Below are 481982 nucleotides of genomic sequence, written 5' to 3' on the forward strand. Positions count from 1 at the left end.
GCAAGTGCAACATCATTCTATGTTTTCTGCAAATAGAACAAATTAAGCACATTTCTTATGAGCTGATTGGTAGCATCATATTCCTTGTACATACCCAGATCAGTCCAGACGCCTGAGTTTTGACTCCCACCACCTCTTAACCCAGTGTGCCACCTGCATCTCTTCAGTATTTCTCTGTCTCCAACAGATGGTGGTGGTGCAAAACCTGCAGTTCTGTACCTAGCCAAAAAAAAAAAAAAAAAGCTTGAGGGTTTCTTCTTTCAGGCTAGAGCATATAGGGGTAGATTTTCAAAGGGGTACGTGCGTACCCCCCGAAAACCTACCCCAAACCCCCCCTGCGCGCGCCGAGCCTATTTTGCATAGGCTCGGTGGCACGCGCAAGCCACAGGACGTGCGTAAGTCCCGGGGCTTGTATGGAGAGGCGTGTTGGGGGTGTGGAGGTCGTGATGCGGCGCGGGCGTGGCGCGGGTGATGCGGTGTTTCGGGGGCGTGGCGCGGGTGACGCAGCGTTTCGGGGGCGGCGCTGTGGGCGTGGTTTCAGCCCGGGGGCGTTCCGGGGGCATGGCCACGCCCTCTGGTTCAGCCCCTGGGTCGGGTGATGGCGCGCCAGCAGCCCGCTGGCGCGCACAGATTTACATCTGCCTCCGGCAGGCGTAAATCCAGTGATAAAGGTAGGGGGGGTTTAGATAGGGCCGGGGGGGGGGGGAAGGTGAGGGGAGGGCGAAAGAAAGTTCCCTCTGAGGCCGCTCCGATTTCGGAGCGGCCTCGGCGGGAACGGAGGCAGGCTGCGCGGCTCGGCGCGCGCAGGCTGCCCAAAATTGGTAGCCTTGCGTGCGCTGATCCCGGATTTTAATGGATATGCACGACTACGCGCGTATCTATTGAAATCCCGCGTACTCTTGTTCGCGCATCGTGCGCGAACAAAAGTACGCGTTTGCGCTAAATTATAAAATCTACCCCATAGTGTCTTCCTGGAGGTTGTCAGGTCTTGGGGGGACCATTCCTTCTGGTTGTAGGCTTCAACGAGCAGCGGTTGGGGACTCCAAATTTGCTCTGGCTGGTGTGCTCCCCTCCCAGCAAAGTGTCCTGGAGAGCCTCTGCCATTCTGCCCGCAGGGAAGTATTTTCAGTGTCTTTTACTGTTACTTTAAAGTTGTTTAAAAAAAAAAAAGACAGTGGACAGATCAGGGAGCCTTCATACTTCAGCTCCGAGCCGACTTTGCTCTCTGCGCTCCCGGGTGGCAGAGGGAAGACATTGAAAGGTATTTTTAGCTGGGGATCGCTCTTAGGCACAGCTTGCATGGTCCGTGTCCCTGCAGCATGCCGCATTCTAGTTGCTGTCCCTCTTGCGGAGAGATCTTTTCGCGGCTCTCACAGGCAGGCACTTGCACCCACTGCCTCCTTGGTGGGGAGGGCTCTTCTCGGGGGACCACATCAGCACTCGCTCAGCTGTGCAAATCGCGGCCTTTGCATTCTATTTCTTCTGGCGAGGCCGACCTATTCCTATTAAGTGTGGGAGCGGCAGTCATTTTGAATTCCTTGAGGGGATCTATCGCCGGCAGCTAAGAGCCCCGGGGGGGGGGAAGAAGATGTGGATCCCTTGGAGGAGGATGAGTCACAGTTCCTTTCCTTCTCCCCAGAGTTTGTTGTTGATGCACCAGGCCTTTTTAGCATGGGGGGGGGGAGGGGGGCCTAAGCGTTTGAGCCCATCTGGAGGGGCCTCCCACAAAAGGCAAAAAAAATCAGAGCCATTGGGGCCCAATTTAGTCCATACGGTCCGGAGCCTGAAAGCCCATGGCTCAATGGGGCCCCTTTCTTTGGGGGACCCGGATCTGGGTCTCCCCCCTCATGATTCCTCGGATGACCTTTTGCCCAAGGCAAGACAGGAACCTGAAGGGCCAGATCCTGGGGCACTGCCTTCTATGGAGGGTGACGATCCCAGAGTAATTTCGTTTGTTTCAGAGGGAGGAACTTGGCCCCCTCATACCACATGTCCTCTTGGAGCTGGTAATCTAGGTCCTGCGGGAGAAGTCAGTTTAGGATTCAGTAGATCAGGTTATGGCTGGTTTGAGAGGTCCAACCACTACGTTCCCGTTTCACTGGATGGTGAAGCAGCTGGTAGTCTGAGAGTGGAACACGCCAGAGACGGGCTTAAAGGTCAGTAGGGCTATGGATAAGGTATATCTTTTGCCCAAAGATATGTTGGAGCTGCCCCAGATGCCTCCGTGTCTGCGGTCACGAAGAGGACCATGATCCCAGTCACCTGTGTGGCAACCTTGAAGGACTTGCAAGACAGAAAGCTAGACGTTCATCTCGAGCAGATTTTTTAAGTGTCTACCCTGGGCATCCGGGCTGCTGTATGCAGTAGTTTCATGCTCCGTGCTAGCTTGAGATGGGTGCAGCAGTTGCAGAGTGCTAAGGACCTGTCACCCGGGCAATTGGAGCAAGCAGAGCGCTTGGAAGCAGTGGTCGCTTACAGGGCGGATGCTTTGTATGAACTTATCTGCAACTCTTCCAGGACCATGGTTTCTGCGGTTTCGGCCAGGAGACTTATGGTTACGCAACTCGTTGGTGGATGTCTCTTCAAATGCGCAGCTGGGAGCCCTCCGCTTTAAGGGCAAATTTCTTTTTGGAAAACACTTGGAGCAGCTGATCAAGCAGTTGAGAGGAAAACAAGGTGCATAAGTTGCCGGAAGACAGGTCTAAAGGCGTTTCAACCGGTCTATTCTCAATTTCAGATCCAAAGATGCTTCAGTCAGAGCAGAGCTTCGAGTGCAGGCCAAAAGCAGATTTCAGGAAGGTCTCAGTCCCTAGTCCCAGTCCTTTCGTAACAGCAGGACCAGTCAGGATAGATCAGGCCAAGGGCCAAAGTCCTCACAATGAAGAATGGCTGGCCCACTCCTCAACGCCCATCATCAGGAGTCGGCTGACCTTCTTTTACGAGGAGTAGATTAAAATCACTTCGGACCAGTGGGTTTTCAGCATGATAGAACATGGCTACACTTTAGAATTTGGTCGTCCTTTAAGAAATCTATTCATGGTCTCCCCCTGCACATCTATGACAAAGCTATTGTTCGCCAGACCATTCGGAGGCTAAGGATGTTGGGGGCCATTGTCCCCATCCCTCTGGAGGAGAGGGGGATGGGACATTATTCCATTTATTTCATTGTCCCAAAAAAAGGGGGGACTTTTTGGCCCATCCTGGACCTACAGAAGGTGAACATGGCACAAAGGGTTCTCCACTTCCGGACGGAAACACTGAGGTCAGTCATAGCAGCGGAGAATTCCTCTGCTGCGCACCGCTCACCTAACCAAAGCATATCTGCATATCAGCGTACGTCGGGATCACCAGAGATATCTTAGGTTCACGATCCTTGGAGGGCATTTCCAGTTTTGTGCTCTACCCTTTGGCTTAGCCACAGCTCCGAGGACCTTCACCAAAGTTATGGTGGTGGCAGCGGCAATGCTCCAAAAACAGGGGATACTGGTTCACCCTTACCTGGACGACTGGCTCATCCGGGTGAAGTCACAGGACCTTTGTTGTCAAGCCGTAGACTTGGTAGTGAGTTGCTTGAGATCCTTGGGCTGGGTGGTCAATCTCGTCAAGAGCCACCTCTTGCCCTAGCAGGTCCTGGAGTTCTTGGGCGCAAGGTTTGATACCCATGCTGGAAAGGTTTTCCTCTCGGAGGAGCGAACTACCAAGCTACTGTCACAAGTTCAGAGACTTCTGAACATGCGGATCCTCACAGTATGGGACTACTTACAGGTTCTTAGCTCCATGGCCTCAACCTTAGAATTAGTCCCATGGGTGTTTGCTTATATGCGACCACTTCAGAAAGCTCTATTTTGCAGGTGGGATCCCAGGTTGGAGCAGTTCCACATTCCTCTACCGCTTACGGAGTCTGCCAGATCCAGTCTTTCGTGGTGGCTGTGCCGGCTCCATTTGGAGCATGGCGTGGATCTCAAGCTACCACATTGGATAGTGCTGATGACAGATGCCAGCTTCTCGGGTTTGGGGGCGGTGTGTCAGTCCCATTCAGTGGAGGACAGTGGTCTGAGGTGGAAGCCTCCTGGTCCATCAATCGTCTGGAAACAAGGGCTGTGCGGTTAGTGCTTCTGGAGTTTCTCCCTCTTCTGTAGAAGCGCGTGGTCTCAGTCCTGTCCAACAATGCGACAACGGTGGCCTACATCAATCACCAGGGAGGTACCAGGAGCAATGCAGTAGCTCTGGAATCGGAACTGCTGATGACTTGGGCAGAACAACACTTGGCCATATTGGTGGCATCATACATATAGCAGGCTTCGCCAACATTCAGATGGATTTCCTCAACTGCCAGCAACTGGATCCAGGAGAGTGTGAGCTATCCAAGCAGGCAATGACGCTCATCTCGCGCAGGTGGGGAACTCTTCACATGGACCTGATGGCAACAAGGAAGAACACCAAGGCCCCGCGCTTCAGTTGCAGAAGGGAGTAAGGGGCAGAAGGAATCAATGCCCTTGTTCTGCCTTGGCCTCACGAGGTTCTGGTGTACGTGTTCCCTCCGTGGTCTCTAGTAGGCAAAGTTCTAAGAAGAATAGATCTTCACCCAGAAAAAGTTATTCTCATCGCTCCAGAATGGCCACGACATCCTTGGTTCATGGATCTGGTCAACCTAGCAATGGACGGCCCCCTGAAACTGGGTCATTCACAAAACCTCCGGCAAAGTCCTATATTTTTAGATCAAGCAGATCGCTTTAGTCTAGCGGCTTGGCTTTTGAGAGGAGGAAATTGAGGAAGAAAGGATACCTGGAAGATGTGGTTTCCACACTGTTGAGAGCTCGAAAGCCCTCTACATCCTTAGCCAATGTCAGAGTTTGGAGGGTCTTCGAGTCTTAGTGTGCAGAGCAAGGAGTGGACCCTTGCATAGCGTCAGTGGTGCAGATCCTGGCCTTCCTGCAGAAGGGTCTAAAGAAGGGCCTGTTTTACAGTTCCCTGCGTGTCCATGTTTCTGCTATGGGCTTGTTTACAAGGTAAGATTCATGAGGCCAGTCTGGCTGTGCATCCAGATGTTGTGCGCTTCTTTTGGGGAGCGAAACAACCCTTGAGGCCCATAGTTCATTAGGTTTGACCCCCCTGGAACCTCAATCTTGACCTCAAAAGTATGTGCGTCGTGGCTTTTGAACCTCTCAAAAGAGCTTCTCTTAAAGATCTCACTCTGAAGGTGGTCTTCTTAGTGGCAATTTTTTCTGCAAGACGGGTCTTGGAACTACAAGCCCTATCCAGCAGAGATCCTTTTCTTCGGATAACGGCCTTGGGGGTTTCTTTGTGGACGGTTCCTTCCTTCTTACCAAAGGTGGTGTCGAGATTTTATTTGTCGGTCAGTGGAACTTCCGGCTTTTCCAAATTTAGAGGCTGGTTCTCCGCAAGCCAAAGAGTTGAGACATCTGGAAGTTCGGCAAATTTGTCTGCGGTACTTGGAGGTCACTAACAGTTTTAGACTATCATCAGGTCACCTTTTCATGCGCTGGAGTGGTGCCAAGAAAGGCCAGAAAGCTTCTAAGGCCATGATAGCAAGGTGGCTGAAGGAAGCGATTGATTCCGCTTAAATATCCTGTGGTCATCTGGTCCCGGTGAGGTTAAAGGCTCATTCTACTCATTCCCAGGTGGCTTCTTCGGTGGAATGTCAGCTCGTGTCACCACAAGAACTTTGCAGGGCAGCTACTTGGAAATCTTTACATACCTTTGCCAGACACTAAAGGTTGGATGTCCAGACCCCGGACAGCGGCAGCTTCGGTGAAAGTGTTATTTGAGCGGGACTCTCGCAAGTTAGGGAAGCTTTGGTACATCCCAGGAGTCTGGACTGATCTGGGTACGTACAGGGAAAGGAAAATGTGGTTCTTATCTGAAATTTTTGTTCCTGTAGTACTACAGATCAGTCCAGAAGCCCGCCCGGGGGAGTGGAGAAGCATGGAGAGAGTCCGCTCGATCTGTCTGTTTTGATTCTTTGCGAAAATTGGAAGAATGACACAGGTTTTTTCTACTTGGGATTGTTTCTCATATTTTAATAGTTCCCTTCTTTTCCTCTGCTCGTTATGGGGAAATTTCTAGCAGACTTTATAGTTCAATGTTTATTGGCGTTTTCTGCGTGGGTACAGATTAATACTGAAGAGATGAGGGGCCACACTGGGTTAAGAGGCTGTGCTTGCAAAACTTTCTCTGTTTCCATCTGCTGGAAGGGAGGCAAAACCCACGAGTCTGGACTGATCTGTAGTACTACAGGAACGAAAATTAGCAGGTAAGAACCAATTTTCCTTTAGATCTTGTGGGAGAACTGAGAGGAGAGGATCACCTTGCTAGTGGCTGAAGAAAATTGGTAAATACTGCTTTGGGAAATTTTGGGACTTAAAAGGTTTTGGGGATATGTAAACCATTGGGGCATGAGAGAGAGAGACTGACTGACTGACTATTAAATAGCTAGTCAGAAGCCAGGAGTTTGGGTGTTTTGATTTCCATTCCTCCCACTCACCCCCTAGCTCATCCATTGATTTATAGGTAGGAGACACTCACCTAAAATTAAAAAAAAAAATCTGCCTTTTAACTTAAACATATCAAGACTTTAATCATCCCCTTGTAGGTTACTGCTAGATAAATAGTGAATACACGGATAAATTTACGTATCCCTACTCCCATAACAACCTAAACTTAATTAGCAACTGAACAAAATCGAGTGTCACATGTATGATTTATTTTTTTTTTTTACCACTGCTGGCAAGAGATTGTATGTATGCACCCAGTGCAAAGAGCTCCTGTCTCTCAGAGAACGAGTCTGATCTCTGGAGGCTAGAGTAGCAGAACTGGAGGAGCTGAGGCAGACAGAGGTAACATAGAAATGACAGAAGAAGAAGACCAAATGGCCCATCCAGTCTGCCCAGCAAGTTTTGCACTTTTTTTTCTCTCATACTTACTCTTGGCTCTTAGTAACCTTTTGGTTCTATTTCCCTTCCACCCCCACCATTACTGTAGAGAGCAGTGTTGGAACTGCATCTAAGTGAAATATCTAGCTTAATTAGTTAGGGGTAGTAACTGCCGCAATAAGCAAGCTACACCCATGCTTATTTGTTTACCCAGACTATGTAATTCAGTCCTTGTTGGTTGTTGTCTGTATATAGATCCACTTTTCTTCATTCCCCCCTGCCATAGCAGAGAGCTATGCTGGATATGCATTGAAGGTGAAGTATCAGGCTTATTTGGTTTGGGGTAGTAACTGCCGTAACAAGCAAGCTACTCCCCGCTTTTTTGTGAATGCAAATCCTTTTTTCCACATTTCCTCTTGCCGTTGAAGCTTAGAGCAATGTTGGAATTGCATTAACCGTGTGTATGTTTATTGAATAAGGGTATTATCTCCAGGTAGTAGCCATCCTTCCCGTGAGCCACCCACTCTTCATTCACGTCCTCTAGACTTTATGGATCCACAGTGTTTATCCCATGCCCCTTTGAAATCCTTCACAGTTCTGGTCTTCACCACTTCCTCCAGAAGGGCATTCCAGGCATCCACCACCCTCTCCGTGAAGAAATACTTCCTGACATTGGTTCTGAGTCTTCCTCCCTGGAGCTTCAAATCGTGACCCCTGGTTCTGCTGATTTTTTTCCGACGGAAAAGGTTTGTTGTTGTCTTTGGATCATTAAAACCTTTCAAGTATCTGAAAGTCTGTATCATATCACCTCTGCTCCTCCTTTCCTCTAGGGTGTACATATTTAGATTCTTCAATCTCTCCTCATAAGTCATTTGATGAAGACCATCCACCTTTTTGGTCGCCCTTCTCTGGACCACCTCCATCTTGTCTCTGTCTCTTCGGAGATACGGTCTCCAGAACTGAACACAGTACTCCAGGTGAGGCCTCACCAAGGACCTGTGCAAGGGGGATAATCACTTCCCTTTTCTTACTTGATATTCCTCTCTCTATGCAGCCCAGCATTCTTCTGGCTTTAGCTATCGCCTTGTCACATTGTTTCACCGACTTCAGATCATTAGACACTATCAGCTCCAAGGTCTCTCTCCTGCTCTGTGCACATCAGCCTTTCTTCCCCTATCAAATGCAGTTCATTCTGATTTCCACTCCCCATATGCATGACTCTGCACTTCTTGGTATTGAATCTCAGCTGCTATAACTTTGACCACTCTTCCAGCTTCCTTAAATCCAGTCTCATTCTCTCCACTCCTTTCGGCGTGTCCACTCTGTTGCAGATCTTAGTGTCATTTGCAAAAAGACAAACCTTACCTTCTATCCCGTCCGCAATGTCGCTCACAAAGATATTGAATAGGACCAGTCCTAACACCGATCCTTGCGGTACACCGCTTAAAACCGCTCTCTCTTCAGAGAGAGTTCCATTTACCATCACACATTGTCTTCTGTCCGTCAACCAGTTTGCAATCCAGGCCACTACCTCGGCACTCACTCCTAAGCTTCTCATTTATTCACCAGTCTCCTGTGTGGGACTGTATCAAAAGCTTTGCTGAAATCCAAGTGGATGACATTGAGTGCTCTTCCTTGATCCAATTTCTTGGTTACCCAGTCAGAAAAGTCAATCAGATTTGTCTGACAGGATCTTCCCCTGGTGAATCCATGCTGCTTCTAGTCCAGCAATTCTCCCGACTGTAGATAGTTCACTATTCTCTCTTTCAACAGGAACTCCATTACTTTTCCCACCACCGAAGTGAGGCTAACTGGTCTGTAGTTACCAGCCTCTTCTCTGTTCCCACTCTTGTGAAGTGGGCCCACAAGAGTCCATTCCTATTTCTAGGGATCTATTGAACAGGTCACACAGCGGACCCGCCAGCACATCTCTGAGCTCCCTCAGTATCCTGGGATGAACCTCATCAGGCCCCATGGCTTTGTCCACTTTCAGTTTCACCAGCTCTTCCCATACATTTTCTACTGTAAATGGAGTTACATCTACTCCCCTCCAGTTTCTTGTTAACTAGCGACAGTCCTTCTCCAGGTATATAGATGAGACCTTCAGGGACATAGTAGCCAAGTCCCAACTCCAGTCTGGCAGCCCTGGTGCTGCCTTGGAGGAGGAAGGTCTCGTGGTTGGAGAACATCAACCTGATGTGTTAGAAATTATCCAGAAGCAAGGACCTGCTCGCCAGGTGGTGCATTGTCCTCTTGCACTGAGGATATGTCTCCCAGGGCTATTGCCCAGGATAGAAGGGTTAGGTCGGCTGTCATAGTTGGTGATTCAATTATTAGGAATGTAGATAGCGGGGTAGCTAGTGAGCATGAAGATGACATGGTAACATGTTTACCTGGTGCAAAGGTGGCGGGCCTCACGCATCACTTAGGATTTTAGACAGTGCTGGGGAGGAGCCGGCTGTCGTGGTACATGTGGGCACTAACAACAGGAAAGTGTGGGAGGGAGGTTCTGGAAGCCAAATCTAGGCTCCTAGGTAGAAAGCTTAAATCCAGAACCTCCAGGGTAGCATTCTCTGAACTGCTCCCTGTTCCACACACAGGTCCCCAGTGAAGGGCAGCGCTCAGGAGTCTCAGTGTGTGGATGAGATGGTGTAAGGAAGAGAGATTCCGTTTTGTAAGGAACTGGGGAAACTTTTAGGGAAGGGGGGGAGCCTTTTCCGAAGGGATGGGCTCCACCGTAACCAGCGTGGAACCAGACTGCTGGCCCTAAACTTGAAAAAGGAGAGAGAGAGCAGCTTTTAAACTAGAACAAAGGGGAAAGCTGAAGGTCATTCAGCAGTGCATTGTTCGGAGGGAGGTATCTTTGAAGGGTATTAATGAAGCATTAGAGTTAGAGCATCCCAACAGAAACGTTCCAATAAAATTAAAAAAATAAAATAAAAAAATTAGTCCATGCGCCTATAAGAACCAACTGAGCTAAAGATTCCAATTTATCCCTCTCAACTGAAAAGCAGAATGTTAATACAAACAAAAAACACACTTTGTGAAATATTTGTATGCTAATGCCAGAAGTCTAAAGTAAGATTGGAGAGTTAAAGTGAATAATAGTGAATGATGACATAGACTTAATTGGCATCTCGGAGATATGGTTGAAGGAAGATAACCAAGGAGAGAGTGCTATACTAGTGTACAAATTATATTGCAATGATTGAGAGGAGCAATTTGGAGGCAGGGTGGTGCTTAATATCCGGGATGGCAGAGTCCAACAGGATAAAGATCCTGCAAGACACCAAATGCACAATCAAATCTTTATGGATAGAAATCCCTTGTGTATTGAGGAAGAGTATAGCGATATGAGTCCACATGACCAAAATGATGATGGACAGTGAAATGCTAAGAGAAATTAGGGAAACTAACTAAATTGGTATTGCAGTAAATATGGGAGATTTCAATTACCTCCGTATTGACTGGGTAAATGTAACATCAGGACATGCTAGAGAGATAAAGTTCCTAGATGGAATAAAAGACAATTTTATGAAGCAATTAATTCAGGAATCAACAAGAGTGGGATCAATTTTAGATCTAATTCTCAGTGGAGACCAGGATCTGGTGAGAGAGGTAATGGTGGTGGGGCTGCTTGGCAGTAGTGATCATAACATGATCTAATTTGAATTAATGACAGGAAGGGGGACAATAAGTAAATTCATGGCTCTAGCACTAAACTTTCAAAAGGGAAACTGACAAAATTAGGAAAATAGTAAACAAAAAAACAAAAAAAACTGACAGGTGCAGCTATGAAGGTCAAGAGTGTGCCTCAGGCATTGTTTAAAAATACCATCTTAGAAGTGCAATCCAGATGTATTTCATGCATTAAGAACGGTGGAAAGAAGGCCAAACAATTGCCAGCATAGATAAAATGTGAGGTAAAGGAGGCTATTTTAACCAAAAGATCTGCATTAAAAAATTGGAAGAAGGATTCAGCAGAGGAAAATAGAATAAATCATAAGTATTGGCAAGTTAAATGTAAGACACTGATAAGACAGGCTAAGAGAGAATTTGAAAAGAAGTTAGCTATAGAGGCAAAAACTCATCATAAAAACTTTTTAAAATATATCCAAAGCAGCAAGCATGCAAGGGAGGCAATTAGACAGTTAGATGACTGAGGGGTTGAAGGGGCACTTAGGAAAGATAAGGCCATTGTAAAAAAAACTAAACAAATTCTTTGCTTCAGTGTTTACTGAAGAAGATGTTGGGGGAGATACCCATCCTGGAGATGGTTTTTAAGGATGATGATTCTGATGAACTAAACCAAATTATTGTGAAACTGGAAGATTGACAAACTGAAGAGTAGTAAATTGCCTGGATTGGATGGTATACACCCAGGGATCTGAAAGAACTACAAAATGAAATGTCAGACCTATTAGTAAAAATGTGTAACCTATCATTGTACTTCTATATTTAAAAAGGGCTCCAGGGGAGATCCAGGAATCTGCAGAGCAGTGAGCCTCACTTCAGTGATGGGGAACATTGTGGAAACTGTTATACAGAATAAAATCACAGAACATTTAGATAGACATGTTTTAATGGGACATGGCCAGCATGGATCTATCAAAGGGAAGTCTTGAATCACAAATCTACATTTTTATGAAGGGGCGAATAAACGTGGACCATGGTGAACCAGAAGATGATGTGTATTTGGATTTTCAGAAGGCATTGAACAAAATCCATCCTGAGAGGCTTCTAAGAAAACTATAAAATCATGGGATAGGGGGTGATATCCTTTGGTGGCTTGCAAACTCGTTAAAAGACAGGAAACAGAGAGTAGGATTAAATGGTCTGTTTTCACTGTGGAAAATGTAAACAGTGGCGTGCCTCAAGGATCTGTACTAGGACTGGTAATTTTTAATATATTTAAATGATATAGAAAGGGGCATGATGAGTGACGTACTTAAATTTGCAGATGACACAAAATTATGCAGAGTAGTTAAATCTCAAGCAGATTGTGATAAATTGCAGGAGGACCTTGTGAGGCTAGAAGACTGGGCATCCAAATACCAGATGAAATTTAATGTGGATAAGGGCAAGGTGACACATATAGGGAAAAATAACATTTGTTGTGGTGACACAATGTTATGTTCCACATTAGGAGTTACCACCCAGGAAAGAGAGCTAGGCATCATGGTGGATAATACATTGAAATAGTTGGCTCAGTGTGCTGGGGCAGACAAAAAAGCAAACAGAATATTAGGAATTATTAAGAAGGGAATGGTGAATAAAATGGTGGATGTTATAGTGAGACCAAACCTTGAATATTGTGTGCAGTTCTGGTTGCTGCATCTCAAAAAAGATATAGTTGTACTAGAGAAAGTACAGAGAATGACAAACAAAATGATAAAGGGGATGGAACAGGATGAGGAAAGGCTAAAGAGGTTAGGGCTGTTCAGATTGGAGAAGAGATGGCTGAGGGGGCATATGATAGAGGTCTACAACATCAGGAAAGGACTTGAATGGGTAAATGTGAATCGGTTATTTACTCTTTCAGATAATACAAGGACTAGGGGGCATTCCATGAAGTTAGCAAGTAGCTCATTTAAAACAAATTGGAGAAAATTATTTTTTTACTCAATGCATAATTAAGTTCTGGAATTAATTGCCAGAGGAGATGGTTACAGCAGTTAGTGTAGCTGGGTTTAAAAAAGGTTTGGATAAGTTCTTAGAACAGAAATCCATTAACTGCTAATATTCAATAAGGATTAGTAGCTTGGGATATATTCATTTAATGTTGGAATACTTGCCAGGTACTTGTGACTTGGTTGGCCACGGTTGAGCATAGGATACTGGGCTTGATGGACCCAGTGTGGCATATCATATGTTCTTATGAAATGGTAAGGAACTGCAGTAAATGAGAGGAATTCAGTCAGTGGTGGAAGCAGAATTCATATGGAACTAGCAAAACTGAAACTGCAGAAAGCTATGGGGCTCAGATCATAGAGCTGCCAGATCTGTTTAGTCATTGGTTGGAGATAGGAGTAATTCCAGACTCCAGAGAGGACTAGAGCTAGCTAAAGGAAAAAAATAATGGAATATTTTAAATTTAGTAAACTATGATATGTAAGGCAGCATAGTTTTCACCTGCAGGAGGTCATATCAAAACAAATGTAGTTGATGTCTTTAACTGGAAAAACCAGGCAATTAAATCAGAGAGTGGTGGACGCAGAGAGCTACCTCCAAATGCTGTGGCGGGCGGGGGAAATGGTAATCTGAAGTAAAGTAAGTCTAGGATAAATACAGAGAATCCTTAACTGTGAGAAAGGGTGGGTAAAGGCAGAAATCAAGAGGAAGCTGTGGAAGTTCAGCAGAGATTGAATGAGCTGGCACACTATACTTACTGTTAGTTTCTTTCTATTTGGGACTGCTAGATAGGCTGAATTAGGTTTCTGAGAATGTGCAGAGTTCATTTCTTCCTAGAAGCTTTGATAGGGGTTGGAGACTGGTCTTTTTATTTTTATATTGAGGAATTCTGGCACTAGCCCACATAAGTCTGCTGAAGGCTGTTTAGTAGACCGATTGCTCAAGAATAGTATCGCGCACAAAGCTGGAAACTATCCACAGGAAAGTCACTAAACATCTGCTAGCTAATGTCACCACAGGAAGAGGCTCGGCTGATGAATTACTAGGAGCAAATGGTAAACTTATCTGTTACATAAATTAACATTAAAACATAAGTGACTATAAAAGGATCACCTTTTGAAGGAAATAAAAGGAATTCCAACTTGACTGAGCAGTAAGAAATACAAAATATCCTCTTTAGAGCCCACCACCGCTCCCCACTGCTATTACTGTAAGAAAAGATCCAGAATTTGGCAATATATGTAATTTTTTTTCATGCCAATAAAGTTATTTGATTCTAACTAGTAAAAGCACAGGAAGGGGAGGGGGAGGCTTGAGGCCAATCGGAACTTTGGCTAGCTCTATTAACTTTTTCCGAGTTTTTCTGGGTTGAGAGCAGATCGTTGCAGCATGGGCCTGATTTCAGAGGAGCAAATCCGGAAGGTAAAGAACGAGCAGAGGCTCTATGTCCCAAGAAAGACAGCCCCGTCCCCGCACGCCCTACATTCTCTCATCTCGTGGGGAAGGGGGAGAGTTTTATTTTGGACTAGAGGATTTGGGCTAGAGAGGTTCTCACTGCCCTGCCCAAGTTTCTCCATCTCATGAAGCAATTTTGAGGGTGATACCAGGAGCTATGTTATGCATAAGTACAACTCAGGTAGCAGAAAACAGCTTTCTGCTCCAGCCCTCTCCCCTCCTAGGTACAGGGCAGCGAACAGGAGGAGAAGGGGGCAGACAGACCACAAAGCAGAGCAAGGAAGAGCCACTCAGCAGTCAGCACCATAATCCAGCTCCTCCCCACCTGTCAAGTTACAGATAACTTTATCGTTGCCAAAGTAGTATACATAATGATTAAAATTAAAGAGGAAGAAAGGAAAAAAAATATAGAATAGCAGTAGAGTAAAATTACAGGTTACAGAAAGTCCTTACTCCCCCTCCCTTTCCTGCAGGAAACAGGATGGGAGGGGATGAGGCAAGAGTGGACAAAGCATTTTGCTCTCTAATCTAGTTCCTCTCCTGTTGTTTTCCCCTTTAAGATTCTCTCATCACGTTGTGGAGGGGAGGGGAGGGGGTGTGTGTGGATGTGGGGCTGGAGAGTCTCCGTCCTCTCTCCCCCTCCCCCCCAGATTTTATCATCTGTCTGGAGGGATGGCTTGGGCTGGAAAAGTCTCTTTTACTCTGATCCCCTGCCCCCCCCCCCCCCCCGGTAAGATTCTCCCATCCGGGGGAGAGCAGAAGCTGGGGCTGTAGAGTCTTTTCATCCCTACCCAACAGCACATTGCATCATTAAGTATACGCCTGTGGAATAGCACAACCTGTCTGCAGACAAGTACTCTTCCATTATATACAAGAAGAAAATATATTATAAGCATTTAAAAAAAAAGCACAAGACATAATATTCCTCCACACAAGTGATTTTATTTGCAAAAAAGCATACATAAAAAAATGAGATCACTGAGTATAATTAGATGCTGGTGGTAAAAGACATAAGACACATTTAATGGATGCAGCCCATGGCATAAATTATGATGTCACCACTTTATGATATAAACAACTCATACCTATTTGCTTGACGGTACTGAGTGCTTGGTTTTGTATTCAGTCTCTCACCCCATCAGGGGCAGTTCTATTATTAGGCAGGGTGAGTTGGCAGAATTATGGGGCAGTAACAAGTGCCCTCCCCCCAAGACACCTGCAGCGACTTCTCCACTTTCCAGACAGACTGTAAGAGAAAAACCCATATAGTGCTGCAGTCTGTTGACATATCAGCAGAGTTTCCCACATCCCACTGGCAGAAAAATGATCCACATGGCAGGGGTCGTGCTCCCCACCAACAGCAGGACGAGCTGTGCGGTCATGCCATTTAGTCAAGTGCTGGTGGGGTTCCCAAGAGGCTGGCCTGGAGCCAATGCTGGTGCTTCCTTGAAGCAAACTAAGTGGTCATCTCCTAGAGCACCAAGATTTTGGGGGTGGCAAAATCCTGCCAGTGTGATATCTAGAGGGGTACTGAACCACAGCCAATACTATCAAAGAAGGGAATGCTGTGCTGGAGCCACTGTTGCTGGTAGTTAAGTTGGGGGAGAGGAAGTGCATGATGAAAGGGCATCAAATATCCTTGCACTAGCTCTGCTTGGAGCAGCAGTGCAGTAAGTTGCTGAAAGGAGGAAGGAGACTGGGGATGGGGATTTGTAAGTGACAGGCAAGGGAAGGAAAAAGGAAAAGGAGGGGTGTGATGGGAAGGGGATGTGAATGAGAGGAGGAAAGGAAGGGGATATGAGTGAGATGGGGGGGGGGAGAGAGGAAAAGAGAGGGAAGAAGAAAGGAAACAAGACTATATGATGGGCAATATATAAATGGGAGAAAGTGCACCACACACAGACCCCCACCATTAAAGATGCTGGGGAAGGATAGGAGACAGATGATAGAGTTCCTCGGAGTATGGCAGAGTTCCCAACTCCCTAGAAATATTATCGCTGAAACTCTATTTCCTAGCGTGTACCAGATGGACTCAGGACCAATGGGTATAATGTGCTCCTGATAGTAGTTGGAGATGGAGTCAGATTTCAATCTGACGTCAGCACTACATATACCCGTGCACGAGGCTTTGCTCTCCAGTTTTTTCCGTCTCCATAGCAGTTCGGGACTTCACACATGCTTGCACAGCGTTAGAAAACCAAACTCCAAATTTAAAGAAGAAACAAAGAAAACCTTACCTCCAAATCGAGCCCCGTTCTCCTGCGGTGATACCTAAGGGTCCCTCCCCCAGTCGAGATTTCTTGAGGTGATTTCCGAGATCCCTCAGAAGTAAGTCTTGGTCCCGACGTGGACTTAGCCCCCGGGAAAGGGAGCAGCTGAGAGGCAGCGGGTGCAGAACCGAGCGCAGAGGTGAAGGTAATTCCCTCTCCTCCCGCAGCCGGAGACTGCCCAGCAGAGGACAGGGAAGCACCGAGACAAGGTAAGGTAGAAAACTTTCTTTAAGTCTCTGGTCTCCGAGGCTCGGACAGCCGCACAGATCGTCCCTCCAGCGTCTGTACAATTGGGTTGAGCAGCCCCGTCCGGGCTAGACCCCGATCTGGCAAGAGGGTCCTCCCATGTGGAGACCCCTTGAGGGGGCCTCCATCTTACCGCGTGGTCGCCGGCGTCTTCCCCCCCCTTGTCGCCCTATCGTCCGCACAATTGAGCCGTGCGCACAGCGGCCAGCCGGGCGCACAAAGTACTTGTGTGCATAGCGGCATGCGCATCTGCGCCATGCGCACAGCAACACACACACACATCAGGGCCGAGCGCACAGCCACGCGTGCATCTTCCGCTCCTACGCGCACAATGTAGGTGCACCCGGAGCGCATAACCAGGCCTCCTGGCACGCGCACCTGTACAGGATACACGTGCAAATCATGGCACCACTGTCCAAGACAGCTAAAGGTCAAGTCCTCTGTCCAGCATGCCACCTGAGAGCGGCTCAAGGGTGCCAAGCACACAACTAGGCCTGTGCACACAGCCATGCGCGCATCTTCCGCTCCTACGCACACAATGTAGGTGCACCCGGAGCGCATAACCAGGCCTCCTGGCACGCGCACCTGTACAGGATACACGTGCAAATCATGGCACCACTGTCCAAGACAGCTAAAGGTCAAGTCCTCTGTCCAGCATGCCACCTGAGAGCAGCTCAAGGGTGCCAAGCACACAACTAGGCCTGTGCACACAGCCATGCGCGCATCTTCCGCTCCTACGCACACAATGTAGGTGCACCCGGAGCGCATAACCAGGCCTCCTGGCACGCGCACCTGTACAGGATACACGTGCAAATCATGGCACCACTGTCCAAGACAGCTAAAGGTCAAGTCCTCTGTCCAGCATGCCACCTGAGAGCGGCTCAAGGGTGCCAAGCACACAACTAGGCCTGTGCACACAGCCATGCGCGCATCTTCCGCTCCTACGCACACAATGTAGGTGCACCCGAAGCGCATAACCAGGCCTCCCGGCACGCGCACCTGTACAGGATACACGTGTAAATCATGGCACCACTGTCCAAGACAGCTAAAGGTCAAGTCCTCTGTCCAGCATGCCACCTGAGAGCGGCGCAGCCCGAGGTGACCTCCGCCCTGTGCCTGCTATGCGAAGAAGCTCGGGGGGAACCGAGACAAGGACCCCCCTCAGCCTGTAGAGCACTCTGGATCAACCAGCGAGACTACCCTGGACCTCTCTATTCCCGACTCGGCCCCTCCACAGTGGGGGCCCTCGGGGAGCGCCATTGGACCCAATGCGATCCCCGGCACCTTCACCTGGGCAGGATTCTTCGCTGAGCTGCAATCCTACATCCACACACAGACAGGGCCACCAGCAGCACAACCACAACCCCCACCAATGGTCCAGAACCTCCCAGGCCCCTCCCAGCCTCCAGCAAATGATCCTCCCTTGGACAAATACCTCCCCCTTAAGGGACACAGATGACTCGGAGGAGGAATTAGAACCCCTGGAAGAGGGGGAAATCCCTCCAGGAATGGAACTGTATCAAGCCATGATGCGCTTTTTTCCAAAAGACGAGTTATCGGATCTCGTAGCCACTTGTCTGAAGGCATTGGCCATCCTGGACATATGCAACACAGCAGAGTCCAAGGTGAGCCCCTTCCTGGCCGGGCTCCGCCAGGCCTCACACCATTTTCCTACACTACAGGCCTTACAACAACTGATCGACCTGGAATGGGACGCTCCAGAGGCCACCTTTAAGGGAGGGCGAGCCCTAGAAGTTCTCTACCCCTTGGACCCCACAACGAAGGAACTCCTGAGGTTTCCCAAAGTCGATGCCCTGGTCTGCGCCACCACAAAGCACACTACTATACCAGTCGAGGGAGGAGCTTCACTCAAGGATGCCAATGACAGATGGCAGGAATCCATCCTCAAGCACTTATGATGTATCAGCTATGACCTTACAGATTGCTGCCTGCTGTGCCGTAGTATCACGCGCCTGCCTGGCTATTGCCAGGGACGAAACTATGCCAATCGAGGCATTAGACCTGGCAATATCATTCCTCACGGATGAAAGCTCAGACCTGGTAAGCACCTCAGCCACGAACCTCTCATCCATAGTGGCAGCCAGAAGACAGCTCTGTCTCCGAAGCTGGTCAGCGACCTCTAAGACAAGGCTCACGAGAATGCCCTTTAGAGGAACACTCCTGTTCGGAAGCAAACTGGACAAATTAGGCGACAAATGAGGCGAGTCCCCAGTACCCCGTTTACCGGAGGACAAAAACAAGAGGAACCAACGCCCCTCTCCCCGGGCACCCAAGGGCAGAGGATCCCAGCGTTTTAGACCATACAAAAACACTTACCAAGCCCCTCGCCCCACCGGCAGGGGACAGTCCTTTCGGAACAGACACAACAAAAGAGGAGCCGGCTCGGGACCAGGCCCCAGCCGCAACTCGCAATGAGAATCAGCAGACCTATCTACAGGAAGAGATCATAGGGGGCAGACTCGCCCCATTCTACCAAAGATGGGTCGAAATAACGTCGGACAATTGGGTCCTATCCATCATCCGAGAGGGATACTATCTGGACTTCCACAGCATCCCCCCCTGGACAAGTTTATGAATTCTCCGTGCCACGACCCCTCCAAGAGGAAGGCAGTGGAAACCACACTATCAAAACTCCTCGCCCTAAAGGCAATAACACCGGTGCCCACGCACCAACAAAATTCTGGGCACTATTCCATCTACTTCATCGTGCCCAAGAAAGAGGGAACATTCCGGCTCATATTGGATCTCAAGACCGCGAATCGCTACCTGAAGGTACCCTGCTTCCATATGGAAACCCTGTGTTTGGTCATAAAGGCGGTACAACTGGGAGAATTCTTGACTTCCCTGGATCTGTCAGAAGCCTATCTCCACATACTGATCCATCGCATCCATCAGCATTTCCTATGCTTTGTGATATTGGGCCATCTCTACCAGTTCCAGGCCCTACCATTTGGGCTATTTATTTATTTATTTTATTTATTTACTAGTTTTTTCTATACCGGTGTTGGTACATACCTTCGCACCAGTTAACAAAATTTCATAAATTAATAATAACATAAAATAAGATAAAAAGAGGATAAAATACAATACACTTCATAAAACAACAGAATCAATCATAAAAAGAAAACTAATCCAGATATAAAAATAAATCATAAAAATAAATCATAAAATGCTCACCTATAAAACCAAAGATTATAAAACAAAAAAATAAAATAAAAATGATTCTAACTAGATCCCACTTGGAAAGCTTGTATATATAACCAAGTTTTTAGCGTTTTCTTGAACTCTTTCAAGTTACTTTGCAACCTTAGTTCAAAGGGCTAGCTATGGCTCCCTGAACTTTCACCAAGATCATGGTGGTAGTAGCGGCGACACTGAGGAAAGAAGGAATCCTCGTGCACCCATACCTGGACGATTGGCTGATCAGAGTGAAATCGCCAGAGGAAAGCCATCAAGCAACCACCAGAGTCAAGGAACTACTGCAGAGCCTTGGGTGGGTTGTCAACACATCCAAGAGCCACCTGCAGCCCTCCCAATCCCTAGAATACCTGGCAGACCGATTCAACACCAAATGGAACAAAGTCACCCTTCCACCTACAAGGAGAAGGAGATTGATGGAACAACTACAAGCATTGTTGAACTCCACTCTCCCCACGGCATGGGACTATCTCCAAGTCCTCGGACTCATGGCATCAACCATAGAAGTCGTCCCGTAGGCAAGGGCCCACATGCGGCCCCTACAACATTCCCTACTGTCACGGTGGAACCCGATGTCTCAAAACTACTCCGCCCCCCTCCGGCTACCGGCGAAGGTTCGGAACCAGCTACAATGATGGCTACAAGAAGACCATCTGAGCGAGGGAACAAGCCTATCCCCACCGGAATGGACCTTGCTCACCACGATTGCGAGCTTGTGGGGATGGGGATCCCACTGCCAGGAGCTAACGGCTCAAAGGCAATGGGACAAAGAAGAGTCGGCATGGAACATAAACCGACTGGAAGCTCTAGCAGTCAGACTGGCCTGCCTACGGTTCAATCACAGACTCCGGGGCAAATCAGTCAGAGTCATGTCGGACAATGCCACAACAGTGGCCTACATCAGCAGCCAGGAGGGAACCAGAAGCCAGCAAGTGTTTCTGGAAATAGAGCCCCTATTGACGTGGGCAAAATCAAACCTACAATGGATATCAGCCGCCCACACTGCAGGAAAAGACAACGTCACTGCAGAGAGAGTCTGGATCCAGGGGAATGGACATTGTCTACAGCAGCCTTCCAGCGGATAGTAAACCACTGGGGAACCCAGCCATGGATCTTCTGGCAACCGGGTCCAACACCCAGGTTCCCAAGTTCTTCAGCTAAAGACGGGAACTGCTGTCCCAGGGATTCAACACCCTCGTCCAGACCTGGCCACAGGAGGACCTAATGTACGCCTTCCCTCCATGGCCACTACTGGGCGGAATCATCCGCAAGATAGAACACTACAGAGGGCTGGTACTTCTAGTGGCCCTGGACTGGCCAAGAAGAGCATGGTTCGCGGACATACGAAGACTTCTGGTGGGAAACCCTCTACGTCTACCTCCACACAGGGATCTACTCCAGCAAGGACCGATCCTCCACGAAGACCCAACAAGATTCTCGCTTACGGTCTGGCCATTGAGTGGTCCCTCTGAAAAAGAGTGGATACTCAGGACCAGTGATTGACACACTGCTCCAAGCGCGCAAGTTCTTCACCTCCTTAACATATATACGAGTATGGAGAATATTCGAAGACTGGTGTGAGGACTGTGACATCCTTCCACGGACAGTCAAAATCCCCATGATCCTGGAATTTCTGCAGGAAGGCGTGAACAAAGAGTTGTCCCTCAACTCCATCAAGGTGCAACTGGCCACCCTGGCCAGCTTCAGACCCAGGGTGGACGGCACCAGCCTAGCGGCCCACCCAGACGTCTCCCGCTTCTTAAAAGGGGTCAAGCACATTTGGCCACCTCTAAAGTGGCAGATACCCTTATGGAACCTCAATCTAGTGTTAGACTTCCTAGCGGGAGCTTCATTCAGACCAACTCGCGGTCTGTCTCTACGGCTCCTGACCTTGAAGATTGCGTTCCTCGTGGCAATCTGCTCAGCCCGTCGAATCTCCAAACTTCAAGCACTAACATGCCGGGAGCTGTTCCTCAGATTCATGCCGGGATCCATACAGTTATGCATTGTACCCTCCTTCCTGCCAAAGGTGGTTTCTCACTTCCATCTAAACCAAACCATCTCGCTGCCATCTCCAGACGAGCATAAGGACTCGGAAGACTCACGCCTTCTTTGCCACCTGAATGTCGGCAGACTCCTAGTCCGATACCTGGAAAGATCGGAATCTGTACGAAAGATGGACCATCTGTTCGTTCTTCACAGTGGGAAGAAGCAAGGGGAAGCAGCCTCGCGGGCAACCATAGCCCGCTGGATCAAAGACGTAATCAAGGCGGCCTATGTAGAGGCAGGCAAGCCTCCACCTCTACAAGTCAAGGCCCATTCCACAAAGGCCCAGGCAGTGTCCTGGGCAGAAACCAAGATGCTGTCACCCGCAGAGATCTGTCAGGCAGCAAAGTGGTCCTCCATCCACACCTTCTTGAGATTCTATCGCCTGGATGTTCAGGACAAGGAGGTCACAGCATTCGCAAAGGCAGTACTAAATGGGCCACAGGCAGCCTCCCACCTGGTTCGGGAGTAGCTTTTGTACATCCCATTGGTCCTGAGTTCATCTGCTACACGCTAGGAAATGTAGAAATTACTTACCTGATAATTTCATTTTCCTTAGTGTAGACATATGGACTCAGCACCCCGCCCATGGCTGCCTCACAATCAAGAATCCTCGGGGGAACCTTCCCCCGAGTGCAACACAAGCACGGGTAAGCCAACCCTTATCTCTAGTTCAGACACCCATATTATTTATTTAATTTATTTATTTAACATTTTTATATACCAACATTCGTTCGGAACATCACATCGGTTTCCACAGAACTAGAAATGCAGCCAACAGAGCTTTACAGTGAACGATTTTAAAACAGTAAAAACAGTTGAGGCAACGTAGTTAATGTTAATATTACCAGGTGTCGGCGCTTCTTGGTTGAGTGCATTGGCAGTCTCGAGCTAGAAACCACATCAACCAATCCGAGTAATCAAGTATCAAGTTAATCAAGTTAACCAAGTTAATCAAAATTATCCAAACACACATATATCCATAATTGCTTTTCGAGGAGAAAACTGGAGAGCAAAGCCTCGTGCACGGGTATATGTAGTGCTGACGTCAGATTGAAATCTGACTCCGTCTCCAACTTCTATCAGGAGTACACTATACCCACTGGTCCCTAGTCCATCTGTCTACACTAAGGAAAATTAAATTATCAGGAAAGTAATTTCTACATTTGCCACTTCTTTGGGAACTTGCACTCTGCTGTCCCCTTCCTCAGAATTTCAAATACTGAACTTGCCAGACTCCAAGGGATTCAGTAAGCAAATCACCAAGGGAGAAACTTCCCCCTCCCCCCCACCCCTTTCAGAGGCCAATGGAGAAATGTGTGTGCAGGTGAATGCACAGCTTTACCTGCATTTGAATGCACATTTTGTGAGCGTAAATTTTACTGTTGATGTAGCAAGGAGTTTCACGCTCAGAAAAGGTGAGTTAAAAATGTGAGTACTGCTTAGCGCCCTCAAATGGAAATCCCATGCAGATGAGAGCATTAACCAGTTCTCCCCCGTGCAGAGAGCTTTGCTTGCAATACCCAGGTTTTCCTAACGCTGGAAATTTAACTCCTGGTCAGAGATGGAGTAAATTTTCCAGCACTACTATGCTGGCACTTTAGAACCTTTAAAAACAATTGAAAACAGACCAAAAAAAGAAGTTGGGATTTATCAGGCTAACCACCACCAATTAGCCAGATAAGTACTGACTTATCTGGCTATGGTATTCCTAGATAGCCGGATAAGTCAGTAATTATCTGGCTAAGTGGCATTGGCTAACCATGGCCCAGCGGAGCGCACTGTTAACCTGTGATTGGACGTGTGTTTTCGATGTGCTAGCTTTACCCCTTATTCAGTAAGGGGTAAACGCGCATCCAACCCCCCCGAACCTAATAGCGCCCGCAACATGCAAATACAGTAAAAACTTCTGTGCACCCTCCGACTTAATATTATGGCGATATTAAGTCGAAGGCCCCAAAAGTTAAAAAAAAGTAAAAAATTTAAAAAAAAATAAAAATTTAAAATGGGCCCGTGGGTTGAAAACCGGACGCTCAATTTTGCCAGCGTCCGGTTTCCGAACCCGTGGCTGTCAGCGGGCTCGAGAACTGATGCCGGCAAAATTGAGCGTCGGCTGTCAAACCTGTTGATAGCTGCCACTCCTGTCCAAAAAGAGGCGCTAGGGACGCGCTAGTGTCCCTAGCGCCTTTTTTTGCCGCAGACCCTAATTTAAATAAATTACTTTACTGTATTGCGCGCACAGGAGAGCGGGCGCTCACCCGCTCTCCTGCGATTTTTACTGTATCGGCCCTTTCCTCCCAGCCAGATATGTACCCTTTCCTCCCAGCTCCATGTCACTGATAACGTCCTTCCCCCTTTTGCGTTAAATGTGCATTCAGCCTGTGCCAAATGCACATTTTACAGTCAACATGATTGTTTTTTTAAACTCCTGATGCATTTGCATAGTATTAGCTTACTGCATCTGGAGCTAAAATTTTTTTTTAATCTGTATTAAAACTGCGTACTGAAATCCAGAACGCAGTTTCTTAACGCACAGATTCCTGAATCAGCAGCCTGTCAGTGATTTGACCTGTGCTGCATGTTGGGGGGTGACCTCGCCCATTGAATCCTTTGCCTCAGGCAGCAGATTGCCTTGATCTACCTTTGCACTCCACCACCCCTGTAACATTCTCCCATCTCATAGTAGAGGGTGGGGTAGACTGGAGAGTCTCTCTTTCTCCCTCCCCTTGTAAAATTCTTCTATCTTCTTAGTTTGTTTAATCCTCCTATAAGATTCTCTCTTCTCATGGGGCACTTCTTTCCCCCACCCCTAAGGTTGGGGGTCTTGATGGGGCTTTGTTCTCAAGTTATCCTCATGAGATAACTTTATTGGCATGACAATTTTACATGTATTATCAAATACATAAAGTGATTTAAAATGAAAAGAGAAAGCATTTACAAAAGAGCAATGACAGTAAAAATGCAATTACGGGGTACAAAAACGTCAGTAACAAGGACAATTCCCAAGTTCTGGTGCTGGTCCATATTGTCTCTAGTTAAATTTCATTTCTGGCCTGGAGACAGTATACAATGTATTTTGTGCCATAGTTGCTGTTTCTCTTTTTTCCCCAGGATGTATTTACTTTATTTTAAAACATTTTTAACCCGCACTCTTCATTTTCATGAAGCGGCTTACATCATAAAAAACATTCACAATTAAAACCATAAGACTCATAAATTAACATATGGTAAAACTTACAATAAATTACAAAAAATATTATACAGAGTTTTTCTTGTTCATTCTTTTGTGAGAAGTCTTTGATTTTTGTCTGTCAGCAATGGTATATATGCATCCCAGATATCTTTGTATTTTGCATAGCACAGGAGGAAATGCATTTCTTATTCTATTTATGCTGGCTATTCCTCTCCCTATGCACCCAAGCTTCTTTCTGGCTTTTGCTATTACCTTATCTACCTAGTTGGCTACCTTAAAATCATCAGACACAATCACCCCCTAAATCCTGCTCTTATTTTGTGCTCATAACTTCACTCCTAAACCGTATCGCTCTCTTGGGATTTTGCAACCCAAATTCATGACTCTGCCTGTTTTAGCATTAAATCTTAGCTGACATACTCTAGTTCCTGTACATACCCAGATCAGTCCAGACAAGTGGGGTTTTGCATCCCTACCAGTAGATGGAGCAGAGAACAACACTTTGAGACACTGCTATAACCGAGAGTGCCACCTGCAGTCACTTTAGTCTTTCTCTGTCTCCAGCAGATGGTAGAGCAGTGATTCCCAACACTGTCCTGGGGACCCCCCATCCAGTCAGGTTTTCACGATATCCACAATGAATTTTTATGAGAGAAAATCTGCATGCACTGCCTCCATAACATGGCTGGGGGGTCCCCAGGACACGGTTGGGAACCACTGTGGTAGAGGTACAAACCTGCAATCTGACAAAAAGGGATCCTTTGGACTTGAGGGGGCTGATCTGGATGTGGACGCGGACACGACCCTGAATGCGGACCCGGATGCAAATAAGGATGAGAAGGACCCGGATGAGTTTTCTGTGTCCAAAGGGGATGACCCTCAGGTGGTTCACTTGTTTAAGAAGGATGAATTGCATTCCCTTTTTCCGCAGGTGTTGCAGGAATTGGGGGTGAAGGTGACTAAGGAGGAGTTGGATAATGAAGGTGTGAATCCGGTTCTGGATGGGCTACGGGGTCCACCTTTTGCTTTTCCCGTGCCGAAGAAGATTCGCAAGATGGTGAACCGGGCGTGGGACTTCCAGGAGGCAGGTCAGAAGGACCATGGCTAAGCTTTACCCCTTGATGGAGGAGACCTTGGAGCTCCTGCGGGTTCTGAAGGTGGATGCATGGTTTTCAGTGGTGGGGGCTGCTGCTCTGAAGGATGTTCAGGACCGTAAGTTAGAGATTCAATTGAAGTGATTGTTTGAAGTGTCTGCTTTGAGTCTTTGAGCTGTGATTTGTGTTAGCATGATGCAGAGAGCTTGTCTATGTTAGGTACAGAAGACACGAGAGCAAGCCTTGTCAGAGGATGTCCATTCCCTGCAATCGGCGTACTTGGAGGCTAGAGTGGCTTATTGTGCGGATGTGCTTTATGACTTGGTGCGCACTTCAGCCAGGAGCATGGTCTCGACAGTAGCAACTTGCAGACTTTTGTGGTTGCAAAATTGTTCAGCGAACATGTGGTCCAAGTCACGGTTGTGTAATCTTCCCTTTACGCTCCTATGTAGGGAGGATTTGGATCAGTTGATGAAGACTTTGGGAGCATCCAAAGGGAGTAGGTTGCCTGAGGATTGGAAGTCCAGCAAGAAGGTGTTTCCACCTTGTTCCCGATTTCGGGATTCACATAGGTTCTGATCAGGCAAGTCCTCCTCGGGAATGAAGTAGTCACCGGGATGGTAACAGTCCCTGGTGGATCCGCTAGGGATGGTGTTGGCCAAGTGTTGGTGGTGAAAAATCCTTGCAATGAAGCCAGCCTCGCCCATTCCTCCGTAGAAGTGGTCAGGGGCAGATTGTCCAGCTTTTACGAGGTGTGGGCCAAGGTTACCTCGGACCGCTGGGTTTTAGAGGTGGTGCGAGATGGTTACGCATTAGAATTTTCTTAGCCTGACAGGGAAGCCTTTCTGGAGTCCCACGACGTCTCTCGAAGCAAGCGAGATGCAGTTCAGGGGACTTTGCGGAGGCTGTTGAGCCTCAAAGCGATCATTCCTGTCTCGAGGGAGGAGCAGGGACAAGGAAGGTACTCCATTTATTTTGTAGTTTCCAAGAAGGAAGGCACGTTTCGGTCCATTCTTGACTTGCAGAATGTGAACAGAGCCCAAAGGGTTCTGCAATTTCGGATGGAGACGTTAAGAACGGTAATGGCGGCAGTCTGCAGAAGAGAGTTCTTGGCAACATTGGACCGGACGGAGGCCTACCTCCATATTCCCATTTGACGGGACCATCAGAGATTTCTGCGTTTTGTGGTGTTGGGTCAACATTTCCAGTTTTGCGCCTTGGACCTTCACAAAGGTGATGGTGGTAGTGGCAGCAGCCCTTCGAAGAGAAGGGGTGTTGGTGCATCCGTATTTGGATGATTGGCTGATTTGTGTGAAAACGGAGGAGGAGTGCCAGAGGTCTCTCCAACGAGTAATGAATACCTTGTGATCTCTGGGTTCAGTAATAAATGTGGAGAAGAGTCACTTGGTGCCATCCCAGTCATTGGAGTATCTGGGAGCGCTTCAATACCCAGCAGGCAGGGTGTTTTTGACTTTGGACAGGGTTACAAAGTTGAAGGCACAGATGTCTTGTCTGCTTCGGCTGTCAATACCAATGGTCTGGGAATATTTTCAGGTTCTGGAGTTCATGGCTTCCACGTTGGATTTGGTTCCATGAGCCTTCACGCACATGAGACCATTGCAGAACGCGATGTTATACAGGTGGAATCCCGAGTTGGAGGAGTTTCATCTGCCCTTACCTCTTCTACAAGAGTCCAGATCCAATCTGTCATGGTGACTGTTGTGTCACAACCTTTAAAAGAGTGTGGGTCTGGAGACTACGGATTGAGTGGTGGTGACCACGGACGCCAGTCTTAGAGGTTGGGGAGTGGTATGCCTGGGGGTGGGGGAGGGGGGGAGTCTGCCCAGGGTCTTTGGTCAATGGAGGAGAGGACCTGGTCCATCAATTGACTGGAAATGAGGGTGGTTCAATGGGCCCTAGAGTTCTTTCTTCCCTGGATCAAAGACAGGATAGTCTGGGTATTCTCGGACAATGTGATGACAGTAGCATACATCAACCGCCAAGAAGGGATGAAGAGTCATGCAGTGGCTATGGAAGCTCAACAGTTGTTTGCCTGGGCGGAGCTCCATATCGAGGGAATAGTAGTAGTTCATGTCGCGGGTGCAGACAATGTTCAGGCAGATTTTCTCAACAGGCAGCAGCTGGATCCGGGGGAATGGGAGTTGTCCTTGGAAGCCTGGAATCGCATCTGATCCAGATGTAATGTTCCCCAGGTGGATCTTATGGCGACGTGGGCCAACACAAAGATCGAAAGGTTTTTCAGTCACAGAAGAGAGGTCAGCATGGTAGGACTGGATGCGTTGGTGTGTCCTTGGCCGATGGGGATCTTGCTGTACATGTTTCCTCCGTGCCTTTCGTCGGGCGAGTTCTGCGATGTATAGAGTCACATCCAGGATCAGTGGTGCTGGTGGTGCCACAGTGGCTGCGATGTCCGTGTTTCATGCATCTAGTGCATCTCACAGTCGAGGGACCCCTCCAGTTGACCCATCTGCCTTACTTACTGCGTCAGGGACCCATATTTTCAGATCAAGAGGATCACTTTTGTTTCGTGGCTTGGCTTTTGAGATGCGGCGCTTGCGCCTGAAGGGCTATTCAGAACAGTGATTTCTACCCTTGTACGGGCTCAGAGAACCTCGACCTCTATGGCATATGTCAGGGTCTGGAAAGTCTTTGAGTCCTGGTGTCTGCAGCATCAATTTGATCCCCTGTTTGTGATGTGCCCCAGATTTTAGCCTTTTTAGAGGAGGGGTTGTCTAGGGGGCTAGCCTATAACTTGCTACGCATGCAGGTATCCACTTTGGGTTCCCTTAGGGGCAAGGTGCGGGGGGGGGGGGGGGCTGTGTGTTTGGCTTATTTGCAATTGCCGGTGCAGAAACTATGTCCGGATTGGAGCCTTAACTTGGTTCTTCAGGTGCTCTGTGGCGCGCCATTTGAGCCTTTAATAAGGGCGACGTTGAAGGACCTGACATTGAAGACAGTTTTTCAGGTGGCAATTTGTTTGGCCAGGTGGATTTCGGAGTTGCAGGCTCTGTCATGCTTTTCTGCATATCTCTAATAATGGGGTCACGTTGTGAACAGTCCGCTCTTTCTTGCCAAAGGTAGTGTCCTCTCTTCATGTTAATCAGATGGTGGATCGTCCAGCTTTTCTGGAATGGTCTAGGGATTCTCTGCAAGAGAGAGAGCTGCATCTCTTAATTGTTTGCCAGATTAGTTTCGGTGCTCCGATTATCTTTTTGTGTTGTTCATGGGTGCAAAGAAAGGTGATAAGGCCACAATTGCGCAGTGGCTGAGGGAGGCCATTTGTTCTGCTTATTTTTGTAAGGGTTGCAAGATTCTAGTGGGGCTGAAAGCGGATTCTACAAGAGTGCAAGCAACTTCTTGGGCAGTGTGTAAGTTGCTTTCTCCCCAGGAGATTTGTAGAGTGGTAGTATGGCTTCGCTTCACACTTTCACCAGATATTACTGTTTGGACGTATGCACACAGGAAGATGCGTCTTTTGGTGAGAGTGTGTTGTGCGTTGGTCTTTCAGGTTCCCGCCCAGTTTAGAAGTGCTTGGGCACATCCTACTTGTCTGGACTAATGTGGGTATGTACAAGAAGGGAACATTGGTTCTTACATGCTAATTTTCATTCCTGTAATACCAAAGATTAGTCCAGACACCCTCCCCTTCTCTGCCGAAAGACTGTTTCCTGATAGTCGATGTAATATATTCTGAAGAGGTTTTTGTACATAATTTTTTCAAGTTTCTGGAGATGACAGAGGCTCCAGTGCAGGGCATTCCAGCCCTGCTTTACCTGTTCACCCTGGAGAGGGTTTTGGATTCTAATTCTTTGGCTTGGGTACAGGTCAATACTAAGGGACTGCAGTGCCTCAAAGTTTTGTTATCTGCCTCCATCTGCTGGTAGGGATGCAAAACCCCATTTGTCTGGACTGATCTGTGGTATTACAGGAATGAAAATTAGCAGGTAAGAACTAATTTTCCTAGCATTCCTAGGGACTTTTATTTTCAGTGTTTTATTTTATTTTTCCTGGGAATTTTAATGCTATAACAAAAAAAATCAGTGGAAAAATGGCTTTGTTACACTGATTTTTCTACTGTTTGTTATAACACAAGTCCTTTTTTCACTGGTTTTATTTTGTTATAACATTGATATGCTCAGAAAAAATAAAATAAACACTGAAAATGAAAGTCTGTAACAATTCCTCATGCTTCACTAGATCCCTCCTCATGTTTTCCACACCTTCTAGGGGGTCAGAAGCTGGGAGGAAGATGAGATTCTGTAAGTAGATAGAAGAGGATTCAGAGTCCCCATACTCACTATCACCTACCTGAACTCTCCCCAGTACTACAGCATCATGAATCCCATAATCACTGCCACCAGGCTGAGCCCTCCCAGCACAACCTCATGGGTTTAATATTCACTGCCCCCACCCCCCAGTTGTGAAGTTTCCTTTTTTGTCTATTATAAATTGAATGGTGATATTTTCAAACACCTGTTAGACAGTGTTTTCAAAGGATATTTCCAAAGGTAGAGAATGAGACAGTCTTGAAAAATGCTGCCTTGGTGTTTGTGATGGGACCTTCTACAGTTGGTGTAAATGCTTCAGTGGTTTGTGTAAGCAGGAGAATGGTGAGAAATGTCCTGATCCTGACCTAGGCCTGGCTTTTTTCTAGTTCCATGAGGATGGCTTCCTGATTCTGGAAGGGTTTTTTACATCTGAGGAATGTGATGCCATGCAGCTACAGATCCAGGAGATGTTGGCTTCCATGGATGTGCCACCACATTGCCGTACAGTGTTCTCCACTCATGAAGAGGAGCAGCTCCAAGCACAGGTAGAGAGGGGTGTGCTCTTTGACTGTGCAGCACTACGCAACACCCAGGATCCAAAGAGAGAGCTCAGAGAGGAAAGGGTGGACCAGAGTTTCAAAAATATTCCACAGTGAAATGAAAGTGTCACTAATCAAGTGAGAGTCATTTCTTGAGCTGTTTCTGTTTAAGGACATTAGTTTATCAGTATTTGACCAAGACTTGTGTAAATTAGAATTGACAGCACAGATTCTCTATATCAGCTTCCTATCTAAGGATTTATTTTTTGGGCCAACAATTTTATTTGAGGCTTTGAAAGTGCAAACTGGAGACAAAACTAGAACTATATGCTAATGGTGTACATATGAGATATCTGTGATGTGATAGTTTAACAAGCATATATACACACACTAGCTGAAAGAGTCCATCACAAAATGATTGTCAGACACAGTCTCCCAAACTGTAGGCTGTAGCCCTGACCTCTGCATGCAGAGTGAATGAGGAGTCATCAGAATGCATTGGGAGAGTCATTAGGTGCAAAGTGAAAGCTGTACCAGGATTAGTATGCCCAGAATAAGTGTGGTGGAGTAAGAATGCACTGTGAGAGTCAATAACATGGAGTGGGGGTCACACCAAGATTTACATGTTCAGAATGAGAGCAGTACATACCAGGAGAGTCAATAGTCATGGAGTGAGGGCCACATCAGGATTATTGTGCACAGAGTGAATGTGGTAGAGTAAGTATAGTTGGCGAGAGGAAGCAATACGTGCCAGGCATGGAGTGATGTGCCTACAACAGCACTCAGACATATATCAGTATCAGTATCCTGGGCAGAAAGCCAATGTGTGTTGCCCCAAGAAATTTGCAGGGCAGCCACTTAGAAATCTTTGCACACATTTGCTAAGCATTACCATTTGGACGTCCGGGATCCGAATGTGGATTCTTTTGGCAGCAGTGTGCTTCGAGCGGGACTCTCCGGGTCCCACCCCTTTTAGGGCAGCTTGGGTACATCCCAAGGGTTCCAAGGGACATTTTTGTTTTTTGTAGGGTTTTCTGATTGGCACCACAGTATGTTTTAAGTGATATTTTTACCTCAGAAGACTGTACTTTGAATGTCCTTTTTCATGTAAAATCTGTCATTAGGAATGAATAATTTTAATTGTGTGTGGAGAGCGCTGTGAAGGGGGTGGATGTGGGTAGAAGACTGTAAGTTTACAATGGACACCTAATAACCTTGTGCTGGCCCTGGTGTAAAATATCATGGGACCCAGTTCATAGTCTTTGACCGGGACGTGTGTGTCATACAGAATTTACATTGTTTGTTTTGGTCACTTATCGTTGACTGTTTTCTTTTTTTTTTTAGAATTTCTGTGTTAATAGCTGGATTTTGTTGGCTAATTTGAATTTTTCTGGTGCATAATTAATTCTCTTATATATAGGACACACCTGCCAGCCCTGAGGCTATATATTGGGGTTGAAATTCAAAGAATGTGCTTTTAGATATATTGTGAAAGTAGATTTCTACAATTTTCCACGGGGACAGTCCAATGGACAACCATCTCTCCTTGCAAATGAACTACTTGTCCACTTTTGGCACTATGGGGAAGAAGGGTCCCAGATTTGCCCACCAGAAATCTGGTCGCATTCCTCTAAACCTCACTGCACCTGTAAACAGTGTTCAGACACACAAAGTTATTGTTAGGAAAAAAGAGAAGCCCATGAATACCTCCATTAGAATTCATGAGATTTGGCTAGGGGGGAGGGGGCAGAGAGGGAATGGTAATTATTTGCCCTGGCCCTGAGCCATCTCTTCTCCAAGCTGAAGAGCCCTAAAGCTCTTTAGCCTTTCCTCAAAAGAGAATCTTTCTATCCCGTTTATCATTTTGGTCACCCTTCTCTGTACCTTTTCTAATTCTGCTATATCTTTTTTAAGATGCAATGACCAGAATTGCACTCAATACTTAAGGTGCAGTTGACAGAGGGATTATGCTAGTCTCTTTTTCAGGGGTTCCCAACCTTTTGGGGAACGTGGACTACTTTTCAATTTCCTCAAAATTTCATGTAACCCCCACATAAGTCTCTTTAATTTTTACAAGCAGTTAAATATCATATGGAAAACTAATTATTGTAATAGCAAATAATAATATGCACTCAGGAATCATTTGTAATGTATAAAATGTAATATTAAATAAGGAATAGTTTCTTATATAAACTACGCTTTCCCTCCTGCCCTCCCCTTTTATGAGTGCTATGCCCCATCCCCTCCATGACCTCTTTCCAAGTGCCTTCCTTCCTGCCCCGTTTCCCTCCAGCCACAGCCGCTTCCACAGTGCTCTCTCGCCTCCTCTTTCCTTCTCTGGTTCTGTCCTTCCTGCCTTCCTCCTGTGACCCTCCTGCCCTCTCCTTTCAACTCCACAAATGCCTGCCCTGCTTGCCCCTATCTATGACCCCCTTCCCTATTGCTTTCCCTTCTATCTTCTCCCTCCTGTGTCCCTTTCCTGGTCTTCTCCTCAAGGCTCCTTCTACCCTTTGTCCATGGCCCTTTCTGATTGCTGCATTTCCCTCCCATGGCCCATCCCCAAGTACTTTCTCACCCCATGGTTCCTTCCTGAGTGTCTTACCTCCTGACCTCTCCCCCTTGTGGCTCCCGTACCAGTTCCTCTCCCTCCTTCTCTCTCGTCATGGCCCCATCCCAAGTGTTTTCTTTTATTTATATAATTTGGATTTATTGCCCATCTTTTTGAATAAGAAATTAGCCTAAGGCAGTATAAAACAGATTTGAAAAGTAACATACAATCTGAAGGAAACTTAACAGTTCTAGTCTGAAGGAGACTTCAGAAAGAACTAAGCTTGATATCCATCAATGAGAGGACTAAACTTGAAATAAGTCATCAATAAGTCTAAGAATATAACACATTTTAGTAAAGTCAACCCAGGACTAAGATCAGAATACAAATATCTCACCACAACAATAGATTGAATCAGCTCCTTCCTGCCCTCCTTCCTCTTAAGGCCCTTTCCACTTGCTTTCACTTCTGTGCTCTCTCTCTTGTCCTCTCCTGTGATTCCCTTCTCCGCCCCTTTCTGAATGCTGATCCTACTATGGCCCCTTCCTTCTGCCCCCCCCACCCCCCCATAGCTATACTAATCCTTCAGTGCAGCTCCCCCCCCCCCCTTACTGTCAGGCCAGCAGCACAGCTAGAGCACATGTAGCAGTGGCCAGAAATTCTCCTCAGCATCATCACCCCCCTGCCTCTGGTGTGGAGCAGCAGCCGTTAAAGGAGCTGGTGGCAGTGCATTTCCTCTCCTCTTCTCGACACAACTTAAGATTCTTTGTGGTGGCAGTCATCCGCACTCCTCTCTGCATCAGTTGGGCTTCCTGATGTGGCGGGCTTTCTGATGTGGCAGGCTTCCTGAGGTGGCGATCTTCCTTTCCTCAGCATGGGATCATGCAGTGGGATTAAGCAGCAGCAACCTTAGAGCAGTCTTCCTTACAGGTGAAATCAGCCTGCTCTATTTCTCAGCAGTTGCAATTTGGTTGCCTCCCTTCTGGTGGACCACCTGTAATGGTCTCGTGGATCCTTAGGGGTTCAGGAGCCTAGGTTGAGAACCATTACTCTACTTTATTCTCCATTCTTTTCCTAATAATTCCTAGCATTTTATTTACTTTCTTGATTGCTACTGCACACTGAGCAGAGGATTTCGACATATTATCCATGATGACACCTAGATCCTTTTTCTGGGTGGTGATTCTTAATGTAGAACCTTGGATTGTGTAGTTATAATTTGGGTTTCTTTTCCTTACATGCACCATTTTGCACTTGTCCATGTTGCGGAGGTGGACACTTGGCCCGAGGTGGAGTTGGCGTTACCCGTGGGGAAACCCCCACAGGTCCCCATTGTCAGGAGGCGGAGCAGACCAGGAAGCGGAGGCCAACTGGAGCTTCGTCAATACCAGCTCTCGTTCCCCACAGGTTGAGCCCTTGGGAACTGGGGCCTGGTGGTCTTAGGCGGGCCTCCGTGTGACTAATCCCGAGGAAGGTGTTCAGAACAGGGAGCCAGGAACCGCAGGGTCCGAAGGAGCCGAGTTCGAGACGAGGCCTGGATCCAGAAGCCTGGACAGGCCGAGGCAGGCAAGAGAACAGGAACAAGTTAAGTCTGGGCTTGTAGAAGGCAGAAACCTAAAAGAAGCCAAGTCCATGTAATGAGCTGGAGGCTGAGTCAAGTTCAAGCTGGAGTCAGGGCAGGTGGCTGGAGACGAAGAAGAGTACAGGCTGAAGTCAGGGGCGGCTGAAGATGAAGTCGAGTACAGGCTGAAATCAGGGCAGGCGGCTGGAGACGAAGTCGAGTACAGGCTGAAGTCAGGGTAGGCGGCTGGAGACGAGGTCAAGGTATGAACACAGGTCAGAGCTGGAAATCCATCCAAGGCATGGTCAGGAGAAGCAAGGGTCAAAGCCAGGAATCCGTCCAAGAGAAATCAGGAACAGGTAACAAGTACTGGAACTCAGGAACTGGAAGCAGGAATGCAGGACTGGAATGAACAAGCACAGGAGTAGGAATAGGAACGAAGGAGTAGCAACTAAGCACATGACAAACGTGGAGACCTGTTGCCAAGGCAAAGACCAAGTGGAGGAGCCTGCCTTAAATAGCAGGGCCCGGCGATGTCATCATCCAGGCTGCTGGAAGGTTTCCCGCCGTGGCCCCTTTAAAGTCGGGAGAGGTGCGCGTTCGCCCCCAAGGCAAATAACTGAGGTTACGAGGTGGCGGCGTCTCCCCTACGCACACGTGGGGAGACCCAACTGGGACCGGAGGAGGCCACGGAGCAGCCGCAGGAACCTGGGGAAATTGTAGGAGTGCAGGCGCATAGGCGGCTGTCTACCGCTGCTAGAGATGAAGGGCAAGGTCTGGGACCCGGGCGCCGGAGGTGAGTAGGGCTGGTTGCGGGCCTGCCGCGGCTGGAACATGCAACAGTCCACATTTAAATTTCATCTGCCATTTTAATGCTCAATTTCCAGCCTCACAAGGTCCTCTTGCAATTTCTCACAATCCATTTAAGGTTTTGATTTTTGCTGCCTGGCTGCTCACTTCCTAATTTTTAATTCTGTAAATAAGTTCATATGTTAATTTCTTAAGTGTAAATGCATCCTTAACATCCTGATGCATACCTACTCTTAACATGGATAATCATCATCCAGTTCGTTTTTCAAAGTTGTATCCCTGCTCCTTGACTCTCTCTATCCTGGTTTCCTAGTTCATTGTAATATCGTTGACTCTCTCTATCCTCGTTCATTGTAATTTCCTTTCTCAGTTAATTGTGAACCGACATGATGTGTCCTACGAATGCTGGTATATAAAAATTGTTAAATAAATAAATAAATAAACTTCCTCAGTGGAACCACCCTGGCTCTTCAATGCATCCCATTTGCTCCTCTCTAAGGGAACAAGCTCCCGGGTCAAACTCAGCATCTGCTCCCCAGTCAGGGCCTCCGCCTCACCACATGTTCTATAAAAGGAGTCTGCTGTGGGGAGGAAGTGACGTCATCGGGCTACATGGTCGCTTAAAACGCGAGCTCCTCCACTAGCCGCGATTAAAGTTTCATTTCTGGCGGCTAAACAAGCAGCAAACTCCTCCTAAATGATGAGATTTCTCGGTGGAACTCTGTAGGATGGCGACTAAGTGGAAATCTTTGGATTTCCAAAGCTTTTCGTATAAGAAAGCTGAAGATCGCGGCAGCGCTCCCTCCACAAAGCCTGCCGTTCTGACTCCACAAGTTGGCGGATCCGATTCTGATGACGAGATTCCCAGCCATGAAGATACGACACTGACCCGCTCCGAATTCCGTGAATGGTTTGGGGTTCTACGCAGAGACCTCAAATCCTATAAAAAAGAAATACAGGAAATGCTGGGCGAGTTTCGGGAAGAAATGGCTACCTTAGGACACCGGGTAGACGATATCGACATCCGAGTGGAAGTGCAAGCGGAAACAACAAAACAGCTTCAAGATGCCTACTCGAACTTACAAGAGGACAACCGCACTATCAGAACTAAGTTAGCTGACCTGGAAAATCGTGCATGAAGGGGTAATCTTCGTTTTCGTGGCTTTGCTGAGACCCTCGAAAATGGCGACTGCACAGCTCTAATACAGCAGTTTTGCTTATTTCTTCTGCACACCGACGAGACTCAAACGAGTGAGCGAACACCTGAAATTAAATTAGATCGAGCACATAGGGCTCTGAGAGCACCTATGGCTAACCAGGTGCGAGACATTCATTGTCTGTTTTCACGATTACGCTTTAAAAGAGAAGATAGCTGGTTTGGCTCGCAAGCACATGCGCTGGTCTTGGGAAAACCAGGACATATCGGTATATGTGGATCTGTCTCAAGCCACCCTTCAGAACCGACAGGATCTAAAGGAAGCTACTGCTTTTCTTCGTAAAGAAGGGATCAAATATCGTTGGCTTCACCCTTTTGGCTTTACTTATTCATGGGAGGGACAATCTGCCCAGGTTTTCAACATGGCTGACGCAGTACTTCAACTAAAAGATCGTGGTTTCTCTGCTCAATCACTGGAGGCTTCGAATACTCCACGATATCTTTCTAAGGACGCAAGACCCAAATGGCAGAGAGTTGGCACCAGAAACAGTAGGCTGAAGCACCATTCCGATACTCAAAAGGCTCCATCTGCACCGCCATGAAAGCTATAGACAGTGCCATGCTTAAAAAATTGCCTTCTACTTTCTCAGTTAAAGTTCTGCTGTTAATCACTCTTATGTTACATATTTGATAAAGGGAGTTTCTTTTTCCTTTATACACTGTTACTGATGTTTACCATGTTAGCCTCCGGATGCGACATATAAGGAAAAGGCTAGCTGGAGCTTGCACGATGATGCTACTCTTTTCCTCCGAGCTTGATAGCTGCACAGATCTGCTATTTGCTTTTCGCTCTTAGCAGATTATGGGGAAAGGGAGGGGGTGGGGGGAGATTTTTATTTTTATTTCACTTGGGGAACTGCATACGTCGTCTCACTTTTTAAAGTGTGAGGCACTCACTAGCCCGACAGGGGTAAATTCCCAATTTAGCCGCTCAGTTTTAGTTACCAGGGTCCCTGGTTTAATTTTGCCACACTGCCCAGTGAAGCACTTTGGGTGTATATTTAGGGATGGTTCTCGTTCGTGCCATGGGATCTTGATCAATAAATCATGACTACGTTTCGTATGGTATCCCTTAATGTTAAGGGACTTAATTCTCCATTTAAACAGCATTCCCTCTTTAAGGAATTGGGAGTCCTGAGCGCCGATATTGCTTTTGTTCAGGAATCTCATTTGAGCAGGTATGAATCGCTATTGAAGTCTCGTCAATACCCTTTTCAATACTTTTCACCTTGTACAAAAAAAGTGAAGTTTACTGGGGTTTGTATATTATTTTCTCAAAATATGGTGTTCGACTGCCAATCATGCATCAAGGACCCAAATGGTAGATATCTCTTACTGCGCCTTTTGATTGAAGGTGTAGAATATACTCTTGTGAATGTATACGCCTCCAATCAAGATCAAGGCCTCTTTTATGAGTCCTTAAATCAAGTTATTCTACAGCACTGTGCGGGCAAGCTACTGGTGGGAGGCGACTTTAACCTGGCTCGGGTTCCGGCCCTAGATACTTCAAAGGGGTTAGTCACGGCAGCACCTACCCACAGGAAACGGCTAAAACTCTTGATGGATGATTGGCAGTTGACTGATGTCTGGCGGTCTTATTATCCCAGATCCAGATCGTATACCTTCTATTCCCCGCCTCACAAATCACATTCCCGAATTGACTACTTTTTAGTAGATAAAGCCATGCTTTCTCAAATTTCTAAACCAGATATCTCTCCAATAGCCTGGACCAACCACTCTGCAGTCACACTTGACATAACTTTCCTACAGTATGATCGGGGGACTCGTTTTTGGTGACTTAACAGATGACGAGTTCTCTGGCTCTCTAATCGCACAAATCCGCGATTTTCTATCTACAAATGACAATGGGGAAGTTTCCCCTCCGATTGTATGGGAATCCTTAAAAGCCTATTTGAGGGGTCTCTTCATCTCTAGGGCTACTCATGTGAAAAAGAGAGACAATCAGGTTGCCTCTGCATTACGGCAGGATATCCTGCGACTTACTAAGGAACACTAGTTAACAGGCTCCCAAAAAATTTGGCTTCTTCTCTCCCACAAAAGGGAAGCGCTACAACGGTTGGAGGCGGCCAAGATGGTTCATTTACTCAATATTACTAAACAGACCTATTTTGAGGGTGGGAATAAAGCTGATCGGTGTCTGGCCCGTAGACTTAAGCAAATCTCTTCCCAAAACCTAATAGCTAAAATTAAAGATGAGAAGGGAGATGTTCTAACAACCAATACGGCCATTCGAAATAGATTCCTGCATTTCTATAATAACCTTTACTCACCCGCCGATACTATTACATCGGCAGCAATTGAGCAATTTCTTGCAGAGGTAGATTTACCTCGTCTCTCCCCTGAGGCTCAAGCTGCCCTGGATGCTGAGATCACTACGGTTGAAATACTTGCCGCTATCAAAGCCCTCAAGGTGGGGAAGTCCCCGGGACCCGACAGATTAACTGCGAAATTTTATAAAACATTTGCCCCCTATCTGGTAGCTTATATGCAGAAACTTTAATCACCTGCGGGCGGGGGGTTCCCTGGCACCCAATTCCAATCTAGCTGGGATTACTATTTTGCAGAAATCGGGTCGAGACCCCGCCCTTTGCGGGTCCTATAGACCTATATCCCTGATAAACCTTGATCTTAAACTCCTAGCGAAAATCCTAGCAGGAAGAATGAACACTTACCTAACTAGTCTTATTCACCAAGACCAGGCTGGCTTCATGCCGGGCCGGCTACCCGGGGACAATATACGGAAATTGATTAACATGATGTGGTGGTCCCATGATCAAAAGGTTGAATCTCTTTTTCTTTCTATAGATGCTGAAAAAGCTTTCGACTTGGTTCATTGGCCATTTCTTTTCAGTGTCCTCCGCAAGATGGGCTTCAGCCCGAGCTTTTGCACTTGGATCACTGAGTTTATACACCAATCCCCAAGCTTGTCTCAAAATCAATGGAGGGTACTCAGAACGATTTTCAGTAGGCTGTGGTACTAGACAGGGATGCCCCCTCTCACCTCTACTCTTTGCACTTTTCTTAGAGCCACTGGCGGTCACTATCAGGGCTGATTCGGCAATCTCGGGCTTTTCTTTTGCACAACAAGAATTCAAAATCACCCTCTTTGCCGATGATATCATGTTCTCTCTGACCAACCCACATACCTCGCTAAATGCTATTGAAGGGGATATCCAGGCGTTCAGCACAGTGTCGGGCTTTAAGGTAAATTGGGAGAAATCCGAGATTTTAAATTTAACCTGTGGTCCTGCCCACGTTGCCAGATTGAAATCACAACATCCGTTCCGTTGGGCTTCCAAGCATCATCAAATACTTGGGAATTCGTATATCATCTCATCCCAGAGATCTCTTTGCCTTAAATTACCCACCGTTAATAAAACAAATTTTTCTGGATTTAGATATATGGGGCCAACTTACCTCTCTCTTGGTTGGGTCGTATAGCGACCGTCAAAATGAATGTATTACCCAGACTGTTATATTTGTTTCAATCCCTGCCGATACCGATCATACCTGCTCTTGTAAAATCATGGCAAAGAAAAGTATTTAGCTTTATTTGGAAGAGGAGACCTCCTCGGGTCAATCGTCACGTTCTGTATCAAACCAAGTTATCTGGAGGCCTAAGTGTCCCTAATCTGCTCTGGTACTATGTAGCGGCGCAACTCAGACCTCTCATCACATGGCATCACACAAACTGAGCCTAAACATTGGGTAGCTATTGAACAGTCGCAAATACCAACCATACCACTCTCAGCCCTGGCGTGGCAGTCTAAGAAAACCTAGGGGTGCTCATCTGCTTTGTTTCCAACCACCAGGCACACTCTGGACATTTGGGAAAAGTGGAAATCATGCTTTGTTGGCAAGAAGCCCTGCTACCATCTCTCGCATATATTTCATACCACAGCTTTCCCACTTGGCCTTGAACGCAATTCTTTTGCTGCTTGGCGAACCCGGGGCATTGCACTTTTTGAACACTTATGGAGCGGAGATGATATCCTCACGTTTGAGTCTATGTGCCAGAAATATAGTCTTCCTTGAACTGAGTATTTAGCGTACTCTCAAATACGCCACTTTTGTACTTCCCAACAACTGAAGGGTGGCTTGGATAGAGGCAAGTCACTTTTTGAGGGCTACTGCAACACCACCAACCCACCCAGAGGACTGATTGCTAAACTGTATCAAATACTAAATGCGAAACTTACCTAAACTCCAGCCCACATTAAATCTTGGACTGTTGATCTCCAGCGGACGTACTCAAAAGATGACTGGGCACAACTTTATTGCCAACTTAGTAAAGCTTCCATTTCAGCCACTCTAGTAGAGAGCGGTTATAAGCAGCTCTTCCGATGGTACCTGACCCCAGAACGCCTAGCCAAAATGATGCCCTCCTGTTCGGGACTTTGCTGGAGGGGCTGTGCTTTGACTGGCACCTATCTACACATGTGGTGGTCGGGGGACTGTATCCAACCTCTATGGAGGCAAATCGAAGCCCAATTGTCTACTATCTTGAAGCAACCTATTCACCTCACGGTGGATGTTGCTTTACTCAATAACACAGACCCAACCCAACCGGGCTCACGGCATCCTTTTATACTACAGATGTGTATAGCAGCTCGGCTGGTGATCGCTAAAGAGTGGAAAGCACCCTGTTGCCCGTCATTGAAAGCGGTACTCGCAAAATTGGATACAATATGTACCATGGCTCGAATAACGGCAGAGAAACATCGCACCGTTAAAAAATTTAGTTCCACCTGGGACCCATACTTTACCTGGACAGCTGCCATGGCGCACGACACGCCGTAACACTCTTATGAGCTGAATTCCATCTTTCCCTTCTAGGGACACTAGTTTGTTCCAGTGACTTCCACTATTCTGTGCTGATAGTTTGCCCTATATGTGAACGTTCGACAACTGGCTATTAACTATTTCATACCTGCTCTAGTATGCTAATTTACCTCCTTATAACTTCGTGCTCCATCTTCTGCAGCAGTGGGATGCCAATCTTTCAGTACTAGATGTGCAGTAGTTTGTTTTGAAGTATGTTGTATATATATTTGGGAACCCCCTTGTCATTATTGGTTGTGTAAGTGAGGGGGGCGGGAGGGAGGGTTGGGTGGGTTGGGGTGAGTTGTTAAAAGGTGTTATGAGCTTGTAATATCTTGATATGGTGTTGTATTTTTGTATATGTTAAACACCAATAAAAATGTTTATACAAAAAAAAAAAAAAAAGTAGTCTGCTGTACTATTCTGGTGTCTGCTTTCCACAATCACATTTTAAATGTTGCAGTGAGGAGAACTGAGTCACTGCCATGGAACCCGAAGGAACCCTCCCAACGTAGCAGCTTGCATAGCTGGAGCCTCTGTATGTTCCTTCTTCTCACTCCAATTGCTTCCTTTTTTTTTTAAACAACTTTATGCTGGGCAAAGCATTGATTCAGAATACAAATTGCTAAAGGCTCAAAAGAATGGAAGACTCCTAAATCGGGTGTTCCCACAGCTAAAAACAGAATCTCAGGCCCAAATAGAACTGGAGTCACCGGGGTAGGAAGATCAGCCAGCCCTGACAGTCAACCATCAAATCCCTTGAGTCGGTCCTGACTCTAATTAGGGAAAGCAAAAAAGTGGGCTGTTGCTTAGGAGCCTATCCCCTGCATGTACTGGTCTCTAGACCAGACATGCCACCATCTGCTGGAGGCAGAGAACTGCTGACGGCTTCCTCTGCTGCACCAGACTATATACAGGATTACATTAGTATGAATCTTTTGCTCTCTGCCTCCATCTGCTGATAAAGGAATGTAACTCATCTGGACTGTTCTGGCAGGATGATAGGGAATTGCCTATTAAATACAGCAGAGAATATGTATGTATATAAATATGCTTAGGTCTGGACAAGAAGTATCTGACTGTCAGATCACATTCACTGCCGCTGGTGGCTGCTGTCTACAAAATTCTGTGGTTCTAGGCAATATAGGTTCATGGAGCTGGGTGCCCTGGCAAACCCAGAGTCCACAGCTCAGCAGAGGTAAGGGGGCCTGGCGGGCAGCATGAATGCAGGTAATAGTGTTGGGCTTGGAAATAGTATTGGGCAAGGGGAAAACATCCTCCATGTGTTTCATTTGAGATTAGTTTAGAAAATATATTTATAAAATCATAAGAACAAGGTATATTATAATGAAGTAAAGTGTGATATGTCAAGATGTGGTCTTTATTCTATAGTGCGCATGATCTCCTTGAATGCTTGGTGCTGACAGGGGTGTGATATTGTTTTGCTCTCTGATGTCAGTGGGATGTGTTACTGTCCGCTTATTGCATGTGCAGTTTTCCAGCCTGTGACAGATTATTGGGTTCCTTCTCACTGCAGGGCAGTGCTGATTACTTCCTCAGCAGTGGAGACAAGATCCACTTCTTCTTTGAGAAAGGAGTTTTTGATGAAAAAGGTAAAATGTTCAAAGAATGCTTGTCGAGAGGATTTTGAGGCAGAGAAGGAAATAATTACAAGATATATCTCTGGATCCCTGCTCATATTGTGATACTTACTGAGCATTGATTCTTTATAATCAAATCAGCAAATGTTAGAACAGGTCCCAGGCACTCCATCCTCATTCACCTGTGCAGAGGCGAGGGCACAAGGCAGGAAAATTCAGTCTGCACTCAGAGTATCTGACCCTTTCAGCACTGTTTATACAAGAACTGGGGTGGAGGAAGACGAAAACTCTTGGATTCAGTCGTTACTCAGTCTAATTCCATATTTCATCTGACAGGTAACTTCCGAATTCCAAAGGAGAAATCTGTAAACAAGATTGGACATGGTAAGTGTCCTCTTCTCTCCACTACCAGCCATTATCAACATGTTAGAGATTCCTGGAGGCCCTCCGCTCTCTGCCTTCCTGACACTTGGGGTCTTAATTACTAAGGCTTTTTTTCCCCCTACTCTGTGTCTGTGTATAAAAACCTTAGTGAATTTTAAGTTTCTGCACTTTACACACAGACTGCTCCAGTACAGCTTTCAGGCTTGCTGCTATGCTTACCAGTCAGTCAATCTCATTTCAATGATACACTTCCTATCTAACTTGCTTCTTATCTTCACAGCTCTGCATGCCAGTGTCCCCATCTTCAAACAAATCACTCACTCCCCACAAGTTCAGGTGAGTGCAGTCAACATACAATAACAGGAGTTTCACTGTTCTGCAGCTTCAGCCTCCTCTTAAGTGTCACAGACACCTTACACAGTTACACAGCTGGTTAAGCTGAACAAAGACCTGAGATCCATCAAGTCCAATATTCTTGTTGCCCAACAATGCTGTAATAAAATATTATTTTTACCTTTTACCCTTTTGGTGTTGCTTGTTGCTTAGTGGAAATACATAAAACACATATGTATATGTTGTAGTAAAAGCAATTGATTATAATAAAAAGCAATGGTTATGATAAGTGCAATTTAAGCAAAAGCAATATTCTGATATAACATATTGATTATACAGGGCTACTTATGAGAATTACCCAAAAAGAAAGAGGAAAAAGAGAAAGGAAAAGTATTGCACCAAGATATATCTTTGGTGATTGCTCTGAAAGCAATCAGATGAGTTCCAATCCCATACTTGGACCTCTTCAAGCAAGTATGGCAACTCTCCAGTGGTTGTCATTCTGCTGAGAGTAGGGCATTGTCTTCCTGAGAGGTGAGGGCTCAATATTGGGGTCAGATTGGTTTAAAGCCTCTACCTGTACCACAGTCCTTCCTGAGTCCTTCCTGTCTGGCTTACTTAATAGGATATCAGAAAACACATGAGTGATTCTTTCTTTGTTGTCCATTACAACTAAGCCAATTCTGGAAGAACAGAGGGGCCCGGGAGCTGAATGTCTTTATATTTTACTAAAGAAAAATGTAGTTTTCTACTAGTTCCTCATTCTCTGATTAAAACAGTCTTTCAGTTAAATCAATTATCAGGCCGATTCAGTAAAGTCCGCGGGAGAACGGACGAACGCCCGCTCTCCCGGCGCGCGCGATTCAGTATTCAAATTAGGTGATGCGGTAGAAACAGGCAAAAGGAGGTGCTAGGGACACTAGCGCGTCCCTAGCGCCTCCTTTTAGCCTGGAGCGGCGGCTGTCAGCGGGTTTGACAGCTGAAGCTCAATTTTGCCGGTGTCTGTTCTCGAGCCCGCTGACAGCCACGGGCTCGGAAACCTGACGCCGGCAAATTTGAGCGTCCAGTTTTCGGCCCGACAGCCGCCGGCCCATTTTAATTTTTTTTTTCTTTTTTTAATTTTTTTTTTACTCTTCGGGACCTCCGACTTAATATCGCCATGATATTAAGTCGGAGGGTGCACAGAAAAGCAGTTTTTACTGCTTTTCTGTGCACTTTCCCGATGCCGGCAGAAACTAGCGCCTACCTTTGGGTAGGTGCTAATTTCTTAAAGTAAAATGTGCGGCTTGGCTGCACATTTTACTTACTGTATTGCGCGGGCATACCTAATAGGGCCATCCCCTTACTGAATAAGGGGTAAGGGAAAACGCGAGGATGAGAGTTCAGAGCATTTCCTTACCTCTGGTCTGCAGGAAGCTATGCAGAGGGTCCCACTAAGCAAGCACATAAATTTATAAAAAGTATTTCAAAGTAATATGTTAAAAGCAGTTTTAGTTTAATTTAATTCTTGATTGATCGCAAATTTTACATGAGTAAGTCAAAGCGATTTACAATAAGTTTTATATAACTAACAAAATAGTAAAATACAATAAGCAATATAATAAGCAAATAGTGCAAATTAAGTAAAAACATGGAAAAAAAAAAAATAATAACAAAAACACATTATGTTACTCAATTTAAAACCAAAGCAAATAAAATAATAGAAATAAAAACATAATAAGATACTAAAACAGAAAAGGGAACTCTGGAAGTGTCAAGTTAAGTAAAAAGCAGAATACACAGGCGGCAAGAGGCCAGAAGCTGGAAACCTTATTAGACTGAAAAGCTTGCAAAAACAGGGAAGATTTGATTGCCTTCCTGAACTTCAAATACGTTCAATACGTAGGGCCAAAGGAAAAGGGTTCCATAATGAAGGCGCTAAAAAAGAGAGAGAGTGTTATAGTTCTTTCCAACCCAATATCCCTTGCTGAGAGCAGAACTCATTCATTCATGCTGTGAAGAGCACAACAAATGCCCAGGATGATAAAGAACAATAGAGCTAGATAGAAAAGAGGGAACGGCCCCCATGGAGGGCCTTAAATATTAAGCACCCAATTTTAAATTGGATGCACAAGGATACTGGTAACCAATGTAGGTCACAAAGAAGAGGAATGACGTGATCAAATTTACCCTGATGAAAGATCAACTTTATTGCAGTATTTTGAATTGTTTGAAGTCTTCGGTCTGTAAGAAAGAAAGCCAATGAAATAAAGCATTACAATAATCCAAACGTGAAAGAATTAGAGCGTAAGTCAGAGAGTTAAGATCAGCAAAGTCCAAAACAGATCTGAAATGACAAATAAAACATAGAAAAAAGTATGAGGTTTGCGACAAATGTGAAATATGATTGGAAAACGTTAAAGCTGGATCAACCTTAACACCAAGAATGGTGAATTATTTCTTCACTTTATGTAAATCAATATTCTCATATATGCAATTATACTGTTCTCTTTTAAGCATCACAGATTCATATATATCACTTGATAGCGTCCATTTTACGCAGGGCACTAGCTACTATCCCTGTGCATCACAGCTAGTTGGCTTGTGATTCTCTATCCCTAAATATTCTAATACAAATACTCTGTGGGGTGTAAGCAGAATGGCTACAGTGATAGATTATTTGATATTAATAGATAACCTGCATCACAAATTCATTGGTGGTGTTTATTGTAGCTGTATAAGCATACAATGGTTTACACAGTATATATAATTTTGTTTTAAGTTTCTGGTTTAATAGAGTAGAGCACTGCTGTTACAAATGTATGCAAACAAACCTATGTTAATTCAAAATAACTTGCACTTGTCAATATTCATTTCTAATTAGCTATCCCCAGCTAGAGTAATTAAGCCAGAGATCTCACCCTAAATTCCCTACAGCAGTAGGGTCGTACTCCTGGTAAATCAGAGAGCCTGTCTTGGCATGGAGGGAATCCACCTGTACCTCTGGTGGCTAACGACAGTTTAACTCCACAGGGTCAGGCAGGACCCAGAGTGCTCACAGATGCCTCTGTAAGCTGCGTAGGCAGAAATGGGGTGAAGAGAGCTCAACTTGCTAGGGCTTAGGCAGGTGTGAGACCGGCAGGCACTACACATTTATGGAGCAGAGCTGGGCCAAGCTTTGAACCGGCTGGCAAAATGTTCCATAATTTTACCCCTCTGTGCAAAACATCCCTCCGGTAACACTCTCACCTTGTCCCTAACATCATGTCACGAGTCTCCTCACTCCATCTGAATGCCCGAGTGAACTTCTGATTCACCTCTTTCTGTATAAATTGCTGGTTTATATCTGTTTCCCAACCTGTATGAGCTTGCATCTGTCCACAGTGAACCACATTTCACTATTCACAACCCAGTCCTCACACCATCCAAATCTATCCAGTTGAGCCATTTGTGAAAGAAAATTCCAACATAGAAATATGCTTTACAAGAAGATCACTGACCATTTTAGAGGCCACCCCTCTGTACTGACATCATCCTGTTTATATTCTTTTGAAGGTGCGGTCTCCAGAATTGTAGATAGTATTTCAAAGGAAGTCTCACCAGGGAAATGCAAAGGCAATATCACCTCCTTTTTTCTGCTTTTTTTTCATTCCTCTTGCTATGCACCCAAGCATCAGAATTTCACCCCCTTAGACTGTACTTCTGCTCTGGTTCCCTTTCCTCTGTAAGTTGTTTATAAACCTAACACTACCCTTAAAGCCTTCATTTTGCAAAAGGACGATCCTTCTGATTAGAGCATGAGCACAAACAGTTTGGGATCTTTCCATTTCTAACACACTGTACCGCTCTGTTCTGTAGGAGCTGGGATGGAAGCTAGGATTGGTGAGACCTCTGATTGTTCAGAGTATGTACATCTTCAAGGTACTTACCAACAAAACGGCACTGTATTCTATTTGAACAAAGACTATTTTAGCAATCTCATGTTAAGAAATGTTATTTCCACCATCTTTTTCCTTTACAGCAACCTGGCCTTGGTGGTGAAGGTGAGACATCTTTCTGTAACAGGAGCAATAGAATAGGGTCTATACTGGATCTTACTCGGAGTTAGAAAGCCTGAAGCACCCACTCTCTCATCAGGGATTTAATGAATTCTTTTCGGGTCGGGGGTAGGAATGTATGCCTGTGTGTAAGGGGGGGTGCATAGGATCTCTAAGGAAGGATGAATAGTAAAACATTGAGCCCAGGTGATAAAACATTTTGGGTTTTCAGGCGAGAAGACAATGGGGGTGGCTGTCTTCACAGCTGTTTCTGATTTCAGTGACTCCACACCAGGACGCTACATTTCTGTACACAGAACCGCTGGGAAGATTGGTAGGATTCTGGATTGCTGTGGAGGATGCAACAGAAGAGAATGGCTGCCTCTGGTTTGTTCCTAGATCTCATACCAGTAAGCAAAGACTAATCTGCACCTCCCCCTTCAGCCCTACATCTTCTCCTCTATTCCCTTTGATCTTAACATATTGCTCCTCTCATCTTTATACTGCTCCCACTCTCTTTCTCCTCCCTTTAAGGCCTTATAGAACTCTGCAAAGCTGCTCATGAGATTTGTTGGAGATACGAGTACATTAAATAGACTTTCAGCTGAACGTAACAGAGTCTCCAGTGGTGTGGTAGATGAGCATTTGAATGACTGAAAGTGATGCTGTAAGAGTCTTTACAGTGTTCCATTATTTGTCTGTCTGTGCTTTGCAGAAGGTATCACCCGCCGCATGGTTCGTACTCCCACAGGCTCCTTTCCACGCACAAAATTTATTGGATCTGAGCAAAACTATCCAGCTGAAGAATTTGTGGCTGTACCTGTAAAGAAGGGTAAGTGGAAGCTTCTTCTGTTCAGTCACTGTAAACCTTTATTTGGTCTTTGCTGTACACTGTTCCCTGTGAGTTCAGAGCTTGCAATTGTCCTTACCTGGACTGCTGTAGCAGTGGGTTTAGGGGACTGGCAGGAGGGAGCTACAGAGCCGCACCTTATGGGGAAGGGAAATTCTCACACAACAGGTGTGACGTGAGACAAATTCACAGCCAGACCATCATCCAAACATAATCCTCTGGGAACATACATATACCCACTAGTAATTCTGTCTATTATATCAGTGTCAAACACAGATCAGCATGTTAACCCCACCTCCCTTATTTACACACCCTGCCATCCAATCTGGGAACATATATACACCCACTAGTAATCCAAAAGTGCACTTATTTATGATTTGATCACCCAACCTCATTCCATTTTTTATGTTTAATAGACATCTAGTTGATGGAAGGGGAAATTACTTCTTGGTTTAGGCCTGTTTCCCTTGTTACACTTTTAGTTATGGATATAGGAATTTTAAGAAGGGTAGAGGTATTGCTATTATTTATCATCAAGTCCTAATGGGTCATAAGATACAAGTATCCCCTTGCTCCTTCTCTGATATTTTATTACTTAAATTTTTAAAGATAAATTTGACATGACTGTTAGTGTTTCATCTTCCAGGCTCTGTGTTGGCTTTAAGAGAAGAAACTTTCAGGCTTATTGTTAAAACTTCAGTAATTCATCTTACTTATTTTGGGCAATTTCAATTTTCTTATTGATGACGCTAGTAATGGAATGGCTCAGGATTTTTTTACTTCTATGACCGATAGGGGCTTAACCCATCAAATTCATTCTCAGACACATAAAGGTGCTCATACTTTAGAGTTATTTTTCACTAGTGAGAATTTTATTTTAGGTGAGAGTTCTTTAAAACTAACCTAATTTCTCTGGACAGATCACTGTTGATTTCCAGCATGCTTGATTTCACACTGTCTCCCTTCATTTCTAATAAGTATATCAAGAGGGGTAGGAAAATTGTTATATTTGAACTTCGTTTGTGGGCCCTTGGGTCGTGGAGAGAGCTAACGCCACCCACAGGGAGGAGCTCTGTGGGGACTCTACACGACAGGCGGAGTCTCAGCAGTGATGGACACAGGAGTCAGAGAAACCCTGCCTTGTTAACCCACGACAAAGGAATGCTTTTTCCATCTCAACCTCCTGTCCCTGAGCCCTACTGTTTGGAGGTTAAATACGCAGTGACTTGTTAAGTGCTAAACACGCTTAAGGCGCTTCTCCATGGACCCAAGGATACCATACCAATTTTGTAGAAACTTTTTTTATTGCATCTCCTTGTGAGGTACAGATTCACAGCGGTTCTCTGGCGAAATGCTCAGGAGAAGCACTACTCTGTCTCTCTCTCTGTACATTAGTGAAGTCTTCTTTTTATGAACCTATGGGAGTATCACATACATAGGTCTAATTTATCTTCTTTTATGGCATGAGAAACTATGTTACCCTGATCCTCCTCCCAAATTGGGGCCCACTTGCCTGATGTTCACATCAATCTTATGTCAGTCCTTTGTCCTGTCATTTTCTTCACCCCCAGAGAGATCTCCAAGACTTAAGCTATTGGTGCGGGTGCTACTGTAGTTGGAATATTAGCCTGAGGTTCTGACCTTTTCCATCTGCTTTTTTTGTGACCCTATGACCCTCCATCACAAGTTTTAGATGGCTCCAGCTGCTGTCCAGATGTCTCCTGGAATTTCTCCAAATTAGGGTCAATAGGGCATTTAAGGTTCACATGGTCAGAACTGCAAGCAGGCCAAGGCAGCAGAGGATTCTGGGTCAATCATAGCCTCCATGTTGGTCTCAGACTCAGGCACACATATCAGACTGCAGAACTCTCTTTAGCCATAGATTGAAGAGATAATATTTTTGGCCAGAAAGCCATCAATCAGGAAAGCCTATGGGTTTAAGTAGAAAAGAATTTCCATATGGTGTCAACAGAATACCTTGGACCCACTTTCTTGTGAGCCCAAGCAATTAAGAACATAAGAAATTGCCATGCTGGGTCAGACCAAGAGTCCATCAAGCCCAGCATCCTGTTTCCAACAGAGGCCAAACCAGGTCACAAGAACCTGGAAATTACCCAAACACTAAGAAGATCCCATGCTACTGATGCAATTAATAGCAATGGCTATTCCCTAAGTAAACTTGATTAGTAGCTGTTAATGGACTTCTCCTCCAAGAACTTATCCAAACCTTTTTTGAACCTAGCTATACTAACTGCACTAACCACATCCTCTGGCAACAAATTCCAGAGCTTTATTGTGCGTTGAGTGAAAAAGAATTTTCTCCGATTAGTCTTAAATGTGCTACTTGCTAACTTCATGGAATGCCCCCTAGTTCTTCTATTATTCAAAAGTGTAAATAACTGATTCACATCTACTTGTTCAAGACCTCTCATGATCTTAAAGACCTCTATCATATCCCCCCTCAGCCGTCTCTTCTCCAAGCTGAACAGCCCTAACCTCTTCAGCCTTTCCTCATAGGGGAGCTGATCCATCTCCTTTATCATTTTGGTTGCCCTTCTCTGTACCTTCTCCATCGCAACTATCTTTTTTGAGATACAGCGGCCAGAATTGTACACAGTATTCAAGGTGCGGTCTCACCATGGAGAGATATAGAGGCATTATGATATTTTCTGTTTTATTAACCATGCCCTTCCTAATAATTCCTAACATTTTAACTGCTGCAGCACACCAAGCCGACGATTTTAAAAGTATTATCCACTATGATGCCTAGATCTTTTTCCTGGGTGGTAGCTCCTAATATGGAACCTAACATCGTGTAACTATAGCAAGGGTTATTTTTCCCTATATGCAACACCTTGCACTTGTCCACATTAAATTATCTGCCATTTCTATGCCCAATCTTCCAGTCTTGCAAGGTCCTCCTGTAATGTATCACAATTATTGACTTGCTCTCCCTTTCTGAATCAGGCCTCACTACATCTTCTGTGAGAGTACATTTCAGCACCATAGCAGCCTATCATGTTATGGTTCAGAATAAACTCATCTCAAGTTATCCAAGGTTTATGGCAGGTTAAAACAGCCTGTGTAGAGACCTCCTGTCCCTTGGGACCTGAATGTCATCCTCTCTCAAATTCTCTTAAATTCTTTACATGGAAAGTGGTGTTTCCTGTGGCAGTAACATCAGCCAGAAGAGTGAGCTCCAAGCACTGGTTCGCAATCCACCATACATGCAGTTCTACAATAGGGTAGGACCCTGCACTTACCCAAAAGTTTTTTCCAAAGATTCTCAGCTTTCAATATCAATCAATCCATTATACTGCCTACCTTTTTCTTGAGGCTACAAGTGCATAAAGAGAAAACCCTTCATCTTTTGGATTGCAAGAGGGTCTTGGCTTACTACAAGAAAAGAACTCAACCACATCGCTAGACTTCTCAGCTCTTTGTATTTTATGATTCTAATAGACTTGGCAAAGCAGTCATCAAACTTATCTTGTCCAGCTGGATAGTGGGTATTCAGTACTGCTACATGCTCGCAGGCCTACAAATCACAGACTAAGTCAAAGCTTATGAAGTAAGAGCTATGGCCTCTTCCATTGCTCTCCTCCAAGAGGTGTCTCTTGAAGGTATTAGCAAAGCTGCAACATGGTTGTCAGTACTCACTTTTGTCCCACTACTATCTAGACCTCTTAGGAACTGACAATAAATTTGAACAACCAGTTTTGTGTAACCTATTCCCACAATAGTATACTCTCTGTGGTGAAATCCAGCTTGCTTACTCTGTGAACACTCCACTGTAACCCTCAGCTTGGGACTCCTCACATATCATGACTAATTAAGTATGTTTAATAATGTAAAAAGCAGGTATGCTTATTATAAATTATGTTTTATGCAGATAGCAGGATGTATTAGCCATGCTAAATATCCACTCACCTCCCTGGAGAGAATCAACTATCTGGCTAGGATTAGCTCTGATATCACTTGAGGAGGCTCACAAAGCAACAGAATTCCTACACATGCTTGGTAGAGCTCAAAGCTCTATAAGGTAGGAGAGAAGAGTCTGTTTGGTGATGTGGGATGACTTCATCTCACGTAATGGATGATTCATCCTGCTATCTACTGAAAAAGGAAAATTAGTTCTTACCTGTTAATTTTCGTTCCTGTAGTACCAAGGATCAGTCCAGACTGCTGGGTTATGCCTCCCTTCCAGCAGATGGAGTCAGAGAAAAACTGAAAAGGCACCTCCCATATACCCTGGTGTGCCACCTGCGATCCCTCAGTATAATCAATATCAAAGCAGAATGAATGTAACATATGGTAACAACCAATGGCTAGATCAATTCAAACAGTAACTTCTGAAACAATTATGAAGTGTCGAGAAAAGGAACGAAGTGGTATCTGTCAAGATGTTCTGAGAACTCTGTAAAAGAAAAAACAATATAAACAGACTAGCAGGACTCATTCTCCTCTGGGCGGGCTTCTGGACTGATCCTTGGTACTACAGGAACAAAAATTAACAGGTAAGAACTAATTTTCCTTTCCCTGTACGTACCAGGATCAGTCCAGACTGCTGGGATGTACCCAAGCTACCCTAAAGGGGGTGGGACCTGGAGAGTCCCACTCGAAGCACACTGCTGCCAAACAAATCCATCTTCGGATCCCGAACATCCAAGCAGTAATGCTTGGCAAACGTGTGCAAAGATTTCCAAGTAGCCACCGGCAAATCTCTTGAGGCGAGACACATTCACTCGCCGCCCAGGACACCACTTGTGAGCGAAGAGAATGTACCTTAAGCCCCTCCGGAACTGTACGCCCATGACAAATGTAAGTTGAAGCAATAGCGTCTTTCAACTAGCGGGCAATAGTAGCCTTAGAAGCCTTAGTCCCTTTCTTAGGACCACTCCACAAAACAAAAAGATGGTCGGACAACCGAAAAGGATTAGTAAGTTTCAAGTACTGCAAGATGGCCCTTCGAACATCCAACCTCTTAAGATCCTTCTCCTGATGAGTGTTCCTATCCTCATCTGAGAATGCCGGCAATTCAACTGTCTGGTTGACATGAAAGGCCGAAACTACCTTAGGCAAAAAGGAAGGAACGGTGCGAAGAGAAACCCCCGAGTCAGTGATGCGCAGGAAAGGCTCCCTACAGGACAACGTTTGCAGTTCTGAGATTCTTCTAGCTGACCAAATAGCCATGAGAAACACCGTCTTAAGCGTTAAATCCTTTAGCATAGCTCTCTTTAAGGGTTCAAAAGGGGGGCTACACAGACCACAAAGAACCAAATTCAAACTCCAAGACGGACAGATCGAACGCACCGGTGGCCTTAGGTGTTTGACCCCCTTCAAGAATCTAGCCACGTCCGGGTGAAGGGTGATGGAAGTACCATCAACCTTACCTCGATAACAGCCCAAGGCTACTATCTGAACTCAAAGCGAACTGTACGACAAACCTTTCTTTAGCCCGTCCTGCAAGAAGGTAAGAATATGACAAATGGCGGCCTGCCGCGGGGACACATTCAACCCACGGCACCACGAGTCAAACACCTTCCATACCCGAACGTAGGTAACAGAAGTAGAGGTTTTATGAGCGTGTAGGAGGGTAGTAATAACCGCCTCAGAGTAACCCTTCTTCCTTAATTGCCACCTCTCATAAGCCAAGCCGCTAGACAAAAGCGATCGGCCTGATCGAAAAATACTGGGCCCTCCCGAAGTAGGTGAGGCAGATGGCCGAGACGTAAGGGACCGTCCACCGCCAGGGTGATCAGATCTGCAAACCACGGCCTCCTTGGCCACTCCGGGGCCACCAGAACGACCCATCCCCTGTGGGATTCGATCCAGCGCAAAATCTTCCCCACCAGCAGCCATGGAGGAAACACATAAAGGAGAACATGTGTGGGCCAAGGAAGAATCAGAGCGTCCATGCCTTCTGAGCCATGCTCCCTTCTGCGACTGAAGAAACGAGATGCTTTCGCATTCAAACGAGTTGCCATCAAGTCTAACCAGGGGGGGGTCCCCCACCGTTGGATGATAAGCCGCAGAACCTCATTTGATAGCTCCCATTCTCCGGGATCTAGCTTCGGACGGCTAAGGAAGTCCGCCTGAACAGTGTCGACCCCAGCTATGTGAGATGCCGCTATGCGAGACAGGTGGCGTTCCGCCCAATCCATGAACCTGCCTGCTTCGGAGGCTACTAGCCAACTTTTTGTGCCCCCTTGCCGGTTTATGTAAGCCACGGTGGTCGCATTGTCGGATAGAACCCGAATTGCCTGGTGGTGAACCAGTGGAAAAAAGTGGCGCAGCACCAAGCGAACCGCCCTGGTTTCCAAGCGACTGATGGACCACTTGGTCTGTGGCAGCCTCTAAAGACCCTGCGCGGACCGCAACTGACAGACTGCCCCCCCAACCTGTCAGGCTGGCATCCTCATCACGATGATCCATTGAGAGGGCTCCAGATAAACGCCTTGAAGCAAGTGATCCGGTATCAACCACCAATCCAAACTGGACCTGGCCAGCTTGAGGAGCGGTAATGGCAGCTGGAACTCCGCCGATTTGGGATCCCAACGAGAAAGTAGCGCCCTCTGCAAAGGTCACATATGAGCAAAGCCCCAAGGGTCCAACTCCAGTGTAGATGCCATAAAACCAAGAACCTGCAAATAATCCCACACCACGGGTAAGGGAAGAGCTAACAGGTGACAAACCTGAGACATTAGTTGCTCCATCCTCACCTGAGGTAGGAAAACCTTGCCCAAACTGATGTCGAAACGTGCTCCCAGAAATTCCAACACCTGGGATGGAACCAGCTGGCTCTTGGAATAGTTGACAACCCAGCCGGTTCAAAACTGACTGTACTGCATCCTTGCAGAGTATCCTTGACTTTGCCCGAATGAGCCAGTCGTCCAAGTAGGGGTGTACCAATATGCCTTCCCTCCGAAGGCTCGCTGCTACCACCACCATTACCTTGGTGAAGACCCTCAGAGCCATCGCCAGCCCGAAGGGTAGGGCACAAAACTGGTAACGGTTCCCCATGATCATGAACTGCAGAAATCTTTGATGAAATTCCTGGATCCCTATGTGGAGATAAGCCTCTGTTAGATTCAAAGAAGCCAAAAATTTGCCTTTGTGGACAGCCGCAATGACGGATCTCAATGTCTCCATTCGGAAGCGCGGAATACGCAATGCCCTGTTGACCTGCTTCAAAATCCAATATCGGGCGGAATGTGCCCGCCTTCTTGGGAATGATGAAGTAGATAGAGTAGCGACCGGTCCGCCGCTTGGCTATGGGAACCGGAACAATGGCTCCCAGGGCCCGTAATTGAGTCAGTGTTTGCGAAACCACTTGCTGTTTCGTCAGCAGGGAGAAATTAGAAACAGGTTGTGAAGGGGTCGTGCAAAATCCAAAGCGTAGCCGTGATTTATAATGTCGAGGACCCACTGGTCTGAGGTGATCTTGGCCCATTCCTCCCGAAAGTGGAAGAATCGCCCCCCGACCTCCGGAACTGAGGGATGGGCCAGCGTCCCTTCATTGGGACACCTTATTGTTGGCGAAGGTATGAGAGGTGTCAGTTCGCGGGGGCCGCCTGCCACGAAAGGAATGCGCCCATGCTTGAGATCTTGTGGGCGGTTGTCGTGGAGCGTATGAGGAAGAACCCCTCCCGGAGCGGAAGTGGCACTGTCCATGGAAACGGCCGCGAAACGTGCCGGGAGAACGGAACTATCTGGGCTTGTCCTCCGGTAGCTTGTAAACCTTGTTCTTCCCCAAAGAGCAAACCAGCTGCTCTAATTCGTCTCCGAATAAGAGCTTTCCCCGAAAAGGAAAGGAACCCAATTGCGACTTAGAGGCGTCTGCCGCCCAGTTACGTAGCCATAGGAGCCGCCTTGCCGAAACTGCAGAAGCCATAGTGCGGGCCGAGGTGTGGAGGAGATCGTACAAAGCATCCGCGGTATATGCTACCACAGATTCCATGTGGTTCGCCTGTTCCGCTTCTTCCTGAGGAAGATCCTATGCCATGAGCATTTGTTGGACCCAGCAGAGGGTGGCCCTCTGCATAATGTTGCTGCAAACCGCAGCCCTCACTCCTAAAGCCGAAACTTCAAAAATCCGCTTAAGCAAGACTTCCAGCTTCCGATCCTGAAGCGCCGTGCCTCCTGTGAAGGGAATGGTGGTATGCTTGGCAATGGCCGTGACCGCCGAATCTACCTTGGGGATCTTAAGGAGCTCCAAGGACTCATTAGGAAGCGGATAAAGCTTTTCCATAGCTCTGCTGACCCGCAGGGTAGCTTCCGGAGTATCCCATTCCCGGGATACGATCTGAAAAAGTTTTGGATGGAAAGGAAATGTTTGCGGTGGAGCACAGAGTCCCGATAACACAGAGTCTCCTGGCGAAGTATCCGGAATTGCCTGTGGGACTGGGATTTCAAGTTCCTGAAGTACATGCGAAATTAATGGGTCCAGCTCCTCCTTGTGGAACAAGCGGAGTATCTGCGGATCATCCCCCTCCACCAGATCTGTACTACCCACATCATCACCCAGATCATGAGTGAGGGGGTCCTGAGAAGTAAGATCCGCAGACGAGACCGGAATAGAAGGTCCACCAGCCTGGACCATGCAAGGCACCCCCGAACCAGGGCTTTCCTGGCCTGTTGGACCCTTAAAATACTTAGCTGGGACAGGAGACCGATTTTACCAGTCAGTTTCAGCTTCCACATAAGCTTTATGTAGAAGTAAGACAAACTGGGAAGAAAATGGGTGAGGTCTCTTTAAGGGCCACCCCGCTGATGGAAACGGAGGTAGACCCGAGTCCCGCTGAAAATCATGTAGTCTCTGAGGGCTGAGTGCCGGCAGGGACAAAGGAGGAAGCTCCTCTCCCTCCCCATTAGAACCGGCATCGTGATCTGCCTGAGGCAAGATGGCCACTGCCGGATCCGAAGAAGGCAAGATGGCCGCTGCCCCCGTGCTGTTCGGGAGCGTGCCTGGCCTTTGCCTCTGAGGAAGCGGTGCAGATTTGTGTCCTTGGGCGCGGCAGGGCTGCTCCCCTGCCTGAAATCGGCCGCTGCAAAGGCCCCTCGCCTCCTGGGATGCACTGGGAGCAGAGGCCTTCGCGGGAGAGCCGGTACCCCGGCTCCCCTCATCCCGTGCAGATGGCTCCCCGCGGCATCCCTAAAGGCGTGAAAATGCTGTTGGGTGGCCAGCCACCCCGTCTGGAGGCCCGGGAGATTAAGGCAGGCACGGGTCAAAAAGGTCGGTATTTAAATAAAAACACCTTTGCTCTCTCAAATCAATTGTCTTAATGTGTTCTTTATCCTTTTTTTTTTTTTTTGTAACTTTAATAGCAACTCAGGGGAACAACCTCCCTGAACCACAGAACTACTGAACCTTCAGAGGAATTAATCTTCTCTGGAACAACTGTCTCCGAGGAATGCAGCGTCTCTGGAGAAGGGGGAGAGTGACTGGCCCACTGGTGAATCCTCTCCCTGCTAACTCACCGGGCAGGGGACCAAAGGTTACTCTGGGAAAAAGGCTAGAGGGCAATGCCCTGCCTATGCCCTTTTTTTTTTTAAGGAATTGATCTAGTCAGAGGATTCCCCATAAATTTAAACCAAACCTGTCAGAGGAACCCTCCCAATTTAGAGATGATCAGGACCGCAGGTTATGCTCTCTCAATCTGCTGCAGTCAGAGAAATACTGAGGGATCACAGGTGGCACACCAGGGTATATGGGAGGTGCCTTTTCAGTTTTTCTCTGACTCCATCTGCTGGGAGGCATAACCCAGCAGTCTGGACTGATCCTGGTACGTACAGGGAACACAGTTTACAGTCATCAAACTTGCTTTACACACTCACAGAGATATCAATTGCTTTTTTTTAGTCTACCTGGCTAATAATGTTTTATGGACTTTTCCTCCAGCGACTTGTCCAAACCGCTAGTTGCCTTGACAAAGTCCTCTGGCAACATATTCCACAGCTTGATTATGCATAGAGTAAAACAAGTACTTTCTACAATTTGTTTTAAATCTGCTAGCTGTTAGTTTCATGGAGTGTCTCCTTGTTTTAGTATTTTTTTTTTGAGTAGGTAAATGATAGTCCTTTACCTGTTCCAACACATTCATGATTTTATAAACTATCATGCCTCCTCTCTTGGCCAGAGCCTCCAGTTTCCTGAAGCAGATTTTTCAAGATTCTGAGGCAAGCGTTGGCAAATTCTGTGGTAGATTTTTCAAAATTCTGTAGCAATTATGTGACAAATTTGTATAATTTTGCATATTTTTACCATTTAAATAATGCATTCTTTTTACTTTATACAAAATTTTCATTTTCTGACATTTGTGTGTTAAGTTTATTTGGTTCTTTATTAGAGGAAAAGGGATCTTTGTGATTGAGGATGAAATGATCTGCAATGGGAAGAGAGGAGATCGCAGAGGAGAGAAATGAAGAAGGAATATTAGGCAGGAGTAGAGAGATGTGATTCAGGTAGAATAAGGAAAGGGAACTAGAGAGAAATGGGATAATGTGAAGAAAGGAAGTATTGGGGATGGAGGGAAGAGGAGGGGGGGATTGGGAAGTCACAACCCCACCACTCCCTTTTTCCCTTATCCCCCCCTTCAATTCCCTGACTCTCCCTTTTTCACCTCCCTTCCCCATCATCCCCTCACTTTCTCCCCTATCCCATAAATGCCACAGTCACCCTGGTTTACTACCTGCCCACCCCCTCCCCCTCCCCCAACATAAACCCCTCTCTCATCTGGTTCACCACCCTCTCCCATGATCCCTGGTTCAGGCCCTTCCTGATTACTCAAGTCCCCTCATTCACCCTCTCCTGATGTGAAACAGGAGATAGATCACAGCCTTGCAGCGCCTCAGTTGTGTCCTCCCCTACCTCTGCCCCCTCCCTTGCCCAAGTGCTAGAGCATCACACTTTGAACCATATGGTTGAATACACACTATTCAAGAATTCACAGGGGAAGAGGATACGCCCAAGGCACTTCTGTCTTCCTCCTGTTTCATATGGGGGGGGGGGGGGGGAAGCGGAGGCAGAAGAAAGATTATGCCATCTCATTGCCACCAAGGTTTCTCTTCTGGGGAAAGAAAAGGGCAATGTACTGTCCTACTGCCATCAATGCTTCTTTTCTGTCGCTGGTCTCCAGCAGTAATTTGGCCAGGATTGGCCAATTCTGCAGCAAGGACTGAATTTTGCAGCCCTTACCCTGGCCATGGAATCATGGGAGACTGGAGGCCTGCTCTCATCCTTCTCTTTTCCAAGCTGAGAAGTTCTAATCTGGGGAGCTGTTCTATTCCCTTTATCATTTTTGTTGCCCTCTTCTGTACCTTTTCTAGTTCCACTGTACCTTTTTTGAGATGGGACAACCAAAATTACATAGTACTCAAGGTGCATTTGCAACATGAATCAATGCGGAGGCAATATGATATTTTCCATTTTATTCGCCATTCCTTTTCAGATCATTCCTAACATTCTATTTGCTTTATTAGAACAATCTTTTCTTCTTAAGGTTCCTTCATCAAACCAGATTTTACTTTGATAGAAATGACTTAGAAACCATAGTTTACCCATTAATATTGAGTCAGTTAGATTACTGTAACATCTTGTACTTGGAATGTACCAAAAAATTGCTCAGGTGTCTTTAGTGGGTAGAAAATACTGCTGCAAAACTGTTTTTTTGGGCAAAAAGATTTGACTCTGGTACATCCTATTTTCTATAGGCTTCACTGATAACCAGTGATTACCAGAATCAAGCTTAAACTTTTATCTTTAGTTTATAGAGTTTACATACTGATTTCCCACAATATCTAATTTATACCTCCTACACATTTTTTTGAGTATTGAGATAGTCTCAGTAAGAATTATTAAACTGTCCCCTCATTAACAGGCTGATACAGTAAGGACGCGTAAAAAAAAAGTGCGGCAGTGCCGGGCACCCGCGCGTTTGACGCACACACATTTTGGTTCACAAGCTGCTCGATTCAGTATTCAAATTAGACGCAAATCCAAGTGGCGGCAAACGAGCGTCCAAAGCGTGCCTATGAAGCGGTAGGCATTCGCAATCCATTTTACTGTATAGAGCAGTATACAGTGCCTATACAGCATCCAGGGTGTGCTGGCGCCATACCTGTCGTTTCAAATGTCATTCCACCAGGTAAGCGGATGGTTCTTTTCTACCGACCCCACATGGACACCGGGGCCGCTGCCCTGAGCATCCGGACATCCTTGTTCGGAGGCCACTCCCAACCTTCCACGTCCGGGCGCTTAAGGACGTGCAAGGATGACTGTCCGGGCGTCTGTCCAGGTCGGGGCCTCCGAGCATGGACGCCCGGAAAGAGGGGAACGCTGCCTTCCAACATCCATGGCCGTGCCCAGCCAGACTTCCAAGGTCGGGGCTTCCGTTCATGGACGTTCCCGCCTCTATCCGGGTGTCCATGATCGGAGGCCCCACTGCCTTCCAATGTCCAAGGCCGCTGTGGATATGCAAACACTGTGGATTCTCAGGTGTACATGGCTTTATTAGCAGGACATATAGAAAAAGTTTCCCAGTACATACATGGATATGCAACACTGTGGATTCTCAAGTTTGTATTCTTAAATGAGCTATGCGTTCTTATTTAAGCTTTTACTATTCTTAAATGAGCTATGTATTCTTATTTAAGCTTTTACTACAATCAGGAGCCTCAAGGATGCCTAATTCTAGACGCCTGAGGAAGGCGTCCGTATAGGCGTCTGCTGCCCCCCCCCCCCCCCCGAGACCCAGGACGCCTAGTTGACGCCGGAGGAAGGCCTGGCGCGGCTCCCATCTCTCCGGCGTCCGTACAGGCGTCCATGTCTCCGCTGGACCCCCGGAGCCTCAGAGACGCCCAGAGATGGATGGTACCGTTGAACACATACCTCTTCCAGTCTTGCTGAAGGGTTCTCCTTGCTGGCCTCTCCAATCTGCCTTCTAGAATTCGCTTGCCGAGCATTTCTTATTCTGCTTCTCAACCGAATGAAAAAGTGCGCCAGAGCCAATATATAAATGTTGTCCATGACGCTGTCCGGTCCGAAGCTGATTGAACACCACACTAACGCAAGGGTCAGGGTAGGCGGTAAATATAGAGGTTAAAGACGCGGTGAATAACCTGTTAAAGACACGATAATTTGGGCGCGCGTTACTGTATCGGGGGGGGGGGGGGGGAGAATAGGTAATCCGATCATTAACATACCATATACATGCGGCGGGTGGAAATGGATACGCATCTTTTTCGGCAAGCGCTAAGGACGCGTAAAAGCTGATACTGAATTGCGCATCCATCTTATGCACTCAAAACGTGCGTCCAAAGGGGTTAAAAACCACGCAACCATGGCCGTGCTTTACTGTATTGGCCTGTTAGATAAGGTTGGAACACATTCAAAGATCAGCCTATTCATATGCAATTCCTTATCTGTGGAACATGTTACCTTTCTCATTTCGAACTACTATATGAAATTCTGCAAAACATTGAAGGCTTGACTATTTAATCAAGCATTTAACAAGGATTATTTTTATTGCTTGTTTTTATTGTATTGAATTATATTATATTTGTATTTTACCTTTTTTTTTTAAATTATATTTTAAATGTATAACTGCTCTGATGGTTTTGTTAATGGAAGTGTAGTATATCAAATAAATAAGCCTATTTTGTCAGTGCCAAACCCAGAACTGCATCTTCAGCCCTCACCCATGTGTACACACAGTCATACAATCACAATCCTCTGGGAACATGCATACACCCATCAGTGATCCTGTCTTTATCAATACAAAACCCATATCAGCATGTTCAACCCCCCCCCCCCCCTTTATGTGCACACATTGTCATCTAATCAATATTCTGGGAACTTACCTACATCCACCAGTAATTCTTTCTTAGTGCCAAATAGAAACTAGCATGTTCACACTGCCCATGATCGCATGCACCTACACAAGTGTATACCGTTAATCCCTCTACCACATGTTCATACATACTGTATATTCATGCCTGCTTATCCACATCCCATCCACACTAATGTATGCACAAACATGCCCACATGTGTATATGCACACGCCTGCTCATGTACCTTCTCCCCCTCATGCATGTTCACCTGCATCCTTCCATATGCTCATGTATGGTGGGATTTCCTCCAATGTGTGTGATCCTATAACAAATATCTATATCTTCTGTTTCCTGGGCCATATAGTGTGTGTGATGGTGGGGGTGGAAGGAGTCCCAGCCATCGCACTGCAGTAACACCATGTAGCAAGACTCAGGGTGTTGCATTCTGAGGAAGTCAGGGTCTATGATACCTGGTTTGAAGTCTGTTTCAGCAATGAGTGGGTTAGAGAGGAGAGAGAAGGTTAAAAATTGGAAAACACTCTGGGTGTTTTGGCTCACCACTAGAGCAAGGGTGATGAACTCTGGTTTTCAAGAGCCACACACAGGTCTACTTTTTCATGATATCCAAAATGATTATGTATGAGATAGAAACATAATGGCAGAAAAAGACCATACTACCTAACTAGTCTGCCTCTTAAGACAGACTACTCAACTTTACAATTTGTACTATTCCCTCAGAGATACTCTATGCTTATCTCATACTTTCTTGAATTCAGATACTGTTCTCATCTCCACAGGGAGGCTGCCATGCATCTACCCCCTTTTACTTTCATCCCATAACTCCTTGTTCTAGAGCCTTCTTTCCAGTGAGAGTCCCACCTTTTGTGCATGTACTGCCTTCATTATACACAAATCTCTCATGCATATTCATTATTGATGTCCTGAAAACCCAGCCCATTTGTGGCTCTTGATGACTGTAGTTGGTCACCCCTGCACTAAAACTGATACCAGTTGGGCTGAAAGTCCAAAGAAGTAAGAGGAAACTGCCAGGTCAAAACCACCTGTTCCTTTTGATCCATAATCAAAGGTTCTGCTATTTGTCCCTGATTTTATAAAGATTGTTAGCCCACTGTCATGACCATATATTTAGTGTTGCAGGCTATCAACTATGGAACGAACTTCCAGATATCCTTAAGGCAGAAATTAACAGATTGTGCTTCAGAAAACTTCTGAAATTGTATCAGTTTTCTTCTGCATTTTCAGTCTAATTTACCCTTTTGGCCACTTTCATGCTGGACTACTGTGTTACATGTGGTTGAGAATAAGCCTCTGTACCTTGTACATATGTTTTTACCTTGTCAAAATGTTACATCTCAGTATTGTATTGAGTTATGTTTCTTTTAATACTGTATATGTATATTGTAACCTACTGAGAGCTCTGGATTGGTGGGCTAGTAATCTTATAAATAAATACCTAAAACAGGAATCTGTACCTTTTTTGTTGTAGTAGTAGCAGCAATGGTTCTTTGGTCAAACATTTAATATTTTAAAAAATAGTTTGGAAGGAAAAAAAACCCACTAATTTTTTTGCTTCAATAGGAGGACTTGTGCTCATCCATGGAGAAGTTGTCCATAAGAGTGAGCTAAATAGTTCAGAGAAGTCTCGCCATGCCTACTCCTTCCATGTCATGGAATCCCAAAGCACACAATGGAGCCCAGATAACTGGTAAGGGAGCACTCCAGAGCTCGACAGCTGGGATTGGGAGTGCTCTAAGACATAGTATGGGTGCCTGAGAACTGGTATAGGTAACTGAGCTGTAGAATTAAGTTTCATCCCTGCTCTTCGAAGTAAATCCTTTGGAAAAATAGGAGGAAACTGACAGGAACGTATCTCTTAGGAAATTATAGCACTACTGTTACTGTTTAGTAACCAAATACCCCCCCCCCCCATCCAGTTCTCAGAAATTACACACACAGTCTGTGACGGTGTCCCTCTAGATATGGGGCAGGATGGTATAGGGTGGATCCCTGGTGTTCTCAGCATTTGAACCCCATCAATGTGACTGCATTCCTAGCTGTGGGACAGGGTGGAATAGAGGTGATTTTATTGGTCCTGTTAGTGATTATGTCCCTAGCAACCCTGTGCTGTAGGCAGATAGGGTAGAGAGATCTGGTTTTTTTTTACTATTTTCCTTTTCTTTCAGGCTTCAACCAACTCCTGAACTGCCATTTCCACTTCTGTATACATGAAGCAGAGTTGTGTTTGACGTTCTGTGGCTCCACTGGCTTCCAATTGCTTTTAATGATGATGTTGGTCTTTGCAGGAGGCCCTGAATGCTTCAGAAATGTTTGTGAACTATATAAGGGATGTGCACCGATTTTCTTTTTTGTGTCATTTTCATTTCAGGTTGTTATCTGTTTAATTTCATTTTTACAATGGTTTGGGGATGTTTATTTTGTGTTTCCTTAATTTCAGACTTAGTGCACACTAACTGGATGTTGGTGCACATTATCTCAAAATACTAATTTTACGAAATTTCATCTTTTTTTTCATTTTGTGGTGCTCCCGAAACGAGACAAAATAGACAATTTCATTGCCATTATCTATTTTGTATAAAACGAATCCCTACACTATATCGTCCTGCTAGGGCTTTGTGATTGACTGATCAAAAGAAGATTGAGCCATCTGCATTCTTTGATTCAGAAACAATCTAAGGCCTTTTTGGCTGTTGGTCCAGTTATGTGGCATAGTTTCTTAGGGTAGAGATTATTGCTTTAAAGTTTTGTAAGGGACTAAAAGCTTTTTTGTTTAATGAAGCATTCTCTGAGGTGGAAAACTGATCATGATCTAAAAGTGATGTATAAATTTGAATTATATTTCTGGAACATTGGATGTTCCTTGTACATACCCAGATCAGACCAGACTCTTGGGTTATGCCTTCCTTGCCAGCAGATAGAGACAGAGAAAGTTTCACTAACACTGTATACAATCTTGTGTACCACTTATAGTCCCTCAGTATTTTTCTGGCTCCAGCAGATGACAGATGGCGTAAAACCTGCAGTCTGGAAGGAGAGAAAAAGAATTTCTGGATCCTCCCAGGGGGTTGTGAGGTCCTGGTGGGGCATTGGTGTGCACACAGGAGACCTTCTGGAGCCGCGGTTCACAAGAGCTAGGTGCCAGGGACGAACAGGTTCTCAAGCACCTTGCTATCTCTGTGAGGCTTGCCATCTGAGAGCAATTCAGTCCTCACTCTCTCTCCCTTTGTGTCAGCACTGTTTAAATGCTCAAAGCGATTTGACTACTACATCCCCTCGGCTGTTGGGCTCCTGCTTCTATGTGCTTCCTTTAACTTTCTGGGTCCCACCAGAGTTAAGGAGAACTTAGGTACATCCCAGGAGTCAGGACTGATCTGGGGACATACAGGGAAAGAAAAATTGGTTCTTACCTGCTAATTTTCTTTCCTGTAGTATCACAGATCAGTCCAAAGACCCACCCATTTACAGGGGGGGGGGGGGGAGAGAAAAGAGTCTGCCACTCATACTGTTTCTTTGTATATAGTGCACAGTTGTTGAAGGTTTTCAATGCTTATTGCGTATCTTAAATTTGGGAATGGGTTTTCCATTGTCTTTTTGGGGCAACTTCACCTTCTTCCAGCTCATTGGAGGGGAGGAAGTTTGCTTAGAAATTTATGGTTGTTGGTGTCAGCTTGACTTGGGTACAGGTCAATACTGAAGGACTGCACATGGCACACTGGGTTTTGTACAGTCTGTGAAACTTTCTGCCTCTAGTTGGTGGCAAGGAGGCAAAACCCAGGAGGCTGGACTAATCTTTGGTACTACAGGAATAAAAATTAACAGGTAAGAACTAATTTTCCTTTGTTTTGTTGGAATTGTATAAATGTTTAATGTCAATGACTAATCTTTTTACAACAATATTGTAAAAGTATAACAATTTTAAAAATAAAAATCAGCTGAAGTTGCACTATAGATCTATTCCTTTTCCCAATGTGACCTAGTTTTGTGGAGATGAGTGTCCATATTTTCACCTAAGCTGTTGTCCTGTTCACTGAAAGAATGTGCCATTTCCCAGTGACAGGGATTCTTGGGTAGCCTCCTCTACATTGGCACTGCTCTTTGTGATGTCTCCCAGTAACCGAGATACTTAGGGGTAATTTATTCCATATTGGCACTGCTCGTTGTGACCTTGCTCAGTGACAGGACACTTTGCTAATCTCCTTCCCACTGCCTCTGCCCCTGCTCCTAGTAATGGAGACACTTGGGTAAACTGGCCACCGTCTCCACTGCCTTTTTCATCTTGCTTCTTCCTCCACTGTAGTGCTCCGATGCTTTCCTGTTCCCAAGGTGGCATGAATTGTTTGTTTATTCTACTTGTCCAGACTGAACAGATTCCTGCTCTCCTTTTAAATTGCTTAGGTAAAAGATAAATCTGTATAACACTGACTTGAGAATTATTTCATCCAGTTTACTTAGTTAAGTAGGGAAGAGGACAGTTGCATAAATAGGGAGCGTTTAATGATTTTGGGCTCCCTGCAATTACAGGGCTGCCAAACTGGGTCCATTGGACATTCATGAATGTGCTATTGTCCGACACAAAAAAAAACTGTTTTCATTTTATAAACCTTGAATCAGAGACAAGGAAACAAAAAATAAGGGTTGAGAGATTATAGCATAAAAACTCTACCCTACTAAATATTCAGGAAACATTTTCAGTGTAGTTAAGAGGGTGATTGCACAGCAAGTCCCTGCCAACAGGAAAAGCTGCCAGAAGGGGCAGAGAATCACTTAGAGACCCTGTGCAGACGTTCAGGGCCTAGAGCCAGCTCTCATTACAGCTTGTAGATTTTATCAAGATAGCAGGATTTAAACTTTTCCCCTCAAATAAAAAAAATAAATGAAAAACATGAAAAGTAATTTTCTGAATGCAGTACGATGTGATGAATTTTCCTCTAACTTAATGCCAAATAAAATGAGATTTTGCAAAGAACAATGCCAAGCCTCCTCTCCTTCTGCAGGACATAGTGGAACATTAGGGCAGATGACTAGCTTACACAGTGGCATGTGCATAATGGAATATTCGCACAGAGGACAGACCTACCTAATGTGTTAACTTTTTTCTTTTCCTATAAAGTATTATAATATGAGATTCATAGCACCAGAACTCAAAAGGCTAGCAATGATAAATACAGAGAAAGTCCACTTCAGGTGACTGTCACCTTGGCCTCTATGCCAACTAGTCTCACAGATAAAATACTCAGTTGCTAGTCATCAAAAAGCAGTTGACTGCAAGATGGCTTGAGGCACTTCCAGCAATATAACCTATCACCATAGTGCTGCTTGGGATTATTGTTGCAGCGGTAGTAGGTTTAACTGGTGCTACTACAGAGCAAAAACACCAAACATTGGGAGTCAAATGGAGCTGCTTGAGTTGAGGGCCCAACAGCTTCCTTCAACCAGTCTTCCTCTCATGTCTGTTCTGAAACAGTTCCTAATGGAACAATAGTAAGCACTATTGTTAACTGCCTCTCACACCTCTACCCCTGTTCCCTGCCCTATAAAGAAACACCTTTCAAACTGCTAGGCCACCATCCTCACAGTGTCAGGTGTTCCATACACTTTCAAGAGTGAGACCTATGCAATGTATCTACTTGTATAATGTTAGATCTACAAGAATTACTACTATTACTTATTTTTATAATATTACTAGACCGGTATCCATTTTTAACCTGGCTCAAGGCTGCACTTATTTCACATTCTTCAGTAAACTATTATTATTATTCCAGCAATCCCTCTGACACTCGCCCCGACTTGCAGAAACCTTCCTTCTCATTAACGGCTTCAACCGTCAACCTCAAGCGTTGCATTCATTCTTATCTAATGTTCAATGTACTTATTAACTGTTATTAAGTTAATGTTCTGTTTCAATCTCTGTTTTAATGTTATTAATTCAAATGTAACTGGTTCGTTATAATGTAAACCGGAGTGAAGGCATTGTCAGCTGTACCTCGGTATATAAACAAATGCTAAATAAATAAAATAAACAGCTCTGTTGCATCAAGTACTAATTTGTGAAGTGTTGTGAACAGGCAAGGCAGTTACTGCTGATGACCTGAGTACTTAGGCCATCAGCAATATATGCAGGTAGATTGGTAAGAGCAGGTTGTCTATTTGAGTGGTGTACGCTTCCAAGAGAGACACTAATGTGATGGATGCCAGTAACCAGGTATAGCCAGCATTCAGTTTCACACTGCTATCAAAGATCAGGATCAGAGTCACAAAGATAACTTGTGCAAAAATTGACAGCATGGTTCCTTCCAATGTTTTTTTTGTTCCTGGCCACCTGATTTCTCCCAGGGTGCTGCCACAGACCGAGGCAACACTGTCTCCTACACCCACTGCAAGCACCCCTGAATATGGAGCAAATGCTCCCGTTCCGGACAGGATTTTGCTGGAGTCACAGGACCTAGGAAAGAGCCACACTGATGACGACATACCCAAGAGAAGGTAAATGTGAGTCAATATGAGAGGGCCAGAGTCACGCTCATCCAGAAACAGTACCAACATGTGCTGCAAGGTCTGTCCCAGTGGCTGGATGTGGAAATACCGAACATACTCTAAAAAGAGAAACACTGCCAAACACACCACAGAAGCCACATACAAGAGTTGCTGGTCGTATATTAGCCCTGGGATATAGGTAGCCACCACAATAACATGAAAGTACTTCCTGATCATCGTTGAGGATTGGTTAGATTCTGCCGACTGCCTAGCATTCTGGTAGAAAACAACAGCACATGCAATGGCAGCTAGCAAGGTCCAGTACACAAGGAGGTAAAGTCTAGTTTGAGTCTGAAACAGAAAACGTGTCAGCCACAGGAGTGGATGCTTCCGAATCAGAGAATGCAGCCAAGGCATAAAGATCCCCAGCCCAAGCACTGCTGTCATCATGTAGAAAAACACGGAAGAAGTCCAGGTCCTCGAATCTATAAAGAAAAAAAGAGCAGCAAAGAACATTCCCAGGAGGACCACGGCAACTACAGCCACCATCAGTAAACAGTCTACGGGCTCGCCTTGGTCCTCCACTGCATTCAATGAGCGTTTAATGAGTTGGTTAAGGACAAAACTGATGCCCCCCAGCACTAGCAAAGCCTCTCCAGGGGTGAAACAGCGAGGCAACAAGTAGAGTACAATCATACTGAGGTAGACAAATATGAGAAGTACTTCCAGGACTTCTATCACTTCCGAAACCAACAGCGAATGCTTCATGATATAAACGATGGCGCTACCAGCTAGCCCAGACAGAATGCACGTGTTTGTTGGGACAGGCCTGGTAAGACCCAGCGCTAAGAGGGACAGGAAGAACGCCAGAGCCATGCCCGTGGCCGACAGCAGCACACCGAACCGTTCCAAGCTTAGGCAACCGGCCGTCCTACACCTCTCCTTCAGCACAACACCCAGCAGCGGCATGACCACACTCGCTGGCAAGAGGCCACTGCCGGCTGCTGTCCGGAATTGGAAGACGGCAGCCCCAGCTTGCAGCAGCCGGTCCCACTTATACTGCACATAGAAGGCTTGAATGGCGAGTGCCAGCACGCACCAGGAGAAGCGGTCCCACACCACGCCGTGCACAGACAAGACGACAGCGAATACTACCAGCGCCTCCAGCAGCACCAGTTTGGAAACCATCATCTCCCGAAGGCAGACACAGATTCACGACTTTGCCTTACTGTCTCTGATAAACTCCATCTTGTTTCCACTCATGTGATAAGGAGAAAGTCCTGACGCGTCCCCAGCCTATTTGTCAACCCTTGTCACGTGAGGTGGGTCACATGAGAGGGGTGCAAGGATGGCGGCGGCAGAGGCCGGTGGCCTGCCGGTGAGGTAGGGATAGCGGGAACCTTGGGAGCAGGGGAGGGAAGGAAAGAGGAACTGAGGCGTGGAGTGGAGCTATGTGTTCACACCCTGGCTGCGGGAGGTAGTCCAGGAGAGGGCGGAGCACCTTGCTGAAGCCCCGCAAACTTCACGTTTGCTGCCGGTATCTGTTGGTTGCAGGGGTAAGGCGCGCGCACACACAGTTACACGTGCATAAGAAGTTGCTGAACGCTAACATTGGAAAGCTGTAATTCCCGGCCCTGTAATCTGCCACCTTAAGAAAATTATTTGCTCTGGGGTTTTAAGGACTGTATTAAGTATCAGTAACGGTTAACAAGTTGCATGTGGTACTAATTTGTTGCACATAGTACATATGTAGCTAGGTTTTGAGATTCTGAGTCCCTTGATGTCCCTGCAGAATGTGCTAAGGATGATGTAGCCAACCTCTGTAACCCCGCAGATCCAAGAAAAATGTAAGGAACAGCACTAAAGATTTGTGTATGATTTATATCAATTTAATCAAGGCTTGACATGGTCAATAATGAAAACTTGTGGAAGGTGCAAATTAGATTCAGATACCCCTAAAAAATACATCTGAGTAGGAAGGCATCTTTATAAGTAAATAACCATCACTGTTTTCTGTAATGGTTTTGAGAGAGAACCTTTTGCTGTTGGAAGCAGAATCAAGCAAGGATTTATTTCCCCAAAACTGGTCATCATGTTTCTTATTGTCATCTTGGTCTTCATTAAGGACCACCTCTGCCACCCCCCAACTCCAGTTTTTTTTATTAGTACTGAATATTATACAGACAGAGGTCATCGCTGCTCATAGATCAAAGCATCCAGAACAATCATCCTCTACTTACAATGTGTTAATAACTATACCATCTTTGCACACATTACAAGGGATTTCCAGATTGCACGGTTTCTCTTTGCAGAAGTCTGGGAAGCCTTTGCTTTTCTCTGACTATCAAAAAGACCAAAGTGTTTGTCAGCCTGCTTCAGCTCACAAGTATGTTCACCTAGAAACTTAGAAATATGACTGCAGAAAAAGACTGTATGGCTTATCTAGCCTGCCCATCTGCTCAATTAATTCAGCATTACTATTCCAATCATTCCCTCTGAGATTCCTTGTGTTTATCCCATGCCTTCTTGAATGCAAATACTGTTTTTGTGCCCACAACTTCAACTGGGAGGCTGTTGCATGCATCCACTACTCTATCATATTTCCTCTATCTTGCCTTTCCTCAAGGGTATACATGTTTAGAACTTTAAGTCTGTCCCCATATGCTTTAGAACAAAGACTACTGACTGTTTTAGTAACCACCCTCTGGACCCACTGCAACCAATTTATATCCTTTTGAAGGTGCAGTCTCCAGAATTGTACATAGTATTCCAAATGAGGTTGAACACTTAAGAACATAAGATTTGCCATACTAGGTCAGACTAAAGATTCATCTAGACCAGTATCCTATTTTCAACAGTGGCCAATCCAGGACAAAAGTATGTGGCAGGATCACAAAAAAGTCAATAAATTGTTTCCATTCTACTTATCCCAGGAATAAGCTATTAATTCTCCAAAGTTAATCTTAATAATGGTTTATGGGTTTTTCTTCCAGGAACTTGTCCAAACCTTTTTTAAATTCAGCTACATTAACAGCTTTTCCCTGTACGTACCCGGATCAGTCCAGACTCCTGGGTTTTGCCCTCCCTCTAGCAGATGGAGACAGAAGTTTACAAACCAAACTCCGCCTTATCTAGGCTGGTGCCACCTACAGTCTGGCAGTCTTCTTCTGTCTCCTAGCAGGTGGAGAGGGTGCAAAACCTACAGTCTGAGCTGAGGCCTAGTTTAAAAAAAAAAAAAAAAAAAAAAAGGAATAGAAGGGTGAAAGTTTAGGATTTGGTGAGTGATAGCTAGGTGAATAGGGGGTTGAGACTGCAGTGGAGTGCCTGCAGGTCTGCCCGTACCTCCTCCCAGGTCTCCTGGGGGTTGAGGCCGCTGAAGGTAGGCTGGGGGCCCTTGCCAGCATTGATTGCTTGCTCCTGTCCTGGGGGTGACACCGGGGAGCCCGGTTCACTCCCCCCAGGTGGACCCGGAGCCGGTGGCGAACGGTAAAATAGAAAAAAAAAAAAAAGAGTTTTTGTTAGTTGTTGTCATTTCTTCTTCTTCTCTCCCCTGTCCCTTTTGTTGGCGGGCGTTGCGCTGCGATCGCGAGGGGGGGGAGGGAGTCGAGGGTGTTCGCTCTTAGCTCCAGCGGGCTGTGCGATTCGGAGGCATGCCGCGGCGGCCGGTATGCAGGGCCTGCGGAGTGGCCCGGCGCAGCCTTTGTTCGGGCTGTGTCTCGGGGGGAGAAAGAGGCTCGGCTACCCCAGAGATGTCGCGGGGAGCTAGGCAGGCGCGATCCGCGGCTCCGGGGAGTTCGTCGGGGGTGATGGCTGGCCCGTCCCTGCGCAGCGCGGGAACGGGCGCCATTTTGGGCTCGCTGAAGGCGGCGGGGTGAAAATCCGCCATTTTGTTTCCGGCGGGGCCCGGGAGTTCGGCGCCCCCGGTAGCGAGGGGCGGTGAGGAGGAGCCTCCCGCGCTGTCCCCTCAGCGGTCGGTCTCTGAGGGGGACCAGTCACCGCGGCCAGATGACAATAGTGATCCGGAGGAGGAGCCGGATCACAGCTCTTCGGATTCCTTTAATTTGGAGTTTGTGCTTGTGATGCACAAGGCATTCAAAGCAAGGCGCCTGGCCAGGAAGCGAGCGCGGGGTCCGCAGGGAATGGACCGGGGGTCAGAACCCAGAAAGCGGGCCGGGCCCGCTCCGGTATCGGATCCCCCGGGGGGGGGGCCCCCCAGCCACTCCGGTTGGGGGCGCCTCGGGGGGACCCGGATACCGAGTCGGAGTCCGGTGATCCGGATGAGCAGGACCCGCCGTCCCAGCCAAGGGGCATTGAAGGGGACGGAGATCAGGGGAATGTTGGTCCGAGCGGTTCCCATTCAGGGGATGGGGATGACCCTAAAGTAGTGCGCTTGTTTCGGCGGGACGAGTTGGCGCCTTTGATACCGGCTATCCTGGGGGAGTTGGCTATCGAGTTACCTCAGCAGGAGTCCCGTCTCGGGTGCACGGACCCTGTAGTGTTGGGTCTTAGGGGGCCTCCATCGGCGTTTCCCTTGCATTTTTCGGCGTCTGGTTTGCTCTTCAAGGAGTGGGACACCCCAGATTTGGGGTTGAAGGTCGCCAAGGCCATGGATAAACTTTATCCGCTCACGGAGGACGCGCTCGAGCTGTTCAAGATCCCGAGAATAAATTCGGCGGTGGTGGCCGTTACGAAGAGGACCACCATCCCGGTGACGGGTGGGACGGCCCTTAAGGATTTACAGGATCGCAAGCTGGAGGTCCAGCTCAAGAAGATCTTCGAAGTCTCTGCTCTCTGGGTTCGAGCGGCTATCTGCAGCAATTTCTCCTTGCGGGCAGGGCTTTGGTGGGCTCAGCAGCTCTCCGCAAATGAAGCTCTATCGCAGGAGGAGGCGCTACAGGCAGGTCGCTTGGAGGCGGTGATTGCCTATAGTGCTGATGCCTTTTACGATTTGCTTCGCACCTCGGCGCGTGCTGTGGTGTCTGCGGTGTCGGCGCGGCGGCTGCTATGGCTGCGCCATTGGGCGGCGGACGTGTCGTCTAAAGCGCAGTTAGGGTCGCTGCCATTTAAAGGAAAGTTGCTATTCGGGAAGGAGTTGGAAGATTTGATTGAGTCGTTAGGCGAGAACAAGGTACATCGCTTGCCGGAGGATAGACCGCGGTCTAGGGGGGCCCCAGCGTCGAGATTCCGTTTTCGGGGAGGTCGCAGACCTCGTAGCTCCCGGGGTCAACATCTTACTCTTATATAACCAAGACATGCATTGGTCTTCTGAATTCTTTACATTCCATACTTTGGACAGACCAATTAGAAAAATGCACCTGGCTAAGCTAAATACCCCGACGCTTAAACAGATAAAATATGTCACAACAAGAGAACGAACATTTACGATAGCTGGTATTAACATGTGGAACAAATTACCCACTGATCTGCGCTTGGAGCCCTGCCACAAGAAATTTAAACAGAATTTATAAACATACCTGTTTAAACAAGCCTACAATTTGTGAACCTTTCTCTTCAGATTAAATTATTATATGACATTTATATAATACTTTCTTCCCATTCCAATCAGTTACTTTCAATTATGCTAAACACTCCATGGTGTCCTATTTACCTGCAATATGATTAATATTGACCTTGAAAACTTCTGTACTGTTAATAATGTTCTTTTAAGTTGATCCTCCAGCACTATACGCCCTAGCTAATTCTAGTTTGGTTTATTTTATTATATTATAATTTCAATGTTATCAGCTATTGTATCATTTCTTAAATATGTTGGATTGTAAAGCCTGTTGCTAACTTAATGTTCATTGTAAACCGAGGTGATGTTTGCCAACGAGCCGCGGTATATAAAAATCCTTAAATAAAATAAATAAATCTTCGTTTCGGCACAATGCTTCCCGGCAGTAGTCGTACGCTCAGTCCTTTTGTGGGCGCTGTTTTGGCAGGCCAGGGACCGGTACGGGGGCGCCGGTCAGTAAGCCTTCCCAATGATGTGATGCCGGTCCACTCCTTGGTTCCGGCGATCTGCGGCAGGCTGGCGCGATTTTACAGGGAGTGGGCCAGAATCACCTTGGATCAGTGGGTCCTGGAGGTGATAAGTTACGCGTTAGATTTTGCACAGCGGCCCCTTCAGTGTTTCATGGTGTCGCCATGCGGGTTTTCAGAAAAGCGGCGAGCGCTGCGAGAAACGATTCGCCATTTACGGGAGCTAGGCGCGATCGTTCCGGTGCCGTCCCACGAGCTTCGCAGCGGTCGGTACTCCATTTACTTTCTGGTGCCAAAGAAAGAAGGCACGTTTCGGCCGATACTAGACCTCAAAGGCGTCAACAGGTGTCTGCGGGTTCCCCGGTTCCGGATGGAAACCTTGCGGTTGGTCATCGCCTCTGTGAGACAAGGGGAATTTCTTGCGTCTCTGGATCCGCGCGGAGCATCAACGGTACCTCAGGTTCACCGTGATAGGGCAGCACTTCCAGTTTCAAGTACTACAGTTCGGTTTGGCGACAGCTCCGCGGACGTTCACCAAGATCATGGTGGTGGTAGCTGCTCATCTTCGCAAGGAAGGGTTTCTGGTTCACCCGTATCTGGACGATTGGTTGATCCGGGCGAAGTCCGAACGCCTGTGTCAGTTAGCGGTCCAACGAGTGGTCGGCTTGTTGCAAAGGCTTGGCTGGGTAATCAATCTGGCCAAGAGTCACCTGGAGCCCTCGCAGTCTCTGGAGTTTTTGGGAGCCTTGTTCGACACTCGGAAAGGCATGGTGTATCTGACGCGGGAGCGTATGGTCAAATTGCAGGAGCAAGCCAGGCGGTTGTTGAGCAAAACCAAGCCAGTTGTCTGGGACTACTTGCAAATGGTGGGGTCTATGACGTCCACGCGGGAATTGGTTCCCTGGGCGTTCGCTCATATGTGACCCTTACAGTGGGCATTACTGTCCCGTTGGAGTCCGGTGTCGGAAGAGTTTCATCTCCCCTTACCTTTGCCTCAGTCGGCGTGCTCCAGCATGGCTTGGTGGCTTTGTCCAGGCAACTTGACACGGGGAATTTCATTGGCGGTTCCCTCGTGGACAGTCGTCACCACGGATGCCAGCCTGTATGGATGGGGCGCGGTGTGTCTTCGAAAGTCTGTGCAGGGCACGTGGTCCCCGACGGAAGCGTCTTGGTCCATCAATCGGTTGGAGACCAGGGCAGTGCGATTGGCCTTCTGGGCTTTTCTTCCGCTGGTTCGGGGCAAGTCGGTCAGAGTGCTGTCGGACAATGCGACAACAGTGGCCTACATAAACCTACAGGGTGGAACAAGGAGTCGACCTGTGGCAGCCGAGGCTCGGCAGCTGATGGCCTGGGCCGAACGGTATCTGCAATGTCTAGCGGCATCTCACATTGCCGGAGTAGAGAACGTTCAGGCGGATTTTCTCAGTCGCAATCGCCTGGATCCCGGCGAGTGGGAGCTTGCGGACGCGGCGTTTCAGCTCATTTGTGCCCAGTGGGGGACACCGGGGATAGACTTGATGGCGACATTCAAGAATGCCAAAGCTCCACGGTTCTTTGCTCGCCGCCGGGAAACGGGGGCGGAAGGCGTCGATGCCCTGGCATTACCCTGGCCGAAGGAGGTGCTTCTATACGTTTTTCCGCCATGGCCGCTCATTGGGCGGACACTACGGCGCATAGAACTTCATCCGGCGCCCGTGGTACTCGTCGCGCCCGAGTGGCCCCGGCGGCCGTGGTTCGCGGATCTCCAGAACCTGGCGTTGGAGGATCCCATTCGGTTCCCGTATGTGCCGGACCTCCTACATCAGGGTCCCGTTTGTTTCGACCGGGTCGAATGCTTTTGTCTAGTGGCATAGCTTTTGAGAGGCGTAGGCTGAAGGCATGGGGCTATTCGGATGCGGTCGTCTCGACGCTCTTGCGGTCCCGCAAGGCGTCCACGTCCCTAGCGAATGTGCGGGTCTGGAAGGTTTTTGAGACGTGGTGTCTTGCTCATGACTTAAGGACCACGCAGACCTCGGTGCCGGAGATTTTACGTTTTCTCCAGGATGGATTGTCTAAGGGATTGTCTTGTAGCTCCCTTCGAGTTCAGGTTGCGGCTTTGGCCTTATTGCAGGGTCCAATTCATGGCGTGACGTTGTCCTCCCATCCAGATGTCGTTCGTTTCCTTCGTGGGGCTACACATTTGCGTCCGCCACTCCGTTCTCCGTGTCCGTCATGGAACCTGAATTTGGTGTTGAAGGCGTTGTGCGCTGCTCCTTTCGAGCCCATTCGCAATTCTACCGTTAAGGACTTGACTCTGAAGGTGGTCTTTTTGGTGGCGATTGTCTCGGTGAGACGGGTTTCGGAGCTCCAAGCTTTGTCTTGTCGGGAACCCTTTTTACGGATTACGGACTCGGGAGTTTCGCTTTGTACGGTGCCGTCCTTTTTACCTAAAGTGGTGTCTGCTTTTCATCTCAATCAGACGGTGGAACTACCCTCGTTTCCGGAGGGTAATAGGTCCATTCCTAGTCATCGAGACTTGCGGCGGTTAGATGTGCGATGGGCTTTGTTGTATTATTTGGAGGTTACAAATGCCTTTTGGTTGTCAGGCCATCTCTTTGTGCTGTGGGGAGGTCATCGTCGTGGTCAGGCGGCGTCCAAGACAACCATTGCTCGCTGGTTGAAGGAGGCGATTAGTTCGGCGTATCTCCTACAGGGCAGGTCTACTCCAGTGGGTCTAAAGGCCCATTCGACGCGTTCCCAGGCTACGTCCTGGGCGGAGTGCAACCATATATCTACGGAAGAGATTTGTAGGGCGGCAACGTGGAAATCGTTGCATACATTTGCTCGGCATTATCGCCTGGATGTCCAGGCTCCCGGTAGCGGCTGTTTCGGGGCCGGAGTGATCAGAGTGGGACTCTCCGGATCCCACCCCAAGTAAGATAGCTCTGGTACATCCCAGGAGTCTGGACTGATCCGGGTACGTACAGGGAAAAGAAAATTAGGTCTTACCTTGGTTAATTTTCATTCCTGTAGTACCACGGATCAGTCCAGAGTCCCGCCCGGTTTCTGCTGTGAAGAGGGAGAGTCCGGAGTCGTGGCGGTTTCTCTCTGTCCTTTCTGTCTCTGTTTTCTGTTTGTTCATTATCGATGGCTCGGGTTCTGGTCCCATTTGGGGGATAGTTGAGCCAGTGGTTTTGGTTGGTAGGTTCCTGTATATAGTTCGTTTGTTATGGTATTGGGACTTCATCTGCTTTGACATTAAGTAAGACTGCCAGACTGTAGGTGGCACCAGCCTAGATAAGGCGGAGTTTGGTTTGTAAACTTCTGTCTCCATCTGCTAGAGGGGGGGCAAAACCCAGGAGTCTGGACTGATCCGTGGTACTACAGGAACGAAAATTAACCAAGGTAAGACCTAATTTTCTTTTACTATATCATCTGGCAATGAAGTCCAGAGTCCAGTTATGCATTGAGAAAAAAACTATTTTCTCCTATTTGTCTTATATGTATTACCTAGTAACTTCATTATGGGTCTCCTAGTTTTGTACTTTTTGAAAGAGTAAACAACTGATTTGCGTTTACCTCTTCCTTTCCACTCATTATTTTATAGACCTCTATCATATCTCCCCTCAGCCATCTCTTCTCCAAGCTGAAGAGCCCTAACCTCTTAATTTTCTTGTTAGAGGAATCGTTCCATCCCCTTTGTGATTTTGGTTGCCTTTCTCTATACCTTTTTCAATTCTGTTATATCTTTTTTGAGATGTGGTGACCAGAATTGCACACAGTTCTTTGTATTGTATCATGGAGTGATACAGAAGCATTATAATAATCTCTGGGTTTTTTTTATCCTCCATTCCTTTCCTATTAATTCTTAGCATTCTATTTGCTTTCTTGGTCGTCATCGCGCACAGAGTAGATTTCAACATTTTATCCATGATGATGTGTGTATCCTTTTTCTGGGAGGTGACTTCTAATGTGGAACCTTGCATTATGGAGCTGTAATTTGGGTTACTCTTCCCTAAGTGAATCACTTTGCACTTGTCCACATTAAATTTCATCCTCCATTTGGATTCCCAGTCTTGCAAGGGTAAGGTGGTCTTGCAATTTCTCACAGTCCTTTTGTGATGTAACAACTGAATAATTTTGTATCAACAAATTTGATCTCCTCATTCATTGTTCCCATGTCTAGATGATTTTATAAGTATGTTAAAAAAAAACCAAAACAAAAACAGTGGTCCCAGTACAGATCCCTGTAGCACTCCACTGTTCCCATTTTTTCATTGAGAAAATTGACCATTCCCTGTACGTACCTGGATTAGTCCAGACCCCTGGGTTTTGCTTCCCCAGCAGCAGATGGAGACAGAAAAGTTTGACTGTTTCTGTCCTACATCCTGAGGTGCCACCTACAGTCCGCCAGTATTTCTCTGTCTCCAGTAGATGGTGGAGGTGCAAAATCCTACAATCTGTAGTTAGTGTAAAAAAAAAAAAAAAGATTTGAACAGGATTTTTGGTTTTTAGTAGTTTAATCATAGGAACATAAGAACATAAGAAAATGCCATACTGGGTCAGACCAAGGGTCCATCAAGCCCAGCATCCTGTTTCCAACAGTGGCCAATCCAGGCCATAAGAACCTGGCAAGTACCCAAAAACTAAGTCTATTCCATGTAACCATTGCTAATGGCAGTGGCTATTCTCTAAGTGAACTTAATAGCAGGTAATGGACTTCTCCTCCAAGAACTTATCCAATCCTTTTTTAAACACAGCTATACTAACTGCACGAACCACATTCTCTGGCAACAAATTCCAGAGTTTAATTGTGCGTTGAGTAAAAAATAACTTTCTCCGATTAGTTTTAAATGTGCCCCATGCTAACTTCATGGAGTGTCCCCTAGTCCTTCTACTATCCGAAAGAGTAAATAACCGATTCACATCTACCCGTTCTAGACCTCTCATGATTTTAAACACCTCTATCATATCCCCCCTCAGTCGTCTCTTCTCCAAGCTGAAAAGTCCTAACCTCTTTAGTCTTTCCTCATAGGGGAGTTGTTCCATTCCCCTTATCATTTTGGTAGCCCTTCTCTGTACCTTCTCCATCGCAATTATATCTTTTTTGAGATGCGGGTTAGTGTTTCTTTAAAAAAAACCAAAACAGAGAACAGGGAAAGATGTTCTTGTTGGCAAGACCTTCCCCCTAAGCTTCCCAGGGAGTCGGCAGGTCCTGAGGGGGCCATCCTCCCTGGTATCGAGGCTCTGCTGCTAGGGGTTGAGAACCCTGTTGTCAGCGAGGTCCTTAGTCGGGGGGTGATACCGGAGAGCCCGGCTCACTCACCCCGAGGCAGCCAGGACCCATTTTCTATCTTTTAACCAGTTCTCATTCCACATTAGAGCATTGTCTTCTATCCAATGAAATTTTAATTTCCTCAAATCTCTCAAGAGGTACTTTGTCAAACGATTTCTGAAAATCCAGATACACTATATTAACATATTTATACACGTTTATTCGTGCCTTCAAAAAAATGTAGCAGATTTGTGAGGCAAGACTTCCCGTGGCTAAATCCATGTTGGCGCTGTCCCATTAAACTACAACTGTCTTTATGTTCAATAATTTTGTTTTTTATAACAGTTTCAACCATTTTTCCCAGCACTGACATCAGATTCACCTGGCATGGTTATCTGTCTTACATCTTCTTCAGTAAAGACCAAAGCCAAGAATTAATTTTATATCTCAGCTATGAACTTGTCCTCCCTTAGTGCCTCTTTTATCCCTTGATCATCTTAAATATATCCGAAGCAGAAATACTGTGAGGGAGTCAGTTGGACCGTTAGATGATTGAGGGGTTAAAGGGGCACTTAGAGAAGATAAGGCTGTCGTGGAAAGATTAAACGATTTCTTTGCTTCGGTGTTTACTGAAGAGGATGTTGGGGAGCTACCCGTTCCGGAGAAGATTTTCATGGGTAATGATTCAGATGGACTGAAGCAAATCACGGTGAACTTAGAAGATGTGGTAGGCCTGATTGATAAACTGAAGAGTAGTAAATCACTTGGACCGGATGGTATACACCCCAGGGTTCTGAAGGAACTAAAAAATGAAATTTCAGACCTATTAGTAAAAATTTGTAACCTATCATTAAAATCATCCATTGTACCTGAAGACTGGAGGGTGGCTAATATAACCCCAATATTTAAAAAGGGCTCCAGGGGCTATCCGGGAAACTACAGACCGGTTAGCCTGACTTCAGTGCCAGGAAAAATAGTGGAAAGTGTTCTAAACATCAAAATCACAGAACTTATAGAAAGACATGATTTAATGGAACAAAGTCAGCATGGCTTTATCCAAGGCAAGTCTTGCCTCACAAATCTGCTTCACTTTTTTGAAAGGGTTAATAAACATGTAGATAAAGGTGAAGTGGTAGATGTAGTGTATTTCGATTTTCAGAAGGCATTTGACAAAGTTCCTCATGAGAGGCTTCTAGGAAAAGTAAAAAGTCATGGGATAGGTGGCAATGTCTTTTTGTGGATTACAAACTGGCGAAAAGACAGGAAACAGAGAGTAGGATTAAATGGACAATTTTCTCAGTGGAGGGGAGTGGGCAGTGGAGTGCCTCAGGGATCTGTAGTGGGACCTGCGCTTTTCAATATATTTATACATGATCTGGAAAGGAATACGACGAGTGAGGTAATCAAATTTGCAGATGATACAAAATTATTCAGAGTAGTTAAATTACAAGCAGATTGTGATAAATTGTAGTAAGACCTTGTGAGACTGGAAAATTGGGCATCCAAATGGCAGATGAAATTTAATGTGGATAAGTAAGTGTAAGGTGATGCATATAGGGAAAAATAACCCATGCTATAGTTTCACGATGTTAGGTTCCATGTTAGGAGCTACCACCCAAGAAAGAGATCTAGGTGTCATAGTGGATAACACATTGAAATCATCGGTTCAGTGTGCTGCGGCAGTCAAAAAAGCAAACAAAATGTTGGGAATTATTAGAAAGGGAATGGTGAATAAAATGGAAAATGTCATAATGCCTCTGTATCGCTTCATGGTGAGACTGCACCTGGAATACTGTGTACAGTTCTGGTCCTGCATCTCAAAAAAGATATAGTTATGATGGAGAAGGTACAGAGAAGGGCAACCAAAATGATAAAGAGGATGGAACAGCTCTCCTATGAGGAAAGACTAAAGAGGTTAGGACTTTTCAGCTTGGAGAAGAGACGGCTGAGGGGGGATATGATAAGAGGTGTTTAAAATCATGAGAGGGGGAGGAGTCAAGATGGCGTCGTGAGAGGGTGCACGCTCCTACCTGTGCCGGCGTTTTCCACAAGCAAAGTTTTTTCCTTCTTTGTTATAATGCCTCCAAAGAGGAAAGGGAGACCACGGAACTACCCCTCTGCTACTGCGGTCACCTCCGGGCAGAGAACGATAGAGCAGTGCACCTCAAGGCCAACAAATGTGGAGCTAGGAGGTCCGGCTGTCGGGACACAGGAAGGAGACCGTGACCCGACCTCGGAAGAGGTTACCCTAAGCCCCTTAGACGAACGGCTTCCACCGGCAGTGAGAGGAACCTCAACGCTGCGGCTTGAAGGGGTCGGATTTCTCCAGCCTGAGGGGACGACAGAGAGGAGGACCCTCTCACTAAATGCCCTGGACAATGGAGAGACTGGCGAAGGAGAATTAGATCAAGAAGGAGGAGGTGACCAGAGCAGTGGAGGTGAGAGGAACGTACAAAGCCCTCCTTTATTACCCGACGCCATTCTTAATATTATCAAGCCGGAGGTTGTAACGCTAGATGCTATCTGGCAAGTGACATCTGCTCTAGCAAAAGCTTTAGTTGATTGTTCTGGCAAAATAACATCAATGTCTCAACAAGTAGACAAGTTAAGTAGTTGCTTTTCAGAATATAAACAAGAAACAACGGGGATAGTAAAAAACTTGGACATGGAAATAAAACAGGTTAAACAAGTTCAAGCAACATTAATTCAAGACTGTGGAAATATAAATAGAAGAATTGAATTTGTTGAGAATAATTTGAGGCATTTAAACTTGAGGGTTTTAAATTTCCCCAGGGTGATGGGAGAATTGCCCAGAATGACTTTGAAACGTTATCTTTTAGAAGCTTTAGAAATTTCCTCCGACCAGCTCCCACCTCTGGATAAAGTATATTTCCTCCCAGTTTGTACTTCCCAGCAAGTGCAAGTGCCATCAAATGCTTTAGAGAATTTGACAACATTCTTGGAAACTTCTACATTCGAGATAGTTGAAAGATCAACTTTGTTAATATCTTTCTTTAACGAGTTGGATATGGCGAAGATAATGCGTGCTTATTTTAAAAAAATGCAAGTCGTATTCATGGGTGGAAATGTAAGGATCTACCCCGATCTGACTAAAGTGACTCAGGCAAAGAGAAAAAATTTCCTGACATTGAAAAATGAAGCGCTAGCAGTGGGGGCAACCTTCTTTTTGCGGTTCCCCTGCAAATGCGTGATAAAACATGGAGGGAATAATTATATTTTCTATCAACCCGAACAGCTAAAGAATTTTATAGAAGCAAAGAAAACACCATCAGTAATAGGCAATATATAGTCTTTATAATGTGTATTTGGCCTAGCATGACGTTTTTCCTTATGGGAATTTATCCCTTTCTTTTTTGTATTTCCCTTTGTCTCCTTTAATTTGCAGTTACTCCTCCCCCCCAGGAGATAGGGGTCTAAAGGGTTTGATATAATTATAAAGTGATTTTCTGAATATAGAAGATTGTGATGTTATTTCTGGAATTGTAATTTTCTTAATTTGTCAAACCATATTACTTATTCAAAGTGGATACTTTGTAAGTTTGTTAAAAATTCAATAAAGAAATAATTAAAAAAAAAAATAAAATCATGAGAGGGCTAGAACGGGTAAATGTGAATCGGTTATTTACTCTTTCGTATAATAGAAGGACTAGGGGGCACTTCATGAAGTTAGCATATGGCAGATTTAAAACTAATCAGAGAAAGTTCTTTTTCACTCAACGCACAATTAAACTCTGGAATTTATTGCCAGAGGATTTGGTTAGTGCAGTTAGTATAGCTGGGTTTAAAAAAGGATTGGAGAAGTTCTTGGAGGGGAAGTCCATTACCTGCTATTAATTAAGTTGACTTAGAAAATAGCCACTGCTATTATTAGCACCAGTAGCATGGGATAGACTTAGTTTTTGGGTACTTGCCAAGTTCTTATGGCCTGGATTGGCCACTGTTTGAAACAGGATGCTGGGCTTGATGGACCCTTGATCTGACCCAGTATGGCATGTTCTTATGTTCTTGAAACCCGACTCTTTCCATCTGCTAGAAGGGCAGCACATAACCGATTGGCCCCGAGTCCTTCTGTCTACACTAAGGAAAATGAAATTATCAGGTAAGTGATTTCTTCATTGGAGTTGCACAAACGTATCAAGGCTTATAAATTAAAGGTAGTAACAGCTGCACCACCAAGTTACCCTCATGTTTATCAGTTCCCCAGACCGTAAAAGTCAAGGCCCTTGTTGGTTGCTGTCTGAATTCAATTCCCCTTTTCCCCCTGCAATTAAAGCAGAGAGCAATGTTGGAGTTGGATCAACAGCATCAAGGCTTTTTGGTTAAGGATAGTAACCGCCGTACCAGCAAGTTACTCCCATGCACGCTTTTATTCATTTCCATCCTCTAGTCTTGAGAGATCCACAGTGTTTATCCCATACCCCTTTGAATTCTTTCACTCTTTTCGTCTTCACCACCTCCTCCGGAAAGGCATCCCAGGCATCCACCACCCTCTCCATGAAGAAATATTTTCTTACATTGGTTCTGAGTCATCCTCCTTGGAGTTTCATTTCGTGACTTCTAGTTCTACTGATGACTTTCCAATGGAAAAGGTTTGACATTTGTACATCATTAGAACTTTGATATTTATTTATTTATTTTATTTAAGTTATTTTAATATACCGATGCTCTATATATATATCTCTATAGGTCTGTATCATATCTCTCTGTACTTCCTCTCTTCCAGGGTATACATATTCAGATCCTGCAGGTGGCACACTAGGTTAAGTAGCTGTGGCAGTGAAGCTTTTCTTCTTTTTCTCCATCTGCTGATAGGGAGGCAAAACCCAGTTGTCTGGACTGATCTGTGTTATCCAGGACTGAAAATTAATAAGTAAGAACCAATTTTCTGCTTTGTCTGCTCTTTATTTAAAGACACCTGTGCTACTTTAGCATTTATTGCAAACTCTTTATTGAGATGCCCTAACTCTATTAGTGTCCTTCAAAGATAAATCATTCCGAAATGTGCTTCCCCAATCAACTAGTTTAAAAGCTATCCCATCTCCTTTTTAAAGTGCTAGCAACCTGGTTCCACTCCGATTAAGATCCTGAGAGAATAGGCTTCCCATTCCCCAGAATGTTCTTCAGTTCCTTACAAATTTAAAACACTCTTCCCTGCACCATTGTCTCATCCATGCATTGAGACTCTGGAGCTCAGCCTGCCTCTGGATTCTTGTGTGTGGAACAGGGATCATGTCTGAGAATACAACCCTAGTTTCAGGTTCCTACCTGACAACCTAAATTTAGCCTCCAGAACCTCTGTCCTGCACCTTCCAATGTCATTGATACCCACATGTACCATCACAGTTAGCTCCTCCCCAGCACTTTTTCTAAAATCTTATCTAGGTGGTGTGTAAGGTTTGCAACCTTTGCACCATGCAGGCAAGTTACTATGTGATCTTCATGCCCACCAGCCACCCAACTATCTACATTTCTAATGATCGAATTACCCACTATAATGACCCTCCTAACCCCTCTCTCCTGGGCGTGTGTCCCTGGAGAGACATCCTCAGTGCGAGAGGATAAGGCATCATCAGGAGGGCAGGTACTAACTACAGGATCACTTCCTGCCACACCGAGGTGCTGGTCTCCTGCCAGGTGACCTTGCTTCTCCAAAGCAGTACAGGGGCTGCTTGACCAGAGCTGGAACTCCTTTATTATGTTCCTGAAGGTCTCTTCTATATATCTCTCTGCCTCATCTCCTCCAGGTCTGTCATTCTAGCCTCCAGAGATTGGACTTGTTTTCTGAGAACCAGGAGCTCTTTGTATTGGGTGCACACATACAACACCTCTCTAACAGGGAGAGTGTTTGCCAGTATTAAGAATTGTGTGAGTTTAGAGATAATAGACTTTTGATTAATTTTGTGAGCTTGTATTAGTTAGTATTTGCTTGCCACTGTTAAGAATTGTGTGAGTTTAGAGACAATAGTCTTCCCATCGACCCAACAAATTCAGCTTTAATATTTCCATCATTCCTTCAGAGATCGCCACTGTTTATACCATACTTTCCCTGTGCGTACTGTGGGTTATGCCTCCCTTCCAGCAAGTGGAGACAGAGAAAAATTTGAAGGGAACCCCCTCATAACCTGGTGTGCCACCTGCGTCCCTTCAGTATTTCTCTGTCTCCAGCAGATGGAGGTGGTGTAGAACCTGTGGTCCTGAACTGTTTTTGCAGTTAGTAAAAAAAAAAAAAAAATTATCCCATACTTTCTTGAATTCAATTGCTGGTTGTGTCACCACCATCTCCAGTAGTAGGCTGTTCCACACATCCACTACCCTCTCTGTAAAGAAATATTTCCTAAGATTACTCCTGAATCTTTTTCACTCTCATCCCATAGCCCCTTGTTCCCTGCATATTACCAAATCAGTCCAGACTCCTGGGTTTTGCCTCCCTTCCAGCAGATGGAGACAGAGAAAGTTTTACTGACACTGCTGCTTAACCACATGTGTGCTACCTGCAGTTCCCCAGTATTTCTCTGTCTCCAGCCAGTTGGTAGATGGGTGCAAAACCTGCAGTCTGGGCAATTTTTTTTTCCTTTTTGAGCCTTCCTCGCAGGGGTTTTTGAATCCTGATGGGTTCTTCCCTGTCTGGTTGAGGCAGATGAGCGGGGGGTTGGCAACCCTTGTGTGTGCTGGTACCGTGTACCCATGGGGTGTAAATCTGGTGGTCCAGATCCCTCCCCTTCACAAGGCCGCTTAGGCGGCTGTAGGTTCCAGATATCCTTTTGTGCTGAGGCAGTCTATTCTTTTTGTAGACTATGTGCCTCAGTTTGGGAATTTGAGTAAAGTTTAAAAAAAAAAAAAAGAAAGGAACTGAAGGCAGTTGCTCGGGGTGGCTTCCTCACTGTTTAAGGCAGCTGAAGGTAGGTTTATTTTATTCTTGGGTTTTCTCCTGCTTGTGTGGCAGTCTGCTTCTCCCTGTGTGCAATGGGTTGCGGCTCAGCATGCTGTGCATGCGGCTTGACGAAGTCACAGCTGAGTCGGCTAGAGCTGTGCGCCGGGTGTTCTGAAGGTGGGGAGGGCTCATCCGATCACCCTCCCCAGCCGTGAAGCATTCTGGGAAGTCCCCTGCTTCTGTTTTGGCGTCACTCTGGGACTCTGACCGATGTGCTAATCATTTTAGTAGCCACCCTATGGACTGGTTTATATCCTTTTGAAGGTGCAGCCTCCAGAATTGTACACAGTATTCCAAATGAGGTTGCACCAGGGATCAATACAGGATTAAAATTGCCTTCCTTTTTTTGATGACCATTCCTCTTCCTAAGCAGCCAAGCATTTTGCTGGCTTTTGCCTTCATGATGAAGGATGCTGCACTAATGAAACCATTCAGAAGTTAAGACAAAATAAAGCTCCGAAGCACAAGAAGGAATAACTAACTGACACTCCTGTGGGGGAACAGGCACTGCATCAGTGACCTTACAATTGGAGAACTCCAAAACTGCTCAAGAATTTCAGACATTTGGGAATGAGCGATTAATTGAATCGGACACAAAGGAATTTTAATGGAGACATTGATTTCCTCACAGAGTACCAGACATAGTTTGCGTAGCTATAATTTCTACAAGTTTTTTCCCCCCCAAACATTTCCCCCCTCTGCAAACATGAGTCCTTCCACTCGGTAATTCTTTTATTTTACAACTCTATATGACTTTGAAAACAAACACTACTCTTGATAATGCAACTTGTAATTGTGTATTCTGGCCTCATCGCCCTTGTCACACATGTATTAAGTTAGTCCAGGAAAACAGTCATGCCTGCAGATTGTTGAACATATAATTCTACTTATCCATGCTTTATTTAAGGAGTTGACTAGAAAATATCGATAGGGAAGAGGACTTTCAAACAGAAGTTATAGTTAGAGGATTCCACAAATCATTTTTTGATTTGTGGAAAGGAATCCCAAATATCAGGTGACTGAGTAAAAATGTTGTTTTAATTGACTGAGATTTTGTTTTGTTCCAGCAGTTTCCTCCTCCTTTGGGCTTCCAGCTCAGTCAGAACCAGGGCACTGTGATACTACATTGCAACAACCCAGGGTTTCCCCCTCTATTTTCTGTACCCTCCTAACCAGTTATTGCAATGATAGTCCTCTGCCATATATCAGGGCTCCTTCTGTCATAGGCTCTAATACTGGCTACTGGGTATTCCCATGGTGTGATAACGGGAACTCTCTTCTCCCCATGGATTGTGAGTGCACCCTCCGCAGCATCCCTAATCTGAGCAGCAGAGTCCTCGCCCAGGAATCAAACCCAGGTTCTCCACATGCTGTAAAGCACTGCCACTGAGCCACGTGGCTCATTTTCATTTTTTAAGCTAACTGAATTCTGATGTTTATGAGATGCAGGGAGGTCCGTAACTAGGGTTGAAGTCTTAACAATTGACTCCTACTGATCACAGGTTTCACATGTGCTAATTCAACCTTTTTGTGCTTGAAATTTCTGCTAATTGTGCTGGAAATCAGTGTGGTATGTCTGGAAAGTGAAAGCTAGATTCTTTGCAGTTTGTGATTGAAAAAGGGTACCTTATATGTGTAGAAAGAACTTGTATACTTTAAAAAGCTCACATACTATGCCTTTGGATTGTTTTTGTGTTGGGCCATAAAAGGATCTGATTTTCACGAGTATGGCAACTTGAACTCTGCTCTTATGCTAGGAAACTTAGCTCCAGTTGCATCAGAGCTGTTATTGCTCAGCCTGATGAAAGAGCTTGTTGATGCCAGGTCTCTCTCATCATTTATGTATTTATTTAGATTTTTATATTTATTTAGATTGTTATATTCTGCTTTTTGCACTTTTTTCAGCACTTAAAGCAGATTACATTCAGGTACTGTAGGTACCTGAAGGTAATCATCATATTCTTGTAACAAGTGAACAGTAAGTTTTATAGACCCAAATGGATTGTAAGCTAGCTTGTCTGAAATAAGGTGTCTCCTCTTTTTGGATGGGTCCATTTTGGGTTAGCAGCAGGACAGTGATATCTAGAAGTCTTTCCAGTTTTGTAAAATAGGGGAATATGTGACATCAGTGATGACTGCTATCAAGAACACAAAATTAATGTTTCTAGCTGCCGTAGAGAATCTTCCCCTTGAGGTTTCAGCATCAAGCTCCCCTTTTAGTAGACCTTCCAGCTAAAATGCAAGGCACAACCTGAGGCCCATTCTAAGCATTTTTACCATAGACACAAAATACATAGGGCCCTAAGTGTGCAAAAATACCTTTAAGAAGTTTGTTCAGCATGATAGATAACGGTTTCACAATAGAATTTTGTAATTCTAATTCTTGAGTATTGACTTTAATAATGTATTTTATAATTATATGTTTACCATGCTGTTTTTGCTAAACTATCCAAGACAGCTAATTATTTTGCTCCCTGCACTCCGTGGAACAGAAGTGTTTTGAAGCATGTCACAAATTATAATACACACTCGTGTCTTGTGTTTTGTGATGTCATTTGTGATATAATCCATAACGGCAGCGGTATGACTACTGTGTATGTCAGGAATGCATTGGGACAGTATGAATAGAGTGGCGCTTACAACCCTGAACAGTACTGAGCAGAATGAATGGACCCTTTTGGTCTTTATTTGCTGTCATTTACTGTGTTACTGTATTAGTCCATTGATGCTGAAATTGGTCCTTATGCCTCCCCCCCTCCCCCACTTCCGTCAGCCATTTGGGCTTTCAGGATATTCCTAATGAAATGAGAGAGATTTGGATGCATTGTCTCCTATGTATGCAGATCTATTTCTTGTATATTTATTAGGGATATCCTGAAAACCCCATAGTGGGGATTCAAGGTCCAGTTTGAGCACAACTGTTATAGCCTGCATCTGGAGCTTGTAAAGTGTCACTAAGTGTCTGGGTGATGTAGTTTGACATTTTTGACTGCAGAAGAGTGACACAAAGCATTTTAAAAACAATTCAAAAGTAAATTATCAGAAACTGCAACAGTCAACATTAAAGCAGTCTTGAAAGCCTTCAAGGGTTCATTCTGGACTGTAGAAGTGGCTGAAAGGTTGCTGGTAAAAAGAAAAAGTATGGCAGCTTCAGAAGGACATCAAATAACAGGTAAAAGTACTGGCCTTAAAATCCTCCCAGAATCAGTAATATAGAAACATCACTGGATTACAGCTAGTCTCAACAGGACCCAAAATGCAGACACAAATCTGCTGTGGAACCTTCACTTGCTTAATAAATATGAATTCCCTGTACGTACCAGGATCAGTCCAGACAGTGGGTTATGTCCCCTGTCCAGCATATGGAGTCAGACAAGGCTTTGGAGGGTGCTGACATATTAACCAGTGTACCCTCTGTAAGAGCTCAGTATCTCTCTGACTCCAGCAGATAGGAATAGGGGAACCTGAAGCTTCCCCTGCATGAAGACTAGTTCCTTCAATTGTTTCTTTCTCTAAGTGTTTTCTGTTAAGGTTGGATCAAGTTAGTTTATTCAAAAGAAAAAAAAAAAAAGTAAAGGGAGGTTGGAAAGTTTGTGTGGCTTTAGGCAGGGCTGCTCCAGTCACTTCTCCCCTCCTACTCCCCCCCCCCCCCCCCCCCCCTCCTTCCTCTTCTTTGGGGTAAGTGGACCTCTTAAATTTGTTTTTGAAATGTTTCCCTTTTCAGCTTAGGAGCTGTGTTTGGGGTGGTGGAAGCTGGTGGTGCCAGCCTCTCCCTACTTTGACGCTCATTCCCCGGGGCTGCTGCAGCAGGGAGGTGAGATTCCTCTGCTGCCTATCTGGGGCACTCAGGGGTAGCGGAGGTGTGCTTTCCCGCTCCCCGCGGCGATTCTTCCATCGATCGGCCCCCCTCCCTCCCCTGGCCGCCTGCGAGCATGCCGCGGTCGAGGCTTTCCAGAGAGGGCATTTGTTCTAGGTGCCTCCCTGGTGGGGAGGGCACCTTCAGGCCTCTAGACAACTTTTCTTCCTGCGCCTCAGCGCGACTTGGGCAGCATGGGCTAGCCCCTTCGCCGCTTTTAGCGGGAATGGCAGCCATTTTGAATCCTCTGGATCGCGTTCTGCAGCCATCAGGGGAGGAAGAGCAGGATCCCTGCGACAGTCCCCCACCGATCCTGACACCGGTTACTGCCTTTGGTGCCCAGGGCCCCCCGGATGTCTCCTCGATCGCCCCCCCCCCCCCGGGTCCCCCACCTTTCTCCCCGGAGTTCATTGTGCTCATACACAATGCCTACTTGCAGCGCCTGGAGGCTCCCAGGGCACCCATTCCGGATCCACCTCCCGCCAAGACCCCACGGTTAACGGATGCTCCGCAGGGGACCCAGGACACAGCGGGGGGGGGGGGGCACCAGGGACCTCCCATGGGGCCCCCAGGGTCCACTTTGCACCACCCTCGCCGGGAGGGATGGACTCTTTCCTGGATCGGGGGGGGGGGGGTTCCCCCGGCTCATCCGGATGATACTCTCTTGGAGGCACAGCTAGATGGAGATGACCCGCGGGTCCTCCACATCTTTAGGAGAGAGGAGCTCGAGGATCTCATCCCTCAGATACTTCAGGAGTTGGACCTTGATCCCCCGCCCGACCCGCCGGGACCCTCTGCTCCAGTCGTCGCTTCATCCGCCAAGAAGGGGGACCCTGTCCTAGCCGGTTTGCGCCCCCTGACCCAGGCCTTTCCCACCCATCCCACCTTTCTGCAACTATTGGCCAGGGAATGGGATACTCCCAAATCCTCTCTTAAGGTCGGAAGAGCCATGGAGAAGCTTTATCCCCTCCCAGAGGACTTCCTGGAGTTGCTCAAGGTCCCAAAGGTGGACTCGGCGGTGTCGGCGGTTACCAAGAGGACAACTATTCTGGTTACTGGTGGCATGGCTCTGCGGGACCTCCAGGATAGAAAGCTGGAAGTTTACCTGAAGAGTGTCTTTGAGGTCTCGGCCCTGGGGATGTGCGCTGCCATCTGTAGCTCCCTCGCGCAGAGGGCGAGTCTCTGCTGGGTCCAACAGCTACTCACCTCGCAAGTCTTGCCACCCGAGGAAGCAACCCAGGCTGACCGCCTAGAGTTCGCCATAGCATACGGAGCAGACGCTTTGTATGATTTGTTCCGTGTCCTGGCGAGATCCACGGTCTCGGTGGTGTCAGTGAGGCGTCTCCTATGGCTTCGCAACTGGTCGGCGGATTCCTCTTCTAAGTCCAGCCTGGGCTCCCTCCCTTTCAAGGGCAAGTTCCTTTTCGGTGAGGATCTCAACCAGATTATCAAGTCTCTGGGAGAGAACGTGGTCCAGCGGTTGCCTGAGGATTGCCAGCTGAGCTTCAGGTCTTTTACTCCCTCCAGAACTCTGTCCTGGGTGCAGCGTTGCTACCATGGTTACAGACAGGCGGGGCCACGGGCGCCTTCTTCCAGATCCCAGACTTGGCCCCGTTCCTTTCGTGGTCGCAGGCCCACTCGGGAGGGGACGAATCAGGGGACCTCGGCCAAATCCACTCAATGATGCTGGGCTCACCCACTCCTCAATCCCACGGATTGGAGGACGAATCTCTCGCTTTTACGAGGATTGGGTCCACATCACCTCGGACCAGTGGTTCCTAGACATCTTAAGGAACGGCTACGCATTGGAGTTTGCCCGCCTCCCAAGGGACAGGTTTCTCTTCTCACCCTGCGGTTCGAGTCACAAGAGACTGGCGGTACGATAGACTCTGGACAGACTTCAGAGCCTCGGGGCCATCTCTCCCGTCCCCTTCGGAGAGGTGGGCTTGGGCCATTTTTCAATTTACTTCATCGTACCCAAAAAGGACAGGTCTTTTCGCCCAATCCTGGATCTCAAGGAGGTCAACAAGTCTCTAAGGGTCCTCCATTTCCTCATGGAGACGCTGTGCTCCGTGATTACGGCAGTACATCAGGGGGAATTCCTCGCCTCTCTCGATCTGACAGAGGCCTATCTCCACATCCCCATCCTCAAGGCCCACCAGAGGTTCCTTCGCTTCAAAACCTTGAATCAGCACTTTCAGTTCCAGGCTCTTCCCTTCAGGTTGGCGACCGCCCCGCGGACGTTCACAAAGATCATGGTGGTAGTGGCGGCAGCCCTGCAATGCAAGAGGATCCTAGTTCACCCCTAGCTGGACAATTGGCTTAATAGAGCGAAGTCCTTTGCGCAGGGGCAGTCGGCGGTCACCAGGGTCGTCCGACTCCTCCGTTCCCTGGGCTGGGTGGTGAACTTCGCCAAGAGCTCCCTCATCCCTTCGCAGTACTTGGACTTCTTGAGAGCACGTTTCGATACGCTTCAGGGCAAGGTCTTCCTATGCCCGGACAAGGCCCAGTCCCTCCGGGAGCAGATACATCACTTTACTGTGTTACCAGCGCCCACATCCTGGGACTATCTACAGTTCTTGGGCTCCATGGCCTCCACGATTGATCTCATTTCATGGGCCTTTGCGCACCTCCGTCCTCTACAAGCGGCTCTTCTCTCACGCTGGAAACCAGTCTCGCAGGACTACCAGCTTGTACTCCCTCTCCCCCAGTTCGCTAAGGACAGCTTGAGTTGGTGGTTGGACCCGCAACATCTGGCCCAAGGCATTTCCCTCGAGGTACCGGATTGGGTGGTGGTCACCACAGACGCCAGCCTATCTGGCTGGGGGGCAGTATGCGACCGGAGCTCAGCGCAGGGGCAGTGGACGAAGGCACAAGCGACTTGGCCGATCAATCGGCTGGAAACAAGAGCAGTGCGCCTGGCCCTAATACACTTCCTACCCCTGGTGCGGAATCGGGCGGTAAGGATACTCTCAGACAACGTGACCACTGTAGCGTATATCAACTGACAGGGAGGCACGAGGAGCTGACATGTATCGCTCGAGACGGCACGCCTGATGGCGTGGGCAGAGAAGCACGTAGCACGCCTGGCAGCTTCACACACATTGCAGGCGTAGACAACATTCAGGCAGACTACCTGAGTCAGCGATTGGACCCCGGAGAGTGGTCTCTCTCCGACGAAGCAAAGAAACTTCTCATTCATCGCTGGGGGCCACCTCGCCTGGACCTGATGGCGACGTCTCTCAACACCAAAGCATCACGATTCTTCAGCCGCAGGTAGGAGCGCAGGGCAGAAGGAGTAGACACTCTAGTGCTCCCTTGGCCGCACCACCTTCTACTCTGTTTTTCCCCCATGGCCTCTAGTGGGCAAGGTCATTCGGAGAATAGAGCTCCATTGGGGACCCGTCATTCTGGTGGCTCCCGAATGGCCACGTCGCCCCTGGTTCGCAAATCTGCTCCATCTAGCAGTGGACGGCCAACTTCGGTTGGGCCATCTTCATCGATTGCTCCATCAGGGACCAGTATTTTTCGATCAGGCAGAATGCTTGTCTTGTGGCCTGGCTTTTGAACGGCGCCGCCTCAGCCGCAAAGGATACCCTAATGCAGTAGTCTCGACTCTCCTCAAGGCCCGCAAAACTTCGACTTCGGTCGCTTACGTGAGGGTCTGGAAGGTCTTTGAGGCTTGGTGCACAGCGCATGGTACTCATCCCACAAGGGCCTCGGTTCCTCAGATCCTGGCGTTCCTTCAAGACGGACTGGACAAAGGCCTCGCCTACAATTCCTTACGGGTCCAAGTGGCTGCTCTGGGCTCGCTCATTCAGTACGCAGATCATTCTTCGCTCTTGATACAGCCTGATATCGCCTGTTTTCTCAAGGGAGCGAAGCATCTACGGCCCCCGGTGTGGGATCCATGCCCTTCTTGGAGCCTTAATTTGGTCCTTAGGACTCTGGTAGGTCCTCCCTTCGAGCCTCAGCGCAACGCCACCATCAAGGATCTCACGCTCAAGACAGTTTTTCTGGTGGCCATTTGTTCCGCACGCTGCATCTTGGAACTTCAAGCGCTCTCTTGCCGGGAACCCTACCTCCGTTTCACGGACACTGGTGTGTGTCTACATACAGTTCCCTCATTTCTACCCAAGGTCATCTCGACTTTCCACCTGAACCAGACTGTAGAGCTTCTGTCCTTCACAGCTGAAGAACCGAGATCTCTTCGTTTCCTGGATGTCAAACGCACTCTAATTCGCTACTTGGAGGTCACTAACGACATCAGAGTCTTGGACCATTTGTTTGTCCTGTGGTCGGGGCTGAGGAAGGGGTTCCGGGCCTCGAAGACGACGATTGCAAGATGGCTTAAGGAAGCCATAGCCTCAGTGTACATTGGTGCGGGTCGGACTCCTCCGCTGGGCATCAAAACCCATTCTCTTCACTCACAGGCAGCTTCCTGGGCTGAGGTACAGTCTGTCTCCTCCCAAGACATTTGCCGGCCGGTGACTTGGAAGTCTTTGCACACCTTTGCGCGACATTATCGACTGTACCTACCGTCGTCCACCTCCGGACACTTTGGCGACAGGTCATTCAAGCAGGGCTTTCAAGGGCCCACCTGGTATAGGGAAGCTTTGGTACATCCCACCGTCTGGACTGATCCTGGTACGTACAGGGAAAAGAAAATTATTCCTTACCTGCTAATTTTCGTTCCTGTAGTACCAAGGATCAGTCCAGACGCCCACCTCATTGATTGCTGGGTTTCTAGGGTCTTTCCTGCTCGATCTACTCTACTCATTCTGAAACACGTTGTTAATCTCGTCTTTTGAGAGGCTCCAGGCCGGACCCTCCCAACACACTGACAACTGCCACTCTTCAAATCCTCTCCAAAACCCTTCTCAAACCTCCAAGGTTGGAGTAGAGTGAAGGGGTTGTCATCAGACGGCTATGGCCTATATCTTATTTTTATTACTTTGGGAGATTAAGGTGCTGGGGTGAATCAGGCACTAGCTCAAACATTGGTTTGTTTATTTTTGGGGTTATTACCCCCCCCCCCCCAAATCTGCTTGCCTTTTTTACTTAATCGGCTATATGCTGAATATAGCTGGTTAAGTTTTCACTTATCTGGGCAAATGTACCTAGCTAACTGAGACAGTTCTAAACTTATCTAGATAATGCTGAATATTGGCATTTTCTGGCTAACTTATCTGGATAAGTTTGGCCTGCCCTTCAATGGTTGTAACCTATCTGGATAAACTTTATTTGACTAATCACTTAGCCAGATAACTGCAGGGCATTTGGACTAGCAGGAAATTTAAAACACCAGGGTTTGTCCAGCTAAGTCCCAACATAAACATACTTGTGTAAAAAATGCATTAGTGTTTTGGATGCCCATTTCCCTTATTTAAAAAAAATTCCTTTTCAACTTTGGCTCAGTAGAACAGAGGCTTATCAGGTGGTTCTGATATCCTTGTTCCCTGTACGTACCCGGATCAGTCCAGACTCCAGGGTTTATTCATCCCTGCCAGCAATGGAGACAGAGAAAAGCCTTGCTGACACTGCTTGAGAAGCCCTGGTGCCACCTGCATTAGATCAGTATTTCTCTGTCTCCAGCAGATGGTGGCTGGTGCAAAAACCTGCAGTCTTTTTTTTGCCTTTTTGTTTTTTCAGGTGAGCCTTCCTCCCAGGGGTTTGGTTCCCCTAAGGCAGTGGTTCTCAACCTTTTTTTGGCCGGGACACACCTGATAGATGGTTCTCATATGTGTGACACACTGAACATGTGACCATCACGGGGCTAAATGTAACATGCATTCTGCATCTACAGGAATCCCCTCAACCCCCAGCAATGAGTGCAGAGCAGATCTAGGGCATTACCCTGTACAACTCGCCATACAAAAAAGATATTCTGGTTTTGATGTCATCTCAGTAAAAGCAAAACAAACTCCCTTTACTTCCAGGCACAATAGCCTTCCTTAATGCATATCCTATTGAGAAAACACAACAAATAAGATTGATACAAATGCCTACATGCTAGTAAAATACCTCACCTCGGTCACACACACACACAACTGACGTTCAAGTACAGAAAGACCACAAATGATAAATATGGAGACAAACTGGAATGGAAAACCAAAAAAGCCACTCTGCATGCAGTGCAAACCTGGAGAAATGGAAAGAGAAATATAGCACCTAACATAGTCCCAGGATCTGCAATAATGCACACAAACTAACCCGCACAAAGTTACACCTGCATTATGGAACTCACTCAAACAGTAATAACCCTATCAAAGAAATACAACTATTAAACCAGGCCCTAAACACTAATACACCTCCTATTTGGAAAACAGAAAAAGCCAAGCTGCTATAGAGCCCCACACAGAAATAATTGTAAAGCTATACTAAAAATGTTACAAAACAGCTGCTGAACATCCAACAATTAAAAATTATTGGGGATGGGGGGGGGGAGGAATAGGGGAGGACCAGTGTTCATTATCCAATAAATGTATTTATTTATTTATTTTTAATTTTTATATACCGGTGTTCCTGTATGAACATACAAATCACATCGGTTTACAGTGAAACATTGAAAAAAGCAAAAGAACTTCGCTCGAAGGCGGTACAAGGAACAAGGAATACAAACTGGGATAAGGGAGACTATTCTAGTTAAGTTATGGAATGGTCCCGAAACCGGTAAACAACTAAACAATTCAACAAATAAACAGATAACTATAACAAGTAATCAGTACAAAGAATGGGGAGAAGGGCCAATTGCAGCTTGTAAGAGTAAGCAACAGTGATTGGCAGTATAGAATACTAGTAGGGTACATAGTGCCCAGAACAATCTTAAATGATATATGGAGAAAAGAGAAGGCAGGATGTGGAGCGAGAGGTCTTAGGTTCTTGGATAAATCTGGCAGAAAGGCCAAGAATAGGAATAAGGGCTTATGTTCCTGGATAAGCTTGGCAGAACAGCCAAGTTTTGAGTTTCTTTCTGAAAGTCGAGTGGCAAGGTTCTTGTCTGATGTCTGGAGGGAGCGCGTTCCACTGTGTCGGGCCTGCTGTAGATAGGGCGCGTTTCCTTAGGGAAGATTTTGCTGGGGGGGCTTAGAGTGTGCCTTTGTATGCTCCTCTGATAGGTCTGGATGATGTATGTGGACACAGTTGGGAGCTTAGGTAGAGCGGGGAGATGTTGTACAAGGCTTTATGGATAGTTGTTAGAACTTTAAAAAGGATCCTGTGTTTAATGGGCAACCAGTGGAGGTTCTTAAGGATGGGGGTTATGTGATCTCTTTTGTTGGTGTTGGTGAGAATTCTGGCTGCGGAATTCTGAACCATCTGGAGTGGTTTAATGGCGTTGGTAGGGAGCCCAAGCAGGAGGGAGTTGCAATAGTCAATTTTAGATAGTATGATGGATTGTAGTACCATGCGGAAATTGTTGAAGTAATGGTTTGAGTTTTCTAAGGACTTGCAGTTTGTAGAAATAATCCTTGGTGGTGGTGTTTACAAATTTTTTTAAATTTAGCTGGTTGTCAAGGGTGACTCCTAGATCTCTCACATAAGGAGATTGATTTAATTTTGGGATGGCTGATAGGGGGGTGCCAGACAGGTTGAGAAGCCAGTTGTTGTCATCTTGTGTGATGATTAGGATCTCCTTCTTGTTGTTGTTAAGGACTAAGTTGAGGCTGGAGAGCAGCTGATTGTTCGAATGCAGGCAGTTGTTCCAATGCGTCATAGTTTTGTGTAACGATTCTGTGATCGGGATGAGAATTTGCACGTCGTCCGCATAGAGGAAATGAGTGAGCTTTAGATTGGTGAGTAGATGGCAGAGCGGGAGAAGGTAGATGTTGAAAAGGGTTGAAAATTGTATACAATTATACCGGGATGTATAAGAAAAGACATTTCCGGTTACTTTTCTGTTCCCATGTTGATTCTGTTTAATAAAAGGTTTTACACATAAAACGTGTCCAAATATCAATAAAATATTTAAAAACAGCAGGCATCGCATCATGCCCAGTAATTAAAATGGCAGCAGTCTCTGTCTCTCTTACATACACAGAAAGCCATCACTTCCCACGACCAGTCTCTGTCTCTCTCACACACATGCTCTTATATACAAGCTCTCAATCACACACACATGATCTCGCACCCATTCACACCAGCTCTCACCCAGGCTTTCATTCACACCCACACATACCAGCTCTCACCCAGGCACCCATTCACACCCACACACACACACACACCAGCTCTCACCCAGGCACCCATTCACACCCACACACACACCAGCTCTCACCCAGGCACCCATTCACACCCACACACACACACCAGCTCTCACCAAAAACCTCTTCTTCCTTCACTGCAGGGATGGGCTCCAGTTCCGCTGCAGCTTTACTCCGGCGGGCCTTCTTTTTCGCCGCCCCGGGGATGAGCTCCCGTGGCGGCCTTGCTTGGTCAGGGACGGGTCTTCCTCTTCACTGCCACGGGGATGAGCTCCTGTGGCAGCCTTGCTTTGTCTGAGTTCGATACTGACATTCCTCCCACCCCACCCCCAGACTATGCGATGCCCCTTCTTCCTGCTGCACCGGCCAATCAAAGGCTTCCTCCCTTCCTTCTTCTTCCACTGGCAGATAAAAGGGAGGAGGCTTCCGATTGACCTGTGCGGGGGCTGGAAAAAGGGAGAAGGAAAGTACAGCGGGGCAATGGGACACTGGGAGACGCAACACACCTGCCGGTGCTTGGCTACACACCGGTTGAGAATCGCTGCCCTAGGGAACCGTTCCCTGTTCGGTTGAGGTGGACCAGCTGAGGTCCAAATTCCATGGGGTGTAAATCTGGTGGTCCAGAACCCTCCCCTCACGATGCCGGTCTAGCGGCTTTCAGCTCCTTTTTTCTTCTTCAGGGTTTTTAAAATTAGTTTCTTTCCTCGCTTGGCTTGTGGCTGAACTGAGCTGGACAGCTCCTTTCAGTTTTAGGAGAGGAACTCCCCTGCTATTTTTTTAGTAAAGTTTAACCCCCCCCCCCCCCCCAAAAAAAAACCATAAAAAAAAAAGACAGCTGAGTGGTAAGGTTCTGGGGTAAGGTTGCTTTGTCGTGCCGGTTTTGTTTTTTCATTTCTTTTTCTTTTACCTTGGGGGGGGGAATGGTTCGCGGCTCGGCTTGCCGCCCATGTGGTGCAGTCCTGGCGCATCTTAGTCAGGCTAGCCTGTGTTCTTCATGCGTTTCGAGGGGGAAAGGGCCCTCCCTCCTCCCGGGGGTCGCAAAACGACAGAGGTTGGAGAGGCGCGCGGCTGCTGCGATCGGGCCAATTTTAGCTGTAGCTGATTGCTCTGGGCTGCCAGCTCCCTTGTGGCGGGAGCGGTGGCCATTTTGGCGGTGGATTCACTCGCACCGCTGTGTTTGGAGTGGGAGGGGGATCTCCCTCTGCGGCTCTCCCCAGTCCATCCAAGTCCCCTAGAGGAGCAGGGGGTCTCTGGGGGGGGGGGGGGCCTAATAGGCAGGTCACCTTGCCTCAGGAGCCTGGGGAAGAGCAGGTTCCGGCCTTGCCTTCGGGTTTGTGCCCCTTCTTCCATGATTTTATCCTTTTGCTTCATCAAGCCTATGTGGCTCAGCAGGAAGGTCTGGGGTGCCCACGGTTGCCTTTGTCAGCTCGGGATCCGTGCCTTCAGCCTCTGGGTGCTGCGTCTGGGTCTAATCAGTCGCGAGACTTGCGGGTCCCGCGTTTGCCCGGGCGGGATGGCAGAGGACTTAAGGTCCCTCCAGGGGGGCAGCAGCAGTGTCTGCATCGCTCGTCCACGATCAGGGGCCACCGGACTTGGATCATGGAGATGACATGGGGACCCCTTCGGTTCCGGAGGCTGATGACCCCAGAATTCTCCGCTTGTTCCAGAGGGAGGAGTTGGAACCTCTGCTCTCTCAAGTTCTCGATGAGCTGGGGTTGAAAGCTCCTCAGGAGGTTCCGGAGATAGATGGGGGCGGATCCTGTCTTAGATAGCCTCAGGGCTCCTCCTCCCACTTTTTCTTATCATAGGTTGGTATGGCAATTGGTAGAGTGTGAGTGGGATTCCCCAGACTCCGGGTTAAGGGTGGGTAGAGCAATATCGAAACTCTACCCCTTGCCGGAGAAAGCTTTGGAGCTTTTTGCGCTTCCGCAGGTTGATGCGGCAGTTTCCGCGGTCACTAAGAAGACCACTATTCCGGTTGTGGGAGCCGCGGCCCTTAAGGATGTTCAGGATCACTAGCTGGAGCTTCATCTCAAACAGATTTTTGAGAGGGTGGTCTTGGGACTGCGGGCCGCCATTTGCTCCAGCTTTATGCAAAGAGCATGTCTGCGCTGGGTTCAGAGTTTTCAGGACGGGCAAACGCAACAGGGGCTGAGGCGTCTAATGCATATCGCATGGAGGCGTTGGTCGCATACGTAGCAGATGCTTTCTATGATTTGGTGCGTTCGCTATCTCGGATTATGAGTTCCACTGTAGCGGCCAGACGTTTGCTGTGGCTCCATCATTGGTCTGCGAATGTGTCTTCTAAAGCCTAGTTTGGTCCCTTGCCCTTCAAGGGTCGTCTGTTGTTTGGGGAGCAGTTGGAATAGCTGATGAAGCAGTTGAGTGAAACGAAGGTGCACAAGTTGCTGGAGGACAAGCCTCGGAATCGGCAGGCTTTTCAGTCCCAGTTGCGTTTTCGGGACGGCAGAAGATCTCGTCCTTTTAGAGGTCCCGTGGTGTCGCAGAAGCCTTTTCAACCTCTAGGCTCGAATTGAGGTCAGTCCTTTCGGGGCGGCCGGAGGCCTTTCACGGCTCCCACGGGTGGGGGAGCTACTGGGGTCAAGTCCTCCCAATGAAGCGAGGCCGCTTCACTCCGCCATTCCCTATATAGGGGGCCATCTAGCAGGGTTTTACGGGAGTGGACCAAGGTTACGCAGGATCAGTGGGTCCTCATGTTGATAAGAGACTGTTATGTGTTAGAGTTTGGACGTCCCGTTTGCGACCTGTTCTTGCTCTCCCCCTGCGGGTTTTTAGCGCAGCGTCGCGCAATTCAGGAGACTTTGCGCAGGTTGCATGAGTTGGGGGCGGTAATCCTAGTTCCTCCGTATGAGCGGGGCAGGGTCGTTACTCCATCTACTTTGTGGTGCTGAAGAAAGAGGGCACATTTCGCCCCATTCTGGACCTCAAGCTAGTCAATGCGTCTTTAAAGATCCTGTGGTTTCGCATGGAGACTTTACGTTCAGCGATTGCAGCAGTGCGCACTCGGGAGTTTCTGGCTTCCCTGGATCTGCCGGAGGTGTATCTACATATCCCTGTTCGTCAGGATCATCAGTGCTTCCTGAGGTTCGCAGTGCTGGGTCAGCATTTCCAGTTCCAGGCTCTCCCTTTTGGGCTGGCCAAGGCTCCTCGCACGTTCACCAAGGTGATGGTGGTGGTGGCGGCAGCTCTTCGGCGTGAGGGAGTGCTGGTGCACCCTTATCTCGATGATTGGCTGATTCGGAAGAAATTGTTAGATGGCTGCCGCTCTTCAGTATAGAAAGTTATTCGTCTACTAGAGTCTCTTGGCTGGTTGGTCAATCGGGCGAAGATTCACTTGGAGCCATCTCAGACACTCGACTACCTTGGGGCTCGTTTTGACATGAGGCAGGGCAAAGTGTTTCTCACGGAGGAGAGAATGATCAAGTTACAATCACAAGTTCGCCGCTTATTGTCGTTGAGGATGCCCCGAGCCTGAAATTTTTTTCAGGTTCTGGGGTTGTTGGCCTCAACGCTGGAATTGCTGCCATGGGCCTTCGCGCATATGCGTCCGCTTCAGAGGGCTCTGTTGGAGAGATGGCATCCTCTGTCACAGGCTTTTCATTTACCGGTCTTGCTGGATGCGTAGGCACGGAGCAGCCTCTTGTGGTGGCTACAGTTATCTAATCTGCAGCATGGTGTTAGTCTCCAAGTTCCGGATTGGGTGGTTCTCACTACCGATGCCAGTCTCTCTCTGGTTGGGGGGAGGGGCGGTCTGCGAGCGGCAGACAGCCCAGGGCACTTGGCCGGCAGTAGAAGCCTTGTGACCAGGGCAGTGCGGTTGGCACTTTGGGCCTTCTTCCCTCTTGTTCAGGGTCGATCGGTAAGGGTTCTGTCGGACAATGCAATGACTGTAGCTTACATCAATCGTCAGGGTGGCACCAAGAGTCAGGAGGTGGCCCTTGAAGCTCAGGAGCTGTTTCTCTGGGCGGAACTGTACTTGATTCAGTTAGCTGCATTTCATATCGCGGGTGCCGACAACGTCCAGGTCGATTTTCTCAGTTGCAAGAGCTTAGATCCAGGTGAGTGGGAATTGACGGAATCAGCAATGCAGCTCATCCGAAAGCGGTGAGGTTGACCTCATGATGGCGACTCGGCTCAATGCGAAAGCTCTTCCTTTTTTCAGCCACAGGAGGGAGTACGGGGCTGAGGGGGTCGACGCTCTGGTAGTGCCCTGGCCTCGGGGGATCCTGCTCTGTTTTCCCTCCGTGCCCTCTAGTGGGCAAGGTGTTGCGCCGCATAGAGAAGCATCCGGGGAATGTGGTGTTGGTAGCCTCGGAGTGGCTGCGTCGACCGTGGTTCGCAGATCTCGTCAATCTAGCTGTGGACGGTTCGCTGTGCCTCAGTCATCTTCCGGGTCTTCTCCGTCAGGGACCCATATTTTCCGACCAGGCAGATTGCTTTTGTCTAGTGGCTTGGCTTTTGAGAGGCGTCACTTGAGGCGGAGGGGATACCCAGAGCCGGTGATCGCTATGCTTTTACAGGCTAGGCGGAAGTCTACCTCCCTCTCGTATGTTTGGGTTTGGAAAGTTTTTGAGGTTTGGTGTACAGACCGAGGGTTATAGGTGGTTCGGGCTTCAATATCTCACATATTTTCTTTCCTTCAAGAGGGTTTAGCTAAAGGCCTTGCTTTTAATTCTCTTAGGGTACAGGTAGCGGCTCTAGCCTGCTTGCAAGGGAAGGTTGAGGGTTACACCTTGTCTTCCCATCCTGATGTGCAGAGGTTCCTTCAGGGAGTTAAGAATTTGCATCCTCCGGTGCGAAAGATTTGTCCTCCCTGGAACCTTAATCTAGTTCTGCGAGTATTGTGTGACGCTCCATTTGAGCCAATTTGGAGAGCGACTCTCAAGGTCGTTTTCTTAGTGGCCATCTGTTCCGCCAGGAGGATTTCTGAATTGCAGGCTTTGTCGTGCAGGGACCCTTTCCTTCAAATATCAGATTCTGGAGTCACGTTGCGTTCGGTTCCTTCCTTTGTCCCAAAGGTGGTCTCTGCCTATCATGTTAATCAGACTATCGAGCTCCCAGCTTTCCCAGAATTGGATGCTTCTGTGCTGCAAGTTTGAGAGCTTAAGCTTTGGATATCCGCAGGGCCTTGCTTCGATATCTCAAGGTTACTAATGGTTTCAGGAGGTCAGGTCATCTTTTTGTTTTCTGGATCAAAGAAAGGTGCCCATGCCTCCAAGGCAACCATTGCGAGGTGGCTTAAGGAGGCTATTGGGTCAGCGTATATTATTAAGGGCCGTCAGGTTCCTGAGGGTTTGCGGGCCCACTCGACTCAGGTTCAGGCGGCTTCATGGGCGGAGGCTCAGTTGGTGTCTCCGCAGGAGATTTGCAGGGTGGCGACTTGGAAGTCGCTGCATACTTTTGTGAGGCATTACCAATTGGATTTGGGAGATTCGAGCTCCCGGTCTTTTGGTGAAAGTGTCTTGCGAGCGGGGCTCTCAAGGTCCCACCCTCTCTAGGAAGCGTTGGTACATCCCAGGAGTCTGGACTGATCTGGGTACATACAGGGAAAGGAAAATTTGGTTCTTATCTGCTAATTTTCGTTCCTGTAGTACCATGGATCAGTCCAGAACTTACCCGGGTTGCAGGGGGAGAGTCTTACGCTCAGCTATATTCCTTTCAGCATACTTCTGTTCTTAGTTTGTTCATAACTTACCGAGTTTTTATTACAAGTTTTTTACAAGTTTTTATCAAGTTTTTGGCACATAATGTTTTTGGCTTGGGTACAGATTAATTCTGATATACTGCAGGTGGCACCAGGGCTTATCAAACAGTGTCAGTGAGGCTTTTCTATGTCTCCATCTGCTGGCAGGGATGAATAAACCCAGGAGTCTGGACTGATCCGTGGTACTACAAGAACGAAAATTAGCAGGTAAGAACCAATTTTTCTTTATGCTTTGTATGTGTCCCCTCATTTTGTAGTTTTGGAATGGCTGGATCTAGCTGCCTCAAACTCAGTGAGGATCACTGCTTTCCAGGTGTGTTTTGGAGATCTCACATATGGTAGTTTCTTCTCTTAATTGATTTTGTCCCTTGGGGGTATTTTGCATGTGGCTGTATACTGAAAGGTAAATAGAATGGACTTTCTGTTTCCAGGAGCAGTCAGGAGCTGTGGACCATTCTTCTGGGAAGATCAGCCTTAATAGAACCAGTAAGTGGATGCCATGCTGTGAAGGTTTACTTGATACAGGAAACAAGGTTTAAGACTCTCCCAATTCTGACCCAGCCTCCAGGGAACTGAGTAGAGCTGAGATCATACTGTATTCCAAATCTATCATAATGCCATCTCTAGAAGCAAAAGGAATTGTGCAAGGATCTGGCAGAGAGATCAGCCCTGAAGCACGCTATTATAACAGTAAAAGCCAGACACAACAAAAGGTCAGAAGGTTCCACATAGGCATGTAAGAAAAAACACTTAACAACAAACCATGAGTTTTAATAAAACAGTTTTCAAGAGTTATAAAATCATGAATGGGCTGGAATGGGTAAATGACAGTTATTTACTCTTTCAAATACTACTAAAACAAGGGGACACTCCATGAAACTAACCACCAGCAGATTCAGAACAAATCGTAGAAAGTACTTTTTCACTCTGCGCACTGTTAAGCTATGGAATCTGTTGCCAGAGGATGTGATCAGGGCAACTAGCATAGCAGGGTTTAAAAGAGGTTTATACGAGCTCCTAGAGGAAAAGTCCATACAACGTTATTAGCCAGATAGACTAAAGAAAGCTATTACTATCCCTGGGACTGAGTAACAGGAATTAGATTAGTCCTGTGGGAATTCTGCACTGCTGTGGAGTGCAGAATTCTTTGTTAGGCCCGGCGTGCTGCAAGCAGGGCGGCCTTCACTCATGGCACAACTGGGCCTGCTTCTTCACCATGAGCGGAGGCTGTCCCGCTCATGGCATACCTGAGCCTGCTTCATTTTTGCCGTGAGCGGGATGGCCTCTGATAGCAGCGAAGAAGGAGCAGGCCCCAATGTGCAGCGAGTGGAGGCTGTCCCGCTTGCGGCGAAGATGAAGCAGGCCTAGGTGTGCTGCTAGTGGAGGCAGTCCTCGCAGCGAAGATGGAACAGGCCTCGGTGTGAGAGAGAGGGAGAGTGTGTGTGTAAGACTGCAAGCCGGGGGGGAGTGGGGGGTGGGGGGTGAGAGAACATTTGTGAGGGTGCATGGGTGTGGGTGCCAGAGAGAGGAAGCTTTTCTGAAGAGATTGTGAAGGAGTGTGTATATGTGAGAGAGATTGGAAGCTGGTGTGTGTGAAAAAGGATTTGTGTGTGTATGTGAGGGTTCTTGTTTGTGAGAGTGGGAGCCTGTGTAAGGGGGTGTGTATGTGTAAGAAAGAGCCTTTGTGAAGAGAGGGGTGTGTGAGAGAAAGGGAGCCTATGTGTAGGGGGATGAGCGAGAGAGGGAGCCAGTGTGCAGGGCTGTGTGAGAGAGATAAATAGTCTTGTCTGAGGTTGTATGTGTGAGAAAGAAAGGTAGCTTGTGTGGGTATGTGTATAAGAGAGGGAGCCTGTATGAGGGTGTGTGCATCAGAGAGAGTAGGGAGCCTATATTGAGGGGGTGTGTGTGTGTGTGTGTGTGTGTGAGAGAGAGAGAGTGTGAGGAGTCTGTATGAAGGGGGTATGTGCATTAGGGAGAGGGTCAGAGGGAGCCTTGTGTGAAGGGCAGTATTGAGAGAGGGGTCAAATTCTGGGAGTAAAGAGAGAGTGGAAGGGATTGAGCTTAGAGGAGGAGGGGAGAGAGAGTGGCAGGTGGAGGAGTTGGGGCCTAAGAGGGCAAAGTGAAAGGAGACTGGCCAGGGAAGTAGGGAGAGAGGGTGGAAGAGACAGTGAACTTCTAGGGAAATTCTGCTCAAAATATTTAAAACTCTGCACCTTTAAGTAATACCTTTTTATCTGTATTACATTTTAAATTAATTACTTACTGTCATGTATATTGTGTTATTTTAACCAATATAAAGAATGCAGAATTTTGCAGAATTTTAAGTTTTTTTTTGCGCAGAATTTCTCCAGGAGTATTAGATCTACTTTCTGGGATCTGCCAGGTACTTGTGACCTAGACTAGCTACGATCAGAGACAGAATGCTGGGCTCCATGGCCTTGGTCAACCCAGCATGACAATTCTTATGTTCTTCTGTACCCAAGAACATAAGGGGGTATGTACATGGGTACACACCAGTGGGAATTGCAAAGGGGATCTCCAGGCTCCATGAGGGAGGCATTTTTGTCACCCTCATAGTGCTTCTCTTTTAACCCTGTAGTCTCCTCTCCTCTGTACTACACCTATCCCTCATCTTGTCCTGTCCTGGGTTTATGAAGTAGTGTGCTGCTGACATTACAGCCATGTTTACATGTAGCATGATTCTGTAAGTACAGAAAGTAGGCTCGTACTACTGGTCAGCTATGGTGATGGCCTTACCCAAAAGCATTGTGGCTTTGGGTTACTGCCAAATTCAATCCCTGCTATGTTTAAATAGATTGTATACAGTGCATTTGAATTTATTCTAAAAAAGAAGTCAAAATTTTTAAATAATAGTTCTCCACAGTATGTCTTTATTAGTGCCTTATTTATTTATTTAATTTAGATTATTTTATCTTCCGCTTTTGCACTTTTTTCAGCACTTCAAAGCGGATTACATTCAGGTACCAAATGGTTTATTTAGCTAAGTGACTTGTCTCCTTTCAGCCCAACTCCTAAAAAAACATGTGACAGAGATCGTACTGACTTATGTGTGATGGGGTACAAGATCCTGCTTTCATTTGGCCATCTCTTGTTCACAGAATTGTCTATGTACTTGTAAACCCTGCTGAGAGGAGCTCATTTTCAAATAAATAGTATCTTTACTTTTTAACTCATTGTTTCACTCAGTGATATTAAGGATGGATTTCAGTATTTAAAATGTTTCACAGTAACGCCACAACTTATGAAAGTTTTATTAATTGCTTATTGCGCTTTTTAAAGGCACAGATTGAGGAGGAGTTGAACAAACATTGGGAGCGACTTCTTGAGGGATTGTCGTACTATCGACCTGCCAGGTATAATTATAAGAAAAACAGACCTGAATGTACACAAAGGTGGGGGAGGAAGAATAGGTTTATTTTGCATATTTTGATTTCCCTGAAAATTATATTGAGTTGTGGCTCTCTAAGCACTGGTATGAATATTTCTGCTAGAATTAGTTTTTTCCCGTCGATAGCAGGGCTGAATTAGCCATGCTGTCTGGGAGCGTCTTGCGACCGGTCAGTAGGCGGAGTTTTCTGTACGGCTGCACGGTGAGCTTCCCGCGCGATTGCCTTGTTACAGATGGACCTAATTACTGCTATATTTGCCTGGGACCTGAACACAACCAAGTCTCATGTGCTCGTATGTCTCCCAGAGCCCAAAGGAAGCGCGTAGAAAAAATTGCGCGTCTAAAGGTATCGTCAACAGAGTCTTCGCCGGGACCGTCGAAGAGACCGAAGAAGACTCCATCAAAAAGGTCTGCATTGCTAGAGGGTACCTCTGGCAGGTCGGTCAATCCACCAAGGCCAGTGAAGGGAGTTGAGGCTGCAACTCCTCTTTCACAGAAATCCCCTCATGAGCCACTTGGGTTTCAGTTTACTGAACCCACTCGATCCCGCTTATCGACACTGAAGAAATCGGGTCATAAAAAATCAAATCGGCCGAAGCTGGACGGCGTGTCGGCGCCAGGATGCGCGCACGGAGCTTCGGTGCTTAGCCCGGCGCATAACTCATCGGCGCACAAGTCGGTGCACGATGTATCGGTGCATGGCTCCACGCACATAATATTAACACGCGGCTATGCGCACAAAACATCGGCGCACAATTGCGCACACGATGCATCGGCACACAGTGACGCGCACAACACATCAGCGCACCGCTCAGTGCACAAAGGTGCATCTAAGCGTACAGCATCTATGCCACGCAATGCAGCAGAGCTTCATGGTTTAAAACGTGCGAAGCTATCGAGTCATCCTCGAATTCCAACGCACAGGACACCAGCCTTGACGCAGCCTATACTGCTAAGTCAGGAATGTCTTAAAAAGTCACAAAAAATGAAACATTTAACATCTTCAAAACCTAGTGACACAGATTCTCACCAGCATCTGGAACTAGTCTCTGACCATGACTCCGACACCTCTAGGAAAGATTCTGATTCTCATGGGTCTTCCCTTAGTAGACCACAATCCCCTCCTCAAGACTCGCTCATAGCAGCAATGCCTTCAGGACCAGCTCCTTTTTCAGGACCTGCTCTACCTCTCGCATCTAAAGCGATGTTACAGATTTTGCAGGCATTAAATACTTTTCTTCACGATCTCAACACGGTACATCCTCAGCCTTTACTTGCATCTTCTCAGCCTTCACCAACTCCACTCCTTCCCTCTCAGCCGTCAGCACCATCTCCAATTGCTGATCAACCGGACTCTCCAGACTCGCCATGGCCATCGTCTCCTGGTTCATCTACAGGTTTTCCATCTGACCCTCCAGTAGGTCTCCCGGAACCTTATTCTCCTCCCGAAGACTTGTCCTATGCAAAGTTCATCGAGAAAGTAGGCTCTTTTTTAAATATAGAGACGGGAAAGATTCCTGATCCTAGGACGGAGGTTCTTGGAATACTGAAAATATTCTAAATGCCTCCAGAGCCAACAGCTCTACCACCACATACAGTACTGGAGACAGTCCTTCGTAAAACGTGGGAGAAACCTTTTACCAGCACAGCTACATCAAGGAAAACAGACTTCAAGTACCGTATGCGTAATTCAACAATTTATGATGTCACACAATTGCCACACAACTCAATAGTAGTGGAATCTGCACTATCAAAGGCAAAAAGGTCAAAACTTCATGCCAATTCACCACCAGGGAAGGACCATAAGTCCATGGATGACTTTGGCCGTAAAGTATACCATTTGTCCATGTTACCAACAAAAATTCAACACCATCAGGTTTACGTAATCCAGTATTTATTTGAATGTCTTCAGAGATTACGTCCCATATGTTTAGCCTCTGATAATACTCTTCCACAGCCATTTACAGACATGGAAGAAGGACTTCGTCATCTACATCGGTCTGTTTATGAGTCGTTTGAGTCTTCCACAAGATCTTTGGCTACAGCTATAGCGGCAAGACGAATGGTATGGTTGAGAGCGAGCACTATAAGAGAGGACGTCCACGATAAGTTAGCGGACATACCATGTCTAGGAGACAATCTTTTTGGTGAGAAGTTTGCGGAAACAGTTACCCTTCTTAAAGAACAGAGTACAGCGGTATTGTCACTCACTTCTACGGACCCCAATACCTCTTCCAGAAAATTTTACCCTTCATTCAGGAAGAAATCCTACTCAAGGGCACCCTATAAACCATACAATGCTTATCGAACGCAAAATTATTCCCACCAGAGATACCAATCTCAGACTCATCAATCCCATGGACGACCTCGTCAACAACGACCACAAAAGCCAGCACCCCCTCAAAAACAGACTTCATCTTTTTGAGCTATCCCGAGCCACCTCCACCACCATACATAGGAGGTCGCCTCCTGCTATTCTATGCCAATTGGGAGGCAATTACCTAAGATTCATGGGTGCTGAACATCATAAGGGAAGGCTACCAGATAAATTTTGTAGCACTCCCATGCCTCCCTCATATTCCCTCCCCCGGAATACATCAACCCACTCACTTGTACCTTCAGGAACAGTTACAAAATCTACAAAGCCAAAAATCCATTCAAAGAATTCCAATATCACAGGAAAATCGGGGATTCTACTCCCATTATTTCCTCAACCCAAAAAAGTCTGGAAGTTTTCAACCCATTTTAGACCTACGGAATCTCAACAAACACATTCAGAAAGAAAAATTCAAGATGATGTCTGTAAAGACTATTCTTTCCCTTCTACATCCCAACGACTGGCTATGTTCCATAGACTTGAAGGATGCATACTCCCATATACCCATGCACCCTTCTTCCTGGCAATACCTTTGCTTTCAAGCTCAGAATAGCCACTATCGATACAAAGTTCTACCCTTTGGCCTATCTTCGGCCCCAAGAGTGTTCACAAAATGTTTAGTGGTGGTGGTGGCTCACCTCAGACAACTGTCGATCCAGACATTTCCCTATCTGGACGACTGGCTTTTAGTAGCCTCGGATCAGGCTACTCTACGGAATCACACGTTCCAAACAATCAGTTGCTTTCAGACATTGGGCTTCATAATAAATTACGAGAAGTCCAACCTGCAACCGACCCAAACACTACAAGTTCTTTGGAGCGCTCATCGATACAACACAACAGAGAACGTACCTTCCGCAGGACAGGATTCAAACGCTATCCTCACTAGCTCGACGTCTATGCAACCGATCATATATAGAAACATAGAAATGATGGCAGAAGAAGACCAAATGGCCCATCCAGTCTGCCCAGCAAGTTTCGCACTTTTTTTTTTTCCTCATACTTATGTTACTCTTGGCTCTTAGTAACCTTTTGGTTCTATTTCCCTTCCACCCCCCACTATTAATGTTAGATGCAGCTCTAACACTGCTCTTAAGTGAAATATCTAGTGAAATATATATACGTTACTTTGGCACGTCAAGTCCTCCAGTTACTGGGTCACATGGCGGCAGCTATCCATGTATTTCCATACACCAGACTACACATGCGCCGCCTACAATGGGTCCTAAAGAATCAATGGTCTCAATACTTTCAACCCTTCTCAACCAGGATACAACTTACGACTCAAATGCGCATCGATATTCAATGGTGGAAAAAAACACCAACAACCTGACCTCGGGAGCACCTTTCCGGTTAGCTTCCCATCAACCAACGCTCACAATGGATGCATCCAGGAGTGGCTGGGGAGCCCATCTGAGCAAGCTAAAGACTCAGGGTCTCTGGTCTCCTCAAGAGAGCACAGAACAGATCAACCTCCTGGAACTTCGAGCCATCTGGAAAGCGCTTCATACATTCTCCCCTCAAGTTTGGGGCAAGCATCTCATGGTATACACAGACAACCAAGTCGCCATGTTCTACATAAACAAGGAAGGAGAGTCAAGTTCATGGATCCTCTGTGGGGAAACACTTCGAATACTGACGTGGGCAATAGCAAACAAAGTTTCAATGCAAGCCACTTACCTTCCGGGTTTAGACAACGTCACGGCGGATCGCCTCAGCAGAATATTTCATCCACACGAATGGACTTTGAAGCCAGAAGTAGCAACAAGGATTTTTCAACGCTGGGGCAACCCGATAATAGATCTCTTTGCCACAGAGAACAACAGTCAAACACAAGCATTTTGCTCCATTTACCCGAGCAAACTTAGTCATGCTCCGGATGCCTTTCTCATCCCATGGACGGAGGGCTTGCTCTATGCTTACCCTCCCATTCCGTTAATATCAAGGACAATTCAGAAATGCATCAGAGACACAGCGAATATGATCCTCATAGCTCCAGCATGGCCAAGGCAGCCCTGGTATCCGTATCTCATGCGGCTCTCCATTCACCATTTCCACTGGAGAACCATCCACGTCTGTTAACTCAGGAAGGGGGGGTCCCTCCATCCAATGCATCGTTCCCTCCACCTGACAGCTTGGAGGTTGAAAGGCATTTATTAAGCCACCTGGGTCTGCCATCTCAACTTAAAGACATTCTCATTGCATTCAGGAAACCTTCAACCAGACGTAACTATGCAGGAAAGTGGCATTGTTACACGGAATGGTGCAAACTGTGACAACTAGATCTGTTCTCATCAACAGCCACGCAACTTCTAGAGTATCTCCATACACTCTACCTTGCTGGTCTAGCGTTGGCTTCCGTTCGTGTGCATGTTAGCGCTATTGCAGCTTTCCACCACTCTTATAATGGACTTCTCATTTCCAACCATCCGCTGATCTCCAGATTCATGCGGGGCATGCTATGTCTACGGCCGCCGGTGTCAAAGCCGCCTATACCATGGAATCTCAATATAGTCCTTGAATAAGTTAATGCTGCCTCCTTTCGAGCCATTAGATTCATGCCACATTAAATACCTCACATGGAAACGGTATTTCTAGTGGCTGTCACATCAGCACGGAGAGTAAGTGAACTACAAGCCTTGGTTCACTATTCTCCTTATTTAGAATTTTACCATGATAAGGTCACTCTTCGGCCTTATCCTACTTTCCTTCCTAAAGTAGTATCGACTTTCCACATAAACCAGTCAATTACATTGCCAATCTTCAAACCTAAACCTCATCATAATAACAGAGCCAAGCTTCTGCACTCTTTAGACTGTAAAAGAGCATTAGCTTATTACAAACAAAGGACTCCATCTCAAGGAAGACCATCTCAAATGTTCCTCTCTTTTAACCCTAATAATCCAAACCAGCCTGTCTCCAAAAGAACCATTGCTAGTTGGCTATCCCAATGCATTGAATTCTGCTACAGTAAATGTTCTATTGTTTTGAGCAACAAATAAAAAGCACACCAGATACGAGCAACAGCAGCATCTGTTGCGCATTTAAGAAAAGTTCCGCTACTGGACATCTGCAAAGCGGCAACTTTGTCTTCTCTTCATACTTTCACATCTCACTACTGTATCGGACAGCAAACATCTTCCGATGCAGCTCTGGGTTCGGCAGTTCTGTCAACCCTAAATACAGAATAAGACTGTCTACCTTTATTGAAGGGTAGTGTTCTCAAATCATAAAAACTTACTATATGGACACAACCCGGGAGCTTGGGACTCCAAGACAGCATGGCTAATTCAGGCTTGCTATCGACGGGAAAAAGCAAGCTTGCTTACCGTAAACAGTATTTCCGAGGATAGCAGGATGAATTAGCCATGCGATCCCTTCCCACCTCCCTAGACAGTCTACAGATTCTACCAAAAAACATTTCCACGTACATCTCGCTTGGCTACAAGAGACTGAAGTAACAAGGCAATCGCACAGGAAGCTCACCGCACAGCCCTACAGAGTTCAAAACTCTGTACTAACTGAGAAAACGCTGCCTACTGACCGGTCGCGAGATGCTCCCAGACAGCCAGGCTAATTCATCCTGCTATCTACGGAAACACCGTTTATGGTAAGCAAACTTGCTTATTCTGTGCCTTTAGATCAGTTAAAAAATGGTAAACCTTTTTATCTCTCTTTAGTGCAAATTCAGCAGAAAAAGTAAAAGCCGATAAGAGCGTGGCATCTCCACTGAAGGAGCTTGGCCTGAGGGTCAGCAAGTTTTTGGTAAGTGTTTGTATTGGTTTTTTTTTTTCCTTTCCCTTAATGAATGCTGAGCTCACAGAGTTTTTCCTAATCTCTTAGCTCTGATGAAGAATGAATGGGAAATGCTGTTTCCCTGAACATACCCAGATCGGTCCAGACTCCTGGGTTTTGCCTCCCTTCCAGCAGATGGAGACAGAGAAATTTTTCTACACTCCCAGCATATAACCTGGTGTACCACCTGCAATATTTGATGTGGGTTGTTTGATGTTACTTGGTTTAGTTACCCCCATCTGTGGATTTTTGGATTGGTGTCCTCTTCTTTGGGAGCAGCCAGTAAGAGTACTGTCAGACAATGCGACGACGGTGGCCTATGTAAATCGCCAAGGAGGCATCAAGAGTCGGGCAATGGCTCAGGAGGCCTGGGCCTTAATCGCCTGGGCAGAACTTCACCTGGACAGATTGGCAGCATCTCACATCATTGGGTCAGACAACATTCAAGTGGACTACTTGAGTCGGCATCAGCTGGATCCCGGAGAGTGGGAACTCTCAGACGGAGTGTTTTATCTCATTTGCCAATGGTGGGGCACCCCATGCATGGATCTGATAGTGACATTTTGCAATGCCAAAGCCCCACGGGTTTTCAGCCGGCACAGGGAGATGGAAGCAGAGGGGGTGGATGCCCTGGTGCTCTCTTGGCCGTCGGATGTCCTCCACTATGTCTTCCCTCCATGGCTGTTACTCGGCAAGTTCTTGCGCCACATAGAAATACATCTGGGTGACGTAGTCCTCGTGGCCCCGGAGTGGCCAAGGTGCCCCTGATACGCAGACTTGATTACTCTGGCGACAGACGGCCTCTTACGTCTCGTGCACTTGCACAGCCTCCTGCATCAAGGGCCTGTTTGGATCAGGCGGATCAGCCAGGAGACTGACTGTTCCAGTGTCCAGCTAAGGAAAAACTGTTTATTAATTTATAATTATTTTAGAGGGCTTCTGTGAATAATATATTGCTGCCTGTGCTTTCATTATAATCTCTCTGTCTTTCTAGATATTGACATTGTGTATTAATTTGCTGTGGGTTTATTTAAGATTCAAGAAAAAACAAACAAAAAACCCTCTAGATTTAATTAGATACTGCTTCACTAAAATCTCTCTTTATTTAAGTTAGCTGTCACTAATAATCTTTGTCTAGATATTAATATTGGGGCATAAATTTGCTGTGGGTTCATTTAAAGCAAAAGACAAAAAATTCCAGAAAGAGTCTTGCTGTAACTAGCTTGGGGGCTGCTGACTCATAGAGCCAGCAGGGGTCAATCAGATCCTTTGTGGGCTGTGCTCAACCAGGAGACAGGAAGCACTAAAGATTCTTGTGTCCAGCTACGAAAAAAGTTTAACTTACGGGCCGATTCAGTAAAGTCTGCAGGAGAGCGGGCAAACTCTCCTGTGCGCGCGATTCAGTATGCTAATTAGGCCCTGCGTGTCCCTAGCACCTCCTTTTGGACCGGAGCGGCGGCTGTCAGCGGGTTTGACAGCAGACGCTCAATTTTTCCGGCGTCGGTTCTCGAGCCCGCTGACAGCCCCGGGCTCAGAAATCGGACGCTGGCAAAATTGAGCGTCCGGTTTTCAACCCGACAGCTGCGGGCAGACTTCAAATTTATTTATTTTTTTTACTTTTGGAAAGTTTCGGGACCTCCAACTTAATATCACCATGATATTAAGTCGGAGGGTGCACAGAAAAGCAGTTTTTACTGCTTTTCTGTGCACTTTCCCGGTGCCTGAAGAAATTAAGGTAGGCGCTAATTTCTGGAAGCAAAATGTGCACATTTTGTTTTCTGAAACGCGCGGGAATACCTAATAGGGCCATCAACATGCATTTGCATGTTGCGGGCACTATTAGGTTCGGGGGATTGGACGCGCGTTTTCGGTCCCTTACTGAATAAGGGGTAAGGGAAAACGCGCGTCCAATGGCGGGTTAACAGTGCGCTCCGTTGGAGCCGATACAGTACAGTGCGCTCCGTTGGAGCGCACTGTACTGTATCGGCCCATTAGTAAGCCAATCTGGGGGAGGGTCTTTTCAAACTCAATAGCAGATACAGGGTCCTGAGAACAACCTTGACCCAAGGGTTAACTGTTTAACGCCCTCCCTGCCCCTCTACCCACTCCCCCCAGGGGTTGGTTTTATGATATAGTCTGCCTGAATACATAATTGGCAACAATATAGGTTGGAAATTTGGTAATTCTTCAGGTGTTATCCATCAAATTTACCAAAATGAGGACTATCCAATGCAACTATTGTGGAGCCTTTACATTGAGGGAAATCATCTGGAAACTTAAGGCTTACCCCATTTGTTCAGAAATCTCTTCCCTCAAAAAGGAGCTGGTTAAAGCTGAATTAGCTGCAGTAAAGAAAGTTTCATCCACTTCACAGTATTCCAAAATTAATTCCTCATTACCGCAAAAAAAACCAAACTCAAGGAAAAAGAGGTTTACAGTGGGCTCAGATAGGATAAGTCCTGTGACCCACAGTCACCCATTCTACACTATTGTGCAATCCACATGTCTCCCTCCCCCCACTTACAGGAACCCCAAAATCAACAGGATTACTGTGGGCTCTGGTAGAGTAAGACCGGTGATGCGGAAACACACAATCAAGTGACGCAAGTACAAAACGCCTTATCTGTATCACATAAGGATAAAGCTCTGGTGAAAGTGATTGATGTGGTATCTGAAAAGAGAGAAGAAACCCAATGCATACAGAAATTCCAAAATACAATCAATAACCAAAGAAAAAAGCTCATTGTGCTGGGTGACTCTGTCATCAGAGGCACTAATTTGGGAGCTCTTCTAGAGGGAAACCCTACTGTTAAATGCCTTCCAGGATCATCTGCCGGCAGATAGTCAAAATGATCAAAGAAGAAAGCAAAGACTCCAAAGATGATATTATCATCCATCTGGGAACCAACGACCTTGCTAGTAACAGCATCCAAGCGGTACAGAGAGATCTCCAGTCTCTAGTGAAGCAGATTAGTCATATGGCGACAACCATTACCTTTTCAGAAGTGTTACCTGTTCATGGAAAAGGGAAGGAGAGGCTAAGCCATATTGATAACTTCAATGTATGGCTCAAATCCTGACGTAAAGAAAAATGCTTTGGATATATTGGGGACTGGGGCTGTGTATGGAACAGAAAAAAGCTCTTTGTCAAAGATGGCTTACATCTGTCTGTGGAGGGAAAAAAGATCCTAAGAGAGAAATTTAAATCCTATGTCATAAGGCATTTAAACTAGATGACGGAGGTGACAGTAGGACATTAGAATGTCACCCCCCAAATACAAATACAAATGCAATGAAAAAGGGCGAAGTAGATAACAAAAGTCAGCTAAATAAGTCACAAAGTGAGTCCAGGAAAAGCAGTAACCTGTACCAGGATAGCTGGAAAGCTATGAGCACAAATGCTCGTAGTTTGGGCAATAAAATTCCAGATCTGCAAGCCCTAATGGTGGAGGTGAACTTGGACGTTGTTGCTGTCACGGAGATGTGGTTCATAGATTCACATGATTGGGATATGGCCATACCAGGATATAACTTATTAAGGAAGGACAGAGAGGACAGAAAAGGGGGAGAAGTGGCTCTTTATGTCAAAAACTATCCCAGCATCCGAGCTGCAAGGAGGATGGGGCAAAGAAGAAGCTTTATGGGCCATCCTAAAAAAGGATAATGGGGCATCCGTTTTTATTGGAGTGGTTTACAGACCTCCAAATCAAATAGAAGTACTGGACAGAGATCTGGTTGAAGACATCCAAAAGATGGGGAAGAAGGGAGAAGTGGTGATTGTTGGCGATTTTAATCTGCCGGATGTAGACTGGAGAATCCCTTCTGCAGAATCTAACAGCAGTAGAGAGATAATAGATGCCCTGCAAGGGGCTCTGTTCAAACAAATGGTAATGGAGCCTACGAGGGAGGGAGCTATACTCTATTTAGTGCTCACTAATGAAGATAATGTCTCTAATGTCTGGGTGGGCGCCCACCTCAGCACCAGTGATCATCAAATGGTATGGTTTCATATCACTAATAGGATATGGAGAAGTCGCACGAAGACCCGGGTTTTGTGTTTCAAAAACATGGACTTTGTTGAAATGGGGAAGTACCTGGAGGAAGAACTTAGAAGGCTGGGAGAAAACGAGAGATGTGGAACAGTGGGCCAAACTAAAAGGAGCAATTACCAAAGTGACTAATATATATGCTAGAAAAATAAAGAAAAGCAAGAAAAGAATTAAACCTATCTGGTTCACAAAGGAGGTGACTGATAAAATAAAAGAACAGTGTTTAAGAAATATAATGGATCCCAAAGGAAGGATCACAAGGAAGAATATCTGGTGGAACTGAGGGAGACAAAGAAAGTAATCAAGAAAGCGAAAAGTCAAGTGGAAGAAAGGATTGCCAAAGAGGTAAAGCGAGGTGACAAAACATTTTTCAGATACATCAGTGAAAGGAGAAAAGTCCAAAGTGGTATACTGAAATTGAAAGGTGAAAATGATCAATGGGTGGAGACAGATGAAGAAATGGCAGAAATATTAAATGAATACTTCAGTTCGGTGTTCACTAAAGAAGACCCGGAGAAGGACCGTCGCTAATTAACAAGAAACTGGAGGGGAGTGGAATGGATGAAACTCCATTTACGGAAGAGAATTTATGGGAAGAGCTAGGAAAACTGAAAGTGGACAAAGCCATGGGGCCTGATGAGGTTCATCCCAGGATACTGAGGGAGCTCAGAGATGTGCTGGCGGCTCCGCTGCGTGACCTGTTCAATAGATCCCTGGAAACGGGAGTGGTGCCGAGTGATTGGAGAAGAGTGATGGTGGTTCTGCTTCACAAGAGTGGGAGCAGAGAGGAGGCTGGAAACTACAGGCTGGTTAGCCTCACCTCGGTGGTGGGAAAAGTATTGGAGTCGCTGCTGAAGGAAAAAATAGTGAACTATCTACAAGCAGCAGAATTGATGGACCAGAAGCAGCATGGTTTCACCAAAGGAAGGTCCTGTCAGATGAATCTGATTGACTTTTTTGATTGGGTGACTAAGGAATTGGATCGAGGAAGAGCTCTCAATGTCGTCATCTACTTGGATTTTAGCAAAGCTGTGGTCCCGCACAGGAGGCTTGTGAATAAAACGAGAAGCTTGGGAGTGAGTGTCAAGGTGGTGGCCTGGATAGCAAACTGGTTGAAGGATAGAAGACAATGTGTAATGGTAAATGGAACTTACTCTAAAGAGAGAGCGGTGATGAGTGGAGTGCCGCAAGGGGTCGGTGTTGGGACCGGTCCTGTTCAATATCTTTGTGAACGACATCGCGTACGGGATAGAAGGTAAGGTGTGTCTCTTTGCCGATGATACTAAGATTTGCAACAGAGTGCACACGCCAGAAGGAGTGGAGAGAATGAGACGGGGTTTAAGGAAGCTGGAAGACTGGTCGAAGATATGGCAGCTGAGATTCAATGCCAAGAAATGCAGTCATGCATATGGGGTGTGGAAATCCTGTATTCGATGGGGGTTGAAGGGCTGATGTGCACGGAGTAGGAGAGAGACCTTGGGGTGATAGTGTCTAACGATCTGAAGTCGGCGAAACAATGTGACAAGGCGATAGCTAAAGCCAGAAGAATGCTGGGCTGCATAGAGAGAGGAATATTGAGTAAGAAAAGGGAAATGATTATCCCCTTGTACAGGTCCTTGGTGAGGCCTCACCTGGAGTACTGTGCTCAGTTCTGGAGACCGTATCTCCGAAGGGACAGAGACAGGATGGAGGCGGTCCAGAGAAGGGCGACCAAAAAAGTGGATGGATGAGGAAAAGAGGATTTACATCCAGACAACGTCTAAAAAGGCATTGGTCTGAGTAGTATGAGTACACAAATATTGAGGTAACTTCTCGTTACGAAGGTTACTACCCTCAAACATTAAACCTTATACTTCACTTTGATGCAGCTCCAACACTGCTCTCTGCCTCATTGGTATGGGTGGAAGGAAATTGGAATAAAAAAGTTACCAATAAGGGCCGTGAACTCAGCGGTCGGGGTAACAGAAAGGTATGGGAAAATAAGTGTGAGAGCTTGCTGGGCAGACTGGATGGGCCTGTTGATCTTCTTCTGCCGTCATTTCTCTGTTTCTATGTTTTGTCTAGTGGCATGGCTTTTGAGAGGAAGCGTTTGAAGTCCAAGGTCGGATGGTGTGGTCGCTACCCTCCTACAGTCCAGGAAACCTTCCACTTCACTGGCTTATGTCCGTGTGTGGAAGGTCTTTGAGTCCTGGTGCATTCAACGTCATGTGGATCCCACTAGGACCTCACTTGGGGATGTGTTGGCCTTTTTTCAGGAAGATTTGGTGAAAGGCTTGTCCTTTAATTCCCTGAGAGTACAGGTCGCAGCCTTAGGTTGTCTTCGTAGTAAGGTAGGTGGGGTCCCCTTGGCTTCGAATCCAGACGTATCCCGCTTCCTCTGGGGGGGTGGGGGGCAAAGCATTTGCGTCCTCCACTTCGGAATCCTTGTCCCTCTTGGAGCCTTAACTTGGTTCTATGGGCCATGTGTGCTCCTCTGTTTGAACCATTAAAGTGGTTGACTTTAAAAGATCTTACTCTGAAAGTGGTTTTCCTGGTGGCCACAGCTTCTGCCCGAAGAGTGTCTGAGCTCCAGGTGTTATTGTGTAGGGAGCCTTTTTGCAGATTTCAGATGTGGGAGTGTCTTTGCATACGGTTCCCCCCTCCTTGCCAAAGGTGGTGTCAGCTTTCCATTTGAACCAGTCGGTGAAGCTCCCTTCATTTCCGCCTCCAGATCAGAGTTCTCAGTCTAGAGACTTAAGGTGGCTGGATGTTAGGCGGGCCTTGTTGCAGTATTTGGAGGTTACGAACAGCTTTCGCCTGTCTGATCATCTTTTTATATTGTGGAGTGGTCCTCATTGGGAACAGAAGGCCTCTAGAGCCACTGTTGCCAGATGGTTGGAAGAAACTATTACCTCCGCATACATTGCTCAAGGTCGTCCGGTCCCTTCAGGGCTTTCGGCTCATTCCACTCGGTCGCAAGTGGCTTCTTGGGCAGAATGCCAAAAAGTTTCGCCGCAGGAGATCTGTAGGGCGGCTACTTGGAAGTCGCTGCACGCTTTGCCAAGCATTACCGTTTGGATGTCCAGGCCCCAGATGCTGGGGGGGGGGGGTTTGTTGACAGAATGCTTCGAGCGGAACTCTCGAGATACCACCCTGGCTAGTGAGGCTTTGGTACATCCCAGCTGTCTGGACTGATCCTGGTACGTACTGATCCTTGGTTCTTACCTGCTAATTTTCGTTCCTGTAGTACCATGGATCAGTCCAGAGCCCTGCCCAGTTTTCAGAGTGGAGAAGACAGAGAGACCGCTCATTTTCAGTTATTTATAATCAGAAGAATGGCACAGGTTCTGGTCCCGCACCACTTGTTTTGGTGTCTGGTGACGGTGTTTGAGTTTACAAAAGTTCCTCTCCTTCTGTTTTAAGGGAAATTAATGTTTGGTGTTTTACTCATCTAGCTTGGGTACAGTTCAATACTGACAGATTGCAGTGGCACCTCAGGGTATAGGGTATAGTCAGTCAAAACTTCTTTGTCTCCATCTGCTGGACGGGAGGCAAAACCCAGCTGTCTGGACTGATCCATGGTACTACAAGAACGAAAATTAGCAGGTAAGAACCAATTTTCCTTTCTTGTAGTACCACGGATCAGTGGTACTACAGGAAAGGAACCCACTCAGCTCTGGAGAGTCCACTTGTACTATCTGTCTTGTCTGTGTTTAGTTATCTGAAGAATTGGCATGGGTTTTTTCTCTGACTTTAAATTCTATATCATAGTTTTCGGTTTGTATTTTTCTTTGCTCGTTCAGGGTTTTTTTATATTCTTGTTTTAGTATCAGCTTGGGTACATAGCAATACTGAGAGGTTGGAGGTAGTACACCATGTTATATGCCGGGGGTGTAGAAAACTCTCTTGTCTCCATCTGCGGGAAGGGAGGCAAAACCCAGGAGTATGGACTGATCTGTGGCACTACAGGAAAGAAAATTAGCAGGTGAAAACCAATTTTCCTATTCCATATGAGTACAGCTGTTACCAGGAAGAGGGAAATTTGGGCTCTGGGCTAGAGTACAGCTGTTACTGGGAGGAAAGATCACTGGGCCCTGGCCCAGAGTGCAGATGTTTCTGGGTGGAGGGCATGCTGGGCCCTGGCCCAGAGTGCAGATGTTTCTGGGTGGAGGGCATGCTGGACTCTGGGCCAGAGTGCAGATGTTTCTGGGTGGAGGGCATGCTGGACTCTGGGCTAGAGTGCAGATGTTACCCTGAGGAGGGAGTTTTGGGCCCTGGCCCAGAGTACAAATGTTACTGGGAGGAGAGAACACTAGGCCAGAGTACAAATGTTACCTGAAGGAGGTAACGCTGGACTCTGGGCCAGACTAGTTATTAGTGGGACTAGGGAACATTTGGCTCAGGGCCAGAGTGTAGATGTTACAAAGAGGTTGGGCCCTGGGCCAGAGTACAGATATTACCGGGAGAAGGGAATGCTGGGCCCTGGGCCAGAGTACAGATGTTACTGGGTGGAGGGCATGCTGGACTCTGGGCCAGAGTGCAGATGTTTCTGGGTGGAGGGCATGCTGGACTCTGGGCCAGAGTGCAGATGTTTCTGGGTGGAGGGCATGCTGGACTCTGGGCCAGAGTGCAGATGTTTCTGGGTGGAGGGCATGCTAGACTCTGGGCCAGAGTGCAGATGTTTCTGGGTGGAGGGCATGCTGGGCCCTGGGCCAGAGTACAGATGTTACTGGGAGGAGGGAACATTGGACTCTGGGCCAGATGATGTTACTAGAAGGAGCAAAGTGTTTGTTTAGAACTACTGAGAAACAAAAAGTATACATTTTTCTATCCCCTATGACTCTGAGAATAGGCTAGGCAAGAACAATTATACAAAGAAAATGTGCTTAGGTTTTACTCGATAGTGTTTACTCCAGAGAAAGCTTAATTCTGATCTGCTGCAGTCTTCCTGTTGCTCTGAGCTGTGTGTTCTGGTGGTGATGTGGAGGAGCAGAGGACTGGGTTCATGGGCTCAGGAGATAGGAGGCTTTGCTTGTTGCTTTCTGACTTCTTTCTATTTTTTGCTGCAGGGTCTGGATGAAGAGCAGAGTGTGCAGCTGTTGCAGTATTACCTTCAGGAGGACTACAGGGGCACTAGGGACTTAATCAAGGTCTGCTTTTTTGTGCCAGAGAAGCACAGCATACCCATTCTTGCTAGGCCTTTTGTTTAGGCAGTAACTCTTATGATCTCACTGGTCGTCCAGAAATCCTCAAACATTTCATTTGTTTGGACTTCTGGAAGATTGATATGGCTTTGATGAAGGAAAGGTGGTGATTCTTGCCTGCTATTACCTGGGGAGTTTGGGAAGTCATTACATTGTGAGGGGATAGCAGGTCTTTTACTGTAACTTAAAGGTTGCATGCCAACAACATAATAATCATTAAATATGAGTTCTCTTTACATACCCAGATCAGTCCAGACTCCTGGTTTTACCTCCCCTCCAGCAGATGGAGACAGAGAGAGTTTTGCAGGCACCACCTCTTAACATGGTGTGCCACCTGCATTTCCTCAGTATTAATCTGTATTTCTCTGTCTCCAGCAGATGGAGGTGGTGCAAAACCTGCAATTCTGTACCTGATCAAAAAAATAGAGAGAGAGAAGAAAAAGGAGTATTTTTATTTCAGGTTCCTAGTGTAGAAGAGCACTGTGCCTCCCAGGTGGTGGCCAGGTCCTGGTGGGAACGTCCCTCCTGGGAGAAAGCTGGAGTGGGCAGGAGTTGGGGACCCCAGATTGCTCGGGTGATGTGCTGGGAGTGAAAGCCAGTAGTCTGGCTCCCTCCCCCCCCAGCATATCCTTTGCCAGAGCCTCTGCCATTCTAGTTCAGCAGTTGTAGGCTTTTTGGGCTGTGTAAAGTTTCTTTAAAAAAAAAAAAAGGTTAAGATAGTGGACGGCTCAGTCCTGAGCGGGGGCGTGCACAGGAGGTTTCTCTCCCCCCCCCCCCCCCCCCCCCGACCGCAATTTCTTAGGTTAGTAAGTCGGAGAGGATTTTTACAAGGAGTTTGGTTTTTGGCGCAAGCCCCGTGGGATTGGTGAAGAGCTCAGCCATGCCATGTCCCAGCCACTGTGTTGCCTGTGGGGAAGTCACCATGCGGCTCTCGCGGGCAGGCATGTGTTCCCACTGCCTCCCTGGTGGGGAGGGCTCTTCGTGGGGTACTGTGGCGGCATTCTCCCAGTGGTGGAAGCCGCAGCAGGCGCGTCCTGCTTCCTCCGATTCGGCTGATTCGTTCCCAGTGGGCGAGGGAATGGTGGCCATTTTGGATTCTTTGGCACGCACAGAGGAAAAAACAGTTGGGAGTGGGGAGCTCTCTCCGATGCTGTCACCAGCCAATTCCAGACCCGATGAGCCCCGGGGGAGAGAGGGGGGCTGGATGAGGGGAGCTTGGATCCCTTGGCAAGGGATGAACTGGATTCTCCTGCTTTTTCCCCAGAGTTTATTTTGCTAATACATCAGGCCTTTTTGGCCCGGGGGGGGTCAAGCGGCCTTGCTCCCCGGGGTGTTGGCCCATCGGGGAACCTCCCAGACAGGCAACTAAGACTTTGGAGGCAGTAGGGGCTAAGTGAATTCGGACTGCCAGATCTCCGGCCGGATGCGCAGCACTGCACTCGGACACAGGGTTACCCTTTGGGGACCCGACAGGACCCTCTGCCCCCGATGAGGCAGGGGGCAGATACGGAGGAGCCGGAGGCATTGCCTTCCCTGGAGGGAAATGACCCAGGGTTCTTCATCTTTTTCAGAGGGAGGAGCTGGCTTCTCTTATACCACACGTCCTGGCGGAGCTAGGAATCATGGTACCGCAAGCTAACACCCCCCCCCCCCCCCCATTCATCAGAGGTTGGTTAACCCGGTTTTTGGAAGGGTGGGTCAAGATTACCTCAGACCAGTGGGTCCTAAGTGTCATGGAAAAAGGCTGTTCATGGTGTCTTTGTGTGTTTCCCCGGCAAAAAAATGGTTGTTCAGCAGACCATCCGAAGGCTGAGAATGCTGGGAGCCATTGTTTCCGTTCCCATGCAGGAGCAGGGGACGGGAAGATAGTCCATTTATTTTGTGGTGCTGAAAAAAGGAGGGGACCTTTCGGCCCATACTGGATTTACAGAAGGTCAGTGTTGTCCTCAAGATTCCCTGTTTCCTGATGGAAACTCTACGGTCGGGTATTGCGACCATATGAAGCGGGGAGTTTCTAGCATCCCTGAACCTGACAGAGGCATCTGGATTCGCCGGGATCATCAGAGATATCTCAGGTTCACGATCCTTGATCAGCATTTTCAGTTTTGCGCTCTACCCTTTGGTCTCGCCACAGCTCCAAGAACCTTCACCAAGGTGATGGTGGTGATGGCAGCAGTGCTCAGGAAGCAGGGCATTCTGGTCCATCCATGTCTGGACGGCTGGCTCATCAGAGCGAAGTTGGAGAGCCTGTGCCAGCATGCCCTGGCCATGGACTGCTTGAGATCCTTGGGCTGGATAATCAAACTGCACAAGAGCCACCTGGCTCTGTCACAGGTCCTGGAGTTCCTGGGAGCACTCTTCGACACTCGTGTTGGGAAGGTCTACCTCACTGAGAAGCAAATTTGCAAGCTACAATCATAAGTTCGGAGCCTGTTGGAGGTCCAGATACCTAGGGTCTGGGATTATTTGCAGGTCCTGGACTCAGTGGCCTTAACCTTGGAGTTGGTGTCCTGGGCCTTTGCTTATATGAGACCTCTACAGAGAGCAGTATTTTCCCGGTGGGACCCAAAGTCTGAGCTATTTCATCTACCTCTTCCACTTACCAAGTCTGCCAGGTCCAGTCTCTCATGGTGGCTTGGTCGGGGCCATTTGACCCGAGGTGTGGACCTCGAGGTACCGCAATGGGTAAACATAGACACATAGAAATGACGGCAGAAGAAGACCAAACAGCCCATCCAGTCTGCCCAGCAAGCTTCCGCACTTATTTTTTTCATACTTAGCTGTTTCTCTTGGCCCTTATAATTAACTTTTTGGTTCTATTTCCCTTCCACCCCCGCCATCAATATAGTTAGCAGTGCTGGTGCTGCATCTAAGTGAAGTATCTTGCTAATTGTTTAGGGGTAGTAACCGCCATAATAAGCAAGCTACTCCCACGCTTGTTTCCCTGTACGTACCCGGATCAGTCCAGACACCTGGGTTGTGACTCCGCACCAGCAGATGGAGACAGAGCAAAACTTGTCGGGCTCCCTACATATAGTAAGGTGCCACCCACAGCCTTTCAGTCTTTCTCTGTCTCCAGCAGATGGGGCAGGTCCACCCACAGTCTCTGGGATCCCTGGTTCGGGTTTTTAGTTAGTCAGGGATAGTTTGCAAAAAATAGTTGCTGCAGTACAAAAAATCCAGGAAGAAGCCTAGGAAGTCCAGGACCTCGGGGGGCTCAGAGGAGCGCTCTCAGCCCCGGAAGAGGACTGCCCGGGCTCAAGCACGGAAAGGGCCGTCGAGGGAGAAGCGGCAGCTGCGGGGCGCCCCGCAGGACTCTGACACGGTGTCCACCTCCTCCGAGGGAGAGGATTCGTCCTCAGGGGCTCCAGTAGGACCGAAAGGACAGGATGATGAGGGGCCAGTCCAGCCAGGTGCCGGCAAAGGGACGCAGGCGGCGGATGGCGATGACCCGAAAGTGGTTCGCCTATTCCAGAGAGACAAACTGGCGCCCCTCATCCCGGCCACACTCCAGGAGCTAGGAGTGGAAGCTCCACCGGTGGAGTCCCGGCAGGGGGCCAATATGGATCCGGTGTTGTTGGGCCTTGCGGGTCCAGCGCTGTCCTTCCCGTTTCACTTCTCAGCGTCCGACATCCTCTTCTGTGAATGGGATACTCCTGAGCTGGGCCTGAAGGTGAGTAAGGCCATGGACAAGCTGTATCCACTGCCCGAGGAGGTCTTGTAACTTCTTCGCCTTCCACGGGTCGACGCAGCGGTGTCGGCAGTGACGAAGAGGTCTACGATTCCTGTCACGGGCGCTACAGCGCTCAAGGATATTCAAGATAGAAAGCTGGAGGTGCAGCTCAAGAAAGTCTTTGAGGTTTCCGCCCTAGGAGTCCGGGCGCCATTTGCAGTAATTTTGTGCTGAGGGCCGGGCTGCGCTGGGCCCAGAATCTCCAGGCGAATGCTGGTCTCTCTGAGGGGGAGTCGGCACAGGCGGATCACCTGGAAGCGGTGATCGCTTACAGTGCGGATGCTATGTATGATTTACTGCGGACGTCAGCCCAGGGCTATGGTATCGGCGGTCTCTGCCCGCCGTCTACTGTGGCTCCGGAACTGGGCGGCTGATGGGTCGTCCAAGGCTCACCTGGGCTCGTTGCCTTTTAAAGGGAAATTGTTATTTGGTAAACAACTGGACGATCTGATGCAGTCCCTTGGGGAGAACAGGGCATTCAAGTTGCTGGAGGACAGGCCTAGACCTAGGACATCCTTCTCCACTAGGAACCGTTTTCGGAGTAACCGACGTCAGCGGACGCAGAGATCGTCCGGATCCGGCTCGACCTACTGGTCCGGTTCCTCCAGGACTTCCTCTTGGCCTCAGTCCTTTCGAGGGAAGAAATTTGGCAGACAAGGTGGTCCCTCGTCGGGATCGGGGCCTAAGGCGGCCCAATGAAACGAGGGGGGGTCCTTTTCTCGCGGCAGCCCCCGGACCTCGTGCCAAACGGGGCGAGGCTGGCGCTGTTTGTCGAGGAATGGACCAAGATAACTTCGGACCAGTGGGTCCTCAGCGTGATAAGTCACGGTTACGCGTTAGATTTTGCATGTCTGCCAGTGGACAAGTTCCTCGTGTCGCCTTGCAAGGGGTTAGAAAAGCGATCAGCGGTAAGAATGACCCTCCGGCGCCTAGAAGCGCTAGGCGCCATTACACCCATACCACCAAAGCAGCATCACCGGGTACTCCATATACTTCGTGGTGCCAAAGAAAGAAGGCACGTTCCGACCAATTTTGGATTTGAAAGGGGTCAACAGGTGCCTGCGCGTTCCACGCTTCAAGATGGAGATGATTCGTTCGGTGGTGGCCTCGGTACGACCAGGCGAGTTTCTAACTTCGCTGGATCTAACAGAGGCGTACCTGCACATCGGAATTCGACCGTCTCATCACAAATTTCTACGGTTTTGCATCCTGGGCAGACATTATCAGTTTAGGGCCCTTCCCTTCGGGCTAGCCACGGCCCCACGCACATTCACCAAGGTCATGGTGGTGGTGGCGGCGCAGCTCAGGCGGGAGGGCCTCCTGGTCCACCCTTATTTGGACGATTGGCTCATTTGGGCCAAATCTGAGATGGCGTGCCGACAGGCGGTTTCCAGAGTATTACAGCTCTTGCGGTCCCTCGGCTGGGTGATCAATCTCGCCAAGAGTCATCTGGAGCCTACCCAGAGGTTGGAGTACCTGGGTGCTCTGTTCGACACGGAGAGGGGCAGGGTCTCCCTGTCCCAGGAGAGAGTGGACAAGCTGCAGCGGCAGGTGAGGCGCTTGTTGTCACTACGATGCCCGATGGTACGCGATTATCTGATGGTCTTGGGTTCGATGGCATCAACGCTCGCCTTAGTTCCTTGGGCTTTTGCTCATCTATGAGCGTTGCAATCTGCTTTGCTCTCCCGTTGGAAACCAGCATCGGAAGAATTTCATCTGCCTCTGCCCCTCACGGACAGGGCCAGGTCCAGCCTGCAGTGGTGGCTTCTCTCCGAACATCTGTCATGCGGAGTATCGCTGCTCATGCCCAACTGGACGGTGGTCATGACGGACGCCAGTGTCTCCGGCTGGGGAGCGGTCTGCCAGGGACGTTCAGTTCAGGGGCAGTGGTCCAGAGAGCAGTCGCGATGGTCCATCAATCGTTTGGAGACCAGGGCCATGGCCCTGGCGCTGCAAGCCTTCGGCCCGTGGATTCGGGGCCGGGCGGTCCGTTTGCTGTCGTACAATGCCACCACAGTAGCCTACATCAATCGGCAAGGTAGAACAAGAAGCCGACAGGTGGCGGAAGAGGCCAGCCGGTTGATGTGCTGGGCGGAGCAGAATCTCAGCAACATTGCAGCGTCCCACATAGCAGGAAGCGACAACGTCCAAGCGGATTTCCTCAGCCGGCATCGGCTGGACCCCGGAGAATGGGAGCTGCCGGATGTAGCTTATCGCCTCATCTGCGTCAGATGGGGTCAGCCACACATGGATCTGATGGCCACGGCTCAGAACGCGAAGGCTCCGTGGTTCTTCAGTCGGCGAAGGGAACGGGGGGCAGAGGGCGTAGATGCGCTGGTGCTTCCATGGCCCACGGACGTGTTGCTGTACGTGTTCCCTCCTTGGCCCTTGATAGGCAAGGTGCTGCGGAGAATAGAGCTGCATCCAGCGGAAGTGATATTGGTGGCGCCGGAGTGGCCACGGCGACCGTGGTTCGTGGATCTTCTACAGTTGGCAGTGGAACCTCCCCTTCGGTTTCGAGGGGACGCGATCCTGCTTCGTCAAGGACCCGTCTGTTTGCAGGATGCGGATCACTATTGTCTCGCGGCTTGGCTTTTGAGAGGAAACGCCTGAAGTCCAAGGGGTACTCGGATGCGGTGGTAGCCACCTTGTTGAGAGCTAGGAAACAGTCCACGTCCTTAGCCTACGCTCGGGTTTGGGCAATGTTTGACAACTGGTGTAATTCTCGCAGGGTGGATCCTGTCTTGTCATCCGTGCTGGAGGTCCTCGCCTTCCTGCAGGAGGGTCTTTCCAAAGGACTGTCTTGTAGTACCCTTAGAGTACAGGTAGCTGCTCTTGGGTGTCTTAAAGGTAAGGTTCGAGGGGTGTCGTTGGCACTCCACCCGGATGTGGCGCGTTTTCTTCGAGGAACTAAACATTTGCGCCCGCCGGTGCGGAATCCTTGTCCATCTTGGAATCTGAATTGGGTTCTTTCAGCGCTGTGCGCGGCGCCGTTTGAACTCCTGAAGCGGGCGACACTAAAGGATCTCACCTTGAAGACGGTGTTTCTGATCGCGATCACCTCGGCTAGGCGAGTCTCAGAGTTACAGGCGCCGTCTTGTAGAGAACCGTTCTTGAGAATCTCAGATTCAGGGGTCTCTTTGAGAACGGTTCCATCTTTTTTGCCGAAAGTGGTATCGGCGTTTCACCTGAATCAATCTGTGGAGCTACCTGCATTTTCGGACGTAGATTGTCTTGACAAGGGGTCAAGATACCTGAGAAAGCTCGATGTTTGTAGGGTTCTTCTCCGTTACTTGGAGGTAACGAATCCTTTTCGGGTTTCCGACCACCTGTTTGTTTTGTGCTCTGGTCCTAAGAGGGGAGCGGCTGCTTCTCGGACCACGATTGCGAGGTGGCTTAAAGAGACCATAGGATCGGCGTATCTCTTGCGGGGAAAGTCGGTCCCTAAGGAACTCAGGGCTCACTCGACACGTTCACATGCTACGTCATGGGCGGAGGCCTCTCAAGTGTCCCCGCAGGAAATCTGCAGGGCAGAGACTTGGAAGTCCTTACATACGTTTGCTAGACATTACAGGCTTGATGTCCAGGCGGCTGATTCCGGGGGTTTTGGAGGGAGAGTGCTCAGAGCGGGACTCTCTGCTTCCCACCCTCGGTAATTGGCTCTGGTACATCCCAGGTGTCTGGACTGATCTGGGTACATACAGGGAAAGTAAAATTAGTTTCTTATCTGATAATTTTCGTTCCTGTAGTACCACGGATAAGTCCAGGCTCCCGCCCGTCTGTTGTAGTTTTGTCTGTTTTGCGCTGAAGTAACAAAGAGTCTGCTCGGTTGGATTACAGTTTTTCATTTACTCTACTTTGGAGTATACCGTTCACCTCTGGGTCTGGCAGTTCTGTTCCAGCTGGGGGTAGTTGAATTGGCCTGGTCGGCGGGTCGTTAGGCGGGTCGTTAGTTAGTTAGTCGGCCAGTTTCTTGCTTTAACATTATGTAAGACTGAAGGGCTGTGGGTGGCACCTTACTATATGTAGGGAACCCGACAAGTTTTGCTCTGTCTCCATCTGCTGGTGCGGAGTCACAACCCAGGTGTCTGGACTGATCCGTGGTACTACAGGAACGAAAATTATCAGGTAAGAAACTAATTTTCCTTTACCCAGCCTGTGCAATTCAGTTTTTATTGGTTGTTGTCTGAATATAAACCCTCTTTTCTTCATTCCCCCCGCTGCCGTTGAAGCAGTGAGCTACGCTGGATATGTATTCCAAATGAAGTATCAGGCTTAATTGATTCTGGGTAGTAACCGCCGTAACAAGCAAGCTACTCCCCTGCTTTTTTGTGGATGCAAATCCTTTTTTCCACATTTCCTCTTGCTGTTGAAGCATAGAGCAATGTTGGTGTCGCATTAACTGGGTGTATGTTTATTGAATAAGGATATTAATCTCCAGGTAGTAGCAGTCATTCCCGCAAGCCACCCCCAAGCCTCTTCTCTTCATTCACATCCTCTAGACTTTATGGATCCACAGTGTTTATCCCACGCCCCTTTGAAATCCTTCACAGTTTTGGTTTTCACCACTTCCTCCGGAAGGGCATTCCAGGCATCCACCACCCTCTCCGTGAAGAAAAACTTCCTGACATTGGTTCTGAGTCTTCCTCCCTGGAGCTTCGAATCGTGACCCCTGGTTCTGCTGATTTTTTTTCCGTCGGAAAAGGTTTGTCGTTGTGTTTGGATCATTAAAACCTTTCAAGAATCTGAAAGTCTGTATCATATCACCTCTGCTCCTCCTTTCCTCCAGGGTGTACATATTTAGATTATTCAATCTCTCCTCATAAGTCATTTGATGAAGCCCATCCACCTTTTTGGTCGCCCTTCTCTGGACCACCTCCATCTTGTCTCTGTCTCTTTGGAGATACGGTCTCCAGAACTGAACACAGTACTCCAGGTGAGGCCTCACCAAGGACCTGTAGAAGGGGATAATCACTTCCCTTTTCTTACTCGATATTCCTCTCTCTATGCAGCCCAGCATTCTTCTGGCTTTAGCTATCGCCTTGTCACATTGTTTCGCCGACTTCAGATCATTAGACACTATCACCCCAAGGTCTCTCTCCTGCTCCGTGCACATCAGCCTTTCTCCCCCCATCGAATACAGTTCATTCGGATTTCCACTCCCCATATACACGACTCTGCACTTCTTGGCATTGAATCTCAGCTGCCATATCTTCGACCACTCTTCCAGCTTCCTTAAATCCCGTCTCATTCTCTCCACTCCTTCCGGCGTGTCCATTCTGTTGCAGATCTTAGTGTCATCCACAAAAAGACAAACCTTACCTTCTATCCCGTCCGCAGTGTCGCTCACAAAGATATTGAACAGGACCGGTCCCAACACCGATCCTTGCGGTACACCGCTTAAAACCGCTCTCTCTTCAGAGAGAGTTCCATTTACCATCACACATTGTCTTCTGTCCGTCAACCAGTTTGCAATCCAGGCCACCACCTCGGCACTCACTCCTAAGCTTCTCATTTTATTCACCAGTCTCCTGTGCAGGACTGTATCAAAAGCTTTGCTGAAATCCAAGTAGATGACATCGAGCGCTCTTCCTTGATCCAATTCCTTGGTTACCCAGTCAAAAAAGTCAATCAGATTTGTCTGACAGGATCTTCCCCTGGTGAATCCATGCTGCCTTTGATCCAGCAATTCTCCCGACTGTAGATAGTTCACTATTCTCTCTTTCAACCGTGACTCCATTACTTTTCCGACCACCGAAGTGAGGCTAACTGGTCTTTCCCTGTACGTACCTGGATCAGTCCAGACAGTGGGTTATGACCCCAATCCAGCAGATGGAGTCAGCACAAGCTTCGAGGGGGCGTATCCATATATCCTACTACCCCCTCTGCAGGAGTTCAGTATCTTCTGACTCCAGCAGATGCGAGTAGGGGAATCAGGGTTTCTCCCGATTTGCTTAGGGCTTACCTTTTCTTGTGGCTTACTTTATCTCTGGCTTCGGGCTAGTTTCACTTTGGATCAAGTTTTGAATTAAGTTATAAAAAAAAAAAAAAAAGGGTTCCAATTTTTGGGGAGGCGTGGCTTACCCTCTGTATTGTTTTCTCTGTCTTTCTGTGCTGCGACCTGGTCGGTTGGGACGGAGGTAAGTTGCAGAGTCTTTTTTGTTGATTGTAGTTTCTCTCCACAGCTCCCCAGCACCGGTGCCTCGCGGAAGCCGGTGGAGCCGGCCTCGCCGCGATTGCCCCCTAGTCCGCGGCCATTTTGCAGCTCCTCGTGGGCTGCTGAGGCAGACAGGGAGGGATTCTCCGGCGGGTTGTGTGGCCGGGAAGGCCCCCCCGCGGCACCTTCTTCCGGTTTCGACGGCGGGCAGTGTAGGCCGACCGGGCCCCCCCCGCAGCGGCGTTTTTCCTAGTGGCCCCCCCCCCCCGAGGCTTTATTTTAAAAAAAAATTTTTCTCTTGCCGGCGTTTTCTTGCCTTTGGCAGCGTTCCCGATGCCGCGGCCGTCGCGTTGCTCGGCCTGCGGCGAACCGGGGTCTCGGATCTCCCGCGAGGGTATCTGCGCACGGTGTCTTCCCGGGGGGAAGGCACCTCGCTAGCTCTGCGACATTTCCTGCCGCTTCTTCGGAACCGGGAGGTCAGGATCCTATCGGACAACGCTACTACCGTGGCTTATATCAATCGCCAGGGAGGCACCCGCAGCCCGCAGGTTGCGCTCGAGGCAGCGATGTTGATGCAGTGGGCAGAGCGACATCTCGTCTGTCTGGCGGCCTCACACATCGCCGGGGTGGACAACGTCCAGGCGGATTTCCTAAGTCGTCAACTGCTGGACCCCGGAGAGTGGTCCCTCTCCGAGGCGATGCAGCTGCTTATCCAGCAGTGGGGGACTCCCCACTTGGATCTGATGGCTACCGCGCGAAACACCAAGGCTCCACGCTTCTTCAGTCGGAGAAGAGAGCGCGGCGCGGAGGGAGTGGATGCCCTGGTGCTCCCGTGGCCGACACATCTGCTTCTCTACGCCTTCCCACCGTGGCCGCTGGTGGGCAGAATTCTCCGCAGAATAGAAGGTCATCAGGGGACTGTGATCTTCGTCGCTCCAGAGTGGCCCAGGCGACCCTGGTTTGCGGATCTGCTCCAGCTGGTGATCGACGGTCCAATCAGACTAGGACACCTCCCCCGTCTCCTACATCAGGGTCCGGTATTTTTCGATCAGGCAGAACTCTTCTGTCTTGCGGCCTGGCTTTTGAGAGGCGTCGCCTCCGGCGCCAGGCTACCCGGAGGCGGTAGTCTCAACGCTGTTGCGGGCGCGGAAGACGTCTACATCGGTGGCCTATGTTCGAGTTTGGAAGGTGTTCGAGGTGTGGTGTTCCAGCCAGGATACGAGACCCACGAGGGCTTCGGTCCCCCAGATCCTTCAGTTTCTTCAAGCGGGGGTGGATAAGGGGCTCGCTCCGGGTTCAGGTGGCCGCCCTAGGGTCACTTTTGCGCTATGGAGGCTCTCTTCTATAGCACCCGGACATTGCTAGATTCCTCAAGGGTGTCAAGCATATGCGGCCTCCTTTACGGGATCCTTGTCCCTCCTGGAGTCTTAACCTGGTGCTTCGTTCCCTGTCGGGACCGCCTTTCGAACCACTACGTAGTGCAACGCTTAAGGATATCACTCTCAAGACGGTATTTCTCGTGGCCATCTGTTCCGCTCGCCGCATTTCGGAACTGCAGGCTCTGTCGTGTAGAGAGCCTTATCTTCGGTTCACAAACTTTGGGGTTTCACTATGTACCGTTCCCTCTTTTCTTCCGAAAGTGGTTTCTGCGTTCCATGTGAACCAGTCGGTGGAATTGCCGTCCTTCTCTTCTACTGAGCCGAAGGCCCTCCGACTCTTGCATGTCAAGTGCGCCCTGCGCCTCTATCTGGAGGTTACTAATGAGTTCCGGACCTCTGACCATCTCTTCGTACTTTAGTCCGGTCCGAAGAAAGGGGCACAGGCCTCGAAGACGACCATTGCCAGATGGCTGAAGGACAGCATTGCCGCTTCATACATTGGGGCGGGGCGGATTCCCCCACTCGGTATTAGAGCACATTCCACACGCTCTCAGGCAGCCTCCTGGCCGGAGGCTCGTTCGGTCTCTACCCAGGAAATTTGTCAAGCAGCAACCTGGAAGTCGTTAACACATGTTCTCGAGGCACTATCGCCTGCACCTCGCCTCTTCAGTTTCGGGACACTTTGGCGAGCAGGTTCTACGAGAAGGCCTCGCAGGACCCCACCCGATTTAGGGAAGCTTGGGTACATCCCACTGTCTGGACTGATCCAGGTACGTACAGGGAAAAGAAAATTATTACTTACCTGCTAATTTTCGTTCCTGTAGTACCATAGATCAGTCCAGACGCCCACCGCATTTGGTGTCTTACTCCTGCTCGGCTCTCTCTACATTTCTTCGACTTGTGACAGTTATGACAGTGTTCTGTGTTTCTTTCACGGTTGTTACCTATACTGTTGCACAGCTCCCTACAAGTTGGTAGGAGGTTTGCAGTTAATTTCTGAAGTTACATTGGCTTGTTGCCTGTTCATATAAACTTGATCCAGAGGGAGTTTTTCTACTCGGGCTTTGATATACTCGATACTGAACTCCTGCAGAGGGGGTAGTGGTATATATGGTTACGTTCCCCTCGAAGCTTGTGCTTACTCCATCTGCTGGATTGGGGACATAACCCACTGTCTGGACTGATCCATGGTACTACAGGAACGAAAATTAGCAGGTAAGTAATAATTTTCTTGTAGTTACCAGCCTCTTCTCTGTTCCCACTCTTGTGAAGCGGGACCACCACTGCTCTTCTCCAATCACTCGGCACCACTCCCGTTTCTAGGGATCTATTGAACAGGTCACACAGCGGACCCGCCAGCACATCTCTGAGCTCCCTCAGTATCCTGGGATGAACCTCATCAGGCCCCATAGCTTTGTCCACTTTCAGTTTCCCCAGCTCTTCCCATACATTTTCTACTGTAAATGGAGTTACTTCTACTCCATTCCCCTCCAGTTTCTTGTTAACTAGCGATGGTAGTAGTAACTACTGATGCCAGTCTTTCCAGTTGGGGAGCTGAATGCCAGTCCCAGGTGGTACAAGGGCAGTGGACGACGGAGGAGGCGACAAGCTCTATAAATCTCTTAGAAACAAGAGCCGTGCAGTTAGCGCTGCAAGCTTTTCTTCCACTCCTGCGGAATCGGGCAGTGTGTGTCCTCTTGGTCAGTGCCACGTCAGTGGCCTGCATTAACCGCCAAGGGGGCATCAAGAGTCAAGCGGTGGCAAGGGAAGTGGAGAAACTGATGTCCTGGGTAGAACAGCCCTTTGCCTTGATAGCAGCGTCGCACATAGCGGGGTCTGTCAATGTGCAGGCGGATTTTCTGAGCTGACAGCAGTTGGACCCCGGAGAATGGGAGCTGTCTGGTGAAGCGATGGCCCTCATCGCAAACAGGTGGGGCAAGCCCCATGTGGATCTGATAGCGACCCTCAAGAATGCCAAAGCACCATGCTTCTTCAGTCGCAGAATAGAGTTCGGAGCAGAAAGAGTAGATGCCCTGGATTTTTTTCTTGGCCTCGCAAGGTTCTGATTTGTGTTTTTGCCATGGCCTCTGGTGGGCAAGGTTCTAAGGAGAATAAAAATCCACCCAGGTAGTGTGATTCTCATGGCCCCAGAGTGACCGTGATGGCCTTGGTTTGCGGATCTGGCCAGCCTGGCGGTGGATCATCTGCGAAATCTGCTACAGCAGGGCCCTATATTTTTCGATCTAGTGCAGTGGTTCTCAACCTTTTTCCCATCGTGACACACCTGACAGACCACGCTCAACATGTGTGACACACTGCTCATTACAATTCACGGCGGAAATAAAAAATAAAGGTCCAGTATTATTTTTATTGTTAAGAATGACACAAGGAAAAGATACATATTCTGTCTGAACAGAAATTGCATAAATAGTAAACATCCCACACCAAAACAGCACCAATTTCCAGCACTTAAACAGTAACCACCTTACCTAAGAAAAGGCAACACTGAAAATATTACACCTGGCCTTAAAACACCAATATATCTCCTATTAGGAAAATGGACCAAGTCAGGCTACTATAGAGCCCTACACAGAAACTACACGCCAGCAGAAAACCTCACCTGAGTCACATGTGCTGACCCTCACCTAACAAAGAATAAAGAGACCAAAACGCATAACTAGAAGCATGCAGACAAAAACTGAACTGGAAACCGCAACAAGCCAGAGTCTCTGTATGCAGTGTAACAAAAGAAAAAAAGAAACATCACCCATCCTTATAAAACAAATCAAGACATATAAAATCTGTAGCAGTAAAAAAAACACCATACTAACAAAAAGAACAGATTATTTCAAAATAGCTGATGAATGGAATATCCAACAATTAAAAACACATATCAAAAATTTCTAGATACCAATAAAATATTTCAAAATAGCAGTCACAAAGACCCAGTAATGAAAAATAAGGATACAAAAAATAGTTTGTTCTGCTTACCTGGGAACGTTTGATATCCAGGTGCCCTGAGATTATTTTGAATTAGCAGGAGGAGGGATGGTTTGCTTGCAACTTTCTTCTCTCTCTCTCTCTCTCTTTGTCGCTCACATTTACACATGCTTTTCTCTCTCACTTATATAGGCTCTTAATTACACATTTACACACATGCTGTCTATCTTTGAAAACCTGTGTAAGCGTGAAATCACACACTTCCCTGTACGTACCAGGATCAGTCCAGACAGTGGGTTATCTTCCCCTTCCAGCAGATGGAGTCAAATAGAACTTTGAAGGATGCTTCCTTATAAGGTAGTGCACTAATCCTTAGTATTCTCTTGACTCCAGCAGATGACAGTGGTGGCTTTCGTTCCCCACTGAGATGACTAGAAAGCTATTTTAGGAATTTTCTCTATTTTCCTCAGCTTTCCTTTCTTTTGGATGGCTCAAGTCTAATTAAAAAAAAAAATCTTTGAATTTTGAATTTTCTGAGGGAATTATTTGGAGAGCTTTCCTGTAGCCTCCGCTCCTGTTTTAGTGGGAGCATTCTATAGCTTGCAGGCAGTACTATTTGCAGCTCTCCCCACCCCTCCCATCTCTGTTGTCGGGGTAAGTTTGTTTTTATTTCCTTTTGACAGGTTATTTCCTCTCTCTGGGGTGCAAGTCAGTGGTGCTGACCTCTCCCCCTGTGGCTGCTATCCGACCCGCTGCCCCTGAGAGCCATTTTCCTCGGGGCAGCCGGCACAGAGAAGCATTATTCCTCTGTGCCTCTATCTGTGGGTCGCTGAGGGATAGAGAGAGAGCAGGACTGAAGCGGAGGCTATTACCTGCTTCTTACAGCCACGAACCTGGTGAGCGTGAGGAAGAACAGGCTGAAGCGGAGGTTTTTCCCGCTTCCCACAGCTTTAAACCTTGCCTGTTTCTCGCGTTAAGAACAGCTGGTTCCCTCGCAGCTCCGTTGGGGTTCCCCATGCCTCGTTCGTCCAGGTGCTGCGCTTGTGGAGAGCCCGGGTCGAAGCTCTCCCACGAGGGGATTTGCACAGCTTGCCTCCCTGGTTGGGAGGGATTTCTCTCAACCACCGGGCTGCTCTGGTTCTTGTCTTCTGGCGCACCTCGACGCTCAGGGGCTGGCCCTGATCCCGCTGACTGCGGGAACGGTGGCCATTTTGTCTCCAGACTCTGCTGCTCCGGCACTAACAGGAGAAGAGCAGGACGCTCCTTTTTCATCTCAGCCGCCTGTTTTGACATCCGTTCCACCTCTGGAGCCTTTTCCTCCGTCGGGATCTTCCCACTCTTCCTCCATCGGGGCCACCTCCGTTTTCCATGGATTTTGTTCTTCTGCTTCACAATGCTTACCTGGCCAGAATGGGCCAGCACCAGGAATTTTTGGCGGGACCACCTCCTCCTAAGGTACCCAGAATGGCTGATTCCACTGAGGTCTTGGGAAATGCCCAGACAGTGGGGAGTGCTTAAGGGTCAGCGGTCCCGGGACCAGGGGTACCTCTGACAACCTCAAGTGCTCCGAGGATCCGTTTGGTATACCTCTCTGTGTGTGTGGGGGGGGGGTCTGTTCCTCAGCAGGACCAGGATCCGGATGAACCTTCAACTATGGCTCAATTGGAAGGGGATGATCCTAGAGTTCTGCAGATCTTTCAGAGGGATGAGCTGGACCCCCTCATTCCACATATCCTACAGGAATTGGACATTGAGGCCCCTCAGAACCCCCCTGAGCCTAATCCACCAGCGAAGAAAAGGGACCCCCTTCTGGCTGGTCTACGTCCGCCATGTAGGTCCTTTACTTCCCATCCCACGTTCCTTCAACTGTTATCCAGGGAATGGGATTCTCCGGAGACCTCCCTCAAGGTCGGCAGAGCCATGGATAAGCTATATCCTCTCCTGGATGATTTCCTGGAGCTTCTTAAGGTTCCCAAAGTAGATTCTGCAGTCTCAGTGGTGACGAAAAGAACTACCATTCCAGTAACGGGTGGCGCGCAGCCTTGCAAGATCTTCAAGATCGAAAGCTGGAAGTTTATCTTAAGAGAGTTTTCGAGGTGTCCGCCCGGGCGGCCATTTGTAGTTCCTTCATTCAGCATGCAGGCCTCCGCTGGCTTCAACAGTTGCCTCCTGAGGAAGCACTTCAGGCAGACCACCTGGAGGCCGTCTTAGCATATGGAGCAGATGCTCTATATGACATTCTGAGAGTATTGGCCAGATCTATGGTTTCTGCAGTCTCGGCTAGATGCCTCCTCTGGCTTCGCAACTGGTCGGCGGATTCTTCCTCCAAGTCGCAGCTGGGATCTCTACCCTTCAAGGGCAAGCTGATTCTAGCTCTCCTGCCGCGTTCCGCCCGGGCTATCAGCATTTTAAGCCCGGGCAGAGGACCTATTTCGCTTTGGTAGGGGGAGCAGCTGGGTCAGCGGGGGACTGGGAAGTGTGGCCTCACACCTGCGTGTTCTTGGCGACACACTAAGAACATAAGAACATGCCATACTGGGTCAGACCAAGGGTCCATCAAGCCCAGCATCCTGTTTCCAACAGTGGCCAATCCAGGCTATAAGAACCTGAAAAGTACCCCAAAACTGTCTATTCCATGCTACTGTTGCTAGTAATAGCAGTGGCTATTTTCTAAGTCAACTTAATTAATAGCAGGTATTGGACTTCTCCTCCAAGAACTTATCCAATCCTTTTTTAAACACAGCTACACTAACTGCACTAACCACATCCTCTGGCAACAAATTCCAGTGTTTAATTGTGCGTTGAGTGAAAAAGAACTTTCTTCGATTAGTTTTAAATGTGCCACATGCTAGCTTCAAGGAGTGCCCCCTAGTCTTTCTATTATCTGAAAGAGTAAATAACTGATTCACATTAACCCGTTCTAGACTTCTCATGATTTTAAACACCTCTATCATATCCCCCCTCAGCCGTCTCTTCTCCAAGCTGAAAAGTCCTAACCTCTTTAGTCTTTCCTCATAAGGGAGCTGTTCCATTCCCTTTATCATTTTGGTCGCCCTTCTCTATACCTTCTCCATCGCAACTATATCTTTTTTGAGATGTGGCGACCAGAATTGTACACAGCATTCAAGGTGCGGTGCTGGTTGAGAACTGCTGATCTAGTGGATTGCTTTTGCCTAGCGACTTGGCTTTTGATAGGGAGGCAATTAAGGAAGAAAGTTTATCCAGAGGGTGTCATTTCTACTCTCCTACAAGCTCAAAAGACCTCTACGTCGCTGGCATATGTAAGGGTTTGGAGTCTTGGTGTGCTGAACAGGGAGTTGACCCGAGGAGTAAGTCAGTTGCTCAGGGTCTGGCCTTTTTGCAGAGGAGCCTGTCGAAGGGCCTTTCTTTCAGTACCTTGCGGGTCCAGGTGTCGGCCCTAGGCTGCTTGAAGGCAAGATTCAGGGAACGTCCTTGGCAGCACATCCAGACATCGTTTGTTTTCTCCGAGGAGCGAAACACTTGAGACCCCCTATTCACAAGGTTTGCCCTCTTGGAGCCTCAATCTAGTTCTCTAGAACTTGTGCGCTGTGCTTTTTGAACCCCTTAAAAAGGGCTACTATTACAGATGTCATGTTGAAGGTGGTTTTCCTGGTGGCAATTTGTTGAGCTAGACAGGTATCAGAGCATCAGGCCCTGTCTTGCAGGGAACCTTTTCTACACATTTCGGATTTCAGAGTATTCTTGAGGACGGTTCCTTCCTTTTTGCCGAAGGTTGTTTTCGGCGTTCCATTTGAGTCAGTCTGTGGAACTCCCAGCTTTCCCGAATCTGGAGGCTGGTACACCTCAGGCCCAGGAGTTGCGACGTCTCAATGTCAAGAGAGCTTTGTTGTGCTATCTGGTTGTCACTAATATCTTTAGATTGTCGGATCAGCTTTTTGTACTATGGAGTGGTGCCAAAGAGGGACAGAAGGTGTCAACGGCCACAATTGCCAGCTGGTTGCAGGAAGCCATCGGTTCTGCTTACATTTGTTGCGCTTGTCCAATCCCAGAAAGGGTTAAAGGCTCATTCTACTCTCTCCCAGGCGACTTCCTGGGCGGCATGTCAGTTAGTGTCACCGCAAGAGATTTGCAGGGCGGCGACTTGGAAGTCTTTACATACCTTTGGCAGACGCTACCGGTGGGACGTCCAATCCTCGAACAGTACTAATTTCAGTGAATGTTGGCATTTGTGGTGAAAGTGTCCTTCGAGCGAGACCCGGTTAGGGTAGTTTTGGTACATCCCAGGAGTCTGGACTGATCTGGGTACGTATAGGGAAAGGAAAATTTTCGTTCCTGTAGTACCACAGATCAGTCTAGACGCCCGCTCGGGGGAGTGGAGAAGCATGGAGAGAGTCCACTCGATCTGTCTGTTTTGATTCTTTGTGAAAATTTGAAGAATGGCACACGTTTTTCTACTTGGCATTGTTCCTCATATTTTAATAGTTCCCTTCTTTTCCTCTGCTCGTTGTGGGGAAGTTTATAGCAGACTTTTTGGTTCAATGCTTATTGGCGTTTTCTGCTTGGGTACAGATTAATACTAAGGAGAAGCAGGTGGCACACCAGGTTAAGAGGCATTCCCTGTACGTACCTGGATCAGTCCAGACCGTGGGTTATGTCCCCAATCCAGCAGATGGAGTCAGCCAAAGCTTCGAGGGGGCGTCACCATAAGTACTACTACCCCCTCTGCAGGAGTTCAGTATCTTCTGACTCCAGCAGATGCGAGTAGGGGAATCTGGTCTTGCTCCCGATTACCTGTAACCTTTATTCCCTTGCTTGGGCTTTTCTTCTCTGTTTGCTATCTTTAGTTGCTTTGGATCAAGTTTTTCATCATTTACAAAAAAAAAAAAAAAAGTTAATTGGTTAATTGGGGAGGCGTGGCTTCCTCTTTGTGCTGACTCTGTCTCTCTTTCTCCTTTCCCGGCGTTAGTCTGTCAGATCACCGGGGTAAGTTGTATTTTTTGGTTTTGCTGTCTTTTTACTTTTCAGCTTCTCTGGACGCGGCTGCCGGTGGGACCGGCCTCCCAGCGTCTTTGCCCTCTCCCGCGGCCATTTTGCCGGCTCCTCGTGGGCTGCAGCTGGGAGCAGGGAGCTCGTCCTCGGCGGGTTGTGAGGCCAGGAAGGCCCCCCCGCAGCGCCGTTTTCAGTCGGCGGGTAGTGCAGGCCGTCCGGGCCCCCCCGCAGCGGTGCTCCGTCTCGCGGCCCCCCCCCCCCCCCCCCCGAGGCTATCCGGGTGTTTTTTTGCCTGCCAGAGCTGTTTGTATTTGCGACTCAGATGCCGCGGCTGGCGCGTTGCTCGGCCTGCGGCGAGCCAGGATCGCGGATTTCGAGGGAGGGCATTTGTGCGCGGTGCCTCCCCGGGGGGGGGGGAAGGCACGTCGCGGGCCCTCACCGATTTCTCCCTTCTGGCAGGCTTGCCCAGGCGGCGTGGGCCCTCAGAGGGCTCTCCGCCGAACTTGCTGCCGGAGACAGATCCGGAGGCAGACCCGCAGGGGCAGGGCCCCACGGGGCCCCCACCCTCGGAGGTCCCCTCGAGTAGACCGGGGTTTTCCCCGGAGTTTATCCTCTTGATGCACACAGCGTACCTGCAGGGCCTTGATGCTCCCAGGGGACCGCCTCCAACCAAGGTACCGCGGCCCTCGCCCCCCTCTCCGGCCCCCCCCGCTCCGGCGGGCGTGAGGGCCCCCCAACCCCCCGCCCGGCTCCCTGTGGGCTCGGTGGGAGCGGTGCCAGGCCCAGTTTTCCCTGGGTCGGACCCGGCGGATTCGGGTCAAGGGGATTCCACTTCAGAGGGAGACGATCCACACACACTGCGTCTGTTCCAGCGGGAGGAGCTAGATGACCTAATCCCACAAATCATTCGGGAGTTGGACCTCGATCCGCCGCCGGAGCCGCCCGCTCCCGTAGCGCCCGCGGTAGTCACTTCCTCAAAGAAGGGGGATCCGGTTCTGGCAGCTCTTCGACCGAGAGCTCGGGCCTTTCCCATTCACGAGTCCTTCCTGCAGCTTCTCACCAGGGAATGGGATGCCCCGGAAGCTTCACTAAAGGGCAGCCGTTCCATGGACAGGCTGTATCCGCTGCCGGAAGATTTTCTGGATCTCATCAAGGTACCCAGAGTGGACTCCGCGGTGTCGGCAGTCACGAAGAGGACGACCATACCAGTGACGGGTGGAGCGGCCCTAAGAGATACGCAAGATCGCAAGTTGGAAGTCTTCCTCAAGCGGGTCTTCGAGGTATCCGCGGTGGGGTTGCGGGCGGTGATGTGCAGTTCGCTTGCCCAGCGGGCCAGTCTTCTCTGGGTGCAACAACTGCTCACCTCCCAGGTGCTGCCGGCCGATGAGGCCGCCCAGGCGGATAGGCTGGAAGCTGCGGTGGCATATGGGGCTGACGCCTCCTATGACCTGTTTCGGGTCCTCGCCCGCTCCATGGCCTCGGTGGTGGCGGCACGTCGACTCCTATGGCTCCGCAACTGGGCGGCGGACACGTCCTCCAAGTCAAGTCTGGGCTCCCTGCCATTCAGGGATAAGTTCCTGTTCGGGGAGGATCTGGACCAGATCATCAAGTCCCTGGGGGAAAACGCGGTTCATCGCCTGCCGGAAGACAGGTATCGATCCACCAGGGCGTTTTCGTCCTCTCGGACCAGAGCCAGGGCGCAACGGCGCTACAGGAACTACAGACCGGCGGCAGCCAGGCCCTCCGCCCCCAGGTCTCAACCCTGGTCGCGCTTCTTTCGTGGGCGCCGCCCCGCGCGTCCCGCTCCCACAGCGGGACAACCCTCTCCCAAGTCCTCCCAATGATGTTCGGCTCGCCCACTCCACCGTCCCCAGGATTGGGGGGCGGCTGGCGTTCTTCTACGAGGAGTGGGCGCGGATTACCTCGGACCAGTGGGTCTTGGACACCATCGGACACGGCTACGTGTTGGAGTTTGTCCGTGCTCCAAAGGGACGGTTCATCTTCTCCCCCTGCGGCTCGGCCGACAAGCGAAGGGCGGTGCAGTTGACACTGGACAGACTTTGGGAGATAGGCGCCATTGCGCCCGTGCCCTCCAGAGAGGTGAGCTCGGGCCATTATTCCATCTACTTCATGGTACCAAAGAAGGATGGATCCTACCGGCCCATCCAGGACTTGAAGGAAGTCAACAAATCCCTCCGGGTGGTTCGGTTCCGCATGGAAACGCTGCACTCGGTGATCGCAGCGGTGCATCGCGGAGAGTTCCTGGCCTCCTTGGACCTGACAGAGGCCTACCTCCACATCCCCATTCGCCGGGAGCATCATCGTCTTCTACGGTTCAAGATTCTGGATCAACATTTCCAGTTTGTGGCTCTCCCGTTCGGGTTGGCAACGGCCCCGCGTACCTTCACCAAGATCATGGTAGTCGTGGCGGCTGCCCTGCGGAAGGAGGGTATTCTGGTTCATCCTTACCTGGACGATTGGCTCATTCGAGCGAAGTCTTTCCGGCATGGACAGGCTGCAGTGGCCAGAGTAATAGAGTTTCTGCAGTCCCTGGGATGGGTGGTGAACTTCTCCAAGAGCTCCCTCGTGCCCTCGCAGCGCTTGGATTTCCTGGGGGCGACCTTCGACACCCGTCTGGGCGCGGTTTTTCTGCGACAGGACAAGGCGCACGCCCTGCGGGAACACATACAGCGGTTCTCTGCGTTATCGGTTCCCACTTCCTGGGACTATCTGCAGCTCCTGGGGGTGATGGGTTCCACCATCGACATGGTTCCTTGGGCATTTGCGCACCTCCGGCCCCTGCAGAGAGCGCTTCTATCCCGTTGGAAACCACTTTCGCAGGACTACCAGGTGCTCCTTCCTCTGCCTCAGTTTGCCAGGAGCAGCCTGACCTGGTGGATGGATCCAGAGAATCTGGCCCGCGGCGTGTCCCTCGATCTGCCAAATTGGGTAGTGGTAACCACCGACGCCAGTCTCGTAGGCTGGGGAGCAGTCTGCGACCGCAGCGCCACGCAGGGGACGTGGTCCGCGGAGGAGTCGAAGTGGTCCATCAACCGACTGGAGACCAGAGCGGTCAGGCTAGCGCTCCAACACTTCCTGCCACTCCTTCGGAATCGGGAAGTCAGGATCCTATCGGACAACGCGACCACGGTGGCCTATATCAACCGACAGGGCGGCACTCGCAGTCCGCAGGTCGCGCTCGAGGCAGCGATGCTGATGCAGTGGGCGGAACGGCATCTAGGCCGTCTGGCGGCCTCGCACATCGCGGGCGTAGACAACGTTCAGGCGGATTTCCTCAGTCGCCAGCTTCTGGATCCCAGAGAATGGGCCCTCTCCGACGAGGCGATGCAGCTGATCGTCCGGCGGTGGGGACCCCCCCACCTGGATCTCATGGCGTCCGCACAAAACGCCTAGGCTCCCCGTTTCTTCAGTCGCCGAAGAGAGCGAGGAGCGGAGGGCGTGGATGCTCTCGTACTCCCGTGGCCGGACAACCTGCTTCTATACGCGTTCCCACCATGGCCGCTGGTGGGAAGACTACTCCGCCGCATAGAGGCTCATCAGGGGACTGTGATCTTCGTCGCGCTAGAGTGGCCAAGACGACCTTGGTTTGCGGACCTCCTCCATCTGGTCATTGACGGACCCATCCGTCTGGGACATCTCCCCCGCCTCCTCCACCAGGGCCCGGTATTTTTCGACCAGGCAGAACTCTTCTGTCTTGCGGCCTGGCTTTTGAGAGGCGCCGCCTTCGGCGCAGGGGCTACCAGGAGGCGGTAGTGTCCACGCTGCTGCGTTCTCGAAAGACTTCGACGTCGGTGGCCTATGTTCGAGTCTGGAAGGTGTTCGAGCTGTGGTGTACCGGAATGAACACGAGACCCACTGAGGCTTCTGTTGCTCAGATCCTTCAGTTTCTACAAGCGGGGGTGGACAAGGGGCTCGCCTACAACTCACTCCGGGTTCAGGTGGCCGCCCTTGGTTCGCTTCTGCGTGACGGGGGCTCTCTGCTACAACACCCGGACATTGTTCGGTTTCTCAAGGGGGTCAAGCATTTGCGACCGCCGTTGCGGGACCCTTGTCCCACCTGGAGTCTCAACCTTGTCCTACGTTCCATGTCGGGACCTCCATTTGAACCGCTGCGGAATGCGACGATCAAGGATCTCACTCTCAAGACGGTGTTTCTGGTGGCCATCTGCTCCGCTCGGCGCATCTCGGAGCTGCAGGCCCTGTCGTGTAGAGAGCCTTATCTCCGCTTCTCCGATTCTGGTGTTTCGCTTCGCACGGTTCCCTCCTTCCTTTCGAAGGTGGTGTCCGCGTTCCATGTGAATCAGACGGTGGTACTACCATCTTTCTCGTCGTCTGAGCTGAGGTCTCTCCGACTCCTGGACGTCAAGCGCACCCTGCGTCTCTACCTGGAAGCTACGAATGATTTCCGGACTTCTGACCATCTCTTCGTCCTTTGGTCCGGACCTCGGAAGGGATCTCAGGCCTCAAAGACGACCATTGCCAGATGGCTGAAGGCTGGCATTGCCGCTTCCTACATTGGGGTGGGGCGGACTCCCCCGCCCGGCATTGTAGCGCATTCTACACGCTCTCAGGCGGCCTCCTGGGCGGAGACTCGCTCGGTCTCCTCTCAAGAAATCTGTAGAGCGGCCACCTGGAAATCTTTGCACACGTTCTCAAGACACTTTCGTCTACATCTCGCCTCTTCTGTCCATGGACACTTTGGCGAACAGGTTCTACGAGCAGGCCTCGCAGGACCCCACCCGGTTTAGGGAAGCTTGGGTACATCCCACGGTCTGGACTGATCCAGGTACGTACAGGGAAAAGAAAATTATTACTTACCTGCTAATTTTCATTCCTGTAGTACCATGGATCAGTCCAGACGCCCACCGCATTTGGGTTCTAATCCTGCTCAGCTGTTTTTTCATGGTATGGTAGTGTCTTTCCTGTTGTTTTCACGTGTTCCCAGTTTTCACTGTTTATCACCGTTCCCTTGGGTTGACACGCTATACTCATGACCTCCCACCCATTGGTGGGACGGTTCCAGTTTCTCTATTTATGATCAGCGGCTTATTGTTGCCGTTTCGTTTAAACTTGATCCAATTCGGGGGTTCTTGTATACTCGGGCTTGGATATACTCGATACTGAACTCCTGCAGAGGGGGTAGTAGTACTTATGGTGACGCCCCCTCGAAGCTTTGGCTGACTCCATCTGCTGGATTGGGGACATAACCCACGGTCTGGACTGATCCGTGGTACTACAGGAATGAAAATTAGCAGGTAAGTAATAATTTTCTTGTGCCTGCAAAACTTTCTCTGTCTTCATCTGCTGGAGGAGAGGCAAAATCAGGAGTCTGGATTGATCTGTGGTACTACAGGAACGAAAATTAGCAGGTAAGAACCAATTTTCCTTATCTTTTGTCACTTTTATTACGAGCAACTATATATGAAACCAATACTACAGCATTTACAATTGTGTTCTTACCACACACACACATCCTTCTTGCAGTTCCCTGTACGTACCCGGATCAGTCCAGACACCTGGGTTTTGCCTCCGCACCATCTGCTGGAGACAGAGCAAGACCATCACATACTCATCTCAGGCCTTAAATCCATTGGCATTACTGGTACAGTCTTAAACTGGTTTACTTCTTTTCTTACAGACCGTCTTCAACAAGTTAACATTAACCACCATTCCTCCAATCCTTACACAATTTCATCCGGTGTTCCACAAGGCTCTTCATTATCTCCCATATTATTTAATATATATCTTCTACCTCTTTGTCACATTCTCTCTTCTCTCAATTTACAATTCAAAATTTATGCAGATGACATACAATTCCTAGTTCCCTACAAAACATCCTGGTCTAATACTCTATTTATGGTTTCCCTTTACTTATCTACTATCAACTCCTGGCTCTCTCACAACCGCCTGAAACTGAACCCATCCAAGACTGAAATAGTCCATTTATCATCCATCTCAGATACTTCTATAGGTCCACCTTCACATTGGTCTATAAACGGGATGTCTATTCCCATTACGCAATACGCTACAAATTTAGGTGTTATCATAAACTCAGATTTATCAATGAAACAACACATTTCTTCTTTAATAAAAAAATCCTTCTATAAGCTACAGCTCCTTAAACGTCTTCGTCCCCTCCTCTTTTACCAAGATTTTCGAACTATTCTCCAATCTTTAATCTTTTCTGGTTTAGACTACTGTAATGCCCTGTACTTAGGACTCCCTGATTCTATAATTCATCCCTTACAAATCATTCAAAACAGTGCAGCTCGTATTTTATCAATTACTCCTGTTCGAAATCATATTACACCCATTCTTCAATCTCTTCATTGGTTACCCATAAAATATAGAATAAAATATAAAATTCTCACTATCATTCACGGTCTAATAAATAACTCATCTTCCACATGGCTCTGTTCACTACTTCACATTTATAAACCAGCAAGACATTTAAGATCTCTAACCCAAAACTTACTAGATATTCCCTCCCCACGACAGGCGAGACTAGACATCACCAGAAGAAGGGCCTTCTCAGTAGCAGGCCCCTCTCTCTGGAATTCTTTACCCAATCCACTTCGTCTATTATCCAATTCTCAACAATTTAAAAAATCATTAAAAACATATCTATTTCAAACAGCATTCAACATCCCTTCACAATCGAATCAACAACACTCCACTACCTAGTATCCTTCCCGGCCTCCATAAGTTTATCTCATTTTTCTCCTCATTTCAAACCCCCCCCCCCCCACCCTTTTCCTTTCCATGATTACAAAATGAACCTTGGCCCAGCTCCACTATTAGTTAGACTTTTGTTAACATTATTACCTTTTAAGGTATATACCAGTTTTTGTATTTTAATATTATTTTAATTTTATTTTATTTACTTTTTATTTTCATTTTTATTTTGTAAACCGTTTTGACAAAATACCCTGTTTTGAAAAACGGTATATAAATACTTTTAAATAAAATAAAAATAAAATAAAAGATTTGACTGGCTCAGCCACATATAGCAGGGTGCCACCCACAGCCTCTCAGTCTTACTCTGTCTCCAGCAGATGGTGCAGGTGCAAAAGCCACAGCCTCTGGGATCCCCAGGGAAGAAAGTTTATCGTGTGGTGGTTGTAAATTAGTTAGTCAGGATTCTGAGTTTAAAAAAAAAAAAAAGAAAGAAGAAGTCAGTCCCTTGTCGTGGGAGCCTCCCAGGGGGGTAAAAAGTTCTGAGGGGACCATCCCCCCCTGGTTGAGGCTGCTGCTAAGGGTCGAGGACCCGGCTTCTCTGGTTAGCAGCATTGGGGGTGACACCGGGGAGCACGGTTCACTCACCCCTACTGGAGCAGGAGTCCAGTACCAGGGACAGTGACGGCAAGTACAGGAAAAAAAAAAAGAGGATAGGAAACTGGAGCTCCAATTTAAGAAGGTTTTTGAGGTCTCGGCTCTGGGAGTCCATTCAGCGATATGTAGTAATTTTGCCCTGAGGGCGGGCCTGCGCTGGGCACAGCAGCTCCAGGCCAATGAGGATCTCTCAGAAGAAGAAGCTGCTCAGGTGAATCGATTGGAGGCGGTGATTGCTTACAGCGCGGATGCCTTGCATGACCAGATCTATGGTGTCTGTGGTTTCTGTGCGCCGTCTACTTTGGCTTCGGAATTGGGCGGCGGATGGTTCTTCTAAGGCCCACCTTGGCTCCCTTCCGCTCAAGGGGAAGTTGTTGTTTGGCAAACATTTGGATGATCTGATGCAATCTCTTGAAGAAAACAAGGCTTTTAAGTTGCCTGAGGACAGGCCTAGGCCTCGGAGCTCTTTTTCCAATAGGACCCGGTTCCGGGGGAACAGGAAGTCTCGTCCAGCGAGGTCTTCGGGATCGTCGTACCATTCAAGCTCGTCGCGGCAGCCGTCGTGGCCTCAGTCCTTTCGTGGCAGACGATTTGGGAAGCAAAGCAGGCCTCCATCGGGAACAGGGGCTAAGACTTCCCAATGAAAATCGTTTGGGCCATTCCTCTTGGCAGGTTCCTCTCCCGGTGCCAAACGTGGGGGCCAGGCTGTCGCTCTTTATCGAGGAATGGACCAAGATAACGTCAGACCAGTGGGTCCTCACCGTGATAAATCAAGGTTACGCTTTAGATTTTGTACAGATTCCTACAGACAAGTTTCTCGTCTCACCTTCAGCGCCTAGAGGACTTGGGAGCAATCACCTCCGTGCCTCCCGGGCAACAACGCAAGGGTCGATACTCCATTTACTTCATAGTACCCAAGAAGGAGTTAACATTCAGACCAATATTCGACTTGAAGAGGGTCAACAGATGTCTACGGATTCCACGCTTCAAAATGGAGACGAATCGGTCGGTTGTCGCCTCAGTTCGTCCAGGCGAATTCCTGGCCTCTCTGGATCTCACGGAAGAGTATCTCCACATAGGCATTCAGCCGTTTTATCAGAGGTTTCTCAGGTTCTGCATTTTGGGCAGGCACTATCAATTCGGAGCTCTCCCTTTCGGCCTCGCCACCGCCCCTCGCACGTTCACCAAGGTAATGGTGGTGGTGGCCCAACTCCGGAGAGAGGGGTTCCTGGTGCATCCCTACTTGGACGATTGGTTGATTCGGGTGAAGTCCGAGCTGCAGTGTCAGAAGGCGGTCACCAGGGTCCTACAGCTCTTGCGTTCTCTCGGATGGGTGGTCAATCTTGCCAAAAGTCGTTTGACCCCTACTCAGTCCTTGGAGTTTCTGGGAGTGCTGTTCGACACAAGGCAGAGCAAAGTGTTTCTCACCAAGGAGAGAGTGGTCAAGCTACAGTGTCAAGTGCGGCGCTTATTGTCCCTACAGATGCCTCGAGTGAGGGATTATCTGCAGGTCTTGGGCTCCATGGCGTCCACGCTAGCTTTGGTGCTCTGGGCTTTCGCTCATCTACGTCCTTTGCAATTAGCATTGCTGTCCCGCTGGAAACCGCTGTCAGAACAATTCCATCTGCCGCTTCCATTCACGGACCAGGTGAGAGCCAGTCTCCACTGGTGGCTGGTGTCGGATCATTTGACGTCTGGAGTGTCCCTGGTTATGCCCGAGTGGACGGTAGTCACCCCGGACGCCAGTCTCTCCGGATGGGGAGCGGTCTGTCTTGGACGTTCGGTGCAGGGACAGTGGTCAAGGGCACAATCTCAGTGGTCCATCAATCGCTTGGAGACCAGGGCGGTGGCTCTGGCGCTGCAATCCTTCCTTCCGCTGATTTGGGGGAAGGCGGTCAGAGTATTGTCGGACAATGCAACTACCGTGGCGTACATCAATCGCCAGGGCGGGACAAGGAGTCAGCTAGTGGCGACAGAGGCCCGACGCTTGATGTGCTGGGCAGAGCGGAATCTCAGCAACATTGCGGCGTCTCACATCACTGGGGTAGACAATGTTCAGGTGGACTTCCTCAGTCGGCATCATCTAGATCCTGGGGAATGGGAACTAGCGGAGGACGCGTTTCAACTCATCTGCGAATGGTGGGGCACGCCTCACATGGATGGCCACGTTTCAGAACGCAAAAGCTCCGTGATTTTACAGCCGACGGGGAGAGAGAGGGGCCGAAGGGGTCGATGCGCTAGTGCTTCCATGGCCCACAAACATGTTACTGTACGTGTTCCCTACCTGGCCCCTGATCGGCAAGGTGCTTCGATGCATAGAACTGCATCCGACGGACGTGATCCTGGTGGTGCCGGAATGGCCTCGGCGTCCGTGATTCGCAGATCTCCTCCACTTGGCAGTCGAGCCGCCCCTTTGCTTTCGGGAGTCCACGGCTCTTATTCATCAGGGCCCCATTTGTTTGGAGGCAGCGGATCACTTCTGTCTCACGGCATGGCTTTTGAGAGGCAACACTTGAGGAATAAAAGGTATTCTGATGCGGTGGTAGCCACGTTGTTAAGGTCCAGGATACAGTCTACGTCATTAGCCTATGTTCGGGTCTGGTCAGTGTTTGAGGATTGGTGTAGAGATCATAGTGTGGATCCTATGAGAGCTTCAGTGTCCGATGTCCTAGCCTTTCTTTAGGCTGGTCTCTCTAAAGGCCTTTCTTGTAGTACCCTTCGGGTCCAGGTGGCGGCGCTTGGTTGTCTTAGAGGTAAGGTACACGGGGTGTCTTTGGCTCTACATCCAGATGTCGCTCGTTTTCTTAGGGGGGCTAAGCATTTATGTCCTCCATTGCGCCACCCTTGTCCGTCCTGGAACCTCAATTGGGTGCTTTCGGCCTTATGTTCGTCGCCTTTTGAGCCTATCAAGCGGGCGACGCTAAAGGATCTTACGCTAAAAGTGGTGTTCCTCATCGCGATTACTTCGGCTAGGCGAGTATCTGAATTGCAAGCTCTGTCGTGTAGGGAGCCGTTCTTATGGATCTCGGATTGAGGGGTCTCTTTGCGGACGGTCCCTTCCTTTCTGCCTAAGGTGGTGTCGGCTTTTCACTTGAATCAGTTGATTGAGCTTCCCTCCTTTCCTGAAGGGGAGCGGGCGGATCCTAGGGCGAGAGATTTACAGAAACTGGATGTTCGCAGGGCTTTACTTCAGTATCTTGAGGTTACGAATCCCTTCCGTGTTTCTGACCATCTATTTGTCTTGTGTACTGGTCCCAAGAGGGGAGGTGCGGCTTCCAAAACCACGATTGCTTGCTGGCTCAAGGAGGCCATTGGTTCTGCATACTTGCTGCGGGGGCAGCCTGTCCCCATGGGCCTTCGGGCTCATTCTACGCGGTCTCAGGGCCGCTTCTTGGGCGGAATCTTCGCAAGTGTTGCCTCAGGAAATTTGTAGGGCGGCTACTTGGAAGTCGTTGCATACTTTTGCAAGACATTACCCCTTAGATGTTCAAGCTGCAGCTTCGGGTGGTTTTGGTGAGGGAGTACTCTGAGCGTGACTCTCTGGTTCCCACCCTAGGTAAGTGGGCTCTGGTACATCCCAGGTGTCTGGACTGATCCGGGTACGTACAGGGAAAGGAAAATTAGTTTCTTACCTGATAATTTTCGTTCCTGTAGTACCACGGATCAGTCCAGGGACCCGCCCGTGTCTGTGTGTACTTTGAAGTAACGGAGAGTCCGCTTGTGGATTCATTTTCCTTGCTATTTGTTGTTTTATCGTTCACGCCTTTGGTTCTGGGAGTTTGTTCCAGTTGGGGGTTTGAACTTGACCTTGTTTGGGTTCAACATAGTTAGGAAGTCTGGTTGTTTGTTCCATTCTGCTTTGACATTAGGTAAGACTTGAGAGGCTGTGGGTGGCACCCGAGCCATTCAAATCTTGCTTCGTCTCCATCTGCTGGTGCGGAGGCAAAACCCAGGTGTCTGGACTGATCCGTGGTACTACAGGAACGAAAATTATCAGGTAAGAAACTAATTTTCCTTTACAGGGGGAGATCCAGTGTTGTCCTTTTCTCGGGGAAATCTAGTGTTTTTCTTGGGTGATACAGCATAATCGAAGAGAGCTCCTGCAGAGAACTATATAGGAAATCTAGTGGTGACATGAGCAGACAATTGACTTCAGTCAAGTGCCCTTCCTTCTCTTAAAGTGAACTTAGTTCTTTGGTTTCTCTGGAATGAGTTAATAGTACAGAACTCTGTTTACCTAGCTTGAAATCATGTCCATTCTCCAAGTTTATGAAATGGCTGCTACATCCTCCATTTTACACAGTTCAAACATTGATTATGAGCCCATAGGCGTGAAAGGATTATATATGTGCAGGAATATGGGATTTGGACGGAGGAGAATCCAAAGTGGAACTCCTGGACTTTAACTGGAACTGGGAAGCCTTGTTACAGACATGCTGAATACATTCTGTTCTTTTGGGTCCTTGGCTGGCCTTTGCTATTTCTTATTGGAAAAAAGCCTTAATGGGCAATACGATTTGACAATTACACACAAAAAACGTATCCACCACAACTTGTAATAATGATTTAAGGGACCTTCATATCATCCCCTCACTTTGATATCTTTTAGAGCCTTACGTAATGCTCTATTGATAAATCAAAGGGGTATTTTTTTAATCATTGGTCCAGTATTTTTAACACTTTTTTTGAAACATTTTTGCAAAAACTTTTGAAAATTGAAAAGTGTACTATCTCCTGTTTTTTTGAAGTTAATTCATAACCAACGCGGTACCATGTTTCGCAAACTGCTGCTTCAGGGGCTAGAATCGGCATATTCAATCCAACAAATATACACTTTAGTGTCTCACCAATATTAAGGAAAGTCAAAACAAAAAAAAAGACTTACACTGACTGAAGGGACTAATCATCTCATTTTTTTTTCTTCTTCACATCGCGTTTTCACCCGCCAAAGGTTCGGCGTCTTAAACTATGGTGCCAAAATGAGCTTTTTTAATTTTTCACGTGATGACGTAGACACGGTAACCCTATTCGGGCAGATTTAAAGGGACTACAAAGAGGATTTGCCATGTAATGATGTGATGACGTAACCATATAACTTTCAACATGAAACCTATTTGAAAAATTTAAAGAGACTTCAAAAGAGTACTTGAAAGAAGACTTACTAAATTCAATTAATCATCAGTAAAGCAATCAATCCTTATTTCCTTTAAAGTGAAATGAAATAAATCTTTCAATGAAAAGCCATCCACTCAGTTTCTTTAAGTCCTTGAGGGACCACAGTACGGAATTTAAAGATCCATTTTTGCTCTTGTTGATAAAGACGAGTAGCTCTGTTCCCACCTCGCCAATGGGAAAGTAATTTCTCCAGAATTGTCCACTTGCATTCTTGAATCCGGTGATTATGCTGCAAAAAATGTTTTACTAAAGGTGCTTCAAGCTTTTGTGTGTTCAAATGAGATTTATGTTCTGTCATCCGAACTCGAAAGCTCCGCTGTGTCATTCCTATGTATAGCAGTTTGCAGGGACATACGATGCAATATACCACATGAGTTGTTTTACAGGTGAATTCTGAAGAGGGTACTGTTTTATATCCTTAGAAAAAAAGGTGATTTTCCGAATCCAAAAGTTTTCGTTGGCATAAATCACAATTGTATGTGTGCATCTCCAAATCATCCAAAGGAGGATTATAGTTGCTGGATCGTACTATCTGGTCTCTAATATTTTGAGCTCGTGAATAAGCAATTCATAGTGGAAATGAAAAAAAATGGATGAACACCCTATAAATATCGCCAATGTTATCGAATAATTTTGCTTGCAATTGCTGCCAATGGAGAATGTCTCATGACCAGAGTGTGATGGTTAGACTTCTCAGATGTAATTTCAAAAAATTATCTCGATTATTATACAGTGCTCTGCGATATGCATTTCGGACACAAGAGGGTGGGTAACCCCTGTCTAAAAAAACGAGCAGCCATATCCTTTGCTTGATCTTTAAATTCCTGTTTTTCAGTACACAGCCGCCTAAGTCGAAAAAATTGGCTAACTGGCAAATTTCTTTTAAAAGGTGTTGGATGTGCGCTATCAAAGCGTAAAAGATTATTGTGTTCCGTAGGTTTGCGGTAAATACTTGTTTTTAGCAAGTTTTGATGTTTAGTAATCAAGATGTCTAAAAAATCAATCTCTGAAGTGTGATGAGTAATAGTAAACTTAAGGCTGGTTGATAAAGAGTTAAGCCAATGAAAAAAATCAAGTAGACTCAAATTTGCTATTTCTTGGCATTTGTCGAACAGTAAAGTATAGTATATCTTTATTGCTTGTCATAGTGGTTGTGGTTCTGTTTGTCATTTTTTTTTATTCTGTTTTCTTCACTTTCAGCCTATGCTGCAAGATGAGCGGCAGAGTCAGACTCTAACACTGAAGGTTAGTCTGCATCTTTTTCCTGTTATTGCTGTGGAAGAAACATGGGCTGCAAAGCACTCATTAAATTTCTTGGACCAAGTGTTACCAGGGAGCTGACACTGCAACAGTTTCTTCTTGAGACACAGATTCTTGTTGGCATTACTCTAAGTTCCTGGAAGTCGCATGGCTGGTGCTGAGGGGGTAAAGATGAAATGGAAAGGGTGTCGAGTTTGGTAGATGGGTGGGGGCGAGTCACAGTGCTGGTGCCAGAGGAATAATGCTAGGTGTGTCTAGAGTCTTGGGTGGTCATACTGATGCTGTGCTGTTTCAGATTGCAGATTATTATTATGAAGAACGGATGTGTATCCTGCGCTGTGTCTTGCATCTGCTTACCTACTTCCAGGATGAGAGGCACCCATACAAGGCAAGTCCGAAAGAGCACATCTCTCTTGAATCTCCCACAGCTTATATGAATGTATTGATTTCTTCCAGTGCATTCACTGTTGATACAGTACTGAAGCTGGCAGTGTCACTTAGTGGTTAATGTACAGAGGTGTGAACTTAGATATGCCAACTTAATTATCATACACTATTGTCAGTCATATACCCCTGCATTGTAATCTCTTTGGGGTGGGACACTGTAACCCTCTGACCAACTTGGCACTGCAGTGTATAGTACTTGTGTACATTGATGTGCAGTTCTAATGTTTCTTTCACAGACAGCATACTGTCGGTGTGTGGATAAACTTGAAAAGGAATTTGTTGTAAAGTACCGCACCCAGTTTGAGGCTCTCCACAGAGCAGAAGCTCCAACATGGGAGACACATGGAAACCTAATGGTAACTTCATATACTTTCCTTATATTGCTTGGGAGGCCATGGCAGTCTCTTGGAATGTGGGGTAAAAACACTTATTAACTCGCAAAGAACAGGATAAAAGAGCAAAAAAAACCAGCTAATTGTACATACCTGTTAACCAAGGAGTAATGTGCAAGTATCCAGACCCAGCACTCCTTGCCGTGATCTTGTACCATCATCAGCTTGTTCCTATTTGAATATAGGAAAAGAAAAATAAAAGTTTTTCCCTCAATTCCTCCCACATCGGCGGTAAGAGGTCCTATGGACTCACATGTTGTAAGAAGGTTAAATTCTGATTTTTCAATTCCTAACCCGGAAGTATCTTTTTCATCAGGCTCGATTCAGAGTCCTGGCCACCATTCATCTCCTCAAAGTCAAGACTGTAGTACTAATGTGAGAGATTTAAATAATTTAAGTGCATTATCTTTAATTAATGATAATCCTCAAAACAAGGATTTAGCCATAGCTACTGGAGATATGGAAACGCCAGTGGTAGCGGCTACTTCTTTAGACAATTTGGAAAGTTCAAGTGTAGATTTGCCTGATTTAAAAAATGTGACGTTGTTAGATGTCTGGAGATTTGTGAATAGTATGGAGAGATTATTAGCGCAGGCTCTGTCACAATTTGCGTCCTTTAATACAGAAACAAAAAATATGCTCCAAGACCATTCTAATCGTTTAAATAATATTGAAAGTAATTATACTGTGGTTAATACACAAGTGGTGAATTTACAAGCAGCAAATACTTCCTTTATTAAAGATAGTCTGGTGATGTCTAGACAACTTGAAGGTATGGAAAACGTTTTGAGATCTAAGAACCTCCGGTTTCTAAACTTTCCCATCACCAGACTGCTATCAGCCACTGAGTTATTACGGAAATATATGAATGAAGTATTACAAATTTCCTCATATCAAGAAATGGTATTGTCAAAAAATTTTTTTATGTACCTAGATCTAAAGTTAGTACTTTAGGACCTGAAGAAGGACTAGATTTAATACAAGGTAATAGCCCAAATTTGACCTCATTTTTAGAGGCATCAATTGATGATATCCCTACAAGTGCCACTTTTCTAGTTACTTTTAATAGTGAAATAGATAAGAATTGGGTGTTACAAAGGTATTTTAAAAATAAAGATTATCTTTATTGTGGGAAAAAAATTCAGATATTTCCGGACGTAGCGAGAAGCACTCAAATGAGAAGAAAACATTTTTTGGTGTTAAAAGAGATGGTATTATCTTTAGGTGGATTATTTTTCCTCAAATTTCCCTGTAAATGTTGTATTACATTACAGGGAAATAAATGTTTTTTTTATGATCCCACTCATTTGGAAACTTTCCTTAGAGATAAAGAACAGATACCAGGATAAACTAGAAAATTGCAGAGGTTTTGATGAAAATATAAATTTAAATGTCTCTCAAGATTGAATTATATGTAGGAAATTTTTGCTTGTTATAGCGCTCCCCAAATATAATGTGGACTTGATCAGGTTGTTGACATTTTGTCAAAATTGCCTAAACATTTTTGCTTTTCTTTTCTGTGGTGTAATCCTGAATACCTATGTTTTATTAATGTTGAATTGATAAAATCTCAATAAAGTATTAATTAAAAACAAAACAAAACACTTATTAACTCGCAAAGAACTGGATAAAAGAGCAAAAAACCCAGCTAATTGTACATACCTGTTAACCAAGGAGTAATGTGCAAGAATCCAGACCCAGCACTCGAGTCCAGCACTCGAGGACCATCTTTTATAAATGCATCGAGGATGTTAGTTTGTCCTCCACGTTCTTTCATGTACATAGAGAATTAAGCAAACATTGGGTGTCTGAGGCTGCTTAGTACTGATGTCTTGACAGTCCATTACTGGACTGAGATAGTGATATGTGTTGGGAGCAACTTGTGACATGTCTTTGATTTGCACAGACAGAACGCCGGGCATCTCGCTGGTTTCTGCAGTGCCTCCGGGAACAGGCCATGTTGCTGGAGATCATCTTTTTGCACTTTGCGTATTTTGAGATGTCTCCTGAAGAGCTGCTGACATTTACCAGAATCTTTAAAGAGCAAGGTTTTGGGCGTCGGCAGACAAATCGGCACTTGCTGGATGAGAGCATGGACCCGTTAGTGGAGCGGATTGGGTGAGTGTGGACATTTTACATGCTAAGATTTGGCAATATATTAGGTCCCACAGCCAAGCAATGGATTTCATTGGTGTTTGTCTTTTTTTTGAAAGATCTGTCTGTCTTAGCCTGTTCTGTAATGACCAAGTACCATACCTGCCCTACTGCCATTACTCTGTAAAATAAATAAGAAACCCCCTGTTCCCTATACGTAGCCGGATCAATCCAGACTGTGGGTTATGCCTCCCTTCCAGCAGATGGAGACAGAGAAGGCTTGACCTTCTATTGGGGTTAGGGCAATCTCTTCACAAAAAAAAAGAAAAAGTAAAGAGAAATTAATTATAGGAAGCAAACAGGATCAAGCAGGTTTAAACATATCCTCCCAGGTGGTAGGCAGGTCCTAGTTGGACTATCCCCCCTGGTAGCAGGCTTAAGGAGCTGGAGTTGGTGATCCCTGTGGGGCTCCGAGAGGTAAGGTGCCTGGAGGGAAATACCAGTGGTCCGGTCCCTGCCCTCCTCCTTGTGCTCCCGGCCCGTTATAAAAAAAAAGTACAGAAGCAGCCTGTCAGCCTTTCTTCTTAGATTGTGCTGTACTGCTGCTGTTCCTTTCATTCTGGGCTCCGGGTAGCTTACCGGCACTTTTTCTTCCCAGCCAGCCGACTTTCTTGTCGCTGCTATCTTTTTGCTGCGGCTCTTCTCTCTCTCTTCGGCGCCTCTCCGGGGTTTCCCCATGTTACATCCCGCTTGTTGTGTGGCCTGTGGAGAGTCGGCTTCGCGCCTCTCTCGCGCAGGCCTTTGCTCCCGCTGTCTCTCCGGAGGTGAAGGCAGTTCAGATCGGGGACCGGAGTTTCCTCCTAAGGCCTGCGCGGCACCTAAAAGATCTGCTCCTTGTGAGCCTCCAGCCGTTCAGTTCCAGCTCAGCGTGGGAACGGCGGCCATTTTAGATACTTTGGCAGTGCATGCCCGCGCCGCGGGGGGAAGGGATCTCCTGCCCAATTTATCACTCTGCCCTGGCAGTCCAGAAGCTCCTTCAGAGCCGGACCAGGACCTTTCTGATGGCCAGCTCGATCCCCAGGTGGGGGAAGGGGGCGGAGCAAATTCTTTTTCCCTGTACGTACCAGGATCAGTCCAGGACACCTGGGTTGTGACTCCGCACCAGTAGATGGAGACAGACTAAAACTTGTGGGCGGAGCCATATATAAGCCCCTGTGCCAGTCACAGCCCCTCAGTCTTACTCTGTCTCCAGTAGATGGTGCAGGTCTGGTCACAGCCCTGCCTGCCCTGATTCTGGTAGTTAGTCAGGATTGCGGTTTTTTTTTTTCTTTTGTGCTCAGTTCTTAGGCCTAGTTAGTAGTTTTTTGCCAAATTAGGTTGTTTTCTTTTCGTCAAAGAGTCAGATCCCGGCCGCCCTGCCTCCCAGGGGGGTTGAGAGGTTCTGAGGGGACCGCCCCCCCCCTGGTCGAGGCCGCTGCTAGGGTCGAGGACCCGGCTCCACAAGTAGCAGCGTCAGGGGTGACACCGGGGAGCCCGGTTCACTCACCCCTGCAGGTACAGGGCTCCAGGACCCGGGACAGCGACAAGCGTCAGTAAAAAAAAAAAAAAAAAAGAAGTGTTTCTGCTTTGTTTTTGTTTTCGGCCGGCCCTCCGTTTCCTTGCATCGCCGTTCCGTTTCGAGGGGAGTGCCGCTTGCAGGGGGTTTTTTTTTTTCGCCGAATTAATTAATTTTTATTTCTGAGGCGCGTCTTGGTCTTCCCGCGTTCGCCGGCATGCCGCGCGGCTCCCCGTGTCGGGCCTGCGGCTTGGCGCGCGCGCGCCTGGCTTGTGAGGGTTTTTGTTTTTTCCTGCGTCCCAGGCGGGGAAGGGCCGTCCGGGGCACCTCGGGGGTCTCGCTCCTGGATTGCGCGTTCGCCGCCGCGGGTTGGACGCGACATAGGTAGGCCTCAGGACTTATTCCCGCTTAGCGCGGGAGTGGTGGCCATTTTGGCCACAGGAAGTAAAATCGCGCGGATCGCGCCGGGGGATTCGGCCTTGCCTCCCGCGCTTTCCCCGCAGCGGAACGCGGCGGGAGGGGGCTCCTCGGAGGGGCTTCGGTCCGGGGAGGTTTCTGGGGCCGATTCTTCTGGGTCAGGTTTTTTTCTCGGAGGACGTTGCGCTATGGCTGCGCAAGGTGCGTGGGTACAAACGTAGCAAGCGCAGCCGAGGGGGGTCCCTACAGAGGGTCCCCACAAGTTTCCTCCACGGAACAGAAAAGCTATGAGAGCTGCGGAGGCCTCCAGGAGCCCTCAAGAGGGAATCAGGCCCCTCGGGGCATGCCGCAGGAATCGAATTTGGAGGATTCCCCTGTGGAGGATGCTGATTTTCCCGAAGAGCCCCTGAGGGGGGCCGAGGAGGCGGCGGCGGATGGCTCCGCCCAGCCCAGCGTGGGAACAGGAGTACAGTCCGTGGAAGGGGATGACCCCAAGGTAGTCCGGTTCTGCAGGGAGGAACTGTCGCCCGTTCTTCCGGCCATACTCCAGGAGCTGGGGATAGAGGCCCCACCTGTGGTGGTCCGCCAAGAGGCCATTATGGATCCTGTTCTGCTGGGCCTTATGGGTCCGGCAGTTGCCTTCCCGTTTCATTTTTCTTCGGATATCTTATTCCGCGAATGGGATGGAAGGTCAGCAAGTCCATGGATAAGCTCTATCCGCTCCCAGGGGAGGCGCTGGACCTTCTCCGTCTTCCAAAGGTGGATTCAGCGGTCTCCGCGGTGACAAAGATCTACTATCCCGGTCACAGGAGCTACGGTGCTCCGGGATATCCCGGACAGGAAGTTGGAAGTGCAGCTTAAGAAGATTTTGAGGTATCCGCCCTGGGTGTGCGGGCCGCCATCTGCACTAACTTCGTTTTTGAGGTATCCGCCCTGGGTGTGCGGGCCGCCATCTGCACTAACTTTGCTATGGGAGCTAGTCGGCGCTGGGCCCATGTCCTTCAGGCGAATGCGGGCCTTTATGCGGAGGAGGCTTCTCAGGCAGATTGGAGGCGGCGATAGCATATGGGGCAGACGCCCTGCATGATCTGCTGCGTACATCCGCTAGGTCCATGGTGGCGGCGGTGGCTGCGCGTCGTCTCCTATGGCTGCGCAACTGGGCTGCGAATGCTCGTCCAAGGCTCACCTGGAGGGCTCTGCTTTTCATGGGGAAATTGCTGTTTGGCAAGGAATTGGATGAGGCTTCGGGGGCCCAGGAAATCGCGCCCTCAAAGATCCACCGGCTCTTCGTATAGGCCGTCTTCCTCTCGGAACCTTCAGAGGTAGCAGTCCTTTTGGGGGACACGAGGCTTCGCAATGAAGTTCGGATGGTCCATCCCTCGCCGCGCCTGCAGCACGTCATTCCACATGTGGGAGCGTGGTTACCTTTATTTTTCGAGGAATGGACCAAAGTGAAGTCGGACCAGTGGGTCCTCAACAGGATAAGACACAGCTACGAGTTAGATTTTGCTCGCATCCCAGCGGACAAGTTTCTGGTCTCACTCTGCAAGGACCCCAAGAAAAGGGCGGCGGTGCTGGACACCATCCGATGATTGGCAAGCTGGGGGCCATTTCCCCGTCCCTGTCGATCAGCGGGGCAGGGGCAGGTACTCCATTTCATTCGTGGTTCCCAAGAACGACGGCACGTCATGGCCAAGCCTGGATCTAACAGGGGTAAATAGATGCCTTCGTGTTCCCCACTTCCAAATGGTGACTATTCGCTCGGTGATTGCGTCGGTGCGTCCGGGCGAATTTCTGGCGTTCCCAGATCTCACAAAAGCGTACCTTCACGTGGGCATCCAGCCATCGTGCCAGCGGTTCCTAAGGTTCTGCATTCTAAGAAGGCACTACCAATTTCGAGCGCTCCCTTTTTTTTGGGCTCGCGACCGCTCCTCGGACATTCACGACAGTGATGGTGGTAGTGGCAGCGCAGCTCCGTCAGGAAGGTCTCCCGGTTCATCCTTACCTGGACGATTGGTTGGTCCGGGCGAAGCCAGAGGATCAGTGTCGGCGGGCGGTGGCCAGGGTCCTACAGCTCTGGCAGTCCCTGGGCTGGGTGGTCAACTACAACAAGAGTCAACTGACTCCCACTCAATCCTTGGTATATATGGGAGCCGTATTCGTCACGAAGCGGGGCTAGGTGGTCCTATCTCAAGATCGGATATGCAAGCTGCAATCTCTAGTGCGGCGTTGGTTATATCTCAGCCGCCCGCGGGTGTGTGATTACCGGACAATTCTGGGATTGATGGCTTCAACGCTCGCGTTGGTACCCTGGGCCTTCGCTCACCTGCGGTCCTTGCAGTCCTTGTTACTATCCCGCTGGAAGCTGGTTTCCGAGGATTTCTACCTACCGCTCCCACTCGCGGGCCAGGCGAGGTCCAGCCTGCTCTGGTGGCTGGATCCCAGTCTTCTGTCCTGTGGAGTGTCCCTTCTGGTGCCCAGGTGGACGGTGGTGACCACGGATGCCAGTCTCTCCGGCTGGGGAGCAGTTTGCCTAGGGACATCGGTGCAGGGGCTTTGGTCAGAGTCGCAAGCCCGGTGGCCTATCAACCGTCGGGAGACCAGAGTGGTTCGTCTGACTCTTCAAGCCTTCCTACCGGTGCTATGGGAAAGGCGGTCCGAGTTCTTTCGGACAATGCGACTACAGTGGTCTACATCAATCGCCAAGTCGGGACAAGAAGTCCGCTGGTGGCGCAGGAGGCGCAGTCCTTGCTGGCCTGGTCGGAACGAAACCGCAGCAAGATCGCGGCGTCTCATATTGCCGGGGTCGACAACGTCCAGGCAGATTATCTCAGCCGTCACCGCCTGGATCCCGGAGAGTGGGAGCTGGCGGACGAAGCGTTTCTCCTCATCTGCAGGAAGTGGGGGGGGTTCCCCACATGAATCTGAGGGCCACGTGGCACAACGCGAAGGCTCCGCGATTTTACAGTCGGCGTCGAGAAAGGGGAACAGAAGGCGTCGACGCATTGGTACTCCCTGGCCGATGGATGTCCGGCTGTACGTGTTTCCCCATGGCCCATGATCGGCAAGCTTCTGCGGCGCATAGAATTGCAATCCTGGTGGCACCGGAGTGGACGCGCCGCCCGTGGTTCGCAGACCTCCTCCAGTTGTCGGGGGCGGCTCCCCTTCGTCTCTAGGGGTTCGCGGGGCTGCTTCAGCAGGGCCCTGTCTGTTTGGAGGAAGCGGATCACTTCTGTCTCGCGGCATGGCTTTTGACAGGAATCGGTTGAGGAGAAAAGGTCCCTCGGACGCGGTCATGGCTACGCTGTGGAGGTGCAGTCTACGTCCCTGGTGTATGTCCGGGTATGGATAATCTTTGAGGAATGGTGTGTTGAGTGGGGTTTGGACCCCGCTGCCGCTGCAGTTTCCGATATTCTGGCTTTTCTCCTGGCCGGGCTGGCCACAGGCTTCGCGTGCAGTTCGCTACGGGTCCAGGTGGTGGAGCTTGGTTGGTTGCAGGGAAAGATCCGGGGAGCTCCCTGACTCTTCACCCGGATATCTCCCGTTTCCTGCGGGGGGGGGGCTAATCGCCTCCGTCCTCCCTTGCGTTCACCTTGTCCGGCTTGGAACCTCAACTGGGTTCTTTTCCCGCCTTAGGCTCGGCACTGTTTGAGCCCTTGAAGCGCGCTACAGTCCAAGATCTTACTTTGTAGAACGTATTCCTGGCGGCGATGGCTTCAGCACGCCGTGTCTCGGAAGTACAGGCATGTTCATGTAGGGAGCCATTTTTTTGCGGATCTCTGCCGTAGGGGTTTCATGACGGACTGTTCGTTCTTTCTGCCTACGGTAGTGTCGGCTTTCACTTGAATCGATCAGTGGAGCTCCCGTTTTCGCGGTCGGGGAGTCTTCGGACCCGAGATCGAAAGAGTTGCGAAAACTGGATGTGCAGAGGACCTTCGGGCCCAAAGAATGGTTCTGCGGCGTCTCGCACAGCGATCGCCCGTTGGATCACGGAGGCCAGTGGCTCAGCGTACGTAGTGCGGGGGAAATCCTCCGCACGAGGGTCTCAAGGCTCATCCGACGCGGTCTTCCGCTGCGTCTTGGGCGGATTCTTCTCAGGTCTCGCCTCAACGGATTTGCAGGGTGGCTACCTGGAAGTCGTTGCATACCTTCATCATACATTATCGGTTGGAGGTTCAGGCTACTGAGGCCAGAGGGTTTGGAGAGAGGGTACTCCGAGCGGGACTCTCTGCTTCCCACCCTCGGTAACTTAGCTCTGGTACTTCCCAGGTGTCCTGGACTGATCCTGGTACGTACAGGGAAAGGAAAATTAGTTTCTTACCTGATAATTTTCGTTCCTGTAGTACCAAGGATCAGTCCAGGATCCCGCCCGCAGTGCTACGCTAACCTAACGGAGAGTCCGCTCAGGGTTCTTCAAGATTAAAGCTATCCGCTTGTTTGTTCGCTCTCCCGGTTGGGGAGTTTGGTTCCCGTAGGGGTTGGTATTGTTTCCATTTATGTAGCGTGTTGCTAGTTGGCTATGGTTGCCTTATTGCTTTCTACTTTGACATTACGTATGACTGAGGGGCTGTGACTGGCACAGGGGCTTATATATGGCTCCGCCCACAAGTTTTAGTCTGTCTCCATCTACTGGTGCGGAGTCACAACCCAGGTGTCCTGGACTGATCCTTGGTACTACAGGAACGAAAATTATCAGGTAAGAAACTAATTTTCCTTTCTCTGTACTTTGTGTTTTTGATGCACAAAGCCTTTCTGGCCACCCAAGCACAACAACCTGAAACTTTGCTTTTGGGTCGCCCTGAGGGGCCTCCCCAAAAGCTGCCTAAGCGCCAGGACCCCCAGGCCTCCCTTCGCGTTGCGAAGCTGCGGTGCTCTTCCCTTACGGAAGGTGCTACTCTTCTGGACGTGGCTGGCGCTGGGTCTTTGGACCCTCTTCCTGTCCCGGCTCCTCCTTCGGGGGCAGAACCAGAGGATGACCTGGGGAAACCGACCCACCTTGAAGGCGATGACCCCAAAGTAGTTTATCTTTTTATCAGGGAGGAATTGGACCCTTTAATTCCTTGGGTCCTATCGGAACTTGGGGTAGACCTTCCACAGGATGTACTCCCACAGGATTCCGTCGACCCAGTTCTAGCGGGCTTGCGAGGTCCAGCGAAGACCTTTCTCACAGGACAAGCAGGATGGTAGTCCTCACATATGGGTGACATCATCAGGATGGAGCCCAATCATGGAAAACTTCTGTCAAAGTTTCCAGAACTTTGACTGGCCCCTACTGCGTATGCCCAGCATGGCACTAACCCTGCAGCCAGCAGGGGTCTCCCTTCAGTCTTCTTTTTTCCGCGCAGCAGTAGCCTCGCGGTAAAGGAGCTCTGAAGAGATTCCTGACAGGAATTTTCATCACGGAATTACTAAAAGTTAAATTGCCCCACAGGGGTCCCTCCTTTAACTTTTCTCAGTCCGCGGTACTCCGGTAAATTTTTACCTGTTTCCCGTCTATTACCGTTGAGTTTGGCCCTCGCGGCCTACTGGCCGTTGACTGTACCGCGGCTCGATTTTTTTTTTCCATGGCTATGGTGTCGGGGTTTCATCGGTGCCCGGACTGTACCCACACCATGTCTATCACAAACCCCCATAAAGTCTGTGTAATGTGTCTAGGACACGAGCACGATGTATTGACCTGCACCAAATGTGCCCTAATGACACCGAAGGGTCGCAAGGCCAGAATGGAGAAGATGGAACTTCTCTTCTGTGCTCAAACCCCGACTCCGTCCATTGCATCTACGTCGTCAGAACCGGCACAGTCAACTTCGCGCCATCATTGACCACCGACCGGTGACCGACCGGCATCGACGACTTCTCGGCCATAGACACCCTCTACTCTACCTCAGGATCGAGGGGATCGTAGGGAGAAACATCGCCATCGACACCGTAAGACTCGGACCATCAAGGGAGCGAAATCATCGACCTCGTCATCGTCCGAGCCGCTGTCGAAGAAACCCCATCCAGGAAAGGCACCGACCATTCCTGCGACCGGGTCACCGAGGCAACCCTCACCCAATCGGGGATCGGGAGCCGCGACTCCACCTTTAACGGTGGTTCCTCCGGCTATACCTCTGCCTCCTTCTTCTGTTCCGGAGCCGGGGCTGCTTGCTCCAGTTCTCCGAGAAGAACTGGACTGGATGGTTCAGGAGGCCATCGACAAGGCGATGCAACATCTTCAGGTTCCTCCGACACCGGCACTACCTGTGGGAACTGATCATCGACCCGATTCCGGCAGCGCTGGCACCGCTGCTATCCAGGATAGAAGCTCTTATGGCTGCTTTTCCACCGATGGATCCCGGGTCTCCGATGGCTCCGATGCCCTCCCCTCTGACAGCATCATTGGGAGGAGAAACACCGTTCCGCATCCCTCCATTCGGAGTTCTGCCTCAGCCATCAATGCCATTACGTCCCTCGCCACCGATCCATCCATCGGTGCTGATATGTCCGTTGGCGCCACAGAGTCATCCATCGATGCCCTCGATGCCTGCACCGGTGCCTTCGATGCCATCATTCTCGATCACATCATTCTCTATCACAGGTCCCTCCATCTGGAACGCCATGCCTCCGGACCTCAGGCAGGAAACTTGTCTACTAACTTTTAAAAAGAAACTAAAGACATGGCTGTTCTGCCGAGCCTTCCCCACTACTAGCCCAACAGCCTGATTTAGAATTGTTTCATCACTTATGTAAATAACTTGTAGGCGTGATTTAGCATTTGTTTATCATGAGGTCGGCTCCTCGCCTCCCTCCCATGTATATAGTACTTTAGCTTCGTTCTCCCCTTCTTTATTTCCACTCCCAGTTAAGGCATCCTTTGTTATAATGTAACTTTATGCTCCTTAAATTGTCTCTTGTTGATTGGTTGGTTATAGTTACTGCTTGGTTCGATGTAAACAGAGTTGATTTAATTTGTATCAAGAAAATCGGTATATAAAAGCCTTTAATAAATAAATAAAATCATCGGTGCCTCCGATTAATTCCTCCAATTCCTTCGGAGCCTAGACCGGGACCTTCAGGTATCCAACCACCCTGTCCCTGCTTCAAGGGTTTTGAAGCAGGGAAACATGAAATAAGGTCCTCTTACGATATCTTCGACACTGCTTCCAGGGTATCTGCAGCTGCTATTTCTGCAAGAAGATGGGCCTGGCTAAAATCTTCGGACTTGCGCCCTGAAGTACAAGACAGATTGTCCGATCTGCCTTGCATAGGAGACAATCTGTTTGGCGAACAGATCCAGCGGACGGTGGCGGAATTCAAGAAGCATCATGAGACCCTTCGCCAAATCTTTCTCATGCCTTCTGAGTATTCCTCTAAACAACCATTCAGGAAGGACACTAAAAAGTCGTTCTTCCATGCAAAGAAGTCTATCCACCACCGTCTAGAGGTCGTTCCACGAGACCTTTCCAGAAGGCCCAGTCTCGTCAACCTTGGAAACAAAAGCCGCAAGCAGCTCCTCAGCCGGGCCCTGCTTCCAGTTTTTGACTTCTGCAGCCAGCAGCCAGCTTCCACTGCCACAGAATCCAGTAGGAGGTCGATTGTGCCATTTCAGCAACATGTGGCATACAATCACCTCAGACCAGTGGGTCCTTGCCATAATCTCTCAAGGCTATCACCTGAACTTTCTCTCCATCCCACCGGATTCCCCACCTTGGCTGACGTGGAGAACTTCCGACCACTCATCACTCCTGGAACAGGAGGTCTCCCTTCTCCTCCAGTCCAGAGCAATAGAACCAGTGCCCTACTCTCAGCAGGGTCTAGGATATTCTATTCCTGGTACTTTCTAATCCCCAAAAATCAGGCGGCGTTCATCCAATTCTGGCCCTGCATGCCCTCAACAAGTACCTCCAACAAGAGAAGTTCAAGATGGTAACCTTGGGTTCCCTCCTTCCTCTTCTGCAAAGAGGAGACTGGCTTTGCTCTCTAGACCTCCAGGATACGTACACACACATTGTGATAACTCCATCTCATCACAGATTTCTGAAGTTTCTGGTAGGCCCCAAGCACTATCAGTACCGTGTGCTACCATTTGGCCTGGCATCTGCACCACGAGTCTTCACCAAGTGCCTCGTAGTAGCAGCAGCTTTCCTCCGGACTCAAGGTGTCCACGTCTACCCCTATCTCGACGATTGGTTGATCAGGGCTCCCACTCAGCAAGCTGCTCTGTCGTCCCTACATCTCATCTTACCACTCTGATCTCGATAGGATTTCTCATTAACTACGCGAAATCCTGCTTAATCCCATCTCAAACTTTGTCCTTCATAGGGGCAGACTTGGACACCTTTCAAGCAAAGGCATTTCTGCCTCGACAGCGAGCTCTCACTCTCATTTCTCTCACACACCAGCTACAGTCTCAGCACCGCTCGACTGCATGCCACTTCCTCATCCTGCTGGGATACATGGCGTCCTCAGTACAGGTTATCCCAATGGCCCGCTTGGCCATGAGAGTCATGCAGTGGACTTTGAGGTCACAATGGACTCAATCCGTCCAACCACTATCGACCATTGTCCACATCACCGACCCACTTCGTCAGTCTCTAGCCTGGTGGAAAAATCAGATCAATCTCCTCCAAAGCCTACCCTTCCAGGCTCCAGACCCTCAAATAATTCTCACAACCGATGCTTCCAACCTCGGCTGGGGAACACATGTCGCCAATTTGCAGACCCAAGGAGCTTGGTCTCCAGAGGAAGCCAAACACCAAATCAGTTTCCTGGAGCTACGAGCAATCAGATATGCTCTCAAGGTATTTCGGGACTGCCTGTCCAACCAAGTCATCCTAATTCAGACGGACAACCAGGTGGCCATGTGGTACATCAACAAACGGGGGGGGGATGGGCTCCTACCTAATGTGTCAGGAAGTGGCACAGATATGGGCGGAGGCCCTCTCTCACTCGATGTACCTCAGGGCCACCTACTTGCTGGGAGTGGACAATGTGTTGGCGGACAAGCTGAGTCTCGCCTTTCAACCACACAAGTGGTCCCTCGACCCCACAGTAGCGGACTCAATATTCCAACATTGGGGTTATCCCCACATAGACCTCTTTGCGTCTCCTCAAAACCACAAAGTAGAGAACTTTTGCTTTCTCACTCGCAGCCAACACTCACAGACAAGAGATGCATTCTCCCTCTCATGGGCAACCGGTCTCCTTTATGCATTCCCTCCACTTCCGCTTCTCTCAAAGACTCTCGTGAAGATACGTCAGGAAATGGGAACCATGATCCTGATAGCACGTCACTGGCCATGCCAAGTGTGGTTTCCGATCCTTCAGGACCTCTCCATTCGCAAACACATTCCCTTGGGAAAGGACCCGCTTCTGATCTCTCAGAACGACAGGTGCCTACGCCACCCCAATCTTCAGGCCTTGTCCCTGACTGCCTGGATGTTGAAAGGTTAATTCTTCAGCCACTCAATCTTTCGGAGCCTGTTTCCCATGTCCTGATTGCTTCAAGGAAGCCTTCCACGAGAAAATCTTATTTTTACAAATGGAACAGGTTTAAATCTTGGTGTTCTGCTCAATCCCTTGATCCTTATACCTGTTTCTCCACGAAGTTTCTGGACTATCTCTGGTACTTGTCAAAATCAGGTCTTAAAACTTCTTCCATCAGAATGTATGTCAGTGCGGTAGCTGCCTTCCATAGAGGTGTCGGGGATGTTCCTATTTCAGTACAACCCCTTGTAACACGATTTCTGAAGGGCTTGCTCCACCTCAAGCCTCCACTGCGTCCTCCGGCCCCTTCTTGGGACCTTAATCTGGTTTTGGGTCGACTCATGAAACCACCATTTGAGCCTCTCCATTCCCGTGATCTTCGTTATCTCACATGGAAAGTGATTTTTCTTCTGGCAATCACATCCGCTCGCAGAGTTGGTGAATTACAGGCCCTAGTTACCTATCTGCCTTACACTAAACTTCTGCACGACCGGGCAGTACTCCGCACTCACCCTAAGTTCTTGCCTAAGGTAGTATCGGAATTTCACATTAATCAATCCATTATACTACCCACCTTCTTTCCCAGGCCCCATTCCAATTCAGGAGACCAGGCTCTGCATACCCTTGACTGTAAACGGGGTCTAGCGTTCTATCTAGACTGTACAGCTGCCCATAGGAAAAGCACTCAATTGTTTGTCTCTTTCCATTCCATCAAACTGGGGCAGCCTGTGGGTAAGCAGATTCTCTCCTCCTGGTTAGCGGACTGCATATCCTTTTGCTATCAGCAAGCAGGCATTCTACTTCAAGACCGTGTTAAAGCATACTCTGTCAGGGCCATGGCAACTTCAGTAGCGCACCTACTCTCGGTGCCGCTTCCTGATTTTTGTAGGGCTGCTACCTGGAGTTCTCTCCATACCTTCACAGCCCACTATTGTTTGGACAAGGCTGCAAGACAAGATTCCATCTTTGGCCAATCTGTCTTGTGCAACCTTTTTGCAACTTGATCTACCAATACCCTTCTGCCTGCCCGTTAGGGTTCAGGATGCCCTCTGCCAAATTCCACCCCAGTTGTTGTGCCTGTTGCATGTCTTTGGGTACATTTGGTGCATACTCTGACATCCTCAGCTCGGTACTCACCCATATGTGAGGACTACCATCCGGCTTGTCCTGTGAGAAAGCAAATGTTGCTTACCTGAAATAGGTGTTCTCACAGGACAGCAGGATGTTAGTCCTCACGAAACCCGCCCGCCACCCTGCAGTGTTGGGTTCGTTACGCTTTATTATTTTATTTTTTGGCACTTCCTATAGCTATTAACAAGACTGAAGGGGGACCCCTGCTGGCTGCAGGTTTAGTGCCATGCTGGACATGCCCAGTAGGTGCCAGTCAAAGTTCTAGAAACTTTGACAAAAGTATTCTGTGATTGGGCTCCATCCTGTGATGTCACCCATATGTGAGGACTAACATCCTGCTGTCCTGTGAGAACACCTGTTACAGGTAAGCAACATTTGCTATCCCAAAGGTGAACGTGGCTGTCTCGGCGGTAACCAAGAAGACTACGATCCCGGTGGCTAGGGCAGCGGCCCTGAAGGATGTCCAGGATTGGAAACTGAGGTGCAACTCAAATGGATGTTTGAAGTCTCAGAGTTGAGTTTTCGGGCAGCTGTCTGTGCCAGTTTAATGCAAAGGGGCCTGCCTGTGTTGGGTTCAGAAGGGCTCAACGGTGGCGCGTTGCAGGCTGCGCGTCTGGAGGCAGGCATAACTTATGTGGCAGATCCTTTGTGTGATTTGGTGAGTACGTTGGCTCGTTGCATGGTCTTCTCGATAGTGGCTTGTAGGCTGCTGTGGTTACGTAACTGGTTGGCCGATTTATTGTCCAAGGTCCAGCTCTGTAATCGTCCCTTTAAGGGGAAGCTGTTATTTGGAGAGGAGGACCTGGATCAGTTGATGAAGGTCCTGGGGGAGTCCAAGGGGAATAGATTGCTGGAGGACAGGAAGCCCATTAAGAAGGTGTTTCCTTCTCTGGCTCATTTTCGGGATTCCCATCGGTTTTGTTCCGTCTCGAAACAGGGCGGTGGGCGCCAATAGTCCTTTCATGGAGTACACAGATCGGGCAGAGACAGTGTCGGGCAGGGCACTAGGAGCGGAAAATCAGTCCAATGAAGCCCTCTCCTCTGTAGAAGCTGTAGGAGGCAGATTTTCCAGCTTCTTCGAGGATTGGGAAAAGATTACCTTGGATTCTTGGGTGCTGGAGGTGATAAGAGAGGGCTAAGCCTCAGGAGGCCTTTGTGGAGTCCCATATTCCATATTGTCTCACGCATCAGGCGGGAGGCAGTGTTGGGGGACATTGCAAAGGCTGCTTGCCCTAAAGGCCATTCTTCCCGTCCCTCTGGAGGAGCAGAATCAGGGAAAGTATTCCATTTACTTTGTGGTGCCGAAAAAGGAGGGCTACTTTCGGCCCATTCTCAGTTTGCAGAAGGTGAATCTGTTCCTTTGGGTTCCATGCTTTCGCATGGAGACACTGTGTACTGTGATGGCAGTGGTTCGCAAAGGAGAATTTCTCACCTCCCTAGACCTGATGGAAGCGCACCTGCACATCTCCATTCAGCAGGAACATCAGATATTTCTTCACTTCAGAGTGTTGAGTCAACATTTTCAGTTCAGAGCACTCCCATTTGGCTTGGTGACGGCGCCCTGAACATTCACCAAGCTGATGGTGGTGGTGGCTGTGACTCTTTGCCGGGAGGGAATTTTTGTCCACCCGTATCTCGATGATTGGTTGGTTCGAGAGAAGTCCATCTGAAGAGTGATGTCCACCTTACAGTCTCTCGGTTGGGGTATCAATGTGCAGAACAGTCAGTTGGAGCCGACTCAGTCGCTGGTTTACTTAGGGGCCCAGTTTAAAACTCAGCGAGGCAGGGTTTTCCTGGCGGTGGACAAGGGTGTCCAAGTTGCAGTCTCAGGTCAAGCGTCTTCTTCGTCTGGAGTTGCCCAAAGTGTGGGACTATTTACAGGTCCTGGGGTCTATGGCATCCACGTTGGACTTGGTCCCGTGGGCGTTCACGCACATGAGACCACTGCAATGCGCGCTGTTGTCCAGGTGGAGACCCTGTTCAGAGGAGTGTTTCATCTTCCCTTGTCTCTGCTTTGGGAGTCCAGGTCCAGTCTCTCATGGTGGATGTGTCATCTCAATTTAGAGAAGGGGATGGATCTGGAGCCTCTGGATTGCGTGGTGGTCTCCACAGACGCAAGCCTTTCTGGCTGGGGAGTGGTGTGCTTGGACCGGTCGGCACAAGTCTGTGGTGACAAGTGGATAAGTTCTGGTCCATCAATCGCCTCGAGACGAGGGCGGTCTGTCGAGCCCTGGAGGTTTTTCTGCCCCTGGTCCGGGGTCGCATGGTTCGAGTGTTCTCTGACAACGCGACGGCTATATGGGATTGTACAATAAGATGGAAAACTCATATTTGTTGCATCTCTACTAGGGCATATCTGACCTGACAATCCCTATGAAATGTAAAATCGATCCTTTCCTTTTCCTTGCCTCCACACAAATGCACTCTGTACCTCTTTTCGCCAACTCCCCTTCCCCCACATACTAAACAGTGGAATGAGAATGCTTTCACATGCACACTTTCACTTTGGAACATTCTCTCACTTGGACTCAATGCTCACACACACACTCTGTCACATTGTGCATGAGGGTGTGTGCATGTACAATTCACAAATTCTACTCACACATTACTTTACCCCATTCACACACAATTCTTGCACTTATATTTATACACACAAACACACTCAGATGCTCTCACACATATTGTTACACATTCAGATAATACTCACTTATACATTAATTCAATCCAATTTATGCTTCTAACATACTGAATTCAGGAATAATTCTGACTCTCGTTTTCTTCTCAGTTACTTCAGTGCCCTTATTCTGGTGGAGGGTATGGACGTGGACTCATTGCATGAGTGTGCTTTGGATGATAGGACCCAGCAGCATCAGTTTGCTGGAGCGAGGAAAGAATGCAAGGTAATGCTCTAATGTTTTCATCTTATGGAAGTGGCAGCTGATATTGGCATCTCCATATGGATGGTGACTTTCAGCAATCCCAGGGGCTTAGGACTATGTCCTGTAAGGGACATATTCCATCTATACTAAGAAAAAAAAAAAAGCTACCTTCTCAGTTCGCTAACCAAAGCAGTGAAGCAGGAGGCAATTACTCCTTGGAACATTTTACAAAACATCTCCAAAAAGCAGAGCGTCTCATAGACTTATCTCCCATTTCAGAGTCTTCTGGATTCAGCAATTTCCCTTATGTTAGTACCTTTTGGAAGAACTAACTTTCCTTATATCCACTGCATTATCTTAAGCCACTTTCTACTCATCTCTTTTTTTTGTTTTTTATTTTCCTCTCTTCCGTGCCTGAAATACATTAGTCCTTGTTTTCTAAATGGTTGCATAAAACTTTGGGGAAAAATGGCTAAGAAGTAGTAATGCTTAGCGCACTTTGTTATATATGTCCAAGTGATATAGAATTGACAGATGTGATAGGAGCTGAATGCACAGCAATTCTAGTTTGCCTTCATCAGGCATTAAAAGTATAGTTTTAGCAAGATCAGATTCTGATCGACTTCTGTAACTCTAAAGAAGGAGTAAGAGCTCTGTTCACTGAACCGTGAGATGGAATATGTCCCTTACAGGACATAGTCCTAAGCCCCTGGGATTGAATTGAGTGTTAGTCATAAAATGTGTGTGACTGAGCAGGAGATAGTTTCTACTGAATTGATTTGCCCTGTAACCTTCCAGTGCCTGCTAGTTATGGCCTGGCTCAGGCTGTGCTCATCTCTGCTGTGTTCTCATTTTCAACCAGGATGTGGATGAGCTATTGCAGACATTTGGGGATATCCCTCATCATGCACCAGTTCTTCTTGCTTGGGCTTTGCTCCGCCATACTCTAAGCCCTGAGGAATCGAGTGATGTGATCAGAAAGACAGGCAGCACAGCAATTCAGCTAAATGTCTTCCACTACCTCACACAGATGCTGCGAGTGCTCTCCAGTGGGGGAAATAATGTGAGTATCTCACAGGCACCTTTCTGACTCAGGAAGGTGGCAGTTGGAGGACGCAAGAGGCAGCTAATGGGATAGAAACACACACAAAGCTGTTGTACTACTATTCAGTTAGAAGAGGGAAGATAACCTAGAACTATTTTTATGGTACATAAGGAGAGAGTGGTTTAAGAAAGCATGGAAGTGTAGGAGAAGGTCGGACTCTGAGAGTTCTTTTGAGGCAGGAGCTGTTTCGTTGAGTGGTGGGAAGAGGTTTGTAGCATACTGAGGGTGCTGCTAAGCACAAGCTACTTGGTGATGGGTGTTGCTGAGGCAGAGGCTGCTTTGGTGGTGGAAAAAGGGGTTTGTCGCTTACTTGGGGTACTGCTGGGGGTAGGGGCTATTCAGTTGGGTGGTGGGAAGAGTTTTGTCTGTTGCTGCTGGGGCAGGGTTTGTTCATTTTGGTGCTGGGAAGGGGTTTACTTGGTGCAGCTGAGATAGGGGCTGTTTGGTTGGGTTCTGGGAAGGGGTTTGTCGAGTGCTGCTGAGGCAAGGGCTGTTCAGCTGGGTGCAGGGAAAGATTTATTAGATGCTGCTGAGGCAGGGGCTGTTCTGTTGGGTGCTGCTGGGACATAAGCTGTTTGGTTCAGTGCTGGGAAAGGGGTTTGTTGGATACTACTGAGGCAGAGGCTGTCTGTTTCAATGCTAGAAAGAGTTTGTTGGGTGCTACTAGAAAAGGGTTTGGTTAGGTGCTCTGAGGCAGGGGCTGTTTGGTTGGGTGCTGGTGTTAAGGCAAGGACTGTACCCTGTACATACCCAGATCAGTCCAGACTCCTGGGTTTTGCCTCCCTTCCAGCAGATGGAGACCGAGAAAGTTTTGTAAGCACCGCCTCTTAACCCGGTCTGCTACCTGCATCTCCTCAGTATTTCTCTGACTCCAGAAGAAGGGAGGTGGTGCAAAACCTGTGGTTCTGTACCTGAGTTTAAAAAAAAAAAAAAGGGAATTAGGATTTCTTGGACATTGTTGAGACTTTCCTCCCAGGAGGTTGGGAGGTCCTGGTGGGACCATCCATCCTGATAGTAGTTTAAGGATGAGCAGGGGTTGGGAACCCCAAAATTGCTCTTTCTGAAACGCCAGCAAGGATCGTGGGAAGCTTCTGCCAACATTCTTCAGGGAAATAAACTTTTTATTTCTTGTTAATAAAGTTTATATTAAGAAAAGAGAAGCAGTGATTGTTTTATCTGGTGCTCGCCCCGTTGCTGGTGGCAGGCGAAGGCAGGGCATTCAAGCAGAGTCGGTCCTACGGTTCCTGATCCCGTTTGCAGTTTTTTGGTGTCTGCTACGTGGTCAGTCTCGCTGGGCCATGCCGCGTGCGAGCTGTTGCTCCGTGTATGGAGAGCACTGCCCACGGCTCTCCAAGGCTGGCCAATGCTCCCACTGCCTCTTCAGTGGGGAGGGCTCTTTGTGGGGATCTGTGGCGACATTGTTCAAGCAACGCGGCCCTAGCAGGTCGCTGGCCGTTCTAGAGGATACGGCTGTCCCGTTCCCGATAAGCGCAGGAATGGTGGCCATCTTGAAAACTTTTGCAGTTGTGGAGGAGAACGCGGCAGGGAGGGGATCTCCCACCAGTGCTGTCGCTAGCAGATTCTAGCCCCGAGGAGGCCCGGGGGGCCCTAAAAGGGTAGTTAGGGGGATCCTGATCCCCTGGAGGGGGATTTGTGTGGTCCTCAATTTTCTCCGGATTTTATCCTTTTATTACACACAGCATATCTGACCAGTCAGGTTAAGTCTAGTTTGTCCCCCAGGTGCAGGCCCCCTGAGGATCCACCCAGAAAGGTGCCCAGGTTGTTGGAGACACCGGGGGAAATAAGGATCCTCCTCCTCCACCACCAAGCCCTTACAAATGCTCCAGAATGCCATCGCCAGGGTCATCACCAACTCAAGGAAAGCTGATCACATTACCCCAATACTCAAAGAACTCCACTGGCTCCCCATCGCATCCCGAATTCTCTTCAAAATTCTAACCATAGTGCACAAGTCCATCCACTCGCACAATTCCAATTGGTTGGATGAACCCTTTCGTCCTATACGCACTGAACGACCCACTCGCACTGTCAACAAAGGCACCCTCTCCATTCCCCCTTTGAAAAAAGCCCACCTCTCCTCTACTAGGGACCGTGCACTATCCATTGCAGGCCCTAAACAATGGAACACCCTCCCTACCACTCTCAGGCTAGAGCCATGTTACGCCAAGTTCAGAAAAAAACTTAAAACATGGCTCTTCCGACAAGCCTACCCTGATTAAGTACACCGACTTCTGCAAGTATCTTGCCTACGCCTTGTATATTCCTGTAAATAGTCCGTTGCAGTTTTTATTTATTGCTTTAATTCCTCCACCTCCTGCTCTTTGTATACTCCTCCTTGTTCGCCCTCCCTGTTCATTGTAATTTCTACCTTTAAAGTTACATTGTAAACCGGTATGATGTATGCATACTAATACCGGTATATAAAAGTTTTTAAATAAATAAATAAATAAGGTTAGAGGTCCAGTGGTGCAGGGGACCGCAGATGACGTTTCCTCGGAGGAGTCCGTCCAGGGGTTGCCCTCGGGGGATGGTCCTCTCGGTGTTTCCTCCCAACAGTGGTCCAGATCAGGAGGGGGAGCCTGGGAAGATTCCTGCCATGGAAGGGGACGATCCTAAGGTCATTTACCTATTTCAGAGGGAAGAGCTGGGTCTTATGATCCCGCATGTCCTGGCGGAGTTGGGAATAGCAGTTCCGCAGGAGGAGCCGGACCAGGACATAGTGGCTGTGGTCATGTCTGGTTTGAGGAGCTCGGCCAGGACTTCTCCTTTCTATAGGATGGTCAGGGAGTGGGACACTCTGGAGACTGGTCTTAAGGTTAGTAGGGCTATAGATAAACTTTATCCCTTGCCTGAGGAGACCCTGGAGCTGTTGAGGGTGCCAAAGCTGGATGCTTCTGCATTGGAGGTTACAAAGAGAACCACAATTCCCTGTACGTACCCGGATCACTCCAGACTCCTGGGTTTTGCCTCCCCATCAGCAGATGGAGACAGAGAAGTTTTGACTGACTCTGCCCTATACACTCAGGTGCCACCTACAGTCCGTCAGTATTTCTCTGTCTCCAGCAGATGGTGGAGGTGCAAAATCCTACAGTCTGTAGATAGTTTAAAAAAAAAAAAAAAGTCTAGTTTAGGGACACACAGCCCGATACAGTAAAGTGCGGCCGTGGTTACCCCGCTCCTAACTCGCTTTCTACTCACTTTCCGGCCGCGTTAGCCCTTCCTGCGATACACTATCCCCTTTAACCCATCCTCACCGCCTCTTTAAATCACCGGGTAACCCCTTCCGCACGCGGCATGTATATTAGATGTAAACCATCGAATTAGCTATTCCCTCCCATACAGTAACGCGCGCCCCGACTATCGCTATTTTACCCTGCCGTTTTGCTGCGCGTTTAACCTGCTCATTTACCGCCTACCCTTACCCCTGCCTCTAACTAAAAACCTAAAATCCCCTCCTCCCGAAGCTACTCGACATGTTATCAACTTACTTTTTGTTGCTTTCAGCCCCTTCAACCTTCTCTGCCATCCTCCGGAGGGGGCAGCCAGCGGCGCGGCCCCCCTGCGCAGGTCCCGGTTCTCCTGGCTCTCAACGATGTTCCCGCAGGTACTCCAGCTCGACTTCTGGCTGACAGCTACCCCCCCTCCCTCATTGGCATGAGTGCCCAAATAGACGGGCGCTCATGCCAATGAAAGCACAGGGACGGCCGTGACGTCACGCCCGCCCGTCCCAGAGCTTTCATTGGCTTGAGCGCCCGTCAATTTGGACGCTCAAGCCAATGAAAGCACAGGGACGGGCGGGCGTGACGTCTTTTTTTTTTTTCCCCCTTGGCTGCACCCACGCTCTTCTTTTAATTTCTTGGCCTGCTAGAACATCATAGAGAGCCAGGAGAACCAGGACCGGGGGGGACACCGCTCCAAGCTGCTTTCGCCGCCGGCTGCCCCCCCTCCGGAGGACGGCAGAGAGGACGGCAGAGAAGGCTGAAAGGGCTGAAAAACAACAAAAGGTAAGTTGGCACATGTCGAGCCGCTTCGGGAGGAGGGGATTTTAGGTTTTTAGGTTTTCATGGGTTAAAGTTGGGATCCACTTCCTGGTGCCTGTCATTTCAAATGTCATTTGAAATGACAGGTACCAGCGCACCCAGGATACTGTATAGGCGCTGTATTAAGTGCCTATACAGTAAAATCGGTTGCGCGGGTCTAACGCTTCCCCTAACGCTTCGCAGACGCGGCTTGCATTTGCAAGTAATTTAGAGTATCGAGCGGTATGTGATCAGAACTGTGCGTGCGGCAAACGAGGATGCGCCCTCGTTTGCCGCACTCTTTCTAACGCGGCCTTACTGTATCGACCCGATAGAATTAGTTTTCATTCAAAATTAAAAAAAAAAAAAAAAGAATTTCTTCACAGCAAGTGACTGGAGCCTCCCAGGGAGTTGGTAGGTCCTGAGGGGACCATCCTCCTTGGTATTTGAGGCTGTGGGTGTCAGGGGTCGAGGACCCTTGAGGAACTTCTTTATCCCTAGCGATCGGGGTTGATACCGGGGAGCCCGGCTCACTCACCCCAGGAGGCACAGGACCTGCGGTGATTTCCAGGTTGTTTAAAAAAAAAAAATCAGAAACAGATGGATTAAGGTGTTTTCTGCCGGCGCAGATCTCAATCAGCTCCTCTAAAAAGGGGGTGATGCGCTGGGGAAGTAGGAGAGCCATTGCCTATTTAGTTTTTCCTCCGTCTGGTGCTGAAGTGCTGCTGCTCTGCCGCCGATGCCGCATGGTGCTGCCTGCTGCGCGTGCGGAACAAGCGCGTCTGTCCAGGGACGGCTTATGCTGAGCCTGTCTTCCCGGCGGTGAGGGCACTTCTGTAAACGCCGGGAGTGACAGTTTTAAAACGCGTTGCGGGTCGGTGCACTTAGGGCGGCAGTGGCCTCCATCTCCCGATCCGTTCCCACACTAACCATCATGAATTTTCTGCGCGGCAGCGTGGGCCACTGAGGGGGAGGGAAAGTCTTCTCTTTCCTTATCCCCGCAGCAATTGATCTCTGAGGGAGGCAGGCTGTGGGAGGTTCCAGCAGGAGCGGCTGAGGAGAGCCTTGAGGGGGCTTTGGACTCCTCTTCATCTTTTTTCTCAGACTTTATCCTGTTGCTCCATAAGGCTTTTAAAGCCAGGAAGGCAGCAAAGAGACACCCGGGGGGAAGTTAAACAGTGGTTGCAGGCTCCCACCTCCCCAAAAGGTCTAGACCCAAGGAAGGGGTTGGTGATCCGAGGGCAAAGCGCCCCCTACAGATCGTGTCCACCTGTATGTTAGATGTCTCCTCATCTCAGGATTCCGATCCGGAGGACCCGCAACCAATTGACAAGCTGCCGCAGGGGCTAGACCATGGGGATGATCAAAGCCATGGTCTTGGACATAGCCCCCACGTCACTGAAGGTGATGACCCCAAGGTGCTTCGTCTCTTTAGAAGGGACGAGCTGGGCCCCCTTATTCTGGCAGTTCTGGAGGAATTGGGAATTGAGACCTCGCCGGAGGATTCTAGGATGGGGGCCATTGATCCAGTTATGGTGGGTCTTCGTGGTCTGACCCAGTCCTTTCCCTTTTATCTTTTGGTCCCCGATTTGTTGTTCTGGGAGTGGGATACCCCGGATTTGGGATTGAAGGTCAGTAAAGCGATGGACAAGCTCTATCCTTTACCAGAAGAAGCTGTGGACTATCTTCGGGTCCCCAAGGTTGATGTGGCAGTGTCGGCAGTCACCAAAAAGACTACCATCCCAGTGACAGGCGCGACAGCTTTCAAGGATCTTCAGGATCGTAAGCTTGAGATTCAACTGAAGAAGATATTTGAAGTATCTGCTCTGGGGGTGAGGGCTGCCATGTGTAGCAGCTTCACCTTGCGAGCTGGGCTCCGCTGGGTGCAACAGTTGCAGAATACCTCATCTCTCTCAGGAGACAGCACCACTCAAGCCGGACACTTGGAGGCAGCGGTTGTTTACAGTCTGGATGCCCTGTATGACCTGCTCCGGACCTTGGCCAGGTCTATGGTTTCAGCGGTCTCTGCCCACAGACTACTCTGGTTAAGGAACTGGTCTGCAGATGTCTCCTCCAAAACACATCTGGATTCTCTACCTTTCAAAGGCAAACTTCTTTTTTGGGAAGGATTTGGAGGACATGATTCAGTCCTTAGGAGAGAACAAGGTCCATCGCCTTCCCGAGGAAAAGCCCAGGGCGAGAGGAGCTTTTCCTTCTCGGTCCAGGTTTCGGGGGAATAGGAGGTTCTGCTCTTCCAGGTCGCTGGGCTTCTCATCCAGGCAGAATTCTGGCAGGCAACAGTCATGGTCCCAGTCCTTTTGAGGTCGCCACTTCGGTAGGGCCAGAGCCCCCCCCCCTTCCCAATGAAATGAGGCTGGTCCCTTCCTCAGTTCCAGCGGTAGGAGTCTGTGCCAAATTGACTTCAGACCTCAATGTAATAATGTAATAAGACACGGCTACGCTTTAGATTTTGCTCAACGCCTGCGAGACCGTTTTCTCATATCCCCGTGCTCGTATGAAGAGAAGCATCGGGTGGTATAGGGCCTTCTCGATGTCGGAGCTATTGTTCCAGTTCCTCCTGCGGAGCGGCGAAAGGGCTGTTACTCTATTTACTTCGTGGTACCAAAGAAAGAGGGAACCTTCCAACCCATTCTCGATCTGAAGAGGTTCAACAGATGCATCCGAGTTCCACGGTTTCACATGGAGGCTCTATGCTCTGTCATTGCTTCAGTGCACAAGGGAGAATTCCTAGCGTCGCTGGATCTGACCGAAGTGTACTTACACATCTGAATCCGGGCCACCCATCAGTAATTCCAGAGATTTTCCATCCTAGGAGAGCATTTTCAGTTCTGCGCTCTGCCTTTCGGGCTTGCCACGGCACCCGGAACCTTTATCAAGGTGATGGTAATGGCGGTGGCACAACTCCGGAAGGAAGGATTCTTTGTTCATCCGTATCTGGACGATTGGCTGATTCGGGCGAAGTCTGAGTCTCTTTTTCATGCTGCGGTGCACAGAGTTCTTCATCTGTTGCGGTCTCTAGGTTGGGTGGTCAACCTAGCCAAGAGTCATCTTGTTCCCTCCCAGTCCCTGCAGTTCCTGGGAGCCCTCTTCGACACACAGCTGGGGAAGGTTTTCCTGACCGAGGAGCGAATAACCAAACTGCAAGGGCAAGTTTGGGATTTGTTGTGCCAAGTGTCCTCCAAGAGTCTGGGATTACTTGAGAGTCCTCGGTTCGATGGCTTCAACCTTGGAGCTAGTCCCATGGGCCTTTGCTCATATGAGACCTCTTCAATCAGCATTGCTATCCTGTTGGAACCCGGTATCCGAACAATTTAATCTCCTTCTTCCTCTTACAGACTCTGCACGTTCCAGTCTGGATTGGTGGCTCATCTCAGACAATTTACGCCGGGGGGTGACCCTGGAAGTTCCCACTTGGACGGTGGTCCCTATGGATGCCAGCCTCTCTGGTTGGGGAGCGGTTTGTCAGGACAGATCAGTGCAGGGGCAATGGTCAGTGGAGGAATCCCGATTGTTGATAAATCATCTGGAGTTAAACAGTGGTTGCAGGCTCCCACCTCCCCAAAAGGTGCAGCTGCAAAGGTTAAAAGTGTTCAACAGGCTTGGACATGGATTAAAAATACAATCCTAGAGGCACAGTCCATATATATTCCACGCATTAAGAAAGGTGGAAGGAAGGCAAAACGATTACCGACATGGTTAAAAGGTGAGGTGAACGAGGCTATTTTAGCCAAAAAAACATCCTTCAAAAACTGGAAGAAGGATCCATCTGAAGAAAATAGGATAAAACATAAGCATTGTCAAGTTAAGTGTAAAACATTGATAAGACAGGTGAAGAGAGAATTTGAAATGAAGTTGGCCATAGAGGCAAAAACTCAAATTAAAAACTTTTTAAATATATCCAAAGCAAGAAACCTGTGAGGGAGTCGGTTGGACCATTAGATGACAGAGGGGTTAAAGGAGCTCTTAGGGAAGATAAGGCCATTGCAGAAAGACTAAATGAATTCTTTGCCTCTGTGTTTACTAATGAGGATGTTGGGGAGATACCAGTTCCAGAGATGATTTTCAGGAGTGATGAGTCAGACGACCTGAACAAAATCACTGTGAACCTGGAAAATGTAGAGTAGGCCAGATTGACAAACTAAAGAATAGCAAATCACCTGGACCGGATGGTATGCATCCTAGGGTACTGAAGGAACTCAAAAACTGAAATTTCTATCTATTAGTTAAAATTTGTAACCTATCTTTAAAATCATCCATTGTACCTGAAGACTGGAGGGTGGCCAATGTAACCCCAATATTTAAAAAAGGCTCCAGGGGCGATGCGGGTAACTATAGAGCAGTGAGCCTGACTTCAGTGCCGGGAAAAATAGTGGAAACTATTCTCAAGATTAAAATCGTGGAGCATATAGAAAGACATGATTTAATGGAATACAGTCAACATGGATTTACCCAAGGGAAGTCTTGCCTAACAAATCTGCTTCATTTTTTTGAAGGGGGTTAATAAACATGTGGATAAAGGTGAACCGGTAGATGTAGTGTATTTGGATTTTCAGAAGGCGTTTGACAAAGTCCCTCATGAGAGGCTTCTACGAAAACTAAAAAGTCATGGGATAGGAGGTGATGTCCTTTCGTGGATTACAAACTGGTTAAAAGACAGGAAACAGAGAGTAGGATTAAATGGTCAATTTTCTCAGTGGAAAAGGGTAAACAGTGGAGTGCCTCAGGGATCTGTACTTGGACCAGTGCTTTCCAATATATATATAAATGATCTGGAAAGGAATACGACGAGTGAGGTTATCAAATTTGCGGATGATACAAAATTATTCAGACTAGTTAAATCACAAGCAGACTGTGATACATTACAGGAGGACCTTGCAAGACTGGAAGATTGGACATCCAAATGGCAGATGAAATTTAATGTGGACAAGTGCAAGGTGTTGCATATAGGGAAAATAACCCTTGCTGTAGTTACACAATGTTAGGTTCCATATTAGGAGCTACCACCCAGGAAAAAAATCTAGGCATCATAGTGGATAATACTTTAAAATCGTCGGCTCAGTGTGCTGCAGCAGTCAAAAAAGCAAACAAAATATTAGGAATTATTAGGAAGGGAATGGTTAATAGATTAGAAAATGTCATAATGCCTCTGTATCGCTCCATGGTGAGACCGCACCTTGAATACTGTGTACAATGCTGGTCACCGCATCTCAAAAAAGATATAGTTGCGATGGAGAAGGTACAGAGAAGGGCAACCAAAATGATAAAGGGGATGGAACAGCTCCCCTATGAGGAAAGGCTGAAGAGGTTAGGGCTGTTCAGCTTGGAGAAGAGACGGCTGAGGGGGGATATGATAGAGGTCTTTAAGATCATGAGAGGTCTTGAACGAGTAGATGTGACTCTGTTATTTACACTTTCGAATAATAGAAGGAATTGGGGGCATTCCATGAAGTTAGCAAGTAACACATTTAAGACTAATCGGCGAAAATTCTTTTTCACTCAACGCACAATAAAGCTCTGGAATTTGTTGCCAGAGGAGGTGGTTAGTGCAGTTAGTGTAGCTGGGTTCAAAAAAGGTTTGGATAAGTTCTTGGAGGAGAAGTCCATTAATGGCTATTAATCAATTATACTTAGGGAATAGCCACTGCTGTTAATTGCATCAGTAGCAACGGTTCTTCTTAGTGTTTGGGTAATTGCCAGGTTCTTGTGGCCTGGTTTTGGCCTCTGTTGGAAACTGGATGCTGGGCTTGATGGACCCTTGGTCTGACCCAGCATGGCAATTTCTTATGTTCTTATGTTCTAAATCTGGCTCTCAAGGTTCCCCGTGGCGGTGAGTAGCGGGGAGTTCTTGGCTTCCCTGGATCTAACAGAGCGTATTTACACATTAGAATCTGCCGGGATCAACAGAGATACCTCAGATTCATGATCCTCGGGAAGCATTTTCAGTTTTGTGCTCTTTCGTTTGGTCTAGCCACTGCTCCGAGGACTTTCACCAAGGTAATGGTGGTGGTAGTGGCAGCCCTCAGAAAGGAAGGTGTGCTGGTTCATCCATATCTGGACAATTGGCTCATCTGAGCGAAGTCAGAGGACCTTTGCAGACAGGCGGTGAAAATGGTCTTGTACCGCTTGAGATCCTTGGGTTTGGTTGTGAACCTGGCCAAGAGCCGCCTTTCTCCACAGGTTCTGGAGTTCTTGGGCGTGCGCTTTGATACCTGTTTGGGAAAGGTCTTTCTCATGGAGGAGTGGATTGCCAAGCTATAGGCACAAGTTTGCAACCTGTTGGAGACCCGAGTACTCAGTGTCAGGAATTACTTGCAAGACCTCTGTTCCATGGCCTCGACATTGGAGCTGGTCCCATATAAGACCTCTACAGAAAGCATTGCTATCCCAGTGGGATCCGATTTCAGAGCAGTTTCACCTTCCGCTACTGCTTACAGAGCTTGCCAGGTCCAGTCTTTTGTGGTGGCTTGGCCAGGACCATTTGTACCACAGGATGGACCTTGCGGTGCCTCAATGGATGGTAGTGACTACTAATGCCAGTCTCACCGGTTGGGATGGGGAGGGGGGGCTGTATGTCAGTCCCAGTCGATGCAGGGCGAATGGTCAGTGGAGGAAGCGACCTAGTTCATCGGTCGCCTAGAGACGAGGGCAGTGTGGCTAGCTCTGGAAGGATTTCTTCCCCTTCTACAGAAATGTGCAGTCAGAGTTCTGACAGACAATGCGATGACTGTGACCTACATCAACCGCCAGGGGGTACCAAGAGTTGAGCGGTTGCTCTGGAAGTGGAGATGCTGATGTCCTGGGTGGAGCAGCATCTGGCCTTGATAGTGGTGTTGCACATAGTGGGTTCAGACAATGTGCAGGCGGATTTTCTCAGCCGACAACAATTGGTTCCAGGAGAATGGGAGCTATCGGAGGAAGCAATGACGCTTATTTCTCACAGGTGGAGCATGCCTCATATGGATCTGGTGACGACCCAAAGGAATGCCAAGGCACCACATTTCTTCAGTCGCAGAAGAGAGTAAGGAGTAGAAGGGATCGATACCCTGATGCTGCCTTGACGACACAACATTCTGATCTACGTGTTTCCTCCATGGCCTCTGGTGGGCAAGATTCTAAGGTGGATAGAAGTCCACCTAGGAAAGGTGATTCTCGTGGCTCCAGAGTGGCCACGAAGGCCTTGGTTGTGGATCTGCTCAAACTAGCAGTGGATGGCCCCCTGAGGCTGGGCCATCTACCAAATCTTCTACTGTAGGGCTCTATACTTTCAGATCAAGCAGATCGCTTTTGTCTAGTGGCTTGGCTTTTGAAAGGAAGCAATTAAGGACAAAAGGATATATGAAGATGTTATTTCTACTCTGCTGCAAGCTCGTAAGACCTCGACTTCCTTGGCATATGTCCGGGTTTGGAGAGTCTTTGAGTCTTGGTGTACGGATCAGGGGGTTGATCCTTGGCGAGCATTGGTGGCGCAGATTCTGACTTTTTTATAGTGGCATAAAGAAAGGTTTGTCCTTTAGTTCCCTGGGAGTGCAGGTGTTGGCCTTGGGCTGCTTGCAGGGCAAGGTTCATGGAACAACTGTGGCTGCGCATCCGGATGTGGTGTGTTTCCTCCACAGAGTGAAGCATTTGTAAGGTGTGTCCTTCCTAGAGCCTTAACTTGGTCCTCAAGGGCATGTGCGAGGCACCATTTGAGCCTCTTAAAAGAGCCACCATAAAAGATCTGACTTTGAAAGTGGTTTTCTTGGTGGCGATTTGTTCAGCCAGAAGGGTGTCTGAACTTCAAGCCCTGTCATGTAAGGAGCCCATTTTGCAAATTTTGGATTCGGGTCTCCCTGAGGACAGTTCCGTCTTTTCTGCCAAAGGTAGTTTCAGCATTCCACTTAAGTCAGTCAGTGGCGCTTCTGACCTTTACAAATCTAGAGATTGACATACCTCATGCAAAGGAATTAAGACGGATGTCAGAAAGGCATTGTTGCGCTATCTAAAGGTCACTAATAGTTTCATATTGTCTGATCACCTTTTTGTGCTATGGAATAATGCAAAAAAGGGTCAAAAGGCATCAAAAGGAACATTTTTTCAGGCCAGACTTCATCAAGAAACTTAAAAGGGAACTTGAAAGCTACCCAGGAACTATAGCGCATTGGTTGAAGGAGGCTATTGGTTCCGCATGTATCTGTTGCAGTCAACCCATCCTAGAGGGATTAAGGGCTCATCCTACCTGTTCGCAGGCAGCCTCCTAGACAGAATGTCAACTGGTTTCGCCGCAAGAGATTTGCAGGGTGGCTACTTGGAAGTTTTACATACCTTTGCCAGACACTGCCAGTTGGACGTCCAGGTTCTGGACGTCGACAATTTTGGTGAAAGTGTTCTTCGAGCAGGACTCTCACATTCTCACCCCTGGTTAGGGAAGCTTTGGTACATCCCAGGAGTCTGGACTGTTCTGGGTACGTACAGTGATATGTGTGCCTGAGCTTGAGACCAACATGGAGACGGCAACCGACCCAGAATCCTCTGCTATCTTAGCCTTTCTGGCTATGTGAACTTTAAATGCCCTACTGAGCCTGACCTGGAGGAATTCCAAGGATACCTGGATAGCAGTTGAAGCTGGCGACAATTTGTGATGCCTAATTATAGGGTCACAAAAGCAGAAGGCAACGGTTAGAACCTCAGGCTAGAATGTTGGTTACAGGGGCAAATGTAATGGGCATCTGTAAACACAGCACACAGCCTAAGATATAACGATTTCCCTGAGCGCAAGATTTTAACAGAACAAAGGAGTATCTAAAGAGTGATGGTAAATGGGCCCCAACTTGGAGAACTGCTTAGAGTAGTTTAGGGATACTCTATCATGCAGTTGACATGACAGCCTATGTAAATGATTCTCCAAGTGGTCACGCATTTTCAGAATTTCTGACCTAGCATTGTATTATATTTTACCTATAAAAGAAGGATCAGTTCATGTATACAAACGGGATGCTGGTGTTCAGTTTGTCAGAGAAAGGGCATCCAGCATCTCCCAAGAATACTTATATTAACCAATAAAAAATTATGCTTTTTACAAAATCTAGGTGGTGTTGTATCCCTGGGTAAGCATCATAAAGCGTGTTTTGGCGCTTAACAACAGGGAAAGGAAAATTAGTTCTTTCCTGCTAATTTTCGTTCCTCTAGTACCACAGATCAGTCCAGAGTTCCGCCCAGTGGTTGAGAGGAGTTTGAGAGTCCGCTCAATCTGTCTACTGTAATAATTCTGATTAATTCTGAAGAATGGCATAGGTTTCTCATTAGTCCATTTAAGAAGTGTTCTAAATTTACTTACGAATTTCCTTGTCCTCTGCTCATTCCGGGAGATACAGTAGAGTTAATTGGTTGAACGTTTTGTTAAATATTTTGGGGTAAATTTTAATGGGCACACGATTTTATAACATGCGCAGGCACATGCAAGTTATATAATCAGGGGTCGGCGTGTGCAAGGGGGTGCATAATTGTGCACCTTGTGTGCGCTGAGCCGCACTGCCTTCCCCCATTCCCTTCCCCCTAGCCTGACCTTCCTCCTCCCCCACCCCCCCACCCCTACTCTAAACCCCCCTGACCTTTATCTTACAATTTGTGCCTGCCTCTGGGCAGGCGCAAGTTGCGCGCGCCAGCAGCGTGCCGGGTTGCGATCCTCCAACAAAGTGGCAATGGCTGCTGTGGTCGGAGCTTCTGGCCCTGCCCCCGCCCACCCCCCGGACCGCCCCTTTTTTTTTTTTTTTTTAATTTGTAAAATTTTTATTAAATCGAAAGAACAGATTTAACAAACCATGGAGAATATCAACAGAACAGTAAAACTCAGTCCAATAGTGCCATATAAACAAATATAAGCTGTCATACATTGGAAACTGCGACAGAGACACAAATCAGTAGTCTGCATATCAAAGGTAGAAAACCTGAAACGATATCAAGGCGGTAGTTTAACTTACCAATCCCCTTCCCCCCCCCCCCCCCCGTGCCTCAATAGTGTGCAATTTAGGAAAGGTAGGGAGAATCACATCACAAAGGGGCAAACAATTATGTCTAAGCAAAAGGGGTCACTGCGATCCTGGAAAGTCAGAGGTCATGGATGAGTACCACCGTTGATAGGGGCGCCATAGCATGTCAAATCGTGAAGTCTGGTTGTGCTTAAATGCTGTGATTTTTGATAATATAAAAATGTTATGCACCCTATGTTGTACGGCTGCTTTTGTGGGAACTGTGGGGGATCTCCACAAACGAGCAATTTCGCAACGACAAGCAGTGAAAACAAAGTGAGCCAGTTTATTTTGATCCGCAGAAAGCCCTGGTATTTTAGCACCCAATAACGCCTGCGCAGCTGTGGGCGGTGGCATCTCCGGCACAAAATCACACAGCCAGTGGAAGATTGCACACCAAAGCGGCTGCAATTTAGGACAGTCCCACCACATATGATAATAACTACCCACAATCGAACATAGCCGCCAACAATGATCTGGGTACATAGGCGTAAACTTATGTAATTTTACAGGAGTCATATACCACCGATATAGGACTTTATAAGAATTCTCAATAAGCGAGGCAGCTATGTAACCTTTACCCAGGGTTTGAAAGATAGTCTTCCAAATCTGCGGGGTCCAGGATACCTGCAAGTCCCGTTCCCACAATAGTTGAAACTTGTAGTTAGGCGGGGACTGGGGTAACAACATTTGGTAAATCTGGGACATAGCCCGTGAGCAAGTATTCGCCTTCTCACATAGCTTTTCAAAGGCAGATGGTTCAGCGTTAAGATGCACCGCCAGCATCTGAGTCTTCGCAAAATGGGTCAATTGGAAATAGGGATATATAGCGGAATCAGGTAGGGAATAAGCCCGCTGTATATCAGGGAAAGGACGTATAGAATTGGAACCCCAAATATGCCCCCATTGATGAATACCCCGTCTCCGCCAAGTGAGAAAAACTGAACTCTCAAAGCCAGGGCGAAAAGCCGTGTTAACGTATAAATTAGTACAGGAGTGGTACTCCCTATCACCCACCAGAGTGGTGCGATATTTGTGCCACAGTTGCAGTAGCATGTGAGTAGTGGGGGGGAGCACCGCAGCCGTGTCAATTAACCAAGTAGACTTAGGCTGCCAGATAAGGCTTTGGATAGGGATAGACCCTAACAATGCTTGAGCAAATAGGACCCACGATTTGGGGCGTCTAGTCATGTGCAAATCCACTAACTTTTTAAACTGAGCTGCCCGAAAATATCGGGAAAGATCCGGCACTCCAAGCCCTCCACTCAATTTGGTGCGCATAAGCACCTCCCTGGCAACCCTCGGTCGTCTGCCCGCCCAAATAAAGGTCATGCAGCTCTTTTGCCATTGCCGAAGCAAGGAAGGAGGGACCAGAACTGGGAGGGTCTGAAATAAATAGAGAAGTTTTGGCAGCACGTGCATTTTGAAAACCGCCATTCTGCCCAGCCAGGAGATGTGATATCTGCTCCACTCTTCCATATCCTTATCTAGTCGTTTCCATAGGGTTGCGTAATTAAGAACCAATAAGTCCTGAGTGGTGCTCAACTGAATCCCCAAGTATTTAATCTGGGAGGTAGCCCATTTAAAGGGAAACAAATGCTGTAAATGACGGACCGACCTGGGTGAGAGATTGAGATTAAGAATCTCAGACTTGTCCCAGTTAACCTTAAAGCCTGAGGCGCCACTGAAAAGAACCATTTCGCCCATAAGCTCCTCCAAGGAAGTTGCCGGGTCAGTTAGGGTTAATAAGATATCATCAGCATAAAGGGATATCTTAATAGAGGTAACACCCAACTCGACACCAGTGATACTGGGGTTGCGGCGGATATTAATGGCAAAGGGTTCAAGAAAAAGTGCAAAAAGTAATGGGGATAAAGGACACCCTTGCCTAGTACCCCTTCGGACTGGGAAAGACGCAGAATAGCCCCCATTAACCTTTAGACAAGCTCTAGGAGAATCATAAAGTTGGCGAAGCCAGGTCAGAAAGAAAGCACCAAATCCCATGCCCTCCATCGTTTGAAAAAGGAAAGGCCAATGCACCATATCGAACGCCTTCTCAGCGTCGATGGATAAGGCTAAAGCTGGGATGTGGTGCTTCTGTACGGCCCAGATGGCATCTAAAATTCTATGAACATTGTCCGCAGTGGTTCTACCGGGTATAAACCCCGCCTGATCAACATGTACCAATTGAGCAATAAAACAATTTAGGCGATTAGCTAAAATTTTGGCTAGTAATTTAACATCGACATTTAAAAGGGAGATCGGTCTGTACGATCCACAAACCGTGGGGTCCCGTCCGGGCTTCGCCAATAACGTGATCCCTGCTGTATTAGCTAAAGCGGATAAAGGAGCCCCGGCCCGTAAAGAATTAAAGAACCTAAGTAGGAGGGGGGACAGTGCCGTGGCAAATTTCTTATAAAACCTCGGGGTATAGCCATCAAGCCCTGGAGACTTTCCCAGCTTAAGAGAGCGGATAGCCTCCTCCAGCTCGAAGGCAGTGATATCCTTATCCAGAAATTGCCGTTGGGCAGACGTTAAGGTAGGAAGTGGAGTTTGGGCAAGATAGGCTTCAATGGCACCCTCCTGTATAGTAGGATCACAACTATATAATTGAGAATAAAACTGTTGGAAGCGCTGCCTTATGGAGGAATCATCGGTAAGTATCTGCCCCATATGATTTTTAATTTTAGAAATAAAGGCATGAGATTGTTTCCGTTTAAGCGTTTGGGCAAGGTATCGCCCGGCTTTATTGCCGCCTTCAAAAAAAGTTTGTTTGGCAAGGTCTAACTGATGAGCTATTTTGGCTGAATCCAGGGACATTATTCTATCCTTGAGCTCCTGAATAGACCCTTTCAAGGTAGAAGAAGTCGTACCACGCATATGCGTCCGTTCTAGCTTCCGCAAGGTGGTCAGCAGGGTCTGGCGTTCCCCCTCCCTCTGCTTTTTAACATAGGTTGCTCGAGCTATTAGGGAACCCCGAAGAACACATTTCAAACATTCCCATAACGTTCCCGGGGTAACGTCACCGACATCATTGAGGCGTGTGTACTCCTGTATCTCGGACACCAATTGTTTATGAAAGGCGCTATCTTCTAAAAGAGAGTCATTAAGACGCCAATATTTATGGCCGGGATCGTGTTGCTGCAAACGCAACCTGAACCAGACCGGGGCATGGTCAGACCACACAATAGGGTCAATGTCCACCTCCCGCACAGCCGTGATTCTCGCTTTATCCATCAGAAACATATCAATACGAGAGTAGGTGTCATGTGGGGTGGAGTAATAAGAATAATAACGAGAAGTGGGAAAGCGGGCTCGCCAGACATCCACCCCCGCAATCAGGGTGAGAATGTGTTTAAGAGCCTTCCGAGACCGGGCGGAATCGGAGCTAGTCCCAGTGGAATTGTCTACATGCGGGTTTAGCGTTAAATTGAAATCACCCCCCAATATGACACTGCCCTCAGCTTTATCTTCCAAAACTGAATATAGTGTGGTATAAAACTCTGCTTTGTGAGAGGTAGGGCCATAGATGGAGCAAAGGGCAAACGCTTCCCCTCCTAGGAGCACATTGAGCAGGAGATAGCGACCGTGTGGGTCGGGATGTGCGTCACGAAGCTCAAAAGGAACCGTGCCACGAATTAGGATTCCCACCCCAGCATATTTGGAGGTGGACGGTGCCGCAGCCCAATATTGGTTAGGGAAAGCAGTAGAGCGTAAAAGACCCTCATAGCGCTGTCTAAGATGAGTTTCTTGCAGGAAGATCACATCAGCGGATAACCTCCCCAATTCCTGGAATAAAAGCCGACGCTTGCGCCCCGAATTTAAACCTTTCACATTAAGTGATACAAATGTCACGGTAGACATAGATAGTGTAACCAACCTCCCACCAAAGCATACACCCAACCCCTGCTGAACAGTGAATGAGCCCCCAAAGAGATCCGCCCCCCCCCACCGAACCTTGTAACAGAACAATTAAATTTGAGGCAAAACACCCCTCCCCCCTCCCCCCTCCCCCACCAACCCCAAAGCCACCCAGGAAGGAAAAACTCGTTCCTGGAAAGAATGGGAGGAAATCTCCATACCGGGCGATGGATCCTCCCCTCCCCAGAGCCTGATAAAGAAAGTTATAGACAATAGCTAACGTAGCATAAACAGAGATTACCCACGGAGCAAGATAACCAATGAACCCGAGGAGCGAAAGTACTCCCACATGTCCCTGCCAGAATGCAGAAAAAGGAAATCATCACTGAGAACAGCACAATCCAGGGAGTCAGGTACGTGTGTCTGAATGCAGTTCTCCACTGATATTTCTGCGCAGACGACGGCCTCCCTTAGCAACCCTTTGCCAACGAGGGGCGGCAGGCTTGGAGATCGTGGCAGCTGCAGTTGGTAAGCCGGAAAGGTCCGCCGTCAGGCCTGCCTCTTTCAAAGCCTGTGCTGCGGCATCCAGAGTGCGTACTTTAAAGGACCGACCTTCCACCTGGAACCATAAGCTGAAAGGGAATAGCCACCTGTAGCGAACGGACGCTGCAGATAATGCTGAGGTGATGGGCCGAAACTCAAATCGCTTCCGTAAGGTGCTGGAGGCCAGGTCTGCGTAGACAGAAATTTCATGATCATTCCAGGACCAGGTACGGTGCTTCCTAGCTGCAGTAGCAATGTGTTCTTTATAGGTAAATGAGTGAAAACAAACGACGATATCCCGTGGCCGGTTGCCACTCCGAGGTCCCAAGATCCGATGAGCCCGGTCAATCCGGGGGTCTGGAGGAGAAGAAACGCCGGCGTCGCCATCATTTCCATTGTCTCCAAGGATCAAAGTACAGATTTGCTGTATTACCAGAGTACAGTCGGAGTATTCAGCTGTGTCAGGGATGCCCTTGAAGCGCAGGTTGCACCTCCGGGACCTGTTTTCCAGGTCTTTCAGTTTATCTTCTAGCTCCCCCTGTGAGGATTGGAGGGCGGCCACCGCTTTATGTTGGTGAGTCCAACGCTCCTCATGGTCATCCAACCGAGTGAACGCCTCATCCAGCCTGCGGCAAAGGTCAGCATGGTCCTCTCTCATCTCTTGTAGGGTGACAGCAATCTCCTTTTTAAAAGACTTTATGTCCTGCTTTATTTCCATGAACCATGATCGCAGTTCAGAGCGAGATGGTAGCGTTGAGTCCAGGGTGTCCGATGGGCCTTCCTCACCCCCGGAGCCCGCCGAATCACGTGCAGCCGCCATTTTAGAATCCTGTAGGGCCGGCGTTTCTCCCCCTTTATGATAAGAAAATTGCTGAAAGTCGATCGGTTTTTTTTTCCCCGTCATGTGCCCGCTGACTTCCGCTGCCAGAATTGGGGTGAGACGCTCAAATTCGCGTGGGTAATCGCGGCGAAATGGTGCTAAATCGCTCCGGGGAACGGGAGCTCCGTTAAGAGGCAGCCGGCATGAGAAGTGACGTCACTTCCTCCCGGACCGCCCCTTTAATAAAGCCCTGGGACTTACACATGTGTCGCCGGCCTTTTTAAAATAGGCCCGGCGTGCATAACCCCCCCCTACGCGCGTAAGGCTTTTAAAATCCGGCCCTTTATGCTTGGGTACTAATCAATATTGAGGAGATGCAGGTGGCACACCGGGTTAAGAGGCGATGCCTACAAAACTTTCTCTGTCTCCATCTGCTGGAAGGGGAGGCAAAACCCAGGAGTCTGGACTGATCTGTGGTGCTACAGGAAAGAAAATTAGCAGGTAAGAACCAATTTTCCTTTCGATAAGGTCTGGGAAGGAGCTGCTGGGTGTTTGCACTGTGCACTGGGTGCTGCTGGGGCAGGGACTGCTCCTGTATGCTGCCCATCCTTTGGTGATATTGGAGATAGTGTTGAAGGCTGTTGCTCACAGTGACTTGTTTACTTTTCAGTGCACTGCCAGCACAGCCTGTATGTGTATCTATGGTCTTCTCTCATTTGCACTGACAACTTTGGAGGAGCACACGCTGGGAAATCAACAGGTGAGGGCTTAACCCTGTAAAATATGAACATATGCAAGGTGCTGACCCTGCTTCTCATCCAGATGTACACAGTACTATTCCCCTTGCTTTCACCTGTTCTATGTAAGACATTATAAATTATTCTTTATTTTGTCATTGTAATTGTTGAAATGTGAACCGAAGTGATTAGTAACAATGTTACCTGAACTGCTTTATATAGAACTGTTAAATAAATAAAATAAATAAAAAGCTCTGGGAGGGCAGTAACAAGTGTTGTATGTGTGAAGAAAACAAGGGATTCTTTTTTATGTATCCCTCCCCCTACAAATTCACTTTTCTGAGTATATTTTGGTAAGTCAAAGGGAAAATAAAGCTTCTGTAAGGAACTGGGCAAGTGCAGCAAGAATACTCTTATAACTTTGTCTCCATCTTTCTCTCTTTTTCTCTCTCTCTCTCTTTCTCTTATATCTACTTGTAGGATGTTATCAACACAGCATGTTGTGTATTAGCTGCTCCTAGTCTGCCAGAGGTTTTTTGGAGCATGGTGAGTATAATTCATAGCCATTCGTCAAGGTGCTCTCCTGTGGGGCTTGAAGGAAAGGTCACAGCTTAATTTGGTGGTAGAGTTTAAGAAAGCACCTTTTTGGCCCAGGAATCAAAAGTAGTGCAGAGACTGAGCATTTTGTTGATCTGCAGTGGGGAGCAGGAAGGGATAAATGTTTGCTTTTGTTTTTTTCTGAGCTGCCACATTTAGGAAAGATGTGTCTTGCTCTCTCTGTCAACAGGAGCCTAACACGGGCCTTGCGATTCTCCTGGATAGTGTTTATGGGATGTTTCCTTACCATCTCTCCCCACTCCTGCAGCTTCTCACTGCTCTTGTGTCTGACAGATCCACTGGAAAAAAGGTAAGAAGCCAAACAGGTTCTGAATAGTGAACGATGCCTGCCAGTACTTATGGGGTGTGCCTAAAATAATAAGACCTCTGTCCTTAGGATTCTTCAGGGGCAAGAAACGGTAAATGTTGCAGCACAGTCCTTCAGTTTCCATTGGCTTTCTGCACAGTGCAATGGATGTTCTCTCAGGTTCTGTCAGTGTTCTGCTTACATTATTCTGGGCCCCACAAGAAGTGAGTTGTAGGGGATAATGTATTTCCTAGCGTGTATTCAGATGGACTCAGGACCAGTGAGTTATGTGTTCTTCTGCTAGCAGATGGGAGATGGAGTCAGATTTCAAACTGGCATCACCCTAGATATACCCCTGCAGTGACCTCAGCTCCTCAGTATCTCTCCGTCTCCTAGCAGATGCGGATGCTATCCCACACTTTAGCAGCGTTAGAGAAAAGAAGAAAAATTTTACCTTAAGGAGGATCGAGCCCTGCTCTCCTGTGGTGATACCTAAGGGTCCCTCCCCCAGTTGAGAATTCCTGAGGCGATTGTCGATATCCCTCAGAGGTGTGCCTTGGTCTGGCAGCTGGCTTCCGGCATGGACTTAGCCCCTAGAGCGGCTGAAAGGCAGCGGGTGCTTATCCGAGCACGGCGGTGAAGGTTAAGTCCTCTCCCCCCGCAGCTGGAGACCGTTCTGGCACGCGACCGGTAAGCGCTGAGAACAGGTAAGCAGAAAACATTCACTTAAGGTCTCCGGTCTCCAGGAGTGCCGTATCGATTCCGTTTTTTCATCTGGCGAGGTAGAAGGGTACACTGATTGGGTTGAGCAGCCTTGATTGGGCTAGGCCCCAGTCTGGAGGGGCGCCATCTTCCCTTCTCGGCCGTCGGTACTTGCGGAGCAGGCCGGATGGTCAGTGTGTCCAACTTGTGCACCCCTAACATAGACGCGCGCACAACTACACGCACAACCGTGCTCAAAACTACACACGCATAGTGCACACGTGCATAACTAGGAGCATATCGAAGCACATTACCTGTGCGTCTATACACAAAGGCAATGGCACCGGCATCCAAGAAGCTCAGAAGGCACTCTCTTTGAGCAGCCTGCCACATCAGAGCCGCACAGCCTGAACTGGAGTCCTGCTTGTGTCATCGTTGCGAAGAAGCCCAGGGGGTACCAAAGCCTGGAACCTCACAGTCTGAGGATGGTTCCAGAACTACTCCATACGATAGCACCCCAGACCTATGCAACTCTGAAATAGCATCTCCACAAGAGGGCATTTCAGGGGCCCCTATTCGGACTCCCCCTGGGACTAACATGGACCCAGGGTCCTTCTCCTGGTTAGAATTTTTCCAGGGACTGCAAGCCATCGTGCAGGCTCAATCAGCCCCGGATGTAACCCGGGTCAATCCCCAGCTGGGAGCACCTGGCCCTCCTGACCCTGCTTGGGTGCCTCAAGACGTCTCGCCTCACCAAGAATTTTTCTGACAGGGATCCAGACACCTCAGATGATGATGGGGGCTCACTGGAGGAAGGGGACATCCCTCCAGGCTTCGAACCATACAGAACCATGCTTTGCTTCTTCCACAAGGATGAATTACCATCCCTTGTTTCCCAGACTCTGAAGACTCTGGTGATTCTAGGCACGGATCCTATGGCGGAACAAAAGAAGAACCCCATCTTGGTGTCCCTTTGTAAGGCCTCATGCTATTTCCCAATGATGAAAGCCATCCAGGAACTGATTGACCTGGGGTGGGATGCCCCGGAGGCAAACTTTAAAGGAGGTCGGGCCTTGGAAGCCTTGTACCCTCTGGAACCATCGACCAAGGATCGCCTGCGTTACCTGAAAGTGGATGCCATGGTCTGCGCCATCTCGAAGCGAACAACCATCCCAATGGAGGGAGGGGTGGCATTGAAGGATACTCAGGATAGACGATTAGAATCCATCCTTAAGCAAGCCTTCGACGCAACAGCTATGACACTGCAGATTGCTTCCTGCTACACGCTGGTGGCACTTTCCTGCTTGCTGCTATCGAGAGAGACAGATAATTCCGGAACGTATGCTGGTGAAACGATTGAACCTGCAGCAGCCTTCCTGAAAGACGCAAGCTCAGACCTGGGGTGAACCTCAGCCAGAGGAGTAGCCTTGGTAGTGGCGGCCAGAAGACAGTTATGGTTGCGGAGCTGGTTGGCAGACGTGACTTCTAAGGCGAATCTCACAAGAATGCCTTTTAAGGGATCTCTACTATTCGGAAGCAAATTAGAAAAGTTAGCCAGCAAGTGGGGCGAATCTCCAGTGCCTCGGCTACCGGAAGAAAGGGGTAAAAGATCCCAATGCCCCTCCCCCAGAAAACCTAGGGGCAGAGGCTCCCAACGCTTTCAACCCTACAGGAACTCATCGTTACAGGTCCCTCGTCCATCCGGAAGGTCCCAGCCCTTTCGGAACCAACAAACCAAGAGAGGAACAGGTCCGGGGGCAGGCTCGAACCATGCTTCCCAATGAGAATGGGCCGACCCATCCACAGGAAGAGGAAATAGGGGGTCGGCTTTCCCTCTTCTACCAACGATGGGTCGAAATCACGTCGGGTAAATGGGTACTAAACATCATTCGAGAAGGTTACTCTCTGTAGTTTTGCAGCATCCCTTGGGACAAATTTATGATGTCACCCTGCCACTCCCACACCAAGAGACTGGCAGTGGAATCCACTCTGACAAGACTACTCAGTCTAAAGGCTATAACTCTGGTACCTACGCCCAAGCAAAATACGGGGCATTATTCCATCTATTTTATCGTTCCCAAGAAAGAAGGATCATTCGGATCCATCTTGGATCTCAAGAACGTCAACTGTCATCTGCGGGTACTACACTTCCGCATGGAGACTCTCCGCTCCATAATAATGGCAGTACAACCGGGAGAGTCTCTAACCTCCCTGGACCTCTCCGAAGCCTACCTTCACATCCCAGTCCATCAAGATCACCAGCATTTTCTATGCTTTGTGGTACTCGGACACCATTACCAGTTCTGAGTGCTCTTTTTTGGCTTAGCAACTGCCCCCAGAACATTCTCCAAAATGATGGTGGTCGTGACGGGAACACTGAGGAAGGAAGGGATCTTGGTACACCCTTACTTGGACGACTGGCTGATCAAGGCAAAGTCTTCGGAAGAGAGCAGACAGGTGACCAGCAGAGTCAAGAACCTACTGCAGGAACTCGGTTGGGTCGTGAACACAATCAAAAGCAGTCTGCAGCCCTCCCAGTCTCTGGAGTACCTGGGGCTGTTTTGACACCAAACAGAACAAAGTCTTCCTCCCTCCCTGGAGGAAGAGGAAGCTGATGGAACAATTATGACGATTGATGACCAGTACATGCCCCAAGTTATGGGACTATTTTCAAGTCCTTGGGCTCATGGCATCAACCCTGGAGGTCGTTCCGTGGACAAGGGCTCAAATGCGACCACTCCAGTGCTCCTTACTGTCACGCTGGAACCCACTGCCCAGGACTACTCAATTCGCCTCCAACTACCAGCAGAGGTACGTTTTCAGCTTCAGTGGTGGCCACAGGAAGACCACCTAAGCAGAGGAGTAAGCCTGTCCCCACTGAACTGGATCGTGCTCACCACAGACGCAAGCCTCCAAGGGTGGGGAGCCCGCTGTCAGGAACTGACGGCCCAGGGACAATGGAACAAGGAAGAGGCGGGATGGAAAATAAACCGCCTGGAAGCTCGAGCAGTCAGACTAGCGTGCCTGCGATTCAACCACAGGCTCCAAGGGCAAGCAATTCGAGTAATGTTTGACAACGCTACAACGGTTGCCTACATCAACTGCCAGGGAGGAACCAGGAACCAGCAGGTGTCTCTGGAGATAGACCCTCTCATGGCATGGGCGGAGGTAAACCTACAAGGGATCTCAGCCTCCCACATTGCAGGAAAAAACAACGTCTCAACAGACTTCCTCAACAGAGAAAGCCTGGACCTGGGGGAATGGGTGCTGTCGACCAGAGCATTTCAACTGATAATAAATCGCTGGGGCATCACAGCCATGGACCTACTGGCCACATCTCTCAGTGCCCAAGTCTTGAGAGGACTTGCCTGAAGAAGCGCAGCTACTTGAAGGCCGTGATTGACAGAAGTTCTCAACGTCTCTGGCATATATACATGTCTGGAGAATATTCGAAGCCTGGTGCGAGGACTGCGGGGTATCCCCTCAAATGACCAAGATTTCCATGATTCTGGAATTTCTAGAGGACGGTATGACGAAAGGGTTGTCTCTCAACTCCCTCAAGGTTCAAGTAGCAGCCCTCTCCTGCTTCAGAGCCGAAGTGAACGGAATCAGTGTATCAGCTCATCCAGACTTGGCCCGTTTCCTAAAAGGGGTTAAGCAACTTCAACCACCCCTAAAGTGGCTGGTCCCCCTATGGAACCTCAATCTGGTAGTTGATCTTCTAGCGGGGGCTTCCTTCAGACCAATGCGCAGTCTGTTACTACGCCTCTTAATATTGAAGACGGTATTCCTGGAGGCAATATGTTCTGCACGTCATATCTCTGAACTATAGACACTATCCTGCCGGGACCCGTTCCCTTAGGTTCACTCCTGGTATGATACAGCTTCGCACTGTCCTCTCCTTCCTACCGAAAATGGTAGAGTTTCACCTGATCCAAGCCATCCCCCTACCATCTCCGGATGAACATAAGGACTCTGAAGACTCCCGCCTTCTTCGCCATCTAAATGTTGGCAGACTCCTGGTACGATACCTGGAACAGTCTGAATCGGTGCGCAAAACGGATTGCTTGTTTGTTCTCCACAGCTGGAAGAATCAAAGCGAAGAGGCCTCACGAGCGACCATAGCTCACTGGATCAAGGAAGTAATCAAGGCAGCCTACATAGAGGCAGAAAAGCCTTTACCCATGCAGGTTAAGGCTCATTCTACTAGGGCCCATGCAGTATCTTGGGCAGAAGCCAAATTGCTGTCGCCCGCTGAGATCTGTCGAGCAGCGATGTGGTCTTTCCTACACACCTTCTCCAGGTTCTACTGCCTGGATGTCCAGGCCCGAGAAGACTCAGTCTTCGCAAGGGCAGTACTAAGTGGGCCACGGGCAGCCTCTCGCCCCGTCCGGGAGTAGCTTCTACATCCCACTGGTCCTGAGTCTATCTGGCTATATGCTAGGAAATGGAGAAATTACTTACCTGATAATTTTGTTTTCCTTAGTGTAGACAAATTGACTCAGCATCCCACCCATGGCTGTCCCCAGAGAAGGAGGACCTTGGAAAGTGAACCTAGAGATTAATTAAATACGGGTAAGCCATTGCCGACCCATAGTTCAGGACACCCACAGTTAGACTGGTGTCTGCGTTAACTTGGGGAGTGCACTGGCGGTCTCCAGTTTTTGCAATCAGTTGAATCGGTTTTTAATCAGGTTCCTTAAGCGATATATATGAGGAACTGAGGTCACTGCAGGGGTATATCTAGGGTGACGTCAGCTTTGAAATCTGACTCAGTCTCCCATCTGCTAGCAGAAGAGCACATAACCCACTGGTCCTGAGTCCATCTGTCTACTCTAAGGATAACGAAATTATCAGGTAAGTAATTTCTCCATTTCTGTTTGCAGGAGCTGAGTGTGTATGGAGGGGATAGTTTTGGGAGGAGTCCTTTATTTGTATTAAGCTATTCAGTCATATCCTTAAAGGTTTAGTGCAGCTAAGAAACAGATTTCCTAGCATGTAGCCAGATGGACTCAGGATCAGTGGGTTATGTGCTCCTCTGCTAGCAGATGGGAGACTGAGTCAGATTTCAAAGCTGACGTCACCCTAGATATACCCCTGCCGTGACCTCAGCTCCTCAGTATCTCTCCATCTCCCTAGCAGATGTGGACACTATCCCCTCACTAGCACGGTGCTTGCAGGATTACAAAAAAAAAAGAAAAAGAGAAGCATTCTGTCTTAAAGAAGATTTAGGCCCGCTCTCCTGCGGTGATACCTAAGGGTCCTTCCCCCAGACGAGAATTCCTGAGGTGATTTCTGATCCCTCAGAGGTGTGCCTTGGTCTGGTAGCCACCTCCCAGCGTGGACTTAGCCACTGAAGCGGCTGAAAGGCATTGAGTGCAAAGTAGAGTGCGGCGGTGAAGGCCAAAGCCCTCCCCCTCCCACCCCACCCCCGCAGCTGGAGACCTTCTATGCACTCGGCCGGTAAGCGCTGAGATCAGGTAAGTAAAAAAAAATCTTCAATGCAGAGAAGGAGAAGGGTTCTGGCGAGTCTTCTCTGGTCTCTTTGCTCGGCGCGTCGTACCGACTCAGTTCTCGATCCCAGTGAGGTAAAAAAGAAAGGAGGGCTCTGAACAGGTTGAGCAGCCTTCAATGGGCTAGGCCCCGTTCTCTGTTCGGTGGATCAGCCACGTGGCGACCCACGGTGGCACCATCTTGTGCGTGGTGGGCTGCGGTGCCATCTTCCCCCCCCCCCCCCCTTCGGCCGTTGGTATGCATGGGTCAGGCCGGCCTCTTGGGCGCATGTCGTGCTTTTACAAGCGCATAGCCACGCGCACAATTGCGCTTATAACACTGCGCATAACAACATGCACATTGAGGCGCATTTCCTGTGCACGCCGCATTACCTATGCACGCCGGACACCAAACGCACATACACAGAGGCGATGGCCTCTGCAACAAAGAAGCTCAGATGATACTCCCTTTGCATGGTCTGCCACATCAGAGCAGCACAGCCTGACCTGGAGTTCTGCCTGCGTCAACACTGTGAGGAAGCCCAGGGAGGACTAGATTCTCAAAGTTTTCCAAGTCTGGTCCATCCCAGTCGGAGGACGGGTTGGCAATGACCTTATCAAACAGCTTCCCAGAACTGAGCAATTCCGAGATGGTGTCCTAACCGCGAGAGGACATTTCAGTAACCCCTACTCCAGCTCCCTCAGGGATAAACATGGACCCAGGGGCCTTCTCTTGGTTGGAATTTTTCCAGGGACTACAAGCCTTTGTTCAGGCGCAGTCAGCTCCAGCCATTACCCAGATGGAACCCCAGCCAGGGGCACCTGATTCCCCCCCGCCCCCGGCCCTGTCAGGGGGCCTCGAGACATGCCTCGCTTCACCAAGAGTATCCTGACAGGGACCCAGACACCACAGATGACGATGAGGGCTCACCGGAGGAAGGGGAAATCCCTTCAGGCCTGGAACCATACAGAACCATACTTCACTTCTTCCACAGGGATGAATTGCCAGCCCTTGTCTCCCAGACTCTGAAGACACTAGGGATTCGAGGCATGGCCCCTATGGTAGAACCAAAGAAGAACCCCATCCTCGTGTCCCTTTGTAAGGCCTCTTGCTATTTCCTAATGCTGGAAGCCATCCAGGAACTGATTGACCTGGAATGGGATGCTCCGGAGGCGAACTTTAAAGGAGAGCGGACCTTGGAAGCCTTGTATCCCCTGGAACCCACAACCAAGGATCACCTGCGTTTCTTGAAAGTGGACGCCATGGTCTGTGTTGTCTCAAAGCGACAACCATTCCCGTTGAGGGAGGGGCAGCATTGAAAGATTCTCGAGATAGAGGATTAGAATCCATCCTTAAACAAGCCTTTGATGCGACAGCAATAACACTGCAGATCACTTCCTGCTGTTCTCTGGTGGCTCGCACCTGCTTGCTTCTCTCGAGAGAGGCAGATAGTTCCAGAGCATCCGCCGAAGAGGCGATTGAACCTGCCGCAGCCTTCTTGGCAGATGCAAGCTCAGACCTAGTGCATACCTCAGCCAGAGGAGTAGCCTCTGTACTGGCGGCCAGAAGGCAATTATAGCTGCGGAACTGGTCAGCAGATGTGACCTCCAAGGCGAACCAGGAGCCAGCAGGTGTCTCTGGAGATAGACCCCCTCATGGAATGGGCAGAGGTAAACCTACAAGGGATCTTGGCCTCCCACATCGCAGGAAAAGACAATGCCTCAGTGGACTTCCTCAGCACAAATGCAAAGGGATAAATGGATAACAAAACTCAACTAAAGAGAGTTGCTCATGAGGCCGCTTCGCCTTGTTTCTTCCCGCTGTGAAGAACAAACAAGCGATCCGTTTTGCACACAGGTTCTGATTGTTCTAGGTATTGTACTAGGAGTTTGCAGACATTTAAATGGTGAAGAAGTTGGGAATCTTCCGAATCCTTATGTCCCTCCGGTGATGGCAGGGAGATGGATTGATTCAAGTGAAACCCCAAGATGACTTTCGGTAAGAAGGAGGAGACGGTGCAAAGCTGTATCATTCCTGGAGTCAATTGAAGGAATGGATCCCGACAGGATAGTGCCTGTAGTTCTGAGATGCGACGGGCCAAGCATATTGCCACCAAGAAGACAGTCTTTAGTGTTAAAAGGCGTAGTGACAGATTGTGCATTGGCCTGAAGGAAGGCCCTACTAGAAAGTCCAATACCAGGTTGAGATTCCATAGGGGTCCGGCCACTTTAGGGGAGGTCAGAGTTGCTAAACCCCTTTTAGGAAACAGGCCAAGTCCGGGTGTGCAGACAGACTGTTTCCGTTTACTTCAGCTCTGAAGCAGGAGAGGGCTGCTACCTGAACCTAGAGGGAGTTGAGTGACAACCCTTTCTTCATACCTGTAGGAATTTCAGAATCATGGGTATCTTGGCCATTTGCGGGGGCACCCCGAGGCCTAGCACCAGGCTTCGAATATTCTCCAGATCAGTATGTATGCCAGAGACTTTGAGAAGTTCTGTGTGTGGAGCAAGGTGGTGATCACGGCCTTCGAGTAACAGCGCTTCTTCAGGTAAGTCCTTCTCAAGGGCCAGACCATAAGAGAGAATCGAGATGATCTTTGTGAAGATGGAGAAGGTACAGAGAAGGGCTACCAAAATGATAAGGGGAATGGAACAACTCCCCTATGAGGAAAGACTAAAGAGGTTAGGACTTTTCAGCTTGGAGAAGAGACGACTGAGGGGGGATATGATAGAGGTGTTTAAAATCATGAGAGGTCTAGAACGGGTAGATGTGAATCGGTTATTTACTCTTTCAGATAGTAGAAAGACTAGGGGACACTCCATGAAGTTAGCATGGGGCACATTTAAAGCTAATCGGAGAAAGTTCTTTTTTACTCAACGCACAATTAAACTCTGGAATTTGTTGCCAGAGAATGTGGTTAGTGCAGTTAGTATAGCTGTGTTTAAAAAAGGATTGGGTAAGTTCTTGGAGGAGAAGTCCATTACCTGCTATTAAGTTCACTTAGAGAATAGCCACTGCCATTAGCAATGGTTACATGGAATAGACTTAGTTTTTGGGTACTTGCCAGGTTCTTATGGCCTGGATTGGCCACTGTTAGAAACAGGATGCTGGGCTTGATGGACCCTTGGTCTGACCCAGTATGGCATTTTCTTATGTTCTTATAAGGATTGGGCCCTGCTGGAGAAGGTCTCTGTGTGGAGGGAGGCGCAGAGGGCTCCCCGCAAGGAGTCTTTGCATGTCTGTGTACTACGGGCATCTGGGCCAATCCGGAGCCACTAGTAGGACTAGACCTCTGTGGTGTTCTATCTTGTGGATGATCCTGCCCAGTAGAGGTCATGGGGGGAAGGCATATAGTAAGTCCTCCTCTGGCCAGTTCTGGATGAGGGTGTCGATCTTTTGGGAGTGCTGCTCTCGTCAGCGGCTGAAGAACCGGGGAACTTTGGCATTGTGAGATGTGGCCAGTAGGTCCATGGCCAGGAGGCCCCAGCTATTTACTATCAGCTGGAAGCCTCTGGTCGACAGCGCCCACTCCCTCGGGTCCAGGCTTTCCCTGCCTGCATACATAATTTGTCATTTTTATAGGCTGGTAATTTGGTAATTCCTTAAGTGTTATCCATCAAATTTACAAAAATGAGGACTATCCAATGCAACTGCTGTGGAGCCTTTATATTAACAACACAACCAAGAACTGCTTCTATAAGCTGCAGATTCTAAAAAGAATTAAACCTCTCCTCCACTTTCAAGACTTCAGAACAGTCCTCCAAGCCGTTATATTCTCCAAGATAGGTTATTGCAATTCTTTCTTGCTAGGTCTCCCTTCCTCATCCATCAAACCTCTTCAGATGCTCCAGAATGCAGCAGCCAGAATCCTGACAAACTCCAGAAGAAGAGACCACATCTCCCCTCTTCTCAGAAATTTACACTGGCTACCAATAACTTTAGAATTCTACACAAGTCCATCACCATCATCCATAAAACCATCCGCTCCCAAGCCCCTCTTGATCTCCAAATCCCCCTCAAACTTCACACACTCACCATCTTGCTTTCAGAAATCGGGCCTTTTCCACAGCGGGACCATATCTTTGGAACACCTTACCCCCTGATCTCAGACTAGAACCTTGTTTACTAACTTTTAGAAAAAGGCTTAAAACTTGGCTATTTAAACAAGCCTTTCCCGATTCTAACTGACTGTCCACAACAACAACAACAACAACTATTAAGAAAACTATTAAGAGACCTTTCAGCACTATGTAAATAGTTTTATACTGTAAAATTACTGTAAGTTACTCCTACTCTTGTTTCATTCCTTCTCCAGTTCCAACTACCCTGTTTTATTGTAACTTTTTGTTCCTTTCCACTTATTTGCTTAAGGTTATTACACCCCCTGTTACCTGTAAACCGGCATGATATGATTGTATCATGAATGCCGGTATAGAAAAGCTTTAAATAAATAAATAAAAATATTGAGGGTAATCATATGGAAACTTAAGGCTTGCCCCATTTGTTCAGAACTCTCTACCTTGGAAAAGGAACAGGCTGAAGTAAAAGCTGAATTAGCTTCAATAAAGAAAGTCCCAGCCACTTTACATTATTCAGGAATTCATTTCCCATTACCACAGAATAACCAAAAGGAAAAAGAGATTTACTGTGGGCTCAGGAAGGATAAGACCTGTGATCCACAGACACCCGTTACTGACAGCTGTGCAGCCCACAACTCTACCCCCCCCCCCCCCCACTCACACAGGGCACTAAGGAACTAAAAAAACAGTATTACAGTGGGCTCTGGAAGGATTAGACCTGTGATCCGGAGACACACACTGTATCAAGTGCAACAAGTACAAAATGCCTTCTCTGTACTAAATACTGAAGACGTTCTTGTGAAAAAGATTGAAGTGTTATCTGAAAAGAGAGAAGAAACCCAATGCATACAGAAATTCCAGATCAAAAACCAAAGAAAAAAGCTCACTGTGATGGATGACTCTGTCATCAGAAGCACTAACCTTTTCCCTTGCACAAATGCAAAGGGAAAAATGGATAACAAAACTCAACTAAAGAGATCACAAAAGGAGTCCAGGAACAGCAGTAAACTGAACGAAGAAAGCTGGAAAGCTATGAGCCCAAATGCTCCTAGTTTGGGCAATAAAAGATCTGCAAGCCCTAATGGTGGAGGCGGACTTGGACGTTGTTGCTGTCACAGAAACGTGGTTTACGGAATCTCATGACTGGGATACGGCAATACCAGGCTATAACTTGTTAAGGAAGGACAGAGAGGATAGGAAAGGGGGAGGAGTGGCTCTTTATATCAGAAACAATATCCAAGCATCTGAGCTGCAAGGAAGATGGGGCAAAGAAGAAGCACTATGGGCCGACCTAAAAAAAGATGGGGCATCCATTTTTATTGGAGTGGTTTACAGGCCTCGAAACCAAAAGGAAGAGCTGGACAGAGATCTGGTTGAAGACATCCAAAAGATAGGAAAAAAGGGAGAAGTGGTGATCGTTGGAGACTTTAATATGCCAGATGTAGACTGGAGAATCCCATTTGCAGAATCTAATAATAGTAGAGAAATAGTGGATGCCCTGCAAGTAGCTTTGTTCAAACAAATGATAATGGAACCCACGAGAGAAGGAGCTATACTCGACTTAGTGCTCACTAATGGAGATAATGTCTCTGATGTCCAGGTGGCTGCCTACCTCAGCAGCAGTGATCATCAAAACAGTATGGTTTAATATCACAAAAAGGATACGGAAAAGAAGCACAAAGACCCGAGTTTTGCAGTTCAAAAACACGGACTTTGATGAAATGGGGAAGTACCTGGAGGAAGAACTAAAAGGCTGGGAGAACGAGAGAGATGTGGATCAACAGTGGACCAATCTAAAAGGAGCAGTTACCAAGGCAACTAATCTATATGTTAAAAAAGTAAAGAAACCTACCTGGTCCTCAAAGGAGGTGGCTGACAAAATAAAGGCCAAAAGAACAGCGTTCAAGAAATATAAAAGATCCCAAAGGGAGGAGCACAAAGAAGAATATCTGGTAGAACTGAGGGAGACGAAGAAATTAATCAAGACAGCAAAAAGTCAAGCGGAAGAGAGGATTGCCAAGGACGTAAAGAGAGGTGACAAAACATTTTTCAGATACATCAGTGAAAAGAGAAAAGTTCAAAGTGATATAGTGAAATTGAAAGGTGGAAAGGATCAAATGTGTGGAGAGAGTCGAAGAAATGGCAGAAAATATTAAACGAATACTTCAGTTCTGTGTTCACTAAAGAGGACCCTGGAGAAGGACCGTCGCTGGTTAACAAGAAACTGGAGGGGAGTGGAGTAAATGTAACTCCATTTACAGTAGAGAATGTATGGGAAGAGCTGGGGAAACTGAAAGTGGACAAAGCCATGGGGCCTGATGAGGTTCATCCCAGGATACTGAGGGAGCTCAGAGATGTGCTGGCGGGTCCGCTGTGTGACCTGTTCAATAGATCCCTAGAAACGGGAGTGGTGCCGAGTGATTGGAGAAGAACGGTGGTGGTCCCGCTTCACAAGAGTGGGAACAGAGAAGAGACTGGTAACTACAGACCAGTTAGCCTCACTTCGGTGGTCGGAAAAGAAGCTTAGGAGTGAGTGCCGAGGTGGTGGCCTGGATTGCAAACTGGTTGACGGACAGAAGGCAATGTGTGATGGTAAATGGAGCTCTCTCTGAGGATAGAGGGGTTTTAAGCGGTGTACCGCAAGGATCGGTGTTGGGACCGGTCCTGTTCAATATCTTTGTGAGCGACATTGCGGACGGGATAGAAGGTAAGGTTTGTCTTTTTGTGGATGACACTAAGAACTGCAACGGAGTGGAGAGAATGAGACGGGATTTAAGGAAGCTGGAAGAGTGGTCGAAGATGTGGCAGCTGAGATTCAATGCCAAGAAGTGCAGAGTCATGCTTATGGGGAATGGAAATCCGAATGAACTGTATTCGATGGGGGGAGAAAGGCTGATGTGCACGGAGCAGGAGAGAGACCTTGGGGTGATGGTGTCTAATGATCTGAAGTCGGCGAAACAATGTGACAAGGCGATAGCTAAAGCCAGAAGAATGCTGGGCTGCATAGAGAGAGGAATATCGAGTAAGAAAAGGGAAGTGATTATCCCCTTGTACAGGTCCTTGGTGAGGCCTCACCTGGAGTACTGTGTTCAGTTCTGGAGACCGTATCTCCAAAGAGACAGAGACAAGATATAGGCGGTCCAGAGAAGGGCGACCAAAAAGGTGGATGGTCTTCATCAAATGACTTATGAGGAGAGATTGAAGAATCTAAATATGTACGCCCTGGAGGAAAGGAGGAGCAGAGGTGATATGATACAAACTTTCAGATACTTGAAAGGTTTTAAAGATCCAAACACAACGACAAACCTTTTCCGTCGGGAAAAAAATCAACAGAACCAGAGGTCACGATTTGAAGCTCCAGGGAGGAAGACTCAGAACCAATGTCAGGAAGTATTTCTTCACGGAGAGGGTGGTGGATACCTGGAATGCCCTTCCGGAGGAAGTGGTGAAGACCAGAACTGTGAAGGACTTCAAAGGGGTGTGGGATAAACACTGTGGATCCATAAAGTCTAGAGGACGTGAATGAAGAGTGGGTGGCTCGTGGGAATGATGGCTACTGCCTGGAGATAATACCCTTATTCAATAAACAGAGATACAGAGGTTTGACACCTTCTCTTCACTTTGTATAGCATTGAGGTTCACCTTCCAGGCTCTTCTTTGGCAACTCCCAACATTGCTCTAAGCTTCAACGGCAAGAGGAAATGTGGAAAAAAGGATTTGTATTCACAAAAAAGTGGGGAGTAGCTTGCTTGTTACGGCAGTTACTACCCCAAACCAAATAAGCCTGATACTTCACTTTCAATTCATATTGAATTGAAAGAAAATACTTCACGCATATCCAGCATAGCTCTCTGCTTCAATGGCAGGGAAGAAAGACCGATACTTCACGCATATCCAGCATAGCTCTCTGCTTCAATGGCAGGGAAGAAAGACCGATACTTCACGCATATCCAGCATAGCTCTCTGCTTCAACGGCAGGGGGAATGAAGAAAAGTGGATCTATATACAGACAACATCCAAAAAGGACTGAATTGCATAGTCTGTGTAAACAAATAAGCATGGGTGTAGCTTGCTTATTGCGGCGGTTACTACCTCTAACTAATTAAGCTAGATATTTCACTTAGATGCAGTTCCAACGCTGCTCTCTACATTAATGGTGGGGGTGGAAGGAAAATAGAACCAAAAGGTTACTAAGAGCCAAGAGAAACAGATAAGTATGAGGAAAAAAAAAAGTGCGAAGCTTGCTGGGCAGACTGGATGGGCCGTTTGGTCTTCTTCTGCTGTCATTTCTATGTTTCTATATGTTTCTATAGCTCACTGGATCAAGGAAGTAATCAAAGCAGCTTATACAGAGGCAGTGAAGCATTTATGATGCATTATGGTTCTTTGTAAACCGAGGTGATGTTCTGAATGTGCCGCGGTATATAAAAATCTCTAAATAAATAAATAAATAGATAAATTTACCCCTGCAGGTTAAAGCTCATTCTACTAGGGTGCAGGCAGTATCCTGGGCAGAGGCCAAACTACTTTCGCTCGCTGACATCTGTAGAGCAGCGATGTGGTCTTCCCTACACACCTTCTCCAGGTTCTACCACCTGGATGTCCAGGCTCAAGAAGACGCAGCCTTCGCAAGGGCAGTTCTAAGTGGGCCATGGGCAGTCTCCCGCCTCGTTCATGAGTAGTTTTTGTACATCCCACTGGTCCTGAGTCCATCTGGCTACATGCTAAGAAATGGAGAAATTACTTACCTAATAATTTCGTTTTGCTTAGTGTAGACAGATGGACTCAGCATCCCGCCCATGACTGCCCAGGAGAAGCGCCAAAGAAGAGCCTGAAAGGTGAACCTCGATGCTATACAAATACAGGTAAGCCGTTACCCTACCCCTAGTTCAGGGTACCCACATTATGACGGGTATCAGCGTTATGTTGGTTGAGTGCACTGGCGGTCTCCAGTTTTAATCAGTTTTTATCAGTCTGTTTTAATTAACCAATATATATGTCCACAATGGCTTTTCAAAGAAAATACTGAGGAGCTGAGGTCATTGCAGGGGTATATCTAGGGTGACATCAGCTTTGAAATCTGACTCCGTCTTCCATCTGCTAGCAGAGGAGCACATAACCCACTGGTCCTGAGTCCATCTGTCTACACTAAGGAAAACGAAATTATCAGATAAGTAATTTCTCCAAATAAAACACCCCATCCCTATGCATGTTCAGAGTGGATGAGCCTCCTACTGGCTGTCAAACCTCTGTATCTCTCACTTCTCTCACATATGCTCTCTACCCTTTCTCTTTGAAGGTGTACAATTTATTGGACAAGATGTCTTTTTACACGGAAGTTTACAGGCACAAGCCTCATGATATGATCTTCAATGAGGATGAGATGATCTGGAGACGCCAGGCTCCTAAATTACTCTATCCACTTGGTAAGGTTGGAGGTTCTTGGCACAGGTGTTTGAGCTGCACCTCATGCTGCTGAACTGTTCTTGTAGCTTCAGCAAATTTACTGGCTGATTATAGGGCTGCCAGACTGCAGGAGATTAAGCAGCCAACATTGTGTTTAGATACATTCTCTTTCCTACCTCAGGACTGGGACAGACAAACCTCCGGATACCTCAGGGTACAATTGGTCATGTGATGCCAGAAGACCAAGGATACCTTGTTCGTTGGGAGTATTCCTACAGCAGCTGGACACTTTTTACTTGTGAGATTGAGATGCTTTTACATGTGGTATCCACAGCAGGTGAGGCTGGGGTGGGAATGGGTGGTCACTGCACCCAGTTCATTGGGAGAGAAGCTGCTGGTGCTACAGCTTCAACAAGTGTGCTTTCTGTCTCCAGATGTGATTCAGCACTGCCAGAGAGTGAAGCCCATCATTGATTTGGTACATAAGGTGATCAGCACTGACGTGTCCATAGCAGACTGCCTGCTGCCAATCACATCACGCATCTACATGTTACTGCAAAGGTGAGCCTTGGAGCACAGAACACAGGTCAGAAGTAGAACAGGTACAGTGGTACTTCCCTGCTAGAGATTTCAACCTGTTAGAAAAAAAGATTGAAGTGCATTACACTAGTTTCCTTTTTATTGCCTGCATTCCCTGAAAGCCTTGTGGAAACCCCCTTGTTTCTCACATAGTGTTATAAGCTGTCCTTGCACTATATCCATACAAGACACTCTGCTTGGAGACTCTCAGTATGTGTAACACAAGGACAGCGAGAACTCGAACTATTAGAGCACAGGCCTGAGATCATATTGTTCCCTGTATGTACCCGGATCAGTCCAGACTCCTGGGTTTATTCATTCGTGCCAGCAGGTGTAGATAGAGAAAATAAAATTGACACTGCAACATATACCCTGATGCCACCTGCAATTCCTCAGTATTTCTCTGTCTCCAGCAGATGGTGGCTGATGCATAAACCTGCAGTTTGTTCGGTGTGCCCAGTATTTTTTTTCTAACTTTTTGTTTCTTTGAGCTTTCCTTCCAAGGGTTGGGGTTCCTATTTATTTATTTTTATTTAAGAGCTTTTATATACCGATAACCGTTTGCACATCTTATCGGTTTACAAGAAACAATAACGTTTACATGGAACAATTGTTATGATATATAGTTAACAGGAGTGTAATTAAATACAACAGTCAGTGAGTAAATATAAAGCGTTAAGAGAATAGCATTAACATATGTGTGTTGGACTAAGTACAGATGGTAGCATATATATAATTAGCAGGGAAAAGAATAAATAAATCGTTCAGAAAATAGCATAACTTTTTGTATAATAGGTAATGTATATAATTAACAGATGATAATTAAATAAGTCAGCCGGGGGGTAAAAAAAGTGTTAAGGGAGAAGTGATTAGGGTTGAACTAGGTACAGGGTGGAGGGGGGGGGGTAGGAGTGGGGGCAGGGGAGGGGAACGGGTTAATGAGCAAGAATGCTTGATGGAGAACTTGATAGGAGAAAGGGGGTTAGTCAAAAGCCTGTTTGAAAAGCCATGTGTTTAATTTCCTAGCGTGTAGCAGATGGACTCAGAACCAATGGGTATAGTGTACTCGTGCTAGCAGTTGGAGACGGATCAGATTTCAATCTGTCGTCAGCCCCTAGTACATATACCCCTGCAGGAAGTGCAGATCCTCAGTATTTTCCATCTCCATAGCAGTTAGGAGCTATCTGCACTCTGTCTGAGCGTTAGAACTAAATTTAAAGGAGAAAATTCTACTCGAGACGAGCCCCGCTCTCCTGCGGTGATACCCTCGGGTCCCTCCCCCAGTTGAGATTCCCGAGGTGATTTCCGTTGTCCCTCGGAGGTTAGCCTCGGTCCAGCAGCCGAATCGCGGCAGGACCTAGCCCCCGAAGGCTCGGGCGCGGCACAGAGGCAGCCTCGGTCCTGCGGCCGAATCGCGGCGAGGACTTACAGCCCCCGAGTGAGAGGAGTTCGGGTGCGGCTGAGAGGCAGCGGGTGCACCCTCAAAAGCGGCGGTGAAGGTAGTTGCCCTCTCCCCCCGCAGCCGGAGACCGCCCGGGACGAGACTGGGAAGCGCCGAAGATAAGGTAAGGTAGAAATCTTTACTTGTGCCGGTCTCCAAGGATTGAGGACGAGCGCGGGCCATCGGCCTAAGCCAGCGCCACCGGGTTGATCCACCCTAGCAGGGCCAGACCCCAGCATTTCCAAGGGCTTTCCCACGTGGAGACCCACCGAGGTAGTTGCCATCTTGCCCGCATGGTCGCCATCGCCATCTTGGCTTTAATCTCGCCGTTCTCATCGCCGCCGGCCGAGCGCACAAAATTTACCTGTGCGCACAAACCTACTTCTGCGCCTAAGATACATGCACAAGAACACTCAGACGCATTAGCGGCGCACGCAAGTCCCGGTCGCACGGACTACGCACACTTGACTACCGGCGCGCACATCTGGGGTTAAGCGCACAGATACGCGCACAACCCGATTTAAGCGCACTAATACGCGCTCAAGTCCACGCACGCGACCAGGCACTCCGGAGCGAAACATGTACGCGCAGGCAACCTCGACGCCGCCAAGATCTGAAGTAAAATCACTAGGCCTCTGCTCAGCATGCCACCTCAGGGCCGCCCAGAGCCAGGAAGCCGACACCCTATGCACCCAATGTGAGGAGGCCCTGGGAGATCCACCACAAGCTCAGACTCGCCCAGGGCCGGGGACTAGCTCTTCAGGGGGCTCCCTGGAGCTAGCAACCCCCAGCGGGACCCCCTCCCAGCCGGAGGCTCCCAGGGAAACAGCGCCACTCAATGTGGACCCCTCGTCTATTTCTTGGGTGGAACTCTTCAAGGGGATTCACGCTTTTGTCCGGATGCAAACGGATTCCCGGGCGGACCAACCACATACGTCGCAGGAGGACCCCTATCCCCAGGTCCCTCAAGACCCAGGCAAAGGCCCTTACAGCCAAGTAGTCCTACCTTCGAGGGCATGGACTTCTCAGAAGACGAAGCCGAACCTCTAGAAGAAGGAGAACTCCCCCCGGGGACAGAACCCCACCGAACCATGAGGCGATTCTTCACAAGGGAGGAGCTCCCGGACCTGGTCTCCCAATGCCTGGCAGAACTAGCAATCCCGGTTTCAGAAACCCAGGGGGATCCCGAGGAGAACCCATTTCTGGAAGGCCTTCGACAGACCTCCCGTCATTTCCCGCTTTTGCGAGCTGCGCAACAGCTTATTGACCTGGAATGGAACACCCCAGAGTCTGCCTTTAAAGGGGGAAGGGCCTTGGCCAAGTTTGTACCCCCTGGACCCAGCAACCAAAGACATGCTCGCTTGCCCAAGAGTGGACGCCATGGTCTGCGCAGTCTCCAAGCGCACCACCATCCTGGTGGAGGGAGGAGCAGCCCTCAAGGACACGCATGACCGACGGCTGGAAGCTATGCTTAAGCAGTCATTTGACGTGGCCGCTATGTCTCTTCAGATTGCGGCCTGCTGCACCGTGGTGACACGTGCCTGCTTATCCCAGGCCAGGAATGGCACACTGGGAGATATCCTGGACCCAGCGCTATCCTTTCTAATGGACGCATCCTCAGACCTCGTACACACAGCGGCTAGAGGAGTATCATCGACGGTGGCGGCAAGGAGACAGCTCTGGCTCAGAAGCTGGTCGGCCGACCCATCTTCCAAAACCCGATTCACAAGGATGCCCTTCAAAGGAACCCTCCTGTTCGGCAGTGATCTAGAAAAGATGGCGGGCAAATGGGGCGAATCCCCAGTCCCGCGCCTTACGGAAGACAAGTCCAGGGAGTGCCCAACGACAGCCTGCCAGGGCCCCCAGGGGCAGAAGCTCGCAGCGCTTCAACCCATACAGGAGCAGCTACCAGGTGCCCCACCCCGCCCTTTGGGCAGGAACCAGTCCTTTCGGAACAAGCACAACAAAAAGGGAAGCAGCTCGGGCACAGGGCCCGGCCGTCCCCCACAATGAGAATCAGCCGACCCATCCAAGGGAAGCCATAGGGGGCAGACTGGCCCTATTCTACCAAAGATGGGTCGAGATAACTTCGGACAAGTGGGTCCTAGCCATCATCCGGGAAGGGTACTACCTGGACTTCTTACGCTCCCCCCCCGGACAAGTTTGTGGAGTCCCCCTGCCATGACCCCACCAAAAAGGCGGCAGTGGAAGTTACACTAGCCAGGCTACTGGCCCTCGAGGCCATAACCCCGGTGCCTCCTCAGGAGATAAACTCTGGTCATTATTCTATATACTTTCTCATTCCCAAGAAAGAGGGAACGTTCCGGCCAATCCTGGACCTCAAATCCGTAAACCGATACCTGAAGGTCCCCCGCTTCCGCATGGACACCCTGAGATCCGTAATAAAGGCAGTACAGCCGGGAGAGTTCCTCACATCCCTGGACCTGTCAGAGGCATACCTGCACATCCCAATTCATCGGGAACACCAGCGTTACCTAAGCTTCAAGATTCTGGGCCATCACTACCAGTTCAGGGCCCTACCCTTCGGGCTAGCCACAGCACCATGGACGTTCACCAAGGTGATAGTGGTAGTGGCGGCAATACTGCGGAAGGAAGGGGTCCTCGTACACCCTTACTTGGATGACTGGCTGATCAGGGCAAAGTCTCCAGAGGAAAGCACTCAACCAACCAACAGAGTCAAGTCTCTACTGGAGAGCCTCGGATGGGTGGTCAACACGAACAAGAGTTCCCTTCAGCCCTCACAATCGTTGGAGTACCTGGGGGTCCACTTCGACACCAAGAAGGACAAAGTCAGCCTGACGCCCGCAAGGAGTTCAAAGCTGTGGAACCAGTTGAAATCCTTGTTGAGCGACCCTCGCCCCACGGCATGGGATTACCTACAGACCCTAGGGCTGATGGCATCCACACTGGAAGTGGTCCCCTGGGCGAGGGCCCACATGAGGCCTCTACAACTCTCACTGCTGTCACGTTGGAACCCACGGTCGCACAATTACACCGTACGCTTACCTCTCCCTGGCACAATCCGGACCAAACTACGCTGGTGGCTGCAGCCCAGCCACATGAACAGAGGCTCAAAACTGTCATCCCCAACCTGGACTCTGCTAACGACAGACGCCAGTCTACGGGGATGGGGAGCACACTGCGAGGAACTAACCGCCCAAGGGCAGTGGAACACAGAAGAGGCAGGATGGAACATCAATCGCCTAGAAGCGCGGGCAGTCAGACTCACCTGCCTGCGGTTCGCCCAAAGACTCCGAGGCAAAGCGGTCAGAGTGATGTCCGACAACGCCACAATGGTTGCCTACATCAACAGGCAAGGGGGAACCAGAAGGCAACAGGTGTCACTGGAGATAAATCCACTGATGGCAAGGGCGGAAGCAAATCTACAGGAGATCTCCGCCGCCGACATTGCCGGGAAGGACAACATCATGGCGGACTTCCTCAGCAGAGAAAGTCTAGACCCAGGAGAATGGAAGCTAGCTCCCGCAGACTTCCGGATGATAGTAAACCGGTGGGGAACACCGGAAATGGACCTCCTGGCGAACAGAACCAATGCCCAAGTACCTAGATACTTCAGCCGCAAGTGGGATCTACAATCCCAAGGGATCGATGCCCTGGTGCAAACCTGGCCACAGGGCACCCTACTATACGCCTTCCCGCCGTGGCCCCTTTTGGGCGCAATGATTCACAAGATACAGCTGCTACACAAGGGACTAGTTCTTCTGGTGGCCCCGGATTGGCCAAGAAGACCGTGGTACGCAGACATGAGAAGACTGCTGGCAGGGAACCTCTACCCCTGCCCCTTTTCAGAGACCTGCTACAACAAGGTCCGATTGTCCACGAGGACCCGACTCAATTCTCTCTTACGGTCTGGCCATTGAGAGGGCTCGCCTGAAGAAGAGTGGATACTCGGGGACGGTAATAGACACCCTCCTCCGAGCACGCAAGTTCTCCACATCGCTAACATATATAAGGATCTGGAGAATATTTGAGGCCTGGTGCGAAGATCACAACATCAAGACACGTTCACTTAAAGTTCCCGTGATGCTGGAGTTCCTACAGAGCGGACTTCAGAAAGGACTGTCCCTCAATTTCATCAAGGTACAGGTGGCAGCACTGGCATGCTTCGGCACCAGGGACGACAGTGATAGCCTAGCCTCTCACCCGGATGTGTCACGTTTCCTGAGAGGAGTCAAACACATTCGCCCACCGCTGAAGTGGCCTGTACCTCTGTGGAACCTCAACCTCGTCCTGAACTTCCTATCTGGATCCACCTTCAGACCTCTTCGAGGCCTATCACTCCGTCAGCTGACCCTGAAGATTGTCTTCCTCCTGGCAGTTTGTTCAGCGTGACGCATCTCTGAACTACAAGCACTGTCTTGCCATGAGCCCTTCCTTAGGTTCACCCCAGGATCCATCCAGCTGCGCACGGTACCGTCATTCCTTCCCAAAGTGGTCTCCCACTTCCATCTGAACCAGACCATCTCGCTCCCTTCGGCGGGAGCCCTGGAGAATTCGGAAGAAATCCGTAACCTGCGTCACCTCAATGTTGGCAGAATCCTCTCCAGATACCTGGAAATGTCAGAACCCGTACGGAAGACGGGACCACCTTTTCGTCCTTCACAGCGGGAAAAGACTAGGGGAAGCAGCCTCGTGGGCGACCATAGCCCGCTGGATCAAGGAAGTTATCAAAGCGGCCTACGTAGAAGCAGGGAAACCTCCACCTCTACAGGTCAAGGCCCATTCAACCAGAGCCCAGGCAGCATCCTGGGCAGAAACAAGAATGATGTCGCCTACCGAGATCTGCAGGGCGGCGACATGGTCCTCCATCCATACCTTCTCCAGATTCTACCGTCTGGATGTTCAGGCTCGGGAGGACACGGCACTTGCAAGGGCAATACTAAGTGGGTCACAGGCAGCCTCCCACCCAGTTTGGAAGTAGCTTTTATACATCCCATTGGTTCTGAGTCCATCTGCTACACGCTAGGAAATGGAGAAATTACTTACCTGATAATTTCGTTTTCCTTAGTGTAGACAGATGGACTCAGCAGCCCGCCCTTGGCTGCCGTCACGCATGGTATTGCAAATGATTTCGTTTACCTAGGTCTCCACCCGGCTGGGTGTCGACGCTTTCCGGTTGAGCTCCCTGGCGGTCTCCAGCTATACTCAATTGACCAGTTCAAATTAATCCAGTTAATCAAGTTATAACGTTTATATAGTTACGAAATTATACAAGTTAATCAAATTAACCAATCGGTCAGTCAAACATATATCCACAATGCTTTGCAAGGAAGAATACTGAGGATCTGCACTTCCTGCAGGGGTATATGTACTAGGGGCTGATGTCAGATTGAAATCTGATCCGTCTCCAACTAGCACGAGTACACTATACCCATTGGTTCTGAGTCCATCTGTCTACACTAAGGAAAACGAAATTATCAGGTAAGTAATTTCTCCATTTTTTTTTTTTAATGGCTGTGTAGATAGTTTTGTGCGGAGGTCAGGAGGCATAGTGTTCCAAAGAGATGGCCCTGCTATCGAGAGAGCTCGATTTCTTGTCAAGGAGAGGTGTGTGAGTTTGGGAGAGGGTGTGTGGATTGTTCTTTGGTATGCAGATCTAGTGGGTCTGTTGGAAGTATGGAAGCATAGAGAGTCTTGTAGCCAGTATATGTCTTTATTGAATAGTGTCTTGTGCATAAGGGATAGGGTTTTGTATTGAATTCTTGAAGAGATAGGGAGACAGTGAAGGTTTTTTAGAGTAGGGATGATATGGTCTTTCTTCCGTGTGTTAGTGAGTATTCTGGCTGTAGCATTCTGTAGTAAATGTAGGGGTTTGTTGGTGGAGGCTGGGAGGCCTAAGAGGAGGGAGTTACAATAATCGATTTTGGAGAATATGATGGTCTGCAGAACAGTGAGAAAGTCATTAACATGTAGGAGGAGTCTTAATTTCGTTAATACATGTAGCTTGAAATAGCAATCTTTTAATGTGTGTTTAATGAAGGTTTTTAAGTTTAATTGGTCGTCAAAAGTAACGCCTAGGTTTCCTGCGAAGGGTATGGTGGGGGGGGGGGGGGGTGACGCGTTGGGGTTTGTGAGAGAGATGGGGGAGGCATTGGGAGATATGACGAGGATTTCTGTTTTGTTGATGTTTAGAGCTAGGTTCATGTTTGTGAGGAGGTGTTTGATTGAGGAGAGGCAGTTGTCTCATGTCTCAAGGGCCTTAGGTAGGGAGTCAGTGATGGGGGTGAGAATTTGGACATTGTCTGCGTATAAGTAAAAGAAAATTATTACTTACCTGCTAATTTTTGTTCCTGTAGTACCATGGATCAGTCCAGACAATGGGTTATGTCCCCCTTCCAGCAGGTGGAGTCAGAGCAAAACTCGAAGGCTGGCCTCTTACAAGCTGGAGCGCCCTCTCTGTCCCTTCAGTATTAAGAATATCAAAGCAAGAGAAAAACGTTTGGATGGATCAAGGAATCGGTATAAAATACTCAACATATGAACTGCATCAAAATTTTGGAAGAAACATGCCAACAGCGTTCCTTGGATCCTTTATCAATGGATGTTCCCCAGGTGTTGGATTTCCTTCAACAGGGGTTGGCTAAGGGTTTGGCATTCAATTCCCTTTAGGTCCAGGCCTTAGGTGCCTTGTGTGGCAAGTTTCATGGTCAGTCGCTGGCAGCTCATCCGGATATTACCCGTTTTCTCGAGGGGCTTAAACATTTATGCCCTCCCGTTTGCCAGTTGTGTCCGGATTGGAGTTTAAATCTGGTGCTTCATGTGCTTTGTGAGCTCCTTTTGAACCTTTACGCAGAGCGACAGTAAAAGATTTGACCTTGAAGACCGTCTTCCTGGTCACCATTTGTTCTGCTCACCAGATTTCGGAGTTGCAGGCTTTGTCGTGTCGGAATCCTTTCCTTAGAATCTGTGAGGATAGAGTCTCGCTACGCATGGTTCCTTCCTTCGTCCCCAAGATAGTATCTGCCTTCCATGTCAATCAGTCAGTGGCTCTGCCAGGGTTTCCGCAGTCGTCCCAGGTTCCCCCCCCCCAGGAGAGATATCTTCATCTTTTGGACTTGCGTCGCGTGCTCTTGTATTATTTGGAAGTTACCAATGACTTCCGGCATTCAGATCATCTGTTTGTCTTATTTGGTGGACCTAAGAAGGGTGACAAGGCCTCTAAGGCTACAGTTTCGTGCTGGATTAAGGAAGCTATTTGCTTGCCTACATTGCCCGAGGACGTCAGGCTCCCTTGGGTCTGAGAGTTCATTCCACTAGGGCCCAGGCTACCTCCTGGGCTGGGTGTCAGCTTCTGTCGCCACAGGAAATCTGCAGGGCGGCGGTTTGGTCCTCCCTTCACACTTTTACCAAGCATTGTTAAGGCGCATGATGAATCGTCCTTCGGTGAGAGTGTTCTGCATGCAGGTCTTTCGGGTTCCCGCCCAGTGTAGGGTGACTTGGGTACATCTCACTGGTCTGGACTGATCTGGAAATGTTCAGGAAAGGAAAATTGGTTCTTACCTGCTAATTTTCATTCCTGTAATACCACAGATCAGTCCAGAGGTCCATCCCCTTTTCAGATTGCAAATAACTGCCTTAAGCTCGAATTATTGGCTGAAATGAGTTTTCCTATTACAGATGCTCTTTAAGGAGCAGGGTCTGAGGTGGTATTCTTGTTTTATTGTTCAGTTATGGGCGAGTTGGTTGGATGTTGTGTTTGGGTTCCAACCTCTTCGCCTGTTAGTTTAGTTACTTAGTTGTCGTGGGCTTGGGTATAGGCCAATATTGAGGGACCTCAGGTGGCACTCTTGTATATGTAGTAGTGCCCAAAGTTTTGCTCTCTGACTCCAACTGCTGGTAGGGTTGCACAACCCACTGGTCTGGACTGATCTGTGGTATTACAGGAACGAAAATTTAGCAGGTAAGAACCAGCTTTCTTATCCACTATTTTTCATTCCTGTAGTACCACAGATCAGTCCAGAACCCACCCAATTTACGGAAGTGGAGAATAGTCTGCTCAGCTGTTGTATATTTCAGATAGCAAAAGATTTATCTACCAAGATTATTTTATTTTATTTTATTTTTTTTACCAGTTTTCTTGGAATGTTTTTTTGATTGAGTGCATAGTTGCATTTAGCTTGGGTACAGGTCAATACTGAGGAACTGCATGTGGCATCAGGAGATATGAAGCAGTGTCAGTTTTACTTTCTCTGTCTCCATCTGCTGGCACGGAGTCTGGACCGATCTGTGGTACTTCAGGAATGTATAAACTCCAATTTTATAAACTCAATATGCTGGTAAATGCCCACATTATATCATTGTCTATGCATTTTATCATTGCCTATGCATTTTATTACTGTCTATGCAATTTTATCATTGTCTATGCAAACGCATAATTGTAAATTAAGTAAATAAATATTTACAACCCTAGTCAACTTGCCTCCCCCTCCTCCCTATTCTTCCTTTCCCTCCCCTCCTCCTCCCCTACCTTTCCTTGCTACTGCCCCTCCATTTATTCCTGTTGTAATCACTGTTAATTGTTAATTACAAGTTCTTAATTATAATCTGTTAACTTTAAGTTATATGTAAAGCCTTGTTGCTGATTTCGAAGTTCTATTGTAAACCGATCAGATGTACCTTACGATGTTCGGTATATAAAAGCCACAAATAAATAAATAAATAGGAATGAAAATTAGTGGGTAAGAACCAATTTTCCTATGTCTTGTGCATGCCTGTGAGCATTACGGCAGTATCTCTAAGTAGTAGCAAAAGATGTGTGGCTGAAAGGGACACTTTTTTCCCACACTTCGAATCGAGGTGTGATATTAGGAGAGTTTTATGTATTTTCTTGTTCTTTCAGGTTAACAACTGTGATCAATACCCCAATGGATTTTGTTGCCTCTTGTGTTAATTGTTTAACTGTGTTGGCTTCGCGGATACCAGCAAAGGTGAGGCAACCCTTATCCAACAAAGAGTTTCTTCAGTATTAAGTCTTTGGAAATGGGCAGATGGATGTGGCATTGGGGCACTGGGTGTATCTGGATTTGGGCTTGGGGTGGGGATGCAGCACTGGACATATCTGAATATGTGCTGAGGAATGGGAGGATGTGGGGGTGGGTTTGGCTGTCAGGTGAGAAACCAAGTGATATAATATGTGTAGACATTCCCTATATTTGTCTGTTGCTCATCTCTTTAGGTTTGGACAGACTTACACCATACAGGCTTCTTGCCATTTGTTGCTAATCCTGTCTCCAGCACAACTTTGATCAGGTAACTGAACTCTAGAGCTTCTGTGTCAGAGAGTTGATGTCTTTGTGTTGCTAACACACTCAGTCTAGGGAACCTCACATACACGTCACGCTGTTGGGCACGTGTTTTGGATGTGTGTTCACAACTCTTTATACAATAAGGGGTTTAGCGCATCCATGATGCGCATCCAAACCTCCCTGAAACTAATAGCGCTCATCACATGCAAATGCATGTTGATGAGGCTATTAGTAATTCGCCCCAGATATCATAAAAAAAAGTGTGCCCGATCTGCACATATTACGCTCAGAAATTTAGTGCCTGCCCAAGAGCATGCGTTAATTTCTGAGCAGCCTGAAATATATACAGAAAAGCAGAAAATACTGCTTTTCTGTACATTCTCCGACTTAATATCCTAGTGATATTAAGTCGGAGGAACCAAAAAGGTTAAAAAAAAAAAAAAAAATTGTGCAGGCAGGTCAGGTTAGGAAGACGGTCACTCAGTTTTACAAGCGTCCGTTTTCCTAACCCGCTGACAGTCACAGGTTAGGAAAATGGACGCTCTTAAAATTGACCATCCGTTTTCTGAACCTGCTGACAGCCACCTCTCCTGAGTTTCTGCTGCAAAGGAGGCGTTGGGATCGTGCCATTGTTCCCAGCACCTCCTTTTTAGTGTGACCCTTCATTTAAATTCAGTATCGCACACCTAGGAGAGGTGGCTGGGCGTGCGTTGGGAAAGCGGTGGCTCAACATTGAGTGCCTGTTTTCCGTGCACTTTAGATTATCGGCCTGACAGTATTCTCCATGGACAAGCATAACAAAGCAGCTACCCAAGATGGGTGATGTCTGACAGTGACACTGATTTATCATGTCCCAAAGCTCAAATATGAACTAAAAAGTTCAACAGAGCATATGAAATGTAAACATCATAAAAAAGAGAAAGATCCCCTTCATCGGACACTTCATGTTCCAGAAGATCAAGAGTAGGTCATCAGCGTGGAAGGATCATAGAGTTTTGTCACTTGCGCCAAAGCACCATCACAGTCAATATACTGTATACCAATAGTGCTGATCTATTGATGCTGAAAAGTATACAAGCAGATGCCTTGAAGCACAGAGAAGATGGCAAAGAGTCTTTGACATAGAAAAAAGATGGCACTGGACACTGTGCAGATATCTAATGGCACCAATGTCTGTGCAGACATCTATAAGAACTTTGGGACAGACAATGCACAGCACTGAAACAATGGCACTGAGAAAAATGCTAAGCATAAGCATACTATGGAGTTAGCATCTGTAAATGCTATAACATAGCTTCCTTTGTTACAACCTGAGGGGCTGCCTGCATCAACCAAAAAGGAACATAAACTTTCTTTTCTTGTTTTGTAACATCTAAAATAATCCAGTAGACAAAGTCACTAAGATATCTTCAGAAGAAGTAATAAAATCACATTCACCTTCATACATTCTATCAGATTCTGAAGGTTCTCAAAAATCTGAGGATTCCTTGGAATATGTACCTGGGGCCATTCCCCAGATCCACCGTCAGACTCGTCTCCAACACCAAATAGGGCATCAACACTGCGAGAGGGTACTACCTATCCATCTTTTATACAGAAGATGTCTGCAGCTCTACCCTTCAATTTTCAAGAAGAGGAAGAAACTACTACAGAATTATGATGTACTGCAACCACCAAAACAATTTAAAGTGGGCCCTGTACATCAAGCACTACTGGATATAGAACAAAAATATTGAAGATGCCATATTTTATTTCACCAATGGCAATAAATGTGGCTAGAAAATACAGCATTTAAAATTGGCCAGGACATAATAATGTCCATGTGAAGGAATGTACATGAGACAGCCTCAGAACACCTTAGGGGGGACAGCTCTAGGTATCTGGCATAGTCCACAACCAGTACAGAGATTAGACATGTTACCATTGGATAGGACAACATTTACCATTGGATAGGACAACATTTCACATATGTAAACAGACATTGATCTCCTGTCTGAACAATTAGGATCCCCCATCACGCTCAGCTTATCAGAAACAATCCATAACCCTTCTCAGGTGCCTCACCATCCCAAGGGTTGCCAGACACCCACACTGGACCTATCGATCTGACACAATATTGAGGCGGTCTACCAAACATGTATTAATCACAGCCGAGATTCAGCACTTGGGGAAAAAAAAAAACCATCAAGTCATTTATCCGTCACCTTGCGATAGACCCTTTATCTAGACCAAATTGCATCATAGAGACGCATATTATGCCTTAACAAATAAGTAAGCTTCTCCACCCAGGTCAGTTTCCTGGAGCTGCATTGCCAGCATGACACTGTGGGGATGGATTTCCACTTAGTAGCGAGCATGAACCTGCCTACTTGTATGAATTATTATGCCAGGAGTTGCTTAGACATAGTCAAATGAATGGTTCTCCACCTACCCAAAAGATACAGTGTAGATGGTATCTCAAAATCAATCCCAAGAATTTAATTGATCTCCACCCCCACCTTTTCCCAGAATTTCATCACACAAGGGCAGGACCACCACATATGTAGGAAGGCGCCTAACTGACCACATCTCCTCCAACAAAAAATTTGAACCCCCAGGAGAGAACTTGGAGTAAAACACAGGGAATCGATAAGCTCTGTGAAGATGTTTGACCATCAACTCCATTCGTCGGCTACATATAGATATTTTATGTTCCGCCCTCCAGATACCCCTCCAGTCAGCAGAATCGAAGTTAAGAGATAGATCAGTATTCCATAGTTGTATGAGCCCTAGGGGAGGTTTGCCATTCAAGTGTCTGCTTTGTAATGTTTTATATAATTTAGAGATGCTCTTCACTGGAAGGTCTTCCCATGCAAAGACTTTCTCTAGCGGGTTGAGTCCTCTGTTTCCTCCCCCCCCCCCCCCCCTTCCTCTATACCGCTCCAATTCCACCTTCAAGGCTCTGTATAACCTAATAGATTCCTCCTGGACCCCATATTCATCTCTCAGAACAGAGAAGGATTTCATACTTGCACTTTCCTCCTCCCACAGTTTTCCCAAGAATTTCAAATCTTGTTTCCACCACTCAGCCACTTTCTTAGGATATGAGTAAGCCGGGATCAAAAAGCTGGATCGAATGGGAATGAGTGCTCTTGGTAACTGACAATCACAGAAGGTATAATATCGAACCATCAAAGGATAAGCAACTGAACGTGTGGAAGGATTAAATCATTAAAATTCATAAAGCATTCATAACCGCTTTATTTAAGAAGACTGAAAAGGTGTCATAAGAACATAAGAAAATGCCATACTGGGTCAGACCAAGGGTCCATCAAGCCCAGCATCCTGTTTCCAACAGTGGCCAATCCAGGCCATAAGAACCTGGCAAGTTCCCAAAAACTAAGTCTATTCCATGTTACCATTGCTAATGGCAGTGGCGATTCTCTAAGTGAATTTAATAGCAGGTAATGGACTTCTCCTACAAGAACTTATCCAATCCTTTTTTAAACACAGCTATACTAACTGCACTAACCACATACTCTGGCAACAAATTCCAGAGTTTAATTGTGCGTTGAGTAAAAAAGAACTTTCTCTGATTAGTTTTAAATGTGCCCCATGCTAACTTCATGGAGTGCCCCCTAGTCTTTCTACTATCCGAAAGAGTAAATAACCGATTCACATCTACCCGTTCTAGACCTCTCATGATTTTAAACACCTCTATCATAACCCCCCCTCAGTCGTCTCTTCTCCAAGCTGAAAAGTCCTAACCTCTTTAGTCTTTCCTTATAGGGGAGCTGTTCCAGTCCCCTTATCATTTTGGTAGCCCTTCTCTGTACCTTCTCCATCGCAATTATATCTTTTTTGAGATGCGGCGACCAGAATTGTACACAGTATTCAAGGTGCGGTCTCACCATGAAGCGATACAGAGGCATTATGACATTTTCCGTTTTATTCAACATTCCCTTTCTAATAATTCCCAACGTTCTGTTTGCTTTTTTGACTGCCGCAGCACACTGAACCGACGATTTCAATGTGTTATCCACTATGACACCTAGATCTCTTTCTTGGGTTGTAGCACCTAATATGGAACCCAACATTGTGTAATTATAGCATAGGTTATTTTTCCCTATATGCATCACCTTGCACTTATCCACATTAAATTTCATCTGCCATTTGGATGCCCAATTTTCCAGTCTCACAAGGTCTTTTATTTATTTATTTTATTTATTTAAAGCTTTTCTATACCGGCATTCATGATACAATCATATCATGCCGGTTTACAGATAACAGGGGGGTGCAATAACTTTGTTCTTTTTAACCAGTGCAGAGGAAGCAAAAAGTTACAATATAACAAGGTTGTTGAAAATGGGGTAGGAAGAAGACAAGAATAGACAAGAATAAATATAAACCTTAACAGCGGTAGATTATTTACATTGTGCAGTAATGACTCTTTATAGGTTTAATTAAATTGTGCAGTAAGGTCTCTTAATGGATAATAGACTCTGGAGTGCTTGAGTGCTGTAGGATCTCTCCTTGGATATTAGTTTCAGGAAAGGCTTGTTTAAATAGCCAAGTCTTTAGCCTTTTTCTGAATGTTAATAGGCAAGGTTCAAGTCTGAGATCAGGTGGTAAGGTATTCCAAAGAGCTGGTCCCGCTGTGGAGAAGGCTCGGTCTCTGAGTGTAATATGGAGAGTAGATTTAATTGGGGGAACAGTCAGTGATCCTTTGTAGGATCACTGACTGTTTTGGATCACTTTGTAGGATCTTTGTAGGACTTTGTAGGATCACTGACTTTGTAGGATCACTGACTTTGTAGGATCACTGACTGTAGGCTTCTTCCTGCAATTTATTACAATCTGCTTGTGATTAACTACTCTGAACAATTTTGTGTCATCTGCAAATTTGATTATCTCACTCGTCGTATTTCTTTCCAGATCATTTATAAATATATTGAAAAGTAAGGGTCCCAATACAGATCCCTGAGGCACTCCACTGTCCACTCCCTTCCACTGAGAAAATTGTCCATTTAATCCTACTCTCTGTCAGCATAAAAAGTTTCTTTTGGGCTTTATGCTGACACCTTTTCAATCTTCTTAAATAAAGCGGTTAAGAATGCTTTATGAATTTTATGGACATTAATGATTTAATCCTTCCACATTCTCCCCCCCCACCCCCGTCTCTCTTCACACCTGCCATCTGATCTGGCTTGAGCAGTAGCATAGGAAGATCCACATCCCCAGCTAATTTTTCTTCTAACAGTACCAGGGGATAGTTTGATTTCTACGCATCCAGACTAATGTTCGCCCAGTAGTAATTTTGTAAATTCGGAAGTGCCATACCTCACTCCTCCTTCGATGTCCAAAGGGTATGTAGTTTTATATGAGTTGGTTTATTATACCAAATAAACCTAGACAACATCCAGTTGAGCTTACTAAAAACCTGTCTGGCAAGAAGCAAGGCACATGCTGAAATAAGTACAATAGCCTGGATAAAATATTAATTTTTAGTACCCCTGTTCTTCCAGCCCATGAAAGGAAGCGGTCTCCCCAAGTCCTCAAATCCTTGTAAATATGATCCACCACTGGGACAAAATATTTTTTATACAAATCATTGAAGTTCCAGGATATCCATACACCAAGATATTTAATGCTCTCTATAACCTTCTTAAAGGCAGCCAGACATTGAGGAAAAGCACCTAGATCTGCAAATCCAATAGGGAACACCTCTGATTTGGTGAAATTAATCTTGTAACCAGAGTATTTACTATTGTCCTCCAGAACTTTGAGCAGTTTCAGGCATGAACCCCCATAGATTAATCAAAAACAAAAACACATCATCCGCATATATTGACCATTAGATGCCTGAGAGGTTAAAGGGACTCTTAGGGAAGATAAGGCCATTGCAGAAATACTAAATGAATTATTTGCTTCTATGTTTATTAATGAGAATGGGGAAATACGGGTTCCGGAGATGGTGTTCAAGGATTATGATTCAGATGAACTGAACCAAATCACTGTGAGCCTGGAAGATGTAGTAGGCCAGATTGACAATCTAAAGAGTAGCAAATCACCTGGACAGGAAGATATGAATCCCTGAAGAAACTCAGAAATGAAATTTCAGATCTGTTAGATAAAATTTGTAACCTATCATTAAAATCATCCATTGTACCTGAAGACTGGAGGGTGGCCAATGTAACCCCAATATTTAAAAAGGGCTCCAGCGACGATCCAGGAAACTATAGGCCAGTGAGCCTGACTTCAGCTCTGGGAAAAGTAGTGGAAACTGTTCTAAAGATCAAAATCACAGAGAATATAGAAAAACATGGTTCAATGGAACACAGCATGGATTTACCCAAGGCAAGTCTTGCCTCACAAATCTGCTTCATTTTTTTGAAGGGGTTAATAAACATGTGGATAAAGGTGAGCCAGTAGATGTAGTGAATTTGAATTTTCAAAAGGCGTTTGATAAAGCCCTCATGAGAGACTTCTAAGGAAACTAAAAAGTCATCGGATAGGAGGCGGTGTCCTTTTGTGGATTACAAACTGATTAAAAGACAGGAAACAGATAGTAGGATGAAGTTAGCAAGTAGCACATTTAAGACTAATCGGAGAAAATTCTTTTTCACTCAATACACAATAAAGCTCTGGAATTTGTTGCCAGAGGATGTGGTTAGTGAAGATAGTGTAGCTGGGTTCAACTTTGGTTTGGATGGGTGGGTTCTCTTTTTGCTTGTGAATCCTATGCGACAAGCCGAATCCTTGATGTCTATAGTTAACTCCTTCATCTCGTACTGAACTTGATTGGTCTGGTCCTGGGGGGGGGGGGGGGTGGCGTGGGAGGGGGGTGGGGAGTGGAGGGGGTTTTATAACATGATATTTCAATGGTATCAGTGGCAGGTTGATGTTTCCAGATGTTATTCTTATCTTTTTCACACTGGTTCGCCAGTGTTGTGATGCATACGCTGTGTTATCTTGTTTGATGTACTGATTACCAATAAAAAATGTTTACAACAAAAAAAAAAAAAGGTTTGGATAAATTCTTGGAGGAGAAGTCCGTTAACGGCTATTAATCAAGTTTACTTAGGGAATAGCCACTGCTATTAATTGCATCAGTAGCATGGGATCTTCTTTGTGTTTGGGTAATTGCCAGGTTCTTGTGGCCTGGTTTGGCCTCCCTTGGAAACAGGATGCTGGGATTGATGGACCCTTGGTCTGACCCAGCATGGCAATTTCTTATGTTCTTATGTTCTCAGTGGAAAAGCGTAAACAGTGGAGTGCCTCAGGGATCTGTACTTGGACCGGTGCTTTTCAATATATTTATAAATGATCTGGAAAGGAATATGACGAGTGAGGTAATCAAATTTGCAGATGATACAAAATTATTCAGAGTTGTTAAATCAGAAGCGGATTGTAATAAATTGCAGGAGGACCATGCGAGACTGGGAGATTGGGCATCCAAATGACAGATGAAATTTAATGTGGACAAGTGCAAGGTGATTCATATAGGGAAAAATAATCCATGCTGTAGTTACACGATGTTAAGTTCCATATTAGGAGCTACTACCCAAGAAAAAGATCTACTCATCATAGTGGATAATACATTGAAATTGTCAGGTCAGTGTGCGGCGGCGGCAGTCAAAAAAGCAAACAATGTTAGGAGTTATTAGGAAGGGAATGGTGAATAAAATGGAAAATGTCATAATGCCTCTGTATTGCTCCGTGGTGAATCCGCACTTTGAGTACTGTGTACAATTCTGGTCACTGCATCTCAAAAAAGATATAGTTGCACTGGAGAAGGTACAGAGAAGGGCACTCAAAATGATAAAGGGGATAGAACAGCTCCCTTATGAGGAAAGGCTGAAGAGGTTAGGGCTGTTCAGCTTGGAGAAGAGATGGCTGAGGGGGGGGATATGATAGAGGTCTTTAAAATCATGAGATGTCTAGAATGGGTAAATGTGAATCGGTTATTTACTCTTTTGGATAATAGAAGGACTAGGGGGAGCTCCGTGAAGTTAGCAAGTAGCACATTTAAAACTAATCAGAGAAAATTCTTTTTCACTGAACACACAATTAAGCTCTGGAATTTGTTGCCAGGGGATGAGATTAGTGTAGCTGGGTTTAAAAAAGGTTTGGATAAGTTCTTGGAGGAGAAGTCCATTAACTACTATTAATCAAGTTGTCTTAGAGAGTAGCTACTGCTATTACTGGCATAAGTAGCATGGGATCTACTTAGTGTTTGGGTACTTGCCAGGTTCTTATGGCATGGTTTGGTCACTGTTGGAAATAGGATGCTGGTCTTGATGGACCCTTGGTCTGACCCATTATGGCAATTTCTTATGTACTTATAACATGCTCCACCCCCTTTGCCACAAAACCCGTCTCTCCTGGATGAGATCTAACCCGCTGGGCTAGAACTTCAATGACCAGATCAAATAGCAGTGGAGATAGAGGGCGTCCCAGCTGAGTACCACTCATAATAGAAAACAGACTTGAACAATGCCTATTAGTTAATACTCTAGTCTGAAGGTGAGAATATAGAGCACAAACCCATGCTTGGAATAGTGCTGGAAATCTGAAGTTTTCCAATATGGAAAACATAAAGGGCCACCAGAGGTGATCAAAGGCCTTCTCTGCATCTAAGGCCAATACCAGCCCCTCCACCTTATTTTGCTTAGCCAGCTGCATAATATCCAACAGCCTACGAGTGTTCGTATTGGACAACCAACCCTTGATAAAAACCAGTCTTATCTTCTCTGACTAGGTATGCATAATGTTTTCCAGTTGAAGCTGAAGTACTTTGGCCAGCACTTCTATATCAGAATTTAATAAGTGTACAGGGTGATAGGACCCTGGGTCCACCCCATTATGCCCCTGTTTGTGAATCAGAATGATAATAATGTCCATCAGGGTGTGCTCTGATTCCAGAAATCTCTTTAAATAGTCGAACACTTCTGTTAATGCTGGTGCCAGGTCCTGTGAAAATCGCTTGTAAAAGTCTAAGGGAAAACCATCTGGACCTGAACACTTTCCATTTGGCAACTCCACAAGGCCCTTACACACTTCTGTGCCTGAGATCGGAGCTGCCAGCTTATCTCTCTGCCTCTCAATCTCCGGAATCTCCATCCCCCCTTAGATATTCACCTATGTCCTCTACACTGCACTTCTTCCTATTGGCATATAACTCTTCATAAAATTCTTGAAAGGTCTTATTGATGGTGCATAGATTATGTGAGATTCCCCTCCCCCCCCCCCCCCCCCCAAATTTAGTTCTAATGCTATGAAAAAAAGTCTGAGCTGATCTCCTCCTAATGGCCCTAGGCAACATAGATCCTGCCTTATTACCGTATTCATACATCTTTTGATGTGCAAACTGAAAGGATCTCTCCACCCTGTCCACCTGAAGTTGTTGGAGCTCATTTCTCATACCTTGTAAAGCTCTATAGACTCTTTTGGAGCACATTGCTTTGTGCCTCTCTTCCAGATATCTAATTTGTCTCTCCCAAGATTGTTCCCTACACTTTCTCTATTTTTGAATGTAGCTAGCAGAATGTGTAATTGTCCTCTCAGTACTGCTTTGAGGGCTTCCCATACTACCACTGGATTCTCTTCAGCTCCTCTATGCACTTTGAATTCACTAACCACTGCAGTAATCATATTTCAAAAACTCTCATTTTCTAGCAAGGAGGGATTGAATCGCCAAGTCCTGCAGAACCTCCTCATCTTGCAGCAACTTTAGTGGAAGCAGGACTGGACTGTGATCCAATATGGGTATAGATAATATGTCGAGCTCCCCACTTTATGCATAAACTCAGCTGCACATAAAAAATAATCAATACGGCTGTAAGAATTTTGTCTCTGATAGAAACAAGTAAATTCCCTCTCAGTCGGATACTGCACTCTCCATAGGTCCAGCAATCAACCAGCCTCCCTATACCTTCCACCGAACCCCCAGATTCACCCACACCCTAGGGCCTATCCATAGCAGGGTTTAGGCAGGCATTCCAATCTCCCTCATATATGGAAGGGGTGAAAATTCCTCAGATATTCCCACCAATTTGCTGTAAAATTCTTGTTGACCTACATTAGCATGCAAATTCCTTCCCATATGTGGAACATTCAAGAATCAGGAATCGCCCTTCCAAATCAACCAGTTGCTTGTTAATTTTCAGGGGGAAGGCCTTGTGCACCAGAACACATACTTCTCTACTTCTGGTGTTATATGAAGAGTGAAATACCTGCCCCACCCATTCCCTCTTAAATTTATTATGCTGTCTAGCGTTTAGATGAGTTTCCTGTAGAAAATCCACCATCACCTTATTTTTCTTTGGCTAATCTAAGATCTCCTTTTGTTTAATCGGAGTTCCATTTTCCCTCACATTAAATGACAGAAAGATGGCTTCTTGATTAGCCATCACCAGTCATGTGAAAAACATAGGTATGATCCTGGCTGTCGCACTCAAATCGCGTCTCACTGTTGCATATTTTCACCCCCTTATCATCAACCCCAAAACATTTCTCCCCCCTCCCCCTTGCAACAATAAATCCCCAGCAAACCCCTGATCTCAAGCATGGCCACTAAAGAGTTGGATGCACCTTCACCCCTTGAATGGGTCACCATCCCCCACCACTAAGACAAATGTGCCCTACCTTTTCTCCATCCCCATCTTCCTCCTCCCCTTTTCTCGTTTATCCAGCATATACCATCTGGGGGAATCGCATAAACCCACCCCCAACTATACCCAAACCCGGCATTGAGTATGAATTTAATAGTCTGGTGAAGCAGCTTAATGGACATCTGTCTGGGCAACCTGGTGGTTCTTCCCTTTTCTCATTGATATAGCACTCACTTGTAGCATCCAATTGTCTCAGCAATGGACTAGCTATAAACATCCAATCCGGGCCCCCAATGCTGCTGCAGTCACACACTCCAGTGTGCTTTCCATAGGAGACTGAGTTGTGTGATAGACTTGCATAGCCAAGAAAAAATGCACTCAAACTGCCCTCCAATCCTTCCCTTAAAGCCATAATCACCCATCCCTAGCTTCTCACAGTCCCTCTTCTTCCCAGAGCCGCAGTCCCCCACATCGCAATTTGCAATCCCATTACATTATTTATTTATTTATGTGCTTTTTATACATTGTTATCCTATTTCCCCCCTCTATTGCTCTACATTCCTGAAAGAGACTGCATTACTCAGTTAGAAAAATGTAATTAAAAGTTGCCAAGCTGCCCCGCCTATGACAGGCGTAAATACTGTCTCCGCATATCTTCGACTACAGCCACTCTCCTGCCTCCTGTACTGTTGGCAATCGCTCCAAGGCCTCTCCATCACTGGGTGATCCTCCGGTATTTCTGCCATTTCTGTTCCTGTCCAAGCCCATCTTCTCAGTTAAGGAGCCTGCACATGTGTCCAGCCAGGGTCATACTTCTAAATCATGGAGGGCAGGTATCTCTCATTCCCTAAATCCCCTGACTGCTAGCTCGACTTGCCCGGCTTCCACTTCCGGATGTTGTCGTTTTTGCCACCACTCCAGCCCTACACGATTCCTCCCTCCGAACAGCAGCCACAGACTGTGAAGCCGCGCCATCTTGATCACATGTACCGGTAGTTAAATATTCCATCGCTTCCCCTGGCGAGCCAAAACTTTTCCATATTGCATTAAGGTTTACTGTAAGTCTCGGGTAAGTTAATCGAAACCACAGCTGTTTTTCATGAAACAATTTCTTCCCCCTCACATATTCCTCCCTCTTTTCTGGGGTAAGATCGCAATCCTACTCCCTTTATATTTATTTTATTTATATTTATTTAACACTTTTTTATACCGACCTTCATAGTAATAACCATATCGGATCGGTTTACATAGAACAAGGGAATAACAAGAGCAATAAATAAAGTAAAAACCAATAGAGGAGAATAAGGCAAAGTTACATTTAACAAGGAGTAAAAAACTTGGAAGCTTAAAAAGCTGGAAGAAAGGTAAAGGCAAGTAGTTGTAGCATAATTCAAAAAGAATATGGGTTAAAGCTTAAGGTGCTTTAACCTGGGAGAGCCTGAGTCCATCGTTCGAAGGGATAGAAGACCTAGCTCCCACACTTTCCTGAGAACCCTCTCCTCCTTTTGAAACTTGTGAAATTTTAATAGGAAAGCGCATGGGGAGTTGTTGCCTCCCCCATCTTCCCTGGCACTTGATGCTCCAATTGATTTCCAGCTGGGAATCGCCATCAGTGGGGCTCAAAATCTCCCGAAGGACCCGTTCTAAAAAATCTCGCACTTTCTGCCCCTCAGACTTCTCAGGTACCCTGACCACCCGAACATTAGATCTTTAAGATCTGTCCTCTAGGTCTACCACTTTTTCTTCCAAAATTTGACCTGCTTTTTAAGGGCCATCAGCATGTTCGCTGCAGAGGATTTCCAGTCCTTTACTGCCGACATCCTTTTCTCCACCTCCTACAACCGCAGAAAAAATGGTGTCTAATTGGGTCTTGATCTCCGCTATGGAGAAGGACATAGAGCCTAAATCTTTGGCCACATCAGCCCTCAATTTTTTGATTTCCTTCAATATTTATGGCATCGTGGTTTGGGCAACCATAGCTATTTGCTCCTCCTCCACCTCCTGACCTCTCCTTCCCTCCTCTGCTCGCTCCTTCTGAATCCCCAGCTTCGTGATAGAAATCTGTTTTTGGTCACTCTAGCAGTCTGTGGGCATGACAGGAGCCCATCCACTAATACCTCTCAAAGGAGCAATGTCACCTCAGATATTTGGAATCACTTTCCTAACTGTGCATTTGTCACAGCAGTGGTGATAGAGGGATATACAGGCCCTGGGACTGCGGAGCTTCACCAAAACATGTCTTCCCTCATCGCTGCTTTCTAGCGCCTTCCTAACATTGCACTTCTATTCTAAGGGAAGAAGTCCATGAAAACTTAGCAGACACACCTTGGCGGAGGCGTGTTTGGAGATAAATCAGCGAGACAGTAGAGTCCATCAAAAATCAAAGCTCTGTACACCAGTCACTATCTTCCTCAGAAATGAATACTTCAGTACAGAGGAGATGTAGACAAGACATTTACAAAAAATCCCCTATTATTATTCTCAGAGAAGGTACAACCCATTTACCTGTACGTACCCGGATCAGTCCAGACAGTGGGTTGAGCCTCCTGTCCAGCAGATGGAGACAGTGAAAAACTGAAAGGGTATCCTATATCAGGACAGAGCCCCTCCTGCGTCCCTTCAGTATTTCTCTGTCTCCAGCAGATCCAGACAGTTGAACTTGCAGCTCCCCTTCTTTAGCTATTTCTTCTTTCTGTGGGTTTTTTTCTTCCTCACTGTTACTTCAGGATCAAGCAAGTACTGCCTACCTAATTCTTATATAAAAAAAAAAAAGAAGAAATTTTTCAACGTTCAAAACCCGTGTTCCTCAGGGAGACAGCTCTGTCTCCTGGCTCTTATAGGGTCCTAGGGGAGCTTGCCCTTTGAATATTCAGCCTAGGATTCCTTAGCTGGTGACCCTTGATTGGATTGGGATGATACTGGTGATCCAGACACTCCCCTCTTGACTTCTCTCACCCGGGAGTTTTTATTGCCTCGGGTACTGCTGCACTGACATTTTTAAGCTGCTGCCGAGATCAGTAACTTGCCGAGCCTGCTTCGTGGCTCTCCCGCGATGGCCTCTGCTCGGATTGTTTACCTGGGGGTGAGGGACCCCCCCTGGGGCACCAGCAAAATTGGTGGTCCGGGGTCGGGCTCCCAGCCGCGCTTCCAAGCCGGCTCCCTCGAGGAAAAACTGCGGGAACGGGGGACATTTTGGGCTCAGGGATCGCAACGGATTCTGTGCCTCAAGGGGGAGGGGAGCCAGATTTTACGATTTTGCTGCCAGATTTGAGCCCCGTGCACCCCCCGGAGGGGGTGCCTGATCTCTCTGACCTAGCCCGTCCCCCCCCCCCCATTACCTGGGAAGGCTCAGCATTGTTTTTCTCCAGATTTTGTGCTTTTATTGCACAAATCTTATTTAGCCAGCCTTCAGGAACAAGAGGAACCCCCCCCGGCCCCCCTCCAGCAAAGATCCCTCGGGTGTCCGTTGCACAGCCTCCTCGGGTCCCAGATTCCCAGGGTTCTGTCCGAGTCAGGACCGTTCCGGGCAAACCAACCACCCCAGATCCTCCCCAGCCCTCTCCTCCAGATCCTGATCTGGATTTGCTCCCAAATCCCCCAATTGAGGGTGACGACCCGCGGGTTTTAAGATTATTCCAGCGGGAAGAGCTGGACCCGCTCATTCTTTTTGTACTGAATGAGCTGGGGATCGAAAACCCACCTGAGGAATCCGCCAGTGCCTCTGCCCCAGGGATCGTGGACCCTGTCCCGGCGGGACTCAAGGTTCCTCCACGTACTTTTCCCTTCCACCCTATGCTTATGCAGCTCCTACGGGAATGGGAGTCTCCCAAATCGGGTCTCCGCGTGAGTAGGGCAATAGACAAGCTCTATCCCCTACCTGACCAATTCCTGGAGATGCTTAAGATTCCTAAGGTTGACGCTTCGGTCTCCGCAGTTACCAAACGCACCACCATCCCGGTGGTTGGAGCCACGGCGCTGAAGGATGTTCAGGATCGCAAACTGGAACTGCATCTCAAGCGGATCTTTGAAGTCCTCTCTTTAGGAGTTCAGACGACAGTCTGTAGCAGCTTCATGCAGCAGGCAAGCCTCAGGTGGGTTCAACAATTACTCAGCACCAAGGACCTCCTGTCTGCAGAGGTGGAACAGGCGGATCAGCTGGAAGCTGCAGTGGCGTATGGGGCTGACGCCCTCTACGACTTTCTCCAGATGCAGGCCAGGGCCATGGTGTCCGCAGTATCGGCCAGACGGCTTCTTTGGCTATGAAATTGGGCTGCAGATTCCTTCTCCAAGATGCAGCTGGGCATGCTTCCTTTCAAGGGTAAATTGCTTTTTGCTAAGGACCTTGAACAGCTGATTAAATCTTTGGGAGACAACAAGATTCATAAACTGCCTGAGGTCCGCCCTAAACAGGCTAAGTTCTTCTTTCCTTCGCGCTCTCGCTTCCGAGGCCAGCACAGGTACGATAACAGAGCGCAGGGATCCTTCCAAAGAGGTGCTTCCGCTAGATCCCAGCCGTGGTCTCATTCCTTTCGTGGCCAACATCCCTTCCGAGATGGTAACTTGCAAGGCCCCTCTGCGAAGTCCTCACAATGAGATATTGCCGGCCCATTCCTCCGTTCAAAATGTAGGTGGCCGTATGACTCTGTTTCTCGAGGAATGGGTCAAGATTACAACGGAGCAGTGGGTCCTCGAGGTGATCGAAAAAGGCTCCGCATTAGAATTTGCTCAGGACCTCCCGGACCGCTACCTCGTCTCTCCCTGCGGGAGCCAGAAGCATCCAATTAATAAATGGTGATATCTCTTACATGTATAATTTGTACTTTTATTAAATAGCAGTTTGTGGAAACTGGAGAATAATTACAAGCTGGTGGTGAATGTTTGGACTCTGATAGTAATTGAAGATCGGTCCGAAGTTGTGGCAGGAAAATAGCATTTAAACTCCACTTCTGTGTAAGACATTTGCAAAGCAACAATATGTTCAACAATATACACTTTTGCCAAATACACTGGTAAACAAATTTCTGGGAACATTTTGTTGCCTCCACAACCTTCGGTAAAACAAGTAGATTTTAACAAGCTGAACACAAATATGCATTTATTATGTCTGTATCATGTACCGTTTAACAGAGAAGTGTGATATACATTAAGCATTGTTATGTGTCTGTAGCGGCATAAGCTATAATGGCAATGTTGGCACTAGAAAACAAAACTAAAAATGTTTTGCCGCAGATTTTCATTTGTAATCACTGTCCAACGCTTCGCGGATGAGAATCCAACAGTCACCCAGCATGGAGGGGTTCCATAAAAACTACTATCCAGCAAGAAAATATATGTACGCGAGATTAGGTTTAAAATTTCACAATTATTGTAACACAAAATTGGCCATTTCTCAAAAACCTTTTGTGATGTACAAATTTCGAAGTAATATCTGTGATCAGCATCAAAAAATCTATTTGGAACACCAAAAAGCCTGAAGGAAACAAAACTTTGTTTACCAGTGATGATATTGTTTAGAGCAAGAATTTCAAGATGACAGTAAATTTGTACTTGGTAATATTTTTAATAAGTAACTAACTTCCCGTTCAATAACCATAGATAAGGGGAAAAAAAAGGAAAACTGCAATCAACCCTTAGCTGGAGAATCCCATCTTCTGTGGCTGCTTTATTATGCTTGTCCACAGAGAAAAATGATGTCGCTTAATTGTAATGGGTGTTGCTCGTGGACAGAAGAACAAACAGCCAAACAATCTCTCCCTCCTCCCCAGGAAGTTGAGAAAAGACTCAGGGCGGGCACATGGTAATGCTAGCACAGGGACTTCCTTGCATGTCCGGAACAGACTCCAGACATTTTTGGGCTAGAGAAGAATAAGGGCCAACTCGGCACTGTTGGAAGACGTCCCCAATCTTGTGTGGCTGGCTGTTCTTCTGTTCATGGAGAGTACCTACTAAAAGGTAAGCAACTTCGCTTTACATTCTGAAATGGACAAAGACCCTGCTTAAAAATTCTCTTTCCCTGTACGAACCTGGATCAGTCCAGAAGCCTGGGTTTATGCATCCCTGCCATCAGATGGAGACAGAGAAAAACTTGACTGATACTGCTACATAAACCTTAGTGCCACCTGCAGTTCCCTCAGTATTTTCTCTGTCTCTAGCAGATGGCACAGGGTGCTAAACCTGCAGTTCTGCTGGGTTTTTTTCTTTCCACTTTTTCTTTTGAGCCTTCCTCCCAGGGATTCTTTATTTTCTCTCATTAGGATTCCTTGTGGGTCCTACCCCCGTCCAGTAGAGGCGGACGGGGCCGGAGGTTGTTACCCTTTTGTGAGCCCGTCTGTGCGCCCGTGGGGTGTACATCTGGTTGTCTAGATCCCTCCCCTCACGAGACCGCCCAGGCCGCTGCAGGCTCCCTGGGGATTTTTTGGTTCCCCTATTTCTGAGGCTACTTGTTCCTTTTATTCAGGTTTTTTAGCTCTCAGGGCTCTTTTTTTTCGATAAAGTTTAAATTTTTATTCCGCAAACTCTATTCTAACTATCTGACACCTGATCATCCCAGCACTCAACAGAACTCGCAGGCATAATCCTCCTCCTTCATGCTCTCCTGATTATCCTCCTTTTTTACCCCTCCCTGCTCACTCCCTTGATCCGTTAAGTTCTTTGAAAATGTTATCCACAATATTCTGTTATTCAACGACTAAGAAAATATGTTGATTGTTCACAAAACCCTACTGTTCCCAACTACTATGTTAACTCCATTTGATTGTAAGATAATTGCATATGTTGGATGATAATTGCAGATTTGTAAACCGTTATGATGGCTCTACCGAATAATGGTATATAAAACCCTACAAATAAATAAATAAATAAATAATAATTTAAAAAAAAGCCACCCAAAAAAACAACAAAGAGGCTGTTTTCAGGCAGACAGCAGCACAGCTCTGAGGGCAACTTTTCCCTGGTAAGATCAGCTCTGGGGTGAGAGAGGCTTTGCTTCTTTGGGATCTTTCTCCTACCTTTTTTTCCCTCTCTGTGCAGTATACTTATTACCCTCCCTCAGCATGACCTGAGGTACTGCGTGCCGAGCCTGTGGCTTGGCGCATTCGCTTCTTAATAGGGCTGGTCTTTGTGCTCCTTGCTGGCCTTAGTTCTGAGCAGGCTCTGGCTGTGGGAGGTTCACTGCCTGGCTCTGGACCCATACTGGGGGTCAGGCGGACGGGCGGACGCAGTCTCATTGCCCTCCACTCAGAGGTTTCAGGCACCTCCCGCAATAGGGCGGTCTATCAGAGGGGGCCATGGAGACTCCGGTGATGCTCCCCCGTATTCAGCAGCGGAGCCTGATCCAGGGGTTCCGGAAGGTCCAGATGTTCCGGCGACCAGTGATACCTTGCTGGGAGATGATCCAGGGGTCCCTAGTCTCAGGTCCGAGGATACAAAGGAGGTCCGCCTGTTCCGAAGGAAGGAATTGGATGTGTTGCTGCCTTTAGCCTTTTAGGTATTGGGTATTAAGATGCCCCAAAGTGACCCGGCTTTAGAAGGGGCGGATCCCATCCTGGATGGGGTGAGAGGCCCCCAGCTTCCTTCCCGTATCATAAGTCTGTTAGGAAGTTGGTAGAAGTGGAGTGGGGGACGTCTGATGCTTCACTGAAGCTGGGTAGACCTTGAGAGAGGTTTTTTCAGACTCATTCTCGTTTCTGTTCCGATAGGAGATCCAGGCCAGCGCAGGCCGCCCCTGGTCCTCAGACGTCATTTTCCCCTAGGGGGCATGCTTGGGGGCAGTCCTTTTGGGGGGCTCGTAGGCCATTTTGGGGTACTGCATGAGGATCTGTGGCCAGTGGCAAGTCCTCACAATGAGGCGAGGCCGGCCCACTCCATCATTCCTATTATAGGAGGTCGCTTGACTCAGTTTTACGATGAGTGGGCCAAGATCATGCAGGTTCTCAGAATAATAAGAGACGGCTACGTGTTAGAATTTGCTCAGCCAGTTCGCGATCTTTATCTAATTTCCCCTTGCGAGCTTGTGAGCAAACAGGTGGCGATAAGAGACCTTAGTGCGCCTCCAGGACTTGGGGACGGTCGTTCCGGTTCCCTCAGTGGAGCTTCGAAGGGGACACTACTCCATTTATTTTTTGGCCCATCCTTGATTTGAAGAAGGTGAATGCCGCCCTCAAATTCCCCACTTCCGGATGGAGACCTTGCGTTCTGTGATAGCAGTGGTTCGCAAGGACGAGTTCCTAGCTTCCCTGGATCTCATGGAGGCCTATCTGCACATTCTGATTCACTTGGAGTCCCAGCGTTTTCTTTGATTCATGATCATGGGCCAACATTTTCAATTTTGGGTCCTTCCTTTCGGTCTGGCCATAGCCCCACGCACCTTCTCCAAAGTGATGGTGGTGGTAGCGGCGGCACTTCGGAAGGAAGGTGGTCTGGTACATCCTTATCCAGACGACTGGCTTATCAGAGCAAAGTTGGAAGATCTCTGTCATCAGTTGATACGCAGAGTTCGCAATGTTCTTTACTGTCTCGGCTGGGTTGTGAATGTGGCCAAGAGTCATTTGACCCAGACACAGTCCCTGAACTACCTGGGCGCGAGGTTCGACACTCTGTTAGGCAAAGTGTATCTGTCAGGAAGAAGAGTACTAACTCTTCAGAAGTGCGTTTGCCGGTTGTTGCAGTTGCAAGTACCCAGAGTATGGGATTATTCGCAAGTTCTGGGTTCCATGACTTCAACCTTGGAATTGGTTCCCTGGGCATTTTTCCATATGAGGCCATTGCAGGGAGCACTTCTGGCACCTTGAAAACCAATCTCGGAAGAGTTTCACTTGCCGCTGCCAGGGAGGGTCTATCTTGGTGGCTTCAGTCTTCCAATCTCCTGCGCGGGATGGACCTCGAGGTCCCGGACTGGGTGGTAGTGACGACCGATGCCGGCTGGGTGGCGGGTTGTCAATGCCATTCCGTCCAAGGTATCTGGTCTACGAAAGAGACTGCATGGTCTATCAACTGGTTGGAGACCAGGGTGGTGCGCTTGCCATGAGGGATCGCTTACTGTTGGTGAAAGGACACTCAGTTCAGATCCTGTCAGACAATGCAATGGCAGTGGCGTATATCAATCGGTAGGGTGGAACCAAGAGTCAGGTTGTAGCTCAAGAGGCGCAAATCTTGATTCATTTGGCAGAGGCCCATCTAAAGTGGATAGAGGTGTCTCACACAGCTGGCGTCAAAAATGTCCAAGCGGATTTTCTAAGTCGTACTCTGCCAGATCCAGGTGAGTGGGAATTGGCGGAAGCCACAATGCAGCTCATCCGGAGACGTTGGGGTCTCCTCACCTGGATTTGATGGCGACTCGTCAGAATGCTAAAGCCTCAGGGGGGTTCTACTTTGTGTTCCCTCCTTGGCCGCTGGTGGGCAGGGTGTTGCATCGCATAGAGAAACATCACAGGGAAGTGATTTTGGTCACTCCGGAGTGGCCTCGGCATCCGTGGTTTGCAGATCTCATCAACATGGCAGTGGACAATCCGATTTGTTTTGGACATCTAAAGGGACTTCTTTGTCAGGGCCCCATATTATCCGACCAGGCCGGTCACTATTGTCTAGCAGCTTGGCTTTTGAGAGGTGGAGGTTGAAGAGTAAAAGATACCCAGATTCTGTTGTCACCACCTTGTTACAAGCCAGGAGGCAGTCAACTAATCTGGCTTACGTTAGTCTGGCATGTGTTCGAGTCCTGGTGTTACCTCTCATGATGTCCATGCCCTCCAGTCCTCCATTCCTGAGATTTTGTCCTTTCTGCAGGAAGGTTTTGCTAAGGGTCTTTCACCGAGTTCCCTTAGAGTTCAGGTGGCGGCCTTGGCTGCCTTCGGGGCAAAGTTGGGGATTCCGCTATTTCAGCTCATCCGGATGTGGTCAGGTTCCTCAGGGGAACGAGGAATTTGCGGCCTCCAGTTAGGAGAGTGTGTCCATCCTGGAACATGAATCTCATCCTACGGGGCCTATGTTCGGCACCGTTCAAGCCTTTGCGGAGGGTGATGCTGAAGGACTTGACTCTCAAGGTGGATTTCCTCGTGGCAATATGCTTGGCTAGGTGGATTTTGGAATTGCAAGCTTTGTCCTGTCTGGATCCCTTCCTTCAAATTTCAGACTAGGGTGGGGGTGGGGGGGGTGTGTCTCGTTAAGGACTGTGCCTTCTTTTTTTCCTAAAGTCATTTCCGCGATTCATGTGAACCAGTCTGTGGAGCTTCCTGCCTTTCCGGAGATGGAGGCATCCGCTCCTCTTGCAAGAGAGCTCAAGCGGTTAGATGTTTGTCGAGTTCTTTTGCGCTATCTGGAGATGACTAATGATTTGAGGAGATCCGATCACCTTTTTGTATTATGGAGCGGCGCGAACCAAGGTTCTAAAGCTTCAAAGGCTACTATTGAATGTTGGTTGAAGGAAGCTATTGGTTCCACTTACATTACTGCCAATCAAGAGGTTCCGGAGGGCTTAAGTGCTCATTCTATGCAGTCTCAGGTGACCTCCTGGGCGGAGGCGCAACTGGTGTCTCGAGATTTGCAGAGCTGCAACTTGGAAATCATTACATACTTTTGCGCAACACTATTGTCTGGATTTGGGAGATTCTTGGTTTCCTTCTTTTGGTGAAAGCGTTCTGCGAGTGGGACTCTCCAGGTCCCACCCTAGATAGGGGGCTTCGGTACATCCCAGGCATCTAGACTGATCTGGGTACGTACAGGGAAAGGAAAAATTGGTTCTTACCTGCTAATTTTCCTTCCTGTGGTACCACGGATCAGTCCAGAACCCGCCCGATTCCTAGATGTGGAGAGTCGCTTGCTCAGCTATAGTATTGCCTTTTGCGTACAGATTCATTGCAGCCTGTTTATAGTTTTGCAAGTTGACAAGATGTTTAGAGTTTTACACTTTTTTTCTTCATTGGTTTGGGCCGTACCCAAGCATCTCCAGATTTGCTTGGGTACGGATCTATACTGAGGAACTGCAGGTGGCACTAGGGTTTATGTAGTAGTGTCAGTCAAGTTTTTCTCTGTCTACATCTGTTGGCAGGGATGCATAAACCCAGTGGTACTACAGGAATGAAAATTAGCAGGTAAGAACCAATTTTCCTTAAGCTGCTATGTACTGAATCTACCTTACTCAGTTCATCCTGTTTTATGCTCTCTCCTTCACAGCAGTGAGGGGATGAATGCCGGTGGATATGGGAATCTGTTGATGAGGATTGAGCAGCCCCAGGGAGAATACGGGGTTACAACGTCCTTTCTCCGCTTAGTGACAACACTTGTCAAGGTAAGTATCCTTGAGGCTTTTTTTTTTGCAAAATAATTTTTGTTTTGTAGCATTCAAAGATAAACTTCACAACATGAACAAGAAGCAAGTATCCGTAAAGATTGAGAGGGACCATGTCACAAGGAAAGAATTTGGTATCCCAGGGCTGGAGATTTGTTCCTGAATGCAGTAGTGGGTTGGGGAGTTGTCCATGGGCAGTTTTATGTTTTGTCCACACAACATATCTGATGTGCATGCACTGTATTTTATTAGCATGGAGTTAGATCCTATTACATCCCAACAAGTGCCCTGTGAGGCGAGTCTGCCCCAGTTGAGCTTTCCATCAACTCTTCCGGGGATCCGAGATTGCAGTCAGCAAGAAGTTTGCTGTGCATTATTTTATTACTCTTGTTGTTTCTTAAAGGGACAACTCGGCAGTACCCAGAGCAAAGGGCTCATGCCTTGCATCCTGTTTGTATTGAAGGAAATGCTGCCCAGCTACCACAGATGGCGCTATAACTCCCATGGCGAGCGGGAGCGCATTGGTAAGGAAGAGCTGTTGCTGAGATGTAGAGGAGGATAAACAGAATGTTTCTTTCTGCAGAATGGTCATATATTGTTTCTTCAATATTTAAGAAGACTTTTAGCAGCTATACTGGTGCTAGAGAGTACCGGACTCTTTATTGGTTGTAATTCCCCGTAACCACTACAACCAGCCCTATCTGCCCGTCCCACCAGAACACACCTCAAATGCACCCTACAAGTCCCTTCACTTAAGAAAGCCCGTCTCTCAGCAACCAGGTCCCGCGCCCTATCCATTGCGGGCCCCACTCTTTGGAACTCTCTTCCCCCCCGACATCTGTCAGGAGCAATGCCCGTTTAAATTCCGCAAACTGTTAAAAACCTGGCTTTTCCACCAAGCTTTTCCGGATTAATTTTTTAGTCACCCCTCATTCCCCCTGCCCTCCTCTAGACCGCTGATAACCTTCATCACCTCTTCCCCACCCAATCTCTTTGTTATTCTTTATAAACCTCTTGTAGACAGTGCAATCCTTTTCAGCCCCTTGTAAATTTAATTATAACTTGTTAATTTTGTTATTTCTATCCTCTTCTCTTTTACTTTGTTCAGGCTCCACTGTTTCGGACCTCTATCAGTTATCCTCCCCCTTACCCTTGTTATTTGTACTTTCCACCTTTTGTTTTATGTGAACCGATATGATGTGTACTTTAATGTCGGTATAAAAAAGCTGTTAAATAAAATAAATTCCTTTAAAGGACTAACAGTGTTGTAGGTGCATGAGTTTGTGACTTCTGGAGAATGCTTGAGAGGCCTTTAAATTCTTGCACTGTAACATCTTTTTTTGTTGAGTGAGTAATTTTTGAAGGGATTTATGTGCATAAATCCCCTTCTGGAAAGTGGGGGTTCGTCTTGAGCCAGCCAGAACAACCAGTAGATGGAGACAGAGACTAACATCACCTTATATAGGCTTCCATGCTGACCTCCATCTGCCAGTATTCTCTGTCTCCAGCAGATTGCAGGCAAACATCCTGTGCAATCAACTGAGGCCTGGTTAGGCTGGATGAAGAGAGAGAAATGTATTCTTTCCAGATAATTTTCTTTTCTTTAATTCAGCAAGACCAGTCCAGATGCATGGTTTATGCTCACCCACCAGCAGATGGAGACAGATTATTAATAGGTTTGTTAACATCACTCCTTTTAGGCTTCCATGCTGATCTCAGCCTGCCAGTATGTTCTGCAAAAGCTAAGGAATTCACCAACTTTCCCTCCCCCCAAAATCCAGGGGGCTTCCAGGAAAATATATTTTGATTAACCAGACCTGTAGTACGGAAACTTTTATAAGAAACAAACTTAAAAATGAATTTACCACTGAGTAAAGATAACTTTATCAACTATACTTCTTAAGAAAATAAGAACATGCCATAATGGGTCAGACCAAGGGTCCATCAAGCCCAGCATCCTGTTTCCAGCAATGGCCAATCCAGGCCATGAGAACCTGGCAAGTACCCAAAAACAAAGTCTATTCCATGTTACTGGTAATGGACTTCTCCTCCAAGAACTTATCCAATCCTTTTTTAAACATAGCTATACTAACTGCACTAACCACATCCTCTGACAACAAATTCCAGAGTTTAATTGTGTGTTGAGTGAAAAAGAACTTTCTCCGATTAGTTTTAAATGTGCCACATGCTAACTTCATGGAGTGCCCTTTAGTCTTTCTATTATCTGAAAGAGTAAATAACCGATTCACATCTACCCATTCTAGACCTCTCATGATTTTAAACATCTCTATCATATCCCCCCTCAGCCGTCTCTTCTCCAAGCTGAAAAGTCCTAACCTCTTTAGTCTTTCCTCATAGGGGAGCTGTTCCATTCCCCTTATCATTTTGGTCACCCTTCTCTGTACTTTCTCCATCGCAATTATATCTTTTTTGAGATGCAGCGACCAGAATTGTACACAGTATTCAAGGTGTGGTCTCACCATGGAGCGATACAGAGGCATTATGACATTTTCTGTTTTATTCACCATTCCCTTTCTAATAATTCCCAACATTCTGTTTGCTTTTTTGACTGCCGCAGCACACTGAACCGACGATTTCAATGTTGGCTCAGTGGATTCAAGGAAAGTAAATTTAGTAAGAATAAATTTCTCCTTCCTCTTCATCAAGCCAGACCAGTCCAGATGTATTAAATGTACCAAAGCTGCTACTTAGCTGAGTTTAGATAGTGCTAAACCCGCTATCAAGTTTTAAGATCCAAATGCAGCTTGCTCCATGATCCGAACATACAAGCAATAATGCCTTGAAAAAGAATGCAATGAAGACCAGTTAACTGCTTTACAAATTTTCACTAATGACATCATTCAAAGCTCCACGCATGAGGTCGCTTGAACTCTTGTGGAGTGTGCCTTCAGAGTGTTAGGTAGAGGAAGCACCTTATTTATATAAGCTGCCTCATTACCTCCTTTATACAGTTTGCCAGCAATGCCTTAGAGGTCACTTCGCCTCTTCTTGTCCCTCCATATAAAACAAAAAGGTGAACAATCCTCCTGAAATAATTTGCGACTTCAAAGTGTCACAAGAGCCTTCTCCTCCTAGCCAAACATTGAAGTTGAGCATACTCCTCCCCGTAAACAACTTTCTGAAAGGAAGAAAGATATACTTCCTGACCAAGATGAAACAATGTTTGGAAGAAAGGAGCTAACTATGCAAATCTTTACCATGTCATTTGTAAATGCCAAAAAGGGTTCCCTGCAAGAAAGCACTTGCAATTCATAAATATGCTTAGTGGAACATATGGCCACCAAAAAGGCCAAAGACCAAGAAGAAACTGGATCCTTCTCAGGAGGGCTAATTTACTTTCCTCTTCATCCAGTCAGATCAATCCAAACAAATGAGTTATGCCTACCGACCAGCAGATGGAGACAGACTAACAGGTTCACTGATGTCACCCCTTCTAGGAATCTCTGCTGACCTCTGCCTTCCAGTATTACCTGTGACAAACTAATTTCAAAAATGTAAATTCCTTAGCAACCAGAAGGCTTCCAAGAATCAAAAAAAAATCACAGGGAAAAAAAAAACCCAATGTACAGTTGGATAAATAACATATCTGTTTATCATGAGCAGCGTGCAATTCAACTTATTCTCATTAAAATATTGGAATCAAAGAACATTTAGCAGAAAAGGAAGGACTGGTCTGACCGGATTCAAGGAAAAGTAATTATCAGGTAAGAACTAATTTATCCTTCCTCTTCATCCGGTCAGATCAGTCCAGATAAATGGGATATACCCAAGCTACTCTTGCAAAGGATGGGACACAGTCTGTTTCACAATACATAGTAATACAGTGAATGCCGGAAGATAAACACCAAAATTATCCATCCAGTCTGCCTAGCAGTCTATTTATTGTTTATCTTTTTTTTTTTTGTCTTTAGTTTTAGGGTTGTAGCAACTGCCATTCCATGCAAGCTATCCCCAAGCCCTCTGTTAAGAACAATACCAACTGCTGTTCCATGTAGGTCACCTCTAAGCCTAAATGTATATACTATAGGTGTAGTAGAAAAGTTACCCCAGTTCTTCATTTCCATTCTCAAGTCAGCAGGAATTCTGTGTTTGCCCCATGCCCTTTTGAATTTCATTACTGTTCTTGTCTTTGCCATCTTTTTTTTTTTTTTAGGAGGCATGCCATGCATCCACCACCCTTTAGCTGAAGAAATATTTCCTGACATTGTTTCTGAGTCTTCCCTCTTGGAGTTTCATATCGTGAACTCCTAGTTTTTACAGCTTTCTTTCCATTGGAAAAGACTTGGTTTTTGCACATCGTTAATTCCTTTCAGATATTTGAAGGTCTGTATAATATCTCCCCTATTTCCTCTCTTCCAGGGCATACATATTAAGATCCTTCAGTCTCATCTCATAAGGCTTTCTATGTAGACCCCATACCATTTTGGTTACTTTCCTCTGGATGGCTTCTATTCTGTCCTTATTCTTTTTGAGATGAGGTCTCCAGAACTGAACGCAGTACTCTAGATGAGGCCTCAACAAAGATCTGTACAAAAGGGTATTCTGAACATACCCAGATCAGTCCATACAAATGGGTTTTATTCATTCCTACCAGTAGATGGAGGTAGAGAACAAAACTTTGGGCACTACCACATATACGAGAGTGCCACTTGCAATCCCTCAGTATTTCTCTACCTCCAGCAGATGGTAGAGGTGCTAAAACCTGCAGTCCTGACTGGTTGAGGTGTTGTTGAGGAAAATTTGCTCCCCAATGTGCCAGGTTCCTGGACAAGGGCCATCCCTTGGGTGGAGCCGGGCGAACGAGGGGTTGGATACCCCTGCCTAGTTCAGCCCGCATCTCCAGGACCCGGCTCCTTCAGTGGGACCTGAAGCCCCCCTCCGCCGGCCAGAGCACTTTCAGAGACGTACCCAACTTTTTTCTATGGGGACTTATGCTGGGGTGACTGTGCCTTTAAATTTTTGTTAACATTAAAAAAAAGAAAAAAGGCCTGCTTTGCTGCTGAGGCACTTCGGGTTTAGCTGAGGTTTGGGGACGGCTTGCAGAGGCAATATCTCCCCGGGGGGGGGGGGGGGGGGGGGGGTGGGGGTGTGAGTCGAATTGCTGTTTTTGTCATTTCAGTAGACCGGGCTGCACAACTGGTGCAGCGTGCGTTTTTTTTCTGACGGCTCAGAAGACAGTCTTTCGCGCCGGTGGGAGTTGCAGGGGGTAGTGCGCCCTCTTCTGCTTGGTTCTTGGCCGCGTGGTGCACCCCTTCCCCACGCGGTTTGGCCGCATTTTCTAAGCAGGCCCTTCTGTTTAGTGTTTAAATAAAGTAAAACAAATAAAAGAGAAGGAGAAGTGCAAATGGCAGATTTACAGCAAGGGGAAGGCTGCCGGTTTTGTGGGAGCCTTCCCACAAGACTGGCAGGCTTTTCTCGATGACCTCCGCCTCTGCACAGCTTGTGCAGGAGGGGGGGAGGGGGCATCTGAGCATATATTAAAGCCGCGGAGACACTCCAGGCCCGCGGTAGGGGGTCTGGGAGCTCAAGAGGGAGTGGCAATGGCTGCTGAGGCAGCACCAGGTTGCGGACAGCTGCCCCAGGGCTCCGGGGGGCCCGCACCACCTGGTATTCTTGGAACACGGCCAGACTTTGATGATCAGGGTGTCTCAGGTCTGAGTAGCCCCAAATGGCCCTCGGGCACCCCGTGGGGGAGGGGGGGGGGTTCACCCGAATTTGTTCTTCTGCTGCATGATGCTTTCCTGGCAAGGCAGGCAGGCACATGGAGTTGGAAGGCTGGGCACGTGGATTTGGCAAAGCAGAAGCTGGGTCCCCCTAGCGGATCTGGGGGCTCACACCTCCCGACCCGGGGGGGGGGGGGGATCACACAGCGCAAGAGGAGTCAGATTCAGACTCTGAGGACTCCCAGGAGGAGGATGTCCTGTCCTTGGGAAATTATCAGGATGCGGATCCGGCAGGGGACCCTCCTCTGGACCCCCTAGATTGTTCAGGGGGGGGGAGCGGAGATTCCTGAGGCGGAAGGTGATGATCCACGCGTGATTCACCTGTTTAGGGGAGAGGAGCTTTGCCCGCTCATTCCCCAGGTGTTGGAGGAATTGGGAATCAAGCTTACTCCAGAGGATTCGGATGCGGAGGGCGTTAATCCTGTGCTAGATGGCCTTCGGAGACCTCCCAGTGCCTTTCCAATTCCAAAGAAGATCTAGAAACTGATTACCAGAGAGTGGGACTCCCCCGACTCGGGGCTGCTTGTCGACAGGGCAATGCCCAAGCTTTATCCGCTGCTGCAGGAGCATTTGGATGCCCTCAAGGTCCCGAAGGTGGATGCGGCGGTGTTGGCTGTCACCAAGAAGACAACCATCCCGGTGGCTGGAGCCTCCGCTCTGGAAGATGTTCAGGATCGGAAATTGGAAGTGCACCTCAAGCGAGCCTTTGAGGTTCTGGGTCTAGGCCTGCGTGTGGCGGTCTATGTAAGTCTCATGCAGCGGGCCTGTTTGTGTTGGATTCAGAAGCCGCAGCAGCAGTCGGCCTCTGGTACTCTGTCCCCTATACAGGCGGCTCGCCTGGAGGCGGGAGTTGCCTATGGAGCAGATGCCTTATATGACCTGGTGCGCACCACAGCTCGTGGTATGGTGTCTGTGGTGGCAGCTAGGTGACACTTGTGGCTGAGAAATTGTTTGGCTGATCTTTCATCAAAGTCACAACTCTGTAACTTGCCCTTTCAGGGGAAACTGATGTTCGGTGAGAACCTGGACCGCTTGATGAAATCGCTGGGTGAGACAAAAGACAATCGGCTGCTGGAAGATCGGAAGTCGGGTCGTAAGCCCTTTTCCTCGTGGCCTCGCTTTCGGGAGGTCAGGCGTTTTCATCCGGTGAGAGCTTCAAGAGGCTCAGGGGCAAGGCAGATGTCGCATAGACAACAGCCCTTTCGGGGGACTGGAAGATCTGCAAGAGGCGGTTCTGCCCAGGGGGCGGCTGGCAATAAGTCCTCCCAATGAGATTTGGCAGCTCCGCTCTTCGTCTCTGATCATCGGGGGCCGGCTGGCCTGTTTTAATGAGGAGTGGACCAAGATTACTTCAGACTGCTGGAGTGTGGTGAGCGAAGGGTACGCCTTAGGGTTTTCTCGCCCACTGAGGTCCGCCTTTCTGGAATTGCTTTATCTTTCCCGAAGCAAACAGGCAGCTGTCCAGGAAATGCTTCATCAGTTGTTAAGTCTGGAGGCGGTGGTACTGGTGCTGGCGCCCGAGCGGGGACTAGGCCGGAATTCCACCTATTTCGTGGTACCAAAGAAGGAGGGTACCTTCCAGCCTATCCTGGATCTGAAAGCTGTAAACCAGAATTTGAAGGTACCACGTTTCCAGATGGAGACGTTGCGCACAGTAATTGCGGCAGAAAGGAAAGGAGAGTTTTTGGTGTCCCTGGATTTTACCGAGGCTTATCTCCATATTCCCATCCGGCGGGAACATCAGAAGTTCCTCAGGTTCATGGTGCTGGGACAGCACTATCAGTTTCAGGCGCTTCCCTTCGGTCTGGCCACCGCTTCGCGCACCTTTACAAAGGTGATGGTGGTGGTGGCCGCGGCCCTGAGACAGGAGGGATTGTTGGTACACCCTTACTTAGACGACTGGCTGATCTGGGCGAAGTCTCTGGAAGAGGGGGTACTAGCGGTAGACCGAGTGCGGTCACTCTTGGAGTCACTGGGTTGGATCATCAATGTACAGAAGAGTCATCCGACGCCCTCGCGGTTCCAGGAGTACTTGGGGGCCCGTTTCGACACCCAGCGAGGCAGAGTGTTTCTCACGGTCGACAGGACGTACAAGCTTCTGGAGCAAATTGCTCGTCTCCTGCGGCTACCGAGGTCAAAAGTCTGGGATTACTTACAGGTCCTGGGCTCGATGGCATCTACGTTGGAGCTGGTGCTATGGGCCTTTGCTCATTTGAGACCCCTGCAGAGGGTGTTGCTATCCCATTGGAGTCTTCGGTCGCAGCAGTACTTTCTGCCCCTGTCTCTGATGGAGACGGCGAGGGCCAGTCTAGCCTGGTGGATGACGCGCAGCAACCTGGAGAAGGGAATGCCTCTCGAGGCCCCAGATTGGGTGGTGGTGACCACAGCTGCCAGTCTTCGGGGCTAGGGGGCGAATTGCCTAGGCAGGTCTGCGCAGGGCCTGTGGTCAAAGGAGGAACAGTCATGGTCCATCAATCGACTGGAGACTAGAGTGGTGCGCTGAGCTCTGGTGGAGTTTCTACCCTTAGTCCACCATCGGATGTTGAGAGTTTTCTCGGACAACTCGACCACGGTGGCTTACATCAACCGCCAGGGAGGAACCAAGAGTCCTGCGGTAGCGCAAGAGGTTCAACTGTTGTTCGAGTGGGCAGAGCTCCATCTCGAGGGAATCGCCACTTCTCACGTGGTGGGAGTCGACAATGTCCAGGTGGACTATCTCATCCGGCAACAGTTGGATCCAGGGGAGTGGGAGCTCTCTCTAGAAGCATGGAATATCCTTTGCGATCGGTGGGGAACTCCTCAGTTTGATCTCATGGCCACGAGCCTCAATACCAAAACACAGAGCTTCTTCAGCCGTTGGAGGGAGTCCGGAGTGGTGGAGCTAGACGCCCTGGTGTGTCCGTGGCTGACCAGCATTCTGCTGTATGTCTTCCCTCCTTGGCCGTTGATAGCAAGAGTACTCAAACGGATAGAAGCTCATCTGGGACCCATTGTAGTGCTGGCGCCGGAGTGGCCTCATCATCCGTGGCTCGCATATCTGCTTCATCTGGCGGTAGACGGTCCGTTGCATCTGAACCATTTGCGGAATCTTCTGTGGCAGGGGCCCATATTTTCGGATCGGGAGAATCGCTTCTGTCTCACGGCCTGGCTTTTGAGAGGAGGAGATTGCGCATAAAAGGGTATTCTGAGTCTGTCATTGCTACACTTTTGCAGGCATGGCATCCTTCTACCTCTTTGGCCTATTGCAGGGTATGGAAAGTATTTGAGACCTGGGCAACAGGGCTTAGAGCCTCTTCAGGCTTCTGTTTCCCACATTTTGTCTTTTTTGCAGGTGGGCTTATCCAAGGGGTTGGCCCACAGTTCTCTTCGTGTCCAGTTTTCGGTCTTAGGTTGTCTCAAAGGTAAGGGGCAGGGGAAGGCCTTGGTTTCCCATCCGGATGTGGTTCGATTTCTAAGAAGAGCCAAGCATCTTCGTCCACCCCTGCATAGCGTTTGTCTGAAATGGAATCTCAATCTCGTGTTGAAGGCTCTTTGCGAGGATCCTTTCGAGCCTCTGAGTCGCACGTCTTTGAAGACCCTTATGCTGAAGACGGTCTTCTTGGTCGCGATATGTTTGGTTAGGAGGATTTCAAAGTTGCAGGCTCTTTTTTGCCGGGATCCATTTCTCCAGATTGCGTCAGACAAAGTGTCTTTGCGAACAGTGCCTTCCTTTCTCCCCAAGGTGGTGTCGAGTTTTCACGTAAACCAAAGAGTGGAGTTGCCCGGGTTTCTGGATTGGATTTGGGATCCCTCTATGGGACGTGAGCTTCATCTTTTGGATGTGAGACGGGTAATGTTGCGGTATTTGAAGGTTACTAATGCTTTCCGTCGTTCTGATCATTTGTTTGTTCTGTTCGGGGGACCAAAAAAAGGGGAGAAGGCATCCAAATCATCGTTATCTCGATGGTTAAAGCAAACTATCTCTGCAGCTTATGTATCCAAAGAAAGAGCAGTTCCAGTGGATCTTAGAGTGCATTCAACTCGAGCTCAGGCGATGTCGTGGGCTGAGTGTCAGTTAGTGTCTCCCCAGGAGATCTGTAGAGCCGCGGTGTATTCTTCGTTGCATACTTTCACCAAGCATTACAGTTTGGATGTACGGGCTCCGGAGTCGACCCCTTTTGGGGAGAGTGTGCTTCGAGCGGGTCTTTCGGGTTCCCACCCACTGTAGGGAGGCTTTGGTACATCCCATTTGTCTGGACTGATCTGGGTATGTTCAGGAAAGGAAAATTGGTACTTACCTGCTAATTTTCGTTCCTGTAATACCACAGATCAGTCCAAAGGCCCGCCCTGAGGATCTGTGCCGAAAGACTGCTGTATATTGACTGCAAAGCAGAGTTGTCATTGTGTTGTTCAGAGTTTTTGCTGTTTTTTAAAATTGTTTTTTACCAGTTGGTCAGGGGTATCCAGTTGGAACCTCGTTTGCCTTTTAAATTAGGTTACTTATCTTGGCTTGGGTATCGATTAATACTGAGGGACTGTATGTGGCACTCTCGTATATGTGGCAGTGCCCAAAGTTTTGTTCTCTACCTCCATCTGCTGGTAGGGATGAATAAATCTCATTTGTCTGGACTGATCTGTGGTATTACAGGAACGAAAATTAGTAGGTAAGAACCAATTTTCCTTTATCCTCTCATTTTTCCTGCTGGTTGTGCACCTCTCTATGCAGCCCAGCATCACTTAGCCACCAACTTGTCACATTTTTTTTGCCACTTTCACATCATCAGACACTATCACCCCAAGGTCTCTTTCCCAGTCTGTGCATGTCAGTCTTTTGCTCCCCAGTACATATGGATCCTTCGGATTGCCAAACCCCAAATACGTGTTTCGAGTTGATTCTGTCTTACAGTCTGGCCCTTGAGAGGGCTCACTCTATGAAGCAGGGATATTCTGCAGGTGTAATTGTCACCTTACTTTGGGCTCAGAATTTCTCCATGTCCCTAGCGTATGTTCGGGCATGGGGAGAGTATTTGAGGCCTGGTGCGAGGAACATGGTGTCCCCCCACCCCCCTTGGGCAGTCCAAATCCCACTTATTCTGGAATATTTGCAGGTTGGCTTGAATAAAGGCTTGGCCCTTAACTCTTTGAAGATGCAGGTAGCAGCTCTCTCCTGTTTCAGGGGTGAGGTGAGCGGAGCCTCCCAGTAGGCTCACCTGGACTTGGTCTGTTTTCTGAAGGGAGTGAAGCATCTTTGGCCTCCCCTACGGTTGCTGGTTTCCTAGTGGAATCTTAATCCATTGTACCTGAGGACTGGAGGGTGGCTAATGTAACCCCAATATTTAAAAAGGGCTCCAGGTGCAATCCGGGAAACTACAGAACGGTTAGCCTGACTTCAGTGCCACGAAAAATAGTGGAAAGTGTTTTAAATATCAAAATCACAGAACATATAGAAAGGCATGGTTTAATGAACATAAGAACATAGGAAAATGCCATACTGGGTCAGACCAAGGGTCCATCAAGCCCAGCATCCTGTTTCCAACAGTGGCCAATCCAGGCCATAAGAACCTGGCAAGTACCCAAAAACGAATTCCCTGTACATACCAGGATCAGTCCAGACTGCTGGGTTATGCCTCCCCTCCAGCAGATGGAGTCAGAGAGAAAACTGAACGCACCCCCCAGATATACTGGTGTGCCACCTGCCAGCCCTCAGTATTTCCTCTGACTCCAGCAGATCGAGAGGCATAACCTGCGGTCCTGTCCTGACTAAATTTAGTATCAGGTGTATTCTTCTATTTGTCTGACTAGATTGTCTGCACTGTCTAGATCAATGCTGAGGATATTTGATTCTCTCTAGTTTAAAAAAAAAAATATATAAATATATATTTATGCTGATATTCATAATTTATATGCTTTAGTGTCTGAATTTTCTGTGGCAAGTTTATTTCTTTGGCTATCGAGTTAAGGCAGGCGTGGAGGGCCTAGCTCTCCCTCTTTTACCCGGAATAGGCTCCCTTGGTCCTGGGGGGGAGTTTACCGGTGGGCCGGTCACCCCCCCCTCCCGTTTTCAGGGGTGTTTTCTGCCAGTTTTTCACTAACTGAAGAGTGCTCCTTTTTAAAAAAAAAAAATAATAAAAAAAAAAATAAAAATAAAAATACCTTCGCAGACACGTAAGTCCTGCTGGCGGCAGGCAGTGCTCTAATTGAAAGCCCTAGCCTGCCGCGCATACCAGGGACTCCGGAGGGGGTGGCTTGTTGTTCACACGGCGATTTGGCGCGCTTTTACTACTTCTCAGGAGTCCTTACCTTTGGCGGGGTTTTTTCTTCCTGCTTTCAAATGCCGCGGTCTTCGGCCTGCACGGCCTGTGGCTGGGCAGGGGCGCGACTCTCCAGGGAGGGTCTCTGCTCCCGTTGTATCCCCGGGGGCGAGGGACCCTCCCGGGGGCCGAGCGCTGCCCGCAGCGGTACTGTGGCGTCTTCATCGGCTCGGCAGGGGAGACTGGCTGCCACGCGGTCGTCAGCTCCGCCTCCCTGTGGTAGGGAGCCGGCGGCCATTTTAGATGCGCGGCAGCCTGCTGACTTGGAATCGGAGGATGAGGGTTCCTCTCCTCTCTCGCCGCCTGCTTTAAGCCCGCGTTGTGGATCTGACCTGAATGGTCCTCCAGCCCCTCCCCCTTCGGGTTCCACTAAACGAAGGGTTCCTTTCTCCTCCAAATTTGTACTTTTAATGCATCAGGCATTTTTGGAGGCAGAGGCAGGCTGGGAGCCGGAGGAGCCCCCTCCCGCTAAGGTTCCTAGGGTGTCCCCTAGCGCAGGCATAGCGGGGGTTCCTGGAAAAGCGGGGGCTTCAGTAGGAGCCGTTCCTGGAAAAGCGGGGGCTTCAGTAGGAGCCGGCAATATATCTTTAGGGGGTACGAATGATCCGGGAGGACTTGATGTCGACCAGGGATCCCCGGAGGCTGCGGGGGCAGGGGTCTCGGACCCACAGGAGGCTCTCGAGGGAGATGACCCAGAAATTTTGCGCCTGTTTGGCAAGGATGAGCTTAATTTTCTCATCCAGCATGTATTAAAGGAATTAGAGATTCCCGCCCCGCAGCAAGACACAGATACTTCTACGGGGGATGTTGCAATGGCGGGTCTGAGGGCCCCCCCGCAAACCTTTCCTTTACATCCCAAGGTAGTTCAGCTTGTTTCTAAAGAATGGGAGGTTCCTGAGGCATCCCTACGTGTTAGCAGGGCGATGAATAAGTTGTACCCTCTGCCCTCACAGTCTTTGGAAATTTTTAAAGTTCCTGCCGTAGATTCGGCGGTCACTGCGGTGGTGAAGCATACTACCATTCCGGTCACAGGAGGGGTAGCGTTAAAGGATCTTCAAGACAGAAAGTTAGAGGTTCTCCTGAAGCGCATGTTTGAAGTAGCGGCTCTGGGGGTCCGTGCAGCGGCTTGTAGCAGTATGGTGCAGAGAGCCACTCTCCGCTGGGTTCAGCAATTGCTTACCACACAGGAGCTCCCGCCTGCCGAGGCGGAGCAGGCTAACTGTGTGGAGGCGGCGGTGGCTTACACTGCGGACGCCTTGTATGATTTGTTAAGAACCTCTGCCCGGACTATGTCTTCAGCGGTCGCTGCTCGGCGGTTACTTTGGCTTCGCCGATGGTCGGCGGACGCCTCGTCAAAGTCACGTCTAGCCGCTTTCCCCTTCAAGGGGAAGTTATTGTTTGGTGAGGAATTGGACCAACTCATCAAAGATCTGGGGGATAATAAGGTATATAAATTGCCGGAGGACAAGCCCCGTCCGTTTCGTCCTTTCGGAAATGCGCGATCCCGGTTCCGGGGGCAGCGCAGATTTCGCTCCGGAAGGGGTGGTTCTTTTTCACAGAAACAGCAAGGCCCGAGGTCGCAATCGTGGTCGCCTTGGTCATCTTCCTTTCGTGGCAGGCGGCCGCAGCGATTGGGTTCCTCCCAGCAACCGCCCGCCGGAAAACCTTCCCAATGAAGGCGCGCTGACCCATTCCTCCTTCCCCCGCATCGGAGGTCGTTTATCCCTGTTTTGGGAGGAGTGGGTCAAAATCACGTCGGATCAGTGGGTTCTCGACGTGGTGCGTTACGGTTACGAGTTGGACTTTGCTCGGCCCCTCCGGGACTTTTTTATGATATCGCCTTGCGGGCCTCTAGAAAAGCAACTGGTTATAGCCCAAACGGTAAACCACTTACGGGCCCTCGGAGCAGTGCTACCCGTTCCCTCGGACGAGATACGAACGGGCCGCTATTCCATTTATTTCCTAGTCCCAAAGAAGGAAGGTACGTTCCGTCCTATTTTGGATTTGAAACGAGTAAACAAGGCGTTACGCGTTCCCCGGTTTCGCATGGAAACTCTACGGTCTGTTATTGCGGCCGTCCACAAGGGAGAATTTTTGGCTTCTTTGGATCTAGCCGAGGCGTATCTCCACATCGGGATCCGGGAACGTCATCAGAGATATCTGAGATTCATGGTGTTAGGAGATCACTACCAGTTTTGCGCCCTGCCATTCGGCCTAGCTACGGCTCCGAGAGTGTTTACCAAAATTCTTGTGGTAGTAGCAGCCTTCCTGCGACGTCAAGGGATATTGGTACATCCCTACCTGGACGATTGGCTCATACGGGCGAAATCGGAGACCGAGTGCAACAGGGCAGTCCAGTTGGTGGTACAGCAACTTCAGTCGCTGGGCTGGGTGGTCAACTTTGCAAAGAGCCAGCTGCTCCCAAGTCAACGGTTGGAATTTTTGGGAGCCCGGTTCGATACCCTGGTGGGCAAGGTGTTTCTGACTCGGCAGAGGATGGAGCACCTGATGTATCAGGTACAGAGGCTTCTGGATCTCCCCTTGCCCACGGCCTGGGATTATTTGCAAGTCATTGGACATATGGTGTCTACTCTGGAGATGGTGCCATGGGCTTTTGCTCATATGCGGCCGTTGCAAAGGGCTCTCCTTTCTCGCTGGGATCAGAAATCCGAGGATTACGGAGTACAGTTGCCGCTGTTGGAGCCGGCGCGTTCCAGCTTAGCATGGTGGTTGGTCCCAGACAATCTGTTACAAGGAGTGGACCTCGAGCCTCCCACTTGGCTCATAGTGACGACGGATGCCAGTCTGACCGGTTGGGGAGCAGTCTGTCAATCGCGTGCGGTACAAGGGTCGTGGACCCCTCGCCAAGCTTCGTGGTCCATCAACCGTCTGGAGACCAGAGCGGTCCGTCTCGCCTTGCGTCAGTTTCTGCCCTTGGTGCGGGGGCGGGCAGTGCGAGTCCTGACAGACAACGCAACCACGGTAGCATACATAAATCGCCAAGGCGGCACGAAGAGTCAGCAGGTGGCGGTCGAAGCATCCTTGTTAATGACCTGGGCGGAGCGCCACCTCGCCCGCATCGCGGCCACTCATATCGCAGGTGTAGACAACGTGCAAGCGGATTATCTCAGCCGTCAGTACTTGGATCCCGGGGAATGGGAGCTCTCGGACCAGGCGATGAGTCTCATCACCCGGCGATGGGGTGTGCCGCGGCTAGACCTGATGGCAACTCGGCTCAACGCCAAGGCAGCGCGTTTTTTCAGCCGGAGGCGAGAACACGGAGCGGAGGGGGTGGATGCACTAGCGATTCCATGGCCTTGTCACACCCTACTCTATGTGTTTCCCCCCCTGGCCCTTAGTCGGCAAGGTGTTGAGGCGTCTAGAATCCCATCAGGGTCCAGTGATTCTGGTGGCTCCCGAGTGGCCAAGAAGACCTTGGTTTGCGGACCTAGTCAATCTTGCCAGGGACGGGCCATTACGGTTGGGCCACCTTCCGAACCTTCTTCGTCAAGGACCAGTATTTTTCGATCTGGCGGATCGCTTTTGTCTGGAGGCTTGGCTTATGAACGGAGGCGCTTGAGAAAGAAGGGTTACTCCGAACCGGTTATTTCTACCTTGCTTCGCGCGCGGAGACCTTCTACCACACTTGCATATGCCAGAGTGTGGAAGGTATTTGACTCCTGGTGCGCGACTGCCCAAGTTCAGCCTCGCCGTGCGGTGATAGCGGATATCCTTACTTTTCTACAGGATGGTCTGAAGAAGGGTTTAGCTTACAGTTCTCTGAGAGTCCAGGTGGCGGCTCTGGGTTGTTTGAGAGGAAAGATTGAGGGATCCTCTCTCGCATGTCATCCGGACGTGGCCAGATTCTTGCGCGGTGTTCGAAACTTACGTCCTCCTCTCAGAGCCCCTTGTCCTTCCTGGAGCTTGAATTTGGTACTCAAGGGCCTCACCGTCGCGCCCTTTGAGCCGCTGAGGCGAGCCTCCTTAAAGGATCTCACCCTCAAGACAGTGTTCTTAGTGGCCATAGCTTCCGCACGTCGGGTATCGGAGCTACAGGCGCTCTCGTGCAGGGAGCCGTTCTTGCGTATCTCTGACTCAGGGGTGTCGTTACGTACGGTTCCTTCGTTCTTGCCTAAGGTGGTATCGGCTTTTCACGTTAATCAGTCTGTGGACTTGCCGTCTTTCTCGGAGAAGGAGCTGCAGTTTTCTCACGGTTCCGACTTGAAGCGTTTGGATGTTCGTCGAGTGCTTTTGCGATATTTGGAAGTCACCAATGATTTTCGGCGGTCGGATCACCTGTTTGTGTTGTGGCAAGGGCCCAAAAAGGGTTTACAGGCCTCTAAGGCTACTATTGCCCGCTGGCTGAAGAGCTCGATTGCGTCCACGTACATTGGGTGTGGTAAGTCCGTTCCGGACGGGCTTAAAGCCCACTCTATCCGTTCACAGGCGTCTTCCTGGGCGGAGAGTACTCAGGTCTCTAGCCAGGAGATTTGCAGGGCTGCCACTTGGAAGTCGTTGCATACTTTTGCTCGACATTATCGAGTAGATGTTCGTGGGCCGTCGGCTGATTCTTTTGGCAGCAGTGTGATTCGAGCGGGACTCTCGGGGTCCCATCCCATTTAAGGCGGCTTGGGTACATCCCAGCAGTCTGGACTGATCCTGGTACGTACAGGGAAAGGAAAATTGTTTCTTACCTGATAATTTTCGTTCCTGTAGTACCAAGGATCAGTCCAGACGCCCGCCCTATTTTGTGCACAAGGGAGTCCGCTCGAGATACTTTTTACTCACTGTGCTGTACCACTGGAACATGGTAAGTGGACTATCCGTCTTTACCTTTTGGGAAATTGTGTTTCATATTTGCGGTTTGCTTAGTTTGCGCTTTGCGTTTTCATAATGTAGGAATTTTTTGCGCTTAGGCGATTACTGTTTTTAACGTTACTGCTTGATCTAGACAGTTGCTATGGTTAATTGGCTAAGTGGGCGGAGGTGTTTTTTCTCTGCTTTGTTATCCATTATACTGAGGGCTGGCAGGTGGCACACCAGTATATCTGGGGGGTGCGTTCAGTTTTCTCTCTGACTCCATCTGCTGGAGGGGAGGCATAACCCAGCAGTCTGGACTGATCCTTGGTACTACAGGAACAAAAATTATCAGGTAAGAAACATAATTTTCCTGTCTCTTCCATGTTACTATTGCTAATGGCAATGGCTATTCTCTAAGTGAACTTAATAGCAGGTAATGGACTTCTCCTCCAAGAACTTATCCAATCCTTTTTTAAACACCGCTATACTAACTGTACTAACCACATCATCTGGCAACAAATTCCAGAGTTTAATTGTGCGTTGAGTAAAAAAGAACTTTCTCCGATTAGTTTTAAATGTGCCCCATGCTAACTTCATGGAGTGCCCTTTCTACTATCCGAAAGAGTAAATAACCGATTCACATCTACCCGTTCTAGACCTCTCATAATTTTAAACTTTCCTTGTGTGTAGCAGATGGACTCAAAACAAGTGGGTAATAGTGTGCTCGTGCTAGCAGTTGGAGACGGATCTGACGTCAGCACGGGTACATATACCCCCACAGGAAGTGCAGCAACTCAGTAATTTCCATCTCCAAAGCAGTTTGGAGCTTCCTAACGCTTGCTGAGCGTTCATCCAAATTCTACTCGACTACATTCTTGAAGACTTCTACTTGAAGATCGAGCCCCGCACTCCTGCGGTGATACCCTACGGTCCCTCCCCCAGTTGAGTTTCCTGAGACGATTTCCGTGGTCCCTCGGAGGTGAGAGCCTCGGTCCGGTGGCCGAATCGCGGCAGGGACCTAGCCCCCGAGTGAGAAGGGCTCGGGCGCGGCGTAGAGGCGGCCTCGGTCCCGACCCGTGCGCGGTGAAGACTTAGCCCCCAAGTGAGAAGGGCTCGGGCACGGCTTAGAGGCAGCGGGTGCAATTCCTCGAGCGCGGCGGTGAAGGTACTTACCCTCTCCCCCCGCGGCTGGAGACCGCCCAGGTCACAACCAGGAAGCGCCGAAGATCAGGTAAGGTGTACATCTTGGTTTGGTCTCCGGAGTTCGAGGATCTGCGGGTCGGCCTCCGTGGCGGCCCGCCATTTTGCCTGCCTGCTCACGTCCGTGTTACGCGCACATAGTTACGCGCACGTTGTTATGCGCACAAAGTTGGGCGCACGTTACTAGTGTTACTACGCGCACGCCGCTAGGATAGGCGCTCGCTGACAGGCGCACATTCATAGGCGCACAGCTTTCGCGCATAGAGATACGTAATGGAGCGTATGCGAGCCCAGGCGCCCACGGAGTTGGCATCTCCAGAATCTGGCATTAGAGCTCTAGGCCTCTGCTCAGCATGCCATCTCAGAGCCATACAGAGCGAGGAAGCAGACTCCCTATGTGCCCAATGTGAGGAGGCCCTGGGAGTTCCAGGGCAGGGACGATCCCAGCCCCTATTAAGTGCCAGTTCCTCAGGGAACACCCCGGACCTAGCAGGCCGACGTGAGCAGCCGGGGAATCCTAGAGACCTGGTGCCCCTGAGACCAGACCCTGCTTCCCTCTCCTGGGTGGACTTATTCAAGGGGATTCATGCCTTTGTCCAAATGCAGGCTGCTCCTCGACCGGACCCATATGTACCTATTGACCCTGCCCCTGGACCTTCGAGGCCTAGGCATGGCCACTCGCCACCCGGGAGCCCCATTTCTACGGATTCAGATTGCTCTGAGGAAGAAGGTGAGCTTCCCGAGCACGGTGAACCTCCCTCGGAAACCGAGCCGTATCGAACCATGAGACGCTTCTTCATTAAGGAGGATCTCCCGGACCTGATCTCTCAATGCCTGTCGGAGTTGGCTATCCCGGGCCAGGGCACCCCAGGGGAACCTAGAATGAACCCCCTGCTAGAGGGTCTTCGTCAGATGACCCACCATTTTCCCCTCCTCCAAGCAGCACAGCAGTTAATCGATCTGGAGTGGAATGCGCCAGAGGCCTCATTCAAAGGGGGTGGGCCTTATCCGGCATGTACCCCCTGGACCCGGCAACTAAGGAGCTGCTGGTGTGCCCTAAGGTAGATGCCATAGTCTGCGCAATGGTGACGCGCACGGCCATTCCAGTTGAGGGAGGGGCAGCCCTCAAGGATGCGCACAACCTGCGCCTGGACGCCCTCCTGAGGCAAGCTTTTGAGGTGACAGCTATGTCCCTACGAATCGCGACCTGCTGCACCGTAGTGACGCGTTCCTGTTTGTCACAAGCCAGGAACAACACCCCGGGTGAAAAAATGGAATCAGCTCTCTCATTCCTCACGGATGCTGCCTCCGACTTAGTTCGTACGGCAGCCAAGGGAGTGTCCTCATCAGTGGCAGCCAGGAGGCAGCTCTGGCTACGGAATTGGTCGGCCGACTCCTCTTCTAAGGCACGCCTTACCAGAATGCCTTTTAAGGGATCTCTTCTGTTCGGCAGCGACCTCGAGAACTGGGCTACCAAGTGGGGCGCCTCTCCATTGCCCCGTCTGCCAGAAGACAGGCCAAGAAGGACCCAGTGCCCTCTACCTAGGCCATCCAGAGGTGGAGGCTCTCAACGCTTCAACCCCTACAGGACTCACTATCAAGCACCTCGTTCTCAAACCAGGAACCAGTCCTTTCGGACCAGGCACAACAAGAAGAGAACCGGCTCGGGTTCTGGCCCCGGCCGCACCCCACAATGACAATCAGCCGACCCATCCTGGGGTAGCAGCCATAGGGGGCAGGCTAACCCTCTTCTACCGCAGGTGGGTCGAGATTACCTCGGGCCAGTGGGTCCTCGCCATCATCCGAGAAGGGTATTACCTGGACTTTCTTCGGCTCCCGCTGGACAAGTTTGTGGAATCTCCTTGTTCACCCCTCAAGAGGACGGCACTAGAAGTTACCTTGTGAAGGCTCCTGTCCCTAAAAGCCATAATCCCAGTGCCTGAAGGGGAGATCAATTCTGGGCATTATTCCATTTATTTCATAGTACCCAAGAAGGAGGGCACTTTCAGGCCCGTCCTGGACCTCAAGTCAGTCAACCGACACCTACGGGTCCCCAGTTTTCGCATGGGAACTCTGCGGTCTGTCAAAAACGCAGTACAGCCAGGGGAGTTCCTCACATCCCTAGATCTGTCCGAAGCCTACTTGCATATCCCAATCCATCGGGATCACCAGCGTTATTTACGCTTCAAAGTCCTGAACCAACACTTCCAGTTCAGAGCGTTGCCCTTTGGGTTAGCCACCACATCGCGGACCTTCACCAAGGTCATAGTAGTAGTGGCGGCGTCCCTCCAGAAGGAAGGAATCCTCGTCCATCCCTACCTGGACAATTGGCTGATCAGGGCAAAATCACCGGAGGAGAGCCGCCAGGCAACCAACAGAGTTATAGCTCTTCTGGAAAGCCTAGGATAGGTAGTAAACTTGAACAAGAATTCCCTACAGCCTTCTCAGTCACTGGAATACCTAGGAGTCCGATTCGACACCCAGGAAGACAAGGTCAGTCTGACATCCAAGAGGAGGTCAAAGCTCCGGAATCGTCTGCAGGCCCTGCTGAACGCCACCCGGCCCACAGCTTGGGAGTACCTACAGGTCCTCGGCCTCATGGCATCCACTCTGGAGGTGATACCATGGGCGTGGGCTCATATGAGACCATTGCAACGCGCCCTCCTATCTCGGTGGAACCCACGATCACAGAACTACACCGTACACCTACCTCTACCAGCCAGAGTGCGGATTCAGATATGGTGGTGGTTGCAGCCCGGCCACATAAGCCGGGTGTCAAGAATGTCCTCCCCAACCTGGACCCTGCTCACTACAGATGCCAGCCTGAACAGATGGGGAGCACACTGCGAAGAACTCACCGCCCAAGGGCGGTGGAAAAGAGAAGAGTCTGGGTGGAACATCAACCGACTAGAGGCACGGGCAGTCAGGATAGCATGCCTGCAATTTGCCCACAGACTTCGAAACAGAGCGGTCAGAGTGATGTCGGACAATGCCACCACAGTGGCATACATCAACCGACAAGGTGGAACCAGAAGCCGACAGGTATCCCTAGAAATAGCCCCCCTGATGACTTGGGCAGAAGCAAATCTCCAGGACATCTCCGCCGTCCACATCGCCGGGAAGGACAACACCACGGCAGACTTCCTCATCAGAGAAAGCCTAAGTCCGGGGGAATGGCAGCTGTCGCCCACAGCTTTCCAGATGATTGTGGATCAGTGGGGGACGCCGGGCATGGACCTACTAGCGGACAGGTCCAACGCTCAAGTACCCAGATATTTCAGCCGCAGGCGGGATCCTCTATCCCAGGGGATCGATGCCCTGGTACAGCCATGGCCTCACGGGATCCTGCTATATGCCTTTCCTCCATGGCCCCTGCTGGGCGCCGTTATACAGAAGATTCAGCGGCACAGAGGCCTAGTTCTTCTAGTGGCCCCGGACTGGCCAAGAAGACCCTGGTACGCAGACATGAGAAGACTACTGGCAGGGAATCCATTACCCCTGCCTCCACACAGGGACCTGCTGCGGCAAGGTCCCATCCTCCACGAGGATCCAGCTCAATTCTCTCTTACGGTCTGGCCATTGAGAGGGCTAGACTGAAGAAAAGTGGATACTCGGGGCCGGTTATAGATACACTCCTCCGAGCACGCAAGTTCTCCACATCACTAACATATATAAGGATCTGGAGAGTATTCGAAGCCTGGTGCGAAGCTCACGGCACCAATCCACATGCCGCTAAGATCCCTATCATTTTGGATTTCCTGCAGGATGGACTTCAGAAGGGTCTATCCCTCAATTCCATCAAGGTTCAAGTGGCAGCGCTATCCTGCTACGGTCCCCGAAGTAACGGCAACAGCAACGCCACACACCCAGACGTTTCACGTTTCCTGAAAGGAGTCAAACACATTCGCCCGCCACTGAAGTGGCCAGTGCCCCTGTGGAACCTCAACCTAGTTTTGGAGTTTCTAGCGGGACCCGCCTTCAGACCACTTCGAGGCCTGTCCCTCCGTTTGTTAACCTTGAAGATGGTGTTCCTGCTGGCCGTATGCTCAGCACGCCGCATCTCAGAGCTACAAGCGCTGTCCTGCCGTGATCCGTTTCTCAGAATCACTCCAGAGGCTATCCATCTTCGCACGGTTCCTTCCTTCTTACCCAAGGTAGTCTCACACTTCCACCTCAACCAAACCATATCCTTGCCTACCACGGAAGGTTTGAAGAAGTCGGAAGACGGTCGAATACTACGCCATCTCGACATCGGCAGACTGCTGTCCAGATACCTGGAAATGTCAGAAGCAGTACGAAAGACGGACCACCTGTTCGTCCTTCACAGCGGGAAGAAGCAAGGGGAAGCGGCCTCACGGGCAACCATTGCCCGCTGGATCAAAGAAGTTATCAAGGCAGCCTACGTAGAAGTGGGAAAACCACCACCTCTACGGGTCAAGGCTCACTCTACCAAGAGCGCAAGCAGCCTCTTGGGCAGAAACTAGGATGCTGTCGCCTGCAGAGATATGCAGGGCGGCAACGTGGTCCTCCCTCCATACCTTCTCCAGATTTTACCGTCTGGACGTCCAGGCCAGGGAGGACACAGCATTTGCGAGGGCAATCCTGAACGGACCTTGGGCAGCCTCCCGCCCAGTCCGGGAGTAGCTTTTGTACATCCTACTTGTTTTGAGTCCATCTGCTACACGCAAGGAAATGTGGAGATTAGTTACCTGATAATCTCGTTTTCCTTAGTGTATGCAGATGGACTCAGCATCCCGCCCGGCTGCCGGTATACATGGGGATTCACCGATTCACGGTAAGCCATGCTTTCTTATATAGGGCATCCACCCTGCTGGGTGTCGACGCCTTCCGGTTGAGAACACTGGCGGTCTCCAGCTACTATCAAATCGGTCAGGGTAATCCTGTTCATTTCATTGATCGGTCAGTCACACATATATCCATAAAGCTTTTGCAAGGAAGATTACTGAGTTGCTGCACTTCCTGTGGAGGTGTATGTGCCCGTGCTGACGTCAGATCCATCTCCAACTGCTAGCACGAGCACACTATACCCATTTGTTTTGAGTCCATCTGCATACACTAAGGAAAACGAGATTATCAGGTAAGTAATCTCCACAATCTCTATCATATCCCCCCTCAGCCGTCTCTTCTCCAAGCTGAAAAGTCCTAACCTCTTTAGTCTTTCCTCATAGGGGAGCTGTTCCATTCCCCTTATCATTTTGGTAGCCCTTCTCTGTACCTTCTCCATCGCAATTATATCTTTTTTGAGATGCGGCGACCAGAATTGTACATGGTATTCAAGGTGCGGTCTCACCATGGAGTGATACAGAGGCATTATGACATTTTCCGTTTTATTCACCATTCCCTTTCTAATAATTCCCAAGATTCTGTTTGCTTTTTTGACTGCCTCAGCACACTGAACCAAAGATTTCAATGTGTTATCCACTATGACGCCTAGATCTTTCTTGGGTTGTAGCACCTAATATGGAACCCAACATTGTGTAATTAAAGCATGGGTTATTTTTACCTATATGCATCACCTTGCACTTATCCACATTAAATTTCATCTGCCATTTGGATGCCCAATTTTCAAGTCTCACAAGGTCTTCCTACAATTTATCACAATCTGCTTGTGATTTAACTACTCTTAACAATTTTGTGTCATCTGCAAATTTGATTATCTCACTCGTTGTATTTCTTTCCAGATCATTTATAAATATATTGAAAAGTAAGGGTCCCAATACAGATCCCTGAGGCACTCCACTACCCACTCCCTTCCACTGAGAAAATTGTCCATTTTAATCCTACTCTCAGTTTCCTGTCTTTTAGCCATCAATCAATACCATCTACAGTACAACCAGTACTAATACAGTCAAATAATACTATAATCAATTTATCTGCACGTACCCTTACACAATATGAAATGAGTGCACTAAAAAAAGGTTTTTCGTTCGTCCCCATTCCTACTTATAATGCGTTTAAAACACGTACAGTGTTATTCAAATTTACTCGTAAACTCAAAATAATGGATATTTTTTCAGACAAATTGAGTGGCACTAAGGATATCTCCATTGTCAAAAGATCAAGCAAATGGCTTCCTGACGGTAATCCTAATCCTGTTATCCAGACCTTTGAAAACTTAATTTTAAGAGATTTAGATGAGCTAGAGACTAAAATGGATCCGAAGAAAAAATTCCACAATATGACTCGTCAAGAAAGGGATGCATTAACCACCCTAGGCAAGGATCAGGATATTGTTATAAAAGCCGCTGACAAAGGAGGCGGTGTCGTTATTATGGATAAAGTAAATTATATTGAGGAGATAGAGCGACAATCTTAGCAACTACAGACCAGTCTCCAACTTACCCCTAATAGCCAAATTAATCGAAAAATCAGTTCAAAAACAACTATCAAACCACCTTGAAAATAACAACATACTATACCCAGCACAACATGGATTCCGCAAACACTACATTACAGAAACGTTGCTATTAGCTCTATCAGACAATATCTTAAGAGGATTCGATACAGGAGCACACTAAATCCTGGTTCTATTAGATCTCTCTGCAGCATTTGACACTGTAAACCACAGAATACTAATCAATAGACTGAAAGAAATAGGACTCACTAATAAAACAATAAAATGGTTCGAGTCATACTTAATAGATGTTTCCAGGTACAAATTAAAAATGTACTTTTAGACAAAGTCACACTGCTAACTGGTGTCCCACAGGGATCAGCCCTATCTGCAACACTCTTTAACATTTACCTTCTCCCAGTATGTCATTTACTAGCAGGACTGGGAATCATACTCTACATTTACGCAGATGATATACAATTACTGTTACCCATTCCAAACACAATCGAAGAAACAATGAAACTAGCCAATATGTATCTAGAAATAATCAAACAGCTCCTAAACCAGATGGAACTGGTAATAAACATTGACAAAACTGAATTCTTACACCTTGAATGTAAAAACACACACCACACACAACCAACATTCACAATCAAAAATATTCAAACTGCCGAGTTAGCAATAAAAGTTAGGAAGCTAGGAGTAATAATTGACCCTGAGCAAAACATGAAACAACACATCTCACAGAAAATAAAAGAAGGTTACGCAAAACTAATGATCCTGGGAAGACTAAAACCTCTACTAACGATTAACAATTTTCGCACAGTTCTACAAGCAATGATATTCGCAAGCACAGATTATTGTAACTCCCTGCTTTTAGGACTACCTCAATCTACAATTCGGCCTCTGCAAATATTGCAAAATTCCGCTGCCAGAGTTTTGACAGGCAAAAAAAAGAGTGACCACATTACAGGAACACTTGCTTAACTCCACTGGCTTCCAATTGAACAAAGAATACAATATAAGACACTTTGTATAATCCATAAACTAATCCACGACACTGTGTGTGCACGTACCACAAATAAACCTGAGATCTGCACATAAAGCTCTACTAACTGTCCCCTCTGTCAAATCAGCACATCTCACACAAGTAAGGGAAAGAGCACTGTCACTGGCTGGTCCCGTACTATGGAACACCATGCCACTCGAAATAAGACTACAGAGAAATCTGAAATTATTCAAAACTAATCTGAAAACCTGGCTTTTTAAACAAGCATTTTATAAAGATAAAGAGAAGGAGAAAAATAGTTGATAGATAAGGATGCACCAAGCTAGAAGTTATTAGTAACCTACAAAAGCATATTAATGTTAAAATCAAACCGCCTAATTTGTTCCTAACAATCAGGATTAACTTACACACTTAGTTTATTATTTTAAATTGTTACCGTACTATGATGGCACATGAGTAATTTGTAATCTATACCACCCATATTTCTCTTTATCGTGCCCTTCCGTAAACCGTTGTGATGGTTATTTAACTTAACGACGGTTTAGAAAAGTTTTTAAATAAAAAAAATATATATATATATTGGTAGTTGCGATGGAGAAGGTACAGAGAAGGGCGACCAAAATGATAAAGGGGATGGAACAGCTCCCCTATGAAGAAAGACTAAAGAGGTTAGGACTTTTCAGCTTGGAGAAGAGATGGCTGAAGGGGGATATGATAGAGGTGTTTAAAATCATGAGAAGTCTAGAATGAGTAAATGTGAATCAGTTATTTACTCTTTCGGAGAATAGAAGGATTATGGGGCACTCCATGAAGTTAGCATGTGGCACATTTAAAACTAATCAGAGAATGTTCTTTTTCACACAACACACAATTAAACTCTGGAATTTGTTGCCAGGGAATGTGGTTACTGCAGTTAGTGTAGCTGGGTTTAAAAAAAGGATTGGATAAGTTCTTGGAGGAGAAGTCCATTACCTGCTATTAATTAAGTTGACTTAGAAAATAGACACTGCTATTACTAGCAACAGTAACATGGGATAGATTTTGTTTTTGGGAACTTGCCAGGTTCTTATGGCCTGGATTGGCCACTGTTGGAGACAGGATGCTGGGCTTGATGGACCCTTGGTCTGACCCAGTATGGCATGTTCTTATGTTCTTAGTACTGGAATTCTTGACAGGTCCCACTTTTCGGCCACTGCGCAGTCATTCCTTGCATTTATTAACCTTGAAAACGGTGTTCCTGGTGGTTATATGCTTGGCACATCGCATCTCTGAATTGCAGGCATTGTTGTGTCAGGAACCATTCCTCCGGATGACTCCAGGAGTGTTACAGCTTCGTACCATTCCATCCTTCTTTCCCAAGGTAGTTTCGGAGTTTCATTTGCATCAGTCCATTTCGTTGCCATCCCTAGATAAACTCAAGGAAGCAGAGGAGTATTGCTTTCTCCGTCATTTGAATTCTGTAGACTTTTGGTGCGGTATCTGAAAGTTTCAGAACCTGTCTGAAAGACGGACCGCCTGTTTGACCTTCATGGTGGAATGAAGCAGAGCGAGCCAGCTTTGCGGGCTACCATAGCTCACTGGATTAAGGAGGTGATCACAGGAGCCTATGTGGAGGCAGGAAAGCCATTACCTTCTCAGGTTAAAGCTCATTCCACCAGGGCTCAGGCGGTCTCATGGGCGGAAGTTAGACTGCTGTCTCCCACCGATATCTGTACACATTCTTCAGGTTCTATTGCCTGGACGCAGCCTTTGCAAGGGCGGTGCTAACCAGACCGTGGGCAGCCTCCCGCCATGATCGGGAGTAGCTTTTGTACATCCCATTGGTCCTGAGTCCATCTGGCTACACACTAGGAAATGGAGAAATTACTTACCTGATAGTTTAATTTTCCTTAGTGTAGACAGGTGGACTCAGTATTTCGCCCTTGGCTGCCCAAGAACGGTGCCAAGGATTCACCCGTGAAGTGGATATCGAATCCAAGACATTACAGGTGAGCCTTTGTCCAGTCCCTAGATCAGGGTATATTCTTACTGGGGTTCAGTATTTATGGTTGGTTGAGTATAGTTATGGTTATCTGTTTTTTTAAATCATTTTTAATCAAGTTTTTTCACTAGTATGTACACAATGGCTTTCAAAGAGAATACTGGAGGGCTTAGGTCACTTGGTAGGGGTGTATCTAGGTTGACGTCAGCTTTGAAATCTGACTCCGTCTCCATCTGCTGGCAGGGGAGCATAATCCATTGGTCCTGAGTCCATCTGTCTACACTAAGGAAAACAAAATTATCAGGTAAGTAATTTCTCCATTCCACTACTGGCCTCCCTTCTTTCTCTGATATATCTGAAAAGTGTTTTGTCACCTCCCTTTACCTCTTTGGCAATCCTTTCTTGAGCTTATCCTTTTGCTTTCCTGATTTCCTTTTTCATCTCCCTCAGTTTCACCAGATATTCTTCCCTGTGTTCTTCTTTTTGGGATCCTTTATACTTCCTAAACTCTGTTCATTTTGCCTTTATTTTTTCAGCCACCTCCTTTGGGAACCAGATCAGTTTTTCTCCTCTTATTTTTGTTTACTTTTCTAACATATAGATTTGTTGCCTTTGAAATAGCTTCTTTTAATTGGGCCCACTGTTGTTCCAGCTCACCCATTGTCTCCCAGTCTTCTAGTTCTTCCTCTTGCAACATCCCCATTTCAAAAAAAGTCTATATTTCTGAAATTCAAAACTTAGGTCTTCATGCAGCTTTCTTGTATCTTATTTGCAATATCAAACCATACCATCTGATGATCGCTGGTGCTCAGATGGGCATCTATTCAGACATTTGAGACATTCTTATTTCTGAGTACCAGGTTGAGTATCACACCCTCCCTTGTGGGCTCCATTACCATTTGTTTGAGCAGAGTTCCTTGAAGACAGATTACTTCTTGCAGATTCCACAGAAGGGATACTCCAATCTACATCCGGCAGATTAAAATCTCCAGTGAGCAATACTTCTCCCTTCTTTCCCACTTTTGGATGTCTTCATCCATATCTCTGTCCAGCTGTTCTGTCTGAATCAGAGGCCTGCAGACTACACTGATGTAAATAGACACACTGTTTATGGTTCAAGACATGCCTATATAAGCTTACATTTAAAGGGAAGTTGCTGTTTGGTGAAAATCTGGAACAACTGGTTAAGGACCTAAGTGATCCTAGGCATCAAAGGCTCCTGAAGGATAAGAACAAAAGAAATTGCCATGCTGGGTCAGACCAAGGGTCCATCAAGCCCAGCATTCTGTTTCCAACAGAGGCCAAACCAGGCCACAAGTACTTTTATCATTCCAATAGAGGTGTGGTCAATTTTGGTATACAATATGCTACAGGCCTGGAAAACAATTATTCTCTTTTCAGTTCAGTCCCAAGGGTAAGAATCTATACTTTCATTGGACCAAGAAGCCAAGATCTGATTCTGCCAGCTTGGGGGGGGCAATCACACCTCCCAATAAAAAATTGCAAGACATTTCCTTTAATGTCTTAATATATTCTGTAAGAAGTTATGCTGTTAAGCATGTTATATTGTAATACTATCTTGTAAAACAGTTATGTATGTAGCTAGTTACTCAATTAAGCTGTTATATTGTATCATGTCATTATAAGGCTCGCCTTAGACATCTTGTTATACGTAAACCGATGTGATATGTCAAATCGAATGTCGGTATAAATAAATAGTGTTCCTGGTAAGTTGCTGTCTGCAGCAGTTTTACAGGCGTGGACCCATGTAACCTCAAACCAGTGGGTACTGGATGTTGTACATTTTAGTCACATTCTGGAGCTTACCACTTTGGTTCTTGATGCCTTCATGATATCCACGTGATGTATGAAGGCATAATATCCGGACTGCTAACTCTTTGTCAGCCAAGGAGTTAGCAGTCCGGATTATTCTTTAAAGGCTCCAGCTGATCACAAGGCTGTGATTAGTATTCCAACTATTTTATAGTTCCCAAAACTGAGGAATCCTGAGGCCCATTCTACATTTTAGAACGGAGACTTGTCAGTTTGTCCTGGTAGCAATATGGGAAGGCGAGTTTCTATCATCTCTGGGCCTTTTGGAAGCATACTGTTAAGTTTGACTAGTTGCGGAAAGGCCCAGCAACTGACCATGTTTGCCCCTGATGACCACAGACAAGCCCTGATCTTGCTTTGCGGCTAAGATGCCGCCATTTCTTTCTCTGCTGGCTGCTTTAGGTGCTCGTACATGGCGCACACCAATAGGTGTAAGTTCTGCAGTGGGAAAAGGACCCCGGTGCCAGGAGATGACATCAGTGCCAACTGGGGATTTAAACTCCAGCCACACTTCCATATGGCACCTTTGCAACCAGTCCCCTACCGTGCCTGCAGTCATGGTACTCTTTCGTTCAGGATGCCCAGCCAAGTCTCGTCCAGCCTTCCCTGCCTTGTCTAACTTGTCTTGTCTGTCCTTGTTTTCTTGTCTGTCCTCTGCCTATCCCCAGTTCTGACCTTGTCTTGTTCCTGCTCTTGTATTGTCTATCTGTTTTCGTCTTGTACGTCCTCGGCCTGACTGCTAGTTTTGACCTTTGCTTTGGATTCAACTTGGCCTGTTCCCTGCCAGGCCCAACCTTTGGCCTATCCCTGGACTTCTTTGCTTTTTGGATCTCGCCTCAGTCCTACCAGCCCCTGAACCCAAGGGCTTAACCTGTGGCGGAAGGGGTTGGTAAGGCTCCAGACCTAGTCCTTGAATAAATGGAAAAAATGTGTTCACCCGCTAGGTGGTGCCAACCATTTCTCATCCCCATGGATCACCAACCATGACACATGCTTTCAGATTCCTATCAGAGTGGAAGATCAAAAATATCTTTGTTGCTGTGTTCTGCAAAAGCTTTTTTAGTTCAAGGCACTTCCCTTTGGTCTGGCCATGGCTCTATGAACCTTTACCAAGGTTATGGTTGTAGTGGCAGCTTTCTTGAGGAAAGAGGACATTATGGCTCATCTTTATCTAGACAATTGGCTGATCAGGGCCAAGTCCTATCAAGAAGGTCCCCAAGTGACTGACAGAATGTTTCAGGTTTTAGAAGGCTTGGGCTAGGTCATCAGTTTGCAAAAAGCAAGCTTCACTTTGCTCTGTCAGAATACCTGGGAGCTCTGTTCAGTACGAAGGTAAATCGGGTGTACCTGTTGTCAAAGTGTCCAAAGTTGTTCTCCAAGTGCAGAAGTTCTCTAATTAGAGGGCTCCCAGAGCTTGGGATTAGCTTCTGGAATCTGTTTCGCTACCTTAGATCTAGTCCTATGGGTCAGAGCTCACATGCGACCCTCTTCAATCTTCTCTTCTGACTTGGTTGCCTCAATCTCAGGATTTCAAATACTTCCTTTCTCTGATAGTTCAGGTGAAATAAAGCCTTTTCTGGTGGACAGTTCCTTAGAATTTGCTCAGGGGGATGAATCTAGAGCCTTCCTTGTGAATTCTCAATACCATGGATGCGAGCCTGTTGGACTAGAAGCACATTGTCTGGATCAGATAGCTCTGGTCTCAGGAAGAAGCCTCTTGGTCTATCAACAGGTATTTTCTTCCCTTGGTGAAGGGAAGGGTGGTCAGAGTGCTCTCTGATAATGCGACAGTGATGGCCTATGTGGACAGATAAGGAGGTGCTTGGAGTCTAGCGGTGTCAGAGGCCGATGCTGCATGCACTTGCACCCAGCATGGTCTCTTCTTCCCATACGCGCAGCTGCTGCACACCACTTCCTTTTCTGGGCCACGGGGTGGGGTGGGCTATGCTGCTAGTACCGCTGAGTGCTTCTTCCAGCTCTCCTGCTGTGTTCCGTCCGGGCTATCAGCATTTTAAGCCCGGGTGGAGGAAGAATTTGCATCTCACTGGGGCAGGGGGAGCAGTAAGGGCCAGCGTGGGACTGGGAAGTGTATTGCAACACACCATTTGAGAACCGCTGCTCCAGAGGATATTTGCAAAGCTGCTACTTGATTCTCATTGTACTCATTCTATAAGCAGTAGAAATTGGATGTTCTTGCTAAGGAGGATGTAGTCTACAGGATTGGGATTCTGATAGCAGCACTTAATTCTTCCCTCCCAGATTAGTTGAGCCTGGTACTTTCCACTTGTCTGGACTAGTGTAGTAGGATGAAGAGGAAGGAAAAATTTTCTTACCTGTTAATTTCCTGTCCTTGAATCCTGCTATACTAGGCCAGGACACTCAGCTGCTTGTGTTATGCATGTTTTCCTACAAGGAAATAATTTTTCCCTTTGGGTTTTTTTTTTTTTTTAATATATATATTCAAAAATTTTTATTGAATGCAAACAAGAGAACAGACACACAAAAGAAAACTTAGCGTCGAGAATTTATACATTCAAAAGTTTGTTATATAAGAATTATCCCTTACACCTCAATCCCTCCCTCCCACCCCTCCCCTAATTTCACCAATTCACAGTACATCAAAGCGCTGAAACTATCAACCAATAATACATGAATAAAAAAATACAAAAACAGCCTAGCACATTAGAACTGTGTGTAAATGGGGAATAGTAACATATATAATTATCTCTAGCACGGAAATAGAAATCAGGAAGCCCAATAATGAAAGGGTGCATTAGATTTAGCATTCCTGTAGCGCTGGCATCATAGTTCTACCTCTCAGCACAAGGCACATGAGATTATTATCCAAAGGTTCTTCTGGTGGTTTATTTATTCTGTTGCCACATACAGAAAGGCTCCCATATCTTCATGAACGATGATAATCGTTCTGTTTTAGCCCATATTGCTCTATGTACAGCCCATACTGCTCTATGTACAGCCCTTGAGCGAAGTTAATGTACCCTTTGTACCAGTTTGTGCCAAGTCCCGTTACCTCTATATTGGCATCGCCTACGAGCGAAGTTTTCTACTGTTCTTGTTTTCCATTGTTATCTACTGTTCTATGTATAGCCCATGATCAATGTTCTATGTACAGCTCATGAGCAAAGTTACCGTTCACTGTAAACCGAGGTGATCTGTATCTCATACAGGAACCCCGGTATATAAAACCCAATAAATAAACAAATAAATAAATAAATAATCGATTGTACTTCAAAGCAGTTAAATGATCCAATCTATAAATGGAAGCCAAACGTTGTAGGACATGTTGAAGGGAGGATACCACATCTCTTTTCCAGAATAGGGCTAATTCACGGCACGCTGTGAGATAGGCCTTCTGACAGAAACTTTGCTGATATTTAGAGGCATTGCTTAAAGGTAAAGAAAGAAGAGCATACCGAGCCTCTAGTACAACTGAGATACCTAATACATTAGATGACCATTCAGTTAGCTCTTTCCAAAATAATTGTATTTTGTCACACTGCCACTAGATATGGTAGAAGGAGTCTGTCTTGCCATACCCACGCCAGCACAAATCACAAACAGAAAGATACATGCGATGCAATTTTATAGGTGTAAGATGCCATCTGTATAACAGTTTATAGCAGTTTTCTTGAAGTGAAGCCAAAATGGAGCATTTGCTGGTATTGCTATATATCGTGTTCCACCCTTTTTGAGTTAGTGGAGCACCCAAATCAGATTCCCAAGCCCTGCAATGCGTGGGGGATTCTGAGGCCTCTTCCATCAATAAGCTATAGATTTTAGTTATTTTGCTTCTCAATTTATCTGTTTTATCGCAGTACACTTCAAACAGCAATCTACCTGGTGTCTGAGAGAGGCTTTATGCAAAGATGAAACAAAATGCTTAAGTTGTGCATATTTTAAAAAGTTTAAATCTGTCATTCAGTGTGATTCTGCCAGTGTCACAGGAGATTAAAAAAGGCCTTATATGAACACGTGGTCATATTTGTATATCACATGGGCTTTCCAGTTCCTAAAGGCTTGATGTGATCGTCAAGGGGGAAATAATATATTGTGAAATGAGTAAGATAATGGTAGGGGTGAGAGCCTATTAATTTTTTTTTCCATTGTCTCCAGATTTGTAACATGACAGATAACGTGTGTGGAAGGTAGTTCAGAGGTCTTCAGGAGTTTCGGGATTGCCGTGGTATGGGTCCTACCATAGCTTGCTCCAATTGAACCCATTGTTTAATGTGGGATTTACTATGAATATCCAGAACGGCCCTAAGCTGAGAAGCTGCATAGTATCCCAGCAGATTTGGGACACCCAAGCCACCCCGAGAATTGGGCTGATATAGAATAGAGATGTGAATCGGAACCAGAATCGGTTCAGATTTCAGTTCCGATTCACATCTCTATAGATGTGAATCGGAACCAGAATCGGGTCGGATTTCAGTTCCGATTCACATCTCTAATATAGAATGGAACGCACTATCCATGGGCGTCTACGTTTCCATATGAAATCAAAATTTTCTTTTGCCACTTCTGGCAATTCTTAACTCTGCCTATCTATCTTCAGAACATATATAAGAGACGAGGGAGCACGTTCATTTTGATTATGGCTATGCGACCTAACCACGAGAAATGTTCACGGGCCCATTTGCCCAGATCCCTAACTATTGCCTTCAGCAAAGGTGTGTAATTGACACAGAAAAGCTCAGTGATGACAGGGCAAATATTTATTTATTTATTTTTATTTATTTAAACTTTTTTTATACCGACCTTCATGAAAAATATCATATCAAATCGGTTTACAAAGAACAGTGTGATAAGAAACTTTAACTTTAACCTTAACATACATAAGCATAAACAAGTTGAAGGAAAGTTACAATAAAACAGGGGTAATGGGTAGAGGAGAAGAATGCGCTAGAGGCGGAAAAAATAACTCCATAACAATAACTGTACAGTAACAGTGACTTTGCTGAGGATAGTCTAGTTACATGACTGGTGTCTGCGACCTAATCAATAGCCTAGCTGGTACTGGGAAAGTTACAGGAAGGCTTGGCGAAACAGCCAGGTCTTAAGTTTTTTTTTGAATGTTTGCAAGCAATGTTCTTGTCTGAGGTCTGGTGGGATGACATTCCATATGTTGGGTCCCGCTGTCGAGAAGGCCCGTTCTCTAGTGCTTGTTAGATGAGTGGATTTAGCGGGGGCGGCGTGTAGGGATCCTTTGTATACATCCCTGATAGGTCTTGTGGAAGTGTGGAGCCTGAGTGGGAGTTGCAACTCTAAGTGGATCTGGTGGTGTATGGTTTTGTGAATGATGGTAAGGGCTTTGTGCATGACTCTAAAGCTTATAGGGAGCCAATGCAGATCTTTGAGGATGGGTGTAATATGCTCTCTTCTTTTGGTGTTTGTAAGGATTCTCGCAGCTGCGTTCTGGAGCATTTGAAGTGGTTTGGTGGAGGAGGAGGGGAGACCAAGCAGAATGGAATTACAGTAGTCAATTTTCGAGAATAGAATGGCTTGTAGGACAGATCTGAAGTCTCGAAAGTGTAGGAGTGGTTTGAGTCGTTTGAGAATCTGTAGTTTGTAAAAGCAATCCTTGGTGGTTTGGTTGATGAACTTCTTGAGATTCAAATGGTTGTCGATTACTACTCCCAGGTCTCTGGCTTGAGTGATAAAAGTGTTGGGTTGGCTTGGTAGAGGTGTGTCACTGTGTTCAGGTGAAATAAGTAGGAGTTCCGTTTTGGCTGCGTTGAGTACCAGGTTTAGGTTGGAGAGGAGGAGATTGTTGGCTTGAAGGCAGTTGTCCCAGAACTTAAGAGTTTTTGTAAGGGATTCGGTTATAGGGATTAGAATTTGAACATCGTCTACGTAGAGATAATGTTTCAGCCCTAGATCTGTTAGCAATTGGCAGAGGGGGAGGAGATAAATATTGAAAAGATAAATATTGACAGAGGGGGAGGAGATAATATAGATTATACCTAGATATTTTAATATGTGCTTCGCTTGTTTAAATGGGAACCGTTGGCATATGTCTGTTAAGATGGAGTTGGACAAATTGATATTCAGTTTCTCGGATTTCTCATAATTTACTTTGAGCCCCGAGACTGATCCAGATTTCTTTAACTTGTTCCCCTCCCCCCCTCAAGGGGGTAATTGGGTTTGTAAGAGTGAATAGGATATTGTCTGCGGCTCGATGGTCTGCGAGGACCAACGACGGCCTTACCGCTGCTCAAGGAGATCAGGAAGTTGGTTAACCGGGAGTGGGACTCCCCGGATGCTGACTTGAAGGTGGGTAGAGCGATGGCTAAACTTTATCCCATAACGCAGGAGACTTTGGACCTCCTGAAGGGTGCCGAGAGTGGATGCGGCTGTTTCGGCAGTCACTAAGAAGACGACAATCCTGGTGGCTGGGGCGGCTGCGTTGAAGGACATGCAAGACTGCAAACTGGAAATACAGCTGAAGCACTTATTTGAGGTCTCGGCTCTAAGTCTGCACACGGCGGTATGTGCCAGCATAATGCAGCGGGCCTGTCTATGTTGGGTTTAGAAGGCTTCGGAGGGAGCAAAGTCCAGCGACTCTCTAGCCTTGCAAGTGGCCCGCCTAGAGGCGGGGGTTGCTTATGTGGCAGATGCGCTGTATGACTTAGTTCGAACCTCTGCGCGTAGTATGGTTTCTTCTGTTGTGGCCCATGGGCTTTTATGATTGCGGAACTGGTTGGCAGACTTGTCCTCTAAGGTGCAGTTTTGTAATCTCCCCTTTAAGGGAAAGCTCCTGTTCGGGGAGGATTTGAACTAGTTGGTGAAACTGTTGGGGGAGACTAAAGGCAATAAATTGCCAGAGAATAGGAAACAGAGTAAGAAGGTGTTCCCGTCCCAAGCTCACTTTAGGGATTCTCTTAGGTTTTGGTCTGATAAACCTTTCCTCCCTCTGTGTCCGAGCAGAACCCTGGTTGTCAACAGTCCTTTTGTGGAGACTGTCGGACGTCCAGAGATGGCGCAGGTCAAAGCTCGGGAGGCAGCAAGCCTGCCCAATGAGGCCAGGGATCCCCACCCCTGCATAGAAGATGTGGGAGGCAGATTATCGAACTTCTACGAGGAGTGGGAGAAGATTGCCTCAGACCGTTGGGTCTTAGAGGTGGTCAGGCACTGTTATGCTCTAGATTTCTTGTGTCCAGTGAGAGACGCTTTTGTAGAGTCTCATGTTGTTTCTCGCGGCAGGCAAGAGGTGGTATGGGCGATGCTACAGAGGTAAACACCATTTGTCTGGTCCTTCCTGCGGAATAGGGCCACAGACAGTACTCGGTGTACTTCATGGTTCCCAAAAAGGAAGGTTCCTTTTGACCTATCCTCGACTTGCAGAAGGTAAACAGGTGCCTGCAAGTGCCCAGGTTTCAAATGGAAATGCTCCGCACGGTGATTGCTGCAGTGCGCAAAGGGGAGTTCCTAGCGTTTCTGGATCTGACGGAGGCGTATCTGCATATCCCGATTCGACAGGACCATCAAAAATTCCTAAGGTTCAAGGTACTGGGTCAGCACTTTCAGTTTCGAGCTCTTCCCTTTGGTCTGGCCTCAAGGCCTCGCACATTTACCAAGGTGATGGTAGTGGTGGGAGCGGCTCTGCGCAAGGAAGGGATTTTGGTGCATCCGTATTTGGACAATTGGCTCATCCAGGCGAAGTCTCGGGAGGACTGCGAGAGGTCGATTCGGAGAGTAATTGGCCCCTTTCGGTCTCTCAGTTGGGTCATCAATCTGCAGAAGAGCCAGTTGGTGCCCAAGCAATGTCTTGTGTACCTGGGAGTGCTGTTCAGTACTCAGGAGGGCAAGGTCTTCCTGGTAGCAGACAGAGTACTGAAATTGTAGGCTCAGGTGAAGTGCCTTCTTCGACTGGGGGTACCAACAGTCTGGGATTATATCCAAGTCCTGGGCTCCATGGTGTCCACTTTGGAGTTGGTTCCATGGTCCTTTGCGCACATGAGGCCTTTACAGCGTGCGCTGTTGTCCAGGAGGAGTCCTGTATCGGATCAGTTCCATATCCCCTTGCCTCTTCTTCGGAAACTCAGACTCAGTCTCTCTTGGTGGCTGTCACGTCACAATTTATAGAAGGGGTGGATCTGGACCCCCTGGGTGGTGGTGTCTACGGATGCCAGTCTCTCCGATTGCGGAGCGGTGTGTCAAGACAGGACTGCTCAAGGCCTGTGGTGAGTGACTGAGAAATCTTGGTCCAAAGATAGACTCGAAACCAGGGCGGTTTGCTGGGCCCTTCAAGTGTTCCTGCCCTTAGTCAGGGGTTGGATGGTGCTCATATTGTCCAACAACACGACGACGATTGCATACATCAACAGGCAGGGGGGAACAAGAAGCTCTGCGCTGGCGCTGGAAGCACAACAGTTGTTCACCTGGGCCGAGATTCATCTAGGGGGTCTCGCCGTGTCACATGTTGCGGGGGTAGAGAACGTGCAGGTGGACTTCCTCAGCAGATAGTGATTGGATCCAGAAGATTGGGAATTGACCACGGGGCATGGAATCACATTTGAGCCAGGTGGGGTGCTCCCTAGTTGGACCTGATGGCGACGCAAACCAACTCAAAAACAAAGAGGTTCTTCAGTTGAAGGAAGGAGAACAGATTGGCAGGGCTCGATGCTCTGGTGTGTCCATGGCCCACGGGAATCCTTCTTTACATCTTCCCTCCATGGCCTTTGATAGGCCACGTTCTAAGGCAGATAGAAGCGCATCACGGGATGGTGGTGCTCATGACGCTGGAGTGGCCCCGCATCCCTGGTTCATAGACCTGGTGCGTCTGGTGGTGGAAGGCCCTCTACGACTGGCCTATCTTCCGCGACTTCTTCGGCAGGGGTCCATATTCTTGGATTGGGAGGATCACTTCTGTCTTGTGGTTTGGCTTTTGAGAGGCGGAGGTTATGCCTGAAGGGGTCAGTCATTTCCACTCTTCTTCAGGTTAGGAGGCCCGCTACGTCGATGGTGTACGTCAGGGTCTGAAAATTGTTTGAAGGATGGTGTCTACAGAGGAAGTTGAGCCCCATGGCTGTAGATGTGTCGCAGAACTTAGACTTCCTGCAGCAGGGGTTAGCTAAGAGCTTGGCATTTAATTCGCTTCAAGTACAGGTAGCTGTCTTAGGCGCCTTTCGAGACTGTTTTCGGGGTCGGATGCTGGCGGCGCATCCAGATATTATGTTCCTTAAAGGTGTAAAACATTTGTGCCTGCCGGTGTGTAAAGTGTGCCCTGATTGGCGCTTAAATTTGGTACTCCACGCTCTCTGCAGGGCTCCGTTTGAGCTGTTGAGGAGGGCGTTGTTGAAGGATTTGACTCTGAAAATGGTGTTCCTGGTGGCCATCTGTTCGGCAAGGAGGATTTCAGAGCTACAAGCTTATAGAGACCCTTTCCTGTGAATTTACAGCAACAGGGTTTCCTTGAAAAGAGTGCCATCCTTTGTGTCCAAGGTGGTGTCTTCCTTTCATGTCAATCAGACGGTGGAGCTTCCAGGGTTTCTGAATTGGTCACAAGATTCCCCCCAGGAGAGGGAGCTGCATTTATTGAATGTGCAGCATGTCCTTTTATGCTATTTGAAAGTTTCCAATGACTTCTGGCAGTCAGACCACCTCTTTGTCTTATTTGTTGGGGCCAATAAGGAAGACAAAGCATTGAAAGCTACCATTTCTAGATGGTTAGAGAAGCCATCTGTTCCGTGTACATTTCCAAAGGGAGGCAGGTTCCTGTCTGGTTAAGGGCTCACTCCACAAGGGCGCAGGCAGCCTCCTGGGCAGAGTGTCAACTTGTCTCTCTACAGGAAATTTGTAGGGCAGTTGTCTGGTCTTCCATTCACACTTTCACCAGATTTTATCGTTTGGATGTAAGGGTGTAGGATGAGGCATCCTTCAGTGAGAGCGTTCTGCTTGCTGGTCTTTCGGAGGCCTGCCCAGTGTAGAGTGCCTTGGGTACATCCCACTGGTTTGGAATGATCTGAGTATGTACAGGAAAGGAAAATTGGGTCTTACCTGCTAATCTTTGTTCCTGTAATACAGCAGATTATTCCAGAGGCCCACCCCATTCTGACCCCGAAAGACAGTCTGTTGAGCTTTTAGTAGTCTGAAGAAATAATTGGTTTTGTATTATTAAATGCGTGGTTAAGCAGGGCCGGTGGTTTACTGGTGTATGTTTTGTTGGTTTAGGGATCGACCTAGACCTCTGGTTAGTTGGGAGGGGTCCAAATTTTGGGCCAGATTGCCCCTTACTTGAAGTTTATTTTTGGGGACTTGGGTACAGGCCGATACTGAGGGACTGCAGGTGGCACTCTTTTATGTAGCAGTGCCTAAATGTTTTGTTCTCTGACTCCAGCTGCTGGTATGGATGCAAAACCACTGGGCTGGAATGATCTGCTATATTACAGGAATGAAAATTAGCAGGTAAGAACCATTTTTCCCTGAACGTACCCGGATCAGTCCAGACACCTGGATTCATCTCCCCCTATCAGCAGATGACGACAGAGAAAAAAACCTCGCTGACACCGTATCTAAGTAACCATGCCACCTGTAGTTTGTCAGTATTTCTCTGTCTCCAGCAGATGGCAGAGGCTGTTAATCCTGCAGTTGGCTAATTTTTTTCTTTTGAGCCTTCTCCTGGGGGTTTCTTTAATTTTTTTAGAATCCTTAGGGTTCTTCCCTGTCTGGTTGAGGCGGCCGAGCCAGGGGTTGGCACCCTTGTGTGTGCTTGGTCTGGGCGCTTGTGAGGTGTAAATCTGGTTGTCCAGATCCCTCCCTTCACGAGGCCGCTGAGAATTACAAGAATTATTTGGCTATTTTTTCCTATTTTTCAGGGCAGGTTGTTCATTTTTAACTAAAGCTAATTAAAAAAAAAAAAAACCCCCCGAAAAACTGTTTGCAGCGGAGCACTGCTCTACAGGTGAGCGACTTCCTCCCCTTAGGTAGGAGCTTTTTGTGGGGCTCTGGCTGTTTGTTTAGGGGACCTTTTCTTCTGTCGTGGTGAGTACCTTCAGAGAAAGGATTTTAATTTTATCTCTACCTTATGGCTCGCGGCATGGCATGCCATTCATGCGGCTCTGATTCTTCCCGGCTTAATAGGTCGGGGTTATGTGCTAACTGTGCCAACGATGGGGAGGGTTCGTCTGTGGCTCCTTCTCTCGCTAAACAGCGTCGAGTATCGTTGTCTTTTGGACCGGCTGCAACTTCTTTTTTTACCTCACCCGGCTAGCGAAGGAACGGCAGCCATTTTGGATTTTGGCGTGGCAGTTCCTGCGTCGCCGGGGGGTGGGGGAGGGTCCTTCATCTCTGTCTCTGGCCCGTTCCGGGTTGGGGAACGGGCAGAGAGGGCTAGAAGGGGAGAAAAGCTCTGGTTTGCCTGTTTTTCAACCAGACCATGCTGGTTTTGGTGCAGGGAGGCTTTTCTCCGCAGACTTTGTTTTGTTACTTCATGATGCCTATATGGCCAGACAGAAAGCGGCTTGGGGGGGTCTACACAGCCACAGATTCCACTAGTCCAGCCCACTGAGGGTCCTTCGGGGGGGAGGTTCCCAGGAGGTCTCCTATGCCTGGTAATAGGGTTCCCTCAGCACAGGGCTTGATTTTTCGCCCGCAGGGTGATGCAGCTGGGGCGGTTGATCCAGAGGACGCTATCATAGCTCCTGGTGGTACTGGTTTGGGATCTGGCCAAGCTCCCCTGGTGGCTCTGGTTATTCCTGTTACCGAGGATGCGGGTCAAGGGTTTGACCCGGTCTCTTTTATTCATGAGGCAGAGGATCCTAAGGTGGCCTGCCTTTTTAAAAGGTAAGAGCTGGAGGTTTTGCTTCCCTTGGCTTACCAGGTTCTTGGGGTTAAAATACCTCAGGAGAACCAGGATTTGGATGGCGAAGACCCGGTACTAGATGCCATCCTAGATCCTCCAACTTTTTTCCCTTACCACAAGTCGGTTAGGAAGTTAGTAGAAGAGGAATGGGGGACTCCTGATTCGGGTTTAAAGGTTGGCAGAGCCATGGGGAAACTTTACCCTCTACCAGAACAGGATTTAGAATTTTTTTCTCTCCCGAAAGTAGATGCGGCGTTGTCTGCTGTGACTAAGTGCACCACGATTCTGGTTATTGGTTCGGCCGCTTTAAAAGATGTACAAGATCATAAGATGGAGTTACACCTTAATGGCGTCCCTGGGTTTGCGTGAAGTGCTTTGTTCAAGATTCTTGCAGTGCGCTTGTCTCTGGTGGGTAAAGCAGCTTCAAGGTAATTTGTCTCAATCAGCCATGGACACGGATACGGCTGAGTGTGTGGAAGCAGCTGTGGCTTACATTGCGGATGCTTTCTATGATTTGGTACATACGTCCTCCAGAGTAATGGCATCAGCTGTGGCTGCCCGAAGGTTGCTTTGGTTTCGCAATTGGCGGTGGATGTTTCCTCTAAGGCACAATTGGCATACTTGCCTTTCAAAGGTCAGTTCTTGTTTGGCGAGGATCTAGAGCAGCTGATCCAGTCTCTTGGAGACAATAAAGTCCTCAGGTTACCAGAGGATAAACCTAAGGGTAAGAGATTTTTTCAATCACGGTCTCGTTTTCGGTCCTACAGTAGATCGCAGAAACAATATTTTTTGCGGGGGTAAGTATGGGGACAATCCTTTCGTGGAGCCAGAAGGTCCTTTAGGGGATCCTCTGTTGGCTCCTGAACAGGAGATAAGTCTGCCCAATGATGCCAGGCTGGTCCACTCCGTCGTTCCTATTATAGGAGGTCGCTTACGGCACTTATACGAAGAGTGGGCCAAGATCACTCAGTGGATTCTCAATGTGATAAGAAACAGTTATGTTTTAGAATTTGCTCATCCCGTACAGAAACCTTTTCTAATTTCCCCATGCAGCTATCCGGTCAAGCGGGCGGCGGTACAACTGACTCTAGACTGGTTATGTCTGTTAAATGCGGTAGTATCAGTTCCCAGAGCAGAGCTTTGTCAAGGGAGAGATACTCCATTTATTTTCTGGTCCCCAAAAAAGGAGGGCTCGTTTCTACCAATACTCAATTTAAAGAAGGTCAATGCAAAACTCAAGGTGCCACGCTTCAGGATGGAAACCCTCAGGTCAGTCATAGCGGCTGTACACAAAGGAGAATTCCTGGCTTTCTTGGATCTCATGGAGGCTTATCTACATATTCCTATCCAACAGGACTCTCAGTGTTTTCTCAGCTTCATGATTCTGGGTCAACATTTTCAGTTTCAGGTTCTTCCATTTGGTCTCGCCACGGCTCTGCGAACTTTCATCAAGGTGATGGTGGTGATGGCAGCTTTCTTTCGAAAGGAGGGTATTCTAGTTCACCCATATTTGGACGATTGATTGATCAGAGCCAAGTCAGAGTATCTGTGCCGCAAGTCAGTTCATAGAGTTCTCGAAGTCCTACAGGTTGGGTAGTGAATCACAACAAAAGTCAACTATCACCAACACAAACTTTGGAGTATTTAGGAGCTCGGTTCGATACTCATATAGGCAGAGTCTTTCTCTCTCAAAATCGAATCTTGAAACTTCAGGCACAGATCCGCCGGTTTTTGCGGTTGCAGGTACCCAAGGTCTGGGACTACTTATAGGTACTCAGCTCGATGGCCTCCACACTGGACTTGGTTCCCTGGGCGTTTTCCCATATGAGACCACTACAGACAGCATTGTTGTCCCGCTGGAATACAGTATCGGAAGATTTGCCGAGAGACAGTCTGTCATGGTGGCTTTAGACTTCCAATCTCAGTCGGGGAGTGGACCTCAAAGTTCCCGATTGGATGGTGGTTACTACCGATGCCAGTCTCTCTGGATGGGGAACAGTTTGTCAGTCCTATTCAGTTCAGGGATCCTGGTCCACGAGACAGTCTGCGTGGTCTATCAACCTTCTAGAGACCAGGGCGGTTCGCTTGGCCTTGAAGGAATTTCTGCCATTACTACGGAATCGTCCGGTTCGAGTACTGTCGGACAACGTGACAACAGTAGCGTATATAAATCAGCAGGGCGGAACCAAAAGCAAGGCAGTGGCTCTAGAGGTGCGTTGGTTGGTGTGCGGATCTGGTCAACCTGGCAGTGGACGGCCCACTTCGCTTCGGCCACCTGACATGTCTTTTTCGACAAGGTCCTATATTTTTCGACCAGACTCTCACTTTTGTCTAGCGGCATGGCTTTTGAGAGGAGGCGTTTGAAAAGGAAAGGTTACCCGGACTCGGTAGTCACCACATTGTTACAGTCTAGAAGGAAGTCTAACCTCTCATGTTCAGGTATGAAAGATTTTTGAGTCCTGGTGTTCTGTCAGGGGAATTCGCCCTCTTAGGGCCTTAATTCCTGAAATATTATCTTTCTTACAGGATGACTTCACCAAGGGCTTATCTCTTAGTTCTCTTAAAGTGCAAGTAGCAGCACTGGGCTCTCTCCGTGGCAAAATTTGAAGGTTCTTCTATTTCGTCTCATCCGGACATGGTTCGTTTTCATAGAGGTACGATGAATTTTCGTCTTCCAGTTCAGAAATCTTGTCCATCCTGGAACTGTAATCTAGTTATTAAAGCTCTGTGTGAACCTCCCTTTGAGCCACTTTGAAGGGCTACGTTAAAGGATTTGACACTTAAAGTAATTTTTCTCGTCGCCATTTGTTCGGCTAGAAGAATTTCTGAGTTACAGGCATTATCTTGTCAAGATCCTTTCCTTCAGATTTTGGAATCCGGAGTTTCTTTACGGACAGTAACTTCCTTTTTACCAAAGGTGGTTTCAGCGTTCCATGTCAATCAGTCAGTGAAACTTCCGGCTTTTTCTAACTTACTGGCGTCTGATCCTAATGCAAGGGAGCTCAAACGTCTAGATGTTCGGAGAGCTTTATTGCGTTACCTCGAGATTACCAATGACTTTAGGAGGTCCGATCACCTCTTCATGCTGTGGAGTGGTCCTAATAGAGACTCCAAGGCTTCTAAAGCCTCTATTGCATGATGGTTAAAGGAGGCTATTTCTTCCGCGTATATTACACGGGGTCATCCAGTTCCAGAAGGCTTGTGTGCTCACTCCACGCATTCGCAAGCAGCCTCGTGGGCAGAATCTCAACTTGTTTCCCCACAGGAAATTTGCAGAGCGGTGCCTTGGAAGTCGCTGCATACTTTTGCAAGGTACTATTGCTTAGATGTTGGGGCTCCGGCAAACCCTTCCTTTGGCGAAAGTGTTTTGCGAGTGGGACTCTCCAGGTCCCACCCTGGGTAAGGGCTTTGGTACATCTGATCCAGGTACGTACAGGGAAAGGAAAATTGGTTCTTACCTGCTAATTTTCGTTCCTGTAGTACCATGGATCAGTCCAGAGCCCACCCAATTAGAAGGAGGTTATATTAAGGGGAGAGTCTTCTGCTCAGCTGTAAGATTCTCTGTTGCATTCCATGTTCTTGTTAATTGTTGTTTAATGGTTCCATATTTTTTGCTGTTATCTGCTTTGATATAGATATATACTGATGAACTACAGGTGGCACGGTTGCTTAGATACAGTGTCAGCAAGGTTTTTTTCTCTGTCTCCATCTGCTGATAGGGGGAGATGAACCCAGGTGTCTGGACTGATCCATGGTACTACAGGAACGAAAATTAGCAGATAAGAACCAATTTTCCAGATCCAAGATGGCGCCTGCATAAGCACACGCAGAAACCCTCTGCTCCGTGGTAAAAATTTCTTTCGAGCCTTTCTATTTCTTTTCTCTTTTCAAATATATTGCTTCTTTCACGATGCCACATACTAAAAGAAAGGCTCGAGTTCGAGAGCTTACCTTAATGCCGACATCCAAAGATCGACAGCCGCGGATTGAGGAGGTATTTGCGAGGCCTGTTACTGAGAGACCAGAGGGAGGGGCTGCTGGCGAGATCGACGAGAAGCAGACACTGACCGCAATGGCCGAAGAAACATCCCTCAGCCCCGAAGCACCTAGGACTCCTAGTCCGCCAATAGGACCTCCCAAGAGAATGGAGAAGAAATCTGGAAGCCCAGCTGTTCCAGCCACCCTTGAGATCCCGCCGACCCTGAGAGTTGGTAGTGATACACTGACCGACTCGGAGAGCCCAGAGCAGGGCTCCAAGGGCCGAGGAGCTGTGGATCAGAAGGGAAGGAAACTAAAAGCGGACAGAGGAAATCTCCTGGAGGTAGGAGTGATAATGCCAGATATTAGTGAGATGACGATGACTGTGCCAGAAAAAATTACTTTACAGGAGGTGTGGAAGTTACTCTTGGGTATGGATAAATCCATTAAGTCTATTTCAATAATGTTAAAAGATCAGGCTAATAGAGTGCAATGTATTGAGAATAAGACAAGCCATATGGAGACTTCTATATCAGAAATGGAACAAGAAATAAAGAAAATTAAGGAAATTCAAGGCAATTTAATTAAGTCAGAAACTTTGCAGTCAAAACAAAATGGAAGTGATTGAAAATACAATGAGGAGATCCAACCTGAGGTTTTTTAATTTCCCTAAGTCTCGAATTATTCCACCTAAAGAAATGCTTAAAAGTTACTTCTTAAAGATTTTGAGGCTTCAAGAAACGGATATTCCAACCATATCAAAAGCATTTTATATACCATCATTTAAGGATCAAAAAGAAAAGGAAACATAAGCAAATGAGGAAATATCATCATTAAATTTGACAGAATTATTGGAAAAATCTACTGAGACACCTATAATATCAAGAGCAACTTTATTAGTGACGTTTACTTATATTTCAGAAAGAGATTCTGTACTTAGACTTTTCTTTCGAAATCCGGATCAACAATTTCATGGTCAGCAAGTGCGAGTCTTTCCTGACATTATAAAAATTACTCAGGAAAAAAGAAAAAAATTTCTCTTTATGAGAAATGAGGTTGTAACTAGAGGGGCGAAGTTTAATTTACGGTTCCCTTGCAAATGATACTTTTGTTTCAAAATGCTAAATATGTTTTCACAGAACCATCGCATCTACGGGAATATCTGGACACACACTCCTAAGTTTGTCTCCAGGGGAGGTTAGGTTATATTTGAAAGATAGTAATGGGTTATCTTATGCTAATGCTAATCTTTGTTATTCGATTATTACTTGTATATCTGCTTCTTAACATCTTGGATCTTCCTTTTTACCTATGATAAACAGAGGGGAAAAGTATATCCTTTTCTTGAATAGGTATTAATGCCAGATGTAATGGTTTATTTTTTCTTTCTTTTCCAATCTCTGTATTTTTCTGGAGACATTATAATAAATGTAAACATTGTTGAAAATTCAATAAAAATTAAAATTAAAAAAAAAAAAGCAATTTTCCTTTCCTTTCTGCTATGTCCTCACCTTTGAAAATTCTGGTTAGTATGCAGTTACCTGCAGATTTTAGTCTTATATGGGCTGCTGAAAATTAACCTACAAGACTTCCTCATTATGAAGGAGATGTACTTGGTACTGGCCATAATACACAAGCTGAGAAGTACAATAATGAAAAATACAAATTTGTACTTGGTTTGTATACTTGAGAAAGCGTTAAGGTTCAAATCAAAGTCCTTCTGCTCTTTCAGGTTGTCTGATCCTTGAACTGATTCATGCTATTCTCAACCTGTGTCCTGAAACAGACCCACACAGAAGGTAAGATGAAATCACATTCCCTCCTAACTATACACAGCAGACAAGTAGACCCAATGTGCCTAGAGGGAATTCTCCTTTTGTTGTGTCTCCCAGGAATCTTCCTTACTGTTGTGTTTGTGTTCTGCAGCAGCGCTCCCAGTCTGCAGTCCCTCTGTGTCTTCAGCCTGGCAAACACCGAGGCAGGACAGGCTATTATCAACATCATGGGCATTGGGGTGGACACCATAGATATGGTCATGGCAGCCCAGCCTGGCAGGTGAGTCTACAACACTGAAGAGAAGAGTCTCATGAACTCAGAAAAAGGTTGTAGGGTTGGAAGATTAATTGTTAAATAATCTCTTATTAATTATATTATTTAATTATTTTTTTTATCTGTACATCACTTTGATTTCCAATTATATAATATTACAGTTACCTTAATAATTCCATTTATAATCTGAGCCTATAAATTCTATTCATTATAAAGCAAGATGAACAATTAGTCTGGAATTTTTTTAGATGTTTTTACTGTACAGTCAATGGGAAAATGATGGGTCTGAATGATGGAGGGATCTGACATAGATAGGAAAATTTGGTTCTTACCTACTAATTTTTGTTCCTGTAGTACCACAGATCAGTCCACACAGTGGGTTTATGCATCCCTACCAGCAGATGGAGGCAGAGAACAAAACTTTGAGGCACTGCTACATAACCGAGAGTGCCACCTGCAGTCCCTCAGTATTTACCTGTACCCAAGCCAAGATATCTGTGAACAAACCCCCAATAAAGGATAGGGCAAAAAGAGAATTAAAGTTGGAGCCCCCTGGAAATACGCCCCCTTGACTTAACACAAAACACATAACACATACCAAACTATGTACACCTCTCATTAATTTGAGTATATCTCATACTAGTCCAGAAACATCAGGAAGCGAGGAAGTCTTTTAAAAGATGGGGATAGGTCTCTGCACTTTTCCATGGTACTTCAGGAACGAAAATTAGCAGGTGAAAACCAATTTTCCTTTCCTGTTCGTATCCTGGATCAGTCCAGACAAGTGGGATGTACCCAAGCCCTTCTATTCTGGGTGGGAACCCGAAAGACCCACGCACAACACTATTTCCCCAAAAATCGTCTCTTCTGGCGCCCACACATCTAAGCGGTAATGTCTGGTAAAAATGTGAAGAGAAGACCACGTCGCCGCTTGACAAATCTCCTGCGGAGAAAGCAGTTGACACTCCGCCTAAGAGGTTGCCTGCGCCCTAGTGGAATGCGCTCTCAACCCCTCCAGCACCAACCGTCTCTTATAGATGTAAGCCGAAGATATCTCCTTCAACCATTGTGCAGTTGTGTCCTTGGAAGCCTTAATTTTCCTTCTGAACAGGACAAACAGATGATCCTGTTCTTGAAAGGCATTTGTCATCTTAAGATATTGCAAAAGAATTTGATGCACATCCAATAAGTGAAGCTCCCTTGCCATTCGGAAAGGCCGGTAGCTCGACAACCTGGCTAAGATGAAAGGAGGACATCACCTTAAGCAAAAAGGAAGGAATATCCATAAAGAAACCCCATCCTCCGAAAAACGCAGGAAATGGTCCCTACATGACAATGCATGCAGCTCACATATTCACCTGGCTGAACAAATAGCCACCAGGAAAATAGCCTTCAGGGTTAAATCCTTTAACAATGCCCTCCTCATCGGTTCAAAGGGATGACCACACAGCACCTGAAGAACCAAATTCAGATTCCATACTGGTCAGAGCTTCCAAACCGGAGGACGAAGATGCTTTGCCCCCTTTAGGAAATGAACCACATTCGGATCAGATGCCAATGATATTCCCTGAATCCCTCATCCAGATCAGATGCCAACTGTCTTCCCTGAATCCTACCTTGAAGGGAACCCATGGCTGCTTCCTGGACACGAAGGGAGTTATTGGCCAAACCCTTAGCCAAACTGCTCTGCAAAAAGGCCAGGATCTGCGGAATGTCCACCTTTAAAGGTTTCACCCTGTTCTGAAAACACCAAGATTCGAACACCCTTCACACTTGGACATAAGCCATTGATGTGGAAGGTCTCCTTGCCTAAAGCAAAATCGCAATCACAGGCTCTGAATAACCCTTCAAATGGAGTAGTCTCTTCTCAAAAGCTAAGCCACTAGCCAGAAGCGATCCTTCCGGTCTGAAAATACAGGCCTCTGACGCAACAATCCTGAGAGATGGGCCAAGCGAACGGGACCGTCCACCGCTAGATGCAGAGGTCCGCAAACCACAGTCAGCATGGCTACTCCGGAGCCACCAGAGTCACCCTGCCCAGATGAAGCTCGATGCTCCGCAACCCTCGACCTATGAGAGGCCATGGTGGGAACATGTATCACAACCGATTTGTCGGCTACGGTTGAACTAGAGCATTGATGCCCTCTCATCCGACCTCTCTTCTGTGACTGAAAAATCAATCTGTTTTTTAATTTGCCGGAGTCACCATGAGGTCCACCATTGGTCTCCCCCCACCTTGCCTGCAGCAAGGCGAAGGTCTCCCGAGAACTTCCACTCCCCTGGATCCAGACACTGTCTGTTGAGGAAGTCCACCTGCACATTGTCCACACCAGCGACATGAGAAGCAGCTATTCTCACCAGATGTTTCTTCGCCCACATGAATAGTTCTTGTGCCTCCAGCGCCACTGGACGACTCTTCGTTACACCCTGACAATTGATGTATGCCACTGTCGTCGCATTGTCCGAAAACACTCGCACCGACTTGTCCTGAATGTTTTAGATTAAGAAACTTTTAACTTCATGGCTCACTTTTCTTTTAATGTTTTGTAATTTATACTGTAGTTTCTTTTTATGATTTTACGATTTTAGTATTTGTACTAGTTCTTAATTATTTATTATTTTACAGCTACTTATTTACCAGTATTTTGATCCTATTAATGATTTATTGTATTTTCTTTACTTTCATTGTATTGTAAACCATTGTGAAGGTCCTACTGATGCGACAGTGTATAAAAAAACGAATAAACTAGAAACTAGAGCAGAAGAAACACAGCAAGGCTTTGCGTATGATTGATAGGCCAGGTCACCTCCTCCAGCGACCACTGACCCTGGGCTGATTTCCCTTGACAAATCACCCCCCAGCCAGAGAGGCCTGGCATATGTGATCACCAGCATACAATTGGGCACCTCCAGTTCCATCCCTTTCTCCAGATTGTGCCGAAACAGCCACCATGACAGACTAGACCTAGCATCCACCTGCAACGGTAAAGGAAGCTGAAATTCTTCCAACAGCAGATCCCAGCGGGGACAACACAGCCCCTTGCAGAGGAGGCATGTGAGCAAAGACTCATGAAACTAATTCCAGTGTAGACGCCATAGAACCCAGAAACTGCAAGTAATCCCAGTCTCTGGGCAACGACAGGCACAGCAGTCGAAGGACCTGACTGCAACTTGATGGCTTTCTCCAAAGTGAGAAACACCTTCCCTAACCGGGTATTGAAGTGTGCTCCCAGATACTTCGACGATTGGGCCGGCTCCAAATGACTGTTTGCTAGGATCATCACCCATCCCAACGAATTCAGAAGTTGCAGTACTTGCTGGACTGAGCGATGACACTCCACTCCAACTTCCCCTGTATCAGCCAATTGTCCAGGTACGGATGCACCAGGATTTATTTATTTATTTATTTATTTATTTATTTATTTATTTAACAGTTTTTTATACCGACCTTCATAGTAGATAACCATATCGGATCGGTTTACATTTTAACAAGGGTAAACTGAGGTAACAATTCTGGTAAACAATAGATAACAAAGGAAAAAGGAATAAGTCAAAGTTACAATCAACAAGGAATGGAAAAACTTGGAAGCTTAAGACAAGCTGGAAGGAAGATAAAGGCAGGTAGAATAAATATAACGTGATACGAATAATTTAACGGGTTAGAGCTTATGCTTCCTTCTACTACTACTTATGCTTCCTTCTACTACCGTGATGGTGGTAGTAGAGGTAGCACTTAGGAAGGAAGGATACCTTCCTTCCTAAGTGCTACCTCTACTACCACCATCACGTTTGTGAATGTACGCAGCACTGTTGCCGACCCAAAAGGAAGAACTCAAAATTGGAAATGTTCTCCCAGAACCATGAACCTCAGGAACCTTTGATGTTTGGGCTGAATGGGGATATGAAGATAGGCTTCTGTCAACTCCCCTTTTCGTACTGCCACTATCACCGTGCACGACTCCATTCGAAACCGTGGCACTCTGAGGGCAGCATTGATCTTCTGCAGATCAAGAATGGGCCGAAAAGTCCCCTCCTTTTTTGGCATGACAAAGTATATGGAATACCGACCCTGCCCCCTTTCTTGAGGGGGCACCGGTACAGTGGCATGCAGGAGCTGTAAACGATGTATATCCCACATCACCTCTCACTTGCACAGGGAGAAGCAGTGGGAGACCACAAAGGCGACCCTGAGCAGACCCACCTGTTCGACGTGATTCTAGTCCACTCCTCATAAAAAAAGGGACAGCCTCCCTCCAATAGCCTCCAGAGAGGTGCAGACCAACATGCCTTCGTTGCCCAATCTTGATTCCGCTGCCCCCTTGAGAACCACTGTCCTTTAGGATCTGCGCTGACTCCGAAAGGACTGCTGTCTGCCAGAACTCTTCTTCTGCGACGTCAGGCCAGGGCTCCTGCCTGCATGAAACCTCCACACCTCCCGAAAATGAGCTTGTGGCAGAGAGGGCTTCTTGGGGGCCTTTCTGTCTTATTACCCTTTGACTCTCCCAACTGCTTCATGAGTTGCTCCAGGGCCTCCCGAAAGAGCAGCTTCCCCTTGAAGGGGAGATTCGACAGATGGGCTTTAGTCATTGGAGGCTCTGTGCCGCTACTGCAGAGACCATTCTCTTGGTGGAAGTCTGGATCATGTCATAAAGAACATTGGCCAAATAGGCCACTCCCGCTTCCAAGCGAGCTACCTGAGCTGACTCAGCCGCCGCCCTGACCACTTGACATGTGCCTTCTGCACCCAGGCCTTCTGCATCAAACCTCTGCACACCGCCACATGAAGACTCAAAGCTGAAACCTCAAAAAGCCTCTTGAACAGAATTTCCAGCTTCTGATCCTGGACATCCTTTAGAGCCGCCAACCCCGCTACCAGGATGGTTGTCTTTTTGGTAACTGCAGACACAGCTGCATCTACCTTGGGTATTCTCCTGAGTCCAAGGTCTGCTCCGGCAAGGGATAGAACTTCACCATAGCCCATGCTACCTTCAGGCCTGCCTCGAGAGATTTCCACTCCTGATCCACCATCTTCTTCACCTTCGGCAATGGAAAAGCCTTAGGGGGTCCCCGTAATCCCTCCAGGACTGGGTTCACCCCCTCATTATCAGAGTCCTCCTGGGTGACTTTAATCCCCAGCTCTTCCAACACCTGGGGAATCAGCAGCACCAGTTCCTCCCTCCGGAGCAGACGGACCACCTGCAGGTCATCACCTTCCGCAATCAGCTCCATATCCAGATTCTGTGTTGGATCTCACAATGCATCCACTGGATCCTGGTCTGGTTCCTGCATCGGATCAACCAAGGCAACAAAAGGGTCTCTGTCCAGATCCACCGGACCCCCCTGCATCTGATCAGGATCACCCGCCCCCTCCATCGAATCCTCTTCCACCGTGGCCCTTCTGAGTCCCAACGAGCGCAGGATCTCTAGTCTCCACAGGCCTCCGATCCCTACCTTCTTGGCTGCCTGGGTCTTCTTGGATAAGGGTCTCTTGGAGCCTAAATCCTTCCTGGCTAAATAAGCCTTATGGAGGAAAAGCACAAAATCCGTGGAAAACTACTCCAGATCTGAGGAGCTAAAGTCCTGATCAGTGACTCCCTGAGCCTCTCCCGTTCTCCTGCCACCAGCAGGGTCCTGTTTAGTGGGAGGGAAGATCAGAGGCTCTGAAATAGCAGCCTGTCTCCCAGCACGTGCTGACAAAATGGCCACTGGCTCCTCCAACCCCCCCCCCCCCCCAGGATCGCCAGAGCTGGCCCAGCCGCCATCGTGTTTTTGCCACCCCTGGGGGTCTCACAGAGGTCCCAGCCTCCCCATCCTCAAAGCTAATTCACGGCAAAACGAGGCCAAATCGAGTCAAGCTGGCTTCAAACCTCAGCCTTGGCCAACCTTCCTGCAGTACGTGGTAAGCTGCATGCTGGCACAGTTGGACCATCAATGGGAAATCTGCTGGAGACAGAGAAATACTGAGGGACTGCAGGTGGCACTTTCAGTTATGTAGTAGTGCCTCAAAGTTTTGTTCTCTGCCTCCACCCTCTGGTAGGGATGCATAAACCCACTTGTCTGGACTGATCCGGGGTACGAACAGGAAATTCAAATACCCAAAATGTATAAATAATGCAGACAAGGTAAATAAGTTTCTGTGGAAAGGAAATTCCAGAACAAGTCATGCCATAAACCTGGAGGTGCATAGGCTCCAGAGTAATGTAGATAAGTATTTCTATACAGGAAGAATGATAGATGCATAGAACAGCCTCCTAGTGGAGATGGTGAAGTCAAAAACAATATCTGAGTTCAAGAAATCCCTGACATAAGCACTGTGGATTATTAGCGGTGGAAAAGTGAGGATTGATTTAGGGGTGCATTCCTAGAATGGGTAGGCAAGAGGAGCTTGGGATTCTTTATCTGCCATTATGCTTCTGTTTGTGCTACACACAGTGGTGGGTCAGAGGGACAGGGACAACTGCTCATCCAGACGGTGAAACTGGCTTTCTCCATCACCAATAACGTCATTCGCCTGAAGCCTCCCTCTGACATTGTCTCTCCTCTGGAGCAGGCTCTCACTCAGCATGGTATGTATCTCCCCTGTGTTCCACCCCTCATTTTCTTCTAATGGTGGGAAATTGGCCTTGCTGATTAGATGTCTTATTTTGGACATGTTGCTGGGGATCCCGGGAACTTTGTCATCTTAAGGCCAAAACTCTGACAAAGGCTGGTGGACGGATGCAGTTGTAATATTTATTCATCACCAGCTTCACATTGTGATTTTCTCCTGTACGTGTGCTGTTTCCTTATTTCTTTAGTGCAGGTAGTGTTGTCAGCTCCTGGGGCCCCTGAACCCTTTCTGCTCCTATATTTGCTCTTATTGTTGCATTTGAATGTTTTCTCTGCTCTCATCTATGAATCTATCCTCTTATTTCCAGGTGCTCATGGGAACAATCTCATTGCGGTCCTCGCCAAGTATATCTATCACAAGCATGACCCTGCTCTACCACGCTTAGCTATCCAGCTCCTGAAACGCCTTGCAACGGTATGTCCTGGTTTGTGACATGGTTGTGTTTGAGATAGCTTTACTTGGTACTATGCCAAGCAGCAATTTTTTGGAAATTTTATGAAGGTGTGTCAGGTTATCTTCTTGAGGCTGCAAAATGTTCATTCCCTGTACGTACCCGGATCAGTCCAGACACCTGGGTTGTGACTCCGCACCAGCAGATGGAGACAGAGCAAAACTTGACGGGCTCCCTACATATAGTAAGGTGCCACCCACAGCCCCTCAGTCTTTCTCTGTCTCCAGCAGATGGGGCAGGTCCACCCACAGTCTCGGTGATCCTTGGTTGTTGTGGCTCGGGGTAGTCAGTCAGGGATCTGTTTGTATTTAGTCCTAAGTTGTTAGGGCAGTGTGTTTTTAAAAAAAAGGAAAGGAGAGAACATTTCTTCAAGGAAGACATTAAGAAGAAGATAGAAGTCTCCCGTTGGGGGAGCCTCCCAGGAGGGTTGGAAGGTCCTGAGAGGACCATCCCCTCCAGGTCGAGGCCGCTGCTGAGGGTCGAGGACCCGGCCTGTGCTGGCAGCAGCGTCGGGGGTGACACCGGGGAGCCCGGTTCACTCACCCCCGCTGGAGCTGAAGACTGCAGGACCACGGCTAGCGGCTAAGTAAAAAAAACAAACCAGCGTGTTTTAGTTTTGTGCCGCCGGCTCTCTCCCTCTTCGCCGTCCCTTCGCCGGTCGGGTCGCTCGTTCGCGGAAGGGGGGCGCGAGTTGGGGAGCCTGTTCGCCGAGGTGGTCCAGGATGCTGAGGGGGACGACTTGCCGCGCGTGTGGCTCTCCAGGGACGGGGTCTGCTCCGGATGCGTTACAGGTGGCGAGGGTTCGTCGGAGGTCGCCCGGGGGGGTCGATCGCGGGGGGCCCGTTCGCCATCGCGCGCCGGAGCGTCGGAGGCCGCGTCTTTTGATCCGTTCCCGCTTAGCGCGGGAACGGACGCCATTTTGTCCACCGTGAGGGAAGCCACGAGGAGGGCACTCCAAGATGGCGCCCAGCCTCCCGCGCTATCGCCACAGCCCAGGGTTTCGGGGGGAAAGCCCCCGGGGAACCATGGCTCGGGGAGCCCTTGTGCGGGGGAGGACTCCTCCGGATCGGAGGGCTCGTTTTCGGAGGATTTTTCCTTATTGCTGCAAAAACTGGCGAAATATAAAAAGTCCAAACTAAAGGCTGGGAAGGCTTCAGGGGGCAGGGATGCGCACTCCCAGCCCCGGAAGAGAGCTGCTCGGACCCGGGACGCCCGGGGGGTGCCACGGGAGAAGAGGCAGCCGCGGGGCGACCTGCAGGAGTCGGAGTCAGCGTCCACCGCCTCCTCGGATGAGGAAGCGCTGTCGGGAGCCCCTGAGGGCCAGGAGGGCCACGAAGACGAGGGGCAGGCCCAGCCGGGAGCCGGCAAGGGGCCGCAGGCGGCGGAGGGTGATGACCCCAAGGTCGTCTGCCTGTTTCGTCGGGAAGAACTTTCTCCACTTATCCCTGCCATTCTGGACGAGATCGGCGTGGATCCTCCTCCAGTGGAGTCCAGGCAGGGGGTCAAGATGGATCCAGTGCTGTTGGGCCTGGCGGGCCCTGCACTGGCCTTCCCTTTTCACTTCTCGGCCTCTGATATCTTGTTTCGGGAATGGGATACCCCGGAACTGGGGCTGAAGGTGAGTAAGGCTATGGACAAGCTTTATCCCCTCCCAGAGGACGCGCTGGAACTGCTGCGTCTCCCGCGGGTGGACGCGGCGGTGTCAGCGGTTACAAAGAGATCCACCATCCCGGTTACGGGGGCTACTGCCCTCCGTGATATCCAGGATAGGAAGCTGGAGGTGCAATTGAAGAAGATCTTTGAAGTGTCCGCACTGGGAGTGCGGGCAGCCATTTGTAGTACCTTTGCACTGCGAGCGGGGCTCCGGTGGGCCCAAGTCCTGCAAGCGAACGCCGACCTCTCCTCGGGGGAGGCTACTCAGGCGGATAACTTGGAGGCGGTGATTGCCTACACCGCCGATGCGATGCACGATTTAATCAGAACATCGGCCAGAGCGATGGTGTCGGCGGTCTCGGCGCGTCGTCTCCTTTGGCTTCGCAACTGGGCTGCTGATGGAGCGTCCAAGGCCCACCTGGGGTCCTTACCTTTTAAGGGTAAGCTCCTGTTTGGCAAGCAGCTGGACGAGCTGATGCAGTTCCTGAGCGAGAACAAGGCTTTTAAGTTGCCGGAGGACAGGCCCAGGCAGCGGTCGTCCTTTTCTGGAAGGAACAGGTTCCGGTCCAACCGCCGTCAGCGGCCGCAGAGGGCGTCGGGGTCGGGCCAGTCCTATCGGTCCGGCTCGGCTAGATCGTCCTCCTGGTCCCAGTCCTTTCGAGGGAAGAAATTCAACAGAACCGGTGGACCCTCGTCCGGCTCGGGGTCCAAGTCGGCCCAATGAAACGAGACGGGTCCATCCCTCGTTGCCTCCAGCCCTCGTACCCTACGTGGGCGCGAGGCTCACCTTGTTTTACGAGGCATGGACCAGAATAACTTCCGACCAGTGGGTCCTCGCTGTGATAAGAGGCGGTTACGCGTTAGATTTTGTTCGGCTCCCGGCGGACAAGTTCATCGTCTCACCCTGCAAGGCCCTCGTCAAGCGCGCCGCTGTCCGGACCACCCTCCGGCGTCTAGAGGACCTGGGCGCAATTACTCCTGTGCCGCAGGATCAGCAGGGCAAGGGAAGGTACTCCATTTACTTCGTGGTCCCAAAGAAGGATGGAGCGTTTCGGCCCATTCTCGATCTAAAGGGCGTCAACCGGTGCCTGCGGGTACCGCGGTTCAAGATGGAGACGATCCGCTCGGTGATTGCCGCGGTTCGTCCGGGCGAGTTCCTCGCTTCTCTGGACCTTACGGAGGCGTATCTTCACATCGGGATTCAGCCGGCTTATCACCGGTACCTGAGGTTCTGCATCCTGGGCGGCCATTACCAGTTCAGGGCTCTTCCCTTCGGCCTCGCCACGGCTCCACGCACTTTCACCAAGGTGATGGTGGTGGTAGCTGCTCAGCTCTGGAGGGAAGGGCTGCTGGTGCATCCTTACTTGGACGATTGGCTCATCCGAGCAAAATCGGAGGCCGAGTGTCGGCAGACGATTGCCAGGGTCCTACAGCTCTTGCGATCGCTCGGTTGGGTGGTCAACTTGTCCAAGAGTCATCTGCAGCCTACGCAGCGGTTGGAGTATCTGGGGGCCCTGTTCGACACCGAGAGGGCCATGGTGTCGCTGACTCAGGAGAGAGTGGTCAAGCTCCAGCGACAGGTGCGACACATTTTGTCCATGCGGTGCCCGCTGGTTTGCGATTACCTGAGGGTCTTGGGTTCCATGGCGTCGACCCTCGCTCTGGTCCCTTGGGCATTCGCTCACCTGCGACCGTTACAATCAGCATTACTTTCCCGCTGGAAGCCGGTTTCGGAGGAGTTTCATCTTCCGTTGCCTCTCACGCCCTGTGCCAGGGCCAGTCTGCACTGGTGGCTCTCCCGAGATCATCTGTCATGCGGGGTGTCTCTGGTCATGCCCTCCTGGACGGTAGTGACGACGGATGCCAGTCTACTCGGCTGGGGGGCGGTCTGCGGAGGCCGCTCGGTCCAGGGGCAGTGGTCGAGCCAGCAGTCGAGGTGGTCCATCAACCGCTTGGAGACAAGGGCGGTGTCGTTGGCCCTGCAAGCGTTCCTACCGTGGATACGGGGCCAGGCGGTTCGGGTGCTCTCGGACAACGCAACCACGGTGGCGTATATCAATCGTCAAAGGGGCACGAGGAGCCAGCAAGTGGCGGAGGAGGCAAGGCTGCTCATGATCTGGGCGGAGCAACACCTCAGCAGCTTGGCGGCGTCTCACATCGCAGGTGTGGACAACGTGCAGGCGGATTTCCTCAGCCGGCATCGGCTGGATCCAGGCGAGTGGGAGTTACCAGACATGGCATATCGCCTCATCTGTGCCAGGTGGGGAACGCCACGCCTGGACCTGATGGCCACCGCTCGCAACTCAAAGGCCCCACGGTTCTTCAGCCGTCGGAGGGAACGGGGCGCAGAAGGAGTCGATGCTCTAGTGCTTCCCTGGCCCACGGACGTGTTGCTATATGTGTTTCCCCTGTGGCCTCTGATAGGCAAGGTGCTTCGCCGAATTGAGTTACATCCGTCGGAAGTGATCCTGGTGGCGCCGGAGTGGCCAAGGCGCCCTTGGTTCGCGGACCTCATTCAGCTGGCGGCGGAGCCCCCGCTTCGGTTTCACGGGGCCGCATCTCTTCTTCGACAAGGACCCGTCTGTTTGGAGGATGCGGATCACTTTTGTCTCGCGGCATGGCTTTTGAAAGGGCGCGCTTAAGGACGAAGGGGTACTCCGAGGCAGTGATTGCTACCTTGTTGAGGGCTCGAAAACAGTCTACGTCCTTAGCCTATATGAGGGTGTGGACGGTTTTTGAGGACTGGTGTAGTACTCATGAGGTGGATCCTGTACGTCCACCGGTGCCGGGGGTCCTCGCTTTTCTTCAAGAGGGCCTCTCGAAGGGGCTGGCCTGAAGTACCCTGAAGGTCCAGATAGCTGCGCTTGGTTGCGCGGTAAGGTTCGCGGAGTGTCCTTGGCGGGTCATCCGGATGTGGTGCGTTTTCTTCGCAGGGCTAAACATTTACGCCCTCCTGTACGGAATCCTTGTCCGTCTTGGAATTTGAATTGCGTGCTCTCGGCTCTTGGGGGAGCACCGTTTGAGCCTCTTAAGCGAGCGACGCTCAAAGATCTTACTTTGAAGACCGTTTTTCTAGTAGCCATTACGTCTGCTCGTCGGGTCTCGGAGTTGCAGGCCTTGTCCTGTCGGGAACCGTTCTTGCGATTTTCGCAGGGCGGAGTTTCCCTGGCCTCGTCGGGGGTCTGCTGCGTCGCGGGCCACTATTGCGCGTTGGCTCAAAGAGGCTATTAGTTCCGCATATCTTCTGCAGGGTAAGTTGGCACCTAGGGGGCTCCGTGCTCATTCCACTCGGGCGCAAGCCACATCCTGGGCCGAGGTCTCTCAGGTGTCCACGCAGGAGATCTGTAGAGCTGCGACATGGAAGTCATTGCATACTTTCACTCGGCATTACAGGCTTGATGTCCAGGCGTCTGAGGCTCCGGGGTTTGGGGCGAGTGTCCTCCGAGCGGGACTCTCTGCTTCCCACCCTCGGTAGTTTGCTCTGGTACATCCCAGGTGTCTGGACTGATCCGGGTACGTACAGGGAAAGGAAAATTAGTTCTTACCTGATAATTTTCGTTCCTGTAGTACCACGGATCAGTCCAGGCTCCCGCCCGTCTGTTCGGTACGATGAAGAGAGAGAGAGTCCGCTCGTTTGGTTTTTCGTACTGCAATTGTTGGCATAAAGCCGCTTGCCTCTGGTCTGATGTTTTCGGTTTTCAGCCCGGGGGTGTTTGAATTGGTTTAAAATTGTTCTAGTTAGTTAGTCGGGCACTGGTTTTGCTTTGACAGTTCGTTCGACTGAGGGGCTGTGGGTGGCACCTTACTATATGTAGGGAGCCCGTCAAGTTTTGCTCTGTCTCCATCTGCTGGTGCGGAGTCACAACCCAGGTGTCTGGACTGATCCGTGGTACTACAGGAACGAAAATTATCAGGTAAGAACTAATTTTCCTTTTTCCTAGTGTGTAGCCAGATGGACTCAGGATCAGTGAGTTATGTGCTCTTCTGCTAGCAGATGGGAGACTGAGTCAGATTTCAAAGCTGACGTCACCCTAGATATACCCCTGCAGTGACCTCAGCTCCTTAGTATCTCTCCGTCTCCTAGCGGATGTGGACACTATTCCACACACTAGCATAGTGTTAGGAATTTACAGCAAGAAGACAATATTACCTTAAGAAGACGGCCCCGCTCTCCTGCAGTGATACCTAAGGGTCCCTCCCCCAGTTGTGAGAATTCCTGAGGTGATTTTCGATATCCCTCAGAGTTGTGCCTTGCTCCGGTAGCCGGTAACCCCAGCGTAGACTTAGCCCCTAGAGCGGCTGAAAGGCAGCGGGTGCACATCCGAGCATGGCGGTGAAGGTAAAGCCCTCTCCTCCCGCAGCTGGAGACCGTCCCGGCACGCGATAGGTAAGCACCAAGACCAAGTAAGCGGAAAACTTTAAACTAAGGTCTCGGGTCTCCAGGGCTCGGAGTGCCGTACCGACTTCGTATTTCACCCGGCGAGGTAAAAAGAGAGCACCAATCTGGTTGAGCAGCCTTGGTTGGGCTAGGCCCCGGTCCGGTGCAGGGGGTCCGGACACGTGGAGACCGTCAGAGGGCGCCATCTTACACGAGGGGGCGATGGTGCCATCTTCCCTTCTCGTCCGGCGGTACTTGCGGGGCAGGCTGGTCGATCAATGCGCCCAACTTGTGCGCCTTCAACATAGAGGCGCGCACAACCGCACACGTAACTACACGCGCAGCCACGCTTAAAACTACACGCGTGCATTGTGCTCACGCACATAAAAGCGCGCATATTGAAGCACATTACCTGTGCGCCTAGACAAGAGGCAATGGCACCGGCATCCAAGAAGCCCAGAAGGCACTCTCTTTGCACAGCCTGCCACATCAGAGCCGCACAGCCTGATCTGGGGTCCTGCCTGTGTCGTCAATGCGAAACAGCCCAGGGGGGGACCAAAGCCTGGTCCCTCACTATTTGAGGATGGGTCCAGAACTACTACACATGATAGCACCCCGGAGCTGTGCAACTCCGAAATGGCTTCTCCGGGCCCTGACTCCGACTCCCACAGGGATTAACATGGACCCAGGGATCTTCTCCTGGTTAGAATTTTTCCAGGGGCTGCAAGCCTTCGTTCAGGCGCAGCCTCGGCTGTGGCCTAGGTTTAGCCCCTACCAGAAGCACAAAATCCTCCGAGCCCTGCTCAGATGCCTCAAGATATGCCTCGCCTAACCAAGACTTTCCCTGTCAGGGACCCAGACACCTCAGATGATGATGGTAGCTCTCTGGAAGAAGGAGAAATCCCTCCAGGCCTGGAACCATACAGAACCATGCTTCGCTTCTTCCACAGGGATGAATTACCAGCCTTGTTTCCCAGACTCTGAAGACTCTGGGTATTGCAGGCACGGATCCTATGGCGGAACCAAAGAAGAACCCCATCTTGGTGTCCTTTGGTAAGGTCTCATGCTACTTTCCAATGATGGAAGCCATCCAGGAACTGATTAACCTGGAGTGGGATGCTCCGGAGGCCAGCTTTAAAGGTGGTCAGGCCTTGGAAGCCTTGTACCCTCTAGAACCAGCGGTCAAGGAACGCCTGCATTTCCTAAAAGTGGACGCCATGGTCTGTTCCGTCTCAAAGCAAACAACCATTCCCGTTGAGGGAGGGGCTGCATTGAAGGACACTCAGGATAGACGATTAGAATCCATCCTCAAGCTGGCCTTCAACGCAACAGCAATGACACTGCAGGTTGCTTCCTGCTGCGCACTGGTGGCATATTCCTGCTTGCTCCTCTCCAGAGAGGCAAATAACTCCGAAACGTATACTGGCGAATCTGTTGAACCTGCAGCAGCCTTCCTGATGGACGCAAGCTCAGATCTGGTGCGTATCTCAGCCAGAGGAGTAGCCTCGGTAGTGGCGGCCAGAAAACAGTTATGGTTGCGGAATTGGTCTGCTGACGCGACCTCTAAAGTGAATCTCACAAGAATGCCCTTTAAAGGATCTCTCTTATTCGGAAGCAAATTGGAGAAGTTAGCCAGCAAGTGGGGCAACTCTCCAGTGCCTCGGCTACTGGAAGACTGGGGTAAAAGGTCCCAGCGCCCCTCCCCCAGAAGAACTAGGGGCAGAGGCTCTTAACACTTTCGACCCTACAGGAACTCTGTGTTCCAGGCACCTCATCCCTCCGTAAGGTCCCAGACCTTTCGGAACCAACAAACCAAGAGAGGATCAGGCCCAGGGGCAGGCTCCAGCCATGCTCCCCAATGAGAATGGGCTGACCCATCCACAGGAAGAGGAAATCAGGGGTCGACGTTCCCTCTTCTACCAACGATGGGTTGAGATCACGTTGGACAAATGGGTACTAAACATCATTCGAGAAGGCTTACTCTCTGGAGTTCTGCAGCATCCCTCGGACAAATTTATGATATCACCCTGCCACTCTCACACCAAGAGACTGTCAGTTAAAGCCACTCTGACAAGTTATGAAGGCAATAACTCCGGTTCCTACGCCCCAACAAAATATGGGGCGTTATTCCATCTATTTTATCGTCCCCAAGAAAGAAGGTTCATTCCAACCCATCTTGGATCTCAAGAACAACAACAGTCATCTGCAGATACTACACTTCCGCATGGAGACTCTCTGCTCCGTAATAATGGCAGTACAACCAGGAGAGTTCCTAATCTCCCTGGACCTCTCCAAAGCCTACCTTCACATTCCAATCCATCAAGATCACAAACGTTTTCTATGCTTTGCGATACTGGGACACCATTACCAGTTCCGAGCGCTACCCTTCAAACTAGAAACCACCCCCCGAACATTCTCCAAAATTATGGTGGTCGTGGTGGCAACCCTGAGGAAGGAAGGGATCTGTGGTACACCCTTACTTGGACGACTGAGCCTGAAGGAGCTGGCCATCCCTGCACAAGCGCCACAGCGGAGCCAAAGACGAAACCTCTTCTGGTCGGGCTCCATCAGGCCTCACGCCATTTCCCATTGCTGCAAGCCATACAGCAACTGATTGACCTGGAATGGAACGCTCCGGAGGCCAGTTTCAAGGGAGGACAGGCCCTAGAAGCCCTATATCCACTGGAACCCTCAGCCAAAGAACTCCTGGTGTTTCCCAAAGTGGACGCATTGAAGGAGGAGTGGCACTCAAGGATGCCCAAGTCAGATGTCAGGAATCCATCCTTAAACAGTCATTTGATGCAGTAGCTATGACACCACAGATCGCTGCCTGCCGTACTGTGGTGACACGCGCATGCTTGTCAATGGCCAGGAACATCACCACGCCCGTCGAAACATTAGAACCAGCAATATCCTTCCTCATGGATGCGACCGCCGACCTGGCGCACACTTCAGCCAGGAGCGGCTCATCCAGTGTGGCAGCCAGAAGGCAACTCTGGCTCCAAAGCTGGTCAGCCAACGCAACTTCCAAAACAAAACTCACGAGAATGCCGTTTAAAGGAACCCTCCTGTTCGGAAGCGTACTGGAAAAGTTAGCCAACAAATGGATGTTCGGGGAGAGGGGCATTGGCTTCTCTTGATCTTGTCCCCCGGAGTGCACCAACGAAATACTGGACACTATTCCATCTATTTTATCGTCCCCAAGAAAGAGGGAATGTATCGGCCCATCCTGGACCTCAAATCGGTCAACCGCTACCTGAGGGTACCACACTTCCCGCATGGAAACCCTTCGCTCGGTCATAAGGGCGGTACAGCCGGGAGAATTTCTGACCTCCCTGGACCTGTCCGAAGCTTATTTGCACATCCCGGTCCATCACGATCATCAGCGCTTCCTACGCTTCATGATCCTAGACCATCACTACCAGTTCCAAGCGCTACTCTTCGGGCTAGCTACAGCCTCTCGGACATTCACCAAAATCATGGTCGTAGTGGCGGTGACACTGAAGAAAGAAGGAATCCTCGTTCACTCATATCTGGACGATTGGCTGATCAGGGCAAAATCTCCAGAGGAAAGTCATCAGATGACCATCAGAGTCAATAATCTTCTGGAGAACCTCGGATGGGTCTTCAAGCAACCAAATGCTGTATGCAGCCCTTCCAATCTCTGGAATACCTGGGAGTCCGGTTTGACACCCATCCGGACAAGGTCATTCTTCCCCCTACAAGAAGAAGGAAATTGATGGACCAGTTGAGAAAACAGTTGAACGGTGCTCGCCCCACGTATGGAACTACCTCCAAGTCCTCGGACTCATGACATCAACCCTAGAAGTCGTAACATGGGCGAGGGCACACATGCAATCACTACAATGTTCCCTACTGTCTCGATGGAACCCGATGTCCCAGGACTACACCGTCCGCCTCCAGTTACCGGCGGAGGTACGGATCCAGCTCCTCTGGTGCCTACAAGACCACTACCTGAGCAAGGGAGTAAGGCTATCCCCACGAACCTGGGTCTTGCTCACCACGGATGTGAGCCTATGAGGGTGGGGAGCCCACTGTCAGGAACTGACGGCCCACGGACAATGGGACAAGGAAGAGTCAAGATGGAACATCAACCGTCTGGAAGCCCGGGCAGTCAGACTAACTTGCCTACGATTCAGTCACAGACCCGGGGCGAATCTGTCAGTCATGTCGGACAATGCCACAACAGTGGCCTACATCAATCGACAGGGAGGAACCAGAAGCCAACAGGTGTCCCTGGAAATAGACCCCCTAATAGCATGGGAGGAAGCAAACCTACAAGGGATCTCGGCCGCCCACATCGCGGGAAAAAACAATGTCACTGCAGACTACCTCAGCAGGGAAAGTCTAGACCCATGGGAGTGGAGGCTGTCAACCACAGCCTTCCAGTTAATAATAGACTGCTGGGGAACTCCAGCCATGGATCTTAGGGCAACCCGGTCCAACGCCCAAGTTCTTCAGCTGCAGACGAGAACCACAATCCCAGGCGATCGACACCCTTGTCCAGACCTGGCCACAGGAAGGCCTGCTGTACGCCTTTCCTCCATGGCCAATACTGGGCGGGATCATCCTCAAGAGAGAACTCCACAAGGGGCTAGTACTTCTAGTGGCCCCGGACTGGCCAAGAAGACCATGGTATACAGACATGCGACCGTCTGCAAATTCAGTGATCAGCGTTTTTTTGGCAGGCCCGATGACAGACAGGCCACTGGTGGAAGCCTGCCGGGTCTACGGCGTGTGGTCCACTTATCTCAATCCCCTCTCCCTTTGCATGGGGTGTGCAGTGGGGGGGAGAGGGTTCTTCTGCCAGACCATCAAAATCACTGAGGCCTTTGTGGTCAGAGATGGCAGCGGGGGGGCCTCAGGCAAGCGGTCCTTCCCCTGTGGAGGGGAACTTGGGTAAAGGGACTGAATCCCGGGGATTTCCCCCTCCCCCCCCCTTCCCATTTTTCTCCCGCGATGCAGCAGTGTCCGCAAGAGCCATCTGAGTCTGATCCCAACAGCCTGGAAGGGCCCTTGGGGGACCCGAGGTGTTTTTCACTGAATTCATCCTCCTGCTTCACGAGGCTTTCCTGGCTAAGGAATCCACGGGATTGCAGGAGCAACCGGAGGGGTCCCGCCCAGCATGCCTGGCTTCAGATACCAGGGATTCAGATGACTCTTAGGGTCAGGGTGGCTCGTTTCTGACGGTGGATCTGGGTGCAGACCTGAATGGGGGGCATCCTCAGGACCCAGATGACCCTAAGGATGATCAGGGGGCCTTTGAGGGGCCCAAGGTGGAGGGCGACGACCCATGAGTGGTACGCCTGTTCAAGTGGGAGGAGTTGCGTCCCCTTATTCCCCAAGTACTGGAGGAATTGGGGGTTAAGCTATCCCTGGAGGAGTCTAATAATGAGGGGGTTAATCCAGTGTTAGACGGTCTGCGGAGACCTCCCAGCACCTTCCCCATTCCGAAGAAGATCCAGAAGTTGATCAGCGGGCATGGGATTCCCCGGACTCCGGCTTAAAAGTGGGGAGGGCAATAGCGAAGCTTTATCTGTTGCTGCAGGATCATTTGCATACTCTCAAAACCTCGAAGGTGGATGCCGCCTTTTCAGCTGTCACCAAGAAGACCACAATTCTGGTCGTAGGGGTGGCTGCTCTGAAGGGCATTCAGGATCGTAAACTTGGAAGTACAGCTTAAACAGGTTTTTGAGGTGTCCGCCCTGGGGCTGTGAGCTCTGGTCTGTGCCTGCTTAATGCAACACACCTATTTGTGTTGGATCCAGAAGCCCCAGGAACAGTCTTCCACTGGGATGCTGTCTCCACTCCAGGTGGTCCACCTTGAGGTGGGAGTCATGTATGTGGTTGATGCCTTATATGACCTTGTGCGGACCACTGCGCGAAGCATGGTTTTGGTGGTGGCAGTAAGACGGCTATTGTGGCTGTGCAATTGGTCGGCGGACTTCTCATCCAAGTCGCAGTTATGTAACCTTCCCTTTAAAGGCAAGCTTCTATTCGGGGAGGACCTCGACCAGTTCATGAAATCTTTAGGGGAGACCAAGGGTAACAGACTTCCAAAGAATAAGAAGTCTGTGCGGAAGCCTTTCTCCTCTCGACCCTGGTTTTGGGAGTCGAGACGTTTCTGCTCTGGCAAACCTGCTGGATCTTCATGACGTGCCAGCCCTTGAGTAGGCAGTAGTCCTTTTGAGGTTCCGGAAAGTCTTCTAGAGGCGGGTCCACTCAGGGAGCGGGCGGAATCAAATCTTCCCAATGAGTTCAGGCAGGTTCACTCCTCGGCCTTGGTGATAGGGGGCAGATTGTCTGTTTTATGAGGAGTGGACCAAGATCACCTCCAACCAGTGGGTACTAGAGGTTGTCAGGGAAGGTTACGCCTTAGAGTTTTCTCACCCTCTCAGGTCAGTCTTTCTGGAGTCGTGCTGTCTTTCCCAAAGCAAAAGGGGAACCATTGAGGAGACCCTCAAAAGATTATTAAGTCTGGAAGCTGTGGACCCAGTTCCGGTTTCGAAACAAGGACAGGGAAGGTACTCCATTTATTTCATGGTTCCAAAGAAAGAGGGAACTTTTTGGCCCATCCTAGACCTCCAGAACGTCAACCAGAGTTTGAAGATACCGTGCTTCTGGATGGAAACGTTACATACTGTGATAGCGGCAGTCCGGAAAGGAGAGTTTTTTTGGCGTCTCCGGATCTCACTGAGGCCTATCTGCACATACTCATTCAGCAGGACCACCAGAAGTTTCTCCGTTTCAAGGTGTTGGGTCAGCATTTCCAGTTTCGGGCCCTTCCCTTCGGCCTTGCCACAGCTCCTCGTACATTCACAAAAGTGATGGTGCTCGTCGCAGTAAACCTGAGGCAAGGACGGGGTTCTGGTGCACCCTTATCTGGATGACTGGCTCATCAGGGCAAAGTTGAGGGAGAAGTGCTCATGGTCGGTGATCCGTTTGAGTACTCTTCTGGAGTAACTGGGCTGGATCATCAATTTGCCAAAGAGTCACTTGGTGCTTTCTCAGGTCCTGGAGTACTTGGGTGCCTGATTCGACATGCAATAGGGAAGAGTGTTCCTCACTGACGACAGGGTGGTCAAGATCCAAGCTCAGATAGCTTGGTTACTTCGCTTTCCTGTTCCCAAAGTCCAGGACTATTTGCAGGTCCTGGGGTGAATAGCTTCGACGTTGGAGCTGGTTCCTTGGGCGTTCACTCATATGTGCCCCTTGCATAAGGCATTGTTATCCCGCTGGAGCCCACTCTCAGAACAGTATTTTCTTCCACTGTCCCTCCCAAAGGAAGCCAGATCCAGTCTGGCATGGTGGATGACAAGGAGCAATCTGGAGAAGGGAATGCCCCTCAAGTCCCAGATTGGGTGGTGGTGACCATGGATGCCAGTCTCCGGGGCTGGGGTGCAGTATGCCTGGGCAGGTCAGCACAGGGCCTCTGGTCAGTCTCGGAATGGTCATGGTCCATCAATCGGTTGGAGACATGGGATGTTTGCAGAGCCCTTCAGGTGTTTCTTCCCTTGGTCTGCAGTCGAATGGTAAGAGTGTTTTCGGATAATGTGACAACAGTGGCATACATCAACTGCCAGGGGGGAACCAAGAGTTCCGCCGTGGCTCGAGAAGCTCAACTCTTGTTCGTGTGGGCAGAACTCCATCTCGAGGGGATTGCAACCTCTCACGTCGCAGGAGTGGACAACGTCCAAGCGGACTACCTAAACCAGCAGGAGTGGGAACTGTCCCCAGAAGCCTGGAATCACATTTGTGCCCAGTGGGGAACCCCTCAGCTGGACCTTATGGCAATGAAAGCCAATACCAAGACAGAGAGGTTCTTCAGTTACCGGAGGGAGACCGGGAGTGGTGGGCCTTGATGCTCTAGTGTGCCCGTGGCTGTCCGGCATCCTTCTCTGTTTTCCCTCCATGGCCCCTCATAGCATGGGTGCTCAGACGGATAGAGGCTCATCCAGGTTTGGTGGTTCTCGTGGTGCCGGAGTGGCTGCAACGCCCGTGGTTTGCTGATCTGGTTCATCTAGCTGGGGACGAGCCTCTGCGACTAGCTCACTTACAGGGGCTGCTGCGTCAAGGTCCCATATTTTAGGATCAGGCGGATCACTTCTGTCTCGCGGCCTGGCTTTTGAGAGGCAGCAGTTGCATCTGAATGGGTATTTCGAGCCAGTCATTTCTATCCTACTTCAAGCTAGACATCTGGCTACTTCCCTTGCCTATTCCAGGGTGTGGAAGGATTTTGAATCCTGGTGTGGGCAACAGGCTTTGGATCCATCTGCTGGTTTCTGTCCCACACATTTTGTCCTTTTATCAGCCGGGCTTGTCCAAGAGGTTAGCTTATAGCTTGCTTCGAGTCCAGGTTTCTGCTCTGGGTTGCCTCCGAGGGAAGATGCAGGGCAAGTCTTTAGCTTCCCACCCTGATATGGTACATTTTCTGAGGGGTGTTAAGCATCTGTGTCCCCCTCTATGGAACATGTGTCCAGAATGGAATCTCAATTTGGTGTTGTGAGTTCTCTGCGAGGAACCCTTTGAACTTTTGGCCCGAACAACTTTAAAAGTTCTTACCTTGAAGACTGTCTTTTGGTGGCCATTTGCTCAGCTAGATGAGTCTCTGAATTGCAAGCCCTTTCTTGCCGTGATCCTTTCCTTCATATCTCAACCAACAAGGTTTCTTTGCGTACAGTCCCTTCATTCCTTCCTAAGGTTGTTTCTGCATTTCATGTGAATCAGATGGTGGGGTTACCATGATTTCTGGACTGGTCTCATGAGCCCTCTATGGGCAGGAATCTCCATCTTTTGAATGTGCAGCGCACTTTATTGCATTATTTGAAGGTCACCAATTCTTTCCATCGGTCGGATCATCTATTTGTGCTATTCGGGGGACCTAAGAAGGGAGAGAAAGTGTCTAAGGCTTCTTTGGCTAGCTGGTTGAAGCTATTTCCTCTGCTTATGTTTCAAGGGCCCTTGCAGTGCCGGTGGGGCTTAAAGCTCATACTACTTGCACTCAGGCGGCGGCGTGGGCCAAGTGTCAACTAGTGTCTCCTCAGGAGATATGTAGGGCCACGGTTTGGTCCTCGCTTCACACTTTCACCAAGCATTACCGTTTAGATGTGAGCGCCCCAGAAGTGACTCCTTTTGGTGAGACTGTGTTGAGAGCGGGTCTTTCGGGTTCCTGCCTGGTATAGGGGGCTTTGGTACATCCCACTTGTCTGGACTGATCTGGATATGTTCAGGAAATGAAAATTAGTTCTTACCTGCTAATTTTCATTCCTGTAGTACTATGGATCAGTCCAGAGGGCCCGCCCATTATGTCTGCGTATAGCAATTTTTTTTCGGAGAGGTCCGCTCGTTCACTGTTTTTGTGTAGAAACTGCATTTTATGCTGTCTACTTTTCAATGTTTGCTTGTTTATTTTGACGGTTCCTCTGAATTCTGCTTCCACTTAGGGTTTGTGAGTAGGAAGTATGTTATAGAACTTAGTTATAACAATACAGAGGGTATGATTTAAAAAATAACTATTAGTCTAGATCAGCAATACACACAGAGAGACCACATATTAACAATATGTTTTGTATTTATTCAAAGAAGAAACAAAAGAGCTAAGCGAACCCAGAAAGCAATCAGCTCACAAAAAGGGGAGCTAATTAATTATAGAAAAATTTTTGCTCTATTTGTTGATATAATCAATCTATTGTTGTTTTTATTATTTTTATTTTATATTACTTTTTATTTTGTTTTTTATTATTATTTTTTATTTGACTTCAAGACTAATTGGCAACGTGTAAATGCGCATTGCTTGACAGACCCCATCAGAGATAGAAAAAGCAGCTGCATCAGCAAGCCAGACGGCGTCTCTTATGTTATACAAGAGCGCCGGACTTCTCAATCACTTGCAGTTACTTTTCAAGTGTTGTAGTTTTGAAAGACCAACCGGACTGATTTGAAAAAGTCTCATACAAAGGCACAGTCTATAAACACCGGTCTTGCTGAATCTCCAAAGATGCAGTGACTTCGTTGTAAGAGACGGAATAACAGGCTAAAGCTGCGGCTCTACTGCGGCCGAAGTTTCGCTGTAACCAGCTTCATCAGGAGCCTAAGATCACACCATCATATATATTCTTGTGCGGGAGACCGAATGGTCCTGAGATATTAGAAATGACAAGAAATTGAAGACGCAACTTGAAAAAGGCTGCAACAGCATAAGCTGTGCCTTTAGAAACACATTGGCAATTGTTTTTGACAAGAACGGAACTATATGATGGTGTGATCTTAGGCTCCTGATGAAGCTGGTTTACAGCGAAACTTCGGCCGCAGTAGAGCCGCAGCTTTAGCCTGTTATTCCGTCTCTTACAACGAAGTCACTGCATCTTTGGAGATTCAGCAAGACCGGTGTTTATAGACTGTGCCTTTGTATGAGACTTTTCAAATCAGTCCGGTTGGTCTTTCAAAACTACAACACTTGAAAAGTAACTGCAAGTGATTGAGAAGTCCGGGCGCTCTTTGTATAACATTAAGAGACGCCGTCTGGCTTGCTGATGCAGCTGCTTTTTCTATCTCTGATGGGCTCTGTCAAGCAATGCACATTTACACGTTGCCAATTAGTCTTGAAGTCAAATAAAAAATAATAAAATAAAAAACAAAATAAAAAGTAATATAAAATAAAAATAATAAAAACAACAATAGATTGATTATATCAACAAATAGAGCAAAAATTTTTCTATAATTAATTAGCTCCCCTTTTTGTGAGTTGTATTTATTCAACACATTTTAAATTATCACCTATCTAAACAATTAAAAACTTTACTAGCACACGCACACTTTCCATACACACCATTTAAAACACCAAGAAATGTTCTATTGCACAGTATTTTAATTTAGACAGTGCTTTTCACATTCAAAAACTGTATTACAAAACTTCTATATTCATACACTTGATAATTTCTGCTTAAGATCACTTATAAAGATAACTGTTCTTCACGGATATCAATATCTTCAATTTAGATTGTCAAGGCTATAATGCCTGTTTCATACTGGTCTCATGGTCCACTTTAAATGTCAAGTCCAACAAAAGATATCTTCGTTCAACCCCCGTTGATGAGGGCTTACTCGGGGACTGTACGTTCTATCACATTGTTTTCATTCTCTCATATTGAAACAAAGTAGCTCACTAGAGCAGTTCACAATGTTACCAGTTTACTTTGCAATCCGCTACTTCCAGAGTTCAAGCGAATTTACTTTCTTGCAGCGCCACATTTGAAAAGAGACACTAGCTCTTATGCTCGAATTCAAATGAACGTATATGTCACCGGAACTGACGTGCTACTCTGTCATTTACCAAGCGACGGAGTAGCATGTCAGTTCCGGTGACATATACGTTCATAAGAGCATAAGAGCTAGTGTCTCTTTTCAAATGTGGCGCTGCAAGAAAGTAATTTCGCTTGAACTCTGGAAGTAGCGGATTGAAATTAAACTGGTAACATTGTGAACTGCTCTAGTGAGCTACTTTGTTTCAGTATGAGAGAATGACAACGATGTGATAGAATGTACAGTCCCTGAGGAAGCCCTCATCAACGGGGGTGAAACAAAGATATCTTTTGTTGGACCTGACATTTAAAGTTGAGATGATACCAGTATGAGACGTGCAATAGCCTTGACATCTAAATTGAGATATTGATATCCTTTAGAAACTTGCCATTATAAGAATTTTTGAAACCTATTGAAGATAATGTTTCAAATGGTAAGCTGGGGTGAGAGCACTTAGGACAGGCAAATATGGGTTCCTGGTAAAGCGGGAAGCAGGTAGAAATAAGCTTTCGGTGAGGGTGAGAGCATTTAGGAGTGCTGCAAGAATGGGAATCCACTGGTGGCCACAGCACTTGAGAGGGCAGCAGTGGACTCCCAGTAGGAGACGGACACCCATGAGGAGCAGCTACAGGCGCAAGTGGAGGCAGAAACGAGTCCCTAAAGAGTGCTAAAACAATCTTGTATTTGAACTTACCAAAGTTCATGGTCTGTTTGTGGAGGATTTCTCGTGTTCTTACTTAGGAAGCGGATGCATTTCTTGCATTCTGTACTAGGACATAATAGAGAGATACATTGACATTAAGACCTTGATTTACAGTAAGGATGGGATCTTATTTTTCCCAGACTTTTCCTGATTGTTCCAAGCTTACTTTTGCTAGTGATGCAGTAAAAAAAACAAAAAACAAAAAAACCCTTGGTGGCTGTACCTATCCAGATTACAAATAGAGCATACTAGCAGAGGTGTCATCTTTAATTCTGCTTCTGAAGTTGCTGTGTACCATGTCCATAAAGGGCAACCCTGGTGTTGGACGCCTGCTTTCATTGGAGAGGGGTTATGCGCAACAAAAGATGTGACATATACCAAATTCAGAAAGTCAAACCATTTTTATGAGTTTGTTTATAACATCCTGCTCTTTGCTTGTAACTGCATGGAAAGGAGAATGGATAGAGTTGGAACCAGGATCGGAGACTGGTTATTGTGTTGAAGCTGCTCAGTGTTAGTGTGGTGACACAATAATTTATGCTCATGCTTTCAGGTGGCTCCAATGTCTGTGTATGCCTGTCTGGGCTGTGATGCAGCTGCCATCCGTGACGCCTTCCTTACACGCCTGCAGAGTAAGATTGAGGATGTTCGAGTTAAGGTCATGATCTTGGAATTTCTCACCATTGCTGTGGAGACACAACCTGGGCTTATTGAGCTTTTCCTGAATCTAGAAGCAAAAGATGGAAGCGATGGGTCAAAGGTAAAAGCATCAGATTCTAGCAGCATATTTTCGAATTAGGTAAATAACCACTGTAGGGGTTAGTATTGTGGAGTAAAGTATGTCTGATATGATATTTCATATATATTTTTTTCATTATTTATTTATCATATTTTCAGAATATACAAGCATATATACTTGATTAAGATACATGGTGAAAAAGCGAAACAATACAACTTAAGGAAATATTCCTATATTCCAAATATATATATCATCTTTTCACCAAAATTTCTAAGTCCTCTATAATGGGGAAAAAAGATGTAGGAAATTTAATAAGGCATACTTTAAAGAAAAAGAAAAAAAATATCAGACGATCCAAACAGGGTTCCCTAAATAATTAATTATAATTAGAGTTCTTACTGAGGTGTTATACTTGTACTTCTCAGGGCAGCTTCATTTTGTTTGTCTACTATAAGTTTTCTTAATTGTGAGGGTTAATAGAAACAATATCTAATTTTTTGACACTCAACACAGCATTTGCAGGGAAACTTCAATTTAAATGAGGCACCCATTTGCACAACTTCAGCTCTTAAACTAAGAAATTCTTTCTCCTCTTTTGAGTTTCCTTGGTGACATCAGGAAACATTCTTTCAGACATTTGAAAAAATTTTTCTTCTATGTTCCTGAAGAAGAGCTTCTGAGCCCATTCTTTGTCTGTATTTAACAGAAAAGAAATTACTAAAGTGGCTGGTTGAGCTAGATCTAAATTTGTAGATGCTAATATATCAGTTACATTAAAAAGTGTCAAAGATGGTTTGTTCTTTATCTTTGTCTATATTTTTCCACGAGGGAATATAATATATTTGAGTTAAGGGAGGTAACGTTTTGCTGGGGAATTTTTAACACTTCAATAGCATATTTATTCCACATCTCTCTAGCTGAGAGATGTGGAACTTTGGGAAAATTAACCAGCCTTAAGTTTTATTCCTCTGTTGGTTTTCCATACCCTCCATTTTCCTAGAAAGATATTGATTTCTTTTACAATTAGCTCATTTAAATTTTTAATTTCTTCATTCAGCTATATTTTTTTCAATGAGCTGATCCCTTACACCATCATCAGCAGTTATCTTATTAATCCTTAAACTCAATTTTCTCCAAATTATTAACTATTGGATTCAGTTGTAATGTCAACATTTTTATTTAAATAACTAAAGTGTCCCAGATGGTTTCCAGGGAAAAAACTGAAGGTCTCTCTATAGAAATTATATCCATTTTCCCTCCTTTTAAATCTTGGCCCTGAGCTGACAAAAAACCTTAAGTTATCTTCCCCCCTGGTTTACTAGTAGAACTAGTTTGCTCTGCTCGCACATCTGAAGTTGTCCCCAGTCCAATTCCCAACTCGCCACTTTCTTCAATAGGCAATGGATTGCCTGTAATCAGATCAGTTCTTACAATAGCAGGGTTCTCAGGAGGGAGTCTAACTTCCGGGGATAAAGAGATCTCCAGTTCACGAAGATTTGCCGTGCCTTCCTGCAAACCTTCAAGTGATATATCACCTGGTTGAGAGGAAGCCCTTCTGATGTGGACATCCAATGGGCCCAACCCCGGACTAGCCAAGCAATCATTAGCAGGCCTTTCCCTTGCCCTTCTTTTACGGGCTGAGTGAGGCATGCTGTTGTATAAAGAGAAAAGCAAAGAAAATACTTAGCTTGGCTGGGTTGGTCGTCTTAATCTTTATTTCCCCAACTGGAGACTGGGAGGTATTTAAAAATCAAAGTTCCATCCGAAATCCATGCGAAGCCAGGCAAAGCCCAACAAAGGCGTGCACCCCTTGGGCGTGCGCGGCTTTGGCGGCGCGTCGGCGGCGCACCGCAAGTGGCCCGATCTTATAGGACCACTTCCGGGGTCCCGCCTTCCACGTCAAGGCATGTCTCTGAAACACCGTCTGGGCAAATGAGGCTGCTTGTACCGCCCCCGGGTTCTACAGGAAAAGGTAATGAGGCAATCCTTCCCTCTCAGTCTGAGGGAAGTGCTGAAGGTCCCGATCTTATAGGACCACTTCCGGGGTCCCACCTTCCACGTCAAGGCATGTCTCTGAAACGCCATCTGGGCAATGAGGCTGCTCGTACCCCCGGGTTCTTCAGGAAAAGGTAATGAGGCAATCCTTCCCTCTCAGTCTCAGAGGGAAGTGCTGAAGGTCCCGATCTTATAGGATCACTTCCGGGGTCCCGCCTTCCACGTCAAGGCACGTCTCTGAAACACCGTCTGGGCAATGAGGCTGCTCGTACCCCCGGGTTCTTCAAGAAAAGGTAATGAGGCAACCCTTCCCTCTTGTCTCCTTTCATATATTATTTAAAAACTTTTTTTCCAGTTATTGAAGCTTTTTGAGTACCTCTAAGATACCAGAATGTTTTTAGAATTGATGAGGTCCTTTATTTTTAGAATATAATGAATGATGGGGATGTATAGTGGCTTCTTCCTTTTTTGAATTAGATAAAGACTTATGCATATTGCGTATCTATAAAGATCTCTGCAGACTGATCTGGTTACAAAATAAAAGAAAACTCCAGGGAACAAGGAGAGAGGTAGTTAAATGTGGCAAATGGGTATGAGTATGAGGGGTGAGAGAGAAAGCTGAAAGAAACTCTAGTTCAGGATTTGAATCTTTTCTTGACCCTTAGCAACAGTGAATATCCAGTCTTCTCCTAGGACAAGCAGTATGGTAGGCCTCACATGAGGGTGACATCATCAGATGGAGCCTGGCACAGAAACTTTTGTCAAAGTTTCTAGAAGCTTTGACCAGCAGACTGAGCATGCCCAGACTGCCACTATCCGCGCGTCCACACGAGGTCCCCCTTCAATCTCTTCTTTTCTGTGATGCAGTTGCCTCATGGTCGTGGAGCTCTCCATTTTTTCTTATTTTCATTGATAAGTTTCGGGTTCCTGACGTTTTTTTCCTCATTGGGTCCCCCTTTGTGGTTGGTGCCTCTTTGGTGTGGTAGGTTTTATTTTTATTACCGTTTTCCAACTTTGCGGTCGATTCCTGACTCTCACCGGTCATAGACTGCACGTAGGGTATTTTTATGGCGTCAACCAGCTTTTGTCTGTGCCCCCAGTGCCCGTGGCCATGTCCATCATGGAACAGCACGAGGTTTGAGTCCTCTACCTGGAGACCTTGCACAACATCCATGGGGTGCCGTCTGTGTGACCAGATGACCCACAAAGGGCGTCGGGCGTGCCTCTATAAGATGATGAAACTTTTTGGGGCCCCAAAATCTGCTCCTTCTACTCCTGCATCAGTCCCATAGACGCCTAGAAGTCATGGGGAGCCTTCGGACACGCTTCCCCTGGCTATCCTCCTCATTAGTACCTCCAAGGATCAAGGGGACGGTGATAGATCCTCAATAATCTCACCACTCTCCTGGACGCCAGTATCTTCTGCTTCCTCGGCCCTGGGGAAAGACCAGGCTGAGCACCGAAGGAGGTCCTGTAAGCATCACCACTGGTCGCCGTTTACGCATGGCAACGGTTCTGGGATGGCATCGGCAGCTGCCGAGCAGCCACCGAAATGACAAGGCCATCGGAGGCCCCATCCTCCGATGCCCCTGGTAGTCTGAGGAATATTCAGTGATGCCTCAACCCCCTCCCTCAGTGCGGGCCACTCTAGGCTTTCAGGAGGTGTTGGACCGCAGGATGCAGTCTGTGGTACTTAAAGCCTTCCAGAGCATTGAGCTGCCTGCACCACCGGCCCCCATACTGGTGCTTGAGCCTCCACTCTCAATGCTAGCGCCCCTACTGGAGCGTCTGAACATCCTCCTGGGTACCCGTCCGACATAGCCGGTGCTCAAGGGACCCTTGGTTCCCCAGCGGCCACCGATGCCCTCCACCAGATCCATCCCAATCCTCGGATGCTCCGAGGAGGAAGATACAGCCAGTACCGTGTTTTTCAAATCATGGTTCCCCGAGCCCGTGCCGGGACCTTCCGGCCTTCCACGGATTCCGGTCCCCTCAATGCCAGGGGAACCATCTAGTCCCACAATGTCCTCGAGGCCTCCGAAGCCATCAGAGCCCAGGGACGATGTCCCTCATGGACCTTGCCCCACGGCACGTTGATCCTAGTGAGGAAGAAGGGCCTTATAACCCTTGGGGTGATGACTCCACAGACTCATCCTCTGTGTATTCAGACAATCCCCTCTCAGAACCTTCCCCTCTGGAGGAATGGCGCCAATCACCCCCCGAGGACTTGTCCTTTGAGGGGTTTGTCAGGGCTATGGCCGAGGCCATCCCTTTCAGCTTCTCACCATGGAGGATGTGCGACACAAAATGCTGGATGTTCTCCAGTTCGTCGATGCTCCTAAGGAGATTGTGGTGGTTCCTATTCACGACATTTTTAAGGACGACCTCCTCAGCATGTGGGAGCACCCCATTTCTATCTCCCCCATCAATAGAAAGACTGACGCCACCTACTTGGTGCAACAGGCCATAGGATTTGACAAGCGGCAACTTCCCCACCAGTTGGTGGTTGTGGAGTCCGCTTTGAAAAATGCCCAGTGCTCCAGCACCTATGCCTCCGCTGCTCTGGGAAGCGACCATAGGGAGCTGGATGCCTTGGGTAGGAATGTCTTCCAAGGCGCCATACTGATGGCCCGCATCACTGCCTATCAACTTTACATGACCCAATACAACCACAATCTCTGGAAATGAGTCCAGGACTTTGAGGAGGGCCTCCCCCCAACAACAGTAGGCCATTGCCCTGTTGGGTCTTGAAGCGGGGAAATACGAGGTGCATTCCACTATGTTTTTGAGACAGCAGCCTGCTTAGCCACTGTGGGCATCAGTGCCAGGAGAATGGCATGGCTCCAGGCCTCTGACCTCCGGCCGGAGGTCCAGGACAGGCTAGCCGACCTCCCCTGCACAGGTGAAAACCTCTTCGGAGATAAGGTCTGGGATGTGGTGGCGCAATTAAAGGACCATCATGATATCCTTCAACAGCTGTCCGCTAGTGCCTCTGAAGGCTCATCTTCACCCAGAAAATCCTCCAGACAGGGTTCTTGGAAGCCCTTTTACCGACAGAGGAAATATTGTCCTCCAGGTGCCCGGGCTCGTACACCACACACCTGTTCCCATATCCATCGTGGGATTTGTCCACCCAACTGATAATTCTTCAGATGGAACTCTCCGCCCTCCTTACAGCTGGCACAGTGGAACCGGTAGCCTCGCCATCAGCAGGGCTGAGGGTTCTATTCAAGGTATTTCCTCATCCCAAATAGGAATGGGTGGCATGTGCCCCGTTCTCAACCTCCAGGCGTTGAACAAGTTTCTCGAAAGAGAAAAGTTCAAGATGGTCTGGGCACGCTGATCCTGCTCCTCAGAGAAGGAGACTGGCTTTGCTCCCTTGATCTCAAGGAGGCTTAGGCACACATTACAATTGTGCCCAGCCACCGGAGGTACCTACCTTCATGGTGGGGAAAGCACATTACCAGTGCAAAGTGCTGCCCTTTGGGTTGGCATTGCCTCCCCCCCGCCCCCGTGTTTTCACCAAATGCTTAGTAGTGGTGGTGGCTGTCTACCTCAGGCGTCACTTGGTACACATGTTCCCCTTTCTGGGCGACTGGCTGGTCAAGAGCAACTTCCACTCCGGAGTCTGATCCTGCAGATTGTGGGATTTGTTATAAACTTCCCCAAGTCGCATCTCTGCCTGACTCCTCAGCTGGACTTCATAGGCACCAGGTTGGACACGGCGCAGACAAAAGCTTTTCTGCCCAGTGACCAGGCAGTTGCCTTTGCCTCGCTGGCTACCCTTGTCCGAAACAGTCAGAGGGTGCCAGCCCACCTTTTACTCCATTTACTGGGCCACATGGTGGTCTCCACCCATGTGACTCCTCTGGCTTGCCTCTGCATGAGGAGAGCCCAGTGGACCCTGTGGTCCCAGTGGTGGCAGGCGTCTCAGGATCTCGAGGTTCCTGTCACAATTACAGACCCTCTAAGGATGTCTCTATCCTGGTGGGAAGATCTTTCCAACCTGGAAAAAGGACTTCCCTTCCTACCTTCTCCAATTCAGGTGATCCTCACCACTGATACTTCCCCTCAGGGCTGGGGAGCCCATGTGAAAGGTATCCACACGCAAGGTCTCTGGACTGCCTCCGAAGCTCGCTCTCAGATAAACTTACTGGAACGTCAGGCAATCCGATACACCTTTTGGACATTCAGGGACTAGTTGTCATCCAAGGAGGTCCTGATTCAGACGGACAACCAGGTCGCAATGTGGTATATCAACAAGCAGGGTGGCATGGGTTCGTTCCTCCTCTGCCACGAGGCGATGCAAGTGTGGATCTGGGCCCTTTCACAGGTAATGTCTCTGCGAGCAACCTACCTGTCAGGCCATCTCAGCGTGCTGGCGGACCGCTTAAGCCACTCCTTCCAGTCGCACGAGTGGTCCCTCAACCCAGAGGTAGCAGCCGAGCTTTTTCACCAATTTGGTACGTGGGATGTGGATCTCTTCACGCCCCCACTCAACCACAAGGTGAGCAGGTTCTGCTCCCTGGTATTGGGGAATGACCATCTGGCCTGCGATGCCTTCTGCCTCCACTGGGGCCCTACTGTACGACTACCCCCCACTGCCGCTCCTCTTGAGGACTCTTGCTGAAGTTTCAGCAGGACAGGTGGACCATGTCGTAGTGACTTCTTGGCCCCGACAGGTCTGGTTCCCGCTTCTGCAGGATTTGTTGGTGCAGACGCCCATCTGGCTGGGGATGGCGCCCGATCTCATCTTGCAGAATCAGGGCATGCTGCGCCATCCAAACCTCCGGGCACTGGCCCTCACGACTTGGATGTTGAGCACGTATTCCTCCAGCCCTTGGAGCTTTTGGACTGCGTCTCCCAGGTTCTGGTGGTGTCTCGCAAACCCTCCACCAGGAAGTCTTACAGCCTGAAATGGAAAAGGTTTTCCATCTAGTGTGCGGGTCATGATTTAGATCCATTTTCATGCCCCATTACTCGGTTATTGAAGTACCTACGGCACCTGTCCAAGTCTGAGCTTCAGACCAGCTCAGTCAGGGTGCACCTCAGCACTGTCAGCACGTACCATTGAGATATCGCTGGCACGCCCACTTCGATCCAACAGTTAGTGGGCAGTTTCATGCGGGGCCTCCTCCAGCTGAAGCCCCCCTTCGGCCTCCGGTTGTGTCTTGGGACCTCAATGTAGTCCTAGCGCGGCTCATGCGACCTCCTTTTGAGCCACTGCAATCCTGACATCTGAAGTTTCTCACCTGGAAAGTCATCTTCTTGGTGGCAATTACTTCGGCTCGAAGGGTCATTGAGCTTCAGGCGCTGGTTACATACGCACAATACTCAAGGTTCTTCCACGATTGTGTGGTTCTGCGTACGCATCCAAAGTTTCTGCCCAAGGTAGTAACTGATTTCCATCTTAATTAGTCCTTTGTTCTACCCACCTTCTTTCCGAGGCCTCATTCACACCCTGGACTGTAAACGGGCCTTGGCCTTCTACCTGGATCGCACTGCCGGCCACAGACAGTCCACCCAGCTCTTTGTGTCTTTTGATTCTAATAGGCTGAGGCTGGCGGTGGTTAAACAGACCTTGTCCAATTGGCTGCTATGCATGGGCAGGCCTTCCGCTGGCCAGCAGAGTAAAGGCTCACTCTGTGCGGGCTATAGCGACGTCAGTGGCTCATTTGTGTGCAGTCCCCATTGTCAAAATTTGCCATGCCGCAACCTGAAGTTCCCATCACACATTTGCAGCTCATTACTGCTTGGAAAAAGACGGGCTTCAGGACAGTACCTTCGGTCAGTCCGTCCTGCGCAACCTTTTCCAGGCCTAAACCCACCTCTTCCTGCCTCTGAGAACCAGACAGTCCCCTGCCGACCTACAGCGCCACAGTTGTGTTGTGCCTGTTGGCACCTTGCTCATCACTGTTGGTCCCTCCGGTGCTCCGGGACAGTCTGGAGCTTGGAATTCACCCACATGTGAGGACTACCATCCTGCTTGTCCTAGGAGAAAGCGCAGTTGCTTAATTGTAACAGGTGTTCTCCTAGGACAGCAGGATGTTAGTCCTCAGGAATCCCACCCGCTTCCCCATGGAGTTGGGTTCTCCTTCTAGTTTGTTGTTTTATTTTTTGCTTGTATTTTCTATGTTACGAGACTGAAAGGGGACCTCGCATGGACGTGCGGATAGCGGCAAGCTGGGCATGCTCAGTCTGCTGGTCAAAGCTTCTAGAAACTTTGGCAAACGTTTTCTGTGCCAGGCTCCATCGGATGATGGCACCCACATGTGAGGACTAACAGTTGCTTACCTCTAACAGGTGTTCTCCTAGGACAACAGGATGTGTATTATCTTTAATTTATACCCTGCCTTTTTAACCCTAAAGGGTTACGCAAAGTGGCTTACAAAATTAATAAACAATTTATAATCCAGTTTAAATACTTAAAATACAGTTTATATACATTCAGTAAATACTAAAATACAATACCTTTATAAATAAAGCATGATCCTATGCAATAAAATTAAACCCTATCACCCAGCTGCTCTGCCTTCCTTACTCTCATTTGGGAATAGAAAAGGAAGAGGCCATGTTTTGAGGTAGACTTGGGCACAACATAATTAGATATTTCATCACACAAAGGGGTTAATGAAGGGGTTAATAAACATGTGGATAAAGGTGAATCAGTAGATGTGTAGTGTATTTGGATTTTCAGAAAGCGTTTGACAAAGTCCCTCATGAGAGGCTTCTACGAAAACTAAAAAGTCATGGGATAGGAGGCGATGTCCTTTCGTGGATTACAAACTGGTTAAAAGACAGGAAACAGAGAGTAGGATTAAATGGTCAATTTTCTCAGTGGAAAAGGGTAAACAGTGGAGTGCCTCAGGGATCTGTACTTGGACCAATGCTTTTCAATATATATATAAATGATCTGGAAAGGAATACGACGAGTGAGGTTATCAAATTTGCGGATGATATAAAATTATTCAGAGTAGTTAAATCACAAGCAGACTGTGATACATTACAGGAGTACCTTGCAAGACTGGAAGATTGGGCATCCAAATGGCAGATGAAATTTAATGTGGACAAGTGCAAGGTGTTGCATATAGGGAAAAATAACCCTTGCTGTAGTTACACGATGTTAGGTTCCATATTAGGAGCTACCACCCAGGAAAAAGATCTAGGCATCATAGTGGATAATACCTTAAATTCGTCGGCTCAGTGTGCTGTAGCAGTCAAAAAAGCAAACGGAATGTTAGGAATAATTAGGAAGGGAATGGTTAATAAAACGGAAAATGTTATAATGCCTCTATTTCGCTCCATGGTGAGACCACACCTTGAATACTGTGTACAATTCTGGTCGCCGCATCTCAAAAAAGATATAGTTGCGATGGAAAAGGTACAGAGAAGGGCAACCAAAATGATAAAGGGGATGGAACAGCTCCCCTATGAGGAAAGGCTGAAGAGGTTAGGGCTGTTCAGCTTGGAGAAGAGACGGCTGAGGGGGGATATGATAGAGGTCTTTAAGATCATGAGAGGTCTTGAACGAGTAGATGTGACTCGATTATTTACACTTTCGAATAATAGAAGGACTAGGGGGCATTCCATGAAGTTAGCAAGTAGCACATTTAAGACTAATTGGAGAAAATTCTTTTTCACTCAACGCACAATAAAGCTTTGGAATTTGTTGCCAGAGGATGTAGTTAGTGCAGTTAGTGTAGCTGGATTCAAAAAAGGTTTGGATAAGTTCTTGGAGAAGGAGTCCATTAACGGCTATTAATCAAGTTTACTTAGGGAATAGCCACTGCTATTAATTGCATCAGTAGCATGGGATGATCTTAGTGTTTGGATCTTAGGTTCTTGTGGCCTGGTTTGGCCTCTGTTGGAAACAGGATGCTGGGCTTGATGGACCCTTGGTCTGACCCAGCATGGCAATTTCTTATGTTCTTATGTTCAAATGATGAATGCATGGACTGGCATCCCAGCAGGTAGTGGAAACAAAAACAGTAATGGAATTCAAGAACATAAGAACTTAAGAAATTGCCATGCTGGGTCAGACCAAGGGTCCATCAAGCCCAGCATCCTGTTTCCAACAGAAAGCATGGGATAAGCAAAAGGAGCCCTAGTTGTGAAGAACTGAGAGGAAAAGCCAAAAATAACTGAGATCTGTAGCATTGCACTTGGAATAAATTTGGGCAGACACGATGGACTTTATGGTGCTCATCTGCTTTCATATTCTATGATAGTCTAACAATCCAACTGGCTATGGGGTCACTGAGGAAGGTTTGGGAAGCCCTGGACTAGTTGACCTTTTAAGGTTTGTTCTAACCCCATCTTCCCATGATTCTGATTGCCAAAAACCAGGCCATTATCCCTGAAGGCTGGTGTGGACAACACTGCGCTTGGGGTAGGAGGCAGGCTAGGTGTTACTGGAGCCTCCACAGGAGTCTGTGGAGGCTCAGTACCCAGCACCGATATCGGTGGGGAATGCCTCGGGATCCCAGGTCCAGAAGAGGATGTTGGGCTCTTCTCCCCAGGCCTTCTTCGCAGGCGGCTCGGTGGAAGTCGATGCCGCTGCAGTATTGGTGCTGGCAACGGGTGGGATGCATGTCGATGGCGGTGTTTCCCACGGTGCTCGGTCCGGTCATTCTCCGGCACAGAGGACAGTGACACAGATGTCGGTGATGGACTGTTACCCTTCGAAGTAGATGGACCCTCTCTAGTTGGTGCACTTTGTACTGGAGTTGATGGAGCAGAGGGTTTTGAAGGAAACAAATGCTCCATCCTTTCCAGTCGAGCGCACACAACTGGGGCAGTGATGGATGTTGTGCGAAGACCCTAGGCACAAAACACAGACATTGTGCGGATCCGTTATGGACATAGTCCTCAGACACTCGAGGCATTTTCTAAACCCAATCGCCATGCCGAAAAAAAGTGGCACACGGTTGGTGACCGGGCATCGAGAGGTATGCTGCCGGGAACTGACCACAAATCGCGGGAAAAACACTTACTGAGCATCGGAGGGAACGAAGCGCAATGGGGGACCCCAGTGAGGGTGAAATAACAAAGATGGTGTTATGGTTATGAGGTGCTGGAATGGATTCTTGGGTACTGTGGTGATGACCACTCCCATGGGGAGGAGCCCCGTGAGGAACCGCATTACTAGGCCTAGACAGAGAAGTTGTATTTATTGTACAGCTCGATGGTACTGCCCGGGGAGCGGGCAGCAGTGAAGGTAACCCAGTGAAGTAGTCCGGGGTCCTCAGCAGAGGAGATCAGTCTCACATTCGAGTAAGTGGTGGGCAGTGCGGCGTAGCAGGGACAGGTCCCGGATGTAGAAACAGAGCGCTGAAGATGAGACAGACTGAAAGGATTAATACTCTCTGAAGCAGAAAGCTGTATTGTTGAAGGTCCTAGCAGGCAGAAGTTGTTCAGTGGCAGGCACCAGATTAGGGAGAGCAGGCCCTCGAGGAGCAAGTACCCGGTATCCCAAGATAGGTACCTGAAATAGAGCAGAAGGACCCCCGAGGAGCGGGTACCCAGGTTAGTGAAGAAATACCCCGAAAGGCAGAGAGAGCTTCCTGCGGCAGCTGGGAAGCGGCAGAGCAGCTTATACCAGAGGCAATCCAATCCTTGCTAACTCAGTCTGTTAGCAAATGAAGGGCAGGCTAAATACCAGGATGTGATGATGTCACTTGGAGGGGACGTCCCCGAGGTTCCCGGCATGATGTGGATAAAGACGTGGGTGGCGTGCGCGCTCGCACCCTAGGAGGCCCTCAGGAAAATCATGGCGAAACACCATTGCCGTTGCCGATCCGGGGACACCGGAATGAGCAGCATGAAGACGCGGCAGCAGCCATCTTCCCAAGGCTTGAAGAGAGAGAAAGAAGAAAGGTGAGGCACAGAGGTTGAAGCCGTCTGAGACCGACGGACACAACAGATGGACTTCGAATTTTTCCGTGAGGAAAAGTGTGAGGAAATTTCTCACAGAGCTCTTAAACCGCGAGGCAACAGCTGCATGGAAAAAAATAGACTGAAGGGGGACCCCGTGTGGCCACAGGGTTAGTGGCATGCTGGGCATGCTCAGTGTGCCAGTCAAAGTTCTAGAAACTTTGACAAAAGTATTCCGTGACAGGGCTCCATCTGATGATGTCACCCATCTGTGAGGACTAACATCCTGCAGTCCTGGGAGAACACCTGTTACAGGTAAACTATTTCTTTTTTTTCCCATTGTTGCACTGCATACAGTCTAGCTTGTTGCAGGTTCCGGTTCAGTTTTTGTCTCATGTTTTCATTTATACTTTATAGCCACTTTATTCTGTATTTGGAGAGGGTCTGTCTATGTTCTGCAAGTGTGACTGAAATGAAGGAATCTGTTATTGTGTAGCTTCTGTAAGGGTCTGTTGCAGTACAGCTTGATGTGTTTTCTACATAGGAAAATTGGTTCTTACCTACTAATTTTTGTTGCTGTAGTACCACAGATCAGTCCAGACTCCTGGGTTTTGCCTCCCTTCCAGCAGATGGAGACAGAGAAAGTTTTGCAGACACTGCCACATAACCTAGTGTGCCACCTGTAGTCCTTCAGTATTGATAAGTTACCAAGCTAAGATAGCAACCATAACAACATCAATTACAAATCATATCCCCTGAATGAACAGTGGGAAGTGGAAACTTAGAACAGATATTCTCGCCCAAAGTAAAAACATGAAGGACTAACAAAACCTATGCCATTGTTCAGAATAATTATAATAAGATACTGAACGTACTCTCCAGAATTCCCTTTCTAAACTGGGCGATTCTAGACTGATCTGTGGTACTACAGGAAAAAAAATTAGCAGGTAAGAACCAATTTTCCTTTCCTTGTACGTACCCAGCTCAGTCCAGACTCCTGGGATGTACCAAAGCTTCCCTAAACGGGGTGAGAGTCCCGCTCGAAGCACACTTTCACTAAAGCCCAAGGCCTCAGGGGCCTGGATATCCAAACAATAATGTCTGCCCAAAGTGTGCAAAGACTTCCAAGTAGCCATCCTACAAATATCTTGTGGCGACCCTTGCTGACATTCAGCCCAGGACACCGCCTGGGACGAGTAGAATGAGCCCTTTCTTTGCACCATTCCATGGCACAAAAAAAGGTGATCCGACAACCTGAAGCTGTTGGTAACTTTAAGATACCACAACAATGAACACTTAACATCCAAAAGCTGTAAGTCCTCTCGCATGAGGCTCTTTAGCCTCCAGGTTTGGGCAAGCCAGGAGCTGCACTGATTGATTTAAATGAAAAAGACAAAACCAACTTCGGCAGAAAGGCTGGAACCGTCCGCAAGGAGACCCCCGAATCCGAAATTCTCAAGAAAGGCTCCCTACATGACAAGGCTTGAAGCTTCGCGATCAGTCTAACAGAACAAATTGTAACCAAGAAAACCTCCTTCAAAATGAGATCTTTTATAGTAGACTTTTTAATAGGCACACCTCGCCACACACATTCCTTTGAGGACCAAGTTAAGACTCCAGGAAGGACACAGCTTCTGAACCAGAGAGTGCAAATGCTTCAACCCCCCCCCCCCCCCCCGGGGTAGTGGCTGCACCACATCCGGATGTGCAGCCAGAACTGCTGCGTGCACCTTGCCTCCAAGACAACCTAATGCCGTCAATTGAACTCTGATGGAGTTGATGGAGAAACCCTTCACCAAACCTCTTTGCAAGAAGGAAAAGATGTGTGCAACGGAAGCTTGCGTAGGAACATCCTCAGAGAAACCTTTCTCTCTTAAGTGTTCCCTCTCAAAAGCCAACCTGCGAGACCAAAACAATCCACCTGCTCTGAAAATATGGGACCTTTGCGTAGAAGCTTTGGCAGAAGACCGAGTCTCAACGGGCCATCCATCACTAGATTGATGAGATTAGCAAATCAAGGCCACTGAGGCCACTCCAGAGCCACCAGAATCACGTCTCCCAGGTGAAGCCCCACACACCGCAAAATCTTTCCCACCAGCAGCCATGACAGAAACACATATAGCCGAATGTCTCGTGGCCAAGGAAAAACCAAGGCGTCAACTCCCTCCACTCCACACGCTCTTCTACAGCTGAAGAAGCAGAGAGCCTTGGCATTTCACAGAGTTGCCATCAAATCCATGCGTGACTTGCCCCACCTGCAACTGATGCAGGGCTTGCCCCGCCTGTAACAGATGAGCCATCGCTGTCTCAGACAGTTTCCATTCCCCGGGATCCAGCTGTTGACAGCCAAGAAAATCAACTTACATATTGTCGTTTCCCGGCTATGTGAGAAGCCACTAGCAATGCCAGATGCTGCTCTGCCCAGTGGATTCGCTCCCGAGCCATCTGAGCCACCATTTGACTCTTGGTTCTACCCTATAGGTTGATATAAGCCACTGTCGCATTATCTGACAAGATCCTGTCTGGACGGCCGTGCAAAAGAGGAAGAAACGCACGCAGCGCCAACCACAACTCTCGCCTGAAAGCAATTGAGAAACCAAGATGCTTCCTCCGCTGACTACTGGTCCTGCACCGACTGGACCGACTGGACAGACTGGAACTGGCTGAGTCTGTAAGCGATAGTTAAAGCTGAAACTGCTCTGAAAATGGATCCCACCGGGACAGTAAATGCCGCCTGTAGAGGTCTCATATGAGCAAATGCCCAAGGCACTGGACACCACGAAGCCGAGAACCTGTAGGTACTCCCAGACCCTGGGCACTTGGATCTCCAGCAATTTGCGAACTTGCAATTGCAACTTGATAATGTGCTCCTTTGTAAGAAAAACCCTTCCCCAGCTTGGTATTGAAGCATGCTCCCAAAAATTCCACCACTTGAGAAGGAATGGGATGACTCTTGGACGAAGTCACAATCCAGTCAAGTGATCGCAAAGACTGCAGCAGCAGATCCACCGCATGCCTGCATAGGTCCTCCAACTTTGCCCAAATGAGCCAGTCGTCCCAATACAGGTGCACCAGTACCCCCTCCTTTCTGAGAACTGCTGCTACCAGCATCATCACTTTGGGGAAAGTCCATGGAGCCATTGCCAGTCCAAACGGCAGGACACAAAATTGAAAATACATGCCGAGGATTTTGAACCGCAGAAATTTCTGATGGATGGGTCAGATTCCTATGAGCAAAATGCCTCTAGCAGATCCAGAGACACCAAGAATTCCCCCTTGTGGACCTCTGCAATGACTGAATGGAGAGTTTCTATACGAAACTGAGGAACCTTGAGAGCAAAGTTTACTTTCTTCAAATCCAGAATTGGATGAAAAGTCCCTTCCTTCTTTGGAACCACGAAATAAATGGAGTAACGTCCCATTCCTCGTTCTTCCAAGGGAACGGGAACAGCAGCTCGAAGGTCTGCAGCATCATCTGTCTCCTTTCCACGGAGGTGCAAGGAGAGATCATAAACAGGTCCTTTAGTGGACAAGCAAAATCTAAAGCGTAATCTTGCTTTATCACGCTTAAGACCCACTGGTCTGTAGTGACTTTGGCCCACTCCTCATAAAAAAGAGTCAACTGACCCCCTATAACCGAGATGGAGGAGTGGACTGGCCTCGCTTCATTGTGAGGACTTTGCTCCAGAGCCTCCCTGGCTAGAGCCATCTCTGTTCAGCTTCCGGCCTGGAAAGGATTGGTTCCAGGACTGCAGCCTCCCCGAGGCCTCCTCCCGAAGAACTACCCTGCCGAAAACGCCTGTTCCCTCAATACCGAGAGTGTCCAGAAGAGAAACTCCTTGCCCCTTTAGGCTTGTCCTCAGGTAGCTTGTGAACTTTATTCTCTCCCAGATGCTTTATCAGCTTCTCCAAATTTTCTCCAAAGAGTAATTGTCCCTTAAAGGATAACACTCCTAATTGAGGCTTGGACGAAACATCTGCTGGCCAGTTCTGCAACCAAAGAAATCTCCTGGCCGAGACAGCAATCATCATTGTCCTAGAGGATGTCCTAATGAGATCATAGAGCACATGAACGCCAAAGGCAATCACAGCTTCCAGCAACTCCGCCTGCTTTGTCTGCTGAGAGGAGATGGATTTGTTAGTCTGCAACTGCTGCACCCAGTGTAGCCTAGCCCAAAGCATAAAACTGCTGAACATCGCAGCTTATATGCCGAGCGCAGACACCTCAAAAAAATATATATTTTTTTTTTTAGATGAACCTCGAGCTTTCTGTCCTGAACATCCTTCAAAGCTGCAGAACCAGCCACTGGGGATAGTTGTTGTCTTAGTAACCATTGAGACGGAAGCATCCACATTCGGGTTTGTTGGGAGCTCCAGTGTCCTCAAGCAACAGATACAGTTTTTCCACTGCTCTGCCTGATTTCAAGCCAGGATCCGGAGTGTCCCACTCCCTGACCACCAACCTTTTAACTGACTTGTGGAATGAAAAAGCCTTTGCTGGATCCCATAAGCCATCCATGACTGAATCCACGCCCTCCTAATCAGACTCCTCCTGCAGACCCTTATTCTGTGTGTCCCCCCCTCCCACCAAGGGAAGGATCCGCCACTGGAGGAGTACACACCATGCTCTAAATCTGTTATGTTTTGTAGGGTTTGGGTGGACCCTTGGACACTGTGGCAGCTGACCATGCCCACGGGGGGACGTCCCGTGAGGGGCCACAGGTCAGGCTCAGCTCTGGGCACACAAACACAGATTATATCTTTTATTAGACAGTTTGTGAATCCACCAGAGGTGGCGGTAGTGAGTAGAAGATGGACCCCAGCTGGGCTAGTATTCCTCAGGGCGCTGGAACAGCGGCTTCTCCGGTAGCAGTGCTGTAGGAAGAAGAACTGAGAAAATGAGTACACTGAGATATTCATAGAGTCCCCAGTATGGAGAAGCCCCGAGATAGGGAGAGCTGGCCCTCGAGGAGCGAGTACCAGATCCCTGGGCACAGAGATTCGTTGGCAATTACTCACACAGCAGTTCTCCATAGAAGATGGCACTGGTGCTGGAATGGAGGCAGGCCCTCGAGGAGCGAGTACCTGGTTCCAAGGAAACAGCTCTGAGGAGTAGATAGTAGTAGTAGTACTCACAGATGGTGTCTGTAGCAAATTCTTCCAAGTAGAAGAGTAGATGGACACAGGCAGCGAGTCAGGGAACATGGGCCCTCAGGAGTGAGTACCGGTTCCTGATAGTGACCTGAAAGAAGCAGAGAGGCCCCCAAGGAGCGGGTACCTCGTTAACAGCAAAGAGTCCAAATAGAAGTTGGAGGCAGAGTAGCTGGGTATGGAGAGCGAATCCCATCCATAAGAATTCCCTTGCTAACTCAGAGGCTAGCAATAAACAAGAGGCTTAAATATCCGAGCAGCGTGATGTCATCACAGGGGGCGCCCCTGAAGTTCGTGCCATAGAGGAAATAAGAATGAAGGCCGTGTGGCACACGCACGCCCTAAGGTACCTGAGGAGCATGGCGGGAGGCAGTGCCCAAGCCGGTCCGGGGACGCCGGAGAGGACGGCGGGCAGACGCTGCGGCAGCCAGACGGTCCATAGGGAGCAGGAGGAGTTGCAGAAAAAGAAAGGTAGGCGGAGTGAAGCTGTCGGGCAGCGACGGTTGCAACAAAATCATCGGAGGAGTTATCTTTGGCCGCCCCCTCTGCAGACAGGACTCACTGAACCCTGGTAGATGCAGAAGTCCCAGAGAGCTTGGACTTCCTCTTGGGCTGTGGACTTTCTGACGCTCCTTGTTTGGAAGTGTACCGCTCCACAGCTTTCCAGGCCAAATGAGCCCTGTACAGCAAGAGGACGAAACCTGACGAAAATGTGAATGAATCAACCAAAACCTCCACTGGGAGGTCATCGTCCTCATCTGAATGCCCCAGGCCTCCTCGGGGCTCAGATCTGCTGGTAAAAGAGGAGGGGGGAGATCCCCCTCCCCCTGCAGCAGCGTCTGTAGCAGCTGCGAAGGATTCAAAATGGCCACCATTCCCACACTCACCGGGAAGGGATCAACCTCTTCCCCTGACTCAGCCAAAGATCTCCCAGGCTCGTGCTGCCGAGTTGCCGCCTCCGCAGTCGCTCCCTATGTGACTTCTCTCCCAGATAGGCACCGGGGACACTGGCCGCCACGCGAAAGGCGCATGCACATCTCCTCACACGGTCATCAGCAACCTCACGGCATACTGTGGCCCTGTGCCGAACGCGCGGCACCACCTGAAGCAGAAAAACACTAGCAGGAGCCGCTGGAACAAAGCGCCTGCCGAAAGCAACAGCAGCGTGCAGTCGTCTCAGACTGGGAAAGCAATTAAAAACAACTGCTCCTGCACTTTTTTTTTTAAACTAGCTTTCTTTTAAACTTTATGAAAAAGACAAGAAAATTAAAGAACTTCCCTGAGGGTGAAGATCAGCAGCAGGCTTCGCAAGTGCTCTTGGAGGCGAGGTAACTGGATCCACCAGCTGTCTGCCTCTCAGCATGAAAAGACTGAGCACCAAGGGACCCCAACCAATACTGAAAGACTGCAGGTGGCACACTAAGTTATGTGGCAGTGTCTGCAAAACATTTTCTGTCTCCATCTGCTGGAAGGGAGGCAAAACCCAGGAGTCTGGATTGATCTGGGTACGCACAGGGAAAGGAGAATTATTGTTCCAGACCTGGTATAAAATTGCAGGCTAAGTTTCTCATTGGCAAACTCTTCCCCTATCTTTAGTTGGTAGGATTAACCTATTTAAAATGATTTTCTTCTTGAAATGGTTATACCTGTTGCAACTGTTACCTTGGTATATCTCCCGAAAATCTTTTTAAAAAATACACAGAGTCCTATCTAAATTTTTGTGGCAGGGCACAAACCGCGATTGAACATAACCCAGTTATTGGGCGCTTGGGAAAGGGGGGCTATGGGACTTCCTGATTTGGAGTGCTATAATTGGGCTTGTCAGTTGCGACATCTTAAAGTCTAGATTTGGAATACAGATTATTATACTCCTTTGGATGTGGAAAGATATTTAGTTTTGCTGCTACATCTTCATTTTGTATTGCATGTCAGTGGTAGGGACTTGCACCCACTGATTAAGGGCCTTCTTGGAGGTGTGGCATGCCTATTTGCAGATATTGCTTGTTAAGAGTCCAAAATGCTGTGCTAAATAATTTTTTCTGTATGAATATCTATGGTAGTATTGATTATATTGAGGACTGAGATTTCTCTGTAAAAAAAACTATTGTTGGTCTAATTTGATAATTTGAAGGGTTTGGGGAAGGGAAATATGCTTATTTAATGACAATGATGTATTATCCTTTAAAATGCATTTATTGTTTTGTATCATGTGTGGCGTGTGATCACCAACACTGCAAATTGTTCTATTTGTATTGTTGATTTCTTTAATAAACAGTTGGAACAATAAAATATTTCCAAATGGGGAAAAAAAAGAAATTGTAGTGCTGTCTTTTCCTAGGTAGGGTTGTACTGTTTAAATTATGTGAGTTAGTGCTGTTGTGTTATAGCAGGGTTACTACACACATTCTGAGTGTCTCTTATTTATTTATTTATTTATTTATTTATTTATTTATTTGCTGGGTTTTTTTCTACTTCACAAAGTATCTTGCAGTAGAAGGTGTTTGTGTTTCTGTTATTGAGGGGACACCAACATTTGAAAATTTTATTTTGTAGGGTGAGTTGTAAGGGGAAACATCCAAGGTGCAAGATTTATATTGAGATTCTGATCCTTCATGCATAGACTCCAGACTTCACTCTTATATCCATATTGAAGAACTGGTTGAATGGGGATAGCAAATAATTTTAATAGTAGTTTTACTGGGAAGATGAAACTGGATGGTTTTTTTTTTGTTTTGTTTTTTTTAATTGCGCAGAAGGTTCTTGTGCCTTTTATAGCCAACTTAAAGGCAAGGGACCATGCTGTGGGGATGGACATATTTGGAAATGTCACTTTGGCTTGTCCTCCCCCTTGCCCCCTCTCCAAATACATCTGTTTAGAGACACCACTGGTTTCAGATCTGGGCTCAGAGACACCAACTTCAGCAATTTATCAAGAGGAAAAAAAATCTTCTAGAAAACCTTTTCTTCATGTTTTTAGATTCTTGCTATGGTGCTATTTTCATTGAAGAAACTATTTGTCCATGAATTCTCTCTGCAACAAGAGCATCGTATTTCCAGTGTCCTCTTCAGCTCATCCCGTGTGTCCTTGTGGACTAGGTTTCCCCTGTTTGATCTGCTTGCTTTCCTTGCAGGAATTCCAGATGGGTGAGTGGAGCTGCCTGCAGGTAGTGCTTGAACTGATAGACACACAGCGGCAGGAGCAGTACTGGTGTCCACCTCTCCTGCACCGGGCTGCCGTCGCTTTCCTTCATGCTCTGTGGCAAGACCGCCGGGACAGTGCTATGACAGTCCTGAGAACCAAGTGAGTAGCTAATTCCTTCTACATTGCCGGTCTACTGTCTAGTGTGCCCCTGATCCTGCATTTGACAGTGGTTAAGTCACTGCAACTGGCAGGAAATAGCGTTCAAAGGCAGTATAACAGAAGGCTCCATTGTCTGCTTGGATTGGAAGTGCAAGGCATTCAAAATTCTGGGCTTCCATTGTGAGAGACAAAATAATGAGAGAAAAATGTTTGTGTGTTAAGTATGTGTACTAAAGGATCTTGCTCTTTTTTATATATATAATTTGCTGTGTTGGGCAGTTCATCAGTCATGCTCCAGAATGGATATTTGCACTGCCTTTTCGGGAGATTTAATGATTGATTTAGTTTCTTTAGGATCTCTTCTCAATATCCCACTAAAAATTGTATCTTAATAACTTTAATTGAAGATGAAATGCATCCCATTAGAAAATAATTTTTATTGTAAGGATAGCAGTTTTCTGCATGTTTCCCGCAATTGAACATGTGTGTACATATGTAGAATGCACTTTGGAACATTGCCTGGCCTCTTGTGTAGATAAAAATACCCACACAGTGTAACAGCATGTGCACTGTTACCCACTGCAAACAGTACACATGTTTTCTATCCATGGTTGAGAAAGGTGTGTTCCTATTGTGCTCTAGATCAGTCTAGATGCATGTTTTATTTCTCCCTTATCAGCAGATGGAGACAGAGAAGAAAAGCTTTTACTGTATATTAGTCAGAGTACCATCTGCAGTTGCTCTGTATTCTCTGTCTGCAAAAGATGGTAGAGGTGCAAAACCTGCAGTCAGAGTTTTGATGAAGAAGGATGTCTGCTCCCAGAGGTTTTAGGTCTTTGTGGCCATCCTCCTGGTTGAGCAGGGTCAAGCAGAGAGTTGGTGACCTTTGGTAAGCTTGCATCCCTAAATCAGACAAATACAGAAAGATGCAACTCTTAACACATGTTCCATGCCAACTTCACTGAAGTACAGTTAACGCACTAAGTCCCACACCTGCACTGCACTCTAGTAACTCCACATATATTGTACTCATTCACATAGCACGCAGGCACATCAGTCCCTCCTTTTTGATTCTTTTTATATTTACAATAAGGTTCTCAGACTTTTTCATAAAAGCTAGTAGTCTTCCATAAGGCTGAAGTTAATTTTTCCAACACAGCAATATCATGCACCAGCTTATCTCATTGAGCAATAGAGGGGGTCGATTTCCAGTAAGTAGCTTTTGTGAAATGTGTTGCGTATATCAAATGACCACACAGTAGACACTAATATCTGTCAAGGCCTGTCAGTGCCCCAGCCCCAATAAGCATACTTTAGGATGAAACAACACCCAATGGCCCACTATCTGAGAAACCACTGTTACATTTCTATTCCAAAATTCCACCAAAGGCTTGCATGTCCACCAAACATGAAAATAAGAGCCCACATCCCCTCCAGTGCAAGCCAGATGCCTGTGGTGATAAAGCTACAAAATACATCAGATATCTATATATCCTCCTGACCAATTTGTACATGAGTTCAGTTCTCCTATAACAGATAGAAACTTTATGTACATTTTCCATAAAGTCTTCCAATTATCCTCTGTTAAATTTTCTCCCATTTCTGCATTCCAATTGTCAACTTCCTAGCATGTAGCAGATGGACTCAGGACCAATGGGTATAGTGTACTCCTGATAGCAGTTGGAGACGGATCAGATTTCAGTCTGACGTTAGCTCCTAGTACATATACCCCTGCAGGAAGTGCAGCTCTTCAGTATTTTCGATCTCCATAGCAGTTAGAGACTATCTGCATGCTCTCACAGCGTTAGAACAAAATTCAACGGAGAAAACCCAAAATCGAAAGAAAACTTACCTGAAGACGAGCCCCGCTCTCCTGCGGTGATACCCTCGGGTCTCTCCCCCAGTTGAGAATTCCTGAGGTGATTTCCGTGGTCCCTCGGAGGTGAGCCTCGGTCCGATGGCCAAATCGCAGCGAGGACCTAGCCCCCGATCTCGGGCGCGGCTGAGAGGCAGCGGGTGCACACTCGAGCGCGGTGGTGAAGGTATTTGCCCTCTCCCCCCGCAGCTGGAGACCGCCCGGGACGAAGCCGGTAAGCACCGAAGACAAGGTAAGGTAGAAATCTTCAGCCTTGACTCCGGTCTCCGAGGTTCGAGGAGTCACAGAGGTCGCCGGCCGGGACCTGTGCCACTGGGTTGATCCGTACTAGCAGGGCCAGGCCCCGGTTAGTTTCAAGGGTCCTCCCACATGGAGACCCTCCGAGGTGGTCGCCATATTGCCCGCGTGGTCACCATCGCCATATTGGCCCCATTCGCCGCTCTGTCCGCCGTCTCGATCCGGGTGCACAAGGCCAACTAGGCGCACAAAATACATGTGCGCATAAAGTACACGCACAAGGGCCGCGCGCATAAGATATACGCGCATCGCGAGCCTGTCGGGCTGAGCGCATATCTGCGACTTAGACGCACATCTACGCGCACAACCCACACACACATCTTAGACGCGCCGGAGAGCATAAGGGTTTACGCACCTTTAGCCATGGCACCACCGGGAATTGAGCTCAAGGCCTCTGCCCAGCATGCCCTATCAGAGCTGCACAAAGCGAAGAGGCCAATGCCCTGTGCGCCCAGTGCGAGGAGGCCCTGGGAGATCCAGGCCAGGGCCAGCCCCACCCAGGACTGAGCACTAGCTCCTCAGTGGGTACCCCGGCCCTAGCAAATTCCAGCGGGATACCCCTTCAGACGGGGACCTCCAGGGACTCAACGCCCCTTAGCTTGGACTCAGCGTCTATCTCATGGGTGGAATTCTTCAAAGGGCTACACACCTTCGTCCACATGCAGACGGAGCCTCCGGCTAAACAGCCACAGTCTCCACCAGAAGACCTTTATTCCTCAGGCCACGCTAGGCCTAGACAAATGTTTCCACCGTCCAGAAGCCCCACCTAGATAGCCCCTAGAAGAGCCTCACCGAACCATGAGACGCTTCTTCTCCAAGGACGAACTCCCAGACCTGGTCATCCACAGCTGAAGGAGCTCGCTATCCCGAGCGTAAGTGCGTCGGGGGAGCCTAAGACAAATCCGTCAGACCTCTCGCCATTTCCCTCTCTTACAAGCCGTCCAACAGCTAATTGACCTGGAATGGAGTGCTCCAGAGTCCACATTCAAAGGGGGACGAGCCATGGCAGCCATGTACACCCTGGACCCGGCGGCCAAAGGCCTCCTGACATGCCCAAAAGTGGATGCCATGGTCTGCGCGGTCTCAAAGCGCACTACTATCCCAGTGGAGGGAGGAGCAGCGCTCAAAGATGCTCAGGACTGACATCTGAAATCCATCCTTAAACAGTCCTTTGACGTCGCCGCTATGTCTCTACAAATAGCGGCCTGCTGCACTGTAGTGACACGTGCCTGCCTATCTCAGATCAGGAGCAACACCCCTGGAAAGGCCATGGAACCAGCAGTATCATTCCTTGTGGACACCGCCTCCGATCTGGTGCGCACAGCGGCCAGAGGAGTGTCATCAGCTGTGGTTGCCAGGAGACAACTCTGGCTCCGAAGCTGGTCGGCCGACGCATCTTCCAAAACGCGTCTCACAAGGATGCCCTTCAAAGGATCCCTTCTGTTCGGCAGCGAACTAGAGAAACTGGCCAACAAATGGGGCGAGTCCCCATTGCTGCGCCTACCGGAGGACAGGAATAAAAGAAACCAGCAACCCTTTCTCCGGGCCTCCAGGGGCAGAGGTTCACAATGCTTCAACCCATACAGAAGCAACTATCAAGCGCCCCGCCCTGAGGGCAGGAGCCAGTCCTTTTGGAACAAGCACAACAAGAGGAGAACCAGCTCTGATCCAGGCCCCAGCCACACCCCACAATGAGATTTAGCCGACCCGTCCAAGGGAAGAAGCCATAGGGGGCAGACTAGTCCTATTCTACCCCAAATGGGTCGAGATAACTTCAGACAAGTGGGTCCTAGCCATCATTCGAGAGGGGTACTACCTGGATTTCCTACGAACTCCTCCGGAAAAGTTCGTGGAATCCCCCTGCCACGACCTCTCCAAGAGGGTGGCAGTGGAAGCTACACTGACCAGACTACTGGCCCTCAAGGCCATAACCCCAGTGCCTCCACAAGAAATAAATGTTGGGCATTAATCCATTTATTTTATCGTCCCCAAGAAAGAGGGGATGTTCAGGCCCATCCTGGACCTCAAGTCGGTCAACCGCCACCTGAGGATTCCCCACGCTCTGTAATAAGGGCGATACAAACGGGAGAGTTCCTCACATCCCTGGATGAATTGGTTTCCTCACATCCCAATTGGGTTCCTCACATCCCAATTCATCAGGAGCATCAGCGCTTCTTACGCTTCAAAATCCTGGACCATCACTACCAGTTCTGGGCACTACCCTTCGGGTTAGCCTCAGCACCCCGGATGTTCACCAAGATCATAGTGGTGGTGGCGGCAACACTGAGGAAGGAAGGAATCCTCGTACACCCTTTCCTAGATGATTGGCTGATCAGGGCGAAATCCCCAGAGGAAAGCCAACAAGCAACCAGCAGAGTCAAAACTCTACTGGAGAGCCTCGGATGGGTGGTCAACACAAACAAAAGTTGTTTGCAGCCCACACAGTTGCTAGAATATCTTGGAGTCTGATTCGACACCAAAGAAGACAAGATCAGCCTGACTCCCACAAGGAGATCAAAACTGAGGAACCGGTTACAAATCCTGCTGAGCGAACCTCGCCCCACCGCATGCGATTACCTGCAAGTCCTCGGTCTGATGGCATCCACACTGGAAGTAGTGGATGCCCCTACAGCACTCACTCCTATCGCGATGGAATCCACTGTCTCAGAACTACGCCGTCTGTCTTTCGCTCCCGGGCAGGGTCCGGACCCAGTTACGGTGGTGGCTGCAGGACAGCCACCTGAACAAGGGGGCAAGGTTATCCTCACCAACCTGGACCCTGCTCACCACAGACGCCAGCCTACGAGGGTGGGGAGCACACTGTGAGGAGCTAACCGCCCAAGGGCAGTGGAACACAGAAGAGTTGGGATGGAACATCAACCGCCTAGAAGCGCGGGCGGTCAGACTAACCTGCCTGCGATTCGCTCACAGACTTCGAGACAATGCAGTCAGAGTAATGTTGGACAACGCCACGACAGTGGCCTACATCAACCGTCAGGGGGGAACCAGAAGCCAACAGGTATCTCTGGAAATCGACCCTCTAATGTCGTGGGCGGAAATAAACCTCCAGGAGATCTCAGCTGTCCACATCACCAGGAAAGACAACATCACAGCAGACTACCTCAGCAGAGAAAGTCTAGACCCAGGAGAATGGAAGCTGTCACCCGCAGCGTTCCAAATGATAGTGAACCGGTGGGGGACACCAGACATGGACTTTCTGGCAAACCGGTCCAACGCCCAAGTACCCAGGTACTTCAGCCGCAGGCGGGAACCTCAGTCCCAGGGGATCGATGCCTTGGTACAGACCTGGCCACAGGGGACCCTATTATACATCTTCCCGCCGTGGCCCCTATTGGGCGCAATCATCCACAAGATACAGCTACACAGGGGACTAGTACTTCTAGTGGCCCCAGACTGGCCAAGAAGACCGTGGTATGCAGACTTGAGAAGACTACTAGCAGGGACCCCCCTGCCACTACCTCCACACAGAGACCTGCTGCAACAAGGCCCGATCCTCCACAAGGATCCAACTCAATTCTCTCTTACGGCCTGGCCATTGAGAGGGCTCACCTGAGAGAGAGCGGATATTCGGGGGCTGTAATCGACACACTACTCCGAGCACGCAAGTTCTCCACATCTTTAACATACATAAGGATTTGGCGAATATTCGAAGCCTGGTGCGAAGACCACGACATCATACCACGCTCAATTAAAGTTCCCGTGATCCTGGAATTCCTGCAGAACGGGCTACAGAAGGGTCTGTCCCTCAACTCCATCAAGGTACAGGTAGCCACATTGTCATGTATGGCTCCAAGAGCGAGGGCGACAGCATAGCATCTCACCCGGACGTTTCACGCTTCCTGAAAGGAGTCAAACACATCCGCTCACCACTAAAGTGGCCGGTACCTCTTTGGAATCTCAACCTGGTCTTGGATTTCCTAGCAGGAGCCTCCTTCAGGCCCCTCCGAGGTCTTGCCCTCTGCCTGTTAACCTTAAAAAAAGCATTCCTGCTGGCGGTTTGTTCAGCACGCCGCATTTCAGAACTACAAGCACTGTCCTGTCGAGAGCCGTTCCTCAGACTCACCCCGGGAACCATCCAACTATGCACGGTCCCTTTGTTTCTTCCCAAAGTGGTGTCACACTTCCATCGTAACCAAACCATCTCGCTACCATCGCCGGATGAATTGAATTCAGAAGAGGCTCGTAGTCCACGCCACCTCAACATCGGCAGACTCCTATCCAGATACCTGGAAATGTCGGAACCCGTACGAAAAATGGACCACCTATTCGTCCTTCACAGTGGGAAGAGACAAGGGGAAGCGGCCTCGCGGGCAACCATAGCCTGCTGGATCAAGGACGTAATCAAGGCAAGCCTCCACCTTCACAGGTCAAGGCCCATTCTACTAGAGCCCAGGCAGTGTCCTGGGCAGAAACCAGAATGCTGTCACCCGCCGAGATTTGCAGGGCGACGACATGGTCCTCCATCCACACCTTCTCCAGATTCTACCGCCTGGATGTCCAGGCTCGGGAGGACACGGCATTTGCAAGGGCAGTACTAAGTGGGTCACGGGCAGCCTCCCACCCGGTTCGGGAGTAGCTTTTATACATCCCATTGGTCCTGAGTCCATCTGCTACACGCTAGGAAATGGAGAAATTACTTACCTGATAATTTCTTTCCTTAGTGTAGACAGATGGACTCAGCATCCCACCCTTGGCTGCCGTTACACATGGAATTTCGAATGATTCAAGGGTAAGCCATATTTTCATTCACCTAGGACACCCAACCTACCGGGTGTCGACGCTTTCCGGTTGAGTATACTGGCGGTCTCCAGCTAGAACCAATTCAACCAGATCAAGTTAATCAAGTTATAAAGTTTAACCAAGTTATAAAGTTATTCAAGTTAATCAAATTAGTCAGTCACACATATATCCACAATGCTTTTCGAGGAGAATACTGAAGAGCTGCATTTCCTGCAGGGGTATATGTACTAGGGACTGACGTCAGATTGAAATCTGATCTGTCTCCAACTGTTATCAGGAGTACACTATACCCATTGGTCCTGAGTCCATCTGTCTATACTAAGGAAAACGAAATTATCAGGTAAGTAATTTCTCCATTAAAGCAGTAAGGGGCTGTCTTTCTTCATAAGTCAGGGTGATAGTATTGTACAAGGGAGAAATAATTTTAAAACCCATGTCCGTGGACATTAATACCTTCTCTACCATGTTGGTTCTCTCCTTTCCCAAAGAACCTCTTCTGTTCTAGTTAAATGCAATCTAATTTTATCAAATATCTCTCTGTCCTCTTCTTCCATATCACATTCCTCCTGCAGGTCTTGGAAATATATTCATCCATTTTCATTCCAGAGTTGTCTCAAATACTTTAATCCCTGATTCCCACTGTAATAGCGCTCCTTATGAAATATGTTAATTGTAATGTCAGGATTCTCTCTTAAAATCGCTAATGGAGCATGGTGTACATATAAATGTTTACAAAGCTGATGCCATAGCTTAACCGTGTGCTCTGTGATTACACTACATCTCATTACTCGCCCTACCCTTTGTGACGTCAGAAGCTGAGATAAGAGAGGCAGATCCATCCCTTCTGCCGATCTCCCGCAGTTTCCTACATCAGGGACTACTTTTAGGCCCGATCGTGGCAGAATGGCACCTCCCGCTCAGTACGGGAAAGTTTGTCGTGGCTGCGGCTCCAAACAAGTGCGCCTCGTCACGACTGCGTTTGGTGTTGAGTGTGCTCTGGAGGGGTTGGAACCCTCGGGAGGGCAGCCGGACCATGAGGATGGCTGGGCTGGTGCAGGAGACCTCAGAAGAGTCTGAGGACACTGCGGTCATTTTAACTCTGCGTGGTAGGAACCAGGCTGTAGCAGTAGAGCCTCTGAACTCCCCTCCCCTGCTTTTTCCCATTGATCAGTACCCTGCTGGTAGCAGAGAAGAGGAGGAGGCACAGGGGGATGCCAATCAGGATCACTCTTTCATGGATTCAGAGGAATTCTCCACAGATTTTGTCCTGCTCCTCCATAAGGCCTATTTGGCCAAGAAGGAGGCAGGATCTAAGCGGTCTTTCCCCTAGAAGATCCCGGGGGGGGGGGGAGGGGGGCTAAGAAGCTTAAGACCGATAAGCAATCAGGGTCGGGGGAGGGGATTCTGCGGCTACTTGGGCGGTCTGCTGTGCTGATGGGGACACGTCTGATGAAGTGGATGACCCTGATCTGCTACAGGGATGTCCAGTGGGAGATCCGGACAAGGACCCTGTAAGTGCCTTGGTGGACCCGATGTAAGATGTGGAGGACGTCTCAATCGTTGAGTGGGACGATCCTTCGATGGTGAGATTGTTCTGTAAGGAGGAGCTGCCTCCGCTAATTCCCCAGGTGTTGGAGGAATTGGGGATTAAGGTCACACAGGAGGATTTTGATATTGAGGGAGTGAATCCTGTCCTGGATGGACTGCTTGGACCACCTAAGGCCTTTCCTATACTGAAGAAGGTGAAGAAGTTGGTGGATCGGGAGTGGGAGTCTCCCAAGGCAGGCCTGAAGTTAGCCAGAGCTATGGCTAAATTATATCCCTTGCCGAAGCAAACCTTGGAATCGTGGAAGATTCCCAAGGTGGATGCGGCAGTGTCAACAGTAAAGAAGAAGATGACCATCCCGGTGGCAGGATCGGCTGTGCTTAAGGATGTCCAGGATAGGAAATTGGAAATTCTGTTAAAAAGGCTATTTGGGAGGTCACGTGATGTGGTGAGTCAGGGAAGACGCTGAATCTGTGGCTCCGAGTGCAAGCAACCCATCCAACCGCATCTATACCTGCTTAGCCGAACACTGGCGCGAAAAAAGATAAGGAGCGACTTGGCATATGTCCATAGTTAGATATAAAACAGGATTAACAGCCAAATGTCCAAAAATGAGTTTCTTTATTGCAAGGTAACACGAGTGTGTGAAAAGTGCACTTTTCACACACTCGTGTTACCTTGCAATAAAGAAACTCATTTTTGGACATTTGGCTGCTAATCCTGTTTTGTTCGCCCTCATGGCTTTGTTAGACAGCCTTCCTTGCTGTTTCTTCAGTCCATAGTTAGATATATGCAGCGATCTTCGCCGATAATGGCTGCTAAGGGGAACAAAAAGGATAAAGATAAGACCCGGGGACCCGATCCCAAAATGGCGCCCGGCCATGAAACCAACCCGGAACAGGTTGCAGGGTCACGCTTGCCGCGATCGAAGATATCATACGGGCGGCCCTCGACGACAAACTTGCCGGCATCGCCAGCCAGCTGACGGAGGTCCGGATATCCCTTAATGATTTGACGCCGCAGCTGGACCAAGCTGAGGGGAGGCTGAGCGCGGTGGAAGATGATGTCGCCGGCCTTTCATGAACCCTGGACACGCATGGTAAGGGCATAAAAGAACTTACTGACAAGATTGATGACCTGGAAAACTGGGCACTGCGATTCCTGAGGTTTCCAGAGTCCGTAGGGGAGAGAGAGCTAGCCTCCCTACTGGAAACATGGCTGCCGGAGGCGCTGGAACTCCCGGGTCTACAGGGGAAGCTCGCTATAGAAAGAGCGCATAAACTGGGAGCCAAGCGGGACACAGAGACCAGGCCCCGATTGGTAATCGCAAAGCTCCTTAACTACGCGCAGAAATTTGAAATCTGGTGGGCTTATCGGGCAAAACAGGAAATCAGATATCAGACACACAAAATCAGGATCTTTCAAGACTACTGGGTATAGGTATCAGAGCAGCGCAAAGGTTTTTCACAGATCTGTACCCGCCTTTATACTCAACAGATAAAATTCGCCTTAAATACCCGGCCACCTTAAAAATATGGCATAAGAACAGCCAGCGTACCTTCACAACACCAGACTCTGCGCAAGCTTATTTGGACGCCCTGACAGATTGAGGGGCAAATACCCAGAGCACTGGACATGGCATAAGTAACTGGAGATGGGCATATAAGATCCAACAGCCTTCCTCCACACATGATTTTATTTCCTCTGCCATTCCCACATCAACTCATTGCTGACTCAAATCTAGGGGGCAGATCGAGGACATTGCTCTAAACATTTATCCTAATTGGGGGTGGACAGACATGCTCCCCACAGAAGGAGCCCATGTGGCGATGGTGGAGCTGGCATACACCACACTGCCTATACAATAGAGCAGAAGGAGACCTACCGAAGGACATCAGATCACTAGAAAGGATCAGATGGAATGACTCTTGCTAAGGTAGTAAGCTTGTTGAACATTGAGCTCCTGACTCCTTCTTGGCCCACACACCAGTATCCCCCCTCTTCACAAGTGACGGAAACGGTGCACACAGGATTATGGGGGAGTATGGCACTCGTGCACAGGAAACATGACCTAGTTACCTCCTAATGGGGGTTTTGCTTCGAGATTTGGGGGGGATGAGGAGACTTGGGGAGGGTGGGGGGAGGAAGGGCGGACAGCGGAGGGAAGGGGGAAGAGGGGGAAGAACTACCAAGTAACGGGATTGTTTGATCTCAGATATATGATTGCAGTATTTCTGATAATGTGGTTCCATGTAGTGACACCTTTTAGACAATGTTTTTTTGCTAGGTTGTGTACTCTGCGCAGGGGGCCTAACAGGGGAGTTGCCAGGCTGGGGGCATCTCTCCTTAAAATGGTATATTGTCGCTACCTTGATTTACTATTACTCATCTGACATGTCTAAACTAATATCGTGGAATGTAAATGGTATGGGAACCCCGATAAAGAGGAAGAAAGTACTGTCACACCTTAAACATTTACGGACCAAGGTGGCCTGTCTACAGGAAACCCATCTCACAGATATAGAGAGCCAAAAACTACACAGAGAGTGGGTGTGCACCTGTATCTATGCTGCAGCGGTACTCCGGAAAGTGGAGGTGGCAATTCTAATCAGTAAGACCACTAATTTCCAGGTTATCCAAAGCATACCAGACCCAGCGGGTTGTTATATACTATTGGTGGGAACGTGGAACAATACACTAACGACCATATGTAACCTTTATGCACCAAATGATTACTCCCACGAGTTTTTCTTTCATTTGAGCAATTTATTGAATACATATGGGCAAGGAATGGTATATGTAGTAGGGGATTTTAATTGTGTCCAGGACCCATCTCTTGACAAATCTCCTCCACAATTCATGAAAACAGGGAAGAAGAAGAAAGGCGTAGCCTACCTATGCCACCACTTAGGTTTAATTGATGTATGGTGCACACTTCACCCCAGTGAGCATGATTTCACTCATGTCTCGAGATCCCACGGTACGCTGTCACGTATCGACTATATCCTAATCTCTCAAGCCCAATTTTTTGGAATAGCTGAGGCAACCATTGAACCCCAAGTGGTATCGGATCACGCCCCAATATCTATCACCATGACTTCGAACACACACACTCCGAAAACACGCCTATGGCGATTCCCCAGCTTTCTCAAAGATTATCTTAAATTTCAGACTATGCTCCGTGAAAAATGGAAAGATTTTGCGAAGAATAACCACCAACACGCAGACAACCCCCAGCTCTTTTGGGAGAAGGGGAAGGCCGTGCTTCGCGGTGAGATTATAGCATATGTTCATTTCTGCAATAAACAACTAAATAAGAGTATATTACATTTAGAGACTTTACTCCATCAGGCAAAAGAGCGGCTGATTCGGCACAACTCAGATAGCCATAGAACAAAGTATTATGGTGTACTGGGCCATTTGATCACTCTTTTAGACACTCGAGCATGCCATTACTTGCAAAAAGGGGAGCAAAACCTGTTTAGGTTCAGAAATAAGCCTGGTAGACTAATGGCAAAGTCCTTTACAGCTACTCTGAAAACCCAAACTTGGGGGGCTCACAACCAAAGAAAAGGAAATATGTGAAATTTTCCGACAGTTTTACAACACTTTGTACATGCCGGACCCACTAAGAGAACACACAGATGAAGAGTTCTTTTTTCAAGATCTCCCAATGCCAACACTGATGGTCTCCCAACTTGCATTTTTGAACAGACCAATACAGAACTATGAGGTTTTACAGACTATCACGGCCACCCAAGCAGGTAAGTCCCCAGGCCCAGATGGGTTTTCCTAACAAAAATTCTGGCAGAGCACTTGAATGTTTTCCTTCCCACTTTGACATCCCGACATCAAACGGGCTTCGTCAGGGAGAGGAAACCGACCGCGAATATAATTAAGCTATTAACGGCCCAGCATATTTGTCAAAACCAAGGCATTCCGGCCTTGGCCATCGGATTTGACTCCGAAAAGGCGTTTGATCGCGTGGCCTAGCCTTATTTATATTCTGTGCTACAACGGTTTGGCATTAAGGGTGATTTTCTTAATTACATATCCCTACTATACCACCACCCAATGGTTGTCTATCTGATGTGTTTCAGATCCAGAGGGGGGTCTGACAAGGTTGCCCACTCTCACCTCTTCTATATATACTCTATATAGACCCGCTTTTGCGGAAAATTGATGCCTGCCGAGCAGTGAAGGGATTTGGCGGCCCCACCCAGATATTCAAAATAGCCGCTTTTGCAAACAATCTTTTGGTATTTGTTACCCAGCCACTACGATCACTTCCAGTGGTACTGGAATTACTGGGCGATTTTGGTAGATTTGCGGGCCTCAAGATCAATTACGATAAGTCTGAGGCCATAGATGTCACAGGGTATGGACACTCAGCATGGCCAGGCGTTTTTCCCGTCCGCTGGGTAACGGGAGTCACAAATATTTAGACGTCTGAGTCCCTGCCAACATAGGCCATCTGTATAAGGTTAATATACGACCTTTGCTCACCCATACCTTAACCACGCTACAAAGATGGATAACACTATCCTTGTCATTGACAGGACATATACAGCTATTTAAAATGATGTTGCTTCCTAAGTGGATGTACGTCCTACAAATGGCACCCCTCTGGATCATGAAAAAAGATCACAACCAGATACGCCAGGCCTTAAGATAATTTCTGTGGAAGGGGAAGAGGGCCCGATTAACTCTGGAAATTCTTTCCCCCCCCTAAGGAACGTGGGGGACTAGATTGTCCGGACTTAGCTGTCTACAATCTGGCCTGCAGTCTCCGGCACGTTCGAGACTGGCTGTTTTCCACGTCCACGTTTACCCCGTATAACCACCTCCTCGAATGGAATGGGATAACCTCATTAAACCCCTTATTACAATTAGACACCCTATTGGTTCCCCATTACCTTAAAGCACAGGAACATTTACGCACGTGTCGAAAAGCCTGGTTAATGTTATGTAAAATTGGGAAAGTTCCAAACCGGCTAACTCCACTTCTCACCATCACTGGTCACGACCTTTTTCTACCTGGAAAGAAGAGGGGAGTCTTTCACCGGTGGGACACACAAGGTTTGACCTTTATATCTGATCTGTACAATAGAGCGACGAGAGCTGTACTCTCTTTCCAAACACTCCAACAACATTTCGCCCTGCCAAACACAGATCATTATGCATACTTACAAGTCCACCAAGTCCTCCCTAACCCCAGAACAAAGCAAACTGTTCCAGATATTTCACATAGTACATATATTACATATATTACTTCAAGGTGTCCGGTCTTGAATAACATGAAAACGAAAAATAAAAATAATGAAATAATGTGTCTAGGAGACATTGTCTATACAGGAATACGCCTTCTCGCTCAATTGTGTATATTGTAAATACACAGCAGGGTAGAATGAACCAACGGGATGCTAATGAGGTCAGGGACTCCTGCCTCACTCAATACTAAGGTAGGGGGGATTAGGTTGGTGGTGGGATGGTCCCTTTTTGCAAAAATGGTTTCCAGATCTTCTGAAAGAGGGGTAATTGATGGCGCCTATAAGCATCAATAGAGGCCTTCTCATGGTAAAAGTGCAACCTAGGTAAAACTGGTTGCAATGAGGGCACTTCTGTATGCTTCCAGTAAAGTGCCAATTCACTTCTTGCAGCTATGAATACCTGCTGACAGAAGCGTTGTTGGTACTTATCCAGATGCGTTGTTGGTACTTATCTAGAAGCGTTGTTGGTACTTATCCAGAGGCACATTCAGTGGAACTAGTCCCGCATTGGATAAATCCCAAACTCCCAAGATGGATTCAACCCATTGTAATATTTGGGACCAAACTGGAGCAACTCTGGGACAATCCCACCAGACATGTATAAATGTGCCTTTCCCATTGCAATTCCTCTGGCATTTATCATCAGTTCTGGGATTCATGCGGTGTAGTCTGGAGGGGGTGAGGTACCATCTCATTAATATATTTTATAACAGTTTTCTTGTAGAAAGGAGGATAACGAATATTTACGAGTGGAGAGAAATATTTGGTCCCATATTTCAGTGGTCAAGGTAGAACCCAAATCGGTCTCCCAGGCTCGAGAGTATATTTTATTTATTTATTTATTTATTTATTTAAGGTTTTTATATACCGGCATTCATGAAGCGATCACATCATGCTGGTTTACATATAAACAGGGGTGCAATAAATACATTAAAAACATAAATAACATGTCGAAGAAGAGCAGTTACAATTAACAAGGGCTATTGAACTGGGAGAGGAGGAAATAAAGATAGTTTAGTAGAGAACTAAATTATATACAAGGAGATGAAGTACAGCTGCTGTGTTGGATATGTTGATGGCGAGGCGCATTAATTTAAGTCCGGGAAAGCTTGCATAAACAGCCAAGTCTTGAGTTTTTTTCTAAAGGTTAGGAGGCAGGGCTCATTTCTGAGATCGGGAGGGATGGAGTTCCATAATGGTGGGCCAGCTGTGGAGAGCGCTCGATTTCTTAAGGTAATGTGACTAGTGGTTTTAGTAGGGGGTACATGGAGGGCTCCTCTGTATGCGTCTCTGGTAGGTCTTGTGGGGTTGTGTAAGCGGAGAGGAAATTGTAGGTCAATTGTGGTGTGTTGATGGATAATTTTGTATATCAACGAGATGGATTTGTAGATGATTCTGAAGTGAATTGGTAACCAATGAAGGTCATTTGGAATTGGGGAAATATGGTCTCTTTTCCTGGTGTTTGTTAGTAGACGGGCTGCTGCGTTTTGTACCATTTGGAGCGGTTTGGTGTATGAGGAAGGGAGACCAAGTAGGATAGCGTTACAGTAATCTAACTTTGAGAAAATAATTGCTTGGAGGATCGTTCTGAAATCTTGGGCATGGAAGAGAGGTCTTATCCTTTTTAAAACTTGGAGTTTGTGGAAGCAGTCTTTGGTCATTCTGTTGATGGAGGCTTTGAAGTTCAACCTGTTGTCAATTATCACTCCTAGATCTCTCACTTGAGTGGTTTGTGGGTTGGTTAGATGAGAGGCGGTGAGATTGCTGTTCTCTGGAGCTATGAGTAGTAGTTCAGTCTTGGAGGAGTTTAGTACTAGATTTAGGCTATTGAGGAGACGTTTGATTTCTTGGTGGCAGGATTCCCAGTAGTCGAGGGTTTTCGAGTATGAGTCTTTGATGGGGATCAGGATCTGGATATCATCTGCATAGAGAAAGTGTTTTAGGTTGAGGTTGGTAAGGAGTTGGCAAAGTGGTAGAAGGTAGATGTTAAAGAGTGTCGGGGATAGAGAGGAGCCTTGTGGGACTCCTACGGATGAGTCATGGAATGGAGATTCTTTGTTCTGGATTTTGACCTTGTAACCTCTGTTGCTGAGAAACGATTTGAACCAGGATAGAGCAGAGCCGGAAATTCCTATGGCAGCTAACTGGTTGATGAGGATGGAGTGGATTATATAAAGGGTTCCTTTACTATACCCAAAATCATGGAATAAATTTTTGACACCAACCCCTTTTTCTTGTCAACTTCTGTACACAATTGTTCAAATAGGGTCTTTCCCAGGGCTAATGGGGTGAAAACTGCTTGGGATAATAGGAAATGTCTTAATTGGACATATGCTAAGAAATCCGGCAGGTTCAGTTGATAACATTCGATAAGTGAATCAGCTGACATGAGCGAGCCATCCCTGAGAACATTCTCAAAATTACTAATTCCCTTGGCTCTCCATTCCTGGAATGTTTTATTGTGAAATCCCGCTGGAAAAACAGTATTATGAAAAAGATGGGACATATAAAAATATTCCCTCTTTCCCACTAATTTTACTTTCCATTTCTCCTAGACCCCTAGTGTTGTTTGGAGGGCACCTGGGATATCACCATGTGGTGGCCATGTGCAACGCAGTTGCCAAGGTAAAGCACTGAGCATGCACTGCCCACCAAGCTCTGCTCCAGGAGTACCCATTGTTTTGCAAAATTTTATCTATGAAGATCGCGGAGTGCCCTCACTTGCGCTGCTGTGAAGTACCAGGAGAGACAGGGCATCTCCAGTCCTCCCCGTTCTTTAGGCTGGTACATTAAAATATGGGATACCCAAGGGGGGGTGACTTTTCCAAATAAAACCAAAAATCCTCCTTTGCCAAGATTGAAGAATGGCGGTCGAGATGAACACTGGTAGAGTAATAAACAGGTACAGAAATATGGGTAGGATGTTCATTTTTATAATTGCAATTCTGCCTAGCCATGAGAAATATTCTCTGTCCCATCTCTGGAGATTGGCCTCAATTTTCTTCAAGAGGGGTTGATAATTTAGCGTAAAAATGTCTCGGATGTTAGATCCAATCTGGATCCCTAGATACTTCATTGATTCTTTGGCCCACCGGAATGGAAAAGTGGATCGTAAGAATATGACCTCAGCTTCTGGGATAGACACATTCAAAATCTCAGATTTGTCAAAGTTTACTTTGAACCCTGAGTCTGTTCCAGATAGGTTTAGTTCTGAAGAAACTGCTTGAAGGGATTGGGAAAGGTTTGTCAGGGTGAATAGGATATTGTCAGCAAACAAGGAGAGTTTAAAATGCATTTCCCCTGTTAGAACTCTGCAATACCTGGAGTTCCTCGAATTCGGGAGGCGGCGGGTTCGAGAAAAATGGCGAATAACAGGGGGGACAATGGACAGCCCTGTCTTGTGCCACACTTCACTGGAAAGCATCTTCCATAACCTCCTTTAACCTTAACCTGCGCTCTGGGATTGCAATAGAGGGATTTAATCCAAGATATAAAAAACGGTCCAAATCTCAGCTTCTCTAGAATCGAAAATAGAAAGGGCCAGTGGACCATGTCGAATGCTTTTTCAGCATCTAAGGAGAGCAACATAAAGGGAAAGCAACAAAAAGGGGATCTGTTTTTTCCTAACCCACCAAAGGATATCTTTGATTTTCCTAACATTATCTGCTGCCATTCTTTGGGAAATAAAGCCATTAAGTCGTCTCGCTAAGATGCTAGCCAATTATTTGACATCTACATTGATAAGAGAAATTGGGCGATAGGATTCGCATAGAGTGGGATCACGATCTTGTTTAACTATGATGGAGATTCCTGCTATATTGGAATGAGCCGGTAATGTGCCTCTGTTGTAAGGCTATTAAAATAGTCTGTTATAGGGCCTACCAGATCAGTGGTGAAACTTTTATAATAGGTGCTGTAAAGCCATTCAGGCCCAGGGCCTTTCCCAGTTTGATATTTTATGGCATACTCAACTTCCAATGTACTAATAGGGGCATCTAGAAATTCTTGTTGGGCGGGTGTTAGGAATGGTAGAGATACCGACTCTAAATAGTCTGTTATCTCATGGGGCATGATCAAGGCGTTTGTGGAATACAGAGAGGAATAAAAAGACACGAAGCATTCCCTAATATCTGTTGAAGTAGTCACTATTCTCCCACAATCATTTTTTATTTTCGCAATCGCATTTTGAGCAGTGAACACTTTAAGTTTCCGGGCTAGGAATCTACCCGCTTTGTTGTTCCCTTCAAATTATGTATGCTTAGCTCTATCCAGTTGGTGGGCTACATACACAGTCTAAGAGCGCTAACTCATGACAGACAGTCATCAACGACATCAAAAGGGAGGCAGAGGGGTTTTGCATATGTGATTCAGACAAATCTGAGATTCTGGAAAGCATCCTCCTTTTGTTTCTTAAGATGAGAAGCTTGGGCTATTAAAACTCCTCTCATCACCACTTTGGAACATTCCCAAAGTACGCCTGCTGAGATTAAGGGAGAGGCATTCCCTTGGAAATATTCCCATAACCTAGTTGTCAATATCTTATGTAGCCCCTCGTCCTGCAATAGGCTGTCATTTAGTTGCCAAGTCCTCTGCCCTGCATCCAGGTCTTTAAGGATCATGGAGAACCAGACAGGGGCATGATTGGACCAAGTAATGTTCTCTGTCTCAGCTGCAGAAATTCTGTTTTCTGCCAGCTTATCGATGAAAAGATAGCCTGTGCGTGAGTAAAAACCATGAGGGGCTGAATAAAAAGTGTAGGATCTGGAATGTGGGTATCTTTGGCACCAGATGTCGACTAAGTTCCAGCATTGCATGAGGGTCAACAGCTCCTTCCTTGCTAAAGTTTGGAGTGCCCCCCCCCCCCCCCCCCCCCCCCCCCCCCCAGACATATCTAAGTTCATGTTTCTAACATTAAAGTCCTCACCTAGTATCACGGTGCCCTCTATATGCCGGTCTAGCTTGTCACTTAGGCATTTGATAAAGACATGTTGTCTACATTAGGTGCATATATGTTTATAATTGTGAAGATATCCTTCCCAAACCTCACTTTAACTAGTACATATCTGCCTTGAGAATCCGTAACATGCATGATATAATAAAAAACCAAGGTATGAGATTTGAGGATTCCAACCCCCGAATACTTCGCTCCTTGTGTACTGGCTGGTAAATACTGGTAGGGGATTTGCGAGGATCTTAAAACATATTCATGCCGGTGCCTTAAATGCGTCTCTTGTATTAGGGCTATTGTAACTTTGTGAGCTTGCAGGTCCCGGAATAGAAGGTTTTGCTTCCTGTATGTTTTTAGTCCTTAACATTTAAGGGATGTTATCTGCAAATACGTCATCTTTGCAGCTATAACAATATGCCTTCACAAGAAAAGACCGGACACCCCCCAAAACTTCCCTTTGAAGCCTATTGTTATCTGAATACAAAAGAAAAAACCTTCCTCCCCCCCCCCCCACCCGTTCCCCTTTGTTTACCATCCACATCGACCCACCTGTGGACCATATCCCTCTGGGTGGTAAGTCACTCAAGGAGAACAATCTCCCAACCCTGCCAGCCCCGCATCATAACTGTTAACACACTGATACATAGTAAACCCTGCCACATCAGTGATATCTAAGCTGTTACCATACTTATTCTTGCTGCAACTGCTATTGCTCTAATCATGGAATATTATTCCATAGTCCCCACATCCAAGTTTTTACTGCTAAAGTGAGCATTTTTCAACCTCTGTGAGATTGATAAACGAGTACCCAAAAGTCAGCCAGCGCCAGTGGGAGCAGTGCGAGGAGAGGTAGCTTGATGTTCTGTCGGCGGTTTCCAGCCCATTGCCATTTCAGAACTGCATCATTTTTAGGATGGATTTCTTCTGTGGCTGGCTCTGGAAAGTTGATGGGCAACTTGGCCTGTCTAAATGTTTGTTCGGCCTCTCTCATATTTTTGATCTTGTAAGTGGTGCCATTCACTGTGAAGGAAAGGCTGAATAGAAAATTCCATCTCTACTTAATGTTTTCTGAACGTAGGATCGTGGTTGCCACTTTGAGATCGAATCTCTTACGTAGAGTGGTTGGGGCTAGGTTGTTAAATAGCAAGAGGTTGTTGCCCTCCCATTGCCAATCAGTAGATCTTCTTGCTGTGTTCATTATTTTTTTCTTTCAGGTCATAATGGTGTAAACATACCACAATGACCCACGCTAAGTTGGTGATCTTTGGGCCTAGTGACCTATGTGCGCTCAGTTTTATTCAGGGGTGTGTTCGCCTCCCTTTCCTGAGCACTGAGTTGAGTAGAGAGCAATTAGTGAAAAATGGTGGTAGCCACAGCCTTACAGTCTGAGTGTTCCGGCATCTCCAGTATGCCACGTATCCGAATGTTGCACTGGCGCGTTCTATTCTCCAATCCTCCATTTTCTCTGATAGGAGAGCATGCTCTTTACATAATTCTTTAAGTTGCACAGTCTGTTGTCGGACTATGTCTTCTTGTCCCTCTAACCTCATGACCATCTCATCGACACGCGTTCCCAATGCTGCGACATCCTCTCTCACCTCTGCAGTGGACGCCAATAGCTCAGTTTTTAATTGCTTGACATCAGCACGGATGTCCATAAACCAATTTCGGAGCTCATCTCTCGTTGGGATCTCGGAGAGTGTAGTGGGGTGGATCTTGCTCCGGCATAGTCTCACCCAGATCTGCCGTGGCCTGGTCAGCCATATCCGCTCCGATATCAACAGTGTTTTTGGCATAAGAAAACTGCCTTAAATCTGCAGTTTTCCTCTTGGATGCCATCAGGGGATGTTATTCCACAATGCACAGGAATGAAGAGCCCAAAAATAACACGGATGGCGCGGGTTTACATTTGATTTGGCTAGGTTGGAGCGGGAGCTATCGGGCTATGCAGCCATCTCTTTCGGTGACATCAGCAACCCTCCCAGCAAGTGAAGTTTTTATTAGGTTGATATTAGTGAAAGGAGTATCTCTGATTCTCTGGAAGGCACATGGCTTAGCAACCATCAGGCACTGAGGAAATGAAGACTTGTCCCAGCAAGCCAATAACGAGAGAGACAAGTGTAGATCCATTGTGTGTGGGATCCAGGGCTGTTCTGTTTTAATCCATGCCAAGAATTCAGCGAATAAATAGAAATATCATGAAAGGAGCAGCATATAATCAGGAAATTAATATTTTAATTGTCTCTGCTGATTTCCTCCCTTTTTTGCCTTGCTCACCTGTGGGAAACATGCAGAAAATTACCACCTTTGCATTCTATAGAAAAGCAGTTTTATTATGTTTCATCTTTGATTAAAGTTAAGGTACAGTTTCTGGTGGCTACCAAGAGGAGAACCTTAAGAAACTAAATCTTAAATCTCTTGAAAAGGCAGTGCGAATGTGTGTTTTGGAGCTTGACTGACTAAGGGGCTCATTTTCCAAGCTACTAGCACGCGATAAGGGACCTTTTGCGTGCGATACCAGGATGGGGGCGGAGTCGGCCCCAGAAGAGGAGGAGTTGGGGCGTCACCGGGGCCAACTCTGCGCCGACGCCGCGGACAGCGAAAAGGTAGGTGCCTTTTCGCTGCCTATTTCGCTCCCAATAGCTACACCTCCTATGGTGGCGCTATTGGGTGCGAAACTGGCAGCGATCGCAGGCCCGCCCCCCGTTTCGGCCCCCCGCCCCTCATCTTCTAAAGTATCGCAGGCCTGCGATACTTTAGAAAATGAGGCCCTAAGTGACTAACATACAAAACATAACTTCTCCTTTTACTAATATCAACACAATAAAAAATTTACTTGCTATTTATTTACAACTAGTGCAAAGTTAATTGAGCTAGAGATTGTGATGCAGACTCTGACATATTTCTTTAGGATGAAGTTCTGGGAAAACTTGACCAGCCCTCTCTTTGAGAACCTTGGGTTACCCTCCGAAAGCTCTGAGGTGAGTGGCAAAAGGGCATGGTGGGAAAGTGTGCAAGAATGAGAACATGCACTGCAGAATCTGTATTATTCCTATCCTCTCGTTTCTCCCCCTGCAGCCAAGCATCCTGGAGACTTGCGCCTTCGTCATGAAGATCATCTGCCTTGAGATATATTATGTGGTCGAGTGAGTTCCTCAGTGAACCCTTTACCATCCTGACTTCAGCCACTGCGCAGATCTAACGTGTCACCTGATGTCACGTTGGTTCCAATCTTGTACTTGGAACCAGGTTAATGTTTAAATAATTTTTCTTTTTCTGTTTCAGAGGCCTACTGGACCCTTCCCTCAAGGACACATTGAAGCGGTTTGCCAGTGAGAAGCGCTATGCATACTGGTGCAGATATATAAAGTCTCTGGTGTGTCATACAGCAGAGGGTGTGGGCTGCTCTTTTCTAGCAGAGTGCGAAATGCTCATTTCCGCCTGGAGGATGCTGCTCATTGTTGCCACCAGTCACGTAAGGATCTCCTTCACCCTGCCGGCTGCACATCTTCTCCTCTCCCTGATGCATGTCTAGGACACTGTTTCCACCACTCTGCCACATAGTTGGGGGATGTGTCTCCTCATGGCCACTTAGCTGGGGTATGCTTCTCCTTCCCCCTATAATGTATAATAATGTGGCATTTGTACATCATTTTTTGAGTCATTTGAACACTGAGCTTCATTTTCATCCTTCTTTGAATACTGAGGAATTTCTGAGAAGGCAAATTTTATATCACCCAAAGTTCCAAACTTCAGTTCAGATTAGTTTTCTTATTTAAATGTCTTCACAATGACTTGAGTTATATTGTGGCTGAATTTTGAAGACACTCTATTCCCTCCTGCTGTCATATTTCTATGTTTCTGTATTCAAGAAAGCATGGCATAAATACAGGGGATCTCTAAGGAAGGGATGGGAATTATAATGCTAAATTAATTGGATGGATGGGCAGACTAGTTGGGCCATACGGTCTTTTTCTGCCATCATGTTTCTGTGTTTCTTAGGCTGATGTGATGCACCTGACTGACCCATCAGTTCATAAACAGCTGTTTCTGGAAACGCTGGAAGGGACCAAAGCCCTGGTAAGTAGAATCTTTTTATGGATCCTTTGGAATACTTCTTTCTGTAATAGCTACCACAATAATTTAGTTTATCCTTTCAGGTGTTCCTGACTGTCTCTCTTGTACTTTCTCCAGTTACTTTCTCACCCCCAGTGTGGTGGAAAGCTCTCGCCATCTTTCCCTCTGTGGCAGTGGACCCATGCTGATTCTTTCTTTCCCATAGCTACTGGTGCCTATGTCTTTGTCCTGCTTGCGGTTGGGATCCATACTCTGCACTTTGCTGTTGATCCTGCTCAAACAGTGGAGGAGGTAGGTTGTTTGTTCTGTTCCACCCTCCCTTACCTATGATTGGAGTGGCAGGGTATAGAGGGGTTGGGTGTCAATGACAGCATGAGATTAAATGAGGATCAAAGGGATTCCATCCCTCCCTAAGCCAGTGATAGTACAAGGTCGGCAGTGAGACATCAGTACTTGTTGCTTGCATCCCTTTCCTAAATTAGATCTCTAGTATAAATCTGTCACCCTCACACCCCCAGATTGCTGTATGCATTACAACTGCTGTTCTTGAAAGACTTCTTGTCAAATGGTATCTTTGTGAGATCCATGTATACAGTGTATATTAGAAGTGCTAAGTGAATTCCTGGTGCATCAGAAAAAGTGTGCATCTGTGTGTGTGTGTGTGTGTATATATATATATATATATATATACAACAGCATAGGTTTTTTAGCAGTAGTTTTACTAATTTGGGCAGAGAATTGCTGGAGCCTTATATATCTGTGGTTCCCTGTATGTACCCGGATCAGTCCAGACTCCTGGGTTCATGCATCCCTGCCAGCAGATGGAGACAAAGAAAGTTTCACTGACACTGCTTTATAAACCCTAGTGCCACCTGCAGTTCCTCAGTATTTCTCTGTCTCCAGCAGATGGCACAGGGTGCTAAACTTGCAGTTCTGCAGTTTTGTCTTACTTTTTCTTTTGGGCCTTTCTCCCGGGGGTCTCTTTTTAGGAATCCTTTGGGTTCTCCCCATCTGGTTGAGATGGACGAGCCGGGGGTTGTCACCCTTTTGTGAGCTCGACTGCACCCATGGGATGTAAATCTGGTTGTCCAGATCCCTCCCCGTCACGAGGTCATTCTGGCGGCTGCAGGCTCCATTGGGGTTTATCCCCCTTTCCCTCTATCCCTGAGCTTGCCTTAGGCTCATAGTCTCAGACTGTTGAGGTAAAGCTTTTATTGAAAAAAAAAAAAGGCTCTTTAGGCAGCGACACAGCACTGTGGTGTGGGTGACCTCCTACTCTCCCGGTGGCGGTAAGAGGAGCTGTTTTTCCTTGGGGGACCACTTTTTCTAGTTTTGTCTTTTTTCGGGGTCTCTGTGTAGTTTCCTCCACCCCCTCCCCCCGTTATGACCCGCGGAGCCACGGGTCATGCGTGAGGCTCGTCCCTTTCATGCCTTAATCGGGGCGAGATTTGTACAGGCTGTGCCGAGGGAGGGGAGGGCTCCTCCAGGGGCCTCCAGCTGCGAAACTGCATCTGAGGTCAGCTGAGTCGGTGCAGCAGTCAGACTGGGGCTCTGATCGGGGTACTGCCTTATGCCTGGACAGCGCGGGAGCGGCGGCCATTTCGGATTTTTTGGCGCCTGCTCCCGTGCCATCAGTGGGGAGTGGGGGAGGGTCCTCCCTGCTTATGTCCAGCCCGTTCGGATTTGGGAACCGATCGGGGGGGCTGGGGGGGACAACCCATTGCTGCCGAGTCCTGCCATGGGCCCAGGTGGGGCAGCAGCAGTGACATCTTTTTCCCCCAAATTTATTTTGTTACTTCACGATGCCTTTTTGGCCAGGCAGCAGGTGGCTGTGCGAGTCACTCAGTCCCAGTCTTGGCCCTCCCAGCCCGTGGGAGACTCTGACTTTGGCGTACAGGCCCAGCCTCTGCCCTCCCAACCTGTTGGAGGGACTGGCTTTAATTTTGGTCCACATTTCTCGGGCAGACCACAGTTTTCTCCTGATCAGAGACTTCTCGGTCCTCCTTCAGGGGGGTTGCTTGGGCAGTGGTGATGTGGAGGAGTCTGATGATGCCCCCAGGGGCACTGGAGATGACATTGGTCAAGGGCCACAGGTGGGTCCAGTCAGTCAGGGCGATGACCAGGGGTTTCCTGTTCCCGGAGTAGATGACCCCAAGGTAGTGCACCTTTTCAGTCGGGAAGTTTGTTGCTTTGCTCCCTTTGGCCTTTCAGGTTTTGGGGGTCAAGATGACCAGGATTTGGAGGGAGTGAACCCAGTCCTAGATGGAATGCAGGTCCCCTGTCTTCCTTCCCGTACCCCAAGGCAGTTAAGCGGATGGTTGAAGCTAAGTGTGGGTCTCCGGATACGGGCCTAAAGATTGCTCGGAGCATGGAGAGGCTTTATCCTCTTCCGGAGCTTTTTTCTCTCCCTGCGGTCGATGCGGTGGTCTTGGCAGTCACTAAGAGGACCACTATTCCCGTGGTAGGTTCCGCGGCATTAAAGGACGTGCAGGATCGTAAATTGGAGGTGCACTTCAAGCGCATATTTGAAGTCTCAGCCTTGAGTTTGAGAGTGGCAATTTGTACCAGCTTCATGCAACATGCGTGCCTTCACTGGGTTCAGCAGGTTCAAGAGTCCCTGCCAAGGTCTGGTGAGGACTCAGACAGGGCAGAGCGGATTGAGGCCGTAGTGGCTTACAGGGCGGATGCTCTTTATGATTTGGTCCGTACCTCCTCTCATGTGATGGCTTCAGCAGTGGCGGCCAGGAGATTGCTCTGATTGCTACACTGGGCTGCGGATATATCCTCCAAGGTTCAGTTAGGTTTGCTGCCTTTCAAGGGTCGGCTTTTGTTTGGAGAGGATCTCAAGCATCTGATTCAGTCTCTTGGAGATAAGGCTCCCCACCTGCCTGAGGATAAGCCTAAAGCCAAGCGTTTTTTTCAGGTGCGGTCTCGTTTTCATTCCAATAGACTATCTCGGCCCTCGAAGGCTGCTCCAGGAGCTCAGATTATTTTACTTCTTGGGGTCAGTCTTGGGGCAGTCCTTTTGGGGGGCCCGGAGACCGTTTGTGGAGCCACTGGAAGTGCTACGGCCAGTGGTAAGCCTTCACAATGAGGCAAGGCCGATCCACTCCGTCATTCCTTTTATTGGAGGTCACTTGACTCAATTTTATGATGAGTGGGCCAGGATTACACAAGACCAGTGGGTTCTCAGTGTAGTAGGAAACAGCTACGCTTTAGAATTTGCTCATCCCGTTCGCGATCTGTTCCTTATTTCCCCTTGCGGCCCCGAAGACAAGCAGGAGGCCCTGGATCGCCTCAGCGTTTGGGTGCAGTAATCCCAGTTCACTCGACGGAGGTTCACACAGGCCGTTACTCCATTTATTTCGCGGTCCCCAGGAAGGAGGACACATTTCGTCCCATACTCGATTTGAAGAGGGTGAACGCAGCTCTCAAGGTGCTGTGCTTACGGTCCATGATAGCAGCGGTTCGCAAGGGGGAGTTTCTGGCTTTGTTGGATCTCACAAAGGCATATCTGCACATTCCCATCCATCCGGACTCGCAGCGCTTTCTTTGCTTCATGATCCTGGGACAGCATTTTCAGTTCTGGGCCCTTCCGTTTGGGCTGGCCACAGTCCCATGCACCTTCACCAAGGTTTGATGGTGGTGGTGGCAGTGGCGCTTTGGAAGGAAGGGATTCTAATCCACCCATATCTGGACGACTGGCTTATCAGGGCAAAGTCAGAGTTGCTCTGCCAACAGTCTGTTTGCAAAGTACTCAAGGTTCTTCAGTCTCTCGGCTGAGTAGTAAACCTGACAAAGAGTCACTTGACGCCAACTCAGTCCTTGGAGTATATGGTCGCTCTGTTCAACACTCGAATCAGAAGAATATATCTTTCAGAGGAGAGAGTTCTCAAGTTGCAGAGTCTGGTCTACCGGCTGTTGCAGTTGCGAGTCCCCAAGGTGTGGGATTATTTGCAAGTTCTAGGCTCGATGAATTCAACACTGGAGTTGGTTCCGTGGGCATTCTTCCATATGAGGCCATTGCAAAGGTCGCTTTTGACTCGTTGAAGGCCAGTCTCTGAGGAATTTCATCTGCCTTTGCCTCTCGAGGATTTAGCCAGGGAGAGTCTTGCTTGGTGGCTTCAGACTCACAATCTTGTGCGAGGGATGGTCCTAGAAGTCACGGACTGGAGGATAGTTACCACTGATGCCAGTCTCTCTGGCTGAGGGGCAGTTTGCCAACACCATTCCATCTTTGGGTCCTGGTCTACGAGAGAGTCAGCTTGGTCTATCAACCATCTGGCGACCAGGGCAGTTAGTCTATCCTTGAGAGAGCTCTTGCCATTGGTGGAAGGTCGGTCGGTCGGTACGGATTCTGTCCGACAACGCAACTATGGTGGCGTATATCAGTCGGCAGGGCAGGACCAAGAGTCAGGCTGTAGCTCGGGAAGCTCAGGAGTTAATTCTTTGGATAGAACGTGACCTGGAGCGCATATCTTTGTCCCACATAGCCGGGGTCGATAATGTTCAAGTGGATTTCTTGAGGCGAACTCAGCTGGTCCCTGGCGAGTGGGAATTGTCTGAGACCACGATGCAGCTCATTCATGATCAGTGGGGTCCGCCTAGTCCTGGGGGAATTCTGCGCTACTGTGGAGCAGAGAATTTGCACAGAATTCCCCCCTACGCAGACTTGGCTAATTCTGCACAGAAAATAGCAGAGGAGACCCCGGCATGCCGCGAATGGAGCACGGGAAGACGAAGGCCCGCGTGTGCCGCGGGATGCACTCCTTTCGCAGCGAAGATGAAGGCCCCGTCGTGCCGTTCGTGGTGAATATGGAAGGCCTCCATGTGCCACGAACGGAGTGTGCTTTGCTCACGGCGAAGTTAAAGGTCCCGGTGAGAGAGAATGTTTGTGTGGGTGTGTGTGTGAGAGGTAAAGGGGGAGGGAGTGTGGGGGAGGGGAGGGTGAGAGAGAGCATTGGAAGTAAGAGTGCGGGAGGGGGTGCTTGAGTGTGGGTTTCAGAGAGAGGGAGTCTATATGAGGAGATTGTGAAGGAGTGTGTATGTGTGTGAGAGATTGGGAGCTCGTGTATGTGAGGGTGCTAGCCTGTGTGAAGGGATTGTGTATGTGTGAGACAGAGCCTGTGTGAAGGTGTGCGTGAGAGAGAGACATAGGTAGCCCGTGTGAGGATGTATGTGTGAGAGAGAAAGGGAGCTTGTGTGGGTATGTATGCAAGAGAAAAGGCCCTGTATGAGGGGATGTGTGTGTGTGTGTGAGAGAGTGAGGGAGCCTGTATGAAGGTATGTGTATTAGAGAGAGGGAGCATGTGTGTGAGAGAGGGAGGGACAGAGGGAGCCTGTGTGAGGGGCAGTACTGAGAACGGGGTCAAACTCTGGGACTGGCAATAGAGTGGAAGGGGTTGAGCCTAGAGATGGAGGGGAGAGATACTGGCAGGTGGAGGAGTTGGGGCCTGAGAGGGCAAAGCGGCCAGGAGAGTAGGAAGAGCGAATGGAAGGGACACTCTTACGGTGATTTCTAGGGAAATTCTGCTCAAAATATTTAAAATTCTGCATCTTTAAGTAATACATTTTAAATTAATACAGAAAAAATGTAATTATTTAAAGACTGTCATGTAAATTGTGTTATTTTGACCAATATAAAGTTTGCAGAATTTTAAGTTTTTGTGCGCAGAATTCCTCCAGGAGTAGGTCCGCATCACATGGATTTAATGGCGGCTCGCCAGAATGCCAAAGCGTTCCAATTTTCAGTTGGAGGCGTCAACATGGAGCCGAAGTTGTCAATGCTCTGGTTCTTCCTTGGCCACAGGAAGTTCTGCTTTATGTGTTTCCTCCCTGGCCGTTAGTAGGCAAGCTGCTACATCGCATCGAAAAACATCGCAGGGAGGTAGTCCTGGTCGCTCCGGAGTGGCCGCGACGTCCTTGGTTCACAGACCTGATGAGCTTAACAGTGGAAGGGCCGATTCGCTTCAATCATCTAGCGGGCCTGCTTCTTCAGGGCCCCATATTTTCAGACTAGGCGACTCACTTCTGTCTAGCAGCATGACTTTTGAGAGGCACCGGTTAAGATGCAGAGGTTATCCATAAGCAGTCATAACTACCTTACTTCAAGCCAGACGTAAATCCACTAGTATGTCTTACATTCGTGTTTGGAAAGTGTTTGAGTCTTGGTGTTCTGCTAACAGTGTGCGAGCTCTCAGGTCTTCCATTCCGGACATTTTGTCGTTTCTGCAAGAAGGCTTCGCTAAAGGCTTATCTCCTAGCTCACTTAAAGTTCATGTGGCGGCCCTAGGTTGTCTCCATGGCAAGATTGATGGTTCCACTATTTCAGCTCATCCGGATGTTATTTGGTTCCTTAGAGGCACCAAGAACTTGCTTCCGCCGGTTAGAAATGTATGTCCTTCCTGGAATCTTAAGCTGGTCCTCCGAGATCTGTGGAAGGCTCCTTTTGAACTTCTGCGGAGTCTGATACTGAAGGACTTGACTCTCAAAGTGGTTTTTCTAGTGGCTATATATTCGGCTAGAAGGATTTCTGAGTTGCAGGCTCTGTCCTGTCGGGACCCCTTCCTTCAGATTTCTAATTCCGGGGTTTCATTGCAGACTGTTCCTTCCTTTCTGCTGAAAGTGGTTTCCACTTTCCATGTGAACCAGACGGTTGAACTTTCCAGCCTTTCCTACGGTAGATGTTTCCGATCCTCAGGGGAAAAAGCTCAGGCGGTTGGATTTTCGGCGGTCTCTCTTTCGCTATCTCGAAGTGACGAATGATTTCAGAAGGTCTGACCACCTTTTTGTTTTGTGGAATGGTGCGAAGCGAGGTTTAAAAGCATCTAAAGCTACTATTGCGCAATGGATGAAGGAGGTGTTTGATTCCACTTACATTACGGCAGGTTGTGCGATTCCTGAAGGTTTGCGGGTGCATTCTACACGTTTGCAGGCAGCCTTCTGGGCCGAGGCACAACTAGTATCTCCCCAGGAGATTTGCAGAGCAGCGACTTGGAAGTCATGACATACCTTTGCGAGGCACTATCACTTGGATGTAGGAGATTTGGGCTCCCCTTCTTTTGGTGAGAGTGTTCTGAGAGCGGGACTCTCCAATTCCCACCCTACATAGGGGGCTTTGGTACATCCCAGGAGTCTGGACTGATCCGGGTACATACAGGGAAAGGAAAATTGGTTCTTACTTGCTAATTTTCATTTCTGTAGTACCACGGATCAGTCCAGAACCCATCCAGTTTGGGAGATTTGGAGAGTCGCCCGCTCAGTATTGTTGGTCTGCATGCAGTATGTGTTGTCACAGTTTATTGAGTCTAAATCGTTAGTTGCGGGTTTTTTTACAGTTGAATTTTCTTCTTTCGGCTTGGGTACCGATCAATACTGAGGAACTGCAAGTGGCACTGGGGTTTATGAAGCTGTCGGCTGCTTACTGGCAGCCGACAGCCCTTTGCCCTTACTATGTCACAGGGGCTACCGCTGCCATTGGTCGACCCCAGTGACATAGTAAGGGCAAAGGGCCGTCGGCGCCATTTTGATTGCTGGCAGCCGACGGCCCAAGTCCAGGAGATCGCTCCCGGACCCCCGCTGGACCACCAGGGACTTTTGGCAGGTCTTGAGGGGGTCAGGAGGGTGGGGGGCTGTAGTAAATTAATTTGGAAGATCTTGGGGAGGGGTCAGGATGGTGGGGGGTTGTATTTAATTAATTTGGCAGGTCTTGGGGGGGGGGGGGTCAGGAGGGTGGGGGTTGTTAATTAAAGTGTTGGGATGGGTTTTGTTTTGTTTTTTGTGGGGGGGGGGGGTGGTTTCCCACAGAATTAGAAGGACAAAAGTTTTCTGATCTGGGGAATGGACCAAAATGGCCCTCCCCAGACCCGAAAACAAAATGGGAAGAAAAAAAAAATGTTATGCACTCCCCTTATTTGCTCCATAAGACGCACAGACGCCCGGGGACAGAGCCGGTTTAGCACAATTTTTTTTTTTTTTTAATTTTCCCCCTCTGAATCCTAGGTGCGTCTTATGGTCAGGTGCATCTTATGGAGCGAAAAATACGGTAATAAATTGACAAATGAAATAATGAAAACCACTAATTCTTCCTCTCAGAACTCTGTTAAAGTAGAAGAACAAAGAAAAGAAATGGTTGAAATAGGTAGATGCGTTACACAATTAGAAACAATACAAAATCATCAGTAAATGTAGAACAGGAAGTTAATAAAAGAATAGAAAACCTTGAAAACTCGATTAGATCCCTTAATTTAAGGGTTAACAGTTTTCCAGTTATAAAGAAGATCTGAGTTGTTTCGGAGTTATTTAAAACAGGTTTTGAAGATCCCAGATAAATGTTTACCGGTGATTGTTAAGGCCTTTTATTTAGGAGTTAGGAAAAGAACAAAACCAGATAGTTATAGAAGTAAAGGAGAGTGCAAAAGAGATATTGGAACAAGAGGTATTACAAAATGAATCGTTGGAATTATCTGACTTGTTACAGAAGTCTCAGGATGAATTAGTGGTTAAAACACGGGGGACCTTGAGGATCCAATTTGCATTTAGTTCAAACAAAGACAATGTCATGAGAAATTTTTTTCGTAATCGATTAAATATGTTTTATGGGGATAAGATCTGGATATTTCCAGACCTCGCAAGAACTACCCAATTAAATAGAAAGAAATTTCTATCATATAGAAAAGGGGTTATTGATAAAGGTGGGTATTATATGCTCAAATACCCATGTAGATGTTTTGTAAAGTTAGATGGTAAAAACTATACATTTACAAATCCGGAGGATCTCAGGGCCCTTTTAGAGGAATAAGGTCCGGTATTTTGAAACTTAATGTGGGTTCAAGATATGCTTGCCCTTTTTTTTTTTTTTTTTTTTTGTATTTTTGCCTTAATTAACCTCTTATAGTGATAAAGATTTCACTTTGGTTTTTGCCTTAAATTAGTGACTGGCTATTTGAATTGATATTAATTAATTGATTAGTAAGTCGCTATGATATTGTAAGATGTAACAAATTATTTGTTGTAATATTTTGGAAATCAATAAATAAAGAATTGAAAAAACAAAAAAAAGTGAACTGACATGCAGAAATTATTTGTGACCTTCAAGTATCTCAGCAAGTCTTGTTTGACGTCTAGGCAATGCAAATCTCAAGTGTGCGCCTCTGCCGGATCTAAGTTTGAGAAAGACGGGAGCTCCACTGACTGATTAACGTGAAAGGAGGACACCACCTTGGGCAAGAAAGAAGGCACAGTCTGCAAGGAAATCCCCTCATCCGAGATTCTTAAAAAGGGCTCCCTGCAGGAAAGAGCTTGAAGTTCGAAAATTCTGAGCATCGAACAGATAGCCACCAAAAAGACCACTTTCAAAGTGAGATCCTTTATAGTCGCACGCCACAGGGGCTCTGCAAGACCACATTAAGGATCCAAGACAGGCACGGCTGTCGAACGGGAGGGCACAAGTGCTTCACACCTCAAAGAAAACGGACAACGTCCGGATGTGCTGAAAGTGATGCGCTACGAACCTTGCCTCGGAAGCAAGCTAGTGCCGCCATTTGAACCTTAAGTGAATTGAAGGACAGTCCTTTTGCCAAACCATCCTGAAGGAAGGCCAAAATATGGCGCATAGAAGCTCTTCTGGGGGCCACCTTCCGGCCATAACACCAGGAATCAAAAACGCTCCACACCAATGTGTAGGATAGAGAGGTGGAAGACTTCCTAGATTGCAAGAGCGTAGCAATGACTGCATCTGAATAACCTTTTTCCTTCAGACGCCACCTTTCAAAAGCCCAAGCAGTTAGACAGAATTGATCTGCCTGATCGAAACAAACTGGTCCCTGACGCAGTAGGTTCGGTAGATGGGCAAGCCAAAGAGGACCATCCACTGCTAAGTTGATCAAATCTGCAAACCATGGACACCACGGCCACTCTGGTGCCACCAGAATCAATGAACCTCTATTCTCCGGAGAATTCTGCCCACCAGAGGCCAGGGACGAAACACATACAGCAGGACATCCATTGGCCAAGGCAAGACCAAGGCATCTACTCCCTCTGCTCCTCTTTCTCTCTGCTGACTGAAGAAACGTGGAGCCTTGGCATTTCGGAAGGTTACTCTTAAGTCCACGCATGGGGTCCCCCACCGATGACAAACGAGGGACATCTCCTCCTTGGACAGCTCCCAATCCCCGGGATCCAGCTGCTGGCAACTTAGAAAATCTGCTTGCACCTTGTCCGAGCCCACTATGTGTGAGACTGCCAGATGTTCCAAATGTTGCTCTGCCCATTCCACCAAAAGCCGAGCCTCCTGAGCCACAGAATGACTCTTGGTGTCTCCCTGGCGGTTGATATGGACCACCGCTTTCACACTGTCTGACAAGATCCTCACTGACCGGCCCCTCACCAAGGGCAGAAACGCTAGCAGGGACAGACGTACCGCCCTGGTCTCTAGCTGACTGATAGACCAAGAAGCCTCCTCCGGGAACCAACGGGCTTGCACTGACTGATGCTGACATACTACTCCCCAGCCGAAAAGACTAGCATCGTTGGTAACAACCGTCCAGATTGGAACATTGAGGTCCACGCCGCGACTCAACTTGTCCCAGTGGAGCCACCATGAAAGACTGGATTGTACAGGCTCTGAGAGAGGGAGAGGTAGCTGATAACGTTCCGACATTGGGTCCCAGCAGACAGTAAGGCTGATTTTGCAGAGGCCTCATGTGAGCAAAAGCCCAGGATACCAGCTCCAAGGTAGAAGCCCTAGACCTGAGCACTTGTAAATAATCCCAGACTCTGAGAACCTGCTTGGCTAACAACTCCCAACCTGAGCCTGAAGCTTGGCAATGCGCTGCTTGGTAAGGAAGACCCTCCCTGTCCTAGCCTAGAGTCATCTGGGAAGGAACCAGATGACTCTTGGCTAAATTGACGATCCACCCTAGTGATCGGAGACGACTGAGGACCAAATCCACTGCTGTCCGGCACAAGGATTCCGACTTTGCTCGAAGCAACCAGTCGTCCAGATAGGGATGAACTAGAACACCCTTCCTTCGGAGAGCCTTGGTGAAAGTTCTGGGTGCCTTAGCTAGACCAAAGGGGAGAGCGCAGAACTGAAAGTGATCACCCAGAATCATGAACCTCAGTTATTGTTGGTGATCCGATTGAATACGGATGTGCAGATAAGCCTCAGTCAAATCCAGAGAGGCCAGAAGCTCCCCTTGGTGGGCTGCCGCAATCCCAGAGCGCAGCGTCTTCATTCGGAACCTTCAGCGCCAAGTTCTCCTTCTTTAAGCCCAGGATTGGGCGGTCCGTGCCTTCCTTCTTTGGATCGATGAAGTAAATGGAGTAGCATTCGGCTCCTCGTTCATCTGGAGGGATGGGGACAATGGCTCCCAACTGACATAGACAGCCGACAGTGGTCCTCACCGCTAGTTCCTTGCTCGATATGAGCAGGGAGACACGAGAAATCGGTCTGTAAAGCCTAACCATGCCTTATCACAGTTAAGACCCTCTGGTCCAATGTGATCTTAGTCCACTCCTCATAAAAGAGAGAGAGGCGTTCTCCTAACTGTGGAACCGAAGAGTGGACCAGCCACGCCTCAATGAGAGGACTTGGCGCCATTGCCTCCCTGGAAGGATCAGTCCCTGTCAGGTCGTTGACCTTGAAAGGACTGAGACCAAGACTGTTGTTAAGTAGAGACTTGTTTCAGAGAAAGACTCTAGGATCTGGGCCCTCGGAATCTTCAATTCCCTTTGAAGCGGGAACATGAAGATGGGGAAATTCTTGCATCTCGGCCTATTCAAGCAACTTATGGACCTTATTCTTTCCCAGAGACTTGATCATTTCCTCAAGATCCTTGCCGAAGAGAAACTTTCCTTAAAAGGCAAAGATCCCAACTGCACCTTGGAGGAAATATCAGCCAACCAATTTCTCAACCAGAAGAGGCACTGGGCCGAAACAGACATCATAGTCAGAGAAGAGGTCATATAAGGCATCGGCACTGTACACCAGGACGGCCTCCATACGTTCCGTCTGGAGGGCCTCAGCCTCAAAAAAAGACTTGTCGCCTTGCAGCTGCTGAACTCAGCGAAGACCAGCACGCAACATGAAACTGCCACACATGGCGGCCCGAATGCCAAAACCTCAAAGATATTCTTGAGGTGTACCTCCAGGGTTTTTTTTTGTTTTTTTTGCTTTTATCTTGAAGATCCTTTAAAGCTGCTGCTCCGGTGACCGGAATGGTGGTGGTCTTGGTGACCGCAGAAACATTGGCATCCACCTTGGGAACCTTGAGCAGGTCGAGTGCCTCCTTAGGCCATGGATACAATCTGTCCATCGCTCTGCTGACCTTCAAACTGGTGTCCGGAGTATCCCACTCCCGGAACAAAAGAACACTGAACAAACTATGGAACGGGAAGGACTTTGCGGGACCCTGGAGGCCAACCATGACTGGGTCCCACTGCCCCCAAATTGGAATCATGTGGCGGGACTTCAGTGCCCAACTCCTCCAACACCACTGGAAAAAGTGGGCTCAGCTCCTCCTTATGGAATAAACGGACCGTCTTAGGATCATCACCCTTGAGGGTCGTACTCTGCAAGAGGAACAGATCCGGATCCAGCGGACCAACCCCAGGCCTGGACTCCTGGGAATCCACTCCCTGGGCCCCTTCGGTTTCAGAGGCAGTTGAGGAAGAATCCGTCGCAGGTGCTGTAGCCCTCAGGAGCTGCTGGACCCTAGGGGCCCCTGTGGCTGCAGAGGTCCTGGACTTTTTGATGGACCGCCCCGGGGCCTCCTTGGATGCACCCTGACGTGCAGCCTTCCTGGCCTTAAAGATCTTATGGAGCAGGAGCACAATCTCAGAAGAAAATGAAGAAGACTAATCCGAAGGATCTCCAGGGTCCTCCTCGCTGTCAGCAGGGCCCCCTGCCCACTGACTACCTCCACTGGAGATCTGGGGCTCCGGAGACAATGGGGGGATGGAGATCCGAACTCCCCTCCATGGCCCACGCTGCCCCAAGATACGGGAGACACTGCCTGTGTCGCCCACGAAGCTCCTCGATGCCCCCCCCCCCCTTCCGGGGAGGCATTGGGAGCAAAGGCAGGTGCAGAAAAGACACAACCACGCATCCCTGCAGGAAAAACAGGCCGCCCCACGTGGCATCCACAAGCAAGACCGTGACACCCTCCGGTCGAGCACCGAACAGGAGAGATGCCGAATGTGACAGGGGAGAGAAGAAAATAAAAGCTCCGACGTTGGCTGCCAGACATCGGGACCGAAGAAATGCAAAAGCACACTGCATCTGAAGGAAAGAAACAAACCTCTCACTGTAGATGCTGTATCTTTTTTTTTTTTTCAAACTTTAACAAACATTAACAAACAAAAGGAAAAAAGGTGCACTTTCCTTAAAAAAAAAAAAAAGCAGCAGCAGGCTCCTGAAGAGGCGACAGGCTGTGAAGATCCCACAGGGCAAATGATCCGGGAGCCCCGGGTATCAGCTCTGTCCGGCAAGGGATCCGAGCAATTCAGGGTCCCTGTCCCCTTGCTCTCAAGCCTCACATACCAGAAGGGATGACTCCACCAGGGTCTAACAACCTTCTGGGAGGCGTAGACAGAATCCTATATGCCCTTTCTATTTTTTTTTTTTTTTAAGTTAGACTGCAGGCTTTGCACCTCCACCATCTGCTGGAGTCAGGGAAATACTGAGGGACTGCAGGAGACACCTTGTCTTAAGTGTCAGTGTCAGTAAAACTTTCTCTGACTTGATCTGCTGGAGGGGAGGCAAAACCCAGGAGTCTGGACTGATCTGGGTACGTACAGAGAACGAAAATTAGCAGGTAAGAACCAATTTTCCTTTATTCAGTAGGTATATATGTTTGTGGAGTGTAGATTCCTGTTTCATGGGAAACATGCGTGTTTGAATCTGAGGGCCTATATTATATAATGGGCTGTGGCAATCAATCATGTATGAATTCCTATATCACTTAGAGCACAGTGGTAAGCAGTAATGTGTGTTTTAATTTTTAATGTTTTAATTTATTTAGAATTTAGCTAGTGCCTTTTAGTTGGTAGCTCAGGGTGAGTTACTGTGCTGCATATGTATTGTATCACTATAGAAATGTTAAGTAATAGTAGTAGACTTGCATTCAGGTATAGTAGGTATTTCTCTGTCCCAAGAGGGTTTACAGTCTACATTTATATCTGAGGCTATTCCTCTCTAGCATGTGAGCTGCTGTATCATGGGAAGTGCGGTGGGAAGCAGTCATGTGTGTTGTGGTTTGAGCTTCTGTATAAGTACTAGGGACCTGGACTCTTGTCTAGTAATACTTTGTCTGTATGAGGTCGCTGGGGCTTGTAAATAGTGATGGCTAATCCTGTGATTCATTTTTCTCCCTGCGATTCAGTGAGTTGGGCATGACCACTGACATACTGACCTCCCTGACGCAGATTCTCGAGGGTATACTGCTAGGAGATCCACAACTGATGGAGAAAACCAAAGCCAAAGTATTCTCTGCCCTCATTATGGTGCTGCAGATGAAACAGATGAAAGGTAAGTCAAGAGCAGGGAGTAATGGAGCTCCATACCTGCCCTGGACAGTCCCTAAAGGTCATGAGAGAAGGAAGGAGTGCACTGGGGGAGATTGCAAATGAATATATTTCACCATAGTTGTATACTTAAGGATTGTGCTTATAGTGTGTCCTTTTAATTTAATTTACTCTGCTCAGCTTTCCAGCACTTGTCACCTTCTGCTTTAGAGGAAGGCTTATTTATTTATTTGATTTATATTCTGCCTTTCAGACACTTCAAACCAGATTACATTCCAGTACTGTACGTATTTCCCTGTCCCCAAAGGGCTTATAATCCAAGGCCTAGATTCACTAAGCCACTATATTTTATCATAGGAGGGGCCCCATATCACAGGAAGTGGGAGTGGGCCAACAATATTTAGCCCCTTCCTGACATATCGCAGCATTATCGCCCCATTGTTTTATCTTGCAGAAAATGTCCTCAAGACAAAACAATGCGGCAGGGGCCATAGCAAAGCATAATGGTGGCCCCACAAAAATGGGACTGCCATCACCTTAAAGGGCCATGTGGTCTGACATGGCTCCTCCCCAAAAAATATTTTAAAAAGTCCCCGGGGGTTGTCTTAGATCCCCTCCTGTCCTCAAGACAGGAGGGGATCTAAGACAACCCCCCTAGGGCCGCCACAAAAAACAAAAACCCAAAAAGTAACAAAACTGTAGAATACAACCGTGCGACAACGAACCTCCCCCCACCTCCAGCTCTCTCCATAAATAACTAGGCTGGTAGGGCCCTCCCACCCTCAGCAATCAAAACAAATCATTGATTGTCTAGTAGCCCCCCGGACTACATGACAAAGACATTTTGGAAAATGGTGACAACCAGGCCCAGGGCTAAAGGGCACCTCAGGCCCTCTACTTTTGCAAAATTGGAGAATTTAAGGTATGGGGGGAGGGGGTGCACAGGGCCACCAATGATTTATTTTGACTGTTTCGATTTGGGGAGAGGGGATTTGAAGGGTGGGTGCTACCATCCCTGCCAGCAGATGGAGACAGAGAAAGTTTCACTGACACTGCTTGATAAACCCTAGTGCGACCTGCACTTCTTCAGTATTTCTCTGTCTCCAGCAGATGGTAGATGGTGCTAAATCTGCAATTCTGTGGTTTGGGCAGTTTTTGTTTTTGAGCATTCCTCCCGGGGGTCTTTTTCTGCTTTTTGGAATCCTAAGGGGTTCTATCCTGACCGGTCGAGGAGGGCGAGCCCGGGGTCTGGGACTTCTTGTCTGCTCGACCTGTTCGCTCATGGGGTGAAAATCTGGTGTTCCCTGTACGTACCAGGATCAGTCCAGACGGTGGGGTTATGTCCCCCGTCCAGCAGATGGAGTCAGAACAGACTTCGAGGGGCGCCACCATATAGACCAGCACACCCTCTGCAGGAGCTCAGTATCTTTCTTACTCCAGCAAATGAGAGTTGGGGAACCAGCGGCTTCCCCAGGGTGGCAGGGACTTAGTTCTTCTTCTCTTTTCTCCTTCCCTGTCACTCCTTAACAATTTGGATCAAGTTTCCATTTGCAGAAAATCCCTCAGTCAACAGTCTTACCGCTCTCAGAATATCCTCAGCTTCTATCACTTTCTGCACCCGTGATGATACCTCATTAATCATGAAACTGAGCCCGAAAGGGAACAGCCATCTATAGCGGAGGTTGTGGTTGCGTAAGATAAGGACAATGTCCCGAAATTCCCTCTGCTTCTGGATAGTTGATATGGCCAAATCCTGAAATATTTCAATCTTGTGACCTCTCCAGGTTATTGTACCTGCTTTCCTGGCCGCTTGGGCCACCTGCTCTTTGACTGAAAAATTGTGAAAGCATGCCACTATGTCTCTGACTTGATTGCTATGCGTATTTCCCAGGGCTCTGTGTGCTCTATTCAGCACCTCCGCCAGTGCTTTCTCTGGGCCTTCGGTGGGATCTAGGAGCTGAACACAAATGTCTTGCACCACTTTAAAGTTGTTACTGAATTCTGACTCTTCAGGCACTCCTCTAAATCGCAGATTAACCCTGCAAGCTTGGTTTTCCATGTCCTCCACATGCCATGTCAGTTCCTCCTGTGCCTCCCGCAGCTTCCCCTATTCTTCCCGGAGTTTACTGACCTCAGCCTACTGGTCCTCTATGCCCGCCTCTGCATCATCCACTCTCCGCCCCAGATCCCCGATCTCACTTTTCATGTCCTCCAGTAGGGCACCGATTTCTTTTCTAAATTGAGCCTTGTCCCCTCTTAGCTCCTGGAACCAGGTTTTAAACTCAGATCAGGAGGGTAAATCTGCATTCCCCGCTTCTGCCACGGCATCCGGATCTCCCTCAGTTTCCTGCAGGGTCACCATTTTTTCTCCAGGCCCGATCGCCGCCACCGATGCAAAGAAAAACCAGTTCAAATCCGTTTTTTTCTTCGGGGTCATCATTGCGGGAAAATAGACCCTCATCTGCGCTCGATTCTGCTTTTGTTTCGCCGCTATAGCCGCCGATGGAGGAGGATCGCTAGGGATCGGGGCAAGAGCTCCGGTCTTAAGCGGCCATCTTGGGTGGTGATGTCACCGCTCCCCCTCATGCAAACTTTCTGACCAGCTCCAAATTTGAAGCATGTGCTGTCTGTACAGTGGTTTGGAGCTTTAGTATGGGTGAAGGTGTACACACAGATGTTAGTGAGGCTACTATAATACTGCGTGCTGTCTGTGCTTATTTTCTACAGCGGATGAGATCCCTCAATACTCGCACCTGCTGGAAATGGTGTGTGAGACTCTACAGGATGAAATCATTGGACTCCTTGACCAGACACAGCGTAGCCTGAGAGCAGGAGAGGCTGCAGATGATAAGGACAGCATGGAGACTGATGATGTGCTACGAGCAAAGCACAAGGACCAACGAGATGGGGTAGGAGCTACAGAAGAGTGGGAGAGGGTGGCTCTCACTCTCATTTTGGGGAACCCCCAGCTAGTTGGGTTTCCAGGATATCCACAATGACTATGCATGAGATAAAGTTGCGTGCAGTGAAGGCAGTGTATGCATATCTATCTCATGCAGCATTATTGTAGGTATCTATAATCCCAGATGGCTAGGAGTCGCCTAAGACAATTTTGGGAACCACTGCTGTAGACACTATGCATATTATTCAGGGAATGCATCTTCCTATATGTTCCCAGATCAGTCCAGACTCCTGGGTTCTGCCTCCCTGCCAGCAGATGGAGCCACAGAAAGTTTAACTGATGCTGTCACATAAGCCTGTGTGCCACCTGAGGTTAATCAGTATTTATCTGTACCCAACCTGAAGAATAAAATCCAACAATAGACAATCCTTAAAATAAAAAAAATTTAAAAAGTCTACAAAAATGTCACTTAAAAAAAAAATTAATCTGCAATGATGAAACTAAAAAACTGACAGAGCGGACAATTCTCCTCCTCCATAGATTGGCCAGGCTCTGGGACTGATCTGTGGTACTACAGGAACAAATATTAGCAAGTAAGAACCAATTTTCCTTTCCCTGTACGTACCCAGATCAGTTCAGACTCCTGGGATGTACCAAAGCTCCCTACACAGGGTGGGACCTGGAGAGTCCCGGTCACAAAACACTCTCACCAAAGGATTAGGAAGAGCCATCTCCCACATCCAGACGATAAAGCCTTGCAAAAGCATGCAGTGGTTTCCAAGTTGCTGCTAGACATATCTCCTGAGTAGAAACCAGCTGAGCTCTCCGCCCAAGAGGCTGCTTGAGAACGCGTTGAATTGAACCCATAACCCTTCTACAGAGCCCAGGAGTCTGGACTGATCTCTGTACTACAGGAACGAAAATTAGCAGGTAAGAACCAATTTTCCTTTCCCTGTACGTAAGGAGCCAGCCTCTGCAGGGGTGGCTTCTGAACATACTGGAGAGCAACTGTACTCTGCAAAGAAGAGGCGTCTGTCTATGCTGGGACAGCCGGCCCCTGTGGAGCAGGAATCAGTGTATGTCTGTACTGGTACAGCCGGCCCCTGTGGAGCTTTTTGATTGGTATTTCTGCTGTGTTGATCTTCATCTGCGTGATGCTTTTGTTTTCTCTTCCCTACGATTTTCTCTCTGTGTGTTTTTCCATCTCCAAGGTGTGTGTACTGGGACTGCATCTGGCAAAGGAGCTATGTCAGGCAGATGAGGATGGAGAGCACTGGCTGCTGGTCACCAGAAGAATGCCTGTTCTGCCTACTCTCCTTTCAGCCCTGGAGGTGAACCTGAGAGAGAAGAAGAACTTGCACTTCAGTGAGGCCTCACTTCATTTGCTGCTCACTTTGGCTAGAACCCAGCAAGTACGAATTTAAAAACAAATACTATGGGATTTTCAGCCAGTTACAGTATAGGATTGACTGAAACTTGCATTTGTCTTCAGTGTATAGTGTTCTCCCTATTCAGAGGAAAAAAACACAGGAAGGGGAGGGTTTTGTAAATTTTGTTTTCTAGTTTGTGAGTACTTTTGAAGACTGCATATATATATATAGCCTCTCTTGTCCATCTGGCTTCAGCCTTAAAAAGTACATGAGAGCGCAATATGGGTGGAAGGGGGCGGCTTCTAGGTCATTCAGGGCTGCGGAGTGGAGTTAGAGGTTCTCTGGGATGTAAAGGGCAGATCTTGGGTCCTGGAACAGGGCTATCAATTAGTTATTTTGTAATTTGTTTTTAATCTTTCTTCCCCATTTTATTTTAATCTGTGAGCCCTGGGCAGATTTGGTCTGCTGCCGCCTCTAGGCACTGATTCAGTGCCAGAACCATCCCTGCCCACACCACCAGCAAACTTTAGCTCCAGAAGCAAGCCTTAATACTTAGGGAGCACAGGAACTAAGCCTGTACTCACAGGTCTGCCTCCTCTCATGGTAGCCCACAGAGAGTAGGTCTTGTGAGCAGAGGCTTAGTCCCTTTGCTCACTGAGGTCTGAGGATCGCTTCTGGAGCCGAGGTCCAGGAGGGAGGAAGCAGTGGGAGAGGGCCTCTTCCAAGGTCTGGAGCAGAATTGCAAGGGGAAGCAGGAAATGTGCCCCTCCCACAACTGAAAAGTTGCTACCTTATGCTCTGAGCCCAATTTTATAACCGCAACCGCACGCTTAGGGCTGACGTTTCTGTGTACGCATTCAAGTTTGCTTTGAAAATTATCAGGACCATGCGTACTTTAGCATGGCATTGCACCTTTACACCTGTTAGAGAGCAAACATTTATGTGCCTGCTTCTGAAAATTGAAAGTACATGTGTAAATGATTTCCCCACCCTAACTCCACCCCTGGGAAGGCCTATTTGCAATATGTGTACAATTACATGTGAGATCGCTGCCACCTGTATTTTATGGGTGCAACTCCCAGAATAATTTTCAGAAAGTCATTTTATGCATGCACATCCTTTTCAAAATTATAATAAATGTATTTTTCCTCTTCATCTAGCCAGATCAGTCCAGATGCATGGGTTATGCTCCCCAACTAGCAAATGGAGACAGAACAGGTGTATTGACATCAATCTTTATAGGTTCCCATGCTGTACTCAGCCTGCCAGTGTTCTGTCTCCAGTAGACGGTAGGCAAGCATCTTGAGGTGTGACTGAATCCTGGTTTTTTAGGCCAGATGAAGACAAACCTGGGTGAATTTGGTTGCTCCTGGGGTGATTATTCTTGGGACTCCCTTTCCTAGATGATAGTTTGTGAACTCCTTCCCCAGCTGGGCATAGCCTTTCTGTCTGGGGGCTTCCTTGTATGACAGGGTTCTTTTCCAGTGTCTCTGGAAATTCCCTTTCCTTCCCTCTTTCCTGTGCTGGGATTCTCTCTCCTTTTCTAAGGTCTCTCCTCCCTGATTCAAAAAAAGGGGGGGATGGGTTGTTTTTACTCTTTTTCTGCTTTCTGTCTGCAGTGGCCAAATTCATAAAGTTAAAAAAAAAAAAAGAACTGCATCGCAGAATTAAGAGCTAGAGTAGCAGTCTCTGAGCGGGTGACCGTGTATTTCTTTGTTTGTTTTTTTTCTTTCAGTGCGGTGGTTAAAAATTTAGGTCAGAGGATTTTGAGGGAGATGGCTGTTGGGGGTGTGCACCAAGAAACCTCTGCTGTGCAGCACGTGAGGGACACAGGAGGATGCAGCAGGAGGAAGAGTCCTCTGCAGAATCTGTGAGGAGGAGAGGAAGAGGTAGACACAAGCCAGTGATCTTTGGGGGTTGGGGAGGGAGCATAGCACAACAGTGGGGCTCACTGGCCAGGCCATTCCTGCTGGTAGGCTTTCTGCTGCTGTGGGAACGGCAGACATTTTGGATTCACGGGTGAGAAGAAACTTGGAGCTTGGTCCTTCTCTTTTTCCCATGCTGCTTGAGGCAGGTACGGGGTTCTTTGGCACATCAGCTGATGCTAAACAAATCCAAATACCTGTATATTTTATTCAACCATTTATTACTAAATCAGCTTCCCTGTACTTACCCGGATCAGTCCAGACCATGGGTTGAGCCTCCTTTCCAGCAGGTGGAAACAGACCAAATCTGAAAGGGTATCCTATATGAGGACAAAGCCTACCCTGCAGCCCTTCAGTATTTGTCTGTCTCCAGCAGGTGGATCAGCTCACTCTTCGGTCTCCTGATTTAGGCTAGTCAGCCTTCTTTTTCTTCCTTTCTTCTTGGATCAAGCAAGTACTTCTTCCTTAGGGATTTTGATTCTTTTTTTATAGAAAGAAATCCAAAGAGTTAAATTTTTAGTCTATGCAGGAGACTGTCCTGTCTCCTGGCTCTTGCCAGACTCAGGAGGGCTTCGCCCCTTGTGCAGAGCATAGCCTGAGTCCGTGGTTGCTTCCAGGTGTGGGGACTGAGGCTGTGGTGGTCCAGTCTTTCGTCTCCCCCCCTCCCCCTCCCCCCCTCTGGCTGCCTAGGGAGCATAGTGCTCCATTGTTGTGCTCAGTCGGAGTTTAAAAAAAAAAAAATAAATAAATAAAATACTAAAATTAAGAAGACTTTATTTTTGGTCTTACCTGGGATCAAACCGGCAGCCAGATAGACAGGAGCGTGCAGGCTTCACTCCCCTGCGTCCGCTCCTGCCGGCGGGCTGCCAATCATATCTATTTTTAACTTTTTTTTCTTCAGCACGGTTCCTCTTCACTGAGGATGCCACGGCCAGCAGCCTGCCTAGCCTGTGGGCAGCCCTTGTTGTGCCTATCGCACGAGGGGCTCTGCTCAGACTGCCTAGGAAGGCCCCTCTTCGGCAGGGCAGGCAAATTCAGCTCAGGGATGGATCCCCCAGCGCATGGCCAGGCTGTTCCCGGGTCGGCAAAGCCTGGGAACGGTGGCCATTTTGGGTTTTTCTACAGCTCCCGATTCGGAGCTGCCTGGGGCTAGGGAACCAGATTTTAGCGATTTTCCTCCCGAGGCCCCCCAGGATGGGGTCCCCCCCCCCCCCCCCCCCCCCCCCAGGAAATCTAAAACTCGTTTTTTCCTCAGAATTTGTCCTCCTCCTGCATAAATCCTATTTGGCTAGCTTGCAGGAGGAGGGCTCCCCCCCCCTCGGCGTGGTGAAAATTCCGTGCCACTACCTATTTGTCCTGCCGCAGAACCTCCGGGGTCCGTTTGGGTGCGGGTGGTCCCAGGGGTGGCCCCCATCTCTGACCCCCCGGTGGCCCCAGTTATTCTGTATCTCGATCCCACTTCAGACTTAGCGAGCGCACTCCCACCCCTGGAGGGGGACGATCCTAGAGTTCTCCGCATGTTTCAGCATGAGGAGTTGGAGCCCCTCATCCCTTTGTCCTCCAGGAGCTGGGGCTGGAGGGCCCCCTGCTGATACCCTTTTGGCCTCCTTGCCCAAGAATATGGACCCGGTCCTGGCGGGACTCAGGGCCCCGGCAAGCGCTTTTCCTTTTCATCCTATGCACAAGTTGCTGCTCTTGCGTGAATGGGAGGCTCCCGAAGCGGGACTCCGTGTGGGGCGGGCTATGGATAAGCTCTACCCCCTCCTGGAGGAATGCTTAGACATGTTGAAAATCCCCCCCGTGGACTCCTCGGTTTCTGCGGTCACCAAGCACACCACTATCCCTGTGGTGGGATCAACGGCTCTGAAGGATGGACAGGACTGCAAGCTCAAGGCCCATATGAAACTTATTTTTGAAGTCCTGGCTCTGGGGGTCTGAGCGACTATCTGCAGCAGTCTCATGCAGCGGGCAGGTCTCAGGTGGGTTCAACAATTACTCGGCACCCAGGACCTCCTGTCTGCAGAGGCAGAGCAGGCTGAACGTCTGGAAGCCATCATCGCATATGGGGCTGATGCGCTCTACGACCTCCTCCATGTCCAGGCGAAGGCGATGGCCTCGGCGGTATCCGCTAGACGGCTCCTCTGGCTGCGCAATTGGTCGGCCGACCCATCCTCCAAGGCACGGCTGGGTACGTTGCCTTTCAAAGGTAAGTTGCTGTTTGGAGAGGACCTTGAGAAGCTTATCGACTCCTTGGGGGAAAATAAGGTTCATAAGCTTCCTGAGGACCATCCGAAACCATCTCGTTCCTTTACGCCCTCCCGTCCTCGCTTCCCGAGGACAGAGAAGGTATACGCCCCGCAGACGCGGTGGCTCCTCTAGGGGTTATTCTTCTTGGTCTCACTCCTTTCGCGAGGGCCAGTCCCAGCGCCTTGGGTCTTTACCAAGGTCATGGTAGTCGTGGTGGCAGCGTTACGTCAGCAGGATATACTGTTCATCCCTTCCCGGATGATTGGCTTATTCAGGCGAAGTCGGAAGCCAGTTGCCAGACAGCGGTGAAGACGGTACTTCGGACCTTGCTTTCGTTAGGTTGGGTGGTGAATTTGGCGAAGAGCCAGCTAATACCATCACAGACTCTGGAGTATCTGGGAGCATTCTTAGATAACAACCAAGGCAGAGTCTTTCTGACGAATGAGAGGGTCCACAAGCTACAGTCACAGATTCGGCGATTAGCACTGTTGCGCATTCCCAGGGCTTGGGATGTGTTACAGGTCCTCGGGTCCATAACATCCACATTGGAGCTGGTACCGTGGGCTTTTGCTCATATGCGCCCTCTTCAGAGAGCGCTTCTGGCCCAGTGGAGCCCGGTATCGGCGCAGTATCACCAACCCTTTTCCCTTCCTCCGGAGACCAAGGACAGTCTGTCATGGTGGCTACACACTCCCAACCTCCTGCGCGGAGTATCCTTGGAGGTTCCGGATTGGGTGGTCTTGACCACGGATGCAAGTCTCTCGGGTTGGGGAGCGGTTTGTCAGAGTCAAGCAGCTCGGGGCTCCTGGTCTAGCGTAGAGGCGTCTTGGTCTATCAATCGGTTGGAAGCCAGGGCAGTGCGTTTGGCTTTGCTTGCCTTTCAGCCTTTACTCCAAGGGCGGTCAGTGCGAGTTCTCTCAGACAATGCGGCAACTGTAGCCTACATAAACAGGCAAGGAGGCACCCGAAGCCATGCGGTGTCGCTATAAATTCAGGACTTGATCAGGCGGGCAGAGCAGCATTTATTACAAATCTCGGTGTCTCATATTGCCAGCATCGAGAACATGCAAGCCGATTATCTCAGTCGCACGCTCCTGGAGCCGGGAGAATGGGAGTTGTCGGATGCGGCGATGCACCTCATTCGAGAGAAATGGGGCTGCCTGCGAGTCGACCTGATGGCGACACATCTCAATGCAAAGGCTCCTCTGTTTTTCAGCAGACGCAGAGACTACGGCACCGAGGGCATAGATGCTCTGGTCCTTCCTTGGCCTCGGGGAGTTCTGCTGTATGTATTTCCTCCTTAGCCTCTAGTGGACAAGATTATACAGAGCATAGAGAGGCACCCAGGGGAGGTGATACTCATGGCTCCGGAGTGGCCACATCGTTCTCGGTTCACCGATCTGTTCAATCTAGCGGTCGACGGTCCTTTACGACTCAATCATCTCCCAGGTCTACTACATCAGGGTCCCGTATTTTCCGATCAGGCACATCACTTTTGTCTAGCGGCATGGCTTTTGAGAGGAGGGGTTTATGGTCTAAAGGTTACCCGGAGTCCGTAATTACTATGCTTCTTCAATCTAGGCAGAAGTCCACCTCAGTGGCGTACGTCCGTGTTTGGAAAGTTTTTGAATCCTAGTGTGTGGCGAAAGGGATTCAGGCCTTGAGCGCTTCCATGTCTCATGTGTTATCCTTTTTACAGGACGGCTTGGTTAAGGGCCTTGCCTTTAACTCTCTTAAAGTTAATGTAGCGGCATTAACGTTTTTGAAGGGGAACCTGGAGGGCTATCACTTGTCCTCTCATCCGGATGTGGTAAGTTTTATTCAAGGAGTTAAGAACCTATTTCCGCCGGTGAGGAGGCTTTGTCCTCCTTGGAACCTCAATCTGGTGCTTCGAGGTTTATGTGAGGCCCCCTTTGAACCCATATGTAGGGCTACGCTAAAGGATGTGACTTTGAAGATTGTTTTCTTGGTCGCCATTTGCTCTGCAAGGCAAATTTCAGAGTTACAGGCTCTGTCATGTCGTGATCCTTTTCTTAAGATATCGGACGGGGATGTGTCCTTACGAATGGTTCCATCTTTTCTTCCGAAAGTGGTGTCTTCTTTTCATGTTAATCAGTCAGTTGAGCTGCCAGCTTTTTTGGACTTGTCTGATTCAGAAACAAATGCTCAGGAGCTACGACATTTGGACGTCCATCGTGCGTTACTCCGGTATCTTAAGGACATGAATGGTTTTCATCGCTCCGAACATCTTTTCGTTTTGTGGAGCGGTCCGAAGAAGGGACTTCAAGCTTCCAAGACCACCATTGCCAGGTGGCTTAAGGAAGCTATTGGATCCACTTACATTCTCAAAGGTAAGCCGGTACCAGAGGGCTTGGGGGCTCATTCCACTCTATCTCAGTCGGCCTCTTGGGCAGCGGCTCACTTGATATCATCACAAGAGATTTGTAGGGCGGGGTCTTGGAAGTTGCTGCATACTTTTGCAAGACATTATCAACTGGATGTGGCAGATCAGGAGTCTCGGTCCTTTGGTGAAAGAGTATTGCGCACGGGACTCTCCAGGTCCCACCCTGTTTAGGAAGCTTTGGTACATCCTAGGAGTCTGGACTGATCCGGTACGTACAGGGAAAAGAAAATTTGGTTATTACCTGATAATTTTCATTCCTGTAGTACCAAGGATCAGTCCAGAGTCCCGCCCAGGAGTGAGGGAGGATGGAGAGTCATGCTTTACTGTTGTATATTACAGATCTCAGAACTTGTTACGTTCTCAAGGTTTATATTTCAATGGGTTTTTTTCTGATGGTTTGGTTCAGCTTTGGTACAGATTAATACTGAGGAACTGCAGGGGGCATCAGGATATATAAAGCAGTGTCAGTTTACTTTCTCTGTCTCCACCTGCTGGCACGGATGTATGAACCGAGGAGTCTGGATTGATCCTTGGTACTACAGGAACGAAAATTATCAGGTAAGAACCAAATTTTCTTATGCAACCTACGTGGTCAGTGGCTTGACTCTACCATAAAGGTTGAGAGCCCATTCTACAAAGGCGTAGGTGACAGCTTGGGCTGAGCTCTGTTTGGTATTGCCACTGGATATTTAAAAGTCAGAGACTTAATGCTTTCAAAAGGAATGCAAAACAGACTAACAACTTGGGAAGAGACAGTTTTTAGAAGTCTTGAAAGCCGCATTGGCAGTGTCCCACCCAGTTGAGGGATAGCTTGGATATATCTCATGCATCTGGATTGGTCTGGTTGGATGAAGAGGAAGGAAAAATTAGTTCTTACCTGACAATTTATTTTTCTTGAGTCCAGCCAGACTAGTCCAGAACCCTCCCTATCTGCTCTTTTGTTGTTTGTGGCTTTTGCTGAAACAAACAGGGCGTTCTCAACAGAATTAATTGAGCCAAGTTACTTCCTCTCAGTAAGAAGGGAGTTGCCTTTCTTTTGAATGTTCTGAAGTTTCTGATGTAGTCTATTTTTTCAATCAAATTTGTTGTTCCCTGGAAGCCTTTGGTTCTATGGCTGGGGAGTTTGTTTATTATTGTAGCTTGTTACAAAATACTGGCAGGCTGAGTGCAGCACGGACCCTATAAAGAGAGATGTTCTCTGTCTCCATCTGCTAACTGGGGAGCATAATCCATGCATCTGGACTGGTCTGGCTGAACTCAAGGAAAGGAAATCATCAGGTAAGAATGAATTTCTCCATTATTTGGATTTATTACCCTCCTTTTTGAATAAGAAATTCATCCAAAGCTGGGTACAACTTATTAGAATAGTAACATACAATTTCTAGTAAAACATATTAAAATAGTACCATAGAATTAGAGGTCATTGCCTGGTTAATAGAATTGACAACACCTATCATGTCAATAAAAAGTATCTTAATCTGTGTGTATAGCTAGGAATGATGGGAATTTTCTGTCTGTTGCAGGGTGCAACAGCTATAGCTGGAGCTGGAGTCACACAGAGTATCTGTCTGCCATTGCTGAGCGTCTATCAGCTTAGCTCTAATGGGGGACTTCAGGTGAGTCCTCCCTTGCAATCTCACATATGAAATAAACAGGAAAATGAACTCTCCAGCCGAGTAAAGCGAGTAGAAAATTTGTGTCACTTGTGTTTATCACACCTATCTCAGATCAGCAGCGATAGGCTGACAAATTTTACAAGTACTATAGAATGGGTTGGAGACCTTAGTCCAGTTGTGTCTATACTGATTTCCATATCATAATTAAACCCGCAATCACAATTGTCTTCTTTCCTAATCTCGGCAAAGAAATCTGTGGCATGAATACTCATGGAAACTCAACTCTTATAGTTTCCAGAGTACAGTTTAAGCACATTAATGGGATAACATAAGGAAGTTGCATTGCTGCTGCTATCTCCCATACAGATCCTGTGAGAAGGCACCAGGTGGCTTTGTCTCCCATTCAGAGTCTATGGGAGGAAAGCAGAGCTCTGTCTTCTGTTTAGAGCGTAGCAGGAGGCTCTGTCTCTATCTTGGAAGAGTCAAAAAGAAGCAGGACACAAAATTATTCAAAGTTGTTAAAATAGCAGCAAATTGCAAGTTCCTGTTCATATCCCAGATCAGTCCAGACGCCTGGGTTATGCCTCCTTGCCAGCAGATGGAGACAGAAGAAAAGCTTTACTGACACTGCTACGTAACCTAGAGTGCCACCTGCAGTCCCTCAGTATTTCTCTGTCTCCAACAGATGGTAGAGGTTTAAAACCTGCAGTCTGGAGTTAAGAAAAAAAATAGAAGAGGAAAATGGTTCCCTGTACATACCCGGATCAGTCCAGGACAGCTGGGTTTTGCCTCCCCACCAGCAGATGGAGACAGAAGAAGACTTTGCGGACTCTGTCCTATACCCCTGAGGTGCCACCTAGTGTCTGCCAGTATTCTTCTGTCTCCAGCAGATGGTGGAGGTGCAAAGCCTAGTGTCTCTCGGTGGTGCTAAGTTAGGGATTTGGTTCTTTAGCTTAGTGCTGCTGTTGTTCTTCAGGTTAGGAATCTTGGTAGGGTTCCTTCCATATTAAAAAAAAAGGCAGTGCAGCATTTAGCCTCCCAGGGGGTTGTCAAGTCCTGGTGGGACCATCCCCCCTGGTATTAGAGGCTGCAGAGCAGAGGGTTGGGGACCCTACTTCTGCCGTGGTTCGGAGTGATGCCAGGGGTCTCGGCCACTCATCCTCGTCCAGCCTGCCGTTTTCTTCAGTTTAAGGTAAAGTTTTCAATTTTTTAAAATTCGTTTATAAAACTTGCCTGGAGTTAGGGCTTCTGCCGACCGGGTTTTCGCTCCGTTTTCGCAGTTTTTTGCCGCTTTTTTGCCGTTTTTTCGCCGTTTTTTCGGCCCGGGGGGACCGGGAAATCGCGCCGAACGCCACTGTTCTTTTTTCGGATACGCAAAAAATCGAGCCCGGGGATTTGCTACGTGGTGCGGCCTACTTACCGGGAAATTGCGCCAAACGCCACTGTTCTTTTTTCGGGTACTCAAAAACTGGAGCCCGGGGCTTTGCCGCGTGGTGCGGCCTACTTACCGGGAAATTGCACCGAACTCCGCGGTTCTTTTTTCGGGTACTCAACAAATCGAGCCCGGGGGTATGCCGCGTGGTGCGGCCTGCTCTGCCTGTGGCAATGCGAGCGCCCCAAAGGGCTTGTCTCCGATGAGTTCAGGATTGGCAGGCTGAGTCCGACCTGTCTGGTGCAGCAGCAGAGCGAGCTAGTCGGCTGGAAGCCGCGGTTGCGTATGGCGCTGACGCCCTGTATGATCTCCTGAGGACGTCTGCCCGGATGATGGTCTCAGCGGTTTCGGCCCGCAGGCTCCTCTGGCTCATGCACTGGGCTGCGGATACCTCTTCAGGTATCTCACGCCCCTTTGAAGGACTTCAAAGGGGCGTGGGATAAACACTGTGGGTCCATCAAGTCTAGAGGGCGTAAATAAAGAGGAGGCAGCAAAACACTGCACGGAGCGGCAGTAGCCACAGAGGCATTCACGGAGCGGGATGCCAGTGGTTGGTGTTCCACCTTCACGGAGCGGAAGGATGGAGGGCTGCCATCTCCAAAAAAAAAAAAACTAAAAAAACAAACAAACAAAAAAAAAAACAGGGGTGGGTAAGAGTATGGGGCAGGGGTGTGGCCTGCTTGTTACAGCGGTTGCTACCCCTAATTGAGCTGGATGTTCACTTGGATGCAGATACGGCGCTGCTCTCTACATTGTGGTGGGGTGGAGGGGAATTAGGGCCGGAGGGTACTGGAAGCCAATAGTAACAGGTGGGGGAGAGAAAAAGGGAAAAAAAAATGGATAAAGTGCGTAGCTTGCTGGGCAGACTGGATGGGCCATTTGGTCGTCTTCTGCCGTCATTTCTATGATTCTATGTTTCAAAAGCGCAGCTGAGTTCCTTACCATTTAAGGGGAAGCTCCTCTTCGGGCAACAGTTGGACAATCTGATTAAGTCTCTGGGTGAGAACAAGGTTCACCGGTTGCTGGAGGATAGATTCCGGTCTAAGAGTGCCTTTCCTCAGCGGAATCGTTCTCGGGGGAATCGTCGCTTCCGGTCCTCTCAGTCCACCGGGTCGTCCTTTCGTCAGAACGCGCCCCGACAGTCTTCTTGGAATCAGTCCTTTCGGGGCCGTCGCCCAGCCAGAAATGGTGCCCCCCAAGCTCATGGGGGCTCCAAGACTACACAATGAAGTGCGGCCGGCCCACCCTTCTGTTCCAAAGATTGGGGGACGGTTGTCTCTTTTCCGGGAGGCGTGGGTCCAACTGACGTCCGATCAATGGGTCCTAGACATAATAGAGCACGGCTACTACGCCTTAGATTTTGCACGGCCAGTCAGGGACCATTACATAGTGTCCCCTTGCGCGTACAGCCAGAAGCGCATGGCGGTACAGGTCACCCTGCAACGCCTGCAAGATCTAGGGGCCATAGTTCCGGTGCCCACGGGGTAGCTGCGGCGTGGGCGCTACTCCATTTACTTCGTGGTTCCAAAAAAGGACAGGTCCTTCTGCCCCATCCTCGATTTGAAGCGCGTAAACCACGCTCTGAAGATGCCCCGGTTTCGGATGGAAACGCTTCGTTCAGTAATCGCGTCGGTGCACAAAAGGGAGTTCTTGGCTTCTCTGGACCTGTCGGAGGTGTACTTCCACATCCCCATCCGTCCGGACCATCAGAGATTCCTGCGGTTTGCAGTCCTGGGGCGCCACATTCAGTTCTGCGCCCTTCCGTTCGGTCTGGCAACGGCTCCCAGGGTCTTCACCAAGGTGATGGTAGTGGTTGCGGCTGCATTGCGACGGGAGGGGATCTTGGTCCATCCGTACCTGGACGATTGGTTGGTTCGAGCGAAGTCGGAAAGTCTCTACAGGAACACGGTTCAACGGGTCCTCTGGAAATTGGGCTCCTTGGGATGGATGGTCAACCCCGCGAAGAGCCATCTGACCCCCTCTCAGAACTTGATATTCCTAGGGGCTCGTTTCGATACGGTCTTAGGGAAGGTCTTTCTGACAGAGGAAAGAGTCTGGAAGCTCATGCAACAGGTGACGGAATTCCAATCTCTCTCTCATCCTACGGCCTGGGATTATTTGCAGGTCCTGGGCTTCATGGCCTCGACCATCGATCTCGTGCCATGGGCATTTGCTCATATGCGTCCTCTTCACTCAGATTTGTTGTCCCGCTGAAGCCTCGCTCGCAGCTTTATAACACTGTCCTTCCACTGTTGAGGGCGGTGCGTTCCAGTCTGCAGTGGTGACTTTCTCCGCACAGCCTGCGTCAGGGGATGGACATGGAGACGCCCTGCTGGACCGTAGTGACCACGGATGCCAGCCTCTCCGGATGGGGAGCGGTCTGTCGGGATACCTCGGTCCAGGGTCAGTGGACCAGGCAGGAGGCCTCCTGGTCGATCAATCGCTTAGAGACCAGAGCGGTTCGCTTTGCGCTTCAGGCCCTCCTACCTTTAGTGGAGGGCAAGTCGGTGAGGGTGCTCTCCGGCAATGCGACGACAGTAGCATACATCAATCGTCAGGGTGGCACCAGGAGCCGTCCGGTGGCGGCGGAGGCACAGCTTTTGCTCCGCTGGGCGGAGGCGCATCTTTACCGGATAGCGGCGTCTCACGTTGCCGGCGTGGACAACGTCCAAGCGGATTTCCTCAGTTGCCACCAACTGGAGCCCGGAGAGTGGGAGCTCTCCGACGCCTTTCATCGTCTGTGCAACCGGTGGTCCACGCCGGCCATGGATCTGATGGCGACTCACTGCAACGCCAAGGCCCCCCGGTTCTTCAGTCGGCGGGAACCGGGGGCAGAGGGGGTGGACGCCCTGGTCCTCCCCTGGCCCAGGGGCATTCTCCTGTACGTGTTTCCCCCATGGCCGTTGGTGGGCAAAGTCCTGCCCTGCATTGAAAGGCACGCCGGAAAGGTGATTCTAATGGCCCCAGAGTGGCCAAGGCGTCCGTGGTTCACGGATCTTTTGGCTCTGGCAGTGGATGGTCCACTGAGGTTTCATCCATCTCCCACACTTCTGCGGCAGGGGCCCGTCTGTTTCACAGAGGCAGATCGCTTTTGTGTAGCGGTATGGCTTTTGAAAGGCGTCTGTTGAAGAGTAAGGGTTACTCTGATGCGGTGGTGGCCACGCTCTTACGTTCCCGCAAGACTTCTACGTCTATGGCATATGTCCGAGTATGGGGAGTCTTTGAGGCCTGGTGTATCGACCACGGTGTCCAGCCCGCCAGGGCGTCTATTCCAGAGGTTCTGGATTTCTTACAGGCAAGGCTAGCCAAGGGGTTGGCATTCAATTCGCTGCGGGTGCAGGTGGCGGCTCTGGGCAGTTTTCGAGGGAAGGTGCAGGGAGTGCCTCTTGCCTCTCACCCAGATGTGGTTCGTTTTTTGCGGGGCGTTAAGCACCTTCGCCCTCCGGTCCGGAGTCCTTGTCCTTCTTGGCGGTTGAACCTGGTACTCAAGGCGCTTTGTTCGGCTCCTTTTGAACCATTGCGTCGGGTGACATTGAAGGATCTGACCTTGAAGACTGTTTTTCTAGTGGCGGTTTCTTCCGCTAGACGGGTGTCCGAGCTTCAGGCCTTGTCGTGCAGGGAGCCCTTCTTGAGGATTTCCGAGGCGGGAGTCTCCCTAAGAACAGTTCCCTCTTTTCTCCCGAAGCTGGTGTCCTCCTTTCATGTGAATCAGTCGGTAGAACTTCCTTCCTTTGCAGGGGTGGATTCTTCTTCGCCAGAGGCAAAGGAGTTGCAGAAGTTGGACGTGAAGAGGGCTCTGTTACGCTATTTAGAGGTAACGAACGGTTTTCGGCTTTCGGACCACCTCTTTGTACTTTGGAGTGGGCCCAGAAAAGGGCAGAAGGCATCTAAGTCAACGATTGCCCGATGGTTGAAGGAGGCGATTTCCTCTGCTTACCTGGTTCAGGGTCGTCCTCTTCCTTCTGGCCTTAAGGCTCATTCTACTCTTTCGCAGTCGACGTCTTGGGCGGAGTGTCAGCAGGTGTCGCCACAGGAAATTTGTAGGGCGGCAGCCTGGCAGTTTCCGCATACCTTTGCAAGACATTATCGGCTCGATGTCCGGGCTCCAGAGCCCGGTTCCTTTGGGGCCAGTGTGCTCCGAGCGGGACTCTCTCAGTCCCACCCAGGTTAAGATAGCTTTGGTACATCCCAGCTGTCCTGGACTGATCCGGGTATGTACAGGGAAAGGAAAATTGGTTCTTACCTGCTAATTTTCGTTCCTGTAGTACCACGGATCAGTCCAGACGCCCGCCCAGGAAGACGATGGAGAGTCCGCTCGGCTGGTGGCTGGTCATTCGCTATGCAAGTTTTATTCTCTGCATTTTTGTTGACATTCGGGTTCAATACAGTTTTTGTAGTGTTTTCATATCCTCTGCTCTGCGAGGGAGGTGTTTTTATGGTTCATAGTTATGGTGTTTTGTATCTGGTTTTTCTGCTTGGGTACTGAATCATACTGGCAGACACTAGGTGGCACCTCAGGGGTATAGGACAGAGTCCGCAAAGTCTTCTTCTGTCTCCATCTGCTGGTGGGGAGGCAAAACCCAGCTGTCCTGGACTGATCCGTGGTACTACAGGAACGAAAATTAGCAGGCAAGAACCAATTTTCCTATTTTTTTCAGGAGCTTCCTTTCAGGGGGTTATTAAGCCCCTGGTAGGGGCTATCCTCCCTGGTTGAGGTGAACAAGCAAGGGATTGGTGACCTTTGGTGCTGGTTCATCCCTGGACACTGAGCGGGTTTCGATTAGCTGGTGCTCCAGTTCATTCGATCCCCCGACGTGCCCTCTGGAACCAGCAGCCACTCTGCAGCATTCAGGAAAGTACTTTTGTTTTATTACAAAAAAAAAAAAAAAAGACATGACCTGATCGTTTTAGACAGCGGCTTAAAGAGGGTTTCTCGAATTCGGCTGACTCTGTGAGTGATCAGCGATCTCACCAGACACAGGTAAGAGCCAGTGGTAACTGGGGGTCCCAGTGTTAACTAGACTGCCATGGTGAGAAGGCAGATGTGTGGGACACACATGGCGCCAGCCAAGGATCACGGCAAGACCTGCCGCTTGTGCGGGAATACACGTGCTTATGTCATCCATGTGAATTTGTGCAAGTGCTGCATCTCAGGGGGAGAAGGCAGCATGGTTGGTTCAAGTTTTGTTTTGCCACATAAAAGGCCTACAAGGTTGTCAGGAGCCGCTGCAGATCCTTTTTCTGTGAGCGCAGGAATGGAAGCCTTCTTGAGTGTAGTCACAGTGGTACCGGAGACTTCCGAGGAGACAGAGGATTCCTCTCCTCCCTTATCGCCTGCAGAGTCCCGCATAAAGGCTGGAAGCCTCTGAAGATGAGGAGGCCTTATTACAGGAGGATTTGGAGGATTTTTGGGCCTTTTCCTCGAATTTTATGCTACTTCTCCACAGAGCCTATCTGGTTAGGCAGCAGGAGAGAAGTGCCCTCGTACCCAGGGTCAGCAGCAAGGTGACTCAAGCCCTGCAAAAAGACATTGCCCAACATCCAGAGGGTGTTTGGCTTGGCTAGGCAGTGAGGCAGCCCCATGGAAGAGTCTGAGGACTCCAGGACTCCAAGTTGATGATGTTCCGCTGGATGGGTCTCCGAGGGCGGAGTCTCCTCAGGCTTTTCAAATCTGGATCTAAAGGAGGTGCTGGTGACCCAAGAGGACGACTCTAAGGTGGTCTGGTGGTTTCACAGGAAAGTGTTGTGGCGCTCGATTCCACATGTGCTTAAACAGCTAGGCATCAAACTTCCTCAGGTGGAGTCGGACCAGGAAGTTGACCCCTTCATAGTCAACTTGAGAGGTCTGGCTAAGGCTTTTCCCTTTCACAAGTCAGTAAAGCAGCTGGTCATCAGGTACCTGTTACTGGAGGAGACATTTGAGCTTTTGATGCTTCTAAAGGTAGACTCTTTGGTCTTGGTGGTGACAAAGAAAACCACCATTCCATTGACATGGTCAGCCGCACTGAAAGCTGTGCAAGACCAGAAGCTGGAAGTTCATCTTAAGAGAATTTTTGAGATTTCTGCTTTGGGTATCCGGGCTGCAGTATGCAGCAGTTTATGCAATTCAGCTGAGTTCAGCAGTTTTAGGTGAAGGAGACATCATCATCCACCACAAAGCCGGAGGAGTGCTTGGAGGCAGCGGTGTCCTAAGTGGCAGATGCCCTGTATGACTTGATTAGGGCATCCTCCAGAGTTATGATGTCAGCAGTTTCAGCCAGGAGACTGCTCTAGTTATCAAACTGCTCTGCAGATGTTTTGGTGAAAAGTTTCAGCTAGAGACCCTCCTGATCAAAGGCATATTCAGGAAAGATTTAGTGCAGCTGGTGAAGCATCTCAGAGAGCCCAAGGGACATATATTGCCAAAGGGAAGAAAGAAATCTTTTCCCAACTGTTCATGTTTTTGAGAACATAGATGATATCAGCAATACAGAGGCAAAGCTCAGACAGGACCTGTCCTTTCGAGGTGGGCGAAAGCTGATCCAAGATACCCCTAGTCAAGGAACCAGGGGAGCTAAGTCTTCACAATGAAACAAGGCTGGTCCACTCTTCTCTTGTGGGGGGTGGTTGGCCTACTTTTCAAGGAGTGGACCAGAATTAGTGGACCAGTGAATCTTGGGAGTGATAAAATGATGGCTATGAGTTAGAACTTATGCACCTGGTGTGGGAAGCCTTCATAGTCTTCCCTTGCACTTCTCTCACCAAGTGGTTCGTAACACAGTGGACTTTGTGCAGCTAAGAGAGATGGTGCCAGTTCCCCAAAAAGAATGGGGAAAAGATCGGTATTCCATGTATTTCGTGGTCCCAAAAAAGGAAAGGGACATTCAGCCCGATTTTGGATTTAAAGAAGGTCAAAATGGACTTCAAGGTACCATGGTTTCATATGGAGATGCTATGTTCAGGCATAGCGGCAGTTCGCAAGAGACAGTTCCTGGCATCACTAAACCTCACTGAGGTGTACCTCAGTGAGGTTTAGTGATGCCAGGAACTGTCAAGCAGGAGCACCAGAAGTTCCTGCAGTTTATGATTATGGGAGACCATTTTCACTTTTGCAACCTTCCGTTCAGTTTGGTGACAGCACAGCATATGTTCACCAAAGTGATGGTAATGATGGTAATAGCCCTTCGGAAGGAAGGAATGCTGTACACCCATATCTGGACGACTGGCTCATTTGGACAAAGTCAGTGGACCTCTTTCAGCTGGTGGTACAGCGGGTCCTAGAGAGGTTGTATGGATTTCTTGGACATCCTCCTTTGGATAAGAGATCGTGTGTTTCCATAGCAGGCCCAAAGTTGTGTAATTCTCTACCTGAGACGTTATATTTGCCAGAAAGAAAGAGATTTAAACGTGAGCTGAAAACTTGGCTATTCAAAAATGCTTATGATCTAACTTAAAAACATCAGTATGCAGAGAATGTAAATATCAATGACAAAAATAATATTTGAAGAATGAGTAATAAGCAACGAGAGTTGTTAAGTATCTTAAGACAACGCACTAATATGTGAAAAGTATTGAAATAGAACTTCTGTACTACAAACTGCTGTCCTAGACCATTAGTTAATATGTATTAGAAGATCACAGTAGATGTAGAGTTTTATTAAACTCTGTTGTGTTGATCTATAGTATGAATGTCTCTTTTATAAACAGTTGTGATCTTCATTTGAAACAGCGGTATATAAAATGTCAAAATAAATATCTGGACGACTGGCTCATTCGGACAAAGTCAATGGACCTCTGTCAGCTGCCAGTACAGCGGGTCCTAGAGAGGTTGAGAGCTCTGGGCTGGGTGATGTACTTGGTGAAGAGCCATCTAATGCCATCCCAGTCCATGGAGTACCTAGAGGCTCTATTCAACACCTGGATTAGCAAGATTTTTTCACGGAGGACAAGATGGTGAAGCTGCAGAGTCAGGTTCACTGCCTATTGTGACTCAGTGCCCAGAGTTTGGGAAAATTTGCAGGTCCGGGGTCTATGGTACCAATGGTAGATCTAGTTCCAGTTCCCTTGTAGTTTGTGCATATGTGGCCTCTTCAAAGAGCGTTTCCATACTGTTGGATCCCTTTTATCGGAGGCGTCGCAAACTCCTCTTCCCTTTGGGGTGGGGGTAGGGGTGCTTGGTCCGGTCAATATGGAATGGGGGATGGAGTTGGAAATCCCAGATTGGGTGATAGGGAGGGCCAATGCCAGGTGATTGGGGAGCGGTGTGTCAGGGCCAGACCACATTGATCATTGCCCTAAGGAGGAAGCATCGTGTCTTATCAGTCGGTTAGAGACGAGAGCAGTGTGCTTAGCCTTGTTTTCCTTTCTGCTACGGTTAAAAGGTCTGGCAATGCAAGTTGTATTGGACAATGCAATGATGGTAGCTTATATCAACTGACAGGGAGAGACCAAATGTCGGGTGGCTTCTCAGTAGGCTCAGTTGTTTGTTCACTGGGCAGAGCAGCACCTGGCAGTTCTGGCAGCATTTCACATAGCCAGGGTGGTTAACATGCAGGCAGATTTTCTAAGCAGGCAAAAGTTGGCACCCAGAGAATGGCAACTGTTAGAGAAAGCAACTCTTCTCCTTCAGGCCAGATAGGGAACACTTCATATGCATTTGATGGCGTTGAGATGAAACACCTAGGCGGCGTGCTTTTACAATTGCAAGTGAGAACACAGAGCAGAAGGAATCAACACTCTGGTGCTACCGTGGCCACCAGGGATTCTTCTTTACTTCTTTCCACCATGGCTGTTACTGGGCAGGGTGCTACGGCACATAGAAAGATACCCGGGTGAAGTGATTCTCGTGGCTCCAGAATGGCCATGTCGGCCGTGATTCGCGGACCGAGTAAACTAGGTGGATGGTCCGTTAAGATTTGGTCGCCTTCCAAGACAGTTTCACCAGGGTCCCATATTTGCAGATCAGGCAGATCGCTTTTGTCTCTCAGCTTTGATTTTGAGAGAAGCTGCGTGAGATAGAAGGGGTACTCCAAAGATGTCATTACCATCTTACTGAAGACCAGACATCCTTGGCTTTATGGTAGAATGTGGAAGAGTTTTTAGGCTTGGTGTGTTGAACAGGGCATGCAGCCTACTCAGGCTTCAATTTCCCTTATCTTGACCTTTTTACAAAAAGGTCTAGTTGAGGGGTCTAGCCTATAATTTCCTTCTGGTACAGATAGTGACTTTAAGCTGTCTTTGGGATAAGGTGTAGGTAGTGTCCCTGGTCTCGCATCTGGCTGTGATTCATTTTCTTCAAGCAGCAAAACACTAGTGGCCCCTAATGCAGAAGGTGTCTCCCTCATGGAAACTTAATTTGGTGATGAGGGTGTTGTGTGAGGCTCCATTTGAGTCATTGCAGAGAACGACTCTAAAGGATTTAACCTTGGAATTGATTTCTTGAGTGGTGATTGTTCAGCCACAAGAATTTCAGAGCTTTAGGTGTTGTCTTGTAGAGATCCCGTTCTTCAGTTTACAGAGAATGAAGTATCCTTGTGAACGGTGCCCTCATTTCTGACTAATGTTGTTTCAGCCTTTCATCTTAGTCAAAAAGTGGAACTTCCTGTCTTTCCTAATTTGGATTTGTCTGTGCTGCATGCAAAGGAATTTTGTGTGTTGAATAGTTTCTGGAAATCAGATCATATTTTTGTGCTTTGGAATGGGCTAAGAAAGGAGTGCAGGGCATCCAAGGCTACTATTGCGAGATGGCTAAAGGTCACAATTAGACTCTCCGACACCAGACGGCTTTTACAATTATATGCCAAGCTAAGGGCTCACTCAACTCTGGCATAGGCAACCTCATGGGCTGAGTGTCAGCTGGTTTCTTTACAATAAATATTTCGGGTGGCTACTTGGAAGTCGTTAGGCACTTTCTCCAGGCATTCCCGATTGGATGTCCGGGATCCAGATGCTGAGGGGTTTAGAGAGAGTGTATTGTGAGTGGGGCTATCACATTCCCGGCCAGTGTAGGGGAGCTTGAGTACATCCCAGGAGTCTGGATTGATCTGGGGTACGAACAGTAAAAGAAAATTTTCTTACCTGCTAATTTCCGTCCTGGAATACCACAGATCAGTCCAGAACCCCGCTCTTCATGGCAGTTTGTTTGGTTACATGATGTTCTGCTTAATGTTGTTGAGTTTTTTCCATAGAGGCTCTGCCTCCCTTCTGCTCGTTGAGGGGGGTTGAGGATCTCAATTATTGTTATAGCTATTCTTAGCTTGGCTTGGGTACAGGACATACTGAGGGACTTCAGGTCTCACTCTAAGTTAAGTAGCAGTTTCAGTAAAGCTTTTCTTCTCTGTTTCCATCTGCTGGCAGAGAGGCAAAACCCAGGAGTCTGGCCTGATCTGTGGTATTCCAGAAATGAAAATTAGCAGGTAAGAACCAGTTTTCTTGTACTGCAGATGGATCTTGTGAGACTAGGATATTGGACAACTGAATGTCAGATTAAATTTAATGTGGAAAAGTGCAAAGTGATGTACATAGGGAAAAATAATCCCAAACACAGGTACACGATACAGGGTTCTGTACTGGGAATCATCTCCCCGGAAAAGTCCTTGTGGACAGTACGTTGAAAATCTTAGCTTAATGTGCATCGGCGGTCAAAAAAGCAAATAGAATGTTAGGAATGATGCAAAGAATAAAACATTGCCTCTGTATCAAGCCATGTTCGATTGCACTTTGAGTATTGTATGCAGTTCTGGTCACCCCATCTCAAAAAAGATATAGTGGAACTAGAAAAGGTACAGAGGGTGACAAAAATTATCGCTTTGGGAAATAATTTTTATCTGGAAAACTATTAATAAATGCTATTAAATAAAAATGATAAAGCAGATGTAACGGCTCTCCTAGGATGAGAGGCTACACAGGCTTTTCAGTTTGGAAAAGAGACAGCTGAGAGGAGACATCAAAGAAGTTTATAAAATCATGAGTTGGGTAGAACAAGTGGACACTCCATGAAGCTATAACAATTTAAAACAAATCATAGAAAATACTTTCTCTTAGCATACAATCAAGCTGTGGAATCTGTTGCCAGAAGACATAGTCAAGGCGACTAACATATTGGGGTTTAAAAGAGTTTGGACAAGTTCCTAAAGGAAAAGTCCATACAACATTATTAGCCAGATAGACTAAGGAAAGCTATTGCTATTCCTGGGAGTAAGCAATAAGAAACTGATCTACTTTATGGGATATACCATATACTTGCAACCTGGATTGACCACTGTCGGAGACAGGATGCTAGGTTTAATGGACCTTGGTTTGACCGAGCATGGCATTTCTTATGTTCTCATTATAAATGACTTTGTCATATAGGTTCAGGCACCATCTTCCTCTAGGAAGTCCTTGGATGCACCCTCATGGCCAGGCGTGTACCGCTTGTCCATGTCCCTGATGGAGCGCCTGCTCAAGACCCTGCGATACAACTTCCTGACTGAGGCCTTGGACTTTGTGGGAGTCCACCAGGAAAGGATACTTCAAGTAAGGCTGTGCACAAGGGAACAATGTGATACAGATCTGTGTCTAAGTTGCATTTATAGCTGAGCAGACTTCCCTCCCACAACAACTCTAGTTCTGGTCTGTTGCTGTGGCTCTCTGAGCAAGGGAATTTCTCCCCCACAGATGTCTCTGATTAATATACCTGTGTTACTGTCCTCAGTGCCTCACTGCAGTACGGACAGTACAGAGTCTGGCTTGTTTGGAAGAGGCTGATCATACGGTTGGGTTCCTGCTTCAGCTCTCCAGCTTCACCAAGGAATGGCATTTTCACCTTCCAGAGCTGATGAAAGACATTCAGGTATGTTATTGCAGGCCAGGCTGCCCTGGATAGAAAAGGAGGGGGGATGGGGAGAACCCATCAGATTTGGAAAACACTTGGCCCCAAAGCTGGTTTTCCTAGCGTGTAGCAGATGGACTCAAAACAAGTGGGTATAGTGTGCTCGTGCTAGCAGTTGGAGACAGATCTGACGTCAGCACGGGTACATATACCCCCGCAGGAAGTGCAGCAATTCAGTAATTTCCGTCTCCAAAGCAGTTTGGAGCTACCTCACGCTCGCTGAGCGTTTTTCCAAATTCATAGAAGAAACCTCCCTGAAGACGAGCCCCGCACTCCTGCGGTGATACCATTCGGTCCCTCCCCCAGTTGAGTTTCCTGAGGCGATTTCCGTGGTCCCTCGGAGGTAAGAGCCTCGGTCCGGTGGCCGACTCGCGGCAGGGGCCTAGCCCCCGAGTGAGAAGGGCTCGGGCGCGGCATAGAGGCAGCCTCGGTCCCGGCGTGGACTTGGCCCCCGAGCAGGACGAGTTCGGGCGCGGCCTAGAGGCAGCGGGTGCACCTCCTCGAGTGCGGCGGTGACGGTAATCACCGTCTCCCCCCCGCAGCCGGAGACCGCCCGGGTCGCAGCTGGGAAGCGCCGAAGACAAGGTAAGGCGTACATCTTTACTTTGTGGTCTCCGAGGAAGCGAGGAGTAGCAGAGTCTGCCTACGTGGCAACCCGCCAAGGGGGTCGCCATTTTGCCTGCCTGTAGCGCACATTGATAGGCGCCCGTCGCTAAGCGCACATTGATAGGCGCCCGTCGCTACGCGCACGTGGATGCGCGCACGTTGATAAGGTGCACGTTCATAGGCGCCCGCTGATAGGCGCACTTTCATAGGCGCCCACTGATAAGCGCACGTTCATAGGCGCACGTTGATAGGCGCACGTTGATAAGCGCATATTGGTAGGCGCATATTGGTAGGCGCATATTGGTAGGCGCACATCTTTCGCGCATATTACAAAGCGCAGACTCCAGCTGAGTTCACAGACGAGATGGAGCGTAAGAGAGCCCATGCGTCAGCGGAGCCGACACCTCCAGAATCAGGCATAAGCCTCTGCTCTGCATGCAACCTCAGAGCCACAAAGAGCGAGGAAGCAGACTCCCTATGTGCCCAATGTGAAGAGGCCCTGGGAGTTCCAGGCCAGGGCTGGTCGCAGCCCAGCGTACTTGCCGGTTCTTCAGGGAACACCCCAGACCTAGCAGGCGGCAGTGAGCAGCCAGGGAACCCGAGAGACCTGGTGCCCCTAAGGCCAGATCCTGCTTCGCTCTCCTGGGTAGAATTATTCAAGGGGATTCATGCCTTTGTCACAATGCAGGCTGCTCCCCGAACGGGTCCATACGTACCGGATGACCCGGCCCCTGGACCCTCAAGGCCTAGGCACGGCCACTCGCCGCCCGGAACCCCCACTTATGGGGATTCAGATTGCCCTGAGGAAGACGACGAACCCCCCGAGGAGGGAGAACTTCCCTCGGGGATTGAACCATATCGGACCATGAGGCGCTTCTTTCTGAAAGAGGATCTCCCAAGCCTGATCGCTCAATGCCTGTCGGAACTTGCTCTCCCAGGCCATGACACCCCAGGGGAACCTAGAATGAACCCCCTGTTAGAGGGCCTGCGCCAGACGACTCACCTTTTTCCCCTCCTACAAGCAGCACAACAGCTAATCGATCTGGAATGGAATACGCCGGAGGCCTCATTCAAAGGGAGTCGGGCCTTGGCTGGCATGTACCCCTTAGACCCGGCAACCAAGGAGCTGCAGGTGTGCCCCCAGGTAGACGCCATAGTTAGCGCCATTGTGAAGCGCACCACCATTCCGGTGGAAGGGGGGACGGCCCTCAAGGATACACATGACCGATGCATGGACGCCATTCTGAAACAAGCCTTTGAGGAGGTGGCAGCCATGTCCCTACGAATTGCGACCTGCTGCACCGTGGTGACGCGTTCCTGTTTATCACAGGCTAGGAACAACACCCCGGGAGAAGAGATGGAATCAGCTCTCTCGTTCCTCACTGACGCAGCTTCCGACCTAGTCCGTACGGCAGCCAAGGGAGTGTCATCCTCAGTGGCAGCCAGGAAACAGCTCTGGCTACGTAATTGGTCGGCCGACTCCTCCTCCAAGACACGTTTCACGAGAATGCCCTTTAAGGGATCCCTCCTGTTTGGCAGCGACCTCGAGAAACTGGCCAATAAATGGGGCGCCTCGCCATTGCCCCGTCTACCAGAAGACAGGTCAAGGAGGAGCCAGCGCCCTTTTCCTAGACCATCTAGAGGCAGAAACTCTCAGCGCTTCAACCCCTACAGGACTCGCTACCAAGCACCTCATTCGCAGGCCAGGAACCAGTCCTTTCGGACTAAGCACAACAAGAGGGGAACCGGCTCGGGTTCGGGTCCCGGCCGTACCCCACAATGACAATCAGCTGACCCATCTGGGGGTAGCAGCCATAGGGGGCAGGCTAACTCTCTTCTACCGCAGGTGGGTCGAGATCACCTCGGACCAGTGGGTCCTCGCCATCATCCAAGAAGGGTATTACCTGGACTTTCTTCGGCTCCCGCCGGACAAGTTTGTGGAATCTCCTTGTTCACCCCTCAAGAGGGCGGCACTAGAAGTCACCTTGCGGAGGCTCCTATCCCTAAAAGCCATAATCCCAGTGCCTGCAGGGGAGATAAATTCTGGGCATTATTCCATGTATTTCATAGTGCCCAAGAAGGAGGGCACTTCCAGGCCCGTCCTGGACCTCAAGTCAGTCAACCGACACCTTCGGGTCCCCAGCTTTCGCATGGAAACTCTGCGGTCTGTCAAAAATTCAGTACAGCCAGGGGAGTTTCTCACATCCCTAGATCTGTTGGAAGCCTACTTGCATATCCCAATCCATCGGGATCACCAGCGCTACTTACGCTTCAAAGTCCTGAACCAACACTTCCAGTTCCGAACTTTACCCTTCGGGTTAACCACCGCGCCGCGGACCTTTACCAAGGTCATAGTAGTAGTGGCGGCGTCCCTCCGGAAGGAAGGAATCCTCGTCCATCCCTACCTGGACGATTGGCTGATCAGGGCAAAATCACTGGAGGAGAGCCTCCAGGCAACCAACAAAGTTATAGCTCTTCTGGAAAGCCTAGGATGGGTAGTAAACTTGAACAAGAGTTCCCTACAGCCTTCTCAGTCACTGGAATACCTAGGAGTCCGATTCGACACCCAGGAAGACAAGGTCAGTCTAACATCCAAGAGGAGAGCAAAGCTCCGGAATCTTCTGCAGGCCCTGCTGAGCGCCACCCGGCCCACAGCTTGGGATTACCTACAGGTCCTCGGCCTTATGGCATCCACTCTGGAGGTGATACCATGGGCGCGGGCGCATATGAGACCGTTACAACGCGCCCTCCTATCTCGGTGGAGCCCACGATCACAGAACTGCACCGTACACCTACCTCTACCAGCCAGAGTGCGGATTCAGATACGGTGGTGGTTGCAGCCCGGCCACATGAGCCGGGGGTCAAGAATGTCCTCCCCAACCTGGACCCTACTCACTACAGATGCCAGCCTGAACGGATGGGGAGCACACTGCGAAGAACTCACCGCCCAAGGGCGGTGGAACAGAGAAGAGTCGGGGTGGAACATCAACCGACTAGAGGCACGGACAGTCAGGATAGCATGCCTGCGATTTGCCCACAGACTTCGAAACAGAGCGGTCAGAGTGATGTCGGACAACGCCACTACAGTGGCATACATCAAACGACAGGGCGGAACCAAAAGCCAACAGGTATCCCTAGAAATAGCCCCCCTGATGACTTGGGCGGAAGCAAATCTCCAGGACATCTCCGCCGACCACATCGCCGGGAAGGACAACACCACGGCAGAATTCCTCAGCAGAGAAAGCCTAAATCCGGGGGAATGGCAGCTGTCACCCGCAGCTTTCCAGATGATTGTGGATCAGTGGGGGACGCCGGGCATGGACCTACTAGCGGACAGGTCCAACGCTCAAGTACCCAGATACTTCAGTCGCAGACGAGATCCTCTCTCCCAGGGGATCGATGCCCTGGTACAGCCATGGCCTCAGGGGATCCTGCTTATATGCCTTTCCTCCATGGCCCCTGCTGGGCGCCATTATACACAAGATTCAGCGGCACAGAGGCCTAGTTCTTCTAGTGGCACCGGACTGGCCAAGAAGACCCTGGTACGCAGACATGAGAAGACTACTGGCAGGGAATCCATTACCCCTGCCTCCACACAGGGACCTGCTGCGGCAAGGTCCCATCCTCCACGAGGATCCAGCTCAATTCTCTCTTACGGTCTGGCCATTGAGAGGGCTAGACTGAAGAAAAGAGGATACTCGGGGCCGGTTATAGATACACTCCTCCGAGCACGCAAGTTCTCCACATCACTAACATATATAAGGATCTGGAGAGTATTCGAAGCCTGGTGCAAAGCTCACGGCACCAAACCACATGCCGCTAAGATCCCTATCATTTTGGATTTCCTGCAGGATGGACTTCGGAAGGGTCTATCCCTCAATTCCATCAAGGTTCAAGTGGCAGCGCTATCCTGCTACGGTCCCCGAAGTGACGGCAACAGCATCGCCACACACCCAGACGTTTCACGTTTCCTGAAAGGAGTCAAACACATTCGCCCGCCACTGAAGTGGCCAGTGCCCCTGTGGTACCTCAACCTAGTTTTGGAGTTTCTAGTGGGACCCGCCTTCAGACCACTTCGAGGCCTGTCCCCTCCGTTTGTTAACCTTGAAGATGGTGTTCCTGCTGGCCGTATGCTCAGCACGCCGCATCTCAGAGCTACAAGCACTGTCCTACTGTGACCAGAAGACACTCCAGAGGCTATCCATCTTCGCACGGTTCCTTCCTTCTTACCCAAAGTAGTCTCACACTTCCACCTCAACCAAACCATATCCTTGCCTACCACGGAAGATTTGAAGAAGTCGGAAGAAGGTCGAATACTACGCCATCTCGACATCGGCAGACTGCTGTCCAGATACCTAGAAATGTCAGAAGCAGTTCGAAAGACGGACCACCTGTTCGTCCTTCACAGCGGGAAGAAGCAAGGGGAAGCGGCCTCATGGGCAACCATCGCCCGCTGGATCAAAGAAGTTATCAAGGCAGCCTACGTAGAAGCGGGAAAACCACCACCTCACCAGAGCGCAAGCAGCCTCTTGGGCAGAAACTAGGATGCTGTCGCCTGCAGAGATATGTAAAGCGGCGACGTGGTCCTCCCTCCATACCTTCTCCAGATTCTACCGTCTGGACGTCCAGGCCAGAGAGGACACAGCATTTGCGAGGGCAATCCTAAACGGACCTCGGGCAGCCTCCCACCCAGTCCGGGAGTAGCTTTTGTACATCCCACTTGTTTTGAGTCCATCTGCTACACGCTAGGAAATGTAGAGATTACTTACCTGATAATCTCGTTTTCCTTAGTGTATGCAGATGGACTCAGCATCCCGCCCGGCTGCCGGCATACATGGGGATTCACCGACTCACGGTAAGCCATGCTTTCTTATGATAGGGCATCCACCCTGCTGGGTGTCGACGCCTTCCGGTTGAGAACACTGGCGGTCTCCAGCTACTATCAATCAGTCAGGGTAATCCTGTTCATTTAATCGATCGGTCAGTTACACATATATCCATAAAGCTTTTGCAAGGAAGATTACTGAATTGCTGCACTTCCTGCGGGGGTATATGTACCCATGCTGACGTCAGATCCGTCTCCAACTGCTAGCACGAGCACACTATACCCACTTGTTTTGAGTCCATCTGCATACACTAAGGAAAACGAGATTATCAGGTAAGTAATCTCTACAGTATTTGTTTTGGCTATACATGTAATTGTTATAACCGGCTATGTTCTTTCTCTACTACTTGTTTCAGGTGAATCTCTGCTATCTTTGCCAGGCCTGCACATGCCTCCTGCACAGCAACAAAATGCTTCTGCACTACCTTCAGGTGAGGGTCATCTACAGAGAGAGCACATTTCTGCCATGTAGAGAAAAGAGATAAAACACTGGTGCCAGCACCCCAAAGAAAGTCTCTGCAGGCGAAAAGGGAGAATACTATGGAGTGCTCCCCTTAAGCAGTCTTTGTAGGGGGAAGATAAGGGGATGCTAGAGGGAACTACCCTGGGCCAAGGGGAGGATGTGGAGAGTGCTCTCCTAGGGCAGCCTATGATAGTGATATTACAGTCAAGAGTTGTATTCTTTATATCCCCCTCAAAAAAAAAAAAATTCTGAAACCGGTTCTCTCTCTCTCCCTCTCTCTCTGCTGCAGAGTAAGAACAGTGACCCTGTTCCCTCAGCAGTGACTCCTCGTGTGCAGCGGACTCCTCATACCCCTTCCAGGCAGCCAAGCCCTGAAACAGATGTGGAGAAGAGAGCTCTGCGCGCTGTGCAGTACAGTCTCCTGAAGATCCTTAGTAAGACCCTAGCAGCCTTGAGACACTTCACTCCTGACCTCTGCCAGATCCTCCTTGACCAGGTACATTTAGAAAAGCTCACCAATAAAGCCGCTTGTCATTGCCAAGGTGAAATGAACAATTCCAGGTCTGAATGAGAAGGAAGATGTCTTTAAGGAATGGACTTGACTTGTCTTGCTCTCCTTCACTTTCTTGCAGTCATTGGACCTTGCTGAGTATAATCTTCTCTTTGTGCTAAGTTTTACCACTCCTGCCTTTGATTCTGATGTTGCACCTTCATTTGGAACTCTACTGGCCACTGTCAACATCTCCTTGACCATGCTGGGAGAGGTATGACCTTCAAACCCAGAGTTAACCTGGCAGTCTCAAGGAAAAGCTGCCACTATATGTAGTTGCAAATGTTTTGGGTTGTCTTTCTGATATTTCTTCTTTCCTTCCTGAAACAGATGCGTGCTCCAGGATTTTTTACATCAGCTGAGGAGAACAAGGTTCACAAGTGAGTGCCAGAAGAGGGGACCTCAGCACAGCCAGCATAAAGGCATTGGCTGTCCAGGGCTTTTGCTATAGCTTATCCTGGGAACCTTGTAGGGGTTTAGTCTGGTAATCTCCTAACTTTCAGCTGGAAAGCTGTTCATCTTCAGTTTGCTGTTTCACTTTCCTGCTGTGTAGGCAAGGACAAGCAGATGATTTAGCCTTGAGCAGACTGGCTTAGTCTCATGTGTTGTCAGCTTCATCAGCCATGGGAATCAAATCTGGTGTGCTGGCTGCTGTCACTTCTGGTGGAGCAATCATGCATTATCTGCTATCACCATCTGGATTCTTGTGGTTGATGAAAACTGTAGTTGCTTACTAAGTGCTTCTGTTTCTTCACATAGATCTCTGTTGATGTTTACTATGGAGAACTGCTTCTACCTGCTGATCTCACAGGCTGTCCGGTATCTGAGGGACCCTGGCGTGCATCCTCGTGACAAACAACGCATGAAACAGGAGCTTAGCTCAGAGCTGGTGTGTAAAATTATTACTTCCTTCTCTTTGTGCTTGATCATGTTAGCTCCCATAGCTCTGTCACAGATGGAGTCGAGATGTGGGGTTATCAGGATAAGGCAAAAGGAACTTCCTGTTCATATCCCAGATCAGTCCAGACAAGTGGGTTTATGCATCCCTACCAGCAGATGGAGGCAGAGAACAAAACCTTGAGGCACTGCTACATATCTGAGAGTGCCACCTGCAGTCTCTCAGTACTACTCTGTCTCCAGCAGATGGTAGAGGTGCAGACCTGCAGTCTGTTAGTTAAAGTAAAATAAGATTAGTTTAGGATTAGAGAGAAGATAGAAGACAAAAGACAGAGGTCCCAGAGATGTTAAGATCCTTCATAGGTCATCCCTCTGGTTGAGCAGGGGTTTGGAAATCCCTGGCCAGACTCTACCCTTGATTCCAGGGTAAGGAAAAGCCAGGGGTCCTTGTTCCCTCTCTCCTCCTGAGGTCCTGTCATCCAGGCTGACTGGCTGCAGCGTCCTGCAGCTTCCAGAAACAGGAAAGTAGTATTCTCACAGAACAAGCAGGATGGTAGTCTTCACATATGGGTGACATCATCAGGATGGAGCTCAATCATAGAACACTTTTGTCAAAGTTTTTAGAACTTTGACTGGCACCTACTGGGCATGCCCAGCAATGCAGTGACCCTGCATCCAGCAGGGGTCCCCCTTCAGTCTTCTTTTTTCTGCGCAGCAGTAGCCACGCGAGTTAAGGAGCTCTCTGAGATTCCTGACAGGAATTTTCCTCACAAAACATCTTTCAAATTTTTCCCAAAAATTCTACCCCATAGGGCTCCCCCTATTAATATCTATACTCCGAGGTCGAAAGGTAAGCTTTTACCCTTGTTGCGGTTGATTCCCATCGAGTTATCCCTTCAGGACCTACTGGCCATCGACCGCACCACGGCTACATTTTTTTTTTTTTTGTTGTAAACGTTTTTTATTGGTAATCAGTACAACAAACAACATATCACATCATATTCTTCTATGAGCCAAAAGTGAATACAACCCAACACTGACGGAACGATGTGAAGATTACAGAAATAACATCTGGAAATAGCAACCTGCCACTGATACCATTTAAAGAACCTACCATACAATCCCCCTCTGCACCCCACCCCCTTCCCACACCTCCCCCCTCCCCCCTCCCAGGACCAGACCAGTCAGGTACGGTACATGAGGAATGATCTGCCTTCAGGAACCAACTTGTCAGCTGATCGCATAGTGTATGCCGGCAACAAGAGAACCCACCCATTCAAACCAAACTATATGACATAGACAGAAAAGATTACGGGAGAACATCAGGGAGCTGGCAAATTTAAACCTGTGCAAGAGTCCTGTAATCGTAACCAGTCCGTATAAGGCCTCCAGACTTTATGAAAGTCCGCGACTCTATCTCGATGTAGCGCCGTGAGATGATATAACCTGTAGTAAGCATGTAATCGCTGCTGAATAGCTGCCAGGGTCGGGGCCCGTTCCTGTTTCCAGTGCAGTGCTATCTCTGCTCTGGTCGCGATGAAGATCTGTAGAACTAGTCTCTGTTCCATACGAGTGGCTCCAGGAACCGGTAGCCCTAAGAGAGCGTGTCATGGTTCCACCGAAACAGCTATATAAAGGGCTTGAGCAATCCAGTCCAAGACCTTCTTCCAGCAATGGGAGACCTCAGGACATTGCCACCATAGATGAAAATATGTACCCCTTGCCGCACATCCTCTCCAGCAGGTGTCAGGAACGTCCGGTGCGAATTTGTGAAGGGAAACTGGAGTGTAATGCCATCTGTAAATTAATTTGTAACAGTTTTCTTGGAGCCCCGCTGAGATGGAACATTTTCGTGCAGCCAGGTATATTTGCTCCCATTCCTCATCCCGTAGAGGAGCACAAAAGTCGCTCTCCCATTGTTTCTGATGCCGTGGCGTGTCCAGTCTCCGGCCATTCAAAAGAGCATAAATCTTGGAAATCACTCCTCTGATAACAGAAGCATTCTTGCACAGAGATTCAAACAGTGTCCCTTTAATTCGGAGAGAACCTTTGCACAACCCCTTACATGTAAAATGGTATAGCTTAGCGTAAAGAAAAAAGTCAATCCTGTCAAGGTTATATGCTGTACATAATTGTTCTTTAGTAAGTAAAGACCCTTGTTGAAACACATGTCCAAATTTACAAATACCCGCTTGATTCCAGTGCTGTTGATCCCTGGAACCTTCCCCCCATGGGGTAACCACATCAGTAAATAAATAGGACATCAAAGAAAACTGTTCCGGACCCACCAGAACCTTTTTCCATTGCTTCCAAACCTGCAAAGTAGTGTTCAGAGCATATGTCACTACTATATTCGTAGCGGTAGGGAGTGACGGTTGCCAGGGGATGGCATCGATGGGAAATCGGCCCAGGCAGGCTTGTTCCAATTTAACCCATTGCGGCCTATCGTTATTGCTATGAAAAACTACCAAAGCACGCAGCTGAGCCGCCCCATAATACCAGAGAAGGTTAGGAACCTGTAATCCACCCCTCAGTTTGGTCTGAAACAATGTAACTCTGGCGATCCGCGGCGGTCGCCTCCTCCAGATAAATTGACCCAATATTTGCTGCCAATTCTGAAGCAATTTACTAGGGAGATAGATGGGTATGGTAGTAAAAAAATATAAAAAACGCGGTAACACATTCATTTTGATAATGGCTAGTCTACCCAGCCAGGAATGTGAATGCTCCAACCATTTATCCAGATCAGCCTGTATCTTAGCTATAAGCGGTTTATAGTTCAGGTCAAAAAGTGAATCATTGTGAGGACCCAAACGAACTCCTAAATATTTAAGGGAGGTATCTGCCCATTTAAATGGAAAACGGCGCTGCAACACAATAGCTGCCGAGGCCGGTACCGTTAAATTTAATATTTCTGATTTGTCATAATTAATTTTCATTCCCGACCTTGCTGTAAACTTCCCCAGCTCCTCCATGACTTGGGGCAGTGAACTATTCGGATCCGTAATGGTGAACATAACATCGTCCGCAAAAAGGGAGATTTTGAACTGAGCATCCCCTTTCTGGATCCCTCGGATGGCCCCGTTATTCCGAATGCGTATAGCAAAGGGTTCCAAAAATAGGGCAAATAATAGGGGAGACAAAGGGCACCCTTGCCTAGTACCCCGCTGAATGGGAAACTGCGGGCCGTAGCTCCCATTAACCTTCACCCTAGCCACTGGGTTATTATAAAGTTGACGTAACCAGGTAACAAACCTAGTCCCGAAGCCCATGGCTTGTAGAGTGTGAAACAAGAAATCCCAATGAACTAGGTCAAACGCCTTTTCGGCGTCTAATGCTAGTAGAATAGCTGAATGACCTTCCCTGTGAACCAGATCGATAATATCCACTATCCGCCGTACGTTATCCGCCGCTAGGCGACCCTGCACGAACCCCACCTGATCATTATGAATGAGCCCAGGTAAAACCCCATTCAACCGAGCTGCTAAAACCCTGGTCAGTATCTTCAGATCTATGTTAATGAGGGAGATCGGTCGGTACGAACCGCAAAGGGTTGGGTCTCTCCCAGGCTTAGCAAGCACAGTGATACCTGCAGTGTTGGCGTCCATCGTGAAAGCCGAGCCATCTAATAAGGAATTAAAAGCTTTAACCATCGGCTCCACCACCACATCCGCCATTTTGCGATAGTAGCTACCCGTGAAACCATCCAATCCGGGTGCTTTACCCTGCTTCAACTTTTTGATGGCCGCCAGCACCTCCTGGGAAGTGATGGGTTTTTCTAGAAAAGCTTGTTGAATAGGTGTAATGTGAGGCAAAGAGACATCCCGCAGGTAAGCTTGTATGTCATCAGCCCGTATGGAATCCTCCCTAGTATACAATTTAGAGTAAAATTCGGTGAACGCCTGACGTATGTCCTCAGAAGCGGTCACCGTTTGCCCCCCAGAGCTAGAGATCTTGGTTATAACTGTTAAGGCTCGCGCCGCCCTCAATTGCCTAGCCAAAAATTTACCAGCTTTATTTCCCCCTTCGAAGTATTGCTGTCTTAAAAGCGTGAGAGAATGACTGATAGCAGAGTCCTCTATTGACTGGAGTTGGGATTTAACGGCAAGGATTTTCTGATATAGTTTTGTAGATTGTGATCGACTATGTTGTTTTGTCAAATCAGCTAGGTCTGCTAGCAGCTGTGTCCGTCTGGCATTACGTTCTTTATTACAATGCGCAGACTGCGCTATGCAGTGCCCTCTAATCACAGCTTTGGAACACTCCCACACCGTCAAAGGGGACATACCCTCCGTTTGGTTATCCTTAAAAAAATCTTTGAGATGTGATAGCAGAGTGGCGGCAAAAGATGGATCAGCTAGGAGGCTGTCATTGAGCCTCCAAGACCTGAGGCCTCCCCCTGACTCGCTTAACCTACAGACCATCCACACTGGGGCATGATCTGACCAGGTGATGGGGTCTATGTCTATTTTGTGTACTCGGGTCTGAATAGTAGCAGAGGTGAAGAAGTAGTCAATGCGCGTATATGTAGAGTGGGGGCAAGAATAAAATGTGTAAGACCGGGAATGCTCATGCCTGGATCTCCAGTTGTCCACCAGCCCCCATTTGGTCACAACCGCTTGCCAAGCCTGTCTTATCTCAACATGTGACTGTGCACCTGAACTAGAATCCAAACAGGGATCCATGACAAAATTAAAATCCCCTCCCACAATGATCTCCCCTTCAGCATGTTGGAGCAGCAAGTTAGATATATGTTTAATAAACATTTTCTGACGTTGATTGGGAAAATACACATTTAGGAGCGTAATAATCCGATTATCTATTTTAATTTTGTTAAGTATATACCGTCCATTAGGGTCCTTGACAACTAAAATCTGCTCATGCACTACAGCAGCAGCAAACAAAATCCCCACCCCAGCATATCTAAGTTCCCGAGTACTTGCTGCCCAAATAGCAGTGGGAAATTGGTGAAATTGCAATAAACTCTCATGATGTTGTTGTACATGAGTCTCTTGTATAAAAACTATGCCAGCTGCCTGTCTTTGCAGTTCTCTCTTCAGGAGCTGCCGTTTTTGGGGCGAGTTGAGACCCTTGACGTTAAAAGAAAGCAATTTAGTGGCCATATTGGGTCCACGACCTCTGTCTCCTCCCCTTCCCCAACAGTGTGATAACCGTACTTGCTTCAAATCGCACCCTCCGGCTCTCACTAAAGCAGAGCTGACCCTGAAATGTCCCCCCATTCTCCAAACAAACTGATCTGTAGTGATCTGGCCTGAGCCCTACACATCCTTCGGTATCCCGGTGCCAGCCATAGGATACCAGGCTCCCGAGGGCCCGTGGGCTCCCGAGCAGAGGTAGCCGCAGTTGTATAACTCCGTCCTCAATCCCCCCCCCCCCCCCCCCCCCGGACTCATGAGAACATACCCCATGATGCAGAACAATCCGAAACTATAAACATGATAGATAACTATAAACCTTCATAAAGTAGACCAATCCTTATAAAACCGATGAAATACCAAACATATTGAGAAACAGGTGAAAGAAACCCCTCAAACACCAGCGTCTGTGTCCATTAGTTACCAAGTGTGTGTCCGCTTAAGCCTCCTCAACCTGCAGGCCACTAAAAGACCTAAAACTTGCAGTAATGAAGGCACAGCCATCTTCATCCCTGTTCATGTTGCAAGGCTTGAGACCCCTCAGCGTGGCGACGAAGCCTCTTGCCACCTTTCCCAGCTCTTTGCCATCCTGAAGCTTTAGTTGTGGTTGCAGCCGATGCTGTTGTAGTAGGAAGGGAAAAAGACACCGGCAGTTGGGCCGTTAAGAATGCTTCATGTGCCTCCGCTAGAGAGGCCATTTTATATGAGATGCCCTGATGTTGAAATAACAATCCGAATGGATAAGTCCATCTGTACCGTATGTTTCTTTCCCTGAGTGCAGCGGTAACCTCACGCATCTCATAACGCTTTTTAAGGGTAATAGGAGCCAAGTCCTGATACAAGGCAATATTACAGTTTTGCCAGGTTATTGTCTTCTGTTGTCTGGCTGCCGCCAGAATTCTTTCCTTCAGGGGAAAACTGGTTAAACATAACACAATGTCTCTGGGCTGCTGATCCCGACGGGGACCAAGTGCTCGATGGGCCCTTTCAAAACTTATAGAGGGCGGGAGGTCCTCACTTTCCCCCTGTGCAGTCCCGGCTTGTTTTAGAATAAAGAGGCAGATATTAGACGCTGTTTGTTTTACGTCTAAAAAATCAGGAGTTTCAGGAACCCCCCTGATCCTAAGGTTATTTCGTCTGCCCCTATTATCAAGATCTTCCAGTTTGTCTTGAATTGCCTTGATTTCAGCATTAGAGGCATCACGCTGGGTCACCAGCCCATTCAGCAACTCACCCTGGGCATCGATGCGGGTTTCAGTTTCCTCCACGCGGCATCCGAGAGCCGCCATGTCCGCCTTCAGATCCGCTACAGACGCCATGATGTCGGCCTTATTTTTTTTCAGATCGGCTCTCAGCTCCATGAACCATCGACGCGCCTCATCACGATCCAAAGGAGTGAGACTGGTTCCTGCTCCGCTTGCCGTATCAGGCTGCAAAGCACCCGCCATCTCCTCCGCGTCAGATAAATCGCCATCTCGGCCCACGGCGCCATCTTGGTCTGGATCTGGTGGCTGTTTCTTTAAGAGCTTAAATTAAAAAAAAAAAAAAAAAAGCTTAGAAATTGTAAGGCCTGTCTATTTTTTTCTGCGTCACCTGACGTGTGTGTCGGCTCAGCATTGGGGTGAGGAGGAAATAAGAAAATTACTTCTTACCTGCTAATTTTCGTTCCTGTAGTACCAAGGATCAGTCCAGACGGTGGGTTATGTCCCCCGTCCAGCAGATGGAGTCAGACAAGGCTTCGGAGGGTGCTGTCATATAAACCAGCGCACCCTTTGTAGAAACTCAGTATAGAGAATATCAAAGCCAAAATAAACCATTACTAAGGATGGATCAAGTATCTCAAACATAACAGATCGTAAACTAAGGCAACTGGTGCCAGAACTGTAACTTGCAGAAAGAACCGTGTAACAGTCTCATATGCTGAGATTAACAAACCGGTATCAGAAGGAAAAGAGTAGATCGAGCAGGGAAAGGATCCCCTAAACCCAGTAATCAATGAGGCGGGCATCTGGACTGATCCTTGGTACTACAGAAACGAAAATTAGCAGGTAAGGAGTAATTTTCTTTTCCCTGTACTTACCAGGATCAGTCCAGACGGTGGGATGTACCAAAGCTTCCCTAAACCGGGTGGACCCTGCTTAAATGATCTGTTCGCCGAAGTGTCCGGAGGTTGACAACGGCAGGTGAAGTCGGTAATGACGTGCAAAGGTGTGAAGGGACTTCCATGTCGCTGCCCGGCAAATCTCTTGGGCGGAGACGGATTGTACTTCGGCCCAGGATGCGGCCTGCGAGCGGAGAGAATGGGCTTTGACGCCCAGCGGCGGGGTCCACCCCGCACCGATGTACGCTGTGACTATGGCTTCCTTGAGCCATCGCGCAATCGTCTTCGAGGCCTGGGAGCCCTTCCTCGGCCCAGACCACAGGACGAACAGGTGGTCAGAGACTCTGATGTCGTTAGTGACCTCCAGGTAGCGAATTAAAGCGCATTTGACATCTAGAAAGAGAAGAGGACCTGGTTCTCCCGCTGAGAAAGACGGGAGCTCTACCGTCTGGTTCAGGTAAAAGGACAAAACGACCTTGGGTAGAAAGGAGGGCACTGTGCGTAAGGACACACCCCGGTGTCCGTAAAATGTAGGTAGGGTTCCCGGCAGGAGAGCGCTTGAAGTTCCGAGATGCGGCGTGCGGAACAGATGGCCACCAGGAAGATGGTCTTGAGCGTGATATCTTTGATGGTGGCTTTGCGCTGAGGCTCGAAGGGAGGCCCGACCAGGGTCTTAAGGACCAAATTGAGACTCCAAGAAGGGCACGGGTCCCTGACCAGGGGCCGTAGATGTTTCGCCCCCTTGAGAAAACAGGCGATATCCGGCTGCACTAGGAGAGAAGGATGATCCGCGTACTGAATGAGCGAGCCCAGAGCGGCAACCTGAACTCTAAGGAGAGTTGTAGGTGAGGCCTTGATCCAATCCATCTTGGAGGAACGCAAGGATCCGAGGAACCGTGGCCCTTGAGATATGCGTATTATGCACTGTACACCAAGCCTCGAAAACCCTCCAGACCCTCACGTAGGCGGCCGAAGTCGAAGTCTTCCGGGCCTTGAGGAGAGTCGAGACCACCACGTCAGGGTACCCTTTGCGCCAGAGGCGGCGCTGTTCAAAAGCCAGGCCGCAAGACAGAAGCGTTCTGCCTGCTCGAAAAATACTGGTCCCTGATGGAGTAATCGAGGAAGATGGCCCAAGCGAAGTGGGCCATCCACTGCCAGATGAAGCAGATCTGCGAACCAAGAGCGACGTGCCCATTCGGGAGCTACCAGAATGACGGGACCCCGATGGCGCTCTATTCTCCGAATGACCTTGCCCACCAGGGGCCATGGGGGAAAAACGTAGAGCAGAAGGTGTTCCGGCCAAGGGAGCACTAGAGCATCCACTCCTTCTGCACCTCGCTCCAGCCTGCGACTGAAGAACCGAGGTGCCTTGGTGTTGCGGGACGTCGCCATTAGGTCTAGGTGAGGCGGTCCCCATTGATGAATGAGAAGTTGTATTGCTTCGTCGGAGAGAGACCACTCTCCGGGGTCCAGTTGCTGATGACTCAGGTAGTCCGCCTGAATGTTGTCTACGCCCGCGATGTGCAAAGCGGCTAGGCGCGCTACGTGCTTTTCCGCCCAGGACATCAGAGGGACTGTTTAGAGTGACACGTGCCGCCTCCTCGTGCCTCCCTGGTGGTTGATATACGCTACTGTGGTCGCGTTTTCTGATAAGATCCTCACCGCTCAATTCTGCACCAGGGGAAGAAAGTGAATGAGGGCCAGGCGCACTGCTCTTGTTTCCAGCCGGTTGATCGGCCAGGTCGCTTGTGCCTTCGTCCCCTGCGCTGAGCTCCGGTCGCATACTGCCCCCCAGCCGGATAGGCTGGCATCGGTGGTGACCACCACCCAATCCGGTATCTTGAGAGAAATGCCTTGGGCCAGATGCCGCGGGTCCAGCCACCAACCCAAGCTGTCTTTGGCAGACTGGGGGAGAGGGAGCACTATCTGGTAGTCTTGCGAGACTGGTTTCCAGCGAGAGAGCAGAGCTGCTTGTAGGGGACGGAGGTGAGCAAAGGCCCATGGGACGAGGTCAATCGTGGAGGCCATGGAGCCCAAGAGCTGTAGATAGTCCCAGGACGTGGGTGCTGGTAACACAGTAAAGCGCTGTATCTGCTCCCGGAGGGATTGGGCTTTGTCCGGGCGTAGGAAAATTTTGCCCTGAAGAGTGTCGAAGCGTGCTCCCAAAAAGTCCAAGTACTGCGAAGGAATGAGGGAGCTCTTGGTGAAGTTCACCACCCAGCCAAGGGACTGGCGGAGGCTGACGACCCTGGAGACTGCCGCCTGTCCCTGGGAAAAAGACTTCGCGCGAATGAACCAGTCATCCAGGTAGGGGTGAACTAAGATCCCCTCCCGTCTCAGGGCAGCTGCCATCACCACCATAATCTTCGTGAACGTCCGCGGGGCGGTCGCCAGCCCGAAGGGGAGTGCCTGGAACTGGAAATGCTGATTTAGGATCTTGACGCGAAGGAACCTCCGATGGGCCTTGAGGATGGGAATGTGGAGATAGGCCTTTGTCAGATCGAGAGAGGCGAGGAATTCTCTCTGATGTACTGCCGCAATCACGGAACACAGCGTCTCCATGCGGAAGTGGAGGACCCTCAGGGATTTGTTGACCTCCTTGAGATCCAGGATTGGGCGAAAGGACCCGTCCTTCTTGGATACGACGAAGTAAATTGAATAATGACCCGAGCCCACCTCTCCGAAGGGGACGGGAGCGATGGCCCCAAGACTCAGGAGTCTGTCCAGGGTCTGTTGTACCGCCAGTCTCTTGGGGCTCGAGCCGCATGGTGAGAAAAGAAACCTGTCCCTTGAGAGGCAGGCAAACTCCAATGCGTAGCCGTTCCTTAAGATGTCTAGGACCCACTGGTCCGAGGTGATGTGGACCCACTCCTCGTAAAAGAGAGAGATTCGTCCTCTGATCCTTGGGGTCGAGGAGTGGGGAAGCGCAGCATCATTGGGTGGGCTTGGACGAGGCTCCCTGACTCGCCCCCTCCTGAGTGGGCCTGCGACCGTGAAAGGAACGAGGCCAGAACTGGAATCGAGAAGACAGTGTCCGGCATCCCAAATGTTTGTAACTGCGGTAGCGACGCTGCACCCGGGATCGGGTTCAGGAGGGAGTAAACGACCTGAAGTTCTGCTGGCAGTCTTCTGGCAGCCGGTGGACCGAATTCTCCCCCAGAGACTTGATGATCTGGTCGAGATCTTCCCCAAAGAGGAACTTACCTTTGAAAGGAAGAGAGCCCAGGCTGGACTTGGAAGAAGTATCCGCCAACCAGTTATGAAGCCATAGTAGGCACCTCACTGACACCACCGAGACCATAGATCTCACCAGGATGCGGAAGAGGTCATACAAAGCGTCAGCTCCGTATGTATGATGGACTCTAGCCAATCCACTTAGCGCGCTTCCTCGGGTGGTAGGTCTTGCGAGGTGAGGAGCTGTTGGACCCAGCAGAGTCCTGCCGTCTGCGCCAGGGAGCTGCAGATGGCCGCGCGAATTCCCAGAGCCGAAACCTCGTTTGAGGTAGACTTCCAACTTTCTATCCTGGAGGTCCCGCAGAGCTGTGCCACCTGTCACCAGTATAATTGTCCTCTTGGTGACCGCCGAGTCCACCTTCGGAACCTTGAGCAACTCCAGGAAGTCCTCCGGGAGAGGATAAAGCTTCTCCATGGCTCGTCCGACCTTAAGAGAGGTCTCGTGAGTATCCCATTCCCTGGCCTGAAGCTGAAGAAAGATGGGATGGGTGGGAAAGGCCCGGGACAGAGAGTGCAAACTGGCCAGGAGAGGATCCCCCTTCCTGGCTGAAGAGGCGACGACAGGCGCAGAGGGCCCCGGTGGGTCAGGTGGGGGATCAAGGTCCAACTCCTGAAGGATCTGAGGGATAAGGTCCTCGAGCTCGTCCTTCCTAAAGATGCGGAGGACCCGCGGGTCATCGACATCTAGCTATGCCTTCGAAAGAGGATGAGACGGGGGATCCTCCCCGGATCCGGGAAAGAGCCCCCCCTCCCAGCGAGAGGGGTGCAAATTGGACCCTGGGGCCCCTTGGGAGGCCCCTGACGCCCCCCCCCCCCCCCCCCCGGGATCCCAGGTCCCCTGTGGAGCATCCGCTAACCGAGGGGTTTTGGCAGGAGGAGGTTCCGAGATAGGCACCCTGGGAGCCTCCAGGTGCTGCAAACATGCATTGTGCATAAGCACGATGAACTCCGGAGAAAAAGGTGGGGGGCCTGGGGGGGGGGGGGACAATAGGAGAGGCATCCGGGGGTCCCTGGTCCCCTAAGGGGGCAATCGGTAGTAGGATCGGTGGAGGATTTTCCCCGGGATACTCTTCTTCCTCCTCTAATGGCTGCAGTGCCCGATCTGTCGAATTCAAAATGACCGCCGTTCCCGGCGAAGGGGTTGGCCCATGATGTCCGGTTCGTGGCGTGAGAAGAAAAGGTGTCCAGCGGCCTGGAGGTGCCCTCCCCACCAGGGAGGCACCGAGAACAAACACCTTCCCTTGAAAGTCTCGACTCTGGCTCGCCACAGGCCGAGCAGCGGGACGGCCGCAGCATGCATGCAGGCGGCCGGGGGAGGGAGGGGGGGCGAGCTGCGGAGGGCCCGACAAAATGTAGAATCGCTGCGAGGAGCGGGAAGGCGCAACAGCGCTCCCCCGAGTATTACCTCTCTGCTGCAGCGGCCCCGGGGAATGGTCGTCTCGGGGCTGCGGGGCAGTCCGTGGCGAAAAGAGTGGGGAGAGGCTGCCACCACCAGCTTCCACCACACAGCGCAGCTCCGGAGCTGAAAAGCAAAAATTCACAAACAAAGCAAAGGATCCACTTACCCAAGAGCAGAGGGAGGGAGAGAGTGTAGGAGGAGAGAAAATGACTAAAACAGCCCTGCCTGCAAGTCACCAAAACTTTCCGTCCTCCTCAGCTTTTTTTTTTTTCTTTTTTTACAAAACTAACTTGATCCAACCTTGAAAAGAAAAACCCTTAGAGAGAACAACCAAAGATTTATCCTTCATGAAGGGGAAGCACTGGGTACCCTTACTTCTATCTGCTGGAGTCGGAGATATACTGAGTTTCTACAGAGGATGCACTGGTTTATATGACAGCACCCTCCGAAGCCTTGTCTGACTCCATCTGCTGGACGGGGGACATAACCCACCATCTGGACTGATCCTGGTACGTACAGGGAACGCGCAGCTGGGGCTGTTTTTCAGCACCCGAAGCCGGGACAGCAGCGGCAGCGTTATTTTCTCCTGCTCTGGGTTATTTTTAGCCGCGTCAGGCGCAATGCCGTCTCCCATTGAGTGCAGGAAAGCCTGTCGAGCCTGCAGGGGGAGGTTTTCTCACCTCAGTGCAGCCCTTTTCTGCCCTGCCTGTGTCTCTGGAAGTGAGGGAGCCCCGGCAAAAGGATCTGGGGGCAAACGGTGCACACGAGCTGTAGGCCCTGTGCAGGAGGCTCCAGTGGGGGTGAAAGAGATGATGGCCATTTTAGCTCCACATGGCAGGAGCCCTGACATGGATGGGGAAGGCAGGGACTCCCCTCCCCCACTTTCTCCAGTGCATCAGGGGCCTGGAGGAGGGAGAGATGTGCCAGGGGACGCAGGGGAGGACCTGGTACCCATGGAGCAGGGAGACCGCTGCGGATTTTGTTTTATTAATGCAGGAGGCCTATCTCGCCAGGCAGGAGCTGGCGGCAAAGAGGCCAGGTTTTCAGACGATCCGAGGCAAGACTAAGAAGGCTTGGGCTGAGGTGCCTCCCAGGATGGGGGATCTTTCCTCCAAGGATTCTGATGGTGCTGATCCGCCCGCAGGTGGACCAGGGCTCTGGTCAGGGCATGGATCCGGTGACTAATCCGCTGGGGGACCTGGATGCAGATGAGGTCCTTCTGGCAGAAGGGGATGACCCGAGGGTGATCAGGTTATTCCGTAAGGAGGAATTGCGGCCTCTCATCCCTCAAGTTCTGGAGGAGCTGGGAATTAAGATTGCGCAGGAGGATTCCGACAATGAAGGAGGGACTCCGTGGACCTCCGAGGGCATTCCCTTTGCTAAAGCTGGTAAATAAGCTGATTGACAGGGAATGGGATTTCCCAGAAGCTGGTTTGAAGGTGGCCAGGGCTATGGCCATGCTGTATCCCCTGCCAGAGGATATGCTAGAGCTGTGGAAACTGCTGAAAGTGGATGCGGCAGGGTCAGCAGTCACAAAGAAAACTATGATTCCTGTGGCAGGGTCGGCAGCCTTGAAGGATGCCCAAGACCGGAAAATCGAGATCCTGTTGAAGAGGCTGTTTGAAGTCTCGGCTCTGAGCCTTAGGGCTGCACTCTGTGCTAATCTAATACAGAGGGCTTGTTTGTGCTGGGTGCAGAATGCGCAGGTGAAGGCAGCGGAAACCTCTGCGGAGCTTGGCCAGGATGCTCAGTTGGATGCGGAGGTGGCCTATGTAGCCTATGCGTTCTATGATACGCTTCACACTTTGGCTAGGAATATTGTGTCCACGGTAACCACACAAATGCTTCCATGGCTATGTAATTGGTCAGTGGATGTTTGGTTGAAGGCGCAGCTTTGTAATCTCCCCTTCAAAGGAAGGTTATTGTTTGGGTAGGATCTAGAGAAGCTGATGAAGCATTTGGCATATTCTAAAGGGAAGAGGTTGCCCGAAGATAAAAAGGGAACTAAGAAGACTTTCCAGCTTCGCACTCACTTCCATGAAATGAGATTTCGCTCCAGCAGAGATTCTTCAGATTCTAAGCAGAAGCAGGGTTCAGGAAGGCAGCAGTCCTTTCGAGGGACCTGTAGACCAGCCAGATAGAGTTCCAGACAGGGCTCTGGAGGTGCAAAGCCCATCCAGTGAAGGCAGGCTGGGCCACTCCTCCCTGGTGGCGGTCAGAGGAATATTATCACATTTTTACGAAAAGTGGACCAGAATCACTTCGGACCATTGGGTGTTGGAAGTAATAAGGGAAGGCTCCGCTTTTGAATTTTCTCAATCCCTTCAGATGCATTCGTGGTGTCCCGTTGTACTACGCCCGGCAAGCAAGTGGCAGTGCAGGACATCTGCTGCGGCTACATCGATTGGATGCCATCCTCCCGGTGTCAGGGAAGGTATTCTGTGAACTTCGTGGTTCCCAAGAAGGAGGGCTCGTTTCGGCCCATTCTGGATCTGTAAAGGGTCATCGCAGCATTGCAGGCGCCACATTTTCAGATGGAAACGTTATAAACTGTGATTGAGCGGTGCGCAAAGGGGAGTTTCTGGCCTCCTTGGATCTTACGGAGGCATATCTCCACATTCCTGTCAGAGCATACCATCAGACGTTTCTACGCTTCATGGTGCTAGGGGAGCATTTTCAGTTTCGAGCTCTTCCCTTCGGGCTAGCTACTGCTCCGAGAGCATTCACAAAGGTAATGGTGGTAGTGGTAGCGACCCTCAGAAGAGAAGGGATACTGGGGCAGCCATACCTGGACGATTGGTTCATTTAGGAGAAGTTGGAGGTGGAGTGTCTCTGTAACATTCAGCGAGTGACAGAGCGCCTGGAGTCCCTGGGCTGGGTGATAAACCAAGCGAAGAGCCATCTGGAACCATCCCAGTCCTTGGATTATCTGGGAGCACGATTCGACACCTGGTTAGGCAAGGTGTTTCTTACCCTGGAAAGGGTGCTCAAGTTGCAGTCACAAGTGGTTTGCCTGAGGGACCTGTCGGTCCCCAAGGTCTGGGATTATTTTCAGGTGCTAGGGTCCATGGTGTCTGCACTGGATTTGGTGCCATGGGCATTTACACACGTGTCCACTTTAGAAAGCACTCCTGTCCCATTGGAATCCAATGTCTGAGGAGTTTCAGCTGCCATTACCGCTCCAGGAGGAATCCAGGTCCAGTCTCTCACTGTGGCTGCCATGGTCCAATTTAGAGAAGGGAATGGATTTGGAAGTTCTGGACTGGGTGGTAGTAACCACAGATGCCAGTCTGAGTGGTTGGGGAGCGATATGTCAAGGATCTACAGCCTAAGGGCAGTGGTCTCCGATGGAAGCATCCTGGTCAATCAACCATCTCGAAATAAGGGGGGTCCGGAGGGCGCTACTGTTCTTTTTTCCTCGGTTTCAGGGACGGGCGGTATACATGTTCTCGGACAATGTGATGATGGCCTATATCAATCGACAAGGCGGAACGAAGAGTCACTTGGTGATTCAGGGGGTTCACGAATGCTTTGCCTAGGCGGAATTTCATCTTGCAGCACTTGCAGCCTCTCACATGGCAGGGGTAGACAATGTGCAGGCAGATTATCTCAGCAGACAACAGCTGGACCTGGGAAAATGGGAGCTGTCAGCGGAGGCCTTTGCGCTCATTCAGTGCAGGTGGTGCAAACCCCAGTTCGATCTCAATGCAAAAGGGAAGAATGCCAAGGTGACCAAGCTTTACAGCTGCCAAAGGGAGTTTGGGTCCACAGGGATCAATGCCCTAGTTCAGCCATGGCCAGAAAGGCTCCGGCTATATGTCTTTCCTCCGTGGCCTCTTGTAGGTTGGGTGTTGAGTCGCATTGAGCGGCATCAGGGTCAAATGATCCTGATAAGGGCCGGAATGGCCGCGCCATCCATGGTTTGCAGATCTGGTTCAGCTAGTGGTAGATGGGCCTGTTTTGTTAAGCCACCTGAGGGGAGTGTTACATCAGGGACCTATCTTGTCGGAGCAAGCAGATCGCTTCTGTCTAGCAGCTTGGCTTTTGAGAGGCAATATTTCTGCTTGAAAGGATATTCCGAGCCGCTGATTACTACTACTCTTCAGGCTAGAAGATCCTCTACTTCTTTGGCATATATCAGAGTCTGGAGAGTGTTTCAGTCCTGGCGTGGGGTCCATGACACTGATCCTTTGCAAGCGAATGTTGCCCAGGTCTTGGCCTTTTTGCAGGAGGGCTTAAAGGGTTTGACCTATAATTCTCTCTGAGTCTAGGTGGCAGCTTTGGGTTGTTTCAGAGAGAGGTTGCAGGGAAGACCCTTAGCATTTCATCAAGACGTAGTGTGTTTTCTGAAAGGACGAAGCTTTTGTGTCCTCCAGTCCATAGACTTTGTCCATCCTGGAATCTTAACTTGATCCTAAGAGTACTGTGTGGGCCTCCCTTAGAAACTTTGCGAATGGTTACTTTGAAGGATCTTACCCTGAAGGTGGTGTTCTGGTGGCGATTTTGCTTGGCAAAACGGATTTCTGAGCTTCAAGCCTTATAGTTCAGAGAGCCTTTTTTGCAAATTTCTGATGATGGGGTCTCATTGCGGATAGTTCCTTCCTTTTTGCCCAAAGTAGTGTCATCTTTTCATCTTAGCTAGACAGTGGAGCTGCCGGGATTTTCTCACCTGACGCCCGATTCTCCCCATGCTAGGGAGCTTCATCTTTTGGATGTGCGTCAGGTTCTCCTCAGATATCTCAAGATGACCAATGGATTTCGGTGCTCAGACCATCTTTTTGTGTTATTCAGTGGACCAAAGAAGGGTTGCAAAGAGACTAGGAGTACGATTGCTCGTTGGTTGAAGGAGGTGATAGTTTCGCCTTATATTAGTAAAGATCGGTCGATCCCTGGGAGATTGCATGCGCATTCTACTAGGGCACAGGCAGCCTCCCGGGTGGAGTGTCAGTGTCGCTGCAGGAGATTTGTCAGGCAGCAACTTGGTCCTCTTTGCACACTTTTACCAGGCATTACTGTTTGGAAGTCAGGGCCCCAGAAAAGGGCTCCTTTGGTGAGAGTGTACTGTGTGCAGATATTTCGAGATCCTGCCCAGGTTAGAGGAGCTGGGTACATCCCACTTGCCTGGACTCTTGGGGTATGAACAGGAAAGGAACATTGATTCTTACTTGCTAATGTTTGTTCCTGGAATACCACAGATCAGTTCAGAATCCCGGCCCATTAAAATGCTTTTCGAAAGACCTCTCATGATTCTGGATGCTCCTGGTGATGCAGACTTAAGTTGTGTGCTGCAGAATAATATTATATTTAGTTCTTACTTGTTGGAGACTCAAAATTATTTTCTTGCCCCTAGTTCAGGGGTCAGTTTGGTTGGGAGTTTGCAACTTGTGCCCCAGTTTGTTTGTTTTTAGAGGACGAGATCCTGGAGGTTGGGGTTAGATATTTTGGCTTGGGTACAGGTCAGTACTGAGGGGACTGCAGGTGGCACTCTCGGATATTTAGCAATGCCTCAAAGTTTTGTTCTCTGCCTCCATCTGCTGGTAGGGATGCATAAACCAACTTGTCTGGACTGATCTGTGGTATTCCAGAAATGAAAATTAGCCGGTAAGAACCAAGTTTCCTTTTTCTCCTTCCCACTAATAATATATTGTGGGTTCTTGCAGGTGAGAGTCTCTGAGAAAAAATGGAGCAAGCAAACAAGCCATGGGAGCCAATGTCTGGTGTGAATAAGCTGAGATATATGTATTGTGATATATATATATCGTACTAACAACAATTTTTCAAAATAAATATAAAACCCTAGTGCTCACTTCTGAGAATGAGCACTCGTAACATTAACAAGACAGAGAGAAAACAGCAGTAATAATGAGCACAATACCTATAATGCAGGCAAGCACTAACCACAAATCACTTCCTTCAGCAAGCTGTCCTCTGATTTGTGAGCTGTGATTGCGAGCAGGAAATTCTAGAGAGGACAAAGATGGCTGGGGCCTCAGGCTCATGCAGAGCCTGTCTCAGGTCAGACCTCAGCAGAAGTCAGTCCCTCCTCCCAGGTGTGGATCTTATTTCTTTGGTTGACACATGCGCTGTATAGTTTACTGTGTCTGCAAGCTAAATCTGGGCAGATGCCAAGGTCTTTCTAGCCCTCCTCTCTCTCTTATCATACTGAGAGATCGGTGCTGAGCTTCACTGAGCACAAAACTTTAATTTCCTAACGTATAGCCAGATCGACTCAGGACCAAGGGGTTTATGCTCCCCTGCCAGCAGATGGAGACAGAGTCAAGTTTCAAAGCTGACATCACCCTAGATACACCCCTGCAGTGACCTCAGCGCTTCAGTATTTCTCCATCAGATGCGGACATGCTTTCCCTGTAGGGCTCACTGAACCTTTTGGAAGAAGAAATTCTACTTTTCAATTGGAGAAAAGATTGAGCCCCATTCTCCTGCGGTGAAACCTAAAGGTCCCTCCCCCAGTTGACAATTCCTGAGGTGATTTTCGAGATCCCTCAGAGGTGCGTCTTGGTCCAGTAGCCAGTTCCCAGCGTGGACTTTGCTGCAGAAGCAGCTGAAAGGCAGCGGGTGAAGGAAGCTGAGCACTCTCACCACGCAGCTGGAGACCATCTCTGAACACAGCCGGTAAGCGCTGAGCCCAGGTAAGTAAAAAGAGAAAAAGAGAGTATTTCCTCCAGATTCAGAGACGTTGGAGGGGTTTCGGTAAGACTTCTTCCGGTCTCCTTGCTTGGTGCGCCGTACCGATGTTGTTCCTGATCCCGTTGGGGTAAGGGGAAGTGGGCTTCCAAGCTAGTTGAGCGGCCCCCCTGGTGGGCTAGGCCCTGCTTTAGGCTTAGTCAGCAGACTGCGCAGTAGGCTTAAGTGACACCATCTTGCATGCGTTTTTGTGCCTGTAATGTTATCATGGAGCTTTGGTATGCACAGTGCATGTTGGCTCTGCACACGTGCTGTGCGCATAATGCTGCGCACAGGCAGTGTGCATAACGTCGCGTTCACACATATGCACACAATTTACTAGGCGCAGAATACAAGTAAAGCCAGGTGCACAGGCTGTGCGTGGCCTTGCTGCAGCCTGCGTAGGCACTCGAAATCTGTGCGCATAAAATTTTAAGCATGAGCCGTCTGAACTCGCAGTTACCATCGCCAATGGCTCTGGCAGCAGAGAAACATAAGCGCCTTTCTCTCTGCACTGCTTGTCATATTAGGGCTGCACAGTCTGACCTGGATTCTTGCTTATGTCAGCACTGTGAGGAAGCCCAGAGAGAGTTGGCCTCCCGGACTTTGCTAAGCCTGGCTTTCCATTCAAAGGATGGGTCAGCCACAGCTTTAACCAGAAGAACCCTGGTTCAGAGTAACTCCGGGACTGGGTCATCCATGGAAGAGGGAAATTTAGTGGCATCTACCCCAGTACCATTTATTTATCTATGTTATTTATTTATATTGATTTATGGACCGATATTCTGGTTATCAATCATACCGGTTTACCACCCAAATAAATTAAGTAAAATAGATGTGAAACATATACATCATTTTAAAATAAACAATTATATACTAATACAGCATAGCAAATCAACAATAAAACACAATAATTATCAATTAAAATTAAAACAAGTTAAAGGAATAAAAATAAAATAGAATAAAACCAATAAGCTAAAAAAGTAAAATAATATGCATTAATTTTGTTCTTGCTGCTCATATTTTATGTAGGGACTTATATGCTAAAAGCCTGTTTTAAACATCCATGTTTTAAGCTCTCTTTTAAATTTTCGGAAGTTTGCTTCCAATCTTAGCTCGGTTGGAAGTAAATTCCAAAGTGTTGGACCGGCAATTGTAAGGGCTCTGTCTCTTACTTTAAGTGGGCTATCTTTACTGTTGGGATGGAAAGTAAACCTTTATTGGTCGATCTAAGATTACGCTGGAGAGAATAAAGATGTATGGCAGCATTTTCTCATTCCATTTGATCGTTATATATTGATTGATGAAGTAAACAAAGGACCTTGTGCTCAATTCAGTTTTTCACGGGCAGCCAGTGGAGATCTATCAGGATTGGAGTAATATGATCAAATTTTTTGGTACCTGTTAATAATCTTGCCGCTGAATTCTGGAGTAACTGAAGGGGTCTTAAGATGGTGTTGGGTAGTCTGAGAAATAAGGCATTGCAGTAGTCAAGTTTAGAAAAAATAAGTGTTTGCAAAACAGTCCTAAAATCGTTTGGGTTGAGTAAAGGTTTCATGGGCCCGGCAACCTTCAAGCCTTCATACAGATACAGTCTGCTATTTCACTTGCCCCTGTCCAGATGGAACCTCAGCCGGTAAGCCATCCCTCTCCCAGTCCTATCGGCAGACCTTGAGGCATGCCTTGACTCACCATGGGTATCCTTGGCAGGGACTTGGATGACACGGACAAAGAAGAAGATTCATATTCCTTGGAAGATGGAGAAATACCCCCTGGTTTAGAACTGTATCGGACCATGTTACGTTTTTTCCGTAGAGACGAATTGCCAGCCATGGTTTCCCAGACCCTGAAGATGCTGGGAGTTCCTGGGTGGACTCTGTGACGGAACCAAAGAAGAATTCCATTCTGATTTCCCTACGGAAAGCCTTTTGCTACTTTTCAGTACTGGAAGTCATCCAGGAGTTGATTGACCTGGAATGGGATGCCCCAGAAGCAAGATTTAAAGGTGGATGAACATTAGAAGCTCTATACCCACTTGTTCCAGGAGCTAGAGAACGTTTGCAGTTCCTAAAGTGGATGTGCTATTCTGTGCATTCTCTAAGCAAACTATTCCAGTGGAGGGAGGAGTGACCTTAAAGGATGCGCACAATAGGCGGATGGAGTCTATCCTTAAACAGGCCTTTGATGCAATAGCAATGACCTTACAGATTGCTTCTTGTTGTGCCCTGGTAGCTTCTCTTCTCCAAGTTGAATAGCCCTAATTTCTTTAGTCTTTCCTTATAGGGGAGCTTAGGGATGTGCATTCGTTTGCAACGAAATAGGAAATATCATCTCTATTTCCTATTTCGTTGCGTTTGGGGGGGGGCGACGAAACGATAAGAAAACTCATGAAATTTCGTGTGGTTTTCTTATCATATTTCGGGGGGGGGGGAGAAAGGGCACATTAAAAAAAAACAAAAAACAACCCACCCCAACCCTTCAAATTTAATTAATTGCGACCCCCCCCCCCAAGACTTACCGAAAGTCCCTGGTGGACCAGCGGGGTCCCGGGAGCGATCTCCCCCTCTTGGGCCGTCGGCTGCCACTAATCAAAATGGCGCTGATGGCCATTTGCCCTTACCATGTAACAAGGGCCATCAGTGCCATTGGTCGGCCCCTGTCACATGGTAGGAGCAATGGATGGCCTGTGCCATTTTTTAAGATGGGACAGAGCCTCAGGGACTGTTCCACCAGAACATGGTAGAGGGCGAAAGACATAGACCTCTGCTGAGAAAGGGTTTGTGTGTCAATCTTTTTTCTTGGCTTTCTTGGAAAAACCCAACTCTTCTCTAATTTGCACCCCTGGTGGGTCGGCTACTTCACAGGCAAAGGAGGGAGATAGCTCCAGGCTGTCCTAGTAGGACAAGGCGTTAATCCTCACAGTGCTGGAGCACTATGTATTTACCCAGGTGTGAGGACTACCATCCTGCTTGTCCTAGGAGAAAGCAGAGTTGCATACCTGTAACAGGTGTTCTCCTAGGACAGCAGGATGTTAGTCCTCATGAAACCCTCTCTCCTCCCCTGGGAGTTGGTATCTCTATGAATTAGCTATATCATGGACTGAGGGACTCTGCTTAGGGGGCAGGGTGATGACTACAGCTGTACATGCTCAGTAGGGCATGCTGAAAGCTCTAGAATCTTTGATATCAAAGTTCTATGCCGGGCTCCATTCGATGATGTCATCCATGTGTGAGGACTAAAACTTCCTGCTGTCCTAGGTAAACAATTCTGCTTTTACCCTCCTCCTTCCCTACACTAATTCACAACAATCTCAGGAAGACTGGAATTCAAAAAATTCCCAGCTATAGATGACAGAGGAAATAGTTTGTTATGTTTTTTAAATTTTTAAACCCATCTATTCTAACTACTTTCACCACATCAGCTGGCAACAAATTTTAGTGTAGTTATGTGCTAGGTAAAAAAAAATATTTTCTCCAGTTTGTTTAAAAAGTGCTACTTAATAGCTTAATAAATTGCTGATGTTAGTACTGTTTGAAAGGGTGAATAACCATTCTCTATTTCCCCTTCAAGATTATATGGACCTCTTGTATCATCTCTCAGTAGTTCCTTCTTCTGGGAACAATTTTAAATAAAATGTTTGACTGCCCTGTGATATTTTGACATATTTGACAGGTGTTTCGGGAAAAAAAAGGTTTATCTACCTTATAAATGGGCTCTGACCGACGGCCCGCAAATGCGCAGTAGAGAGCAGCTCTACCGCGCATGTGCGGGCCAGCACGTTGGTCAGAGCCGTGCGTGCCCGAAACAAAAAACATGGCGGTGGGGCCGCAGGAGCGGCGGCGGCGAAGCAGGAGCGGGAGGAGGAGCAGAGGCGCCGCGCGCGAGTGACACCCCCCCCCCCCCCCCCGAGATCTGCCGGCAGGAGAAGCAGCGCCGCGCGGGAGTGACACCCCCCCCCGAGATCTGCCTGCAGGAGCGGGAGGAGAAGGTGGTGAGAGGGAAGGTGAGAGAGAGAGAGGGAGGTCAGAGAGAGAGAGGGAGGTGACAGTGGGAGGTGAGAGGGAGGGAGGGAGGTGAGAGGGGGGGGGGGTGAGAGTGAAGGAGGAAGGAGAATGAGGGGGAGGGAGTGGGAAGGAAACGGACCGAGCCCGTTGTTACGGGCTTAACGGCTAGTATTCTTTATAAGCCGGATGTAATGACTAATTTTTCATAATAACATTTTACATTTCTTTAGTTCAAATATATTTGGTAAAGTAGTTTAAAATCAGTAAATGATTTTAAAAGCACTATATATTAAATTAGTGATAATTTTTTTATCCATGTGAGAAAAGGTGGATTTTATATCGCATTCATTGGCCATTCAGTGAGTGGATAACCAAAGGAGCTAAATTAGCACAAGTTTGAAATTTGTGTGCAGTACTCCAGTCATCAGGGCTACTGTGTATTCGCATATCTTTTCATAAATACTCATAATTCAGTTATTTTTCATACGTAAAATAAAACAATCTTACATTCATTCACCTCACTCACTGTGTTTGAATCAAAAATACTGGCTTGGAGTTTCTAAAGACCACTGTTAAGAAATTTAAATATCAGTGGAGAGTGGAGGCCTGCAGGGGAATGAGGAAGACGGCTTGGGAAATGAAGCTAAAATCACAAAAATACTGTAAGTGCATACATTGCCATTGAGTCTGTGATCCCTATTCTATATTTCTGAACTTCTCTAATTATATTTTAGGCATTTTAGACTGTTCAGTTTAGTTAAAAGTATATTTTCTGGCATTTTCACAGTGACCAGCAGGTAATGAACATATGATAAAATAAACATTTGTTCCCTGTACGTACCAGGATCAGTCCAGGACACCTGGGTTGTGACTCCGCACCAGTAGATGGAGACAGACTAAAACTTGTGGGCGGAGCCATATATGCCCCTGTGTCAGTCACAGCCCCTCAGTCTTACTCTGTCTCCAGTAGGTGGTGCAGGTCCGGTCACAGCCTCTGCCTGCACTGATTCTGGTAGTTAGTCAGGTTTTCTGGAATTTTTCCTTCTTTATTTTGGTTTTGGGCAATTTTTTTCTTCTAAGTAAAGAAGAATTTAGTTTTGGCCTTTGTTCATCTGAAGAAAGAAGACTCCCTCGTCCTGAGAGCCTCCCAGGGGGGTTGGGAGGTTCTGAGGGGACCATCCCCCCCTGGTAGAGGCCGCTGCTGAGGGTCGAGGACCTGGCCCTTGCTGGCAGCAGCGTCGGGGGTGACACCGGGGAGCCCGGTTCACTCACCCCCGCTGGAGCAGGCAGGTCAGGACCAGGGACAGCGTCCAAGCGGCAATCGCAAGTAGTAAAAAAAAAAAAAAAAAAAGAAAAAGGTCTGTTTTGTTTTGTTGTGCGGCTTCCTCGCCTCGCCGGCTCTCCGTCCTTCGCGGCTTCGTTCCGGGGGGGGGGGGGTTGACTTTAGTGGAGATCCCTGGGCACTTGCCGGTCGCGGGGGGGATGCCACGTGGAGCCTCCTGCCGCGCACGCCTGTATAGGGGCGGTCAGAGTCAGGTCGGGGTACCTTGTTTTCGGTCAGCGTCGGGGCCGCCCTGCAACGAGCAGGCAGGGATAGCGCTGCTGTTCCGTGCGCGGGAACGGCGGCCATTTTAGCTGCAGTTTGTCCAGACCACGAGACAGGTCTTAGCAAATGGAGGTCTCCCTCCGGCGTTTTTCCCGCAGCAGCGAGCCCCCGGGGGGGCCTCCCCGGGGTGGAGGGGCTGCTTCTCTGGTTGAGGTCAGTGCGGAGGGGGCCTCCTATGTTTCGGAGGCCTTCTTTCTTCGGTTTTCGCGTTCCTTTTACGGACGGTCCTGAAGGGCAAAAGATCTAGGCAGCAGAGGGGGAAAGCTGGAAAAGGATCTGGGAAGCCCTCCGATCCTCCAAAGCAGTAATGTCCGGTGCGGGGCAGACCGCAGGAGACGGACTCAGGAGCCCTCCGACCCTCCAAAGCTGAAGTGCCCGGTACGGGGCAGACCGCAGGAGACGGACTCAGGAGCCCTCCGACCCTCCAAAGCAGAAGTGCCCGGTGCGGAGCAGACCGCAGGAGAAGGACTCCGGGTCCTTCTGTTCGGAGGACACAGCCCCGGACGCAGCCCCGGCTGGGGGGGCGCTGATGAGCCGGAGGTAGAGGGGTCAGGCCTGCCAGGTACCAGCACAGGTACAGCAGTGGATGGAGATGACCCCAGGGTAGTCCGCTCGTTCCGGAGGGAGGCGTTGGCTCCCCTTATTCGGGCCATCCTGCAGGAATTGGGAGTGGAGGCCCCACAGGTGGAGTCTAGACCGGGAGCCAGGCTGGATCCGGTCTTTTCCAGCTCTCCGGCCCAGCGGTGGCCTTCCCGTTCCTCTGTTCGGCTGCGGATATATTTTCCGGGAAGGGGATTCCCCGGAGCTGGACCTGAAAGTGAGTAAAGCCGTGGACAAGTTGTATCCATTGCCAGAAGATACCCTGGAGCTTCTTCGGGTTCCCAGGGTGGATGCAGCGGTGTCGGCGGAACCTGAAAGGTCAACGGTCCCGGTTACAGGAGCGACTGCTCTCACGGATATCCAGGATAGGAGGAGGGAACTCCAGCTGGAGCAAGTGTTTTCAGGGGTCGGCCTTGATTTGTAGTCGCTTGCGCTGCGTGTTGGGTTCCGTGGGGCTCGGGTGTTCCAGGCCATCGCGGATCGGTCGGAGGAGAAGGCGCGGCAGGCGGATCGCCGCAGATGCTTTCTATGACTTGCTCCGGGCGGCCGCCAGAGCTATGATCTCGCCAGGGTCAGCGAGGCGCCTCCGACAATCGTATAGGTCTTCCTCCTTCCGTACCCCGCAGTGGCAGCGGCAGTTCCTTTCGGGGGAAGCGTTTCGGAAGACAAGGCGATCACAGGGGCCAAGTCTTCGCAATGAAAGCTGGTCGGCCCACCTCCCACCGCGGCCTCAGCTCGCCGTCCCCAACGTCGGGGCGCGGTTGCTGTCATTTTTACGGGAGATGGGCCGGTGTAACGTCGGACCGGTGGGTCCTCAATGTGATAAGACACGGCTACGCGTTAGATTTGGCTCGTACCCCAGTGGACAAGTTCCTTGTCTCACCCTGCAAGGCCCCAAAAAGAAGGCGGCGGTGCTAGACACCATCCAACGCTTGGAAAGCTTGGGTGCTATTTCCCCCGGCCCGGTCAGCCAACACGAGGGGCGTTACTCCATTTACTTCATCGTCCCAAAGAAAGACGGCACGTCCGGACCAATTTTGGATCTCTAAGGGGTAAACCGCTGTTTTCGCGTTCCTCACTTCGAACTGGAGACGATTCGTTCAGTCATCGCCGTGGTACGGCCCGGCGAGTTCCTAGCCTCCCTGGACCTCTCGGAGGCGTATCTTCTCATAGGCAGTCTGCCGTCGTTCCAACGCTTTCTCCGGTTCTGCATTCTAGGATGGCATTTTCAGTTCGAGCACTCCCGTTTGGGCTCGCGACGGCCCCCCGTACATTCCCGAAGGTAATGGTCGTGGTGGCGGCGCAGCTGCGCCGGGAAGGTCTCCTGGTCCATCCGTGCCTGGACGACTGGTTGGTTTGGGCGCAGTCCGAGGATCAGTGTCAGGTGGTAGTGGCCAGGGTCCTACTTCTTCTGCAGTCCCTAGGATGGGTGGTCAACTTCAGCAAGAGTCATCTGACACCCACGCAGACCTTGGAATATCTGGGAGCTGTTTTCGACACGAAGCAGGGCACGGTGTTCCTATCGCACGACCGGGTGTGCAAACTGCAAGCCCAAGTACGGCGCTTATTGTCTCTCCGCCAACCGCGGTCTGCGACTACCTTACGGTCCTAGGGCCTATGGCTTCAACGCTGGCGCTGCTTCCCTGGGCATTCGCTCATCTGCGACCTTTACAGTCATCCTTACTATCCCGCTGGAAGCCGGTCTCGGAGGGATTCCATCTACCGCTTCCTCTAGCGGGCCACGCGAGGTCCAGCCTGCTCTGGTGGCTGGATCCCAGTCGTCTGTCCTCTGGAGTCTCTCTTCGGGTGCCCAATTGGACAGTGGTGACCACGGATGCCAGCCTTTCCGGTTGGGGAGCGGTCTGCCTGCGGAGCTCGGTCCAAGGCCTATGGTCAGCGTTGCAAGCCCAGTGGTCTATCAATCGCCTAGAGACCAGAGCGGTCCATCTGGCCCTGCAAGCCTTCCTACCGTTGCTGCGGGGAAAGGCAGTCCGAGTGCTATCGGACAATGCGACCACCGTGGCCTACATCAACCGCCAGGGCGGGACCAGGAGCCCCCAGGTGGCGGAAGAAGCTCAGCGCTTGATGGCCTGGTCGGAGCAACATCTCAGCAACCTCGCAGCGTCTCACATTGCGGGAGTCGACAACGTGCATCTCAGCAACCTCGCTGCGTCTCACACTGCGGGAGTCGACAACGTGCAGGCGGACTATCTCAGCCGTCATCGTCTGGATCCCGGAGAGTGGGAGCTGGGGGACGAAGCATTTCTTCTCATTTGCGAAACGTGGGGTGTGCCCCACATGGATCTGATGGCCACGTGGCACAACGCGAAGGCCCCGCGATTTTACAGTCGACGTCGAGAGCGGGGGGCAGAAGGCGTCGATGCGTTGGTGCTTCCCTGGCCGACGGATGTGCTGCTCTACGTGTTTCCCCCGTGGCCGATGATCGGCAAGATTCTACGGCGCATAGAGTTACATCCGGCCAACTTGATCTTGGTGGCACCGGAGTGGCCTCGCCGGCCGTGGTTCGCAGACCTCGTACAACTGGCAGTAGCGGCACCCCTTCGGTTCCAGGGAAGGGCGGCCCTGCTCCATCAGGGCCCCGTCTGTTTGGAGGATGCGGATCACTTCTGTCTCGCGGCATGGCTTTTGAGAGGAATCGACTGAAGAGAAAAGGTTATTCAGATGCGGTGGTGGCCACGCTACTGCGTTCCAGGAAGCAGTCGACGTCCTTGGCCTACGTCCGTGTCTGGGTGGTCTTTGAGAACTGGTGCGTGCAGCGTGGGGTGGACCCCACTTCGGCTTCCGTCTCTGATGTTCTGGCGTTCCTCCAGGCGGGTCTGGCCAAAGGTCTGGCATGCAGTTCCCTACGGGTCCAAGTGGTGGCGCTGGGGTGTTTGCGAGGTAAGGTCCGTGGTACGTCTCTGGCGCTTCACCCGGATATTGCTCGTTTCCTTCGGGGTGCTAAGCACCTTCGCCCCCCGTTACGTCTTCCTTGTCCGGCTTGGAACCTCAATTGGGTTCTCTCCGCTCTATGCACGGCGCCGTTTGAGCCCTTGAAACGCGCAACTCTTAAGGATCTCACTTTAAAAACGGCATTCTTGGTGGCGATTGCCTCGGCACGGCGTGTTTCCGAGTTACAGGCCCTGTCCTGTAACTTCCTTGCGTATCTCTGATTCGGGGGTTTCCTTACGGACGGTTCCTTCCTTTCTTCCGAAAGTGGTCTCGTCGTCTCACGTAAATCAATCGGTGGAGTTGCCCGCTTTTGCGTGCAGAGAGTCCTCTGTTCCAGAAGAGAGGGAGTTACGGAAGCTTGACGTACGGAGATCCCTTCTCCGATATCTGGAGGTCACTAATCCGTTTCGGGTCACAGATCATCTGTTTGTCCTGTTCTCTGGACCAAAGAAAGGAGCTGCAGCGTCCCGCACAACGATCGCTCGTTGGCTCAAGGAGGCCATCAGTTCGGCGTACTTGGTGCGGGGGAAAACCTCTTCCCGTGGGGCTGCGGGCTCACTCGACTCGATCTCAAGCAGCGTCTTGGGCGGAAGCTTCTCAGGTGTCGCCTCAAGAGATTTGCAGGGCGGCTGCCTGGAAGTCTTTGCATGCCTTTATCAGGCATTGCCGGTTGGATGTCCGGGCTACCGAATCCGGAGGGTTTGGAGAGAGGGTACTCCGAGCGGGACTCTCTGCTTCCCACCCTCAGTAGGTTGCTCTGGTACATCCCAGGTGTCCTGGACTGATCCTGGTACGTACAGGGAAAGGAAAATTAGTTTCTTACCTGATAATTTTCGTTCCTGTAGTACCAAGGATCAGTCCAGGATCCCGCCCGCAGTGCTGCGCTGAAGTAATGGAGAGTCCGCTCTTTGTTCTGAATTACTCTGTTCCGCTTGTTTGGCTCTCTCGATTGGAGAGTCCGTTTCCAGGAGGGGTGTTTCTTTCCCCGTTCTATTAGCGGTTTATAGATAGTTTAGTTCTCTGGTTGTGTTCTACTTTGACATTACGTATGACTGAGGGGCTGTGACTGACACAGGGGCATATATGGCTCCGCCCACAAGTTTTAGTCTGTCTCCATCTACTGGTGCGGAGTCACAACCCAGGTGTCCTGGACTGATCCTTGGTACTACAGGAACGAAAATTATCAGGTAAGAAACTAATTTTCCTTTCGGTGCGCCACAAGGATCAAACAAACCTGAAAGTGTGCCCTGATATAAAAAAGGTTGAGAAACTCCGCACTACACTATTCACCCCTCTCAATTAGGGCAGCTGACCATGTAGTCCTACTCTCTTGTTTCCATCCTTTAACCACTTACCAATCCACAATAGGACATACTGTACATTTATTTACTTGGTGTTGTTCTTATGTGGATTTTAGGTTGGAGTGCATTTTTGGATGTTTTACCAGTATATTTTGTAATGTGATTTGCCTGTAGAAGTTGTATGTATTTTTTTATATATAGGGTGGGGGTGTTATTTATTTATTTATTTATTTTTAGAGATGTGTTATTACCTTTTGCTGCTTCACTAAGAGTAAGGTTGTGGTCAGCAATATTTAGGGATTGTGTTTGATTATTTTTTAATGTGCTTTATTATTTTTTATTGATGTACCTTGTTTCTATGCTGTAAATCGCTTTAGAGCTGCCTTTTTTTCAAGGAAGGAAGGAGATATATAAGCCAAAGTAGAAAATAGTCTCTTATCCCATGACTTCTTAATTTCTCATGAGGGACTTTATCAAATACCGTGTGAGGAGTTACTCAGCATATATTAATTGAAAGTACCCTAAGTTGATATGTATCGAAGTTATTCATTTTTCTTGTATTACATGTTCCTTGTATCGCTCCCAGGTGACTGTTCTGTTTCCATGTAAACCGGTGTGATCTGTATTCTATACAGGAGCGTCGGTATATAAAAATTTAAAAATAAATAAATAAAATAAATATGGTTGGGAAGTTTAGTTTTCCACAAAATAGATATGGAAAAAACTACCTCCACACTGCATTGTAGCAAGGCCCAGCAAAGTGTTTCAATTGTGATTGAAGGAAAGAATTTCCAATTAATGTATAATTTGTAGCATGCTGCACGCACTGTTAGTACAATGGATCAGTCTAATTATTCCACTCTGCCTGCTTTCCATTTCAGAGTACCCTGCTCTCCGGTTTGTCTCGTTATTTTCGCCGCGGAGGTCCCTCCTCCCCTGCCGGAGGAGTTCTGCCTTCCTCCCTCTCCAGGGTGGGAGCTGAGGGGCAGGAGCCCCTGATCCAGTTGGTTCAAGCTTTTGTCAGACATGTTCAGAGATAAGACCAGGAAGCCCTGTGCTTAGAATCTTTTCCTCAATTCATGCTGCCCCCTCCAAAAAAAACTTCCCTTTTCCTCCTAGGCCAGATCATTGAAATGCTGAAAGAGAGCCTCAGGGGCTTTCAGTGTCACCTGGCAGGAACCAAGAGGGAATTCATGGTTGTTTCATTGAGCTGATTGAGTGAACAGAATTCTCCAAACAGCTGCACTGAGGTGGGGAGCACAGCCAGTACTGCTTGTTAAAACTTTGTATCTCATTTAGGATCCATGAGGGAAGCAGGATGTACAAACAAATCACAAAAAAAATATTCCTTCTGGGCATTAACTTGATTACAGTTCAAACAACTTGCTGTTCCAAGGTGTAACAGCCCCTATGGTTGGTTGCCTCGTCACCCTGTCACATTTAATCTTGGTTCCTTTTGTGAATGAATTCTGTGGAATTCCATGGAAGAGAAGTAGAGGTTTGGAATGCATTTTAAAAATCTACTTTGTTTCATTTTTGTAACCATGTCCTATTTATACTGATATTAAAACATTTGTTTATATATGTGTGGGATTCAGTAAGTGGAACATTTTTATTTACAGAATGACGGCAGCGTGTGGTGGTTTAACAAAGATATATTGCATCTGTTCCATGAAGACAGCACAGATGAGCAGTAAATAGCACTTCCTCTTCATCCAATCTAACTAGTCGAGATGAATGGGTTATGCCCCCCAACCAGCATATGGAGACAGAAATGAAAAGGTTTGCTGATGTTGCTCCTTGTATGCATCAGTGCTGACCTCAGCCTGCCAGTATTCTCTTTCTCCAGCAGATGGTGGATGAGCATCTCTTGCTGTGGACTGAGCTCTGATAGGCTGAATAGGAATATTGTGAATGGCTCCTGAGGTGAAAGATTTATTTTCACTCCTTCAGTTAAGCAATTTCTATGGATTGTATTGGAAGAATTCCATGCAGCTCCTGAAGTGAAAACCCTGTGCTCCCTCCCTCAATGGAACACAGCCTAGATTACAGGGGAGGCTTCCAGAAGTTTTTCTTATCCTGGCTGGGGGTTCTGGCTGCTGCCTTGATTCCCCCCCCCCCCCCCCCACCCCTCTACTCTTCAAAAACAACAATAAAAAAAAGAAGATTGAAGGCAGACAGCATCTAGGTTTCAGAAAAGTTCAGGACTTCGGTGATCCGGGAAGCCATGCAGAGGTGAGGCCGGGACCAGGTGAGTACTGTTCAGCCCGCAGCTGATTTCTTTGCCTTCCAGAAAAATGGGGCTATATAATGATCATGGCAGCCCAGGCAGAGCATTAGAATGAAACCGCGCTCTGTGCAGCTTGCACCTTGGGAATGCTGCAAGCAGAGAGATAAATCTGTGCTATTGTGGCACAGACTAGAAGTAGTTCAGAGGCAGTGAGCAACAATCTCTCAGGATTGGAACTGCAGTCATGTTCATATCTTTAGGCATATATATATACACCACACACACACTTTGGCCTGTCCCCGTTTTGTTTCCAAATGCAGGAACAGCAGCTATGTTGGAGTTGTGAGGGACTGAAGAGAAGTAAGGCCTCCTTTTCCTAGTCCCGCAGTTCATATTCAGCTAGGAGTTTTTCTTGTGCCTCCTCCTACGAACCTCTTCAGTCTGGGTTCACTGTTTTCAGTTAAGGTCTGACACCAACAGTTAAAATTTATTTCCCTGTACGTACCAGGATCAGTCCAGACTGCTGGGTTATGCCTCCTGTCCCAACAGATGGAGTCAGAGAAAAGCTGAAAAGCACCCCCTAGATATACTGGTGTGCCACCTGCAATCCCTCAGTATATCTCTGACTCCAGCAGATTGAGAGGCATAACCTGCGGTCCTGATCTTTTCTAAATTTGAGTTTGGTTATTCAGGTTTGACTTTTTGTGACCTTTGACTAGATCAATTTCTTTTGTTTAAGGTAGTTAGATCAGCGGATAGGTTTGGTTTCTGTCCTTTCTTTTCACATGCGCTGGGCGAAGTTCTGATTCTTGGCGCTTGGCAAGGCAGTGCCTTAAGGCCTATTTCCCGGAGGTAGTGATCCCTTGGGACCAGGGAGAGTATTCACCGGTGGACCGGTCACTCTCCCCCCTGAATGTATATTCCAGGGGTGTTTCACCTGTGAAGGGGGCTCAACTATCACAGGAAAGAAGCGGGGATCAGATTTTACTTTTATAAAAAACAAAAAAAAGCATACAGTAAGTCCTGTTGGTGGCAGTCTGTTTGATCGCTTCGTTGGCCCCGGCCTGCCACGCTAGGGTCCCGGGACTCCGGAGAGGGTGGCCTGGTCACCCGGCACGTTTTTATTTTACCTCAGTGTCAGTTCTGCTGTTTTCGTGCGCTTTTTTTCCCTGCTCTAGCAGCTTCGAGCTGCTATGCCGCGAGCGTTGGCCTGCGGGGAGTTGGGGGCGCGGCTCTCTCGAGAGGGTCTCTGCTCCCGTTGTCTTCCCCGGGGGCAAGGGACCCTCTCGGAGGCCGAGTGCTGCCCGTGGGTCCCCCCTTTCGCAGCCATCTTTCCCATGCCGAGCAGCGAGGATGCAGCGTCGGACGGAGGGGATTTCCCTCCTGATTCTCCTCCCGCCCTCAGCCCAAAGCGAAATCGTGATTTCGCGGCGCATAAAACCCCCCCTCCCCCCAGACCCGCGGAGACTGCTTTAAAAAGGCAAGTGCCATTTTCTTCGCGGTTCTGCTGATGCATCAAGCCTTCCTAGAGGCAGAGGCTGGCTGGGAGGATGCAGGTCCCTCTCCCCCTAAAGTCTCCAAGTCCGCTGCAGGCGCTGGGAATGCAGAGGTTCATTGTCCCCGGCCGCCAGTAAATCCAGGGGATGCAGAGCCAGCTGCCCGTTCCCAGACCCCTTGATTCAAGATGTAGGGGGTGATTTAGAGGGAAATGTCCCGGTTGAAGGGGATGACCCCCAGATCCTCCATTTGTTTGGTAAGGACGAGCTGGATCTCTTAATCCCGCAGGTCTTGAAAGAGCTTGAGATTCCGCCCCCCCCCCCCCCCCCCCCCCCCGCTGGAAACAGATGTTTCCCCAGGAGATTTTGTTTTGGCGGGAATTAAGGGACCCCCTCAGACTTTCCCATTTCATCCAAAATTATTTCAGATAGTATCTAGGGAATGGGATTTTCCAGAGGTCTCATTAAGGGTCAGCAGGGCTATAGAGAAGCTGTACTCCCTCCCGGCTGAGTCATTAGATCTTCTCAAGCTACCCAAAGTTGACTCGGCGGTTACATACTACTATTCCCGTGACGGGGGGAGCAGCGCTTAAGGATCTCCAGGATAGGAAGCTCGAGGTTTTGTTGAAGCGCATTTTTGAGGTTTCTGTATTAGGTGTCTGGGCCGCGGTCTGGAGCAGCCTCATGCAGAGGGCTACGCTTCGCTGGGTACAGCAATTGCTTACGGCCCAGGACCTACCGCCTGAAGAGGCGGAGCAGGCGAACCGCATGGAATCTGCGGTCGCATATACTGCAAACGCCTTATATTATCTCCTTCGGACTTCCGCCCTCACTATGTCCTCGGCGGTATCCGCAAGGTGCTTGATATGGCTTCGTCACTGGTCTGCGGATGCTTCCTCCAAGTCCCGATTAGGTTCCTTCCCCTTTAAGGGGAAATGGTTGTTCAGAGACGAGCTGGAGCAGCTCATTAAGGACTTGGGGGACAATAAGGTCTACAAGTTGCCCGAGGACAAGCCCAAGCAGTTTCGTACTTTTGGGAATTTCAGAGGCCGTTTTCGTGGTCAACGACTGTTCCGTGCGGGGAGGGGTGTTTCCGCCGCTCAGAGACAACAGGCGTCTCGGTCACAGGCTTGGACGCACTCCTTTCATGGCAGACAGCCTCAACGTTCGGTGGCATCGCATGCCTTTACCCCCAATAAGATGGCACAATGAAGCAGCGCCGGCCCATTTCTCCGTTCCTTTAATCGGGGGTCGCCTGTCCCTGTTTCGGGAGGAATGGGTCAAGATAACATCGGACCAGTGGGTCCTCGACATAAGTCACGGTTATGTTTTGGATTTTGCTCACCCGCTCCGAGATCTGTTTCTTGTGTCCCCTTGCGGCCCTCTGGCAAAGCAGCAAGTTATTGCGCAGACGTTGGACCGTTTATGGGCACTGGGAGCGGTGGTCCCAGTCCCGCCTGCCGTGTGTCGGACCGGTTGGTATTCCATTTACTTCGTGGTTCCAAAGATGGAAGGAACATTCTGACCGATCTTGGACTTGAAACAGGTCAACAGAGCTTTGTGTGTTCCGCGTTTTCACATGGAGACGCTGAGGTCTGTCATTGCGGCCGTCCACAAGGGAGAATTTTTGGCTTCTTTGGAACTAACCAAGGTGTATCTCCACATTGGAATCCAGGAGCACCATCAGATTTCTGAGGTTCATGGTTCTGGGGGACCATTATCAGTTTTGCGCCCTGCCGTTCAGTTAGGCGACAGCCCCCAGAATTTTCACCAAAGTATTGGTGGTGGTCGCGGCTTCTCTTCGCCGCCAAGGGATACTAGTGCATCCCTATCTGGACGATTGGCTCATAAGGTGCAAGCTAGCGGTTCAGACAGTGGTGGAGCAGCTACAGGCACTAGGTTGGGTGATCAACTTCCCGAAGAGCCATCTAACCCCAACTCAGCACCTGGTTCTCCGCGGTCTCTGCACTTCTCCATTTGAACCTATCAAGAGAGCCACTTTGAAGGATTTAACTCTCAAGACAGTATTTCTAGTGGCTATTTCTTCAGCACATCGCGTTTCGGAACTTCTGGCTTTGTCGTGCAGGGAGCCGTTTTTGCGTATATCTGAATCCGAGGTGTCCCTGCGCACGGTACCTTCTTTCTTGCCTAAGGTGGTTTCGGCCTTCCACATCAATCAGGCGGTGGAATTACCTGCCTTCTCTGAGGAGGATATCCGCTCTTCTCAAGGTTGGGATCTGAGGCGTCTGGATGTTCGTCGGGCACTTCTGCGGTACTTGGAGGTGACTAATGATTTTCGACGGTCGGATCATCTATTTGTTTTCTGGCATGGCCCCAAGAAGGGTCTTCAGGCTTCCAAGACTACTGTCGCCCACTGGTTGAAAAGCGCGATTGCTTCCGCATACATTGGGTGCGGACAGCCTGTACCGGATGGGCTTAAGGCTCACTCTCTTCGTTCTCAGGCGGCATCATGGGCTGAAACTCAGTTTGTGTCTCCCCAAGAGATTTGCAGGGCGGCCACTTGGAAGTCCTTGCATACATTCGCTCGACATTATCGGTTAGATATCCGTGATCCGTCAGCGGATTCTTTTGGTAGAACTGTGATTCGAGTGGGACTCTCTGGGTCCCACCCCATTTAAGGCGGCTCGGGTACATCCCAGCAGTCTGGACTGATCCTGGTACGTACAGGGAAAGGAAAATTAGTTTCTTACCTGATAATTTTCGTTCCTGTAGTACCTAGGATCAGTCCAGAAGCCCCCCCAAGTCTGTTTGCTACTGGAGAGTCCACTCGTATTTCTTTCTGTTCCTTTGTCTCCTTACAGTTCCTGCAGCTGCAGAGTATCGGAATACGTGTTGATGCGTAATTTCAGGCAAGTTATACAGGGTTTTCTATTTTCATATAGGGAGACAAGTTTTGTTTGTGTTTTCAGAGCACTAGGCCTACTTGATCTAGTCATTGGTTGAGTTAAAGGAGTTTACTATTCAGCAGGAGTGGATGTTTCTATGATTCATTCTGCTTTGATATTCTTTATACTGAGTGATCGCAGGTGGCACACCAGTATATCTAGGGGGTGCTTTTCAGCTTTTCTCTGACTCCATCTGCTGGACGGGAGGCATAACCCAGCAGTCTGGACTGATCCTAGGTACTACAGGAACGAAAATTATCAGGTAAGAAACTAATTTTCCTTTCTATAGGACAGGAAACTGTCCCAGGGTCAGCTCCAGCACTCTTCGCTCATGCAGAGCCATCTGGTGACCTTACCATCAGAGCACTTGGTAGTCCCCAGTTCAGAGTGGTCCAGAGAGGAGTAAGGAAAATTGGAAGAGTGTCTCTCACATTCAGATGTCTCCCTGGCTGAGTGCTGCAGGGTTCCAGGCATGAAGGAAAATATCCTCAGGAAGGAGAGGATGGTACTGCCTTGTTCCTTCTCTTCAGAGGGAATGATTCACATTTTTATTTCTTATTCTCTGCATCTTTCTGAGAATAAGAAAAAAAGACTCTTCTGATTTGATATTCAACCTTTTATGGTCTGTTTTAGAAGGTTAAAAACAAAGTTATTCCCATTGGCTTCTCCAGAAAGAGGCAGTTTCCATTCCCTTACATGGACATGCTGTTCTGTGATTAATAGACAACTTTTCCAGTTGAGGAGTTTGCTGCACTGAAGGATGCTCAGGATAGCATTCTCTGCCAGCTACTTCCTTTTAGGGACAACCTTGTTTGGAGAAAATCTGGGAATATTACAAAGCCTTGGGTTGTCTCTAAGGAACTGAGGCTCCCTAAAAATAGCTTCAGAGGTTCTTCACATACTCTAGATTCTGGCAGTCCAGGTGGTTTAGACAGGGGAGAGATGCTGATAAGTCAGGGAGTCATGTCCTTTAGCTGGTAGCTCTGCTATATACTATCAAGTGAGGAGGTAAGCAAGGATCCTTGAAGTCAAGTCCCTCCTGCAGTACCCAAAGAGGATTCAGGAGCCATACAGTTCTGGAGATAAGTGACTAACTCAACAATCCTTTTGGAGATGAGCCCATCTTTGTTTGATCAGTGGATATGGAAAATCATACAATATGGACATGCCTTGGAATTCTCCTGGTCTGTTTCAGGCACATTTTATTTTTTCCTCTGTCGATCCATTTGAAAGCAACTAGCTTTAAGAGGTGCTAAGAATGCTCCTATACCTGAAGGCTCTAGTACCGATCCTGACAGACCAATGGGGCACCTCTGTCATTTCCTTTTCTTGTGGTCCCAAGAAAGAGGAGTCCTGTTTTCCCCTTCTGGTTTTGTAACAGATCTTCAGTTGAAATGATCATATTACACCAGTTTTGATTGATTTACACATGCTTCCGATCATGCAGAGTGTACTATATAAAATTGCTACAATGATATTTAAGCTACTGTACACATGTGGCACCTGGGCTAATTCTTTGTGCAAAACTTAGATTACAAGTAGACTGATATTCTTTTAACAGAGAGGTTTACTGGATGTTCCCTCCATGAAACAGACTGTTAGTGACTACTCGTGAATGTGTGTTCTCAGTTGCAGCTCCTACATTCTGGAATTCATTACCACGGGACATAAGCCAGAAATAAATTTTCAAGGCTTTTAAAACAGGCATAAAAACATATTTATTCAGGTAGGTCTATTTTAATTTTTAGTTTGCAATTGATTTTTTATATGCTGATTTTATTGTCCTGTCATTTTTTGTTTTGTTTTTATGCACTTTCATTTTGTTTTATATTGCTTTTTATTTTATTTTGTTCTATTGCATATGTTTTGATTTGTATATTGCTTAGAGCCTTTCCATATAAGCAATTGATACATCTTGAATAAAGATAAAAGGATGAGGATCTCTCATTTCAGGCTGGCAACACTGAAGTACATAATTATGGTGGTGCAAAAGAAATGCTTGACCTCCTTGGAATCTGACAAAGGTTTTTTCTTTACATTCCCATAGGGGGATGGTTCATCAGTATTATGTTTTGGGTTGCAGTGCTAGGGTGGCATTTTGAGTTTCAGGCCCTGCCCGGCAAGTTGGCCATGACTTCTAGGTGCTTTTTGAAGTTAATGGGTGGTAGTGGCAGCAGCAATGCGCAAGGAAGGGATTTTGGTACCTCCTCCTTCAGACAGCTGGTTGATAAGGACAAAGTCAGCTCAGGGGAATACTATGGCTACCCAGCAAGTACCTTGGTTGGATATTCAATTTTTGTTTCTAAAAGCAATCTTCAGCTTGTGTATCCAAGAGCTCTAATCAGCATGGTGATGGGTCATGTTTAGCCATTGGAACAATGAATTCCAAAGTTACATTGTAGTTCTGTTCATGCTTATCCAACAATATTCAAATGATGGGAGGTAATCTGCAGATTCACGGTTCCATGGCAGTGATGTTGGTCCTGTGCTTTGAGTATGGGCATGCATGAGGTTTCTGCAAAGAGCTTTCTCATGGTGGAATTCCTAGGCTCACGACTATTCCATGAGACCTCCAGTTCTGATATCTGCCAGGACAAGTTTGCTATGATGGTGTAATTGCAGAAGCTTGGCAGTAGGAGTAGATCTCAAGCCCCCAGCTTGGGTGCCTATGTCGATAGATGCCTGCCCGGTGGGCTAGTGGGACATCTTGTCTCAGTCAGATGAAGGCCATTGGAATCCTGAGGAGGCAATTTGATCCATCTGTCAGTTTGGAGTAGTGTTTTCAAACCAGTGTGCTATTGGACCCAATCAGGTGTGCACCAGGAAAGTCATCACCACCTGATGCTCAGATCCAGGTCAGCACATGGGCTCTGCTCTCAGCACCTTACAGCAACAAGAGACACCAGTGGTAGCTCAAACTTGTAGGAGCTCCTTTCTGAGAATGTGTTTAAAACATGCTTTTTCTTTCTAGCTACAGCATAAATCCTGCCTTGGGGTAATTAATGAGCAGCATGCAGGACCTACTTTGTGCATCACACACCACCTCATCTTCTTCATCTGAGTTCTCTCTGTCTTATCCCCAGACTGAGTGAAACGGAGAGAGTGTGCACGGAGTACTGATGTCACTCACTTTGAGCATTGGGAGTAGCAGCAGGCATAAAACTCTGGCAGCTACATGTGGCAACCACGGAAATTATGTGAACCAGCTGCCTACCCCACACTGACTTCTCCTGCACTGTATATAGAGGGAGCTGGTCCATTCTGATGGGTTTATGTGTGTCTTTCTCCCTCTCTCCCTTTGTTTTAAAATTTAGAAGAGAGACTGGTGGGGCTTCAGTGCTTTCCTCTCTTTTCTTTTGGCCATACAAGGCCTCTCCATGTCTGCATTGCCCAATTGGTGAATATTGGTGTGAATATTGGTGTGCCCCATAACATTTTTGTTAATACAGGTGTGCCTTGGGCATAAAAAAGGTTGGTAAAAACTGGTTTAGAGCATAGACATTTTTAGCTAACAAGAAATTTGCTTCTAAGGGGAGAAATCTGAATGTAAAAGCCGCCTTGCATTAAGCAAGTGAGGAAAAATGTTCAGGCAGACTTCTCAGTCATACTGTTGTCGACCCCAGGGGAATGGTCTCTGCCCTAAAAGCATTTGATCAAATGAGTTCCTCTGGTACATATCATGGCGACCATCAAATAGGCAAAGGACAATTGCTTGTCGGGTCTCATTGCTTATTTCAGGCTTGGTCTGTTGGAGCTGCTCATATATCTTTCTTGCCCATTTGTAGAGTGAATATTTCAGAAGGTTTCCATGTATCTCGATCTGGTGATTCAGATGGTCCCAGATAGGCTTTGTTGCCTGTGGTTTGCAGATCTCTTAAGGAGGTTAAGTATTAGTCTGAGATTCTCTTCTCTGAGAGCTGCTGATTTTAGGCAGTTGCTTCTGCATGAGGTTCCAACTTAGTTTTATCTTATGGTCTGGCCCTTGGAAGGGCTAACCTACTTAAGGATTATTCCCATTGTGCAGTGAATACTGCTTGCAAGCATGGAAGTATTTTACTTCCTTAGCATGTGTGCAGAGTTGTAGAGTTTGTTGAGGACTGGGGTGCCAGAAGACATTTTCTGCCTGGTATGGTGCCAATATCCGTACTTCTGGAATTTTTGCAGGATGACCTCTCAGGGTTTTGACTCTTATTTTTTGAAACTGCAGTTCAAAGCTCTTGCATATTGAAGGGGGCATGTATTTAGGAAGACCCTTGCCTTTACAATCAAATTTATCTTTTTCTAAGGGATATTAGCACCTTTGCGCCTTCTCCTGTAATCCCTCTTCCATCTTGGGATTCAAGTTTCATGTCATCTTCTGGCAGGGTTGCAATATGTTCTAATTTGGGATTTCTCTAATCTGCTTTTCTTGAATGTGGTTCTTACTGGTGGTGATTTGTTCAATTCAAGAATTCTGAATTTTAGCTGTTTTATTCTTTCAGGGTAAATTTTTGTGGTGCCTTCTTTTCTTCTGCAAGTCATTTTCTTCGGTTTTCCAGCCTTTGGCAAATGTTGGATTATAAAATGCTTCTTGCTTAAATGTGAGGAGGATTCTCCAGACATGTCTCGAGTTTCTAATGCTTCCAAAGTCATCTCCTCTGTTAGTGCTGTATTGTGGAACAAAGAGGTGAGGCAGCTTCTAAAGGTACAGTAGCATGTTGGATTACAGAGATTATTACTGAAACCTAGCTGGAATTTGGTGTTCCCTTACCTGAACAAGTTTGGATATGTTCCACAAGAGAGTGGGTTTCTCGTGGACAGAGCTGAAGGTTTATAGAGTAGCGACTTGGTTGTCTTTGCAGACCTTTTCAATGCACTTCTGCTTGAATGTGTTGCACCTGTCGGTCGCAGCAGTCTGCGACCTCTCATGCTCACCTCTTTTCTTGCTACTTCGTCAGTTCTTGGAAGAATGGCAGTCTCTGAATCGCCCACGCGTCCCCAGGACGGCTTGGGCGATACCGACCGCCATCTTGTTCCTGGAGTCACCTAGCGCGCACATACGGGCCATCTTTAATACACATCATGGCGGGAACCTCGGGGGTGGCCCCTCCGCATGACATCACCGCCTCGTTGTATTTAAGTTGACGGGCCCTATGCTTAGACGAGTTAGCAAGCAGTTCTTCTCGTTGCTGAATCCGCTTCTCCTTGGACTTCCTGTTCCTGTCTCAGTGGGGAACGCTCAGAGTACCTGCTCCTCGGGGGCTCTTCCGCATTCCTAGGCTATCCGCTTCTCAGAGGGTCTTCCTGCCTTGTTCTGGAACTAAGTCTTGTGAGTACCACCTCGCTTCTTCTCTGCCAAGCCTTGCTGGGATTCCCTGCGGTGTGCCTCGGGCCACTACCGCATTCTCACCAGCAAGATTCACCACATCTACCCTGCGCTGCAGGAGATCACTGTTACACCTTCAAGTATTTCTGAGCTCCTGGACCTCAGACTACCTCAACACCATCTGCCTCATCCAATCATCTTCAGCGTATCCTGCGCTGCGGGCCACTACCGGATCTGCATACCTGGGGTACTTGCTACTCTATTGGGAAGACTGTCTCGCATACCCCGTGCTGCAGGCCACTACCGGATTGTCTCATCTGAGATATCTCCCTGGATATACCCCACAGTTCAAGAACTGTACTTGATGCATTAACGGGTTATGCTCATGAACTGCGCCTTTACCGCATTCCCCGCTCCACGGGTTATGCTTTCTCTTTCTCCCGTAATAAAGTCTATACTACAGCTGTTTCCTATCTACTGAGACCACGCCTACCGCCGGTGAGGCCCACAGGGCTCCTCCCTGTGGGCAATGACACCTCTCACCTCAGCCCAGGGTTCACTTCCATACCAAAACATAACAGAATGTAAGCATCAGTGAGGAGACCTTTTATTTGTGAGGGCTTGAGGGTGGATTTGACAGTATCCAGCCCTAATCAGGAGAAACTTTGGAATTTCCATTAGACTGGACTGGTCTCACTGGATGAAGAGAGAGGAGAAATTACTTCTTACATGATAATATAATTTCCTTGAATCCAATCAGACCAGTCCCTTTGCTGCCAAATTGGTAAATCTTTCATGAAACTTACTTATGCAGTGGTTTCATCAGAACAGGTGAGTATTTTGCAGTATAATGGTTTATTTTCCTGTTTCCTGGTTACTTTATTTTCTTGGAACCCCCTGATGTTTAAAATTATAAGTATCGAATATGGTTGAAATTGATGTTGTCCATAGTTAGCTTGTTACAGATAATATTGGCAGGCTGAAGTCAGCACAGATGTATATAAGAAGTGACATAAGCAAATGGCAATCCTTTCCTTCTCCCTCCACCCTTGCGTCCACCAGATTAACCTGCACCAGAACTGCTGCATTCATGTGCTTTACCCTGAAATTATGGAATAAAATACTGCTATCCCTGCACCTGGTGACACCTTACTTTCAAGAAAAGAACTGGCTATTCAGTGACAACTGTTATTAAACAGTGAAATAGAGCAGTTCCTGTATTTTGGAGTCTGATATCTATCAGCTCTTACTATTTGTACCTTACATTACCCCTTAAACAACTGCCTCATTCCTCAAATCTCAACCCCCTTCTCTACTTCCCTGTAAGATTAGGACACTAATGTAACTGCAATGTATTATAAATGTAATTGTAAACCACCTTGAGACCATCTGGGTAAAAGGTAAATTATCAAATGTTTTTAAATAAAAAAATATAAAGATCTAGAACAGGGGTGAGCAAGCATTTTGAGCCACAATCCCCTTCCCTTCATGCAGTTGGTTGGGGCCCCTCAAAGATGGGATATTTCACATTATTATGTACAAGGAGCTGCACCCCTGCTTGCTTTCAGGCCAATACAATAAATAAGAAGCACGGGAAAATGTGTACTCCGTGTTGAGGGACCCCCTCCCACTGCGTGCCCAGGCACCTCTCCTGGGCATGTGATCCTGTATTTAAATGAGGGGTTGCACTAGGGACAATAGCGTGTCCCTAGTGCTTCCTTATTAGCGGAAACCCAGGAGAGGTGGCTCTCAGCGGGTTCAGGAAACCGATTCTCAATTTTATGAGCATCGGTTTTCCAAACCTGCTGACAGCCATAAGTTAGGCAGATGGACACCAGTAAAATTGAGCATCTGTTTTCCTAACCTGACTGGCTGGCCCATTTAAAAAAAAATTTTTTTTAACATATTTGGTTCCTCCAACTTGATATCACTAGGATATTAAGTCGGAGGGTGTACAGAAAAGCAGTATTTTCTGCTTTTCTGTACACTTTCGAGATGCTCAGAAATTAATGCCTGCCCTTGGACAAGCGTTTATTTCTGAGCATAAAATGTGCAGCTTGGCTGCACAATTTTTTTCACTATCCTGGGTGCATAACTAATAGCCTCATCAACATATTTGCATGTGATGAATGCTATTAGTTACGGGGGGGTTGGATGCGTGTTTACGCTAACCCCCTTACAGGATAAGGGGTAATGGACACGTTGAAAATGCACGTCCAACTGTGTGTTAAACAGTGCGCTCGGCTGAGTGCATTTTACTGTATCGACCTGTTTGTCAACCCTGGCAGTGTGGAAGTGCAAGCAGTATATGGTAGGGGGATGAGCAGGTATAGGTACTATTGGCCCCTTGCATGCTCCACTTTGTCCTGCTTGCCCTTTCCTCCCCATATTTGTATTAGGGGGTTGTAGGTGAAATGAAGATGGGGTGGTAGGACAGGATGAGAGTGGTGTAGGTGGAATGTGTGTATATGTGCACTTTCCACCTTACACTCTCCTTTTTATCACTTCCGTGTCTGTGTGTGTGTGTGTGTATGGGGGGGGGGGGAGTGGTGCAAGGTGTGTGTGGGATGCTGGTGCATGGAATTTGTAGGAGGCAGAGGGTGCATATGTGTAGAAGAATGGAGGAGAGTAGGGTGTGAGTGGATGTGCAGCTAATAGTGGGTGTCTGTTATGTGCGAGCATGCTTCCCCTCTCCCTACTTCTTCCCTCTCCACTGTGTGTGTATGTGTGTGGGGGAGAGGCTTGGTGAGTAGGTTTAGGTGGGGGTTATGAGTGGATGGCATGTGTATGCTGAGCAGATGGCTGTGGGGGATGAGTTTGTATGGGAGTGAGGGAACATTGAGGGGGTGGGTATATGGAAGGGAGGATAGAAGGCTGTGTGCACACAATTTTGCTATTGCTATCCACTTCTCCCCCTTCCGTGTTCCCTCTGCCACATCAATTCCCTTTCTTATCCCCATCCCCTTTATCATTTTGGTTGCCCTTCTCTGTACCTTCTCCAGTACACCTATATCTTTTTCGGGATGTGGCTACTAGAATTGTACACAGTACTCACGGTGTGAGCGATATAGAGGCATTAAGACATTTCCCATTGTAGTCATCATTTCCTTCCTGACAATCCCTAACATTGTTTGCTTTTTTTGACTGCTGCAGCACACTGAGCCGATGATTTCAATGTATTATCCACTATGACACCTGGATCTTTTTCCTGGGTGGTAGCTCCTAATATGGAACCTAACATCGTGTAACTACAGCAAGGGTTATTTTTCCCTATCTACATCTCCTAGCACTTGTCCACATTAAATTCCATCTTCCATTTGGATGCCCAATCTTCCATCTCGCAAGGTCCTTCTGCAATTTATCACAATCCATTTGTGATTTAACTACTTAAAATAATTGTGTATCATCTGCAAATTTTATGACCACGCTTGTTGTATTTCTTTCCAGATCATTTATAAATATATTGCAAAGCACAGGTCCAAGTACAGATCCCTGAGGCACTCCGCCATTTACCCTTTTCCACTAAGAAAATTGAGCATTTAATCCTGCTCTCCGTTTCCTGTCTTTTAACCAGTTTGTAATCCACAAAAGGAAATTACCTCCTATCCCATGACTTTTTACTTTGACAAAGTCCCTCATGAGAGGCTTCTAAGAAAACACCTTCTGAAAATCCAAATACAATACATCTACCAGTTCACCTTTATCTACATATTTATTAACTTGAGATGTGCAATCGTTTTTCCCCAATTAGGCAATGTCAATGAAATTGCCTAATTCGGAATGGTTCGGGAAAACCGAAAAACGATTTAATTTTTTCCGAAATTTCGGGAAGAATTCATTTGAGTTAGCGCGCTAACTCTGCCAGGTTAGTGCGCGCTATCGGGAGTTTGCGTGCACTAACTCCCGCTAGTACGCACTAACCCGAAAATCAAGGCCCCCGAAAAAAAACAAAACCCAAACCGCGGGAAAAATTAAATTCCCATGGGGGGGGGGGGGTGTGAAACGGAGCCCAACACGAAATTTTTACCCGAAGCACATCTCTATTATTAACCTCTTCAAAAAAAGAAAGATGATTTGTGAGGCAACACTTCCCTTGGATAAATCCATGCTGACCGAGTTCTATTAAGCCATGTCTTTCTCTATGCTCTGTGATTTTGATCTTTAGAATTGTTTCCACTATTTTTCTTGGCACTGAAGTCAGGTTCACTTGTCTATAGTTCCCAGATCACCCCAGGAGCGCTTTTTAAATATTGGGATTACATTGGCCACCTTCCAATCGCAGGTACAATGAATGATTTTAATGATAGGTTACAAATTTTAACTAATAGATCTGAAATTTAATTTTTTAGTTCCTTCAGAACCCTGGGGTGCATACCATCTAGTCCACGTGATTTGCTACTCTTTAGTTTGTCAATCTAGCCTACCACATCTTCCAGGTTCACAATGAATTTGGTTCAGTTTATGTGGCTCACACCCCTTCAAAACCATCTCGAACTGGTATCTCCCTAACATCCTCATTAGTTAACACAGAAGCAAAGAATTCATTTAGTCTTTCTGCAATGGCCTTATCTTCCTTAAGAGCCCCTTTAATCCTTCGGTCATCTAACGGTCCAACCAATTTCCTCGCAGGTTTCCTGCTTTGGATAGATTTTTAAAAGTTTTTGTTATGAGTTTTTGTCTGTATGGCTAACTTCATTTAAATTCTCTCTTATTTATTTAAGATATTTCTATGCCATCTTTTTTTTTTTAATTGAATTTTCAACGATTATTAACATCAAAACAATGTTCTTGGTAAAGTACAGAGAAAAAACAAACTACTAAGTAGTAATATATATCATGTTCACAAGAAAAGAAAAAGAAATCTGAATATCTTAAGATGGGGAGAGGACAAGATTATAAAGAAGCAGATATTTTTAAGAAAATACAAATTAATTAAGATACACACTGTCGTTTCTATATTAACCTATCCCCCCTGGAGAAACATTAGGAGTGTGAGTTTAGATACTTTCGGAGATATATATTGGTTCCACAAAAACATATTTGGTATTTTGAAAAACAAAAATGCATTTACAGGGGTAGCGTAGATTGAATTTTGCTCCCCTTGTTACCACCTCATTTCTCATGCTCAAGAACTTTTCTTCTCTCCTGGGTTGTTTTCACTATATCGGGGAAGACACCCACTACCTGGCCATAAAATTGCTGAGATAAATTTCGAAAGTAAAGTGTAAGTACAGAGTCTATTTCCAATGTAAAGGTGAAGGTTACCAGGAGAGTTGCCCTTGACTCAATTGACATTTCCAGTGATTTTTCCAGGAATTCTGTTAAGTTGAAAGGTAGAGAATCTTCTTTTTGTTGTATCCCACTTTCCTTAGAATCTCTCGAAGTTGGAATATAGTAAATCTTGGATATAGTTGGAATAGCAGATTCTGGAAATTTCCAAACATTAATCAAGTAGCTTTTAAACAATTCTTTGGGTAGTAACAGCCATGACTTAGGAAAGTTCAAGAATCTTAAATTAGGTCTCCTTGCCGCATTTTCCAATGCTTCCATTTTATTTGTAAATAAAGATTTCCTAGCGGGTAGCAGATGGACTCAGGACAAATGGGTATAGTGTACTCCTGATAGCAGTTGGAGACGGATCAGATTTCAATCTGACTTCAGCCCTAGTACATATACCCCTGCAGGAAGTGCAGCTCTTCATTTTTTTTCGTCTCCATAGCACTTAGGGACTCTGCATGGTAGCATAGCGTTAGAGTAAATTTTACCAAAGAAATCCAAATTGAGAAGAAATCTTACCTCTACAGATGAGCCCCGCTCTCCTGCGGTGATACCTGTTGGGTCCTTCCCCCAGTCGAGATTCCCGAGGTGATTTCCGCGATACCTCGGAGGTGAGCCTCGGTCCGGCGGCCGACCCTCGGCAGTGACCTAGCCCCCGACATCGGGCGAGGCTGAGAGGCAGCAGGTGCAACCTCGAGCGCGGCGGTGAAGGTATTTTCTCTCTCCCCCCGCAGGCGGAGACTGCCCGGATCGAAACCGGGAAGCACCGGGACAAGGGTAAAGTAGAAATCTATTTAAAAGTCTCAGGTCTCCGAAGCTCGAGGAGACGCACATGTCACCAGCAGGGACCAGTGCCACCGGGTTGATCAGCCCTAGCAGGGCTAGACCCCTGTCAGATCGGAGGGTCCTCCCATGTGGAGACCCTCCGAGGTGGCCGCCATATTATCCGCATGGTCGCAATCACCATTTTGGCCCTGTTCGCCGCCCTGTCCGCTGACTCGATCCGTGCGCACAGAGGCAAGCTGTGTATACAACGTTGCGCGGACAAATGAAGTGCATAGCCACGCGCTCACTGTGCTGGGCGCATAACTTCGACCCGTACGCATAACAGCGCGCACATTGCTCTGCACACGCGCACCAAACCTACGCGCGCATCTTCGACACACACCGGAGTGCACAACTGTATTGTATGCACACAAACCATGGCTCCACCTGACAATAAGCTCAAAGCTCAGGGCCTTTGCCCAGCATACCACATTAGAGCTGCACAGCATGAGGAGGCCATGGCCCTGTGTATATAGTGCGAAGAGGCCTTAGGGGACTCAACTCATGGCCCTCCCCAGCCGGTACCGGACCCCAGCCCTTCGAGCGGTGCGCCAGACCTAGCATCACACAGCGGGAACCCCCTCAAACGGGGCTCCCTAGGGACACGGCACCCCCTAGTCTAGACCCAGCTTCTATCTCCTGGGTGGAATTCTTCAAAGGTCTGCATACCTTCGTCCACATGCAACCGGGGCCTCCTACAATGCGGTCACAGGCACCACCAGAGGATCTCAACATGCCAGGACCCTCTATGCCCAGGGAAGTGATCCCACCGCCCAGAAGCCCCACCTTCGGGGGACACAGACATCTCAAATGAGGAGTCAGAACCCCTGGAGGAAGGGGAACTCCCTCCTGGGACAGAACCCCATCGAACCATGAGACGCTTCTTCACCAAGGACGAACTTCCAGACCTGGTCACGCACAGCTTAAAAGAGCTTGCCATCCCGGGCACAAGTGCCTCGGGGGAACCTAAGATGAACCCACTACTAGAGGGACTCTGTCAGACCTCCCGCCATTTCCCACTATTACAAGCCGTCCAGCAACTAATTGACCTGGAATGGGATGCCCCAGAAACCAGATGCACTCCGGTGTGTGTTCAAAGGGGGCCGGGCTCTGGCAGCCATGTACGCTCTTGACCCTGCCGCCAAAGATCTCCTGGCATTTATTTATTTATTTATTTATTTATTTAAAAAGTCTTTTATACCGATGTTAGTCGAAACATCACCTCGGTTTACATGGAACAAAAGCAACGGAAATTACAAGTAACAGGGGAAGGGTAAGGGGTACAAAAAACCATAAGGAGAGCAGAGAAGCATAGGAACAAACAACAAGTGAACTATAATGTCATAAGAACAAGGTCATAGTCAAATTCAGGTCATGATCCACCACAATTCAATATTCTGAAAGTGGATGCCATGGTCTGCACGGTCTCAAAGCGCACTACTATCCCAGTGGAGGGAGGAGCAGCACTCAAGGATGCTCAAGACAGACGTCTGGAATCTATCCTCAAACAGTCCTTTGACGTCTCCGCTATGTCTTTACAGATCGCGGCCTGCTGTGCCGAGGTGACACGCGCCTGCTTAGCACAGACCAGAAGCAACACTCCTGGGGAAGCCCCGGAACCAGCCATATCATTCCTCGCAGACGCCACCATGGATCTGGGATGCACAGCAGCTAGAGGAGTCTCATCTGCTGTGGCAGCCAGAAGACAAATCTGGCTCCGAAACTGGTCAGCCGACACATCCTCCAAAATGAGACTCACAAGGATGCCTTTCAAGGGAAAACTCCTGTTTGGAAGTGAACTAGAAAAACTAGCCAACAAGTGGGGCGAGTCCCCACGGCCGTGGCTACCGGAGGACAGGAAACAAGTGATCCTTTCCCCAAACCTCCAGGGGCAGAGGATCACAGTGCTTCAACCCATATAGAAGCTCATATCAAGTGGCCCACCCCGCAGGCTGGAGCCAGTCCTTTCGGAACAAGCACAATAAAAGGGGAGCCAGCTCGGGCCCAGGCCCCAGCTGCACCCCACAATGAAGATCAGCTGACCTGTCCAAAGGAAGAAGCCATAGGGGCAGACTGGCTCTATTCTACCAAAGATGGGTCGAGATAACTTCGGACAAGTGGGTCCTATCCATCAATCGAGAGGGATATTACCTGGATTTCCACCACCCCCTTCCGGACAAGTTTGTGGAATCTCCCTGCCACGACCCTTCCAAGAGAATGGCAGTGGAAGCTACACTGACCAGATTACTAGCCTTAGAGGCTATAACACCGGTGCCTCCACAACAAATAAATACTGGCCATTATTCCATCTATTTTATTGTTCCCAAGAAGGAAGGAATGTTCAGACCTATCCTGGACCTCAAGGTGGTCAAGCATTACCTGAAGATTCCCCGCTTCCGCATGGAAACCCTACGCTCGATAATAAGGGCGATACAACCGGGAGAGTTCCTTACCTCCCTGGATCTGTCTGAAGCCTAGCTACACATTCCGATCCATCAAGAGCATCAGCGTTTTCTACGCTTCTCGATCCTGGACAGTCACCACCAGTTCCGGGCACTACCTTTCGGGTTAACCACTGCACCCCGGACGTTCACCAAGATCATAGTGGTGGTGGCAGCAACACTGAGGAAGGAAGGAATCCACGTGCACCCTTATCTAGATGATTGGCTGATCAGAGCGAAATCCCCAGAGGAAAGCCACCAGGCAACCAACAGAGTCAAAACTCTACTGGAGAGCCTAGGGTGGGTGGTCAACACAAACAAGAGCTGCCTGCAGCCTTCCCAATCTCTAGAATACCTTGGAGTCCAGTTCAACACCAAACAAGACAATGTCATCCTGACACTGACAAGGAGATCAAAACCGATAACCCAGTTACGAACCCTGTTGAGTGAACTTCGTCCCACAGCATGGGATTACCTACAAGTTCTCGGCCTCATGGCATCCACACTGGAAGTAGTCCCATGGGCACGGGCTCACATGAGACCCCTACAACGCTCACTACTATCATGAAGGAATCCACTGTCCCAGAACTACACCGTACGGCTTCAGCTCCTGGACAGAGTTCAGGCCCAACTACAATGGTGGCTACAAGAAGCCCATCTGAGCCAGGGAACGAGACTATCCTCCCCAACCTGGATCCTACTCACCACGGATGCCAGCCTAGGAGGATGGGGAGCACACTGCCAGGAACTAACCGCCCAAGGGCAATGGAACAAAGAAGAGTCGTGATGGAATATAATTCGCCTAGAAGCCCAGGCAATCAGACTAGCCTGCCTAAGGTTCGGTCACAGACTCAGAGGCAAAGCGGTCAGAGTAATGTCGGACAACGCCACAACAGAGGCCTACATCAACCGTCAGGGAGGAACCAGAAGCCAACAGGTGTCTCTGGAAATAGACCCCCTAATGTCATGGGCGGAAGTGAATCTTCAAGAGATCTCGGCCGTCCACATTGCCGGGAAAGACAATGTCGCAGCGGACTACCTCAGCAGAGAGAGTCTAGATCCAGGAGAATGGAAACTGTCAACCACAGCATTCCAGTTGATAGTAAACCATTGGGGAACACCAACCATGGACCTCCTGGCAAGCCGGTCCAATGCCCAGGTACCCAGTTTCTTCAGCTGCAGGCGGGAACCCCAGTCCCAGGGAATCGATGCCCTGGTACAGACCTGGCCTTCCCGCTGGGGCCCCTATTGGGCACGATCATCCACAAGATAGAACACCACAGGGGGCCAGTACTTCTAGTGGCCCCGGACTGGCCAAGAAGACCATGGTACACAGACATGCAAAGACTGCTGGCAGGGAACCCCCTGCTGCTACCTCCATACAGAGACCTGCTCCAACAGGGAACGATCTTCCACGAGGATCCAGCTCGATTCTCTCTTACGGTCTGGCCATTGAGAGGACTCACCTAAGGAGGAGAGGATACTCGGGGGCAGTAATTGACACCCTACTCCGAGCACGCAATTCTCCACATCCCTAACATACAAAAGCATTTGGAGAGTATTTGAATCCTGATGTGAGAACCATGACATCATGCCACACTCAGTCAAAATTCCTGCGATTTTGGAATTCCTACAGAACGGACTACAGAAGGGATTGTCCCTCAACTCCATCAAAATACAGGTGGCGGCCTTGTCATGCTACGAAACCAAGAGCCAGAGCGGCAGCATAGCCTCTCACCTGGATGTTTCCCGCTTCCTGAAAGGAGTCAAGCACATCCGACCACCGCTAAAGTGGCCGGTGCCTCTTTGGAACCTCAACCTGGTCCTAGATTTCCTAGCAGGAACCTCCTTCAGACCTCTCCATGGTCTGTCTCTCCGACTATTAACATTGAAGACAGCCTTTCTGCTGGCAGTCTGTTCCGCTCGCCATATATCCGAGCTACAAGCACTGTCCTGCCGGGAGCCGTTCCTCAGACTCATCCCGGGAACCATCCAGTTTCGCACAGTTCCGTCGTTCCTCCCCAAAGTGGTGTCTCACTTCCATCTCAACCAAACCATCTCGCTACCATCACCAGATGAGCATAAGAATTCGGAAGAGGCTCGAAGTCTACGATATCTCAATGTCAGCAGGCTCCTAGTCTGATACCTGGAAAGGTCGGAATCTGTATGAAAGAAGGACCATCTATTCGTCCTTCACAGCGGGAAGAAGCACGGGGAAGCGGCCTCGCGAGCAACCATAGCCCGCTGGATCAAAGAAGTCATCAAGGCGGCCTACGTGGAAGCAGGAAAGCCACCGCCTTTACAAGTCAAGGCCCATTCTACTAGAGCCCAGGCAGTGTCCTGGGCGGAAACCAAGATGCTGTCACCAGCCAAGATCTGCAGGGTGGTGACTTGGTCCTCCATCCACACCTTCTCCAGGTTTTTACCGCCTGGATGTTCAGGCTCGGGAGGACACAGCATTTGCAAGGGCAGTTCTAAGTGGGTCATGGGCAGCCTCCCACCCAGTTCGGGAGTAGCTTTTATACATCCCATTGGTCCTGAGTCCATCTGCTACACGCTAGGAAATGGAGAAATTACTTACCTGATAATTTTGATTTCCTTAGTGTAGACAGATGGACTCAGCATCCCACTCACAGCTGCAGTTACTCATGGAATTCTCGGGGGACATCCCCGGGAGTGAGTGATTCAAGGGTAAGCCATGCTTTCCTTCAGCTAGGACACCCATCCCACCGGGTGTTGACGTTTCTCAGTTGAGGGCACTGGCGGTCTCCAGCTATAGCCAATTCAACCAGTTCAAATTAATCAAGTTAACCAAGTTATAAAGTTAATCTAGTTATTCAAATTAGTCAGTCACACATATATCCCTGCAGGAAGTGTAGCTCTTCAGTATTCTCCTCGAAAAGCATTGTGGATATATGTACTAGGTCTGACGTCAGATTGAAATCTGATCCGTCTCCAACTGCTATCAGGAGTACACTATACCCATTGGTCCTGAGTCCATTTGTCTACACTAAGGAAAACAAAATTATCAGGTAAGTAATTTCTCCATTCCGATGTAATTAAATTCGCCTGGACTTCCTTAACAACCGTCATTTCTTTCTCCATCTCTTTCATGGATATTTCCACAGTTGTAATTTTATTTTCAAGACATTGGGTTTTGTTAATGTTTTTCTTTAATAACATAGTTAAAGAATTAATAAACTTATCCATATTTAGCAACAGTTTCCATATCTCTTGCAAAGTTATTTTTTCTGATATGCTTGTCAAACAAATCTTACTAGTATCCAAATCTTTTACTCCTACCTCCAGGAGTTCTCTCCCGCCTGCATCTGGATTCTGCCCCCTCTGCAACTCAACTCTTCGGACCATGGAGCCCTGCATCAGGCTCTCCGAATCGCTCAGCATTCCGCTGTCGATTCTCTGGGCGGCCATGGTCAGTGGGGTGACTGGAACAGCTGATCTTTCCAGTAAATCCTCTGTTCTCATCGAGGGTCCAGATGGCGGGCTTGGAATTCTAGGTGCTCCGAGGCTGAGGGATGTTTCCTCGACCTGGGGGATCGGCGTCTGTTCTCGGTTACGCCACCGGCCCCTCCCTCCGGTCTCAAAACAGCGGGTCTCACAAAGGCTTCCTCAATCCGCGTTTGCCTTCCATCAGATGTTGGCATTGAGGTAAATATCTCGCAAACCCGAGCTTTTCTTTTAGTATGAGGCATCCTTTCATAAATGAAATTTCCAAAGAAATTGAAGAACTAGGAAAAGCTCGAGACAAGTCTTAATGCGGAGCTAGGGAGTTGTGTGAGCTTATGCGGCAGCCATCTTGCCTCTGTTCCCATTTCTATACAATCTTAATGTATAATTGACCAAAACGGTTTACAATAGTATTAAAAATGTAATCATAAATTATACAATCTATGCAATTTTGTTTTTATTTTTATTTTGTCTGTGCTTAAACAAAAAATAGAAAGTCTAAAAAACAAAAGCGAAAACCAAAAGAAATAAATATAATAAAGTTTGGAGAGAAATACAATTTCTGTATTAAAACCCTATACTTCTCTGACATTTTAATATATCATAGACCTAAACTCCCTATTATTATGGTTACATAAAAATCAAGAACAGAGAGAAAAATGAAGAACTGAAAAACTTAAGAATTTACAGGGGGGATCACATGATGTGGTGAGTGCAGCGGGGACGTCTCTTGCTGAGCTCCGGGCTGCGCCGCACCTCTCCCACTAAATAAAGTGCTTATTTCTAACCGTGGTACCCCTGAATTACGAACGGCAAGTCTGCATATGTCTATTACTAATTTTATGCAGAAAACATTGTCAGTGATGTCGGCAAAAATTGCCAGGAAAGATGAGAAGAAGGGGCGTGGTCAGGATGGGAAGATGGTGGCACAAGGGACGGACGGCCCAACCGGAGAGAGTCCCAAACACAGCCTGACGCTGCACCCAACTACAGAGGAAATTAAGGAGGCAGTGATAGAAGTGCTGGACAACAAATTAAGCGGCATTTCAGCCCAAATATCATCTTTACAAGCTGCTCTCGAGGACTATGCACCCCGATTGGTCATGGTGGAAGGCAGAACATCAGCCCTGGAAGACTGAGTGGAGGCCCTCCAAACAAAAGTTAGTAAATTAGAAAAAGCATACCAAGAGCAAGCTGATAAGCTGGACGATTTGGAGAATAGGAGCAGGAGATCAAATATAAAATTTCTGGGAATCCCTGATACAGTAGATGATGCCTCCCCAAGGAAAACCTTACTCGAATGGCTGAAAGAAAATCTAGGCCTAAAAGATATAAAGGGAGATGTGGAATTTGAAAGAGTACACCGTTTGGGAGCTCGGGCACCAGGGCAGCAAAGACCCAGAATAGTTATTGCTAAAGAATTGAATTTCCATCACAGGCAGCTCATACTTCAAGCAGCTCGAAAGCAGGAAAACCTGAAATTTCAAAATTCAGGTTAGCGCCTGATTATTCAGCAAAGGTGGCAACGTTACATAGAGCATTTGTTCCAGTGTGCAGTCCATTGGTGGACAAACATATCTGTTTTTCTCTACAATTCCCAGCCAAACTCCGAGTTAACTATGATGGCAAATGGATTACATACAATTCCCCTGATGCAGCTAAAGCATTTCTGGACTCTCTTACTCACTGACCACATGTACTAGGATATATTGTAAGCAAGGTACGGAAACAAAATGGAGGCAGGTGGGGGCGGTGCAGCCCGATCACATCTTCTAATGATCTCTCGGACAGACTCACAAGGTCTGCCCAGACAGGATATGGGATATGAGGGGGGTTGGGAGGGACAGGGAGAGTTAGAGCTTTGGACTGTGGGTCTCTTTTGATGTTTGGTGATTTTAGGATGTATTATGCAGTTTGCACATGTGTATGGAAAATTACTCAAAGGTCAAGCAGGAGTAAACCAGAAGGGGGACGAGATCAGCTGGGAGTCTGGTCCCTCTATATCCCTATTCTTTCTATTGTTTCTATATAAGTCCCATAGCCCAGACGATGGGGGTTTACAGATGTATTTCCTGGAACATCGCCGGGCTTGGAACATTTTTTTATGTTTGATGGGGGAACCAACACCTTCAGAGACTCAGGGTCAATAATGCGTGCATACAAGAGACCCATTTAGATGAGAAGGAAAGTGAGAAGCTATGTATAGAGTGGGTGGCGGCCTGTTACTTTTCATCAGCTAAGGGGAAGAAGGGTGGGGTAGCAGTCTTGGTTCACAGAAATACCCCCCTGACAGTAACCATTGAGATGAAGGATGATCAGGGCAGATATGTGATACTTCTAGGCTCTTTGGCTGGGCAGAAAATTACTTTGTGTAATGTATATGCCCCAAATGCGCCTGACCATGCATTTTTTACTCAGCTTGCCAACCTCCTGCTGATACATTCACAAGGGGAATTGATACTAATTGGAGATCTCAACAGCATACATGATGCCAGCCTAGATAAATCACAGCTCCCTCTGGGCTATAAGCATAGAGCGGATACGGGACTAACGTATCTCTGTGAAACATTGAAACTGCTTGACATTTGGCGAACATTGCACCCGAGTGTTAGAGAATATTCACATGTCTCCCGTGCACATGGTATAATGACTAGAATTTATTTATGTTCTTTTAGATGAACAACTGTTTGCTAGGATAGAGGAAGCTGCCATAGGAAGTATAGTAATTGCATACCATGCCCCGGTGTGGGTGGACATCTGGTTTTCAGCTGATCATTCTCTCCCTAAACATTGGAGATTTCCAAGTCATCTTAATAATGATAAAATATTTCATGAGTATTTAAAAGAAAAATGGGAGGAATATGAAAGACATAATAAATCACAATGTCAGGATCCCACGATATAGTGGGAAGCTAGTAAAGCAGTTTTGAGAGGGGCCATTATTGCCTATAACATTAATAAAAATAAACAATTCAATGCGCAGATTCTCCTGTTAGAATCTAAACTACAACAAGCTAAAAAACGCTTGGCGGAACGTCCGTCTCCTGCAAATAAAGCTTCCTATTGGGCTTGTATGAATACTCTTAATTCTCATCTGCATGTACGAGCACGAAAGGTGCTAAGGCAGTCTGAGCATTTTTCCTTTAGGTATGGCGATAAATCTGGGAAGCTTTTGGCATGCATGGTAGCTATAAAAAGGAAGAAAACTTTCATTGGGAGGATGCAAACAGTAGATGGGAAAATTGTAACATCTTCACAGGACATAGGCAAGACTCTTCATTTATTTTATGAGGCCTTATATACGGAAGATAGAACAGGAGGAAGCCATGAGGAAGAGGTTTTTTCCAAAGGACTAACCATACCCACTTTAACCGAATTACAGCGGGAGTTCCTCAATAAACTCATCACAGAAGGGGAATTGATTAGGGTTATTAAATCTAGTAAGAATAATAAATCCCCGGGCCCAGATGGTATAACAGCGGAGTACTATAAAATCTTAGGTACACTTATCCTTGGACCCTTGACCTCTTTTTATAACAATGCATGTGAAACAGGGGTATTTTCCCCAGCTTTTACTAAGGCTCATATCACCATATTACCTAAACCTGGGAAAGATCCACTGATGGCCACCTCATACCGACCAATTTCCCTGTTAAATCAGGACTTAAAATTATTCGCCAGGGTGTTAGCGTTATGCATGGGAGCGGTTATACCATCCCTCATTTCCTCCTATCAAGCAGGTTTTGTGAAATCTAGGAATGCCGGGGTACATATTATTCATTTGATCTCTGCGATCGAAATCTCAAGACGGCAGGGCCAGCAGGCGATGGGCGTCGACTTTGACTCAGAAAAAGCCTTCGACCGTGTTTCGTAGGATTACATGTTTTCGGTACTGAGCAGATATGGGTTTTTTTGGCTTTATAATCAAGGCGATTGCTGCTTTATACCATAGACCAGAATCTCACCTGTTAGTAAATGATACAGTCTCCGCAGCTTTCCGCATACAGAGAGGGGTAAGGCAGGGTTGCCCTTTGTTCCCTATTTTGTATATTTTGGCCTTAGACCCTTTACTTAGAAAAATTGCGGAGTCAACAGAAATACAAGGGTTTTCTTTTAAATAAGGAAGTTTTAAGGTGGCTGCTTTTGCCGATGATATGTTGGTATTCTTAAACAACCCGGTTACATCCTTACCATTAATTCTCCAAATACAAACCTCTTTTGGGAGTTTTGCAGGATTAAAAATCAATACAGACAAGTCTGAGGCGTTAGATATCCTTGGATCATTGAAAAAATCCTAGCCTGAGTTTTTTCCCTTAAAATGGGTGGATTCTCATCTTAAATACCTAGGTATTTTTGTTCCTGCTACAGTGCAGGATCTATACAGTTTGAATGTCACCCCCCTGAAAACAAAACTGCTGCATAATTTAAAAGCTTGGAGTAGTTTACTGCTTTCTCTCTCTGGAAAAATACTTTTATTAAAGATGATGGAAATTTCTCGTTGGTTATATGTATTTAGTATATTACTGATCTGTCTAAAGAAGTTCTTAGGGGGGGGGGGGGGAAGAAAGCACATATCCCCCTAGAAACGTTGATGAGACCAAAAAAAGGATGGGGTCTAAACTGCCTGAATTTAGAGACTTATAACCAGGCAAGTTTACTATGGCACGTCCGTGATTGGATTTTTGACACCGAGTCCTACTCACCAATAACTTATTATAAACAATGGTTGATGCCTTATTCACCTAGTGCAGTGCTACATGCATCTGAGGCTTCCCTACCATCCAATATTCACAACAGTGCAATTATCAGCCCATTCCGACAAGTTTGGAGGACAGTGTGTAAGCTGCAACAACTATCTCCGGAATGTACAGTGTTTATGCCGATTGCTGGTTGTCCATCATTTGAGCCTGGCTTATACCAAACTCTATTCCACCACTGGAATGCTCTGGGGTTTCAGACTCTTTCCCAGTGTGTTCATGCGGAAGCCACACCTTGTTACACGTTCAGTTTCCAGGAACTTCGGGATAAATACAATCTTCCCAATACGGACTTTTATGGTTACTTGCAGCTCAGGCATTTTCTGTTGGATCTTGAATGAAAACACCCTACATTTTACATTTCTTACCGACTTGGAGCCTTCCTACAAGAATTAGATGGGAAACGCCTCTCCTGCTCGCAGTTTTACCAGGCACTGCTGAGCCTCAGAACCTTGTCTGCGTTTGATTCCCTTCTACCTAAATGGAACTTACATTCTACACCCTTACTATCCTCAACAGACTTAAAGTATTGCTTTCAAAGAATCCCTGAGACAATAGAGAATGTCACATTGCGGGACAAACAATACAAATTTCTTCACTAAGCGTTCTATTCTCAACTACGAGCTCATCAGATGGGGGTAATCCCGGACCGGAAATGTATGAGATGTGCTCATCCCACCCGGGATTACTATCATTGCTTCTGGGTGTATCAGAGGGTGCAACATCTCTGGCACACTCTGCAACTTTTGGTTAACCAAATATGGCATACATCAATCCCATTAGAACCCCGCATATGGCTCTTCGGTTTATTTGATGATCTTCGTGAGCAGTTGGAAGACCCACAATTATGTTTATTTAATAAAATTATATTGATTGCTAAAGTGGCCATATTATCCCAATGGACTGAGCCTAACCCTGCCTTGGTGGGGGCATGGAAGAAACATTTTCATAAACTCTTACATATGGAATATTTGACAGCAAAGCATATGTCAGATAAGCATTTTGCACACATGGACTTAATTTGGGGACCATATATATCTACATTGCCGCCAGAAGTTACTGACCACCTGTACTCGAACTAGCCTCCTGCGTTGGGAAACCATCCACTGGGTTGGAAGCATCTGCTATATGGCATGAAAAAAAAAAAAGACACCGGGCATGCAGATTGGACAGACAGTCAGAAGCTCTAAGGGGGAGGGAGAGGGTTGAGGGGAGGGAGGGGAACAGTGGGTATCGAAATCACAAAAATAACCACGACAATGCTCAGTGATATACCGTTTGGCTTTATTGACTTTTATTGACAAACATTGGTTAGCCAGCTACAGTTGTTTTTGTTCATGCTGTATTGGTTCTGTTATATGTACTAGTTGACTATTGCATTGGTTTTACCCTACTAGGCAATTCGGTGTGAAGCAAAGCTGATGTTATTTGTTTCATGGTTAATAAAAATATTTACACAAAAAAAGAAGAAGTTGCAAACATATGAGCCTTCTCTAATTTGCAGGGTTATTATTGGTCTGTGACTACAAATGCTTCTTTGAAGAGGTGTGTTTTTAGTGACTTTTTTAATTGTTTACTATTGGTGGTTTGTCTCAAAGCATTTGGGAGAGAGTTCCATAATATGAGACCTGCTACAGAAAACGCCCTTTTGCTCGTGATGTTCAGTCTGGCTAGTCGTTCTGTGGGAACTTCAAGCAGATTCTTACTGATGGATCTGAGATTTCTCGTTGGTTTATAAAGCCGCAAGGAGGTGCCCAGCCATATGGAATCTTGGTTATTTATGAGTGTGTGTATTAATGACAGTATTTTATATTTAATTCTATATTTAATTGGTAATCAGTGTAGTTTATATAAAATGGGGGTGGTATGTTGCTTCATTGGCGTACCAGTTAGTACCCGGGCTGCTGCGTTTTGAATCAATTGCAGAGGTTTAGTTGTGGAGTCTGGTAGGCCCAGGTATAGACCATTATAGTAGTCTAAACCGGAAAAAATTAAAGATTGAAGTACTGTTTGGAAATCAGACAAGAATATTAACGGTCTCAGCCGTTTCAGGACATGTAACTTCAAAACCATTAAAAACTCGTTTTTTGAGATATGTTGCGTTAGTGATAGATTTGTATCTATTAGAATTCCTAAATTATGAGCCACTTTTTAAATTAGGATCCTCTAATTTCCTATTATAATGTAAGATGGCAGACTATTGGTGGGATTTTCAAAGACACTTAGAAATAGGATTTCAGGTTTTTTTGCATTTAGTTTTAACCTGCTGTGTGCAAGCCATTGTTCAATGGTTATGATGTAAATCTGGATCAAAGAGAGTATCAGTCCATGAGGATTTGTATGGGACGAAGATCTGTAAATCATCTGCGTAAATTTTGACATGGACATTTAGAGCTGATAATATTTGACAGAGTGGTAATAAGTATATATTAAGCAATATGGGCAATAGGGAGCACCCTTGTGGGACTCCTGTGGATACAATATAAAAGTGAGAGGAACAGGATCCAATGTTGATTTGGCAGCAGCGATTAGTGAGATAACTGTTAGGAGTCTTGATATTAGAATTTTGTGATCTAGCGTATCGAATGCAGCAGAGATGTCTAATAGAACTAGTATGAAATCTGTATTGGAATCAAAACTTCTAATGTATGTGTCGAAGGAAGAAAGAAGAGTTTCAGTTGAGTGGCCTTTTCTGAATCCATGTTGATTCCGATGAATTATGTCGTGTTCTAAAGATATTAATTTAGCTGATGTAAAACAACTGATTCTAGTGTTTTTTGAGAGAGATTATTGTGGCAATCTGTCTAAGATTGGAAAAATCAGTGAAAGCCACTGATTTATTCTTAGGGATTGGTGTGATAGAAGATTGCTTTAGATAATTTGGGAACTTACCAGATTCTAACGATTGGTTTATTATTAAGCATATATAGTCTGAACAGATTTCTCCTGTTTTTAAAGAGTAATCCGGAGCAAGGATTCAATAGAAAATTTTATATTTTTTTGTTTATTTACAATTTTTTTAATTATTTCAGCCAAAATTTTATTAAAGGAGGACCAATGAGTTATGGGTTCTTGATTCTTATAGTTAGAGTAGGGCAGATCTTTGAGCTCTTGTGTAATGTTAGTTACTTAGCCTGTCTTATCAATGTTTTTACACCTAACTTGACAATGCTTATGCTTTTTCCTATTTTCTTCAGATGGATGATTCTTCCCATTTTTAAAGGATTTTTTTTTGTGGATAAAATAACCTCTTTCACCTCACCTTTTAACCATACTAGTAATTGTTTTCCTTTCTTCCACTGTTCTTAATGCATGGAATACATCTAACACTGTGCTTCTTAGATGGTATTTTTAAATAATGTCCATGCCTGTTGAACACTTAACCTTTGCAGCTGAAATTTCCATTTTGTTTTCTATTTTCCTCATTTTATCAGTTTCCCTTTTGAAAATTTTGTTAGAGCTGTAGCGTTACATATTGTCCCCTTCAGTCATTAGATCAAATTTGATCATATTATGATTACTATTGCCAAGGGGCCCCATCACTGTAACCTGTCAGCAAATCCTGTGTTCCACTAAAAATTAGATCTAAAATAGCTCCTTCTCTTGGTTCCTGAACCAATTGCTTCAGTTGTTTATTCTATCCAGGAACTTTACATCGCTAACATGTCCTAATGTTACCCCAATACTGACTGAGTAAATGTATTTGAAATCTAAATGAAGAAGCAGCAAGACCTTGCACATAAGCAAGTACCACAATACACTGGTGCAGGATAAATGTTTTGACCACCACAATCTTTTATGGTGTGTTTTAATGGTTCCAAATATCAAAGAATATCGATGTTTACACTGGCAACTCCATGTATTCAGATATGACACTTTAAGCTGGTCCCCCGACATGGTCCCGTGTTTCGCTAGGCTGCATCGGGAGGGACCAAGGGTATAATTAAATCTCTGAAAAGATACCCGGAGGGCATCGGGAGGGATCAGATACCTGGTCCCTCCCGATGCAGCCTAGCGAAACACGGGACCGTGTCGGGGGACCAGCTTAAAGTGTCATATCTGAATACATGGAGTTGCCAGTGTAAACATCGATATTCTTTGATATTTGGAACCATTAAAACACACCATAAAAGTTTGTGGTGGTCAAAACATTTATCCTGCACCAGTGTATTGTGGTATTTGAAATCTCCCATTATTAGTACACTGCCAATTGGTTAGCTTCCCTGATTTCTCTTAGCATTTCATCATCCCTTTCATCATTTTGGCTAGGTGGATGGTAGTATATTCCTATCACTCTACCCTTACTCAACACACATGGGATTTCTACATATATATATTCTACTGTGCATTTAGCCTCTTGTATGATCTTTATCCTGTTCAACTCTATCTCTCCCCCCCGGACATAAAGCACCACACCCTTACCGTGTTCATCCTCACTATCTTTGTGATATAATTTGTACCCCGATATAGCACTGTCCCATTGTTATCCTCCTTCCACCAGGTCTCTGAGATGCCACTTATATCTGTCTCATCAGTCACTGCTATATATTCTCACCCATTTTACTTCTTAGACTTCTGGCATTGGCATACAGATATTTCAAAGTGTGCTTTTCATTTCTATTAATCTGCTTTTCAGTTGTAGGGTTAATGTGGAATCCTTTAGCTCAGGTGATTCTTTACTTGTAGGCATATGGAATAGTTTTGCTTTTGTTGGAACCTCTCTGTTGGGATGCCCTAACTCTCCTGTTTCATTAGTATCCTTCAAAGATACATTCCTCTGAACCATGCACTGCTGAGCAACTGTCAGCTTTCCCCTTTGTTCTAGTTAAAAGTTTCTCTCTTTTTTAAAATTTTAGCAGCAGCAGCAGCCTGGTTCCTCTCTGGTTAAGGTAGAGCCTATCCTTTCGTAAAAGTCTCCCCCTTCCCTAAAACATTGTCGAGTTCCTTACAAAACTGAATCCCTCTTCCCTGCACCAAAATCTCATCCACGTATTGAGACTCCAGAGCTCTGCCAGCCTCTGGGGACCTACACATGAACTAGGGTGGCATTGCAGAGAATACAACCCTGGAGGTTCTAGATTCCAACTTTGTACCTAAAATCCTTAATTTGGTTTCCAGGACCTCTCTCCCACCTTTTTTATGCCATTGGTGCCCACATGTATCATAGCATCTGGCTCCTCTCCAGCATTATCTAAAATCCTAACTGCTGCGTGAGGTCCACTACCTTCACACGAGGCAGGCAAGTTACCAGGCAGTCTTCACATCCACCAGTCACCCAGTTATCTATCTACATTCTAATAATTTAATCACCACTAAGGGCTGACCTAACCCTTCCCTCCTTAGCAGTAACACTGGGAGCCTCATCCTCTATGTGAGAAGACAATGCATCACCTGGAGAGCAGGTCCTGCTACATATTTCCAAACCTCTTCTACTGCAAAGGGTGCAGGGCCACTGGAAGCTGGGGCTGTGGCGTTCAAAGCCTGGATCACTCACTGTGATTGCTGTTGTCCTCTCTCAGAGGCTGCTGGCACCAGTATGCAGATGAGCCTTCCAGTCCTCTTCTACTGGCAAAAGCCAACTGGAGAATGCGGGCGTCAATCCCACTACCTCGTGCATGCAACAAGAGTGCTCTACTATTTGACCTAATTCTCCTTTTCCATTGCAGCTTAAAGTTGTAGATGCTAGCTCCATTGTATCTTATCACAAGATGGTAGGAAAAACCACTGAATCTCAGCATTGGCTGTCTTTTTTTCATCTCCACCAATAAATCTTACTAGATAAACTAAGCTTGACCGACATGCTGCAAATGCACAGTAGAGACCAGCTCTACCGCGCATGTGCGGGCGAGCACGTTGGTCTGAGCCAGCGTCAGAAAGAAAAAAAATGGCGGCGTCCAGTGGCAGCAGCGGGCGGCGACGGCGGTAGCGAGTGACGGCGGTACCGGCAGCGGGCGGTAGCGAGCGGCGGCGGTAGCGGGCGGCGTCCAGTGGCAGCAGCAGGCGGCGACGGCGGTAGCGGCGGCCAGTAGCGAGGGAGGGAGAAGAGAGAGAGAGGGAGGGACGGACTGAGTGGGAGGGTGGGAGGGAGTGACTGAGTGAGAGGGAGGGACTGAGTGGGAGGGAGGGATTGAGTGAGGGGGACAGAGGGAGAGGGGGGGACTGAGTGAGAGGGAGTGGGACTGAGTGAGTGAGAGGGAGGGAGTGGGACTGAGTGAGTGAGAGGGAGGGAGTGAGTGAGAGGGACTGAGGGAGGGAGTGGGACTGAGGGAGAGTGAGTGGGAGTGAGTGAGAGGGAGGGAGAGAGGGGGGAGGGAGTGAGTGAGACTGAGTGGGAGAGAGGGACTGAGTGAGAGGAGAGGGAGGGTGGGGAGGAGTGGGTGAGGGAGGGAGGGAGGTAGGGGGTGGTGAAGAATGAGGGGAGAGAGAATGAGGGGGAGGTGAGAGACAGAGGGATGTAGCCCGTTTTAACGGGCTTAACGGCTTGTCATATAATAAGAGAAGCTTCTCATCATGGAGTGGAGCCCAGCTACTGAACATCTGTGCCCAAGCTCCATGGTTGAAAAAACCCCAATACCCATGAACCTAAAAAGTGTAAGAATAATGTCAAATAATCAAATATATTCTCACCTCCACAATCCATAAAATGTGGTGATGTAAACATTTATTAAACATGAATGACCATCATACAGCACCAGGTGGACACAATAAATACATGCTTCCAATCAAACATATTTCTGCTGAAATTTTTAATCATCAATCATTCATGGTGAAAAGTGTGTACTTTGATATGTTAAATGCAGTAAAAATTAACAAAATATGAAACAGATTTAGAAAATGCACTTATCCGAGTGCTTGTTGAGGCAGGAGATTTCCAAGATATTTATAACATTCTGTTTCCCCAGTGTGTTTAATATCCACAGTGTTTCACAACATTTTGTTTAACCCAACCTTGCAATAATTTGGAAGGAAATATCCTTCTACAGGGGTGATTCATATGATTGATAAATGTTTACATGTTAAGGATTGTTGAGATTATATTTATGATTATTTGGCCTGGATGATATGCAGCCTAGGGTTCTAAAGTAAATAAAAAATGAAATTTCATATGTATTAGTTACAAATTTGTAATCTATCATTGGGATCATCCAGTGTGCCTGAGCGCTGGAGGGTGGCCAATGTAACCCCGATATTTAAAGGGGACTCCAGGAGTGATCCCAGAAACTATAGACCAGTGACCCTGACTTTAGTGCTGGGAAAAAAATAATGGAAACTATTCTAAAGATCAAAATAACAGAGCATATAGATAGACATGGTTTAATGGACCATGGTCAGCATGGATTTACTCAAGGGAAGTCTTGCCTCACAAATCTGCTTCATTTTTTTGGATGGGGGGTTAATAAACATGTGGATAAAAGGTAAGGCAGTAGCTGTAGAGTATTTGGATTTTCAGAAGGTGTACGTCAAAGTCCCTCATGCGAGGCTTCTACAGAAACTAAGAAGTCATGGGATAGGAGACTGTGTCCTTTTGTGGATTAAACACTGGTTAAAAGACAGGAAACAGAGTAGGATTAAATGGTCAATTTTCACAGTGGCAAAGGGTAAATAGTGGAGTGGCTCAGGGATCTCTACTTGCACCAGTGCTTTTCAGTATATTTCTAAATGATCTGGAAAGGAATACAACACGTGAGGTAATCAAATTTGCAGATGATACAAAATTATTCAGAATCGTTAAAACACAAGCAGATTGTAATAAATTGCAAGATTGGAAGATTAAATTTCATCTGCCGTTTGGTCATTCAATGTAGTCAAGAGCAAGGTGATGCAGATATCATCATGTAACTACACTATGGATTATGTTCCATATTAGGAGCTACCATCCAACAAAAAGATCTAGGTATCATAGTAAATAATAATACATTAAAATCAGTGCCTCACTGTGCTACAGCCATCTAAAAAGCAAACAGAATGGTAGAAATTATTGGGAAGGGAATGTTGAGCAAAACAGAAAATGTCATAATGCCTCTGGATCGCGCCAGGGCAAGACCACACCTCGAGAACTGTGTACAATTCTGGTCACCGCTTCTCAAAAAAAGATATAATTGTAATGGAGAAGATAGAGAAAGCCGACCAAAAACAATAAAGGGGATGGAACCACTCCCCTCTGAGGAAAGGCTTAAAAAAAAAAAAAAAGTAAACTGTTCAGCTTGAAGAGACAGCTGAGGGGGGGGAGGATGATAGAAAACTTTAAAAGCATGAGAGGTCTAGAATGGGTAAATGTAAATCAGTTATTTACTTTTTGAATAAGAGGAGGACTAGGGTGCACTCCTTGAAGTTATCAAGCAGCCCATTTAAAATGAATCAGAGAAAATTATTTTCACTCAGTGCACAAATTAAGCTCTGGCATTTGTTGCCAGCAGATATGGTTAGTGCAGTTGGGTTTAAAAAAAAGGTTTGGATAAGCTCTTGGAGGAGAAGCCCATTAACTGCAGCAGTAGCATGGGATTTACTTAGTTTTTTTTGTACTTGCCAGGTACTTGGAGCCTGGATTGGCTATTGTTAGAAACCGGATGCTGGGCTCGATGGACCCTTGATCTGACCCAGTATGGCAACTTATGTTCTTATGAAATTATTCTTTTACATAATTTGGGCAGATTTTTAATGTTGCGCACACAAATGTACACCTGAGTTTATAACATGCTGCCGCATGTATGTTATAAAATCCAGGGTCGGCACACGCAAGGGGGTGCACACTTGTGCACCTTTTGCGGGCCGAGTCTGATGGCTTTTCCCGTTCCATCCAAGGCCGCTCCTTTCCCTATCTAACCCACCCCCTACCTTTTTTTTTCAAGGAGTTACGCCTGCTTGAGGCAGGTGTAACTTGTGTGTGCTGGCCAGCTGCCAGCACACTGTGCCGGAGCACTCAGGACCACCCCAGACCGCTCATTTTGGAAAGCCCCTGGCCATACACGTGTCCCAGGGCTTGCGCCCACGCAAAATAGGCTCTGCCCACGCAGGGGTAGGTTTTCAGGGGTTATGTGCATAACCCTTTGAAAATCTACCCCTTTGGGTTCATTGTTATTCTTACATGAACACTTGATATGGTGACAATACAGTAGAAAAACATTATCCATTATTCAACAGAACATATTGCTAATATTGTTCAGGAATTTTGTTTTCAGGCACTTCAACAGCATCCTATTCTCAGTGTCATGTGTTGAGAGAACTTACAGCACTACAAAAACATGCAGCTAGAGCAGAACTACATAGCGCAACCATGATTAAATATGTTAAACAGCAAACGATAGCATAGGGTCTTTGGATCAATAAGAAACTGATGTTTACAGATACTCTGCAATTTCTCTCCAACTGGGCAACACAATTGAATAAGTGCTCATTGGATCTGATGCTTTTAATAGACCACTAACTTGATGGTAAAGGACATTAAGCTTCAAGTGGTTGCAGTGGAGGAAAATTTCAAGCAAGAGACTTCAATGGCAAAGTATGTAAGATTCTCAATGGTATGTTACAATTCAGCTAGAAGAAATGTAGTACTTATTTTTCTTGATATCCAATTTAAAGTTTCACCATCATGAACAAGATTGTTTCATCAAGTTTACCCATTGCTAAATTGCACATTGGCATCTGCTTTTGCACACAAAAATAGAAAGGTTGCCTTTGCAGCATCAGATAAATCTTCATCACAAACGCTTGATGAATCAACACATGAACATCAATCTAAAAGTAAATTTTTAGAATGAGGACACTGTTCATTTAGAACAAGATAGTCACAATGGAAACCCCCACAACCAGCCCCAGCAAGGAGACAGTGGCACAGCCCATTCATGCAGGCACAGAAACTAATCACTTTTGCTTTGGGGGGCTATCAAGTTACAGTCTCTTAGCACTAGAAGAAAGTTTCTTGAACAATGGATGCTTTTTTGCTACTGTACTATACAAACCCCTTGAAAGCAGGAGAATATTTATATATATATATATATTTTTTTTTTTAACCACCACCTGCTTCACAACCTCTAAATCAAGCAATTTTTTTCTAAGTTACAGGACAACAAAAGTAGATCAATTTGAGTTTAAATCGTCCTCTACCTGGCTTCTGCCAGAGCCTGTTGATCCTCGCATACTAACATTTCAAAATCTGGTTTTACAAGACCTTGAGCAGGAACCATGTCACATTAGAACCTGTCTTCAGAAGGAAAGTAAGTGCCAACTCTCTCACTGCTTTAAGACATTATCATTAAACCTGTGGCCGAATGGTGCTGATAAACATGGGGCTCTGTCTCAAGAGATATAGAAACAGCTGGAAGAAAAGATTGTACATTCAAGGTAAGAAAGATCAGACAGCTGATATACAACAAAAAATTCAGGTACTCTTGAAGATGGCTAAACAATGTCTGTTTTTTTTACTCCAAGAGATCACGTTGCAAGTTGTTTCACCACAGGTTCCTCTTCTCTATGGTGTTCCAAAGGCTCACAAGACCATGATCAACCCTCCTCTTATGCCTAGTGTGTCAGCAAATGGATCTTTACTTGAGGCTTTAGCTCATGGTGTGGATCTATTTTGCAACCCTTTGTCCATCAAGCTGCATCATATAGAAAACTTTAACACAGGTGCTGTATCCTGTACAATTACAGTCATCTTACCCATGAAATGTTAAATGTTATCCTGGATGTGGAATCTTTGTACCCCAATGTTCCAACAGGCAGCTTTACCTATTGTATCAGATGTATTGATACAATGAGAACACCCAGAACGTGTTCCATCTAACTCATTGCATAAAACACTTTCTGCTAGTACAACCAATCTTTTTTTTTCAATTTGGGACTGTTACGAGTTCAGACTATGCACACTGGTATCCTGCCCAGGGACTCTGACCTGGGGGGCTAATCTCTTATCAAACCTACACAAAATTACTGGGATTATACCTCAGGGCTTGAACTCCTACCCAAAGGGCCACATCCAAAGTTTGATTTAGTATATCACACTGCCATTCGAGCAATAGGAGGATAGAACAAATAAAAAGTAGTAATGGTAGATAATTTCTACATAGATGTAAAAAGCTTACATTTCCAAAGGAGTAGCCATACCATCACATCCAGGGTTCTCTCTCCCCTCTCCTTATACACTACAAATGCTTGTGGGGGAAAAAAAGCAATATTCCCTCACCCTGAGTTCTTATCAAATTTCAGACATAGCTGGGTGGCCTTCATTCTCTCTCATCATAGACTTAATGGAATAACTAAATAGACTCTTGGCTGTTTGTAACCATTTCACAGTACAGGACAGTAAACAGGAGTTCACTCAGCAGTTGGTCTGTGGCTTTCAACCTAGTTTGGGGTTGGCAGAAACTGACTCCAGATGGCCTATCCTTTTATATACATCCTTAGCAAAAGTAACAAAAAATGACTTCAACAGGGACTGATTTCTTTCACCAAATGCATGGGGTGGTAATGGGTTCCGCTCTGGCACTTGACATCACTAATTTGTCACAAGATCTGCAGCATATAGATCAAAATTTTTCAGGATATACAGGTATGTTCCAGGTATATATTTTTCTTCATCTGGAGTATACACAAGAACAGTTGTGCTTTTTTCATTGGCTCAAGTAAGATGACTAATTTGAAGTTCACTATCTCTTCAAACTTTCATTTTGGGATAGTTTGATCATCAAATCTGGAACAGACATTCATACAACTCTACTGCGGACAGAGACTGCCAGAAAATTTGTGTTTCACTTTGAAAGTTTCCACTCACACCCCTTCAAATGTGGAGCAGCAATAGGGCAGTTTTTTCACTTACGGCATCTCTGCTGAAAGCAAGACGAGTTTGAGAAACAGGCAAATGAGTTAGCAGTTGTTTCATAGGTATGGATCTCCCCACCAAGGCTGTGAAAAGGGCTCATGCACAAGCATGGGTTTTTTTTTCATACAGATAGCAATTACTTCAAAAGCTGGTTTTGCTTTGTTTTTGAAGAGAGTGTAGGTATGTTAAGATAATTTTATTAACCATCTTTGATTATCAGCAATAGACATTGAAAATGTGATGCCAGCTCAAAATATGGCAAAACAAACCTTAGTTTTCATACAGAAGCCAACATCAAACATTTGGTTAGAGCCCCCATTCCTGCACAGCAAATTGCTTCAGCTGTTATCACAGGACCTACCTCACATACCTGTGATACTGCCATTTTGGGTAAACAATGGATTGCTGCTGCTTCAGACAGAATGGGCAATCAATAGTGTTAGTCTGTGAGACACTCCCCTTATTTATACTCAGAAGAACCTTAATTTAGCAGGTTTGACTGCAATGCCCTTGCTCTAACCTGTATCAAATTGAACAAAGGAGTCTCATCCCCCCACAGAATGAACAGGCACCTATGATATCACTTTGTATTAAGTTTAGTCACTCCTTTCAAGATTTTGTGCGCACTGTATTAGAGCAAGGACCCCCCTCACCACAGGGAAGGGAAGTGATCATAGGACACTACTCAATCACAGAGAACATTTTTGGATATTTAAACTCAAGAGGGTGGTTATGTGGGTTAAATGACAAAATAGACTAACATCCCTTATAACATGGTTTACCTATACTTTTGTACAAGTCCATGTTTGATTGGCAGCAGGCATTTCATACCCTTTTCCTTTTAAAATTGTGGTGGTAGCTTCAATCCACTACAATCAGACACTCTGAGCATCACTTCTAAGAGAACAGTGGCATGCAGCACTGATGCTAAAGAACATCTTTACAACTGTGAAGTTATGACATGTCTAGTTTTAGTTTTTCCAGCTTGAGATGATGCAGCACAAGCATTTTTAATATCCATCTATTGTGCTTCCTCATTATGGGGGGGGGGGGGGCAGCTCTATAATAGTATACCACAGCCATATTTGCTATTGAGTAGTTCATTAATTTATATTACTTCAGAAACCAGGATCTCACCGAACTGCACTGGTGTGTATTTGACTCACCCCTGAAGAAGAAAGGAAGTTTCCTTCTAAAACTACAATGTCAGGTTAAACAGAAGATATCATAGAACTTAGACATCTCCTGGCTCAACAAGCACTCAGACAAGAGCAGTTTAATAGATTTTTGATGAGATGTTAAATGCAGTAAAAATTGACAAAATTATAAGCACACACTTTTCACCATCAATGACTGATTAAAAGTTTCAGCACAAAGACAGTTGCGTGGAAGCATGTATTTATGTCTGCCCAGTGTTGTATGATAGTCATTTATATGGTTGATAAATGCTTACATCACCACCTGTTATGGATTGTTGACAGAAAGATTAATATGCTTGTTTCAACCAGCTAGAAGTAAGGGCAATCTTCAAGACTCTACCAGTATTTGAAGTTGGGTTACTAACTCAGTAATACAGATGCCCATGAACATTCCAGTCAGAGCACTGAGATGAGAGGATCACCTTGCTGGTAGCTGAAAGGAATCAGTAAGTTTTTGCTTGGGGCAAAGTTAACTACTGGGAATATTATTTAGTGTGCTTATTCACTGCCTTACTGACTATTAAAAGCACAAACAAGTTAGACTATTTTTAAATAGTCAGTCAGTAAGGCAGCTAGTAAGCAGAACTGAGTGTTTGTATTTAAAAAAAAAACCCACAAAAAATCCCCCCCCCAAAAAAAGCACAAACAAAAAAAAAAAACAAAATACAGCCAGAAATAAGCTAGGAGCAGTGTACACCTAAGTAAAAAGGTTGAAAATTTCAGCTCACTCACTCACTCAGGAAAGGTGTTGAGGTAGTGTGATTTGGTTTGAATAGGTACCAATATTTGTTAACCAAGTGACTCACTCTGGCTGACTAACTGAAGTTAGACTGTTTGTATTTCCCACCCATCCCTAGCTCACCCTTTAATTTATAGGCAGGTGCCACTTTCACAAAAAAAACAAAAAACAAAACAGAGTTTGATCAGACCCCGGTAGGCCACTACCAGACATATAGTGAATTCACTAATACATTTAAAGGACATTAGACACATTCCTACTCCCATAGCAACCTAAATCTTAACTAGGAACTGATCAAAATTGAGATGGAGGCAGCAGTCCAGCAGCAAGAGGGGGGCTTCCCAGTCTTTTGCATAGAGTGTCACATGTATGATTTTTTTACCCACTGGTG

At 48.0% G+C, this 481982-nt stretch overlaps 3 protein-coding genes across 9 annotated transcripts; 2 read left to right on the forward strand and 1 right to left on the reverse strand.

The window, feature by feature from the left end:
- Positions 1-13847: 13847 nt before the first annotated feature.
- PHYHD1 (phytanoyl-CoA dioxygenase domain containing 1) lies at positions 13848-66848 on the forward strand. 2 transcript variants are annotated; one of them, XM_029612596.1, is made up of 11 exons: positions 13848-13946; positions 30723-30881; positions 43390-43465; positions 43790-43837; positions 44118-44173; positions 48008-48070; positions 48171-48192; positions 48468-48596; positions 48902-49018; positions 64466-64592; positions 65071-66848. In XM_029612596.1, the coding sequence occupies exons 1-11, from the start codon at positions 13914-13916 to the stop codon at positions 65114-65116; spliced, it is 876 nt and encodes a 291-aa protein (XP_029468456.1). In that variant the 5' UTR covers positions 13848-13913; the 3' UTR covers positions 65117-66848. The 2 variants fall into 2 exon arrangements, with proteins under 2 accessions (XP_029468456.1, XP_029468457.1); XM_029612597.1 differs by having other exon boundaries at positions 48504-48596.
- A 99-nt stretch (positions 66849-66947) lies between these two features.
- DOLK (dolichol kinase) lies at positions 66948-70661 on the reverse strand. The gene has a single exon (XM_029612595.1). The coding sequence runs from the start codon at positions 70568-70570 to the stop codon at positions 69002-69004; it is 1569 nt and encodes a 522-aa protein (XP_029468455.1). The 5' UTR covers positions 70571-70661; the 3' UTR covers positions 66948-69001.
- Positions 70659-440710, forward strand: NUP188 (nucleoporin 188). 6 transcript variants are annotated; one of them, XM_029612592.1, is made up of 44 exons: positions 70659-70762; positions 105778-105832; positions 108647-108720; positions 114813-114897; positions 124025-124105; positions 157068-157112; positions 157423-157515; positions 157811-157930; positions 159873-160084; positions 175417-175531; positions 176373-176573; positions 196575-196664; positions 197122-197187; positions 197429-197548; positions 213119-213245; positions 213407-213562; positions 213660-213786; positions 224127-224214; positions 224463-224536; positions 246291-246405; positions 246809-246929; positions 293152-293218; positions 293346-293474; positions 299901-300034; positions 300386-300492; positions 319139-319345; positions 339475-339644; positions 361254-361323; positions 361421-361488; positions 361628-361817; positions 362345-362422; positions 362625-362710; positions 376804-376949; positions 379673-379854; positions 381059-381259; positions 389317-389409; positions 402173-402337; positions 402516-402653; positions 408540-408614; positions 408936-409142; positions 409279-409410; positions 409527-409576; positions 409956-410085; positions 440012-440710. In XM_029612592.1, exons 1-44 carry the CDS (start codon positions 70728-70730, stop codon positions 440168-440170), a joined length of 5184 nt encoding a protein of 1727 aa, XP_029468452.1. In that variant the 5' UTR covers positions 70659-70727; the 3' UTR covers positions 440171-440710. The 6 variants fall into 6 exon arrangements, with proteins under 6 accessions (XP_029468452.1, XP_029468449.1, XP_029468451.1 ...); XM_029612589.1 differs by having other exon boundaries at positions 70698-70757; XM_029612591.1 differs by having other exon boundaries at positions 70698-70757; positions 293349-293474.
- Positions 440711-481982: the final 41272 nt, after the last annotated feature.

Source organism: Rhinatrema bivittatum, chromosome 8, assembly GCF_901001135.1.
Source record: "Rhinatrema bivittatum chromosome 8, aRhiBiv1.1, whole genome shotgun sequence".
NCBI lineage: Eukaryota > Metazoa > Chordata > Amphibia > Gymnophiona > Rhinatrematidae > Rhinatrema > Rhinatrema bivittatum.

What these genes read in the sequence shown, in the direction of transcription:
- DOLK (XM_029612595.1), bottom strand. Translation starts at nt 70,570, where the DNA reads ATGATGGTTTCCAAACTGGTGCTGCTGGAGGCGCTGGTAGTATTCGCT.
- PHYHD1 (XM_029612596.1), top strand. Translation starts at nt 13,914, where the DNA reads ATGGGCCTGATTTCAGAGGAGCAAATCCGGAAG. An exon ending in CTCACTCCCCACAAGTTCAG is followed by an intron (nt 44,174 to 48,007) that starts GTGAGTGCAGTC and finishes TCTGTTCTGTAG; the next exon opens with GAGCTGGGATGGAAGCTAGG. An exon ending in GGCTGTACCTGTAAAGAAGG is followed by an intron (nt 49,019 to 64,465) that starts GTAAGTGGAAGC and finishes TTGCTTCAATAG; the next exon opens with GAGGACTTGTGCTCATCCAT.
- NUP188 (XM_029612589.1), top strand. Translation starts at nt 70,711, where the DNA reads ATGAGAGGGGTGCAAGGATGGCGGCGGCAGAGGCCGGTGGCCTGCCG. An exon ending in ATGGCAGCCCAGCCTGGCAG is followed by an intron (nt 293,475 to 299,900) that starts GTGAGTCTACAA and finishes TGCTACACACAG; the next exon opens with TGGTGGGTCAGAGGGACAGG. An exon ending in GAGATATATTATGTGGTCGA is followed by an intron (nt 361,489 to 361,627) that starts GTGAGTTCCTCA and finishes TTTCTGTTTCAG; the next exon opens with AGGCCTACTGGACCCTTCCC.